This window comes from Homo sapiens, chromosome 20 (assembly GCF_000001405.40).
Source record: "Homo sapiens chromosome 20, GRCh38.p14 Primary Assembly".
NCBI classification, from domain to species: domain Eukaryota; kingdom Metazoa; phylum Chordata; class Mammalia; order Primates; family Hominidae; genus Homo; species Homo sapiens.
Genome location: NC_000020.11, coordinates 3,432,346 through 3,842,520, shown reverse-complemented (window position 1 = coordinate 3,842,520; position 410,175 = coordinate 3,432,346). Strand labels below are relative to the sequence as shown.

Sequence of the window (410,175 nt, the reverse complement as noted above, 5' to 3'; positions counted from 1 at the left end):
TAATTGTATTGCTGCTTGGCAAGGACATGCCTTGAGAGTTAGATATCAGAGTTCCTAAAATTCACAGGCCTCCCCCAACACAGGGGACTTCTCCCTGGTCACGTCCCTCCACGCTCCCAGCTTCTGGTGCCCTGCTTGCTCTCAGCCCCTCTTGCTGTCTCTTGTCCTAGGGCTCCTCTCCCAAAATCAGATATTCAGTGCAGGAAACAGATGTCACCCTAGGTGTTTTGTGCATGGAAGGGTTTTGTTTCTTGAAGCACAGTTTACATTCAGTGAAATATATCAAACTTAAGTGTATGACTTGACTCTTTTTTTTTTTTTTTTTTTTGAGACGGAGTCTCACTCTGTCACCAGGCTGGAGTACAGTGGCATGATCTTGGCTCACTGCAACCTCCAACTCCCTGGTTCAAGCGATTCTCCTGCCCCAGCCTCCTGAGTAGCTGGGATTACAGGCATGCTCCACCACACCCAGCTAATTTTTGTATTTTTAGTAGAGACGGGGTTTCACCATGTTGGCCAGGATGGTCTCGATCTCCTGACCTTGTGATCCACCTGCCTTGGCCTCACAAAGTGCTGGGATTACAGGCGTGAGCCACCGCACCCGGCTCTCCCTTTTTTTTTTTTTTTTTTTTTTTTTGAGATGGAGTCTTGCTCTGTCGCCAGGCTGGAGTGCAGTGGCGTGATCTCAGCTCACTGCAACCTCTGCCTCCTGGGTTCAAAGGATTCTCCTACCACAGCGTCTCGAGTAGCTGGGATTACAGGCACCCACCACCATGCCCGGCTAATTTTTGTGGGTTTTTTTTTTTTTTTTTTTTAGTAGAGACAGGGTTTCACCATGTTAGCCAGGCTGGTCTCAAACTCCTGACCTCAGGTGATCCACCCGCCTCCACCCCCAAAGTGCTGGGATTACAGGCGTGAGGACTTGATTCATTTTTATCCAAGTAAATGGGTGTGACACCAGCATCCAGATCAACATCTAGAATATTTCCATTTCCCCAAAAGTTCCCAAGGCCTGGCATGATGCTCACACCTGTAATCCCAGCATTTTGGCAGATTGAAGCAGGAGAATTGCTTGAGCCCAGGAATCAGAGACCACCCTGGGCAACATGGCAAAACCCTATCTCTATGAAAAGTACAAAAAATTAGCCAGGCATGGTGGCACGCTCCTCTAGTCTCGGCTACCTGGGAGGCTGAGGCGGGAGGATCAATTGAGCCCAGGAGGTCGAGGTGGAGGTTGCAGTGAGCCATGATCGCATCACTGCATCTGAAGCTTCACTTGTTCAGAACTCAGTTCTGGAGTTCCTTCTGAGCTACTGATCCTCCCGCCTCAGCCTCACAAGTAGCTAGGACGACAAGCACATACCACTGGCCTTTTTTTTTTTTTTTTTGAGGCGGCGTCTCGCTCTGTCACCCAGGCTGGAGTGCAGTGGCGCTATCTTGGCTCACTGCATGCTCTGCCTCCCAGGTTTATGCCATTCTCCTGCCTCAGCCTCCCGAGTAGCTGGGACTACAGGCACCTGCCACTATGCCCGGCTAATTTTTTGTATTTTTAGTAGAGATGGGTTTCACCGTGTTAGCCAGGATGGTCTCGATCTCCTGACCTCGTGATCCGCCCGCCTCGGCCTCCCAAAGTACTGGGATTACAGGCATGAGCCACCGCGCCCGGCCACCACTGGCTCTTTTTAAATTTATTTTTTGTAGAGACAGGGTCTTGCTATGTTACACAGGCTGGTCCCAAACTCCTGGGCTCCAGCAGTCCTCCCACTTTGGATTCCCAAAGTGCTGAAACTACAGTTTTGAAGCACATTAGACCTCTTACTGCTTTGACTGCTTTTTTTTTTTTGAGACTCTTTTAGCCCAGGCTGAAGTGCAATGGCACGATCTCATCTAACTGCAACCTCCACCTCCAACCTCCACTTCCTGGGTTCAAGCAATTTTCCTGCCTCAGGCTCTGAGTAGCTGGGATTACAGGTGTGCACCACCACATCCGGCCAATTTTGTATTTTTAGGAGAGACAGGGTTTCACCATGTTGGCCAGGCTGGTCTGAAACTCCTGACCTCAGGCTATCCTCCTGCCTTAGCCTCCCAAAGTGCTGGGATTACAGGCGTGAGTCACCATGCCCGGCCTCTGACTGCTTTTTAACTCACCTTCCCTCAGGGCAGGAACCAGAGCCTATGGTAATACTCAATCATATTTATTTGTTTTTGTTTTTGGCGAGAGTGCAGCGACTGGAGTGCAGTGGGACGACTGTGGCTCACTGCAACCTCCGCCTCCTGGGTTCAAGTAATTCTTGTGTTTCAGCCTCCCAATTAGCTGGGATTACAGGTGTGCGCCACTACACCCAGCTAATTTTTTATTTTTAGTAGAAACGGGGTTTCACCATGTTGGCCAGGCTGGTCTCGAACTCCTGACCTCAGGTGATCTGCCTGCCTTAGCCTCCGAAAGTGTTGGGATTACAGGCGTGAGCCACGGTGCCCAGCCCCTCAATCATATTTGTAAACTCTTCCAGAACACTGAGGGGAAAGATAAATTTCTATTCATTAAAAGCAGTGTAGAAAGTCAGAGTAACTTTTTCTTTTTTTTCTTTTCTCTCTTTCTCTTTCTCCTTCCTTCCTTCTTTTTTTTTTTTTTTTTTTCGAGACAGGGTCTCACTCTGGTTGCCCAGGCTGGAGTGCAGTGGCGTGATCTTGGCTTACTACAGCCTTGACCCCCTGGGCTCAGGTGATTCTTCCACCTCAGCCTCCCAAGTAGCTGGGACTACAGGCTCATGCCACCACACCCAGCTAATTTTTTGTATAGATGGGGTTTCTCCATGTTGCCCAGGCTGGTCTCAAACTCCTGGACTCAAGCAATCCACCTGCCTCAGCCTCCCCAGAGTGCTGGGATTACAGGCGTGAGCCACCATGCCTGGCCCAGCCAGGGTAACTTCTGAACATAGGGTGACTTGCAGCAGGAAACTTGCAGGCCCTACACAGCTGCTTCCTTTCTGTAACTTGTGGCTTATCTCCTCGGAAATTGCAAGCAGTCCTGGGAGTAGCATCCTTGAGAGATTAAGAGATATCTTCTATTGTTTCTCTCTGCTTCTCAGCACAAAGAAAAAGTTACATGGTGATGTTGCAGAGTCCCTGGCCCCAGGGGTTTCCTATAAGCCACCTATTCATTCATTCCTTCATTCATTCCTTAGTTCGTTCAGTATATATTGGGTGCCTGTTATGTGCTAGCCGTTGGGTATAATGTAGAAAACAAAAGAGACACAACTCGTGGAGGTTATAACAAGATGGAAAAAAGAAATGGTAAACTAAATAACACAAAAGAAAGACTATGTAGCGGGGGAACGTTGTTGAAAAAGTTGGTAAAGCTCTATGTGCCTCTTAAGGAAAATGCATAATTCATCTCCAGAAGGATATGTCTTTCTGTGGCCCCCTTCAGAACAGACAGACATCAGTGGGGAAGGAGGTCTTGCCCACGAGTTTCATCGTGTTCCTTGAGTCTGTAATTTCAAAGCGGAGTTGAAAACATGCTTTGAGATGCTAACGGTGGAGCTTCAGGTCTGCATTTTTCTTTCTCTTTTTTTAGTGGGCACAGCTATGATATCAAAAGGTAGGCCTGGAACCAAGCTGATGGGAGAGGGAAGACCTGAACTGGTCAGTATAAGAAGGAAATGAGAAATGAACAGGAATGAAATGGGGCGCGAGTGGTCAGAGAGCAAAGAAGGAAGTGTGGGCAGTGAGTGCCTGATGGCTGCGGAGTTTCTGTTTCAAACGATAAAAAAAAATTTTAGAAATGGACACAACATTGGCCGGGCACGGTGGCTCACACCTGTAATCCCAGCACTTTGGGAGGCTGAGGCGGGTGGATCACCTGAGGTCAGGGGTTCGAGACCAGCCTGGCTAATATGGTGAAACTCCATCTCCACTAAAAATAAAAAAATTAGCCAGGCGTGATGGCAGGCGCCTATAATCCCAGCTACTCGGGAGACTGAGGCAGGAGAATCACTTGAACCCAGGAGGTGGAGGTTGCAGTGAGCCAAGATTGCGCCATTGCACTCCAGCCCGCGTGACAAGAGCGAGACTTTGTCTCAAAAATAAAAAATAAAATAAAAATAATGGACATAACATTGTGAATGTGCTTAATGCCACCAGATTCTACACTTAAAAATGGTTAAATGGTCTTTTTAATGTTAGGTATATTTTACAATAAAAAAGAAAAAAACAACAATTTTCTTTTTTTTTAGGATCGAGTCTTGCTCTTGTCGCCCAGGCTGGAGTGCGGTGGCGCAATTTCGGCTCACTGCAACCTCCGCATCCTGAGTTCAAGCAATTCTCCTGCCTCAGCCTCCCTAGTAGCTGGGATTACAGGCATGCACCACCACGCCTGGCTAATTTTTGTATTTTTAGTAGAGACAGTGTTTCACCATGTTGGCCAGGCTGGTCTCCAACTCCTGACCTCAGGTGATCCACCCGCCTCAGCCTCCCAAAATGCTGGGATTACAGGCGTGAGCCATTGTGCCTGGCCAAAAAAAACCCCACAATTTTTTAATTAAAAAAAATGAAAAGGAATGTAGCCCCAGCTACACAGGAGGATGAGGCCGGAGGATTGCTTGAGCTGAAGAGTTCCAGCCTGGGCAAAAGAGAGAGATCCCATCTCTCCAAAAAAAGAAAAGAAAAGAAAAAAGCTCTTTTTGGCTGGGTGCAGAGACTCACCCCTGTAATCCCAGCACTTTGGGAGGCCGAGGCAGGCAGATTACTTGAGCTTAGAAGTTTGAGACCAGCCTGGGCAACATGGCAAAACCCTGTCTCTACCAAAAGTACAAAAAGAAAATTAGCTAGGGCCAGGCATGGTGGCTCACACCTGTAATCCCAGCACTTTGGGAGGCCAAGGTGGGCGGATAACCTGAGGTCGGGAGTTCGAGACCAGCCTGACCAACATGGAGAAACCCCATCTCTACTAAAAATACAAAATTAGTCAGGCAATGCCTGTAATTCCAGCTACTCAGGAGGCTGAGGCAGAAGAATCGCTTGAACCCGAGAGGCGGAGATTGCGGTGAGCCGAGATAGCGCCATTGCACTCCAGCCTGGGCAACAAAAGCGAAACTCCGTCTCACAAAAAAAAAAAAGAAAAAAGAAAGAAAAAGAAAAGAAAATTAGCCAGGCTTGGTGGCACATGCCGGTGGTCCCAGCTACTCGGAAGCCTGAGGGGCCGAGGTGGGAAAATTGCCTGAGCCTGGGAGGCAGAGGTTGCAGTGAGGCGAGATCATGCCATTGCACCCCAGCCTGGGCAACAGAGTGAGACCTCATCTCAAAAAAAGAAAAAAAAAAAGCTTTTAAAAATACAATTTTATTAAGATAGGATCTCGCTTTGTTGCCCAGGCTGCTCTCAAACTCCTGGCTTCAAGCGATCCTTTTGCCTCGGCCTCTCAAAGTGCTGGGATTATAGGCATGTGCCACTGTACCCAGCCTGAAAACAGTTTAAAAATAAGGAGTAGCGTGAAAGCTGATGAGAAGCTGAGGCCCCAGGAGGAGACTAGGAGTGGGGAAACCCCACTGGGTGGAATGGGCAAGAGACTCAGGGGAAAGGTAGCATGTAACAATCAATTGTAAGTTTTTTTGCTCTGTCATTCTGTAAGATGACTCTCCTCTATCCCCCTAAATTCTTCTAACAGTTGGCTATACCCAAATGTCTGTTTCTTTAGGGACATCGAGGAAAAGATCTTCGTTTAGACAGACAGCAGGGCAGGGAGAAGAGCCGTATGTCCTGACCCCAAGTGAGACTGACAATGCCATAGAAGCAGAAAGCTAATGTACATAATGCCTAGGAGACATACGTCCCCTTGAGAAGCCCAGAAATGCTGGAGTACTAGGCATCCCATTGCAGGTAGGATGAGGACTCAGGAACTTCCATTTGCACACTAAGGGATGGAGCAATTCCATAATGGTGGAGGACCTGGAACTGACCAGAAGGCATAGACGTGAGTCACACAAGTGAACCTCCTGAATTTCACAGCTTGCAGCCTCTCTCCTTAGTTAAACTAAAGTGGGTCTTCCCTACGGAGCTACATTGTAGTCCCTACTTTACTGCAAGTAAGAGATACATCTTCAGGAAGCAGTTTTTCTTTTCTAGTGCTTTCTGAGATGCGCCAAATTAAAAGGATTAAAGGGGTGGGGACAATATAGCTACAATTGATAGGCAAAGAAGAGCCAACTAGTGCATAATTGGAATTCCTAGATGAGACAGAAACAATGAAATACAATACCTATTTAAAGATATACATTGGGAGGCTGAGGTGGGCAAATCAAGAGGTCAAGAGATCGAGACCATCCTGGCCAACATGGTGAAACCCCGTCTCTACCAAAAATACAAAAATTAGCTGGGCATGGTGGTGTGTGTCTGTAGTCCCAGCTACTCAGGAGGCTGAGGCAGGAGAATCGCTTGAACTCTGAAGGCATAGGCTGCAGTGAGCTGAGATTGCGCCACCGCACTCCAGCCTGGCGACAGAGCAAGACTCCGTCTCAAAAACAAATAAAAATAAGATATAATTCTGGAAAATACTTCTGAAGTAAAAAAGGACTTCAATCTACTTTTGAAAAAACACAGTATGGGCCGGGCGTGTTGGCTCACGCCTGTAATCCCAGCACTTTGGGAGGCCGAGGCGGGCGGATCACCTGAGGTCGGGAGTCTGAGACCAGCCTGACCAACGTGGAGAAACCCCATCTCTACTAAAAATACAAAATTAAACGGGCATGGTGGCGCATGCCTGTAATCTCAGCTACTCGGGAGGCTGAGGCAGGAGAATTGCTTGAACCTGGGAGGTGGAGGTTGCGGTGAGCCGAGATCGAGCCATTGCACACTTCGGCCTGGGCAACAAGAGCGAAACTCCGTCAAAAAAAAAAAAAAAAAAAGAATAAACACACTATGTTTGCACTATGAGATACATTCTAATAATGTTACTGAAATGTAAAGATGAATCTTTGGGGCACTCAGGCAGAAAGATCAAGTATAAAGGCTCTAAAAAGATTTTTTTTTTTTTAGACAGAGTTTCGCTCTTGTTACCCAGGCTGGAGTGCAATGGCGCAATCTCGGCTCACTGCAACTTCCATCTCCTGGGTTCAAGTGATTCTCCTGCCTCAGCCTCCCAAATAGCTGAGATTACAGGTATGTGCCACCACGCCCAGCTAATTTTTCGTATTTTTAGCAGAAACAGGGTTTCACCATGTTAGCCAGGCTGGTCTCAAACTCCTGACCTCAGGTGATCCACCCTCTTTGGCCTCCCAAAGTGCCGGGATTACAGGCATGAGCCACCGTGCCCAGCCAAAAATAATTTTTTAACATACAAGAACTCAAAAATATTGTTCTCACGAAGTCATGTAAAAATAGGGAATTAAGAAGGAAAAAAAGTGAAACTACAGATTTCTAGAAAATGTCAACAGTGAAAACACCACATCAGAACATATGGGATACAACTAAAGCTGTATCATAGGAAAATTCATAACTTAAAGACTAATGTCATTTTCTAAGACTGCAAACAAATGACTTAAGCACCCCTAAAGAGGTATGGATATACTAAATGAAAACAGAAGGAAACAGTTCATGAAAATAAAAGCCTAAAATAATGAGGTAATGCTGGGTTTTATTTCTTTTTTGTTTCTGTTTTTGGAGACATAGTTTCACTCTTGTTGCCCAGGCTGAGTGCAATGGCGCGATCTAAGCTCACCACAACCTCTGCCTCCCGGGTTCAAGTGATTCTCCTGCCTCAGCCTCCCAAGTAGCTGGGATTACAGGCATGCACCACCACATCCAGCTAATTTTGTATTTTTAGTAGAGACAGGGTTTCTCCATGTTGGTCAGGCTGGTCTCAAACTCCCGACCTCAGGTGATCTGCCCACTTCGGCCTCCCAAAGTGCTGGGATTACAGGCGTGAGCCACCACACCCAGCTGGTTTTTATTTCTTAAATGAAATGACAGGTACTTGGATGCTCATTATATAATTCTAAGCACCTTTTTGTAAATGTGAAATATGGTAGTTCACAATAACTTTTAGGTTTGCTAAATTAACTATAATCTAGCCACATGATGGATAAGAACTTAAAAGAATACAGATGCTGTCTCTGTAGTGCTATGACAAAAATATCCAGGATACACTGGTGAGTGAAAAAAGCAAGTGATGGCCAGGTGTGTGGTGGCTCACGCTTGTAATCCCAGCACTTTGGGAGGCTGAGGTGGGTGGATCACTTGAGGTCAGGAGTCCGAGACCAGCCTGGCTAACATGGTGAAACCCCGTCTCTACTAAAAATACAAAAATTAGCCAGGCATGGTGGTGTGCACCTGTAATCCCAGCTACTCAGGAGGCTGAGGCAGTAGAATCGCTTGAACCCGGGACGTGGAGATTGCAGTGAGCCGAGACTGCGCCTAAGTAGCTGGGATTACAGGCGTGTACCACCATTCCTGGCTTATTTTTGTATTTTTAGTAGAGACGTGGTTTCTGCCATGTTGGCCAGCCTTGTCTTGGACTCCTGACAGAGGGAGGGAAGGAGGGACGGAGGGAAGGAAGGAAGGAACGAAGGAAAGAAGGAAGGAAGGAACGAAGGAAGGAAGGAAGGAAGGAAGGAAGGAAGGAAGGAAGCAAGGAAACTACAGACCAGTATCTCTTGTGAACATAGATGCAAAACTCCTCAACAAAATAGTAGCAAATCAAATCCAGTAATGTATAAAAATAATTACTCAAAATGACCAAGCGGGATTTATTCCAGGTATGTGAGGCTAGTTCAACATTTGAAAATCAATTAAGATAATCAATTACATTGACAGGCTAACGATGTAAAATTGCATTATCATACCAATAAAAGCAGAAAAAGCATGTGGCAAAGTCCAACCACCATTTACAATAAAAACTCTCAACAAACTAGGAAATAAGAGAACTTCACAAGTTGATAAAGAACATTTACAAAAATCATACTTAATGGTGAGAAACTGGAAGCTTTCCCACTAAGGTCAGGAACAAGGCAATAATGTCCTAACAACTCATTTTCAATGTTGTACCAAAAGTCCTAGCTAATGTAGAAAATCTGAAAGAATCAACAAAAACAAACCAACAAAAACTCTTGGAACGAATAAGCATTACAGCAAGATTGCAAGACACAACATTAATATACAAAAGTCAATTGCTAAGCTGGACGAAGTGGCTCATGCCTGTAATTCCTGCACTTTGAGAGGTCAAGGCAGGCGGATCTATTGAGTCCAGGAGTTTGAGATTAGCCTTGGCAACCTCCCTGTAGGAAGACCTTATCTCTATTAAAAAAAGAAAAACTCAGCCGGGTGTGGTGATTCACACCTGTAATCCCAGCATTTTGGGAGGCTGAGGTGGGTGGATCACTGGGTCAAGAGATTGAGACCATCCTGGCCAACATGGTGAAACCCCGTGTCTATTAAAAATACAAAAATTAGCTGGGCATGGTGGTGCGCACCTGTAGTACCAGCTACTCGGGAGGCTGAGGCAGGAGAATCGCTTGAACCCGGGAGGTGGAGGTTGCAGTGAGCTGAGATGGTGGCACTGCACTCCAGCCTGGGCAACAGAGCGAGACTCCGTCTCAAAAAAAAGGAAAAAAATGGTGCCCAGGCACGATGGCTCACGCCTGTAATCCCAGCACTTTGGGAGGCCAAGGTGGGTGGATCACTTGAGATCAGGATTTTGAGACCAGACTGGCCAACATAGTGAAACCTCGTCTCTACTAAAAACACAAAAATTTAGCTGGGCATAGTGGTGCACATCTGTAATCTCAGCTACTTGGGAGGCTGAGGTGGGGGGATCACTTGAGCCCAGAAGGCACAGGCTGCAGTGAGCCAAGACTGCGCCACTGCACTCCAGCTTGGGCAACAGAGTGAGACCCTGTCTCAAAAAAGAAAAAAAAGTCAATTGCTTTCACTTATACAAGCAATCAGCAAGTGCAATGTTTTTTTTTTGTTTTTTTTTGTTTTTTTTTTTTTTGAGACAGAGTTTCACTCTGTTGCCCAGGCTGGAGTACAGTGGCGCGATCTCGGCTCACCGCAAGCTCCGCCTCCCGGGTTCATGCCATTCTCCTGCCTCAGCCTCCCGAGTAGCTGGGACTACAGGCGCTCACCACCACACCCAGCTAATTTTTTTGTATTTTTAGTAGACACGGGGTTTCACTGTGTTAACCAGGATGGTCTCGATCTCCTCACCTTGTGATCCGCCCGCCTCAGCCTCTCAAAGTGCTGGGATTACAGGAGTAAGCCACTACGCCCAGCTTTTTTTTTTTTTTTTTTTTGAGACAGTTTCACTCTGTCACCCAGGCTGAAGTGCAGTGGCATGATCTCAGCTCACTGGACCTCCACCTCCCAGGTTCAAATGATTCTCCTGCCTCAGCCTCCCAAGTAGCTGGGATTATAGGCATGTACCACCACTCCTGGCTAATTTTTGTATTTTTAGTAGAGACACGGTTTCTGCCATGTTGGCCAGGCTGGTCTCGGATTCCTGACCTCAGATGATCTACCCACCTTGGCCTCCCAAAGTGCTGGGATTATAGGCATGAGCCACTGTGCCCAGCCAAGTGCAATCTGATATTAAAACCACATTACCCACTTTGGAAGGCCAAGGTGGGAGGATTGCTTGAGCTCAGGAGTTGAAGGCCAGCTTGGACAACATAGCAAGACCCTGTCTCTACTAAATATTTAAAATTTAGCTGGGTGTGGTGGTGCATGCCTGTGGTGGGAAGATCACTTAGCCAGGGAGGTCCAGGCTGCAGTGAGCTGTGATCACACTACTGTACTGTAGCCTGGGTGACAGAGTAAAGACCTTGTCTCCAAAAAAAAAAAAAAAAAAAAATATATATATATATACACACACACACACACACACCACACACACACATATATATATAGATATATATATATGAAGAAAAAAGTTAAAGATTGACACTGCCTGACTTCAAGACTTACTATAAAGTTACAGTAATCAAGATAGTGGGCCAGGTGCAGTGGCTCACGCCTGTAATCCCAGCACTTTGGGAGGCCGAGGCGGGCAGATCACAAGGTCAGGAGATCAAGACCATCCTGGCTAATACGGTGAAACCCCGTCTCTGCTAAAAATACAAAAACAAAATTAGCCAGGTGTGGTGGCGGGCGCCTGTAGTCCCAGCTACTCAGGAGCCTGAGGCGGGAGAATGGCGTAAAGCTGGGAGGCGGAGCTTGCAGTGAGCCGAGATTGCGCCACTGCACTCCAGCCTGGGCGACAGAGTGAGACTCTCTCTCAGAAAAAAAAAAAAAAAAAAAAAAAAAACCTTGAAAAAAGATAGTGTGGTGGCCAGGCACAGTGGCTCATGCCTATAATCCCAGCATTTTGTGAGGCTGAGGTGGGCAGATTACCAGAGGTCAGGAGTTTGAGACCAGCCTGGCCAACACGGTGAAATCCCATCTCTAACAAAAATAGAAAAATTAGCCAGGCATGGTGGTGCATGCCTATAGTCCCAGCTACTAGGGAGGCTAAGGCGGGAGGGTGGCTTGAACCTGGAAGGTGGAGGTTGCAGTGAGCCAAGATTGCACCATTACACTCCAGGCTGGGTAAGAGTGAGACTCCATCTCAAAAAAAAAAAAAAAAAAAAATAGTGTAGTATTGGCAAAAGAATAGACAAACAGATTAATGGAACAGAATAAAGAACCCAGGAGAGACCCACATTAATACAGTCAACTGGTCTCTGACAAAGGAGTAAAAGCAATACAATGGAACAAAGATAGAAAGACTCTTTTCAAGAGATTATGTTGGAACAACTGAACATCCACATGCAAAAACATGAATCTACACATAGACCTTACACCCTTCACAAAAATGAACTCAAAATGGATCATAGACCTAAATGTAAAATGCAAAACTGTAAAACTTCTAGTAGATAACATAGGAGAAAATCTAGATGATATTGGATTGGTGATGACTTTTTAAATACAACAGTAAAGGCAGGATCCATTTAAAAAATTGACAAAGAGCTGGGCATGGTGGCTCACGCCTGTAATCCCAGCACTTTGGGAGGCCGAGGCGGGTGGATCACCTGAGGTCGGGAGTTCGAGACCAGCCTAACCAACATGGAGAAACCCTGTCTCTACGAAAAATACAAAATTAGCCAAGGGTGGTGGCACATGCCTGTAATCCCAGCTACTCAGGAGGCTGAGGCAGGGGAATTGCTTGAACCCGGGAGGCGAGGTTGTGGCGAGCCGAGATTGCACCATTGCACTCCAACCTGGGCAACAAGAGAGAAACTCCGTCTCAAAAAAAAAAAAAAAAAAAATTGACAAACTTCATTAATTTTTTTTTTTTTTTTTTGGAAACAAAGTCTTGCTCTGTCACCCAGGCTGGAGTGCAGTGGCACAGTCACAGGTCAGTGCAGCCTTGACCTCCTGGGCTTAAGCAATCCTTCGACCTCAGCCTCCCAAGTAGCTGGGACCACAGGTGTGCACCACACTCAGCCAATTTTTATATTTTTTTGTAGAGATGAAGTCTCTATGTTGTACAGGCTGGTTTCGAACTCCTGGGCTCAAGCAATCCTCCTGCCTTGGCCTCCCAAAGTGCTGGGATTACAGGCCTCATGAGCCACCTCGCCCGGCCCACTTCATTAAATTATATGAAACTGGACTTCATTAAATTTAAAAAGCTCTGCTTTGTGAAAGACACTGTCAAGAGAATGAGAAGACAAGCCACAGACTGGGAGAAAATATTTGCAAAAGGTATATCTGATAAAGAGCTGTTATCCAAAATACACAAAGAACTCTTAAAACTCAACAAAAAGAAATCACCCAAACAAGTTGCCTGTTTTAAAATGGGCAAAAGACTTGAACAGACACCTCACTAAAGATTTACAGATGGCAAGTAAGCATAGGAAAGATACTCTACGTCATGTTATTAGGGAACTGCAAATTAAAACAAGATTTCACTACATACCTATTAGAATGGCCAAAAGCCAGCCGGGTGCAGAGGCTCATGCCTGTAATCCCAGCACTCTGGGAGGCTGAAGCAGGCAGATGACTTCAGGTCAGGAGTTTGAGACCAGCCTGGCCAATATGGTGAAACCCTCTCTCTTCTAAAAATACAAAAATCAGCCAGGCGCGGTGGCGTGTGCCTGTAGTCCCAGCTATTCAGGAGGCTGAGGCAGAAGAATGGTTTGAACCCGGGAGGCGGAGGTCGCAGTGAGTGGAGATTGTGCCACTGCACTCCAGCCTGGATGACAGAGCGAGACTCTGTCTCAGAAAAAAAAAAAAAAAAATCAGCCAGGCGTGGTGGCACACGCCTGTAATCCCAGCTACTCGGGAAGCTGAGGCAGGAGAATTGCTTGAACCTGGGCAGTCAAGGTTGCAGTGAGGCGAGATAGTGCCACTGCACTCCAGTCTGGATGACAAAGGACACTCCGTCTCAGGAAAAAAAAAAAAAAAAAGAATGGGCCAAAACCAAAACAGTGACGAAACCAAATGTTTCAGAGGATGTAGAGCAACAGAAACCCTCATTAACTGCCAACAGGAATGCAAAATGGTACAGCCACTTTTGAAGACAGTTTGGCAGTTTCTTACAAAATGAAACATACTCTTACCACAGAATCCAGGACTCATATTCCTTGGTATTTATGAGTATTTATACTCCCAAAGGAGTTGAAAACTTATGTTCACACAAAAACCTGTACACAAATGTTTGTAGCAGTTGTATTCATAATTGCCAAAACTTGGAAGCAACCAAGATGTCCTTCAGTAGGTGAACAGATAATGTACATCCACATAATGGAATACTATTCAGCAGTACTTCCAAAATGAGCTGTCAAGCTCATGATTCAGCCATGAAAAGACTTGAAGGAATCTTAAATGTACATTACTAAGTGAAGGAAGTCAATCTGAAAAGGCTACATATACAGTATGAATCTAACTACACAACATTCTGGAAAAGGCAAAACTATGGAAGCAGTAAAAGGATCAATGGTTGCTAGGGGTTGAGGGGAGGGAAGAATGAACAGGTGCAGCAGAGGACTGTTCGGGCAGGGAAACTCTTCTGTATGATACTATAATGGTAGATGCATGTCACTGAAAATACATCCAAACCTATAGAATGTACCACCCCAAGAGTGAACCCTAATGTAAACTATGGACTCTGGTGATAGTGACGTGTCAATGAAGGTCCATCAGTTGTAACAAATGACCACTCTGGTGCCCAGTGTTGGTGATAAGGGAGGCTGTGCATGTGTGGGGACAGGGAGTAAATGAGAACTCTCTGTACCCTCTGCTCAGTTTTACTGTGAACCTAAAATTGCACTAAACAAATAAAGTATATTTAAGAAAACGGTCACGGCCACTTGAATTGCAGTAATAAACATACAGAGACTTGGTTAACGGGTCACAGAGTATTGAATCTGACAAACACGGTTAACTGCATTACAATAAAATATAGGAATAATTGTTTAAAAGAAAAGATTGAGGCCAGGCATGGTGGCTCACACCTGTAATCTCAGCACTTTGGGAGGCCAATATGGGTGGATCACCTGAGGTAAGGAGTTCGAGACCAGCCTGGCCAACACGGTGAAACCCTGTCTCTACTAAAGATACAAAAATTAGCCAGGCATGGTGGCACATGCTTGTAATCCCAGCTACTTGGGAGGCTGAGGCGGTAGAATTGCTTGAACCCAGGAGGCAGAGGTTGCAGTGAGCCAAGATTGCACCACTGCACTCCAGCCTGAGCAACAGAGTGAGACTCCATCTCAAAAAAAAAAAAAAAAGAAAAAGAAAAGAAAACATTGAGCCCTGGGGGGATGCTGGACAGTGCGCAGCACCACAGGGCTAGAAAAAAACACCCTGCCCTAAAGGAGACAAGATGATCCAATCCCATCCCAGGGCTCACATACATGCAGTGTATGTGACCCAATCAGTGACCCACATACATGCAGGCCAGTTCCTGCCTTAAAACCTGTGACTTCATGCCAGTCAGTCGTGGTGGCTCACGCCTATAATCCCGGTACTTTGAGAGGCCACGGCGGGCGGATCACAAGGTCAGGAGATGTAGACCAACCTGGCTAACACGGTGAAACCCCGTCTCTACTAAAAATAGAAAAACTTAACCGGACGTGGTGGCAGGCACCTGTAGTCCCAGCTACTTGGGAGGCTGAGACAGAATGGCGTGAATCTGGGAGGCGGAGCTTGCAATGAGCCGAGATTGCGCCACTGCACTCCAGCCTGGGCAACAAAGAGAAACTCCGCCTAAAACAAAACAAAACAAAACCTGTGACTTCTTCCTCCTTCCAGGTAAGCTCTCTTCTCTGGGCTCTACTGCCCTCCTGTCATCATCTGTTGTCCCAGGAGTGTTTGTGGAGGTACACTGGTAACACTACTAGCTGCTCAAAGTCTCTAGTTCTCTCAAGAAGCTGAGGGATATGTGGTTTGGCCAGGGTTCCTGGGGCAGGGAGAAGAAAGGGAAGAGGCTTGGAGAGGGAGGCAAGTTTGCTTCCATAGCCATCTCACTTTTAGTTCTAAATCCTGGCTCCTTCACTTGGCCTTCGTCACTGAAGTGCCCCTTCTTCCTTTAGGTGTTTAAAGCACTTGTGAGCAGCAATTCAGGGATGCTCAAACCATTGCTGCTTTGCAGTCATCTGCAGTCACCTGGCCTTAGCTCTGTCTCTCCTGGAACTTTGGGGTCATTCTGTATCCTGCATTGCACCCAGCAGAGCATCAGGCCCAAGGGAGGCTCGATAAATATATGGTGAGCATAAATTGTGGTGGAAACCCAGCCCAAGAGGCTGGGGCAGAAGTGTGAAGTGTGGGAAGGGTGCTGGGCAAGCTCATCTGGTTAAGAAAACCCTGGTCCAGCTGGACAGGAACTGGAGCTCAGCAGCCCCACGGTGTGGTCTCAGTCTCTACTATTCTCTTGTCCATCAGTTTGCCCCACCTCATGAGAACCAGGCCACCAGCCACGCCTAACCTCAACTTCCCACAGCTCCCAGGGGAGCAGAGTCTCAACCTCTTCCTTAAGTTCCGTTTGAAAAAAAGGCAGAAAGAATTCAGATCAGTAAGCTTGAGCCTTTCCATAGAGGACAAAATGGCCTGTTCCCTGAGAACACAGCCAATCCACCAGGACCGCCAGCCTGGGGTGAGGGGTGGGCCAGGAGAACAGAATGTATAGGGAAGGGGTGTCCCTACTAGAGGCCTGTGGGACATTTCCACTGGTGGGACTTGGCCACACACACAGAGTAACATCCCTTTAGGTCTTCATGGTCAAGGTGGTTTGTGGCACCATAAAATGGAAAAGGTGGCCTCATCCCAATTATGTTGACAGTGGTGGTAGAAGGCCTGGCATGGCTGGTGGCCTTGGCCATGGACTTGGAAGGGCTAATCATCAGTGCTGCCTCCAAAGTGGGTGTAGTTGGGTCCATCCTGGATGCTAAAGGGCAACTGATGGATGGCAAGCATGAGAGCTGAGCACCTAGGAGGCTCGTTCTGCCAAGAAAGCCTCACCTTCCTTGGTAACAGGAAGATCATGAAAATCAATGTAAACTGAAGTGGTTTTTCCCCCACCCCCCGCCCCCAACTGAGTAAGTTTAAACCTTCACTAGAAGCTGCTGATTGAAGACCTCCTAACCACCGACTTTTGGTACCCCACCCATATCCCTTTGGGACTCAACATGGTGCAGGCAGGCCCAGCTCCACATTGCCTGAAGGCTTTTTCTCAGGGGCAGAAAGAGCCAGGGAATGTATGCACCCTGGGATCAACCTGTAACCACTGACTAAAGGCAGTAGGCAAACACCCACAGCCGCCACCTCTCAGGTGAGGTAATTCAGAGGCAACTGCTGTGTGCAGCCCCCTAGAGGCACTCAGCTCCCTACCACAGTCCTAATAGGCTTGACAAGCATTCACGAGGACTGTGTCCCCTTCCTGCTTCCCGGGATCACCGCCCACCCCACATAAACCACTCGCACCAATTCTCAGCCCAAGCACTGCTTCTCAGACGGCTCTGCCACAGCCACCTGCCACCTGTGACATATACTTTGGTGGAGAAATGTGTGCCACCATCCAAAGGAGGCCTCTAAGGAGACAGAGGTGAGGTGGGGATGAGAGATGGAGGCATCCCAAGAAGCCTCCTAGGGGGATCCTTGACCACGAAAGCTCAGACACGCAGCTTTGGGGCCATCCAGAGAGGCACTCACTCATAGGAGCAGGATGCACGCATCAAACTCACAGAAAGAGGGTAAAATCACACAGCCAGTGCTTTTAATTCAAAACGAAAAATATGTCATCCAGGCTAGACTGCTCACATTCATCTGACAGCAACTTCTCTCCCTGCAGATGAGGGAAGGCTGTGATGACTTTATCTCGAGCCTGCCTGGTGGGAACGGGCTTGGCACAAAAGGAGCTGCAGAATCCTGCTGCTGATTGGCAGATGCATTTCTGAACTCAGCGGGGGCTGGACACTGAGCAGGACCTTGTTGATAATACTGCCTAAGTGGGCACAAAGCCAGGGGCTGTGGCCTGCCAGCATGCAGGCACAGCTCCTCCACCCTCAGGGGAGTCTGAGACCCCTTTTGTGTTTCGATGACTGTGGGATTTTTTTTTTTTTTTTGAGATGGAGTCTCACTCTGTTGCCCAGGCTGGAGTGAAGTGGCGCACTCTCGGCTCACTGCAAACTCTGCCTCCCAGGTTCAAGTGATTCCCATGACTCAGCCCCCTGAGCAGCTAGGATTACAGGTGGGCGCCATACACCCAGCTAATTTTTGTATTTTTAGTAGAGATGGGGTTTCACTATGTTGGCCAGGCTGGTCTTGAACTCCCGACCTGAGGTGGTCCAACCACCTCAGCCCCGCAAAGTGCTGGGATTACAGGCGTGAGCCACCGCGCCTGGCCTTGACTGTGGGTTTGGAAGAAGAGCGGGGTGAGCTCCAGGCAGCTCCTCACCCTAGCACTATCGGCTGGCAGGGATGGAGGAAGGTGGGTTCAAGGACAAGCGTGGCTGCCGCACGGCAGCGGTCTAAGTAACACAGCAGCTCTAGGCTCAGGAAGTTCTGTGGTTCCACTAACCTGAGGACAGGCAGGACCTCCTCCACCCTCTGCCCAGCCCCCTTTCTGCAGGCTTGTGTCACCCACTTGTCCTGGTATAGCAGCACATCAGAGCTGCTGGGTAGGAGGGAGATGCCAAGCTTCATCTGGCTGTGTGTCTACCCTCTGCCTGCCCTCAGAAGCACCATCCCAACGAGGAATCAGCGGGGCCAAGCGGCACTGAATTCCTTCTCCAGGCCTTGGACAAACTGGTCGTTGAGGAAAAGCAGCTGACCATGTGGCAGGAAGCGGGTGAGGATGCCCTCAATGCGGTCAGCCCGCAGCAGAAGGCTGGTGCTGGGCGCCAGCAGCCGGAGGTGGTCAAGGAGGAGGCGTGTCAGCAGCCGGAGCGTGCCCTCAGCCAGTAGCAGGTTCTCATGGGCATCCAGCACCAGGGCAAAGCCTAACGAGAGCACGCCCAGCCACACCACCGTCCGTGGCTCCTGGAAAGGGTTCTCTGCTGCCAGGCGGAAAGCCCCACGTGGGGCCTCGTGCAGCGGCACTTGCTCATCTGAGGATTGCGGCTGCAGGTCCATGGGGGGCCGGCCAGATGCCTGCTGCTGCAGCCGACACATTGACTCTACCTGCCTGGGGAGAGTGGGCAGGTCAGGCTGGTGGGCTCACACACCAACTCTGTCATCCTCATGATCAACCCTGGTGCTGGGAGCTACCATCATCCCCATATCTCAAGTGAGAAAACTGAGGCCTAGAGAGACTAAGTGATCTGCCCAGGGCCACAGAATCAGGAAGTGTGAGCCTCCAGGTCCTGAACCACTTTATTCCATGTGGCCAAGAGGGCAGGTTTTCAACCCAGCTCCTTGGGCTGAAAAAGGGCACCAGAGGAAGAAGATCCTGCCCTCACCTGCTTCACAGAGGCCTTCTCCACATAAAGGAAAGGGAAGCGGCTTGGCCAGGCGCGGTGGCTCAAGCCTGTAATCCCAGCACTTTGGGAGGCCGAGGCGGGCGGATCACGAGGTCAGGAGATCGAGACCATCCTGGCTAACATAGTGAAACCCCGTCTCTACTAAAAATATTTAAAAAAATTAGCCAGGCGTGGTGGCGGGCGCCTGTAGTCCCAGCTACTCGGGAGGCTGAGGCAGGAGAATGGCATGAACCCAGGAGGCGGAGGTTGCAGTGAGCCAAGATTGCGCCACTGCACTCCAGCCTGGGCGACAGAGCAAGACTCCATCTCAAAAAAAGGAAAGGGATGAGGCAGAAAATAAACGCCATCACCCAACGTGGGCAGTCCAATCTCCACCCTATCCTGCAACCCTCTCCAAATATGAAAGAAAGACCTTCCATTGGACCAACAAGGCTTCTTAGAAGCTCCCTTTGATCTTTCCTGAATCACCTTCCAGTCTGAGCCACGCACAGGCTGGTTTTAAAGGCATGTATTTGGTTTTCTGAGCTACAGGGAGGGGAAGGAGAATAAGAAGAACAAGGGAAAGGCAGGAGTTGGCAGAAGGTTGCCCCAGAGTGGTGCTACCCCACCCAGAATGCGGAGGTCCAGGAGGCTCCAGCACCTACCAGTTCTGGCTGGGTCTGAGAGGGGAAGAGCCAAGGCTAGCCACCCTAGTCTGGAACAGTATATTCCAAACTGTGATCTGGATCCCTGGCTTTCTGGAGTCCTCATGTACCACATCCTCTCTCTTCGTTAGAAATTCATAAAGTCTACAGGCACACTAAAGGCCCTGTTAAGTACTGCACTGAAAAGCATGTTTAATCTGTACTGTCTGCCTGCCTACTCTCAAATCTTAGTTCTGCTACTTTCTAGCTATGTAACCTTGGACAGGTTAAATTCCTCAAACACTCTATACCTCAGTTTACTCATCTATAAGGTGGAGATAATAACTATACCTACCTCAAAAGACTATTATGAGGATTAAATGAGTTAATATATATAAGATGTTCAGAATATAAATGCTTAGCACTTACAGGCTGAACAAATGCTAATTATACTAATAATGATAACAGAATTATTATTTATTTAACCCTTTTCACGTAACACTTATGAAAAGCTGTGGAAGACTCTCTGGGAAATGCTACTCTAAAACTTCCTCTCTGCTTCTTAGTCCTCCTATTTCTCTGCGTCCCCACTCCCCGAAAATACCTATTACAATCAGGTACGTGTTCAATGAAGGCCTGGGGCTGGGCTGTGTGGTTACCTGGCCACAGCTAAAATCTGTTCCTTCCGGAGAAGCCTGTCCCTCTCGGCACCATGCGGCCGTGGGTCATCAGGTGACTTCTCAGCACCGAAGACGCAGGAGTACAGCACTCGGCAAAGGCCCGTGTCCTCAGTATTCGGGGCCCTCAAGGTGTGAATGAGGAAGGCGTGGACCATGGCTCCAGGGTGGGTGCTACAGGGAAGCCAGAGACATTGGTAAGGTGAGAGTGAACCCCAGCAGGAGAGGCGACCACAGGAAGGGGCTGACCTGGCAGTGTCTGGGAGTGTATCCAGAGGCCAGTGAGGCTGAACACTTTGAATAACAGCATCTGAACAACATCACATAACAGAATCCAGTGATAAAAAATCTCAGACATACATAAGCAGAATAGGCATAAACTAAAAAAAAAAAAAAAGAAAAAAGAAAAACAAACAAACAAACAAAAAAAATCTCAGACCACCCTAAACCTAGTTCTACAAAACAACAGGTATCTTCAAAAGCGTCAAGGTCATGCGGTCATGGAAAACCTGAGGAGCTGCTCCAGACCGAAGGAGACTGAAGAGACCAGATAGCTGAATGCGACGTGTACTCCTGGATCGGGTCCTGGACCAAGAAAAGGGTAATTTGGGCCAGGTGTGGTGACTCACGCCTGTAATCCCAGCACCTTGGGAGGTCTAGGTGGGCGGATCACTTGAGGTCAGGAGTTCCAGACCAGCCTGCCAACATGGTGAAACCTCATCTCTACTAAAAATAAATTAGCCGGGCATGGTGGCGCATGGTTGTAACCCCAGCTACTTGAGAGGCTGAAGCCACAGAATCGCTTGAACCCGGGAGGGGAGGCTGCAGTGAGCCGAGATCGCACCACTGCACTTCAGCCTGGGCGACAGAGGGAAACTCTTGTCTCAAAAAAAAAGAAAGAAAAACAAAAGGATAATTTCCATAAAGGGCATTATTAGGACACTAATAAAAACTTTAAAAACATTTCAATATGGACTATGGGTCAGAAAAAGTCTTGACCAATGTTACCCGATTTTGAATGCAGGAGCTCGTCCTTGTTTTTAGAAAATAAACACGGATGGGCCTCTAAATATAGAGGAAACAGGATTTCATATCTGCAACTAACTCACTTGGTCCAGGGAAGAAAAAAGGCAGAGAGAAAAACAGAGGAAATAATAAGGTAAATGGGGCAAATGAGGTTACAACTTGTGAATCTCATCCAAGTGCATACAGGAGTTACCTGAAACTGTTTCAAAATAGAAACTAAATAATAGTAATGGTTATCTGGCTGGCTCAGTGGCCGGCCCGGGGGTTGAAAGGCGGCGGGTACACAGTCAGTGGGTATCTGTAGCTAAGGCTAAACAGACCGTCAGTTTAAACTGGTAAAATAGCAGGTTCGCAAAGGCACTTCGAGAACCGGAGCCCAGCACCCAATTGCTGACCTCCGCAACCCTCCAGCCGCCAGCAGAGCGCGTCATCACTCCGCGCCGCCGCGTCCCGCCTCTACTAGAGAAATGGTAGCGGTCAAGACAGCTTACGTCACTGCCTCCGTAACCTTGAGGCGCAAGGCACTTCGGGGGTTGTAGTTTCTTACTCCGGTCAGCCAGGCCTAAATGGGGCACCCCGCCCTGAATGTGTTGCCCCTGCAGCTCCGGTCCGCTGTCGTCGAGGCGTCGCCTCAGCCTTCCGTCCGGGCCCGCGGACTGCCACCAAGCGCTCCCCTCCGTGGCAGGAGAGCAATGGCGGCTGCGCGGCCCGTGGGCGCCTGCGCACGTCGGTCGCGGGCGCGCGCGCCAGCTGACGCCGTCGGGTTGGGCGGAGCGCTCATGTCCAGCGCGGTGCTGCAGCAGCCAGGTGCTGGCGGCATATCCCGATGCTTGGACCCTCGGCGTGGGCTGGCCTTGCAGTCAAAACCCTCCGGCCCCGAGCTGCCGGCAGGGACCATGCTGGTCACTCTCGCTGCGGGCTCGAAGCGTCCCCCGCTCGTTGCCCTAGATCAGCGGAGCCCCAGGCTGCCGACCCCGGCGGCCGCGAGGGGGCGCCGCGGCTCGGAGCGCGGAGTCTGCGGAAAAGGCCGGGGCCTAGTTGTCCCCGGAGGGCGGGGCGCGTCGCCTGCGGCCTTAGGAGGCTCCGGGACGGGCGGCGGGTGGACCTAGGCCGGGCCGCGCAGCTACGGGCTGCGGCTGAGTTCTTATCTAGCCAACATGCGTGAGAATCACTGGGGCACCAGTTCAAATGTACATTCCTGGGCTGTACCCCCGGAAATTATGACTTTGGAGGGAAATATGTGTATTTAGGCACATGGGTATTTTGCGCGGATTTTAAATACAAATATGTGTATTTTGCGCAGATTCTGAATTTGTGGGTTCCTGCAGCGGTTTAATGCTGTCACTCGGTTCGGCGCAGAACGATTCGAACGCTGCTTCTGGACTCTCAGTGTGTGTCCCTGGCAGATCTGTCAATTTCATTGGGCCCCAGTAAAACCTTGTAGAGTGTCGCCCAGGGCGAACGCTTAGTAGGGCTGACCAGCAAGCCCCCTTCTTGACTGGAGGCCATCAAAACAACAGGGAAGAGGTTTATACCTTAAACCTGAAAGGGGCACTCTGGCGCTAACCCCTATAGAGCCTTACGTAAAAGCCCCAACTTGGAGGCTTGGCCCATTGGTGTTTGGGGGCCCCACAAGGCCTGCCTGGGCCTCACTGCCTGACTTGCATGTGTTCCTCCAGCCACCACCACCACTACCACCCCCACCGCGACCATGAAGCTGCACCTCCTTTACCTCTTGGCATGTGAATGGCTTCAGCCTTGTCCCCCAAATGTGCCTCGGAGCCTCCCCCACTGACTGTTCCCCCAGCCTAGAATTCCCTTTCCCGGCTTTTTTTTTTTTTTTTTTTTTTTTTGCAGCCTCGCTGCCCGCTCCCATCAGCAATGCTCCTACCTCAGCCCCCCAAGTAGCTGGGACTATAGGCAGGCAACACATCCAGCTACTTTAAATTTTTTTGTAGAGTTAGCGTCTCACTGTATTGCCCAGGCTGGTCTTGAACTCTGGGCTCAAGTGATCCTCCCGCTTCTCCCCCACAAATTGCTAGGATTACAGGCGTGAGTCTCCACGCCTGGCCTTTCCTGTCCTTTTAATTGACCTTGTAGATATATACTCAGACAAAATGGGAGGAAGCCTTCCTGCTCAGGCTGCCCGTTGGCATTCAGCTGCGGCCTTTGCACCCCTGTGAATCAGGTCTCACCAATAGTGCTGATGGCTTCCATCTCCACTCCCCAGGGCCATGCACAACACAGGACTGGAGCCGGCTTGAACACGCTCTTTGGTGACAAGAAAGGAGAACAGGGTAGGGTGGCCCAGGCAGGGATCCTAGAGCCAGCACCCCCTGAGAAAGTGCACTCTGGGCCCCTTAAGCCATAGGACCCAGGATAGGTTAGGAGGTGACTGAAGGGAAGCTGCAGGTGGCCAGGGCCTGGCCAAAGCATGTGACAACACGTAAATGTGTGTGCAGGTGTTGCGGCAAGCCCAGAGACTGTGGGGCCTCAGCTACGAGGCTGGGGAGTGATGTTGGCACAGCTCCTGGTCCCCAGTCCCTATTGCTCTCAGCCAGGGCTGGTGTCTGCCAGCTGATTACAGCAGAGAGCTAGCAAGGAGAGGGCTCTGGTTGCTGGGGGCCACCTGGCATCTGGAACACAGTTTCCCAGCCTCTGTCCACTCCTCAGGCAGTGAGTCAACACCAAGTTTCTGACCACTAGAGGGCTGGCCTCATGTGAGGTGTGTGGAGGAGACAGCTGTGGGAGGCTGGCTTGAGCTACTACTCCCAGAGGACAGTGGGAGACCCAGATGGAGGTGACAGCATGGAGGGCTTCCTCAGCCTACTGGGAGTGGGGGTTTTGCTTGATGGTTTTGCTGGAGGCTGCTTGTGGGTGTGCCCTGGGAGATCCCTTTTCCTTGGCCACTGGGCTCTCCTGGGTCCAACCCATGCTTCTGAGAGTCTGTTCTGGGTACATTGGGAATGTCTATGCCTGCTAGCTCAGACATCATCTAAAACAGCAAGCCCAGCAGTGGCTACTCATGCTGACCTCACTGCTCCATGACCCAGCAGCGCCACTCTTGATGTGTACCTGAGTGAAATAAGGGCTGTTGTTCACCAAAAGACACAAATAGAATATTCATAGTATCTTTGCTCTTTTTTTTTTTTTTTTTTTTTTTTTGAGATGGAGTCTTGCTCTTGTCACCCAGGCTGGAGTGCAGTGGCACGATCTCGGCTCACTGCAACCTTTGCCTCCTGGATTCAAGCGATTCTCCTGCCTTAGCCTCCCGAGTAGCTGGGGTTACAGGCACCTGCCACCACGTCTGTCTAATTTTTGTATTTTCATTAGAGACGGGGTTTCGCCATGTTGGCCAGGCTGGTCTCGAACTCCTGGCCTCATGAACTCCTGCCCGCCTTGGCCTCCCAAAGTGCTGGGATTACAGGCATGAGCCACCGCCCCTGGCCAGTATCTTTACTCTTAATTGTCCCAAACTGGAAACTACCCAAATATCCATCAGTTATGGAATGATGGATAAATTGTGGTATACTCGTACAGTGGAATAGTATAGGGCAATGGAAAAGAACAACTACTGATACACAACATGAGTGACTCTCACAGACACAATGTTCAGTGAAAGAAGCCAGTCACAGAAGTGTACATGCCATGTGACTCCATTAACATAAAAGGTCCAAATCTAGGCAAGCCATGCTGCACTGTTACAAGTCAGAATGGTGGTTATCCCAGGGAGGCAATGACTGGAGAGGCATGGAGCTTTAGGAGATGGTCACATTCCAAGTCTTGATCTGGGTGGTGATTACATGAGTATATTCTCTTTGTAAGTATTAACCAAGCTGGACACTTAAGATATATGCACTTTTCTATATACTAAATTCAATTAAAACCTTAACAATGGCTGTGACAATTCCACTAAAACGATTTTACTTTGAAGTCTGCCTTTAAACTGGAAGATAAGAATGGGATAGCCGGGCGCAGTGGCTCACGCTTGTAATCCCAGCACTTTGGGAGGCCGAGGAGGGTGGATCACGAGGTCAGGAGATCGAGACCACGGTGAAACCCCGTCTCTACTAAAAATACAAAAAATTAGCCGGGCGTGGTGGCGGGCGCCTGTAGTCCCAGCTACTCGGAAAGGCTGAGGCAGGAGAATGGTGTGAACCCGGGAGGAGGAGCTTGCAGTGAGCCGAGATCGCGCCACTGCCCTCCAGCCTGGGTGACAGAGCGAGACTCGTCTCAAAAAAAAAAAAAAAAAAAGGAATGTGATAGAATCCTTCCCCTGCCCCAAGGCTTGAATTCTGGCAGGGTTGAGGTTTTTAGCATGAGAAGAAATTTAGAGCATAGCCTTTCATTTAACAGATAACTAAGTGGGCTCAGAGATGCTCCCTGATGTGGCCAGTGTCTCACAGCATGGTGCCAAGTGGAAGGCACCGGGGACATGAGCTCTGCTCCCTGGAGCAGCCACCATGGAAGTAAGAGAGGTCGGGGGAGGACTGTACGTGGAGGGAGGACTTGAACAAGATCGCAAAGGATGGAGATGGCCTAAAAGTGAGAACACACCATTCATTTGTGTGCTCATCCACTCATTCTGCTGGGAAAATCCTCTGGGTGCTTAGAGTTCCCATCAGGCTCTGTGCAGACAGGTGCAATGGCCAAGGCAAGTAGGAGTCAAGATGGCCAACAGATTCAGAAGTGGGGAGGACTCTGGAGGAGCAATCTGGCAAGACTGTGTGGAGGAGGGAGCATCTGAACTGGGCTTTCTGGAGAGGTAGGAGTTCAGTAGCTGCAGATGGCAGGAAGGGCATTCTGGATATAAGGACTAGATCAGAGCAAATACAAAGGGTGAAAAGAAGCCAGCCTTCCCAGACTCAGGGTCCCCTGGCCCTCCTTTATTTAGAGGACATGAGTCCAATCAGAAATGCATCTGCATCCTCCCCAGCCGGTGGGGCACTGTAGGAGCCACCTGGGTGAGGCCTCAGGAAAGTCATTGTTTTCCAAATAAGGGGGGCAGACTCAGTGCCATTCTCTGACTTTTTGTGACCCCAGGGCCAAAAGCTGTGTGCTGAGAACAGTGAGGCAGGAAGGAGCCTCGGCCCCAGAGATGCTGCAGAGTCTACTTGTTGAGTGAGGTGTACAGACATTTATGTGGTTAAACCGCTGAGTGGGGTTTCTGTTACATGCAACTTAACGCCCTCCTAAGTGAGGCAGCATGTGAAGTGGACAGGGTAGAGCCTGGCACCTAGTAGGCACTCTATACATCAATAAATGTTGACCACCGTTAATCCAGCGGCAGACAGGGGAAGGTATCAGAGAGGACTTGATCAGCACCAGAAAAAACAGGTGGGGCAGCTCAGAGGTGAGGGGGGACCAGCAGGACATCCTGTGGTTGCCAGACCTGCCCTGAAGACGAAACAGAAGAGTCTGAGTGTGCTGCGGCCATGTGTGTGCATGTTCATGTGTGTGAGGCTTTTTATTTTATTTTTTAGATAGTCTTGCTCTGTCACCCAAGCTGGAGTGCAATGGCGTGATCTTGGTTCACTGCAACCTCTGCCTCCCCGGTTCAAGCAATTCTCCTGCCTTAGCCTCCTGAGTAGCTGGGATTACAGGCACCTGCCACCACACCCAGCTAATTTTTATAATTTTAGTATAGATGGGGTTTCACCATGTTGGCCAGGCTGGTCTCGAACTCCTGACCTCAAGTGATCCACTCGCCTTGGCCCCCCAAATCGCTGGGATTACAGGCATGAGCCACTGTGCCCAGCCATGTGTGAGGCTTTTACAGGAGTTAGCCCAGGGCTTGTGGCAGAGCTGGGCACCCAGTGGCTGCAGATGTGGGATTGTGTGTTTGTGTGTGCCAGAGAAAATGAAAAGGAAGAAAGATAAAGCACTACCAAAAAAACAAACAAACAAACAAACAAAAAACCTAGAGGAGCTTGAAGGCAACAGGTGGCTGGATTTGTGACCCAGCCCACCTACCTAGAGGGGCCACGTCTCCCTCGTTCTTTCCCTTACCCTCCCTCTGACTGTGGGCAGAGGCGCCCATCGCCACACCCCCCAACCCTGCTTTTCTCAGTGGTCCTCCAAGTTGGGGGGTTGCCCACAGCCACTCCCTGCCTCCTCACATTGGCCCCTTTCCCACCTTCCCACCCGCCTGCCTTCCACTTTCTATTCACATAGGGTGGGGCCTGCCCCCACAATAGAGGCAGCCTGGCTTGCCTTTTTGTTTGTTTTTTGAGGCAGGGTCTCTTTCTGACCCCTAGGCTGGAGTGCAATGGCGCAGTCCCGGCTCACTGCAACCTCAACTTCCTGGACTCAAGCAATATTCCTGCCTCAGTCTCCTGAATAGCTGGGACTACAGTTGCACCCCACAACACCTGGCTAGTTTTAAAAAAATTTTGCCGGGCGCGGTGGCTCACGCCTGTAATCCCAGCTCTTTGGGAGGCCGAGGCGGGCGGATTACAAGGTCAGGAGGTCGAGAACACGGTGAAACCCCGTCTCTACTAAAAATACAAAAACTTAGCCGGGCGCGGTGGCGGGCGCCTGTAGTCCCAGCTACTTGGGAGGCTGAGGCAGAAGAATGGTGTGAACCTGGGAGGCGGAGCTTGCAGTGAGCCGAGATTGCGCCACTGCACTCCAGCCTGGGCGACAGACCGAGACTCTGTCTCAAAAAAAAAAAAATTTACAGAGACAAAGTCTCGCTATGTTGCCCAGGCTGGTCTCAAACTCCTGACCTCAAGTAATCCTCCAGCCTTGGCCTCCCAAAGTGCTGGGATTACAGGTGAGCCACCACGCCCAGCCAGGGCTTGCCTTTTGGAGCTCCACTGGTGCCCAGCTGGAAACTCATTGATGTGATTTATTTATTTATTTATTTATTTATTTATTTATTTATTTATTTATTTTTGCGATGGAGTCTTGTTATGTTGCCCAGGGTGGAGTGTAGTGGCTATTCACAAACATGATGATCATGATGATAGCGCCCTACGGCTTTGAACTCCTGGGCTCAAGCTATCCTCCTACCTCACTTTGTCTAGTAGCTGGGACTAGAGGCACTTACCACCATACCCAGCCACATTGATGATCTTTACAGAAACTGAGACTTCAAGCTAGACCAGCAACCACCTACTTCTGGATGTGGGGAGAGCAATTAGGTAGAATCTGCTAGCCCCAGGCAGTGGGAATTTTTTTTTTTTTTTTTTTTTTTTGAGACAGGGTCTTGCTCTGTCGCCCACGCTGGAGTGCAATGGCGTGATTTTGGCTCACTGCAACCTCTGTTTCCTGGGCTTGAGCCAACTTTGCACCTCAGCCTTCAGAGCAGAGTAGCTGGGACCACAGGCACGTGCCATTACGTCTGGCTAATTTTTGTATTTTTTGTAGAGACGGGGTTTCACCGTGTTGCTCAGCTGGTCTCAAACTCCTGAACTAAAGGGATCTGTCCGCCTTGGCCTCCCAAAGTGCTGGGATTATAGGCGTGAGCCACTGTGCCCAGCCAGCAGTGGATTTTTTAATGCCTCTCTGATAAGAGTGTTTAGTCATTTCTCAAAGATCAAAGCAGGAAACTAAGAAGAAAAGGGAATATGCTTTTCTGCAAATCAAGGTGGACTGAAATTCGGTGGATTATGGCTGCCCTAGAATAAAGGAGGCCAAAGTCGGGCAATGTCTGTCTCTTCCTTTCTTCTACCTCCCTGGACCCTCTCAGACACAGCAGCACTCTGTGTTGGGAGCCTCCCATTGGGCACTCAGACAGCTCTCCCATCTTCTGTCTCCACCAAACCTCCATTGGCAGCTTCCTAACTGCTACCTGTACTGCTGCATAGGCTGCTGCTTCCTACACACCACAGCTGGGCTTTGCTTATTTTGTTACAGACAGGGTCTTGCTCTATTGCCCAGGCTGGAGCAAGCAAAGTGGTGCAATCCTAGCTCAGCAGCCTGAACTCCTGGGCTCCAGTGATCCTCCCACTTCAGCCTCCCAAGTAGCTGGAATTACAGGCACGTGCTACACCCAGCTAATTTTTAAATCATTTCTTTGTACAGACAGGGTGTTGCTTTGTTGCCCAGGCTGGTCACCAACCCCTGGGCTCAAGCAATCCACCCGTTTTGGCCTCCCTGTTACCGGTGGGAGCCACTGCGACCTGCCAAGCTGGGCTTTTCTCCTGTGACCCATCACCTAGAATCTTGTCCATGTGCAGAAAGAAAAGGAAACCTTCAGACTGGCTCCTTTAATTAAATGTTTTCAGGCATGTCCTTTTAACCTTTCTGATCTCCTGTCAATCCCTACATTGGCTCTAAGCAATAATGGCCATAGCAGCCTCTTGTATGGCACTTGCTGTGGATGTCCTTGTTCTTTTTTTTTTTTTTTTTTTGAGACAGAGTCTTGCTCTGTCGCCCAGGCTGGAGTGCAGTGGGACGATCTTGGCTCACTGCAAGCTCTGCCTCCTGGGTTCACGCCATTCTCCTGCCTCAGCCTCCTGAGTAGCTGGGACTACAGGCGCCCACCACCACGCCCGGCTAATTTTTTTGTATTTTTAGTAGAGACGGCGTTTCACTGCGTTAGCCAGGATGGTCCCGATCTCCTGACCTCGTGATCCGCCCGCCTCGGCCTCCCAAAGAGCTGGGATTACAGGCGTGAGCCCCCACGCCCGGCCGCCCTTGTTCTTTTTTGAAACAGAATCTTCCTATGTTGCCCAGGCTGGTCTCCAACTCCTGGCTTTAAGTGGTCTTCTCAGCTTGGCCTCCCAAAGCACTGGGATGCCAGGCATGAGCCACTGCACCCGATCAGCAGGCCCTGTTCTGAGTGCTTTGCACACATCAGCTCATTTGATCTAATCCACAGCCCTGTGAAGTAGGAGCTTTATTATTCCCATTTTACACATGAGGAAATAGAGGCCCAGTGGGATTCAGCAACTATTCTGATGTGACACATGTGTCCTTGGAGGTGTACATATCAGTAGATTTCAGCCTCTACTGAAATCTTCTACTGAAGCCTTCTACTCCCCTTGTGTTTCCCTGTCTCCCCCGGTCCTCTTGTAGTCATCCCAAGGGCTGGCTTAGCTCTCTTCTCCTGGAGCTCTGGAAGGCCATAGCATCCCTGCAAACCCATCCCTGCTCATCCTCCATGACCCAACCCTGAGAGCTCCCTCCCCGCCCTATGCTTGGATGACCTCCTTCCCCAGTGCTCCCAATCCCGACCCAGGAGGCACCCTCCCCTCAGCCATCCTTCAGGAACATAGTCTTGGCTGGGCCCCAGGAGGACCAGGCCATGTGTGATTTGTCCTTTCAAACAGCCGCACTGCCTGCAGGGCTGAGAGCCAGGAGGCCCCACGAGGCAGAGGAGGCCCAGCCACGTGAGGCCCCTCCCTTCCTGCTGCCCCAGGCCCCGCTGACTCAGAGCCTGGCAGTCCTCCCAGGGTTCTGCGTGCCAGTAAGCGCTGGGTGGGGCCAAGGCAACCCTCGCTGCGCCCCTTGGCACCCACACAGACTCCTCCTGTGTGGGGAGGGTGGGAACGCTTCTTACCTTCCGTCCCATAATCAACTGTCTTCTTTGAACAATAGATTGTGAATAATTTCACATCCCGGAACATTCTCTCTCCAGGCATGATTTTCGTGGCTGCAAAACAGCGGCTTCTCCATCATTACGCAACTGGCCTCTCTGATCGTTTCCAGATTGCTCTCGGCCATGCACCTCCTTGTCTAAACTCCGTTCTGCACCACCAGCAGTATCATGGCCTGGGGAGAAGGGGCTGTGTGCTCCATTCCAGGATCAAGACTTTGTAGAAATCATGTTTTCTAGATGGTTGTGGGCTGTTGTCAGCAGAAGGACTCAAGGCAATTAACATACAGCTAATGAACTCCAAAGAGGCGCTTTGATTTTTGAAGAATCTGACTTGAGAACAAATCAAGACTAAGACTAATATAGCCTCATCTTTCAACATAGGAGAGTCGGAAAACAGGCTGAGTCTGCGACACCCAAATGCCTGCCACCACCACATCCCGGTATGTGGGTTCAGCACTTGACAGCTAACAGATCTCTTTGCTAGATACAGCAATCACATTTTCTGGTTAAGGGAGTGAAATTAACATTTACCTTTTTTTTTTTTTTTTTTGAGACAGAGTCTCGCTCTGTGTCCCAGGCTAGAGTGCAGTGGCGTGATCTCGGCTCACTGCAAGCTCTGCCTCCTGGGTTCACGCCATTCTCCTGCCTCAGCCTCCCGAGTAGCTGGGACTACAGGCGCCCACCACCAGGCCTAGCTATTTATTTTTTTGTCTTTTTAGTAGAGGTGGGGTTTCACCGTGTTAGCCAGGATGGTCTTGATCTCCTGACCTGGTGACCTGCCCACCTAGGCCTCCCAAAGTGCTGGGATTACAGGCGTGAGCCACCGTGCCTGGCCTTTTGTTTTTGTTTTTGTTTTGTTTGGAGACAGAGTCTCACTGTGTCGCCCAGGCTGGAGTGCAGTGGAGCAATCTCGGCTCACTGCAAACTTCCCCTCCTGGGTTCAAGGGATTCTTGAGCCTCAGCCTCCTGAGTAGCTAGGACTACAGGCGTGCGCCACCACATCAGGCTAATTTTTGTATTTTTAGTAGAGATGGGGTTTCACCATGTTGGCCAGGCTGGTCTTGAATTCCTGGCATCAAGTGATCTGCCCGCCTCGGCCTCCCAAAGTGCTGGGATTACAGGCGTGAGCCACCGCGCCCAGCAACATTTACCAATTTTGATGAGAATGTGGAACACTAGAACTCTGGGACGCTGTGGGTGGGAAGGTAACGTGGTGCAAGGACCTTGGACAACTATGTGGAAAATACTAAAGTTAAATGTACACACGGTAACCCAGCACTCCACTCCTGGGTATGTTTCCAGCAGTTTGTAACAGGCCCAAATAATCCATCGAGGATAGGATGATTATGTTCTATATCACAACTGTGGTGGGGGTTACACAACTGTATATATTTCCCCAAACTCACAGAACTGTACACTCAAAAGGGGAAATTTTAGCACTAACTTTGGCAGCACATATAATAAAAAAGGGAAAACTTAATTTTACTGCATGTAAGTTTTTCTTTTTAATTTTGAAACAAGCCAGGAGCAGTGGCTCATGCCTGTAATCCCAGCACTTTGGGAGGCCAAGGCAGGAGGATTGCTTGAGCTCAGGAATTCAAGTCCAGCCTGGACAACACGGCAAGATCCTGTCTCTACAAAAAAAAAAAAAAGGAAAAGAAAAATTAGCTGAGTGTGGTGGCACGTACCTGTGGTCCCAGCTACTCGGGAGGCCAAGATGGGAGGATCACTTGAGCCCAGAACGTCAAGCCTGCAGTGAGCCACGTTTGTGCCACCGCACTCCAGCCTCAGCAACAAAATGAGACCCTGTCTCAAAAAAAAAAGAAAAAAAGAAAAAAGAAAAAAAAATTCAGCCTGGGCAACATGGTGAAACCTCATCTCTATAAAAAAAAAAAACACAAAAAATATTAGCTGTGGTGGCATGCACTGATAGTCCCAGCTACTGGGGAGGCTGAAGTGGGAGGATCGCTTGAGCCTGGAAGGTGGAGGTTGCAGTGAGCTGAGATCACGCCACCACACTCCAGCCTAAGCAATAGAGCCAGACCTTATCTTGAAAGAAATAAAAATAAGTAAATAAATAATATATATATATATATATATATATTTTTTTTTGAGAAGGAGTTTCACTCTTGTTGCCCAGGCTGGAGTGCAATGCTGCGATCTCGGCTCACTGCACCTCCACCTCCAGGTTCAAGTGATCTCCTGTCTTAGCCTCCCAAGTAGCTGGGATTACAAGTGCGCCACCACACACGGCTAATTTGATTTTAGTAGAGACAGGGATCACCATGTTGGTCAGGCTGGCACGAACTCCTGACTTTAGGTGATCTGCCTGCCTTGGCCTCCCAAAATGCTGGGATTATAGGCGTGAGCCACCGTGCCTGGCCATAAATAAATATTTTTTAAAAGATAAGAGAAAGAGAGCGCGTGGTAACTCACGCCCGTAATCCCAACACTTTGGGAGGCCAAGGTGAGTGGATCATGAGGTCAGGAGTTCGAGACCAGCCTGGCCAACATTGTGAAACCCCATCTCTACTAAAAATACAAAAAATTAGCTGGGTGTGGTGGTGGGCGCCTATAATCTCAGGTACTTGGGAGGCTGAGGCAGGAGAATTGCTTGAATCCGGGAGTTGGAGGTTGCAGTGAGCCGAGATCATGCCATTGCACTCCAGCCCAGGCGACAGTGTGAGACTCCGTCTCAAAAAAAAAAAAAAAATTAGCTGGGTGTGGTGGCAGGGGCCTGGAATCCCAGCTAATTGGGAGGCTGAGGCAGGAGAATTGCTTGAACCTGGAAGGCGGAGGTTGCAGTGGACTGAGATCGTGCCATTGCACTCCAGCCTGGGCAACAAGAGCAAAACTCCACCTCAAAAAAAAAAAAAAAAAAAGAAGAAAGAGAGTAGGGGTATATTCATACAGTGGAATAGTATGCAGCAATGAAGAAGAAACAAACTCCTGCTACACAGGACAAAATAATGAATCTCAAAATCATTGTGCTGGGTGAAAGAAGCCAGACAAAAGAGTACTGACTGTATAATTTCATTTATAGGAAGCTCATGAACAGATAAAACTAAATTACTGTGACAGAGGTCAAAATAGTAGTTACCTCTGGAGTGGGGGTAACCCGGAGGGAGCCTCCTGAATTGATGGAGATGTCCTACATCTTGAGCTTTGTGGTGGTCCCTTGGGTCTACGCTCCATGCTGAAGATCTGTGCCCTTGATGAAATGTCAATTATTCCTCAATTTTAAAAGAAAACCTTAATTTGTAAAATTGTCATGGCAAAAGTTACCGGGTGAACAATTCAGACAATGGAGTGGATGAAGATTCTTCCCCCTTCCCTCCAGACACTACTGTTCCCCCAACTGGCTCTCTGTGCTTACGCCAGCCTCATGTAGCTCTCTAACCATGTGAGCTGGCAGCACGTGGCTGCTCGGAACTCCTGCAGGCTGGAATTCCTGCCCCACCCTGGCCAAAGCTAAACAACTTTTAAAACTGGCTGGCAGCCTGGGATTTTAAACTGCCTTCCTGCCTGATCCACTTCCCTTTAGCACATCCAGGAAGAAAGTTATAGCTTCTCTTGCTGGGGGGAAGGGAGATGAGACACCTCTGCCCCATCCCCCTGAACTTTCCAGGGCAGAGGGGGTCCCGAGTCAGAAACTGAGAGGCAAGCCCACAGCACCCCCTTTCCCAGGCCCAGGCCCAGGCTCCTGCTTCCTCAGCAGAGATGTCAGCACCAGAGCCTTTTCTTGGGGAAGAGGTGTCTCCTGGCTTGACCAATGCCCGCATCTCTCCCACAAAATGAGCTGAATACCTGTTGGGTGGGCTTAGGAGACATTATATCTAAAAGTGTCTAGAGCATACTAATTGTCCCATGGCTGCAACTAAGACTCTGATGGTGAGTTACAATGGGGACAGATGTGGCCACGGACATCAGCACCTGGCACAAAGCCTGGGCATTGTAGACACTCAGCCCATGTTTCCTCCTCATCACGTGGCCTGATCCCGGAGTGGGAAGAGGACGCTCACAGCAGAAGTGAGGCTGCCCAGCCCCACCCGCCTGGGGGCTCTGGGACTAAGATGGGAGGTAAGGGGGGATGGGATACTCCTGGGAAGGCTGGGATAGCTGCTCTGCTTACATCTTGTGTGTGCCCTGGGGCAAGTGAGTGCCTTCTGTGAGCTTCTGAAGCTGCTTTCGTCTGTGAAACCAGGAGGGAGGGTGGCTTCACAAGACTCCCTAAGCACTTAGGGTGGAGCAGGCATGCCAGCATGATGGCGCCCGGGGCCCATCCTCTCCCCTCCTCCATCTCCCTTTCTCAGGGATCTGCACAGCTGTTTCCCCTTTTCTGGGCAAATCCTCTCACCAAATAAACATTTGCCTTTCTATCGCTGCCTGCTAGGTGGAGGGGACTTCTGAACCCTTGAGGTCCCTTCCCTCCCTGAGCACAGCCCAGCCCCAAGACCAAAACCACACCCCAATAACTCCCACCTATTGTGCCCTTGCAGAGGGCTCTGAACCAGGAGTGAAGACCAAGCTCTTGGGCATAAGAAACTTGAGAGAACAAGCTAGAGATAGCACAAGTGTCCTTTAGACTCAGCATGGGGATCTGGAGTCCCCTTTTTCTGTTCTGATAGGAAATAGCCTCCATTTTCCCATCTGAAAAACGGGGTGGATAATCATTGCATCACCTACTTCACAACATAGATGAACTGTCCCAGAAAGTGGTAATCATGCCTGACATGTGTGTGCACTCTGTGTCAAAGACAGCATCTTATATATACAGATATAAAGGAGTCCCTCCCATCGCACAGCTCCCATTTGTGTGTGGGGGGCTGGGGGGAGGGTCACCTGCAGTGGTATTCAGGGAGGATTTCCTCAGAGATCTGGGTTTGGCCTGGGCTCCCAGATTGGCCCTTTCCCAATTTCTTGAGGGAATGAGGCTGGCGAGGGCCCAAATCTCAAAAGGCCATGCCAGGAGTTTTTCTTTTTTTTTTGAGACGGAATCTCATTCTGTTGCCCAGGCTGGAGTGCAGTGGCGCAATATCAGCTCACTGCAACCTCTGCCTCCCAGATTCAAGAAATTCTTCTGCCTCAGCCTCCCAGTTAGCTGGGACTACAGGTGTGTGCCACCATGCCTGGCTAATTTTTGTATTTTTAGTAGAGATGGGGTTTCACCATATTGGCCAGGCTGGTCTCGAACTCCTGACTTCGTGATCTGCCCACCTCAGCCTCCCAAAGTGCTGGGATTACAGGCGTGAGTCACTGCAGCTGGCTTTAAGTTTATCCTGAGGACAATGGGGAGCCACTGATGATCCTTGAGTGATGAGGTCACTCTTGCCTTTTGGTGCCGAGTTTAGGAAGGGCAAGCCTAGAAGTGCTTGGGAGGCCAGGTGAGGGGAAGGAGGGGTTGAATCCAAAGTCCTGGCAGGAGTGTCACCCAAGAGATGGAAGACATTGGGAGAAGAAGGGACAAGAGCATGAGGGCACCTCTCCAGCAACTCTTCCTGCCTTTGCTGACCCTGTCTCCTACCCCAATCCCGCCATTGGCGGGCTTCTGGGGTCTTGCCCAGGGCCCCACAGGACACAATGCTGGTTTCTCAACTTGCTCAGTGCTTTATTGAACCAAGGCCCTAACAGATGACTCAGCAGGGCCTTCAAGCACAGCCCTGCCCCCATCTTGAGATTCAGAATCCAGAGGGTGCTCAGTCCTTGGTTTAGCTGCTTCTGTGACATTTCCTCTTGAATAGCTCCAAACCCTAAGTGTAAATATTTTTGTCCACACAAATAGGCACACATATATTCCTGCTGCAGGCTGTCATGCTCAACAAAACGCTCCCACCTGGTTTGGGTATGCAAGGCACTGCGCATCCACGGCCATCCACGGCCATCCACCCATCCATCCAACCTTCCATCCATCCGCAACAAGACAGCAGCAAGTTCTGAGCAGTCAGGCCCCAGGGTTCACAGCAGTAGGGGCTGGGCTTCCAGCAGGCTCATGATTCAGGCCTTAACCCTTGCCCTGGGAGCCCCCAAGGATAATAACATCCCTTTCTGGGGCAACAAAACTGGGACCGAGTGGGTAACTGATATTTGACAGGGGAACCTAAACAGTCTACGGAAGTGTCCTGAGATGGGCGTAAAGTCAAACAGACCAAGCACACAGGTAACACTGAAATAGGAAAGAGTAAGAGCTTCTGTTCAGGCTGGAGGTGCTCGTATGGTGGGACAGGAAAGGGGAAAAGAGAAAGGGGCAACATGGCAGACATACCACGGTTCCTACAGAGATTAGGGGCAGCCCTGGCCCGGGAAGTACACAGGGCAGAGAGCTGACTCTCAGGCCAGGAAGGAGTTTAGCTCTGACCCATCCTCAGGGACCACGGCTCTCCCCCAGCCTCAGCTGACACACACACAAAGGAGCGTTTCAGGACACAGGAAGATGAAGGGTTAACCCTAACAAGGAAACAAGAAGCTCCTGGAGGACACAAAATACTGCCTTTAAGCTGGTATTAACCCAACTTAACTAACTCAACAGACTGGGCTCTTCCAGGGGTGGGGGGCACCAGGATATGGAAAATGATGGGATGACACAGGGGAATCTGGGCTGGGGCAGACAGGCAGGACACCCACACCATCTTTCCCATGGACAGCACCTGAGGCCTCCAGCAGGCCCTCAGCCCGGCAGGCCCATAGGGCAGCTGGCTTCAGGCCTCGAAAGGCAAGGGAGGTAGCAGGACTGGCGCAGGCCCCTCACTGGTCCTGCAGCCGGCTACAGAGCTCCCGCCGGCTCCGCTCCCCAGCCCAGCTGCGAGTCTTGAGGCGGAAGGTCTTTAGCTCATCCTTGAAGGCCTCGTGGTTCATGGGCCGGTAGTCCTGGGGTTCACAGAAGTTCTAGGGCAGGACAGGAGGGGTCAATGCAGTGGAATGGGTAAGTTTGGCAGGGACCCAACCCTCCCACCCCCCATCCCATGGCTCCAGCCTGGCCAAGCCAACCCTCACACAGAGACTGTGGCCTTCCCCACCCACGCTACCGGGTGCTGAGGGAAGAACTCCTTGTAGCCGCCTTTCAGGATATACATCTCAGGGTAGTAGAGGCTGGGGTAGTCGTTGACAGCACGGTCTCGTTCCCTGATGAAACGGCACCTGGGGCGTCATGGGCAGGGTGTGGTCAGAGTGGGGCATGCAGTGGCTTGTACATCATGGGACCTATCCCCCACGTCCCCTCCTTTGAGGGCCTTGGGGAGCCACAGAAAGCTTTAGAGCACAGGAATGTAACCACAAGAACACTTTTAGGTCACTCTGGCTACAGAAGAGGGTGGGGAGGCGGAAGGAAGGAGGTAAAATCAAGGGGATGAACTCTCCGTTTCTAGAAGGCAGTTGCACAATCTTTGTTAGAGATATCTGTGCCTGGACCAGGAAAGGAGAAGCAGGAGAGGAGACAAGTGGGCCAAATTCAAGGGATCCATTCGGGCCACTCCTGGACAAGACCTGGTGAGGATCAGTGGTGGGGAGAAGGGAGGAGGAGGACCCAAGACTGAAGCCAGTGCCCAGGCCCGGTGCCCAGGTGGAGGTGGGTGCCATATGCTGGGATGCCTGGAGAAGTTGGGAGGGCCGCAGGGATGCGACTCTGTAAGGGGCGTCTGGGTGCAGATTCCCACCACATGGGTGAGGCCAGGCTGGGGAGCCACTAGCAGTCATATGGACCAGTGGCAACCCAGGAGGAGGCAGGGGTGGGAGGACAGATGGCCAGGCAGAACAGGAATAGCGACAGAAGGAGCTCAGCCAGGGAGGCCCAGGTGCTGTGGATGCCAATGGAAGAGGTTCTAATGGAGACCTAACAGCACTGAACATGGGGAGGGTCCGTGTACTGGGGACTGACACGCGGCCCTTAGATTTCGAGAAAAGACACCGCTAGAGACTTGGAACTAAATTTTCTGAGGGTGGCAGTAATGGATGTGGGGTGGACATGAGGCTTGATAGGCAGGACAGTGAGGGAGATGGGAGGCGGGTACCATGCACAGTGAAGTGGGGCTGAGGTCAGCTCTAGGCCATCAGATGGGACAGAGGAGGACCTGGACTTGCACCCCTGGCCATCTCAATGGTGCCAGCACCTGTGAGCCTGGGCAGGGAAGGCCAGGGCAGACACTAGCTGGCTGGGCGGAGCTGGGACTCACATGCGGGGCCCACGCTCAGATGAGAATTCACAGTGGAAAATGAGGATGACTCTCTTGTCCAGGCTACAGGGCGCGATGGGGCTCTTCAGTAGGAAGCTCTCGGCGTCGCGTTCCAGGGGCAAGTTCACCGCAGTCTGTCAGAGGAGCCAGAGGTCAGGCACAGCCCCGGGTCCAGGAGTCAGGGCCCTCCCCGTGCAGTCGCTGTCCTTCTCTTAGTAGGAACCCTCCCCATGAGAGGGGGCACCCGTCCTCCACCCATTCACCCTCTTGGCAAAGCAAGGACCTAAACCAGGTGGGATCTTCAGGGCCTCTCCCCATTGCCCCATCTTACCTTGATGTGCCCGCCTTCATATTCATAGGGGTATCTGCAGTCTACAATCACAAACTTATCCACGATGTTGCTGAACTTGCCCGTCAATAGGGCCACCATCTGTAGGAGGTCATGGGGGTTGGTTCCGGCAGGTCAGGCTGGCAGCTGGCAGGTGGCCCTAGCCTGTCCCCAGGGAAGGTCAACAATGGAGCTACAGTCCCAAATCTGCCTAGAAAATGACGCAACGCTGTTTACCGTTTCTGGTGAGATGTACTTGAGGTCTTGGTGCTTTCCGTCTACTGTCTGTAGGAGGAAGGCCTGAAGGGAACGGAAGGGATGAGGGAGAGGGGAGAAAGTTAAATTGGTAAGACCAGGAGCCTCAAAGAATGAAGTTTCATTCCCAAAATCAGAGGCCACACCTGCTTTGGCCTTCAAATTCAGTTCTGGTTCCCATGGCAACTGAGAGGCACCTCTTGGGTCTGACACCCAGGGAACAACCTTCCAAGGGGAAAGAGAAATGAAAAAGGGAAGTGGAAGAGATGAACTCCACACTCTGCTCCCTACCCTCTGCCAAGCCCGAAGGTGAGGCATGAGGGGGTTCCAAGCTAGGTATGAGCTTGGAAATAAGACGGAGACTCAACAGATGCCTGGACTGACTTGAGGTGGAGTCAGGAGACAAGGAGGGCCAGAGGGAGGAGTCTATGTGAGAACAAAGGATGAAAAGATACAAAGGACAAAGAAAAGGGGGGCTCCGGGGAGAAAGGGAGGAACCCAAGCAGCCCCTGGGCTAGAGGACCCCTAGTCAGTAAGAGGTCAAGCCCCCAAGGTACCCCCTTCGCTGCTGCAGGTACCTTAGAGTAATCTCCAATCAGCTCTCGGTGGTCACTGTCCAGGAGGTTCTCGATCTCATCGTGACACAGTGATTTTGAGCGGAGGACGCGGGCTTTCTGGAAAGTGAGTCAGATGGAGGCCAGGGTCAGGGTGGGGCTGCCCCCCAGTGCTCTGGCTGGCTGGTACCCCCTTTCTCTGCCATGCCCAGGCTGCCACCTGCCCTCTGCCACAAACTTAGCCAAGGGGGTGGCTGCCCAGGTGCATGCCAAAGTGAACCCCAGGAGGAAGGCACTCACAGGTTCCTCAGCCTCCTGCTGCTCCTCAGGAGGGGTCACGCTCCGCCTCCGCTTATTCTGCACGGGCGTGTCCCTGTCCTGGGGCCGCTCCAGCCTCTTGAGGATGGGCCGGATCACGCTGCAGGGCATGGACGGAGAGCGGAAGAGCCGCTGGCACTTGCTGTACATGACGAGGTCCTGGCAGGGACAGCAGGTTAGGGATCAGGGTGCCCAGGCCCCGTCCCATCCCTCAAATCCACTGGAGAGTAGGATGGACCCCATGCCTCCAAATTCGGAGGGGGCCACCCCAGAGGCCCACCTTTTCCTCTTCCTTTTCCAAGGTCTTGACCAGTGGGGCACTAATGAGACTCTCCATGCCTGGGGGAACTGCATCATCATCCTGAGGCCAGATTAGCAAGGACAGGGTCACAACCCACAGGCATAGGCCAAACCCCTCCAGTCCCGGAATCCTCCAGCACAGCCTTCCCTGTTTCCCTGGCAAACTCCAGGTTGGGGTGAGAAGCTCCCCTACCTCCCAAACCGCCCTCCACTGTGGCACCAGCCACCTGTTCTTCTCTCATTGGCCAGAGGTTAGGCTGTGACTCAGTTACCTCAGATTCTTCTTCTGACACTGGAATGACATCATGGTCCTGCCACAAGGGCTCAGAGCTCTCTTCTTTTGGGCGAACCCAGGGATAGGAAGGTAGGGGCCTGGTGGGACAAGGCTGTTTACCTTTAAGTCACTCTCTAGGATGTCCACAAATCCATCATCTTCCTCAGTATCCCCCTCTGCAGGGGTCAGAGAGAAGCGACCTAGGGCCAGGGGGCTGAGCTCCTCCACTTCCATCTTCCGGTCAGGACTGAGACACTGTCCACATGACAGACAGACACAGACTTAGAGGTGGAGATAGTTCCCGCCCCCATCCTCCTGAGGAAAAGTTCCCAGTGCCTGGGGGTTCAGGGCCACCCTCCTCTTCTCCGAGGCTGCCTCCCCAGGCCCCTCCCAGGGATCCGCTCTCTGGATGTACCATCAGGTCGGGGGCCGAGCTGGGTCTCTGGGCAAAGGCTTCCCTGCGGCTGGCCCACTCTGCCAGAGCATGGGTGGAGCTGGGATGTGTGGGCTTCCATGGCATCTTGAAGACAAATCCATCCTGCAGCCAAGATGGGAGAGGAGGGTCCTCACATGCCAGGGAACCACCCCAGCATGCCCCCTCCTCTTCCCGGAGAGCTCCCACCCCGGCCTTCCAGAAGCGCACATTCTCCTTGTCTTCCCCAGAGCTGCTGGCAGCTCCACTGCCCGCCTCGCTCTTCCTCCGGCCGTCGGGCGCCTGGGAGTTGGTGATGTTCCGAAGCACGGGGCTGTGGCCCAGCAGCCTCACCTAGAGAGCCAGGCAGGGCGGCAGGCAGAGGAATGAAGGCTGCATTCCTCCGGCACGAGCCCAGGCCCTACCTTCTCCACCTCTCCTCCAGCTCCTCCCACTTACCTACCTACCTCTGAAACCCCATCTCCTACAGCCTGCCTGGGGACACCCAGCTGGGAGGTGATCCCTGAATGCATCCTGCTCATCTACCCCATGCCTGGCTAGCATGCCTAAGCCTCAGTCAGGCCTCGAAGACACTCACCGGCATAGACTGGAAGCGTCTGATGGCAAACTGCTCGCTACAGGAGGAAATGGGGACAGGTGAGAGCTGGGAGAGGCAGGGCAGGGACCAAGAGCATGCAGCATGCCCTTCTGGAGCCCTGTCCTAAGGGAAAGCTTGTGGTAGATGGAAGAGGCCCAGGAACACTTACTTTCGAATGATCCGGCTGGCTGCCTGGATGGCCTGTTCAAACCTAGGACAGAGAAGGGTCCCATGCAACCCATGCTCCCTCCGCACCCATCACCCACCCCAGCACCAGGCCCCCAGTCCAGGGGGGAGTAAGGGCAAAGACAAGGGCCAAGGCTCAAGGCAGTGGAAGGGGTGGGGTGGGAAGAACGCCCACCATCAGGGGGCCCAGGTATTGGGGAGGGGGAAGATAAGAGGCAGCTTGGAATTTTAAAGGCTGCCCTGAATGAAAGAAAGCCCAGAGAATGGCAGTGATAGAGACAGCTGGGGCAGGTCAGGGTCAGGGAGGCGTCACCAAGGCAACAGTCTCGCCAGCCTGCACCAGGCCTTCCACCTGTATGCAAATCACCTCAGCGGGGCCATATGGCTGCCAGGAAAGGCATCCATCCATCCTATGATAGGCCAGGGGCACCCAGCAATGTGGGTGTCTCCAGGGCCTGGACAACAGCAAGGCTAGGCTTCCTCTCCCCTGTGAGGAGCTGGCCTGGCTCCCGGTCCTCTGAGGACTGGGGCCTGCTTTAGGGCTCCCCCAGTCAGCTCCAGTCTGATACAGTAGACCCCCAGTGACAAACGTGCAGGCTCACATCCTCTCCTCCCTCCTATGGAATTTTCCAGGACCAGCCTCTGTCCCACCCCCTCCTCCTGCCTTAGAAGAGGCCAGCAGGCAAGGAATTCCAACACATGTTCCCTCTGAGGCCCCGCCCCCTCAGCCGTGTTACAGGAGACCACCTGCCACGCGGAGCTTTTGTGCATCTACGCGCGCGCGCGCACACACACACACACACACACACACACACACACACACACACAGCTTCTGAGAAACTCTGTATAACTGTCAGAGCAGGTGCAGGGCAGGGAACCACTCAGGGATAAAGTATGAGGGGGATGCCCCCCCGGGGGGCTGCTGTGCCCAGCCAACCTGGCATCAGGGATGACCAATTTCATTGGCTTGCACATGGGCCTTGGGGGTAGGGCAAGATTGCTCTGTGCTGCCACCAAAACCAACCTGCAGTCCCCCAACCCCACCCAATCCTCTCCCCATTTCCTGTTTGTGAACCAATCTGCAGCCCAACCCAGTCTGATCAAAGGCAATGGGAGGTAAGACAAGTCACTATCCTAAACCCAAAGCCACAGTCCCCAGCACAGGCCAGAGATGCCCAGCTGTCCCTACTAATGGCTGGCAGCTGCCCCGCTGCTTGGGCTTTAACAACTGGATGGGAACAGCTGTGCTCTGGAAGACACCACCCATGCCCACAGCCAAGGGGATGGTCTGTCCAGGCCAGAGCCCACCAACTCTCTCTCCATTCCCTTGCAGAAAGGGCCTAGACCAGGGCTGGCCAGAGGGTAAAGTGTCATCGAAGTCAGAGGTTGCTGATCGGCCAAGAGCCAAATCAATCTGCAGGCAACTGTGTTTTGTTTGGCCTAGAGTGAGTTAAAGTTTTGAATTAGTTGGATCATATTTTTAAATTGTAATATTTCACAGAAAAAAATGGGTATAGGCAAGAAAGAAAAACGGGACATACGCTGGGCTTGTATTCCTGCAAGACATGGGCTGTAGTCTAGTATCTGCTCTCCCAGTGGCCACTGTCCCCACTATCCCTGGCCCTGAGCCCACACTCGGTTGGCTCCCATGAGAGCAGATCCTTCTCTGAGACAGGGAGCAGAATGCCAAGGCCTGAGAAAGTCAGTGAGCCCCCCGGCCATGGGGATCCTGAAGCCACCCCATGGTCTGTCTGCTTTCCCAGGCCTCCCGGGTGAATTTATGGTAGAACTAGGATTCTTAAAGACAGGTGCTGAATGCTTGGAAGTACACATTCCCTTCTCTACTCACGTCTGCTCCGCCATGTGGGGGTCCATAGGGCTGGGGGAATCCATGCAGAGACCTGAGGGGACAGAGCACCTTGGTTTGAAAGTAGTGGCACTTTCTGTATTCTTTCCCCCACCATGTCCCAATATGAAAAAAAAAAAAAAAAAAAAAACAGTTTCTAGTTTGGACTTTGACACATTAGAAAATGAAACAAAAACCCAACCATGGACCCTGAGAGCTGACACATCGTCCCCCAGACGGTACAGGGCTCCACTCCCTGTTTACTATGGAAATTCCTTCATATGCGTCTTTAAACCACAATGCTCACTAAGCATTTTTCTTGAACTGGTTTAAAATAATTTGTTCTAGAAGAGACAACAGATTTTTAAAGAAGAGGTTATAGGCTAAGAATGTTTTAAAGACCAACTCTCAGCCCTGGGTGCTTCCCAGGTAGGGTTGTGGTTTAGGAACTCTGGAGCGTGGTTTTACATAGGTAAGATCTCATCTCCGTAGAGGGCCCCACCCTCTCATCCACTCAGCCAGTCCGCGTTGGGTGTGGTGAGCCCCACAAGAGGTGTGTCTTCCTCCCATTTCTGTGGAGGGTGGGGGAGAGGCTCCTGGGCCCACCAGGTTGTGGGGAGGATGTTAGTTTGATCGGCAGGGAAATTGGGAGGCCCAGGCAGCCCCCACAAACTCTCCTGACACAGGCAGATCTCCCCAGGCTCCCCTGGGCCTCACCTGCATCAGAAGATTCGGAGGATTCAGACGACAGGGAGGATTCGGATGCCCGTCGAGACAGGGATAGGTGCGTCAGGCGGCTGCGGCTGCGGAAGAGCAGGGTCCCTACCTGACTCTTTGGGGTTTCGCTGGGAAGGGAACAGGGACCCGGGAAAGGAGAAAGGTAAACGTGGGGCTCAAGGCCTGGCTAGCCCACGTTCCCACTCCCTTGCTGAGAAAAGAACTGAGCGAAACACTACACCGGGAAAGCAATGGCCCTGAGGGCCCCCTCTTCTCAGGTCAAGGAAGGTTCATTCTACAGAGGCCCTAAAGCGTCTTCTCTTCGTTGACTGGTTTAGGAAAGGTCCTCTCAGGAGCAGGGCAAGGTGAGCCCAGGGTGTGAGCAAGGCTGCCTGGCTGGAGGCCAGCCTAAGGGTTGGTGGTCTAGCAGAGCCGCCCCAGAGAGCCTTCCCCTAAACTGTCAGACCCCCACCTTTCCAGGACCCTTCCTGAAGGATGGACCAAGACCAGGTTCTCCTACTGGAACAACCCAGCTCTCCCCTTGCAGACTTAGGGAGCAGGATCAGTGTTTAATTAATTGTCTTAATTCTGGGGGCAGAACTGGGGTGGAGGGAGCAGGGGCATGGATGTGTGAGTGCTCCACGGCTCTGCCACCCTTAAGTTCCCTCTCCAGGCTTGAGATTCCCATCCTGGGGCAAAATGGTGGCTATCCGGGCAGAGATTACGGAGGCAGCGTGGTGGAGGCACAATGAGGGAGGAGGGAGTGAGGGGAAAGAAGATTTGGAGAGGCTTGTGCAGACTGAGAGCAGGTCACCTGGAGGTGTGGGGGGCACAGCCCAGGTCTCACTTCCCATGTCCTGGGCCCCTAGGAGGGAACAAGGGCGTACCTCTCCACTGCTCAGGATGCCTCCCCGGACTCCACCTCCTGGATTCGACTACCATGCCCAGTTCTCCAGGAGGCCCAGGACTCCAGACCTAGCCTCTCACCCCCATATGCAGCCTCCTTGGGGTGTCCTACCTGCCGAGCCCGGCGAGGTCGTGCATGGTCTGGGTGAGGGTGGTGACCGGCGAGGAAGCGGCCGCCCGCACCGGGGACCCCAGGAGGCCATGAGATCCCAGCAGGAGGCCCGGGAGGTGGCCCGGACGCTGGGCGCCACCGCACACGCCTGCTGGACTGAGAGCCGAGCCTGGCGCGGGCTCCGGCTGGGGCACCTCCATCGCGGCGGGGCCGGCAGAAGGCTGGCTGGAGGGCCGGGCGCAGGGCAGCCAACAAACGCCGGCACAGCTGGCTGGGCCGAGGGAGGCAGCGGGCGAGGGGTGGGGGGGGGGGGAAGGAGGGAGGGAGGAAGAGCCACAGGGCCAGGCGCGAGGGAGGAGAGGGATGCGGGGAGGGCGGGGGGCGAGGGACGCCGGGCTCAGGCACCAGCCAGGGAAGCCTCTAGTTGCAGCTGCCACTTCCACCTCCTTATATATTCGAAAAATAACAGCAGCCGCGCCGCCGGACGCCACCAATGGGGTAGCGGGTTAGATGAGGGCGGGACTGAGGGCGGGGCCCGCAGGGCAAGAGGCGCGGAGGCTGGATTTCCAGGCTTTGGGTGGGCCGGAGGAATTAAGATTTATCCCACACCCTCGCACATCCCCCTGGCGCGAGGATCCCGGCCTCCCAAAATCCGCCTCTCGCGACATGGTTTGGAGCTCCACACTCCCAAAGGCAGCAGCAACGCCCTAGGGTGGCCTCCGCAGGACCCCCCGCGGCATGTCGTCACCTGGGATCACCGCTAGGGATGGGGAGAGGCTCCAACTGGCTCCCGGAAGTTTGCTAAACCCAGCTGGGCTGTACGGTCTGCGTTAGACACCCCATTTTACAGACCTGGACGCTGAGGCGTGAAGTTCATTAACTCAATCAAGGTCACGCGGTTGGGCAGGCGGTGGGCCAGGATTCGCTCGCTCCAGGCGCCTCTGACCGCGCAGCCTCCCCGCCTCCGCGACTGGCTGCGCTGAGCAGCAGCAAAACGTCATTCGCAGGAGAAGCGCCCAGCGTAGGAGGTGGGAGGGCAGTGGGGCCCCCAAGCGGAACTGATGGGCTCTTTCGCGGGACCCCAGGTTAGATGTTACCCCAACCGGCCCAATTTTCGCGGCAGCCCCAGGAGAGGCTCTAAACGGTGGAACTAGGAATGGATTTCCGCGGCTGGGGGTCGAGGAGGGTGTCAGCAACCAGAGAGGCGAATTAAGTATCACGCCCATTGATGATTTGGCTAACTTGGTGCCAATGGCACCATATTATTTAATTGGTGTTTCTTTGATGACCAGACCAGGGAGGCTGAATTTGTCATTCGTTTTAAGCGGAGCAGCTTCCAATTATCTTTCTTTTTGTTTTGTTTTGTTTTTTTTGGGATGGAGTCTCCCTCTGTCAACCCGGCTGGAGTGCAGTGGCCATCTCTGCTCACTACAACCTCCGCCACCCGGGTTCCAGCGATTCTTCTGCCTCAGCCTCCCGAGTAGCTGAGACTACAGGAGCGCGCCACCACGCCCAGCTAATGTTTGTATTTTTAGTAGAGACGGGGGTTTCACCATATTGGCCAGGCTGGTCTCGAACTCCTGACCTCGTGATCCACCCACCTAGGCCTCCCAAAGTGCTGGGATTACACGCACGAGCCACTGTGCCCGGCCCATCTTCCAATTATCTAAATGCCTTCCAGCCCCGCTCGTTTTCCAGGCCTCCTGGAACAAGAGGCCTGAAGGCTGCACCCAAAAGCCGGTGGGTAGTGAGCAGCTTTCGCATCCTGTCTCCCCAGGTTAGAAGTGGCCTCTGGCTGGGCGGGTGGTGGTGCGGGGGGCGGGCTGCAGCTCAGCAAGGCAGGAGTACCCCTTCTCGTGCAGTCCCAGCCACCCAGACCCAAGGTGCATTGGATGGGGGTGGCAAAAGGGAGGGCCTGGTGATGGGGGGCTGGGTGGGCCAATGCATCTGAAGGGTAGGGGAAGACCCCAGCCCCACCTGAGAGGGGTGGCCAAGGTGGGAACGTGACCTTTCCTTTTCTCCAAATTTTGCCCAGCTCCTGTGCTGTGCAGAGGGCTCTGCAAGACTGAATTTCCGGTTCATCCTCCCTGGGTCAGGGGTTATGCCCTGGACCTCCAGCCACTACTTCCAGTGAGGATGTGACTGCCCTTAGTGCCAGGAGGGAAGGGGGAAGTGTCCTTGTAAAGCCACCCAGCCCAAAAACCAGAAAAAAAAAACTGCCCCGAGATTTGCATTTTCAAAATAAACACAACAGGTATCCCCCCCACCCCCCACCCAGCCAATATACATCTGCACAGGGTGTATGTGGCAGGGCAGGCATTATACTATTGAATCCCTTGAAATCCCACAGTCAAAAAACACATGAAAAAATGCTCATCATCACTGGCCATCAGAGAAATGCAAATCAAAACCACAATGAGATACCATCTCACACCAGTTAGAATGGCAATCATTAAAAAGTCAGGAAACAACAGGTGCTGGAGAGGATGTGGAGAAATAGGAACACTTTTACACCGCTGGTGGGACTGTAAACTAGTTCAACCCTTGTGGAAGTCAGTGTGGCGATTCCTCAGGGATCTAGAACTAGAAATACCATTTGACCCAGCCATCCCATTACTGGGTATATACCCAAAGGATTATAAATCATGCTGCTATAAAGACACATGCACATGTATGTTTATTGCGGCACTATTCACAATAGCAAAGACTTGGAACCAACCCAAATGTCCAACAATGATAGACTGGATTAAGAAAATGTGGCACATATACACCATGGAATACTATGCAGCCATAAAAAATGATGAGTTCATGTCCTTTGTAGGGACATGGATGAAATTGGAAATAATCATTCTCAGTAAACTATCGCAAGAACAAAAAACCAAACACCGCATATTCTACTCATAGGTGGGAATTGAACAATGAGAACACATGGACACAGGAAGGGGAACATCACACTCTGGGGACTGTTGTGGGGTGGGGGGAGGGGGGAGGGATAGCATTAGGAGATATACCTAATGCTAAATGACGAGTTAATGGGTGTAGCACACCAGCATGGCACATGTATACATATGTAACTAACCTGCACATTGTGCACATGTACCCTAAAACTTAAAGTATAATAATAATAAAATAAAAAAATAAAATAAAATAAAATAAAATTCTCTAAAACCAAAAAAAAAAAAACAGAAATCCCACAGTCAGGTCACCTCTGGGCCAGTGAGGGGGGAGGTGGGCAAGACCACAGAGGGGTTCTGGGTTTTTTTGTTTGTTTGTTTGAGATGGAGTCTCGCCCTGTCGCCCAGGCTGGAGTGCAGTGGCATGATCTCGGCTCACTGCAACCTCTGCCTCCTGGGTTCAAGCGATTTTCCTGCCTCAGCCTCTCGAGTACCTGGGATTACAGGTGCCCGCCACCATTCCTGGCCAATTTTGTATTTTCAGTAGAGACAGGGTTTTGCCATATTGGCCAGGCTGGTCTCGAACTCCTGACCTCAGGTGATCCACCCACCTCGGCCTCCCAAAGTGCTAGGATTACAGGCGTGAGCCACTGCGCCTGGCCCACATACATAATTTAAAATATTCTAGTAGCCACATTTAAAACAGTAAAAAAGAAACATGAAATTACTGTAATATTTTATTCAATGTAATGTATTCAAAATATTATTCGACATGTTATCAATATAAATTAATGAGATATTTTACATTTTTGGATATCAAGTCTTCAAACTAGTATGCATTTTACACCCCCAGCACATCTCAATTTGTACTTGCAACATTTAAAGGGCTCAATAGTGCTGGCACTGTGGCTCACACCTATAATCCCAGCAACTCCAGAGCCTGCTGCAGGACAATTGCCTGAGGCTAGTAATTCAAGACCAGCCTGGGCAATATGGTGAAACCTTGTCTCTACAAAACATTTTTTAAAAACTTAGCCCGGTGTGGTGGCCCCTGCCTATAATCCAAGTGACTCGCTGGGCACGGTGGCTCACACCTGTAATCCCAGCACTTTGGGAGGCCGAGGCAGGTGGATCACAAGGTCAGGAGTTTGAGACCAGCCTGGCCGACATGGTGAAAACCTGTCTCTACTAAAAATACATACATTAGTTTGGCCTGGTGGCACCGACCTGAAATCCCAGCTACTCGGGAGGCTGAGGCAGGAGAATCGCTTGAACCTGGGAGGCGGAGGTTGCAGTGAGCCTAGATCATGCCATTGCACTCCAGCCTGGGCGAAAAGAGCAAGACTCCGTCTCAAAAACAGACAAACAAACAAAAAATCCAAGTGACTCTGGAGGCTGAGGTAGGAGGATAGCTTGAGCCCAGGAGTTTGAGTCTGCAGTGAGCCATAATTCCACCACTGCACTCCAGCCTGGGCAACAGAGTGAGACTTTGATTCTAAACATAAAATAAATAAATTAATAGTTCAATGGCCACTTAGGGTTAGTGGCTGCAGGTCTATATCTTTACAAGCGTAAATCCGTCTGTATTTTAAAGAATATACAAACAGCATATGAACATTGTTCTAGGCTGGCATGCTGGCTCACACCTGTAATCCCAGTACTTTGGGAGGCCAAGGTAGGTGGATCACCTGAAGTCAGGAGTTCAAGATCAGCCTGGGCAACATGGTGAAACCCTGTCTCTACTAAAAATACAAAAATTAGCCAGGCATGGTGGCATGTGCCTGTAATCCCAGCTACTTGGGAGTCTGAGGCAGGAGAATCACCTGAATCCAGGAGGCGGAGGTTGCAGTGAGCCAAGATCGTGCCACTGCACTCCAGCCTGGGTGACAAAGTGAGATTCTGTCTCAAAAATAAATAAATAAATAAAAATAAAAACCACTGTTCTATACCTTTCTTCTTCTTACTTGGAGATGGATCCATATTAGTACCATAACAATATATATTTACTCAAGCCCCTAATGCTGAACATTTAGGATATTAGCTTTTACAACGATGCAGTAAGTATGCCCTTATGTGTCTGTGTGCTATCTACAAGATGAATTCCTAGGGAGGAACTGATGGGAGGCACAGCATTTAGTTTGTTTTCTGTTTTTGTTTTGAGTCCAAGTCTCTCCGTCACCCAGGCTGGAGGGCAGTGTTAAATCTCGGCTCACTGCAACATCTGTCTCCTGAGTTCAAGCAATCCTCCCACCTCAGCCTCCCAAGTAGCTGTGACTACAGGCGCATCCCACTATGCTTGGCACATTTTTGTATTTTTTGGAGAGACTGGGTTTTGTCATGTTCCCCAGGCTGGTCTTGAACTCCTGGGCTTAAGCGATCCACCAGCCTCAGTCTCCAAAAGTGCTGGGATTACAGGCATGAGCCACCACACCCAGTAGCATTAAGTATTGAAATCTCCTTTTCCCTTTCTTGAATCTCATCTCAAGCTGACTGGACTATTGAAGGACAAGGACTAAATCATTTACCTCTCTCCCAGGCTCCCAGAACCTTGCTCCCAGAACTTTGGTTCAAGACCAAAGTTGGCCCCTGACCCTAATATCCCACTTCTCAGCATTTCTCTTAAGGAGATGATAAAAGTACACACAGATGTATGTTCGTTGAGTTATTGTCTTCAATAGGGGAGGTGATTCCTTTGCACTGTGCAATACATGCAACCTTTAAGGAGAACGGGCAGTCAGGTGGGGATGCCTGCTTGGTAGGGGCTCATTATTGAAAGACTACATGTTGAGATCATAGCAAATGGACTTCTGAACAAGTTTCCTAGAGTAAAAGAAGTGTGGGTGGTGGCTCATGCCTATAATCCCAGCACTTTGGGAGGCTAAGGAGGAAGACTCGCTTGAGCTCAGGAGTTCGAGACCAGCCTGGGCAACATGGTGAAACTCTGTCTCTACAAAAAATACAAAAATTAGGCCAGGTGCGGTGGCTCACGCCTGTAATCCCAGCACTTTGGGAGGCCCAGGCAGGTGGATCACCTGAGGTCAGGAGTTTGAGACCAGCCTGGCCAATATGGTGAAACCCTGTCTCTACTAAAAATACAAAAATTAGCCAGGTATAGTAGTTGGCGCCTATAATCCTAGCTACTTGGGAGGCTGAGCAGGAGAAATGACTGAACCTACGAGGCAGAGGTTGCAGTGAGCTGACATTGCACCATTGCACTCTAGCCTGGGTGACCTCGTGATCCACCCGCCTCGGCCTCCCAAAATGCTGGGATTACAGGCGTGAGCCACCGTGCCCAGCCCGAGATGTTAACTTTTAAGCAAATCTTTTTTTTTTTTTTTTGAGACAGAGTTTCTTGAACCTGGGAGGCGGAGGTTGAAGTTGAAGTGAGCCGAGATTGAGCCACTGCACTCCAGCCTGGGCGACAGAGTGAGACTTGGTCTCAAAAAAAAAAAAAAAAAAAATTCCAAAATGGACTGTGGTGACAGTTGAGCACATCTGTGAACTGTACACTTTAAATGGGTGAATTGTATGCTTCTTGAAATATATCTTAATAAAACCTTTTTTTTTTTTGAGACAGAGTCTCACTCTGTCACCCAGGTTAGAGTACAGTGCCGTAATCTCGGCTCACTGCAATCTCTGCCTTTTCTTTCCTTCCTTCTTTCCTTCTTTCTTTTTCCTCCTTTCTTTCAAAACAAAGTTTGTTACCCAAGCTGTAATGCAGTGGTGCAATCATAGTTCATTGCAGCCTCATGCTCCTGGGCTCAGGTGATCCTCCGGCCCACCCCAGCCTCCCTAGGAGCTAGGACTACAGGCGCAAGGCACTATGCCTAGCTAATTTTTTTTTTTTTTGAGACAGAGTCTTGCTCTGTCGCCCAGGCTGGAGTGCAGTGGCGCGATCTCCGCTCACTGCAAGCTCCACCTCCCGGGTTCACGCCACTCTCCTGCCTCAGCCTCCTGAGTAGCTCGGACTACAGGCGCCCGCCACCATGCCCGGCTAATTTTTTGTATTTTTAATAGAGACGGGGTTCCACCGTGTTAGCCAGGATGATCTCGATCTCCTGACCTCGTAATCTGCCCACCTCGGCCTCCCAAAGTGCTGGGATTACAGGCATGAGCCACCGCGCCCAATGTTGTTCTCTTTATTTTTATTATTTATTATTATTTTTTGGCCGGGTGAGGTGGCTCACGGCTGCAATCCTAGTACTTTGGGAGGCCAAGGTAGGCAGATCACTTGAGGTCAGGAGTTTGAGACTAGCCTGGCCAACATGGTGAAACCCTGTCTGTACTAAAAATACAAAACTAAGCCAGGTATGGTGGTGTACACCTGTGATCCCAGCTACTCAGGAGGCTGAAGCAGGAGAATTGCTTGAACCAGGGAGGAGGAGGTTGCAGTGAGCTGAGATCACGCCACTGCACTCCCAGCCTGGGCAACACAGTGAGACTCCGTCTCAAAAAAAAAAATTAAAAATTAGCCAGGCATGGTGCCTCATGCCTGTAGTCCTAGCTACTGAGGAGACTGAGGCTGCAATGAACTATGATCGTGCAACTGTACTCCGTCCTGGGTGACAGAGCTAGACCCTGTCTCAAATAAACAAAAGGAGAATGGAAAGCTTGCTGAGGGGCCTGAAGGACAGCTCTGGGCAGGCTGGACCAAAAGAAGAGAAGGTGAGTTATGGATTTCCCAAACAGTCCTAAAAGCAGAAAGCTGGGACTTACAGAAAGAGGTGGGGAAGCCCGGGGCCTCAGATGGATTGCTGGGGGAAATGGTCACTTGAGAGGGGATGGAAATGGGCCCCGTGCACTGCTACAGGCAAAGGGTAGACGAGGTATCTGGAAATGGCTATGACATCAGCATATGATGGGCGTGGCTTTTCTGTCCTAGAAGTAATTGTGCCAATGCCCTTTGTATGGCACTAAGGAGGGGCCACAGGAAAGGAAAGGAAAGGAAGAGAAAGGAAGGAAGGAAAGAAAGAAGGAAAGGAAGGAAAAGAGAGAAAGAGAAAGAAAGAAGGGAAGGAAGGAAGGAAAGAAAGAAGGAAAGGAAGGAAAAGAGAGAAAGAGAAAGAAAGAAGGGAAGGAAGGAAGGAAAGAAACAAGGAAAAGGATGAAAGAGAGGAAAGAAAGAAAAGATGCATGGCAAGGAGTTCTCATCCAGGTAATCTTAGATTCATTTTTGCCCAGTGACCACACACTCCTCTTGGGCCAAGCAGTGCTCTGGAAAAGTCTCCCACGTGTTCTTTTGGACCTTGAGATTAAAAGAATATCTTTTATATCTCAGGGATAGGGAAGTCCTCTCTAAGTAAGACACAAAACCCCGAAGCAATAAGGAAAAAATTGACAGGTTGAAGATTAAAAACTTCTCATATCCAAAAGATTCCCTAAACTAACTTAGACAAGTGGCAGACAGGGAGAAAACATTTGCAACATACTTAACAAGATCTTTTCTTCAGAGCATGTAAAGAGCTCCTAAAAGTCAAGAAAAAGACAAACACATGGTCAAAGGATATGACTAGAAAATTCACAGGATTCAAATGGCCAAGAAACATACGAAAACAGAAATTTGCACTAAAACAGCAGTGAGTTACACTTTCTTCCTTTGGCTTCCAGAATGCCACAGTAGCCTGGTTTTTCTCCTGCTTCAGGGGCTCCTCCACTTCAAGAGTCTCTATTTGGTTCTTTCTTTCTTTCTTTCTTTTTTTTTGAGATGGAGTCTCACTCTTTTGCCCAGGCTGGAGTGCAGTGGCATGATCTTGGCTCCCTGCAACCTCTGCCTCCCAGGCTCAAGCGATTCTCCTGCCTCAGCCTCCCGAATAGCTGGGACTACAGGTGAGTGCCACCACACTTGGCTAATTTTTTGTATTTTTAGTAGAGACGGAGTTTCACTATATTGGCCAGGCTGGTCTTGAACTCCTGATCTCAAGTGGTCCCGCCTGCTTCGGCCTCCTAAAGTGCTGGGATTACAGACGTGAGCCACTGCACCTGGCCTCTTTCTTGAGCCCTTAACCTTGGAGGACCCAGGGCACTGTCCTTGGTCCTCTTTTCTTCTTTGTCTACACTCACCCACAGCTTCATCCAGCCCCAGGTCCTCAGCCTGTCCCCCTGGGTCACAGCCTTCCCCTCTGCCAATGCTGGAGTTCCCCTTAGTGCTGCCCTAAGAGATTTTTAAAAACACAGCTATACATTCATTGTTTTAAGAGCTTGGCATTTTAATGTTTTGCTGCAGGAGAGGGAGGCTTCAGGGATTCACACTTATGTATATACATGATGTTATTTCTGTAAGTGCAAACACATACATTTATGGCTATATGCATGGAAAAGCCCAGAAAGTGACACACCAAGATGTTATGAGTGTTTATCTATGGGTTGTGGGATTACTAGAACTTTAAAAATGTCATTAGCACCATCAAATAGATTTACAACTGTAATGCTGATTTTAAAAATAACTTAAGTGTGTAACAATAGGTTACATACGCTAGTGTTCATTCATAGCTGGAATGCTACACAATCATTAAAAAGCGTGTTGGCAATGATACTTACCGATATGGCAAAATTCTCACTACTTGATGCCAGGTAAAACAGCAGGAGATGCCAGATATACAGTCTATACAGTCTGATGCCAGTTTTATATAATAAATTTTTAAAAAGAAAACGACATGCATCTAGAGAAAAGACTGGAAGGAAATGTATCAAAATGTTACCTGTGCATCTCTCCAGGTGACGTGAAAAGCGTTTTTCAACTTCTTGAATTTTTCAGGTTCCGCAAAAAAAAAAGTGCGTTATTTTTACCTTAATTAAAAAAAAAAAAAACAAACAAAAACCCTGGTTCTTATTCTTTTTGAGCAGCAAGTCGCTGTCCGCCGGGCGCAGTAGCGATGCACCGCGTCCCCGCCCGCGTCGCTGCCGGGTCGCCGGAGGCCGCAGCACGGGCAGGTCCAGCAGGCCGCAGCGCCCCCCCGCGGTATGTCCCGGCGGCGGGAAGGGGGTGGGCGCGGAGGGCGGGGAGGAGGCGCCGGGCGTCCCCGCGCTTCCCGCGAGATCCCGCTCCGCCCGCTCCGCCCCGCTCGCCGCGCTCCCAGCTCCCCGCGCCGCGGCACTTCCTGCCTTCCGCGCCCGCGCCGCCCGCCCTCGTCTGCGCCCGTCGCCTGCCGCCCGCCGCCCGGCGACGCGCCCGCCGGCGTCCCCGGAGGTGCCCCCGGCCCGGCCGGGTCGTCGCCCCGCCGCCGCGCCCGCGAGCCGCTTTGTCTCGGGCGGGGCGCGCGGGAGAGGCCGCCAGGTGCCCCCCGCCACGGGCCCGGGCCCCCCGCCCCGGGGCGGCGGCGGCGGCGCCGGGCCCCGGGGCGGGGGGCGCGCCGGGATGGGCCCCAAGAGGCGACAGCTGACGTTCCGGGAGAAGTCACGGATCATCCAGGAGGTGGAGGAGAATCCGGACCTGCGCAAGGGCGAGATCGCGCGGCGCTTCAACATCCCGCCGTCCACGCTGAGCACGATCCTGAAGAACAAGCGCGCCATCCTGGCGTCGGAGCGCAAGTACGGGGTGGCCTCCACCTGCCGCAAGACCAACAAGCTGTCTCCCTACGACAAGCTCGAGGGCTTGCTCATCGCCTGGTTCCAGCAGATCCGCGCCGCCGGCCTGCCGGTCAAGGGCATCATCCTCAAGGAGAAGGCGCTGCGCATAGCCGAGGAGCTGGGCATGGACGACTTCACCGCCTCCAACGGCTGGCTGGACCGCTTCCGCCGGCGCCACGGCGTGGTGTCCTGCAGCGGCGTGGCCCGCGCCCGCGCGCGAAACGCTGCCCCCCGCACCCCGGCGGCGCCTGCCAGTCCGGCCGCGGTGCCCTCGGAGGGCAGTGGCGGGAGCACTACTGGTTGGCGCGCTCGGGAGGAGCAGCCGCCGTCGGTGGCCGAGGGCTACGCCTCGCAGGACGTGTTCAGCGCCACCGAGACCAGTCTATGGTACGACTTCCTGCCCGACCAGGCCGCGGGGCTGTGCGGAGGCGACGGACGGCCGCGTCAAGCCACCCAGCGCCTGAGCGTCCTGCTATGCGCCAATGCCGACGGCAGCGAGAAGCTGCCCCCGCTGGTGGCCGGCAAGTCGGCCAAGCCCCGCGCAGGCCAAGCCGGCCTGCCCTGCGACTACACCGCCAACTCCAAGGGTGGTGTCACCACCCAGGCCCTGGCCAAGTACTTGAAGGCCTTGGACACCCGAATGGCTGCAGAGTCTCGCCGGGTCCTGCTGTTGGCCGGCCGCTTGGCTGCCCAGTCCTTGGACACCTCGGGCCTGCGGCATGTGCAGCTGGCCTTCTTCCCTCCCGGCACCGTGCATCCGCTGGAGAGGGGAGTGGTCCAGCAGGTGAAGGGCCACTACCGCCAGGCCATGCTGCTCAAGGCCATGGCCGCGCTAGAGGGCCAGGATCCCTCAGGCCTGCAGCTGGGTCTCACGGAGGCCCTGCACTTTGTGGCTGCCGCCTGGCAGGCAGTGGAGCCTTCGGACATAGCCGCCTGCTTTCGTGAGGCTGGCTTTGGGGGTGGCCCTAATGCCACCATCACCACTTCCCTCAAGAGTGAGGGAGAGGAAGAGGAGGAGGAGGAGGAAGAAGAGGAGGAGGAAGAGGGTGAAGGAGAGGAAGAGGAGGAGGAAGGGGAGGAGGAGGAGGAGGAAGGGGGGGAAGGAGAGGAATTGGGGGAGGAAGAGGAGGTGGAGGAGGAGGGTGATGTTGATAGTGATGAAGAAGAGGAGGAAGATGAGGAGAGCTCCTCGGAGGGCTTGGAGGCTGAGGACTGGGCCCAGGGAGTAGTGGAGGCCGGTGGCAGCTTCGGGGCTTATGGTGCCCAGGAGGAAGCCCAGTGCCCTACTCTGCATTTCCTGGAAGGTGGGGAGGACTCTGATTCAGACAGTGAGGAAGAGGACGATGAGGAAGAGGATGATGAAGATGAAGACGACGATGATGATGAGGAGGATGGTGATGAGGTGCCTGTACCCAGCTTTGGGGAGGCCATGGCTTACTTTGCCATGGTCAAGAGGTACCTGACCTCCTTCCCCATTGATGACCGCGTGCAGAGCCACATCCTCCACTTGGAACACGATCTGGTTCATGTGACCAGGAAGAACCACGCCAGGCAGGCGGGAGTTCGAGGTCTTGGACATCAAAGCTGAGTCACTGGACCTAGCTGTGCCCCCAACCTAGATTGGCAGCACCACCCCAGGGCAGAGGACTCTCTGGGCACCCGCTGTGCATGGAGCCAGAGTGCAGAGCCCCAGATCCTTTAGTAATGCTTCCCCTGGTCCTGCAACAGGCCCGGTCACCTCGGCCGGGCCCGGGGCTGAGGTCAGCCTCACTGCCTGCTTATTGCCTCTTTCTCAGAATCCTCTTTCCTCCCCATTTGGCCCTGGGCTCAGGGGACCAGGTGGGGCGGGTGGGGAGCTGTCCGGTGCTACCACACCGTGCCCTCAGTGGACTAACCACAGCAGCAGCCAGGGATGGGCCCTGGAGGTTCCCGGCCGGAGAGTGCCTCTCCCCTCTGCCATCCACGTCAGGTCTTTGGTGGGGGGACCCCAAAGCCATTCTGGGAAGGGCTCCAGAAGAAGGTCCAGCCTAGGCCCCCTGCAAGGCTGGCAGCCCCCACCCCCACCCCCCAGGCCGCCTTGAGAAGCACAGTTTAACTCACTGCGGGCTCCTGAGCCTGCTTCTGCCTGCTTTCCACCTCCCCAGTCCCTTTCTCTGGCCCTGTCCATGTGACTTTGGCCCTTGGTTTTCTTTCCAGATTGGAGGTTTCCAAGAGGCCCCCCACCGTGGAAGTAACCAAGGGCGCTTCCTTGTGGGCAGCTGCAGGCCCCATGCCTCTCCTCCCTCTCTGGCAGGGCCCCATCCTGGGCAGAGGGGCCTGGGGCTGGGCCCAGAGTCCAGCCGTCCAGCTGCTCCTTTCCCAGTTTGATTTCAATAAATCTGTCCACTCCCCTTTTGTGGGGGTGAACGTTTTAACAGCCAAGGGTGCATCCTTCATGGTCTGGGCTTGCGTCTGTCTTGGGGGACTTATTCGTCCTGGCTCTCTTTGGTCCTTGCTCTGGTGGGACATGGAGGCAAGTGTTGAGAGGGTTGCCCTGACCGGAAGAGGGGCAGGAGGAGACCTCAAGCTTGGGGTCACTTGGCTGGGGCAGGAGGGAGCCATCAGTCTCTGGGGGCAAATCAATATGCACGTGGGGACTAGGCCTACCGAGGCTGGTTTGAAGGCCTTTGCAGGAGTGGGGTCAGGACAGAAAGAAAGGAGTGTTGGGGCAGCTTCTGGGGTCCAGATTGGAGTTTGGAGGGGCATATAGGTCACCCTTTGGTTTACCTTTGGTGCCTTAAGAGGGAGCCCTTTAGGCCTTTCAGTGATTGGCATATCCAAGCCTGGTGGCCACCTCTAGGCACAGTGGCAGGAGGAAGGTGAAATTGCTAGGAACAGGTTGCACCCCCAAGAGGCAGAGGATGGTTGGTAACTCCCTGTGCAGTGCCTTCCAGGGGGCCCCCAGTACAAAGGTGAGGTCAGGTCCCTTTGCTGATCCTACCCTTTTTCCTTTCAGAGCCAGCCCCTCCCTCCCTACCCCTCCTCACTGAGGCCCTCAGGCCCCAGCAGTTCCAACCAAGGGAGGGCCTGGGCTTGAGCATGGCTGGCAGCTCTGGGCCCCAAACCGGTTTTCCCACCTCACCTGAGGCTGGCACATCACTTCTGTGTTTCCTTCCCATCCCCGGCCCACCTTTACCACCAAGTTTCTCCTCTCCAACACTGGGAATGTTAATGGGGGAGTATCCAGTTCATCTCTTGTCCCTGGCCTGCCCTGGTTATGGCCCCTTATGGAAAATCAAGACCACTATATATGACTTTAAAACAAGAAATGGGGGTGACTTCCACTCTTGGCCTCTACTTCTGGCATTCAGGAATCCCCTCCAGGCCTTGAGGGCTTTGAAGTGACAACAAAAAGTAGTTGGGATCCCCCTTGCCACCACCTTCCCTCCCGAAATCCGAGCCCTGGAGTTGGAGACCAGAAGGCCACAAGGAAGCCCCACCTGCTCTCGAGTGAGCAGGAGGAGCATTGCCTGCTTGCCCAGGTGCTCCTGTTTAACCCAGCTACCTCACCGCAGGTTCCAACAAGACGAATTACTTCCATTTGTCTCCTGCGAAAAAGAACAGTTCTTGCTGGAACTGAGACTGTCTCATTAATGATAGTACCAGCTGATACTAATAGGGCCCCTGCTCTGTGCTAAATGCTTTAGATGCTCACAAAGCCCCTATAAGGTAGGTAAAGCCATGAGAAACCAGGCAGCGGTCCGGTCAGGTGCCCAAGGCCATGCCGTTAGTCAAACTCTCTTCTCATCCTGACTCTAGAAGTACCTCTTCACTAAGGAGGGACCCATATTCCTAACCCCCTTATGGGTACTGCAATGAATTTGTTTCTTTCTTTTCTTTTCTTTCTTTTTTTTTTTTTTTTGAGATGGAGTCCCGCTCTGTCGCCTAGGCTGGAGTGCAATAGCATGATCTTGGCTCACCAACCTTTGACTCCCGGGTTCAAGCGATTCTCTTGCCTCAGCCTCCTCAGTGGCTGGGATTACAGGCATCCACCACCACACATGGCTAACTTTTTTTTGTATTTTCAGTAGAGACGGGGCGAAAGCCATGTTGGCCAGGCTGGTCTCGAACTCCTGACCTCAGGTGATCTGCCCGCCTCGGCCTCCCAAAGTGCTGGGATTACAGGCATGAGCCACTGTGCCCTGCCTGAAATGAATTTCTAATCCATGGAAGAATAGCTCATTGACGGGTGATGAGGGGTTTGGGACAAATAAGTGAGAACCATCGTCATTTCACAAAGGAGGAAATAGAGTTAAGAAGTTAAATGACCTGCCAAGGTACTGGCCTTGAACTCTGGTGTTCTCCCTGGGAGTCTGGGTTACCTATTAAATACCCCACTAGAACACTGCTGGGAAGGGCGAGTGGCAATGGCCCCATGAGCATAGAGTTTTTGGAGAGGGACGAAGCAGGAAGCAGTTGTATCACGCAATCCATTTGGGTGGCAGATTATCAACAACGCACCCCCAAATAAAGCTGACCAACACTGGAGTGCTCCCTTCACTTGGGACTAAAGGGCTGAAGGGCCAAGAAGGGGGATCCCCACCCTAGGGGTGCAGATGCAGGAATTCTGGGGTCCTGGTTGGCTTTGGCTGGTCCCAAAATGGATGAGTGGCTGGTCACTAGGTGGCGTGGGCACAGAAGTGATGCTTTCTTGGGAAGAAGACAAGGGCAGCTAACCGCCTTTTCAAAGCTCGGGCCTGAGAGGAGGTAGCGGGGAGGGGATAAAACTACAACTCCCAGAAGTCTTTGTACCCAGGAGAGTCGGGAATGGTTTCCATGGTTTCAGAAAACAATATGGCCGCTCCCAGCTGGGACGTGAGTCTCTGGATTAGGCAGGCAGAGGCAGTTATGGGCTTCTGCAGTGGCGAGAAAGGAAGCGCCTGAAGGGTCGTGAGGCTGGGGCGGGACCCGGCACCGCTGGGGCGGCCAGGCCGTGAGGACGCCAATGGCGAGCAGCGTGGACGAGGAGGCGCTGCACCAGCTGTACCTGTGGGTAGACAACATCCCTCTGTCCCGGCCCAAGCGAAACCTCTCCCGGGACTTTAGCGATGGAGGTGTGTGCCCTTGTGTGTCTGCATGTTCTGTCCTGTATGTTCGTGTGTAACGGGTCTCTGTGCAAACTCTTTGTGTTTGTGTGCTTGTGGGAGTGGGGAGGAATCTGCCTCCTGGGACTTCAAATTTTAGATGTGTGTGCTTGTTTTCTATTTGCATCTGTGTGTGAACGATGTGTGTCCATATATGTATGTCTACATGTTCTATCCTGTGTGCATGTTGGGGGGGGTGCCTCTAACTCCCTCCAGGGACATTAATGATTAAGATATGTGTCTGCATATGTATTTATGCATTTCTGTATGTGCTCACTCATTGCTATGTGTTCTATGTCTTCTGGGAGTCTGAGCATGTGTGTGTTCATATGTGTTGACATGTTTAGTCTTGTATTTGGGGGGGTCTTGTGTGCATGTGTTTCTTTGTGATTGTGAAGGTGTTTGTGTTTCTAGGAATGTCTCCTGGGATCTCAATGACAGAAATACTTATCTGTCATCTTTTCATGTCAAGTACTTCTATGCATCTCTGTATCTGTATATTTGGGGAGGCTGTGTGCATATGTGGCTTTTTGTGCTTCTGTCTATGTGTGTTCTACATGTGTGCCTATGTGTGTCTAGCATGTGTTTGTTCTATGTGTCTACACATTCTGCCCTATGTATCTATGTGTAGGGGGATCTTATCACATGTGTCTCTGCTTACGTGAGTCTTTTACTCTCCTGGAACTTTGGTGTTGGAGTGTGTGTGTGTGTGTGTGTGTGTGTGTGTGTGTGCATCATGCATCCATGTGAATTCCCTGGGCTCCTGAAAGCTTCTCTTGGAGACTCATTCTCTTTTTTTTTTTTTTTTTTTTTTGAGACAGAGTCTCACTCTTGTCGCCCAGGCTGGAGTGCAGTGGCATGATCTCAGCTCACTGCAACCTCCACCTCCTGAGTTCAAGCGATTCTTCTGCCTCAGCCACCCAAGTAGCTGGGTTTACATGCACCACCACACCTGGCTAACTTTTGTATTTTTAGTAGAGATGGGGTTTCACCATGTTGGCCAGGCTGGTCTCGAACTCCTGGCCTCAGGTGATCTACCCGCCTCAGCCTCCCAAAGTGTTGGGATTACAGGTGTGAGCCCCTGCACTGGCTGACTCATTCTCTACTGGAGGACCAGAGACTCAGTATTCCCATTCCTAAATTAGTGGGGAAGGGATGCAGCTCCTCTGAGGTATGCTGGAGACTTAGTCTCCTCTACCTATCACTAATCTTAATGTCTTTGTCTCCCTCCTTATCCTTCCCCTTTCCGCATCTCCACCCCTCCATTGGGTTCCACCACTCTGCCATGCCTGATTCTCCCACCCCCACCTTCTCTCACCTCCTCCTTCCTTACCCATGCCCCCACTTTCCATGTCTGCTCCCCTCTCCCTCAGTCCTTGTTGCAGAGGTCATCAAGTTTTACTTCCCCAAGATGGTGGAGATGCACAATTATGTCCCCGCCAACTCTCTCCAGCAGAAGCTCAGCAACTGGGGTCATCTGAACAGGTAGCAGAATACCTGTGCAGCCCCATCATCTCCTATGGTCTTGGTTGCCCAGGCTGAGACTGTTTTGGTGGCAGGGTGGGGAGGGTCAACGCAGACAGAATTCGTCCGATTACAAAATCAAGAGACTCTTCTATTAGGAAGGAGGCAAGGAACCTCGGAACACCCACACAAGGAAGCTCAGATGCGATGCGCTTTCACTCCCCCAGGGCTGTACACTCAGAACAGCAACCACCATGCCCCCTTCCCTCTCCCCCATCCCCTCGCTTCATTTCCCCAGGACCCAATCTGCTATCCCAATGTCTACCCCTCAGGAAGGTACTGAAGAGGCTGAACTTTTCAGTACCGGATGACGTGATGCGCAAGATCGCGCAGTGCGCCCCAGGCGTGGTGGAGCTGGTGCTCATCCCGCTGAGGCAGCGCCTGGAGGAGAGGCAGAGGCGCAGGAAGCAGGGCGCCGGCTCCTTACAGGTGCCACCCCGCTCCAGCTTCTCCCACTGCTCTGGGGGCTGGGTGGGGGGCGCTCCCCAGACCACAGAAAGGCCAGCCTGGGTGATAAGTGTGGGGGAGGGGTGCTTGGCTAATAGAGCCTGGCCTGGGGGCCCGTGGAAGGGACATGGGGCTCCTTGGGGATGACTGAGCCCGGGCTTACAGCGGACCCCCGGGGTTCTTTCAGGAGCTGGCTCCCCAGGATGGCAGTGGCTACATGGATGTGGGTAAGGTGGCCTTTTCCATTTCTCCCTCCCGGTTGGAGCTTTCCTTCTGTCCTTCTTCCTGTCACTTGTGAGAGTGGAAGTAGGGAGGGGGAAGCAGGAGAATGAGACTCCAGCACAGTCATTCCTCCACTTGCCTTGTCTCAGGTGTATCCCAGAAGGCCCGAGGTGAAGGTGTCCCGGACCCCCAGGGAGGGGGTCAGCTCAGGTAAAGAAGCTGGGAGTTCCAGACTTCACCAGGCTGGTGATCTCTGCACACAGCTGGGGTTGGGGGGCACGGTACGCTGAGCCTGAGACGGGAGGCAGGAAAGGGGCTAGAGGGGGAGAAGGGAAGGCCTGGTCGAGGGCCCTGGAAGGGTGAGTGTAGGGCCCGAGGTCCAAGCCTCCGCTAAGCTGCTTCCCACCCCAGCTGGGACCGGCCGCCGGCGCCTCGGCCTCCAGCGTATAACCGGGCGTTGCAGGGCGACCCCAGCTTCGTCCTCCAGATCGCTGAAAAGGAGCAGGAGCTGTTGGCCTCTCAAGAGACCGTGCAGGTGAGGGGTCTAGGAAGGCTGCGGGTGGGGGCTCGCGGCCAGCAGAGGCCGGGCAGGAGGGAGCAGACCGCCAGGCTTGACGCCTGCGCGGTGCGGCTTAGGTCCTGCAGATGAAGGTAAGGCGCCTGGAGCACCTGCTCCAGCTCAAGAATGTGCGGATCGAAGACCTCTCCCGGCGGCTCCAGCAGGCGGAGCGTAAGCAGCGGTGAGCGGCGGCCCGGGCCGCGCGGGGACGCCCGGGTACCCGCCAGAGCCCCGACGCCGCGCCGGACCCACCCACCGATGGATAGACCATTGGGAGGGCGGAGCCCGCTGCTCTCACGAGCCTGCTGGGGCCCGAGTGCCCTCCTTCCTTGGGATGGGTGAGCGTGGGAGGAGATGGGACAGGAACTCTAGGAGCGCAGGCCCGGGACTGAGCCGCCTCCTACCACTCCGGAGATCCGGGTCAGGAGAATGGACCGCTTTCCAGAGCCCAGAAGCCACGTGCAGAGACCTAGCCTGTCCCCCAAAGCAGTGTCCAACACCTTGGGCCCGGCCTTGCATCTCCCGGCGCTGGGCCTTGGGGGGCGGTCCCTTGGCTCTGTCCACACCCCCAGAATCAGGTCCCCGCCCAGCTCCGAGGACGGCGGCGTCTCCATCCAGGCTAGTTCCCCATGCCCTCAGCCATGGGGGAATCTGTCCCGGGCCGCTGAGGGGCTCCCCTGCCCCTCCTGGGAGCTTACCTGGGACCCACCTCGGCGACGGAGACCGCAGCAGCTGGAGAGGAAGGGGTGAGGCGTGGGATCGCCAGGAGTAGGGAGGACATCGACGATGTGCCCGTAGCAGTCGCCCCTCCCTCCTCGCGCACGGGGTACTGAGGCGGAAGGTTTGAAGGTTACGGCTCAGGGCTGCCCCATTAAAGTCAGTGTTGTGTTCTATTTCCTGTGCCTGCCTTCTCTTTTTGCATCTGAGGGGAGCCAGTTTCTTCTTCACTTGTCCTCCATCTCCCCACCCCCGCCTTGAGTGAAAGAGCTTTCTGGACCCAGAGTGGATCTCATCTTGTGGGTGGCTGGGTCCTGTGCGGCCACAGCTTGGTAGGTTGATGATATCACCAGGGGTCAGGTTTTGCACAGGATGACAGCCTAACTTCTAACCCTGGCCTTAGATTGACCCCCAAACCCACCCTCACAGTGTTCTCCAACCTTGTCCAAACCCAACCCCAAACCAGACTTCAAATTGTTCCCAAATGTGGCCACACACTCACCCTCAACCCTACGTAAGGACTGACCCCTAACTCGGCCCTCTGTACGACTCCAACCCTGCCCACAGACAATCCCAACTTCCATGGATTGAGGCCAGGCTTTACTCCCAACCCTGGCCAACACACTACAGCCATGGCATGACCCTAACTTTAATGGTTTTCTGACTACCAGTAATGTGGAACATTTGTAAATCCTGAGATCCAGCTGGGCATGGTGGCTCAGGCCTGTAATCCCACCACTTTGGGAGGCCAAGGCAGGTGGGTCACTTGAGGCCAGGAGTTCAAGACCAGCCTGGCCAATGGTGAAAACCCATCTCTATTAAAAATACGAACAATTAGCCAGGCGTGGTGGCGGGCACCTGTAGTCCCAGCTACTTGGGAAGCTGAGGCAGGAGAATTGCTTGAAGCTGGGGGGCAGAGGTTGCAGTGAGCCAAGATCGCACCACTGCACTCCAGCCTAGGCAACAGAAGGACACTCTGTCTCAAAACAAAACAAACATCCTGAGATCTAACAATTCCATTCCTAGGCATATACCCAGCACATACCCAAGGGAAACCTAGGCTCTTGTGTTCTGTGTTCTGGGAGACATGTTACAACAACGTTCATAGCAACACTCTTTTTGTTTGGTTTTGTTTTTTTTAAAATGGAGTCTTGCTCTGTCGTCCAGGCTGGAGTGCAATTGCACGATCTCGGCTCACTGCAACCTCCACCTCCTGAGTTCAAGCGATTCTCCTGCCTGAGCCTCTCAAGTATGTGAGATTACAGGTGCATGCCACCACATCTGGCTAATTTTTTATATTTTTGGTAGAGACAGGTTTCACCATGTTGGCTAGGCTGGCCTCGAACTCCTGACCTCAAGTGATCCACCTGCCTTGGCCTCCAAAAGTGCTGGGATTACAGGCGTGAGCCACCATGCCTGGCCCACAGAAACACTCTTTGTAATAGCAAAAGAAATGAAAAGAACCTGTATACATTATCTCTTACTGTGTAGCAAATTATCACCAATGTAGCAGCTTAGAACAACAAATACTTATTATTATATCTCACATTTTCTGTGGGTCAAGAGTCCAGGCCAGGCTTGGCTGGGTCCTCCACTTCAATGTTTCCTACAAGGCTGCAAGCAAAGGGCCAATAGAACTGCAGTCTCATCTGAAGGCACAACTGAGGAAGGATCCAGGCTTCCAGGCTTACTTGGTTGCTGACTGAATTTACTTCCTAGTGGGCTGTCAAACTGAAAGCTTCAGTGTTTTACTCATTGTTGGCCAATAGCCACTCTCATTTCCTTGACACATAGCCATCTCCAGTATGGTAGCTTACTTCATCAAAGACAGGAAAGGAGAGAGTTGATAGAGTCTATTACCAACAAGGGAGTTACAGGCCTGGTGCTGTGGCAGAGGTGCACTTCTCAGAGACAGACTTAGCTATATCTGGATACCAGGAGCAGAAGCCTCAAAGAGGAAGAACCATCAGGACCTGGCCCAGCCTTTGCCATGTAGGAGGCCAATAGGTGAGGTCGTGATACCAGCCATCAAACCTGTCTTCTGGGCCCACAGTGCTACTGCTAAGGCAGAACTGTTAGCCTGCCCTGTCTCCTGGTCCTCGGGCCACTCCATCAGCCATTCCTACTATCTTTACATATAGCAGCCTACAGGTGAGGTTACATGGATAAAAGTTTCAGGGAATAGAACTCCGGGGGCCTATTGCAGACTATGGAGAGATCGTGGTGCTATAGCAAGGGTCAGTGTGTGTGAAGGGCTAACGGTTAGTTTGGGGCAAGTGGAGGGTCAGGTGGAGCCAGTGTTAAACTAAGACCAGGTGGAGTGCATGGATGGGGCTCAGAACAAGGTCAGGAGTAGTTGGCAATTTTTATTTCATTTATTATTGAATATTTTAAATATTACTGAATTGGACTAAATATAATCCTTGGTTCATGACACTCTCTCCCCATTTGTCCATAATCAACTCACTTATGAACACCTATAAATCCACCACCTGCCCCAAGAATGGAATTATTACAAATAACTTTCACCGGCCATGTGCTTCTTGCATCTCTCCCCCTTGCTTCCACTCAGAGATAACCACCATCCTAGATTTCATCCTTTCATTGCTTTTTCCTCCTTGTAGTAGACAGCTCCTAACGTGGCTCCCAGTAATCCCTGCCTCCTGGACGTCACCCCCATGTGTACCCTTTCCTTGAATGTAGGCTGGACTTAGTGACTTGCTTCTGATAAGTAGAATACAGCAAATGTGATAGGATGTCAACTTTTGTGATTACATTAGATAAGATTATAACTCCCTTATTTTTAATTTAATTTTTAAAAAATTTTTCTTTCTTTCTTTTTTTTTGTTTTGAGACAGAGTATTGCTCTGTCACCCAGGCTGGAGTGCAGTGGTATGATCTCGGCTCACTGCACTCTCCACTTCCCTGGTTCAAGTGATTCCTCTGTCTCAGCCTCCCAAGTAGCTGGGATTACAGGCACACGCCACCACACCCGGCTACTTTTTGTATTTTTAGTAGAGACGGGGTTCCACCATATTGGTCAGGCTGGTCTCAAACTCCTGACCTCAGGTGATCCACCAGCCTCGGCCTCCTAAAGTGCTGGGATTACAGCCGTGAGCCACCGCACCCAGCCCTAACTCCCTTCTTTTTTAGAGACAGGGTTTTACTCTGTCGCCCAGGCTGGAGTGCAGTGGCACAATCTTGGCTCACTGCAACCCCAGCCTCCCAAGTTCAAGCAATCTTTACACCTCAGCCTCTAGAATAGGTGGGAGGACAGGTGCATACCACCATATCCAGCTAATTTTTTTTTTTTATGAGATGTCTCACTCTGTCATCCAGGCTGGAGTGCAGCGGCATGATCTCGGCTCACTGCAACCTCTGCCTCCCAGGTTCAAGCTATTCTCCTGCCTCAGCCTCCTGAGTTGCTGGAATTACAGGCACCTGCCACTACGCCCAACTAATTTTTGTATCTTCAGTAGAGATGGTGTTTCACCATGTTGGCCTAGTTGGTCTCGAACTGCTAACCTCAGGTGATCCACCCACCTCGGCCTCCCAAAGTGCTGGGATTACAGGTGTGAGCCACTGCTCCTGGGCTTTTTTTTTTTTTTTTTTTTTTTTTTTTTTTGTAGAGACAGGATTTCGCTTTGTTACCCAGGCTGGTCTCCAACTCCTAGGTTCAAGTGAGCCTCTTGCCTCAGCCTCCCAAAATGCTGGGATTACATGTGTGAGCCACTGTGCCTGGCCCCTCTCCTCTCTCTAACCGACACTAAATCTGCTATCTTCTGGTTCATTCATTCGTTCTTTCCTCTATTTATTGAGTACCTACTATGTACTAAATACCAGGAATACAAAAGTGAGTATAAAACATGATTTGTTCCCTCCAGTGTTCACAACCCTACAGGAGAGGAAGGCATGCAAGGGTATTTAAACTTTGTTACTTAATGTTTTGAATAGATAAAACATATATATGATTTAAAAAAAACACATAAAAAGTGAAAAGTCTTCTTATTCCCAGCACATCTCTAATAGGGAACCTCTATCTTTAGTTTTTATGTATCCTTCCGGAATGACTTTATGTGACTATAAACAAACATGCACATTTGTCTTACTCTTATTTTTGAGAGAAGAGTCTTGTTTTGTCACCCTGGCTGGAGTGTAGTGGCACAATTTCAGTTAACTGCACCCTCCACCTCCTGGGTTCAAGTGATTCTCGTGCCTCGGCCTCCTGAGTAGCTGGGACTACAGGCTCATGCCACCATGCCCAGCTAATTTTTATGTATTTAGTAGAGGCAGGTTTCACCATGTTGACCCGAACACCTGAGCTCGAGTGAGCCGCCCGCCTCGGCCTCCCAAAGTGCTGGGAAAACAGGGGTAAACCACCGCACCCGGCTAAGGTTAACATTTAAATCAGCAGATGAGGCCGGGCACGGTGGCTCACGCCTGTAATCCCAGCACTTTGGGAGGCCGAGGCGGGCTAATCACCTGAGGTCAGGCATTCAAGACCAGCCTGGTCAACATGGCGAAACCCCGTCTCTACTAAAAATACAAAAATTAGCCGGGCGTGGTGGTGATTGCCTGTAACCCCAGCTACTCAGGAAGCTGAGGCAGGAGAATCGCTTGAACCCGGGAGGTGGAGGTTGCAGGGAACCAAGATCATGCCACGGCACTCCAGCCTGGGCAACAGAGTGAGAATCCATTTCAAAAACAAAAGGAAAAAAGAAAGAAATCAGCAGATGAGTGAAACAGATTTCCCTCTCTAATGTGAGTGGGCCACATCCAGTCAGTTGAGACCTAAATAGAAGAAAAAGGCTGGCCCTCCCCAAATAAGAGAGAATTTTTATTGCCTGGTGGTCTTTGAACTGGAACATCAGCTTTTTTCTCGCCTTTGGGATCAAACTGAAACATTGATTCTTCCTTGGTCTCAAACCTGCTGCCCTTTGGACTGGAGATACATCATTGACTTTCCTGGCTCTCAGGCATTGGGACTCAGACTGGAACTAAACCATTGGCTCTCCTGGGTCTCCAACTTGCCAACCCAACCTGCAGCTCTTGGGACTGGTCAGACTCCATAATTGTGTGAGTCAATTCCTTATAATATGTCAGTCTTTCCTATCTGCCCTCTTTCCTAGTTCTGTTTCTCTGGAGAATCCTAGCTAATACAAAATCTTTCCTTAGCAGGCTGGGCACGGTAGCTCATGCCTGTAATCCTAGCATTTTGGGAGGCTGAGGTGGGTGGATCGCTTGAGGCCAGGAGTTCGAGACCAGCTTGTATAACATGGCAAAACCCCATCTCTACTAAAAATACAAAAATTATCCCGGCATGGTGGCTCACGCCTGTAATCCTGGCTACTTGGGAGGACATTGAAAACTTCCTCTTTTTTTTTTTTCTTTTTAAAGCCATATAACATTATATTGTCTGTACCAAATTTATTTAAGAAGTCTTCTATTTATGGACATTTGAGTTATTTCCAATCTTTTGCTATCACAAGAATGCAACAATAAATAACCTCATACACTCATGATTTAGTATCATGGGGAAGTATATCTAAATGATAAATTCCAGAACTGGGGTTCCTAGATCAAAGAATATATGCATCTGTAATCTTTGTTGTGTTTTTTTTCCTCTCTCTTTTTTCTTTTTTGAGTCAGAGTCTCGCGCTGTGGCCCAGGCTGGAGTGCAATGACACTATCTTGCCTCACTGCATCCTCTGCCTCCCGGGTTCAAGCGATTCTCCTGCCTCAACCTCCTGGGTAGCTGGCATTACAGGCACCTGCCACCACGCCCAGCTAATTTTTTGTATTTTTAGTAGAGATGGGGTTTCACCATGTTGGCTGTGTGTGTGTGTGTGTGTGTGTGTGTGTTTTCTCTTTTTTTGTGTGTGCATTTGTAATCTTGATAGCTGTTGTGAAATTGTCCTCTACAAGGGCATGGCTCAGAGGAGAGGCTGAAGACTGGTAGTCCGTTGCCCTGCTTTGTTTGGTTAGCATGGTGTAGCGTTTTTTACAAAATTGCAAATTTTTATGTTGATGAGGATGTGAAGCAACAGAAACTCTTATACTCTGCTAATGGGAGTGTAAGTAAGTACAGTCATTTTGGAAAACAATTTGCCAGTTTCTTTTAAAATTAAACACATGCCATGGCTGGGCATGGTGGCTCAAGCTTGTAATCCCAGCACTTTGGGAGTCTGAGGTGGGTCGGTCACCTGAGGTCAGGAGTTCGAGACCAGCCTGGCCAACATGGTGAAACCCCGTCTCTATTAAAAATACAAAAAAATTGGCCAGGCACGGTGGCTCATGCCTGTAATCCCAGCACTTTGGGAGGCTGAGGCAGGCAGTTTACCTGAGGTTGGGAGTTCGAGACTAGCGTGACCAACATGGAGAAACCCGTCTCTACTAAAAATACAAAATTAGCCGGCGTGGTGGCACATGCCTGTAATCTCAAAAAAAAAAAAAAAATACAAAAATTAGCTGGGTGTGGTGGCATGTGCCTGTAGTCCTGGCTACTGGGGAGGCTGAGGTGGGAGGAGTGCTTGAGCCCAGGAGGCAGAGGTTGTAGAGAGCTGAGATCGCACCACTGCATTCCAGCCTGGGTGACAGAGTAAGACTCTGTCTCAAAAAAAAAAAAAAAGTGGAATTACTCATTTCATTTATCATTTTTATTAGGTACTGCCAAGCAGTTTTCCAATGAGGTTATAGTTGTTTAATTTTTAATTAAAAAGAATAGAGGGCTGGGCACAGTGGCTTGTGCCTCTGGTCTGGTCCCAGCACATTAGGAGCCCAAGGTCGGGGGATCGCTTGAGGCCAAGAGTTTGAGACCAGCCTGGGCAACATAGTGAGACCCTGTCTCTGAAAAATAAAAAAAAAAACAAAAAACCGTGTGTTTGGAGTTGTAGCAAGTGTTGTGTTTTTTTGTTTTTTTTTAAAAGTCACCAGGTTCTCATGGTGAGTGGATTTTTTTTTTTTTTTTTTTGGAGATGGAGTCTGGCTCAGTCGCCCAAGCTGGAGTGCAGTGGCGCAATCTCGGCTCACTGCAAGCTCCGCCTCCCGGGTTCACGCCATTCTCCTGCCTCAGCCTCCCGAGTAGCTGGGACTACAGGCATCAGCCACCATGCCCGGCTAATTTTTTGTATTTTTAGTAGAGACGGGGTTTCACCGTGTTAGCCAGGATGGTCTTGATCTCCTGACCTCATGATCCGCCCATCTCAGCCTCCCAAAGTGCTGGGATTACAGGCGTGAGCCACCACGCCCGGCCGTGAGTGGATGTTTTATACGTGCTCCATCTGTTCTCCTAACCTGGAGTTGTTCCTGATTCTTCTTGTCCTGCCTCTGTCTCCAGGGGGCCTGGTAGGGGCCTGTGGTTTCCCTTGCAGAGCCATCTATCTTTGGTAAGGCCCTCCGCACAGGAAGCCCCAGAGCCTGGGCACTACTCGTGTGGTAACACAGACACATTGGGCAGTGATGGGGCAGCCAGGTAACTCCTGCCCTGACTTCCTCCTGACACAAAGAGTCTAATTTTCTCCTGGAGGCTTTCCAGAACCATCTTTGGCCTTCCCTGAGAGCATGTAGTATCCCTAGGCATGGGCAGCTCTGTATTTCAGCTCCTCCCAGTGGGCCAGACTGCCCGATGCCTGGGAGTGTGAGGAACATTTGGCAAGGACAGGAGACCACAGTTCTTTGTGTGTGGTGTCCCTCCTACACTAAACTGTGAGTGCCTTCCACTCCACAGAGCCTAGCACAATAACTTACTCATCAGATACATTCAGTAAATGTTTGCTGAAAGGAGTTGACAATTCGGAAATAACCCCGGGCTGTGCAGTTAGCAGCCAGTTTGTGTTTGAGAGAGCCCACACCAGAGATGGTTTTGAGAAGTTGGCTAGAAAGACTTTTGAAAAAGGCAGGCTTGGGCCAGGCGCGGTGGCTCATGCCTGTAATCCCAGCACTTTGGGAGGCTGAGGCAGGCAGATCACTTGAGGCTAGGAGTTTGAGACCCACCTGACCAACATGGTGAAACCCTGTCTCCACTAAAAATACAAAAATTAGCCCTGGGTGTGGTGGCGCGCACCTAGAATCCCAGCTACTTGGGAGGCTGAGGCAGGAGAATGGCTTGAACCCGGCGGGGGAGGGGGTGGAGGCTGTAGTCAGCCGAGATGGCACCACTGAACTCAAGCCTGGGCGACAGAGTGAGACTCTGTCTCAAAAATAAATAAATAAATAAATAGGCAAAACTTATCTTGGTTGAAGAGGGCTTGAATTTTGGCTATGAGAAGAGAGCGGGGAGGGCCTTCCAGGTTGGAAGGTGGGATAATGAGGGGGAGGGGATCACAAATGTCTGCACAGACCCAGAAGGTAACTAACCGTGAGAAACAGGGATTAGCGGGGACTATGGTAAATTTATGTGCTCTTAAAGGGGCTTGTAATGCCAGGCTGGAAAGTGAGCCCATGTTGTCAGATCTTCTGATATTTCAAAAGCCACGAAACCAGATTCCTGATTCCAGAAAGAGGCGGAGGAGGCAGGAGGGGGAAGGACTTCTTTTAAAAAGCCCCATGTGAGCTAAACAAAATACACCTACGGGCCACTTTGGGCCCACCGTCTGCCAACTTTAGACTTTCAAGACAAGGTCTAAAGGTAGTGTGGTGGGAGTGGGTAGAGTGGGCAGGAGTGGATGGGCTGAGATCAGAATGTGAAAAGCTCTCAATGTAAGCGCTGTCTCTCAAACGCGAGGGCACATGAGTCACCCAAAGTGCTGCTGAAGTTTGTGAAGCGCTACTGGAGGCAGTCCCAGAGGGCTTTGGAGCAGGAGAGGGACGCGATGAAAACAAGAGCTCAGAAAGATTAATTTGCCAACAGTGTGCAGACTGGAGATCAGCAGACAGGTTATGGGCCACAGGGTGGCAGACTTGAGGGCTCCTTTAAGGCAGCGACCCCGGCCCTGCTGAAGGGAGGCTGGCCTTCGGCCGCCCAGGCCGTCTCTCTAGTTCCGTTGGAAGCAAGGCGCTGCGTGCTCCGGACGGCTTACTGAGGGCACTTTGGGGAATCCGTCCCCACGGGCGAAGTATAGGTGGGGTGTTCGCGAACCGGCGGGCGGAGAGCACCGGCAAGAACCCCCGCAGACCGGAGGGCCACGCCTCTCGCTCCTCGGCTCATTGCAGGCGCCCACATCCCACCCCGCGGTGCTGAGCGAGGCGCATCTCGCTGCCATGGCGACCGCCTCCATGGAGACCGGGAGCAGAGGCTGCGGTCCCCGGGGGCGCGTCACAGGCTCTCCCAGCCCCCAGCCCGCGTGCCTTCTTTGTTCTGATGCTTCTCCAGGCCGGGCCAGGCACCCGGGACGCGTCTCGGGCCCGCACGGGGGTTGCTTCTTTCGAGACAGGGGATGGGGTGGAAGGGGAAGAGGTCCAAACCCTGGGGTCGAAACAGGAGTGATGGAGGGTTCCTCAGCTCCTGAACGAGACCAACACGGCCCGTATCGATGGCCGAAGCCGGCGTGGAAGCCCAGGGAGAAAGGCCACCTTCGGGAGCTCCACCCAGCCCCGAGACGCGCCCGACAGCCCTCCCGAGAGCGAAGGGCCCAAGGGAGGTGCGTCCTAAGCAAGGTTCAAGGCTAGAGGCGCTATCCCCCAGGCGGAAGAAGGAGCGGGGGCGGGGCCTATCCGAGGCCCTCCTTCTCCCTCTTCGAGTGGTCGGTTCTGGCCCCTGGCCTAGTTGGGCCGCCTGCCCGTCTTCCTCGCGAGAGCTCGCCCGGCAGGCGCGGACTAGCAGGGCGCTGCCTCGGCGACCCTGGCACGTGACGTAGGCGGCCCTCGCCAGTTGGCCGTTCTTTGGAGCCCGCTCATTGGTCCGGAGCGTCCCTCGCCCCACCCTCCCAGATCAACCAATGGGCGGAGGCGGGGGCGTGCCGACGGGAGGGCGGCCGCGGCGCGGGGCTCCCTTCCTCGTGCTCGGCGTTGAGCTCCTGCAGCCGCCGCCGCTGCAGTGGTCGTCCCTGCCCTCCCCGGCCCCGGGGTGCACCCCGCAAGGTGAGGCCACCCCTCTGCTCCCTGCCTCCCGGTTCCTTCCCGTTCGCCGAGGTCCCCTCCCGGTCCCGGCCCTGTCCTGAGCAGTCAGTGCCTGGGACCCCAGCGGCCGTGATGGCAGGGCTGGGGTGGGGGGCTCCGCTGTCGGGGCCGGGCCTGGAGGACTCCCCAGCACCTGAACTAGAGTGATGTCAGGTTCCCGGGGCGCAGTGACCGTTAGCTGGTGCAGCTGGGGTGTTTTCCGCGAAGCGATTGTCCGGGGGCATGAGTGCGGTAGTGAGGGCGGGGGCGTAATGGGGTCAGCGCCCCCTCCTCCCCACGACCCTGTTCATTGCCGCTGCCTCGCTGCATGACCTTGGACCAGTAGCATCTCTGAGCCTCCGAGCCTCAGCACCCTCAGGAAGGAGGGCAGTGATGTCTGGGAGTGCGGGCTCCGGAGACTCCTGCGTCAGCCGAGGTGAGTGAAGGTGGGGAGTGCACAGGATTATCTCCGAGGGACAGAGCCGCCGCCTCGCAGCTCAGGATGGATTGGATGGGGGGGATGTCCGATTACATTTCCCCCCTCCCCCTGAGATGACAAGAATGGGGTGTGGCGGGGGTGCCACACCCACAGGGATGGCTGCCGGAGAGGATAAAGGGTCCTACACCTGGACCCTTGGGGCCTCGGGGGCTTGGGCTGCACCTCCCTCCCGGTGGTATGAAGGAGGAGGGACTGGATTTAGGTTCTGGACCCGTGTTTCCATTAGTAAGCAGGGACTGAGAAAGGGAAGTCTCCGCTTGCCTTTCTTCTTGAATCTTGGCACTGGAAAGTGGAGGTAGGGCATTTTTCTGCTCCGGGGAGTTGAAGAAAGTCGGGGCAGCACCCCATCCCTCTCCCATTCTGGTCTTTTGTGGAGGGAAAATGTAGCTGGATATCCCCCCACATTCTATCCATCCTGAGCTACGAGGCAGCAGCCCTGTCCCTGGGAGATAATCCTGTGTGCTCCCACCCTCACCTTGGCTGACCCCCTGGATCCAGCCTGGCCTCTGCTTCTTGGGACCTCTGGATCACAGGCCCAGGGCAGGGCCTAGGTGGGGCATGCTATCTGGAGGCTAAGCACCCACTAGCTGAGGGCAAAGTGGGGAGAATGCTGGGCAGAGGAGGGCAGCACTTGTTGGGGAGGCAGGAAGGTGTGGGTGGTGAGGGTCCCTTCTCCATATTCCCCCACCCCCACCCCCAGCACCTCACTGTTAGAAGGAGAGAGAACAGCCATACTTATCTTTGCACCTTTGGCCCACTGGAGGGAGAAGGAAATTAAATCACATTAAAGCTGAGTTGATGTGAAGCTGCCACAACTACTGACCTCCAGCCTTGCCTTTCCAGGCTTTGTTCTGAGTATGTGTGGCCTCTGCTGTGTCCAGTCCTGAGAGTCAGCGGGTCAGTGTGGCCCCATCTCAAGGCCTCAATGGCTGTTCTTTTCACAGGCGTGAGCTTTAATGGGAGGCTACACAGTGCTTCTGCTGGACTGAGTGCTTGAGCCAGGACTGAGCCCCAGGCTGGGGTAGGAGAGGAAGAGGTAGGGAGGGTGGAAGGTTGCGGAGTTCCTGGCTCAGAGAGAAAGACCTCGAACCACAATGAGAATGGGGACTGAAGAAGGAATGAGAAATGAGGTCTCAGACGTTGGGAGCATGCTGACCAGAGGTGAATGGGTGTAGCTCCTCTTCCTGCACCCTGGGCTGGGGCCTGGAAGCTTGCTGACACTCCATCTCATGGGGAAGGGTATAATTTTTTTTGCTGGCGGGGAGGCACCATGTTCCTCCCTAGTCATTTCCCAGTTTCCCAGGATGTTCATTCTGCACATCTTCCTTGTGACCCCCTCTGGTTAGGGGGACTGGAAACTCCCAGCATCTGTTCTCTGACCCTCCCTAGGGACCTGGCTGCTTTGGGAGTGGGAGAAGGGGGAGGCAGGAGGAGGGAGGCCCCCTCACCCCTTGAGCTGTTTTCCAAGAAGGCTGACGTCCCTGGGGCCCACTCTAAGGGTCACTCCTGGCTCCTCCAGGATTGGCCTGAAGTGCCTCTCTGACGGTGCTGCTGAAACTGCTGTTGCTTTAGAAACCAGGCCTTTGGGGGTTTGCTTTTGCAGAGATGGGGGGTGCATTGTCACAGAGCTTCAGGCACAGTTGCAGCAAACCCTGGAAGGAAGAGGCCACTGCTTATTCCTGTGTTACACATTAGGAAACAGGGACAGAGAAGTGAAAGAACTCACCCATGCAGCTAGCAAGGGCAGATCCTGAATTTGAACCAGGACTGCTGCCTCTGGGGGCCATGTGGATTGAGCCATGGTGAGGCCTTGGTTGGCACAGGAGGAGGCTGGAGGCAGGGCCAGGCTTGGGGTTGTGTGGTGGCCTAGCTGTTCTCTGTGGACACAGCTGCAGCAGGGGAGGCCCAGTGCCCTCTTTGCCTGTTTCTGATGAGGAATTGTGTGTGCACAAGAGTCTAGCTCCCCGAGGACAGCGACCAGCAGGTTCTCCATTGAGAAAGGAGGTTTGGTTTTCCCAGTTTCCTTTGGGTTCCTGAAGTCCCTTGCTTCCTGCCTCTATGTTGTCACTATCCAGAGGGTTACAGGCCCTCAGTGTTTGCCCTTTACTGAGTACTGGCACTGCATGAGATGTGGGTCCTACCCTCAGTGGGCATGGGGCATGTCCCTCTCAAAGCAGGCATGGACAGGTAACCAGCTGACTGCAGCAAGGCCTGAGGAGTCCCAGTGGGAGGCCACTTGGTGGGGGCCAGGGAGAGGGAAGTGCCCCCCAGGGCAGGGGTGAGGCAAAAGAGTGGGGTGGGGAGTTCTGCTTCCTCAGAGCCCCCAGTGCAGTCACTGGCCCTGACCATATCATTTAGGGCTGAAGTACGGGCCTTGGCCAGGCCCTCCAAGCAAATGTGATGTGGTCATTCATTCAACAAACATAAACCAAACACAGCTCCTCCCTGTCTGGTGCTGCGCTGAGTGCCGGGGACACAGGGTTTGACAAAAACACAGTCACTACCCTTGTAAGGTGAGGAAGAGGGATATCAAATGATCCCAGACATGAGAAAGGGGATTCCAAAAAGAGCTGTAGTCCTGTCCTGGGATTTGCAGGGTGTGCATCCTTAAAAAAGAAATGTTGGGGCTGAGACCCTGTCGAAGGTGTGGCTGGGAGGGACGGGATTGTTCCTGGCTGAAGGGATGACCTGGGCAAAGGCAGGGCGGGGGGACGGTCAGGCAGTAGGTTGGGAGGAAGACAGGGAGGGTGCCCTGCATGGACCAGTTCAGAGTGTTTTGTGAAAAGGGCCTGCAGCCTTTGCTCACCAGCCACTGGTGCAGTTTAACCAGAGCCTTCAGGAAGCATCCTGGGAGATGGGGGGACCTTGAGGACACTGGGCTGTCACTGCCTCCTGGCTGCAGAGGTGTGGCTGGAGCAGCCTCTGCAGGATAGGAGGGCCTCACACTCTTGTGCTTGGCCATTTGTCATATACTCTGAGTTCACAGCTTTGGGGGCAGCTGTAGTCGGGGGGCGGTTACGGCAGGCTGCTCTCCAAGACCAAGTTCCCTGGGGACAAGCTGAGCTTTCCAGGGCTGAGGCAACTGACCCCACAGTGGCCCTGGCCAGAGGTGAATGGGTGTAGCTCCACTTCCTGCACCCTGGGCTGGGGCCTGGAAGCTCACCTCCAAGAGGGGGTTGCTGGCCTGGTCCATTGGCCAAAGGGGGCTCCTGGTGGTACCCAAACTGTGAACACCCTGCCCATGAGGCAGGGCTTGGGCCTGGGTGGACTTTGCCCACATTGAGAAGTGGGGAGCGAGGTGAGGCCACATCTGCTCCCAGAGCAGCTTGGCACCAGAGGGACCTTGAGATCATGCCCTCCACAGGCCCAGCCCTAAACTATGAGGCCACCCTGTAGTTCCTCTTCTGTCCCTGGACTGATGAGCCAGTGTCACTCATCTCTAAGTTGTTCAGTATGTTTCCCTGACAAAATAAGGACATAATTCTTTACATAATACAATTCCATGATCAACTCATTTCTTAGTGTTACCTCATATCCAGGCCATTTACATTTTCCAGATCCCCCAAATGTCTTTTTTTTTTTTTTTTTGAGACGGAGTTTTGCTCCTTTTGCCCAGGCTAGAGTGCAGTGGCGCAATCTCGGCTCACCGCAACCTCCGCCTCCTGGGTTCAAGCGATTCTCCTGCCTCAGCCTCCCGAGTAGCTGGATTACAGGCATGCGCCACCACGCCTGGCTAATTTTGTATTTTTTAGTAGAGACAGGGTTTCTCCATGTTGGCCAGGCTGGTCTTGAACTCCCGACCTCAGGTGATCCGCCCGCCTCAGCCTCCCACAGTGCTGTGATTACAGGCGTGAGCCACCTCACCCGGCCTTTTTTTTTTTTTTTTTTTTGAGACAGAGTCTCGCTCTGTCACCCAGGCTGGAGTGCAGTGGCGGGATCTTGGCTCACTGCAACCTCCGCCTCCCAGGTTCAAGCGATTCTCCTGCCTCAGCCTCCTGAGTAGCTGGGATTACAGGTGCACACCACCATGCCTAGCTGATTTTTGTATTTTTAGTAGAGATGGGGTTTCGCCATGTTGGCCAGGCTGGTCCCAAACTCCTGACCTCAGGTGATCTACCCGCCTTGGCTTCCCAAAGTGCTGGGATTACAGGTGTGAGCCGCAGCGCCCGGCACCCCCCAAAATGTCTTCTTTGATAGGTAGTTCGAAACACCCTCTCCTTTATTTTTCTTCTTGCAGCTGATGTGGTGAAAAAAACAGGTCAGTTGTCCTGAAGATTATCCTTTTTTGGTCTGTTAAGTGTGTGTTGATCTAGAACAAGGGTTGGCAAACTTTTGCTCTGAAGGGCCAAATAATAAATGGTTTAGACTTTGCAGGCCATATGGTCTCTATCATAACTACTTGGAAGTAACTTTGTTTTAGTGCAAAAACAGACAACATGTAAGTGAATGAAGTGTAGTGTTCTATTAGTAAAACTTTATTTGCAAAAATTTATTTGCCAGGCCTGGCGGCTCACGTCTGTAATCCCAGCACTTTGGGAGGCTGAGGTGGGTGGATCGCTTAAGCTCCGGAGTTTGAGACCAGCCTGGGCAACTCTGTCTCTACAAAAATTAGCCGGGCATGGTGGTGCGTGGCTGTGGTCTCAGCTACTTGGCAGGCTGGGGTGGGAGGATTGCTTGAGCCTGGGAGATTACGGTGGCAGTGAGCTGGACTCCAGCCTGGGCTGGACAGAGTGAGACCCTGTCTCAAAAACAAAAACAAAAACACAACAGGCAGCAACCTTACCATCAGCTGTGTAATCAGCTGTAGTTTGCTGCTTTCCTATCTAGAATAATCTCCCTCGTTTTATTTTTCTTCTTTCTTTTTTTTTTTTCTTGAGACAGAGTCTCGCTGTGTCACCCAGGCTGAAGTGCCGTGGCGCGATCTTGGCTCACTGCAACCTCCGCCTTCCGGATTCAAGTGATTCTCCTGCCTCAACCTCCCAACTAGCTGGGACTACAGCTGCCCGCCACCACACCCGGCTAATCTTTGTACTTTTGGTAGAGACTGGGTTTCACTATGTTGGCCAGGCTGGTCTTGAACTCCTTACCTTGTGATCCGTGAAAGTGCTGGGATTACAGGCGTGAGCCACCGTTCCCAGCCTGCTTTCTTTTTCTTCTTGACATTTGAAAACAAAAACAAAAACAAAAAACAGGTCAGTCATCCTGTAGAATATCCTGCCTTCTGGGCTCGTCTCATTGCTTTCTCATGGAGTCATTAAATTTGTTCCCCTCTCCTCTGTGTTTTTAGCAAATGAGAAGTTGAAGTTAGAGGCTGGTTTAGATTCCAGGTTAAACCTTTTTGGCAGGAATCCCTTGTCAGTGATGCTGTGACTTTGGGCTGCCTTACTTCAGGAGGCATCAGTGTGACAGGCTGTCCTGCAGAGAGTAGAGAGATAGACCAGTGTGTGACTGGGAGAAGTCACATACCTCCATTGCAAACTTGTGCCATTCCTCTTAAACACCAGGTCCTCGGCCAGGCATGGTGGCTCACACCTGTAATCCCAACACTTTGGGAGGCCGAAGTGAGCGGATTGCTTGAGGTCAGGAGTTCGAGACCAGCCTGGCCAACATGGTGAAACCCTGTCTCTACTAAAAATACAAAAATTAGCTAGGCGTGGTGGCGGGCGCCTGTAGTCCCAGCTACTCGGGATGCTGAGGTGGGAGAGTCGCTCGAACCCAGGAGGCAGATGTTGCAGTTAGCCGAGATCGTGCCATTGCATCCCAGCCTGGGTGACAAGAGTGAAACTCCGTCTCAGAAAAAAAAAAAAAACAAAAACCATACCAGGTCCTCTGTCAGTGACGCTTGGGCGCCTGTGAGTATCTGCTTCCTGTCAACCTTCCCCTCTGGTTTAGCATCCACTGGTTCTTGTTGCCTCCAGCATTTGTTCCTTTAGGGGTTGCAGAATGACTTAGCATTTGGTCATTTCTTTGTTATTTATTAGCAAGAATTCTTTCCGAAAGAAGAGCTTTCCATCAACCACCAGGGCAATTTGGTTACAAGAAAGGCCAAGAGACAGGCTGAATTCTTCCTCTTTAATCCTCAGCTTTCAGAGTAAAGAGGGCACTGCTACCGTCAGTGGTGACAAATGAGGGCTTTTGAGGGCTTGGGTTTGTTTGTTTTGCTTTCTCTCTTCTTTTCTAATAATCTCTGTGAATGCACTGCTTTTATGTGTTCCATCTGTTTCCATCAGTTGCACTCATTATTCTTTTTGATGCTCAGATGGTCCCAGCTCGGCCCATTGGAGGCTTCCTGGGGCGCCTCTCACTGCCCCTGTGCTGAGGCTGCCGTTGGGGAGCTGAGGCGGAGGCAGGCCTGAGACTCAGGGCAGGGTCTGAATGGGGTTCAGGTGGGGGCACACCCCCTCCACAGGCATCTGTTTTGCATATGGCCCTGACCGATCACCAGGAGGGAAAGCTCTAAGGGCACGCTTACTTTATGTGGTCCCCTGTTCTTGCCCACCATCGAGCACCCTGTTGCCTCTGACCGCACCCAGCTGCATTGCTTGTGTGACCTGAATAAGGTAGCTCCAGGCCCAGCCTTTGGGGTCAGCAGCACCAGAACTGGTCCCTGGAAAATACCAATAAAGTCCTCCTTTCCAGGCTGCCCCTCCTGCCAGTCTCTGGGGGTGCTGGGGATAGGAGTCCTATGCTGTTGCTTTGGCACCTAGAAGCTGCAGCTCAGCACATGCTGGCAGGACCCTGAGTCACTGGGGTATCAGGAAGGGGTGAGGGCTCTTGGTGAATGTGGGCAGTCGGTAGAGGGTGGGCAGAAGCCCCCGTGCTAGAGAGTACAGGCACCACTTGGGCTGCTGAGAGCGGTAGGGGTTTGAGTCCTTCCTAAAGGGAGCTCCTCTGGTGTCCCTGAGCCATGGGTCCATGAGTGGCCCTGACCCCTGCCCTCCCCACTCCCTATCCTTCAGGCTCCCGCTGGTGTCCCTGGAGCATGGGAGGCTGCTGAGCGTGAGTGGCGGTGTCTGGCAGGAGCTGCGTGGCAGGGAGGGCGTCCATGGCTGCAGCCAACAAGGGTAAGTGCCTTCCTGGCGTGGTAGGACTTGCACAAGCTCTTCCGGTGGGCCCTGGTAGGAGGGCCATTGCTGCAGGTAGGGCCCGCACCACCTGTGTGTGTGTGTGTGCATGTGTGAGTGCGTGTGTGCTGGTGTGCGAATGTGATTGGGACTATGTCAGTGTTTGTGCCAGGTTCTGGGGCTCACGCAAGCCCTAGCAGGACCCCTGCAGAGCCCTGCTGACTCCTTAGGCTGGTCTGTGGAGGTGTGTGCTCTTGTGTCCCTGCCGTTCCACTGTGGGGGTTGGGGGAGCCGAGGGGCTTATGGTGAGCACTGAGACTGGTGATGTGGGAGGGCCACAGCAGGCTGTGGAAGGGAGTTTGGGTTTCTTTCAGAGTCCAGAAGGGATAAGGGAGGGTTTTAGGCCAGGGTGATCTGGTGAGATTTGAGGGTTCTGTGGGGCTCACCAGGGATTGTGGATGTGCCAGGCTGGTCCCCTGGGCCTCCGAGTATCCAAGAGGCCGGCTCAAAGCTGGATCAGGTCCTCCCGCCAAGAGGACCCTGGGCAGGGCTCTTGGTGGGAGGGCCTAGGGGCCAGGGGTCAGAGAGGACTAGGGCCGTGCTCTCGGCCTCTACAGCCTGAGCATTCATCCAGTCCAGGCCTTCAGCTCGGCTCCCGCCTACCCTGCCTGTCTCATCCGTCTGCCCTTTCTGGCCTTGGAGAACCCGACCCAGCTCAGAGACAGCTGAGGGCCTTGATGGTGGGCTAGACAGAGGAAGGAAGGGGGTCTTGAGGTGGGTCTGGAAGCTTCCTTGGATTCTCTCTTCTTGCTGCCAGGGGCCAGTGAGGTTTACTGGCAGCTGCAGCCTCGCCCAGGTGGCCTGAGTGTGTTTTTTGATCCCCCCTGTTTCTGCCACCCCAGGCAGATCCCCCAGAGCCTGTTCCTGTCCCTGCCCTTTCAGGTTTGGGTCATGAGGATGGGCAGGCAGGGGCCTCATGCACTGACACAGCTTAGGGGTAGGCCCCAGGGATGGGGAGCTTTGCACTGTGAAGGAGAGCACTGGGCAGGGTATCCAGAGGACTGGGCTGAGTCCCACGCTGCCCTGGCTTGGTGGGAGTCTGGAAGACTGTCCCTTCCTGGCTCTGGCACCAGCCCCACCCCCTCCAAGCAAGGGTCATATTAGCCAGTCCCTGAGTCCCCCCACGCTCACTCTCAGGGGATGGATTTTTGTGGGAGGGGCAGGTCGGGGCCGGCGGGGAGGCCTCAAGCCTCATGATCCTAGTGTCCATCTAGCCCTGAAAAGAGCCCAGCCAGTGGGAGCTGGATGATGTCAAGGGCAGTCTTGGGGGTGACGAGGGGACAAGGGGGAGGAGTTTCCTGGGGACAGGGAAAGCCCTCAGAGCCCTCTCCCACTCTTCCTAGGCAACAAGCCCAGAGTCCGGAGTATCCGCTTTGCGGCAGGCCACGATGCAGAAGGATCCCACAGCCACGTCCACTTTGATGAGAAGCTGCATGACTCGGTGGTCATGGTCACCCAGGAGAGTGACAGCAGCTTTCTGGTCAAGGTACATGCACACCTACCCCATCAGCAGCTTCTTCCCCTCCCCGGCTCTGCCTGGCTTCTGGGTGCCTATCCCCGTTCCTCTCAGCCGGGCTTATAGGCATGTCTGTGCCTTTCCCTGTGCCTTGGTTGCCCCATCTGTCAGATGGGAGGCAGTGAGATTTCAATGAGATGAGAGCATTTAGAATGTCATCCAGATCAAGATGAGCAGAGCCACTGCTGTCATCTGCTTCACCCAGACAATAGCAATGGAAGGCAGTGTCGTGGCTGTGGTGCCAGTGGCCTGAGTTCAGGTCTAGGCCAGCCATTCTGGCTCTGTGACCTTGGGAAGGTCACCTGAGTTTCTTTTCTCTCAAGTGGAGACAATCACATCCCCTAGAGTTGGTGTGAGAATGGAAGAATGTATGTATGTGATACAGGTGTGAAGCTAACTATGGCAATAACAAGGTGCAACTTTTTTTTTAACCCTTCTTTGCCAAATCTCTGGCTCAGTTAGGCTCTTTGAAGTAGTATTATCACCCCCTGTTTTCTGCTTGGTGGAGCTGGATTGGGGAAAATGGAGACTGAGGCCTTCAGGTTGGTCAATAAATCAGGGGTCCAGAGTTGAACAGGAGTGCCCTTGGGTCGGGGGAGGTCTGGCCCATTGAGATGGCCCTGAGTGGGGGGTCTGCTGCGCTGCTCAAAAGGGGCCCAGGTTTAGCCTGGCCAATGGGTCGAAACCCGTCTCTACTAAAAATACAAAAGTTAGCTGAGCGTGGTGGCGCACGCCTGTAGTCCCAGCTACTTGGGAGGCTGAGGCAGAAGAATTGCTTGAACCCAGGAGGCTGAGGTTGCAGTGAGCTGAGATTGTGCCACTGCACTCCAGCCTGGGCAACAGAAAGACTCTGTCTCAAACAAACAAACAAAAAAGAACCTGGGGGGCCCAGGTTTGTATCCATTTCTGTCCAACTCTGAAGTTCCCACTCTTTGTCCTACAGCTGACAGCTTCCCCAAGAGAGTAAATGGAACAAACCAACACTTAAAAATAGCTCTCTCCCCTCATTGCAAAATCCACTCATGTCTTAATAGACATGAGAAAATTTGGAAGACAGAGAAAATATGAAGAAATTTAAAAGTACCCACAGTCATACTATCCCAAAATAACCATGGTTAATATTCTGATGTGTGTTATTTCAGCTTTTTTTTTTCTTTTTGAGACGGAGTCTTGCTGTCTCCAGGCTGGAGTACAGTGGCGCCATCTCAGCTCACTGCAACCTCCAGCTCCCAGGTTCAAGCAATTCTCCTGCCTCAGCCTCCAGAGTAGCTGGGATTACAGGCGCGTGCCACCACTCTCAGCTAATTTTTTATATTTTTAGTAGAGACGGGGTTTCACTCTGTTGGCCAGGATGGTCTCGATCTCCTGACCTCGTGATCCGTCCGTGTCGGCCTCCCAAAGTGCTGGGATTACAGGCGTGAGCCACCACACCTGGCTTATTCCAGCTTTTTAAAATGTTATTTATTTATTTATTTATTTTTCTGAAAACACTATGGTGATGGATCCAGCTTATTTTAAAAAGCTTTGTTTCCAAAAACAAAAGCTGGCCTCACCGTGTCCACACTGGTTTTTGCTTGCTTCTGTTGTGAACTGTCTCCTACCTGTGTCAGTAAATAATTTTCCACGAGATTTTACAACTGCCTACTGGTCCATGATACGTGTCATCATTGACTTAGCTGGCTCCCTGTTCCTGGGTGTTACGGCTGTTTTTGTTTTCATTGTTATAAATAGGGCAGCGAAGAGTATTTTTCTGCACATCTCTATTTCCCCTGGAAAATTCTATAAGTAGTACCCCTGGGTCACAGGGTCACAGTTAGCAGGTACAGCCAGAAAGCCTTCTTGAGGGATGTGCCCCCTACCAGCAGAGCATGAGGGGGGCACATGGATTGAAGTTTGTCATGTAGCAATATCAACCTGGTCCCATTGAATGGCTAAAACTCTCTGCAGCCAGTCCCAGTTGGCCCCCAGGGATGGGGCTGCCCAGCCCCAGTAACTGTGAGCAGGACTCTGTGTGCCCATGCAAGCTGGGAGTACAGCAGGCACCCTTTGCCTGCTGGCGTGGCACCCCCACCAGCCCCCCTGCTCAGCAACCACCCTGGCTTGTGACCCTTCATACTACTGGAGTTTCCAAGAATGGCATTTGTCCCAGAGGGTGGTTGTCACCAAGCACTGTGAATGAACAACAGAAATTGCTTGGGTCGTGAGTATGGGCCATTGGACACAGCCTTTGAGTGGGCAGGCAGGCATCCCCAGTCCAGTGCCAGCAGGGCAGCCAGGAGCCCCAGTTCAGTGGCTGGTGCCAGGCCTGTGGGCCAGCTCTGGGCTGACACAGCTGGTCTACTGTCATATCTCTAATTTGATCCCATCCCTCATCCCACGCTATCTGTGGCCTGGTGTCATCCTATGAGCGAATGGAGGACCAGCATCCCTGACCCTGGGATACTGGCAGTGATGGGGACAGGTGAATGACCCATGGGACTTTGAACTTTCCCTTGTAGGCAGTGGGTGGTGCCTTGCTGGGTGCCATGCATAGCAGGAATGGCCAAGAAGTCTAGGGAGGACTTGACCCTGGCCACACTACATAGCCTTTGGCCAGTCATTTTGTGGTTTCCATTTTCCTGTCTATGAAATGAGCCACTGAGGACTTTGGGGCCCGTGAGACAGATGCTGAGGATCTTGCTGGCCAAGCTGTAGGGCTGGGACCCTCAAGGGGTCTGTGAAAGGGCTGGGGCCACTGGGCTGGGGGTCGATCAGCTGGAGTGATGGAGGGAGTTGGGCTTTCTGGGCTCTCTGGGGAAGCAGGTGCTGGGGCGCATGGGATCATAGGTGGCACAACTGGGTGGGCCTGCGGGAAGCAGGAAGTGAAGGTGCCTCCCTCCCTCACCTCTCCTGCTGTAGGTTGGCTTCCTGAAGATCCTGCACAGGTATGAGATTACCTTCACTCTGCCCCCAGTGCACAGGCTGAGCAAGGATGTCCGCGAGGCACCTGTCCCCAGCCTGCACCTCAAGCTCCTCAGCGTGGTGCCCGTCCCTGAAGGTGCGTCCCCTCCTCCAGCAGGGCCTGGATGGGTGTGGGAGTGAGAACATGGGGTGCTCCCTTACTTCCAACTAGGGTGGATGGGCAGCTCAGCAAGTCGGGGATGTGGCACCTCTTTGTGAGCTTGCACTGTGGCAGCATGGCAGGTCCCACACTCCAGGCCTTGCTCCCTGTCCTGAACAGAAGTCCATGAGCTCATACTTCCCTGTACCTGCCCATGGTGTGATGGTTACCTCCGTGGGGCAGTAACCAAGATGGGAGCTGCTGAGGAACTGGTTTGAAGCCTCCAGCCTTCCCTCCTGCCTCCCTAACCCTCTAGAAAAACCTGCTGGAGCTACACACACCGTGTGGATAACTCCTAGCACCCACCAGTCCCAGACCTTGGGTTTCAGGCTGCTGTTCCTATCAGGCTCACTTCAGGCCCTGCCCCATGCCCCACTCCCAGCCTGGCAGAGGCTAGGGTGTCAGTTTCGTGGAGCTCCAGCTTCAGTTTCATGTCCCCGTCACCAGCCTCTTCATGACCTTGCCCTTCAATGGATTGACACCCCTCAGGCCTTTACCTCTTGCCATCGGATCTGCTCAAAGCCTACCCTGCCCTGCCCCCCTCACTCCTCATCACCGCCTCTCCCTGCCTTCCTTTTGGGAGAAAACAGCCAGACCTTCTTTTGGAAGCCTGAATTGGACCCTACTTCATTCACTCTTGGAGCCACATTGGGGTGGCCCACAGGCTGGAGGCATGTCCAGCTCACTGAAGAATGGGTTTTTGAGACCTGTGCACCCCTGCTAGGGGGAATGGGTCTCTGGGCTCCAGAAGGGCCATCCCTGCCCCTTTCTTGGGGGGGCTTAGCATGCAGTCCCCCCATGGTGGTGGGTAGGGGCCCGTGAGTGCCAGGGGCAGGATCGGGGAGGCTGGGGGAGGTGCTGACCAATTGCCCCTGTCCCCGGGCAGGTTATAGTGTCAAGTGTGAGTACTCGGCGCACAAAGAGGGCGTCCTCAAAGAGGAGATACTGCTAGCCTGCGAAGGTGGCACTGGCACCTGTGTGCGCGTGACGGTGCAGGCCCGCGTCATGGGTGAGAGCGTGAGGCTCCTGGTTGGAGGAGGGATGCACAAGCTCGACTGCGAGGGTTTCTGTCCTCCTCAGGGAACCAAGGCTGAACAAGGGATCCTTGCCCGGCTCAGGGGTTCTCAACCTCCTTGGCAGGTCCCTACCTCCAGCTGATCCCTGAGGGAAGGGGAGGGGTCCCCTTAGTGGGCCGCATGGGTGGGGCCGGGGGCCAGCATGGCACTGACTTGCACCCTGCCTTGCAGACCGGCACCACGGCACGCCCATGCTGCTGGATGGTGTCAAGTGTGTGGGCGCCGAGCTGGAATACGACTCAGAGCACAGCGACTGGCACGGCTTTGACTGAGGCCCGAGGCCCCGCCTGCCCCGGGCCCCTCAGCCTTAAACCCCGCCTTGTCCCCCCGACATGCTGCGTGATGGTGTGGCTTCCTCGCCCCTCTCTGGGGTGGGTGTGGGGGTGGAGTGGCCTTGCCCACGCCTCTCACCTCTGCCTTCATTTGTGCTGCCACCCTGCCCCTCCCTCGTCCTCCTCTCCCACTTCCTCCTCTCTGTGTGCCTCAGTCTCCTGCCGGAAGAAATGGGTTGAGCCCGAAAGGAGGCTGTCTGAGGAAGGGAGAGGGAGGGCCTGGGGTGGGTCCCCCACTCCCCACCCCAAGCCACAGGGACTCCCACCAGGGTCTGGGAGAGGACGGAGCTGGCTCTGTGGCGTCGTGGCCCCATTACTGCTGCCTTGCTTCAGCCACCTCTCCTGCCCCTCCCTAGTCCCCACTGCTGTCCACCATGAGTAGGAGGGAGGTGCAGTCCCCAGCCCCCACCCCTCAGGTCTGTGTTACTTGGTTTTTAAGCGACTGGTTGGGATAGAACCCTAAAGAAATAAACTTCCAGTGGATACCGGAGGCCAGGTGGATTTTTGTTCTCTGGGGTTGGGGTAATGCCTACTCCTTTGCAGATGGGCCAGGGAAAGACTTGGGTAGACTCACTCAGGAGGCAGGGGCACCGCGTGGTATTATAGCACCTAGCCCCACAAGAGGTATGCACAGGTGGTGGCATTTTAGGCCAGAAGCTGGCTGCCAAGACAATTAATTTGAATGAGGAGAGAGGGACCTCATGTGTAGGCCAGAGAGGTCTTAAGCAGTGGAGTTGTTTGGGATGCTTGATGGGAGACAGCAGCACCCCCTTCTGGTCAGTTCCCTATGCACAGCTGAAAGCTTTCTCCCTTCTCTCTCTAGCACCGGGAACCCTTGCATTCCTCCCACTATTAGGGTCTCCACGCCATATCAGCAGGCTGTGGCTTCCCCTTGAGCATAAATGTTTTATTGTCACCTCAGGGCTCTCAGGCAGGTGGGGCTGTTGCATGCCAGTTAGAGGGAAGTGCCTGACATTTCACACTTTAGGAAACTGAGGCCCATGAGCGGTAAGAGAATGTCCTAAAGGCATACCGAGTCAATAGCAGAGCTGGGACCACCCCTCATTGCTCCCTCTGGCCTCCCCATCCACCCTCCAGCTGCTCTTCCATGGCTGGGGTGGGGTGCAAGTGGGGTCCTTCATAAGCTGACCTTGGGGCCTTCCCAGACGGGTGTTTTGTCTCGAAAGAAATGCTACCCTCATAATTGCCTCCACCACAATAATGTTCCCACCTCCACATTAGAGATCTACTGCCCTTTCCACAATTCACAGTCATATTTGGGTGGTCAGCACCACACCAGGACTGTGCCACCACACCTGTCCCTCTGGAGTCCACTTCCAGTCACTTTCCTACGGCACAGGGTTTTTCTGCCTGGCTCCCGGTTGGGGCTGAGTCGGTCGATGAGTGAACTTCAGCCCTGCAGGTCCAGACCCTGCACAACCTCCTTCCTCCTGCGGCTCCTCCTGCCATCCCACCCCCACCCCTACTCGGCCAAGTTCAGACCAGGACTCTTCTGTTGCGTTCTTCCTTCGGGGTCACATGCCCCTTGCCGGGCTGCGCGCTCTGTCTTGCAAACCTCTTCTCTTACCCGTTCAGTCCTTGGCGGGTCCCTTCAGCCTGGCAGTCAGCGGACCAGTGCCCAATCCCAAAGCCAGTCTCTGGGTGTGTCCCCACCCACTCTCCCATGACCTTATCTCCCCCGGGGCTGGAGGGCGTGGAAAGGCGCAGACTGCAGAACTATCGTTTCCCCCGCCCCAACCCGCTCCGCAGGCCCCTGAACCGAAAGAGGGCGGGGCCGGGCAGACGGCGCTGGCACCGCGCCGGCGCGCCCTCAGTTGGAAAGAAAGTCGATGGACGCGCGCACGGAGCGATTGGTGCTGACGTCGACGGCGGTGACCTTAATTTCGGTGTCGCCAAACTGCATGGCGGCGCGGATCTCGCGGCGGCCGGGAGGCGCGCCGGCGGTGTCCTGGCCGCAGTCGGCGGGCTCAAGCTCGAGGCTGAGCGCGCCGCATTTGCGCACGCCGGGGTCGGTGATGAAGCGCGCATCCTCTGCCGCGCAGCAGTACAGGTTGATGAGTACGCGCCGCTGGCCGGGACGCGCCGGGCAGTAGCTGCGCCGCACCTCCTCGCCCAGGGCCACCGACTGCTCGGCGGCCACGAAGCGCTCGAAGACGTCGGTGCACCAGCGGCGGCCGTCGCGAACCAGCAGCTTTTCGGGCGGGTGGCGCCCAGGCACAAAGCGGTTGAGCACGCCCACGCCATAGGTGAGCGGCGAGCGGCGGACCCGCACCACGCCCGGCGCCTGGCCGAACAGCACCGCGCCTTTGAGGATGGTGAGGCCCACGTCGTGCGGGACCACGACACGCAGACCGCGGGCGCCCAGCGCCGCCTGCACCGCGTGCTGCAGCACCGCTGACTCGGCGAAGCCGCCCACTAGGAACAGCAGCTTCACACCCTGCACCTCCGGCCGTGCCAGCAGGGCCTCTGCGGGACAGGACGGGGGGACGCGGGTGAAGGGGGCAGAGGAGAAGGGGCGGGGGAGAGAGAGCCACTGAGGCCACCACTAGGCGGCCACCGGCGCCTCCCCTCCCTAGCCTGTACCTACCTGGCGACTAGAAAGTAGCCATTTGAGCACTTTCTTTGAGAGCTCACGGGAGTCCTCGAGGGCTTCGCCTCCCCAACACTCACGCTCCCCACTTCTCTCCCACCACGACGTGGAGGACGAGAGATAAGGATATGCATTTTACACGTATTAAACACCTAGACATTGTGTGCAAGACATTGTGCTCACTCTAGGTACTTCAGCTCATTTTATCCCTGTGATAACGTTTTGAGAACCCAATACTATCACCCCATTTTATAAATGGGGAAACTGAGGCACCAGAAGTTTTTTGCCTTGGCAAGACTACATATCAACCCTCTAGCTCTTAATCACCACTGCACTTCATCCCGCAGGTGTTCTAGATGATTCTAGGTCTCATCACAGTGTATGGATGTGTGGAGGTATCTAGGCACTGATGGGGGGGAATTATTCTGCATCTGTTTGTTCATGTAGGGGCGGGTGGGGGACCAAGCTCAGGTGCTCACCTATGTGCTGGATGATCCCGCTGACGGTGGGCTGAAAGAGCTCGTTCATGGCTTCACAAGACATTCGGAGCATCCCCTGTGAGGACCACTTCACGAAGTTCACGCTGTTGGTGGTGAAAGGGGCAAATATCCATCGGTCAGGGCCCAGCTGCTTGCCCCAGTTTGGGGTCCGTGGTCCTTATTCTCTACCTCTGCCTCCAGGCAGAAGTGCCTGGGCACCGACTGCACGTGGTGTCTGGAGGACTGGACCTGCGGGATGTTAGTCCCTTATCTCCACCCTACTCACTCAGAGGATTTAGTTGCCAGCCTGCTCCAGGTTCCAGGTACGAGGTCCTGGGAGGGGCCTCCCCTTGCTTTGGTGCAGGGAAACCGAGGAGCATGGGCCCGCAGGGCCCGGGGTGGGGGTGTAGAGAAGGCTGGGAGGAGATAGGCATTGCCGCCTCCCCGCTATGATTCTCTGTCTTGCCCCAGTTCGGGCTGCGGATTCCGTGGGTGGAGCCTGCTGGGCTGGGGCACTCACTCGCCGCTCCCCGCCGCCCCACCCCGACGCCCTGCTGGCTTAGTGTATATGTGGGATGAATCAGGCAGACCCCCACCGTTCCTTGGGGCCCGGGACCCTCCAGTGCACGGTCATTCCCGGGTCGGCAAACCCTGCCTGAGCCCGCGGGCTCAGGACCCACCTGCTCCTGCGCAGAGCGGTCTCCACGTTGTGGCCCCGCTGCTTGCGGTAGAAGTCAATGAAGGAGAAGGGCAGCGAGATGTTGAGCGCCCCTGCACGGTGTGGGCCAGCAGTGCGCTTGCGAGCCTCGAAGGCGATGGTCAGATCTACCCAGGCTGCCGGCCGTTGCCTTTTGAAGGTGGCGATGAAGTCCTCGCCGAAGATGCGGCACAGCAGCTGCTCGAAGGCCAGGTCCACGCCCACCGCGCCATAAGGGCCCCCTGGGGTGGAGCAGGGGGCGAAGAGGGCGTCAGCGCTCGCCGGGCCGCCAGGGGGCAGTGGCGGGGCCGGAGCCCGGGTCGCGCTGGGTACCGGGGCGCCGCCTGGCTACTCACCAGATGCCTTGTAGAGCTCCTTGAGGGTGCCATGGGGCTGCTCCAGCTGGTGCACCGTCAGGTCCACGGTGCCTCCGCCGCAGTCGGCCACCACGTAGCGGTCTCCTGCGGCGGCGAGCGCGGGCACACACTCGTGGGCGGCCTCGCACCCTCAGCCCTGCGCCCCCTCCAGCCTCGCCCAGCCTCCAGCCCTGCCCCGGGTCCCAAGGCCTGTCTGCAGGGTCGGGGGAGGGACGTGAGGGGCTTCAGGTGCTTGAACCTCAGACCACCACATATGGGCGCAGGGTGTGGGGCAGAAATGGTTCCAGAGGCTCTGCAACTCCACCCGAGCGTCCGCGGAGAATCCCCTGGAGGAGTGGGAGTTAGGGGCGCCGCTGTGAGTGGGGTGGGGGTGCGGGTGACTGTGAGGGGACGGCCAGGTTGGGTACAGCGAATGGAGGAGGAAGAGACGGGCTTTGCAAACATGCCCTTCCCCCCATCAGTATATGGTGCCCGGTAGGGGCCAAGGATAACACTCCGTCCCCCTTTCCCCCTACCTGCTTGCATCTCTGCCCACAGCTCTCCTACGCCTGACTCCACCAGGAACGTGCGGCTGTGGCGGGACCTTCGCAGCTGCTCCCGAGCTGGGGGTCAGGAGACAGCAGGGAGTGAGATTAGAAGGAGGTGCTCCAGCTATGGCGTTCAACTCCCATCCTCCTGCCCAGGACCTCCATGGGCACTGGGAGCAGCCAGTGCTCCTGAAACTCCAACCTGCTCCTGACTGGGAGAGGGCAATCCTGAACCCCAAACTCCCACCCTGTATCCAACAGCTGTGGGGAAATATTTATGGACACAGGGCCTTCCTTTAACGCAGGAGGTCTCAGGTCATGGCAAAATCAGGGTTAGAGGGGTTTGGAGGAGCGGAGGCAGGTAGGTCTTTGGAGTCTCAGAGGGGACTCAGGACTTAGGGCTTCTCCCTGCCCTGGGAGATGGCATTTGGGAGGATGACCATAGCTGTCCTTGGCCTGGGTGCCTGGTCCTGGCAGCAGGAGCTTGGGGCTGATGTGTGTCGGGGAAGATGAGGGGAGTGAAGGGGACAGCTGATGCAGTGGGCTGACTTCCTCCTTTGTCAGTACCCCAGCAGTTTCCTCCTGGGGTAGTCTGTGTCTCCCCCAACCCTCAGACTCAGGGCTGGGCGGAGTCCTGCCCTCCTCAGACTTTGCTCCCCTAGGGCAAGGTGAAATCTCCACCCTGAGATTGGGCTGCCCTAGGTAGGGCATGTCCCACCCTGAGACGAGGTTGCCCTTGGGCAGGGCTGTGCCTCCCTTCCTCAGACAGGCTCCACCAGCCATGTTTCTGCCTGCTCAAATTGGGCTCCTCCAGGGTGGGTACCCTCTCCCCTTCATACTAGACATGGCTGAGCTTCTGGCTTCAGTGACCCTCTGACCCTCCAGGGGTGGGTGGTGTCCCCGGGGGCAGCTCACCCTGACGGAAGCTGGAGTCGATGGAGCGGCGCTCACCCAGGCGCCCACCACCTGGGGCCCGGCCACTCAGGTCCAGGAGCTGGTGCAGGCGCAGCTTGCGGCAGTATACCGAGGCGGCCTCGGGCTCCAGGGCGATGAGTAGCTGCTCTGCATTCTCTCGGGACACTAGTCCAGCCTGGGGATGGGTGGTGGGCAGGGTCAGGCAGCACTGTGGGCTGTCACACCTAAGATGGCACTGTGAGGTGGGGAACCGCGGCCTGTGGGGCTCCCACCTCCTCCTCCATCACACCCCACCCATGTTAGGCCTCTCAGGCCCCTCTGTGCTGCACAAATTTGGAGCTGCCTCATAGCCACGCTGTGACCAGGCTGGGGAGGGAATGGCCCTGGCCAAATATGCCAAGAAGTTGCCCAGCAGGAAAAGACTCTAGACAGAATGCAGACCTAGAACCCCTGGGATCTGCCCCTTCAAATTTCCCAAGATAGCGGGGCTGCAGCAAGGTTCCCCTTCACAGGTACAAGCGGCCAGCTGAGCGCTGGCTGGGGGTATTGGCAGAGACTCTAGCACAATGTGGGGGTGTGTGATGGCTCAGAGGAGGTGGTGGGGAGCCCTTTTAGCTCATTGAACCCTCTTTCTCCACTAGGCTGGTGTCAGACGGTAGCCATAGGCCACCCCACTTCCAGGAGAACTTTGTTCCCAGGGAATCTGATACAGCAGGGAGGAAGCTGAAATTCCAGGCACCAAGACAGGCCAGTTGGGTGGAGAAAAACACTTGAGATCTGGAGTTATTTCCTTCAGGGTAGGGGATCCCTGTGGGAAGTATATTATGGTTTTGTAGGGTTCCCCAGATTCTGACCAGATAGGGGAGAGGGATAAGGGTGTGAATGGAGACTTTTACCCAGGGCCAGACTTTCCTGAGCAGCCAGGGAACAGCGTGAGAAGGAGGGTGGGAAAATAGGCAAGGGGACGCTGGGGGAGCAGGTGTTTGTTCTGGCTGGGGACAGCCTTGCTTCCGTCCTGATCTTTGCACAGGGATGTCCACTGTGCTCAGGGTTAGCTCCTTCCAGTGAAAAGTGTAGACATTTACAGACCTGGCCCTGGGTCATGCCTGGCCCATAGGTATGGGAGGATTGGGGGTCCCTCCAGGGTGTCCACAGGCAGGCTTGAGATCCCTTTTGGACAGCTTAGGGTCTGTATCCAAGGCTCTAGGGTTACGACCAAGCAATGAGTCTTGAGGCTATGCCCTCTCTGTCTCCACGGGAGCCCCCCCCAACTCCTTGCTCTAGACCTTTGAGCATCTCAGTGGTAGGAAGACCTGTATGCATTGGCTAGAATCGCCTCCCTTTATTTCATAGTCCTATTTCCCCTGCTCAAGAACCAACAAAGGTGGGCGGTGGTGGGGGTGTCCCTCAAAATACTGATGCCAAGTGAAGTGAATGTTCTGGGTGCCCTGCCTGCCACTGTGAGTGTTGGCTGCTATTGGCTCACAGCTGCTACCTCCTCTGGATAACTGCCCTCAGCTGAATGGGAATGGCCTCACTTGGAGAGGTTTCCCTCCCATTTCCCCAGAACCAGTGACAGACCGATACGGATGTGCAAGAAGCCGGCCCCAACTCTGTGCTACAGTTCTCCCTCTGCAGCTCCCCATGGGATCTAGCTGAGGCTAAACCTGAGGCTAGACTCCAGCAAAGACCACATCCTTCATAGCTCCTTCTCCTGTCCCGCCTCCCTCCCTCGCCTTTCTCCTGAGAAACCTTCTTCAATAGACCTCACATATAAGACTCTCCATCTTGGCCGGGCGCGGTGGCTCACGCCTGTAATCCCAGCACTTTGGGAGGCCGAGGCGGGCGGATCACAAGGTCAGGAGATTGAAACCATCCTGGCTAACACGATGAAACCCCGTCTCTACTAAAAATACAAAAAATTAGCCGGGCGTGGTGGCGGGCACCTGTAGTCCCAGCTACTCGGGAGGCTGAGGCAGGAGAATGGCGTGAACCTGGGAGGCAGAGCTTGCAGTGAGCCGAGATCACGCCACTGCGCTCCAGCCTGGGCGACAGAGCGAGACTGTCTCAAAAAAAAAAAAAAAAAAAAAGACTCTCCATCTTGGGCTCTGCTTTTAGGACACCTGACTTAAGGCACTGTCTACACTGGCCTGGGCTGTGTCTTTTGTCCCTCTGTCCCCTGTTCCTGCAGGCCCACTCCCTCTTCTGGTGGGAGCAACTCTACAAACTCCCATCAGGAGCAGGCTGAAGTTCTTTCCACAATGACTCTGTGGTCTCAAGGGTGGTGGGGTGCATGCAAGCATGGGGACAGGCCTGGCCCTTCCTGAGCAGTGTTCTCGGGCCCGCCTGCACGTCCTCACCAGGTAGGCAGCCTCCCGCATGAACTGCTTGGCTGGCTGTTTCCAGATGGCAGGCACCGTCAACACCCAGCGCACAGTGTCCTTCTCTGGCAGCGATGGGCTCTGCTCCCTCAGCTCCTGGTACAGGAGGGGGCAGTGAGAGGAAAGCTGGCTTGGAGGGAGGGTGGTCTTCAGCCCTCTGCGGAACTGGAGGTACTAATCAAATCACAGGAAGGACTTCCCAGCAGAGCTGGAAGAATCGGCCCCCCTCCCATCAGTATGGCTTGGTGCAGGCTCTACCAGACAAAAAGGGAGGAGGGTACTGGAGAAGATGACCTCTGAGCTCCGGCGGTGGCTACCCATCCAATGTCGGGGACGGGATGGGGGAGCGGTTTCGGATGAGGGGAAAATAGGGGGTCCCTGCCACAGTCGGCAGAGGTGGGGCCGCAGCGCACCTGAAGGGCGTGCTCCCTGAAGAAGCGCAGGGCATGGGCGAACACCTCCAGGGCGGGCATCGTCTTTCCATTTACTGCCTCTAGCTGGGTCTTCAAGGTGAGATCCTGGCAGGGACACAGGGCGGCTCTGCAGGAGGCCTCAGCTTGGCACTCATTTCCTGACGACCTCGCTCTTAAAATCACCCCGTTTCCTGGAGCTTCCCCTCCTCTTTACCACCGTCCCACTCTTGCCCCATGTGACATTAGCTCTGCCCCGACCCCTCTCCTTAGCCCCACCCCTCCTGCAACCCCAGCTTCACTATTAGCCCCACCCACATTAGCCCCGCCTCCACCTCATTTCTGAGCTCCGCCCACACCGGAGTCCGACGTCTCCCTTTAGCCCCGCCCCCTCTCAGCCACGACTCCATCGGGCCGGTCCTCACACGTTTTGGTTTTGTCCCACCCACCCCCATTAGCCCTGCCCTTTTCCATGCTGGCCCCGCCTCCCTGTCTGGAGCCCTGTGACTCACCGTGGCGCTGTGGATCTTCATCTTGAACTTCTCGAAGTAGAGCCAGTCCCGCGCCTCTTCGGGGTCCAGGTCATGGTAGTAATCGCGGGCGGTGTAGCCAAAGCTGTGGAAGGCGCCCTCCGGAGTCAGCAGCAGGCAGGTCGGGGTCTTCTGGTGGGCCACGCCCGGGTCTCCGCCCTCCCATTTCCTGCGGAGGCACAGGGCAGTCAGTGCAACCCTCCCTTCTTGGGTGGGAATCCAGGCAGAGGGAACAGCATGTGCAAAAACTTACAGATGTGAAAGAGCAGGGAGAACTAGCTATGGGTCGGCTCCATAGGCAGCAGGAGAAAACACAAGAATGCTAAGGTGAGATCATGAAGAGCACAGAAGGCCATTCAGAATTCTGTCTTCGTGGATTTAAAGTAGCCAAGAGGTATGACCACATTTGCCTTTAGAAAGAAAGGTCACTGGCTCCCATGGAGCAACAGAATGCAGGGAAGGGAGCATGGAGAAAGGAAACCAAGGAGGAGGATATTGCAGCCATCCAGGTGAGAGAAGGTCGGGGCTGAACTTGGGCACGATCAGTGGCCATGGAGAGAAGTAGATGGGTATTCTAGAGATGTTAGGGGCTTGGTGTCTGGTGGGAAGAGAGAGCTTGGGAGGAGGCTGGAATGTCCCCCAGTTATTTCCTGTGACTGTCACCTCCACAGGACAGAGACAGTGTTCCTGGATGTGTCCTTAGCCCCAGCATGGCCTCAGCCATGTGTGTTGATCAGCAAGACATCTGGGATGCCCTGCAGCTCCTAGAGGGCTGTAAGTGCTCAGAGCCTTTGTGGTTTCCTGTGATGTGGAAGGAAGGACAGTCCAGTCTCATGAAGCTCAAGTCCCATGTATTTTGGGAGCAGTTACCTGTCTGTCTATGTCTCCATTCACCCTTCCATCCAGTCTCCAGGCCTTGGGAAGCCCCTCTTACCTCCCATCCCAGTCTGGGTTGAGAGCTTTGAGGTCTCCTGTAGCTTCACCTACTGCCTGCCGACCCTCTAGGACATATTCAGAGGACTGGGGTCTTGAGGTCCCAAGGTCCTTGAGGTCCCACATAAAACCCAACATTTGAATGGATTTTTGAAACATGTCTTTCAAAACAACTGTGTGACTTGTCAACTCAGCCCTTAGAACCTTCATTTTCTTGTTTTTATTTTTATTTCTTGTTTTATTATTTTTTCTTTTCCTTTTTACTAAAAAAGGAAAAGAAAAAAGATTTGAGATGTTGGACCTAGGAATCACCTCTAGGAATCTACCCCATGGAGATTGCGGCACAAGTTTTCAAAGAAGGATATTACTGCTGCACTTTTTGTAATAGTGAAAAATGAGAGGAGGAAAAAACCCCCCTAAAACTGTCAATAGGGGAATGGATAAATTATGACACATCTGTACTATGGAATACTAGGCCGTTCAAAGAAAGTGGTAGCTTCGTATGTGCTGACATGAAATATCTACAAAATAGTGTTGAAGCTTTAAAACAAAGCAAGTTGTATATCTCACTTTTACTTAAAAAAACACATATATGTTTGTATATGTGTGTGTTTGTCTACAAGCTTAGAAAAATATTTGTGGGCTGGGCATGGTGGCTCACGCCTGCAATTCCAGCATTTTTGGGATGCTAAAGTGGGATAATCACTTGAGGCCAGGAATTCAAGACCAGCCCTGGCAACACAGTGAGACCCTGTCTCTCCAAAAAAAAATTTTTTTTTTTTTTTAAATTAGCCAGGTGTGGTGGTGCTGTCTGTAGTCCTAGCTACTCAGGAGGCTGAAGTGGGAGGATTGCTTGAGCCCAGGAGTTTGAGGCTGCAGTGAGCTATGATCACACCACTGCACTCCAGCTTGTGTGACAGAGCGAGACCCTGTCTCAAAGAAAAAAAAAAAAAGGCCAGGTTGGTGGCTCACATCTGTAATCCTAGCACTCTGGGAGGCCGAGGCTGGCGGATCACCCGAAGTCAGGAATTTGAGACCAGCCTGGCTAACACGGTGAAACCCCGTCTCTACTAAAAATACAAAAAAAAAAAAAAAAATTAGCTGGGTGTGGTGGCGGTCGCCTGTAGTCCCAGCTACTCAAGAGGCTGAGGCAGGAGAATGGCATGAACCCAGGAGGCAGAGCTTGCAGTGAGCTGAGATTGCGTCACTGCACTCCAGCCTGGACAACAGAGTGAGACTCCGTCTCAAAAAAAAACAAAAAACCCCACAAAAGTTAGCCAGGCATAGTGGCGCACACCTGTATTCCCAGCTACTTGGGAGGCTGAGGCAGGAGAATCGCTTGAACCCGAGAGGTGGAGGTTGCAATGAGCTAAGATCGTGCCTTTGCACTCCAGCCTAGGCGACAGAGTGAGACTCCGCCTCAAAAAAAAAAAAAAGGAAAATAAAAAACATTTGCATATTTTATTGTTATGTTTGTTATATCTCAAAAAAATTCAAAATTAAAAACAAAGTCTGACTTTTCCTACAGAGGGTTGGGAGCTGCTCCAGTTGAGGCCAAGGACCCAGGCCTGGGGCCCATCCTCCAACTTTTACCCCAGTGGGGAGCCCCAGACTGGGGGTGGCAGGGCCTCCAAGGAGACCCCATGTCTCGGTGACAGTACTTTTGGGACCAAGGTATGAGGAACTCCCCACCTTCCCCACCTCACTCTCTCAGCCCAGCCGACCTCACCTCATCATGTGGATGGCCTCAGGGTCACTGGCAAAGCTGAAAGCATAGCCACTAGACGTGGTGCCGAAGTCAATGGCCACCACCACAGAGAAGGAGGCCTGCTGGGGGGCTCGGACCTCGGGTTTCTGCAAGTGCAAGACTTAGAATTAGCAAGCAGCCAGCAGGGACACCCCCATCCCCCACAGCCCCAATGCTTCCTCTGCATGGGGAAGACACTCCCCTCCACTGACTGTGGTCCAGACCAGCCCTGGACCTGGCCCACCCCACCTGCCCACCTGCTCGGGCTCCCTTGCCCTCCCAGGCTCCAGGCTGAGCCTTGGACGTGTCTCTCAGGTAGCCCCAGGCAGGGTTTGGCTCAAGCTCCTGCTTTCCTGCTTCCAGCCTCTGCCCACCCTCCCTCTGGACTGCCTTAGCCCCACCCCCACCTCACACCATCTTCATAGGCAGCCATTAGTCTGGGCCCAGCTGGGAGCAATTTTGCTCCTCCAGGCAGTTTTACAGCACATGGACCAGTGTATATATTTTATCCTCTTGCTCTTTGTGGCCATAGTGACACAAACCAGACTGTCTGATTCTGTGGCAGAGAGGAGAGGGCACGTGCATGTCCCCAGAGAAGTGTGTGCCTTCTCCTATGCCAGGGCTGGACTCCCCTAAGAATAAGGGGGTCCCTAAGCTGGATCACCAGGGCAAGGTCATCCAGGTGGGGTGACCCAGGGAGCTTGGGGGTGGGGAGGTGGTGTCCTGGATACTTCAAGCTAGTAGTTTCCTTTTTATTTGAGACAGGGTCTCACTCTGTCACCTAGGCTGAAATGCAGTGGTGCGATCTTGGCTAACTGCAACCTCCGCTTCCCAGGTTCAAGCAATTCTCCACCCTCAGCCTCCCGAGTAGCTGGGATTACAGGTGTGCACCACCACGCCCAGCTAATTGTTGTATTTTTTGTAGAGATGGGGTTTCGCTGTGTTGCTCAGGCTGTTCTTGAACTCCTGAGCTCAAAGCAATCTGCCCACCTCGGCCTCCCAAAGTGCTGGGATTACAGGTATGAGCCACCATGCCCAGCCCAAGCTAATGGTTTCCAGACTATTTTTTTTTTTTTTTGGCAACACATCTCCTCTCCTTCAGATATGACTTGGATTAAGGTGGGCTGTGGTCCACAAGAGGCCCAGTGCTCTGGGGACCTAGAAAAGCCACATGCTCAGGGGAACACTTGCCTCAGCCAGGCCAGCTTCAATGGCCGTGGGTGCCTCCTGTGTGGGGGGGTTGGGAGTTAGTTACATGGGGCTCGCCTTCTCAGTAGAATTGTTACCCTTTATAGTCCAGGGTCACCCAAGGCCAATCCTTCTGGGGGGCACATGACTGGAGTGTACGGGGACAAGAGGCATGGTGCTACCCCCATCCCCTCCTCCTTCCTAGCTGAGGCCCTGTCATGACTTTGCCACGCACGACCCTGTCCACACCAGCCAGGTCACCCACCACCTGGTCCCTGCTCTGGGCTTACTGGAGACTGCGAGGGTGTGAGGGGGGCAATGCCGCAGCTTTCCTGGGTCCTCGGGGAGCCGGGTGGGCTAGGCACTGGGGACCGCTCCGGGCTGGAGCCTGCAGAGAAGAGACGGCAGTTCATCCTGGCACAAGCAGGGTAGGTATGGCAGCGGGGCCCCAAGCCAGGCACCCAAAGGTTCTCCATCAGTCCTTGCTGGGCTAAGGCAAAGGGCTCTCTGCTGGGGAGGAGGACTGCGGGGTGTAGGAAAGACACACATGACGCAGGGGCAGGAGCTGAGGGTCTGCTGTCAGAGGCAACGTTTCCCTAGCAGATGACCCATGCTTTCCCCAGGAGCTCACTGTCTCCCCACTAGGGCCCCTCAGACACACAGTGTGGGAGGGGAGAGAGACAGAAAAGCATTGTGTGGCAGGGAGACTCAGTCCAGAGATGGAAGGGCAGGGGAGATAGGGCAGGTGAGCTCCTGGGAGGGAGTAGAGGAGAGAGAAGCCCTCCTCCTTCAAAAGGTGGAGCTACAGAGCTAACTGGCTAGGAGGTGGGGTTGCTCCCCTCCACCCTAAAGTTGGGCCACGTGGTTCTAATCAGGACTTGAGGGAACTCTGCAGCTCCCATGCCCACAAGGGCCACAGACAGGCCCAGCTGGCTGCTTGAGGAGGATCGAGGAGGGGGAGCACCTCCTCCCACACCCATAGAGATAGCCCAGTCCTGAACTGGGGGTGTCCACAACATTAGGAAGTCTGATTCCCACCCCCCACACACACACATACACACACCCTGAGCCAGCATTTCAGGGCAGGACGCCCCATCAAGACCCTCTTGCACGCCTGGGACTGAGCTGGACCTTTGGTGGGAGGGAGTGGAGTAGCCCTGGAGGACAGCCCCAGGCCTCGCCCCGAGGATCAGGCGGCTTATGGGGCAGGAGGGCCTGCCTGGCTGGTAGCTGCCACCACCACACTGGGCATTGCTAAGGGGCATGTGAGGAGTACTGGGGCAGCCTTGATATCCATGGACAGGCCAGGGAGGCTGGCTAGGGAGGGAGAGTGAGATCTGGTAGGAAGCTCCATGGACAAATCAGGCAGGTCTGGCTCGCCTTAGGCTGAGCCAGGCAGGCCCTGTGCTCCCTCAGCCACAGTCCTGTCACGTGCTGCCAGGCAGGTCTCCACTCTCCCTGGCCTTGGGGGTAACCTGGGAACACAGGCGAAGGGCCAGGCATGAGGGGGACTCTGGGAAGCGCCTGGACAGGGCCAGAGTCTGAGGTGCTGGAGGGGCAGGGAAAAAGTGGCCACATTTCAAGGGCTCCCTCTCCTCAGGCAGCCAGGGCAGGCTCCAGCCCTGCCACCAGCTGCAGCCCGAGAGGCCAAGTTGCTGTGGCTCGAGCTTGGGAAGGGAGGCAGGAAGGAAGGGCCCAGCCCACCAGGTCTTTGTGAATGGACTTCCTGAGGAGTGTCCCTCTTGCCTCCGGCCTCCCACCCCTGCGGAGAACCCAAGCCTGCTCCCAGACCAGGCTATGGCCAGACGCACATGCACACGCAGAACTCTCTGCATGCGTGCCCACCTGCAGACTATACTCCCGTACACAGATCCTGTGCACAGAGACCTGCCCGCAGAGACACACACTCACTGATGCACTCACACGGGGTCCTGTGCACATGGCCTGAACAAAACACATGGACATTCAAACACTCCTGTGCACACAGACCCTCCATGCACACGCAGAACTCTCTGTATGCATGCCCACCTGCAGACTATACTCCCGTACACAGATCCCGTGCACAGAGACCTGCCCGCAGAGACACACACTCACTGACACACTCACACAGGGTCCTGTGGACAGAGCCTGAACAAAACACACGCACATGCATACACTCCTGTGTGCACAGACCCTTCTGGCACACACAAACACACGCACTCAGCCCACACTCATATACACATGAGGGTCCTGTGAATAGACCAGTCCTGTGTGCACACATACTCACATACACAGACCGGTGCACACAGACCCTTTCTGCACACACAGGGGGGTCCAGTAAACACAGACCTGCCCTGCACACATGCACACACACACACACACTCACTCACAGAAGAGCTGTTGGGAAGCTCTGTGGGAGAGGTACATTGCACAACCTGTAGGTGGGTCTCAGTGCCTGCTCGGGTGAGTGGGTGATGGGTCAGGGCAGAATGGTGGGGGTTCTTACCGATGTACAGCCCCTGCAGGCCCATCTCCGGGACAGCCAACATCCTTGCAGGCCCTGTAGCTGTCAACAGGAACAGACAAGCAGAGTGGGATTTATTTGTCCCTTTGTTCCCTCATCTGAATGCTTATTTATTTTATTTGTTTACTTTTGGCTGGAGTCCTTTGAAGCAAATCCCAGCCATCATGTTGTTTCACCCGTGAACTCTTTAATACATCTCTCCAACAGATAAAGACGTTTTAAACAATGTCATCGCAACACCATTCTCATGTCTAATGAAATTAACAGTAATTCCTTAAATCTCATCTAAAGTCCCACAGTTCCCAGCTTGTGTCAAAAAATGGCTTTACTTTCTTGGAATCAGGATCCTCCTAAATGTTTTCTGGTGCCTGCTCTGTGCCAGGTGCTGGGAGATAGTGACCCAGAGAGACACTGTCCCTGCCCTAGAAACCAACGGTCTGATGGAGGAGATAATCAGGCAAGTGATTTTGAAATGACAAGCGTTGCTGAGTGCTAGGAAGGTCAAAGTTGGATAATGCGGGGTGGGAAGAGGACATGGTAAGTCTGGACAGAGGGCTGGGCTGGGCTTACCCTGCAGGCAGGGCCTGTGCACCCTATTTCAGATTTGATTTTATATGAAGGGCAACAGCAAATCTTGAAAGGTTTGAGGTGGCAGGGTGGGGTGGGGGCATGACTCAATTTGTCTTTTCTTTTTTCTGAGACAGGGTCTCACTCTGTTGCCCAGGCTGGAATGCAGTGGCACGATCTTGGCTCACTGCAACCTCTGCCTCCCAGGTTCAAGCCATTCTCCTACCTCAGCCTCCTCAGTAGCTGGGATTACAGGTGAGTGCCTCCATGCCCAGCTAATTTTTGTATTTTTAGTAGAGACGGGGTTTCGCCGTGTTGGCCAGGCTGTTCTCGAACTCCTGACCTCAGGTGATCCGCCCACCTCGGCCTCTCAAAGTGCTGGGATTACAGGCATGAGCCACCGTGCCTGGCCTTCGTTGTTTGTTTGTTTTGAGATAGGGTGTCACTCTGTCACGAGGAGAACCTACATTTAAAGGCTGAACAGAGGAATATATACCGGCCCAGGAGACTGAGATGCCTCATGGTCTCATGAAGATTGTACCAAGAGATGGGTAAAGCTAGATCCCTGTAAAAGGTCCCCAGATGAGACTGGAAACACTGTTTTAGTGGCCCAAGGGAGGTAAGCTTAGGTGAGGAGTGAGCAAGAGGTGACATGAGCTAGAACTTCTTTTCTTAAGATGGAGTTTCACTCTGTTGCCCAGGCTGGAGTGTAGTGACGCAATCATATTGAGCTAGAATTTCTGAAAAGCTTGGCTGAAATCAGGAATACATGTGAGGGCAGTAGTTGGAGGGCGCTAAAGCTGAAGGGAGGTGAGGAAGAATATTTATTTTCTAAGATGGGAGGGGCTCGATCCTGTCTATGAAGTTCTGGGGCCAGGCTATAGGCAGGATATTTCAAACCATCAACAGCTTTGTTACTCAAAGTGTGGGCTGAGGATCAGCAGCATTGGTATCACCTGGAAGCTTGTTAGAAATGCAGAACCTCAGGCCCCAGCCCAGACCTGCTGAATCAGAACATGTATTTCATATTTATTTATTTATTTATTTATTTATTTATTTATTTATTTATTTATTTTTGAGGCAGAGTCTCACTCTGTCCCCCAGGCTGGAGTGCAGTGGCGTGATCTCAGTTCTCAGCTCACTGCAATCTCCATCTCCTGGGTTCAAGTGATTATCCTGCCTCAGCCTCCCAAGTAGCTGGGGCCACAGGCATGCGCCACCTAATTTGCCTAAAATGCCACCTAAAAATGCCTGGCTAATTTTTGTATTTTTAGTAGAGTCGGGGTTTCACCATATTGGCCAGGCTGGTCTCGAACTCCTGGCCTCAGGTGATCCGCCCGTCTCAGCCTCCCAAAGTGCTGGGATTACAGGCGTAAGCCACCGCGTCTGGCCTATTTTAACAAGATTCCCAGGTGATTCAGGTGCACATTGAAGTTTGAGAAGTGTTGCTCAACAGTGTCTCTCAGCCAGTCTGCAGACCACTGACACTATGTTCTCATTGGTGGGCCTGGCTGCTCCTCTAAACAAAGGAGGAGGCTACGCAGGGCCAATGCATTCCTTCTCTGTCACCAGCGGCCCAATCTGAAAGTTTTGCTATAGAACACAGGCAGACACAGAGCTGGCTCTGGCATGCCCATAGACACATGCACACACCCTTGCTCACACAGTTCACACAAACCAGCCCCATTGTGGACAGACACCTGGACTCCCACACACTCTTGTATGTCCAGGATTCTCCTGCATGGCCAGCACCATGGAGATTTCCAGACACTCTTGCTGTCCTCTGTACCATTGGAGTTGGATGCTCAGGAATCAGAATCAGAAGAAGGATGGGTGCTGGTTGTGGGCATGCATATAGCAGCTGGCTGTTGAGGAGAAAAGGGAAAGCACAGAGAGGGGGAGGGGAGGGTTCTTAGGAGCCAGGGGCAGGAGCCCAGAGCCCAGCTCAGGATGATGGAGTGGGATGCTGAGCTGGGTCCCACCAGCTCATGCGAGCTGATTCTTTCTATCTCTTCCCAATTCTGCATTCAATGACATCACATTGGTAGCTTCAAATCAGTCATGGCTGGGAGTATTTACAAGACAGAAATTGGCAAACACCATAAATCAGGATTTTATCCTTCTTCCAGAGCTGATTGGAAACCATTAACCAGCATACTACTGGATCAAGGTCTCGAGGGAGGAGCTGGCAGCCTTATTTGTATGTTGTTCTGATTCTTCAGCAAACACTTATCGAGATTCTTCATGCCAGGCTCTGTGCTAAGCACTGGGGAACCACTTTGTTGAATGAATGAATGGATTTTCTGGACCGAGGCTATTGTATCTGGAGGAGAAACAACCTAGAACCACCAGAAAAAAAAGACTCTGGGCCGGGCGCCGTGGCTCACTCCTGTAATCCCAGCACTTTCAGAGGCTGAGGCAGGTGGATCACCTGAGGTCAGGAATTCGAGACCAGCCTGGCCAACATGGTGAAACCTTGTCTCTACTAAAAATACAAAAATTAGCCAAGCGTAGTGGCAGACGCCTGTAATTCCAGCTACTCAGGAGGCTGAGGCAGGAGAATCGTTTGAACCTGGGAAGCAGAGGTTGCAGTGAGCCAAGATCGCGCCATTGCACTCCAGCCTGGGCGAGAAGAGTGAGACCCCATCTCAAGAAAAAAAAAAAAAAAAGACTGAGTCCTCGCTCTACACTGGATTCCACATCCAAACCATGGGCCTATACTCTTCCCAGCTATCGGAAGCTTGTCCAGTTATCTACCGTCTCTCATTGTGCGATATGCTGAGTGCCCCTATGCTGGGGTTTCAGGGATGGCAAGAGCCTATTATGGCACCTAGCGTGAGTGCATCATGCCACATCTCTGTGCCTCAGTGCCCTTTCCTGTAGAATGGGTGACACAGAGGGCTTATGTTAACAAGTCCAGATATGCAAGGTATTGATAAAAGCAGGGAGTTGGGCAGGTTTGAGCAGTGTTCTTTCCCTTCATGATGCAGATTCTGAATTTTCTTGTTAGATATTTTGGTCTTACTGAGAATCGCATTCTAGTCATCATGAGTTCTTTAAGGAAGGAGGTAGGAACTAAATCAATCTGTGTTAAGGGCTGGGTGTGGTGGCTCATGCCTGTAATTCTAGCACTTTGGGAGGTCAAAGTGGGTGGATTGCTTGAGCTCAGGAGTTCGAGACCAGCCTGGGCAACAGCAAAACCCCATCTCTACGAAAAATACAAATATTAGCCCAGCGTGGTAGTGCATGCCTAGAGTCCCAGCCACTTTGGACGCTGAGGTGGGAGAATTGCTTGAGCCCGGAAGGTTGAGGCTGCAGTAAGTCATGATCACACCACTGCACTCCAGCCTGGGTGACAGAGTGAGACCCTGTCTCCAAAAAAAAAAAAAAAAAAATTGTGTTAAAGAAGGAGGATCCCACGGATTCCCCGAGAGGTGGAGGTAAGCCAAGAGGTGGCTGACTGCCAAGCGAGCACACACACCCAGGGACACTTAAGGAGAGTGCTGACCACAGAACACGGGACAAGCCCAGCTCCCGAAAGCTAGGTCTGGGCAGAGTCCACAGCTGAAAATGAGGGGAGGCTGAGCCCCGCTTCAGGGGCCTACTAATTTCAGACTGGTGGTGCCTATGGGTTTGAGAGTAATTGAGTGGGACAGTTTGATTTACACAGAAAGGAACTCCATTTCCTGGCTACAAGCACATGCCAAACTCTGGCCCCAGCCTGATCCCTAACCCTGCCCATGGACTGACCCCTAACTCTTGGCTTCATATTGACCTCTAGTCATCAGCTTCACCCTGACCCCTGGCCCTGACTTCTACCCAATAGGCAGGGCCGATTAGTCACTGGGGACCAGGATAGGGTGTGGCCCAGCAGGAACTCACAACCAGAGACTCCCATCCCAGAGTATCCCCTGGTCTTACAATAGCCTAGGACGAACCCTGCCCCCACTCCCGCTCCTTTTTTTGAGACAGGGTCTTGCTCTGTTGCCTAGGCTGGAGTGCAGTGGCACGATCACGGCTCACTGCAGCCTCGACCACCTGGCCTCAAGCGATCCTCCCACTTCATCCTCCCAAAGTGCTGGGATTACAGGCGTGAGCCACCTTGCAGGGGCCCAACCCTTTGCCTGACAGAATCCTCGGAGGATCTCTTCCTGTGTGGGGTGTTTCAGCTGGGCGCTCATGTCCCCAGGAGCACTATGGGAATGCAGTGTTCTGGGTTTCAGGGCTCCACACGATGCCTGTGTAGACAAAGAGCCCACCCAGGTCATTCCAGCTCCCCTCCTCACTAGGACCCTGCCTCTTCCGCCTGCTGCTCTCTGCTCAGCACCCAGCCAGCCCTGTAATGGAACAGGACTCCGTCAGCGGGCTAAGTGAGGCCACAGGCGTTTCTTCCAAGCCACAGACTGGGCCAACCAGGGCCCAAAGCACAGATCAGAAACGGCACCCAAAGGGCTGCCCCACTCTGTTCTGGAGAGGAGCCCTTAAGAAGATGGGACCATGTGTGGCTGAGTGAGGTGGCTGCCCCATCCTGCGCTGGGGCAGGGAGTGACAGAAATGGCCTCCCATGGCCCCTCCCTGTCCTCATCTTTGCTTTCCATACATCCTGCCGCACCCCCTTGGGTCCTCATCATGGGAGCAGCCAGTTCACAAACAACAGAGCCCCTCCCATGCTCTGCCCACAGCCCCCCATTACCCCTCTGGCCTGGGATTCCTGCGCTGCGTCTGCTCTCCGGAGGGTCCCTAGTTTCGTGATCACTCCCTTCCAGTCTCTCTCATCAACACACGCTAACCTCACAGATAGGCTCCACTGCCCTAGCGGGAACCTGGACCCCACCCCACCTGGACCTCAAGCTGGCCCGGAAGACCAGGTCCCAGCCTCAGACCCTGGCACCTGGGCCACTCAGTACTCTGTTGCGCTTCGGGACCACAGGGCCTGGGACCCCTGAGGCACCCCCCAACACACACACATACACTCAACTCCCAGGTTTCCACCTCAGACCTAGGCACCGGGTCCCTCAGTTTGGCTCCCTGGAGCAGGCCCCAGCCCACACCAGTCCTGCCAGCCCCTAAGACACAGGAGTTTCTCCAGCCTAAGCCTCTGAGCAGCTGTGCGAGGGACAGGGGAGGTGGTCCCCCGAAGCCCAGGTGGGAGACCAAGGTCGCTGCCCCAAGTGCCTTCCCGAGCCCGCAGCCACGCTGCAGAGAGGGGCTTGCAGATCTGTCCCCACCAGACAAAGTCTGGAGGTTTTTGGTGGGGTCTCAGCCGACAGCCCGGGACGGCAAACCTCCTCGCCTTTCTCCACTCGGGGCGCCCGGCAGCCCCCGCCCCAGAACTCACCTCCGCCCTCCCGACAGCTCCAGCCCCGTCCAGCCGCCGCGATCCCGGGCCCGCAGCTCGTTGGCCGTGCCCGCTGCGGCGGCCGCAGCCCTCGACGTGCGCCCGGCCCTGAGGCCTCCCGCCTCCTCGCGCCGCCCACCCCGCCCGCCGCCCCCTCCCCCAGGCCGGATGGCCGCGCCGCCTGCGCCGCCGGGTCGGCCCGCGCTCCCGGCCCAGATGTGCGAGGCCGGGGCGGGGCCTGCCTGCGCGGGCCTCCGCCGAGGGGCCCAGCCTGGTCCCGCGTCCAGGGCCCCTCCCTGAGCCCCTCCTGCGCCTCCCCCGCTCCCCTAGCAGCCCAGGGGGTGGGAGAAGGGAGAGGGGGCGGCGGAGGGAGGGGAAGAGGAGTTCCAGACCCTGGTCGGCCTCCTGCGGTCCAGCTGCTGAGGGGCTCCCCCGCCCCGCCCCCACAGGCCCACCTTGGGGCTCAGCCTCGGCCCCTTCAGCGAGGGCCCAACAGCGGAGGGGGAAGGGCCCGCCCTAGACCCCTCCACTTCCCTGCCCCAGACCCCTCCAGTCCCTTGACCCGGAACCCTCTCTCCTCCCACCCCTACTGCCCCTACAGCTTCCCTAGCCCGGTCCTCAGTGGCCAGAAAAGAGGCAGAATTGCGGATGAGGGCAGGCCCTCGGGTCCCCAGGCTAGGCCTAGCTCTGTCTTTGCTCAAGTTCAGACGACGGAGGCGCGGAGTCTCACAGACTGAGGCCCCATGCCCGGCAAGGGGACCACTCCGCACCAGGGGGCACCCAGCCTCTCCTCCGAGGCACACAGCCTTTTTCTTGTCCTAACCGGGGCCCTTCTGGGGATGCTGGGACTTGGCCTCCAGACAGGGGGTTTGTGGGGTGAAGGTCTCTTTCTGGGCTGGGAACCCGTGGCTCATGCCTGTAATCCAGCGCTTTGGGAGTCTGAGGTGGGAGGATGGCTTGAAGCTGGCTGGGCAACAAAGACCAGCCTGGGCAACAAAGGGAGACCCTGTCTCTAAAAAGTTTTAAAAATTAGCCAGGTGTAGTAGCTCACGTCTGTAGTCCTAGGTACTCAGGAGGCTGGGGTGGAGGATTGCTTGAGCCCAAGAGTTTGAGGCTGCAGTAAGTGTGATCACACCACCGCACTCCAGCTTGGGTGACAGAGAGAGAACCTGTCATAAATAAATGAATGAACGGATGAATGAATGAATTTCTGCTAGGTCCCTCGTGGAGCTTTCAAAGGCAGCTGACTCGTTCTGCCTGTTCCCCTTCCCCTCTGCCCCATGTGCCCCCACAGAAGTTCCAGATGCTTCTCAGTCCACCTCCCTTTGTGCCTGGGAAGGCTGCCCGTCAGAGAAGGGCCCCACAGCCCCATCAAATGAGGCACAGTTCTTGGGACATCCCTTTTGCTCTTCCACTCCAAACCTTTGCAAGGGCTATTTTCCCTCCCTGAAATGCTCTCCTTCCTCCTCTCTGCCCAGCCAAAATGCTCCCCAGCTACAGTGTCACCTCCCTAGGCTTGCTGCCTTTCTTCTCAGAGCCACTGCCCCAGAGGGCCTCCTTAATGAGGTCAGGCATGGTGAGTGCGCTGCACCAACAATTCTGGATACCAAGCCAACATGGTATCCAATCAGCAGTCTCCACAGGCCGCCTCCCAGTGTGCGTCTATGTGTGTCCGTCTGTGCATCTGTTGGTGTGTTTGTGTCTGTGCTTAAGTGTGTCTTTGTATGTGTAAGACTTTGCTTATATGTCTGTTCATGTGTGAGTGTGTTTCTTGGATTGTCTGACTGTGTCTGTGTGTGCGCTAGTGTGTGACTGTGTTTCTGTATTACGTGTGTGTGTTGCTGCATCTTGTGTCTTTGTGTCTGTGTGTAACAGGGGTCCTTGGTTGGGGCCTGCAGGCCTGCACCTCGTTTGAGGCTGAGCAGAGCCAGGAGGGATTGGAGTGTGTGTCTGCTGTGCATGTCCTGGGGTCTGCAGGGTCTGGCCCCTCACACTCATGCCTGCCCCTTTTTTCTTTTTCCCTTCCACCTGGTTTCCCTGTCCCCAACTCCAGCTCCAAAGATGGGCTCGTCTCTGAGGGCCACGGCAGCAGGCTCTGAGCAGGGGTGAAGACTCATGGGGGGCGTATCCCCTGTCCTCAGTGCCAGCGCCCTCCAAACCTTCCTGTTTGGAAGCTCCCTCCTTCCCCCACCCCCACATTTCGGCCCCCCTCAGTCTGATGAGGGAGTCACAGACCCCACCCTTGGGCCGCATCCAGTCTGACATGAGAGAAGGATAGCAAATAGCCCCAGTGAGCCCACATTCCACACTAGAGGAAGCTCGATTCAATTGTCCAGGTGGGCATGGATGAGGGTCCTCAGAGTCCCTGCCCTCTACCTCTCTGTGCCCTCCCGTCTCCCTCCTGCTCCTCTCCAGCATGGTTGTGGGCCCACCCACTGACCTCACCAGCTTCCTGCATCTCCCTGGGTGGGGTAGCACGAGGAAGAATCAGCCTCTGAGTAGGTCCTCCCCAGGAGCAGCCTCTCCCCAGGCCCGCTGTTTTCCTCTGGACTGTGGTCAGGGATTTCCCCTCTCATGAGATGCCCTTCCTCTCAGCCCTGCCCCCAGTCCATCTCTATCTGCAACCAGAGGTGACTTTCAAAGGCACAACTCTGGGGCCATCCCATCACCACTCCTATACTCTCCGTGGCTCCCCATGACCCAGAGAAGAGCCAAGGCGTGGACTGCCCTTGGCTGACCTCCCAAACTCTTTTTCCAGCCCCTAGCCTCCAACCCCATGTCCAGCCCCTTGGGCACGTCCTGCCTTCTGTGCTTCTGAACCTTCCACCTAGGCCAGCCCCAGCCCTGAGCTGCTTGTCCACATCCATCCCTACCTCAGGCGGTTGGGGAGAAAGGGGTCCCTTAGACCCTTGTGTGGGTGCTGTGTCTGCTTGGGGAGTCCCCTGGCCCCAGGTCCCCTCCATGGGGATTTCAAGACTTCCTGGGTTTGGAAGGCAGGAGCAGGGCCCTCTTTCCAAGTACCCACAGCTTGGCCCGATGTGGCAGACCAGCAGGCAGTTTTAGGGCAGAGGGTGAAGTTTGTTTCTAAGACATGTCATCCCCCACCTCAGCCTGTTAGCACTGAGGGGCTGTGGAGAGAACTTTGCATGTCCCCCCCTTGCCCCCGGACTCCTGCCCAAGCCTGGCTGCTTGTTCTCCAGAGCTTAGCACACATGCATGTGCGCACACACACACATTCGCACACACATGCATGCACACACATGCACACACACTTGCATGCACACACATGCATGCACCCACACACTCATGCACACACAATGGAGAGGGCATGTGCCTCCACCACCTGCCTCAGGAGGGACGGGAGGGTGGGCGAGGTTTTCTTCACCAGTGGGCCTTGTTGACTGAACCTCAGGTGTGCTGGTGCCCCACTGGGTCCCCTACCCTGACACTTCAGTTACCCTCACCACAACCATGGTGGGGAAGGACTCTTCACCCTCTTTCTACAGATGAGAAAGCTGAAGCTTAGAGAGAACAGGTCACTGCCCCATGCAGACCCCGTGGGCCGGTGCTCTTGCCTGTGCCACAGCTCAGGAGGCTGGGCCAGAAGCATGGTACCTGAGCACCCAGGGGTGGCTCCCAGCTGGTCACCCGGGCCCACCTGCTTATTCATGGGGATAGGAGGTGGGCAGCTCCTGGGCCACCCCTGTCTCTAGTGTCCCTCTACCCCAGTGCTGAGGGGTGAGCTTCCTTCCAGGAATTCCTCTGCCTGCCCCACCCAGCTGAACTTCCTCCAGGTGGCCAATTGCCTCAGGCTGCATCATCTTCCTCCCTGGAAATGGGACTGTGAGAGGCTGAGCTGCTCCCAGTTGCCTGCAGGAGCCTGGTGGCCCAGGGTTCAAGGCTCAGCCTTGGTGGCTCCCTGCTGTTGCTGCTCTGTCAACAGCTGGTTCCTCCTCCTTCATAAAAAGAAAGCCTTGAGGTCCCACCTTCCTGCTGAACCTCCCCAATACCCTGTCCCAAATGGCACCCAAAGCCAGGTCCAGCCAGGATTGGACCTACCTCCCACACCTCTGTACTGACCCCCCCACTTTTGGCTTCGTCTCCCAGTGTGATGTGAGGGTTCCCAGCAGACAGGTGGAGACTTCTTGGAGGAGGTGGCTCTGGATCTGAGCCTGAGGGGTGGCTGAGAGTATACCACATGGAGGAGCGGGAAGGGCACTCCTGGTGGAGGAGATGGTACAGACAAAAGTGCAAAGGGTGGCACGGGCAGGAGGCAGAGTGGAGCCGATGTGCTTGGTGGCCAGCCGGTTGAAGGGCTGGGTGACTTTGCCCCTGGTGCTTTCAGTAGAGACCTGCCCTTGTGTCCTACTCTGCTGACATTCTGTCCCCTTGGACAAGAACTCTCAGCTGCATTTGCTCCACCTGGACATCTTCTGTTTGGGGTTTTCAGTGTTTCCTCCAGACCAGCTGGAAATTCAGCTTCCTTGTACAATTCTCTCTGCTCACCCTTGACTGAGCTTGGGTGAGACCTCCCCTTGCCAGTGAGCCCACCCCACAGAATTGCCCCTCTGCTAGGGTATGGGGTACAGAAAAGGAACAAGACTAAGGGAAAGGAAATGTTAGGGGGAGATGCTCTTTTTATTTCAGCCACATCAAGCATGAGGAGGTTGTGGGGCTGCAGTGTAGCCAATGCTGGTTATCCTCCCCCAACCCAGTCTATTCTCATTTTCCTAAGAACAGAGCGCTCTCTTTTTAGTCATGCATACGGTAACCCAGCAGAAACAGTATATTTCCCAGCCTTTCTTGCTTCTAGGTGTTGCCACGTGACTAAGCCTGGCTAATGAGATATAAACGGAATTGTTATTTAGCATCTTCCAGGAACCTTCCTTGAAACAGCTGGAGGGCGCCTGTGGTTCCTCCTTCCTCAGCCTGTTCTTCTCCATTCTGTTGCCTGGAATGTCAGTGGGAGGACTGGTCCTTCAGTCACCACTTTGGACAGTGTGGTTGAGGGACACACCCTGGAGATAGCAGAGGGGCAGCCTGCAAGGAGGCGGAGCCCCCCAGCAGTATCCCTATTCCAGCCTAGGGCTGTGTACTTCCAGACTTTTCAGCACAAGAAAAAGAAAGTCTTTTGTTTAGGACTCTGAATTTTCAGTCTCTGTTAGTCACAGCAGAATATAATCCTATCTGATTCGATCCCACAGAGAAAATGTTGACTAGGCAATTAGTAGATGGGTCTGGAGCTCAGAGTGGAGTTTGGGATTGCGGGTAGAAATTTGGCAGTCGATCTCCTGGAGGTGGAAATTGAAGACACGAGGACGATGAGCTCACCCAGGCGGAGCGTGTGGTGTGAAAGAGAAGGGAAGGGAAGAGAGGGAAAGAGATGAGCCTGCTTCCCTCTGCCCACTGCCCCCATCTTTCCACAAAAGAGGATTCTGGCTTTGTGTGCTCAATTTCATCCACCCCCTTCCAATATCATAAGAGGAGGCTTCTGCCTCCCCAGAACTCTGCTTGGTTTTTATGATGCAGAATCAAAATGGAGTGGGTTTGAGGGGAGGACAAGAAGTGGATAGATAGGTTGGGGGAAGGTTTTTTTGAGTTTTTAAGGAGAAAACGGTAAAAGCAGCTATGGTGTGTGGTAAAGCAGATAGGAGAAGAAAAGGAAGGGGCTTGAGAATGTGTTGCCATTTAGTATGAGTATCCTTTTGACAGTATGTCAGAAAACATGCAAGCCAGGCAGGGTGCAGTGGCTCACGCCTGTAATCCCAGCACTTTGGGATGCCGAGTCAGGTGGATCACAAGGTCAGGAGATCGAGACCATCCTGGCCAACATGGTGAAACCCCGTCTCTACTAAAAATACAAAAATTAGCTGGGCATGGTGGTGTGCGCCTGTATTCCCAGCTACTCAGGAGGCGGAGGCAGGAGAATTGCTTGAGCCCAGGAGGCAGAGGTTGCAGTGAGCCAAGATCGCGCCACTGCACTCCAGCCTGGGTGGCAGAGCAAGACTCCGTCTCAAAAAAAAAGAAAAGAAAACACACAAGCCAGATGTCGTGGCACACACCTGTAGTCCCAGCTAGGAAGGAGGCTGAGGTGGAAGGATCGCCTGAGCCCAGGAGGTTGAGGCTACAGTGAGCTGTGACTGTGCCACTGCACTCCAGCCTGGGTGACATAGGGAGGCTCTGACTCTAAAATAAATTAATTAAATAGAAAAAAAAGAAAAGAAAAGAAAACACACAGAACTTGACATTTGTTGCAGCTGTCTTTTTTTTTTTTTTTTTTTGAGACAGAGTTTTGCTCTTTCACCCAGGCTGGAGTGAAGTGGCATGATCCCGGCTCACTGCCACCTCTGCCCCCTGGGTTCAAGCAATTCTCCTGCCTCAACCTCCCAAGTAGCTGGGATTATAGGCGCTCGCCACCACACCCGGCTAATTTTTATATTTTTAGTGGAGAGGGGGTTTCGCCATGTTGGCCATGCTGGTCTCGAACTCCTGACCTCAGGTGATCCACCCACCTCGGCCTCCCAAAATGCTAGGATTACAGGCATGAGCCACTGTGCTTGGCTGCAGCTGTCTTTTGGCTGCTGTCTTCTCATAACACCACTCTGAGACAGGTCCACTTGGTTAATGATGTTAGTTAAATGTTCCACAAGTAACAAAAACTCATTAGAGCACATGAAGGAAAGGAGAAGTTGATGTCAAGGATCCAGGGTTTGTATGTAGGGGCAGGTGGGGACATCTGGGCTTCCTGAGGGCTGGGAACAGGGAATTGAACATATGCCAGGAGCCTGGGAGCTGCCACCATGACCACTTTCCTCTCCCTGTTGTTCATGGACTCTCCTCTGTCCTGCTCTCCTGCTAACTTCATCTTCTCTTGCTGCAGATTGCCTTTTAAAATTTTATTGTATTTTTATTTATTTATTTTAGAGACAGAGTCTCACTCTGTCACCCAGGCTGGAGTGCAGTGGCACCATCATAGCACACTACAGCCTCGAACTCCTGGGCTCAAGAGATACACCCTGCTCAGCCTTCTCCCATGGTGCTGGGATTACAGGCGTGAGCCACTGCCCCAGCCAGACTGCCTTTTAAAAATGGACATTTTAGACCAGGCATGTGGTTCAACCCTGTAATCCCAGCACTTTGAAAGGCTGAGGCGGGCGGATCACCTGAGGTCAGGAGTTCTTGACCAGCCTGGCCAACATGGCGAAACCCCATCTCTACTAAAAATACAAACATTAGCCAGGCGTGGTGGCGCATGCCTGTAGTCCCAGCTACTTGGGAGGCTGAGGTGGGAGAATTGATTGAACCTGGGAGGTAGAGGCAGGAGAATCGCTTGAACTAAGGAGGCAGAGGTTGCAGTGAGCAGAGATTGTGCCACTGCACTCCAGCCTGGGTGACAGAGCAAGATTCCCTCTCAAAAAAAAAAAAAAAATTGACTTTTTATTTTATTTTTATTGTTTTCTAAGAGACTTTATTTAAAAAAAAAGTTTTAGATTTATAAAATTATTGAGCTGTAGTACAGAGTTCCCATGTATCCCCTCCCTCACACGCAGTTTCCCCATTATTAACATCTTGGATTAGTGTGGTACATTGTTAAAATTAATGAACTAATATCAATACATTGTTGACTAAAGCACATAGTTTACATTAAGAATCACTCTTTGTGTTGTACTTTCTATGGGTTTTGACAAAAGCATATCATGGATCCACCATTATAGTATCATATAGAATAATATCACTGACCTAAAATTCCCGTGCTCCACCTATTCATCCTTTCCTGTCCCCAGAACCCCCGGCAACCCTTGATCTTTTTACTGTCTGTAGTTTTGCCTTTTCCAGAAAGTCAAATAGTTGAAATCACACAGCACGTAGCCTTTTCAGACTGGCTTCTTTCATTTAGTAATATGGATATTACTTTTTGTGGCTTGACACGTCTTTTTTTATTGCTTAATGCATATTAATATTACTAAATGCATATTTAGTATGCATATTACTTTTTGTGGTTTGCTAAGTCTTCTTTTTATTACTTAATGATACTCCATTGCACAGATATACCACAGTTTGTTTATCCTTTCACCCATTGGAGAGCTTCTTAGTTGCTTCCAGTTTTTGGCAATTATGAATAAAGCAGCTATAAACATTCTTGCGCAGGGTTTTGTATGGATATAAGGTTTCTCTCTCTCTTTTCTTTTCCTTTTTTATTTCTTTCCTTTCTTTCTTTCTTCCTTCCTTCCTCCCTTCCTTCCCTCCCTTCCTTCCCTTCCTTCCTTCTTTTCTTTTCGTTTCTTTTCTCCTTCCTTCCTTCCTTCCTCTCTCTCTCTCTCTCTCTCTCTTTCTTTCTCTTACTCTGTTGCCCACGCTGGAGTGCAGAGGCATAATCGTGGCTCACTGCAACCTCAAACTCCTGGGGCTCAAGTGATCCTCAGCCTCAGCCTCCCCAGTAGCTGACACTACAAGTGTGTGCCACCACATGTGACTAATTAAAAAAATTTTTTTTTGTAGAGACAGAGTATCACTGTGTTGCCAGGACTGGTCTGGAACTCCTGGCCTTGGCTGAGCACAGTAGCTCACACCTGTAATCCCAGCACTTTGGGAGACCGAGGCAGGCAGGTCACTTGAGGTCAGGAGTTCAAGACCAGTCTAGCTGACATGGTGAAACCCTGTCTCTACTAAAAATATAAAAATTAGCTGGGCATGGTGGCGTGCACCTGTAATCCCAGCAGCTACTCAGAGGCCGAGACAGGAGAATCGCTTGAAGCCGGGAGGCAGAGATTGCAGTGAGATGAGATCACTCCACTGCACTCCAGCCTGGGTGACAGAGCGAAACTCTGTCTCAAAAGAAAATAAATAAATAAATAAATAAAAAGAAAGAACTCCTGGCCTCAAGCAATCCTTCCTCTTTGGCCTCCCAAAGTGATGGGATTACAGGTGTGAGCCACTGTGCTCGGCCCTGGATATAAGTTTTCACCTCAATTGGGTAACTATCTAGGAGTGTAATTGTTAGATTGTATGGTAAGACTATGTTTAGTTTTGTAAGAAACTGCCAAACTGTCTTAAAAATGGCCATACCATTTTACATTTCCACCAGCAACGAATGAGAGTCCTGTCACTCCACATCCTCACCAGCATTTGGTGTTTTTAGCATTCTGGATTTTGACCATTTTAATAGGGGTTTAGTGGTACCTTGTTGCTTCAATTTGTAATTCCTTAATGACATCAGGTTAAGCATATTTTCATATGCTTATCTTCCATCTGTATATCTTCTTTGATGAGGTGTCTGTTCACATCTTTTGCCCATTTTTTTTTTTTGAGACGGAGTCTCACTGTGTTGCCCAGGCTGGAGTGCAGTGGCGCGATCTTAGCTCATTGCAACCTCCCTGGTTCAAGCTATTTTCCTGCCGCAGACACCCAAGTAGCTGGGACCACAGATGCACGTCACCACGGTCGGCTAATTTTTGTATTTTCAGTAGAGACGGTTTCACTATGTTGGCCAGGCTAGTTGAGAACTCCTGACCTAAGGTGATCTGCCCTGCTCGGCCTCCCAAAGTGCTGGCATTACAGATGTGAGCCACCGCCACCATGCCTGGCCCGTTTGTCCATTTTTTAATGGGGTTGTTTGATTTCTTAGTGTTGGGTTTTAAGAGTTCTTTGTGTATTTTGGGTCATCAGATATTTGTTTTGCAAATATATTCTCCCAATCTGTGGCTTGTTTTCTTATTCTTTTAACAATTGCTTTTTTGTTGTTGTTGTTGAGACAGAGTCCCACTCTTTCGCCCAGGCTGGAGTGCAGTGGTGCAATCTCGGCTCACTGCAACCTCTGACTCCCAGGTTCAAGCAATTCTCATCCCTCAGCCTCCCAAGCAGCTGGGATTACAGGTGCACACCACCACGCCCAGCTGATTTTTGTATTTTTAGTAGAGACGGTATTTCACCATGTTGGCCAGGCTGGTCTCGAACTCCTGACCTCAAGTCATCTGCCTGCCTTGGCCTCCCAAAGTGTTGGGATTACAGGTATGAGCCACTGCACCAGGCCAACAAATACTTATTTATTTATTTATTTATTTATTTATTCTCCATGTATACGACCGTTCCACATCTCGTGAATTTAGTTGCCCAATTCCAGCTACCAGCAGATTTCAAATATAGCTAACCCTTGAACAACATGGGGGTTGGGGGCACTAATCCTCCTCATCATCAAAAATCTGTGTATAACTTTTGACTCAAATACTTAATTACTAATAGCCTTCTGTTGACTGGAAGCCCTACTAATAATATAAACAGCCAATTAACATATATATTTATGCATTCCTGACCTACCTAACTCTGTTTCAGTTTTTTTTTTTTTGATATTTCTAGCTATGTGGTTTGTGAGTTTTTTCAAATTGTCACATCTCTCCAAAATTTTTTTCAATATGTTTATTTTTTTAAAAATCTGTGTATAAGCAGACTAGCACAGTTCAAACCCATGTTGTTTAAGGGTCAGCTGTAGTGTCTCTTAGTCCCAATTCTAATATTTTTAGAAGAGACAATTATTGACCAGTTTGGTGAAGTGGAGAATCAATGATGGCTGAATGAGGTGGTAGCATTAAGGTAGCTGGAAGGGAATCTGGGTGATATAAATTTAGTTTTCTAGCCTCTGCAGTACAGGAAGACGAACTGGAAGGAGGCAGGAATGATTGCTCAACCCTCCATATAAACACAGCAGTTGATGCCTGGTGGATGGTTGGGGGCTGTGGATATGACGTAGTACATGTAGGTTAAAAAAAAAGTTCAACATATACAGAGAGATGAAACAAAATGCAAAATTTTCTACCCCGCAGTTCCACTCTTCCGCCCTCTTTTCATTTTTATATATTCTGGAGTTTTCTTCTTCTTCTTCTTTTTTTTTTTTTTTTTTTGAGAGAGGGTCTCACTCTCATTACCCAGGCTGGAGTACAGTAGTGAGATCCTGAATAACTGGGACTACAGGTGTGCACCACCATGCTTTGCTAATTTTTTGTATTTTTTTTTTTTTTAGTAGAGATAGGGCTTCATCATGTTGCCTAGGCTGGTCTCAAACTCCTGGGCTTAAGTGATCTGCCCACCTCGGCCTCCCAAAGTGCCAGGATTACAGGTATGAGCCACCGCGCCCAGCCTTTTCTGGAGTTTGAACATCACTCCTCTAAACAATATACTTTATCTTTGTTTCTCAATTTAGTAACTCAAGAGAGCATCTACTGACACCTCATCATTAAAGCAGGGAATGGAAATCACCCATTCCCATCTCCCCGCCCATGTCTGTTTTCTCAGTTTTGTTTGCTGTGTGATTACTGGAGTCCTGTGTTGGTGCTACTTATAGTTCTAAACAATCTATATTTAAAATTTCGTTCCTCATACATCAATTTTAGAAAGAATTTCTTGAGCCCTATCACTATGTAAGAAAAATTGTGCCTCCCCCAGCCCCAGGTCACCTGCCATCTCCCTCTAATTTCTGCTGTCTACTTTTCTTTTCTTTTCTTTTCTTTTTTTTGAGATGGAGTCTTGCTCTGTTGACCAGGCTGTAGTGCCGCGGCGTGATCTTGGCTCACCACAAACTCCGCCTCCTGGGTTCAAGTGATTCTCCTGCCTCAGCCTCCCATGTAGCTGGGACTACAGGTGCGTGCCACCATGCCTAGCTAATGTTTGTATTTTTAGTAGAGATGGGGTTTCACTATGTTGGCCAAGCTGGTCTCAAACTCCTGACCTTGTGATCCACCCGCCTCGGCCTCCGAAAGTGCTAGGATTACAGGCGTGAGCCACTGCGCCTGGGCTCTTTTTTACATTTTCATGGTCAAAGTTTGTAACATTTGCATGCTGTTCGGTAATTATAATGAAATCTTCCATGCTTTATCTTCAGGTTGATTCTGAAAATTGAAAACCAACGGATGTTATGATTGTATAAACGTCATTTACTGCAGAACCACGTAACCAGATAGCTCCTTTGAGAAGGAAACATAGTATCATTTCCTCTACCCTAAAGTGCCTTGATGGAGAATATTTGCTGTTTCAGATGTCAAGGTCAAATGGATTCTCTTTTCTTACACCCCACTAATTGTTCAAAATCATGCTTCAGATGTGTTTTCTTTCTATTTGGTCCTGGAATAGATTTTGTCGTTTCTGGTTCTCCAATTGCCTTTCTTACTTCTTTCTGAGAGAAGAAACAGATGTTGTCTTTGTTATGTCAACCAGAAAGACTACTTGCTGTGCCCACCTTCCTGTGCCTGGATTCTTTGCAGGTGCAGTGAGATGAAGTAGTTGTTGTGTTTATCCAGCATTCCTTCTCTCCTGTCTTTCGGGGAACTGCAGCTCTTTCAGTTCAATGATGTGACTTGGGTTTTTTCCCCATTTTCAGTGGGTGGGCTTGTCACCAAGGTCTGGCAGTTTCCCTTGATGGTAGCTCATCCGAGGGCTGGACACACAACTGAGGCAAGGATAATTGGAGTCCTTCTATGGAATTTGATCAGTGGCTATTAACAGTGAGAAGCACTCATCCCTTTAGCTTCAGGTAAGGCTTGATCCAGGGACTCAATGATGTCCACAAGGACCCAGGGTCAGTATATATCTTTCATCTGCCCTCAGTGTTGTCTTTACCTGCTGGCTCCTCATAATGAACTGTGAGCAGCAACATGCTTCTCTCGTGCAGTAAATGGAAGAGGTGTCAATTCCACCAACCCACAGGGCTTGAGAATACAGCAGGAAAATCAGGGTATTTTTACCCAAAGAAGAGTGAACTAATTTTGGAAACCAAAACCACAGATGTTCACACCCTTTTCTATTGAATTTCTTTTTATTTCAGCAATTCTATTTTAAATTTCCAAGAATTATTTTTTGCTTTCTTTTCATAGCTGCTTTTTTTTTGTTTTATGAACATATTGGCACTAGAATCTTTCTTTTCATAAGTTTTCTTGTATTCCTTGAATTATCTGTTCCCTCCGGGATTGGTTTGTTCACTTTTTGTTTAGTTTATTAAAGAGGAAGTATTGGTCAGGCACGGTGGCTCACACCTGTAATTCTAGTACTTTGGGAGGGCAAGGTGGGTGGATTGCTTAAGCCCAGGAGTTAGAGACCAGTCTAGGCAATATAGTGAGACCCCCATCTCTATATAATTTTTTTTTTTCGATTAGCTGGACATGATAGTGGGTGCCTATGGTCCCAGCTACTTGGGAGGCTGAGGTGGGAGGATCGCTTGAGCCTGGGAGGTCGAAGCTGCAGTGAACCATGATTGCACCATTGCACTCCAGCCTGGGTGACAGAGCGAGACCCTGTCTCCTTGTTGTCCAGGCTGGTCTCGAACTGCTGGCCTCAAGTGATCTGTTCCCCTCAGCCTCCCAAAGTGGTGGGATTACAGGCGTAAGCCACCATGCCCGGCTGACCCCATCTCAATAAATAAGTAAGTAAGTAAATAAATAAATAAATAAATAGGCAGTATGGCTGAGTAGTTCAGAGTCCAACTCAGGAAACAGGTTGCCTGGGTTCAAGTTTCATTTCTCTGCCACTTACCAGCCATGTAAACCTCGGTCAAGGTTATTTTACTGTACCATTCTGTGACTCAGTTTCCTGTAAGTGGAGATAACAATAGCATCTAGCTCAGAGGGTTGCTAAATGAGTTAATAAGTATAAAATTGTCAGAACACTGGATGGGTGTGGTGGCTCATGCCTGTAATCCTGGCACTTTGGGAGGCTGAGGCGGGTGGATCACCTGAGGTCAGGAGTTTGATACTAGACTGGCCAACATGGTGAAACCATGTTGTAACCCGGTCTCTACTAAAAATACAAAAATTAGCCGGGTGTGGTGGGATGTGCCTATAATACCAGGTACTCGGGAGTCTGAAGCAGGAGAATCGCTTGAACCCAGGAGGCAGAGGTTGCAGTGAGCTGAGATTGAGCCACTGCACTCCAGCCTGGGTGACAGAAAAATACTCCATCTCCAAAAAAAAAAAAAAAAAAAAAAGTTGTCATAATACTGCCAGGCCCACAGTAACGGTGCAATAGCTCTTTGTTCTTTGCTGTAGGTTTTTATTTATTTATTTATTTATTTATTTATTTATTTTTTATTTTTTGAGATGGAGTCTCACTCTGTCACCCAGGCTGGAGTGCAGTGGCATGATCTCCGCTCTCTGCAACCTCTACCTCTAGGGTTCAAGCAGGAGGGCAGGGCTTCATCTCCCCCTACTTCTTAGCACTGGGGCCCCAGGATTTACTCGGGCACATCACCTGTTAGAATAAAGACATGAGACCATGTGACTAACCTCTAGCCAGTGGAATATAAGCAGCAATGTAGTGTGCAATTTAAAGAATTACCTTTTTTGTTGTTGTTAAGAGACAAGATCTCACTCTGTCACTCAGGCTGGAATGTAGTGACATAATCATAGTTCAATGCAGCCTCGAGCTCCTGGGTTCAAGTGAACCTCCTACTTCAGCCTCCCAGCTACTCGGGAGGCTGAGGCAGGAGAACCCCACCACACCCAGCTAATTTTTGTATTTTTAGTAGAGACAGGGTTTCACCATGTTGGCAAGGCTGGTCTTGAACTCCTGACCTCAGGTGATCCACCCATCTTGGCCTCCCAGAGTGCTGGGATTACAGGCGTGAGCCAATGCGCCTGGCCTGTTTGTTTCTGGATCTTTCTCTTTGTGTTGGTCTTCCTCACCTGTCTGGTAATACCTGGTAACCAATTCATCTTTATGAACAAAGGGCAGGTTGATTGATACTGGAACTCACCTAGGGTATTTCCTCTGCCCTGCAGTGTTACATGTGGGGGTGGAGAGGTACGTGTGCCAGCTACCAACCCTTTGGGGTGTATTGAGTCCCTGTAGAGAGTCCACTTCTGCTCCGGCCTCTGGGGCAGCTTTCTCTCAGCGTGCTTTGGCTCTGGTTTCCTTTACCCGCATCTGTTCCTGAACGTGATCCTCCCTCTTTCTATCTTCTAGAATTAAATCAAAATCCTGTGCAGTGGATACTTCCCATCCCCCAGCCATCCTGTTCCCAGCCCTTCTGTCTCCTTTTCCCTTTGCTTACTGTGCTCTCAGTGGTATTGGATGGGCCAGGAATGGCAGAGACAAGTTCTCAGTCCACCATCTTGAACTAGATGTTGGTGTGGTGGTTTAAATATGTGTGCGTGTGCGTGTGTGTGTTTAGATGGAGTCTTGCTCTGTCACCCAGGCTGGAGTGCACTGGCACAATCTTGGCTCACTGTGACCGCCACCTCCTGGGTTCAAGTGATTTTCCTGCCTCAGCCTCCTGAGTAGCTGGGATTACAGATGCCTGGCTAATTTTTGTATTTTTAGTAGAGATGGGGTTTCACCATGTTGGCCAGGCTGGTCTCAAACTTCTGACCTCAGGTTATCCGCCCACCTCAGCCTCCCAAAGTGCTGGGATTACAGGCATAAGCTTCCGTGCCCAGACTAAATATTCTTTTTTTTTTTTTTTGAGACAGAGTCTGTCTCTGTGGCCCAGGCTGGAGTGCAGCGGCGCGATCTCGGCTCACTGCAAGCTCCGCCTCCCGGGTTCACGCCATTCTCCTGCCTCAGCCTCCCGAGTAGCTGGGACTACAGGCGTGAGCCACCGCGCCCAGCCGGCTAAATGTTCTTAACTCCATCTGACTCTGTACAGACGGTGTCCTTTGGGGACTGCATGTGTTCCACTGTATGCCCAGACCCTGAGCAGGGAATAAAACGGGAGGACATGTACATGGGTCTTTTAACTTTCTTGTAACGGGCATCCTTGGGCTTGTTGACTTTCCCTGGAAGTCTCTGGCTTCAGAGCCGGTCCCTTAGTGGGTCATTCCACCTAGACCTTGTGGTTGTGTTGAGGAGGGAGGTCCCTTCAGTGTCTCTGAAAACCCCAGAGCCTTGAAACACTCAGGGACAGAAGTGGGTGAGTACAAGATGCATGAACAGGAGAGGAGAGCCAGAGGGACAGATGACAGACTGGGTGAGGTGACTGAATGAGTGAGGGTCCAGGGTGTGGCTATGAGAGTAGAGGTCACCTCGGGTGGAGGAGAGAGGAGAGTACGGCCTTCAGATACCCAATAAGAGAAGCAACAGCAGAGCCAACATTCTCAGAGCTCTTTTGATGTTCCAGGCCCTGGGAACTCTTCATACAAGCTTTCCAGAGGACTCTAGCTTCTGAGTCATTGAGTGACTCCTGGGATCGTAGAGCAGGTGATGGATATGCCTGGATTTGAACCCAGCTCTATGCAGGACCTAGGCTTTTAGCCAGTGAGCTACATGACTCCCATCTGCCCCAAGCTGACTACAGTATGGGTCTCAAAGATCTCCCTTGGGCCTCTATAGACTGAGTTGTCCCCACCTGAGACACAGCAAGTGGGTCTGAAGGCTGAGGAAGCAGAGGGCTCTGGCACCCTCTGGGGGAGGCAGGAGGCTCTGCAGAGATACTGGCAAGGAGGTGGGCAGGGGCCTGAGGCTGGAATCTGGGTAGGTCCAAGGAATGAATGACTGAATTAAGGTCCTGGTTGCTCCACAGGAGGGCAGGGCTTCATCTCCCTCTACTTCTTAGCACTGGGCCCCCAGGATTCACTCGGGCACATCACCTGTTAGAATAAAGACTTAAGACCATGTGACTAACTTCTAGCTTCTAGTGGAATATAAGCAGCAATAAAGTGTACAATTTAAAGAATTACCTTTTTTGTTGTTGTTAAGAGACAAGATCTCACTCTGTCACTCAGGCTGGAATGCAGTGACACAATTATAGTTCACTGCAGCCTCAAGCTCCTGGGTTCAAGTGAACCTCCTGCTTCAGCCTCCTGAGTGGCTGGTATTGCAGGAGTGACCCACCACATCAGCAATTTAAGGAGTTATCTTAAAGTAGAGGGCATGGCCTACTTTGTCCTTTCCTCCATCCTGCTTTCCCGAATGCAGATACAGTGGCTGGAGCGCAAGCAGCCACTTTGGACAATGACTGGAAGCAGCCCATTGACAATGACTGAGCCAAAAAATAAAAAGGGATCTAGTTTCATGATTGTGGAGTTGTCATATCATCTTGGATGCCAACACTTACTTGAGGGAGAGGGTGAAACACTTCTATTTTATTTAAAACACCGTTATTTGGTGTTTTCTATACTTGTAGCAAAACTTATTTTTTTTCAACCAAAAAGTTTTGTCTTTGGCAAATTCTCTAACCTCCCTATGACTTGGTTTTCCTATCTGGAACGAGAATAATTCACTGGGTATGGTGGCTCATACCTGTAATCCCAGCACTTTGGGAGGCCAAGGTGGGTGGATCACTTGACTGGGAACTCTCAGGAGTGTGAGACCAGCCTGGGCAACATGGTGAAGCCCCATCTCTACAAAAAAATACAAAAATTGGCTGCGTCTGGTGGTACTCACCTGTAGTCCCAGCAACTTGGGAGGCTGAGGCAGGAGGATCACTTGAGCCTAGGAGGTCAAAGTTGCAGTGAGCCGAGATTGTGCCATTGCACTCCAGCCTGTCCAGCCTGGGTGACAGTGAGACCCTATCTCCAAAAAAAAAAAAAAAAAAGAAAAAGAATAATTGTTATTAGATGAATGTGTAACAGTGTGACCTACTGAGAAATTACATTTTTTAAAATATTTTGAGGCAGAGTCTCGCTCTGTCATCCAGGCTGGAGTGCAGTAGTGTGATCTCGGCTCACTGCAATCTCCACCTCCCGGGTTCAATCGATTCTCGTGCCTCAGCCTCCTGAGTAGCTGAGACTACAGGCGCCTGCCACCAGGCCCAGCTAATTTTTGTATTTTTCGTAGAGACAGGGTTTCGCCACGTTGACCAGGCTGGTCTTGAACTCCTGGCCTCAAGCGATCTGCCCACCTCGGCCTCCTAAAGTGCTGAGATTACAGGCGTGAGCCACCGTGCCCAGCCTACCTAGTTATTTTTATTTATTTACCTAGTTTGCTGTATACTCAAGGAAATGACAGGAAGCAGTGCTCCCTGACTAATCAAGGTAGACAAGTCTTTGCTCTCCTCATGCTAAGGAAAGGTAAGCAAGTTCTGGGTGTGTTGTTCTGGGACTTAGGCCTTGTATCATCTTGCTAATGTAGCCACAAAATTCTCAGCAGCATCCAGCAATAAATTCACGCATCCACAGGTTGACTGGTCTGGTGGACGTAGGCTGGGCTCAGCTGAGTTTTGTTTCAATCCATGGGTCTGATTCAGGTCATCTGCATGTGTTCGTCATCCTCTTTGGACCAGCAGGTTAGTTGGAGCCTGCCCCTTGCATGGCAATGACAGAAATTCAGGGGGAAAGGCAAACTGCTTAAGTACGTTTCAAGACTTAGTTTGTGTCATGTCCGTGCACATCCATTGGCCAGAGCAAGTCATATGACTAAGGTCAAAGTCAAGGGATGCTTTCCCACCATGAAGCCAAGGGGTGGATGTATAGAGTCCCAGTGGACTGAAGGATTGGTACCCATGTGTCACAACCCCACAGGCCTAGAGCTGGGTGTCTCCGGACCAGCTGTTGAGGGAGGAAGTAATGGGATGAACCCTTTGTGTTTTGGCCGAAAGAGGAAATGGCCCAAGCATAGGAGTGGACACAGGAGCTATAAAGAGGAACAGAGTGATAGAGACCTAATATCTCTGTAGCCTGAGCATTTCAGGGTGGAATGTCACCAGACATCTGCTTTGGGGCACCATGGCCTGCGATTCTGGATCCACCCTGATTTAGGGTTTCACATCCTTTTACACCTGCACACGTGGCCTTGCCCTCAGGGTACAGGGGCCTAATTTGCTGTGGCCAGCTCCCCACCAGTACAGGTAGGCAGGGACTGAGTTGAATTAAGTTTGAGTTGTGAAATTAAAAAAAAAAATGGCCAGGAGTGGTGGCTTACGCCTGTAGTTCCAGCACTTTGGGAGGTCGAGGTGGGAGAGTCACTTGAGCCCAGGTGTTTGAGACCAGCCTGGGAACATAGGGAGACTCCGTCTCTACAAAATAACTTAAAAAATTAGCCGTGCATAGTGGCAAGCGCCTGTAATCCCGGCTTCTTAGGAGGCTGAAGCAGGAGGATTGCTTAAGCCTAGAATTTCGAAGCTGCAGTGAGCCAAAGTGAGCCAAGATTGCACCAGGACACCCCAGCCTGGGCGACAGAGCAAGACACTGTCTCAAAAAACAAAAACAAACAAACAAACAAAAACCAAAAAAAGTCTTGTTGCTTGTATCTGGGATTGCTTGGAGCAATTAACATCTGCTTCACATGTCAAGTGCCTGCACAAACTAGGCCCTCAATAAGATGGGCTGCAGTAATGTAACAGTAACTAGCTGTGGTGGGGGCTTTCCTTTCCTGTCCCAAGGTGGGGGTGAAGGTATAGGATAGTGGCCGGGTGCAGCGGCTCACCTCTGTAATCCCAGAACTTTGGGAGGCCGAGGCAGGCAGATTACTTGGGGTCAGGAGTTCAAGACCAACCTGGACAACATGGTGAAACCCCGTCTCTACCAAAAATACAAAAATTAGCCGGATGTGGTGGTGCATGCCTGTAATCCCAGCTACTCGAGAGGCTGAGGCAAGATGATCACTTGAACTCGGGAGGTGGAGGTTGCCGTGAGCTGAGATTGTGCCACCGCACTCCAGCCTGGACGACAGAGTGAGACTCCATCTCAAAAGCAAAAACAAAACAAAAAGAAAAAAACCAACAACAAGAAGCCAAAAACCAAAAAACGTACAGGACAGTGAGAGGGGAAAGAGAAAACCTGAGGAGTGTCCTGGACATTGGGGCCTTATGTCCCCCACAACACGGGACTGCCTCTTGGGGGTTCTTAAGAGTACTCAGTGGTACAGGGAGGCTCCTGAATGGCTTGGAGAATAACTGCCTTGGTCTGGGCATCGTGTAGTGCATCCCCACCCCAGGCTGGGCGCGCCTCCCTCTCAGGTGTCAGGGAGGAGAGCTGTGTGCAGGAAGCCCCCTTCCACCTCCCCCAGCCTCCCTAAGGGGCTCAGAGAGAGTGGGGTGTGGATTTGGCTGGTGAATGGGAGTCCCCCACTCCATTTCTCACTTTGCCTGGGGAGGCTCCAGCGTTGCAGCGGTCCCACTTCTGCTTGCTGGAGTCCCTAAGTCCCTGGCCTTGCCGAGGGCCTTCCCCTATGGAGGTCTTTCCCGTTTTGGCATTGCGCAAGGCCTGCAGCTGCCTCCCTGACCAGCCTCTGGGTTGGACAGTAGAGCTGAGGCTTTGGGAAAGAGGAAGCAGCCCCTGATACGGGATCCTTCTCTCTTGAGCCGGCAGAGCCCTGGGGAGCCAGCTGCACCAGGAGCTCTTGGCCGTCCTTCCTGTTCTCCTCTCCGCAGGTCCAGCACCGCCGCAGCCACTTCCTTCTGTGGAGCAGGTACCCCTGTCCCTGGTCCCTGGGCCCAGAGGGTGAGTGGAGCATTAGGAGCGGGGCTGGGCTGAAACTGGCTGAGCGGGATAGGGGCAGGGGTCGGGGGGGGGCTCCATCTGGGTGCGAGTGGTGGACCCCAAACCAACCCAAGTCCAAGACACTAATCAAAGATGGACTCAACTGAAACCCTTCCACCACCCCCAAATCCTTCCAACCTGCATCCCAATCCCAGTCCCGACCATCACCCTGCTCTGACCCTACCTCAGCCCCAGCCCCAGCCCCTATTCCAACCTTATCTCACCCTCACCTCACTTGCACCCCAACCCTAACCATTTACTCATCTCATCTAATCCCAACCATCCATCATCCCAACCCTAACCACAACTCCGACTCTATCATCCTCATCTCAACCCAGCCTCCACCGTATCTTAACCATCACCTGCACCCAACTCCAACCTTCACCCTTACCCCCACCCATCACTCAACCTCAATGTCCACCCCAATCCCAGCCTTAATTTGCTTCCAGAATTCCAACCTGATCATCACCCTGACCTCAGCCCCAGCCCAGCCCAACGATAATCTCTCCTTACTCTAACCCCAGCACAATTCCACTTCATCCATCACCACTTCGTCCGTCCACAGGAGGGCTTCTGGTGCTGTCCAGCACAGTTTGGAGAGTGAGCACTCCAGCCAGAAGCATTTAGAGCCAGATTAAGGAATGAAGTGTGAAATTTCTACTGCCCATGTCAAAGCCAATAAGCATTAGTTATGGATTCTATGGCTCTGAGAATTAAACATTTGGCCTGTGATTGGGGATTTCCACTATTTTGACCATAATCTGCTCCAGGAATTGCCCATCCGTACCCTGACTCCCTATCTGTGGGCCAGTAACCTCCAGCTGGCCATGTCACCCTGTGTTCTTCCTTCTCTAGCCCAATGGGGAAGTTGGGGAGAAGCCTTGGTGTCAGGAAACAGAAACTGAATCCTACACCCGGGCCTAGCTGTCCATAGGGAAACTGCCTCTGCCCTTTCTTCCCCAGCTAAACTTGGCCTCTGGAATCAGAGGTCAGGGACTTGGGGCCCCAGCCAACCCTCCAAGACCTCCTGAGGCACTTGGTCTCAAACAGGCAGCAAACGTGAGTGCCCACTGTGTACCAGGCCAGCTCAAGCCACCCTGATGCAACACATACCAATAGTAGGAGTGGGGATTTAAAATCCTGTCTTCAGAGCACCCAAGACTTGGAGACCCAAGTATGAACCTCAGGAACCTCCTGTCTGGGGAACAATGATTTCCAAAAGAGTCACCCAAGGGAGGGATGGTTCAGGGCTGCAGAGCTGCCTGCTCCCTGTTGCTGGCACACCGCCCCCTTTCCCGGGACCCGCAATTCCCCCTCGACCACCAGGGGGCGCTGCGTGCTCACTAGGCCACAGCTGCAACCCAAGTTGCGGGGGGCGGGGGGCGGGGCACTGTCCCCTCAACTCCAGGCTTTCAAACAGGGACAGAGATCTCCTTTCTGAGCGGTCCCTGCTCTTTCTGTTTCCAGAACAGTTATCTGGGCTGAAGCTGGCCTTTGTGGTGACAGGCTGAGCCAATAGGCTGGATTCCGGTGGGGCTGACCCCTTTGGGGTTAGGGCCGGGCTAAGCATAGGTGGCCTCTACATTATGTGATGGGAGTGGTCCTGGAAAGGGTCCTCCCCCGCGCCCTGTTCCAGGGTCGCTGTGTCCAGAACCCCACCATTCTTCCATCAGGTTCACGATTGCCCTTTTCAGGACCCCAAATGGGAGGAACAGGGGAGCTGGGACAAGATAGCTGCCCTGGCCATAGCAGAGCTGACCCTGACATCCCCTGTGGCCAGGGACACATCTGACCCCCAGTGTGCCCAGCAGGCTGCTTTTCTTCACGGTGAGGTGTCCAGGTCCCAGGGCCCCAGCTATATCATTCTCCAGTGGCCAAGAACCTGGTGTGGAGGCTGGGGGTGCATCTTCCCAGAAGAGGAGGAGGCCTAGGGCTTCCTAGAGAACTGGAGATGAGCCCTTGGGCCTCCATAAATGGCCAGATCAGTCCACTCCAGCAGCCTGCGAGAGGGCTGGGTCCCCTGGGGAGCGGTGTCCTTCCTGTCCCAATCCCGCCCTGTACTGTGCCCCCTGCTGGGGCACCTTCTGCCTTCTGCAGCAGGCTAAGTCCCACCTGGTCAGCCTGACTGGCCCTGGGCCTCGGCTCACCCCCTTCCCAGGTGTGACCCCTGGTAGTCATTGGAATCTGCTGAGCCCAGCCCCTGAGGCGGATGGGCTGGGAGCTGGGAGGTCATGAGTTTCCTGTCCCCACTTCCAGCCTCCTCGTTCACTTGGCCAAGTCAGCATTTAGGACCAGGGAGGATTGCAAAGTTGGCAACATGGGTGTGTATGTGGTGAAATATACATAATGTAAAATTTACTGTTTTAACTGTCTTTAAGTGTACACCCCATGACATTAGGTACATTTGCAATATTGTGTAACCATCACCACTATTTCCAGAACTTTTTCATTATCTGAGAGACTCAGCAATCATTAAACATTAGCTCCCCCTCCCTGCAGCCCCTGGTTACCTCTATCCTATTCTACTTTCAGTCTCTGAATATACGTAGTCTAGATATTTCATGTAATTGGAACCCTACAATATTTGCCCTTTTGTGTCTGGCTGGTTTCACTGAGCATAATGTTTTCAAGGTTCACATATGTTAGAATTCATTCCTCCTTATGGCCGATTGATATTCCATTGTATGTACATACCACAGTTTGTTTATCCACATCCATTCACTGATGGACACTTGACCTGTTTCCACCTTTTAGTGGAATAGTGCTGCCGTGAACATTGGTGTACTCTGTTAGAGTCCCTGTTTTCAGTACTTTTGGGTATATACCTAGGAGTGGAATTGCTGGATCATATGGTAATCCTATGTTGACTTTTTGAGGAATGACCCAATTGTTTTCCACAGTGACGGAACCATTTTATATTCCCACCAGCAATACACAAGAATTTCAACTTCGCATCCTCACCAATATTTATTGTTTTCTGTGTTGCTTTGTTTGTTTGTGAATAGCCATTCTAACGGATGTGAAGTGGTATCTCACTGTGGTTTGGTTTTGATTTGCATTTCCTAATGCCTAGTGATGTTGAGCATCTTTTCATGTCCTTATCAGCCAGTTATATATCTTCTTTGAAGAAATGTTTATTCAAGTGTTTTGCCCATTTTTGGAGTTGGATTTCATGGTTTTTTTGGTGGTTGTTGTTGTTCATTGTAGGAATTCTTTATATATTCTGGATATTAGTCCTTTATCAGATAAATGATTTACAAATATTTTCTCCCATTCTGTGGGTTGTCCTCCTTTTATTCACTCTCTGGATAGTGTCCTTTGATTCATATCCTTTTTTTTTTTTTTTTTTTTTGAGACAGAAGAGTCTCACTCTGTCACCAGGCTGGAGTACAGTGGCGTGATCCTGGCTCACCGTGACCTCCGCCTCCTGGGTTCAGGTGATTCTCCTGCCTCAGCCTCCCGAGTAGCTAGGACTAGAGGTGCACACCACCACACCCAGCTAATTTTGTATTTTTAGTAGAGACGGGGTTTCACCATGTTGGCCAGGATGGTCTCAATCTCTTGACCTTGTGATCTGCATGCCTCAGCCTCCCAAAGTGCTGGGATTACAGGCGTGAGCCACCGCACCCAGCTGTTGTTTGTTCTTTTCAGACAGGGTCTTGCTCTGTCACCCAGGCTGGAGTGCAGTGGTGCAATCATGGCTCACTGCAGCCTCGACCCCTCCCCTGGGCTCAAGCGATCTTCCCACCTCAGCCTCCAGAGTAGCTGGGACCACAGGCCTGTTTTTTAATTTTTCGTAGAGACAGAGTCTTGCAGTATTGCCCAGGCTCGTCTTGAACTCCTGGGCTAAAGTGATCCTCCTGCCTCAGCCTCCCAAAGTGTTGGGTTCACAGGCATGAGCCACTGTGTCTGGCCAAGTTTTAAATTTTGATGAAGTCCAACTTACCTATTTTTTTTTTTCGTGCTTTTAATTTCATACTTAAGAAAGCATTGCCTAATCCAAGGTCATGAAGATTTTCACCTGTTTTCTTCTAAGAGTTTTATAGTTTCACTTATATGTGTTTCTGGCATCTCTTCCTTTTGGGCTCAGGTCTATGGTACCCCTTAGACACTCCCTGACCAGGGGCACTCCATGGTTGAGGGCCTGCCTTTTTGGATATGGTACACTCCGCACACATTGAGCTCATATTTGTGGGGTATGTGTTCCACAGCGCTCTCATGCTACCTTTCAAACCTAGACTTGCCTTGCCACCTCCCCACTCCAACTCTGAACCTCAGCTCTGAACCCCTAAAGACCTCACCCCTCTCTTAGTCACTAAGGGGTTTGCTGAATGCCTGGTAGGCTCCGCACTGCTATGGGGCACATATCTTCAGTTCTAGGTCCTGAGAAATGGGCTCTCACAAGCTGTAAAAAACAAGGCAAGGAAAATAGAGATAGCTCTGGGGTAGCTACAGGAACCTCAAAGGAGAAGTTCCAGCTGGAAGCCAAATTCATGCTGCTCCTTGAAGGTTGAATAAGGTTTCAGCAGGCAAAGATTATCTGTGGTGGAGATAGAGCTGGGCAGCTAGGGAGCCCTTGAGCAGACAGAACTGCCCCCAGAGTGGGTCTGCGGAGAGCAGGGAATGGGGACAGAGCTGGGGGCAGGAAATGAGGACTTTTCACATCTCACGGGCAATGGGGAGCCACAGAAGGTTTTTGAGCAGGGGAGTGACTGTTAAAGGCAGCACTTCGGCAAGTTCAGTAAAGCCCCATTATGGTCTATAGTTAGTAAGGCAGGTGGTAGGAGACAAGCCTCAGGAAGAAACCATCATTCTAGCTGGGTGTCTTGGAGTGAGTAACTGGGCATCTCTGGGCTCCAGTTCCTGTTGGTTTGGGTGGTGGGGAGGGGGCAGGGAAGTGGGGAAGAGGGAGAAACAGCTGTTCATCTGCCTTAGGGTGGTATCCTTGAGGGGCTGGGAAAGCAGAACTTGGGATAGGGCCAAGGGACACACAGGCTTTTCTGAGGCAGGCCACCAAGTGAGGGCATTCCTGGGCACAGCCTGAGCTGGGAACGTGGCCTCCTGGCTCTCTGCTGGTGTCTGACTCAGAGGTCTTTAAGAGCCCTGCCCTCTTATTGGGTTGGCCAGCAGAGGAGGTGGGGACACAGGCTCGGACTTCTAGCAGGTGCTGGGGCTAAAGTGCCCAGAGGTGTCCCTGGAGGCCCCTGTGAGCCCAGCCAGCGCAGTGCGCACCACCCTCTTAGGCAACAGGAGCAGCACAAGAACCTGCTATGGGCTTCTTGCCCAAGCTTCTCCTCCTGGCCTCATTCTTCCCAGCAGGTAAGCTTTGCGGGCCTAGTGCCTGTCTTCCAGGGTCCAGCCTTCATAAGTCCAGCCCTTGGCAGATTAGACTATGCCTGGGTCACATGTTTGGTTGCTGAGGTCAAGGGAGGGCCCAATCGGGCAGTGGCCAGGAGCTGGGCAGGAAGCTGCCATCTGTCTTCGAGCCACCCTACCAAACCTCTGAGCAGCCTCGGGCAGTGGACTGACCCCTGGGGCACTGAGAAGGGCTGCTCTAAGTGTGCATTTCTCGGGGCAGGGCAGAATTTGGGAGCCCAGCTGGGGCACCTTCTCTGGGGCAGGTCGCAGGGCTCTGTGGCACCCTGAGGCCTGTATCACCCTCCCCTCTGTCCCCCTGCCGTTCTTCCCCCAGGCCAGGCCTCATGGGGCGTCTCCAGTCCCCAGGACGTGCAGGGTGTGAAGGGGTCTTGCCTGCTTATCCCCTGCATCTTCAGCTTCCCTGCCGACGTGGAGGTGCCCGACGGCATCACGGCCATCTGGTACTACGACTACTCGGGCCAGCGGCAGGTGGTGAGCCACTCGGCGGACCCCAAGCTGGTGGAGGCCCGCTTCCGCGGCCGCACCGAGTTCATGGGGAACCCCGAGCACAGGGTGTGCAACCTGCTGCTGAAGGACCTGCAGCCCGAGGACTCTGGTTCCTACAACTTCCGCTTCGAGATCAGTGAGGTCAACCGCTGGTCAGATGTGAAAGGCACCTTGGTCACAGTAACAGGTGATAAGTGGGGTGGCCTGGCTGCCCCCCGGGAGGGATTCCCAAGCTGCTTCTGGACCCCTTGGCTCTCAGCCCCAGCCCTTGTCCTGAATCTAACCCCAGCCAGTCTCAGCCTCTGTTCCAGCCCCGGCGTAGGCCCAGGCCTGGTTCTCCCTTGTATTCACCCAAGTGGGGCTGGAGTAGAAAGCGTCTTTCCTTCCCCTAAAAGCCCCCTCCCCAGGGCTCTCTCCTCAGCTGGGGTTTCCAGGGCGAGGGATCTCAGGGGTGGCAAAAGCGGGTCCTGAGCACTGCTGTCTCTGTCCTCAGAGGAGCCCAGGGTGCCCACCATTGCCTCCCCGGTGGAGCTTCTCGAGGGCACAGAGGTGGACTTCAACTGCTCCACTCCCTACGTATGCCTGCAGGAGCAGGTCAGACTGCAGTGGCAAGGCCAGGACCCTGCTCGCTCTGTCACCTTCAACAGCCAGAAGTTTGAGCCCACCGGCGTCGGCCACCTGGAGACCCTCCACATGGCCATGTCCTGGCAGGACCACGGCCGGATCCTGCGCTGCCAGCTCTCCGTGGCCAATCACAGGGCTCAGAGCGAGATTCACCTCCAAGTGAAGTGTGAGTTGTCTGGGGACACACCCTTGTGGCTGAGCGCATCTGTTGCTCCTGACAGAAACCAGCCCCTCTCCAGCCCACAGAAACGGAACCCTTGCTCCTGATGCAAAACCAGGCTGCTCCTGGGCCTCCAGGGTAGGGCAAGTGGAGAGACACTGCTGAGCCCCAAGGACTTCGTTAAATGGTTCCCTCCACCTCCTACTGCTTCGAAGGGGCTTGTCCTTGAGGCCAGGCTGGGCAGAGAAAGGGAGACACAAAGGGTTGGGGAACAGGAGCTCCCATGCAGCTTCAGGGTTGGCAGCAAGTGCCCCGGGATTTACCCCGTGCTGGAGGATGCTGGGGAGGTGGGATTTATCCCTTTCCTGCCTGGCTCTGTTTTCTCAGTCTATGACGAAGATAACAATAGATGGTTCCTGTCTCACAGATTTATGATAAAAATTAAAGGAGATGGGCCGGGCGCGGTGGCTTATGCCTGTAATCCCATCACTTTGGGAGGCTGAGGCGGGTGGATCACTTGAGGCCAGGGATTCAAGACCAGCTTGGCCAACATGGTGAAACCTCGTCTCTACTAAAAATACAAAAATTAGCCGGGTGTGGTGGCATATGCCTGTAATCCCAGTTACTAAGGAGGCTGAGGCACTAGGATTGCTTGAACCCCGGGGGTGGAGTTGTATTGAGTTGTGATTGTGCCACTGCACTCCAGCCTGGGTGACAGAGTGAGACTGTGTCTCAAACAAAAAACAACAACAACAACAAAAACAAATAAAGGAGATGACCCAGGTCAAGGATTTAGAAGAGTGCCTGGCACATATTAAACACTTGAGGCCGGATACAGTGGCTCACACCTGTAACCCCAGTGCTTTGGGAGGCCAAGGCAGGAGAATTGCTTGAGGCAAGGAGTTCGAGACCAGCCTGGGCAACATAGTGAGACCCTGTCTCTACAAAAAAATTAAAAAACAAAAATTAGCTGGATGTGGTGGCTTGCACCTGTAGTCCCAGTTCCTCGGGAGGCTGAGGCAGGAGGATCACTTGAGCCCAGGAGTTTCAGGCTGCAGTGAGCTATGATTGTGCCTCTGCACTCCAGCTTGGCTGACTGAGCCAGATCCTCTTTCTAAAAAAATAAGAATAAAACACTTGAATACACAGAGAGAGGCTTTGGAACAAGATTTAAGGAAATGCAGTTCTTTGTGTTGTTGGCCTCTTGCTTACAAACTGGGTAACTATTTTCAGAGCTAGTTTGATGCTGCCTTTGGCCCCCTCCCACTAGGTAGTTGGTCCCTTACCAATAGCTTCCACAGGCCACTAAAGCTAGCAGTGGGGTACCCATGACCCTGTGTGTGGAGCTCATCCCAAATAGAGCAGGAGCAATGGACAGCATTGGGAAGCAGAAAACTACAGCTGGTGGGGTAGGCTGGACGCTGGCCAAGCGTCACATGATCAGCTCTCAATGGGCATAGGAATGCATCAGGCGCAGGGGGCGGGAAAGGGACGGACATGGGCAGACAGAGCATGCCCTGGGTGAGGATTGAAGGGGACTGCTGTTTTATCTGGGCATACTTCCTTAGGACTGAGCTTTTAAAGGGGGGCAAGAAGAAGTGTGCCATCCTCTGCCCTCCCCAAGCACCTTACCCAATACCCCCTACTGTGACTTGCAGATGCCCCCAAGGGTGTGAAGATCCTCCTCAGCCCCTCGGGGAGGAACATCCTTCCAGGTGAGCTGGTCACACTCACCTGCCAGGTGAACAGCAGCTACCCTGCAGTCAGTTCCATTAAGTGGCTCAAGGATGGGGTACGCCTCCAAACCAAGACTGGTGTGCTGCACCTGCCCCAGGCAGCCTGGAGCGATGCTGGCGTCTACACCTGCCAAGCTGAGAACGGCGTGGGCTCTTTGGTCTCACCCCCCATCAGCCTCCACATCTTCAGTGAGTTCTTGGGAAGGTTGCGTATTGGCCAGAGAATAGGGAGGAGCTCAGGCCTCAGGGACGGAGGGGAGACAGGGCAGGGCAGGGCCAGCAACTGGCATAACCCAGTGCTTCCTGGATGCAGGTGTGGAGTCCCAGCCCTGCCTTACCATGAGACAGGTGACAATACCCCCACGAAGGGTGGGGTGTCAGGGGGATCCTGGTGAGCAGGACAAAGAGATGCAGAGCACTCCAGGAGGCTCCCCTGTAGCAGCAGGCGGGTGGTGTAGGATGTGCAGAGATTGAGGCTGATTGGCTGAGACCCGGGGACTGTATGGGGCTGGGGCTGGAAGTTGGCTGGGACCCCCCAGCACTCCCTATGCTGCCCTTGCAGTGGCTGAGGTCCAGGTGAGCCCAGCAGGTCCCATCCTGGAGAACCAGACAGTGACACTAGTCTGCAACACACCCAATGAGGCACCCAGTGATCTCCGCTACAGCTGGTACAAGAACCATGTCCTGCTGGAGGATGCCCACTCCCATACCCTCCGGCTGCACTTGGCCACTAGGGCTGATACTGGCTTCTACTTCTGTGAGGTGCAGAACGTCCATGGCAGCGAGCGCTCGGGCCCTGTCAGCGTGGTAGTCAACCGTAAGAGGCCAGGGTGGGGTGGCACTGGACACAGTCAGAGCAGGACCAGATGGTGGAGCCCCAAGGAAGGGTTGGGGTCCTGGGCATGGGAACTTCAAGGCCACTTACCTGGAGGTGGCCTTGAGCTCATGTCCCAGCTCTGCACACCTGGGCAATGCTTTGACCTCCCTAGTTCCCTCCTATTTTATATTTGGAAGTTTAAACTTATGAAAAGTTGCAGAGAAAGACAAATAATGATTATATACCTTTAACCTAGATTTCCCATTTATTAACATTTTGGCACATTTGCTTAATCTTTCTCGCTGTCTACACAGACACACACACGCACATACATACATATAAATGTATGGATATAGACTTGCATATATACAGGTGCACTTGTGTGTATGCACATCCACTCTATGTGGACATGTGCACTTATACATATATGGACACTCTATATACATATGCATATGTTATTTATGTATCTACCTACATATTTATATTCCTGAAGTTGCAGACATGAGGCTTCTTTACCGCTAAATTCCTAAGATCATTCTCTTACATATCCACAATGCAATGATCATGATCAGGAAAATTAGCATTGATAGAAGACTTTTTTTTTTTTTTGAGATGGAGTCTCACTGTGTTGCCCAGGCTGGAGTGCAATGGTGCTATCTTGGCTCACTGCAATGTCCGCCTCTGGGGCTCAAGCGATTCTCCTCCTGCCTCAGCCTCCTGAGTAGCTGGGATTACAGGCACCCACCATCCTGCCTGGCTAATTTTTGTGTTTTTGTAGAGACAGGGTTTCACCATGTTGGCCAGGATGGTCTTGAACTCCTGACCTCACGTGATCCACCTACCTCGGCCTCCCAAAGTACTGGGATTACAGGTATGAGCCACTACACCTGGCTGATAGAAGACTGTTATCTAAGCTATAATCTATATTCACATTTTACCAGTGGACCTAATACTGTCTTTTGTAGCCATTTTTTTTCTGGTCCAGAATACAATCACAGTTCACATATTGCATTGGGTCGTTGCGTCTCTTCATTCTCCGTTAGTCTGAGACTGTTCCTCAGTCTTTCCTTGTCATTCTTGACATTGAAACTTGCAGAGTGCAGGCCTGCTGTTCTGAGGAGGTCCCTCACTCCACATTTGCCTGACTTGAATGGCCTGAGACCATGCCCTCTGGGTGGGAAGGCCGCGGACATGCTGCTCTGCCCTGTCAGGAGGCACTCTGTGTCAGCTTGTCCCATTGCTGATGATGCTCACTTTGGTCACCTGGCTGAGGTGCTGTCCCTCACCAGGTCTCTCTATTAGTTTTCTCATCTTTGAAGTGGGGCTTTTATCCCCACTTGCAGGGTGGCCTTGAACACTGACTGGGACAACAGAGTGACGTACCCAGCCCAGCCAAGGACAAAAGTGTATTCAGCAGGCACTCAGGCACTTTGGGATCACCCCCTTCTCACAGGGCAGTGTGGGACAAAGCGGTGCAGAGGTCACGGGTTGTATCAGGGTATCCAGGGAATGCCCTTGTCTGAGGGTGACAGGCCCACCTCTCGTCTCCACACAGACCCGCCTCTCACTCCAGTCCTGACAGCCTTCCTGGAGACCCAGGCGGGACTTGTGGGCATCCTTCACTGCTCTGTGGTCAGTGAGCCCCTGGCCACACTGGTGCTGTCACATGGGGGTCATATCCTGGCCTCCACCTCCGGGGACAGTGATCACAGCCCACGCTTCAGTGGTACCTCTGGTCCCAACTCCCTGCGCCTGGAGATCCGAGACCTGGAGGAAACTGACAGTGGGGAGTACAAGTGCTCAGCCACCAACTCCCTTGGAAATGCAACCTCCACCCTGGACTTCCATGCCAATGGTAAGATGGGCACTGGCAGCCAGGGAGAGTGGAGGGAGCCTGAGGAGGAGCCTGCTCCAGTCTGTTCCTTCTAGAAGTCTAGTGGACTCAACCGCAGGACTGAGCTAACTGGCTACGCCACATAAAAGACAGGGGCTGTGCAGTGACCCAACGGCAGAGCTTCCTGGAAGTCAAGGGAAAAAGGGAAACACAACAGGTCACATCATTCCTTTTGCACCTACCCTGACCCTAAACTTGGAGAGTCCCTCAGAAGCATTCATTGTTTTTTAATTATGAAACTCTGGGAGCAGGCTCTATGCTAGCAGTCAGATGTGGGAAGCCAAATAGAAAAGTAGGGTCTTCTGGCTGGGCGTGGTGGCTCACTCCTGTAATCCCAGCACTTTGGGAGGCCGAGGTGGGTGGATCACGAGGTCAAGAGATCGAGACCATCCTGGCCAACATGGTGAAATCCCATCTCTACTAAAAATACAAAAATTAGCTGGGCATGGTGGTGAGTTCCTGTAGTCCCAGCTACCTGGGAGGCTAAGGCAGGAGAATCGCTTGAACCCAGGAGGTGGAAGTTGTAGTGGGCCAAGATAGCGCCACTGCACTCCAGCCTGGGTGACAAGAGTGAGACTCTGTCTCAAAAAAAAAAAAAAAAAAAAGAAAAAGAAAAAAGAAAAGTACGGTCTTCCAACTTTCGGTATGTGCACTGTCCTTCCCTCCTCCTGAGGGCATGGTAGCTAATTGATCAAGCCAGGTTTTTCTTTTTGTTTTTTGAGATAGGGTGTTGCTCTGTTGCCCAGGCCGGAGTGCAATGGTATGTTCATGGCTCACTGCAGCCTCAAACTCCTGGGCTCAAGCCATCCTCCCATCTCAGCCTCCCAAATAGCTGAGACTACGGCCCATGTCACCACACCCAGCTAATTAAAAAAAAAAAATTGTGGCCAGGCATGGTGGCTCATGCCTGTAATTCCAGCACTTTGGGAGGCCGAGGCAGGCAGATCACCTGAGGTCAGGAGCTTGAGATCAGCCTGGCCAACGTGGTGAAACCCCGTCTCCACTAAAAATACAAAAATTAGCCGGGTGTGGTGGCGCACACCTGTGGTCCCAGCTACTAGGGAGGCTGAGGCAGGATAATTGCTTGAACCTGGGAGGCAGAGGTTGTAGCGAGCTGAGATTGCGCCACTGCACTCCAGCCTGGCTGACGGAGCAAGACTCCGTCTCAAAAAAAAAAAAAAAAAAAAAAAAAAAAAGCTGGCCACAGTGGCTCACACCTGTAATCCCAGCACTTTGGGAGGCTGAGGCGGGTGGATCACCAGAGGTCGGGAGTTCGAGATCTGCCTGGCTAACATGGTGAAACCCTATCTCTACTACATGTATAACATTAGCTGGGTGTGGTGGCACACCTGTAATCCCAGCTACTTGGGAGGCTGAGGCAGGAGAATCGCTTGAACCTGGGAGGCAGAGGTTGCAGTGAGCCAGGATCACACCACTGCACTCCAGCCTGGGAGACAGAGTGAGACTCAGTCTCAAAAAAAAAAAATTGTTTGAGATGGAGTCTCACTATGTTGCCTAGGCTGGTCTGGAACTCCTGGCCTCAAACGATCCTTCTGCCTCAGTCTCCCAAAGTGCTAAGATTACAGGCATGAGCTACCATGCCCAGCCAAGCCAGGTGTTGGACATAAGCCTGGGCTCTGGCTCTGAATCTTCAACCATGCTGCAGCCATCTACTACCAATAGATCTGATTTGGCATTAAAGGGCAAACCCTCCTGATGCACCACAAAGCCCAGAGCTACCTACAGTAGTGTGGGGAAAGGAGAACCCTGGAAGGCTTTCTATATAGGGCAGCATGTGGGGTTGAGAGGAGGGACCCTTCCCAGCCTCTTCCTCTCCCCGCAGCCGCCCGTCTCCTCATCAGCCCGGCAGCCGAGGTGGTGGAAGGACAGGCAGTGACACTGAGCTGCAGAAGCGGCCTAAGCCCCACACCTGATGCCCGCTTCTCCTGGTACCTGAATGGAGCCCTGCTTCACGAGGGTCCCGGCAGCAGCCTCCTGCTCCCCGCGGCCTCCAGCACTGACGCCGGCTCATACCACTGCCGGGCCCGGGACGGCCACAGTGCCAGTGGCCCCTCTTCGCCAGCTGTTCTCACTGTGCTCTGTGAGCAGCCACCACCTGTTGCAGCCTCCTGCCGGGACCCACCAGCCACCCCACCTCCTCTAGGCCCCCCAGCCCTGTCCTGCCCTGCCCCACGGTCTATATCGGGAGGGCTGGGTCACAGACCTGGCCACAGTGGGTCTTTCCATGTGGGGCTGAAGTTTAGGAAATGAGGCTGGGGCCTTCTCTACCTCCCCATGTCTTTACCCTCCAATGCCAGCCCTGTGGGCTCCTCTGTCCCAGCCTCAAGCTCAGCATGGGCACCACATCCATGCTTTGTCCTCATGGGTGAGCCCTGGGACACCACACTCCTCTATTTGTGCACATGCCCCACAGGCTGTGCTGGGCTCCCATAGACACCAAGGCAAAGCCCCTCAGCACAGGGACAGACAGCCCCTCTGCATCCGCCAAGCGGGGAGGCTCCGTGTAAGACCAAGGGCCTGATTCCAGAGGCTTCCCCTGACACATGTGTGCCGGAGCCACGTCCCGGAACTGTCAGAGGGCAGCTGCCTCTGCAAAGTTTTCTGGTGTCTGAGTGAGATCACATGGGGGCCTTGGCTGATTGCTCTCTTTTGGCCAACTGTCTCCAGAAGCCTTCAGGAAGAGGCCATTCTATGCATTCGCTAGTATCACAGGAGCTGGCTTGGAGATCACAGATAAGCTGCAGGGCAGATCTTGAGGGGAGGCTCCGTGGTAAGGCATTGGGTGCAGGGTGGGAGCAGACAGCATGACCCCCAGGGATTGCTAGGTGGGCACCCTGCTCAGCAGCAGATGGGACTTATGCAAGGTGGCAGCCAGCCCATACAGCACCTTTGTCTGAGCTAGAAAATGGTGCTCCTTCTTCTGGGAAGACTCAGTAGGCATCAGGGCACAGCTTAGCTTGAGGAGCATGAGCCTAGCTTGAGTTCCACCCACCCTGGTCTGGCTGCCCTTGTGCAGTGCACAGTCTGCACAGCTGCTTGGGGCAGCCTTCGGGATCTGCCTTTGTCCAGTGTATTCTGGGAGCCTAGCCAGGCTTGTGGGGCCCTGGAGCATCCGTGGGATGAGTGCCCATGTTCTTCCTCCCTGCAGACCCCCCTCGACAACCAACATTCACCACCAGGCTGGACCTTGATGCCGCTGGGGCCGGGGCTGGACGGCGAGGCCTCCTTTTGTGCCGTGTGGACAGCGACCCCCCCGCCAGGCTGCAGCTGCTCCACAAGGACCGTGTTGTGGCCACTTCCCTGCCATCAGGGGGTGGCTGCAGCACCTGTGGGGGCTGTTCCCCACGCATGAAGGTCACCAAAGCCCCCAACTTGCTGCGTGTGGAGATTCACAACCCTTTGCTGGAAGAGGAGGGCTTGTACCTCTGTGAGGCCAGCAATGCCCTGGGCAACGCCTCCACCTCAGCCACCTTCAATGGCCAGGGTGAGTCAGGCAGGGAATGGGTGGCCTGGGGGCAGGGGCTGGAGCTCTGGACTGTTCTGCTCCGAGGAGGATCTAATCAGGCAAAACCACTCTGTGCAGCAGTGGGGGCCCTTCGCTGCCCTCCTCCACATTCAGGAAGAGCGGAGCTGCTCCTTCCCATGATCTCTGTTCAGGCCGGGGATAGGCAACACAGCTGGTCTCTGAGGAAGGACTCCCCAGCTGGGACAGTTGGGCTGCCTTGTCCTCCTTCCCTGTACTGCAACCCTCTCTGCCCAGGGCCCCCACAGTCCCCAGGGCCCACTTCTCCTAGGCTGCCCTGTGAGCTAGCTTGCTTTTCTCCCCAACCCTGTGGGCACCCCAGGGGGCCTCCTTCCTGCTCCTTCCAGGCTGGGCGGCTGGACCCCTGGCTCCTGGGGGCCGGGGGTGGTCAGTAAGCTGTGCCGCCTGCTCTCCAGCCACTGTCCTGGCCATTGCACCATCACACACACTTCAGGAGGGCACAGAAGCCAACTTGACTTGCAACGTGAGCCGGGAAGCTGCTGGCAGCCCTGCTAACTTCTCCTGGTTCCGAAATGGGGTGCTGTGGGCCCAGGGTCCCCTGGAGACCGTGACACTGCTGCCCGTGGCCAGAACTGATGCTGCCCTTTACGCCTGCCGCATCCTGACTGAGGCTGGTGCCCAGCTCTCCACTCCCGTGCTCCTGAGTGTACTCTGTGGGTGACTGGCATGGGCAGCCTGGGGACTTGGAGGGTGGAGGGGTGGTCTGGGGAGAAGCAGGGGCCGGGCTGGGGTTTGGGGAGGAAAGAGCATGGCTTAGGCTGTGTGTGTGGCAGGAGGTGGGGGACATAGTGTGGCAGTTGTAATGTGGTGAGCTAGGCTGGGTGGCCTCAGCTCCCTCTGTTCCTGCAGATCCCCCGGACCGTCCAAAGCTGTCAGCCCTCCTAGACATGGGCCAGGGCCACATGGCTCTGTTCATCTGCACTGTGGACAGCCGCCCCCTGGCCTTGCTGGCCTTGTTCCATGGGGAGCACCTCCTGGCCACCAGCCTGGGTCCCCAGGTCCCATCCCATGGTCGGTTCCAGGCTAAAGCTGAGGCCAACTCCCTGAAGTTAGAGGTCCGAGAACTGGGCCTTGGGGACTCTGGCAGCTACCGCTGTGAGGCCACAAATGTTCTTGGATCATCCAACACCTCACTCTTCTTCCAGGTCCGAGGTGAGTGTCAGTCTTCTGAAGATATGGTAGACTCTGATGCCCTGGGGACTACTCTGGTCAGACTTTGGGCTGGGTGCTGTGAATTTTGTGCAGAAATATGTCTTTTTCAGTCCTGGTAAGGGCAGTTTCCAGCCAGCAGAAGGCCTCCCTTTGCCTCCAGCTAGATATTTTCACCTGTAATAACTGCAGCAGCCACTAGGAGGCAATGGCAATTCACAGAGTGGCTTGCTTGGTGGGAGCACTTTCTGAAATAACTTGTTTTGTGATCATATAATTTTGTTACATAGTAAACATTCTCATACATATGTATATTTATATTATGCATATATGTTTATGTATGAGTATATACACATACAAATATACATTATGTGTATTCTTATGCATAATATATTCATATTCTTTATTTATATACACATACGTGTGTGTGTGTGTGTGTGTGTGTGTTTGTGTGTGTGTATATATATAGTCTCTATAAAAATCCTCCCTCAGGCCGGGCACCATGGCTCATGCCTGTAATCCCAGCACTTTGGGAGGCTGAGGCGGGCGGATCACTTGAGGTCAGGAGTTCAAGACCAGCCTGGCCAACACTCTACTAAAAATACAAAAATTAGCTAGGTGTGGTGGTGGGCATTTGTAATCCCAGTTACTCGGGAGGCTAAGGCAGGCGAATCGTTTGAACCTGGGAGATGGAGGTTGCAGTGAGCCAAAATTGTACTTCACTCTAGCCTGGATGACAGAGTGAGACTCTGTCTTAAAAAAAAAAAAATTCTCCCTAAACAAATAAACCAGGAAAAAGGAAAGATAATGCCCATAATGCGAAGGTCAAAGGAACATGAGTGTTTCTTCCACCACGGTGACCGACAGCACCAATTTTGGGACATTTACTTTGAGCCTTGGTTCTGTGTATCTTTTCTTACTTAGCATACCTATTTCGCAGGAAGAAATTGAAGGTTTGAGTTTTAGGAGCTTTTCCCCAGTTGCATGACCCTGCTAGCTGTGGTCTCAGGCATGGTCTGTGTTCTTGCTTAGCATTCCAGCTGTCCCTCCATCTCACTCCCTGCAACCTGGGGTTCTCCTGCTTCACACCCAGGGGCCACTGAGGAGCTGCCCTTTGCCTGGTCCCCAGGTCCTGTGCTCTTGTGGCCTGGAGTCTGGATGCAGGGCTGGCCTGGCGAGAGCGCTCAAGATAACATAGCTGCTAACATTCCCTTCCAAGCCCTCGGTCACCCATGCTGAGTCCAGATCCTAGTTAGGACAATGGCCCCGGGATGATCTAAATCCCTCCCTTTTCAGTACTTTATGGGTTGAACCAACATTTGTCAGGAGCTAACACATGCAGGCACAGTGCCTGGAACTGGGGTTACAGGTCACACAAGTCCAGTGCCCATAAGGCTTACGCTTTGGTAGGCGAGATATGACTGACACAGTAAAACCATCCCACCAGGTGGTGGGAGGTAAATGCCAGGATGGAGCCTGTGCAGGAGAGTGGGGAGCAGGAGGGGCCAAGGCATAGGGCTGAGTGGGCCCTGGCGGTGGTCTGGAAGGGGCTGCGGCTCCAGCACATGGGGTTGGGTTGTGTAGTCCTAGGTGGACACGCACATGGTCCCAGACTGTGAGAGGTGTGGTGGAGAGCCCTCACCTGCTCTTGGTTTTCCCCTGCAGGAGCCTGGGTCCAGGTGTCACCATCACCTGAGCTCCAAGAGGGCCAGGCTGTGGTCCTGAGCTGCCAGGTACACACAGGAGTCCCAGAGGGGACCTCATATCGTTGGTATCGGGATGGCCAGCCCCTCCAGGAGTCGACCTCGGCCACGCTCCGCTTTGCAGCCATAACTTTGACACAAGCTGGGGCCTATCATTGCCAAGCCCAGGCCCCAGGCTCAGCCACCACGAGCCTAGCTGCACCCATCAGCCTCCACGTGTCCTGTAAGGACTTTTGTCCCATCCAGGTGTGGGGGAAGGAATGCAGTCCCCCAGTCCTGGGCTGTGTCACATGACAGAGCCCTGGATGAGGGACCCCCCTGGCTGGGTCCTGACCACTCCCCACCCTGTGTAGATGCCCCACGCCACGTCACACTCACTACCCTGATGGACACAGGCCCTGGACGACTGGGCCTCCTCCTGTGCCGTGTGGACAGTGACCCTCCGGCCCAGCTGCGGCTGCTCCACGGGGATCGCCTTGTGGCCTCCACCCTACAAGGTGTGGGGGGACCCGAAGGCAGCTCTCCCAGGCTGCATGTGGCTGTGGCCCCCAACACACTGCGTCTGGAGATCCACGGGGCTATGCTGGAGGATGAGGGTGTCTATATCTGTGAGGCCTCCAACACCCTGGGCCAGGCCTCGGCCTCAGCTGACTTCGACGCTCAAGGTCAGTGTGTGTGTGTGTGTGTGTGTGTGTGTGTGTGTGTGTGTGTCCTTTAAAAGAGGAGAGGAGGTGGGACAGGGTTCTAGAAGCCTGGGGGCACGGGAATAGTCCCCATTCCCACCCTTCCTAACGATGGTGGACTCCAGACTTGAGTTTCTTAGGAGAACCTTTTATAAACACCAAATTTTACAAGTATGCCCAGTGGATAAAACTAAACAGGGAATTTCAGGAGAAAGTGCAGCAGGGGAGGGGAGGTCTGTGGTCTCCCCATTTGCCCCCAGCCAGGGTCAGGGAGGGGCTCAGGGCTTTCCAGGACTCTGTGGAACTCTACTTGGGACCACTCAGGAGCCAGTGGGCTATTCCCAAGCTTGACTTCTAAGCCACATTTATAGGTGGGCCACCCAAGGCTCCCAAAGGCCAAGGGGCTCCCCAGCAGTAGGAGTAGCTCACCCACATGGAGACAGGTGGCCTGCTGTACACAGCCTCAAGACCCTCACTGGTGTCCTGTGCCCTCCCTCTCCCCAGCTGTGAATGTGCAGGTGTGGCCCGGGGCTACCGTGCGGGAGGGGCAGCTGGTGAACCTGACCTGCCTTGTGTGGACCACTCACCCGGCCCAGCTCACCTACACATGGTACCAGGATGGGCAGCAGCGCCTGGATGCCCACTCCATCCCCCTGCCCAACGTCACAGTCAGGGATGCCACCTCCTACCGCTGCGGTGTGGGCCCCCCTGGTCGGGCACCCCGCCTCTCCAGACCTATCACCTTGGACGTCCTCTGTGAGTCTGGCTGGATGCAGGGTGGGACTCACAGGAATGACAGAAGCCCACAGGGATCACGGCATGGCCGGAACCCGACAGGTGTCCAGTGGGGAACTCGGTACCCAGTAGCTAGTGGAGCACTGGGCAAGGAGCATTAAGAGTAGGGGGCGCTGGGGTGAGTCCTGTCTGGGCAGAGGAGCAGTGCCTCAGACTGGGTGGTTGGGAGCCATAGGGGTGGGGAGCCAGGGCCCTCCTGAGTTTGAATGCCACCTGCAAACTGGCCTCCTGCAGGCTGCTGCCTGTGACTCCGTGTAAGCCTCTCATGCCCTGCAGACGCGCCCCGCAACCTGCGCCTGACCTACCTCCTGGAGAGCCATGGCGGGCAGCTGGCCCTGGTACTGTGCACTGTGGACAGCCGCCCGCCCGCCCAGCTGGCCCTCAGCCACGCCGGTCGCCTCTTGGCCTCCTCGACAGCAGCCTCTGTCCCCAACACCCTGCGCCTGGAGCTGCGAGGGCCACAGCCCAGGGATGAGGGTTTCTACAGCTGCTCTGCCCGCAGCCCTCTGGGCCAGGCCAACACGTCCCTGGAGCTGCGGCTGGAGGGTAAGGCAGGGCCTAGGCCAAGCCCACTGGGATGGAAGCCCACTGTGGTGTCCGGCTGGGCCCGGCTGATCCTGGCCTCCTTGGCACAGGTGTGCGGGTGATCCTGGCTCCGGAGGCTGCCGTGCCTGAAGGTGCCCCCATCACAGTGACCTGTGCGGACCCTGCTGCCCACGCACCCACACTCTATACTTGGTACCACAACGGTCGTTGGCTGCAGGAGGGTCCAGCTGCCTCACTCTCATTCCTGGTGGCCACGCGGGCTCATGCAGGCGCCTACTCTTGCCAGGCCCAGGATGCCCAGGGCACCCGCAGCTCCCGTCCTGCTGCCCTGCAAGTCCTCTGTGAGCAGAGGGTCCTTGGCCAGGGCTGCCCAGGAGGAGGGTGGTGGAGGGTGCTTCTGGGCTCTGGTGGGAGTGGGCAAAGGACTGCAGTGGGCCCAGGAATGGGCAGTTGGGGAAAGAGGACATAGGTGCTAGAGAAAGAGACAGTCCTATAAGCCCTGCCTGGAGCACTCTGCCCACAGGACTCCTGGGAAGGTGTCACTTCTAGGAAGTGGCCATTGGTCCAGAGGCCTCAGCCTGACCAACCCCAGGCAGCTAGGCAATGAGCAGTACAGGGTGCCTAAGCAAGGTCCCCATCTGTGCCCTGCCTGCCCACAGATGCCCCTCAGGACGCTGTCCTGTCCTCCTTCCGGGACTCCAGGGCCAGATCCATGGCTGTGATACAGTGCACTGTGGACAGTGAGCCACCTGCTGAGCTGGCCCTATCTCATGATGGCAAGGTGCTGGCCACGAGCAGCGGGGTCCACAGCTTGGCATCAGGGACAGGCCATGTCCAGGTGGCCCGAAACGCCCTACGGCTGCAGGTGCAAGATGTGCCTGCAGGTGATGACACCTATGTTTGCACAGCCCAAAACTTGCTGGGCTCAATCAGCACCATCGGGCGGTTGCAGGTAGAAGGTGAGTGGAAGAGAGGGGAGGAGGAGGGGCTCTGATGCTCTCAGGTCCAAGTCCACGAGAGGGGCTGGAGCTCCCACTAGAGCGGGCTGTCTGGTCTGAGAAAGCTCTGCCTTGAGAAGCCTAATCTGGTGGAGGGGGCACAGCTCCCACTGGAGGGGGCATGGTTCCACCTTGGAAAGCCCTATACCAAGTCAGACTGAGACCTTCCCACAATGTGCAGAGGCCCCTCAGAGGTCCCACCCAGAGGCTCCAGCCCCCAAGGCCTACAGATCCCCAATCATCTCTCTATCCTCCGCCCGCAGGTGCACGCGTGGTGGCAGAGCCTGGCCTGGACGTGCCTGAGGGCGCTGCCCTGAACCTCAGCTGCCGCCTCCTGGGTGGCCCTGGGCCTGTGGGCAACTCCACCTTTGCATGGTTCTGGAATGACCGGCGGCTGCACGCGGAGCCTGTGCCCACTCTCGCCTTCACCCACGTGGCTCGTGCTCAAGCTGGGATGTACCACTGCCTGGCTGAGCTCCCCACTGGGGCTGCTGCCTCTGCTCCAGTCATGCTCCGTGTGCTCTGTGAGTGTGAACCCCCTCCTCCGCCTTAGTCTCCCCACATCTCACACGCCCACCTCAGTTCTTCCTCCTCTTCTGTCTGCCAAGAGTGAAGGCTTCACGGATATTGAGTCCTGGGTTGGAATCCTGGCTCTCCCGCTGTCTGGTTGGGTGACCTTGTAAAATGGGGAATACATCATTCGCCTCATCCTGCAAGTTGTATAAGAAATAAATGGCTGGTGCAGGGGCTTATGCCTGTAATCCCAGCACTTTGAGAGGCTGAGGTGGGCGGATCACTTGAGGTCAGGAGTTCAAGACTAGCCTGGTCAATATGGCGAAACTCCGTCTCTACTAAAAATACAAGAATTAGCACGGCATGAAGGCACACACCTGTAATCCCAGCTATTCAGGAGGCTGAGGCAGGAGACTCACTTGAGCCTGGGAGGTGGAGGTTGCAGTGAGCCAAGATCACCACAACGCACTCCAGCCTGGGTGACAGACTGAGACTCTGTCTCAAGAAAAAAAAAAAAAAAAGAAAAGAAAAGAAGAGAAAAAACCAAAAGAAATAAAGCGTGCTGAGTGTGTCTGGCACACGATAAGCCCTCATCAGTCTTGGTCTCCCACTCCAGCCTTCACCAAGGCCTACACTGTATCAGTCAGCTATTGCTATTGACCACAACAAAACTTACTGCTTCAAACAAAAGTCATGTTATCTGCTCAATTCTGTGGGCTGGGCTCAGCTGGGGAGTTCTTCTGTTGTTCACACCTCATGTGGCTGCAGTTGCCCAGTGGTCTCAGATGACTGCACGCTCCTGGCTGCCAGTTGGGCCACATGTGCCCAGCAGGCTGGCCTGGGCTTCCCACATTGTTGTGTTCCAACAAGTAGAGCAGAAGCTACAAGGCCTCTTGAGGTCTGGCTCTGAAGTTGCACAACATCACTTCTTTCTTCAATTGGTCAAACTGAGTCACAGATTCAAGGAGTGAGGAAATAGGTTCTGCCTCTTAATGGGAGGAGCAGCAAAGTCACTGTGCATGGGTACAGGGAGGGAGAAATTTGTGGTCATTGTCTGCAATCACCACACTCCCTTCCTCCCCACAGACCCTCCCAAGACGCCCACCATGATGGTCTTCGTGGAGCCTGAGGGTGGCCTCCGGGGCATCCTGGATTGCCGAGTGGACAGCGAGCCGCTCGCCAGCCTGACTCTCCACCTTGGCAGTCGACTGGTGGCCTCCAGTCAGCCCCAGGGTGCTCCTGCAGAGCCACACATCCATGTCCTGGCTTCCCCCAATGCCCTGAGGGTGGACATCGAGGCGCTGAGGCCCAGCGACCAAGGGGAATACATCTGTTCTGCCTCAAATGTCCTGGGCTCTGCCTCTACCTCCACCTACTTTGGGGTCAGAGGTGAGGGGAGGGGGCTCCATCTCCCAGGCCACTCTGCACAAAAGCCCAGCTCTTAGGCCCAAAGGCTTCCTTCCCTGTATCCCTCCTGCTGCAGCATGATTTGCCTGTCGACTCTAAACTGATTGCTCGGGGCACCCTTGTGTGGAGAGCTTCAGCGATAAAGCAAAAGTTAGAAGGTGTCATCTTGGGTGGGTCCCCTTGGAAGGAAGCACTGGGGGCCTGCAGCTGTGGCTGCTCTGAGTCCCGCTCTGTGTTCCAGCCCTGCACCGCCTGCATCAGTTCCAGCAGCTGCTCTGGGTCCTGGGACTGCTGGTGGGCCTCCTGCTCCTGCTGTTGGGCCTGGGGGCCTGCTACACCTGGAGGTGGGTCTGGAGCTGGGAGTGGGCCAGAAGATTGGGGTAAGGCAGCCCACCTCGTCTTCTCCCCAAATTCCCCCAGGTCCTTTAGGACCTCCTATTAAGTTCACAGGCTGCCTACTTCCCAGACTGCCCCTCCAAATTGGAAATCCCTTCTAGAATTGTCCCTAAATCCTCCTTGCTGTAGTTTCCTTCTTTCCTCCTCTCTGCCCTGGCTGTGCTAAAGCAAGGGCTAGGGAGGAAGACAGAGGAAGCACCCACTCTCCATGAGGTTCCCACGCTCTTGTGGTCTGGAGCCAGCCTGTGGGGAGCGGGAGAGGAATGGGGGCAGGAGGTGGGGAGGGGAGAGGCTCTCTGAGTCCACTCCGGGCCTTGCAGAAGGAGGCGTGTTTGTAAGCAGAGCATGGGCGAGAATTCGGTGGAGATGGCTTTTCAGAAAGAGACCACGCAGGTATCCATTCAACACACACGGGCAGATATAATACCCAGCTAACCCACAGTGCCAACTGGCATCTGGAGACTGCTGTCATTTAGAGGATGGTGCCTGGGACCAAGGGGAGGTTGGGGAGAGTGTGCAGGGAACCAGGAGCCCCTCAGGAGATAGGAGAGCCCTGTTCTGCTCGGGGCAGAGGGAATCCCTGTGTCAGCTGGCGGCTGGCTTAGAGGACTAGGGGAGACTTTCTGGACTTGGCAGCATCCCCTCCATTTCCAAGACACGTATGTTCTGACTCCCCCACCTTTGTTCTGAGGCCTCTTCCCCACTCCCAAGCCTGCCCGTCACCTGGGCAGAAGTGAAAGTCAGTTTCTCCTCCCCTGTGGTGTGTCCCTTCTGCAGCTGATTCACCTGGTAGGCCAGGGCTCCAAGTCACACTTCCAGCCATGCACACTCCCACCAATCCTCTTGGGACCCCACCTGAGGCTGGGGGCCTGGGGGCCTGCCCTGGCTCCCAGAGGCCTCCTGTGACCAGGGTTTTCTCTGTGGGAAGCTCATTGATCCTGATGCAGCCACATGTGAGACCTCAACCTGTGCCCCACCCCTGGGCTGACCAGTGGTGTTGCCTGCCCTCCGGAGGAGAAAGTGGCCAGAATCTGTGATGACTCCAGCCTATGAATGTGAATGAGGCAGTGTTGAGTCCTGCCCGCCTCTACGAAAACAGCTCTGTGACATCTGACTTTTTATGACCTGGCCCCAAGCCTCTTGCCCCCCCAAAAATGGGTGGTGAGAGGTCTGCCCAGGAGGGTGTTGACCCTGGAGGACACTGAAGAGCACTGAGCTGATCTCGCTCTCTCTTCTCTGGATCTCCTCCCTTCTCTCCATTTCTCCCTCAAAGGAAGCCCTGCCCTTTCACATCCTTCTCCTCGAAAGTCACCCTGGACTTTGGTTGGATTGCAGCATCCTGCATCCTCAGAGGCTCACCAAGGCATTCTGTATTCAACAGAGTATCAGTCAGCCTGCTCTAACAAGAGACCAAATACAGTGACTTCAACATGATAGAATTTTATTTTTCTCTCCCACGCTAGTCTGGCTGTTACGATGGTTTATGATGTTGGGGCTCAGGATCCTTCTATCTTCCTTTTCTCTATCCCTAAAATGATGCCTTTGATTGTGAGGCTCACCATGGCCCCGCTTTGTCCACATGCCCTCCAGCCAGAAGAAGGAAGAGTGGAGGTAGAAGCACACCCATGCCCATGGTGGACGCAACTCAGAAGCTGCACAGGACTTTTCCACTCACTTCCCATTGGCTGGAGTATTGTCACATGGCTACTGCAAGCTACAAGGGAGACTGGGAAATGTAGTTTTTATTTTGAGTCCAGAGGACATTTGGAATTGGACTTCCAAAGGACTCCCAACTGTGAGCTCATCCCTGAGACTTTTGACATTGTTGGGAATGCCACCAGCAGGCCATGTTTTGTCTCAGTGCCCATCTACTGAGGGCCAGGGTGTGCCCCTGGCCATTCTGGTTGTGGGCTTCCTGGAAGAGGTGATCACTCTCACACTAAGACTGAGGAAATAAAAAAGGTTTGGTGTTTTCCTAGGGAGAGAGCATGCCAGGCAGTGGAGTTGCCTAAGCAGACATCCTTGTGCCAGATTTGGCCCCTGAAAGAAGAGATGCCCTCATTCCCACCACCACCCCCCCTACCCCCAGGGACTGGGTACTACCTTACTGGCCCTTACAAGAGTGGAGGGCAGACACAGATGTTGTCAGCATCCTTATTCCTGCTCCAGATGCATCTCTGTTCATGACTGTGTGAGCTCCTGTCCTTTTCCTGGAGACCCTGTGTCGGGCTGTTAAAGAGAATGAGTTACCAAGAAGGAATGACGTGCCCCTGCGAATCAGGGACCAACAGGAGAGAGCTCTTGAGTGGGCTAGTGACTCCCCCTGCAGCCTGGTGGAGATGGTGTGAGGAGCGAAGAGCCCTCTGCTCTAGGATTTGGGTTGAAAAACAGAGAGAGAAGTGGGGAGTTGCCACAGGAGCTAACACGCTGGGAGGCAGTTGGGGGCGGGTGAACTTTGTGTAGCCGAGGCCGCACCCTCCCTCATTCCAGGCTCATTCATTTTCATGCTCCATTGCCAGACTCTTGCTGGGAGCCCGTCCAGAATGTCCTCCCAATAAAACTCCATCCTATGACGCAACTGGAGTGAGTCTCTTTCTTGCAACCCAAACAGCTGGGCTAGAACAGAGGAGTCACATGTTAGTGGGGTTTATTCTTAGACACCATCTGTAGGAGGGGGCCAGGGGCTGCAAGTTACATGACATTTATCACAAATTACCTTACGCTGAAGTGATTTGTGTCCCTTTCTGCTCCTTGAGGCTTCGTGTGTTGCTCACATTTGCCACCCACAATGACCAGCCCCGTGCATGGCACGCAGTAGGTGGGCACGTGAACTAAGCGTTTGTCTTGTCTACATTGCTGACAGTGGGGAGGGTGGAGAACATGGACTAAATCCAGAGGTGGGACAGGGAGAGAGCAAGTCAAATGCAGCCAGATGTTTGGGGGCTGTCTGGGGAAGAGAGGGTGTAGGGAGGACCATAAGCAGCTGCTGAAGCTGCAGCTACTGGGGGGATTTGGGAATATCCGGCTTAGGAGTCTTCACCTGCTTCTGCATACTTCCAAGGGGACATATGTCCATCTTGGATTGGAGGCTCTCAGAGGGGTTAGTTGTGTCCGCTTCCAGTGGTCTGAGGCCTCCTGAGACTTTTTGTACATTCAATTAAAGTGTAACATACAGAAAAGTTCACACATTATAAATGCAACTCAAGGACTTTTCCAAAAGCGAACACACCCAGATCAAGAAATAGACCATCCTACAGTCCCCCCTTACACTCTGTACCAGTTGCAGCCCCCACAAGGGTAACTACTGTCTTGACTTCGAACACCATAGATTTGATTTGCCTGTTTTTAAACTTTACTTAAGTAGAATCACAGAGTGTGTACAATGACTTTGGAAAACTGTTTGACAATATCTATTAAAGCTAAAATACCCTTGCCCTATGAACCTGAAATTCCACCCACCTTGCCAAGGGACAAAAAGTTCCCCTCTAAATGCACCAGGCTGTCAGGGATGAAGCGTTGGCTTTGGGGCCCCCATTCACACACATGACTTTTTCCGGGGCACCCAAGCATCAGCCTGTCGTCACCAGGTGCCACCCTGGCGATCTCTGAAGGCTGGAGTCGGAGTGCCTCCCTCAGACATCCTGTTCTGCGTCACTCCTTGGGAGAAGTCGTGTTTACAGATGGTGGGTGTCACCCATGCCAAGCACTCCTAAGGGTTAATGCTCACTGGTTTGCCTGGTTCCCAGGACATTTCCTGATGCCCCTCTGGAGGGTGACGCCAACAAGCCAGTGGAGAAGCCATCTTTCCCAGGTGCTGTCAGGCGCCCCCGGAGCTGCTCGGTGCATCCTAGGATCCCTCTTCCTCAGCTTTGGTTTGATGGCCTCATCTCCTCCCCTGCAACCTCAAAATGTAAATAAACCCTTTCTCAGAGACTTCGGCAGAAAATTCCTCTGACCTGCACTTGGACACAGCTCATCTGGGTTTGGGAGGTGTCAACTGTGTAAGGATGACTCTGATCCCCATGTGGCTTTTCGACTGTGTCCCCTCTACAGTCAGTTATTAGCACTGACTGTGCTAGGAAGTGAGCAACACACATATTCCCAGACCACATGGAGCTCAGGAGCTTGGGGAGAGAGACAGGGAAGTGGACGACTACAGGGCCTTCTGAAACGTGTTGCAGGGAGAAGTGTCAGTCAGGGGATGCTAACCTGGCTTTGGGTAAGGGACAGCCTCTGAATGACAGGACATTAAAGCCATGGCCTGCAGTTTAAGTAGGAGTTGGCCAGTTCGAGGTAAGAATACCAGTAAGCAAGAACGCCAGAGTAGCTCCTCGAGCTGCCTTCTGTACCTGACATCCACACTGAAGCCAGCCCCTCTGTGTTCAGCCTTGCTTTACTGAAGAGGTGTCGCTGAGGGGCTGCTCTGGGGCGCTGCTCTGCTTTCCTGTCCCCAACTTGTTCTGAGCTCGAGCCACCTCCATACTGGTGCTCCTGGTTCTCAGGCCTTTGAACTCAAACTGAATCACACCACTGGCTTTCCTCGTTCTCCAGCTTGCAGATGGCAGATTCGGGAACTTTTTGGCCTCCATAATCACGTGAGCCAATTGCTATAATAAATATCTCTCTCCCTCTTTCTTCCTCTCTCTCTCTCTGTGCAAATATAGTTCCAATTATAAGAGCCCCTAACTGGAAAATAACCCTATGGTGCACTGGTGAGTAGAGAAACTGTGGTTCCCTCAAACCACCGAACACTATTCAGCAATACGAAGGAACAAACTATTGATATGCAAAATAGTGTAAATGAATCTCAAAAACATCGGAAAGAGGGAAGGAAGCCAGACACAGAAGAGTGCATGCCGCATGATTCCATTTATATGAAATTCTAGAACAGGCAAAACTTATCTATAGACAGAGAACAACAGATCAGTGGCTGTCTGGGGTTGGGAGTGGGCAAGTTTGGCTGGAAGGGCACAGGGCTCTTTCTGTGAGTGAGGGAATGTGTCTGCATTATAGTGATGCTTATGTAGTTATATACACTTATCGAAACTCATCTTACTGGCCACTTAAAATAAGTGCATTTTATTGTGTGTAAATTATACCTTAATGAAGTTGATTTGAAAATCCAAAGTAGTAATAATAAGTAATAATCTCGTAGCTGGACAGCTGTGGTGACTCACTCCTGTAATTCCAGCGATTTGAGAAGCTGAGGCAGGAGGATCACTTAAGATCAGGAGTTCTTTTTATTTTTATTTTTATTTTTTGAGACGGAGTTTCGCTCTTGTTGCCCAGGCTGGAGTGCAATGGCATGATCTCGGCTCGCTGCAACCTCCACCTTCTGAGTTCAAGCGATTTTCCTGCCTCAGCCTCCCAAGTAGCTGGAACTACAGGCACTCACCACCATGCCCGGCTAATTTTTGTATTTTTAGTAGAGATGGGGTTTCACCATGTTGGCCAGACTGGTCTTGAACTCCTGACCTCCAGTGATCTGCCCGCCTCGGCCTCCCAAAGTGCTGGGATTACAGGCATGAGACACTGCGCCTGGCCAAGACCAGGAGTTTGAGACCAGCCTGGGAAACAAAGTGAGACCCCCCTGTCTACAGAAAAATTAAAAATTTTAGCTGGGCCTGGTGCCGTGTGCCTGTAGTTCCAGCTACTCAGGAGGCTGAGGTGGGAGGATACCTTGAGCCCAGGATTTCAAGGCTGCAATGAGGCATGATCAGGCCACTGTCCTCTAGCGTGGGTGACAGAGTGAGACCCTGTCTCTAAATAATAATCATAAGAACAACAAGGACCCTCTAAACGCACTGATATCTAAGGTGTATTAAGCGACCAAAAAAAAAAAAAAGAAAATCAAAGTGCAGAAAAACGTTAATAAGAGAAAAAAATATGTCTGTATTGTCTTGAGTGTGAAAAAATAATCTAAAAGCCTATGAAAGAAACTAATCATATTGGTTTCCTGTTGGTGAGGAGGGCTAAGAGCACGGAGACTTTTCCCTATGCTTTCTGTACTTTTTGATTTTGAGATATGTGAATGTAGGTTTCTCTCACTGCTCGAACTTTCACTAACCAAATTACTACATTCCAAATTCTCAAAAACAAATAGATTTACTTAAAAGTAGGCTGGGTGCGGTGTCTCACGCCTGTAATTCCAGCGCTTTGGGAGGCCGAGGCGGGCAGATCACCTGAGGTCGGGAGTTCGAGACCAGCCTGACCAACATGGAGAAACCCCATCTCTACTAAAAATACAAAATTAGCCAGGCGTGGTGGCGAATGCCTGTAATCCCAGCTACTCGGGAGGCTGAGGCAGAAGAATCACTTGAATCTGGGAGGCAGAGGTTGCAGTGAGCCCAGATCATGCCATTGCACTCCAGTCTGGGTAACAAGAGAGAAACTCTGTCTCAAAAAAAAAAAAAAAAAAAAAAGATTTGCTTAAAAGTTAACATCTCCGGCCGGGCGCGGTGGCTCATGCCTGTAATCCCAGCGCTTTGAGAGGCCGAGGCGGGTGGATCACGAGATCAGGAGATTGAGACCATCCTGGCCAAAATGGTGAAACCTCGTCTCTGCTAAAAATACAAAAGTTAGCTGGGGGTGGTAGCGCGCGCCTGTAGTCCCAGCTACTCGGGAGGCTGAGGCAGGAGAATCGCTTGAACCAGGGAGTCGGAGGTTGCAGTGAGCCAAGATCGCGCCGCTGCACTCCAGCCTGGCGACAGAGGGAGACTCCATCTCAAAAAAAAAAAAAAAAAAAAAGTTAACATCTCATCCAAATTTGCACCGAGTAGGAAAACAAAAGTTTAAAACATGAAACAGATGTTACTGAGGCCGAAAGGGTCTCCCAGGCCTGGGAGTCTGCAGCTTTTATGCAATTCTGCCCTCTGGCCACCGCCAGGGAAGAAAGGTTGTCTCCGTCTGCTGCATCGCCTTTGCCCAGCAATGAAGCCCCCAAGACAGCGGCAGCCGGTTGCCTGAACCTTCCTATCCTTGGGGGCACCCAGTGCAGGTGGATGACCCGACTCAACCTCCGCCAGGGCACCCTCGGGGCAGGACGGGTAGCAAGGAGGGGACAGAGATCGGCCCCAGGAGACCACGGAAGATCGCGCTCCTGGGGCCAACTTCAGCAGCGAGAGGCGGCCTTTGCCCACCGCCTCATCCCACCACGCCGCGGTCCTCCAAGAACCTTCCCAGCGGTTCTCTCCTCCTCTCAGGAGTAGAGGCCCTCTGAGACCGACGGGGAGGGACGGCTCGGGCCGGTCATCCGAGGGGCCGCACGGATTCCCTCCTCCGCCCAGCTCCACCCCCTCGAGGGGCGGCGGTCCGGGAGTGGCGACCCGGCTCCCCCATGGCGCGCGCCGTCGGGGCCCCTGGCCAGGCTCCGAGCGGGGTTGGCGGGGAGGGGAGGCGGGAGCGAGGGCGGGCGGTGGGAGGTGGGGGCGGGAAGGTCCGAAGGCGGCGGCCTGAGGCTGCACCGGGCACGGGTCGGCCGCAATCCAGCCTGGGCGGAGCCGGAGTTGCGAGCCGCTGCCTAGAGGCCGAGGAGCTCACAGCTATGGGCTGGAGGCCCCGGAGAGCTCGGGGGACCCCGTTGCTGCTGCTGCTACTACTGCTGCTGCTCTGGCCAGTGCCAGGCGCCGGGGTGCTTCAAGGTGAGGACGCGGGCGGGGTGCGCCCTGAGGGGCAGGCTAGGCGCGGTGGTGGTGGCGGGGATGGGTTCTGCTCAGAGCTCGGGTCAGCGCGCGGAGGGTCTCACGGCCCCGGCACCATACGGCCAGTAGGTCAGGGCGTGGGGACTCTTTGGGGGGGTCTCCGTGGGACCTGCCCAGGGACGCTCAAGTGTGCTTGGGCTGGCCCCGGGCCCGGACTTGCCCACACTGCCCGGCTGCCACTCCGCTGGCAAAGCAGAGGGCATGGCTCCCTCCCCCTCGGGGGCAGCCCAGCCCCCAGCCCATAGCCGTAGCCCCCTCTTCCTGGATTCTCGCTCTCACAACCAGCTTCCATCCGCAGGCCACCGTGTGACCCGCTCCTGCTCCTCCACCCCTTAGGACTCAGCGGGGCTCCGTCCTCTAGGAAGCCCCCATGCCCAAGAGTCCCCCAGAGTCCCTGCTTTGCTCTCAGGCTGCAGAACTAGCTGTGGCCTCCACCCTGCTCACCCCTCGTCCCTCCTCCCAGGGCAGCAGGGCAGTGTGTATGTTGTTTATATTGTTGCCTTGTTTGGTGAGATAGAGAAGGGCCTCTCCAGATAGAAGGTGTCTGTTTAGCAGTGCTCTGGGAAGACTGCAGCTGTCTCCTCGGGGTAACCCCTCCAAACAAAGATGTTAAGATGGGGCTGGAACAACCTCTGCAAGCGGGTGGGAGGATTAGCCAGTCCTGCACAGCAAGTGCCTGGCCGGGAACAGGGAGGGCAACCAGGGAGGGGGCATGCGGGGCTGGGCTGTGCTATGCAGACTGGGCGGTGGCTTCCACAGCACTGTGTGGGGACCAAACAGGTACAGGGGCCTGGTCTGTTCTGGCCCCAGGGGAGGGCCCCAGGCGGTCCACTGCTCCCTCCCCTCTGAGCCCTATCCTGGGGTCAGGGGAGGTGATGGGACCCCTGGGAGAGGGGCGTCTATGTGCCCAATACCAGCCTGGCTCCCTCGGGTTCCACCCCCATTCACCCGGTCACCGGAGCTCCAGCTCCAGCTCCAGCTCTGCCCCTCTCTCCCTCATTGGGGTCAGGGTGCCCGTGGCCAGCACGTGCGCGCAAGGCCATGTGGACAGCACCCACACACCACACTGCACCCACACCACACCTGTGCCCGGGCCCACCCTACCTCTTCCCCAAACCCTTAGAGGCCTAGGAGCAGCAAAGCTTGGTTCTCTACTCTCAGTTAAGTGCTCTCTGGGCTGAGAGACCTCCCCTCCTTCCCCTCCCCCACATCCACTCAGAGCCCTCCCTGCACTGGCCCCTCTAGCCTCCTTTCCAAGGTGGCAGACTCCTCTCGGCCCTCATCTGCCTGATGGCAATTCACTCATCCAATCAAGGAGGGCTTCTTGGAGGAAGGGTCTTTGATGTTTGTAGTCTGGGAGAGAAGGTGGAGGAGAAAAAAGGAGTTGGGGTGGCCTAGCAGGAGCTGAGTCACTTCCACAGGCAGCCATCAGCCCAGCAGGACTGAGGCCAGGGCTGCGTGGAGGGGGGAGGCTGTCTGTTCTGGGAGCTGGGACTGGGTACCGGGGGAAGGAGGGCTGCTGCAGGCTCTGGGTGCCTGGGGCCTGGCTCCTGCAGGGCGGGCCTGTGAGAGTGGTTGGGGCCAGTGGAGGGCTGGGAGCATTCCAGGGGAACATTCCAGGCGCCCTCTGAGTAATGCTTGGCTCTGGGATTCCTCCTAGAGCCCCCTTAGGCACACCCGGCCAGGGAGCACCAAGGCTCCGTCCAGAAGCGTCCCCTCCCCTTGAAGAGATGAGGAGGGGCCTTCTGGGCCAGGGTACCAAAACCCTGCCACCAGGACAGAGTCCCCGAGGGAGCTCTGGGCAAGGTGGACCTCGCAAGGCAACATCTGGCTGTTGTTTTTCTCAGATGATGGGGGGGGCACAAGTGTCCTCTCTTCGTACATCTCTCACCCTAAAGGCATCTGCTGCCCATCTAAAAATCCCTAAGGCTGCCGCGCTCTTTCCTTCCCCTCTGCACTGGCGGCCTTGGCCTCTTCCTTGTGATCGCCGAGCCCAAGCCTGCCCCCCGACAAAGGTCAGGGGACTCCCGTGTCCCCAGCTGAGCTGTCCCTTTCCAGCCTTCTCTTTTCCTCCTCCTTGATAGCTCCTCAGATCCAAGGATGCCCACGGGCGTCCCTCCTTCTCCAGGCTGAGCCCACGCGTGTTGAAGGTGAAGTCTGCCCCAAAAGGCCTCCAGTGCCTCCCTGGGGATGTCCTCTACCCCCCTCCCTCTGCTTTGTCCCATGCCCCTGTGTTCCTCAGGTCCCCCTCACCCTGTGCTCTGTCTTTACTCCAGGACATATCCCTGGGCAGCCAGTCACCCCGCACTGGGTCCTGGATGGACAACCCTGGCGCACCGTCAGCCTGGAGGAGCCGGTCAGTGCCATGTCTCCCCGCCCTCCACAGGGGCCCTGAACCTCCCAGCCCTTTTGTCTCTCCCTACATTACAGCTTCTAGTTTTGCTGGGGTCCCCAGAACCACCAAGTCACTACTCCTATAGGCCCCTGCCTCCCCTGCCCCTCAAGTGGGCAGAAGAAGGCACTGGGGTTTGGACATCTGGATCTCGTGAGCCCGCACACATGGAAGTCATTTCAGCTTTCTCCACCCCACCTCCCTCTTTCCCTCCCTCCCTGGATGATCTGGGCCACCCCCACCCCCACCAGGCAGAAATGGGTCCAGAGTTTGTGGGTCCTGAAGCTTTTCAGGAGCCTCTAAAAAAAAAAAAAAAAAAGCACCAAAAAGAAAACCTTTTGCAAAGTTGACCAGAACATGTGACCCTGTGGACACACTGCTGTCCCTCTCAGGGCCCTGCCACGAAGGCCTGAACCTTCAGCCTCACTGGCTCCTGTGGAATCCACTTCTGGTATCGGGGGGGCAGTGGTCACTCTCCTGATGTCCCCCAGATGTAAGACCACCCCATGTGCTTCTTCTGCAGGACGCTCTGCCCCAGCCTCTTCCCAATCCCGCTCTTCACACGCTTCCAGAATAACCATGCCCCATCTGTTTGTGCCATAATATCTGTGCTGCAAACTAAGAGGGCAGTAGCCTTGATATGCTCATTTTACAGAGGGGCAAACGGAAGCCCAGAGAGCTTGGGGAAATTGTCCATGGTCACACAGCTCTTTAGGCTGGGAGCCTGAGACCCACTAAGGTCTGAACGATTTTAAACCATTGGCTACACCCCTGCCCCTCCTAGAGAGCCCTCTTTGTTTGGAATTTTCAGCCCTACTGTCCAAATCCAGCAAGAGGGAAGGCAGGGGAGCATTGCCATGAAGGCTGAGAGGCCCCCAGAGACCCAGCAGCTCCCAACCCAGGGCCCTCACTGGGATCCCCTAGGCCCATAAGGCCCCCATTCCACTGGTCAAGCACGGCACTGGCCTGAGCTTTGAGATTGCCCTCCCCATCCCCAGGAGGGGAAGGCTGGACACACACTGGGGTCACTCTGCCTCTGGGCCTCCCTGTCTGTCTGGCCTGGGCTGTGACCAAGAGGAGAGCCCCAAAGGGGCTCTGCTTCCCCCACCGGTGGGCCCCTGCCCCCAGGAAGCCTGCCAAGATGGTACAGAAGAAAGAGTAGAGGCTAGGTGTCCCCTCCAAAAGGCAGGAAACACTCACATTTCAAGATGAGGGGTATATATCAAGGGGCAGGGTACCAGGAGGGCAAGAGTAAAGATAGCAGGGGCTGCAGAGGAACAGGGACCTCGAGTATGGCCTTTTTCCCGGTGCAGACCTTTCCCCAATAAAGCAAGTGGCATTCCAGCCTCATGAGCTCATGCTGGAGGCCTTGTGGGGCCTGTGGCCAGGGAGGCAAGGACCATCTGCTCCCCACTTGCGAAGGAAGAACTCCCTCCAAAGACTCTGAGACCCTTGGACAGGGCCCCAGGCCAGTGCATTTTTGGAGAAAAGGAGTCGGGGGTTAAACATTCCGAAGGCGCAGCAGCCTCCCAGGAAGCTCCTGGGCCGGCTCCAACTCTGGGCCCCCAGCCAGGCTGAGTGGACAAGGGGGAAGTGGGGTGTTCCCACAGGGTGGGAGACGCCAAGAGGGTGGGGGAAGGAGAGAGGGCTGGCCGTCCAAGCCAGCCTCCTGACACCTAGCTGAGAGCCAGTGTGCTCTCTTGGCTGGAATGGCGTCCATGTTTACTTCGTGGGTCCAGTGAAGCAGGTGTCGGAGCCGGAGGGACGGGGGCTGCTGGAGGCCCAGGAAAACTTTGGAAGAGGGAGCAGTTTGCCAAAATTGGAAGTGGAGGAGTCAAATTTGAATTCTATAGGGAATGAGCAGCAGCTCATTTGGAAACAAGCCTCAGGTAGCAGAGGCTCTGAGGAGGCCCTGACCATGGCTACCCGATGCCCCCATAATGTCCTCAGCACCCCTCTGTCTTCCCCTGCTTTTGATGCCCCTTCTGGGCATGAAAGAAGAGGGCGGGCCAGGGGAGGGGCACCTTTCTGGGACCTCTGGTCTCTAGGGAGGATGCTGGTGTGCCTGGCAGGCTGTGCCAACGCCCTTCCAAGTGGCTGTTGTCAGGACTGCAAACATCCTGAGTTTGGGAACATCTTTGTATGTTCTCACCTCCTCCACGCCCTCCATAGTATGTGGGGGGTCCTGCTGACTCCCCAGCCCACGTTCTCCCCAAGAACTTCCTCCCCAGCCGGCTCCACAGGCCACCTACTCCCTGGCAGGCAGGAGGCCTGGAGGCCACCATCTCAGCTCCACACATTTTCTTGCCCAGGTCTCGAAGCCAGACATGGGGCTGGTGGCCCTGGAGGCTGAAGGCCAGGAGCTCCTGCTTGAGCTGGAGAAGAACCAGTGAGTGCCAGGCTGGGGTAGGGCTGGGAGGAGGGGATCAGTGTTGGGGGGCAGGGACTGACACAGATCTGTGCGGGTGGCTGGATGGGCAGAGGACCCCAGAGAGGGTGCAGATGACAGGGAGAGTCACGCAGGCCTGTGGTTGGCTCCCTGGAGGCTGAAGAGGACCGCTGAGGCTGTCAGCCCCGCTGTGGGGCACCTCCGCCCTCCCAACCCCAGGAGCGGCTTGTTAGCTCCCTGCTGGCGATGAGTGAGCACCACCTAGTGGACATTTGCAAGATATGCTGAGTCTAAAGAAATCCTAGAGGGAAAAGATGAGCCGGCACCCCAGGCTAAGGGAATGGCAGGGACCAAGATGCGGTGGCTTTGGGAGGCCGAGGCGGGCGGCTCACCTGAGGTCAGGAGTTTGAGACCAGCCTTGCCAACATGGTGAAACCCCGTCTCTACTAAAAATACAAAAAATTAGCCAGGCGTGGTGGCGGCGCCTGTAATCCCAGCTACTTAGGGGGCTGAGACGGGAGAATCGCTTGAACCCCGGAGGTAGAGGTTGTGGTGAGCCAAGATCACACCACTGCACCACTCCGGCCTGGGCAAAGAGTGAGACTCCGTCTCAAAAAAAGAGAAAAAAAAGAAAAAGAAAAAAAAAAAGAAAGAAAAGAAAAAAGAAAAAGATGCAGTGGCTACACTTGGGGGCAGCAGTTTGTCTGACCTGCCTGGAAGGTCTCCATCTACAGGGAGGGGAGCAGGGGGGAATGAATTTGGAGAGTCCCAGGAGGGCCAGATCACAGAAGGCCATTTTGGTGCTCAGTGTCCTGGACCATCCAGAGCCAAAGATTTTGAGCTGGGGAAGGGACAGGCAGACCTGTGCTCAGGAAGGTGCCTTGGGCTGGGTGGGGTGGGTGTCCGGGCTGGAGCGCAGGCTCTTAAAACCACCCAGATTATGTTATCAGTATATATCACCTACTGAGTGCTTGACCGCAGGCGCTGTTCTGAGCACTTGACACGTATTTTATTCTCCCTCGTGGAGTCGGATGGACAGGGAACAAACTCTAGTTCCACTGTGCCCAACCATATTTTCCCGACGTCCCTACCCTTTCAATGGGGTGGTCACATCACCTACCTCCTAGGGTGGCGGGTGTGTGTGGGGCAGGGGTAGGGGGCAGAGCTGGGGCAGGTGGTGGAATGCCTGGGAGGGGGGAAGCAGCCATCATTAGCGGGTGGTCTGGAGGTAATGAGGCCAAGGTGAGGTTGGGTTAAGGATTTTCTTTAAAGAAGACAGATTGACTTATGATTGATCCATCCGTGTGGGAAAGATCCTGTTGAGATGGAGCCTGAAGATGGAATCATTACCGGAGTGGGTGTGGAGAAGGCAGGGAGGGTGGAAGCAGCGTGGGCAGGTGGCGATTCTGTTTTCTCTGGAGGCAGGGGGTGAGCATCAATCACTGAAGGACAGGTGGGAGGTATGTGGGGTCTAGAAGTCTGAGGAAAATATTTCAAGGATCTAGGGCAGGTGGGGGCAAGAGGGTCGACCAGATGCCCAACAAAGGAGGGCAGCAGGCAGGGGAACTGGGGGAGGTCACCGCATTTCCCCAACTCCAAGTCCCATTCTTCGGCAGTGTCTCCTGACTCCTCCCCTCCCGATCCTGTGGATCCTGCTGCCTGCTGCAGGTCCCCTGGGAACCACAAACTCTTCCCCTATTCCCACTCCTCCCCGGCGTCCTCCCTGGTGCTTCCCATATTCACACCTCCCACAACTAAGCCATCACCAAGGCTCCTTCCTCTAGCCCCAAGAGTTTCTGATCTGAGCAAGTCACCATTGCTCCTGTCCCTTCCCTAAGACACACTGTGAGTGTCTCACTCATAAAGCTGCTCCATTAGCATTTAGGGAGGAAGGCTGGGAGACATCCTGGAGGAGGCAGGAGGAAGCTGAATTCAGTGTTCCCTGTAACACCCCCTCTCAGCAGGCTGCTGGCCCCAGGATACATAGAAACCCACTACGGCCCAGATGGGCAGCCAGTGGTGCTGGCCCCCAACCACACGGTGAGATGCTTCCATGGGCTCTGGGATGCACCGCCAGAGGTACCCCCCCACCATTCCTACCCCTACTCCTCCTTGCATTCCTAAGGGGCGGTTGGAGCCAGCCCCTACCACACCCTCCCTCTTGCCCCTCTTGCTCCAGCCCTGGCTGAGATTTGGGGCTGGCCCCTTCCTCCCTAGGATCATTGCCACTACCAAGGGCGAGTAAGGGGCTTCCCCGACTCCTGGGTAGTCCTCTGCACCTGCTCTGGGATGAGGTGAGCTCTGGGAGAGGAGGCTGGGCCTGGGATGGGGAAAGAGCTCCCTCACACCCGCTCCTACCCCTCTGCACCCTAGTGGCCTGATCACCCTCAGCAGGAATGCCAGCTATTATCTGCGTCCCTGGCCACCCCGGGGCTCCAAGGACTTCTCAACCCACGAGATCTTTCGGATGGAGCAGCTGCTCACCTGGAAAGGAACCTGTGGCCACAGGGATCCTGGGAACAAAGCGGGCATGACCAGCCTTCCTGGTGGTCCCCAGAGCAGGGTCAGGGGCATCGATCGGATGGGAGTGGGAATGCTGTATCTATAGCCCTCCAAATCAGAAGAGACGGGAATTCACAGGCCTCGAGTCCCAGTATTTTTATTGAAGTCTGAAGAAACAAGTTCCAGAAAACATGTTAAACTTCCTTCTGGGAGCTGGGATTGGTGGTCAGGGCTCAAGCCCAGCAGCTTCCACTCAGGGTCCCCATTTGCACCTCCGCAGGGCAGGCGAGAAGCGCGCAGGACCCGGAAGTACCTGGAACTGTACATTGTGGCAGACCACACCCTGGTGAGGAGAGACCCCAGGGGTTGGCGGGGTCAGGGATGGGGCCAGCTCAGCCCCTCAAGCCACCGGGATTTCTGCCTTCCCAGTTCTTGACTCGGCACCGAAACTTGAACCACACCAAACAGCGTCTCCTGGAAGTCGCCAACTACGTGGACCAGGTTGGGGGCGGCGGGGAGAGAGCGGTGATGGGGGTGGCGGCGGCAGGACAGGCAGGTGCTGGTGGGGTTTGGGGAAGAGGAAGGGCGCCCCACGAAGGACCACCGGCGCGATGGGGCGCCCTGTCCCGGCTTCAGCCCCGCCTCGCCCTCAGCTTCTCAGGACTCTGGACATTCAGGTGGCGCTGACCGGCCTGGAGGTGTGGACCGAGCGGGACCGCAGCCGCGTCACGCAGGACGCCAACGCCACGCTCTGGGCCTTCCTGCAGTGGCGCCGGGGGCTGTGGGCGCAGCGGCCCCACGACTCCGCGCAGCTGCTCACGTGGGTGCCTCTGACCCGGACGCGGGTCCCGGGTGGGGCGGCCTCACCTCCCGGCCCCGCCTGGTCACGCCGCGCTCCGCCCCCAGGGGCCGCGCCTTCCAGGGCGCCACAGTGGGCCTGGCGCCCGTCGAGGGCATGTGCCGCGCCGAGAGCTCGGGAGGCGTGAGCACGGTGAGCCCCGCGGGCGGGGGCGAGGGAGAGACAGGAGGCTCTACGGCCGCAGTGACCGCCCTCCCACGGCCCCCCAGGACCACTCGGAGCTCCCCATCGGCGCCGCAGCCACCATGGCCCATGAGATCGGCCACAGCCTCGGCCTCAGCCACGACCCCGACGGCTGCTGCGTGGAGGCTGCGGCCGAGTCCGGAGGCTGCGTCATGGCTGCGGCCACCGGGTACGCGGGTGGGGGGTCGGGGCTGCGGCGGGGCGGCTAGTCCTGGGGACTTCCTCCGCTGCGTTTCTTTGGTCGTCCCTCAGTTTCCTCTTCTGTAAAATGGGGATAATGATCATAGTGTCCGCTTCAGGGTGGTTTATGAGGCTTAAAGGGAAGAAGCTCAGGCAAAGTGGATTCTCAACGGTATGAAGATTATTTTCCGAGTAACCTGGCGAGGTTACTCCTACACCGGGAGGAGCACCGTCGGGTCGCGATTCCACCTTGGGTCCCGGGCTGCTCACTATTGGGGCCGCATCGTCCCCTGTCCCGCTTGTTGTGTGACTTTGCGCGGGTTACTTCCCCTCTCTGGGCTCTGCGCGTCTGGCGGCTGTAGCCAAGCCCAGGGGTGGGGATCAGAGAAGCGCGGGGGTTGGGGGACTGTCCCTCCATGCCCAATGCCCTCCCCGTGCCGGTAGGCACCCGTTTCCGCGCGTGTTCAGCGCCTGCAGCCGCCGCCAGCTGCGCGCCTTCTTCCGCAAGGGGGGCGGCGCTTGCCTCTCCAATGCCCCGGACCCCGGACTCCCGGTGCCGCCGGCGCTCTGCGGGAACGGCTTCGTGGAAGCGGGCGAGGAGTGTGACTGCGGCCCTGGCCAGGTTAAGTCGGCTCGCCCGGCCCCCACTTGCCCTCTCCGCTCAGGTCTGGGGCGCTGCGCCCTCACCTGGGCCCTTCTTGCCTTTCTGGTCCCAGGAGTGCCGCGACCTCTGCTGCTTTGCTCACAACTGCTCGCTGCGCCCGGGGGCCCAGTGCGCCCACGGGGACTGCTGCGTGCGCTGCCTGGTGAGGGCATGGAAGGTTCAGGGTGAGGGTTTCGGGGAGCTTGGGAGCCGGCCTGTTGGCCTTAGTTAATTGGTGCCCTCAGGTTCCCCCGTTGGGTGCTGGGCTTGGGTAGGCCTGGCTCCCCCAGCTCCGAGCCGCGCTCTCGGCATGGACCTCTCACTGCACGTGGCCTCTCTCTGCCTTCCCCACCACCCGTCACCTGCGCAGCTGAAGCCGGCTGGAGCGCTGTGCCGCCAGGCCATGGGTGACTGTGACCTCCCTGAGTTTTGCACGGGCACCTCCTCCCACTGTCCCCCAGACGTTTACCTACTGGACGGCTCACCCTGTGCCAGGGGCAGTGGCTACTGCTGGGATGGCGCATGTCCCACGCTGGAGCAGCAGTGCCAGCAGCTCTGGGGGCCTGGTGAGAGGACACGAGCACCCTTGCACCCTGCCCCCCATCCTCTGGTGGGGCCAGTTTTCTACTGTGGGGAAGATGGGCAGGGGAAACTGAGGCCCGCTGAGCGCAGCCCCTCTCCGAGCTGCCCCCAGCCTGGCCCATGCTTCCTCAGGCTCCCACCCAGCTCCCGAGGCCTGTTTCCAGGTGGTGAACTCTGCGGGAGATGCTCATGGAAACTGCGGCCAGGACAGCGAGGGCCACTTCCTGCCCTGTGCAGGGAGGTAGGGAGTGGAGCTGAGTGGAGGGAGCAGAAGCTATGGAGTGGGTTTGGGGAAGGGGGGTACTGCAGCTGTTGACCCCCCTCTACTTCCTCCCCAGGGATGCCCTGTGTGGGAAGCTGCAGTGCCAGGGTGGAAAGCCCAGCCTGCTCGCACCGCACATGGTGCCAGTGGACTCTACCGTTCACCTAGATGGCCAGGAAGTGACTTGTCGGGGAGCCTTGGCACTCCCCAGTGCCCAGCTGGACCTGCTTGGCCTGGGCCTGGTAGAGCCAGGCACCCAGTGTGGACCTAGAATGGTGAGCTCTGCCCACCCGACCCCTCCTTGCCGTTTGAATCCCGCAGGCCAGTGTCCCCCTCACTGCCTGGTGCACTGCCCGTAGGTGTGCCAGAGCAGGCGCTGCAGGAAGAATGCCTTCCAGGAGCTTCAGCGCTGCCTGACTGCCTGCCACAGCCACGGGGTGAGAGCCCGAGGAGTGGGGGTGACCTTGGGGTTCCTAATCCTACGTGACCCTCCTCTTCTCTTCTCTGCAGGTTTGCAATAGCAACCATAACTGCCACTGTGCTCCAGGCTGGGCTCCACCCTTCTGTGACAAGCCAGGCTTTGGTGGCAGCATGGACAGTGGCCCTGTGCAGGCTGAAAGTATGCCAGTGGGGGGCATGTGGGCAGGAGCTGGGGTGGTGCACCTGCTCAGGACTCAGCGCCCCTTCCCCCAATCCCCGCAGACCATGACACCTTCCTGCTGGCCATGCTCCTCAGCGTCCTGCTGCCTCTGCTCCCAGGGGCCGGCCTGGCCTGGTGTTGCTACCGACTCCCAGGAGCCCATCTGCAGCGATGCAGCTGGGGCTGCAGAAGGGACCCTGCGTGCAGTGGGTAGGCTCCGAGCGCCTGCTTCCTGAGCCTACTCCTGCGGTTCCCCTCCTCAGAGCTCTGCTGGGGCTGTGGGAGCTGGGGCAGGCCCTCAGCCTTGCCCCCAGGTGCAGAGAGCAGCCCCAGAGGCCATGGAAAGAAGTAGCTTTGAACAGGAGGTTCCAGTGGCCTCCCAGTCAAGCGAGGGGGTGGATCCCTGCCCCACCACCAGCACCGCAAGGCATGGCCCTCTACCTCCCAGTACAGCTCCTCTTGTCCACTCTCCTGCTTCTCCCACCAGCTGGCTGCCTCACCCTTGACTTCGCCCTGTTTTTCCCTGGCTCAGATTGCAGTCCCTGTACCATGCTGCCCCCGGAGGCCTGTCCAGCCTCTGTCTCACCAGTTTTCGGCCCTTTGCCACTTCCTCTGCACAAATCACCTCTGTCACCCCCTTGAAGTTCCCAAATGCTGGGCCCAGCACATCTTTTCACTCCATACCACTGGTCAGCTGCGGTGCTGGCTGCCCCTGTGCCAGGGCCCTGCCTTAACCCAGTTCTCTGTGACCTGGGTGGTGGCGGAGTGGGGAGTCACATAATACTAAGCATGGCTGTCCTAGGACTCACCCTGCACCAGGGCCCTAGGCAGGGCAGGCACTCTGTGGCCATGTCTGACATAGCCTGGTCTTGGGAGTGCTCCGGGCAAGCCAAGGGAGATGGCATGATTTGGGCCAGAGATGGGGGCAGAGGGCATAACAGACAGGGGCAGGGCACCACCTGGGCCCCGGGTGGCAGCTAAGAGGACCCTGACAAAGCGAGTTGTGATTGAGGGTCTGTGGGCAGAGGAGCAAGGTGGCCAGAGCCTGGCGTGTCAGCACGGAGGGGGCGCTGCAGAGGGTGGCGGCTGCTTCTCATCCCCAGGCGGGAGTCTCAGGGCAGGGGAGAATGTTTTGAAGGAACATCACAGGAAATGACAAGGCCTTGGGGGATGGGATGGGGACAGTCAAAGATGGCTTGGAATCATCAAGGGCAGCAGGGCACCCAGGGGCAAGGAGAGCAGACATAGCTGCCGAAGGGGCGGACATCCAAGGTTCTTTGGAAGCTGAGCGATGCCAGCATCTGGAGAGTGCCAGGCTGCTGTCAGAGCCTGGAGGAAATGTTAGGACTAGAGAGAGGAGGTGCCAGCCGAGGGCATGAGGCTCACTTGGAGCCTGGATCCCAAGGCTCCCCTGAAGAGGGAGCAGGAAGGGAGCTGAGAGGGTGACTTGGAGCAGATGGGTGCCCCAAGAAACTCAGTAAACGCAGAACTCCCTGGGCTGGACACCATGCTGCGGGGAGGCAATAACCCACTCAGGATCACTGTGCCAACCTCCTGGACTCTTATCACGTTGCTCAGCCCCAAAGATGGCCCACACAGGGACCACCCCCTGGGCGGCGTTCACCCCATGGAGTTGGGCCCCACAGCCACTGGACAGCCCTGGCCCCTGGGTGAGTGAGGCACCAGGGGGAGGTGGAGAGGGAAGGGAGAAGGGAAGGGCTCATGCCTCCTGCCTCCTTCCAGATGGGCAGCACCCAGTCACCTTGAGTCCCCTATGCCCCTCCCCAGCCCCAGGGGCTCCTGCTGACCATATTCACAACATTTACCCTCCACCATTTCTCCCAGACCCTGAGAACTCTCATGAGCCCAGCAGCCACCCTGAGAAGCCTCTGCCAGCAGTCTCGCCTGACCCCCAAGGTAGGCAGGGACCTGGATTCAAAGCCTCCCCCTCTCATCGCCCACCCTCCCACCTCTCCCACCCCTCAGTTTGCTGCCCCCTAATCAGGTTTCTGGGCTCAGGTTATTATGGAAATGAGTTTATGACCTCTTGGTTATCATGCAGACCAGGATGCTGGAAGCCCCTGGGCTGGGGAGGGAGAAGCTGTGGCTTTTCCTGGATCACTGGTCCTCACTGAGTGAGGATGGGCTCTCTGCCACACAGCTTGCAGCCTGGGGCCCCAGTCCTTAGGGGACAACATATCCTCCTCATTCTCAGCAGATCAAGTCCAGATGCCAAGATCCTGCCTCTGGTGAGAGGTAGCTCCTAAAATGAACAGATTTAAAGACAGGTGGCCACTGACAGCCACTCCAGGAACTTGAACTGCAGGGGCAGAGCCAGTGAATCACCGGACCTCCAGCACCTGCAGGCAGCTTGGAAGTTTCTTCCCCGAGTGGAGCTTCGACCCACCCACTCCAGGAACCCAGAGCCACATTAGAAGTTCCTGAGGGCTGGAGAACACTGCTGGGCACACTCTCCAGCTCAATAAACCATCAGTCCCAGAAGCAAAGGTCACACAGCCCCTGACCTCCCTCACCAGTGGAGGCTGGGTAGTGCTGGCCATCCCAAAAGGGCTCTGTCCTGGGAGTCTGGTGTGTCTCCTACATGCAATTTCCACGGACCCAGCTCTGTGGAGGGCATGACTGCTGGCCAGAAGCTAGTGGTCCTGGGGCCCTATGGTTCGACTGAGTCCACACTCCCCTGGAGCCTGGCTGGCCTCTGCAAACAAACATAATTTTGGGGACCTTCCTTCCTGTTTCTTCCCACCCTGTCTTCTCCCCTAGGTGGTTCCTGAGCCCCCACCCCCAATCCCAGTGCTACACCTGAGGTTCTGGAGCTCAGAATCTGACAGCCTCTCCCCCATTCTGTGTGTGTCGGGGGGACAGAGGGAACCATTTAAGAAAAGATACCAAAGTAGAAGTCAAAAGAAAGACATGTTGGCTATAGGCGTGGTGGCTCATGCCTATAATCCCAGCACTTTGGGAAGCCGGGGTAGGAGGATCACCAGAGGCCAGCAGGTCCACACCAGCCTGGGCAACACAGCAAGACACCGCATCTACAGAAAAATTTTAAAATTAGCTGGGCGTGGTGGTGTGTACCTGTAGGCCTAGCTGCTCAGGAGGCTGAAGCAGGAGGATCACTTGAGCCTGAGTTCAACACTGCAGTGAGCTATGGTGGCACCACTGCACTCCAGCCTGGGTGACAGAGCAAGACCCTGTCTCTAAAATAAATTTTAAAAAGACATATTACACTTGGACCTTGGTTAGTCTTTTCTGTATGTAAATTCAACCCATGGGGTGCCCTGAGGACCACACGGGGTGGTGGTTGGCGGGGTGGTGGTTGGTGGGGTGGTGGCTGATGGGGTGGTGGCTGACGGGGTGGTGGCTGGCAGGCCGAGCCTAGGTGGCAGCCAGAGCCCCAGGCATGTGTCTGGGCACAGGACGGTGTTGCCTAGTTTGAACACCCTCTTTGCTCTGTCACTCCTGCTTCCCTTGGGCGTTCACATTCTCCCATTGCTTCATGCAAGAGCTGCTGAGTGGCCTATATCAGCCAGCTGTTGCCGCATAACAAAACCATCCCAAAACTGAGTGCAGGGAGGCAACTTCACCTCGGGCTCCACTCCACAAGCCCAAGGGGCCAGGTGAGAGTGCTCTCTAAAGCCCCCTCCTGCCTCAGTTGTAGTTGCAAAATTTTAATTTATGAAGGTGACTGATGACACAGAGGCCAATGCTGTTGAAATAAGTTATTACTCACAGTTTCCCACCATGCAGGGCCACAGTGGGGAGGCACTAGGTTTGGTCCAGGGACAGAATCAGGAGCGAGTGGAAGGCACAGGCCACAGCCCACAGTGCCGTTTCCACTGGGGAGGCAAGGCAGGCCAGGGGAAGAGGGTAGGATTGGCATTTTGAATCATTCTGGTGGGGTTTGGGGCGTGGGGTTGGGCTCTAATTGTCTGGGTAGGTGCCTGGCCCTGAGCTGGTTTAGGGCAGGGGAAATACTGGTTTCGTATGTGAGAGTTCCTTGAAGGGGGTGGTTGGTGTATGGACTCAAGACTGGTCGGTTTGCATATGAAAGGCATGAGTTGTTTCTGATCTCCAGGAATCAAGCAGTTTCTCTCCAGCCAACAAGCCCCCACCCCGAGATGTTAAACCATCATAAAATAGAGAATCTAAGGCCAGGCATGGTGGCTCACGCCTGTAATCCCAGCACTTTGGGAGGCCAAGGCGGGAGGATCATTTGAGGTCAGAAGTTCGAGACCAGCCTGGCCAATGTGGTGAAACCCCATCTCTACTAAAAATACAAAAATTAGCCCGGTGTGGTGGCACGTGCCTATAATCCCAGCTACTCGGGAGGCTGCGGCAGGAGAATTGTTTGAACATGGGAGGTGGAGGTTGCAGTGAGCTGAGATCGTGCCACTGCACTCCAGCCTGGGCAACAAGAGCAAGACTCCGTCTCAAAAAAAAAAAAAAAAAAAAAGAGAGACTCTAAAAATACACGTTAATATACCTCCCCCGCTCTTACCCTTCAGGAGGGGGTGTCTAGACCCCGCGGGACTCCAGCTACAAGGGACCCTGGGGAGGCCAACTCTGCCCTCTTGGCTATTCCCCAAGACTGCCCAGCACCCCCTCCACCCCTTCTCCATTCAGTGGCGAACCCTGGGGAGGCCACGTGGGAAGGAAAGAGGGCTCTAAGAGGGGAGGCCCCAGACTGGGGGAGAGGCCTGTCTGGAGCCCAGGATCACCTGGCTGTGCTGCAGAACTGGAGAAGAGAAGCTCAGCAGAAAGGAGCTGGCATGGGGCCAACAGCAGAAAAGCAGGAGGCACGCAGAAGTGACTGGGAAGCAGGAGGGTAGGCATGGACCCTGAGGCTGAGCAGGAGGTACTGAGGGGCAGAGTGGACGCTGAGCTGGGGGTAGCGAGCGAGCCCAGCTCAGCTGTGACGCCCTCTGTTTGGCCACCCAACTACCAGCTACTTGGGCTGCCCCGGGAGGAACTGGGCTTCCTCTGACATTCTGTGGCCTGCGGCCATCTGTCACACCTTCTTCTCTCTCTGCCCCTCCCTTGACTTGTGGCACCCACAGACAGGTGGGAGAGTGTACCTGCCCTGTGTGGTCAGAGCTTGGTTTTGAGTTTCCTTCCCTCACCCCTCTTTCCTCCCACACGCCAAAACACAAGAGGATGTGTCAGAGGCCTGTGAACCAGAGCAACTCCATCCTGAATAGGGGCTGAGCAAAATAAGGCTGAGACCTACTGGGCTGCGTTTCCAGACAGTTACAGCATTCTGCGTCACAGGATGAGATAGGAGATACAGGTCATAAAGACCTTGCTGATAAAATAGTTTGCAGTAGGCCAGGCGCGGTAGCTCACGCCTGTAATCCCAGCACTTTGGGAGGCTGAGGTGGGCGGATCACCTGAGGTCAGAAGTTCGAGACCAGCCTGGCCAACAAGGTGAAACCTCATCTCTACTAAAAATACAAAAACTAGCCAGGCATGGTGGTGTGTGCCTGTAATCCCAGCTACTTGGGAGGCTGAGGCAGGAGAATCGCTTGAACCCAGGAGGTGGAGGTTGCAGTGAGCTGAGATCGTGTCACTGCACTCCAGCCTGGAGCGAGACTCCGTCTCAAAAAACAAAACAAACAAAAAAATCAGCTTGCAATATAGAAGCTGGCTAAAACCCACCCAAACCAAGATGGTGATGAGAGTGACCTCTGGTCGTCCCCACTGCTACACTCCCACCAGCGCCATGACAGGTTACAGATGCCATGGCAGTATCAGGAAGTTACCATATATGGTCTAAAAAGGGGAGACATGAACAATCCACCCCTGTTTAGCAGATCATCCAGAAACAACCATAAAAATGGGCAACCAGCAGCCCTCAGGGCTGCGCTCTCTATGGAGTAGCCATTCTTTTATTCTTTTACTTTCCTAATAAATGTGCTTTCACTTTATGGACTCGTCTCAAATTCTTTCTTGCACGAGATCCAAGAACCCTCTCCTGGGGTCTGAATCTGGACCCCTTTCCGGTAACAGATGTCGTAGAGTGAAGCACAACCACTGCAGGGGCATCTTGGTTTACATTTTGCTTCAGCGGCCATGGTTAGCACAGCGGAAAGCACATCACAGTCTTCTGATTCATTAAAAAAATTAGGAAATGGACCACCACAAACCACAGACAGATGTACTGAGACAGGATAGGTAGTCAAGAAAGTGACCATGTTCTAGGCGCGCAGCAGCAACTGTGGTGACCGTACAGTCAACAAGCCTCAGCACTGGCATTGCAATTGAGCTCATTCAAGCAAAGCTATCTTCAGCAGGGACTTCTCCCTCTAGGCAGCAAGCGCATTTTTATTTTACCTGTCCTCAAACTGATCCTTTGCTCCTTATAATAGTAAGGAACACACCCCTGTGTGGAGATTTAAGATGCTAATGAGGCCAAGCGCAGTTGCTCACGTCTGTAATTCCAGCACTTTGGGAGGCAGAGGTGGGCGGGTCACTTGAGGTTAGAAGTTCGAGACCAGCCTGGCCAACATGGTGAAACCTTGTCTCTACTAAAAATACAAAAATTAGCCGGGCATGGTGGCGGGCGTCTGTAATCCCAGCTACCTGGGAGGCTGAGGCAGAAGAATCGCTTGAACCTGGGAGGCGGAGGTTGCAGTGAGCCAAGATCGTGCCACTGCACTCCAGCCTGAGGGAGAGAGAGAGCAAGACATCGTTTTTGTTTGTTTGTTTGTTTGTTTGTTTGTTTTTTAAAAAAAAGTCAAGACAAATCATAGTGGGGGCTTTTCTGGTCACTTTTTAAATCTTAGTGTTGAGACTTTATTTGAGACAGGGCCTTACTCTGTTGCCCAGGTTGGATGAGATTTTTAACCTCAATATTTACTTATAGAATAACTTTTTGGTTAGTCAAAACAATGCTGTGTCTCATTCTGATCAGAATAAAACATCAGACAACTCAAGAGAAACATTCTGCAAAATAACTGGCCAGGATTCTTCAAAAGTGTCAAGGGTAAAGATAAGGAAAGATGAAGGAACTCCCAGATTGAGGAGAATAAGGAGACAACTGTGATGTGGGATCCTAGAATGGATCTTGGAACAGAAAAAGGACATTAGTGGAAAAATGAGAAATGCAAAACAGTCTACAGTTTCGTTAACAGGATTGTACCAAGGTTAGTTTCCTAGCTGTAATGATTGGACTATGATTAAGTAAGATGGACCATCAGGGGAAGCTGGGTGAAGGGTGTAAGGAAAATGCTTACATTTTCCAACTTTTCTGCAAGTCTAAAATTAGTCAACAATAAGAAGTTTAAAATAGGCCAGGCATGGTGGCTCACACCTGTCATCCTAGCACTTTGAGAGGCCGAGGTGGGAGGATGGTTTGAGCCCAGGAGTTCAAGACCAGCCTGCGCAATAGAGCGAGACCCCAACTCTATTCAAAAAAATTTTTTTAAGTTTAAAATAGAATTATATAAAAAAGGAAAAGAAAAATGCTGTTTCATAGCGTTCCTAGTTTAGCATGGGAGAGACCAGGTCTCCCTGGGTGGTTGTCTGTGTGTTGCTGGGTGTGCGTGGCAGGGCTAGTGTGTTGGGGTCCGTCTAGGCACATTCAGGCGCCGAATCCCGTGGCTCCCAGGTTTACCTGACGGTGCAGCCTGGGGTGGAGACTTAATGAGGGCGGGGAGTTGCTGCAGCAAAGGCTCCTCCCAGGGGTATCAGCGCAGACAGCTGGGTTTTCACTGTGCTCCTGCTCCAGAGGCACTAGGAAGGGGGCGCCTATCAGACTAGGGCTCTGCCAGCCATCCTTCTCTGTTGAAGGTCCAGCATGGTCCGCTGCCTGGGGCCTGCGCTGCTGCTGCTGCTGTTACTGGGTGAGCGCCCCTCTCTTCCCCTGGACCCCGAACCCTGGCCTCTCTGTCCCTGCTCCTCAGTGACAAGGTGGGAGGGCAAGATATTCCAGGAAAAGCTGAACCACAGGAAGGGTTGCCAGTGAGAGGCCTGTGCGCACGGCTTGGGGACCCCTGGCAATTGACCCCACTATGTGCTGAGCACCTCACCTCCCAGCCCCGTCAAGCCACCACCGCCATCCCCCTCCCGAGTCCAGCCTTGGCACCCGTGCCCCAGGAACTTTTGCCTATTGTCTGCCATCTCCCAACTCTCTCACCCTCCCCTCAGCCCCAGCCCTCCTACCCATCACACAGATTCCTTGGTGAATCTTCGGTGTTGTTCATCTGTTGTTCCACCTTCTTGGACTGCTCCGTCCCTGCATGGATGTCGCGGAGGGAGGGGTCACTTTACCGAGTGTAGTGTGGAAAGTGGAATCTGGTAAAGGTTTAAGGTGGAGGAGATCTTGCAGCTGAGATGAGCTGCTGTGAGGGTGGAGACTGGGTAAGGGTGTTCTGGGCAAGGGTGACAGGTAAGCAACAGGCAGAGGTGGGTTCAAACCCTTAGGCAACATCAGGTGCTGGTGTGTGCAGCTGAGACCTGAGGATGTGCCTGGCAAGGCTGTGAGAGGAAAGCAAAGTGTGCCCTTTGGGGAGGGGAGGAAGGGAGGACTCACCCCGCTGCCATCTATCCCCTCCACTCAGGGACCATTCTAAGCCCTCGAGCTATGTTCATCCTTCCTGCAGAGGCAGGTGCTGAAGTCACAGCAGGAATCACTCTCACCACGCGGTCCAATCCACAGCCTGAAAGACACAGCCATTGCCAGAGAGGCACCCTGCTCCCAGCCCTGGGGGGGGGATACCACCCCGTAGCCCCTGTGCACAAACACACAGGGAGATGGATGAGGGGCCAGGCTGTGCACGTCCACTCAGGCTGGGCACCAGAAAGGCTTCTAGTCTGAATGAGATGCTCCAGACTGGAGAACTTGTGGAGGCTGGGGGGGATTCGATTAGCCTGGTTTTTGTGACTCAAATCCTGGGAAGGGGCTGCCAAGTCCCAACTTCCAGTTATCCTGGCTCTATTTAGACACAGCCTGTGGGCATGTGGGCAGAGCTCACCCTCTGTCTACCCAACCCCTGGTGTGTGACTGGGGTGCCAGGCACCTTCTCTGTCTCCAGCAGGGTGTCACCTATCATGGGGCCTGGTCACTAAAACCACTGATGAACCCTTGGGTCCTGTGGCTCAGGACAAAGCCCGGCGGTGTGTCGTCAGGGACTTCTCTGAATCCACACCCTGGCAGCCAGGACTCAGTGGGTTCTTCAGTGGCCAGAGCTCTTGCATGAATCCGCTCTCCCCTGGCTGATGAAGGGTGGAGGGGCTGGAGGAAGCCAGTGCAGATGGGGCAGGATGACCTCGACTCAAGGGAGCATCAGGAAGGGCTGGAGAGGGGAGACACCCATGCAGGGGGCAGGAGGAGGAGCAGGAGGTCAGGAAGGAGGGAGAAACAGAAATCAATAGACCCACCCAAAGGGTCTCCATGGTGGAGGATAAGCGGCGAGGTGGAGGGGGTAGAGGAGGAAAGGTATGGCGTCACAGCCTGTCATTAAGAGACTAGGAGCAGCCACTGTCTTCTATGCCATCTCTGGTTTTAAAGTCTCCATTGGCCAGATCCCCAGAAAGCCTCATTGTTCCCCCGTCAGGTAGTGCCATTGAGTGTAGGAGGAGCCCCTGGACCCGTCTTTGGACGTGTGTGGCCGTTCTGGAGAAATGGTGGCGATGCTTGGGAAGGAGGGGCTTCAGCTTTTGGGGAAGGCCTGGCTCAGCCTCCATGCTCCCTCTCCATCCCTGACGTGTTGCAGAGCCCTCCAGAGCCCGCCGCTGCCCATCCCCACGACGGAGAGCCGATCAGTGCCAGTCGGCCCCGCCTTTGGGCCACACTCTATGCTTTCTCGGGTTTTCAGTGTCCCCCACCTTCCAGGGGCGTGGATGGGCTGGGTGAAGTGTGCATGCGGGGCGCACTGAGACCTGCAGCCTCCCCGCGCCTTTCCCAGGGTCGGCGAGCTCGGTCGGAGGGAACCGATGTGTGGACGCGGCCGAAGCCTGCACGGCGGACGCGCGGTGCCAGCGTTTGCGCTCCGAGTATGTGGCGCAGTGCCTGGGCCGGGCTGCGCAGGGGGGCTGTCCCCGCGCCCGCTGCCGCCGGGCCCTGCGCCGCTTCTTCGCCCGCGGGCCGCCCGCGCTCACCCACGCACTGCTCTTCTGCCCGTGCGCGGGCCCCGCGTGCGCCGAGCGTCGGCGCCAGACCTTCGTGCCCTCCTGCGCCTTTTCGGGGCCCGGCCCCGCGCCGCCCTCCTGCCTTGAGCCCTTAAACTTCTGCGAGCGCAGCCGGGTCTGCAGGTGCGCGCGGGCGGCGGCGGGGCCGTGGCGAGGGTGGGGACGGGGCCTCTCTCCGGCTCACCGCCCTCCCGCCGCGCAGGCCTCGCCTCCTGGCCTTTCAGGTCTCGTGCACCCCAGCGCCCAGCGCCCCCGACGGCTGCCTGCTGGACCAGGGCGCCCGCTGCCTGCGCGCCTACGCGGGCCTCGTGGGTACGCGCGGCCGGGATCCGGGCGAGGGCGGGGGTTCTCCAGGGGATATCTCCGCCCGGGTGGGCCGATGACTTCGCCCTCAGGGTCCCCGCAGGCACCGCCGTCACCCCTAACTACGTGGACAACGTGAGCGCGCGCGTGGCGCCCTGGTGCGACTGCGGAGCCAGCGGGAACCGGCGTGAGGACTGCGAAGCCTTCCGGGGGCTCTTTACCAGGAACCGCTGCTTGGGTGAGGGGCCCGGGGGGGAGTGGAGGGGGAGTGGGGGCGGCGCTTACTGCCCCCTCCCAAGCCGCCTGGCTGGGAGCCATTTTAGAGGGGAGAATGGAAGACTGTACAGTTGAGTCACTCTGTCACAGCTGTGCTTATTATTTTGTTATTCCTCACCACACACCTTCTGTCCAAGGAGCCAGTCTTTGCAGCAGGGGGTCTCTCACTTTGTCCCCTGTGCTGAGCCCTGTGCTAGGGTTTCCCAGCTAAGTCCACCCTGGACCCCTCCCTCCATAGATGGTGCCATTCAGGCCTTTGCCAGCGGGTGGCCCCCAGTCCTGCTGGACCAGCTGAACCCCCAGGGAGACCCGGAGCACAGCCTCCTGCAGGTAGGTGCAGGGAGGGGAGGGTGAGCTGGCACCTCCCCCACTGTCACCTTCACACCCTTCCGTCCCTGGTGGGCCTGGGTGGAGGCATGAAGGGCCTGGGGTGGGGGTGCAGGCAGAGGGCAGAGACAGGCTTTTGCCTCAAGTCTGCACTTGGCTCCCACCCCCAAGGTGTCCTCCACAGGCAGGGCCCTGGAGAGACGCTCCCTGCTCTCCATACTTCCTGTCCTGGCTCTCCCGGCCCTGCTCTGATTAGGACAGCGACCTCGGATAGCACAGCCAGCTACTCCACCCTGCCTGCCTGGGCCGCCTCTGTGGCCTACTGGCCCCTTGAGAAGGGGCTGGCTTACCCCCCAAGCCGGCCCTGGTGCTTTCACTCCGCTGCCCTTTGTAGGTTTGGACACCCTGTGTGCCGTCCCCTGGGGCAAGGGATGTAGGCTGGGGCCTGACTGTAAAGCCCCCGTCTCCCTGTCAGGAGGCATCTTGGTTGTAAGTCCCTTTATTCACAGACCTTGAGACCACTGGGGTCTCCCACAAGGTGGGGTCAGGAGAGGGTCACTTTTGTAGCTGAGACCTCTCTGGAGACCCAGATCCCCTAGAGCAGGTCAGAGACCATCCAGAATCCCAGAATTCTAGGAAATTGTATCAGCCTCCCAAGCATATAACCCCCTAAGGAATCCATCGGACAAGACCCCGTCTAACACTGCATCCTCCCAACTGGGCATTACCCACCATTGTAGCCACCTGTGCGCCATGACCATGCTGGCAGAGTCTTTCCTGTTCCCCATATGCTGCTTGAGGGGCCCCACCCTGTGCCCTGCCTGGCATTGGCCCTGTGGCCATCTTCCCCCTGGTTTCCTGCAGCTGTAGGAATAACATACAGTGCTTATTAAATCTGTGTGCTGAGACTGACCTTGCTTTTATGTGGTCTGTGTCCTGGGAGCCTGGAGACCAGGGTCTACCACTGGGTGTATCCCTGCTGGCCTGTGTGACCTCCAGTGGCCTCAGAACCTGTCTGGGCCCCATCACCTCACCTAAGGAAGCTGAAATGAATCAGCTCTCACTTCCTCATGGCAGGGATTCTCATTGCTTTCGTCTCTTCTTTCTCCACTAGTACTCAGATAATGAAACTGCATTTCCCAGCCTCCCTTGCAGCTGGACCACGTCACACACACTGCCCAATGTGGACCCAGCAGATGCTAAGAGCATTGATTTTTTTTGTCTGTTTGTTTTTGAGACAGGGTCTCACTCTGTCACCAGGCAGTAGTGCAGTGGCATGATCATAGTCCACTGCAGCCCTGAACCCCTGGGGTGAAACGATCCTCCCGCCTCCTGCCTGCCTCCTTCTTCCTCCAAAGCTTGGAGACTTCTGATGAGGAAAGGGTTCCTGTGTCTCTAGCGGCTCCTTCTCAATCTGCTTGAGGTTTGGCAGGAGGTTGAAGTGGAGGTTGTGGGGGCCTTGCTCAGAGACCTCTCTGGGCCAGTGCAGCGCATCCCCCAGCCCCTGGAAATGGTGGCTGGTAACACAGCTCAGAGCTGTCCCCTTCTCTAGGGAATTGTACTCCCAGAAATGCCTGTCCACTTTTACTCTGCTCCCAGAGGCAACTGCAGCCAGTGACTGCCTCAAGGGACAATGCAGTGTGCTGTTCCTGCTCCAGAGCCCCTGTGGGGTCAAGCTGAGGCTAGACTCCAGCAGGGACCCCCACCTGGCTCAGCTCCCGCCCCTGCCCGCCTCCTCCAGCTCTCCTCACTGGCAGGTTCCCCCAAAGGCATTCCCTCAGTAAATCATGGCATTTGAGAACTCCTGTCTTGGGCTTGGCTTCTAGAGATCCTGACCTAAGACACAGCGGTTAGGTACAGACCACACCAAAACTCAGGCCTGGAGCTGTCCTGATTGGAAAAAGAGCCACCAGCTCTGAAATCAGGTGTGGACTTCGCAGCTCACATCAGACCCACAAACACTGCTTGCTGACAGCTGTCCACCAGCCTCTCAGCTTCAGTCAGGACTCCCTTTTTTTGAGTCAGAGCCTCGCTTTGTTAGCTAGCCTGGAGTGCAGTGGTGCAATCTTGGCTCACTGCAACCTCCACCTCCCAGGTTCAAGCGATTCTCCCACCTCAGCCTCCCTAACAACTGGGATTACAGGGACATGCCACCATGCCCGGCTAATTTTTGTATTTTTAGTAGAAACGGGGTTTCACCATGTTGGTCAGGCTGGTCTTGAACTCCTGACCTCAGGTGATCCGCCTGCCTCGGCCTCCCAAAGTGCTGGGATTACAGGCATGAGCCACTGTGCCCGGCCAAGGACTCTCTTGACTGTAACAAGCAAATCAGAGTGGCTTGAGCATGTGCCTGAGCCATGTGGGCTTCAGGCACAGCTGTCTCCAGGGGTTCAAATGATGTTGCCCCTGCTGGTCTGTGCATTGGTTTCCCCTGCAGCCAGGCAGGCTTTCACTGAGAGTGTAAGATTGCCACCAGCAGCCCCAGTTTGCAGTGTCTCCTTTTAGCAGCCTCAGTAGGGAAAGGCACCTCTCTCTTCCAGCATTTATGGACTGTCCCAGGCAGAACCCTGATGGGGCCATAGTAATGGGCCTCTTCCTGTAGCTCGGTGAGTGATCTCAGCCCATGAAGGTTATATGGAATGGGAAGGACAGTTTCCCAAAGGAAAAAAAGGAGTTGTTGGGCAGTGAAGCCGAGTCTAGCCCATTCTCACTTTACGAAGAAGAGGGAATCCTCTAAGGCCCCCACACCTGCGTGGGAATGGACACGTGTAAGTGGGCTGGGGAGAGGCGGGGTGTGTGTGTTGAGACAGGGCTCATCACCTTGCCCCGCTAACCACAGCGGCATGGTAGCCCAAATGCAGAGTTAAGTATCGGCTAAATGATTCGCCTTACATGAAAGTGTATTCAACTATTCTCCATTTTTGACTCAGTTAATTAGAGTAAAATATAAGCATTGAAAAAAAAAAAAAACTGGAGGAAGCCGAGTGCAGTGGCTCACGCCTGTAATCCCAGCACTTTGGGAGGCTGAGGTGAGCGGATCACAATCACTTTCTTGTTTCCGGGACACAGGGTGGAAGGGAATTCTTGCCAGGCGTGTTATACAGCCAGTACCTGCAGGGCTGCATGCAGGGCGTGTGTCGTTCAGATGTGACCAATACAGATGCCAGGAATGACATGGCTGTTGTTGACAGAATTTGTCAAAATGATGACCAGCTGGTGATAAGTTTTAAGGAAAACGAAGTTCAGTTTTCCCTTGATGAACACAGTAGTTGCATTTCTGGAAAGCTGGCTGTATATTAAACCAGCTCTCAAATACTTTGTGTTCACCAACATGGTGAAACCCCGTCTCTACTAAAAATACAAAAATTTAGCCAGGCGTGGTGGTGCATGCCTATAATCCGAGCTACTCGGGAGGCTGAGGCAGGAGAATCGCTTGAACCCGCAAGGCAGAGGTTGCAGTGAGCCGAGATCGTGCCACTGCACTCCAGCCTGGTGACAGAGCGTGACTCTGTCTCAAACAAAACAAAACAAAACACAATAAAACTGGAGGCTGGGTAAGGCGGCTTACTCCTATAATCCCAGCACATTGGGAGGCCGAAGCGGGAGGTTTGCATGGGGCCAGGAGTTTGAGACCAGCCTGGGCAACATAGAGCCTGTCTCTAGAAAAAATTAAAAAATGAATCAGCCAGGCATGGTGATGTGTGTCTGTAGTTCCAGCTACTCAGGAGGCTGAGGCTGGAGGATCACTTCAGCCCAGAAGTTGGCTGCAGTGAGCCATGATTGTGCTAGTGTATTCCAGCCTGTGACAGAGTGAGACCCTGTCTCAATAAAAAATAAAAACCAGAAATGAAATGACCTCAAATAAAAATAGAATTGTGGATTGAAAATATAGGCATATGCTTTCCAAAAGACTGGAAAGATAAAAAGGACAGAACCTATTTGAAAATTATGAGATTGCTTCATGGCTGTCAGTGGTCCCAAAGATATGTCCACATCCTAACCCCTGGATCCTGTAAATATTACCTTATATGTAGGCAAAAGAGTATTACTTTCTGTGGCAAGAGATGTGATTTAAGTTATGTTTTATGTTTTTTTTTTTTTTTTTGACAGTCTCACTCTGTCACCCAAGCTGGAATTCAGTGGTGCAGTCATAGCCCACTGCAGCCTCAAACTCCCAGGCTCAAGCAATCCTCCTACCTCAGCCTCCTGAGTAGCTGGGACCACAGGTGTGTGCCACCACGCCTGGCTATTTTTAGTAGAGACAGGGTCTCCCCATGGTGCCCAGGCTGTTCTCCAACTCCTGACCTCAAGTGAACCTCCCGCCTTGGCCTCCCAAAGTGCTGGGATTACAGGCGTGAGACACTGCACCCAGCCAAGTTACAGATCTTGAGAGGAGCTTATCCTGGATTATCTAAGTGGGCTCTCAACACCTGTATGTCGCACCTCTGCATCTCATGAGAGTGATGCAGAGGTGTCTACAGGGAAACTAAACACAGACATTTTGAGCAAAAGACCAGGGGAAGACAGAGATAGGGATTGGGGTGATGCAGCCACAAGCCAAGGAATGTCAGGAGCCACTGGAAGCTGGAGGAGGTAGGCACAGATTCCCCTAGAGTCTCCAGAGACTACAGCCCTGGCAACACCTGCATTTCAGACTTCTGGTCTCCAGAACTGTGAGAATCAGTTTCTCTTGTTTCAAGACACTGAAGTTGCGGTAATTTGTTCTGGCAGCTCCAGGAGACTAATAGCACTGTCTAAGATCATTAGAGTTTGGTTTCCATTACTCTACCTAAAAAGGTCCTGGTTTATACACGGTGTTAAGTCTGGCCAAGCCTCAAGGCTGAGTCCAGCTGTGGCCCCCATGACCAGGAATGGGTCATGCGTTGTTCCTCCACATCTGAATGTCAGCCTCCTTGTCCTGCCAGGGCGCTGTCGGTTTTGTGCATGGGCTTTGGGAGACTGCAGTCCTGCCCCCACACTGCCCTCCTGTGACTGGGTCTCTGTTACCTGTTGCCTGGCAGGTGGCTGGGAGTGGAGGTGATGCGAAAAGGCAGGTGCTGGAAGCATCTGTGGATTTATTACTGGAAACTTCACGGCTCATGAATGTCCATCCTGGTGTGGAGCCCGGTGATTAGGTGCAAGGTTGAAGTGGAAACCACTTACCGCCCACTAAGCGAGTCAGGCCGGGCCATGCTCACAGAACCAGCTCATTTTTGCATGAAATGTGGACACGGGTTGGTGGAATTTCCAGAGGGCCAGGAGGACAGGGGCTGTGCAGGGCTTTAGGAGCAGTCTCTCAACCAGACAGCAGCTTGCCAGTGAGCCTGGCATGCTTGTGAGCTGAAGCAGAAAGGCACAGCCCTGCCTTGCCGGGCTGCTGGGAAGCCCTGGATCGGAGGATGTCTCGGGAAGCTGCTCTGCTGGGGGCCTGTCTCTCCACACCCAAGCGAACCTTCAGTTCAAGGCAGAAGAGAGAGAGAAAAATTAAGATGAGGACACACACTAGAAAGTAAAACACACACAAACTCAGAAATGGAGTCTTCAAGGGGCAGGAACCAAACGTGGAAGGAAAGGCTTACAGGGCATGCCAGTGGGCCCTGGCAACTCCATCCAGCACATTTGAGATAGCCATCGGGATCTTCCGGTCTATGGCTTTCTTGTTTCCAGGACACAGGGTGGAAGGGAGTTCTTGTTATACAGCTGGTACCTGCAGGGCTGCAGGGCGTGTGTCTGTTCAGACGTGACCCATACAGATGCCAGGAATGACACTGCTGTTGTTGACAGAATTTGTCAAAATGATGACCAGCTGATGATAAGTTTTAAGGAAAACGAAGTTCAGTTTTCCCTTGATGTACACAGTAGTTGCACTGCTGGAAAGCTGGCTGTATATTAAACCAGCTCTCAAGTACTTTGTGTTTATAACTGGGTTAGGTTCTCCACGCAAACAACTGGGAATGGACTTTTTCATTCTCAGAAATATCCAGCAGGCCTACCAGGCATGCTGCCCCCTCAGGGCCTCTGCACCTGCCATCCCTGTTTGGAATGCTCTTCTCCCAGACCTCCACATTCCTTCCTGCCCCCTCCACTCATCGTTCTGCTCAGCTGTCACCTTAGCAGAATGGCTTCCCCTGGCCACACTATGTTAAGTAGCAATCCCCCCAGCACTTTCTACCCCTAACCCTACTTTTACCTTTCTTCACAGAGCTTATCTGACATTTTATTATCAACTCCCCTGGAGGACATGGAGTTTTCTGTTTTGTTCATTGCAAAATCTCTGATCCTGACACAATGCCCTAGCCCTGATGTGCTCAATAAAAATTTGTTGAATAACTAGGTGAATAAATCTAGAGAATTAATTAATTCACTTAAGCAGCATAAAACAAGATACCTAATTCTACTACCTTTGGCCTATAGTGCTCTGTTCCACAAAGTCATTCAGGGACCCAGTCTCCTTCAATCCTGTTGTATTACCATCTTCACCATAAGCCTTCAAGGTTGATGGAGACAGTGGAGGAGACACTGTTACTGTGAATGGCCTTGAAATGACACATCATTGGTGAGGGCTGGTCCCAAGGCATCTGGGTAGATGCCACGGGCCCAGGCCATGCAGTCGAAGCTGTGGACTCAGGAAGAGGAAATGTGTGGTAAGCATCTGGCCCAGTTTGCTATTCTGATCACCAAAACCAGTTTTGTGCTTCCTCTCCTACATGGGTCACAGGCACCCTCTCCTAGGGGGACAATACGAGGTCACACCCCGCCCAGACCTCCAGGTGATGCAGCCTCCCTCAGGTGGCTCTTTGAAGTCCACAATCCTGAATTAACAAGACAGCTTAATCCACCTCCCACCCAGCAGGTAGTGATGAGAACAGGCAGGACACCCTCCTAGGCCCTCCTACCCAGGAAGGAGCGGGTGCAGATGCAGCAATTGCTGCTCTGCGGTGTTTTTGCAATCCTGCTGGGCCCTGTCCTGGGCTGGGGGGAGTCCTCGCTCAGGCCCAGTTCTGCTCTTGGGCCCACATCTGAGCTTGTAAAGCCCTCGCTGGACACAGCTTTCACAACCATTTTCCTGCCTGAAGGTGGATTTAAGACTTCCTCAATTGCCACCGTTTTTTTTTTTTTTTTTTTTTTTTTTTAAGGCTTTGCTAATGGTTTCTTAAATTTACTACATCTTTATTTATTTCCAGGCAGGTCCAGGGTCAGTGACTACATTCATGGTTTGTTCCTGGAAACAGTTCTCATGTCAGCTTTTTCTTTGCTTCCTTAACCACGTGCCCCTCCCTCAAGCTGGTGGCTTTGCAGTTTCCATGCTCCAGTGGGAAGACCACACCCTTCATTGGATGGTCACCATGAGGCCCAGTCACTGTGTTCAACTAAGTCTCATGGGGCCTTTGTTGCTCACCTGCACCTCTTACTGGTTGGAGACTAGAAGCAGTTGGCTTTTCCAGAATTGCAAGGCCCTGGTTAACATCTTTCCATCTTTTTCCCTTCTGCTTGTAAACTGGCTAATTCTTTCTTGAAGTAAACTTTTTCTCGTGATGCCTCGCCAAAAGCAGCCAGTAACAATCAACACATATTTGTTGTTGTTGTTGTTGTTTATTCCCCTCAAGTCAAAAAGTCAGCAGACATGGAGTTTGTTTTCCGAGTTATCGAGTGAAACGGCCTTACCAGATGTTTTGCTCCGCCTGGCAGGGACCTCAGTTGTCCTGCCAGCTGCACCTGTCTTATCACTGCTCGCCACCTGGCCACACGCTGAGCCAGTGCCATGTACTTAAGGGTTTGGTTACATGTGCACTGCACTTCAAAGTGCTGATTTGTATATTAGTGAGAATAAGAAAAGCTAACTAGTGTAACAAAGCCCCAAATCTCAGTGGATCAGCAGAGTGAGTTTGCTTTCCAGTGATGCAAAGGCCAGCACAGCTCTTACTGATCAGGCGGCCGGCCTCTAAGGGGTGACTCAGGGACCCACAGTCCCTCCAGTCTTTAACATGTGATCCGTAGGAGAGTCCCCTGTGGGAGCATTTGTGTGCCACGTTTGGAATTGGTGCCCATCACTTCTTCCAACCTTTCCTTGGCCATGGCTTAGCTTGGTCCCAACCTAACTGCAGGGAGGCTGGGAAATGATGAGCTGTGGGCCCAGTAGGTTTGGTAAACACAGCATTGTCTCTGCCACAGTACCACCAAATCACAGGGTTTCTATCCTGTTACTGTTGGTGGCTCTCATAACCCTCCCTGGAAGAGTTTCAAGGTCCTTCTCAACTTGTTTGCAGCCACTAGTCCAGCCATTTCCCTCCCTAAGCCAGACCTGAGCTCTGGTAGGCAGGCCTCCTCCAGGCTCCTGCCCTCACCTCAGGCCCTGGCCCTAGTACCCTGCCATCTTCCCCTACAGGAGTGACCGTCTTGTGTTTCCTCCTTCTTTCAATGACCTCATCCTTCTGGAAGGAACTGCTAGCACTGGGAATCTGCACTCTGCACTGAAATACATGACTCTGACCCATTCTGAGGGCAGGAGCCAAATAAAAGGGGGCAGGACACACAGGAGGCCCCCAAACAAGGCCTTGCCAATGGGAGTAACTTCCTCAAAACTTCAAGGCCGAGGAAAACACTGGCCACGGCTGAGACCTGTCAGCACACCTGAGATTTAGCAGTTTGGAGACAACCTAGAGGACATTCAGGAGCCTGTGAGGAGAGCGCAAAGTGGAGGGATAACAGCACCACTGGAGACAGTGGTGTGGTTAGTGGAGCAGTGAGACGGCTGTCCATACCTCACTGCTCAGATCTGTCCCTGCCCCCACGGGCCCAGCTGCCCTGTAGGCACACAAAGGCTGTGTGGAAGGTCTGTGGCTCACAAGCTGCCTGGAGGGCTGTCTGAGGTACCTGCCAGGGGTTTTCACCCTCACCTCCGTTAACTGTCAAGTGCTCCCTCTGACGCAGTCTGAAAACTGGTAAACGCTTTTTTTTTTCCCTTAAGGTTCTAATGACCAAAATGTAAATATAGGCAAAACAATGCAAAATCAAAATGAAACACTCAGAACAAAAGCCACATTTTTACCAGATCTACTTTTATTTCAGAAGGAAGTTTGTATTATAGTATTTACTTTTGTTTATATACAAGTTCTTCACATTTGTGTTTAAAATGCACAGACCTCCCTTAGTTCTCTTGTTCCTGCTTAAATTAGCTGTTATTTTACAATACAAAAAATACCAAAAAATTGCAGTCCTAAATGTATGTATAACACCCACAATCCCCGCGATGAAATAGTTTACAATACTTACTCCATATTTACATGAGTGTAATAGATGCTAAATTATACATATTAACAAACTAAGCTTGAATCCAAACAAACGAAATCGTAAATAACTATAAAACAAAAACATTTCCAGAGCCAGAATTAGTTCAACGAAACAGGCTTCACTAGTGTTTAGAATGTTTTGTGCACAAATTCAGTTACTGAAAATCAATTCCATTACTGCCTTTAAAAGATGAGGTGCCAATTTTCCTCTCCATTTCAAAACATCTCCTTGTAGGCAGGGTGTTTGACTCTCATCAAGGGGCAATATCTCTTGGTGGGCCTGGCTATCTAGAAACCACCGCAATGGCTGGAGCCAAGTTTGGTCAATGGGGTAAACATTTCAGAAGGTAGGCAGGGCATGCCCTGAGGCCAGGAGGCCTCTGCCGTCCTGGCTGTGTCCTCAGGATGGCCAATTCTCACAGAAACCACCACAAGGAAAGATCTCCTGGGATGACAGGGGTGTGAGGACTTGGATTTTGTTTTAATTCTAAAATCTATTTTTACATCTCAGTCACTACCCTAGCATTAGCTTAAGTTAGTGTTTAGCAAATACTTGTTGAATGGATGGATGAATAAATGAAATGGAAGGATCAAAGATGTTCATGAAAACACCACCATCTCCCAAGGAAGTGAATCAGCCCCTGGCCCCAGTACACCCCATTAAATCAAAGGAGCAGGATTTGCACTGGAAGGTAAAATGCCTCTTCCCACCAGCAGTGCCCTGCTCTTTTTATTTCCCAGGTGTCTCCAGTCTTGAATGGCAGGACTTACCCACGGGTAGTCCAGTACTTTCCTTCTGCTGACAGTCTTCTGTCCAGGACTGCCTTTCCTCCGGGTTAGCTCAGGGGATCTGGGGTTGCCTTCTCTCCACACGGGGAGGCACAGGCTTCTCCCCAGGCTGTGTGCAGGGATGGCAGGAGGCACACAGGAGTCCAGGGTATGTCAAATTCTCCATGGGGAAATGGGAACTATTTATCAACAAACTAGCTCCCTACTCCCACCCCCAGTTTTCAGTATAATAAACTGATTCCAGGAAATGGTCATTAAAAATTTAGACAAAACTACAAAAAATGGAGAACCCCCTTTTGGAAAGTCTGATTGCTACAGGTTAGTCTTTGAACTTAAAGACTAAGAGAAACATTTCTCAGGACAAGACTGGTCATCCCTCACTACCCAGAGCACCAAGAGGCTGCCAGAAAGGGTCATGATGTGCTTGCAGGGCCAAGGGCAGCGGCAGGGACGCCTCTGCTTCCTGAGTCTCCTCCAGCACTGTCGTTTCGATTCCCTGCCTGATTTTTCATGTGCACTCTGACAGATGAGTCCTGTTTTAAGAAATACCTAATTGGTGCCAGATGCATCTGAACACATCACACAATGGGGATGCGTTTCTTGGGTTTGTTATTCATGTATCGGGGCCTGGCGAGAACCTGGATATCCAGCATATGGCACAAAAACATCTTAGGTGAAACTCAGACATTGTTATATTTAATAAAAATACATGAAGATTTTTTCTGTTTTATGTACACTCCGAATGTCTGAACATTCTGGACACTACTGTATAGTTATGTACAAGTGCAAGGTCAGTGTTGTCTTGACTATTTTAATTTATATACAGGCTCTCTTGTGACGCGCAACACTGCCAGATGACAACCAATTCCTTCTTGGAAACAGGCTCCGAGCCCAGCGCCTCTTACTCCCTGCCATTCCCTTTTTCTGCCCTGAGGCCGGAGAAAGCTGTTTGCTGTCGGTTGCAAAGGAGAAGCAGGTGGATTCAGCGGCTTCCCCACCGCTGGAGCAGAATGAAACTTCACTTGCTCCTTCCTTCCTTTTTAAAAATAAACATTATCTTTTAGGAAAAAAATAAGACATAACCAGATGGCTGTGGGTCATGGTGCATGATATTTCAAGGCATAGGACTAACATGGGGAAGAGACTTCTTTGGCCTAGGAAAACTGGTCCTTTGAACAAACAAAGAGGATCTTCCTTGTAGGAGGACAATACCCAGGGGCCTCCCTTTGGCCTTGCTGGGGGGGCCTGTGGGAATTAAGGGGCCAGTCCACTGCAGGCGCCATGGGTGCTGTGTTCTGTAGCAGGGATGGGGGAGCTCATGAGAGGAGGGGTCTTTTCTAGAACGTCTGGTCTTTAACAGTAATGTGAAAAAGAAGCTTTATGAGAGGTGAGTCTCAAAGTAGAGGTGTTCTGTGCATCAGATAGTGTTTTATGGTTCAAATTCCTTGAAAACATCTTTCCAGGCAATTCTTCATGGGAGTGGGGTTAGTGTTGGGGAAGAGACAATACTCTCTCTCTAGGCACTGCATTTAAAGGTAAAATGCTGCAGTTTTAGCTCTTTTGAGTATCTCTCCAAATTCACAAACTCGAGCATTGCTGTCCAGCGGTCCATCCCAATAGGGTAATGCCAGAGATCCCAGGTTTTGAAGCAGAAGAGAGCTTCTGGGAGGCTGCTGCATAATGCCAGAATACAGAGCACCATAAATGGGGAAAACACAATTTCCAAGCAGTGCCCTCTGGGAGAGGAGCAGGGGACTGTCCCACCCTCTTAAATTTGGTCATTTTCCATTTGGCAGAGTTTTCCCTCCTCATCCATTTTTTTCCATGTGCTTTTCATCCTTGTCAGCATTTGCTGCCCTCCTCACAGCCACCACCTTGGTCTGAGAGGGAGGGTGGGTGGGTCGAGCCCCTCCTGGGGGAAAGAGGGCAAACAAGTCCTTCTCCAGGCTTTGGGCAGCTTCTGCCTGACAATGGGAGGCTGTCCCTTTCCTGGCATCTGAGTCCACCCCAGCCTGAGAATGAACCACAAGTTCAGAGGAGGCTGCAGGACACACAGATGCTCTCTGATCCAGGGGTCCCAAGTGCTCTCAGTGCTCTTTTCTGCTCAAGGAAGCGTGACATGAATGAGTCCTTTCCTCTGATCGCTTATCAGGCCTAGGGTGACACGGGGGTGGGGGCAGGGGGCGCCTTCTTGACAGTGTCCTTTTTGATAATAAAAACAGGAGCTTTCACAGTTCATTCATTTCTGCTTTCCTCTCATCCCTGCTGCTAGATCAAATGTTCCTTGGGTGAGAAAATTCTTTCCTGGCTGCAAATCAGATTTTAGAAAAAAAGCAGATTGCCAATGGTAGCTATTTAAATTTTACAAGAATGTAGGAATGCAATTATGTAAAAACTTAGGCTTACTAACTTTCCAATTGCTAGATCTATTTAAAGTCTAGGCACTTAGTGTTGTGTGTATGTGTTTGTGTGTGTATGTGTGAGAGAGGGAGGGTGAGATGGAGAAGGAGAGGGACAGGCAGAGAGAAAGGAAGAGAGAGTTTCAAATGGATTAAGACTAAATTAATCAAGTTACTATAGAAAACTACCTATTATACCAGTTTACATTCAAAGTAACACTGCTGACCTTGACATTTAAAATAGCCCCCCTTCTATCCTAGCTTGATATGATCAAAAGAGATGGACCATTATTAATTCTCAACTAGAAAAAAAGGTACTCCCTGGAAGAGAGATAATTGCCTAAATCGTGCAAGAATAAATAGCACATCTTTTAAAAAAGATAGCAGGCTTCAGATGAAAACAATTCATCTGACTAGTTTTTAAAAGACCATGTTCAAGAACAACTGATGACGAATGTCTACTTGTAAACACTCCATCTTTTGTTTTTTGCACAGTTGAGACAGTCCCAAGAACAGTTTTCCACAGTGAACCTGAGTGTCATTCCTAGTTCTCTCACTGGCTCTACACTGGCCTCCTCCAGCAACCATCAGCTCATCCCTGGACCTGTAATTAAATCAAGTATTTCCTATGCAAAAGTAAAAGGTTAGATGCTGGAACACGGATGGGAGAAACCGTCAAAGAAAGCTTGTGATCATGCAGGTGAGTCAGATGCTTTGAGGGTTTCCAGTCTTCCGTCCCGCACCGCACAGCCATTTCCCCGCCACGCCCTTCCCTGCAGATGGCTCTGGTGTGCCACTCACTAGCTCGTGCGTGGGAGAGTCCCTGGCCCCAGCATCAGATGCAGGTCCCAGGCTGTGCAGGGGGCTGCTGCTTCCGGTTTCTCACGGCTCCTGACTTCTCCTTGTACACTATCGGCATCTGCTGAGAAATGTCCACCAGGGCGCTGGCCACAGCAAGACCTTGGGAGAACCACAGAGAGAACATATGCTGGGAGCAGCTGGCTTTTATTTTGTTTTAAAAAATAATTTAAACATTTATTTTTCAATCCCATGGTGCAAAACAAACAAACCAAAAAACCAGAACAAAAAACCCCCAAAAAGGTACACATACACAGGGAAAAGTCTTCCTTCCACCCTGACCCTCCCTCCGCCTTCCCCTCCATCTGGGTAAACGCTTTCACTAATTTTTATGTATTCTTTGAGGGTATACTTATGCAAATACAAATACACATTCTTCTCCTTTCCCTACTTTTTACACAAAAGGTGCAGTTTGCTTTTCAGCACATCAACCAAGCACAGTGCTCTGCTTGGTGGTGGGAACATATAAATGAGATTGTAGACGTGTGCTAAGTGCCCAATTTCTCCTGCCTTCCTCCAAAAGGAGCCGAGAAACAGCAGCACGCTTTATGACGAGATTCAGATTCACCCCTATCACTCAGTCAGCATTAGTCACTTCCATTCCATACCACGATACAGGCAGGGCAGGCTCTGGGGCCAGGCTTTGGAATAAGCAAGGTTCTTTAACCTCCCTGCACCTCAGTTTCCTCATTTGTAAAATGGGGATAATAGTAGTACAGGGCTAGTGTGAAGAATCAATGAGTGAACTGACAAAGTCTTAGTACCTGGCATGCATAAAGTCTTAGTATCTGGCGCGCAGCAACCCACGATCAATAGCAACTACCCTTTATGCTCATCACTGCCCCGCCGCCCACTTTGCTTTGGGGACTTGCAATCCCATTTTCCTTCCTGTATTGATAACGGAGTAATCTGACATCCATTAGGGAAGGCACGGTTCTGGGGGAGCTGGATTCCTAATATACGTGGGAAATGGCCAGCGCAGGCTCGGAGCTCTGCTGAGACCTGCCAGGAGTTGTGTTAGTGGAGCGTGTTACTTGCCTTGTTGAGCCTGTGAAGGGGAGTGGGGGTGGGGGTAGACAGCTGTAAGTGCCTGGCACACAGTGGGGAATGCTCTGGGAGCCTAGAAAAGGGCACCACTTAAAACAGGGGGTACAGAAGGGGCAGCAAGGACGGCCCCACTGTTGGGTGGGTCTCAAGCATTGAGCAGACCTTTATTAGGTGTTTCAGGTGGTTGGGGCATGTCAGGCAAAGGCTGGAGCAGGAAAGGCTACAGGGCTGCACACCTGTCACCTTGCCGCCCCAGCCGCCACCCTGCCCTCAGGGCACACCAGCCACTGTTTGCTGGGCTGGGCGGTGGCAGGAGACACAAACTGCACTTGAGTGACAGACGAGAGAGTTGTCCTGTCCTCAACACAGGCAAGGCCGAGTTAGGGGCTCAACTCACAGGAATCCCTAGGTGAGATGAAGACAATGAATCCTGGCCGAGCCATGTCGAAAGGCCTCCCTCGTGAAGATACTATAGATCCTAACCATTCTAAAGCTGGGCTGGAGGATCTTCTGGGTCTGAGGGTGCACTGAAGGGACAGTGGAGCTCAGGGCCTGGACCAGTATCCTGGGGCAGCCTTTCCACCAGACACAGGGTGCTCTCTGGCTAAGGTAACCCTGACTCCAGAATCATCTCAACTGAAAGTTGTCTAAAATGATCACATTGAGGCATCCTCCAAAGCACTCTGTAATTAAGCGAGATACTTTCAAAACTGTATTCCATATTTTCTGTCTTCAAAATAGAAGTTTATATAATCATGATTCATATATTTGATGGAGAAGTGTCACATGCATTGGTAAAATATTATGTAGTAGGCTATAAAAATGTTTAAGATAGTTATATGAAAAAAGCAGAATAAAAATTAGATCTATACAATCATTTCAACTAAATTGCTGGCCAGGGCTGGAAAGAACACAGAACAATGAAAATTGGTGGGTTGTGGGATAGCAGAACTGTGCGTGGATTTTCAGACGTTTCCTTTATGTTATCGTTGTGTTTGTGCCTTATATTTAAAACAGTGAAAAAGCAAAAGAAATGCAGGAGGGCTAGAAATACCAATTGAAGAAACACCAGCCCAGGGGAGATGGCTGGAAGTTGTGGAGTGGAGAAGGCAACTGAGGAAGAACATGCAGGGTGAAGGGAGCACACCCAGATTCAGGGGCAGGACAGGGCAAAAGAGACAGGGAAAGAGCAGCAGAGGCAAAGGGGGACCAGAAACTCCGACAGCAAAGGAAGGTGTGGTCAGAGGCATCCACGAGCACTGAGAGGCTGGGGAGGCCAGAACGGTGAGGAGGTCCCGGGACGTCCCCCCAGGAAGGGACGATGACCTCGGGAAAACAGTTTTGGGCATATAGGTGAAAATGGGTTATCTCACTGAATCCTTGCCATGGCATGGGCAGGCACTGTTGGTTATCACCTTTATAACCTTGTTCTCTAGGAAAGGGAAGTATCCCATGCTTAGCTCCCTCACATGCTTAGAAGGTGTCTTTCGCTGGACCGCATCTACTCACCTGACTGCCCAGGAGGAGGGATGCCACCCAGGCCTCGAGGGAGCCTCACAAACACAGAGAGGACAGCGGCTTTGTTGCCAAAACACGGCTCCAGTGCAATGGGTTTGGGAACAGTCTGGCAGAAGAAAACAAAATTACCTTAAGTGATACTCAAGCTTTAATGTATACGGACAACTTAACGGTCATTTGTGCTTATAAGAACCATCAATTTCAGGTATATAAAAAAGGTACATTGCAGTTTTTAAGATAATGAAAAAGGGCAGGAGAGAGCTAACAGTACTCTCTGAGCACCAGTGACACGGGTGGTACTGCTTGCTACCTTCCACTGAGGTCTCGCAGTCCCCTTCCAGAGGGCTGCTTGAACTGTAGGGAAGGGGCCACGCCAAGTGGGTTTCTTCTGGATGCTGTACTTTGGCTCGATTTGAAATTCTAATTCATAACTGTAGGTCACAGGAATGGCAGTGGTGAGTGCTTGGTAGATTTGTCAGATAGTTCTGCATACCTGGCTCAAACACAGATGCAGATATCATGGAGACTTAAAAAACATTCTATTTTGTCTGTCCTTTAGACACTAAGTAGACAAGCCTGCTGGATGTAAAAGCTTGTAAAAGCTGGGTTGGCTGACCAAGTAGATTCTTTGTCTACTCTCTGGATGCATTTGGCTCTGGAAAATATGTTTTCATCTTCTGTTGCAGCCTTTAGATGAGATTTGTCCCCTATATTAGTTTCTTCTCTTTTTCTTTCCTTTCCTTTTTTTTTTTAAAGAATAGAAATGGGGTCTCACTATGTTGTCCAGGCAGGTCTTGAACTCCTGGGCTCAAGCGATCCTCCCACCTCAGCCTCCCAAAGTGCTGGGATTAAAGGTGTGACCTACCGCACCCAGCTTATATTAGTGTAACAAACTACTGCAAACTTAGTTGCTTAAAACAACACCCACTTATTATCTCACAGCTTTAGAGGTCAGAAGTCCCAGCAAGCTCTGTAGGGTTCTCTGCCGAGAGAGACAGGTCTGTTCATGTCTTCCATGAGTTCTGGGGAATTATCAGCTATCTCCTGAGGTCTCTCAGGCTGAAGTCAAGTTGTCAGCTGGATGGGACTCTTAGTTGGAGACTCTGGGGAAGACTCTGCTTTGAAATGCATTCAGGGCTTACGCAGTGGCTCACACCTGTAATCCCAGCACTTTGGGAGACCCAGGAGGGAGGATCCCTTGAGCCCAAGAGTTTGAGGCTACAGTGAGCCATGATCATGCCACTGCACTCCAGTGTGGGTGACACAGCCAGACTCTGTCTCACAAAAACAAAAAAACTTCTGTGGCCACTCCATCTCTAAACCAGGGATGGTGTGTCAAGTCCTTCTCATGTTTCCAATCTCTCTGGCTTCCTCTTTCTGCCACCAGCCAGAGAAACTTTCTGTATCTTAAAGTCAACTCCCTTGTTTCATTACATCTGCAAAATCCCTCTAGCAGTACCTAGAGTAGTGTGTGACTGAATAAACGTGGGATGGAAATCTTGAGGGCCACCTTTAGAATTCTGCTGACTATACCCACAAATGTCATCAGTTTCTTCAGTTTGGCTGAAGAAAATAATTTCCAGTACCACTCTGCTGTGGCACAAGGAACTGACTAGATGGGTGAATGGCAGAGGCAGGGAGATCAGTTATGAAGTAACTGCAAGAATCCAGGTGAGAGACAGCGGTGGCCTAGATCAAGTGGGAATAGTGGCAGAGATGGGACACAGTGGCTGGGAAACATTTTTGAATACGGAGTCAAGATTTGCTGATAGACTGGCTGTCCAATGAGAACATGACATCAAGAATGAGTCAAGAACAATTCCACGATTTTGGCCTGAGCAACTAGGGTGATGGAGGTGTTATGTGCTGAAAGGCGGAAGGTATGTCAGAGGAGCAAGTCTGAGAAATAAACATCCAAAGCTCAGTTTGGCCATGGCCATGTTAAGATATCCAAGTGGGGACACTGAGTAGGCAACTGATGTTTGTGTTGGAGGCTCATGGGAGCAGTCCAGGTGAGAGGATCATGGTACTTAAACCTGTGATAGTGAAGATCACTGAAGAAGTGGGTGTAAAAGACACAAGAAGGGGACAAAGGCAGGGCCTGACGCACACCACTGTCAAAAGATGAAGAGGATTGAGCAAAGACCACTGAGCAAGAACAGCTAGAAGGCAAGTGTGTGGTGTCCTGGAAGAAAATCAAGAAAATGTTTTAAGGAGCAACTAACTGTGTCATATGCTGCTGACATATATCATGTTGTTCAATACTTTAGGCTTGTCTATTTTTTAACCCACAAATATTATTTTACCAGGATAATGTTTGTTTAGATTTCTATATATGATTATACTTTTATTTACTCACTATTCTTTCTTACACTTTAGTCTATCCTCCTGGGGGTAATTTTCCTTCATTTTAGCACATCCTTCAGACATTTCTTTTGTGCAGGTCTGCTGGTGGCAAATTCTCAATTTTTATTCTAATTTGAAGATATCTTTATTTCATCCTTGTTCTCGGAAGGTGCTTACTGGGCACACTATTCTAGGTGGGGAGGTTTCTTTCAGTACTTCAAAGACATTCTCTCACTCTCTTCTGACTTCTGAGAAGTTAGCGGTCAGCTTGTCATTCCTTTGCAGGTGATCTTTTCCCTTTTTTTTTTTTTTTTTTTTTTTTTGCGACAGAGTCTTGTTCTGTCGCCCAGGCTGGAGTACAGTGGTGCAATCTCAGCTCACTGTGAACTCTGCCTTCTAGGTTCAAATGATTCTCATGCCTCAGCCTCCCAAGTAGCTGGGATTACAGATGTGTGCCATCATGCCTGGCTAATTTCTGTATTTTTAGTAGAGATGGGGTTTCACCATGTTGGCCAGGCTGGTCTTGAACTCCTGACCTCAAGTGATCCGCCCGCCTCGGCCTCCCAAAGTGCTCGGATTACAGGTGTTAGCCACCACACCCGGCCTCTTTTCCCATTTTTAACAAAAATTGTGATAAAATACACATAACATTTACCATCTTGACCATTTAAAAATGTACAGTTCAGTGGTATTAAGTATATTCACATTGTTGTGCAACCATCATTACTATCCATCTCCAGAACTCTTTTCATCTTGTAAAACTCAAACTTCGTACCCATTAAACACTAACTCCCCATTTTCCCCTTCTCCCAGCCCCTGTGAACCACTGTTCTACTTCCTGTCTTTATGAGCTTGACTACCACAAGTGTATCTCTTAAAAGTGTAATCATACAATGTTTATTTTTTTGTTACTGGAGTATTTCACTTAGTATGTCTTCAAGGTTCATCACATTGTAGCATGGGTCAGAATTTGCTTCCTTTGGAAGGCTGGATAACATTCCATTGGATGCATAGACCACGTTGTGCTTATCCATTTATCCATCCATGGACACTTGGGCCTGCTTCCACTTTTTGGCTACTGTGAATAATGCTGCCAAGAACACTGATGTTCAAATATGTCTTTGAGACTCTGCTTTCAGTTCTTCTATGTATAAACCCAGATTGCCAGATCATATATAATTCTACTTTTAATTCTGGGGGGAATAGTGGTACTGTTTTCCACAGTGGCTCCATCACTTTATACTTCCATCAACAGTGCACTAACGTTCAGTTTCTCCATGTTGTATGTGATACTTTTTCTCTGGCTGATTTTAAGATGTTCTCTTTGTCTTTGGAGTTATACAATTTCATTATGAGAAATCCAACTTGTTTTCTTTCCTTCCTGCCTTCCCTTTCTTTCTTTAATCATGCTTACAATATGTTTTGCTTCTGGAATCTGTATATTCATGTTTTCCATCAGTTCTGGAAAGCTATCATTTCTGAATATTGCCTCTCCTTTGTTCTGGGATTCTGGAAATATATATGAGTTGGATCTTCTCATTCTATCCTCCATATTCTTAGTATCTATTGTACTTTCTATCTCCTTGTCTCTCTGAGCTGCATTCTGCGTACTTTTTTCAGATTCATCTTCCACTTCGTAAATTCTCTTATGTCTGATATGCTATTTAACATGTAAATTGAGTTTATTTATTTAAAAAATTTCAACAAGTATATTTTTCATTTCTAGAAGTTCCATTTGGTTCTTCTTCAGATCTGCTTGGCCATACTTGACTCTCATCTTTATGATTTCATCTTTTATTTCTTTAAACATTTCATACACAGTTATATTATATTCTTTAGATTTCAATTCTAACATTTGGAGTCCTGTCCACATCAATCATCTGTTGTTTCTGCTACTCTTATTTATGGCGGCTTGCCTCTTGTCCCTGGTGATCTTTAATTACTTCATCTTGATCTGTGGGACTTCAACAGCGCTGAATTGAAGATGTTTTTCTATAGAGAGGATTTCCATCTATTCAGGTGGGTGTTGTGTTTACCATCTGGAACCACTTAGGACAAATCATGGTTCTGGTTTTGGTTTATGGTTTGTTCTTTTTAGGGTAGGGAAGGAGAGTATTCCCTGGAGATTTTACCTACTTCCTGTGAGCTCAGTAACATTTTAAATAAGTATGTTTTATTCAAGATACATAGCTATTTCTCCAGCGTATCTTAAATATTCCATCATTTTGCCCAAGGAGAAAGTCTTACCATTTTCTTCATCATTTTGGGGAGGGGGGTGATAAATATTTTCCACAGAGTATTAATACACAGTGTATTATCATTTTGCTGCTTAAAAAATTCCCCAAAATATAAAGAAAAATAGGCTGGGTGCGGTGGTTCACACCTGTAATCCCAGCACTTTGGGAGGCCGAGGTGGGTGGATTGCTTGAAGTCAGGAGTTCGAGACCAGCCTGGCCAACATGGTGAAACCCCATCTCCACTAAAAATACAAAAATCAGCTGGGCGTGGTTGCGCACATCGGTAATCCCAGCAACTCAGGAGGCTGGGGCAAGAGAATCGCTTGAACCCGGGAGGTAGATTGCAGTGAGCCGAGATCATGCCACTGCGCTCCAGCCTGTGTGACACAGTAAGACTCTGTCTCAAACAAACAAACAAACAAAAAAACAATGATTCGATGTTCAATGTAGCTCTTTTCAAATAAAAGTTTTGTATGCCACAGAATACTTAAAAGAAAAGCAGACAAATCATTTAGATTTTAAAATCCCCTGAACACAAGACTGCTCAGCGACATGAAACAAAGATTGAAAAACAAAAGCAAAAGAGTACCCAGCAACTTCAGGTTTTAGCTTATTGTTAAAAAGAAAGAGAGGAAAAAAAGGAGGTAATGGAATAGGGCTTTTGCTCTCTCTGGTTTCCCAGACTTAGGAGCCTAAGTTTTAAAAAGTCAAGTTATAGGGACTTCTGAGTCACATTCTCACCTTTATACTCCCCCCAATAAGATCAGGAGGCTCCTCATCTGTTTCCAAGGCGACATTTACAGAGGCAAAGGGACGGCTGGCCATCTGTTGCATCTCTCGAAGAAGTTGCTGATAAATAATATGGCAAAGCCATTAATGGAATGAGTACTGAAGGGGTTTTATTAGTTAATGCTACATGTTAAAAACACCTCATCCTCCCTGATTCAAACAAATCAAGTCCAAAATGATACTTTTTAGACTTGATATTAGATAACATTAGGGATTACTAAATTTTGTTGGATGTGATAACACCATTGTCCTTATATTTTTTAAAAGCCCCTGTCAGAGATACATATTAACGTACGATGTTTATTGCAGCACTATTTACAGTAGCGAAGACTTAGAACCAACCCAAATGCCCATCAATGATAGACTGGATAAAGAAAACATGGCACATATACACCATGGAATACTATGCGGCCATAAAATAAATGAGTTCATATCCTTTGCAGGGACACGGATGAAGCTGGAAGCCATCAGTCTCAGCAAACCAACACAGGAACAGAAAACCAAATACTCCATGTCCTCACTCTTAAGTGGGAGTTGAACCATGAGAACACATGGACACAGGGAAGGGAACATCACACACTGGGGCCTGTCAGGGGTGGGGAGCAAGGGGAGGGAGAGCATTAGGACAAATACCAAATGCATGCAGGGCTTAAAACCTAGATAACAGGCTGATAGGTGCGGCAAACCACCACGGCACATGTATACCTATGTAACAAATCTACATGTTCTGTACATGTATCCCAGAACTTAAAGTAAAATAAGAAAATAAAGATAAAAATAAAAGTACTGTGGATTTAATGCTATGACGTCGACTTGTCAAATACATAAAATGGTGTGGCTCTATCTCCTCGTATTTCTACTACTAAAGTCAGGCTTGCTTTCTTCCTACTGAAACTGGCACCAAGGATTCACAGGACAACAAAAACCTATGCCTCATTATACGGCAGATAGGAACTGAAAGAACCCTTCCTTCAGAGAGGTGGTATAAGCTAAAAACAAACAAATGTGAAATTTTGCAGAGTAGAGGGACAAACAGGGGCTCGGGATTTAGGGAGGCTTGATGTGAACTCCTGCTCCAATAGTCTACAGCTGTGTGACCTTAAGAAAGGTGTTTGAAGTCTCTGGGCATCCGTGTCCTCCCTCTGAAATGTGTTCCTAGCCCATAAGGTTGTCACTGGGATCAAATGAGATACTACAGCACAGCGCCTAGCACATGGTGAACGGCCGTTCACATATCATTAAGGATATTAGAGATCTTTCTGGGCATGATGCTGAAGCTTTGAGGTTATGCCTTGGGATACAAGTAGGCCTTACTTCAAACTGCCTCCTTGGAACTACTGTAGAAGACAGAATCTTGGCCTGGATAGATATGGCTCTGTTCTAGAAGGGCATTTTTATAAATATTTTCTTAAAATACCAACATTCTTACATTTTTTAAAGCTGTAGGTCCATTTACTCGACTAATATATGCAGCAATGCTCCTTGGGGTCTGTGCTTAAGTGCTGGGGTCACAATAAGACAGGGTTCAGGAGGCAACATGTGTAAAAGCACTTAAAACCGGGGCTGGTGTGTAGCAAGGACTAAACAGCGTCAGCCGCTACTACTATTGTTTTTAAAAATAACATCAAATCATTGCTTCTACAATTCTGAGAGGGAATAAATAATGGCTGACATTTTAAAAATGATGAAATATATTCTGAATGGTCAGCTTCACAGTTACAGAGAAATTCCAAATCACACGGGTAAAAGCATAGTTTATTAGATGACCAACTCCATACTAAACACATATATATATTTTAATCTTTTTCCTGTAGGCTGTGCATCTTACTTTCTCTCATGCACACTGCAAACAATTTCCAGTTGATTGTTTAGCTTCTGTGTTATTCATTTATTTTTTGATATACTTAAGCCTTCATTTTTATGCAGGCAAATCTCTACTACATTGTTTTAATAACTTTATATGAAAATAATAATTTTGTTTCCTTTCCAATAGTAACAACACTTCTTAGTGCCCTTTCACTTAGTGCACAGTCTAGAACATCTAGCACAAAGCTGAATGACTGTAGGATTACACGAAGATAACGAACTTGGGCTGTGAAGACAGAAGTCCCTAGTTAAAGCCTCGTCTGCCTCTTAGTTAACTATGTGGTGTAAGTCACTTCACCTTTCTGAGCCTCAGTCCCCTCATCCATAAAACATAACGAGGGACAATACCTATTTCATAGGTTTGAGATAAGGATTAGTTAATCTACGTAAAACCACTTAGAACTCAGTGCCTGGAATTTTTAAATGCTCAGATGTCAGCTCTTGTTAAAACTAACTAGCCTGGATACAACCTCTGGTGTTTGTTTGTTTTATCATGAGTGATGCTGGTTATCCAGATATTCTTCATAGCGTTAAAAAGGTATTTTTGATTTTACTGTGAGTTTTGTTTTCAAATTAGGAATGGATATTGAGTTTCAATAAATGACGAAATGATTTCTGGGCCACTAGGAAGAATTCAGGTGTTATTTTTTCCCCATTGACATGATATATTCTTTTTTTGACATGATATATTCTAATAGGTTTTCTGGTATTAAGTGACTCTTTCATTACACTGCAATTAGACTGCTGCACATACATTCACTATGCAGCTGCCCTTTGTATTTTGGTGCTACCTTTGTCAGGTTTTGGTACCAAGATTTCTGTGTATAAAATCAATTCGGACTCTTTCAAGCTTTCCATCTGTTCCTTTGCTTTACAGATTTTAGAAACAATTAATTCTCATAAGCACTCAGGGAGGAACAGGCTATCATAATCTCCATAAGCTCATCTCAACCTTGAAACTCCCTGGGTCTAATGTCCTTCTTGGAGAGAGTAGCACTCAAAAGTTTTCAACTCCTTTCTTGATAACTGGTTTACTGTGGCTTCTTACTTCTTTCTTACTCCATTGTGAATAAATATACATTTAAATTAAATTGAAAATATAATTTTTTTCAGAACATCACGTAATTCATTAGGCTTTTAAAGTATATCAGTAATACAGTTATCTAAAAAACCCTTTGAATATGTTATCCACTTATTTAAAAAATAATAATAAAGAGTGTGCAACATTCCCTCTATGATAACATCATCTTTATGTGGGTCAGAAAAGGTGGTACTGTGGCCCACAACAAGAGGCCCATATCCTGGAGCCTGTCTTAACCCTATTCAGACATGAATATCCTATCAACAGTGCTGAGTGCTTGTGAGTTGTGATTTTACATACTTCCCTTCTGTTCTAAATCTTATCTATAAATACATTTTTATATAGAAAAAGGCATGAGTAGATCCAAAAAAACCCCAGACAGCTTCTTTGTCTAGATCTTATATACACGTGAGCATTTCCATTAGCAACAATGCCAACAATGCCACAGGCATGACTAAATGAAAGGCAAAGTAATGATGCAAGTGAAAGTTGCAATACACAAAGTTTTTATGTTGTAATTATTTTAATGGTGGTTATTTTTAAAATATTTATTTATTTATTTATTTATTTATTTATTATTTCAATAGGTTTTTGGGGGAACAGGTGGTGTTTGGTTACATGAATAAGTTCTTTCATGGTGATTTCTGAGATTCTGGTGCACCTATCACCCGAGCAGTGTACACTGTACCCGATGTATAGTATTTTATCCCTCATCCCCCTCCCACTCTTTCCCCCGAGTCCTCAAAATCCACTGTATCATTCTTATGCCTTTGCATCCTCAGGGCTTAGTTCCCACTTGTAAGTGAGAATATATGAAGTGTGGTTTTCCATTCCTGAATTATTTCACTTAGAATAACGGTCTCCAATTCCATCCAGGTTGCTGCAAATGTATATAAATATATATATATACATACACACGCACATACACACCCCACATTTTCTTTATCCACTCATTGATTGATGGGCATTTGATATGTTGTAATTTGCAACCAAGTTTATTTATTTAAATTTGTCAGCTGTAAATATTTGCTTATTACTTTTGGAATGAAGCTCTGGAAACAAATCAAGACTTATTTAAAAATAAAACTCAAGTTAAAAACTTAACTACACACACATTTATCTTTCCTTGAATAATGAAAAATTTTTGAGATGCTTAAATGGCTGATTTCCCTCTCGCATGACAAGTTCTCATGAAGGCGGTGCCTAATCACGCGGTGGCTGTGCTAATACGCCCTTGGATCTCTGGCCTCAGTCAGGACTTGGGTTCTGGTCTGAAGGATAAAACTGGCATTTCCAAGTCAATACCAGAGTTTCCTTTTCGGAAGGTAAGACACTGTGGTGCAGAACTAATTACACTTTATGTAGCACTCATCTAAGTCTACTGACCATATGCTGCAGAACCATGGACTGCAGAAAGGGCTGCATTATTCCTTCCGTGGAGATGTCTGTCTGTCCATTATCACTAAATAGCTAAAACCCACTTGCTTAAGAGAAAAAGAAGGAAAAAAAGCTCTTCCAGGGATTCTTTAATCTTTACCCACTGAAGCTTACCTCTCTACGTCTGGAGGCCCAACAACTTTGTTTGATCTTCCAAACCACAGCAGCCACCAGGAGCAAAGAGAGGAAACAACTGTGAGAAAGGAAAGTACTGAGTTATTATCCCAGCCCCCAGAATCAGCTCCCACCGTTGCCCACACCTCAGGCCAGGCAGTGAAAACAGCTCCCACATGCCACCTCCGGGCTCCCTTCTGATGCTTTGTCACAACAATGTGCCGGCTCAGGAGGTAATGAGTGAGACAACTTCGGTAAGCCAGGCTTCCTAACCAGGCCTCTAGACTGTATCGTTCCCATGTGGTATTCAGAGAGAGCCCTGACCTTCCACTTGGCCTTCATCAGAATGGCCCACAGTGGCTTATCCCAAATAAGAAAAATAATTCTAAGATAATTATAACAAATATTAGTCATGCTGTTTATTCAAGTTAGCAGATATTTACTGGTAAAATCTAAGAAGGTGAAAAAGTTAATTATTAAAGTAACAATCAACTTTTCATAAGGAAGAGGCAAACAGAAGAAATGTGTGTAATTATTAGTGTATATTCAATATTTTTACAAATACATATTTTTAAGTAAAATAAAACACATTTGAAATGATCAAACCCAAGCCAACAACTTTCTTAAAAATATTAAGAGAAAATAACTCCCAGTGGCCTTAATAGTTGCAGAGGATTTCAATGCTCTCTCATGTATAAACCAGGTGTGGAATGATTTGAAAAGCTACAGTGATGGCAAAGAGAACAGCTGACTTGCGGTTAAAAGGAAGAATAAGCTTAACAAGTAAAAAAATAGATAACTGCTATAACTGCATTTTTACTCATTAACTTGTAAAAGGGGCTAGCTACAGGGTATTTTTCCAGAGTGCTACATGTAGACATAAGGCTCTCTGCCAGTGTCATCAAGGTACTCTCTTGCTGGCTGAGCTCTGCGTTTGTAGGATGGGGTCAGCTTCATGAATGGCACCTCAGTGCACCCAACTGCTGACACCAACACAGCCCTCCTGGGCTGGCTGGAGAGAGGGACTCTAAGATGCTAGGATGACTGAACTGCCCTTATCTCAAGGCTCACTGCCTCCTCCCTAAGGGGTACAAGGGTGCAGACTCCTCCAATGGGTGCCCTGACAACAGGCAATTCAATAGGATTGCCTTCCAACCCCCCCAGGATCGTCACTTGGTGGAAAGCCTTCATCTCTGGGCCTCTCTGCTATCAGGACACTGCCAACTCTTCTGACAGTCTACATTGTCTTTTTTTTGAGACACAGTCTCGCTCTGTCACCCAGGCTGGAGTGCAGTGGCACGATCTCAGCTCACTGCAACCTCTGCCTCCCAGGTTCAAGCGATTCTATTCTCCTCTTTTAGCCTCCTGAGTAGCTTGGACTACAGGTGTGCGCCATCACACCCAGCTAATTTTTGTATTTTTAGTGGAGACGAGGTTTCACCACGTTGGCCAGTCTGGTCTCAAACTCCTAACCTCAAGTGATCTGCCTGCCTTGGCAAAGATTACAGGCCTCACGTGACTGGCCTACATTGTCTTTTTAATCAATACTTTAATTGGGTCAGGTCCTGTTCTAGGCTCATGGAAAACACTGATAAACAGAGCAAAGATTACTGTCCCATGGAATTTACATTCCAGCAGGTGGAGACAAACAGTAAGTAAATAAGCAAATTACAGAGCATGCCAAAAGGTAGGTAAGTGCTACAGAAATAAAAAGATGCTAAGAGCAAGGGGTTCAGGAGTACCAGTGGCACTCCACAGCAGGATGGTCAGAGTGTGTGGGCCTTTCTTTCTCAGAAGGTGACATTTGAACAAAGACTTGGAGAAGGTATGGGAGGTGGCTCATGGACGCCTGCAAAAGTGCATCTGGAAAAAGGAGCAGTCAGTGCAAAGCCCGAGGCAAGGCCGTGCCTGGGATGGCTTGGGGAGCCTCAGGAGGCCAGCATGTTTGGAGTGGGGTGTGTAAGGCCAGAGACAAAGGCAGAGAGAAGGGTGAGGGTGAAGGGCAGATCATGTGGGGCACTGCAAGCATTATGAGGGCATTGGGAAAGAGCCAGTGCAGGTTTTTAAACAGAGTGTTGTGATTTAACGTTTGCTGAGAAAACCATTAGAGGTGCAATGGCATTATCAGGGAGACCAGCAGTCTAGGTGAGATGATGGTGGCTCAAACCAGAGCTGTGGAAGCAGAGGTGTGAAAAGCACTTTGGAATCTGGACATATCAGTAGATCCATTTTAGACATGCAGAACCCTGAGATATCTACCGGACAGCCCAGGGGAGATGTCCTGGGCAGATATTCTAACCTGGAGGCTGGCTGCCAGGTCTGGGCTGGGCATGGCATTTGGAAGGCATAAGGATATATATGGTATTTCAAGCAATAAACCTGGCCACATTCACCAAGAGAGTGAATACAGATAGATGAGAATGTCCTGGGGCCACCCTAACAATGAGAAGTTGAGGAGAACAGGAAGAACCAGTAAAGAGGTCTGAGAATAACCTTCTCAGTCTTTCTTGGCTTCCACGCATAATCCTGATTTTTGTTATTTTTATTCTAATAGATAAACATAAGGAGGCAGCAAATCCACAAGGAAGAGCATGAAGCCAACGGCAACAGCTTCTAAGTTGGTCAAGAGCCTGCCGCTGCTGCTGAGAGGCGAGGACCCTGGTGTCACTCAGAAACCTCTCTTGGGTCCACCCGTAATACAGTCTGTGCCTGCTTCCCTCTATGCCTCAGGGAAGGTGAGAGGGCCCTTCTGTATTCAGTGAAGATCTGTTGACAACACCAGTTCCCCAGTCCCTTCTACTTGCTGCTCCAGCTACAAGAAGCTACAGAAAAGCAAGCAGAGGAGAGTCTCTTATTTCCCTCTTTAAGGAGGCTCCTTCCTGAGGCTGGAAAAGCATCTCATTAGGACACAGTCTCAACAGACTGTGTCAGGACCTAGAGTTTACTTTTCTGTGCCCGGAGTCTGGAAATATTTTTTCTAACTCACTTTACATTGATTTTCTCATTTGAATCATCGAATTTCCCCCCGACTTTTGTTCTTTTTTCCATATATTATATGAGCCATTCTTCAGAGTGCTTAGGATTATCTGGATACCTTTCCCCTTTTCCTTATAGGCTCCATTTTAAATTCTTTTGGACCAGGCTGGGAGCAGTGGCTCACGCTGGTAATCCCAGCACCTTGGGAGGCTGAGATGGGAGGACTGCTTGAGGCCAGAAGTTTAAGACCAGCCTGGGCAATATAGTGAGAACCCAACTCTACAAAAAAGAAAATATTAGCTGGGCATGATGGTGCATGCCTGCAGTCCCAGCTCTACTTGGGAGACTGAGGTGAGGAGGACTGCTTGAGACCAGCTCAGGAGTTTGAGGCTGCAGTGGGCTATGACTGCACCACTGTGTTCCAGCCTGGGCAACAGAGACCCTATCCCAAAAAAAAAAAAAAAAAAAAAAAAAAAAAAAAAAAAAAAAAAAAAAAAGCTAAATAAATTCTTTTAGACATGGTTAACTTGTCCTGGGAAAATATTTTCTTCCCCATGCCATGAAAGTAACTCTATTCTTAGCTAAAAGTTTATCATCGCTAGTTAGTAAACATCGTCTAGAAAAACCAAAGTTCCGGATTCTTTTCCAGAAGTTCAACCCCCACAAGGGAGAAGTGATGAAAATGCCATCTGTCCTTGTTTACTACACAAGAGGCCATGGGCCTGAAAAGTACTTCCTCGACTTATTCTGATAGTGTCATTCGGTCGCCCAGGGACTGAATGTCCAGTAGAAGTGGCCGGTCCTCACCAGGCTGTACGTACTTGGCAGCAGGGCCATCTTATTCCATACACATGCTCCAAGAATTTAAGGATGTCTACTGGAGCTACAATACAGCCCCTACATCCCTTAAAAGCAAGCCATTGACACAAGCTTTTTTCCCTGAGAGGTTGGTGCCTATGGTTCCTCCTCACTCTGCACTTACCCTGAAGAGTCTAAGTTTACTTCCCACAAATATCTTACTAGATTATGTACTAGATGCTGAAGCTGTGTGTGTATAGGAGTGAACGAGAGACAGTGCACTGCTCCCCTGAAGCTTGGGCTACCGACCCAGATATTAAGCAAGTAAACATATGAATATATTCTTCAAATTGTGATGAATACCACGATGAAAAATAATACAGTTCTACAGGAGTGAGGAACAAGGGGAGACAATTTAGCTTACCCCTTGGAATTTTCAGAGGGACAGGAGTGTCTTTTGTGTGCTAATGAATGACTCATGGGGAGAGGGGCCTAAAGAGCCTCAGATGCGGGGGCTGGTCACCAGAAAACCCAACTAGGTGGTTAGAGGGTTAGAACTTTCAGCTCCATCCCCCAACCTCCAAGAAGGGGAAAGGGGCTGGAGATGAGTTCAGTCACCAATAGAAAGTGATTTCATCCATCATGCCTATGTAATGAAACCTCAATAAAAAAACTCAGAATGATGAGGCTTGGGGGAGCTTCCAGGATAGTGAATATATCCACGTGCAGGGAGGAGGCTTGTCCAGAGACGGCATGAAAGAGCTGTGCTCACCCACCCCCATGCCTTGTCCTATTCATGTCTTCCATTTGGCGGTTCCTGAGTTGTACCCTGTATAATAAAACTGTAATTCTACGTATAGTGCTCTCCTGAGTTCTGTGAGCTGTTCTAACAAATTGTCAAATCTTGGAGTGAGCAGTCACCAGAAGCCCTGAATTTGTAGTTGGCCCAGTAGCAGTGAGGTAGCCTGGGGACCCATTTGTGCTTAGTGTCTGAAGTGGGAGCAGTCTTGTGGGACTGAGCCCCTAACCTGCAGGATTTGCTCCAACTATGGGTAGTGTCTGAATGGAACTGAACTGTGAGACACTGAGTTGGTGTCAGAGAATTGGAGAATTTGTTGTTGTCTGGAAAAATCAAGCAAGGTATGAAAGTATACAGAATGAAGGGTAGTGAGAAGAGTGTTCCAGAAAATGGGATAAGCATGTACAAATGCTCAGTGTAGGGAAAGAGCTTGTGCTTTTGAAGACATAGGAGATGGTCCTGGTAGCAGAAATGTGGAAGAGAAGAGTGCAAGCTGAATATGGAAAAGCGGACGCCAGTTCACCCAGGACGCTGAATTTTATTTTAGATACGACAGGAAGGTAAGGGGCTAGATACATGATCTTTAAAGGTCTTCTCTGGACTTTTTGTGGATTCTGGAGGGGCCAAAGTCAAGTGAAAAGGTCCAGGCGAGACTGTGATGCTAGGGTTGGTGGGGTGGGGAGTGGAGGTGGAGAGTGCACTGACGGCCACAGCTCTGGGGCCTGGTAAGGGAGTGCCTGCTGAGTGAAAGCAAGAGAAGTGGCTTGGAACCAGCAGAGCCATGTTGCCAGTTAGTGAGGTGGGGAACACCGGTGAGGAAGGATGGAATTGGTCACTTCTGGGCATGTCGTGCTGCAGATGGGGAAGGCAGAGTCCAGTCAGAGAACACAGAGTGAGAAGACGGCCAGGGTCAAGGTCTGGGAAAAAATCAACAGTGAGAGGCTGAATAGAAAAGATTGCATAATAGGCAGGCTAAGAAGCAGCAGTAGGGCAGCATGGGTCAGAGACGGCTGGAAGAGTCTCGCTCATGAAGCAGTCAGTTGGTTGATATCACCGAGAAGTCAAGAAGAGGAGAACCAAAAAGTATCCTTTGGATTTGGCAATATAGTGTCCTGCTTAATCTGTGGGGTTACATTCCCAGCCTCCCAGTGGATGCGTGAAACCATGGATAGTACTGAACCCTACATATACTATGATTTTTAGATCTGATAACCAAGACACTAGTGGGTGGGTAGCATAGGGGCGTGGATACACTGGACCAAGGGATGATTCCTATCCCAGGTGGGACGAAGCAGGATGGCACGACATTTCATCACACTACTCAGAATGGAGTACAATTTAAGACTTATAAATTGTTTATTTCTGGAATTTTCCACTTAATGTTTTTGGACCACGGTTGACCCTGAGTAATTGAAACTGTGGAAAGTGGATCTCTGTCTTGTTCCCAAACTCAAACTTCTAACATTCTACCATTAAGAAAGTGGTTTGCTGTTGACTTTTTATGTTGTTCCATTATCAGTGTTCCAGAAGTTTCTTTCTAGTTTTCTAAGAAATTTTTTTAAAAATGAATGGGTATTAAATTTTATCAAATGCTTTATCTCCTCCATTGATTAAGATGATCACAGTATTCTCCTTTTTGTTTTTTGAGATGGAGTCTCGCACTGTTGCCCAGGTTGGAGTGCAGTGGCGCGATCTCGGCTCACAGCAAGCTCTGCCTCCCAGGTTCACGCCATTCTCCTGTCTCAGCCTCCCGAGTAGCTGGGATTATAGGCGCCCACCACCGCGCCTGGCTAATTTTTTGTATTTTTAGTAGAGATGGGGTTTCACCGTGTTAGCCAGGATGGTCTCGATCTCCTGACCTCGTGATCCACCCACCTCGGCCTCCCAAAGTGCTGGGATTACAGGCGTGAGCCACTGCACCCGGCCTAAAAAGGTTATGTTACCAATGAAGCCACCTGGGGCCTAGAGTTTTCACTATGACAAAACTTAAATTAGTGTTGTTTTAAAAATGGATACAGAACTATTCAGGCTCCTTACTTCTTCTGTGTCAGTTTTGGCAAGTTGCATATTTTTCTTTTAATGGTCCCATTCCATCTGTTTCATTTTCAAATTCATTCACATAAAGTTGTTCATCAAATACCCTTCTGGAGGAAAAAAACGTCTGCGGGATTTGGAGGAATGCCCCCTTTTTTATTTCTGACATTGGCTACATATACCATATACCTTCTCTCTTTTTTCCTTGGTTAATCTTGCCAGGGGTTTGTCAATATTATTCTTACTCTTTTCAAAGATCCAACTGACAGTTTTTAAGATCCTCTCTACTGTACTTCTTCCCTTAGATCATTAATTTTTGCTCTTATTTATATTTTTCTTTCTTCTACTTCTTTAGGTTTAATTAGCAGTTCTGAGTTATTGAGAGGAATGTTTTTTCTTTTCTAATATGTGCTTTTAAAGCAGTGATTCTCAACCTTAGCTGCACATTGGAATCACCTGGAGAGTTTTCAAATGTTTGGGGTGCACCCCTAGAGGTTCTGAGTCAAATGGTCTGAAGAGTGGCTTGGACATCAAAAGCTCCGCAAGTGATTCTAGGTGCAGCTAAGGTGGAGAGCCACAGATTTACAGCTATAACCTCGAAGCACAACTTTAACTGCAACCCACAAGTTTTCAGTATTTTCTTCATCAACCAAATCATCTTAAAATTTATGTTGTGATTTCATTTATATACATTTTGACTGAGCGCAGTGGTTCATGCTTGTAATCCCAGCACTTTGGGAGGCAGAGGCGGGTGGATCACTTGAGGTCAGGAGTTCGAGACCAGCCTGGCCAACCTGGTGAAACCCCGTCTCTGCTAAAAATACAAAAATTAGCCATGCGTGGTGGCACGTGCCTGTAATCCCAGCTACTTGGGAGGCTGAGGCAGGAGAATTGCTTGAACCCGGGAGGCGGCGGTTGCTTGCAGTGAGCCAAGATCACAACACTGCACTCTGGCCTGGGTGACAGAGAGAGACTAAGTTTCAAAAAAAAAAAAAAAAAAAGAAATAATTCATATGCATTTCAAAAATAGCAAATGCAATGTATGGTTTGAGAAGTCAGGTAAATGGTACCTTTGGGGAAGAGGCAGGGGGTTGTGAGTGAGGGGAAACACAAGAGGAACTTCTAGAGTATTGGTAATATTAACTCTTGTTCTCAGTGAACAAGAGAATGGAACAGATGGAATGGGATCATTAGAAGAAAACTATATACAACTTGCCGAAACTGACAGAGAAGAAATAAGAAGCCTGAAGTGTTCTGGGTGAACAAGAGATAATATTATCAATACTCTAGAAGTGTTCAATTTGTGATAATTCACTGAGCTACACACATAGGATTTGCAAATGTTTCTGTAACTTTATATTACACTTAAATATACTTTTCTTTTTAAGAGAGAAAACGGATCCCATACAAAGAGTGGGAATTATAACAGCACTAGCCTTCTCAATATTATACTGGACACTAGAAAAAATAGTATAACGTCTTCTAAATTCTAATGGAAAATGATTTTGAACCTAGAATTCTGTAGTCAGACTTTTTTTTTTTTTTTTTTTTGAGACAGGGTCTCACTCTGTCACCCAGGATGGAGTGCAGTGGTGCAATCTCCGCTCACTGCAACCTCTGCCTCCTAGGCTCAAGCCATTCTCCTGCCTCAGCCTCCTGATTAGCTGGGACTACAGGCTTGCGCCACCTCACCCAGCTAATTTTTGTATTTTTTGTAGAGACAAGGTTTTGCCATGTTGTCCAGGCTGGTCTCGAACTCCTGAGCTCAAGTGACCCACCCACTTTGGTCTCCCAAAGTGCTAGAAATACAGGTGTGAGCCATAGCACCTGCCCCCAGAAATTCAATCAAATTGTAGGATAAAATAAATATATTTTCAGTCAGGAGAGCTCACAGAAAAGTTATCTCCCAGGCATCTTTTCTCATAAATCTAGAGAATGTGCTCCAGTAAAAAGAGGGAATGGATAGGAAGGTGAAGACATGGGATCTGGGAAACAGAGACTTCAATATAGGAGGAAGGCAAAGGAAGTTTCCAAATGACAGTTGTGCAGCAGGCCTCAGGAACAAGTGCACTTGGGGGCAGGAGGTGGGAAGGTTCTAGGGTGGGCAACTCCGAGAGAAATTCAAACCAAGAGAGCACCTTCCTGTGTGTGACCATTGTGAGATTTTTCAGTTCTGTCACAGTACAATGATACTTTATTTTATTTTATTTTTTACTGTTCTAAAGGTACATCAGCAAGAGTATAGTGATAAATCAGGGGTAGGCACATAGAAAAATCAAACAATTAAAAAGCCAAAACATGGCAAATACTACATTTAGGATAAGCAAAGAATGATCCTTCTACCCAAAAAATGTGGTAGTGTAATCACTGTTCAATGCAGCTGTGAATAAGAGTTTTATGGCCATAACATAGATAGGGATCACTGATTTAGCCATGCATTATGATACAATGGTATTAAATGAAAGAGATGGGGCTTTTGTATGCTTTTGTGGTGTGAGGGGAGATGCTAGGGGAGGCCATGTAACACAGTATATCCTCATCTTCTACAGTAGGACATCAAAAGAGAACTTAACTGAAAAACCAAGTGTAAACACAGAGAAGTAAAAAACAAAACAATTTAAATTGGGGGACGTGGGGTGGGGAAGGCGCAAGGCAGGCTATTGCTGCTTTCTGTTTTAAAAACTGCAGCACGTTTTTTGTCTTTTTCAATTATTTGTCTATAGTATTTTCATAAAGATAAAATTAGACTACGAAAAAAACTATGGAAATAAAAGAAAATCCCAGGGCACTAAAAAATCACTTTCAGCTTTAAAACTTTGGATAATCACCAGAATCATCTCTTGAACAAGCATAAGCATATGTGTAGCTCACATCAGTAACCATTATTAATTAAATGTTGTTTTAGTCCCAAATTCTCCCCATATGAAGAGCCAAATTATCTATAGGATGCATGCAAAATTAATACAGGATACATGCAAAGCCCCCCGCTGGAAGCCAGAACATACAAACCAAACGTTTTCACTTTGTCATGCTAGATTGAGTTTATATTACTGTAACTGACATCTAACTTTTCAGGAACACATATGAAGTAAATTTAATCTGTGGTGGAAACACAGGATTATTCTTTTTATCTTTTAGGAGCTGATACTCTATTAATGGATCTAGTGCCTAAATCAAAAGAACAGAGAGAGTCTGTATAAGCAAAATTACCTGAAGAAAGTCACGAAGAACTGTACCAGGTCCATAAAATTGCTGTGCTGAGAGAAGGCAATCTGTGACAGAAAAACAGGTAGTGTGATTATGCAGGTCATGAAACCACCACGGATTCACGCTTCTCATTTCAAGAGTTAAGCTGAAAACAGAGCTTACATTTTAAAGAAGTTAAGGAAACTTTTTTCACTTAAGGAAAAGTACCTCACCCCTTTAGTTTACTTGTTTAGTTGCCAGTCCCATAGCAATACACTGAGGCTTTAGCACAGCCTCCTGCAGCCCCTTCTAAGCTTCACACCAGTTCTGAGGTTCTGTCTGTTTGACCCTGGAGACCCTCGCATGCCTCCATGAAGCCTGGCGCTCCCTCCCTGCGCCTCCACCCACACACAAAGCTCTCCTTGTTTGCCTCAGTACCAATTCATGGCTCTGCCTCCAGGTGGGCAGCCCCATTCTGTGCTCTTCATTTGGTCAACATTTATGTACTCAGTGTGTACTGACTGCAAGATATTGTCCTTTTTACAAAAAATTGTGCCTCGCGTTTTGCTACACTGAACATCATCTGACACTACGTCATCAGAACTTAAATAATTTTATTATACAGTTAATAGTCTTCATACCAAGAATATAAAAATGCAACATATTTCATCAACTCTAAAATAACATTGGCTGAAAAAGGCATTATTCTGTGTATAATTTAGGAAAAACACTGTCAATTTAACTATGACATAATGCTTTTTAAGTCACTGACCATAAGATGCATCATGATTTCAGGGATATTAGCCCACGAAAAAATGCATACCTCCAAATTGATTAAATACGAGAATTGTGTCCTTACTATCACCGATAATATACGTGCTACTAGCCAGATGTTGTGGTGCGCTGCCTGCTTTTTTTTAGGGAACTCAGCCCTCTTTGGAGAGACAATGGTACTATAAACGAAACAATTACTGACCAAGGTGACAATCCCAGTACAGACAATTCTCATGACAAACACAGGAAGGTAAATGACGAGCATCTGCTTTCCTAGTCCCACCAAACCCCAACCCCTTGCACTGTTTTTAGAGCCAGACTCACAGGGGCCAGAAAATAGACTTCCACTGTTTGCTTTTTTGATGGCCCTATTTTCTTTTTGACATTCCATAAATAAATAAATTCCAACACTATTCAGGCCATAATATATTATGGGGCTTGGAATTTGAAGTTTTTGTGTCCTCCCTCTGGCTACCATTTATAATCAGAAATACAAAGTTACATCAATTTCATACAATAAACAGAAACCCACTTTCTTTTCTTTTCCTTCATTTATCACAATAACCAGTCCTAGCTCCTTGAGAGAAGGAAAGCTGCGGAATATGAGCCATGGTCCTCACATAAAAGTTTTAGATAAGACTGGAGAATTATATAAACAAGGTCATTTTGGGGAATGAAGAATCCAAGTTATAACACATAAAGAGAGAGAAGGAAACAGATTAGAGTCCACCCCAGCCCTGTCTGGATTTCAATCTTTTAAAACGTTAAGTGTGTCCTCGGTGTTTACACTTAAAGAATCTATGAGATACTTTTACTCCCTGCTAGATGCCAAAAACCACTGGATGCTAAGGGCACTGTCTGAGGACTTATCTGGTGTTCATGCGCCCTGTGCCACACAACACTCCTCAGGGCAGCCCCCGCCTTTACCCACACTGGATGCTAATGGTTATTAGCCTGATTTCTTGCTGAAGCAGGACCACTCCATGTTCATGTCCAAATTATAATCATAAAGAACCTCATATAAAACAGCTTTTGGTATGGCTGGTACCCAAGACTTTAAAGGGATCCTCTTAGTTGAATCTTTATCATCTAAGTCTCCATAGTTACAAGATTGTGTGAGGAGGCAAAGGTCATAACGTGAAAATGTTTATGAAAGCACTGACCACTTAGAAACATCTAACCCTGCTGAATACCCCGCCCACTGCGGTCAGTCTTTGTTGGTCAACCTTTGACTGACAAGATGACAAACTTATTGTTCAAACTGAACACTTCTGAAGATGAAGGAGAGTGCTGTTAAAAATTACACGAGGTAATTAAAAATTACTCAATGTAAAAGGCATAAACTTGATTAACAAACATACATTGGGCTGTCCCTACTCACAGACTGTCATACAATGCCAACCAACTGTAAAATCCATCTTGTAAAAGACAAGATTTTAGTGGAAGCGCTGTTGGAGAACTGCTCGCACAAAACCATTGGCAAAGGAAGACTTGGCAGATTTAGCCCTTCAGTTATCAACTGAAGAAGGGATAAAGGATGAAGCCATAGGAAGTGTTTCATAATTCTCTAAACGAGATTAAGGGAGGACTTTGGGAAAACTAAGGAGTTTCCTGGCTGTTGCTTTTTACATCCTGCTGTGAAGTCTCAAGTGAAGGACTCCATGATGGAGCTATCAGATTTCTGGGCACCATGTGCACAACTGAAGCCACACCCCCATCTCTTTATCTTGCTCTATTTAATTCATAGCCCGTATTTGTACACTTACTTATGGAAAATAAGATCTGTGAGGATTGAAGACAGAGACTTCCCCTTATCCCACTGACCATATATCTCCAGTGCCTAAAGCAGCCACTGATACATTAATTGGCACTTAATAAACATTTGCTGAATAAATGAATATGTTAATAAGAAAAATAATGATCTGTCTCACAGAACTCAGTAAGATCTGATTTTTTTTTCTTTTATGAACTTGGCTCATGAAGCAGCACCATACCTGCTTCATGATTGTAACTATAAATGTTGTTAACTCTAAAATTAAAGTATTTTCCCATACTTTTTGGTTTCATTTTTAAAGACAATATCCCAATCAAATCTTTCTTTCACAATTTATTATGGAAACGGTGAAATAGATTTGGGGGCCTTTCTGATACTGAAGGTAATGAAAATTTCCTATATAAAAATCTATTTTAATACAAAGAAGAAATTCTTATTTTATAAATAAAACTCATAATGTCATTCTTCTCTGTTTCCAAACAGTAGACACCATACTCCACACTCCAAGAAACCTAGAATTCACGTCCTACGACTTCCACAACCCAATTCCAACTCCACTTTCATCAATATGTCTAAGGTGTATCTGCCCCATGGGCCTTCTGGATGTGTTCATCAATTCTGAAAAACTCTGAACTCGGAAGCTCAGTGAGCCCCAGGGTTTGGGGTAAGATATTACGGACCTGCACTTCCTCAATCACTAATGTTGCACTTCAGCCAAAAGTGCTTCCGCTCACTCTACTACTGTACTACTGTACCTGACGGCAGATGTCACCAGAGAGCCTCCCTGCCTGTGTGCATGGGGGTCCTCCCTGTCCTTTCTGGCTCAGCACATCACTGCCTCCGTTTTTAAGCATCCCCGGCCCCACTGGAAACTCTGGCAGGCTCTCCTCTACGCTCCCTCACCATTGATCTGCTTCCCTCTCAGGGCGTGTGATAATTATGGTCTATATAGGGGTGTCCAATCTTTTGGCTTCCCTAGGCCACACTGGAAGAATTGTCTTTGGCCACACATAAAATACACTAACACTAACACTAACGATAGTGCTGATGAGCTTAAAAAAAAATAAAATAAAAAAATCATGTTTTAAGAAAGTTTATGAATTGTGTTGGGCTGCATTCAAAGCCGTCCTGGGCTGCATGTAGCCCGCGGGCCATGGGTTGGACAAACTTGGTCTACCATATACCATGGCTGTGTAAAGACAGACATCCTGAGAAGAGGATTCCTGCATTCTTCTGTCTATGAAGACACCAATTCCTAACTTTTAAATTACTGTTGTAGAAGAATGAATGAAAAGGTAACTTCCTACCTCCCATACAAGAGCAGATACACTTTTGTATTCCAAGAACTAGGCCATGGCTCTCAAACTCTGGATAGCTTACAACAAAGTCAGAATCTCAGGCCCTATCCCTGTCTCTATATCTTTAAGCTCCTCCAGTGATTCTGATGCTAGTCTCCATAGGCCACACTTCAGGAAACTCTGAAGTAAGAAATTATTTAAACATCAGGCTGGATGCAGTGGCTCACGCCTAATCCCAGTACTTTGGGAGGCTGAGGTGGGTGGATCACTTGAGGCCAGGAGGTCGAAACCAGCCTGGCCAACATGGCAAAACCCCATTTCTACTAAAAATACAAAAATTAGCTGGCGTGGTGGTGTGCACCTGTGATCCCAGCTACTTGGGGGGCTGAGGCACAAGAATTGCTCAAACCCAGGAGGTGGAGAGGTTGCGGTAAGCCAAGATCGCACCACTGCACTCCAGCCTGGGTGACAGAGCGAGACTGTCTCAAAACAAAACAAAACAAAACAAAACAAAACAAAACAAAACAAAACTCCTCCTGTGCTCCTTTCCCTGGACAATTTCTTTAGCATTTCAGGAACTGCATTGAAAAAAAAAAATCCTCGCCTTTAATTGGAAGGTTAAATCCCCATAATTAGTTTGGCTCTTTTGGGGAGTGGGAGGGAGATGGGGAAGGATAAGGGTAGAGGAAGAGAGGACAGTGCTTTGAAACAAAAGGAGAGGCAGGGCCCAAACCTGGAGGCAGGGAAAGGGAGGGAATGGAGGGGAGGTTTTGCATTCTGAAAGTGCCTGGGAATGTAGGGTGTCCTTGTGGCAGGCTAGGGAGGCTCTGGTGCTTAAGTGTCATTCTATGTCCAAGCCTGTGCCACACAAGAGTGAGGATGCTGCCCTCAAGAGTGAGGGGCCAGGGAATCGGGCGCAGCAGTCAGCGACTGAAGATCAGACCAGGGGACCTTCCCCAACCTCTGAGCTCAGTTCAGCCCTGAGGTTTCTGTATGTTCCTGAGGGAAGAGAATGGGTCTCTGCCAAAACAGAGGCTGAGAATGAATTTCTAATTAAGTATGGTGGGTAGAACCTGAGTCCAAGATTACCATAAAAATATGGAAGCATGGCATTTCTTATATTCCACTACCACATAACAAATGCTTTCCATTTTAAAAATGATTGTATTTTTGCATCTACTATGTGCCATCCACAAAGAAGGTACTCAAAAACTTGAATAAATGGATGAATGAATGAATACTGAATGACTAGGAAAAGTCACTGTTTAATACAGCAGATTTGAAAAGAGAGAAGAAAGGACCTTTCATTGGCCTCTGGCCTCATTCAGGACTTGCGTTCTGGTCGGAAGGATAAAACTGGCATTTCTAAGTCAATACCAGAGTTTCCTTTTCAGAAGGTAAGACACCGTGGTGCAGAACTAATTACACTTTATGTAGCACTCATCTAAGTCTACTGACCATATGCTGTGGAACCATGGACTGCAGAAAGGGCTGCATTATTTCTACCATGGAGATGTCTATCTATCCATTATCATGAGCACACAAGACAGGGAGAGGAAGAGAAAGGACAGCTGGCCACCCTGTGAGGTGAAGTCTTTCCGCTTCAAGGCAGCACCTGTCAGGCTCCGAGAAAACGCAAGGTATGTATGTACTGGGCAGAATCTCCGCAGGCTCCCAACGACCCCCTGGGACCAGCGGCCCCACCAAGGGTGAGAGCTCAGCCCAGAAGGAGCCCATGTGCTCCTCTATTCTCCTTGAGGCCTCTACTCTTCTTGGCTTTGCAAAGGATGGAAGATTCCGTGAGCCCTGGCTAAGTACATTCTAACCTGGGTCTTGTGCTGTCACCTCCTTGAGTTTGGCTGTGACATAAAACAACTCTTCCTTTTTTCTTAAAAAACGAAACAAAACCACCACCACCACCAAAGTTCATACATGGAACTCTATGTCAAGACCACAGCTCTGGACCAGATCCATATGACCATCACCCGGCCTCACACACCACGCACCTAATGCTGGTTTGTGCTGGCACAGAAACTGTATACCCAAGCTCTGGTCAGAGCCCCATGGCCAGTTAATGCCATTCAGCCACTCATTCCTGCCATGCAAACGAACACTCACCATCTGTCTGCTCCCAACCTCCCACCTCAATACTGCTCTGTGCTTTCTTTCCCTAATTTTCTCCTAGCAATTCCTTTTGACCATTCTCCAGAATTCCTATTCTATCACACTCATTAACAATTTAGAAATCATTAGAGAACTACATACTTAGCTGAAATATCAAAAGGTACTGAAAGGCTAGTCATGAAAAGCAATGTTCCCTGCTCTTCCTCTGCTCTTCTGAAGGCTTCTCTCCAGGGACCCCCACCTTGAACTAGGTTACTTTTCAGTTCTTCTGGCAGTTGCCTTTTTATCATTAATGTTTTTATTGTTATTTCCTGATCTATCCATTTTAGGCATCACTTTAACCAACCTCTTACTGAAACAGAAGGTGATTTTGGTCATCAGCCCCGCCCCTCCCTCCAGTATATATCACTGCTCTTAGTGCCTCTGTTAGTTCCTGTGCCATTATCCTGAGGGTGACAGTGATGGAAAGATGCCACCACAGATAGGAAGTGGACATGACTCTCTGGGATATGGGGAGACGATGTGCCTGTTACCCACACACAGCTACAAGATCAGAAGACAATGCAGCCATAGCCCACTGAAGGGCGGCTTCCCAGGCCCCACAGGGAGGAGCCCTCAGACCCTGATGCACCTGTGCGTCGGGGTGAAGGCAGGAGGCTTGCTGGGAAGCTCCGTTTTCCATTCTCACCAAGACAGGTGGGCTGGTTTGAGGGAGAGGGAGTTTTGCCCCTGACCCCTGAGTGTTCTAGAGACTGTCCACTGTTAACTGGTAAAACCCCCGTACAATGCTGTGTACTTCCTGTAAAGGCGAACAGAACTTCAGCTCCAGGGTGCACTATGCTCCAGGCCCGCCCAGCAGAGGCATGCTCCTGTAGCTGTCTGTAGGAGGCCAAATCATATACTCATACCTTTATTTCTTCTTCTACCACCTGTATTATTCTTTTCATTGTGTAATTTTTTTTCTTTTTTAGTAGGGATGGGGGTCTCACTATATTGCCCAGGCTGGTCTCGAACTCCTGGCTTCAAGTGATCCTTCCGTCTCAGGCTCTCAAAGTGCTGGGATTACAGACATGAGCTACCATGCTCAGCTTCTTTTTCATTTTGGAAAATCTTAAGCTTTTTAAAAAGTAGAAAGAGCACTATAATGAACCTCACACGCTCATCATCCTGCTTTAGTAAATTATCAGCTCAAGGCCAACCTTGTTTCATCCACACTACACTTACTTTCCCTATGATCATATTATTTTGAAGCATTCCCCAGACCCAATCATTTCCCTCTTAACTATTTCAATATTGACAGGAGCACTGAACTTTCTTCTTTGTAAAATTTGGATGTTTATGTCCTCAGCCCTCCCTTTTCTTCTATCTTCTAACTCTCTGGACAAAATTCTAACCAACAACAATCCAATCTTCTAACTCCACGCTGTGTAGACTGAGATAACAGATTCTTGGTTGCCAACCTCAGCCAGCCCATAGCACTGGTCAGCAATTGTTCTGACAATATCAGAAAAAGGTGTCGGCTCCTTTATAAAAGTTATAAAAGTTGTAAAAAAGAAAAAGTTCTGATACCTACCGTAAAGCCCTTATACTAACAACTATATACTCATCTGGCATACATTTAGGGAGTATCTCCAACTGATTAGCACATGACACTGAGGACACTGAGGGATAAAAATGCGATCCTTGCCATTAAGAAATCTTCGTATAGTGGAAACAGACACTCTGCTGTGGAGGTGCAGAGGAGGAAAGGAAGTTGCTATGGGATGTGTGTCATCAGATGGTCCCCTTCCCTGGGTTTCTACACAAGAATTCCACCTGGACTCCCTGGACTCCTGGACCTCCTAAGTCCTCCCAGGACTTAGGCCTGGCTCCTTCCAATCCACACTCCCAACTGCTGCCAGTGGGGTCTTTCTAAACACTGATCGTCGGTGACTTTTCGGCCTAAAACATCTCAACAATTCCCAGTCACATCAGGACTCAAGTTCACAGCCTGCAATCTCCAGTCTCTTCATAATGGCCCTCCCCAGCTCTCCACCTTCTTGCTCATAGCACTGTCACCAGCTCTGCTAAACTCCTGGTAGTTCCTGAAAGGGCTGGTCATTTCCTTTCCCCACCACGAACACCCCCTTCCCCCGCCCCCATGCTCCTTAGGAATCAGCTCTGGTGTGATCTCTCTTAACTTGGACTCAGGTGACACAGGGCACTCCCCTCCCCTCTCATGGCTCCCAGGAATGCATGGGCACACCTCCAACACCGAGCTTCTAACGAGGTGCCTGCTGTCCACTCACAGCTGCTGCTCTGGGCCAGAAAGTCTGCTGGCTGAATGAATTTTAAGGAAGTCTAGTGGGTTCCTGGCTCTGGAGATCACAGGAGAGAAGTCTGCTAGAGACAAAGATTTACCTGTCCAGCCAAAGGCAATGTTCCCAGATGGTGTGGATGAGATTGCCCAGGGAAAAAGAGTCCAGATGAAACCCAAGGGAACAATAGCATTAAAGAGCTGACAAGAGACAACCAAAGCGAAAGCTGAAAAGCAGGGGACTTTCGAGACAAAGGAATAACACATTTTTCTTTTTTTTTTTTTTAATTATACTTTAAGTTTTAGGGTACATGTGCACAACATGCAGGTTTGTTACATATGTATACATATGCCATGTTGGTGTGCTGCACCCATTAACTCGTCATTTAACATTAGGTATATCCCCTAATGCTATCCCTTCCCCTTCCCCCCACCCCACAACAGGCCCTGGTGTGTGATGTTCCCCTTCCTGTGTCCATGCGTCCTCATTGTTCAGTTTGCACCTATGAATGAGAACAAGCGGTGTTCAGTTTTTTGTCCTTGCGATAGTTTGCTGAGAATGATGGGGGCAACATGGTAAAACCCTGTCTCTACTAAAATACAAAAAATTAGCTGGGCGTGGTGAAGTGTTCCTGTAGTCCCAGCTACTCGCAAGGCTGAGGCACGAGAATCACTTGAACCCAGGAGGCAGATGTTGCAGCGAGCCAAGATTGCACCACTGTACTCCAGCCTGGGCGACAGAGTGAGACTCTGTCTCCAAAAAAAAAAAAAAAGAAAAAAGAAAAAAGAAAAGAATTAAACTGTACTTAAAAGCATGTGTCTTTCTTTGTTTCAAACTATATTTAAGGTTCTTGTACAGCCTTGTGGGTTTCATCATAAAGAAAAATTTTTTTTTTTTTTGGAGACAGGAGTCTTGCTCTGTCGCTCAGGCTGCAGTACAGTGGTGCAATCTTGGCTCGCTGCAACATCTGCCTCCTGGGTTCAAGTGATTCTTGTGCCTCAGCCTTGCAAGTAGCTGGGACTACAGGAACACTTCACCACGCCCAGCTAATTTTTTGTACTTTAGTAGAGACAGGGTTTTACTATGTTGCCCAGCCTGGTCTCAAACTCCTGAGCTAAAGCGATCTGCCCGCCTCGGCCTCCCTAAGTGCTAGAATTACAGCACAACCATATAATTCTTAAAACTCTTAAGATACAGACAATTAACACCAGGAGGTACGGATATGCACTGTTATTATACAATAAATATAAACATTAAAAGTATATCTGACACTATTCATAATAGCCAAAGAGTGAAAACCACCCAAGCATCCATCGATAGAAAAATGGATAAACAAAACGTGGTATATACATATAAGGAAGATTATTCAGCTATGACAAGGAATAAGTACTGAAACATACTAAACACGGGTGAACCTTGAAAACAGTATGCTAAGTGAGAGCATATCATGTGACTCAATTTATATAAAATGTCCAGAATAGGCAAATCCACAGAGACAGGAAATACAGACTGGGGGTTGCCGGAAGAGGGGGGAATGAGGACTGACTGCTAGGGGCTTCTTCTGGAAGTGGTGAAAATATTCTAAAATTGGCTGTAGTGACGGGTGGCTGCACGCTTCTGTGAATACACTGAAAACCACTGAATTGTGTACTTTAAATGAGCGAACTGTATGGTATGTAAATGATGTCTCAATAAAGCTGTTATAAGAAAAAAAGCACATCCAAGTGAACAAAAGTTTCACACATCCCTTGCTCAGTATAGCGATCCTGTTAGCACCCATAAACAGAACTCTAAAATCTAAATGAATGCCCAGTTCTCAATACCAATTCTGTGTTGCCTTTACTTGTGAACACTGGCCTCTTACATAAAACAGTAGATGAAACACCCAGCACGCAGACTTCTATATTAGCTCCACATTACAGTAACAACCTCTGTTGCAGAGTCGGGAACGAGCCAGAGCCTCACCACTCCACCTTCCCACCTCACACACTTTCTGTCCAACCATCTTCTATCTTGAATACCTACCGCCCACGCCCCCAAACTATGGACATAGCTGAAGCCGGCTGAGCCCCGGCTTACTGGGGAGAACAACTAGGATAGCTTTCAGAAAGCAGGGGCAGAGGGAAGGGTGCTCACCCACAGGAACAACCAATCAAAAAACAGGCACAACCGGCCCCAACACACCCGCCACCCTCCCAGAAACAGGACTTTTCAGTCTGTGGGTTTTGTTTGTTTTTTAGCTGCATCTACAAAGATTTTTATAGTCAGTTTCAAATTCCCTCAGCAGTTATAGGTTTTGATCTGTTCCTAATTATGGAAAAGAATCCTGGGATTGGTTCAGAGTGAAGGAACTTGAGTTTAGTATTACCATTTTTAAAGCCCCAATGCTTACACAAATTTCCAACTAGAGAATTAGATTTCCTCAGTTACTTTGCTTTAAAAAAATGAGAATCTCAATTTTTAAAATCTCATTTAAAAAATGAGAATCTCAATTTTTAAAATCTCATTTAAAAAAGGAGAATCTCAATTTTTAAAATCTCATTTAAAAAAGGAGAATCTCAATTTTTAAAATCTCATTTAAAAAAGGAGAATCTCAATTTTTAAAATCTCATTTAAAAAAGGAGAATCTCAATTTTTAAAATCTAATTTAAAAAATGAGAATCAAAGGCAAAACGGCTTTGCCTGCATCGAAAGCCATACTGAAATTTAACTGAATGGCCTACACTGCACTATTTAGACATTTCCCTACTGTCTTCCTTAAATAAGTCTCTCCATTTTTACTGAATTTGCACAGTTGCTAAATGTGTGTATTTAAGAGCCATGCTACACACCTAGAAAAGCTAAGTCTCTGGGGAAAAAACAGCAATAAAGAAACATGCAGCCCTTGTTGAGAACATGATGTATTTACCCAGGAAGACACGAGCTCAGCCCTCCACATAGCGCACAGCCAGATACGGTCCCCAAAGCAGAGAGAACCAGTGTCAACCAGGCTCTCATGCGAGGACTGAGAACACACGGTGACACGGGCCTAGTCACAGTGAATAGTGCAGTCATTTGTACCAAACAGCAAAAAGACACGTTTGCAATAGAACTTACCTGCGTTTTCAAGGAAAGCTTGGCAAACTAAATGGTGGGCATGCCATCGTTTATTTTCACAAGTGCTCCTGAATGCAGCATTCATAAGTGGATCTTAATTTAAGTTAGTGATCCAGAAAAGATAAGGAGCACCAGAAAACCAGGAAGAAAATCAACATCTCCTTGATTATGAAACTTAAAATTATTACTTCTTAGAAGTAAGTGTGGGGAAGAGCTCCCTCTAGAATGAAAGCTCTAAAACCACTTCAGTGACTTTCAGAGGGTGGAGCAATAGGGAACTGGGAGGAAAAAAACTCGGCATTGGCAACAAGTATGGCCATCTCCAGCACAAAAGCCTGCTTATAGGCACAGACTGGGAAAAGTGTCAGCAGCATAAGTCAAGATTTTCACTAAGAATCTAAAAAGTATTAATCATTTGTCAGCTATAAGCAACAAAGCACGATGTTCAATTAGATTGAGAATATGGAGAGGTATGTCAGTACAAAAACAATCTCAACTTAAAATGAGTAAATAAATAAATTTTATTTACTAGAACCCTAATCAAGTGTTTACATGAAAATAACCTAACAAATATATATAATCTATATCTTAATAGTGTCAGGAGATGTTGCCAAACTGAAATTATACTGACTGGAACCTAGAGCTCAACCTCTTTCGGATCGGAGAAACTACCGAAACCCCTGCAAGCTCTATTCCAAATGCAGCCTACAGCAGGGAGAATTCTAAGAATGCCCCCAAGATTTCCACCTCTTGATGGGCACGCTCTGTATCTTCCCTACTCCTGTGTGGGTAGGCCTGACCTAATCAGATAAGCTCCTTTAAAACAGGGTCTAGAGATCAGAGTCCTAAGAAGTCAGAGAAATTTGAAGCTTCAGGATACTTATTCAATATGTGCATAGGTATATAAGATCTAAAATTTTCATTTTCAAATGTTATATAAATGCAATCATGCAGTATATAAATTTCTAAGATTTTCTTTTTCAATCAGCAAAATTTGCTTGGGATTTATCAAAGTTGTTGTGTTTCTGTATATCAACAGTTCATTTCTTTTTGTTGCTGGGTATTAGGCCATGGTGTGTATGTAGCATCATTTATTTAAGCATTCATTTGTTGAGGAATATTTGGCTTGTTTCCAGTTTTGGGCTATTATAAATAAAGCTGTTAAATATTGCTTTCAAGTGCTATAAACACGGGTGTACAGAGATTTGTGAGAACACTGGTTTTCATTTCTCTAGGATAAATGCCTAGGAATGCAATTGCTGGGTTATATGATAAGTATAACATTAGTTTTTTAAGAAACAAAGTATTTTCCAGAGTGACTGTACCATCTTATATTCCCACCAACAATGTATGAGTGATCCAATCTTTCCCCACTCTCTCCAACATTTGGTGTTATTACTATTTTTAATTTTAGTCATTTTGATAAGTGTGTAGTGTTATCTCATTGTGCTTTCAATTTGCATTTCTCTAATGGTTATTTTATTTTTATTTTGAGAGGCAGTCTCATTCCGTTGCCCAGGCTGGAGTGCAGTAGCACAATCTCAGCTCACTGTAACCTCTGCCTCCCAGGTTCAAGCGATTCTCCTGCCTCAGTATCCTGAGTAGCTGGGACTATAGGCATGTGCCACCATGCCTGGCTAATTTTTGTATTTTTAGTAGAGACGGGGTTTTGCCATGTTGGCTAGGCTGGTCTTGAACTCCTGACCTCAAGTGGTGATCTGCCTGCCTTGGCCTCCCAAAGTGCTGGGATTTCAGGTGTGAACCACACCTGGCCTCTCTAATGGTTATTGATGCCGATCATCTTTTATGTCATTATTTGCCATATGTATATCCTCTTTGGTTAAATGTCTATTCATGTCTTTTGCCCATTTTCTAACTGAATTGTTCGTTTGTTTACTGTTGAGTTTTGAGAGTTATTATATTCTAGATTCAAGTGCTTTCCCAGAAATATGGTTTGCAAATATTTTCTCCCAGTCCATAGCTTGCCTTTTCATCTTCATAACAGGGTTTCTCACAGAGCAAAAACTTTTGGTTTTATGTGGTCCAGTTTATCAAGTTTTCCTTTTATGAATCACGTTTTTAGTATCGAGTCTAAAAAGGTTTTGTTTCGTTTTGGGATTCAAAGATTTTCTCCTATATTTTTTTCTAAAAGTTTTATAGTTTTATGTTTTACATTTAGATCTGTGATCAATATTGCGTTAATTCTTATATAAGATGTGAGATTTAGAGATTCCTTTAGTTGCCTATGGTTGTCCAACTGCTCTAGCACTATTCGTTAAAAGGCTATCCTTTCTTCATTGAATTGCCTTTGCAGGGCCTTTGTCAAAAATCAGCTGGGGGCTGGGCGCAACGGCTCATGTCTGTAATCTTAGCACTTTGGGAGACCAAGGCGGGAGGATCACTTGAGCCCAGGAGTTTGAGAGTTTGAGACCAGACTAGGCAACACAGGGAGATCTCATCTCTACCAAAAAAAAAAAAAAAAAAAAAAAAAGAATTAGCCAGGCATGGTGGTATGCACCTGTAGTCCCAGCAACTTGGGAGGCTGAGGCAGGAGGATCACTTGAGCCAGGGAGGTTGAGGCTGCAGTGTGCTGTGACTGCACCACTACACTTTGGCCTGGGCGACAAAGTGAGACCCTGTCTCAAAAAAAAAAAAAAAAAAAAAAATTCAGCTGGAACTAGCGTGGCGGTGTGCACCTGTAATCCCAGTTATTCAGGAGGCTGAGGTGAGAGGGTTACTTGAGCCCAGGAGTCAAGACCAGCCTGGACATCATAGTGAGACCCTGTCTCAAAAAAACACCACAAACAAAATCAAATCCTAATCAGTTGGACATATTTATGTGGTTCTATTTCTGGGATCTACCTATAGATCAGCCTATCCCATTGATCTGTGTGTCTACCCCTCTACCTGAAACAATGTCTTGATTACTGTACCTAAATAGTAAGCCTTAACATTGGGTAGGTTGATTCTTCCCATTTTATTCTTCTTTTTCTAAATTGTTATAGCTATTCTAGAACTTTTGCCCTTTCATATAAATTTCAGAATAAGCTTGTCTATATCTACAAAAACATCTTGCTGTGATTTTTAAAGACTTTTTTTATTGTAGTAAGATATAACATAAAATCACTTTAACCATTTTTAAGTGTACAAATCAGTGGCAATAATTACATTCACAATTTTGTGCAACCAATATCACTACCTACTTCCAAAGCTTTTTCATCACCCCAAAGGGAAACTCTTTAATAACCATGAAGCAGTAATTCCCTATTTCCCGCTCCCCCTAGCTGCTGGTAACCTCCAATCCACTTTCTGTCTCTAAGAATCTGTGTACTACTCTAGATATTTCATGTTAAGTGGAATCATTCAATATTTGTCCTCTTGCAACTAGCTTATTTCACTTAGCATGTTTTCAAGGTTCACTTGTGTTGTCGCATGTATCAGAATTTCATTCCTTTTTAATGCTGAATAACATTTTATTTTATACACACACACACACACACACACACACACACACACACATACATACATACCACATTTTGTTTATCCATTCATCCACTGATAGATATTTGGGTTGTTTCCACATTTTGATTACTGTGAATAATGCTATCAACATTGGAATACAACAAAGGGTTTCATGAACACAGACGCTGCGAGCATTAGAGGACAGCATCAACAAGTTATCAACATATTTGACCAGAGCAACTAGGCAAAAGAAAGAAATAAAGGGCATCCAAACTGAAAGGAGGAAGTCAAAGTGTCCCTATTTGCAGTTGATATAATCTTATATACAGAAAACCCTAAAAGCTCCACCAAACTAAGAACTGACAAACTCAGTAAAGTTGCAGGATACAAAATCAACACACAAAAATCAGAATCATTTCTATATAGGAGCAACGAACTAGCAAAAGAAGAAATCAAGAAAGCAATCCCATTCTCGATAGATTTTTTTAAAACTTCCAAAAACAACCGTAGGAATAAATCTAACCAAGGAGGTGAAAGCCCTCTTTACAAGGAAAACTATAAAACACTGATGTAAGAAATTGAAGAGGTCACAAAAAAATTGAAAGAGACACCACATTTGTGGACTGAAATAATTAATATTGTGAAAAAAACCATACTACCAAAAGCTACCTACAGATTCAATGTAATCTCTACACCAATGACATTCTTCACAGAAATAGAAAAAACAATCCTAAAATTTGTATGGAACCACAGAAGACCTCAAATAGCCAAAGCATTTCTTTTTTTTTTTTTCTTTTTTTTTTTGAGACAGAGTCTCGCTTTGTTTGCCCAGGGTAGAATGTAGTGGCGTAATCTTGGCTCACTGCAGCCTCCTCCTCCCGGGTTCAAGAGATTCTCCTGCCCCAGCCTCCCAAGTAGCTGGGATTACAGGCACCCACCACTGCACATGGCTAATTTTTGTATTTTTATTAGAGACAGGGTTTTGCCATGTTGGCCAGGCTGGTCTCGAACTCCTGACCTCAGGTGATCCACCAGCCTCGGCCTCCCAAAGTGCTGGGATTATAGGCACGAGCTGCTGTACTCAGCCAACCAAAGCATTTCTGAGCAAAAAGAACAAAACTGGAGGCATCATATCACCTTACTTCAAAATATGCTACAAAGCTATAGTACCCACAACAGCATGATACCAGCATAAAAACAGATACACGGACCAGTGGAACAAAATAAAGAACTCAGAAATAAATCCACATATTCACGGCCAACTGGTTTTCAATAATGGAGTCAAGAATATTCAGTGAGGGAAAGGACAGGTTCTTCAATAAATGGTGCTGGGAAAACTGGATATCCACGTGCAGAAAAATAACACTAGGCCCCTCTCTCTCACCACATACAAAAATCAAATTTAAATGGATTAAAGGCTTAAGTATAAGACCTAAAACCATAAAACTACTAGAAGAAAATATTGGGAAAATCCTTCAGGACATTGGTCTGGGCAAAGATGTTTTGTGTAAGATGTCGAAATCACAGGCAACAAAAGCAAAAATCGACAAATGGGATTATATCAAGCCAAAAAGCTCTACAAAGCAAAGGAAACAAGAGAGTGAAGAGACAGCTTATAGAATGAGAGAAAATATGTTCAAACTATCCATCCAACAAGGGATTTATAACCAGAATATACCAGCAATTCAAACAACTCAATAGGAAAAAAACTTGATTTAAAAATGGGCAAATGATCTGAATAGAGATTTGTCCAAAGAAGACATACAAATGGCCAACAGGCATATGAAAAAAATCTCAACATCAGTAACCATCAGGCAAATGCAAATCAAAACCATAATGAGAAATCATCTCATCCCAGTTAAAATGGCTATTATTAAAAAGACAAAATAACAGATGCTGGCGAGGATACAGAGAAAGACGATACTAGTTCACTGCTGGTGGGAATGTAAATTATTTAGTACAGCCACTATGGAAGACAGTATGAAGACTGCTCATAATAGATCCACCACATGATCCAGCAATCCCGCTGCTGGGTATATATCCAAAAGAAAGAAAATCAGTATACTGGAGAGATACTGCATGCTCTAAATGTTTATCACAGCACTATTCACAAGAGTGAAGACATGGAATCAACCTACGTGTCCATCAACAAATGAATGGACAAATAAAATGTTGTATATATTATACAATGAAATATTATTCAGTCACAAAAAGAATGGAATCCTGTCCTTTGCAGCAACATGAATGGAACTGGAGGTCATTATGTTAAGTGAAACAAGCCAGGCACAGAAAGATAGATATGTTTTCTCACTCAGATGTGGGAGCTAAAAAAACTGATCTCATGGAGGTAGAGTGCAGAATGGTGGTTACCAGCTGCTGGGGGGCTGGGGAGATAGAGGTTAATGGGTATAAAAATAGAGTTACAAGGAATAAGTTCTAGTGTTCAATGGCACAATAGTCATTATGACTATAGTTAGCAATAACTTATTCATTATTTCAAAATAGCTAGAAGATGTGAAATGTACTCAACACAAAGAAATGATAAATGTTTGAGGTGATGGATATCCTAATTACTCTTATTTGATCATTATACATTGTATGCATGTATCAAAATATCTCATGTACCTCATAAATACGTACAATTATGTATCAATTTAAAAAGTAAAATTAAAAATACATTTAAAAACATGATATAAAAACCTAGAAAAAATATTAAAAAGGGAATCAAATAAAGAGGAAATTCAAAATATCCTATAACTATTAAAGAAGCTGAATCAGCAGCTAAAAAGTATCTCCACAAATAAGACACTAGGATCAAATGATTTTACAGGAGAGAGCTACCAAGTACTTGAGGTTCAGTTAACTCTAATCTTACATCTCCAGAGATGAGAAAGAGTGAAAACTCCTCAAATTATAATTATTAAAAGTTAGTTTAACATGATATCAAAACCATAACAAGGACAGGAAGGGAAAATTATCAGACATTCTTACTCATGAAATAGATACAAAATTCTAACCAAAATATTAGCAAACTGAATCCAACAACGTGTAAAGTAAGGAAATAATACGTCATGCTCAAGTTGGGTTTATCCCAGGAATGCAAATGATCATCAGGCCCTAGCTTGTACAACAGGGTGATGGTGGTGCTGTTTACAGAGAAAGGAAGCATGGAAGTCTGGGGCTAAGATCACAAGAAGGAATATGCACCGAACGCAGGGAGCTTTGACTACCCAGGTAGGGCTGTCCAGGCAGCAACTGCCAGTGCCGGTCTGGAGACAGCACTGAGAATCACCAGAATAGATGTGGCACCACAAGTCCCACATGCAGGAAACAGTGAAGAGAGAAAAGGACCAGGTCTGAATCCTAGACAAGCCCAGTGTTTAAGGAAGAGGAAGAGGATTCCCTAAAAAGACTGGCCAGAAAACGAGGAAAAGAAAAATCCAGGAAGACAAGAAAGATGATGATTCAAAGCCATGCAATGAGATAAAAAGGGGACTGAAAAATTCCATCACTGGGGCCCACTATGACAGGACAGTTTCAGGATGTGGTGAGGGAAGAGGCCAGACCATTGTGAGCAGATGTGTGACTAGACAAGAGAAAACAGGAATAAGAAGCGTGGCTGATGCTTACAAGACTGGCTGAGGAGGGACACAGGGAGTATGCGAGGGCAAAGGGAGAAGCTGATGAGAGGATTAACAAATCTTAGACCATGGAGACAGGAAAAAGGAGAGAGGGTGGTGAGAAAAACTACAACATAGTTTTTGTCCTCCATATTTCCAGAATGGAAAGATCAACTGTTCTTTAGTCACAGTCCCAAGGCATCCTAATTGATGAGTGATAACTTGCTTTTTTTGTTATTGTTAATTTTTAAGTTCAGGGGTACATGTGCAGGATGTATAGGTTTGTTACATAGGTAAACGTGTGCCACAGTGGTTTGCTACACACATCATCTCATCACCTAGGTATTAAGCCCAGCATCCACTAGCTATTCTTCCTGATGCTCTCCTTCCTCCCCATCACTCTCCAATAGGCCCCAGTGTGTGTTGTTCCCCACCATGTGTCCATGTGTTCTCGGCTCCCACTTACGAGTGAGAACATGTGGTACCTGGTTTTCCGTTCCTGCATTAGTTTGCTGAGGATAATGGCCTCCAGCTCCATCCATGTCCCTGCAAAGGACATGATCTCATTCCTTTTTATGGCTGCATAGTATTCCATGGTGTATATGTACCACATTTTCTTTATCCAGTCTATCACTGATGGGCATTTAGGTTGATTCTATGTCTTTGCTACTGTGAATAGTGCTGCAATGAACATACATGTGCATGTATCTTTGTTACAGAATGATTTATATTCTTTTGGATATACACCCAGTAATGGGATGGCTGGGTCAAATGGTATTTCTGCCTCTAGGTCTTTGAGGAATTGCCAGACTGTCTTCCACAATGGTTGAACTAATTTACACTCCCACCAACAGTGTAAAAGCGTTCCTGTTTCTCCACAGCCTTGCCAGCATCTGTTCTTTTTTGACTTTTTAATAACAGACATTCTGACTGGTGTGAGATGGTATCTCACTGTGGTTCTGATTTGCATTTCTCTAATGATCAGTGATGTTGAACTTTTTTCATATGTTTGTGGTGACTTGCTTCTGAGGTTGATTATGCTTCTGAACATTGGCAAACAGCAACAGCCTCCGTCCAGTGACCATGCTTCCATGGTTAAAGGTGAACCAGTCCTTGAAAGCCCACCTATCCCTAACCTCCACATTCACCTAAATGAAGAAGGTAAGAAGCAGAAGGTATTGAGGAAAGGCCCCAGGTGACATGAGTATAAAAAGTTAAAATGGGGCCATGGGTCTCGGACAAGAGGGAGTACACTGGCCCCCTGGGAACAGAGGAAAGGAGCAGGCTAACAAGACACTGCAGCAGCTGCACAGCCCCTTACAACTACCCTTCAGGTCACATGCACAGAGAACTGGAGACTTGGAAAGGCTGTATGATTTGTATAGGAGCCAGGAATCAATCCACCTCTGTCTGACTAGAAGGCTGATGTTCTTCAACATAGTCTCCCCATTTGTCCTCCTTTAAACTTTGATAGCATTTCTGGGATCATCTCATGTCACTTTCCACACTCTGGCTTTCAGTTGTTATATGTGGGTTTGTTTCACTTACATCCACCTTACTCTAGAATTGAAGTTCTTTGTGTAGCCCTACAGGCTTTCACATGGCAAATGCTCACTGAAGAAGTGAATACGTTTATAATGACCAAATCTGTTACATGCCAACTTGCTTTCAACAGTGCTTTTGCAAATGTCTTTCATGAGTGATACAGTCCATCCCCACTCCAATCTTCTGTGCAGCATGCATGTGCTCAGCACTCCTCTGCCATACACGTTACAAAGGCAAAGCCACATTGCACATCTCATTTACCACAAGCTCCAAATTAGTAAATTTAGTCTTACTAAAGAGATTTCACCACCTTTGCAGGTATGAGACCAAAAGCCTCTTCTTACCTGAATTTTGATGGGCCAGGTGAAATTACTGACATAAACAAAGAAAGTGATATTTGGGTGGTTGCGAAAATCAAACTTCTCATTAGAGAAACTATCTTTGTACTCCTTAATGTTGGTTTTTGAAACAACAGGCATCTCTTCTCCAGCCTGGGTTCCAGCTGTTAAAAGAAAAACATGAAAGAGAAGAGACATTTTTTGGGGGGCTAGGGGGAGAACAGAATCTGGCCTCATTAATAATAAGGACAATAGCATTTATCAAACATTTCCTGTGTTCCAGTAATAGCCTTTAAGAGCTCAATCTCATTTAATCCTCACAGCTGCCCTATTATTATCTTCATTTATAGACTGGGAAATTGAGGTTCACAGAAATTAAGTAACTTCCCTCAAGTCACACAGCCAACAAGAAATGGAGATAAGATTTAAAGCTGGGCAGGCTGATATACAAGCCTATGCCCCTAACCAAAATGGTTTTACTGGCCGGGTGCGGTGGCTCACATCTGTAATCCCAGCACTTTGGGAGACCGAGGCGGGTGGATCACCTGAGGTCGGAGTTTGAGACCAGCCTGACAAACATGGAGAAACCCCGTCTCTACTAAAAATACAAAATTAGCCAGGCGTGGTGGCGCATGCCTGTAATCCCAGCTACTCAGCAGGCTGAGGCAGGAGAATCGCTTGAACCTGGGAGGCAGAGGTTGCAGTGAGCCAAGATTGCGCCATTGCACTCCAGCCTAGGCAATAAGAGCGAAATTCCGTCTCAAAAAAAAAAAAAGAAAGAAAGAAAAATGGTTTTACCAGGAATCCATGTAACTCCCTTCCACCCTTGCCCCACCCCCAAACAGGTGACACACATGATCATGAAAATACAGATACCACTAGAATCCTATTAACAAGCACTGGCATTCACTTTGCCCACACCACTTCAATTCCTTTGCATTTCCCCTTTACACCTCCTTGGCAATGCGCCAGACTCCCATGCCAGTAATGCTGATGTACCGCTCACTGCCTAACCCACTGTAGCAGGGAGGAGGGGTTCAAGGGGTCACTCAGTCCTCCCTTCTACCACCAGCTACCACAGTATTTAAGTCCCCCTAATCTGGTATAACTCCATCCTATTCCCAGAGAGTCCTTCAATGTTCCACATTCTCCCTTAGCCAGGAATTCAAGTGCCGATAAAGATTAATGAAATGGACTTTTTTCCATGTCTGAGTTAGACCCTGTGACTAGAGCCCACATTATCACGTCTTCATTGAGACACTCATGGCAAATCTTTTTTTTTTTTTTTTTTTTTTTTTTTTTTTTGAGATGGAATTTCGCTTTTGTTGCCCAGGCTGGAGTGCAATGATGCAATCTTGGGTCACTGCAACCTCCGCCTCCCAGGTTCAAGCAATTCTCCTGCCTCAGCCTCCCAAGTAGCTGGGATTACAGGCACGCCCCACCACACCCAGCTAGTTTTGTATTTTTAGTAGGGACGGGATTTCACCATGTTGGTCAGGCTGGTCTTGAACTCCTGACCTCAGGTAATCCACCTGCCCCAGCCTCCCAAAGTGCTAGGATTACAGGCATGAGCCACCGCCCGGCTCATTGCAAATCTTTCACATGCCTGGAGATGTTGCCTTTCTCCAAATACTCTGATAATTCAGACTTTTTCTTAAAAGTCCCTCCTCATTGAGAGTTTCTGAACTTTTCTCAAATTCTACACAATGTTTTAAGATGATAAACGTAAGTGGCGTGTACAAGGCAATATTCTTATTTTGCATCAATCTCATTGCTTTGTGTTTTTGATTTTAAAAAACCCAGTATTGTAATAGTAATAATGATAAAATATAGTTACCATTTACCACATTTCAAGCACTATATTGAGTACTTCATTTATTATCTCATTTAATTCTCACATCACTCTACTTGGGAAGGTGTTTTTTTATTTTTTTTTTTTGAGATGGAGTTTCACTCTGTCACCCAAGCTGGAGTGCAGTGGCGTGATCTCGGCTCACAGCAACCTCTACCTCCAAGGTTCAAGCGATTCTCCTACCTCAGCCTCCTGAGTAGCTGGGATTACAGGCACGTGCCTCCACGCCTGGCTGATTTTTGTATTTTTAGTAGAGACAGGGTTTCACCATGTTGGCCAGGCTGGTCTCAAAACTCTTGACCTCAGGTGATCTTCCCACCTTGGCTTCCCACAGTGCTGGGATTACAGGCATGAGCTATCACGCCCTGCCAGGACGGTGTTTTTACTATCCTACTTTATACAGGAGGAAACTGGCTCAGAAACCTTAAGTAACTTGCCTAACAGCACGGTGCAAGTAAATTTAATGGACAAATTTCAAACCCATATCTACTTGTTGAGTTATCAAGTTAAGTAGTGATTATCCTTTTTTCTTTTTTTTTTTTTTTTTTTAAAGAGATGGGATCTTGCTCTGTTTGCCCACACTGGAGTACAATGGTGCGATCATGGCTCAGTGCAATCTCCAACCCCTGGGCTCAAGTGATCCTCTCATCTCAGCCTCCTGAGTAGTTGGCATTACAGGTATGAGTCACTACACCTGGGTTTTTTTTTTTTTTTTTTTTGTAGACAGGGTCTCACTATGTTGCCCAGGCTGGTCTTAAACTCCTGAGCTCAAGCAATCCTCCTGCCTCAGTCTCCCAAAGTGTTGAGATTAAAGGCATGAGCCACAGCACTTGGCCTTCATCCTTTATTTCTTTAGATTTTCTATACAGTAGATCTTCAGTGAATCACAGTAAGGCAGACAGCAAGAGCTGTGCTTTTAGAGCTTGATGTAATTCCCAAGTTACATTTCTCTGTACCTACTAAAATCTCATTTTATTTAAAATGTTTTCATTTATTGAAACGAATCATTTGAATTTTTCACTTCCGAAGCACGAATGTAGACAATGATGGTAGTGCCAGTGGCCACAGCAAGAACAGAAATGGTGGTGGTGGGCTAGGGTAGTAACCACACACTGAGCCTGACACCACAGCAAGCTCTGGTAGGTATAACCTAATTTAATCTATACAACAATTCTAAGAGGTAAGTATCATTATCCTCACTTTACAGATGAATAAAATAATGCTAAGGTTTAGAGAGGGATTTAGATACTTGCTCAAGGTCTCATAGCTAGTAAGTGGCAAGGGTGGGTTTCAAACCAATCTGTCTCCTGAGCTCGCTTTCTCAATTCCTATATTACATTTCTTAATCTACCACACCTTCATTTGCGGGGTCTTCTCTAGGTATGTCTTTACCTGAGAAACTGGCAGCCCAGGTGATGTTGAGGTTGAAATTCTTGGAGGCATTGATGAACATGTCCAAATCCCTGTTTTGCTGATGAGCGGTACAAATTATTAGAAAATTAATTAAAACAATTTCTAGATTTTAAAATAAAGCAATAAAGTTTACTCCTCTAAATGTTCTTAATCACAAACATTTTATGATGTCTTTAGAGAAACTCACAGAAGAGTTAGCAAAATTTCTAACCAATTTTCCTTAATACAAGCAATATATGCCAATAAAATTTTATTCCCTCCCATTAAAGTATACATAATTTAATGCTTTATCAAATGCCTAACTGCATGAGAAAGTGCCTTTTAAAAAGACCCCTATCAGAGCACAGTGATTTGCATCTCCTGACCTGTGCTGGGGAATCACCCTCCTAAGGATTCTCTGGGCAGCTGTTTTCAAATGTCTGAAGTTCACTCCTACCAATAAAACACTTGATCAAGTGCCCAAAATTATATTTATTTATAACTGAAACCCATATAATTCTAAACTCATAGATTATATACAGTGTAAAACTTCTCCAAAACTGGAAACAGCCTTTAAAAAAGGCATATAGAGCTGAAATGTACTTAATTTAAAAAATAATTTTATTATATTCATGATTTGAAAAATATTTTTCTCTTACTAAAAATATTATTTCAAGAGAAATATGATTGAGTATGGCTTCTTAGTTTTGAAAACCTTGTCTACCACTTAGAGATATAGCAGTTCACAGGGCTAATCTAACTTAATTTATTTTGATCCTTGGTCTTAATGACTAATAAAGATATTGCTGAGGAATCTGTTAAGCCAGTGGAGGAAGTGTACTGTTGGTGATGTTAGGTAAATTATAACATTAATAATTAGTCAAACTGAAATTTGACTAGTACATCTCTTAACTGGGGTCAAACAATTATTTTTGCAAACTAATCAATGTTATATTTTTATCTTTTACAGATGCATCCGACTGTACTGAAATTATTCATTTTTAAAAGATCTTGAGAGGTTAGAATAAGATTTTTAAGGGTGTTGTTTTGATCATTTTAATAGCACAAAATCACAACAATGGAAACATTTCCAAACAGCTATTTTTAAAATGTGATCATTAAACCAGAAGTTTCTCTCACAAAGCATTTACCTTCTCATTTACTGATAAGACCTCACCTTCATCTTGAAAGGACAGCTCAAGTGTTTACTTATTTGTATTTAGTATTTGCTGGCAGCACACAACTAACAATTACAGTCATCCTTTGGTATACGTGGGTCATCGGTTCCAGGACCCCCTGAGCATGCCCAAATCCACACATACTCCAGTCCGCAGTCTGCCCATAGAACCCTTGCATATGAAAAGTCCACCCTCTGTATACTCAGGTTTCACATCTTGCAAATACTGTATTTTCATTCCACGCTTGGTTGAAAAAAGTCTACGTGTAAGTGGATCCTCACAGTTTTAACCTGTATTGCTCAAGGGTCAACTATATGTCTTTCCACAGAAAGAATCAATAAACTTAAAATGCTTGTGGTTTTATAGAGGACAGAACATATGCATTTGGATAACTCTAGTAAGTATTCTGTCGTAAGATAAACTGGGAAATCCAGAAAGGTCCAAATACTTTCATGGTTGCTTCCCACCTGGTTAAGAAGTATTACAAAGATTCTACTATATTTATTTTTTTAATGACATTAATGGCATGAAGTATATCCTGAAAGATTTTGAGCACTTCAAACGCTTGCTTATGAGGCAGTGAATACATTTCATATATGGTACTTTTGTTAAAATCTTATTCTAAAATCGTTAAGAAAAAAATTCCAGTCAATACAGCCACTCAAATGATATATTAATACCTATAGTTTTTCCATAAAATAATTCATTTAAAGTAATTTATTATTTTTACTTAAAAAGCAATTTACTTTTGAGAATGTATCTTTTCTAGTACATTTTTTCTTAATTTTATCTTTGAAATAGAATATTAAAAACAAATCCTATTTTCATTTACTTGTATAGTAAACATACCACACTATAGACTTTGTTCTACTTTTAAAATTAAATTTAGCAATGTTTATAGATAACATTTGTTAACAAAGCAATATACTTTGTCTTACTGCCATATTGTTTTCCATGTATTATTTGTCACATTTATTGTTAATGGAATTTTGTAATGGTAAATGGCTTTGTGTATGTTCATGAGAAGTAAGAAATCTCCAAGGAAGTTCCTAAATAATTTACCATTATGTTTAGCAAAATTTCTTTAAATACTGAAGTGGGTACTGCATGACTTTATATTTCATTGAAGAAACTGTACAGGTGCATCTTCGTGTTCTGTATGTTTCAGTTTTAAATGTCCCGCAGTGTGGCCTTCCTTCTACCACTAGGTAATACCTTAAGGCAGGTTGGGCTTCATCGTTAATGACAGCAGATAAAAAAATCCACATTTTACATACATATTTTAACAATTTAAATTATTCCTGGCTAACTTCTTAATGGACCCGACTAAGCCTTTGCTGTTTTGCCTCCTAATGAGGCTAAGAACTCACTCTAGGAGCAGAGTGTCCCCTCCCTTGCTGTCTGATTGGGGTCCCCTCCCTTGCTGTCTGATTGGGGTCCCCTCCCTTGCTGTCTGATTGGGGCTGCATCACTGGCATTTCAATCAGCAGTGTCTTTAAGCCTCTGGTCACTCTTGAGAGAGTAAACCCAGGCTCTGCTATCTGCCCTCTGATGGTGGAGTCCCCTTTCTGTATGAGGCCATGATGGGCTGACAGGCAGAGTAAGTATGCGTGGAATCAATGTCAGTCTGTGTCTAAGATCCTGGTAAATCTTATTAACATCACTTTTGCCTTTTATGTGGAAAGGAGATAACGTAGAGTCTAACATTTCTTTCCTATACCTCTAGAGATCATCTCGTGTACTCCAGTCTGGAGAGCACTGTTAAGGCAGTACGTCCATCCGTAATGACCAAGAAAAAGATCCATACAAATTCAAAACAAAATAGGAAGACTTTAAAAAATCTTACTTCGTCAGGAGTAGCCACAAAATTGATAGCTGTGTAATAGCGATCATCTTCCTGGGATAGACTAAAGGTGAACTGATAGTCAATAAGAAGAGTATCTATGGAAAGAAAGAAATGCATATTTAAAAACTAAACACACACAAAATAGAACAGGTCTTTAGAGATACAGGCTGCTTTTCTTATAAATTAAGTAACGAGGAAAGCACTTTAACTCAGCTGTACCCAGGTTCCTCAAAGAAAATCAAGTCTGTGGGCAGTATCATTTTATTTGGGTTAACCCATCAAACCGCTTTAAAGAAATGACCAGTTGTCCAGTTTCAGCATAATATCAAGTAACGTCCATAATTATCTGAAAAGGCTATTAAAAGGGTATCACTATACCCTTTTCCAACTGCATGCCTGGTAAGGCCAGGTTTTTTTCATGTGTTTAACCAAAAAGATGTACTGCAACAGACTGAATGCAGAAGCAGACATGAGATTACCACTGTCTTCTAAAAAGCCATGGCATTAGCGTTGGATTCTAATCACTTTAGGGCTGTATCTGACTGTGGTTTTAAAATCTCCATTCCAAATAACGAATGATGTTAAGTCGTTTTTAATGTGCTTATTGGCCACTGTAATATCTTCTTTCATGAAATGTCTTTTCAAATCTTTGCCTGTTTTTAACTGGAATTGTCATCTTATTCAGTTGTAAGAGTTCCTCATGTATTCTGGATATAAACTCCTTATCAAATATATGATGATGTGCGAGTATTTTCTCTAGTCTGTGGCTTTTTATGTTTTGGATGGTTTTTTCCTACAAGTTTTAAATTTTTATATAGTTTCATTAGTCTACTTTTTATTTATGAATTATGCTTTTAGAATCCTATCTAACAACTTTTCCCCACCCAAGGTCAAGATGTTTTTCTCTTGTTTTCTTTTAGAAGTTTTATATATATATATATGAAGTCATATTCACAGGTTCCAAGTGGACATGAATTTTGAAGGGATGTTATTCAACCCAGTACAGCAGGTATATAATTACAATGGATATGCCATAACATTAACTCCTTTTTTCTGGTCCCGTACTCTGGTCTACCATGTGGATTCTCCCATAAAGAGAAAACACATTTACCCATAAAAACATGGTCACCTTGTCAGACTCACCTTTCACCTCAAGGTGGTTAACACAAATCAGTTCCAGACAGAATGACAAAAAGTTCAACCATATTGTAAGAATTCTGTTTTTGATCTACATCCTAAAACACGAAATATGATGACCCCAACTAGGTAATGGCAAATAAAGTAAAGTTTTAAGAGAACATAAATGTGGATAGACAAAGATGCATGCCTCTCTACTCTCTCCTGCTATCTGCTATGGACACATTAACGTTAACCCCAAACACAATTAAAACAGCTTAAAACAGTGCTCCTATATGTAGTAAACTTAACAGAATGTAAACATATCAAGTCTGGGAACACTTCATTGGTGGCTGCTATAGTCTTATAGCACTTACTATTCTCAAACCCGTTTAAACAATGAAGTTTTACTGAACTACTTTGCTTCTAGAAATAAGAATTGCAAAACCACTTACAATAACATGTTCCTCTGAGAGGGTTTCCTTGGTATCGATTTTCTACCTCACATCTGGGGGGGAAAAAAGACTATTTTATACTGCTATTTAAAACAGAAACTGAATTCATTTTAAAACCAAACAGATCCTTTTATATAAAGTACAGATAGTCTGGAGCCATTATAATTGCATCCTTCACCATAACTCAGCTCAGGCAGTCTAGGAAGAGCATGCATGAACGCTTCAATACTGACTGCTCAGCAGTTCACACACCAACTATATGAGGACAATTGACAAGCATTTGCCAAAGCAATGAGAGAAATCCAAATGTAATAAACCTATTTACTATAATGAAAAACATTTTCAATTTTGTGTGGACTACATATTCTTCTAAAAGTGCAGTCAAAACATTTTTCAAATACTAATTTCTCACTTCTTTCCTATGTTCCCTGGATAAACTAATTCTCTTCTTTAAACACAAGTGAGAGAAGACTAAATACCAAGAATCACTGTTTTTTTAAACCCTGGAACAAGTGTTCACCAGTCTGTAGAAAAAAAATATGTTCTACTCAGAAAACAATTTCCCCATACAGATCATCTATAAACATCAGCAAAACCCAGCCTCCCACTTCATGAAGCATTTAGGTAAACACAACAGCTATGCATGAAGAGGAAAGGGCGGGAAGTGGGTAATGGCCTTTCCCAGGCAGGTATGCTGTGTCCCTTTAGCCAGGGTGATGAGCAGCACCTGCCTACATCTGCGATCTCGAAGGAACTTGAAAGTCTTACTTGATGCCACCTCATGTCTTTGTTGCATCAGCTAACTGAGGGTAAGAGTGATTAATTTTGCTCGATGACATTTTTCTGTTTAAGGGAATGTGGACCTAAAAGTTAAATTTAACCTTGGATTAGACTTTTCTTCACATATTGGCTTTAGGGCAACATGAAGCTAGTAAACATATATGCAGATATAAACTAAAAAGTAGACAGACCAAACCCTGCTGAGTAGCACCAGCAATGATGTCTCAATCACTGGTGGCATTATTACTACTGTTATTTAAGAAATAATGATGTTTACAATGATTAATCAGCTCAGTGTTTTGACACTAAACACTTTTTAAGTTTTTTCTTGAGAATGAGTAAATGCGGATACATGCATTTTATGAGGTTTCCCAGTGAGACAGCCCGGTATACATTGATTGAGGAACTATCCTTCCTGTTTCAACCTACCAGGACACCAAAAACAATTACTGCTAGTCCCACTACTGACAGATGGGGGGAACAGTGATTTGCCTCAAGAGCACCTTGCTCAGTGGAGGCAGGGCCAGGTCTGAAACCTTAAACATGCCTGATGCTGCTGCACCTGCATCCTCATGGATGGGGACTTCAAACCCTCTCCAGGAAGATGCCTGACATGCTTCAACAAGGAAAATGCTAGAGTAATGGGAAATGTTAAAGGTAAGAGGATCATTTCCACAATCAGACAACCAAACGCCAAATAAATGCCATCACCAAAACACCAGCTCTTCCATCTCTACTCTTTGGGAAAGAGTATAATCTCTTGACATGACAAAAATCAAGTAGTTGCTGAAGTTAAAATGACTACTCCAAATGGACAACCCAGGAAATGTCAGTATCATTTAAACAAAAATGTGAATTCAAGAGCCATTAAGGAATTGCTGCTAACTCGACGACCTCCTCATTTTGGGGACTGACCTGTCTGAAATAGAATGGGCAAAATTTCAAACTAATCAACCCAGGGATCCCTCAGAGCCCACAGCAACAAGACACAGGGAAGTGGGTGGCTCTCAGGGTGGGGTTCAGGCAGCTGCACAGCCTCTTGGTCCTCCCTGGTGGTCCAGGGAGTATGGTACTCACAGCTGGCACTCGTCCCCCTTGACGCCCTTGGTGGTGCAGAAGCACTTGCCCGTGTTGGTGTTGCACAGAGACGCGTGCCCATTGCACTTGCATGCTGCAGAGAAGAAAAAGGAACAGAGGTCACAACTGGCTTAAAAAATTCTGACTATTGGAGACTTTTTCCAAAACAAGCAATTTTATCTGAATTGAGTTCAGTAGGAAAGACAGATTAAAGTACGAGCATTCAATGGGTAAGATTCATGATTTTTCAGCTAATGATAATAATGTATAGGTAACATTAAAGGAACCAAACAAAGGACAGGAGGAAAGTGAATGCTGGTACCCACTGCCTTCTGAAGCAATGACTATTTTGATCTTTTCAATAGACTCTCTTTTTCACTGCTATGATTCTTTGATTCATTCAATAAATATTTGTGAAGCATCTCTAGAATGCCAGGTGCTGGGTGTGGGGACACAGACATAGCTGCTGCCCCTAGGGAGGTGCTCTGGAGGTGACTGTCCTCTGAAGGAGGGCTGGTCTTGGCTGAGGTGCCTTCTCCACGATGGTCACATTTGGAATCACCGCAGGGCTCAGAACCAGGATCCAATGCCAAGGTCAGCGCTTTAGGGGCCCTCAGGACATGCCACCCTTGCTTCACCTTTTCCTTTGCCTTTACAGAAAATAGCTCTTCCCATCTCCCTCATCTGGCCAACTCAACATCTCTCCTTTTATCATCCAACGTAATACAAGCCGTGATAAATATTATACTCCAGTTGAAAAAAGTGAAAGCCTTTTTGGTCAACACCTTTTCACTTTATACCCTGTTTTGCTGGTGAATAAATGAAAGGCATTCAGCTGGAGAGAGGTATGCTTTAAAAATAAATCCTTTGGAATCACCCAAAGAAAACTATAAAACAGAATAGTGCAGAGATTAACAGAATGGATGCTGAAGTCAGAATCATGAGTGTCTGACACTTGGCTCTGTTGAGACTGGGGGAAGGTGTGTAATGTATAGTGAAAAGCAAAGGCCTTACGTCCATCTGCCTGGGTTTGAATTCAGCGTCCTCTACTTGGCTCTTCTGTCACTCTGGGAATGCTACTTAACCTTTCTGAGTTTCAGCTTCCTTGTCCATATGATGGGGATAACAACAGTACCTATCTCATAGGGGTGTTTGTGATGATATGTATATGATGTCTCAAACACAGTAAGCATTCAAGAAATCATGGCTACTATCGTTACCTAAGGACTATACAATTTTAAGAAGAAAACATCAAAGACTTGGTGCCATCTGCAGTATTCTATAAACACCACGCTTTCTACCGTGGATTAGGACTCTGAAAAATAAGGCAAATTGTACTCAGGCCCTGTAGATCTCACAGAGGAAAATGTGATGCTTCTAGATAGCAGCTGCTGATGTGGGTATGATGGCATCTGGAAGCACAACCAGCCAAGTAATTAAGGTCAGCACAGACTGGGCGTGGTTCTTAGCTTGGCCACATCTCACTGTGAGACCCTGGGCAGTTTACTTGATCTTGGGGATAATAAAAGCACCTGTGTCTTGAGTGGGTAACAGCACAATGCCTTGTACACTCCACCACTCTGTTAGGTACTCTGGTTACTGTCTAACGGATTAAGTCTATTCACAAAGAGTGGGGAAAACATTTTCACCAAATACCTTTTAATCTGAGCAAGAACTTTTACTTAGGAGTAGTGGAGAATGGCATTAGAAGGGTAATAAGAATTGCCCACATCTACTAAGTATTGACTAGTATCCTGTGGAACATGTGTCATGTGCTGCTCTGCTTTCATCTTAACAACCACCCTATTATTAGGAGGAAACTGAACCCCAGGGAGAGTAAGGGACACACAGCTAGAACGCTGCCTCTCTCCTGGCTGGTCTTGGATCAGATCAGATTCTGAAGGGCCATGCCAAAGAGTTTGGAGTTGGGATCTGGGGAGTAGGTAGAGATTTCCCTATGTTGTTTACTTTTCCTGCTCAGAACTTTGAAAAGTCTTTCGACTATAGTACTCATTATGTTTTTTGGCTGGAAACTAGAATAAAAAAAGCAGTTCATTAATATCACTTGTCATAATTTTTGTTCTCATAATAAAATGTCCTATTGCTTGCAGGCTTCTATTTGACATAAATGGGGAAACACAGGACTTTTTTTTTTTTCTTTTTTTTTTTTTTTGAGACTGAGTCTCACTCTGTTGCCCAGGCTGGAGTGCAGTGGCGTGATCTTAGCTCACTGCAACCTCCGCCTCCCAGGTTCAAGCAATTCTCATGCCTCAGCCTCCTGAGTGGCTTGGATTACAGGCCCCCGCCACCATGCCCAGCTAATTTTTCTATTTTTAGTAGAGATGGGGTTTCACCATGTTGGTCAGGCTGGTCTCAAACTCCTAACCTCAAGTGATCCACCTGCCTTGGCCTCCCAAAGTGCTGGGATTACAGGCGTGAGCCACTACACCCAGCCAACACGGGACTATTTAAACCTTTAAAATACACTATAAGTATTGAGGAGTCTGGCTCCTGGTTAAAAAGCCCGTGTGTGATTTTTCAGGCCTGACCACAGGCAATGCCACAGGCTTTACCTGGCAGAGCATGACCTGTGAGGTGGGCCTAAGTGTGGGGCTCTGAGAGAGGTGCAGTTAAGGACTCAGGTCTACCTCACGGGTCACGCTCCTTCACATGTTCACATTCCTAGCCCTGGAGCCTTTATTCCCAGGCTCCCTATCTGAGGCCTTGGGCTGAGGTCTTCTTCAGGCACCAAGGCCTCCTGATGGGGGGAGGAGGGGGAATTCAGAAGACACTTTCCTAACTCTGACTCCAACCCAGGACTTTCCCAGTCCTAGCCCTTACACCTTGCCCTTCCCACAACCTTAGTGTCCATATACTGCTGGAACCTTTTGTCCGGGCCTCAGTGAGATGAGCCCCAAGACTCCCATGTCTGAGCTGATCCCTCTGACTATTGACCTGTGCCCTGTTCAATGGGAGGAAAGGAAACAGGGGAAGTTGGCACTTTCTCTGGTTTTGGGCCCTTGCTTATACCACTGCAGAATGTGGTCAAAGGCTTGACTCTAACATTTTTGGCTTGTTGCTTTAACCAGCTACACTGAAACCTTGGTTCTTTCTTCCAGCTCAGCTGAGCTTCTGACCAGTATGATTTAATAAGAAATGTGGTATCCAAAACAAAGTGGCTTTTTTCCTCCTAGATATTCAAGTCAAATAGAAGTGCTGTGTTCCACACCGATTTGCCATGAGTAAACCTGACCAATTTGACTTACGCTGACATTTCCCTCCATTGGTGGGATCACCGTAGAAGCCAGATATGCAGGTCTCGCAGTGCTTGCCTGTGGTCAGGTTCTCACACTTCTCACAGATGCTCTGATTGATGCATTTACTGTGGCCGTTGCATTGGCAAGCTGCAAGAAAAAGAGTTTCAAGGGGTCTGTACCATGGAAGAACTGCATGTAGTTAAGTTCAATAAGATTTATCTGCAACTATCTCTGTAGTTAATTTATCTTTGATAAATCACCAAAACTGGCCCACTAAAAACTAATTTGAGAAATAAGATAAAAAATATCAAAGAAGAGCTAGTCCAGGAAAATTGAAAATGTATCACAGCAAGGTGAAAGCCCATAGTGATATTAAAAAATATTTTTTGTTGTTATTCACTAAAAAATAACGTATGCTCATGACAGTATACTTAAAAAATAGAAGGATGGGGAAAGATCATATACAATCCAACCACTCAGAGACCACTGTTCACATTTGATATATTTTCTTCTGGTATTTTTCTATACCAGAAGAACATAATTTGCACAATTATGTTCATATTAATATTCACCTTTCTTAACTTAGATCACAACTATTTTACCACCTTATTTCATCAATTATAAACAAAACTTCAAATGGTAGAATGATTTTGATGAATCTTAACAGTTATTTAACCATTCCCTTATATTCTAATATTTAGTTTGCTTTACATTTTTCATTATTAGAAAAATAACCATCTTTACGGATAAACATTTCCACAAGTGGGATTACTAAGACTCCTAATGGATATAGGGCTTTACAACTAGAAAGGTATATGAAGCTTGGACCTCTGAGGACTGCTCAGGACAGCTGCACAGGCTGTGCACTGCAGAACTCTAGGGGGGAATAGGATGGGGGAAACATTTACATAGTGCACAACCTGCACTGTAAGCAAAATCTGATTCTTCAGATCTGCCTTGGTTGATCAGTGTGATGCAGTTTTTCACCATCTTGGCAACCTTCCATAGCCTTGTACTTGTTCTGTTTATGCACCTGTTAGTATTTGAGTGTTTGAAAGAAAACTCAGCTGGGTGTGGTGGCTCATGCCTGTAATCCCATCACTTTGGGAGGCCAAGGTAGGTGGATCACCTGAGGTCAGGAGTTCGAGATCAGCCTGGCCAACACAGTGAAACCCTGTCTCTACTAAAAATACAAAAAATTAGCCAGAGGTGGTGGCAGGTGCCTGTAATCCCAGCTACTTGGGAGGCTGAGGCAGGAGAACCGCTTGAACCCGGGAGGCAGAGGTTGCAGTGAGCCAAGAAAGCACCATTGCACTCCAGCCTGGGCAACAAGAGTGAAACTCCATCTCAAAAATAAAAGCAAGCAAGCAAGCAAGAATGAAAGAAAACTCAAGGCAATGTGCCAGCTATCTTTAGGTGGCCCTACCACCCAAGGCTGGGAGGCACTTGCCACACCCATGAACATGCTAATTGCACCCAGCCACCCAGGTCCATTGCTCCTTCCTTCTTCCAATGAGGGAGATGCGCACACCAGTCAACAACAGTCGAAGTGGACCAGAGCTGGAGTGTCCTGAGGCTGGCTTGCTAGCTTTTCCAGGACATCATACCACACTTTCACAACAGCTCAGCACACCCAACCACTGACCAATATTGACAGATCTACACATTTAGTTATTAATACAAATTAACCTTGAGGATTAACCAGTATAAGAAAACTCTCAATCTCCGAATACCACCAGGATAAACACGCACAGCAACAAATCCTGAAGGAAGGGTTAATGCAAGAAATATGAGAGAATGAAAAATACGAATTTTAGTACATTCAATAAGGCTTAAATTATTGCATCCACAATATAAGAGAGCAAGCTCTTAAAAAAAAAAACCCTCACAATATTTAGAGCCCTTGCAAAATGTAAAAGAATAATAAAACCAAATTAGACAGAAAAAAAAATCGTTAACAGGTTAAACAGGAGACTACATATTGCTAAAGAGCAACCTGCAAGAAAATACTATGAACTGGCCGGGCGTGGTGGCTCACGCCTGTAATCCCAGCACTTTGGGAGGCCAAGGCAGGCAGATCACGAGGTCAGGAGATCGAGACCATCCTGGTCTACATGGTAAAACCCTGTCTCTACTAAAAAAAGCAAAACAAAACAAAATAAAAAATTAGCTAGGAGTGGTGGCGTGCGCCTGTAGTCCCAGCTACTTGGGGGGCTGAGGCAGGAGAATCACTTGAACCCTGGAGGCGGAGGTTGCAGTAAGCAGAGATCACGTCACTGCACTCCAGACTGGGTGAAAGAGTGAGACTCTGTCTCAAAAAAAAAAAAAAAAAAACAAAAGAAAATACTACGAACTGTATGTTAACAAATTTGATTACTGAGAATAGACAAATTCCTAGAAAAACAGATTACCAAAACTGACTCACTCAGAAAAAGAAAATCTGAATAGATCTATAACAAACAGATTGAATTAATAATTAAAAATTTTCCTGTAAAGAAAAAGGCCAGGCCCATTTGGTTTCACTGGTGAATTCAATCAACATCTAAAGAAGAATTAATGCTAATCCTTGACGAACTCTTCCAGTAAATAGAGGAGGAGGAATACGTTCCAACTTACTCTAGGAGGCCAGTACTACCCTGCTATGAAAACCAGATAGTAATCACAAAAGAAGAAAACCACAAACTTATATCCCCCTCATGAATGTACACACAAAATCCCCAACTAGCAAATAGAATCCAACAGCAGATTAAAAATATACATCATGATAAAAAAGTATACATCATGACTAAATGGGCTTTATCCCAGGAATGCAAAACTGGTTTAACATTCTTAATTAATGTAATACATAGTATTAATAAAGAACAAAACTTCGTGATCATCTAAGTAGACACAGAAAAAGTGTTTGACAAAATCTAGCACTCATTCATTACAAAACCCTCAAAAAACTAGAATAGAAGGAAACTTTCTCAACCCAATAAAGGGCATGTATAAAAAAAACTAAACAAATATCATATTTAATAAAGACTGAATTATTTTCCCCTAAAAAAAGGAACAAGACAATGATGTACACTGAAAACTATAAAACAATGCCAAAAGAAAGTAAAGAGGTAAATAAATAGACATTCCAGGTTCATAGGCTAGAAGATTTAACCTTGTTAAGATGGCAAGGGCCAGGCGTGGTGGCTCACACCTGTAATCCCAGAACTTAGGGAGGCAGAGGCAGGAGGATTGCTTTGAGCTCAGGAGTTCAAGACCAGCCTGGGCAACATGGCGAAACCCTGTCTCTAAAAAAATATAAAAATTAGCTGGGTGTTGGTAGCTCATGCCTGTAGTACCAGTTACTCGAGAGGCTGAGGCTGGAGAATCACTTGAGCCTGGGAAAGCGGAGGCTGCAGTGAGCCAAGATAGCACCACTGCGCTCCAGCCTGGGTGACAGAGTGAGACCCTCTCTCAACAAACAAACAAACAAACAAACAAACAAACAAACAGGCAATACACCCCAAATTGGTCAGTAGATTCAATGCAAACCTTATCAAACCAGTTGGCTTTTTGTTGTTGCAGAAAATGGCAAGCTCATCCTAAAATTAATATGAACATGCAAGAAACCCAGAATAGCTGTAACAGTCTTGCAAAATAAGAACAAAGGTGGAGGACTTAGCCTTCCCAATTTTAAAACTTATACAAAGCCACAGTAATCAAAACAGTGTAATATTGGCAAAAGGAGAAACATTGGTCAACTGCACAAAAATGAGAGCTTAGAAAAAAGTTCCTAGATTCACAGTCAACTGATCTGCAACAAATGTGCCATGAAAATTCAATGGTTAAAAAAAAAAAAAAATCTTTTCAACAAATGGTGCAGGACCACATCCACAGGCAAGAAGAGAGTTTGGACCCCTACCTCACACCATACACAAAAATTAACTCAAAATGGATCAAGGACCTAATGTAACACACAAATCTATGAAACTTTTCAAAGAAAACTTAGGAGCAAATCTATGTGATCCTGGGTTACTTGGGCACTGATTTTCTAGATACAATACCAAAAAGCACATGGGATAAAATAAAACATTGATACATGGAACTTAATCAAAACTGAAAACTTTTGATTTCAAAAGGCATATTAAGAAAGTGAAAAGAAACCCATATAATGGGAGAAAGTATTTGCAAATAATATATCCAATAAGGGACTTCAGAATTCATAAAGAACTCTTACAACTCAATAATAAAAAAGACAACATAACTGAAAAATGGGCAAAGAATTTGACTAAATATTTCTCCAAAGAAGATATACAAAAGGCTAACTAATGAAGTTGATGTTCAATTTCATTAGTTATCAGGAAAATACAAATGAAAACAACAGTGAGATGCCATTTCTCATCCACTAGAACAGTTTTCATTAAAAAGATAGTAACAAGTATTGGCAAGGATGTGGAAAGATATGAACCTTCATATGATGTTGGTGAGAGCATAAAATGGTGCAGCTACTCTACAAAATCTCATGCCTATTATTCCTTGTTTCCATCCCCAGCCCTAGGAAACCACTAAACATCTACTTTCTGCCTTTGGACATTTCATATAAATGGCATCATGCAATGCATAATCTTTTGTACCTGGCTTCTTTTACATAGCATGTTTTTTTAGGGTAATTCATGTCAGAAAATAATACTGCAGCTACTCTAGAAAACCTCATGCCTATTATTCCTTGTTTCCATCCCCAGCCCTAGGAAACCACTAAACATCTACTTTCTGCCTTTGGACATTTCATATAAATGGCATCATGCAATGCATAATCTTTTGTACCTGGCTTCTTTCACATAGCATTTTTTTTAGGGTAATCCATGTCAGAAAATAATGCTGCAGCTACTCTAGAAAACCTCATGCCTATTATTCTTCATTTCCATGCCCAGCCCTAGGAAACCACTAAACATCTACTTTCTGTCTTTGGACATTTCATATAAATGGCATCATGCAACGCATAATCTTTTGCACCTGGCTTCTTTTACATAGCATGTTTTTTTAGGGTAATCCATGTCAGAAAATATGTCAGTACTTCATTCCTTTTTATTGCCAAATAACATTACACTGTATGAATATACAACACTTTGTTCATCCATTTGCCAGCTAACAGGTATTTGGCTTGTTTTCACTTTTGCTTATTATGAATAATGTTGCTTTGAGCATGATGCTATGAAGAATGATGCTATAAGCATAAGCATTTATATACAAGTTTTTGGGTAACATATGTTTTCAATTTTCTTGGGTATGTACCTAGGAGTAAAACTGCTGGGCCGTATGATAACTCTATATTTAACTTTTTGAGGACCTGCCAACCTGCATGAGAGTTCCAATTTCTACATATCCTTCCAATACTTGTTATTACCTGTTTTATTGATTACAGCCATCTCAGTGGGTGTAAAGTGGTATCTCATTGTGGCTTTGACTTGCATTTCTTGGTAATGATGAATGATATTGAGTATCTTTTCATGTGCTTATTGGCCATTTGTATTTCTTCTCTGGACATATGTCTATTTAAATCCTTTATCCATTTCTTAATTGGGTTGTCTTTCTATTGTTGAGTTTTAAGAGTTACGTGTTCTGGACATTGGATTCTTATTAGATATATACTTTGCAAATATTTTCTCCCATTCTCTGGGTTGTCATTTTACCAGATATATTCGTGATATTCATGAAAAAGCAGAGATTTAAATATTTCGTTAAAAAGTTAACTCCTAGTAGATTAAAAATAGAATTGCAGGTCCCCCATATCTTAGTATGGAAAAAAGGGAACACGGAAAATTTGATCCAGTTTAGTAGACAAAAAATTGGTTCCTGGTGTTAGTTTACATTTTCCTGTTCTATTTCCTTTTCTGAGAATGGCTTCTTTATCTCCAATAACCACTTTTTCTGTTGGGTTCACATTTAGCTTCTTATTTTTTCCCTGGAGGGTGGGAGTTTACATATTCTGGATGATCATCAGTTGTTACATGCAGTGCAGGTATTTTCTCCCAGTCTGTCTCTGCCCTTTTAGCTTTGTTTACAGTGGACTTTCCCTTACAAAGTCCTCACAAACAGCCCTGTTGTCAATGGCAGGCTCTTAGAGAAGTTCTTGACTGCTAATCTCTGAGGAGTCTTTGCACCAGCCCAGCCTCTCCCAACTGTTCTAGAAACCCACAGACACATTGCTGAGTGGTCACTTCAAGTCTGAATCAAAGGCCAATTTCTTAGAATTGGTTTCTTAGGAACCCACCACCACTCTCAGCAGGTCCAGGTCAGGCCTTGGACCAGCTTCTGGTCTATTCCTTCTTGTACCAACCATTAGGAGGAAGGAAAGGGGCTGAGGGCAGGGAGTTACATATACACAACGTAGCTTTCAAGGTTTTATTCTTCATAAATCAGTAGTGAAACACTTGAATTTGGATATGCAAGGCATCTTACCTGGACAGTGAATGAAAGACCAGTTGTATCTGCTGTCCTCTAGACACATGCTGGAATTGAGCAGGGGCTGTGGATAGAAATTTCCTGTAGGGGCTTGCGAAGGCATCTTCACTGGTCCTTTATAGGAACCCTCTATGCATTTCCCTTTGCCAGTATTGCTGGGATCAGTACACCAGCCACAGCCTGGTTGCTCCAAGCAATGACTACAGGTACAGTAGCCTGAACAATTTTCAGCTATTAAAAAAAAAAAGTTGCAATTGACTATCACAGGTAGATCTGAATTCACTGTATTTACTTTTTTTTTAACAGACTATTCAACTGGCTTGAGTCAAAAATATTATTCTGTCTTGATTATTTAAAAGAGATAATGAATGTAAAGAGCCCAGTATTTTGCCCAATACATAACAGAGATGACCCTTCCCTCCTCTCTCAATCCCAGGATGTTGAAGGCAAAAGGGACCTTAGAGATTATCTATTGGAAAGCATTTACTTTACAAATTAGGAAATTCAGATATGGAGATATTACATGGATTGAGCAATATGACACTGAAGTTGGACAAGTTATTTCTGTACTCTGTGATCTATCTTACATTTATTTACTGTCAATGTGCCTGATTCTGTATGAAGGTTCTCAATAGGCAGCAAGGTCTCGATGGCAGTCTCTGGTCAGGTTTGAGCAGAGGTCATGTCCAGTCTTGTTTCTAAAATGTTCAGAGGCTGACAGCACAGCCTCATGGCTGAGTTGTTGCCTATACAGAGGGCATGCATAAGTGCCTAGGGCTCCCTTTTTCACTTACGGGGGCAGGTGCTCATCGTATACCATTCCATACACTGGCCAAAAGGGAAGGAGGCCACGTAGGCATTGGAGTCCACACACTGCTTCATGTTGCTGCACCACATGCACTCAGAGCTGCCGCTGGTGCAATCTCCACATGCTGTCCTCAAGGCACATGGTGTCCGGCACTGCTTAGCACTGTGGTTTGCTGGGAATGAAACCCAAGAGAGACACTTAGAGCTCCCACCATGTCCGCTAAGGTCAAAGACTTTTCTTTCTTTCTTTTCTTTTTTTTTTTTGAGACGGAGTCTCACTCTGTCTCCAGGCTAGAGTGCAGTGGCACAATTTCGGCTCACTGCAACCTCCGCCTCCCCGGTTCAAGTGATTCTCCTGCCTCAGCCTCCCAAGTAGCTGGGACTACAGGGGTGCGCCATCACGTCTGGCTAATTTTTTGTATTTTTAGTAGAGATGGGGTTTCACTATGTTAGCCAGGATGGTCTTGATATCTTGACCTTGTGATCCACCCGTCTTGGCCTCCTAAAGTGCTGGGATTACAGGCGTGAGCCACTGTGCCCAGCCAAGACTTTTCAAATGTGGGTGATGACCCATTAATGTGCCATGAAATCAATTAAATGAGAGAAAATAGAAAACAATAAAAGTCATCAAGTACTGTTTAGTCAAGTGTATTTACACACTTGTGGAAAAAATAAATTTTCTTTTCAAAGAGCATTAAGGACAAAGATGAGGAAACAGTGAATCTTTCCATAAAAGTAGGGCTGTAAGCCCCTTAGAATTTGGGGACCCAGGATGAACTTTAGGGGTTTTACAATCCACTTGAATATGTAAAATCTCATGTTTGCAATTTTGGAGGGAAGAAGGTCTACGGCATTCATTAAGTTCAACAAAGGATTCAGAATTCTGAAAGGCTGCTGGGCAGCTCCCCTAGAGAAGTTTAGAAATCAATATTTAGAAATCTACAATGCTATGAATTCTCTCCTATACCTCTGTAATTCCTCAGACAAATTACTTTCCCAAAATTGGACACAATGCAAATGGAGTCCAGCCTCCCAAAATAATCCACAATTCCACCGACTGCTTGTGAGTCCCTCTGCAGGAGGAGGAGGCTTATTTTGAGTTGTCTTCATGCTGCAGCAGCTACCCCTGGGCCTGCCTTTAGTTAGCCAAAATGTAGCCCAGAGAGACTGAAAGCTGGGAAGCTACTCCGAGTGTCTGTCTGCTCAGTACTCTCCTGCAGCTCTCGCGTAGTTCTGGGTTGCTTCTGTCCTCGCTTACAGAACTGCTCTCATCATTTTTCTCCCTGTTGACACTACCTTTCTGAACACTGTCCCTGCAGTCACTTGCTTGCTTTACTAATCTTTTCTTTGTTTTTATTTTCCTTTTTTGTTTCTTCTTCCACAGCATTTCTCTGCCAACACCAATAAATTTGCTTTTCAGAGCAATTCTCAATACTTTTTCTGGTCAATAAACCTATCAATCTCATTGTTAATTAGAATATCAGTTTCTTCGAGTAGTGTTAGTTATTTTTAGTTTTGCTTATAATTAAAACTATTCAGGGTCCCAGAATATTTCCTTCTGCTTCTGAAATCTGGGTTATACTCTTCTTTGCATGCTTGAAATCAATACTTCATCTGTTTTCATGACTACTTCACACATCTCAGCAATGAACTATGCCTCCTATGGTTTCTCTCACAATAAACTCTGAATACCACCTAATTCACCTGTGAACTTACCAGGCCTTTCACAGACACTACCATTGAGTGGGTTGATGCAGGTTGCAGCCTTCAGTCCCCGAGTACTGGGTTCTGATAAAATTCCACAGAATCCAGCATCACTGGGCTCAGACGGCATCCACTGTAGTAAACTATTTGTAAATGGGGACATATCTTCCCAGCACCAGTAGGACACATTGATCTTCCGAAGGCCGACCCATGGGGTTAAGGTGAGCTTGGACTAAAGGCAAAAGAGACACAACTATGAATACAGATAGTATCTTTTTTTAATTTAAATTTTGGAGATGGAGTCTTGCCATGTTGCCCTGGCTAGTTTCAAACTCCTGAGCTCAAGTGATCCTCCCACCTTGGCCTCCCAAAATGTTGAGATTATAGGCATGAGCCACCATGCCTGGCCTGAATATAACCAACATCTTGACCAAAACAAGCTTCTAGATAAAAACCACCAAGTTAAGTATACCCCACAGACATAGGAAAACCTCTTTATCCCTTGACTCAGCCATGGTAGATTAGGATAGATCATCACTTCAATATGGCCATTTTATAAAGGATAAAAATGTAGCTCAGAGAAGATAATATATCAAAAATTCACAGAAATTATAGCAAAGCAATATTTAAGTTCTGAAATGTCTATATGAAGAGATGGCTACCCCCAAACACAGGCTGAGTATCCCTAATCTGAAATCCAAAACACTCCAAAATCTAAAACTTTTTGAGTGCCAACATGATGGATGCTGAAGGAAAATGTTCACTAGAGCATTTTGGATTTCCAGATTAGGGATGCTTAACTGGTTAGTATAATGCAAATATTCTAAAATTCGAAACACTCCTCGTCCAAAGCATTTTAGATAAGGGATATTCAACTTATACCACATTTGCTTTATCCATTCATCCATCCTGGCACTGGATTTTATAGGGAATAATAGGACAGTGACACCTGGGACAGTCTGTCTTCTGCTCTCCTGAAATTTCCTTCTCATTGCAATTTTTAACAAGTTTTAAAAATCAAAATATAAAGTTTAGCCAAGAAATGGTAAGTATTCCTAATTTTGGTAGTTATAAAACAAAAGATATACTGTATTTCCCTCCCTTTGCTTTCTTTTGAGACAGGGTCTCGCTCTGTTGCCCATGCTGGAGTGCAGGGACATGATCATGGCTCACTACAGCCTCAAACCCCTGGGCTCAAGCAACCCTCTTGCCTCAGCCTCCCAAGTAGCCGGAACTACAAGTATGTGCCACCATCATGCCCGGCTAATTCTTTAAAAAAACTTCCTTTGTAGAGACGAGGTCTCCCTGTGTTGCCCAGGCTAGTCTTGAACTCCTGGGCTCAAGCAATCCTCCCTCACTGGCCTCCCAAAATGCTGGGATTACAGGCAGGAGCCACCACACCCAGCCTATTTCCATTTTTGAGAGGAAAAAATACACATGCCTACTAAAAGACCTAAAAATAAACAGATCCAAAAGAAAGAAAGACAATTAAAAATACTTTTTAAAGGCCCTTCAATAATTTCTTTGCCTTCACGATACAATTCAAATCCATTACTATTGTAGCCATGGCCTCGCAGGGTCTGGCCTTGGTTCCTTCCTGAGGCTCAACTATAAAAATCCCCTCCCATCCAGCCTGCAGCCAACCATGCAAACTTACCTGCAGCTCACTCAAAGAGCCACTCCCTTAATCATCTCCCTCTACATCTCACAGATGGGGGCACTAATTAAATCACAGAAAGCCCTTCCGTCTTCGACATCCTAATTCACTCCTTCTCACCTGCAGGGGTCACCTCCTTCCAGCTTTCTACCAGCCAGCCTCTGTCCTAAGGGTTAGGCTAGGTGTCCTTTCTTGTTTTTCCATAAAAATCTGGGCTCTACTAACTGGGCTACATCTAGAGGTATAGCTGTGGAAGGACATTACACTTCAGTTGTCTCTCATCTGTCAGTCTTATCATTAAGACTGTGAATTTCTGTTTCATAAACGTGGCCACAGCAGATTAGAATACCCAGAAACGTTTAGAGTTAGAAAACCTAAGGAAGAGAGAAAGGGTACCAGAAGTATATCTGTGGCCACCTGGTTGAACCCTTTTAACTTCTGTGGACTCGAGAGTCATTGTTAGAGACACCAGGGTAATAAGCAAAGCTGGGTGCCATCCATTTTCTGAGGGAGTGAATAACTATGGGAAAGGTCAGCTGCCAGCCAAGGATGGAATGCTGGAAGAGACCCACATTTGGACATGGAAAGAGAAACAACAGAGACAGTCACCAATGGAGATTCTGAAATCTGAAAAAGCTATCAAAATATTATGAAATACCAAATGTGGTCACAGTAGCCTGAGGTAAACACACTAAGAATATGTCACCAATGTTTGAGTGTCCATACCCCATCTAAGTTGCACTGAAAAAAGGGACTAATTGGAGAAAACTAAATACAGGGCACCTCCTACCAGTCTCAGAATGGCCCTATAGGTGGTACACAGAGGCCACAGGCAGCCGAGACCCAGGCCACATTTCCATACCTTCACATGAAGGAGGCTGTACCCAAGGAAGTGTTGCCCTCAACTCCTCCCTGCTTGGTAAGAACATTTCCACTAAACGTTTCTGTACCACAGCTGAAACTGCTGAAAGAGCTTTGTTCTATGAGTCTACTTAACTGACGGTAGGATCACAATTTATGACTCCAGACTAAAAATGACAAAATGTGATCATGGAATATTGACTATAAGCCCCCTGAGAGCACTGGGTGGACAAGCAGAGAACTTGAGCCTTTCTGGGCTTAGAAACTCTTGACAAGAAGGTGCTCTCTTCTTTTGAGATGGCTGGGCTATGAAAGACCCAAGGAGATGTACATTTCTTTTTTTTGCTGTTCTTTTTTTGTTTTGAGACGGAGTATCGCTCTGTCACCCAGGCTGGAGTGCGGTGGCGCAATCTCAGCTCACTGCCACCTCCACCTCCTGGGTTCAAGCAATTCTCCTGCCTCGGCCTCCTGAGTAGCTGGGATTACAGGCGCACACCACCATGCCTGGCTAATTTTTGTATTTTTAGTAGAGACGGGGTTTTACTATATTGGTCAGGCTGGTCTTGAACTCCTGACCTCAGGCGATCCACCCACCTCAGCCTCCCAAAGTGCTGGGATTACAGGTGTGAGCCACCACATCCAGCTGAGATGTACACTTCTTAGTGGTAATTATACAGTCTTATGCACTATTATAATACCTTAACTCCAAGGAACTCAGGTGGCTTAATCCAACCTAGCTAATTATCAGTGACCTCTCTTTCTCCCCTAGCAGAATCCAGAGGTAAAACAGGTATGAAATAATCTACTGATGTCACCAGATTATGTACACATATACATGTTACAATTCATCCCCCATATAATTATTCATAGATCTTATATATACAAAGTATTAAAAATTTTAAGAGGAAGAGACTCTGACAGCACAAACCCACAGTCCCTCAGGCTGCGTTCACCAGCACTCCCCTTCTTGCCAAGCACGTCACACATATCCACAGCCTTCCACATGCAAGCTGCAGTCATGCCCTTGGTAGAAAGGTGGATAACCAGAAACTTAAGTTTTGAGGATTTTAACTCACCATGCTCTGAGATGACTGCATTATTCGCAGCTGCTTAAGGACAAATTCTACCTTCTTCTGGGTTGTAAGAGAAGCCAAAAGGGCATTGTGGTTCCTACAGAACAATTTAGCATTGTCATAATTCTCCTTGGCAGTAGTAATTTTCAAACATGAGTTTCCAACCAAATGCCAGCCAATGCCACAGATATTTTCTTTCATTAAGGGGAAAAGAGAAAGAAAAGAATTTTAGAAATCAGACAAAACTACTGTATTATGAGTTCAAATTACTGAATACCGAAATGGCCTTTCTAATTTAAATTCTAGGTACTTCATTAGGATGTGGGAGCCTCTGACACATTATTAAGGACCAAATGCAGAATACAAGAATTTTAAAATGTTTACTGGTGATATCTCCCGGATCCTAAAAAGCATATTCTGAGGTCACTTATCCTATGTCTTAGATGAAAACACCAGTTTGGTGCCAATATTAGACTGGTACACTTCCTTCTGAAGAACAATTAGAAAACTAAAATCCTAAGTGAAGAGCAGACAAATGAATATGCATATTGGAGGGCTGGGGTAAAAACTGCAAGAATGGAAATGAATCAAGGAATTAACAAATCTATAGTCTCCAAAAGCTGCACTGTTTTCATATCATCAGGTGGAAGGTACAATCAAGTGTACAAAGCATCCCAAAAGCAAGGTGAGAAGGTCCTTCTTGAGAAACAACCCAAGTGATATGGCTATAGCATACAAGACAAGCTTGTAATCTGCTACCTGTGATCATCCTGAACCCACACAAGGTACTGCACAGAAGCTATGAATGCTTCCTGGAAGACAATGAAAGAACAAAGCAACTTCACCAGAACCAAAGTACTTTGGAGACATCAACAATGTTCATTAACAGTAACAGTCACTGAGATAAAAGAAAGGTACCATGGGAAAGAGATCATTTAAGAACAGACAAAGACTTGCTCCTCACAGTGTAGCAGTCGACTAGATAAAATGCACACTCTAGGCCCCACCCCACACTTGCACCAGAATATGCCTTTCGCAAGATTCCCAGGTCTTTTCCTGTACCTTAAAATTTGAGACACACTGAGATATAGAAAAGAGTCCCACTCTGCAAGCTGAATCAAAAACTTCCAAGGGACATTCAAAAAGGGCCTGGTCCAAACCAACTTCCCTGAACAAGCTCAGATGTTGTGCACAGACAAGGAAGTTCCCCTTTCTGGACCACCCTGGTCCAAATATATCACATGGCTGGCTGGTCTCAGGCCCTGAGTTCATCATCCTGAACCTCAGAAGCAGGATATATTGAGGTTTTCAGGGCTGGAGATCACCCCTAAAAGGTGCTGCTGACAGAAGTATCTATCCTCTCCTTCTCAGAGAAGGCCCATTAGCAGGTGCCAACAATTAAATCCCAGTGGTTAATAAGAAGTACTCTCCATAAAGTGCTCAGCAGACTGACTGCTGAGACATCATGGTCTAGTCCCAGGTTATCAAAGGTGGATGGGAAAGAGACAAGGAGCAGGCTCAGTGATACAGAACCAAGCTGTCACTCAATTCTACAGAGCAGCAAAGGATGTTTCACTTTATTTCAAAGGACAGTAGGAACAAATACTTAAGAACTGTATTTTAGTTAAAAACAAAAAAGCCCATAATACTCGTGTGGGGGATGAATGGACAGAATTAGCTCTTCCCCTCTGCTAGGTTCAACTTAGGCTGCACAGTGTTGGGGGAAGCAGGCTGAAGTAATGGACCCACACACACCAAGATGACCCTGCAAGGCCTACCGGGCAGGGCAATGCACTCCTGATTCCGGGGCTCCCACTGGCAGTTCTGGTCCAGGGCACAGCTCCTGCAGCTGGTCTTCTTGTTACAGTAGTACATGGGGTTATCCTTGGGGCAATTCTCATACCTAAAAATGGAGATCTAGAACACAGTGGACAAAAGCTTTTCTTTTGTATCCACAGAGAGAACTTATGGTGAGGACCAACAGGATATTATAGACAACAAAATCTAATTGAGGAAGCAAACTGCAAATAAATAGATAGACAGATAGATAGATAGATAGATAGATAGATAGATAGATAGACAGACAGACAGACAGATAGATAGATAAGTTGCAGTAGCTCTGCAGTGGGGAACACTGCAATGGAATGTTCTGCTCAAGGACATGCTTTTAACTGGCAAGGAAGCAGCCCACTCTTTTAAACACCATGCCTCAACCTGCTCATCTGTAAAATGGGAATGTTGAACTTGGTGCTTTTCAAATGCTCACTTCAAAAGTCTGAAAGTTTTCTATTTTATGAACTGTATGAGACTGACAAAAAAAAAAGTCTTGTAAGCTGTCAAAAACTATAAAAGCCTGGGTCATCTTATAACTTAAATTTAAAAATCTATATATGATGAGCAGTGAGATTATGCCAAACCAAGATATAAAACAAGGAGATTTTGCAAAGTCTGTCATTTCCACAGTTCAATATGGGCCGCTGTACACCTGACTCACTCTCAAACCCTAACTTTATCAAAACCTGGCACTGGTAAAGTGAGGTCACTATCAGATGCCTCAAACCAAGGATCCAGTGCTTAGTCACAGCCATGCCCAGGGACAACAGTCCTACCTTCTTCTAAAACACAATACACAAATTCCCAGGGCTAGTAGGACCCTTGAAATATACAGAACATCTCTTCCTAAAGGAAAACCTCAGGGATAATAAAATCCAAATAGAAACCCATTTGAAAAGTAACTCTGGGCCATTATTTATACCATATACACTATAAAAGCTAAACCTATGACAAATTGGGATTTTTCTGAAATCTTTAAGAAACAGCCTCTGACCTGGCCTTCTGAGCAGCTGTGGTTCCTGGGGACACAATGGTCATTGCACCAGTGGCAGTCATTGGTGTTGGCTGTGCAGCTGTAACAATCTGTGTGCTGGTCACATCTGTCATGGTCAAGAGCTGCAAAGAAAACAAAATCTCATGAACTGGGACAACTTCAATTGAGCAAAATCTGAGACCGAAGTTAAAAAAAAAATCGTAACAATGGTTAAGAAGTAAAATGAAGAATGAAACTGGCAGGAAAATATATTTGGTATGTTCTGGTTAAAATAATATTTAGAAATAGACAATCTAAAGAAACACTGTTTTGTACCCCAAAGAAAGAAGTACACAGAAAGTGAAAACAAGGATAGGTTAATTTAACAACTGTAAGATATAATGAAAGTAAATTCTGGCTCTTTGAATACTTTTCTTTCCAAGAAAAAAAAAATCAACTAGTAATAGAATGAACACCAAAGAAGCCCAGGAGCCAAAATATTGTAGGACACCAAGTCATTCCTCCTAGTTATAAACGCAAGGCTAATTTGGGCACAGGAAGTAGGCAGCACCACAGAACTGAACAGGAGGCATTAGGCTGAGCTGCATTTTGTACATGCGTGTAAATTCAAGAGTGCAAGTCTGAGAATTTCTGGGCTACTACAGACCTGCCGCATCTCCTGTTAACTCTAGAAAAGAGAAGCTGCATGGCCGGATGCGGTGGCTCATGCCTGTAATCTCAGCACTTCGGGAGGCCGAGGCGGGCGGATCACAAGGTCAGGAATTCAAGACCAGCCTGGTCAACATGGTGAAACCCCGTCTCTACTAAACCTAGAAAAATTAGCTGGGCATAGTGGCGCGTTCCTGTAATCCCAGCTACTCAGGAGGCTGAGGCAGGAGAACTGCTTGAATCAGGACCTGGGAGGCGGAGGTTGCAGTGAGCTGAAATTGCGCCACTGCACTCCAGCCTGGGCTACAGAGTGAGACTCTGTCTGAAAAAAAAAAAAGAGAGAAGCTGCACAACCATGTTGTCTCATCTGTTCAACCATCTCGTGGACATGGCACATGGGGGAATTCACAAACAGGAAAAGGCAGGTGCCGCTCTCACAAAGACCCCAGCAGTCGGCTCCTTAGGCTGCTCTTCCTGTCCTGGTCATTATCCCAAGGACTGGGCCCACCCAGAAAGTGGGGTGAAACAGGGAACTGAAGTCTCAGGTGAGATGACAGCAAATGGGTTGATATGAACACCTAAGGTAATTCAACACTATTTCCTATAAACATGCATATTTAATTTGAACTTTTAAAATTTGGTTTAAAAATTAACTATTTCACTGATTTTATCCCTTTCAAGAGACAAGCTAACCCTGCTAAGTTCTGGTAATCTTGGTTCTCCAGCACCCACCAGCCCACCAATGAACCTGAGTGGGTTGCCTGGGTGGCCTGTTTTTTTGTTTTTGAGACAGAATCTCATTCTGTCACCCAGGCTGGAGTGCACTGGCACACTCATGCCTCACTGCAGCCTCAACGTCCTGGGCTCAAGCCCTCTTGCCTCAGCCACCCTAGTAGCTGGGACTATAGGCGTGCACCACCATGCCCATGCCTGGCTAATTTTTGTGTTTTTGGTAGAGACAGGGTCTCACTATGTTGCCCAGGCTAGTCTTAGACTCCTGGGCTCAAGTGATCCCCATACCTCAGCCTCCCAAAGTGCTGGGATTACCGGCATGAGCCCCTGTGGCTGGCCCTGGGTGTTCTTACTGAGAATTTATATTCGTGAAAAGTTTAACTTGGAGCAGCATCCCAGGAATGAAAGCTGCTTCTATCCATCATAACTCTCAAGTTAACTGCAACACCAATCCTACTAGTAAGAAATTCAGCCAACATACTTTAAATTAATTGATGTAGAGACAACATTCTTACTTTTAAAGAACTTTCTGGCCATGTACAGTAGCTCACGCCTGTAATTCCAACACTTTGCGAGGCTGAGGCGGGCAGATCACTTGAGGTCAGGAGTTCCAGACCAGCCTGGCCAACATGGTAAAACCCCATCTCTACTAAAAATACAAAAACTAGCCGAGCATGGTGGCAGGTGACTGTATAAGAATCACTTGAACCTGGGAGGTGGAGGTTGTAGTGAGCTGAGATCACGCTGCTGTACTCCAGCCTGAGCGACAGAGACTCTGTCTCAAAATAAATAAATAAATAAATAAATAAAATAAAATAAAACAAAAAATAAATTTTTAATATATCGCTTCACTGTACCGCATTGTGCTCTATGTCACAGCAATATAGGACAAGAAGCAAAGCAGGCAGAAGGACGGAAACAGCTTGAAAAACATGGGGGAGGTTCTAGAAGCAGGGATCATCGCCCATCCTCAGTAACTGTCTGTCTTGATATCACTGTTGTATCCAACTAGAGACGCTAGACAAAAATACTTTGCAAGGACAGCAGCTCTCCCTCCCTCCACCAAAAAAATTTACTTCAACATGGCTTTTCTGGGCTGACTCTCCTAACTTCATCCTTAATGTTAGATCTGCATCCAATATGGTAGCCAGTAACCACAAATGTCTTTTAAATTAAAATTAAATTAAATTAAAAATTCAGTTCTTCACTCACACTAGCTACATTTCAAGTATCTGATAGCCCATGTGGCTAGTGGCTACCATATCGGGACAGTCCAGACACACAACATTTCCATCATCAAAAATAAAGTTCTACTGGATGGCACTGCCTCAGAGCAACTGCAGCCAGAATCTGGGGTCAGTATGCAAAGCCTATGCAATGCCAAAACGGTTATGTCTCTATCACTCGCAGACAGCTTCTAGGAGCCACATGGCATGTTCCCATCCGAGATGTTTACAAACCAATTATCAAATATCCAAAAACACTTTGTACAAGTTATTACTGAATAATTTTGGATAAGGTAAACATAAAAAGTATACATATGCTAAGTTCCTTCACAATTCAGATAAAATGAGGTCTCAAATTCATTAAAATCTAAGTAGAGAAAAAAAAACATACTTCTTTTGGAAAAACATTCTGATTTTAACTTTTCTTCTTGTTCATCAGTTGCCAGCGCCCACGAGATACACTGAGACGACCCTGTGTTCCACACACACCGAATACCAGGTCCTGCTGCTAAACAAGCGGCTTCACTCCGATGCGCATCACACTGTTCCGAGGTGAATACCAGGATGTCGCTGAGGAGGAGACTATTGAAACCACCGAACACATACATGGTGCTAAGAGGAAAAAGGGAGAGAAGAAATTTACTAGAGACTCAGATAACAATTGGATGCTATACTTTTTTTTTTTTTTTTAAGAGACAGGGTCTTACTCTGTTGCCCAGGCTAGTCTCAAACTCCTGGGCTCAAGAGATCCTCTCGCCTCAGCCTCCTGAGTAGCTGGGACTACAGGCACACACCACCACATCCAGCTACCATGATACACTTTTTACAGACAATCTTCAAACAAATCTTACATATCATAAGTCTTCTAAGAAATTATTTTTCAAGGTCTTAAAAAACATTATGATTCCCTTCCTTTCCAAATTCCATCCTTTCATCCTGGCCTATAACACACCCAGAATAGTTCCAATAATCTGCCTCCTCGTCATAGCTACTGTATTAAAAAGTTCTCATGATAGCCTGCTGACTTTTAACCATGAGTCACTGGAAAATTTTAGTGTCAGGATATGCTCACATCTTTTAATGCTAAACAGCAATTCTATATCTTCATTTTTTAAATATTAAAAATAAAAATGTACAAATTTAAAGCACAGGTAAAAGCCTCTGTAATTAAAGTTGTGTCATACTGGTACATGAATATGAGCCCAATCATAAACAGATAAAAGCACACATGTACATTTAGTACACAGTAAAAGTGGCATCTTACATTAGTGGGAAAAGATGTTCTTTTTAGTAAATGGTATCAAGATAACTAAACATATGGAAAAAAATAAAATTGAATCTATTTCTCTACATTCTGGGATAATTTCCACATGGATTAGAGCATCTTCTGAGAAAAACAAAACACACAAGCAGTAGAAGAATGGGTGAATTTCTCTATAACCTAAGAGTGAAAAAAAACTGACTTAAAATCCAGAAGGTAGGGGAAAAGAAGATTGAAAAATCTGGTCATATGAATTAAAAAGACGTTTTACATGGAAATAATGCTATAAGCAAAGTAAAAAAACAAATGATATGCTATGAAAAAAAGATTTACAAGTTATGTTATAGGAAAAGGACTATCCCTAACATAGAGCGGGGCTTCAGCCAGTTTGCAGAGAAAAAAATGCAAATGACCTTAAACATATGAGAAGATGCTCTAATTTCAGTGTAAGAAAAATGCAAATTAAAACTATACTGAGGTAGCATTTCTCACCTATAAGACTAGCAAAAAAAAAAAAAAAGCACAAAAAATTGACAATATATGGATTGGTGAGACTATGGGGCAAAAGGCACTCTCACACACTACTGCTGGGCATGTAAAATGATGCAGCCTACAGAGGGATTTGGCAAGCTCTAACAAAACTTTGCATTTACTTTTTGAACCTGAAATCACATTTCTAGAAGTCTAGCACAAAGATAGAATAGCAAAAATACAAAAAGAAGTACATGAGGCTATTCACTACAGCATTAACCCACTTATGCCAGAGGGCAAATTTTTTTGTGAAAAATCAGACCTTGGGGATGACCTTGAGCAGCAGGATATAAATAACTCCCACAAGCTTAGCGTTCCAATAATGGAACACTAGGCATAAATGGGTTAATAATAGCAAAAGACTCAAACAGCCCCAAATGTCCATCAATTGGGGATGTGACAAACTATAATACATCCACATAATGAAATATTAGGCAGATGTAAAAGGAATGAGGAAAATTTCTACATACTTCTATGGAGTGAGCACCAGTATATACTGCTATGTGGGGGAAAAAATGGAACGCAGAGAAAAGTATTCAAACAATGTAGCCATTTATCTATTGAGGGAACTAGAAGGTCAAACACACAAACGTGCACAAATAATTCATTTTCCTTTTTAAAAAGAAGAACACCACAGTTTCTCTTTAACCTGCCTTCTTAAAAAACCTAGAAACAACAGCCAACCCAGGAGCAATGAATACAACTAGTGCTTAGATTGTGCGTATTTAAAAACCATTCTTTCTCCCTCCTGTCACCCCTTAAAAACTAGAACTTTTTAGAGAAAAACCTAATTTCATGTCTGGATGAAGAAATGTTCACAATGAGTCTAGCAGATCTTGTTATACTGGGAAGAAAAGAAAACGAGGGTAGTATCAGATAAACTCAAAAGCTAATGTAAAGATGCCCTCACTGGCTAAAGATGGAAAATGTTTGAAATTTAATAAAAACACAAACTACAATAGATTAAAACACATGAAATATTTTTAAATCCATGAGTTCATAATGATACACATCTCCCATCCCCTGAAAAAAAAAAACAACCTAATTTGTCATCTTTGGACAATACTAAGAAATCACTACATTATTTTGAAGATTGGTAAACAAAGGGAAAGAAATAAACCTATGAAGTGATCTTGCCAAAATACTGAAGTGAATCTGATCAAGTTAATTTGTAGGAAGTTTAGGAGAGAGACCAATATGTTATATGAAAGCCCAGGATACAATAATCAAAATCTGGACTACGGGAAACTCTACAGGACAAACAACCCAGTCTCTTTAACAAGTAAGGGGGAAAATGATGGATGGGGTCCCTACAGATCAAGAGAAACTTCAGAGACATTTTAACCAATTGTAACATATGGATCTTATTTGGATTCTGAGTTGAACAAACTAAACTTAAAAAAAAAATTGAGACAATTAGGAGATGTAAACACTGAATGGACACTGAGAGATATTAAAGAACAACTTTTTTTTTTTTTTTGAGTTAGAGTCTTGCTCCATTACTCAGACTGGAGTGCAACAGCACCATCATAGCTCAGTGCAACCTCAAATTCCTGGGCTCAAGCAATCCTCCCACCTCAACCTCCTGAGTAGTTGGGACAACAGGCACGCACCACCATGACCAGCTAATTTTTGTATTTCTAGTAGAGATGAGGTCTTGCTGTGTTGCCCAGGCTGGTGTTGAACTCCTGGACTCAAGCAATCCTCCTGCCTTGGCCTCCCAAAGCGCTGGGATTACAGGCGTGAGCCACCACCCCTGGCTTAAAGAATAAAAGTGTAATAACTGCATAGGGGTTGTGTTTTAAAAATTAAGTCTTCATCTTTAAAAGACAGCCAATCCTCATTATAGTCATGTATGTGGTCCTGCATAACGATGTTTCCATCAATGATGGATGGCATGTACAATGGTTGTCATCTAGTAATCTAAGGTTAATTTATTATTGAAGAAAACAATTTTAAAATAAATTTAGTGTAGCCTAAGTGTACAGTTCACAAAGTCTACAGTAGTGTACAGTCTACTCACTCACAGACCTCCCCAGAACAATTTCCAGTCCTGTATGCTCCCTCTCTTCATAGTAAGTGGCCTGTACAGGTGTACATTTTTTTATCTTTTATATTGCATTTTTACTGTACCTTCTCTATGTTTAGATATGCTTGGACACACAAATACTTACATTGCATTACAATGACCTACAGTATTGAGTATAGTAACATGCTGCACAGGCTTGTAGCTAGGAGCAACAAGCCATACCATATAGCCTAGATGTGTAGCCTAAGTTTATGTAAGTACACTCTGTGATGTTGGCACAATGATGAAATTGCCTAAGGATGCACTTCTCAGAATGTATCCCTATCATTCAGTGACACATGACCATATCTGCAGATTGTAGATTCCATATTTGCAAATTCACGTACTTATAAAATCTATTTCTAATTCCAAAATCAATACTTGCAGTAGTTTCATGGTCATTTACCAGCATGTGTGTGCAAAGAATGGCAAAAAATTTGAGTTGACACACATGCATATTACCGGCTAAGGTCAAACAAGGAGATGCTCTCCCTTCTTGTTTCAACTATCATACTACAAACAAGTGTCCCTTCCATGATGTATCTAGTGCCATGTTTTATGCATTTTTGTGCCTTATGTTAGTGCTTTCACTGCTGAAAATGGCCCCCTATGCAGTGCTGAAGTGCTGTCTAGTGTTCCTAAGTGTAAGAAGGCTGTGACGAGCCTTACTGAGAAAATACGTGTGTTACATAAGCTTTGTTCAGGCATGAGTTAAAGTGCTGTTGGCTGTGAGCTCAATGTTAATAAATCAAGAATATATATTCAACAAGATGTTTTTAAATAGAAACACACATAAAAGAAAGTTATGTATGCTGACTGGTTGATGAAAATGTCATCAGAGGTTTATAGAAACATAACCCTGTATTTCCCCTAGGAGCAATAATTCAATATTCAAGAATTCAGTGTTTATAGTTACTTTATAGAGTTGTGAAAAATGAAAACAAATTGTTATCTGAAATATATTTTTTTTGAGTTAGGGTCTCACTCTGTCACCCAGGCTGGAGTGCAGTGGCGTCATCATAGCTCACTGCAGCCTCAAACTCCTGGGCTCAAGTGATCCTCCTGCCTTAGCCTCCCAAAGTGCTGGGATAACAGGCATGAGCCACCATGCCTGGCCTAATCTGAAATATTTACTGGTAGATTTCAAAAACTAAAAAATTAATATAAGGTTTCTTTCTCTTTTTTTTTTTTTTGACACAGTCTCGCTCTGTTGCCCAGGCTGGAGTGCAGTGGCGCGATCTCAGCTCACTGCAAGCTCCACCTCCTGGGGTTCACATCATTCTCCTGCCTCAGCCTCCCGAGAAGCTGGGACTACATGCGCCCGCCACCACGCCCAGCTAATTTTTTTGTACTTTTAGTAGAGATGGAGTTTCACAGTGTTAGCCAGGATAGTCTTGATCTCCTGACCTCGTGATCCACCCGCCTCGGCCTCCCAAAGTGCTGGGATTACAAGCGTGAGCCACTACGCCCGGCCAGGTTTCATTTTTTACCTTGCTATAGGCTTACTCAGTACCACATTAAGCAGGCTAGATTCAACTAGTTAATTTGTTGCTTAAACCAAATAAGCAACCTCCTCTTCCCAGTACAGTTGGTGTTCTCAGCAATTGTGAATCCATCTGGTTGCACAGGGGCTCTGCAAAGTTAGGGAGAGTCTCTCAGAGACACATGGAGCAGGCAACTGAGAGGCACAGCTGCATCTCCTGCCGCCTTGGTATGTCACAGCCATCTCTCCTCCTCCTTCCTGCCTCCCTCAAAACCTCAATGAAAACCAAGGAAGGCACAGCTCACCCAATGCTGTTGATCCACTTAAAGCATGAAGAAATGCTGTGAATCGAAGTTTCTTTTTCAGTAAATTATTTCATAAAATTAAACCAAAACTATGGCCTTTTAGTAGCTGGCCTCCCTCAGGGTCTCCTGCCACCTACCCAATCCTGTCTCACACACACAGATACTTACATATCAGGGTTCAAACATACCACTGGAATCACATAAAATGAAAACATTACAACTCAGGCAAGGCATTCCCAATTTTGACTCATGATTAAATTATATTTTATGGTAAAGTCTCAACTTCTCTGAGTTTGAATAAAACCTAAGAATGTTTTATAAAAAATTCATTTGTTTGCTAGTTATGACTGTACTAATACCTGCCATTTAGCAAATGTCTATTATGTGCCAAATCCTGTGCTAGGAGAACTAGGAACACAAACGAAGACAGTTGAGGCCAGGCTCCCACAGGCATGATAATGACAAAATGGTCCCACTGCGTTTCAGATGAAAATCTCAAGAGGCACTTGCTAGAAAGCTTTAAGGGTCTTCTGTACTGAGGAAGTTCAAGATTATGATTTATAATAACACTTCAAATTAGCAAGGTGGCCAGAAATCCTTCCATTTTAGTCTCTAGCTGTCAAATGTTCTCATAGTAAAACCATACACATTGCTAAAAAACGAAATAATTACCTTATATAAGATAGCACCTTTTCCTAGTAGCTAGTTCCTAAATTGTCTCAACTCTTCCTTCACAACATCTCCAAAATATGTCACCTTCTCACTTTTCCTTTTTTTTTTTTTTTTTTTTGAGATGGAGTCTCGCTGTCGCCCAGGCTGGAATGCAGTGGCATAATCTTGGCTCACTGCAATTTCCGCCTCCTGGGTTCAAGTGATTCTCCTGCCTCAGCCTCCCAAGTAGCTGGGACTACAGGTGCCTACCACCACACCTGGCTAATTGTTTTGTATTTTAGGAAGAGACGGGGGTTTTGCCATGTTGACCAGGGTGGTCTGGAACTCCTGGGCTCAAGTGATCGGCCCTCCTCGGCCTCCCAAAGTGCTGGGATTACAGGCGTGAGCCACCGTGCCCGGCCTCTCATCTTTCCTAATCTAAGTGAAATTACCTCATCTGTCTTCCATCGTTACAACAGAAATTTCAAAAGCCAAAGGAATTCTAACATGATGCAGGCATTATAACGCTTAAACATCCTTAGGATTTATATGGCTTAGAATTTTAAAAAAGGGAAAGTAGACAGCAGTAGTAATAGCAGAAACTGAATGAGAAAAATTAATAATGTGATTAGGCTGTTTAACTTCTTAAAAATCTTTAAAGCACACTGTAAGGAACAAGTAGAGTGGCCACTCTGAATCTCCCTTATTTGACTGAGACTTCTCCAAGGGCCGATTTTTTGAAGAGCTCTGGTAGTTTGGGCCAGGCATTTTTGAGCGATAAAATGCAATGAACTGCAGACTTCTGATTATCCAGAGCCTACAGACTTGAGCTATATTAAACTTCACAATCTCTCCACCTCTGTTCTCCTACCTTATCCCCCCATCTGAAGTGCCCTCTCTCCTCTTTTCCAAACTTCTTACTATTCAGATACAACTACTAGGAACTTGACAACCTAAATACCACTAACAATAACAAAGGACATAAGACAATGACATGCACGTAACTTTTGTTGCCCCAGGCACTCAGACCACACCAAAAAGCATGCTCTTGCGTGCTAACAAAACCAGATCAATAAACATGGCATTCAAAGTAATTCACCTCCACATCAAATATTTTAAACATAAATCAGAAAATTTATACCCACATAATCCTGTAAAAAAACTACTGGGATGAGGGAATCTTGTGAATAATATGTTGAGTCCAATTCCACTTTACTTTTCTCTTTTTTTTTTTTTTTTTTTTTTTTGAGACAGAGTCTTGCTCTGTTGCCAGGCTGGAGTGCTGTGGCGCGATCTCGTCTCACGGCAACCTCCAACTCCCTGGTTCAAGTGATTCTCCTGCCTCAGCATCCCTCGTTCAAGCGATTCTCCTGCCTCAGCCTCCCAACTAGGGGGGATTACAGGCACGCACTACCAAGCCCAGCTAATTTTTGTACTTTTAGTAGAGATGGGTCTTTACCATGTTGGCCAGGATGGTCTTGATCTCCTGACCTCGTATTCCACCCGCCTCGGCCTCCCAAAGTGCCAGAATTACAGGCGTGAGCCACCGTGCCCGGCCCTTTATTTTCATTTTAAACACAAAAGAAAAGGAGCAATCACTTCTCCAATTACCTGTTGTGTAAGACTGCTGAATGGCCAAATCTGTTGACATCATGGTGGAGATCAGGTCTGGGAAGCACTGACCAGCGGTCACAGGCTAGGAGAAAGAAAAATATATTTTTAAACGGACTACCATTTCTAATCAACAGGACCTGACATTTTCTTTGGGAAAAATACTACAACAAAGAGAACCTCATAAAACATGCCTCTCAATTTTCTCAGTTACAACATCATTTCTGGGTTAAAATGAAGCAGCAGCAGAGCAACAGGGCATGGAAGAAAGGCGGGATCATACCACAATTCTAACTAGCAAACGCACCCGAAATCCATGACATCTGGATCACTCACCCAACTGCCTATCAGTTTGATGCACTAGAATTGAGACAGAGTCTCGCTCTGTCACCCAGGCTGGAGTGCAGTGGTGTGATCTCAGCTCACTGCAAGCTCCTCCTCCCAGGTTCACGCCATTCTCCTGCCTCATCCTCCCAAGTAGCTGGGCCTATAGGCGCCTGCCACCATGCCTGGCTAATTTTTTTTATTTTTAGTAGAGATGGGGTTTCACCGTGTTAGCCAGGATAGTCTCAATCTCCTGACCTCGTGATCTGCCCACCTGGGCCTCCCAAAGTGCTGGGATTACAGGCATGAACCACCACGCCCAGCCAAGAATGTTTTTTAAAGCAAGCAAATTTTACATTCTACAAAGCTTATGTCAGCAAAACATGGGTTTCATAATTATTTTCCACTCTTTTCTATATTGATTTGCTCAAATTTAGTAGCTAAAATGGAAAAATAAAGGTGGAAAATGAAATTTCAAGAAATTTAAATGTCACCTAATTTTTACAAAGTCCTTTCCTAGATCCCATAGATTGATTAATTTTCCCTTGTTGTGACCCATACTAGCAACTTCTCTTCTGGATCTAATACCAACTGGTGCTGCTATACCATGCCAACCTCACACTCAGTGTCTCACTCTTTGAGCCCTTAAATATGTGCCGGTCTTTTCCACCTCTGTGTCTCTGCAAACTGGGTTTCCTCTGCCTGGAGAGTGCTGCCTAACTTCACCTACCTGACACCTAGTGTCCCCAAGGACCCAGAGAGGATGGCCCCTCCTTAAGAAAGTGTTCCCTGTTTATCACTCTACCCTCCATGACTTAAAGGGTACTCAGAGGTGCTCTCATACATTCTTTTCAGCCAGAAACACCCTGAAGTGCAATTCTATTGTCTGCTCATTTCTCTACCTCTTCTACTTTGAGGCTAAGGGCTTTAAGTTATTCATCTGATCTCCTCAATGTACAAACTGAGTGGCTGGCACACAAATGTCTGTTAAAAACGAATGTCTGACTTGGAATAGTCAAAATCACAGAGACAGACTGTAGAATAGTGGTTGCCAGGCATTGTGGGGAGGAAGAAATGGGACATTATTGTTTAATGGGTATACAGCTTCAGTCTTACAAGATGAAGACAGTTCTGAAGATGGATGGCGGTGATGGATTTATAACATTATGAATGTGTTTAGTATCACTAAACTAGACATTTAAATATAGTTAGGATGGTAAATTTTATGTGTATTTTACCACAATCAAAAAAATAATAATTTGTTTAAAATGAACATCTGACAATTTTTATGAAAGAGATCATCCGGTATGCATTTGCTTTGCATGAACAAATACTGCCCTCTTCTGGTCTGGTATATTGCCACACCAAGACCATGTGAGAAACCAGTTTTCTAGGGAATGAGATAAAGCTAATACGTGAACCAATTTTAACACAATGCTGGTGGTTGCAACTATGTAACACTACCAGGTAGGCATAACATGACAAAGGAGAGACTAGACACCTCAACTCAGCCTTAAAAATTAGCATTCAAGCAATTAACAGGAGTGATTTCAAAAAGAATTTAATGTAGAAATAATTTTTACCAGATGTGTAACATTAGTCAAATGAATATAAAAAATACCATTTGGACCTCTTTCAAATGGCCTGATCATTTTGAACTGGCAATATTTTCAGTCTCCTTTTAAATGCTGCTTATAGTATAGGCAAAAAGATGCCTGAAGAGAAAATGGTTTTGGGAAACTTACCAATGTCATAGGCCATGAAATCTGAAGAGAAGCATTTGGCGCCATGGCTCATAGATGTGTCATTGTGTGTGTTTCCTCCAAACACCAGCATGGTTCCACTCACTATCACAGCTGTGTGCAAGTAACGGAAAAATCGGCTGTCCTTAAGAATGGTCCTTTTGAGTTTATTTAGAAATAATAAATACAAGGTTAGTTTTTAAAGAATATTTATGTATCTGCTAATGCAAGCACAACCACTTTATTAACCTCAGACCCAAATGTACAAATCCTTCCAGAGTTTTCCCTACATAAAAGTAAGTTTTTCAACAATAAATACAGATAATTTTAAAGACCTGTAAGAGTTTTGGCAAAATATATTAAGAACCTTAAACTCTTCATACCCCGTAGCTATATAATTCCAGTTTCTGGGCAGAAATCATGTGAAATATTGACAGAAGCTTAATGCATAATGGTTTCTTAATGACATAAAAACTAGAAAGAAACCAAAACTTTCACCTGCATAGTCTCAGCATACCCACAAAATGGAGTATTGCACAGCTACTAAAAATGATTATTTTTATGACAGAATATAAAACAGTACCCATAGCAAGGTATCAAACATGTGAGGAAAAAGAGGAGAAACCATCGCTTTATAATTACATTATTTCGTAACTCAAATTTGCTTTACATTTGTTAAAAAACTCTAAGTATTTTCTAACCAACCTGCTACAGAATTACAGAATAACGTAACAAAATAAATACTAGCTACTTTATTACCCTCTGTTTATTTCCCAATTTCTCTATATATAATGCCGAACAGAATTATCTGCCAGGCATGAAAACAAAAAGATAGCACAATATTTTCTCCACAATTGCCTCTACAGAATTTACACCTTAAAGTGAAAGCTCAAGAAAAAGTACCCACCACATCTGGGTATCCACATCATATCGGTAGAGATCATCTGCAAGCCGGTACTTATTGGCACTGAAAGCCTTGTAGCCACCATGAACGTATAGGGCCCTGGTCCTATGGTCGTAAACACTGCTATGGCCGTAACCCCCTTGCACAAGGGCACCCTGGGTGTGTAATATACTCCATGTGTTCTTATCTGGAAAGGAAAGACAGTTAAAGGCAAGCATGGCAGGCTCCTCCTCTCTACTACTGAAAATGTCCAAAGAGCTTAGGGCATGAGAATGGATTTCAGGAGACCTGATACATATACTTTTTTATCTTTATATTTTAAAGAAAGCCACCTAAAACTTATAACAAAGCCATGTGGCCCAATTCCAGTCTGTTCTATGTTCTGATGTTCTAATATGCCATGTAGGAAAAGAATTAACTAAATTTAAAACACTCAGGGCCAGGCGAAGTGGCTTACATGTGTAATCCCAGCACTTTGGGAGGCTAAGGTGGGAGGATCACTTGAGGCCTGCTATGTTGGCCAGCCTGGGCAACATAGCAAGATCCCATCTCTACTAAAATTAAAAAATTAGCCAGGAGTGGTGGCACGCACCTGTAGTCCCAGCTACTAGGGAGGCTAAGGTGGGAGGATCACTTGAGGACAGGGCATCAAGGCTGCAGTGAGCTATGATTGTGCCACTGCACTCCAGCCTGTGTGAGAGAACAAGAGCCTGTCTCAATAAATAAAATGTTCACTCAAATGAACATTTAATTCCCTACAACCTTTGGTGACCAATATACAGATATATTTTATAGGCCTACTTTCACAAAATGTTAATTATACCTGGTATTCCTACTGCACAACAACAGATACAATGAAATTTAACCAAGGGAAATATTTCATATTAAGGGTAAATCATACTCCACTAAACCAATCTCTAAAGGGCTGGGCAAATATTTTTTTTCTTCAATATTTATTGTTTTGAACCATTTTTATTTATTTATTTTAAATACCCAAAGCACTTTGCGTCATCTTTGGCTCCTTACCAAATTGACAGTAACAAATACATACTACATAGGAGCATCGATAATCTGCATTTCACTGGTAATACATCAATGTTAACTATGTTGCTTTTGTTTGTTTGTTTGTTTGTTTGTTTTGAGACGGAGTCTCACTCTGTCCCCCAGGCTGGAGTGCAGTGGTGCAATCTTGGCTCACTGCAACCTCCACCTCCCGGGTTCAAGCGATTCTCCTGCCTCAGCCTCCTGAGTTGCTGGGATTATAGGTGCCCGCCACCAGGACAGGCTAATTTTTGTATTTTTAGTAGAGACAGGGTTTCACCATGTTGGTGCCAGGCTGGTCTTGAACTCCTGACCTTAGGTGATCCGCCCGCCTCAGCCTCCCAAAGTGCTGGGATTACAGGAGTGGGCCACCACGCCTGGGCCCAGTGTTTACTATGTTTCAAGATAAAGTACCGAATCAAGATTAGGTTGAACTTTTCTAAACAGTCAAAATAATAAGCTTAGAGGTTTTAAATCTGATGTTCAAAAGGCATCTACTGGAAAAAATATACCTACCCAAATCATATTCCTGCACATTGCTTATATATCCATAGAGAGGGCAGTGACCAAAGATGACCAGCATGACCACTCGGCCATTCTTCAGTGTAACAATGTGTGCAGAGTGCCCAACCACTGCATACTGCTCCTTTGCCTTAGGGGTCAACAACACCCATGACTCATTATGAATGTGAAAAACTCTCAACTCATTGGTCACATTCCCAGTTGAATCAATTTTTCCTCCATACATGTAAATTTTATCCTAGGAAAAAAATGCAAACAAAATTTTTAAAAACATTGAAAAGATTAAATCTGAGAACAGAGAAGAACAAAAGCTCAATATTATTCTCAGCTTAAAAAAGGTTAGTCAAGAAACTAAAAATAGAACTACCCTATGATCCAACAATTTCGATACTGGGTATATATCCAAAAGAATGGAAATGAACATATCAAAGAGATATCTGCACTCCCATGTTAATTGCAGCACAATTGACAATAGCCAAAACATGGAATCAACGTGTCTATCAATGGATAATTAGATAAAGAAAATGTGGTGTATATATACACAATGGAGCATTATTCAGCCGTTAAAAAGAATGACATCCAGTCATTTTGTAGCAACATGGACTGAACTGGAGGTCATTATGTTAAGTAAAATAAGCCAAGCACAGAGACAAATATCACATTATCAATCATATGTGGGAACTAAAAAAGTGGATCTCATGAAGATAGAGAGTAGACTGGTGGTTACCAGAGGCTGGCAGGCTGGTGGGGGAGAATGAAGAAGGAAAAAAAGAATGTAAATATATTTATTACCACCAAACTGTACACTTAAAAATGGTAAAGATGGTACCATTATATACGTATATTTTACCTCAGTAAAAAATAAATTAAAAAAAATTTTAAGGGTTAGCAAAAGGCGCCTTTCAGTGAGTTACTAGGAAAAGGATAAAAAAAGGGAAAAGGGAAATAAAACTAATCATATTTTACATCTCTAATACTTCACCAGTTTTCTTGGACTTCCTCACATGAATCTTTTATAGTATAAAAGGACTTGGAAAAATAAAGTTGCCTCATCCTACCATCTATCTATAAAAATGAGGAAATGAAAATGTTTGTTCAGCCACATTACAATGTGGCTATTCTTGGCTAAACTTGCTTATGAGAATAAAAGCTAATCTACACTTTTTAATCTACATCTTTAACCATTTAGTGCCATTATTATAATACCCCATTACAGTTTGAAGCCATTAAAATCTCTTGAGTTAAAAAAGTTTCCATTTTAATTTCTACTTATAACTTAGCCAATTATATAATGCCCCCAATAAAAAGTTTTCCCCAATTAAAAACCAACACTGAGGTAGCTTTTCAACTATGTAATACATGAAGTAACTGAGGAAAACTTAGTTTCTTGCTTAGCACAGAGTGGAGATGCTTTACCTTGTATAATGCCAAAGAATGACCATATCTAACAACCACATTGTTCACAGAACGGTTTAGTGGAAGCCACTCCCTAGAAGCAAGGTCATACCTACAAAACAAACAGATCATATTTTCACCCAACTAATAAGACAGAACATCTCATACTATTTTATTTGTGACATAATCCAGTTTGGAGATGCTCACTAAATCCACCATGGATGTAGGGGGGCACTTGTCACCTTCACAAATAAACCTGACACCTGGGCCCACTGGACAAGTGATAACTCAGGAAGAGGAGCTGGACTACAAAATCCTGGGAAAAGAAAGGAATACAAAGCTACTGGAAGGTTCTAACACTTCCTGAAAACCTCTTCTATACACAGTCTAAATCATTTAAAGGTTGCATTGTACTCAAGGGACTCAAAATTTTATTACAATAACTTTTCTTTTATTTAATCATGAGAAACTGAAGATAGGTACCAAAAAAGGGATGATAATTAAGTAAAAGAAAATTACTAATCTTTCCTTTTCTTTATATAATTGACTAAAAATACATTTTCAAAAGCCAGAATACCATTATAGCATTTCACTTGTACTACGAATATAAAGACCTTAAAATACAAAAATGCCAAAAAGAAAATAATTTATAATCCTGCCATGCAATTTATACTTATTAATGCATTATTCAATAATCACATTCAGTATCTTAAAGTACTCACTTTTGAGTTTTTGCTTTTGAGAAAAACTCTACTGTTTTTATAAAAATCATACATGTTCATTATAAAGAATGTAACCAATACAAAGAATAAAGAGCTAAAAGTTTTTTTTAAAAGATGCCACATTCCATGATCTAGAAATAAATATCATTAAGTAAACATCATTCCAGACATCTTTCTATGCATATGAGGATACTGTTAATAAAGTGTTGATTTTAATTATTTTCATAAAATAGAAAAAAAAACAAAAAGAAATGATATTGTTATATCTTAAGTAAATGTTTCTTTTCTATAAAAGTTTACCTGGATATTCCAAGTATTTAAAAAATCTTGAAAAACATTATCATATATAAGCATAAAGGTATAAGAAAGTTTATCACAATAGCAAAAAAGAATACAAATAAATGTCCATCCATTGAAAATCAACAAATAAATGGTAATATATCCAGATAGATAACATAAAGAATAAGTATACAGAATGAAAAATATACGCCAGCAACATATGTCAACATAAATCTCAAAACAATGTTAAGCTAAAATAGCACACTGCAGAATATTGTTTCTATAAAGACTAAAAACAGAAAATTTATTAATTCTACTATACTTTCATATATCTGTAATGTATAACATATATGTAAAGTATAACATATATATGAAAGTATGAACAACTGACACCAAAATCAGGATACAGGTTATCTCTGGGACTTTGGAGGGACATGCAAGGGACTTCAACTGTGTTAGCAGTGTTTTAATTTCTAAGCCGGTGGTGAATCCATTGGTGTTAATTTTCTCTAAGCCTTTCCTTTTATCTTAAATATTTTATACAAGATCTGAAGCAAATACAACAAATGGTGACAACTATTAAATATTAATTGCACATAACTATTATTTTACATATTTTTGGAATATTGCACTCTTAAAAATACATGAAAAATTATTTAGAGGTTGAATTTAAAGTTATATGCAATTTATTTTTGTACAGAATTCACTAACTTCTTGCTTTGAAAGTTGAAAAATCTTAGCACTCACATTGCCTCTCATTTCTTCTTCCAATTTTTGTTATAAAATTTTTACAATGTCCAGGTCCTTAACATTTGCACTACATTCAATAACAGTAATTCCATAGTTATTTAGTCCTGAATTTTAGCTGACTCAATCTCCTCACAGTCCTTTTACCACAACTTCTCTTTCTTGAGCTCTTCAATTCTCCTCTGGATTTCACTGTCAAGAGGGTTTTTGTTTTGTTTTGTTTAAGTAGAGCTCATAGTACTCTTTCCCTGAATTCACTCTTGTTTGAGAATATCTGCCTGCCAGCTTTACAGCAGAATGACACCTTGGCTGGGTACACTATTCTTGGACCATCCTTTTTTTCCTCCAGAACTTCGCAGATGTTGCTCCCTTGAACACTGCTGGTACTGAAAATGTTGCTACGGAGAAGTCTGTGGCCAGCTTATTTCCCTCTTTTTTCATGGTTTGCTTTTCTGCCTGGAAGCCTGAAGAATTCTGAATCATTCTCATTCTCTCTTCTTCTCTGCCTACCCGCAACCTCTATTTTTTTTATGACATGATATTGTATTTTACTTCAAATAGAAATAAATCCATCCAGGAATATGTTTTTATAAAATGGACTGCATACCACTGCAAAGCTTTTTTGGAATTCTGGCTATGAAAGGTGTTTCCTGAGAAGGACTCATATAGCTTCCAACTACACATATAGACTTTATGTTCAAGCCAGAGGCTTGTTTCTGTATGTTTAAAAGAAAGGAAAGAAACAGAGGAAGGACAGAAACAGGTCTCCACATTTCTGTTAAAGGGCACGGAGAGTGCCCAATCTGTCTCTTAATGTATTTTGCTCCTCTTCTGTCAACAAGTCAGACCAAGAGCTTGTCAGAGACACATAGGTGCTGGCAGGTCCCCATAATCTGGCTAAGGTGAACCATCAGAAGACACTTAAACAACATGCTGTTAATCATCTCTCAACACAGAGAAAAAAAAACATAAGACAAGAACGATACTGATGCAATAAAACATAAATTTTATGTTTTAAAACATAAAAAAGTATCTCGTACAAAAAAGTACAAGATAAATGCACCTTCTGGGAGCTGAATCCAAGATAACAGAATAGTGAACAACTAATTCTAAGACCTAAGCAAGCAAATAAGCAAAGATAGATTCCAGAAATTCAGAAAAAGATGTCTTCCATAGAGTGACAGCACCTCCCTCGACCCCTCTAGGATGGCTGGCAAGCCAATGACCATCATGTACCACAGGGTACAGGTTTCAAACTCCATAATGGCCTGGTAACCCAATCGGGCCACCTAAAGACCAAGGCAAAGGCTCTGTGGAGACTAGACATGACCCCAGACAGCAGATAGCACAGAACTACCTGAGGCCTCCCAAATAATAATTTGTCCTTTATCCCAAAAGTTCAATGACTTTATTTTTCTTGGATACACTCCAAGCACAAAAAGCTCAATAACTTGATCAAATCAGGTTTTGTCATGAAGAAACTATAAAATTTTTCTGAAACACCTTGTGCTGTTTCAATCTGTCTGTTACATGTGTTAGGTTCTTTTCTTCAGTGACTGCAATTATAGTTCTATTTGATCACCTTCTGTCCTTTGTGTGTTTTTGCTTTTCTGGTTTTTTTCCCAATGTATTACTACAATTATCTCAACCTGTCAGTAATTAAATTTTCATTCTAATTTTTGCTGTATCTAATTTATTCGTATTTCTTTAGGCCTACAACCTCCCAATTCTTCTGTTATTATCATCTTGTCTTCTAGCTTGTTTTTCTGAACTCAAATTCTCATTAAGTTGATCTGCAGCACGAAGCAGTTGGAAGGAATCTCCTTCTGCTCCTTGAAGCTGCTTTTCCTCCATGATGGGTTCTTGTTAGATTTTACAGGCTGCAGTCTTTCTTCCTCTTTATTTTTTCATCATAGAATATTTGCACTAGCTACGATGCCACTTCTTTCATCTTGTTTGAGGTTACACATAGCTCTCCAGACATTTTATTTGCAAAGTGTGGGTGATTTCTCAATTCTGTTCCCACTGTATCTAAGACAAGTTTATCGAATTTCTATCCTTTCCATAGCTTTAGTGTGAGGGCTGGTATTTTATGTTCTATCTACTCTTCTGAAGTCTAAGGAAATGTTGGGGCTCAGATGAGAGTGCAGTCTGTTAGAATAAAATACCCAGACTCTCCTCTCCTCTGAGATTTTGTTTTGTGGTCTACCACAGTGCTCAGATCATATTCTAATTTAAATAGAAGCTCTGAGTTCTGGGTAGGGAATCAGCCACTTGGTCAATTTCTCCCCCTTTCACCTGATCCTCCCCAGCAACTATGTCTCCTACTCTTCAGTTACAGTCAAAAACAGTAATGCTCACTCAGTTTGCTTCCTTCCAGATTTTGGGCTATCACCGAGAATTATCAGAATCTCCCCGAGTGTGGTTTCTGTGGGGTATGTAAGAGGTCAGGTCGGCCGGGCGCGGTGGCTCACGCCTGTAATCCCAGCACTTTGGGAGGCCGAGGCGGGTGGATCACGAGGTCAGGAGATCGAGACCATCCTGGCTAACACGGTGAAACCCCGTCTCTACTAAAAAAATACAAAAAATTAGCCGGGCGAGGTGGCGGGCGCCTGTAGTCCCAGCTACTCGGGAGGCTGAGGCAGGAGAATGGCGTGAACCCCAGGGGGCGGAGCCTGCAGTGAGCCGAGATCACGCCACTGCACTCCAGCCTGGGCGACAGCGAGACTCCGTCTCAAAAAAAAAAAAAAAAAAAAAAAAAAAAAAGAGGTCAGGTCACACTTGGTGTTCCATGAGCCTGCTTTAACATTTATTGGATTCGGTGATGCTACTTTGCTTATTTGGTTGACTGCTGACTGATTTCTTACTATTTTTTTTTAAACTTAAAAAAAGCTTTTCTGCTCAAGAGAAGGAAATTTGGTAATGAAGTTTCAACTGGCAATCTTAATCCAGGGGACCAAGACCACTTATTTCACAAGAGGACCATTGGGTAACAAAATGGGAATTGCTTTTTAATGCAACTAAAAAGTTTTGCGTTAACAGGACTGTGAGGAAAATGACAGGAAGAGCAATTCCTAAAATACTTTCATGTAAGAGTATAAATGACTATAAAATCTGTAATCTGGCTGGGCATAGTGGCTCACGACTGTAATCCCAGCACTTTGGGAGGCCGAGGCGGGCAGATCACGAGGTCAGGAGATCGAGACCATCCTGGCTAACATGGTGAAACCCATCTCTACTAAAAATACAAAAAATTAACTGGGCGTGGTGGCAGGCCCCTGTAGTCCCAGCTACTCGGGAGGCTGAGGCAGGAGAATGGTGTGAACCTGGGAGGCGGAGCCTGCAGTGAGCCGAGACTGTGCCACTGCACTCCAGCCTGGGCGACAGAGCGAGACTCCATTTCAAAATAAATAAATAAATAAATAAATAAATAAATAAATAAATAAATAAAAATCTGTAATCTAAGTTCCAGAAACACTACTTCTAAAATGAATCACTAAATTAACTTTTCATGAAAGTTCATTATTTGGAACTATGCTAATATTTACGTGAAACAAATAAAGCTGTAGAAAATCATGTTTTGATCAGTAGAAAAAAAAAGTTATGATCTAAAAAACAATGTGGCTCATGAAGTATGTCAGTCAAAAAAAAGTAATAGGTGATATTAATATTTCCAGGAACAGATGTTTGTGAAGGAAATAAATCATTTACTCCCCCGTTTATCTGATAAATACCTATCTGAGTACCTTCTATGAGCTAAGCTCTGAGTGCAGTGAGTAAACAAGGTCCCTAACCTTGAAGAACTTGGCAAAGGCAGACAAAGAGCAAGTACAACAGTGTGCACTGACATAACAAAAAATCACTAACACTGCCATAAAGAAAATGAGGACTATAAAAAAGAACAGGGAGAAATGTCTGAACTGGATGGTCAGAGAAGATCTCTCTGGGAAAACCACACTGAGATCTAAAGGGTGAGAAGACACCAGCCCTGAGGCACAATAGCAGGAACAGTCTAGACCAAGGGAAGGGCAAACACACAGGCTCTAAAGGTAATGATGTACACCGTACGTTTTGAGTAAGAAAGCAGGTTGGTGGGGCAGGAGTGCTGTGAATGATGGCAGGAGAGGAAAAGACTGAGTCTGGGAAGGTAAACAGTGGTCACATCATGCAGGGCCATTAAGTCCAAAGGCAAGACACTGATGGGTTTTAAGAAGGTAGTAAATGATATTATTTATATTGTTCAATGGCACCCCAGTTCATGTTTAGCAATTTGATTAATAGGAATAAATGGAAATGAACAGATTTGATAGAAACCTACTGCTGAAGACTAAGTAAGAGATAACAGCAGGCTGTACATAAAAAGAATAAATATGACATGTATTTGGTGACAGAGTTGAGAGGGCTTAATATGAAATTATGGTACGAAGAGAAGAACATATGGAAATATCTAAAGATTCCCAGATTTCTTGCTTCAAGAGACAGGGAGGATGTTAGGGTAAAATCACATAATGGTAAATATGTGTCTTTCATAACATCTAGTATAACAGCAGAAGGCACAATCACTTTCATGCCTTTAATTTTACCTTCTCTTCTCATGGTGGCAGCACTAGAGGTGATCAGATTTGGGACAGATTCTAAAGGTAGAGCTAACAAGATATGACCTATCGTGTCAGACAGACACTGGGGTAGTCCTCATGATGTCCACCTCCTGGTATTCATAACCATGTACAATCCCCTCCCCTAGGAGGTAAGCAGGATCTATGACTTGCTTTTAACAAACAGAATATGGCGAAGATGATAGGATATCATTTCTGTGACATCCATCCTGCTAGCAGACTCAGTCTAGAGACTCTTCTTGTGGCCTGATGAAGTAAGCAGCTATACTGGTGAAGCTCAGCTGACAAGAAACTGGGTGGCCTCTAGGAACTGAGGTAAGCTCTAGGAGCTGAAGGCAGCCTCCGTAAATTAAGGACAGCCTCAAGTCAATAGCCAGCAGAAAGCTGGGACCCTCGGTTCTATAACTACAAGGAAATTGATTCTGCCAGCAACCTAAGTGAGCTTGGAAATGAATTCTTCCTCACTCAGGCCTCTAGATGAGAATGCAGGCCAGCTGACACCTTGATTACAGAGGACTCCTGACCAACTGAAATGGTGATAATAAATGCAAACTGTTTTAAGGTGCTAAGTTTGTGGTAATTTGTTATGTAGCATGAGATAACTCATAAATATACCAATACGGGGTGTGAAGAAACAAGAAGTCACAGATGACCCAAGATTTCTGCCTTAAGTAAATAGAAGGATGGAGTGGCCATTAACTGGGGGGGACATCTGGGGGAAGAGCAGCCTTGAGAAAAAGATGAGTGTGGGACATGCTGAGCATAAGATGCCTAGTACACAGCCAGAAGGTTGAGATGTCAATTAAAGAGCTGGAGATAGGGGATCAGGTAAAAAGTCTAGGCTGCAAATACAAATTTGAGAGTCACCAAGTATAAAGGCCAAGATACTATATGAGGTCACCAAAAGAGTGAATAAACAGGCAGCAATGGACCAAGGGTTAAGCCCTGGTCTGACATCATTCAGAAGTCAGTCAGCTGAAGAGAAACCAGCTAAAGAGGCTGAGAAGGAATATGGAATTAAAAAAAATATCAAGGGGATGTGGTGTCCTAGAAGCCAACTAAAGAAAGTGTTTAAAAGAGGAGGGAAGGATAACTGTATCAAATGTTGGTGCCAGATCAAGTAAGATAAGAACTAAGAATGGAAAATAAAAAATTCAGCTCCTAAGTCACACTAGCCATATTTCAGGTATGAAATAACCACATGTGGCCAGTGATACAACAGGGTAAATACAGAACATTTGAATGATGCCTGAAACTTCTATGAGACAGCACTGATCTACAGAAAAGATGACCATAAAGGGGCACAGATATAGGTGAAGGGGAAATGTGGTGGTAGGAGTTTGTGGAAATCATTTTCTGACCTTTATCTTTCAAAAGAGAAGCAGGAAGCAAGGCCATTAACTGAGAATGAAAACAGAAGGAAAGGTGGTAGGAATCTGAAAAATGAAAAGAAGATATTAGAGTTAAGAAGGAGAACAGGAGAGGGAGAGAGAAAGAATCAATGAATTATGGACCCATGTGGAGATCAAACACTGTTAGGGTATTAGAGAGAAATATCTGAAAAGATTGAAAAGTGTCTCAGGTAAGATTCCCTGCAAGCAGAGCTGGAGATAGAGATTCCTGTACAAGTGATTTACTGAGGGAATACTCTTTTGACAAACATCAGGAAGTGAGACAAGCAAGGTAGTAGGAAGGAGAGGATAAGTAAAAAGGTGGTCTCAGTTGAAGTATAGCTTTGGCCTGATCCCAAGGGGAGCCCTGGAACATGAATTTTCCCATGTAGAAGCAGGGTCAGACTCATGTACCTCCATCCAGCCAGTCAGCAGCTGGGGGCCAGGGTGACCATCCCATTTCGTCCAGTACTGAGGGGTTTCTTGGGATACAAGACTCAGTGCTAAAACTGGGAGAGTTCCAGGCAAACTGGTTGGTCACTACACTAGGGGACATCCTGGGGATAGAGCATAGTATTCTAGGTGTTCCTGGGTAAGACAGCTCCAATCTGCTGAGAGAATTCTTCAGAGAAAGGGTCAGCTATGAACTGACAACAGCCAAATTGCACAGCATCAGGTGACTGGGTGCACTGCACCAGCCAGGTAAAGATAAACAGATCTGGGCAAGGCACCAACAGTGTCCACCACAGAAGAAGCAGGGTGGAATGTGGAACGTTTAGAAATGAGATTATGGAGGGGCTGCAGTTATTGATAATGACACAGTCTAAGAGGTGCCCACACAAATGACTTGCTGAGGTAGAGTCTGGAAAGAGCATGAGCCCCTGAACAACTCTGGGGCTTCCTCTGGGTTGTCCAGCCAAGAAAGAATAGACCCTGACAGGTCTCTTTCCCCCCAGAGGGAAGGGGGATGTGTAAGAAAAGCTCTGTAGAGATCCAATCTCCTACGAGATCTCTGGGTGCCACCTGTGCCACTCCTAGGGCTGGCAAACAGCTCTTCTGATGAAAAACATGAAAATGCCTAAAATCTGTGTACCTAAAAACTGTAATAAGATGTGACTTTAAATTCATATTCAGGAAAGCATTTGTTTTCCAGGCAAAGAAAATAGTTTGAATCTATGTATGGGGAAAGAAAAGAACCTGGAGGAAATCTACTAACCTGACCTGACCACTGCAGGAGTCTCATCAGAAATTAAAGGGCTCGAACAAAGGCAGCAGCAATGGGAATAGAGATTGGGCCAGTTCAATCCTACACAAAAAGAACGAAGCTGGAGGCAACAGGTTACCCGACTTCAAACTATACTCCTGGGCTACAGTAACAGTAACAGTAACAGCATGGCACTAGTACAAAAACAGATACATAGACCAATGGAACAGAATGGAGAGCCCAGAAATAAGGCTTCACACCTACAACCATCTGATCTTCAACCTCTGTCTCCCAGGTTCAAGCAATTCTCCCATCTCAGCCTCCTGAGCAGCTGAGACTACAGGTGCCGGCCACCGCACCTGGCTAATTTTTGTATTTTTAGTAGAGATGGGGTTTTATCCTGTTGGCCAGGCTGGTCTCAAACTCCTGATCTCAAGTGATCCGCCAGCCTCAGCCTCTGAAAGTGCTGGGGTTATAGGCGTGAGCCACTGCGCCTAGCCTGACCAAGTTTTATTATAGATGTTGCTCATGTTTCTCTGATTTTGCTAGACTAGTTGTGTGATGTGTTTTAATGACTATGTTTGGGGGGATGCAGAAACTAGGCCACCACTGCCATATTTCCAGAATCCCTTAATGAACAGATGCTGGGTTTTTTGACAATCTTCATTAATAGAAAATGCCTAGAAAAAAGTTCCAGGTAATAAAATCAGCAAGATTAAATGTTTATAAATTTTTTTCTACAAGTCCACCTCCATAGCTAATTCCACTATGACAACACATATTCTCCCTTCAAAATGAGCAGCACGAGATTAGCAAATAGACCTTGAAGCCTGGGACATAGTAGACAATGGTATAATTTCCACTAGCAAACTATAAATTCAAACCATTTGACCTTGGAACTATTAATTAAATTAAAAGATAAAATAATCCCCTACTTATATAGAACTTACTACATATACTTAAAGCAAAACATCAGAGACAGTATTTGAAAAGAGGTGAATGCTTATCATGACAATGAATTTTTTGTAGCATTCAATTTTAAAAACTCAACATATGTCAAAACACTTTGAAAGACTACTACCAAAATATTAACAGGGATTTTCTTTAGGTAGTAGAATGACTGGTGATTTATTTTTGCTTATCTGTGCTTTATAAATTTTCAAAATAAAAAACTAAGCTTCTTGCAAAAATGTTTAAAACGACTTACGCTAGAACCATGTTATAATCTGAGTGGTTGAACATATATCCTCCAACAACCCACATAATGTTTCCATTGACCACAGCTTTATGAGATGCTCTGGGGAGCTTTAAGTTAGAATATTCCTCTCGAGTCCAAAATGACTGGTTAGCTGGTACAGGAACTGAACATCCAGGACCTAATAAAAACATAATGAATTAGCTTCACAAAAGACAGCTTTAAAGCTTACTGCATTTCAAGTTTTAATTATCTAAATGTAACAAATATTTAAATAATAGTCTTTCCTTTAGCATTTAAATATCAGACAAATCCTTTAATTTGTTATTTTAATTTATTCAGGGTATTGACCAAGGGTAAATCACATACTTTCTAATGATGACTTGACTATATCCAGGTTAGGGTTTTTTTGGTAATGAAATACCTGCTTAAGCAACTCTCAGGAGAAAGCACAGATAAATAAATAATTAACTCACATGAAAAATCTTAAGGATAAAATATACAGTTATCCCTCAATATCCACAGGGGACTGGTTCCAGGATGCCCTTGGTACCAAAATCCACAGATGCTCAAGGTCCCTAATATAAACTAGTGATGTAACACTTGCATATAACCTACACACATCCTGCCATATACTCTAACTCACCTCTAGATTACTTATAATACTTAACACAATGTAAATGCTATGTAAATGGTTGTTTTCATATGCGTATCTTTTATTTGTATTATCTTTTTTTTTTTTTTTTTTTTGAGATGGAGTCTGGCTCTGTTATCCATGTTGGAGTGCAGTGGTATGATCTCGGCTCACTGCAACCTCCACCTCCAGGGTTCAAGACATTCTCCTGCCTCAGCCTCCCAAGTAGCTGGGATTACAGGTGCCTGCCACCATGCCCACCTAATTTTTGTATTTTTTAGTAGAGACAGGGTTTCACCATGTTGGCCAAGCTGGTCTCGAACTCCTGACCTCAGTGAGCCGCCTGCCTTGGCCTCCCAAAGTGCTGGGATTACAGGCATGAGCCACCACACCCAGCCTGTATTATCTTTTATTGTGTTTTTTTCCTGAATATTTTCTACACATGGTTGTTTGAATTTGTAGATGCAGAACTTGTGGATATGGAGGAATAAGTTTGATAACTAGACCCGGGAGCAATCATACAAACTATCCATCTTCTGGTAAATCAAAAAACTTAAACAAATTGAAGAAACAGACTCCATTCTTGGGAGGTTTGGCTTCTGCTGCAATATTTGCACAATGGTAGATACTGAAATTCTTCAATTATTAACTCTAAAATGTCAGCCAAACCCAACAAACTAAGGTATTTAAACCAGCATATTTCCTTTCAAAGTAAAAAGGTTCTGAGGAAGGGGTAAGTTTACAAGAAAAATCACCAAATTAATAACAGTTATTATCACTCACCCCTTAAATAATTCCCTAAAGCTTCTTTAATTATTTCTGTAGATAACTATTAGCTAACTCCTTTAAGATTCTAATGTATAACTGACACCAATTTTCTCTGAACTTAGAGTGTGTTTCTGAGGAAATATCATTATTGTCAGCTCTTGTCCCATCTCCCAGCTTGGCTCTCTGCTACATCCTTTTATGACTGAGTCCAAGTTCTCCAACTTTCACACACAGGATGCAAAAAATGGCCAACCCTCCATAATTCTAAAGACCATGACCACACATGTATGAAACCGAAATTCATAAGCAGCTAGATAGAGGGATGTTTCAAGCTTAAATGCTACCTCGTATTTGATTAATATAAATTATATAGGTGCTAAGAATAAAGTCAATCTATAATTTATTTAGTGGGAATGTTCTATAAATGGAAGAAAAAATAAAAATGAAAGAAGCTCCTACCCTGCCAGTCTGAGAAGCAGGAGCATCCTCTGACATCACTTGAATTGCAGATGCCTCGATGAGGAAAACCACAGTTGTCTGTACAGTGAGGAATGTCACATGCTTCACCTTTCCAGTTTTCAGAACATTCACATTCAACAGTATCGCTGCTATTACTGATCTTACACTCTCCTCGGCCTGAGCAGTTATTTGGACACATATCAAAACTGTAAAAATAGCAGGGAAAATTACATTAACACAACGCAACGCTTCCATTAACTTAGCATAACTTCCTCCCACACAAGTTTAAGAATCTCACTGTCTCAGTTCATTCACAAGTGTAACTGCAGTACTTAAGGATTCAGTCCAAATGGGTTTGCTCAACACTGCATAGCTAGAGCCCGAGGTACAAGTAATGAAATCAAATCAACCCTGCTGGATTCTCATAATAAGAGGATAAGAATAAATAACTCATAAAGTCAAAGAAATTAAAGGAGGTAGGAGATTTGTGCAGAACTGTTAGCTCCTCATGGGTGGGAGGACTATCCTATTCTTCTTGGTAGCCTCCTAATGATGAGCTTTACAGAGTTGCTGAATTCATGCTTGGAAGTCTGGGAAGGAAAAGAATAAAACAAACTGCCAACAATAAACTACCATCCTCATGGTACATATTCCTCTGTACACTCTCTGAAAATTTGTATTTAATAGAATTTAAGGTTACTGCCCAGATTGGTATATTTAAAATTCCTTAGTAATTTTATCTACTCATTTCAGATGGAAGAAGGCAGGCTAGTTTAACTTAATGTAAGAATTGAACTATGGCCAGGCGCAGTGGCTCACGGCTGTAATCTCAACACTTTGGGAGGCCGAGGTTGGCGAATCACGAGGTCAGGAGTTCAAGACCAGCCTGGCCAACATGGTGAAACCCCGTCTCTACTAAATATGCAAAAAATTAGCTGGGCGAAGTGGTGGGTGCCTGTAATCCCAGTTACTCAAGAGGCTGAGGCAGGAGAATTGCTTGAACCCAGGAGGTGGAGGTTGCAGTGATCCGAGATCATGCCACTGCACTCCAGCCCAGGTGACAGAGTGAGACTCCGTCTCAAAAAAAAAAAAAAAAAAAACAGTTGAACTATAACGCATCTCATAATAATATAATTGTACTGACAGTGCTTTGAAACAATGTAATTCAGAATTTAAAAGGGGGGATAAATGGACTATCAAGGTACTTTAATGAGTATAGATTTCTTCTACTATCGAGTACATGACAACTACTAATATTTGTGGAGCTGTACTTTGTAAAATTCCAACGTTTTTGTCCATTAGCAGAAAAGTCCCTCTCTTCTAGAAGTTCAACAGCATCAACACCTGGGTTTAAATTGTGGTCCCACCAGTTACTTTGACAATCTACTAACCTTTTCCTGCCAGTTTCCTCAATTATAAATAAGCAGAAAAACAGAGCCCAGACCTCACTGAATTTATGGAAGAATTTTAAATGAGAAAATCCATGTAAACTGCCTGACGCTATGCCTGGCTCTCAATCTATGTTAGCCATTATTGTTGTTAAAACATAGTAGATAGTCTCCTGAATGAAATCACAAATACTAGACTTAAGTATCTTACCTGTAAGTAATATTAAATCCAGTCAAATTATAAGCAGCATCACTAAAAAAATGCAGCAAGGCATAACCTGATGTGGCAACAACCTCAGGGACAGTCTCATTGCCATCTCTCTCAGGAACAATGAGGCCACTGAAATGAAAACACACTTCTTATAGAGGGAAGCACAAGCACAGACATGTCAAATTGTAGCAGACAGAAATTAAAAACAAATCCGTCCTTAAAATTTAAAAACCACATCCAGGAAGACAGGCAAATTCCTGTGATAAACACACAGTGCTACCCTATCAGTTCTGGATCCTTGAGGAACAGATCTGAATCTTTTGCTAGGCTTCCTTTATTCTGAGTTGTATTTCTAATGAGATTTGAAATCAATGGCCCTATTCTTTTTCTTATAAAACTTTTTATACTGCTTCTTTGAAAAAATAAACCTCCACAATCACATAAAGTAACAAATTTTATGAGTGATGAATACCACACATATATTGCTGAAAGACATGAGGTTTTTGTTGTTTTTTTTTTTTTTTTTGAGACAGAGTTTCGCTCTTGTTGCCCAGGCTGGAGTGCAGTGGTGCAATCTCAGTACAATCTCTGCGTCCCGGGGTTCAAGCGATTCTCCTGCATCAGCCTCCTGAGTAGCTGGGATTACAGGTGCCCACCACCATGCCCAGCTAATTTTTTATAGTTTTAGTAGAGACAGCATTTCATCATGTAGGCCAGGCTGGTCTTGAACTCCTGACCTCAGGTGATCCACCCACCTCGGCCTCCCAAAATGTAGGGACTACAGGCGTGAGCCATTGTGCCCAAGATATTTTATATAAAATATTTATATAAGAATACGAAGAAGCTAAACAAACACCCATAACTCCAACACTGTTAGTATTCTGATGCATTTTCTTAGCCTAATTGATGTTATTTACATTGTATATTCCATTTTACAAATAAAACTTAACGCATTTTCTATATCATTAAAAGCTCCCTAGGTTCTTCTTAAGACCTCACTCACAACCCAGCACATGACGGATTCTAAATGTTTGTTGTGTGACTGGTAAAAAAAAAAAAAAAAACCTTACTGAGTAAAAGGGTCTAAATGATGCCTTTAAGACTCTAGAGCCATAATACCAACTTGCTTTCCAGAAGAGATATGTGATTTGAAATCGTATCAATACAGAATGAAGGGTCCATCCCACTTCACTCTGCCAACAGCAAGGACTACTAGTTCTATTTTAATTTTGTTAATTTAATAAGTAAAAAGCAATTTTTAAATTGTGGTTCTGAGTTCTTTTTACTCCTGAGGTTAATTGTTTTTCTTATGTCTACCTGCTGTTGCATTTCTTCATATGTCCATGATTTTTGCCCCATTATTGATTCACCACCACCACCACCACCACCACCACATTTGGTAAAAGCCTATATCCTTGCCAGGCCCTACGCAATCTGTCCCAGACACACAACCTCATGCTCATTCACTCTGACCTAGCAATTCTATTTCTTTGTAGAAGAAATACTTGCTCATGTACACGATGACCAATATACAAGAATGCGAACCACAGCACTGTTCAGATGGCAACAGGTTGAAACCCATCTAAATGCTCATGCCCAGAAATCTGACTGCATGAGTCACTGCATATTACCTAGGTCTGCGGGACTAACAAGAAGCTCAACAGGCATTCTGATAAGGGCATGGGGGAGAAGCAAGCTGCAAAACAATGGACCGTACATGTGTACACTTACACATACCTATATAAATGCATACAAAAATGGCTGGAAGAATCCATAAGCAAGGAATGAAAATGAGGAGGGGAAGGGATTTTCGTTCCTTTTGTTTTGCTTTGTTTTGAGACAAGGTCTCACCCAAGGTCTAGCTAGACCCAAGGTCTAGCCCAAGCTAGAGTGCAGTGGCATGATCACAGCTCACTGCAGTCTTGACCTCCTGGGCTCAAGAAATCTTCCCACCTCAGCCTCCTGAGTGACTGGGACTACAGGCACACACCACCATGGCTGGTTAATTTTTAAGACTTTTTGTACAGATGAGGTCTCACCCTGTTGCCCAGGCTGGTCTTGAACTCCTGGGATCAAGTAATTCTCCTGCCTCGGCCTCACAAAGTGTTGGGGTTACAGGCCTGAGCCACTGTGCCTGGCCCTTCATTCATTTTTTTTTTTTTTCTTGAGACCGAGTCTTGTTCTGTCACCTAGGCTGGAGTGCAGTGGCACAATCTCGGCTCACCGCAACCTCCACCTCCCTGGTTTAAGCAATTCCCCTGCCTCAGCCTCCTCAGTAGCTAGGATTACAGGCGCACCCCACCATGCCCAGATGATTTTTTTTGTATTTTTAGTAGAGACGGGGTTTCACCATGTTGGCCAGACTGGTCTTGAACTCCTAACCTCAGGCAATCCGCCCACCTCGGCCTCCCAAAGTGCTGGGATTACAGGTGTGAGCCACCACGCCTCGCCCTTCAATTTTTAATATGAAGACAGAACTCTAGGAACTCTGAAACTCTGGTGCTCCAGGAGTTACAAAACAGTGATGCATTTTCTACTATGTATTCAACTAACAAATATTTACTAAGCACTTACTACATGTGAGTCACTGTTCTAGGTACCAGGAATACAACAGTGAATAAGACTATGTCCCTGCCTTCATGTAGTTCACATTAGAAAAACAACAGATAAGCCCAGATACTCCCCACACAGGTGTGTGTATACGTAATGCCAGGTAGAGACAAATGCTATGAAGGGAAAGAGAGCAGAGGGAAAGAACAGAAGGTGCTACTTTAGAAAGGGTGAAAGGAAGGCCTCTTAGAAGAGGTGACATTTGATTGGAGATGTAAATGAAGGGTTAACCATCATCAGGCTTTCACTGGTTATATACACCAGAATCCCTTGAAATGCAGAAGGAATAAGTACTGACAAGATCAGGGCCACCTGGAAACAGGTATGTCAAAAGCAATCTTCGGCCGGGTGCAGTGGCTCACACCTGTAATCCCAACACTTTGGGAGGCCAAGGTGGGAGGACTGCTTGAGCCCAGGAGTTCAAGACCAGCCCGGGCAACATGGTGAGACCCCGTCTCTACAAAAAAAAAAAAAAAAAATACAAAAATTAGCTGGGCATAGTGTTGCATTTTTGTGGTCCCAGCTACTGGGGAGGCTGAGGTGGGAGCATCTCTTGAGCCCAGGAGGTTGAGGCTGCAGTGAGCTACGTTCCTGCCTCTGCACTCCAGCCTGGGGGAGAAAGAAAAGGAAAAGGGAAGGGGAAGGGGAAGGGAAGGAAAAGGGGAAGGGGGAAGGGGGAAGGGGAAGGGAGAAGGGGAAGGAGAAAGGGGAAGGGGAGGTGGAAGGGGGAAGGGGAAGGGTTCCTCTAGATCACACAGTCTAACAACTGCCCCACCAGCATATAACTTTCCTAAAAAAAAAAAAAAACTCTAAAAGGAATAATGTTCTTTTGAAGAATTTTCTCAACCACTCTCTCTGCTCTACCACCGCTACCACTGTTTATCAAATACACAGTCCAGGTGAACCACAGAGTGATGTATACCTGCTTGGCTCATGTTCCTACAAGGCTCCTGATAAGCTGATTCAAAGTGCCTGGCATACAACAAGAGCTCTGTGAATTCTGATTAACAAACACAGTAACAAGTGAATCCCCAACAAGTACTATTATGATAACATCACACTTAGTTTTGGGGCTTGTATTAAGGTCTGGGGTGCTTTTTGCTACAAGTTATGTTTCAAATGCTGGCATAAACATATACACTCCAACACTTGGCCAATGCCATTTTAAATGCTCAGCACAGCCATCCACCCTGCTCTTTGGCCTTGTAAGTGAACCTCTAAACACAGAAAATGGCCTTGGTTCTCAGTTCAAAGATATGTCAGAGAGATTTCTAAGCCAAAGCGGGTAGAAAAACACGAGGGCACAACAGTCGCCTGATCTCCTGTCCTTGTGTACTGTTTGCTCTCTGTTACCTCCCTCATCCACATGGGACATCAGCCAGATGAGCCCCATGTGAGAAACACAAAAAATATTTGTTGAACTGATTTCTTTTTAAAGTAAAGGAAATAAAATGTTTGAGACAAAGAAATTTAGAAAGCCAGTTGCAGGTGAAAAACTGAAAACTATGGTTTCCTAAGGGGAAATGCATTTTAGGAAAATATACAGTCATACACCACATAATGACATATGGTCAACAATGGACCACATATATGACAGAGGTTGCATGAGATTGTAATACTGTATTTTTTCTGTACCTTTCCATGTATAGATATGTTTAGATATACAAATACTTACCATTGGGTTACAATTACCTACAGTATTCAGTACAGTAAGATGCTGTACAGATTTGTGGCCTAGGTACAATAGGCTGTACCATATAAGCAGGGTGTACAGTAGGCTATACCATCTATTTGTATGAATATACCCTATAATGTTTACATAATGATGAAATCATCTAATAACACATTTCTCAAAACCTATTCCTGCTGCTAAGTGACACATGACTGTATCTTAAAATCCTCTAGGCCGGGCGCGGTGGCTCACGCCTGTAATCCCAGCACTTTGGGAGGCCGAGGCGGGCGGATCACGAGGTCAGGAGATCGAGACCATCCTGGCTAACACGGTGAAACCCCGTCTCTACTAAAAATACAAAAAATTAGCCGGGCGTGGTAGCGGGCGCCTGTAGTCCCAGCTACTCGGGAGGCTGAGGCAGGAGAATGGCGTGAACCCGGGAGGCGGAGCTTGCAGTGAGCCGAGATCGCGCCACTGCATTCCAGCCTGGGCGACAGAGCGAGACTCCGTCTCAAAAAAAAAAAAAAAAAAATCCTCTATCATGTAAAAGGAAGAAAACTAGAGATAGTTTTGAATTCCAATGTGGCCAAAAACATAATAAACAACACAGCTACTTGCTGCTAATCAAAAGTAAAACACCCAAACAATTCAGAACAGTCCATATATTTGGTGTTAAACTGCTTCTGTTTAACTACTAATGTAAATGTACTTATTGAAAAAAAATATATATAATAAGTATGTTCCTCATTTCTCCACAGGTAGCCACTGTTCATTTTATATGTACTGTTCCAAAAAGTTTCCCTCACTCATGATGCACATACACACACACACACGCACACAATTATATTTGAATTCAACAAATAACTCCTGAAGGCCTATGCAGTGGGCAATACACAAGGAACATGATGGATATTATTCCTGATTTAAATTTTTCACAGAAATAGTATCATTCAATATATCACTCTCAAAACATTTTGTAATGATAAACTTCACCACCACCACAAGGAGCAGGTGAACTTAATAGAACTATCACAATTTTACAGATCAGGGCACTGAAAAGAGAAGTCAAGTACTATGCCTAGAAACTTACCCAGGGCTACAGAAACCAAGTTAGCACTAACACACAAGTGATGGGACTGAAGAACTAGTATTCTTTCCATTAAATAAATGTGTTAAGTGATAATAAAGGTGAACCCAGTAAGAATGCAATCCAGAAGATATGTTTAAATTTAGAAATCAAACGATGAAAGAAGGCTTGTAAGACTGAGCTTACCTAAATGCAGCAACTAGCGGTGCATAAATTGAGTCCCCATCATAAACATATAAATGGTCCCAACTACACTCTGTAGCAAAATGATTGAAACGAAGTCTCATTATTCTATTTGGCCTGAAAAGAATAAAAAAAGTAATTTATAATAAAGTTATCACAACTATCAGACATTTGAGAATATAAAAATTCAGATTTTTAAATTAATAATATGTAACACAGTCTAACAACTGCCCCACCAGTATTCCTTCATTTGTCAAAGATTTATTTAGTATTCTCCAAGTACAAGAGACTACTAAACATGCAATGGGAAACAAAACTGATGTGGTCCATGATTCTGGGCCTTACAGTCCATTCAGTGGCCACTCTTTAACAGCTTCTGAACCAACCCATTAGCCCTTCCATTTCTGCACTTCCTCATTCAACTTCAGATTCCACACTACGTCATTTCATAAACATGCCTGCCAATCCTCTAAATTTGCCAGCCCCTCTGATTTTTCAGGACACTGGCTGGCAAAAGCTCTGTTGTACAGGAAACCAGTTATCTGCTCTAAGATTGAACCAGGAAAAAAAAAGTGGGAGGGGGCGGTGGAGGGAAAAAAAAAACAAAACTAAGCTGTATTGAAGAAAGCCAAACTTCTATACCACACCACTGGGTAGACTGGTTCCAGCAATGGTCTCTGCTCTCCAACTGCAAATGGCACTTAGATTCTGCCAGCAGTCCTACCAATTCTCTCTCCCTCTCCACAACTGCTACTCTCAACGACTATTTCAAACCACCCAGTCCCACCTCCCTGCTTATGCTCAGCAACCAGATAAAAAAACCCTAAAATTCCCATTTTCCAAAATTCTCTTTCTGTTTCTCTTTCTGTTTCTCAAGTATTTGACATCTCCCTCTCATCTGGAACTTTTGCATCCACATTCAAATCTGCTTAAGTATCACATATTTTACAAAAATAAAAACAAAAAGCCTCAAATCCCAACTCTCCCTCTACCAAATACCTGCCCTACCCTTTCTCCTCCTAAAAAGGTAAAACTTCGCAGAAGACTTTGCTTCCTCCAGTGACTCTATCTCACTCACCCCTTCACTCTCTAGCCTGGCTTCAGCCCAACACTCCACTCAGAAAGCTCTGGGAATATCAACATCATTATATCCTGCTGATGCCTAATTCTATTTCTCCAGTTTAGAACTTTCCTATACCCCACACTTTTCTAACATCTCTAGGTTGACAACTAAATAAATACATAAACAAGTAAACTCAGATGGTGATGAGTACTGTGAAGAAATTAAAAGAAGGTGATGTGGCAGTGCAAAAAGTCGTAGGGAGATAGGCCAGTAAGCTTTGGAGATGTGAGAATGACAAGAGACAAGCCATGTGAAAAGTGCTGGGAAAAACGTTTCAGACGGAGGGAACAGCACAGTCTTAAGGGAGAAAGAGGCTGATGTGTCCAAGCAACATGAAGAAAATCAGCATATCTGAAACACAGCAAACAGAGAAAACCTTAAGAGATGAGAAGTGGGAGGTGGGCAAGGGGCAAAAGCAGAACTCAGGAGGCCAATTTCAAGGCTATTAAGTGGCCCAGGAGAGAGACGATGGTGGGTCTCCCAGCTGTAGAGATGGAGGTGAAAAGCAGTCTGGTGATGGATTGGGGAGACATTCCAAAGGGAAAACTGACAGAACTTACTGACAGGCTAAATGTAGGGAATAAGGAAAAGGGGGAATGAGAGTTTGTTGCTTAGTTTTTCACTTACACTGAGGAGGAACAACCATTGAGAGCACATTCAGAAAAACAGTGGAGGAGGGTGTCAGGTGGCAATGAACTGATAGGACACAGCAGAGCTCCTTAGAGCAGCAGTTCTCAAAATGAAGTCCACAAAATGCTACAGGCCCTGAGACCCTTATGGGAGGTCCCAGGAGGTCAAAACTATATTCACAGTAAAACTAAGATAGCATATATTTTATAACCATGCTGGCATTTACTAATGGTTCAAGGAGAAATGGTGGGTGAAACTGTGGGCATCTTAGAACAAATCAAGACAGCAGCAGCAAATGGTACTAGTGATCACTGCTATTCTTCACCACGAACCACTCATAGAAAAAAGAAAAGCTGCCAGTTTCATTTAAGGATATCTTGATTAAGCAGTTAAAAACTTCTAATGTTATTAAATCCTCACCAGTTAGTAGACATCTCTTTAATATTCTGACAAGATGGAGAGTAAATAGGTGGGGGGAGGGGGGAGGGATAGCATTGGGAGATATACCTAATGCTAGATGACGAGTTAGTGGGTGCAGTGCACCAGCATGGCACATGTATACATATGTAACTAACCTGCACAATGTGCACATGTACCCTAAAACTTAAAGTATAATAAAAAAATTAAAAAATAAAAAAAAGAAATGAAAAAAATAATAATAAAAAAATAAAATAAAATAAAATAAAATAAAGAAAATGAGGCACATATACACCATGGAATACTATGCAGCCATAAAAAAGGATGAGTTCATGTCCTTTGTAGGGACATGGATGAAGCTGGAAACCATCATTCTCAGCAAACTATTGCAGGGACAGAAAACCAAACACCACATGTTCTCACTTATAGGTGGGAATAGGACAATGAGAACACTTGGACATAGGAAGGGGAACATCACACACCGGGGTTTGTCGTGGGGTGGGGGGAGTGGGGAGGGATAGCATTAGGGGATATACCTAATGTAAATGATGAGTTAATGGGTGCAGCACACCAACATGGCACATGTATACATATGTAACAAACCTGCACGTTGTGCACATGTACCCTAGAACTTGAAGTATAATAAAAAAATAAAATAAAAAAATGTAAAAAAAAAAACAAGAAAAAAATATATAAAACACTTCTTTTGCTTAATAGAAGCACAGTGGTTTTCTCAATGAAAACCACTTTTGCAACTGTTTAAGTTGCTAGCTGAACTAGCTACTTTTTTCTTAGAACACCATTTACCATGTTTACTTGAAAGAACAATCAATAAACTACGGTTATTCAGAGTTGGATATCTGGCAGACATTTTCTTAAAAATGAGGAAAGCAAGCCTGCCACTTCAAAGAAAACAACTGACAGTATTTGCTGCCAAAGATAAAATACAAGCTTTCAAGTAGTAATTAGAATTTTGGAAAATTTGTTAACTGCCATACTTAGAACTTTTTGAGGAGATTGATGGGGATACTAACCAATGTGATTTTTAAAATATTATGTAATGGAATAAATATATCAACATATGGAAGATCTGCATAATTCAATGACCTGTTGTTTTCCAAATGACCTATATATCATGTTACCAAAATATGGATGGGCAAAAGATCCATTCAGTGCAAGAAAACCAATGGATTTTAATTTAACAAGTACCAAAAGTTCCTTAACATAGTTTCAGATTCCATACTGCAATTTACTTTTAAGAAATTACTACTTGTTAAGTTTTGATATGGTATCAAAGAAGACTATATACAATAATTTTAAAATACTGTACTATTAAAATCTCTTTTTTCCTACTTCATATTCAAGTGAGGCCTCATCTTCTTGACACGCTTCAACCACAATAACATACTGCAACAAAGTGAATGCAGAAGATATGACAATCCAGCTGTCTTTTATTAAGCTACACATTAAAGAGATTTGCAAAAATGTAAAACAATGCCATTTTTTCACTACAATTTTTTAAATATAGGGTTTTTTTCATTAAAATATCATTTGTACTAACATGGCTTATAATTGTTGCTTTTAAATGAATAAATAATATTTCTTGGTTGTAAGTTCTAATATGGTGAACACAAATAGAAAAACATAAACTTATTTGGGGCCGGGTGCAGTGGCTCACTCCTGTAATCCCAGCACTTTGTGTGGCCAAGGCAGGCGGATCACTTGAGGTCAGGAGTTCGAGACCAGCCTGGCCAACATGGTGAAACCCTGTCTCTACTACAAGATACAAAAACTTAGCTGGGCATGGTGGCACATGCCTGTAATCCCAGCTACTTGGAAGGCTGAGGCAGGAGAATCGCTTGAACCCAGGAGGCAGACGTTGCAGTGAGCCAAGATCACACCACTGCACTCCAGCCTGGGCCACAGAGCGAGATGACATCTCAAAATAAATAAATAAATAAATAATAAATAAACTTATTTGGAATCCTCAAAGTTTAAAAGTGTAAAGAGGTCCTGAGACCAAAAAAGTCTGAGAAGTACTGCTTTAAAAGTCTCCCATGAAGACAAGGAGAAAAAAGGCCAACAGCCAGAGGGACACAGTGGGTCCAGAGAAGGGATCATTTAGGCAATAACAGTTATTACAATTTTCTTATCCACAACAAAAATAGATACTTAGAAAAATAACACAATATTGCAATTTTCTAATGCTTTAAGCAAACCATTAAAAATATGGAACCGTGGCTGGGCGCAGTGGCTCACACCTGTAATCCCAGCACTTTGGAAGGCTGAGGCGAGCGGATCACTTGAGGTCAGGAGTTCGAGACCATCCTGGTTAACATGGTGAAACCCCTTCTCTACTAAAAATACAAAATTAGCCTGGCGTGGTGGCATGCACCTGTAATCCTAGCTGCTCAGGAGCTGAGTCAGGAGAATCGCTTGAACCTGGGAGGCGGAGGTTGCAGTGAGCGGAGATCACGCCACTGCACTCCAGCCTGGGTGACAAGAGCAAAACTCTGTCCCATAAAAATAAATAAATATATATGTGTGTGTGTGTGTGTGTGTGTGTGTGTGTGTGTGTGTAACCGTTTCTGAACTATTACAGTTGGAAATACACAAATTTGTGGTGTGTACAATTCATTTGCAGCATTAAATCAACATGAAACTTTTAAATTAATGAAGGCTAAGATAAAATTCACTTGTCAAATGAAAGGTTATCAAGTAATGTTTTAAGAACTTTATGCTACAGATTGTTAATTTTACTTGTGGGAAAACTAATGTCACACTGACTTCTATGCTAAAAAAACAAAAATTAAGTCAGCCATTTCTACTTACTGTCCTTCAATGAGCCACGTGCACTTCGTTTTGTATTTATAATTTCCAGGTCCATCTGTCACAAACCCAGAAGATCCAGTTAGTCTGTAATTTAAATCAAGAAAGAAAACTTAAGTCTGCTATATTAATTTCATATATTTTTATATATTTTATATATTTTCATATATTAATATTTCTTAATTCTTAATATAATACAAATTAAACATAATGGGTACATTAACAAACACTATAACCAGTAGAAAATGACTAGTTATATTCAGATTGCATAAATTTAGATGAAACAAATACTTATTGCATACATTAAAAAAGAAGACAGAAAAATATTAAAACCAACAGGAATGAACAAAACATACCTAAATCTTATCTTAATTTTATGTCATCCTTTTTCCTTTTGGTAAAGACAGGTCTCGCTATGTTGCCCACGCTGGTCTCAAATTCCTGGCCTCAAAAGATCCTCCCATCTCGGCTTCCCAAAGCACCAGAATTACAGGCTTGAGCCCTCACACCCAGCGATAAATTTCTTAAATTTATTTTTTGTAGAAACAGAGTCTCACGATGTTGCCCACGCTTGAACTTCTGGCCTCAAGCAATCCTCCTATCTTGGCCTCCCAAAATGCTGGGTTTACAGGCATGAGCACTGCCACCAGCAAGTATCTGTTACTATATAAAAATGTTTAATATTTAAGAAGGACGCTATTTCCTTCATCATGGCTGTTTCCAGATATTTTTCTTCCCTCTTTCATTAACATCAGCCACTCTGAACACATGCTCGCTTCTGGATCTGCCTCCCTTACCTTCTGAGTCATCTCCCAGCTACTCCTAATGCACTAAAGATATTAACAAATCGTTCACTCTCTTCCACTCATCTGCATCAACATCTAAGATGTTCCATCCAAAATCCAGTCTCTCCATTTCTTAACCTCACCATTAACTATCTTTTCCTCCACCCCTCTTTAGCCATCCCCTTCTCTGGCCCTTGCTATTACCAGTAACAACATTACCACAAAAAAAGCACCCTGACCTCTGACTACTATCTCATCTCTCCAGTTTATTCCCCCTTTCCAATGAGACTTTGGCCCCATGGAGACCACCAATCCATTGAACTATCATTTCTTCACTGTTCACCACCTACCATCCACACATTTCATTTTCTCACATACCTAGTTAAGACTCCATAATCCATCACGAGAATCATATCCTGCAAACTCCCTGATGTTCTTGCCTTTCTCTTCCTCTGCTGTACTTGCCTGATAGAGATGTATCCATGCCCTACTCCCCAAAATCCATTCCACCCCAAAATGTTAGTCGAAGCCAATCATGTTTTCCCATGCCCCTTGCCACTGACTGATTAGAAATCTGTATCAATTAAAATTAGGTGTGGACCAGGCATGGTGGCTCTTGCCTGAAATCACAGCAGTTTGGAGGCTGAGGCAGGAGGACTGCTTGAGGCCATGAGTTCAAGATCAGGCTGGCCAACACAGCAACACCCTCATATCTATTTTTAAAAAAGAATATGTATCTATATAGATATAGATATACATCATATATAGATATAGATGTAGAAAAAAGATTAGGCTTTAATGCAACTGTCAGAAAAACCTAAATAGTAATGGACTAACCACCAAGATAAAAAAAACCCAAAGATAAGCAATCCAGAGCATGCAATGCATTTCCATGATCATCAGGGACCTAATGCTGTTCTATACTATTGCTCTGTCATCCCCAACATGTGGCTTCTACCTCATAATCCAAGATAGCGGCTCAAGCTCCAGCTATTATACCCAAATTCTACCCAGCAGGAAGGAGGAAAAGAAAACGGGGGGGTACACCCTCTCTCCCTCTGTTAAGTCACACATGAAAATTCAACTTACATTCGATTAGCCAGAAGTTACTGACATGTCTACAAGTAGAGGAAGGCTGAAAAATGCAGCCGTTATCCCAGATGATCATGTACCCATCAAAAAATCAGAATTCTTTTTACTAGAGAAGTAGAAAAAGGCTATGATGTGTAACCATGAATCTCTGACACAGAATGTAATCTAATACTTAGATGTGAGGGCACATCTGATGGATGATTTCCAGGAAATATTTTCTTATTCTTAGGAAAGTGTGTGGACAGGGAGACATGCCACCTAGATCTCCTCTTCAAGGAAGGACTTGCTGCCAGCAGCAGCAGGGAATGTGGTCAGCAGAACATCAATTCCTTCAGGGGCTGCCTTGCTACAGGTCATGCCCTTCCCATGGCAGCCCACACCATGAAGAGGCCCATACCATAGGCTGGGCGTGGTGGCTCACGCCTGTAATCCCAGCACTTTGGGAGGCCAAGGCGGGTGGATCACGAGGTCAGGAGATCGAGACCATCCTGGCTAACACAGTGAAACCCCGTCTCTACTAAAATTACAAAAAATTAGCTGGGCGTGGTGGTGGGCGCCTGTAGTCCCAGCTACTCGGGAGGTTGAGGCAGGAGAATAGCGTGAACCCAGGAGGCAGAGCTTGCAGTGAGCCAAGATCGCGCCACTGCACTCCAGCCTGGGCGACAGAGTGAGACTCTGTCTCAAAAAAAAAAAGAGTATAAAGGCCCAAGCATTTCAATCCAACATGGGACAACTCAAATAAGCAATCCTGCCCCCACAGTTCCCCTTTGTCAGGCCTGCATTGGAGCTCAACTTCTTCCTTTGCCTAATTATGCTTTTCCTTCCAATAACACCTTCCTCTACAATACTATAATCAAGTTGTAACCCAAACTCAGCCTTAGCAAATGCTTTTTAAAAAACAACCTATGATAAACATCCAAGAAGAGACCATTCTTCTCTATCTGGACTTTGCTATAGCTGGATTTTACAGCTGGAAGTACTACAGCCTGAACACAACGCCTGTGCTATGCCTGAACACAAAGCCAACACCAAGAATGACAAATCAAAGGAATGCAAAGTCCCTGAAAAACAGTATCAACCACCCACAAAAACCACCTTACTCTAGGCTTCTAGTTTCTTAGGTAAATTTCCCACTGGTTATTGTTTTATTCCGTGTGTGTGTACACACTTCCTTGATTCTTTGTCTTGGGGCCTAATATAAAAGGTTTTATGGCTCTCCACTATGCTGCTTCTGCTCCTAAGAGTTTCAGTGGACTTCACGTGAACACTTAGGTTTGCAAATCAGCATCAGTTTTATAAAACAAATATTTGTGTTTTTTGTTTTTTGTTTTTGAGACAGAATCTCACACTGACACCCAGGCTGGAGTGCAGTGGCAAGCTCAATGGCTCACTCCAGCCTCAAACTCCTGGGCTTAGGTGATCCTCCTACCAAAGCCTCTGGAGTAGCTGAGACTACAGGCACACACCACTATGCCTAGCTAATTTATTTTAATTAATTTTGTTTTTTAGAGATGAGTCTTGCTATGTTGTCCAGGCTGGGAAACAGGTCAGTTTTATTTTAAATGTTTACTTAGTATCTTTAAACATACATATTTATATAATTTTACAGATAATGCATAGATATGATCACAGACGAATCTTGTTGTTGTTGTTGTTGTTGTTGTTTTAACCCACTTCCCCAGTTACTCTGACCCACCCTTGACCAAGGTAAACATTTAACCACCTACCAGGAATTCTTAAATACTTTTCTTCATACTCATGAGCCTATGATATAGGCATGGTTCTCTTAAATTATTTTTTGGTTACACAAATTATTATATACTTTTCTGCATCTTTCTTTGCTCACTCAACAAAACCTTACGGAAATTTCTCAAACTAATCTGGTATTAGTCTAATTTATTTTTTCTTTATGTAGCATAGTATCCCACCTATGGAGGTATCACTTTTTCCTGCCTTTCCCTACTAATGTTCATTTTGTTTTCAGTTGACTGACAATATGCACATCACTGCAATAAATATCCCTATACATATGGCCTTACTTGGGCTTTTATGTCTAAGAGTAGAAATCTTAGGAGGAGGTATACTAGGCCAAAAGGAATATGAATTTTAATTGTTAACCAAGCTGTCAAATTATTTTCCAAAAGGCTGTAACAATTCACATTTGCACCAGCAATGTATGAGAATATGCTATTCCCCACATCCTCTCAGCACTAGGTGTTCCTGTTTCTTTTAAATTATGTGAGTTTTTAATTCAAAATTCCCTGTGTTCTAATAAATGGCCAACAAGTGGTTACTAAAAGTTTAAAGGAATTTGAAAGAGAAAGGCCAGGAATATCAACCTAAAATTTCAGGTCAAGTTTTACAGTATCATTGATAATCTAGGTGTGGGCATGGGCAACACCTGTACACTAGGAAAACCTAGTTCACTGGCAGTCACACAAAGGCATCAAACTGAAAGGCATTTCAATAATGTAAGGCTAAAATATGAAGAATAAAGACCTTGCCACCACCAATTTCTTAGTTCAAGAATACTGAGGTAATTCTGCAGTGGAAACAAATATAGGGAGAATAGGGGAACAGGAGGCAGGTTTCAAAGGACTCGTCTCATAGTTATTTCTTTCTACTTTACCAGTATTATTACCAGACAACGCAGCCTATAAAATCTCAACTTTTCTCATCTGTTAAGATTTTCTTTATGGTCAAGTACCTTGGACATTAAACTTTGACCACAGTTCCTTGGACATTAAAAAAAGATCTATTCCAGGAATTTAAAACACTATTTCTATACACATATGATTAAGATTATTAAATGCACTATTCAATTCCTTATACTCGTATTTTCATCTACTAGACCTAATTCTGATAAACATGTACTGAAATCCTGGCCAGGCGTAGTGGCTCACACCTGTAATCCCCAGCACTTTGGGAGGCTGAGGTGGGTGGATCACGAGGTCGGGAGTTTGAGACCAGCCTAGCCAACGTGGCAAAAACCCATCTCTACTAAAAATACAAAAAAAAAAAAGAAAAAAAAATTAGCCAGGCATGGTGGCAAGTGCCTATAATCCCAGCTACTCGGGAGGCTGAGGGAGGAGAATCGCTTGAACCTGTGGGGCAGAGGCTGCAGTGAGCTGAGATCGCACCACTTCACTCCAGCCTGGGAGAAAGAGCAAAACTCTGTCTCCAAAAGAAAAAAACATATATATATAATATATAATTTTTTAATATATATATTATATATATATATAAATCTCATACCATGCCTGCTCTACCACACTACTCAGATTATTTTTGCTTTATGTGTTAAGCTTTTTAGCCATACAAGATTATGGCTATTGGATTTTCATAAAATATGCCTTTTATGATGTTAACAATCCACTTACCTAGTTTGATATTTAAATTTCACCTTGTCTAATATTATTATAATTATTGATCTTTTGGTTATTTTCCTGTATCTTACATCTTTATTCAACTCTTTTATTTTCAGCTTTACTTATCAAGTTTTCAATAGTTTGCTTCTTCGAAACAGGACTTGGTTAGGTTTTGTTTCTTAAACTAACCTGACAGTATTTTACTGCCACAATATATAATCTGTTTGCATTTAGTTTAGTGACTGCTATACCAATTTGATTCCTTCCAACCAAATCTTTAATCAATCTTAGTGAAAAGTAATTTACATATAATAAAATGCAGCCACTGATGTGTACAATTTGATAAGCTTTGACAAATGTATACACAAAGTGTAATCTCCTCAAACAGGATATAAAACAGTTTCCTCACCCCCAAAAGCTCTCTTATATCCCTCTCCAGGTAATCTCTCCCAACCTCCACCTCAAACATTGATCTTATCTTTCCCACTATAGATCAGTTTTACAGAATTTGACTTAATGGAATCAAAGACACTTTTGTGTCTTGCTTCTTTTTATCAACATAACTTTTCTAAGTATTGTATCAATAGTTTGCTCCTTCACACTGCTGAGTAGTATTCTCTTGTATGAAAATACACAACTTGTTTATTGGTGGACACTTGGATTACGTAATTATAGGCTTTTATAAATGAAGTTAAGACACGTATAAATCTTTCTGTGGACAGGTATCTACATTTCTCTTGAATAAATATACAAAATGAAATCACTGGATTAAAGTATAGATATGCACTTAAATTTTTAAGAAACTGCCAAACTGTTTCCACCTTACAATCACATTTTCAAGATATGAGAGTTCTACTTATTCCACATCAGTTCCCACATTTGGTATAATCAGACTTTTTATTGCTTATTCCAGTAGGTATGCACTATTCTATCTCATTATGGTATAAATTTGTATTTTTCTGATATTTAAAGATTTTCAGAGGCTGGGCACAGTGGCTTATGTCTATAATCTCAGCACTTTGGGAGGCCAAGGCAGGTGGATCATTTAAGCCCAGGAGTTCAAGACCAGCCTAAGCAACATAGTGAAACCTAGTCTCTACAAAAACACAAAAAACTTAGCCAAGTGTGGTGGTATGCGCCTGTAGTCCCAGCTACTTGGGAGGTTAAGGTAGAAGGATTGCTTGAGCCCAGGAAGCAGAGGTTGCCATGAGCCAAGATGGTGCCACTGTACTGCAGCTTGGATGACAGAGGGAGAAACTGTCTCAAAAAAATAAGATAAAAAAGATTCTGAGTACCCTTTCTGGTGTTTACTGATCATCTGCACATATTATTTTGTAATGTGCTTGTTATTATTTTTGCCCTTTTTTCTAACTTTTATTTTAGGTTCAAGGGGTCCATGTGCAGGTTTCACAGGGGTTTGATGTACAGATAATTCCATCACCCAAGTAATCAGCGTAATACCTGAAAGGCAGTTTTTCAATCCTTACTCTCCTCCCACTCTCCACCCTCAAGCAGGTCCCGGTGTCTGTTGCTCCCTTGTGTCCATGTGTACTCAATGATTAGTTCCTACTTGTAAGTGAGAGTATGTGGTATTTGGTTTTCTGTTACTGCATTAATTCACTTAGAATAATGGCCTCCCTGCATCCATGCTGCTCAAAGGACACAACTGCATTCATTTTTACAGGTGGTAGTATTCCACGGAGTATATGTACCACATTTTTTTTTTTTGAGACGGAGTTTCGCCCTGTTGCCCAGGCTGGAGTGCAATGGCGCAATCTCGGTCAACTGCAACCTCCGCCTCCTGGGTTCCAGCAATTCTCTGCCTCAGCCTCCTGAGTAGCTGGGATTACAGGCGCCCACCACCATGCCCGGCTAATTTTTCTATTTTTAGTAGAGACGGGGTTTCACCATCTTGGCCAGGCTGGTTTGAACTCCTGATCTCGTGATCTACCCACCTCAGCATCCCAAAATGCTGGGATTACAGGTGTGAGCCACCACGCCCGGCCTTCTGGTTTTTTTGTTTGTTTTTATACTTTAAGTTCTGGGATACATGTGCAGAACATGTAGGTTTGTTACACAGGTACACACGTGCCATGGTGGTTTGCCGCACCCATCAAGCCGTCATCTACATTAGGTATTTCTCCTAATGCTGTCCCTCCCCTAGCCCCCCACCCTCCCAACAGGCCCCAGTATGCGATGTTCCCCTCCCTGTGTTCATGTGTTCTAACTGTTCAACTCCCACTTATGAGTGAAAACATGCAATGTTTGGTTTTGTTCCTGTGATAGTTTGCTGAGAATGGTGGTTTCCAGCCTCATCATGTCCCTGCAAAGGACATGAACTCATTTGTTTCTATGGCTGCACAGTATTCCATGGTGTATATGTGCCACATTTTCTTTATCCAGTCTATCATCGATGGGCATTTGGGTTGGTTCCAAGTCTTTGCTATTGTGAGTAGTGCTGCAATAAACATATGTGTGCATGTGTCTTTACAGCAGAATGATTTATAATCCTTTGGGTATACACCCAGTAATGGGATTGCTGGGTCAAATGGTATTTCTGGTTCTAGAACCTTGAGTCACCCCACTGTCTTCCACAATGATTGAACTTATTTACACTCCTACCAACAGTGTAAAAGCGTTCCTATTTCTCCACATCCTCTCCAGCATCTGTTGTTTCCTGCCTTTTTAATGATCACCGTTCTAACTGGTGGGAGATGGTATCTCATTGTGGTTTTGACTTGCATTTCTCTAATGACCAGTGATGATTAACTTTTTTTCATGTTTTTTGGCTGCATAAATGTCTTCTTTTGAGAAGTGTCTGTTCATATCCTTTGCCCACTTTTTGATGGGGTTGTTTGCTTTTTTTCTTGTAAATTTGGTCTTTGTAGATTCTGGGTATTAGTCCTTTGTCAGATGGATAGATTGCAAAAATTTTCTCCCATTCTGTAGGTTGCCTGTTCACTCTGATGATAGTTTCTTTTGCTGTGCAGAAGCTCTTTAGTTTAATTAGATCCCATTTGTCAATTTTGGCTTTTGTTGCCTTTGCCTTTGGTGTTTTAGTCATGAAGTCTTTGCCCATACCTATCTCCTGAATGGTATTGCCTAGGTTTTCTTCTAGGGTTTTTATGGTTTTAGGTCTTACGTTTAAGTCTTTAATCCATCTTCAATTAATTTTTGTATAAGGTATAAGGAAGGGGTCCAGTTTCAGTTTTCTGCATATGGCTAGCCAGTTTTCCCGACACCATTTATTAAATAGGGAATCCTTTCCCCATTGTTTGTTTTTGTCAGGTTTCTCAAAGATCAGATGGTTGCAGATGTGTGGCGTTATTTCTGAGGCCTCTGTTCTGTTCCATTGGTCTATATATCTGTTTTGGTATCATGCTGTTTTGGTTACTGTAGCCTTGTAGTATAGTTTGAAGTCAGGTAGCAAGATGCCTCCAGCTTTGTTCTTTTTGCTTGGGGCTGTCTTGGTTATATGGGCTCTTTTTTGGCTCCATATGAAATTTAAAGTAGTTTTTTCTAATTCTGTGAAGAAAGTCAATGGTAGCTTGATGGGGATAGTATTGAATCTATAAATTACTTTCAGCAATATGGCCATTTTCACTATATTGACTCTTCCTATCCATGAGCATGGAATGTTTTCCATTTGTGTCCTCTCTTATTTCCTTGAGCAGTGGTTTGTAGTTCTTGAAGAGGTCCTTCACATCCCTTGTAAGTTGGATTCCTAGGTATTTTATTCTCTTTGTAGCAATTGTGAATGGGAGTTCACTCGTTATTTGGCTCTCATGAGTTTGTCTATTATTATGTATAGGAGTGCTTGTAATTTTTGCACAGTCTATTATTGATGTATAGGAATGCTTGTGATTTTTGCACACTGATTTTGTATCCTGAGACTTTGCTGAAGTTGCTTATCAGCTTAAGGAGATTTGGGGCTGAGACGATGGGGCTTTCTAAATATACAATCATGTCATCTGCAAACAGAGATAATTTGACTTTCTCTCTTCCTACTTGAATACCCTTTATTTCTTTCTCTTGTCTGATTGCCCTGGCCAAAACTTCCATATTAGGTTGAATAGGAGTGGTGAGAGAGGGCATCCTTGTCTTGTGCCAGTTTTCAAAGGGAATGGTTCCAGCTTTTTCCCATTCAGTATGATATTGGCTGTGGGTCTGTCATACATAGCTCTTATTATCTTGAGATAAGTTCCACCAATACCTAGTTTATTTAGAGTTTTTAGCATGAAGAGCTGTTGAATTTTATTGAAGGCCTTTTCTGCATCTATTGAGATAATCATGTGTTTTTGTCATTGGTTCTGTTTATGTGATGGATTACGTTTATTGATTTCCGTTATGTTGAACCCATCTTGCATCCCAGGGATGAAGCCAACTCGATTGTGGTGGATAAGCTTTTAGATGTGCTGCTGGATTCGGTGTGCCAGTATTTTATTGAGGATTCTCGCATCGATGCTTATCAAGGATATTGGCCTGAAATTTTCTTTTTTTGTTGTGTCTCTGCCAGGTTTTGGTGTCAGGATGATGCTGGCCTCATCAAATGAGTTAGGGGGAAGTCCCTCTTTTTCTGTCGTTTGGAATTGTTTCAGAAGGAATGGTACCAGCTCCTCTTTGTACCTCTGGTAGAATTCGGCTGTGAATCTGTCTGGGCCTGGGCTTTTTTTTGGTTGATAGGCTATCAATTACTGCCTCAATTTCAGAACTCGTTATTAGTCTGTTCAGGGATTCAACTTTTCCCTCGTTTAGTCTTGGGAGGGTGTATGTGTTCAGGAATGTATCCATTTCTTCTAGATTTTCTAGTTTATTTGCGTAGAGTTGTTTATAGTATTCTCTGATGGCAGTTTCTATTTCTTTGGGATCAGTGGTGATATCCCCTTTATCATTTTTTATTGTGTCTATTTGATTCTTCTCTCTTTTCTTCTTTGTTAGTCAAGCTAGCAGTCTATTTTCTTAATCTTTTCAAAAAACAGCTCCTGGATTCACTGATTTTTTGAAGGGTTTTTCATGTCTCTATCTCCTTTAGTTCTGCTCTGATCTTAATTATTTCTTGTCTGCTAGCTTTTGAATTTGTTTGCTCTTGCTTCTCTAGTTCTTTTAACTGTGATGTTAGGGTGTCGATTTTAGATCTTTCCTGCTTTCTCCTGTGGGCATTTAGTGCTATAAATTTCCCTCTAAACACTGCTTTGGCTGCGTCCCAGAGATTCTGGTATGTCGTGTCTTTGTTCTCACTGGTTTCAAAGAACTTATTTATTTCTGCCTTAATTTCGTTATTTACCCAGTAGTCATTCAGGAGAAGGTTGTTCAGTTTCCATGTAGTTGTGCAGTTCTGAGTTTCTTAATCCTGAGTTCTAATTTGATTGCACTGTGGTCTGAGGGACGTTATGATTTCTATTCTTTTGCATTTGCTGAGGAGTGTTTTACTTCCAATTATGTGGTCAATTTTAGGACAAGTGCCATGTGGTGCTGAGAAGAATGTATATTCTGTTGCTTGGGGGTGGAGAGTTCGGTAGATGTCTATTAGGTCCTGTTGGTCCAGAGCTGAGTTCAAGTCCTGAATATCCTTGTTAATTTTCTGTCTCATTGATCTGTCTGATATTGACAGTGGGGTGTTAAAGTCTCCCACTATTATTGCGTGGGAGTGTAAGTGTCTTTGTAGGTCTCTAAAGACTTGCTTTACGAATCTGGGTGCTCCTGTATTGGGTGCATATATATTTAGCATAGCTAGCTCTTCTTGTTGCATTGATCTCTTTAACATTATGTAATGTCCTTCTTTGTCTTTTTTGATCTTTGTTGGTTTGAAGTCTGTTTTATCAGATACTAGGATTGCAACCCCTGCTTTTTTTTTTTTTTTGGCTTCCATTTGCTTGGTAAATACTCCTCCATCCCTTTGTTTTGAGCCTATGTGTGTCTTTGCACATGAGTTGGGTCTCCTAAATACAGCACACCGATGGGTCTTGACTCTTTATCCAATTTGTCAGTCTGTGTCTTTTAATTGGGGCATTTACACTTAAGGCTAATATTGTTATGTGTGAATCTGATCTTGTCATTATGATGCTAGCTGGTTATTTTGCCCATTAGTTGATGCAGTTTCTTCATAGTGTCAATGGTCTTTACAATTTGGTATGTTTTTACAGTGGCTGGTACTGGTTTTCCTTTCCATATTTAGAGCTTCCTTCAGGAGCTCTTGTAAGGCAGGCCTGGTGATGACAAAATATCTCAGCAATTGCTTGTCTGTAAATAATTTTATTTCTCCTTCACTTATGAAGCTTAGTTTGGCTGGATATGAAATTCTGGGTTGAAAATTCTTTTCTTTAAGAATGTTGAATATTGGCCCCCACTCTCTTCTGGCTTGTAGGGTTTCTGCTGAGAGATCTGCTGTTAGTCTGATAGGCTACCCTTTGAGGGTAACTCAGTCTTTCTCTCTGGCTGCCCTTAACACTTTTTCCTTCATTTCAACCTTGGTGAATCTGACGATTATATGTCTTGGGGTTGCTCTTCTCAAGGAGTATCTTTGTGGTGTTCTCTGTATTTCCTGAATTTGAATGTTGGCCTGTCTTGCTAGGTTGGGGAAGTTCTCCTGGAAAATATCCTGAAGAGTGTTTTCCAACTTGGTTCCATTCTCCCCATCACTTTCAGGTACACCAATCAAACGCAGGTTTGGTCTTTTCACATAGTCCCATATTTCTTGGAGGCTTTGTTTGTTCCTTTTTCATTCTTTTTTCTCTAATCTTGTCTTCATGCTTTATTTCATTAAGTTGATCTTCAATCTCTGATATGCTTTCTTCTGCTTGATCGATTTGGCTATTGATACTTGTGTATGCTTCACAAAGTTCTTGTGCTTTGTTTTTCAGCTCCATCAGCTCTTTCACATTCTTCTCTAAACTGGTTATTCTAGTTAGCAATTGCCCTAACCTTTTTTCAAGGTTCTTAGCTTCCTTGCATTGGGTTAGAACATGCTTCTTTAGCTTGGAGGAGTTTGTTATTACCCACCTTCTGAAGCCTACTTCTGTTAATTCATCAAACTCATTCTCCATCCAGTTTTGTTCCCTTGCTGGCGAGGAGTTGTGATCCTCTGGAGAAGAAGAGGCGTTCTTGTTTTTGGAATTTTCAGCCTTTTTGCGCTGGTTTTTCTTTATCTTCGTGGATTTATCTACCTTTGGTCTTTGATGTTGGTGACCTTTGGATGGGGTTTCTGTATGGACGTCCTTTTTGTTGATGGTGATCCTATTCCTTTCTGTTTGTTAGTTTTTGTTCTAACAGGCCCCTCTGCTGCAGGTCTGCTGGAGTTTGCTGGAGGTCCACTCCAGACCCTATTTGCCTGGGTATCACCACTGGAGGCTGCAGATCAGCAAAGATTACCACCTGTTCCTTCCTCTGGAAGCTTCATCCCAGAGGGGTATCCACCAGATGTCAGCTGGAGCTCTCCTGTATGAGCTGTCTGTCGACCCCTGATGGGAGGTGTCTCCTAGTCAGGAGGCACGGGGGTCAGGGACCCACTTGAGGAGGCAGTCTGTCCCTTAGCAGAGCTCGAGTGGTGTGCTGGGAGATCTGCTGCTCTCTTCAGAGCCGGCAGGCAGGAATGTTTAAGTCAGCTGAAGCTGTGCCCACAGATGCCCATTCCCCCAGGTGCTCTGTCCCAGGAAGATGGGAGTTTTATCTATAAGCCCCTGACTGGGGATGCTGCCTTTCTTTCAGAGATGCCCTGCCCAGAGAGAAGGAATCTAGAGAGGTAGTCTGGCTATGGAAATTTAGAACATTTACATCTTTTCTCTTTTCTAATAAAAACTTTTGCAGGTACAAATTCCTCTCTATATACTGCTTTAGCTGCATTCCACAAATGTAACAGACTGTGTTTACACTTTCATTCATTCCAAAATGTTTTTCTAATTTCCCTTATTTCTCCTTTGACCTATGTGTAATTTAGATGTTGCTTAATTTCCAAATGTTTGGGGGAATTTTTCTAGTTATCTTTTTGTTAATGATTTCTATTGCAATTCCACAGAAACTCTGGCTCACGTCTATAACCCTAGCATTTTGGGAGGCCAAAGTGGATGAATCACTTGAGGCCAGGAATTTAAGACCAGCCTAGGCAACATAGTGAGACCTCATCTCTACTAAAAATTAAAAAAAAAAAAAATTAGCTGAATGTGGTAGAGTGTACCTGTAGTCCCAGCTACTCAGGAGGCTGAGGTGAGAGAATCATTTGAGCCCAGAGATAGAGGCTGCAGTGAGCTACAATCCCAACACTTCAGCCTGGGTGACAGAGCAAGCGAGACCCTGTCTTCAAAACAGAACACATGACATATGGTTTCAAATCTTTTAAATGTATTGAGACTTGTTCTATTATCCAGCATATAGTCTATTTTACTGAATGTTCCAAGGGCACTTCAATGTGTAATCTGCAGTTGATATGTATCATGTTCTCTAAGTACCAATTATGTCAAGTTAATTGACAGTGTTATTCAAGTCTTCTATAACCTTCTTATTTTTCTGTATACTTGTTTTATTGATATTGAAAGGCAAATGTTGAAATCTGCAACTATAATTGTGGATTTGCACATTTCCCATTTTAGTTCTGACCATTTGTACTTCATGTATTTTAGAACTCTGTTGCTAAACACCTACAAATGCAGGACTGTTCTGTCTTCTTGAAGAATTTACATGTTTGTCTTTATGAAATATTTCTATCTCTGTTAATATTCCTTGTTTGTGTGAAATCTACTTTGTTTTTGGGTTTTTTTTTTCTCTTGACTTTTATTTTAGATTCAGGGGTATGTGTGCAGGTTTGTTGCATGCGTAAATTGCGTGTTGCCGAGGTTTGATGTACAAAGAATCCTTTGTATGCAAAGTACCTAATACTTTGCATACACCTTCATTCATTCCAAAATGTTTTTTTCTGATTTCCCTTATTTCTCCTTTGACCTGTGTGTACGCATAGTACCTAATAGGTAGTTTTTCAACCCAACCCCGCCTCCCAACCTCCCCTCTCAAGTAGTACCCCCTGTCTATTGTTCCCATCTTTGTGTCCACATGTATTCATTGTTTAGCTCCCACTTACAAGAACATGCGGTGTTTCATTTTCTGTTCCTGTGTTAATTCACATGAAGTCGACTTCGATCTTAATATAGCCACTCCAGTTTTCTTTTCATGAGACTACATAATTTATTCACATTTAGTAGATGACCTAAATATTAATTTTGTTCTTTCCATCTATATTTTGTTTGTTGCTTATTTACATTGCTCTCTTTTCTTTTTCCTTATTTTACTAGTGTGATAAAGTTGGCGTGCAGGCCAGGTACGCTGGCTCATGCCTGTAATCGCAGCACTTTGGGAGGCTGAGGCAGGCAGATCACTTGAGGCCAGGAGTTCGAGACCAGCCTGGCCAAAATGGCGAAACTCCATCTCTACTAAAACTACCAAAAAATTATCTGGGCATGGTGGCACACTCCTATAATCCCAAGTACTCTTGAGTCTGAGGCACAAGAATCATTTGAACCCAGGAGGCGGAGGTAACACTGAGCCAAGATCCCACCACTGCACTCCAGCCTGGGTGACAGAGCAAGATTCTGTCTCAAAAAGAAAAAAAGAAAAAAGTTGTCATTCATTTCATTTCCCCCTTTACCTGGAAATACTACTGAACTTTTCCATCTTATCAATGGTTATCTTCCCTTTCCTGCCTTTCACTGTTGAAAGCATATGTCTTTACTATAATTTATAAACAAGATGTCAAACATTTCCCCTACAAAAATACTCCACACTTACCCACTCCTTTCCTATTCCCAACCCCAAAAATGAGACTCCTAAGATACATCTACCCTTTCTTCCTTTCCCTTCCCTCTCTACTCTATGACACCTTTGGCACATTTTTTTCTGCAGAGCATCCTAATTCCTATATTTTGCAGAGACAGCTCAATACTCATTCAAAACTTTTCCTTATGTCCATTCTATTAAAGAGGTCTAATGTAGCACTTATATATTCCCAGCCCAACCTCATCCATTACGATATAATTTTAAACATAAAAACAAGTTCACTGTTCACCGCTCTTCACTCTCTTCTTCAATTTTATAGTCTCTGTTCTGCTTCATTTATTTGCCTCAAATAGGATACTTGAGTGGTATACTCTGAATTTATATAGATCCTTAAACATCTTTCTTTTACCTGTACAGATAAATACCTTGGCTGGATATGGTATTCTTGGATTGCAGTCATTTTTCTCTCAGTAGCTCTAGATGCTAATCCACTGCTTTTTAGCTACAGTGTTCAAATTTGAAATGTGATACCTGTCTTTTTTTCTCCTGTGGCTTACTGCCACATCCATCCGTTTCCTTTTTCTTTTCTTTTCTTTTCATTTCAATAGTTGTGGAGATACAGATAGTTTCTGGTTACACAGATGGGTTCTTTAGCGGTGACCTCTGAGATTTTAGTGCACCCATCATCATTCAAGCAGTGTACACTGTACACAATACGTAGTCTTTTCTTCCATCTGTTTCTTTCTCTCCTTCTGGAAGTCATATTATTCAAATTTTGGACATCTCAAATTTCTCCTCCAAGTTTCTTTGCTTTCATGATTTCTATCTTTATACATTTGCTCTCCAAAAATTTCTTGCACTGCCCCTCTTTTAATTCATGTACTGAATTGTTTAATGAGGAAATCATAGATTTCAGCTCCAGAAAGTTATTTGTTTGAAAAAGTACATTTAACTCTCTTTAAATGTTCTAGATTTTTAATTTAAAATTTGGAAAGCCAGTCTCACATGGATGTATTCAAGCAGACAGGCTCTGAGTACACTGTGTGTTAACCTATAGGAATCTTCTCCGTTCTCAGATCTCCCAGTACTGCTTCAGCCTCAAGCACAGGTTAAGACTCTGCCCAACCATTCAGCAATACACTGGCCTTGTAGAGATCAAGAAGGCCTACATACACACTACATAAATGGGTGCTATGTCCCATCTTCCAGGATCTGCAGCTTCATGGTCCTTGCCTCTTGCTACAATGGCCAGCTATACACCAGTTCTCTCTGCTTGGAAGGATCACTACAGAACCAGATCCTACAGTTTTCTTTCTTTTTTTTTTTTTTATATATAAGGATGTTTATTGAAGCACTATTTATCAGTTGGAAAGTTAGAAATAACCTCAAGCTTCATCAACAGGAACTGGTTAAATATATTATGATCCATCTCCACAACAAAATGCTAAGCAGTCTAAAAACATGATTAGAAAGTTGAGCACTGACTGAATATTTTATTACATGTTAAATTTTTTAGGCATGATAATACTATTGTGGTTATGTATTTTTTAAGTACCCAAACTACTGAAATATTTATAAATGAAATAATATGCTGCTTTAAAATAATATGGGGGAGAAGGTGGGTAGGAGTACAGATGAAACAGGATTCATTATGGGGGATAATTGTTCAGTAGAGAGATTATTAACCCTTTTATCTACTTTTTAATAAGAGTTTTATTGAGCTTTAATTCACATTCCGTAAGACTTACTCTTTTGAAGTGTACAAGTGACTTTTAGTATGTTTCACAGAGTTGAACAAACATCTGCACTATCTAATTTGGGACGTTAGCAGTCACTCCCTGCCAGCAAGCATTAGTCTACCTTCTATCTCTATGGATTTGCTTATTCCAGACATTTTATATAAATGGAATCATACAACCATGTGTCTTTTCGTGTTTGGCTTTTTTCACATAGCATAATGTGATTTTAAGTTGGGCCGGGACTTGTCCCTTATGGGCTTTTTCCTCGGGAAGGTTTTCTGAGATACCAAGCACGGAGCCTGCAGGCAGGGGAGCAACCGGTAGAAATTTGGGGTCAGAGAAGTTACTTGTCTTGTCCAAGGATGAAATTCGAATGCAGTGCTGGGTCCCGTTATACCACGTCCCTCAACTGGATTGCCAACATCCTGGACATCTTAGTGAATCAGTCATTCCCACAACACAAAAACCAGTCTAACAAAGTATGGATACAAAGATGGTTATAAAGTTGCTTGTATGTACAGAACACACTGAAGATAGCCTGTGCTCCACTGTGAAGAAACCAAATCTAATTAGATGGTAGAGGAGAACTCAGCTAAGTTAATCAATATAGATAAGTAGCAATGCTTCAGATGTTGAAAATAAAGGTCACGATTCTATGTGCAAAGAGGCCACCTGTAGAAGCTGGAAATATGTGCTGTATCTTAACCTGAGTGGGAAGCTACGAAGACTCCTGGGGCTCCAGGGCCCAAAAAATGCAGACTGTGAAAGAAAGCAGACTAAGCCTGCTGAGTTGTTAAAAATTTGTTTAATTTTTTTTTTTATGTTTGAGACGGAGTCTCACTTCATCACCCAGGCTGGAGTGCAGTGGCACCGTGTTGGCTGACTGCAACCTCCGTCTCCTGGGTTCAAGCAATTCTCTTGCCTCAGCCTCCCAAGTAGCTGGGATTACAGGTGCCCACCACTACACCTGGCTAATTTTTATACTTATAGTAGAGACGGGGTTTCACCATGTTGGCCAGGCTGGTCTCGAACTTGTGACCTCAGGTGATCCACCCTCCTTGGCCTCCCAAAAATTTTGTTTAATTTTTAAAAGGCTTTTCTGGTTCTCATTGTAAAAGCAATGGTCATTGCAATGGTTTCTGCATGGTCAGTGCAGAAAATTTGGAAAATGGAGAAAAAGTAAAAAGAATTCTCAAATTATTTAAACTTATGATTCCTAATGATAACCACATATGCACTTTGGTGTATGGCTTAGTAGTTTTTTCCTATGCATGGATAAATAGATTTTTTTTAAAGTGGAGATAATATTGTACATATTATATGTAACCTATTTTTTAAACCTAATAATTAGCCTTTTCTCGTGCTATTAATCTTTTTCTATGGCATAACTTTTAAAACTCTTTTTTCATGGGGAATTTAAACTTAAAAGGTAGACAGATTACAGGAAACAACAGATGCTGGGGAGGACATGGAGAAATAGGAACGCTTTTACACTGTTGGGAGTGTAAATTAGTTCAACCGTTGTGGAAGACAGTGTGGCGATTCCTCAAAGATCTAGAACCAGAAATACCATTTGACCCAACAATCCCATTACTGGGTATATACCCAAAGGATTATAATTCATTCTACTGTAAAGGCACATGCACATGTATGTTTATTATGGCACTGTTCACAATAGCAAAGACTTGGAACCAACCCAAATGCCCATCAATGATAGACTGGATAAAGAAAATGTGGCACATATACACCATGGAATGCTACACAGCCATAAAAAAGGATGAGTTCATGTCCTTTGCAGGGACATGGGTGAAGCTGGAAACCATCATTCTCAGCAAACTAACACAAGAACAGAAAACCAGATCCTACAGTTTTCTGTAGGGCCCCGCAGCAGGCTGGCTCAAGAGAACCAGAGAGCTAGTAGGTAGCTGAGGGAGTCAAGGAAGCAGGCCTCATTCAGGCTGCCATTTTCTTCATATCCCCCTTGGCTCCTCCTTATTATTAAAGTGCATCTGAGTTTGGGTTTTCTGTTGTTTCCAATCAAAAGTATCCCAACTACTTATTTTACTAATTCTAAAATGAACAATTTTAAAACTAATAGCTCAGAAATCAGGATATATTATAAAATCTATGGCATGCCACAGTTTAAATGACAGTGTTTTTTCTCAGTTCACAAAATAAGAGTGCATTTTACACTCAATGGCACCTTGGTAAGCTGCAGTTATACGTATGGCAACTCTAAACCTGGAGAAGCCCAACTCTCTGCTTACTCTTATATACCAACAAGCAGCTAGATAAGGCTAGAGACAAAATATTATGCTATTTGGTCTCTTTTCACACTTATAAACACACATCTCATACAGACTCTCCGCACTGTGGGTCAATCAATAATTCATTTCCCTGGTCAATTCACTTTTTACACCTTATTTTCTCTCAATTTGCTAAACCTTCTTCCCTCTCTTCAATTTTAGCTGATAATTAGCTGATATCTTACTTGTTTCATATCTACTTTCTTCCAGTGCAATGTAAACTTCACAACAGCATGGATTTTTGCCTGTTCTGTTGACTATTTCCAGTGCCTAAAAGTATGCCTGGCATTCTAATGGCACTCAGTGAATAGTTGTAGAAAGAATAACTAATGAGGAGAGAACTATATATTTTTTTCCCATGACTAAATGCACGTACTATGCCTCTCCTCTAGTTACAAAGGATAAATGGTTTAAGCCCATTCAGAGTTGCATCGTCTACCTGGGTCCAGAATTCTCAAACTCCACCCAATCAAGGGCATCACCAGACCAAACCTAATTCTAACTTTCACCCAATACTTTTACCTTCTGCTGGATCAGCTTACAGAAGAGCTGTTGCATTCTCTTCTAAAAAAACAAACCCCCTTCTGCTCATATTCTTCAGGCTACTGTCTACTTCTCTTCTCACTTTTATATAAAAAATCTTGTTGAAAGTTGTCTACTTTGACTCAATGCTCTCACCAAATTTCTTAACCAACTCCAACTGGACTTTAACCCTTACCCTCCTCTGAAATCCCTTTATTAAGGTACATAAGGTAAATCTCACAGCATTCAAAAAGCTAGTAACTCTCTTCTTAAAACCCTTTTCACTTGGTCCCCAAAACCCTCCACTCTGGATTCCCTGGCAGCTTCTTCTCAGTTCACTTTAGTAAATCTACCTGCCTTCCCAATCTCTAAAAAGTAGCCTCGCTTCTCTACCTAAAGCCTGTTTCTCTGCCTAATTCACTAGGTAGGTGATCTCACACTGTCTCAAAGCTTTACATACCACCTATATACATTTTTAACCACCAAATTTTCATCTCTAGAATGGTAACACCATTCTCCTGATTATTCCAAGTAAAAACTAGGAATAATGCAAGCATAACATCTGTTTAAAAAATTCTATTTTTCCTTTCTAACATTTATCACTTTATTACTTTTCTTGCCTTACTGCAGCTGTTTTAGACGTTCATTACAATACTGAAAATGAAAAGAACTTGTGATGGAAGTATCCTGTCTTATTCCCAATCTCAGGGAAAAGCTTTCAGTATTTCCCCACACAGTGTGATAGTTATCCTAAATTCTTTGTACAAGCTCCTAATATATTAAGGAAGTATCTTTTTTTCTTTTATTTTTTTGAGACAGTGTCTTGCTTTGTCACCAAGGCTGGAATGCAGTGGTGGGATCATGGCTCACTGCGGCCTCAACCAACCGGGCTCAAGCGATCCTCCCACTTCAGCCTCCCCAACAGCTGGGACTAGAGGCACACACCACCATGCCTGGATAATTTTGTCATTTTTGTAGAGACAGTCTCACTATGTTGCCCACGGTGGTCTCAAACTCCTGGCCTCAAGCAATCTTCCCACCTCAGCCTCCCAAAGTGTTAGGATTACAGGCATGAGTCACCTCACCCAGCCAAGGAAGTATTTTCCATTCCTAGTTTGTTAAAGGTTTTTATCATTAACGTATTGAATTCTATTTTTTAAAATTATCTATCTACTAAAATAATCATTTATACTGTAAATGTTGCGAATGATACTGATTTTCAAATATTAAATCAACCTTAAATTTCTCAAATAAACCCACTTGGTCATGATTATCTCAGTATTTCACTAAACACAGTCTGCAAATATTCTGTTTACATTTTTTCCATCTATGTTCATAAGACAGACTGACTTGCTGTTTTCCTTTTCTTTCAGGTTTTTATAACAAAATGATGCTGGCTGTATGAAAACAAGAATAGAATTTCACCTATTTTCCTATGCTCTGGAAGAGTCTGTAACATTGGTGAAATACCTATAATAGTTGGGAAGAATTGACTGGTGAAGCTTTCTGGACATGGAGTTTTCTTTTTATAAGTTGGTTTTTCTAGAAATTTGCCATGTCATCTAAAATTTTCAATGTATTGGAATAGTCATTAATAATATCCTCCTGAGGGTGGTTCCAAGATGGCTGAATAGGAACAGCTCCAGTCTACAGCTCCCAGCATGAGCGACACAGAAGATGGGTGATTTCTGCATTTCCAACTGAGGTACCAGGTTCATCTCACTGGGGCTTGTCAGATGACATGATTGTATATCTAGAAAACCCCATCGTCTCAGCCCAAAATCTCCTTAAGCTGATAAGCAACTTCAGCAAACTCTCAGGATACAAAATCAATGTGCAAAAATCACAAGCATTCTTATACACCAATAACAGACAAACAGAGAGCCAAATCATGAGTGAACTCCCATTCACAATTGCTTCAAAGAGAATAAAATACCTAGGAATCCAACTTACAAGGGACGTGAAGGACCTCTTCAAGGAGAACTACAAACCACTGCTCAACGAAATAAAAGAGGGCACAAACAAATGGAAGAACATTCCATGCTCATGGATAGAAGAATCAATATGGTGAAAAAGGTAATTTATAGATTCAATACCATCCCCATCAAGCTGCCAATGACTTTCTTCACAGAATTGGAAAAAACTACTTTAAAGTTCATATGGAACCAAAAAAGAGCCCACATCGCCAAGTCAATCCTAAGCCAAAAGAACAAAGCTGGAGGCATCACACTACCTGACTTCAGACTATACTACAAGGCTACAGTAACCAAAACAGCATGGTACTGGTACCAAAACAGAGATTTAGACCAACGGAACAGAACAGAGCCTTCAGAAATAATACCACACATCTACAACTATCTGATCTTTGACAAACCTGACAAAAACAAGAAATGGGGAAAGGATTTCCTATTTAACAAATGGTGCTGGGAAAACTGGCTAGCCATATGTAGAAAGCTGAAACTGGATCCCTTCCTTACACTTTATACAAAAATTAATTCAAGATGGATTAAAGACTTAAATGTTAGACCTAAAACCATAAAAACCCTAGAAGAGAACCTAGGCAATACCATTCAGGACACAGGCATGGGCAAGGACTTCATGACTAAAACACCGAAAGCAATGGTAACAAAAGCTAAAATTGACAAATGGGATCTAATTAAACTAAAGAGCTTCTGCACAGCAAAAGAAACTACCATCAGAGTGAACAGGAAACCTACAGAATGGGAGAAAATTTTTGCAACCTACTCATCTGACAAAGGGCTAATATCCAGAATCTACAAAGAACTCAAACAAATTTACAAGAAAAAAACAAACAACCCCATCAAAAAGTGGGCAAAGGATATGAACAGACACTTCTCAAAAGAAGACATTTATGCAGCCAACAGACACGTGAAAAAATGCTCATCATCACTGGCCATCAGAGAAATGCAAATCAAAACCACCATGAGATATCATCTCACACCAGTTAGAATGGCGATCATTAAAAAGTCAGGAAACAACGGGTGCTGGAGAGGATGTGGAGAAATAGGAACACTTTTATACTGTTGGTGGGACTGTAAACTAGCTCAACCATTGTGGAAGTCAGTGTGGCGATTCCTCAGGGATCTAGAACTAGAAATACCATTTGACCCAGCCATCCCATTACTGGGTATATACCCAAAGGAATATAAATCATGCTGCTACAAAGACACATGCACACGTATGTTTATTGAGGCACTACTCACAATAGCAAAGACTTGGAACCAACCCAAATGTCCAACAATGATAGACTGGATTAAGAAAATGTGGCACATATACACTGTGGAATACTATGCAGCCATAAAAAATGATGAGTTCATGTCCTTTGTAGGGACATGGATGAAGCTGGAAACCATCATTCTCAGCAAACTATCGCAAGGACAAAAAACCAAACACAGCATGTTCTCACTCATAGGTGGGAATTGAACAATGAGAACACCTGGACACAGGAAGGGGAACATCACACCCTGGGGCCTGTTGTGGCGTGGGGGGAGGGGGGAGGGATAGCATTAGGAGATATACCTAATGTTAAATGACAAGTTAATGGGTGCAGCACACCAACATGGCACATGTATACGTATGTAACAAACCTGCATGTTGTGCACATGTACCCTAGAACTTAAAGTATAATAAAAAAAAAAAATATATATATATATATATATATAAAAGAAAAAAGAACACATAACCCAGTGCAGGCCTTCCAAAAAAAAAAAAAGTCAGGTAAAACTAGCTTTTCTTTTTGCCAAAAACAGTTTATACTTGGCCTCACAAAAACAGAAGCATAATTTTGAAATTAATTGATGTTATTAACTCCTCTGATATTTAGATTGAAATAATTATAAGGCTGTACAATTAAAACATTTTTCAGATTGTAGTTCTAACCATGCTTAAACATGTAGTAAACAAATGCCCCACACATTTCATATCTAGTCAGTGAAACCCAGGTTTTGTCATGATTAAGATTGTCAAGAAAATAAGCTACGTGTGATTTTTTCAAATGTCCTAAAACATGTCTTTCTTCGTTGTTGATCTGTGTGATAACTACGCCTTGCTGACTTCTTTTGAACAGAACATATTAGTATTTTGTATCTAATTAATAGATTTAATAATCAATCACCTCTGGTACAACTATGGAGAATTCCTCAAATGATAAACAGAGTTAATGTCTAAATAGAAACAATCTACCAGATTTATTCCAATTGTTTCTTGTATAGTTTCTCGACCTCCTATGAGTATTTACTGTGTTGTGCCATATAGTTTAAAAATTATACAACAAAACAAACTGAAAATGTAGCTTATATTAAAAAAAAAACCTACTAAAAAAAATCCTCCTGATTTTGTCAGTGTCTGTTAAGATCTACCGTGATCTCCCCTTTCCTATTACTGATACCAGTCATTTGTTTTCTTTTTGCCTTTATCAATCTCTCCAGCAGTTGATCAGTTTTATTAGTCTTTTCTAATGTTTGTCTTTGTTAATCCTCGCTTCTGTACCTGTTTTATATTCAACTAATTTATCTTTATTGTTTTCTTCCCTTTAGGAACATATTGTACAGTGCTTTTTCTACTTGGAGTTGAAAACTTAGATATTCACCTTTCTTTTTTAATGTATGCATTTAAAGCTACAATTTTAATTCTCAGAATGCCATTAGCTGTATCTCAAAGGTTTGACAGATAATACTTTCATCGCCATTCCACTCAAAACATTTTCAAATTTCCAAGGTGATTTCTTCTTTGATTCATGAATATTTAGAAGTATACAGAAACTATATAGTGCAATGTTCTGTATATGTCAATTAGGCCAAGTGTTTTCAAATCTTTTTGTTCTACGAACTACTGAGAGAGTATTAAAATTACTTTTCCCATTAGCAGTGGATGCTAAAAAGTAGAAGGAAATTCTGATGAGCAGCAGCATATGTGCATGGTCTTAAAGCATCTCCCCACAGACTGCTTATTGATTGCAAATAGGAAAAAAATAGTAATTATATAGTGGAAAAATAAGACAGCACCTCAAACAGGAGAATAAAATCAACATTAAAAAAATCAGACAGATGGGCAACGTATGCCTCCAGATCTAAGAAGAACACCCCTTCACCTATGCAGTATTTTGGTCAAGGATTCGTAACTTGAATCTAATGATGGGAAAACAAAACAAACGCAAAATAAGGAACTGGATTAAAAGAGGGGGAATGTATTAATCAAAGAATGTCAATATCATTAAAAAACAAAAAATAAAGAAAAAGAAAGGCAGTACAAATATTCTAAATCAGGGACCGGCAAACTACAGCTGCCAGGCCAAATCAGGCCTGCTGTCTGCTTATACAGATAAAGTTTTCCTGAAACACAGCTGTATCCTTTCACATACTTATAGTCAATGGCTGCTTCTCTCTACAACAGCAGAGGTGATTAGATGTGACAGAGATCTATGACACAGACAAAGCCAACAATATTTACTATCAGGCCCTGTAAAGAAAATGTTTGTTGACCTCTGTTCTAGATTAAAGTGTGGCAATCAAATGCAATACCTAACCCTAGACTGGATCCTGTACTGCACGTTGAAAATTACACAAAGGACATTGCAGGTCAACTGACAGAATGAAACACAAACAGTAGATTAAAGCATTGTACAATGTCAAATATATTGAAGGTAAAAACTGTACCTTAAGACTCTTAAGACTATCACTATTCTCAGAAAATACATACTAAAGTATTTTGGGTCAAGAGCCACGATATATATAGTTTACCCTTGAAAGGTTCAGAGGGAAAAATTATGTATACACACACATATCTGTGTATGTGTGCTTATGTGGAGGGAGGGGTGAGGAATGATAAAGCAAATGTAGTGAGATGTTAACAATGAATTTGGGTAGAATACAAAGTTGTGCTTTGCACTGTTTTTATTCTTGCACTTTTCTGTGAGCTTAAAATTATTTACAAATAAAAAATTTGTGGCTGGGCGTGGTGGCTCACACCTGTAATCTCAGCACTTTGGGAGGCCAAGGCAGGTGGATAGCTTGAGGTCAGGAGGTCAAGACCAGCCTGGCCAACGTGGCAAAACCCCACCTCTACTAAAAATACAAAAATTAGCCGGGCATGGTGGTGCACACCTGTGGTCCCAGCTACTCGGGAGGCTGAGGCTGAGGCAGACGAATCACTTGAACCTAGGGGCTGGAGGTTGCAGTGAGCCGAGATCACACCACTGCACTCCAGCCTGGGCGACAGAGCAAGACTCCTGTCTCCAAAAAAAAAAAAAAAATTGTTAACATGTACCTCTGACATCTTTCACTTTATATAACATAAGGTTACATTATTAGGTACACACACATTTAGAATCATTTTTTCTGGTAGACTGTGCTTTCATCATTATGAAACGTTACTATTTTGCCTCTAGCAATCCTTCTTAAGTCTATTTTGTCAGATATAGACATAAACCAGCTGTCTGTGGGTTAAGAGTGTGATATACCTTTTTCTCTATCCTTTTGCTTTCAATATTTGACTCATTACAGTTAAGTACAGTTTTGTATCATAGTTCATTGGTTTTCCTAAACCCACTTAGACAAATCTGTCATTGAACTGGTATCTTGAGTCAGTTTTCATTCCAGTGCTGACATAACTGGCATTAAATCTACTGTCTCGCTATTTGTTTTCTATCTGCCTACTTACTCTATGTTCCTTTTCCTATCTTGTTTTACCTTTTTTTGGATTAAATATTCTTATTATTCCATTTTTTTCTTTATAAACTATTATGTTATGCATCCTTTTACTATTTACTTTTATTTTGCTATTACCTTTACTTTTACTACTATTAGTGATTACCCTAGAAATTATAACTTGCATCCCTGATTTATCAAGGCCTAATATAAATTAGTACTTATACCATTTCCTGGGCAATTCAAGGACCTTAAGCTTCACTTCTTCCATCCACCTATACCAGCTGCTTGTGCTTTGTTGGTGTATATTTCAATTCTATATTCTAAATCCCAGAGGACATTATTATTGCATACAATTAACATTCAGTTAAGTTTACCCACACTTTATTCTTTCCACTGCTCCTCATTCCTCTTAGAATCTCTGTATTTCCTTCTGCAGTCATTCTCCTCTGCTTACGGAACTCCCTTTACTGTAAGGCTGCCGGTGATTAATCCCCTCTGTATTTGTTCATCTGAAAATATCTTTAGTTCTTCATTTTTGAAGTATATTTTCTACTGGATATAGAAGGGTAGGGAACTACAGCCCGTGGACTAGTAGCCTGTTTCTGTAAGTAAGGTTTTATTGGAACACAGCCATGCCCATTCGCTTATGATTGTTTATGACTGCTTTCATGCAACAATGCAGAATAGCTGTGGCAGAGATCTTACATGGCCCAGGAGTCTAAGATATATACTACCTGGCCCTTTAAAAAGAAAGTTTGTCAACTCTTGGTATACAATTCTATGCTGGCATTTATTTTCTTTTCTGCACTTTAAAACTGTCATTCCATTGTTTGGGTTTCCATTGTTTATAATAAGAAGGTAGTTTTCAGTCTTGTCCTTGCTTTTTTTTTTTTAATAAGAAAATAAATTTTTAAAACTGAGACAAGGTCTCACTATGTTACCAGGCTGGTCTCAAAACTCCTGGGCTCAAGGAATCATCCCGCCTCAGCCTCCCAAAGTACTGGGATTACAGGTATGAGCCATCACGCCCAGCCTTTTTCTTGCTTGTGTAAAGATAATGTGTCTCAATCCACTGGTTGCTTTAAGATTTTTAACTTTCACCAGGCGCGGTGGCTCATGTCTGTAATCCTAGCACTTTGGGAGGCCGAGACGGGTGGATCACGAGGTCAAGAGATCGAGACCATCCTGGCCAACATGGTGAAACCCCGTTTCGCTAAAACTAATTTTCGTATTTCACTAAAAATACAAAAATTAGCTGAGCGTGGTGGCGCGCCTGTAGTCCCAGCTATTCAGGAAGCTGAGGCAGGAGAATTGCTTGAACCTGGGAGGTGGAGGTTGCAGTGAGCCGAGATCCAGCCTGGCAACAGAGCAAGACTCTGTCTCAAAAAAAAAAAAAAAAAAAAAAATATTTTTAACTTTGTCTTTGGTTGTTAGCAAAAATGCTGAGTATGCTTTTCCTTCCTCATCCTGTTTGGTGTTTGTTGCATTTCCTGAATTGGCAGCTTTAAGCATCTTATCACTTTGTGAACATTCTAGGACATTATCTCATTAAGTATTGCTTCTGCTCCACTCTTTTTTTCTCCTTTTGGAGTTCTAATTACAACTGTGTCCCACATCATTCAAACTCTTTTCGGTATGTGCAAAAGTAATTGCAGTTTTTGCCATTTTTTGACTCCAATTTTTTTTTTTTTTTTGAGACGGAGTTTCGCTCTGTCGCAGGCTGGAGTGCAGTGGCGCGATCTCGGTTCACCGCATCCTCCGCCTCCCGGGTTTAAACAATTCTCTGCCTCAGCCTCCCAAGTAGCTGGGATTACAGGCACCCACCACCATGCCCGGCTAAATTTTTTTTGTATTTTTTAGTAGAGACAGGGTTTCACTATCTTGGCCAGGCTGATCTTGAACTCCTGACCTCATGATCCACCCACCTCGGCCTCCCAAAATGCTGGGATTACAGGCATGAGCCAATGTGCCCGGCCTTTAACTCCAATTATTAAATATTAGGTTGGTGCAAAAGTAATTGTGGTTTTTGCCATTAAAAAAAAAAAAACAAAACCTCCCGGCAAAAACCGCATTTACTTTTGCACCAACCTAGTATTTTTCATTCCTTTGTCTCTGTGCTTCTATACAGGTATTTTTTCCCAACATATCTTATAGTTAACTAATTCTCTTCTAAGGCTCTTCAAAATCAATTATTGTATTTCTAGTTTCCAATGCTTCTTTTTATACTTTCTATTTCTCTACTGAAATTATTGATCTTGTTATATAAATTCTTAAAGATACTAATCATTTATTTTAAAGTCTATTTCTGATCATTCTAATAAAGATACTAATCATTTATTTTAAAGTGTATTTCTGATCATTCTAAAAACTGACTTGTGTATGTGTGTGTGTGTGTGTCCACTAATGGCCTTTTCTGGTCTGTTCCAAAATCCAATCCAGAACCCCACAGTGCATTTTTACTTTTTTTTTTTTTTTTGAGATGTAGTCTCACTTGGTCACCCAGGCTGGAGTGCAGTGGCAATGATCTCAACTCACTGCAGCCTCCGCCTCCTCGGTTCAAATTGTTCTCCTGTCTCAGCCTCCTAATTAGCTGGCATTACAGGCACCTGCCACCACGCCCAGCTAATTTTTGTATTTTTAGTAGAGACAGGGTTTCACCATGTTGGCCAGGCTGGTCTCGAACTCCTGACCTCAGGTGATCCACCTGCCTCGGCCTCCCAAAGTGCTGAGATTACCAGCATGAGCCACCATGCCAGGCCAGTGCATTTACTTTTAATGTCTTCTTAGTCTCCTTGAGTCTGTTTCTTAAATAACTGAAATTTTAATTGAGATAATAGCAGACTCACATGCAGTTATAAGGAGCAATACAGAGAGATTCCTTGTACACTTTGACCAGTTTCCCTAAATGGCAACATTTTAAAAAACTACAGTACAGTATCACAACCAGAATATTGACATTGATAAGTCAACTGCATTCAGGTTTCTACTGTTTTACTTGCACTCATTTGTGTGTGTGTGTATGTGTATGTGTATGTGTATGTGTCAGTGTGTCAAGTCTATACAATTCTGTCACCTGTATAGATTCAAGGATCTACCTCCACAGTCAAGATACTGAATAGTTTCAACACTATAAGGATTCCCCATATTGCCCTTTTACAATCAGCATACCTCCTATCCCTGTGCCCTGGCAACGCTTAATGTAGCATTTTATCATTATGCCCTTCTTTGTCTCTGGTAGTTGTCTTTGCTCTGAAGTCTAATTTATCAAATATTAATACAGCCATTTCTGCTTTTTTATTAAATCAATGTTTGCATGGTATAATTTAGTATCCTTTTCTATCTACCTACATTATTCAATTTGAAGTGACTTTTCTATAAGCAATATATAGTTGGGTCATGTTTCTTCATCCACTCTGCCAGTCTCTGTCTTTTGATTGGTATATTTAGTCCATTTACGTTCAAGTTAATTATCAATACATTAAGGCTTAAGTCCTCGGTCTTTTGTTCTTCTCTTCTTGCCTTCTTATAGGTCACTTGAACATTTTTTAGAGTCCTATATTAGGGTTCTCCAGAAAAACAGAACAAATTGGGTATATGGGAGAGGATTTATTAAGGAAATTGGCTCACACAATTACAGGAGCTGAGAAGTCCCACGACAGGCTATCTGCAAGCTGCAGAGCCAGGGAAGCCAATGGCACAGTGCAGGACAAGCCCAAAGCCTGAGAACCAAGGGAGCTGGTGGTGTAACTCAGTCTGAGGCCAAAGGTCCAAGAACCTGGGAGACTGCTCGTGCTAGTCCTGAAGTCTGAGGGCCAGAGAGCCTGGAGTTCCGATTTCCAAGGAGAGGAGAAGACAGGTGTCACAGCTCCAGAAGAGAAATGAGATTTGCCTTTTTGTTCTATCTACGCCCTCAAACAATTGGATGGTGGCCACCCATATTAGGCAGGGGTAATCTTTACTCAGTTCACTGATTCAGGTGCCAACCTCTTCTGGAAACACCCTCACAGATACACACAGAAAGAATACTTTACCTGCTATCTAGGTCCTCCTTAACCCAGTCAAGTTGATATGTAAAATTAATCATCACGGATTCCAGCTTGATTTGTTTATATTGTTTTTGAGTTTATCTTTTTGTATAGTTTTAAGTGATTACTTCAATTACTGCAATATAAACATACGGCTTATAATAATCTGCTTATTAGTAACAACATTTTACCACTTTGAACAAAGTGTGGAAACCTCACTTCCATTTAAGTCCTTTGTCTTGATTTAAATATCATCATCTTCAGTGTTAGATGGTTTTATATTTTTTATTCTATCATCAAATAGGACTGATGAAACTTGGGAGGAAAGGGGCAGTCTATTATTATTATTATTATTATTATTATTATTATTATTATTATTATTATTATCTTAAGACAGAGTTTCACTCTTATTGCCCAGGCTGGAGTGCAATGGCACAATCTCAGCTCACTGCAACCTCCCCCTCCCAGCTTCAAGCGATTCTCCTGCCGCAGTCTCCCAAGTGGCTGGGGTTACAGGCATCTGCCACCACACCTAGCTAATTTTTTTTTTTTTTTTTTTTTTAGTAGAGACGAGGTTTCACCATGTTGGTCAGGCTGGTGTTGAACTCCTGACCTCAGGTGATCCACCCACCTCGGCCTCCTAAAGTGTTGGGATTACAGGCGTTGGCACTGCACCCGGCCTGCGACAGTCTATTATTTTATGTACCCATATTTCTATTTTTCCATTGTTCCTTCTTCCTTCCTAATGCTCCAAGATTCCTTCTACTATCATTTCCTTTCGGCTTAAAGAACTTCCTTTAGCCAATTTTAAGGGTTGTTCTGCTAGCAACAAATTCTTTAGGTATCCATTATCTGAGAATGTTTCTATTTTCCTCTAGTTCCTGAGGCACAATTTCACCAGATACAGAAATTCACGATTGACAGTCCTTTTATTTCCGCACTTGAAAAATATCATGTCTTGTCCTTCTTCGTGTTTTCATACAGAAAATCTACTGTCATTTGAACTGGTGTTCCCTATAGGTAATGTAACATTTCAGATGGCCTCCATGTTTTCAGATGAGAAATCTACTGCCATTTGAATTGGTGTTCCCTATAGGTAATGCATCATTTCTCTCTGGCTGCTTTCAAGACTTTCTCTTCGCCTTTAGGTTTCAAGAGTTTAATTATAATGTATCTTGGTGTTTCACTGGGTTTATCCTGTACCAAGTTCGCATAGCTTCTTGGGTCCTTAGGTTTGTTTCTTTTGCCAAAGGTGGTAAGATTTCCACTATTATTTCTTTCAAACACTCTTTTAGACCTACTTACTCTCCCTTCCTCTGGAAATCCAATTACGTGAATATTAAGTCTTTTGTTATTGCCCCACAAGTCATTTTTTTTGCAGTTTGCTTTCTTCCAATATATTAAGTGAATTCTATAGTTCCTTCCTCAAGTTTACTGATTCTGTCACTGCCACTCTATTGAGCCGGTCCAGTAAGCATTTTTTTTCCTGTTGTTTTTCAGTTCTAAAATTTCCATTTTGGTGCTTTTTTATTTCATTTATTTAGTTTTAATTAATTTTATATGGCTCTTTGCTGAGATTTTTATATCTTTTGTTTCAGGATAATTTTAATTGATTTTGAAGCATTTTTATGATGGATGCTTTAAAATCCTTGTCAGAAAATTCCAACATCTGATTCATCTTGTATTGGTGACTGTTGATTGTCTTTTCTGATTCAATTTGTGGTTTCCTTTGTTGATGGTATGACAAGTGATTTGCTATTATATCATGAACATTTTGTCTATTATGTTAGAAGTCTCTAACATAGGCTTCTATTAAATCTTTTAACAGTTAGCCACCCTGTTTAGTTTTAGCACGAGTATCTTGGTCTACTTTTCTAGGCTATCGTTCCAATAGCAGACTAATTTACAGAGCCTTTGCAGTGTTATTTAGCCTGCTTTGTTTATCTAGTGCCTTTGAGCTCCCATTGGTCTCTGCTGGCACTGCCTGAGAGGGTAAAGAAGTTCCCTGAGCCAGGCTGCCAGTTGTCTCTTGGTGGAAGAGGGTGTGGTAGTCCTAGGTTACTCCTAGCTTCCCCAGTATCACTGGAGTGAAAAAGGCAAGCTTTGAACCCACAGAGACAAAGAGGTCTTCTGTAATGGGCCACTTGCTCTTGCCAGTTCCACCTACCTGCCCATATCTCTGGGTAGGAGAGAAAAGGCTCAGGCCCACATGGCCAAAGATCTCTCAGACCAGGCCATTTGCTGTGGCTATGTCCTTTTTGCAAGCAGTGCCCACCCTGGTGTCTCTGGGCTGAAGAGGAAAATCTCACATCCACAGGGAAGAAGAGTCTTCTCAAACTGGACTGCTAGCTATAGTTGGGTCTCTCTTACCAGTTCTGCCAACCTGCCTCAGTGGAAAAGGGACATCTCAGGACAGGCAAGGAAGGAATGTGCTTCCTCTCACCACTTATAGGGTTAAGATTAGGGCTAGAGTTCCCAACTGATCCCCTTTGTCAATGCTGTCGGCCTTGGCAGATGTTTTCGGGGGGACTTCCATTTGATTCAGGGGAGGAATGAGCCAACCTACCTAGCCTGCACTCTGTTGCTAGGTGGGAGGGTCAGGAAACACCGGGTCTAGGTGGATGGGAGGATGCAAGATGCTCTACGACTATGTTGTTCTTCCAATGCTGTGATCCCAAGTCAGTTCACTTTCTTCTTATAAACTTCAAGAATTCTCCTTTGGGTGTCTTTTGTACCAATTCCAAGATTTAGAGTTGTACTTAGCAGGGAAGAGCAGGAAAACTGAGTCTATACCATCTTATTTGTAATAAAAGCCTCCCTATGAGTCTGTTTCAATTATCTGTTTTCTCTCTTCATTTTCAGCCAATTTTTAAATTTTCAGGTCTTTTTTTAATTGAATTCCAGACTAAGTTGTATAACTATGTAAATATTTATTACATGTTGTAAAATATTATACATAGTAATTATAATAATAACTTGAGGCAATGCTTGATGCTGTCTTCCTCCACAGATTTACATTTGCTTCTAGCAAACAATAAAGCTAGGAGCAGACTCTTTAATCCAATCAGGGATTGAGGTAATGTGAAAGCTGGGCTTCAGCCTTTGTAAGAGCTGATCTATTTTGAGTTCACCCTTAAGCACAGGGTGTAGCCCATCCTTCAGGGTTCCCAACTAAAAGCCTGAGGTATTTTCCAGCGCCCCTTCTTTCTTTGCAGCCCCTGAAATCCAACTGTGTCCCCCGATGCTGCATAACCACCAAAACTCTGCTTAGAATCTCAGTCTCTCTGCCATTACTTTGTGCTCAATCTCTTAGCCGCACATCTCAAATCGGCCAGTCCCCCCAAGGGAAAAGCTGTACCAAAAGTTGGCCCTCGCCCCTGAGTTTACCTTCTCTCCAAAATTTTGGTCTCTCTAGTCCCTTTCTTTGCCTTGCTCACTTTCCAAAGCCTTCAAGCAGATTTTTAAAACAATATTTCCCAGCTTCTCTACTAGTTGTTCTCAGTTGGAGCACTGGCTTAGAAAAAGCTATTCTACCACTGATAGAAATGAAAATCTCCCTAGTAGCCTGTTTTGTGATATAAAAAGATGTCCCAGGATCATCTTATAGCATTCTTGACCCCAACATGAAATAAGCCATTTTTCTAAGGTACCCTAAGTTCCTTGTAGTGGGAATTAGTATTTACAGAACAGAGTCTGGCATTAGAAGTGCTCAATGCTACCTAGGTTGCTTTCTGGGATTTTCCAGCAGAGAAAAACAGAAAATACATTTTCAATAAAGAAAAAATACCATGAGTTCATACGGACATCTCCAACTCAAATTTATGGTCCCAATATCCTTAATCAACAACTTCTCTGTTTCTACCTTTGTATCTCCTCTTTTCCACACCAAAATCCAGAGCACCAATCCAATATAATTATCCATTTGTTTTACTTAACAATGCATGCTTCCAGAACAATACCAATAATACCAGTTATACGATTACTAAAAACAGTTTACAATATTTTTGCAGTTCTTTGTCCTTGAGGATATGTCCCTCTAGAAATGTATAATCAAATTACTATGTTTCAAAGTCATTTGAAAGATCATGTGCTTCAGCCTCAAACTTAATATACATTTAGTTATATATAACTAAATGTAAATATACGTTTAGTTATATATAACTTAATATACATTCACTTATTCCATATGCACTTGATTTTTATTTTTATTTTTTTAAATTTTTTTAAAAATTTATTATCATTATACTTTAAGTTTTAGGGTACATGTGCACAATGTGCAAGTTAGTTACATATGTATACATGTGCCATGCTGGTGCGCTGCACCCACTAACTCGTCATCTAGCATTAGGTATGTCTCCCAATGCTATCCCTCCCCCCTCCCCCCACCCCACAACAGTCCCCAGAGTGTGATGTTCCCCTTCCTGTGTACATGAGTTCTCACTGTTCAATTCCCACCTATGAGTGAGAATATGCAGTGTTTGGTTTTTTGTTCTTGCGATAGTTTACTGAGAATGATGATTTCCAATTTCATCCATGTCCCTACAAAGGACATGAACTCATCATTTTTTATGGCTGCATAGTATTCCATGGTGTATATGTGCCACATTTTCTTAATCCAGTCTATCATTGTTGGACATTTGGGTTGGTTCCAAGTCTTTGCTATTGTGAATAGTGCCACTATAAACATACGTGTGCATGTGTCTTTATAGCAGCATGATTTATATAGTCCTTTGGGTATATACCCAGTAATGGGATGGCTGGGTCAAATGGTATTTCTAGTTCTAGATCCCTGAGGAATCACCATACTGACTTCCACAATGGTTGAACTAGTTTACAGTCCCATCAACAGTGTAAAAGCGTTCCTATTTCTCCACATCCTCTCCAGCACCTGTTGTTTCCTGACTTTTGAATGATTGCCATTCTAACTGGTGTGAGATGGTATCTCATTGTGGTTTTGATTTGCATTTCTCTGATGGCCAGGGATGGTGAGCATTTTTTCATGTGTTTTTTGGCTGCATAAATGTCTTCTTTTGAGAAGTGTCTGTTCATGTCCTTCGCCCACTTTTTGATGGGGTTGTTTGTTTTTCCTTGTAAATTTGTTTGAGTTCATTGTAGATTCTGGATATTAGCCCTTTGTCAGATGAGTAGGTTGCAAAAATTTTCTCCCATTTTGTAGGTTGCCTGTTCACTCTGATGGTAGTTTCTTTTGCTGTGCAGAAGCTCTTTAGTTTAATTAGATCCCATTTGTCAATTCTGGCTTTTGTTGCCATTGCTTTTGGTGTTTTAGAGATGAAGTCCTTGCCCATGCCTACGTCCTGAATGGTAATGCCTAGGTTTTCTTCTAGGGTTTTTATGGTTTTAGGTCTAACGTTTAAGTCTTTAATCCATCTTGAATTGATTTTTGTATAAGGTGTAAGGAAGGGATCCAGTTTCAGCTTTCTACATATGGCTAGCCAGTTTTCCCAGCACCATTTATTAAATAGGGAATCCTTTCCCCAATGCTTGTTTTTCTCAGGTTTGTCAAAGATCAGATAGTTGTAGATATGAGGTGTTATTTCTGAGGGCTCTGTTCTGTTCCATTGATCTATATCTCTGTTTTGGTACCAGTACCATGCTGTTTTGGTTACTGTAGCCTTGTAGTATAGTTTGAAGTCAGGTAGTGTGATGCCTACAGCTTTGTTCTTTTGGCTTAGGATTGACTTGGCGATGCGGGCTCTTTTTTGGTTCCATATGAACTTTAAAGTAGTTTTTTCCAATTCTGTGAAGAAAGTCATTGGTAGCTTGATGGGGATGGCACTGAATCTGTAAATTACCTTGGGCAGTATGGCCATTTTCACGATATTGATTCTTCCTACCCATGAGCATGGAATGTTCTTCCATTTGTTTGTATCCTCTTTTATTTCCTTGAGCAGTGGTTTGTAGTTCTCCTTGAAGAGGTCCTTCACTTCCCTTGTAAGTTGGATTCCTAGGTATTTTATTCTCTTTGAAGCAATTGTGAATGGGAGTTCACTCATGATTTGGCTCTCTGTTTGTCTGTTGTTGGTGTATAAGAATGCTTGTGATTTTTGTACATTGATTTTGTATCCTGAGACTTTGCTGAAGTTGCTTATCAGCTTAAGGAGATTTTGGGCTGAGACGATGGGGTTTTCTAGATATACAATCATGTCATCTGCAAACAGGGACAATTTGACTTCCTCTTTTCCTAATTGAATACCCTTTATTTCCTTCTCCTGCCTAATTGCCCTGGCCAGAACTTCCAACACTATGTTGAATAGGAGTGGTGAGAGAGGGCATCCCTGACTTGTGCCAGTTTTCAAAGGGAATGCTTCCAGTTTTTGCCTATTCAGTATGATATTAGCTGTGGGTTTGTCATAGATAGCTCTTATTATTTTGAAATACGTCCCATCAATACCTAATTTACTGAGAGTTTTTAGCATGAAGAGCTGTTGAATTTTGTCAAAGGCCTTTTCTGCATCTATTGAGATAATCATGTGGTTTTTGTCTTTGGTTCTGTTTATATGCTGGATTACATTTATTGATTTGCGTATATTGAACCAGCCTTGCATCCCAGGGATGAAGCCCACTTGATCATGGTGGATAAGCTTTTTGATGTGCTGCTGGATTCGCTTTGCCAGTATTTTATTGAGGATTTCTGCATCAATGTTTATCAAGGATATTGGTCTAAAATTCTCTTTTTTGGTTGTGTCTCTGCCTGGCTTTGGTATCAGGATGATGCTGGCCTCATAAAATGAGTTAGAGAGGATTCCCTCTTTTTCTATTGACTGGAATAGTTTCAGAAGGAATGGTACCAGTTCCTCCTTGTACCTCTGGTAGAATTCAGCTGTGAATTCATCTGGTCCTGGACTCTTTTTGGTTGGTAAGCTATTGATTATTGCCACAATTTCAGATCCTGTTATTGGTCTATTCAGAGATTCAACTTCTTCCTGGTTTAGTCTTGGGAGGGTGTATGTGTCGAGGAATTTATCCATTTGTTCTAGATTTTCTAGTTTATTTGCGTAGAGGTGTTTGTAGTATTCTCTGATGGTAGTTTGTATTTCTGTGGGATCGGTGGTGATATCCCCTTTATGATTTTTTATTGCGTCTATTTGATTCTTCTTTTTTTCTTTATTAGTCTTGCTAGCAGTTTATCAATTTTGTTGATGAAATGAATGAAATGAAGCGAGAAGGGAAGTTTAGAGAAAAAAGAATAAAAAGAAACGAGCAAAGCCTCCAAGAAATATGGGACTATGTGAAAAGACCAAGTCTACGTCTGATTGGTGTACCTGAAAGTGACGGGGAGAATGGAACCAAATTGGAAAACACTCTGCAGGATATTATCCAGGAGAACTTCCCCAATCTAGCAAGGCAGGCCAACATTCAGATTCAGGAAATACAGAGAACGCCACAAAGATACTCCTCGAAAAGAGCAACTCCAAGACACATAATTGTCAGATTCACCAAAGTTGAAATGAAGGAAAAAATGTTAAGGGCAGCCAGAGAGAAAGGTCGGGTTACCCACAAAGGGAAGCCCATCAGACTAACAGCTGATCTCTCAGCAGAAACTCTACAAGCCAGAAGAGAGTGGGGGCCAATATTCAACAATCTTAAAGAAAAGAATTTTCAATCCAGAATTTCATATCCAGCCAAACTAAGCTTCATAAGTGAAGGAGAAATAAAATCCTTCACAGACAAGCAAATGCTGAGAGATTCTGTCACCACCAGGCCTGCCCTAAAAGAGCTCCTGAAGGAAGTGCTAAACATGGAAAGGAACAACCGGTACCAGCCGCTGCAAAATCATGCCAAAATGTAAAGACCATCGAGACTAGGAAGAAACTGCATCAACTAACGAGCAAAATAACCAGCTAACATCATAATGACAGGATCAAATTCACACATAACAATATTAACTTTAAATGTAAATGGACTAAATGCTCCAATTAAAAGACACAGACTGGCAAATTGGATAAAGAGTCAAGACCCATCAGTGTGCTGTATTCAGGAAACCCATCTCACGTGCAGAGACACACATAGGCTCAAAATAAAAGGATGGTGGAAGATCTACCAAGCAAATGGAAAACAATAAAAGGCAGGGGTTGCAATCCTAGTCTCTGATAAAACAGACTTTAAACCAACAAAGATCAAAAGAGACAAAGAAGGCCATTACATAATGGTAAAGGGATCAATTCAACAAGAAGAGCTAACTATCCTAAATATATATGCACCCAATACAGGAGCACCCAGATTCATAAAGCAAGTCCTGAGCGACCTACAAAGAGACTTAGACTCCCACACATTAATAATGGGAGACTTTAACACCCCACTGTCAACATTAGACCAACATTAGATCAACGAGACAGAAAGTCAACAAGGATACACAGGAATTGAACTCAGCTCTGCACCAAGCGGACCTAATAGACATCTACAGAACTCTCTACCCCAAATCAACAGAATATACATTTTTTTCCAGCACCACACCACACCTATTCCAAAATTGACCACATACTTGGAAGTAAAGCTCTCCTCAGCAAATGTAAAAGAACAGAAATTATAACAAACTATCTCTCAGACCACAGTGCAATCAAACTAGAACTCCAGGATTAAGACTCTCACTCAAAACTGCTCAACTACATGGAAACTGAACAACCTGCTCCTGAATGACTACTGGGTACATAACGAAATGAAGGCAGAAATAAAGATGTTCTTTGAAACCAACGAGAACAAAGACACAACATACCAGAATCTCTGGGACACATTCAAAGCAGTGTGTAGAGGGAAATTTATAGCACTAAATGCCCACAAGAGAAAGCAGGAAAGATCCAAAATTGACACCCTAACATCACAATTAAAAGAACTAGAAAAGCAAGAGCAAACACATTCAAAAGCTAGCAGAAGGCAAGAAATAACTAAAATCAGAGCAGAACTGAAGGAAATAGAGACACAAAAAACCCTTCAAAAAATTAATGAATCCAGGAGCTGGTTTTTTGAAAGGATGCACTTGATTTTTAGAGATTGCCTTTTTCTCTCATTTTAATTTATTTTTATTTTATAATATGGTAAAGCATTGGCATGGTTCTAAATGTAATCCACAAAATAAAGTACATTCAGAAGTCTAGCCTCCATCCCTGTTTTATCCACCCCATTCTCTCTCTCTCCTTAATCATTTTTATTAGTTTTTGGTTTATCATTCCATTGGTGTGTTTATATATATGCACAAAAATATATATTTATAGATTTATAGATCCCCTTTCTTTAAAAAATGACAGTGTACAATACCACTGTTCTGCTACAGTGGGTTTTGTTTTTTTTTTCATTTAACAATATATTCTCCCCCACAGTAGTACATAGCTATTCCTCCTTCCCTTTTATAGCTACATAGTACTCTGCTCTGTGAACAAGTCATATTTTATTTAACCAGCCCTCTAATGATACAAGCCCAGACTGAACTGCTATTGAATTTTGTTTTATAGTTTAAATTCACATGAAAATTCAAATGGTTTCACTGTGATGACCAAATCGCTAACCTGCTGGTATTCTGGCCTTTGCTTTAACAGCTTTAAACAAAAAGGTTAACTAAATAAGCAAGACACAAAATATGCTAACAAAGCCCCTACCCAAACCCCTGATACAGGGTTCTCAGATTAACATCAAAATATCCACAAAGCTTTAAAAAATACAGATGATGTGGCCCTAACACAAACCCCTCTTGAGTGGAATCCAGCACTGCATTGGTGTCCTTAAAAGCTCCACAAATGATTCTAATACACCAAACCAATAACAAACTTTCCATATATGATCTTGTAATTTCTAAGTGTTAAAGTAAGTGACTTAAATTTTTGGCACCAATACTAAAAATATTTCTGCATTCCAAAGTTTCGTCTCTATCAGAAAATTTTGATCTAATTTCTTAAATTCGAAAGAAATACAAAGAAAAAGATTCATCATGAATATTGACTCATACTATGATCTAAAATGTAAAATATTAAGCATTTGTCCTAATTATTAAAAATAATAATAAAGCTACAACCATTATAAATGATATAACATTATAAATGAATTCTATATGTTTTAATATTTAGGACATTCTACTATACCCATCCACAAGGATAATTAAAACAACCATAATATGGCTCCCTCATATTTTTAAACAATAATAAATCATCAACCTTGAAAGACTCAATAAAAGCAATGGACAAGTCCTTTGCTCAAATCCTGGGCTGTCCCTGAAATTGTCCTGGCTAGATCAAGGTCTCCATGATACTCCTACAGGTAATTACATCTGCATCCGTGGCTTCATCTACCATCTCTATGTTGCTAACTGCCCAAGCTGTATTTCCAGCTCAAGGCTAGACCCATGTTTCAGACTTATATTCCCTATATCAAAAATTTAAGTCATTAAATCCCCTTCTTTTATGCTTTCTTTAAACAACTTTGTCATCTACCCTATCTTCCAAAAATTATTGACTCTTTCTTTACCTTCACCTCCATTCATTCAGCCTACAAACCAATCTCATCTTTTTCCCTCTTTGATCCCCTTGCTAAGGCCAATGCTCTAATTCAAATTCTCCTCCTCCTAGTCTAGTCTACTGCAACAGTCTCTTAACTGTGGCTCAGTCCAGCTCCCCCGTCTGGACAGTTCTTTGCAGAGCCACCTGTCATCTTCTTTATAATGTTACCAAGGGCAATCTGATCATGTCAAAACTTGCCTGGAAACCTCTGCATGCCTTAGCACAACATGCAAGGTCTGTGACAATCCAACCCCAACTTACCCCTACTGCTCCATCACTAGCCACTGCTCCCCAGACTGAGCAGACCATATTGTGGCAATATTGACTATGTATTTCTTCCTCAACTCACCTGCATTAAGTCTTCGTGGCTCAGCACAGCCTGACTTCTCTGTCTAGAATAACTTATTTTTTCCTAACCAACCTTTCAGATCTCACTTCAAATGTCCCTTGGAGCTCTGGGAACCTGTGCCCCAAGTTTTCAGTGCTGAGCTAATTAATGCCTTCTCCGTGGTAAACTTATCATGTGGTTTGATTATTACTGTTATAGAGAATAATCTCTGCCCACTACACTACCAAGACTTTCTCAAGAACATATCTCATTCACCTCTTTTTCGCCAGTGCCTAAAACATCATAGATATTCATGTAACATTTGTTGCCTAATAAATAACAGTATCAACTCTAACACAGTTTTGCAACAACAAAAATTTTCAAGCTCTTATTAAGAGCAAAGTTTACTATAAAGGAAGTCCAGAACAATCTCGTGTGTATCCATGACAGTATGGGAAAAGAAAAAAACATTTCAGAAGCTAAAGAACTGCAGGTGGACCTTTCTTTCAAAGACATCTGAACACTGACTCTATCCCCTCAGATGAATAGGTGCCGTGTGGATGCCTAGCTTGGTTCAAGAACAAAGAAAGTCCATTGGTTTACAGCAGCCATATACAGGTTGTTCATGTTTTTCTAAATAAAAACTCAGGCTAGCCAGACTGGCTCATGCCTGTAATCCCAGCACTTTGGGAGGCTGAGCTGGGAGGATCGCTTGAGGCCAGGAGCTTGAGACCAGCCTAGGCAACACTGTGAGACCCTATCTCTACAAAAAAATAAAAATAGGTTGGGCACAGTGACTCACACCTGTAATCCCAAACACTATGGGAGGCCGATGCAGATGGATCGCTTGAGGCTAGTAGTTCAAAACTAGCCTAGGCATCATCGTGAGACCCCATCTCTACCAAAAAAAAAAAAAAAATTTAGCCAGGTGTGGTATGGCACACACCTGCAGTCCTAGCTACTCAGGAGGCTGAGGTGGAAGGATTATCTGAGTTCAGGAAGTCAAGGCTGCAGTGAGCTATAGATCATGCCACTGCACTCCAGCCTGGTGGCAGAGTGAGAACCTGTCTCTAAAAAAATTTTTTTTAATTATACACACACACACACACACACACACACAAACAAACGTACCTACATATGTATATATATTATATATATTAAATTATATATAATATATAATCTATAATACATATATAATTATATATTTTATATAATTATAGATAATATACAATTATATTTTACATAATTATAGATAATTATATATTATCTATATAGTATATTATATTATATATACATAAATAAATAATATATACCCACATATATATGTATTTATATATATTAGTTATGTGTGTGTGTGTGTGTGTGTGCGTGCGCACGCGCGCGCGCGCCTCTCTCTCTCTCTCTCTCCCTTTCTATTTCTCTCTCTCTCTGGACAGTACAGCAGCAAAAACTGAGTTCCAGAACCAACAAAATTCAACCCTGATCTTATGGCAGAATTATCTCTTCCCATTCAACTACAGTCCACCCGAAATGATAAAATAGCTTCTCCCATGCGCAAAACGTTGGTATGAGTTTTGTTAGTTTCTTCCTGTACTTGATATCCCATTCATCACATGTATGAACAATTTATGATATAACTGCCATCAAAGACTTCCTTAGGTGTATTCCTTCATCTCCATTCCCACTCTACCCCAAGCTCAAAAACAATTCATGGTAGTCTTATTGCTAACACCTCTGGCTACCTTCAGCAGCTTCTGAGACCACAAAGCCTACTAAGCACCCTACAGCAGAACAACATTCCTAAAGCACCAATGTCACCATGTCACTACCCTTGTCAATATTTAGAATAACTCTGCACAGACTGTGGAATGAAGTCTGAACTCCTCCTGTTCCTGACATTCTAACTATTAAGAATGTCAATCCTTCTCCTCTCACCTGCGAAGCCAATTCTCATGGTCCCCCAGACACTCAGTGCCCACTCCTACCTCTCTTGTGCTTTTGCTCCTACCATATTCCCCTCCCTGCCCAGAGAACGGATACACACACACACACACACACACACACACACACACACTCCCCTATCTAGAATATGCTCTCAACCCTTCTTGTATATTCAACAACCAGAATCTCTCACAGGGCCCTGAATATTAGGCAAAAATAAGCACAAATAAGGCTTACATTCAACCTGTTGGCTATCAGGTCTCTGTAACTATAATCTCTTTGAAAGAGTCCACGTAAATATATAGCAATGAAAGAAAAGAAAAGGCAATGGGCAAGATAAAGAAAAGAAGTTTAAGGATCCTGATATTTAACTCCACTCCTCTTAGCCATCTGATACCTTTTATTTGCATACAACCTTACACTTTCCAGAAATTTTTTATGGTTATTTAAGACTACAAAGACCTACACAATCTTGCTTCTACCCACAAATGAAGAAAAAAGAATACCAGCAGATACTTAGATAAGTTTTGGGGGTTGAACAGACAAGATTTAATAATAGTTTGCAAGTGAGTAAATGGGAATAAAGAAAACACCCAGGTTTCTAGCCTGAGTGGTCTCATACAAATGCTAAGAAAACTGAGGGTCAAACAGGCTTGGAATAAAAATCAAAAGTTCAATGTTACAGTATTCAAAGTCCCCAGACTGAGAAGAACATCTGAGTTTCAGGTACAGATACAGAAGACGATTGAGTGCAGATGCACAGCAAGTACCCAGAAGAACTCTAACTTTTAGAAGCCAGAAGAAGACAAAGTCTGCAAATGAGCAGTCAGTCAAGCATGGCAAAAAAGAGAGAGAGCATGGAGTCCCAGAAATCCAGAAGCAAGTTTTCAAAAAGGAAGCAGTGAAACGTTATGAAGTTTAGTAAGACAAGGCCAGAGAATTAACCACTGGATTTGACAAGCTGTGGACACTGCTGCCCCTATGATCTCTAGCAGCCATAAGTTAATGAGAAAATTGGAAGTGAGGAAGTAGGAGATGTTAACAAGAGAACAATTTCATTTGCAGGAGTTTTGTTGTAAAATGAAACACAGAAATGAGGCCACATTTGGAGAAGACACGGGGGATCAAAGAAGGGTTTTTTTTGATTTTTTTCCCCCAGAGAGCTAATAATCTGCAGATAATTATTAGAATCAATAAAATACTTTAGGAAAGGTGCAAAAAGTCCACTGCATTTCCTTTAACCAGCAGCAAACAACTAATCATAAAATTTTTAAGAGAGGCTGCGGCTAAAGGAAGATGGAGACAATACTGGAGCAGCAGCGGCGCTATCATGAGGAGAAGGAAAGGCTCATGGACGTCATGGCCAAAGAGATGCTCACTAAGAAGTCCACGCTCAATTCTGATCACCGCACTCAGGCCATGCAAGATAGGTATATGGAGGTCAGTGGGAACCTGAGGGATCTGTATGATGATAAAGATGGATTATGAAAGGAGGAACTCAATGCCATTTCAGGACCCAGTGAGTTTGCTGAATTCTATAATAGACTCGAGTAAATAAAGGAATTCCACCAGAAGCACCCAAATGAGATCTGTGTGCCAATGTCAGTGAAATTTGAGGAGCTCCTGAAGGCTCAGAGAATCCAAGTGAAGAGGCACAAAACTTGGTGGAGTTCACAGATGAAGAGGGATATGGTCGTTACCTCGATCTCCGTGACTGTTACCTCAAGTACATTAACGTGAAGGCATCTGAGAAGCTGGATTATATCACATACCTGTCCATCTCTGACCAATTATTTGACATTCCTAAAGAAAGGAAGAATGCAGAGTATAAGAGATACCTAGAGATGCTGCTTGAGTAACTTCAGGATTACACAGATAGAGTAAAGCCTCTCCAAGATCAGAATGAACTTTTTGGGAAGATTCAGGCTGAGTTTGAGAAGAAATGGGAGAATGTGACCTTCCTGGATGGGCGAAAGAGACAAGCAGCGCTCTGACCCATGCTGGAGCCCATCTTGACCTCTCCGCCTTCTCCTCCTGGGAGGAGTTGGCCTCTCTGGGTTTGGACAGATTGAAATCTGCTCTCTTAGCTTTAGGCTTGAAATGTGGCGGACCGTAGAAGAGCAAGCCCAGAGACTATTCAGTACCAAAGGAAAGTCCCTGGAGTCACTTGATAACTCTTTGTTTGCCAAAAATCCCAAATCAAAGGGCACCAAGCGAGACATTGAGAGAACAAAGACATTGCTTTTCTAGAAGCCCAGATCTATGAATACTCTGACTCTCAGGGAACAGCAACATCTCACTCATGAAAATGCACAGTGCAAGCAAGCAAGGACAGGAGAAGAGCAAGAAGAGCAGATCAGTAAGAGTGAGAGTGAAGATGAAAAGAACGAGATCATTTACAACCCCAAAAACCTGCCACTTGGCTGGGATGGCAAACGCATTCCCTACTGGCTATATAAGCTTCATGGCCTAAATATCAACTATAACTGTGAGATTTGTGGAAACTACACCTACCAAGGGCGCAAAGCCTTCCAGTGACACTTTGCTGAATAGCATCATGCTCATGGCATGAGGTGTTTGGGCATCCCAAACACTGCTCACTTTGCTAATGTGACGCAGATTGAAGATGCTGTCTCCTTGTGGGCCAAATTCAAATTGCAGAAGGCTTCAGAATGATGGCAGCCTGACACTGGAGGAAGAATATGAAGACTCAAGTGGGAATGTTGTGAATAAGAAGACATATGAGGATCTGAAAAGACAAGGACTGCTCTAGTGCTCAGGGATGTAGCTCAGCTTTTGGGCTAGCCCAGGCTTCCCTGAGATCTGTTTTTTCTATTTCTCCCAACCAAATTCTCTTAAAGACCCTTTGCTACGTAGTCTCATGGTCTAGCATGCATCCTGTAGAAACAAGGCATGCTGGCAGATTGCAGGGCTGAGATGTGTTTTATCTGTTTTATATTTTAAAAGATTCTGCCAGAAAATAAAACCAGACCTTGTTCAAAAAAAAATTTAAAGATACAATTTACAAAAGTATAAAAAACATCAAATATCTGTGGCTCACACCTGTAATGCCAGCACATTGGGAGGCCGAGGCAAGCAGATCACTTGAGGTCAGGAGTTCAAGACCAACCTGGCCAACATGGTGAAACCCCATCTCTAATAAAAATACAAAAATTAGTCTGGCATGGTGGCGCACAACCGTAATCCCAGCTACTTGGGAGGCTGAGGCAGGAGAATTGCTTGAACCCAGGAGGCGGAGGTTGCAGTGAGCCAAGATCACGCCACTGCACTCCAGCCTGGGCAACAGAGTGAGACTCCGTCTCAAAAAACAAACAAACAAACAAACAAACAAACATCAAATATCTTGGAAAGAGATCTACAAGACCTCTGCATAGAAAATTATAAAGCATTAAGACAAATTAGAAAAGATTTAAATAAATAAAGGTATATACCATGTTTGTGGTTCGGAAGACTCAACATTATAAAAGCTGTCAATTCACTCCAAACTGAGTTATAGGTTCATTACCAACCTAATCATATTCTCAAGATATTCTTCTTGTCAAAAATGAACAAGGTGATTCTAAAATCTATATGGAAATGCCATGGACCAAGAAGAGCCAAAATAAACCTGAAAAAGAACAAGAATAAGGTAAGGTGACTTAACATAAATCCATACTAATTAAGATAGTGCAGTATTACTGGCATAAGGATAGACAAACGGACCAAAGGAATAGAACAGAAAGTCCAGAAACAGATCATATATACATAAACACCTGATTGATAACAGACGCAGCACTACAGAGCACTGGGAAAAGAAAGGTCTTCTCAAAAAATGGGATTGGATATGCATAAAGCAAATAAATGTGGCTCTAATAAATGTGAATCTGAATATGCATAAAGCAAATAAATGTGTCTCTAACCTCGCACCACACACACACACTCTTTCTCTAGGTGGACTGTAGATTTAAGTGTGAAAGACAAAACAATGAAATGTCCAGAAGACAATACAGAAGAATATCTCCACGATCTTGGAATAGGGAAAGATTTCAACAAGACACAAAAAGGGAAAAAAATCAATACATTTCACTACGTTAAAATCAAGAAGTAAATGCAATCTGCAATATAACATCATTTTAACTGCCAGCTGAACCTGAAAAAAAGTAAGAGAAATCAGTAAAGGCCAAAAATAGAGACCTGAAAATCAGAGCAGGGAACATGTTAGCCAACTCCATAGTGTCCTGTGAGAGGCTGTCAATCCCCATGATCCAAGAGCATATCATCTTCTATAAAATAATCTGGATCTAAATGCTCAAAAGGAAGACACTGAGGCCTAGGTCCATGTAAGGCAGGGAATTGGAACCGAGAGCCCTTCAAGAAGGGTGGAACCCTTAAAGAGCTTTTAAAAACCAAACCCAGCTCTTAGGCACAGAAAAGCAACAAGAAAGCAGTTTCAGCATGGACCAAGGCAGGGGAAAATCCCTCCCAATGACTTCATAACGAGTCCCACACCCATTTGAGTTCTAATACATACCACCCTCACTTGGGTTCTAGGTACCCATAAGAAAATAAAATTAACATAGAAAGTAGCCCCAGGTCAGAATACCCCCAAAGATATCTAGAAGAAGTAATCACAAACTCTCTCTAGAGACATATGTCCATTGATAAAGTCTCACTGAAGAGGAACTCAAATTTTTGACAAAATTGAAGCAATGTACCATGAACAAAAATCAGCAAACTAACAACAGCATTAGACCCTATAAAGTTCAGTTACTAGAACAATCCAATAAAGAACATAAAATAAATTTAACTTTGGGAGGCCAACGCGGGTGGATCACAAGATCAGGAGTTCAAGACCAGCCTGGCCAAGATGGTGAAACCCTGTCTCTACTAAAAATACAAAAATTAGCTGGGTGTGGTGGCACGCATCTGTAATCCCAGCTACTCGCGAGGCTAAGGTAGAGAACTGCTTAAACCTGGGAGGCGGAGGTTGCAGTGAGCCGAGATCATGCCACTGCACTCCAGCCTGGGCAACAAGAAGACTCGGTCTCAAAAAATTAATTAATTAATTAAAATTGCTTAAAGGCACAATAGGATCAAAAGTATCAAAAAATAACACTATGAAAATAAGCAGCCAGTTTTATTAATAAAAGATAAAACCTCTAGAAATTAAAAATACAGTCACTGAAAATGAAAATTTAACAAGTTACACCACAAATTAGATACAGTTAAAGTGAGAATTTGTGAACTAGAGAACAGATCTGAGGAAATTATCCTGAATGCAACAGAGGGAAATAGATAAAAATTATGAGAAGTAGAAAGTAAACAGAATAAAAAGAATAGGCAACATGTGTCTGTCTAAAAGTCGTACTAAGAGATAATAACAAATAAAATGTAAAGGAAGCTTTCAAAAGATAATACCTGAGAATTTCCCAGAAATGATAACAGACTTGAATCCTCAGATAAAGAATGCACATACACTGAGCAAAATAAAAATAAATCCACATTTGGGCACATCATAGTAATACTACGTTAATACAATCAACCAAAAGAGAAAGGGAAAGAAAAAAATAACAGAGATAGACTATGAGTAAAAGCAAGAGCACTTATAAAAAACCAGAATGGTTTGGTGTGGTGGCTCACACCTGTAATCCCAGCACTTTGGGAGGCCAAGGCGGACAGATTACTTGAGGCCAGGAATTCGAGACAACAGTGAAACCCCATATCTACTAAAAATAAAAAAGTGGCACACAACTGTAATTTCAACTACTCAGGAAGGTGAAGCACCAGAATCGCTTGAACTCGGGAAACAGAGGTTGCAGTGAGTCAAGATCACACCACTGCAATCCAGCATGAGTGAAAGAGCAAGACTCTGTCTCAAAAAAATAAAAATAAAAATAAAAAGGAAAAAAAGAAAAAGGAAAAGAAAAACAACCAGAAGGAAACAAAATGGCACCTGAGATTTACTTCAAAATAATCTATGCTGGCTGGTGGGAGGAGGGGAAGGCATGGGAATGGGGCAGTGGTAAAAGTGAAAAAGACTGGCTATGAGTTGCAAATGTTGAAGCTGGTGACAGACACGTCACACTTGTTATACCTTCCATTTTTGTTTATTTGAAATTTTCCAGAGTAAGAAGCTAAAAAAGAGAGAAAGAAAAAAAATTACCTATGAATGAATTAGACTGACAGCTGACTTTGAAACATCAGTAATAAAAATCAGAAGACATTGGAAAAAAACATTCAAATTGCTCAAAGAAAATAATGATCAATCTTAAATTCCAGACCCAGCTATATGAGCATTCAAGGGTGAAGACAAAATAAAACAACAGACAAAATCTGACATGCTTGCCAAAAGAAAAGCTCACAAGCACAGTTCAAAAATTCAGGCTGGGCGGGGTGGCTTATGCCTGTAATCCCAGCACTTTGGGAGGCTGAGGCAGGAGGATTATGAGGTCAGGAGTTTGAGACCAGCCTGACCGACATGGTGAAACCCCGTCTCTACTAAAAATACAAAAATAAGCCAGGCATGGTGGCAGGCACCTGTAATCCCAGCTACTTGGGAGGCTGAGGCAGGAGAATTGCTTGAACCCAGGAGGCAGAGGTTGCAGTGAGCCAAGATCGCACCATTGCACTCCAGCCTGGACGACAGGGCAAGACTCCAACTCAAAAAAAAAAAAAAAAAAAAAAAAAAAAACCTCAAAAAAATGTATTGGCAAACCAAATCTAAAAATCTGTATTAAAAAACATATCATGGCCAAAATGGGTTCAACTCAGGAATACAAAGATGGTCTAACAATTAAAAAGTATGTAAGTGTAATTTACCACATTAACAGATGAAAAGACAAAAATCAATATAATCACAGGCCACCTTCTATGTGCAGGGAACTATTCCATAGGATTCTTTTTAAAGTCAGGATCAAGACCATTCAACAATGTCCTACATTGATAATATTCAACAACATGAACTAGCTCATTAATTACACAAGAAAAAGAAAGAAGGTGTATACAGTTTAGAAGTAAACTGTCACAACTTATTGGCAGCATGACTATCAACATGGGGAACAGGAGAATCCACACACAAGCTACCAGTACTACAAGAGCTTAGGAAGGATTCATAGATATAAAAATTCAAAATACGAGGAAATAAATTCTGCCTTTGCACTTCTGCCATCACCATGATGGTGAGGCTCAGCCAGCCTCTGGTACAAAGAGATGTGACAGCTGTGACACCCCCATCCCCACCAGCTGAGCCCAGTCAACCTCCTGCCTAGATCCAGACAGGTGAATAAGTTTACCAGACTTCAGAGAGGTGCCCAGATAAATACAGATACTCATGAGCTAAATATTACTCAGTGCAATAATAATAATAATAATAATAATAATAATAATAATAATTTTAAAATCCATTCCTAGGTACTATAGTAATCAATTAGTTTCTAGTAATAACAAAATTCTCTATCGAGTAGTAAATCTAATAAAAGTGTGTCAGATCATTTGAAAAAAGCTATAAGAATTTACTGAAAGATATGAGACCTAAACTGGAAATATAAAGCATCTTTCCAGAAGGATGCGAAGGATGGAAAGACCCTCTATAATAAAGATGACAGATTTCCCCAGGCTTATCTCAACATCAGGTGAAATTCCAACAAAATATCAACAGGGATTTTTGTTGAAATTAGGGGAGCCAAGAGTTAAGAACAATCAAGACAAGTCTGAAGTTTTAAATGATTATAGCACAATTCAATACAAACGGGGAGCAGGGGCAAAACTGTTCTATAAATGGAACTGCAACAACCGCTTACCATATAAAGATAATTAAATTAGGTCAATATAACAAATCATTCACAGAAACAAGTTACAGGTGGATAAAAGATCAGAATGGAATAAAGCAAAAATTTTAAATTTTGAGGAAGTAAAATATAGAAGAGTATATTTACAAGGTCAGTACAGGAAAGGAATTTTATAATATAACACAAAAAGGACAAGCCATAAAGGAAAAGAATAATAACATTTACTACATGTGGGTTTTGGTTTCTTTGTTGTTTTTTTTTTTTTAAAGACAAGGTCCCTCTCTGTCATCCAGGATAGAATGCAGTAGTGTGATCTTAGCTCACTGCAGCCTCAAACTGCTGGGCTCAAGTGACCCTCCCACCTCAACTTCCCAAGTAGCTAAGACTACAGTTATGTGCTATCATGCCCTGCAAATTTTTAAATTTTTTTATAGAGATGGGGTCTCCCTATGTTGCCCAGACTGGTCTCAAACTCCTGGGCTTAAGCAATCCTCTCACCTCAGCCTCCCAAAGTGCTGGGATTATGGTGTGAGTCATCATGCCCGGCCTCATGTATTTTTTAAAATGAGAAAGGTTATTAAACTGCTATGGAATTTGGATTCTACTCAATAAATATTTTTAAAGTAATACTGTATAATGGGGAATTTTTTCAGCAGCTCTATTTATAATATACAGAAATTGTATCTCTTCAACTCTATAAATCTGTTTTTTTTTGAAAAATAATATGTGTCAACTGCATGTCAACCTGAAAGCAAGGAAGTAAAAAGAATTTCAGTTATTTTGGAGGTGTTTCAAAAGACTGAAGATCACTACCCTAGAGAAAAATCACACATGTATGCAAAAAGAGATAGGTAAAGAATGCTAATTGGGCCGGGCATGGTGGCTCACACCTGCAATCCCAGCACTCTGAGAGCCCCAGGCAGGCAAATTGCTTAGGCCAGGAGTTCAAGATCAGCCCGGGCAACATAGTGAAGCCTGGTCTCTACTAAAAACACAAAAAATTAGCTGGGTGTGGTGGCACATGCCTGTAGTCTCAGCTATTCCAGAGGCTGAGGTGGGAGGATCACCTAAGCCCTGAAGGTCAGGGCTGCAGTGAGCGGTGATTACATCACTGCACTCTAGCCTGGTTCATAGAGTGAGACCCTGTCACAAAAAAAAAGAATGTAATTGTAGTACTATTTGTAACAGCAAAAGTTGGAAAACTCTAAATGCCCATCAGCAGGAAAATGGGTAAGTAAACTGGAATCCTTCTGTAATTAATATTAACTATGAATCCACTAGAACTACATTTATCAACAGATAAATCTCCAGCATATCTCATCTCAAGATTAAAAAATGCTACATGTTTTTGGGAATAAGATATTGTTTGCAGAAATATCTCTCTGTACTCTCTGTAATAAGAGTAGAAACATGCAAGAGAAATAATAAACATCAACTTCACCATACTAGTTACCTCTGGGGAAAGGGTACGGTGAAGAGGATTAAGAAGGGGTGGTAACATGGGGACCTTGGTCAGTATCTGTAACATTTTACTTTTTAGAATAACATTAATATGAAGAAAATTCAGAAAAACCAGGTTGCAAGTACAAAGAGATATTCCTCGCATCTCTTCCATAGGCTTCAAATATTTCATATTAATAGGAAGTTATAGTTAGTTCAGAGACTGAACCAGCACTAAACATATCATCACTTTAAAAAAATGAGTTATACATTTTGTCAGTATTGGTCAGTGTTTCTCAAAGAGTTGTCCAAATACTGCTCCCATTAAAAGACAGTCATGTCATCTATCAAAAGAGAAGCATAAGACACAATGATATTTATATATAAGTTCTGAGAAGGCATAAAATGAATCTAATTCTGCAGATCTGTCTCAAGATCATCTTTGCCAAACCTTCTGATCAAAATCCTTGATATCTCCAGTACTTCAAAAACAGTGTTCAAAAGGGAAAACTGAGTGACAATTATAGCCAGGTTGGCCTTTTCATTCAATTTAGAGAAAAACTATCCAAACAGGAAATGTGTTATTTGCAGAGAAATGCTTACAAATAGCTGAAAATCGCTATCATTTTATCATTCAGAATCAAAACACGCAAAAAAATTCTAAAAAATAATTGTGAAAGCACATATTTATGAATATCAAACATTAGGACAGGAAAACTATTTTTAATAGCACAAAACACAGTTAAATTCAATCTCTATGTTAATATACATTTTATCCCAAAATGTAATGTCTTTTTTTTTTGTCTACAACTCATGCTTTTCCTTACATAATTAAAGTACATGAAACAATATATGCACCACGTTTTAAATAGAGTAAGGTCAAATTTTCCTTTGAATATCATTATAAATTATATTTAAAATAGACATTATAATCTTTATTAACAAACTACTTTTACTTTATTTAAAATTATCTTAAAAACAGGATACATTTTTTAAAAGATTATTATTTTTTAATTCCTACGGGAGTCCATAAGATTATACATTTTTGTGAAAGGATCTGTGAATTTAAAAATTTAGAAAACACAGGTCAAGGGAGGTTACTTATGTGACTCTTAACAGCAACTGACAGAATTCCAGCCCCTAATGTTTACTGGCTTATTAGTAAACCAATCAAAAAATTCTTAAAATACAAAAAGGACCAAGAGAAATTAATTGGAAAATTCATTCATTTAATAATTGTATACTTTTAATGTCAAATTCTAAAAAAAAAAAAAAAAAAAAAAGGAAATTCACCCATTACTAAAATTAACTTCTCTAAGTGAAAAACAGAAAATTCTCAATAGGTAAGCATGTAAATAAACAGCTAGAACTGAAGTCCACCCAAAACGCAAACTGAAAAAAACTGAAAACTTAATTAAAAATTTAAAGGGTCCAAGCATGGTGGCTCTCATCTGTAATCCCAGCACTTTGGCAGGCGCAGATGAGAGGATTGCTTGAACCCAGGAGTTCGAGATCAGCCTGGGCGACATAGTGAGACCTCATCTCCACAAAATTAAAAAATTAGCCAGGCATGGTGGTGCGCACCTGCAGTTCTAGCTACTCAGGACGCTGAGGTGGGAGGCACTTGAGCCCAGAGGCTCAAGGTGGTCAAGGCTGCAGTGAGCAGTGATTGCACCACCGCACTTCAGCACGGGTGACAGGGTAAGCCCCTGTCTCAAACACTCGAAGATCAATCCACTAGCAGAAAAAGAAAAAAAACTTTTTCAATGTTTTAATTGAAAGGATATCGAACCATGGTCTCAGTGATAAAAGAAAAGCAGTTAAAGAGATATGACATAAAGAAAATGAAAAGTGGGAAAAAAGCAAGACAAATATAAGAAAGCCCTCATAAGAAGGAAGTCACGTTAATAATAACAGAGCAGTTTGAAGTATAGAAAGAAAAGGGAAAATGGAAGGAACAAAGTAAAAATGAAAGATGAGAACAGTATATAGTATATAGATGGAAGTCACTTGCCAAAATGCATTTGGGAATTCACAGAAAATAGGAGAGTACTATTTAAGTGGGAAACAAGTATCATAGTAAGTTAATGGCCAATTTCCAGACACAAGTATTTCAAAAAGTACAACTATAGTTTCATTTCAGTTTTGGAAATATGATTGTATTAACAAGAAAAACCAGTGTAAGATTTCTGTTCAATCATAACACTAGGTACTCACTTCTGTATTTCTTAAGATAAAAATAACCTACAAATGTATTAAATCACTTAATCACATTTATATGATCAAAACTGTTCTGATCATAAACACACACTCTCCTTTTTCTCCTGCGTACATACCTGTCCTCTATACTGCGGTAAATAAAAAGCATCTGCCCATCTTGGGAACCTTTCATCGAGGTAAAGTCTATGGTAATTTGTTACAGAAGCCCTAACTGACTAACCCTAGTCAGCTGGCTCTACCTCCCTCCCTCTGTATGTTAGGAATTGTTCTACTGTAAGTGGAAGGAAATCCAACTCTAACCGGCTTAAGAAAAACATGGACTGCAGTACTTCACAAACCAAAAACTACACCTTCAGGCAAGTTTTGATCCAGAGATTCAGAAAGTTATCAGGTCTCCGGCTCCATTTCTCTGCCATCCTCCATCTTCTGGGAGTTGTTCTGACCTGAGGTGAATTCCTTACAGCAGCAACGCTAACTCTTAACAGTTCTAGGCATTATGGCCTCGCCACACAGAAAAGAAGGCAACACATGTCCTTCTAAACGCCCACAGAGGAAAGGGATCTCCGACAAAAGTCCTGAGATTCACTCTGATTGAGTCCATTAAAATCAATCATAAACCCATTTCAAAACAATCAGCACGGCCAGAAACTGGAATGCCCTGAGGGCTTATCCTAGGTCAAGCATAAACCCAGAAGCTGGAGATTGTTGGGAAGGGACAAAAAGAGGCCATTATAACCTTACAACCTCACCCCCTTCCTTCCATTACACCCCTCACAAGTTATGTTCCAACAACAGGCACCTACATTCAGTTCTCCAGGTGCTGTGGGTTGTACTGTGTTCCCCAAAAAGATATGTCAAAGTCCTAACCCTGGGTCCCTGTGAATGTGACCTTATTTGGAAACAGGGTCTTGGCAGATGCAACAAAGTTACGATGATGTCATACTCGTTCATCCACTATGACTGGTACCCTTAAGAGAAAAGACAGAGACACAAAGGGAGGGAGAGTATCACATGAGATTGAAGGGACGGAGGCAGAGGCTGAAGTGATGCATCTACAAGCCAAAATGCCAAGGACTGCTGGCAACTCCAGAAGCGAAGAGAAAGGCATGGAACAGATCCTCCCTGAGAGTCTTCAGAGAGATCGTGGCCCTGCCAGTACCTTGATTGCAGGCTTCTAGTCCCCAGAACTATGAAAGAATAAATTTCTGTTGTTTTATGCCATGAGTTTGTGGCACTTCACTGTAACAGCCCTTGGAAATTAATACACTAAGTATGATAATCCATAATTCTTTGCCTTTGCACATCAACTCTTCATTCCTTCTGGAATGTCTTTCTCCCCCAGATGGTCTACTCACACTAAACCTCTCAGACCTGCCCAAATGTCCTCTCTTCTGTGATGTCTTCCACCAGAACCCCCAAAAGAGTTAAGTCAATCACATCTTAGTCCAGCACCACATATTGCCTGTATTTTTATTATGAAATTCTAATTGCTGTGTACGTAGCTGTCTTCCCTTCATAGTTATAACTTCTCTTAGGGGAAAGCAAGGCCTGATTCTTACACACCTTCATATCCTCAAGGAAGGGCACAGTACCTAACACACAATATTCAGCAGATATTTATGAAGTGAATTAGCAGATGACTCATTTCAAAAGAAGATAATAGGGGTCAGGTGCAGTGGCTCATGCCTGTAATCCCAGCACTTTGGGAGGTCAAGACGAGATGATCTCTTGGGGACAGGAGTTCCAGATTGGCCTGGGCAACATAGTGAGACCTCATCTCTACAAAAAATTTAAAAATTGGCTGGGCACACTGGCCTGTGATCCCAGCCACTTGGGAGGCTGAGGTGGCAGGATCACTTGAGCCCAGGAGCACTGCCCTCCAGCCTAGATGACAGAATAAGACCTTGTCTCTCAAAAAAAAAAAAAAAAAAAAGGGTATGAATTATAGATTATAGAGAACTGAAGGTGGGCCTTGGTAAGTAGAGATGAAAAGAAAGAATGGGGGAGCAGTGAGGAGGGAGGTGCTGAATTTAGCAAACACAGAAAAACTACGAAGTAGAAAGATTTGGTTAGGAAAAAAAGGGATGTGAAAGGAATGGGATCCTTCTGCTGAGGATCATTTTAGAGGTAATAAAAGAAGCAAAATAAGAGACACATGTTTTTGTTTTTTATTACACTTTAAGTTCTGGGATATATGTGCAGAACGTGCAGATTTGTTACACAGACATACACGTGCCACAGTGGTTTACTGCACCCATCAACCCATACTCTACATTAGCTATTTCTCCTAATGCTATCCCTCCCCTATCCCCCTACCCACCGAAAGCCCCAGTGTGTGATGTTCCCCTCCCTGCTCCCACTTACGAGTGAGAACATGCGGTGTTTGGTTTTCTGTTCCTGTGTTAGTTTGCTAAGAATGATGGTTTCCAGCTTCATCCATGTCCCTGCAAAGAACATGAACTCACCATTTTTTATGGCTGCACAGTATTCCACGGTGTATATGTGCCACATTTTCTTTATCCAGTCTATCACTGATGGGCTGGATAGCCCATCAGTGGTTGGTTCCAAGTCTTTGCTATTGTGAATAGTGCTGCAATAAACATACGTGTGCATAGAGACACATGTTTTTTAGAAGACTGATATGACAAAGTGTGAAGCAGACTCTGCAGGTGTAAGAAAACAGTAAAAGTGCAACAGAAGCAGGTCAGCAATGAGGTGAAGGGTTAGGTACATTAGAATGGCAGCAGAAGAAATGGAAAGAAACAAATTTATACAGTGTGAGAGCAGAAAAAAACAAACAGGTAGAAAGAGCCAAAGATTACTGCTAAGTTTTGACCTTTGGTTAGCTAAATTTGGATTTAGCTAAAACAAATAAGGAAGTACAAAGAAAAAGACTATTTTTTTCAATGAGGATAGAAGTTTGGTGTTATACATGATTCAGTATGAGGTGACAATAAAAGATGCCCACCAAACAGTGGATGACAGAGAAGTTCAGGAGCAATATAAGGACAGAAGACATATATGGCAGTCATGTGGGTAAAGACGACTTTTTTAAAAGTCATAAGAAGTAAATTACAGAATTTTATTCCTTCATTCAACAGATATTTACTGCTCACTATGCTCCAGGCCCCTGCCCTCATGGAACTTACATTGCACTGGGGAAAGCAGATCAGCCTAAACTGGACTTGTGAACTATGCTCCAGGCCCCTGCCCTCATGGAACTTACATTGTACTGGGGAAAGCAGATCAGCCTAAACTGGACTTGTGAACTATGCTCCAGGCCCCTGCCCTCATGGAACTTACATTGCACTGGGGAAAGCAGATCAGCCTAAACTGGACTTGTGAACTATGCTCCAGGCCCCTGCCCTCATGGAACTTACATTGCACTGGGGAAAACAGATCAGCCTAAACTGGACTTGTGAACTATGCTCCAGGCCCCTGCCCTCATGGAACTTACATTGCACTGGGGAAAGCAGATCAGCCTAAACTGGACTTGTGAACTATGCTCCAGGCCCCTGCCCTCATGGAACTTACATTGCACTGGGGAAAACAGATCAGCCTAAACTGGACTTGTGAACTATGCTCCAGGCCCCTGCCCTCATGGAACTTACATTGCACTGGGGAAAACAGATCAGCCTAAACTGGACTTGTGAACTATGCTCTGGGCCCCTGCCCTCATGGAACTTACATTGCACTGGGGAAAGCAGATCAGCCTAAACTGGACTTGTGAACTATGCTCCAGGCCCCTGCCCTCATGGAACTTACATTGCACTGGGGAAAGCAGATCAGCCTAAACTGGACTTGTGAACTATGCTCCAGGCCCCTGCCCTCATGGAACTTACATTGCACTGGGGAAAGCAGATCAGCCTAAACTGGACTTGTGAACATAAATTTAGGGCTTGAGGTTGACATCACTTAGTAATTACTATAAGAAAAAAGTTTTAACTTTTCACTTCTTCACATTTTGTTTTCAAGAATTTTCTTTCTTTCTTTCGAGACAGAGTTTTGCTTTTGTTGTCCAGGCTGGAGTGCAATGGCACAATCTCGGCTCACTGCAACCTCTGCCTCCTGGATTTGAGCGATTCTCCTGCCTCAGCCTCCTGAGTAGCTGGGATTACAGGCGCTCGCCACCATGCCTGGCTAATTTTTTGAATTTTTAGTGGAGACGGGGTTTCACCATGTTGGTCAGGCTAGTCTCGAACTCCTGACCTCAGGCGATCCGCCCGCCTCAGCCTCCCAAAGTGCTGGGATTACAGGCGTGAGCCACTGCGCCCAGGCAAGAATTTTCATTTCATTAGTTAAAAAGGTATTTATGTCCTCAGATCGTCAGCCAGAGAGACTGAAGTGAATTTAAGATTTTTAAAATGTTAGCTTTCCTATTGTAAAAATCTATTTTCCTTCCTTTATTTCTCAAAATGTTTGTTGGAATTAGGTCAGTCCTTCAAAGAACGTCCATAAAGAGTGACTGGACTCAGAAAAAAATGAGACGCCAAATGGTATAATAAAAAGAACACAGGTTTGGGCATTAGACAACCCTGAGTTCAAATCTCAATTTTGCACAACTTCTGTGACCTTGGACAAGTTATTCAGTACATCCAAGTTTACTCATCTGTGAAATGGGAATAACTTCACTCTAAGGACTAAAAGGGAGTTATTTCTAATAGGCAGTTGGCACTATATACATATTTTTTGTTTTGCTTTGTTTTTTTGTGACAAGGGTCTCGCTTTGTTGCCCAGGATGGAATGCAGTGGCATGATTATGGCTCACTGCAGCCTCAACCTCCTGGGCTCAAGCCATCCTCCTGCATCAGCCTCCCATGTAGCTGGGACCACAGGCACATGCCAACACACCCAGCTAACTTTCTTTTTTTTGGTAGTGAGGAGCTCTCACTTTGTTGCCCAGGTTGGTCTCAAACTCCTGGGCTCAAGTGATTCTTCTGCCTCTGCCTCCCAAAGTGTTGGGATTACAGGTGTGAGCTACTACACCCACCCACTATTATTACTGTATGTGCTGGGCACAAAACAGATGTCTGATAAGTGCTTAGTTCCTTTCTTTTTTTTTCTACAGAAGGTACATCTTAACATTATCAGGCTCAATCCAATTCACCAGATTATTCTATTCAATTCTCCCAAACATTTTCTACAGCAGGAACTTAAAAGAATTGAATGAATATTAAATTCAAAAATGAGCTTAATTTATCCTATGGGCATATTTATCCTTCGAAGAAAAATTACACTGGTGACCTTACAAGTAGAAAAAAATGATCACTGAATTATGAAGATTCACATAAGAATGAACGAAAGTGGTACTGCCTTAGAAATCACACACCAAAGATTCTATAGGTATTTTTATTAAACTGACATCCTTTAACTTATCCTTTAAAATCAGTCATTTCTATGTCATCTTTTATTTAGAAAAAATGTTACTAACTACAATAATTCAATAATCTAAATTTTATATAACACCCTCAGAGTTGTCCTGAGGATTAAATAATACAATGTACATGAAAATGCTCTGTGGCACATAGTCTGCACTCAGTGATAACCTTAGGGAAATCCACTCCTCGTTAGCCTACGTTCCCTTCAATTAATGAAAAAACCCTATAACGGCAATTATAACACAGGATTTACAGGACTAAAAAGCTCAAAAAACACTCCAACTTGATGCCATTCTAAATCAGAAAGGTATTCATTTAATGTCTTTTAATAACAAAGAGGTTTGTAAGTTCAATCAAGATACAAGCCACTGCAATCAAAACCAACATTTCACTCTTGCCCCCAAAAGAATACTTGGACTAAATTTTTTTTTTTTTTTTTTTTTTTGAGATGGAGTCTCACACCCTCGCCTGGTCTGGAGTGCAATGGCGCAATCTCGGCTCTCTGCAACCTCCGCTTCCCGGGTTCAAGCAATTCTCCTGCCTCAGCCTCCCGAGTAGCTGGGATCACAGGCGCCTGCCACCATGCCCAGGTAATTTTTTGTATTTTTAGTAGAGACGGGGATTCACTATGTTGGCCAGGCTGGTCTCAACTCCTAACCTCTTGATCTGCCCGCCTCAGCCTCCCAAAGTGCTGGGATTACAGGCGTGAGTCACCGCGCTTGGCCTCGACTAAAATTTTATTGAGTTTTTGTTGTTGTTGTTGTTGTTTTGAGATGGACTCTCGCTCTGTCACCCAGGCTGGAGTGCAGTGGTGCGATCTCGGCTCACTGCAAGCTCTGCCTCCCGGGTTCACGCCATTCTCCTGCCTCAGCCTCCCGAGTAGCTGGGACTACAGGTGCCCGCCACCACGCCCGGCTAATTTTTTGTATTTTTAGTGGAGACGGGGTTTCACCAAGTTAGCCAGGATGGTCTCGATCTCCTGACCTCGTGATACACCGCCTCGGCCTCCCAAAGTGCTGGGATTACAGGTGTTAGCCACCACGCCTGGCCTACTGAGTTTTTTTTAAAAGACCAGAGTCATAAGTTCCTCCTACTTTCATTTTTAAAAATGCAAAATCCCAAAGCCCACAAAATATAATGGTATCATCAGGACCAAAGTCATAATTGTCTACCCAGGAAACAGCACTGACATCACCTAGAATCAGCTCAAAGGGAATGTCCACAATAAGCAGGGGAGTCCCTTCACTCACCTGTGACACTATTTGAGACAACCAGTGTCAGGACTGCCTGTTCCCTGCAACAAGTAGCTCTTATCCAATCCTCTGGGCTTTCCATGTGGACTCTCAGAGAGAGCTCCCTGGCAATCTCCCTCATAGGTCGATGACTCCAAACTTAACATCTGCCAGGTGTGTACTCTGAGAGCACCCCAAACTCAGCATGCATGCAATTAAATGTCTAACACCTGCTCCTGTGTCCCTGTGTCTGTTAATGGTATCACTGTCCTCTCAACCACCCAAGACAGGATCTAGTTTTCTTTCCCTCACCATCCCCCACCTTTCCAAGAGCAAACCAGTTTACACGGAAGACTTGTCCATTTCACCTCTACAAGCTCTCATTACCACTGCTCTGACCCATGCCAACAGATCCCACCTAGCTGCCCCCTATCTCTCATGCCCAAAGTGAGTGTACCTACTCTGAACATTACAGATTGATCTTGCTATGAAGTCCCCTTCCCACACCGCTGGTCCCCACTGCCTACCACAGTGTCCCAGGTTTTCAGAACTTGAAGGATCCTCGTCTGACTCAACCATCCATTCACCTGACCTTGGAAGCTTCTCAAATGGAAAATGCCCTGGCCTCACCTTCAAGGCCATTTGTATTCTGGCTCCAATCTAAAAGCCTATAATGTCATGAAAATAGGCGTGAACTACGCCATTTCACAGCTCTTGGGCTAAAGGTCAAAATTCTCAATCCAACCCACAGATCTCCACTTGGCCTGGCTTCCCGCCTTTCTCTCCAGTCTTGCCAAGCTCCCCTTTGCTCTCTCTGCTCCTGCCACCTGGCCTTCCATCCGCTTCAACCCCAAGCCTCTGTACCTGCTGGCCCCTCAGCACCCCACCCCTCACGCAGGTAGTACCATCTCACCCCTCAGACTTCACATCGCTTCCTCAGTGACTTACCTTACCCCTAGACTAAGTCAAGTCCTCTGTTTGTCTCCTGCTCTTTACCTCCACAGCCTTAAACAAAATTACAATAAAATTTTTGTTGGATTTTTTTACTCCCAAGCTGAAATGTGAGCTCCGTAAGAGCAGGACTGTGCCTGTCTTGTATACCACTGTATCTCACAACCTAAAACATAGGAGCCCTCAACAAATACATGTAGGTTAATGGAATTCATAAATCAGAACACCCTAAGTTACAAAAGCAGCTTCACTGCATCAGTGGTCCTGAAGTAACTTGGTTTCTCCATCCATAAAACTAAAGAGCTCATCTGCTCAACGTTCTCTGAGTTCCTCAGAAGACCTAATATTACCTAAGTCTACAATTTTGCTATTCCAAACTCCTCTCTCACAACTCTCTTCCACATAGGCAGCAGCAAAACTTTACTTTCCAGCCTCCACAACTTTGTTTGCACCCTTCTTTCCATCTGTAATTTTTTTCCAGCTCCACATTTCCAAATCCTACTTAACCTTACATGCTCAAATCCAATGTTACCGCCTCCTCAAAGTCCTCCTTGCATCCCTCCAGCTAGCCACAACCTCTCCATCCCTGAATTCCCACAAGTTCCCTGTTGCCTCATTCAGGTCTCAGATCAAATGTCATTTCAAATGAGAACCCTCTCCAAGAGTCACCACCGGTTATAATTCTCTATCAGACCACGCTGTTTTTATTTTCTTGATAGCATTTACCATTACCTGAAATTACCATGTTTATTTCTCTCATTTATTTACTTGTTAAGTGCCTGTTGCTCCCACTAGAATGTTAAGGTCAATGAGAGCAGAGGCCCTGTCTGTCTTGTTCACATTTCCCCACTCCCCCACATCAGACATGTGTTCAGTAAGCTAAATACCTGTCAAAGGCGTGAATGACTCTGTAACCCTTATGACTAGGGTTATGTGCGCACATTATCTTTCTCTTGCTATATTCCAAACTCCCTGTGGACAAGGCCAAAGTCTGGCTAATCTGTCTGTATTATCTGGAAAATCATTGCACAACTGAAGCAAATAACGATAACTGCTAATTAATTTATTGATTTCTCCAAGAGGAACTGCCCCAAACTAAGCCAATTCAGAACTTCATATTGTCCAGAAACCAAGGCAAATAGGAATCTCCTTCCATTCCCTCTTCACCACAGACCCTATTCCAATTTGCCACCTCCAGGGAGCTTTTGCCAAAAGGCTAGTTTCCTCACTTTCCTTTAGAAGGACCACTGGTCCTTCTATCCCTAATATCTTACAATGCTACCCTTTCCCTTTTATCTCCAGCCAACAAAGCATTTCCAGGGCCCTGTTTCTTCAGAGCACCCCACATCTCCAGTGCATCGGGGAACTCATCGGGTCCTAGGGCACATGTGGATGTTAAAAGGAAGTGTTCAAGCAAACCTGGCTCGACCACCTTTCCTTGGATACCTCGTTTAGCTGAAACACGCCGAGTTTTAGAGCGATCGGCTTTGATGCTCTTTGGGTCCCTCAGCATTCTTCCCATCTAACTAACCTAAGCACCCAAATACCGTCGGGGTGCCCCCACCCTTGCCCCACACCTTTTCACCTTCCAACAGAGAAAGACCCCAGGCCAGAGACGATGATCTCCCCGGAAGCAAATGGCCCTCAAACCCCATAGGGCGGCCCTACCCTCTCCACTTTCTGTCCAGCATCTCCCTCTGACCTGGAGCCGTCTCGAACGCCCCTCAGCCCCAGCCTCTGGTTGGACCCGACCCTCCGACACCACCCGCCACTCACCTGAAGCGGCCCCCGCAGTGCTGGCATTGCTCGCCCACCCAGCCGGCGGGGCAGACGCACTGGCCGGTGCCAGGGTTGCAGCGACCGCCGTTGACACAGGGCCGGTCACATTCCTTGGCCTCGGCTGCGGCTGAGCCCGACACCGCCGCCGCCGCCGCCGCGGCCTCGGCCTCACAGGGCAGCAGCAGCAGCAGCAGCGGCGGCGAGAGCAACAACAGCAGCAGCAGCAGCCGTGGCCGCAGCGGTGGAGACAGCAGCCGCGGGAGGCGCAGCCCGGCCCCCAGCCCCGGCCTCCCAGCCCTGGTCACGTCCCAGTCCCAGTGCGGCCCGCCGCTCCTGCCCGCGAGCGCTGCCGTCGCCGCCGTCCTCCTCCTCAGCCTTGCCTCAGTTGCCGCCGCTGCAGCCACCATCTTCCCGGGGCTGAGACGGCGCCCCGCGAACACATACACACACACCGCACGGCCGGCTCCGCTTCGCCTGGCCGTGCGGGGCGGGGCTGTGCGGACGGTGGCTCGTGCGGTCCAAAGGGGCCACAGCGGGGCGGTGGGCGGGGCCGGCGCGCGCGTGCGCGAGTACGTGGGTGCGTGCGTGCGGGGGCGCAGACAGTGGTCTCCGGCGTCCGCGGCGCCGGAGGCGATCTTCTGACGTGGACCGTAGAACGAGCTGAAACCCGGCTGCGCTGTCCCGGCCGGCGAAAGCTCTAGTTTTCCCCCTTCGCCTTTCGTCCCCGGCGGCGGGGTTGCAGCCCCACTGGATGCCTAGGAGCCGACTGCGTTGAGTGTTGCCCTCCTAGAGACCCGGCACTCTGCCCTAACTCCAGCTGCCGGACGGAAAGGGTACAGGAGGCTGCATCGCAGCGAGGTGCTGGGTGCGGTACTGTAGAAGCCAGGCTTCATTCGAGCCTCTGTAACACAAGAGTCAAGAAAGAACACATGTAGAACCTGGCATAGGCCGGGCGCGGAGGCTTACGCCTGTAATCCCAGCACTTTGGGAAACTGAGGCAGGCGGATCACTTGATCTCTGGGATCCGAGACCAGCCTGGCCAACAGGGTGAGACACTGTCTCTACTAAAAATACAAAAATTAGCCGAGCATGGTGGTGCGCGCCTGTATCCCCAGCTACTCCAGAGGCTGAGGCAGGAGGATCGCTTGAGTCTGGAGAGGTCAAGGCTGCAGTGAGCCGCAGTCGCAGCACTGCACTCCAGCCTGGGCAACACAAGACCCTGTGTCAAAAAATGAAGAACCTGGCATGTAGGCTGTGCTCAGTAAATGCCTAATAAACTGAATGAAGACACACAGCCAGGCCTCTTGATAACAGATGGACTGTAGCTGACCAGACCCCCTACCTTTAATTCTGTAAAAGTTTGGAGTTACCTTGCTCCCCACAATTTGCCCTCCAACCATCTTCTCTGAAGAGTGGGCAATATAGAATTAGGAAATGGCGCTCACACAGACCTGCCCCTTCTTGTCTGGTAGTTGTTACTCTGGTGTCCCTCAATGAGACATGTCTTCCATCAATGTAGCCTTTTATGGTCCTTGACCCTGGAATCTGGGCTGGGTCATGATTGAGACCATGAGAAACCATGACTCAATTTCACCAATAGAAGAAGTTGGTAGGAGTAGCAATGTCTTGTTTCTAGCTCTGAGCTTAAAAAAGACCTGGCAGCCTTGGCCGGGCACGGTGGCTCACGTCTGTAATCCCAGCACCTTGGGAGGCCGAGGCGGGCAGATCACGAGGTCAGAAGTTCGAGACCACCCTGATCGACGTGGTGAAACCCTGTCTCTACAAAAAATACAAAAATTAGCCGGGCGTGGTGGCACACACCTGTAATCCCAGCTACTCAGGAGAGTCGCTTGAATCCAGGAGGCAGAGGTTGCAGAGAGTCGTGATCGCGCCACTGCACTCCAGCCTGGGGGACAGAGCGAGACTCTGTCTCAAAAAAAAAAAAAGACCTGGCAGCCTTGATTTTGAGCTGTTGGTGGTCATGAGCTGCACCCCGTTAGCCACCTTGCTGGAGAGAAACCATGTGCAGAGACCACTTGGACTTGGAGAGGGAGAGCTGGGCCGCTCAGCTGGTGGAGCCATCCTAGCTAAGGGATCAGTCATTGAGTGAAGAAGCTATCTGGGTTGGGTTATTCCAACCGTCTGGGCTGTTCCATGTTACCTACAACAGTAACAGGTCTTTCCTAACTGTGACTTATCCAAAATCCTAAGAAATAACTCATTTATCATTTAACCCTTAAGTGATGAATTATTTATAATTTTTCATAAATTATGATTTATGTTATTTTAAGCCTCTAAGTTTTAGAGAGGTTTGTTACTCAGTAATAGATAAGCAGAACATTGTCCGACATAATGCTTGTGCTATGAGGAATATTCCTATGGCACCTACCTCAGAATCTGGGCACCTTACAGTCCCTGGGAAACAAAGAAAAACCCTCATAGACCTGTGGAGCCTCTCAGCTTTACCTCAGAGTATGGAATTTTAAGGTTCTAAGATGGATTTCCACACTCATACCCAGGTCCCACTCTCATACTCAGGTCCTGACTGTCCTCACTGCATCTTCTTCAAGCCTGGTGAAGCTGAATTGCACAAAAGCCTTACCCCCAGCTCTACATCCACACATACTCCCCATTCCTACAGGAAAACTATTGTTCGGCCTAGGCCCTAGCACTGACATTCTGGTTTGCAGGTTATGTTTTTGCCATGTAGGATTTTGAAATTGAAGACATGGCCCTACCCTCTGGCAGGACCCCATCAGATGGGGAGGCTGGCATAGGCCATGCCCTAGCTGTAGGAGACATTGCTCCCCCTAATCTTCCAGGCCAGAAGTGAACCAGCCCTTTCCTTCCCTTCCCTCCCCACAGCAAGACTGAACCCACACTGTGAAGTTTCACATGATTTTACCAACATTCAGGGATAACAGAAAAGGTGTGCATCTGAAGAACAGCAATCCCTAGACTAGATATTGCTACTCTGAAGCCTTAGAATCTTGCTGCAGCAAACATTCTTTCTTACTTCCTTAATCTACTCTCTTCTCTGGTTCTTTTTCCTTAGCTTTCAAACATGCTCAAATTATTTTGTCCTTAAAAAACAAACACGCTGGGTGCAGTGGCTCATGCCTGTAATCCCAGTGCTTTGGGAGGCCAAGGTGGGAGGATCACCTGAGGCCAGGAGTTTGAGACCAGCCTGGACAACATAGTGAGACCTTGTCTCTACAAAAAATTTTTTAAAAAATTAGTCAGATGTGGTGGCGTGCATGTGTAGTCCCAGCTACTTGGGAGGCTGGGGCAGGGGGATCACAGAGCCCAGGAGTTTGAGGCTGCAGTAAGCTATGTTTGGACCACTGCACTCCAGCCTGGGCAACAGATCAAGACCCTGTCTCTAAAAACAAATAAACAAAGAAACAAAATCTTACCTGCTATCTTCTTTTTCCTTTACTGCGTTTATCAAAAAGTCCCCTACACATTCTATGTCTGTGTGATAGATTAAAGATGGCTGCAAATTCTCTTACATTCCTTCTATGGAGAGATCAGGTCTAACCCTTGGCCCCGGCCCCACCCCCACCCCCACCCCCACCCCACTCTGAATCTAGCCTGGCCTTAGTGATTTGCTTGACTGATAGACTATGGTGGAAGTGATGTACTGGGATTTCTGAGGTCCCAGAAATGGGACTTTATGCTAGGTCATAAGAAGTCTTGCAGCTTCCTCCTGAAGTGTCTTGGAACACTTGCCATAAAAGATGTCCAGCTACCCTGAGACCACCATGCTGTGAGGAAGCCAGCCCCCAGCCATTCAAGTCTTCCCAGTTGGGGCCCCAATCATGAAGCAGGGGGGTGTTGTTCCTGCTGAACCCGCCCCAAACTGCAGATACATAAGCAAATAAATGAGCCAACTGGGGACAGTTCGTTACACAATAATAAATTACCAGAATACTCTGTACCCTGGTTCCTCCAAGGACAAGAATAAGTCTTGTGATGTGGACTTGATTAAGAATTAAGAACGACAGTATAATTGTATATAAATGTATAATCTACAACTAGTCATCTATATGTAATACACTAGTATCATTGTCCAGTTGCTTCTCATGAAGGAGGTCACCGTAGTCACCGTAGCTTCAGAAGTGCCTCTGTTGTACCCCAGTGCCTTATCAGCAAGATTCTGCAGCAGTTCTGCCTGAAATCCCTTTTTTTCCACTGGTCTTTGTCATGGTGGTCATTTCCAGGTCCCAGAAACTGTAATGCCAGTGGCAAAGAATACCCAGGCTTTGATACAAATTACTCTAAGTCCAGACACTAAAATAACATTGTTCTTGCCAACTGCATGACCAAAAGGGTTTGTCTCCACTAGGTTAGTGCAGGATGGTTTGAAGGTGCCTATGCCTATTCTTTTTCACTTAAGTAAGGCATCTTACTCACCTTGGCCCTTTCTCTGATTTCATGTCATCTCTTCCTGTTTCTTTGCTTGCATTGTCTCCAAGTCATGGACATAGATGGATTTTATAATTTTTGGCTTTTACTCATGCAGTGTCTTTGGTCAGATTCCCTAGAAGCAGAACCCTGAAACAGGATCTGAGTGCATAATTCATTGGAAGATTGCTCTCGGAAGAAACACAGTGAAGGAAGCAAGATAGAGCCCAGGAGGGGGTTGAGAAAAGATGTGGTCTGGTCTTATCTAGAGTTGAGCTTCAGCCTGATCCTATGGAGAGCCCTAGAGCATGAATTGTACCATAGAATTGATTCCACTTTGAGGTAAGGGAGCAGCATTTTGTACACACATCTCTTTCAGCAGACAACATTCACAGCAGTAAGAAGGATCCTATAAAGGAAATTTGGGAGGGGTACCAATAGATACAAATAGATAGCTCCATGTATGTGTAATACATATAACAAATGTTTGTTTATCAAATACCTACTAGAAAGCAAAGATTGAATACTGCTCAAGTAAGATCTGATTGACCATCTGACTTTCCCGCAAACATCACCGGTCCTCATTCTGCACTGTTTGAAACATCGATACATTTTATTGTCCCAAAGTTATCCTTATACTTTTAGTCAATGTGTGACCAAGCAATTCTCTAATTATAGGTGTTAAAATCTCACCTAGAAGGTAAGGTACTACGTTGCCTGTGAAAGAGGTTGATCCTGAAGGTTTGGAACAAACACAACTGAGAGGGTTCTAGGTAGGAATAAAGTGCCATTGAAAGCTCCAATGGATATCCCACTGTCAACCAACCAGCAATAAGATTCCAATAGTCCTTGGCAGACTGTAAGAGAAAGTGTTTAGGAGTCCCTGATCTGGGAGCATAAAGTTATACCTCTGAGCTGTTGGCAGAGCTCCTGGTGGCCTCCTCAGACAAGTCCCACAAGTACAGGAGTTCACCTTTATGTCAGCTCAAGGGACAAGACGCTGCACTGGGATGAGCACATCAATTTAAAGGCAGAAGACTTGAAATTTCTATTGGATGAGCTAGATTCATGCCCCCTCCCCCAAATTTCTACAACAGAGAACAAAAATTTTCTCTTGTGTATAGATAAGATACTATGAAAACAGTACTACTGTTAAAAGACAAATGACTTTGCTAAATATGGCCATGAAGTACTTCAAATTAGAAGTTCCCAAACTGAAGCCATCCTTTTGGATTAAAATCCCTTATAATTTCTCCTAATTACAGATGACATATTAGTTTCCTGTGACTGCTATAATAAATTTCCACAAACTTGGTGGCATAAAACCACAGAAATTTAAAAGTTGACAGTGCAGAAGTCCTACTAGTCTGGTTCTTGTTCCCACCTGGGTACCAGCTTCCTTCAGCAGTGTTGGCCAAGGTGCTGGGGGCCAACGAAGGGAAGAGTCAACTTGTGAGAATTTTGCAGGTCTGTTGTTCTTAGCACAATGCAAGGCTAGACAAAGAGGAGAAAGAAACTTACCTGATCAGTGCCAGAAGTTATTGCACTCAAAGGGGAATAAGCAGGAAAAAAGAAAGGAAAGAGGGAAGAAAGGAAAACAAAAGGAAGGAAGGAAAAAGAAAGAAAGAATAGAAGGAAGAAAGAGAAGCCCCACAGACATGAGATGAAACCCTGTCCAAAAATGGAAGGAAGGCCAGAAAATAGTGAACCAAATTTTGAGGAAAAGCCAGAGGAGGAGGAAAATGCAGAAGGAACTTTTAGAGAAAGCTAATTCCATCTCTCCAGAATATAAAGATGTACATAAGAGGCATTTAAGCAATGAAGATATGTTTAGAGAAGTGGATGAAATAGACGAGATAAGGAGAGTAAGAAACAAACTTATAGGGATGTACTGGAAAATTGATCAAAACCATCCTTGCCCCTATTTAATGCAATTTACTTTTATTTTTATTTTATGTGATATTAACAATGCTATATAACTTTCTTTTTATTAGCATTTTTCTGATATACCTTTGTCCATCTTTCTACTTTTAACCTGTTGCTGTTAGTGGCTTCAGATGCATCATTTACCCATATCTCATTGTTTACCATATTTGAACCAATCTTCAAATCTCTTTTATAGAAGAGATTTACTCATTTGTAAAAAAAAAAAAAAAAAAAAAAAAGAGGTTCCTGATAGGATATAAAATGAAAAAAGGGTTACTAAGTAATATGTTAATATCATTTTAATTTTTTAGTTTTTAGGGACAGGGTCTTGCTACGTTGCCCGGGCTGAAGTGCTGTGTCTATTCACAGATGTGATAATCGCATACTACAGCCTCAAACTCCTGGGCTGAAGCGATCCTCCTGCCTCAGCCTTCCCAGTAGCTGGGACTACAGGCACATACCACCATGCCCAATTGTGAATAACATTTTTGAAAGGTAAGAGTACATTTGGATATCACATATATGCACATAAAAACTCGTGAAGGGTGAAAGACAAAAGGTACAATCTCTCCACAGAGGATTATAAAAGATTTTTTTTATCTGCTTACTTGTGTATTCCATATTCCTAAAATGAACACACATGATTATTGCTAAAAACAATAAAAGTTTTAAAACAACAACAAAAACCAACCTACAGAAATGTATTCTCTCACAGTTCTGGAGACCAGAAGTCTGAAATCAGGGTATCAGCAGGCTAGGCTTCTGGAGACTCTAGGGAAGAACCCTTCCCTGCCTGTTCCAGCTCCTGGTGGCTGTCCACATTCCTTGGCTTCCTTGGCTCGTGGTCACAAATCCCATATCTGCCTCCACCTTCACGTCACCTCCCCTCTATGTCCGTCTTCTGTGTGTATCTCCTATAAGGACATTTATTGGATTTAGGGCCCACCTGGATGATCCAGGATGAACTCACCTCAAGCTCCTTAATTAATTACATTCGCAAAGCCTTTTTTTTTTTTTTTTTTTTTTTGAGACAGAGTCTCACTCTGTTGCCCAGGCTGGAATGCAAATGGCATGATCTTGGCTCACTGTAACCTCTGCCTCCTGGGTTCAAGCGATTTTCATGCCTCAGCCTCCCAAGTAGCTGGGACTACAGGTAACCGTCACCACGCCCAGCTAATTTTTGTATTTTTTTTAGTAGAGACGGGGTTTCACATGTTGGCCAGGCTAGTCTCGAACTCCTGACCTCAGGTGATCCTACCGCCTTGGCCTGCAAAGTGCTAGGATTACAGGCATGAGCCAACGTGCCTGGCAACATTTGCAAAGACCTTTTTTTCCAAATACAGTAACATCCAGAGGTTCCAAGGATTAGAACATGGACAAATCTTTTGGGGGAGCCACCATTCAGCCCACTTCACACACTACACAGGTAGTCAATTCACTCAATGTATTCATTTAAGCAACTTATATTTTTTGAGTGGCTGCTGTATACCAGACACTGATCTATGCTCTGGGAGGCAGAAATGAAAAAGGATATCAAAATTCCTCTCTTTCCTCATGCCATTAGAATAGCTTGTATTTAAAATAAAAGAAGAAGAAAAGGAAAAAAAAACAGGCCGGGCATGGTGGCTCACCCCTGTAATCCCAGCACTTTGAGAGGCTGAGGTGGGTGGATCACCTGAGGTCAGGAGTCCGAGACCAGCCTGGCCAACGTGGCAAAACTTCATCTCTAGTAAAAATACAAAAATTAGCTGGGTGTGGTGGCGCATGCCTGTAATCCCAGCTACTCAGCAGACTGAGGCAGGAGACTCGTTTGAACCCGGGAGGCGGAGGTTGCAGTGAGCTGAGATCGCGCCATTACACTCCAACCTAGGCGACAAGAGAGAGAAACTCTGTCTCAAAAAAAAAAAAAAACAAACACACACAAAAAACAGACAATACTGGCATGGTGGTGTGGTGGTGTGTGCCTGTAGTCCAGCTATTCGTAAGGCGAACACAGGAGGATTGCTTGAGCCCAGGAGTTTGAGGCCAGCCTGAGCAACAACATGGCAAGACCCCCATCTCTAAAAACAAAGAAGTCAGACAAACAGACAATAACAAGTGTTGGTGAGGATGTAGAGAAATTGGAACCCTTGTGCACTGTTAGTGGTAATATAAAATGGTGCAGCCACTATGAAAAACAGTATGGGGGCTCCTCAACAAGTTAAAAATAGAATTACCATTTGATCCAGCTGTTCACTTCTGGGTATATTTCCCAAATAATTGAAAGCAGGATTTTGAAGAGATAGGTGTATTTCCATGTTTATTGTAACATTATTCACAAGAGCCAGGAGGTGGAAGCAACTCAGGTGTCTGTAGATAGATGAATGGGTAAACAAAACGTGGTATAAACATACAATGGGGCCGGGTACACTGGTTCATGCCTGTAATCCCAGCACTTTGGGAGGCCGAAGCAGGCAGATCACCTGAGGTCAGGAGTTTGAGACCAGCCTGGCAAACATGGCGAAAACTCATCTCTACTAAAATACAAAAATTAGCTGGCCATGGTGGCGGGTGCCTGTAACCTCAGCTACTTGGGAGGCTGAGGCAGGAGAATTGCTTGAACCCAGGAAGCAGAGGTTGCAGTGAGCCAAGATTGCTCCACTGCAATCCAGCCTGGGCGACAGAGCAGGGCTCTGTCTCAAAAAAAAAAAAAAGTACTATGGGCCGAGCGTGGTGACTCACAGCTGTAACCCTAATGCTTTGGTAGGCCAAGGCAGGAGGATGGCTTGAGGCCAGGAGTTTGTGACCAACCTAGGCGACAATAGCAAGACTCCTGTCTTTACAAAAGAAAAATTGTTTTAAATTAGCCAGGCACGATGGTGCATACCTGTAGTCCCAGCTACTTAGGACGCTAAAGAGGAGGATTTCTGGAGCCCAGGAGATCGAGGCTGCAGTGAGCCATGATCGTACCACTGCACTCTAGCCTGAGCAACAGAGCAAGAAGCTGTCTCAAAAGTAAAAATAAAAATTAGCAGAGTATGGTGGCATGCACCAGTAGTCCAAGCTACTTGACAGGCTGAGCCACGAGGATCACTTGAGACCAGGAGTTTGAGGCTGCAGTGATCACACCACTGCACCCTAGCCTGAGCGACAGAGGGAAACCTTGTCTAAAAAAAATAAAATAGAAACTTATATACACACATCATGATATGACAATTTATTGATTAATTCTCTTGCTGGACATTTGGGCAGTTTCCAGTTTGAGATTACTATGAATCATGATGCTATGATCATCTGGAAATCAAATACAGGTATTTTGGTGAGTATACATACATTTCTATTGGGTAGATACCAGAGGTTTGCTCATAAATGTTTAGCAACCAGCTCACTGAGAAGAAAAAGCCTTCATGCATAGCACTAGTTGATTTCTATGTTGTAAATACTCCCACCATGACCTATTTCGAGCTCCCATCATGATGTCACTGAGTGTGGAATCGGAAAGAGAGACATAGGCTCAGCCCTCACAAGCCAGTGGGAACCAGCTCCAGCACCATGTACGCCTGGGAGGTCTACTGAGAAACAGATGCCAAAACCAAATTAGACATACAAGGGCTTTACTGGGGGAAATGTCTGTGAAGGATAAAGCGGAAGCAAACAGGAAATGGCAAGAGAGGATTCAGACAGGAATAAAAATCTGACAGCTGTGAAGGAAAGCGGGAAGAAAAGATTGGTTAAGAAGAGTGTCAGATGTCAGTGCAGTTTCAATGAAGGCTCTCCCAGGCCAGTGGGGAGTCCTGGAGCCAGAGTTGTCTGTCAGAGCAGCAGCATCTTGCAGGAATCAGCCTGCAGTAGCACAAACGCAGTGGGGGACCCGGAGGGGGAGCAGCTGGGGCTGCCAGTCAACTCCGCTCCCCACGGCAGGAGAGCTGAACGATGAATTTTCACGGTTGCCACAACTGGCAACATTCCTTTGCGCCATCTCCATGTAGATGTGAGGTGGCTCTCAGACAGTGTCCCCTCCAGGTGACCTGTTTTTCACAAGTTAGATACACAACCTGGGCTTGGCTGACTTGTTTGGAAGCTGGACTGGCTGTTTTAGACTTAATAAGCCCCAGATTTCTTGGGTTTATTCAGTAGAAAAGAGAGGGTCTCAAGAGGAAGACATTGGTTTTTTTCCTAATAAGAACAGATAAGTATTCTAATTGTTAACTAAAGAAATTGGCCGGGTGCAGTAGTTCACGCCTGTAATCCCAGCACTTTGGGAGGACGAGGCAGGCGGATCACCTGAGGTCAGGAATTTGAGACAAGCAATGCCCAACATGGCAAAACCCCAACTCTACTGAAGATACAAAAAATTAGCCAGGCATGGCAGCGTGCGCCTATAATCCCAGCTCCTTGGGAGGCTGAGGCACAAGAATTGCTTGAACCCGGCAGGGCGCGGTGGCTTACGCCTGTAATCCCAGCACTTTGGGAGGGCGAGGCGGGCTGATCACAAGGTCAGGAGATCGAGACCATCCTGGCTAACATGGTGAAACCCCATCTCTACCAAAAATACAAAAAATGAGCCGGGCGTGGTGGCGGGAACCTGTAGTCCCAGCTACTCAGGAGGCTGAGGCAGGAGAATGGCGTGAACCCGGGAGGCGGAGTTTGCAGTGAGCCGAGATTGTGCCACTGCACTCCAGCCTGGCAACAGAGCAAGACTCCGTCTCAAAAAAAAAAAAAAAAAGAATTGCTTGAACCCAGGAGGTGGAGGTTGCAGTGAGCCGAGATCATATCACTGCACTCCAGCCTGGGCAACAAGAGTGAAACTCCATCTCAAAAAAATAAAACAAAAAAAAGAACAAAGCACATTGTCCTGGCACCACCAAAAGCACCATCTCTGTTTCTCATGCTTACTCAAGGCCCTGATACAGACCACTGCCAAGGTTGTGATCAAGGCCTCTGATGCCTGCACAGAGGTCCCTATCTCATGTTGCTGCCAAAGCCACTGGCACCAACTCCCATTATCTGAGAAGCCACTGGCAGTGAAGCAGCCTTTTTTATGGTGAAGTGGTTCTTGCGTTCACTTGCACTGTGACTGTGGCAGGAACCCCAAGATGGGGGAAGGGTGGCACATAACCCTGTGTGCAGAACTAGCTGACCAAAAGCCTGTGACTAGAGGTATAGCCCAGATTACAGTGTTTACCAAGTTAAACAGACTGCAGCCAGATTGGCATATCAAAAATGGCTCAAGGAACAGGGAGAGTTTAGCTATGAACCCAAGCAAGGCAGGGCCAAGGGCACTGATTGTGGACAAGGTTCAAAGAGGACAGAAAGCAGACCTGCAAGATGTCCACAAGCTGGAGTCCTAGGCTTGAGGCAGCTTTGAAGTCTGTGGCTGTGGCCATAGTCTGGGTCCCCAGACAACAGTCCCTGTCTCCCATATGCATTTTAAGGGAGGCTGTCATTTTTTGTTTTTTGGTGTTTTTTTCATGTGGAAAGTTCCGCAAGATCTCTGGAGATTCAGGAGCCTGATGGCAAGAAGTCAAGCCCAGCCTCCCCTATAGTCACAAAGAGTGTATGAGCCGAGAGCCTCCTGCCACACACACACACACACACACACACACACACACACGCACACACACACACACACCAGCATTCTTTCCAGACAGCATCCTCTCTGCTTTCCACACAGGTAGATGCCAGATCTACCTTTCCCAACAGGGCTGCCAAAGCTGGACTTTGTTCCAACTGAATGATGTCATTCTCACAAACCAATTCTCTATATTGTTTGAAATCTGCACCTAGATATTGATTTCATGTTGTGGGTCAGGCGCGGTGGCTCACACCTGTAATCCCAGCACTTTGAGAGGCCGAGGTGGGCAGATCACTTGAGGCCAGGAGCTCAAGACCAGCCTGGCCAACATGATGAAATCCCATCTCTACTAAAAATACAAAAATTAGCTGGGTATGGTGGTGGGAGCCTGTAATCCCAGCTACTCGTGAGGCTGAGGCATGAGAAACGCTTGAACCTGGGAGGTAGTGGTTGCAGGGGGCCAAGATCGCACCACTGCACTCCAGCCAGGGGGACAGAGTGAGACTCTGTCTCTAAATAAATAAATAAATAAATAAATAAATAAATAAATAAATAAATAAATGATTTTATGTTTTAAAGAAACTCTCCCGAATTACAATTATGCCCGATGTAGGGTGGCTCTTGGGGGGTAAGTAAACAGTACAGGGCGTTAGAAACATGCTCAACTCCTCCAGAACAAAATTGCTCCTGAGTTCCATGGCCTTGGAACATATTTCTGTCACTCTGGTTGGTTGGGCTGGTCCTTAGCCTGGGTGCTTATAAGCAAAAGGGCTTGCTTATAAGCCCTCTAGTCATTCACAGTTCAGTGTGAGAGACTGACATCTAAACAGGCAATTAGGATTCGGAGTGCTCACTGCACGGGGGCTTGTAGAGAGATGAGCTTGCTGTCAGTGCACCCAGGAGGGCCACACACTTACGGTGTCTGTGGGTCAGACACGGCTTCATAGCACTGGGGCATTCGAGTGTGTCTTAGAGGAAGAGGAGAAACATGGCAAGCAGATTATGTCTGAATAATGTGAGTTGTGTTTTTCTTTCTTCCCATATTTACTATCTAAGACCTGCCTGAACTTAGCGGCTCAAGAGACATGTACGTATGTATGTATGGACGGATATGGATATACCTATGTATCTATATATATATATATATTTTTGAGACAGGGTCTCGCTGTGTCACCCAGGATAGAGTGCAGTGGCACAATCACAAGCCCTCATGCAATGGAGCCTCAACCTCCCGGACTCAACTGATTCACCCGCCTCAGCCTCCCAAGTAGCTGGAACGACAGGCATGCAGCACAAAGTCTGGCTATTCGTTGTTGTTGTTGCTGTTGTTGTTGTTATTTGTAGAGATGCAGTCTCCCTATATTGCCCAGGCTGCAGTGATCCTCCTACTTCAGCCTCCCAAAGTGCTGGGATTACAGGCATGTGCGACTGCACCCAGCCTCAAGACATTTTTGACAAAGCCCCCTACCCGTTCCTGAGGTAGTGAGTGCAACCTCACAACAGACAACAGGCAAGCCAGATCCCTAAAACCTGATTTCTCTAGGCTCGGCCTGGCCTGACCCTGTCCTACCAGCTGGGTTTGCATGCCATACTCCAACCCTTCCTTTTTAATACCCACTCCCAAACCTCCTCCTAACTATCACCTTTCTTTTCCCTTTGAAACCTGTCTTCCCCTCCCAAATTACTTTTAAGCATTTTTGGCTTTAAAGTATCCTGACCCCAATGTCTTTGACCTCATGGGACTTCTGAAAAAGGTGTCTCAGGGAGTGGGGCTGTGCTTCCCTAGGACTTATGTCACTCTCAGAGGTCAGAACCTTGGAGATCATAACTGATTCTCAACAGGTGTGAGGGGTGTGATATCAGATTGCTATGCCAATCCGATAGTGGAGTATGGCACACTACGTACTCCCTGCAAAGGAACAACATCAGAGTCTGTGGGCAGACACTGGCTCCCTATGGTTTGCAAACATACTCCCCCGATGGTTTTGCTGAATCCCCTCTCCCTGGTAGGGAACCCCACTGGATTAGTCTGGCTCTGGTGTAGAGAAGTTAAAGGACTCACTCAAGATCATGATGAAGTCATGCTGTAGAGCCAGGATTCCCGGACCCAGGCCTCTGGACTCTCAGGGCTGGCCCCACGTGCTCAAGGGGATCTAATGTTTGAGCTCCAAAGCAACCACCTTGGAGCTGGGATCCTCATTTACTGCCAAACCCTCAGCTTATACAGGTAGGAGAAAGAGCCCTGGAGTGAGAAGACCTGGGTTTTCAAATTGATGCTCCCCTACTTACTAGCTGTGCCATTTTGGGCAGATTCCGTTCCCTGGCCTCTGTTTCCACATCTGTAAAGAAGGGATGATGATCCCACCCCCAGTGCTGTTGCGAGGATTACCTGAACGCACCTGCCCTGGCTCTGTACCTGGCACATAGTAGGTGCTCCGTATATGCTGGTTCCTTCTTTTATTAAGGACCTGCTCTCTCCTCACACTTGGGCTGGACCCTGCTGCGAGGGAGGTGGGAGGAGGTCCTGTCCTCAGAGAGTTAACTTTCCTATTGAGAAACAACTACCCCACTTGGGACACTCAAGAAACCACCCAAGGCAATGGACAAGGAAGAACGTGCTCTCCTCCTCACTGCCTGCTGCTCAGCTCTGATTCTGCTTGGGAATGGGCAGAGCACTTGGGCTGCTTACCTGCTGGATGGGACGAGTTCTTTACCCTTCTCTGGGCCCGTGAATCCCTGGTTTGCTTTATGTTCTGATTTGACACATCAGATCATAAATCATGATCACTGAGTGCAGAGGAAGGAGGCATTCTGTCAGTAGTAAATACATGTTGGTGTGGAGACTGAGACCACGCTGAGTGGAATCTAGTTCTTAATTTTTATTATTAATACAAGAGATCAGATTAATTTAAATATGATTCTGAAGTGTATAAAACTTTTAGCTGTGGAACTTCTATGCTATCTGTATGTGGGAACTTTGGTAAAATACAAATAAGATATAGATGTTATTGTTGGTCTGGTGAGCTGTTTAATATTTGTGGCAGACAATTTAAAATTAACATCTTTTTTTTTTTTTTTTGAGACGGAGTCTCTCTCTGTCACCCAGGCTGGAGTGCAGTAGCGCAATCTTGGCTCACTGCAACTTCCACCTCCCAGGCTCAGGGGATTCTCCTACCTAGGCCTCCTGAGTAGCTGGGATTACAGGCACGCACCACCACGCCCGGCTAATTTTGTATTTTTAGTAGAGATAGGGTTTCGCCATGTTGGCCAGGCTGGTCTCGAACTCCTGACCTCAAGTGATCCGCCTGACTCAGCCTCCCAAAGTGCTGGGATTACAAGCGTGAGCCACCGCGCTCAGCCTAAAAATTACATCTTAATGCTTCCTTTGTCTATGGGGTTCTGTCTTCTTCAATAGCCATCCATGCATACTAGATCATGGGGTCCTCTCTAATCCTTCCGCAAATCAAATAAGCTATTTCTATTGGTGTTTTCTCTCTTTCTTTCTTTCCTTCCTTCCTTCCCTTCCTCGCTCTTTCTTTCTCTCTCTCCTTCCCTTTATCTCTCTTTCTCTCCTTCCTTTCATTCTTTCTTTCCTTTCTCTCTCTCTCTCTCCTTCCTTCCTTCCTTTCTTCCTTCTTTCTTTTCTCACTCTGTCGCCCAGGCTGGAGTACAGTGCTGCAATCTCCGCTCACTGCAACCTCTGCCTCCCAGGTTCAAGTGATTCTCCTCCTTCAGCCTCCTGAGTAGCTGGGATTACAGATGCCCGCCACCACCCCGACTAATTTTTGTATTTTTAGTAGAGACGGGCTTCAGCCATGTTGGCCAGGGTTGTCTTGAACTCCTGATCTCAGGTGATCCACCTGCCTCGGCCTCCCAAAGTATTGAGATTACAGGCATGAGCCACGGCGCCCAGCCTATTGGTGTATTTCAATCTTTATTTTTAGTAAAAGATGAAAGATTAAGACGATCTGAAAAGAAACTAGAGTATGCTATTGCTTTAAAGTTGAGACACCAGTCTCAGAAACTTCTGAAACCTGCCTAAGCTAATTCTGAATTACCCAAAGATTATGTAAAATTTTAAAATAAATGTGTTTTAAAAAAATAAAAAGAATGCAGCTAACACACAAGTGATGGAAGCCACCCCCTCACACATACACATTCCCTCCCACAGCAGACATGGCCTGACTTGAGCTATTTCAGTTTGGGGAGGGGAGGTTTTTGTTTATGTGTCCCCAGAAGCATATTCTGAGACAAGGAATCCATTGCAAGGAGTTTATTTGGGAGGTAAGGGAAAACACTGGTGGGAGAGGGGGAAAGTAAGACAACTAATATAGGGCGCATTATCAAGCCAGTTACCACTGTGTACAATTGGAGCACAATCTCATGGGGAACTCTGGGAGCCTGCATAGAACACGCTCCACAGTGTTATCCCACTACAAGGAGTGAGGGGGCTGCGGTATTTATACGTCAACTCCCATCAGTCATTGGTTAAGAGTAGCTCCCAAGGAGGGAGAAACATTCATTCTTCGTACTTCTGGCCTGCTGTGCAGGTGGCAAAGTAGGGAACAGTCAGAGAAAGCCTTAAGGCAAAGAAATGCACATACTGGCAGCTGGAAATCAGCCCAGAATGCACTAAAGTGGCAAGAACAAGGGTATGGGCAGAGCAATGACAGTGTTTATTGCAAGAAGTGGGAGAGCTTTTCTTCAATTGTGAACTAACTATGTTATCTTAAATGGGGACTTTTTAGCATTTTTGAAATTGGTAGGCACACGTGTGAATAGCAGGCAGTTAAAGAAGCGAAATGCAGCAGGGTGCAGTGTGATCCCAACACTTCGGGAGGCCAAGGCGGGAGGAATGCTTGATCCCAGGAGTTAGAGATTAGCTTAGGCAACATAGCAAACCCCATCTTTACAAAAAAAATAAAAATAAAAAAAGGAGATCCTGCCATTTGCAATAGCATGGTTGAACCTGGAAGACATTATGCTAAGTAAAATAAACCAGATACAGAAAGAAAAATACTGCATGATCTCACTTATATGTAGGATCTTAAAAAAAAAAAAAAAAAAAAAGGCAAGGCCAGGGTGGTGGCTCACACCTGTAATCCCAGTGCTTTGGGAGGCTGCAGCAGAAGGCTCACTTGAGTCTAGCAGCTCGAGACCAGCCCAGGCAACATGGTGAAACTTGATCTCTACGAAAAAATTAAAAAATTAACTGGATGTGGCCACGCATGCCTATAGTCCCATCTACTCAGGAGACTGGGGTGGGAGGACCACTTGAGCCCAGGAGGTCAAGGCTGCAGTGAGCCTTGATTGTATCACTGTACTCCAGCCTGGGCAACAGAGAGAGACCCTGTCTGGGGGGAAAAAGTTGAATGCATAGAGAATAAAACAGTAAAACAGTGGTTATGGGGGTGAGGAGGAGGAAATAGGGAGACGTAGGTCAAAGAATACAAAGAGTAGGTATGTAGGACTAAGTAGTCCAGAGACCTGACAAACAGCATGAGATTTACAGTTAGTAATAATGCATTGTAGTTGAGATTTTTTGCTAAAAGAATAGATTTTAGTTGCTTTTGCCACACACAGAAAAAATGGGTAATTATGTGAGGTGATAAATATATTACTTTCCTTGACTATAGTAACCATTTCACTGTCTACAGCAAGCTTGTCCAACCCGCGGCCCGCAGGCTGCATGTGACCCAGAACAGCTTTGAATGCAGCCCAACAAAAATTCATAGACTTTCTTAAAACATCATGAGCTTTTTTGCGATTTTTTTTTTTTGCTTATCAGCTATCATTAGTGTTAGCATATTTTATGGTTGGCCCAAGACAATTCTTCTTCCAATGTGGCCCAGGAAAGCCAAAAAATCAGACACCCCTGATCTACATGTATGTCAAAATATCATGTTGCACATCTTAAATATATACAATAAAACAAAAAGAACCACGTCCTCTGTCACAAGACTGACAAATGTCCCCAGAAGATCAATCTCGCTAGTTCATTGTGGTAGGCACAGTTGGAGGCCCAGCCAGATCCCTTTTACTCACCCTAGCACGCAGCCCCCAGTTCCCCTAAGTGCTAGAGGCTCACAACTGCACCTTTTATCAGAAAATTGCCCTCAGCAGGACAGGGTCACTTTGCTTGAAAGATTATCCCTCAAGGGGACATTCCATATCCAAACATGAGGGGTACAAAAGTCAGCCCTCTTTACCTCAATGGGGGACAAGGATAAGGGCAATTGATGCTTCAGAGCTCTCCTAGGGATCCGGCTGAAGCTAGACTTCAGTTGGACTCATCTTCACCTAACTCCTTCCCCTGCCCTATCCATCCCTCCCTCCATTATAGGTTTTTCCTGAGAGTGCTCCCACCATTAATCAGGGGCAGTGAATTTGCTGTCTCAGGTTCTGCTTCTAAGATGCCCAGCCAAAGACAGCCCTTCAGTAGGACACAATGATGGCTTGACCCAGAGGAAGACACATGACCCCAACATAGCTACAGCCTTCTGGAGCATTGATATGGACTCTGGGAAGAAGCAGGTATGTCTCTTTCTAAGGTTATGAGCTACATGTAAGAAAATTGTGGTAGGTGTATGTTAATTTTACTCTCTAACATGTATTTCACCCCTGATAACACTACACCCATTGTGCAGGAAAGGGGAGGGAGCTACCTTCCTCTCATTCTCAGTTCCTCTACTTTGAGTGGAGGTGAATTCTCTTTGAGCCCATAGTTAGGCATGTAACCCGCATCTGATTAGTCATGTTCCCGTGACCACAGAGACTGTTTGGCATAGCCCTGCGTCCCAATGAGAGCCATTGAAATATGGGATTGTTAAGAGAGAGAAAAACTCTTTTTCCCTGGACTAAGAGCATCAAGGATGAGAAGAACCTAGGGCCGCTGGAAGGTAGCATGAGGGACTGTTCTGAGAATGAAGCCAACAAACACAGCAGCAGGCAGGCTCCTAATGGAGGGAGTGAAATAAGCCCAAGTGGTTGACATTGCTGGAGCTCTTAGCTTAAGCTCCCCTACAAGCCAACCCTATCCTAGATTACACCTCTTTGATTATACAGGCTAGTAAGTTCTCTTATTTTGTTTGTTTAAGCTAATTTACAATGAATTTTGTAACACTCACAACCCAAACAGTTCTGATAGACGGCAATGATGGCAAGTCTGAAGCTGCTGGAAAATACATTACTGCCATGTGGAGAGACTCTGGGTGACAATAAAGCCTACTCATAAAAAGGAAAGAATTAGAACCAAGAGAGGAAGAGAGAGCAAGCAATAGCTGTGAGCAGTGTCCAAGAACAAGGATCCTGCTGTTTCTGAAGCATACTGCTCCCTTGGGTTCTCATTCAATTATGGAACCAACAAATCCACTCCCCACCACCTTTTTTTGTTTGTTTTTTAACTTTAAAAGGGTAAGAGTTAAGCTTTATCATTCCTAAAGGAAAGAGCTTTGACAGCCACAATACCCTTTTTGTTTTCTCGTCTTTCCTTTGAGTCATCTTATTTTCTCCCTACTGAGTTGGAGGTACTCTATATATTCTGGACACTGATTTTTCTTTTTCCTTTTCTTTTTTTGACACAGGGTCTTGCTCGATTGCCCAGGCTGGAGTGTTGCCCAGGCTGGAGTGCAGTGACATGAACACAGCTCACTGCAGTCTCCATCTCCCAGGCTCAAGCAATCCTCCTGCCTCAGCTTCTTGAGTAGTGGGAATTACAGCACACACCATCATTTTTAAATTTTTAAATTTTTATAGATATGGGGTCTCCCTGTGTTGCCCAGGCTGGTCTCAGACTCCTGGGTTCAAGTGATCTTCCCACCTTGGCCTCCCAAAGTGCTAACATTATAGGTGTGAGCCAGTATGCCTGGCCCAGACATTGATCTTTTGTCCATTGTTTGCTGTAATTTCTTCCACTCCATCTCATACCTTTGACTCTGTTTATTGCTATTTCTCACGTTGAGAAGGCTGTAATTTTATGTGGTCTAAATTGACAAGCTAACCAGCATCATTTTTGGATTTATCAGATGTGGTTCTTTGGGCTGAAGGTGATGGAAACCCAACTCAATCTGATTCGAAGAAAAAGACAATTTTTGGTAACAAAATTGAGAATTCTGGAGTTATTTAGTATTAAGCCACAACCAGAATCATAATTCCAACCATATCATTAGAGCTATTTCTCACTGGGTGTGGTGGCTCACACCTGTAATCACAGCACTTTGGGAGGCCGAGGCAGGAGGATCATTTGAGGTCAGGAGTTTGAGACCAGCCTGAGCAACAGAGTGAGACACTGTCTCTACAAAAAAAAAAAAAAAATTATCTGGGCATGGTGGGTCTTGTCTATAGTCCCAGCAACTTGGGAGGAAGATCGCTTAAGCCCGGGAGTTTGAGGCTACAGTGAACTATGATTGGCCACTGCACTGCAGCCTGGGCAACAGAGCAAGACTGTCTCTAAATAAATAAATAAATAAATATGAAAAACAGGGCTGGGTGCGGTGGCTCACACCTGTAATCCCAACACTTTGGGAGGCCGAGGTGGGTGGATCACGAGGTCAGGAGATCAAGACCATCCTGGCCAACATGGTGAAACCTCGTCTCTACTAAAAATACAAAAATTAGCTGGTGTGGTGGCGGATGCCTGTAGTCCCAGCTACTCAGGAGGCTGAGGCAGGAGAATCACTTGAACCCGGGAGGCAGAGGTTGCAGTGAGCCAAGATCGTGCCACTGCACTCCAGCCTGGCGACAGAGCAAGACTCCATCTCAAAAAAAAAGAAAAAAAGAAAAACAGAACTATTTCTCTCTGAATCTCTCAGTTCTCTGGGCTTCTTTTCTGTTGAAGTTCCCTTCACCTTGTTGGAAATATGGCCCATATTCTTATAGTTCATGATTTCAAAGGAAGGGAGAGAGACTGTCATGACAGACTGGGTGTAGGAATTCCAGAAGAGTCTTTGAACCAGGTTGGGCACTCTGACTGATGTGTATCGTATATCCATTCCTGTGTCTGGATGAGGCATTTCAAACTACTCAAGCTGCTCCACACAAGACAGAAGAGTTTTGTCATGGAAGAATGGAAGAAGAAAAAGCCTGTAAGTATTGAACAGCTGCCATATTCATCTCAACCTTTCGTGTCTCACTTATGAAAACTTTCCTCCCTCTGAATTTTAATTTTTAATCCTCCAACATATTTGCTTTTAGAATTTTTGATATTTTCATTTTAGATCTATATTTCGCCTAGAATTTATTTTTATTGATGGTATGAGGTAGAAACCTAACTTAATTCTTTTCCAATATATAAAACCTGTTGTCCCCAAACCATATATTGAGTACTCTCTTCTTCCCAACAGTTGGAAATGCTGCATTCATTAAAGCTAAATTCTACATTTCTGTGGGTCTGTTTCTTGATTATGCAGTTTGCTCCATTGATCTGTTCTTCTATGCATGTAACAATTCCCTGTTGTTTAAATATTGGTTAACTTCTCTTTTTTTTGGAGATGGAGTCTCGCTTGCTCTGTCACCCAGGCTGGAGTGCAGTGGTGCGATCTCGGCTCACTGAAACCTCCTCCTCCCGGGTTCAAGCCATTCTCCTGCCTCAGCTTCCTGAGTAGCTAAGATTACAGGCACATGCCACCATGACTGGCTAATTTTTGTATTTTTTTTTTAATAGAGACAGGGTTTCACCATGTTGGTCAGGCTGGTCTCGAACTCCTGACCTCGAGTGATCTGCCTGCCTTGGCCTCCCAAAGTGCTGGGATTATCGGTTAACTTCATTGGGAAGCCCTGCTTTTTACTTGATCCTAAACTTCTAACTGGTATGTTTTGATTCTCTCTGGTCTTGTGTTCCATTAATCTGATTCTGCCAATTTTTCTTTATTTTTTCAATAATTTTAAAATTGATTTCTAATTGTTAATTCTTACCAAAGCAACAAATGAAAATGGTTTAAAAAGTAAAATAGTGCTGTGAAGCTCAAACTGAAAAGCAACCCGTCTGGGCAACAAAGTGAGATGCTGTCTCTACAAAAGAATGACAAATTAGCCAGGCATGGTGGCACCCACCTGTGGTCCCAGCTATTCAGCAGGCTGAGGCAGGAGGATTCCTTGAGCCCAGGAGGCTGGGGCTGCAGTAAGCCCTGGTCATGCCACTGCATTCTAGCCTGGACAATAGAGCAGGAGCCTATTAGAAAGAAAAAGAAAGGAAGGAAGGAAGGGACAAGGATGGGAGGGAAGGGGAGGGGAAGGAAGAAAAGAAAAACTCCATTTCCCAATCCCACCCAAGGTGAGTGCTAAAATTATTTCTCCTTGCATTTACATCCATAGTTCCAAGGAACATGCTTATAGTGCCAATTTTTTTTTTTTTGAGACAGAGTTTTGCTCTTGTCACCCACGCCTGGCCTATAGTGCCAATTCTTGACTTTTAAATACATTAACAAATTGGCTGGGTGCAGTGGCTTATGTCTGTAATCCCAGCACTTTGGGAGGCTGAGGTGGGTGGATCACTTGAGGTCAGGAGTTCAAGACCAGCCTGGCCAACATGGTGAAACCCTGTCTCTACTAAAAATACAAAAATCAGCTTGGCATGGTGGCATGCGCCTATAATCTCAGGTACTCGGGAGGCTGAGGCGGGAGAATCGTTTGAACTCGGGAGACAGATGTTGCAGTGAACCGAGATCGCACCACTGCACTCCAGCCTGGGCGACAGAGCGAGACTCCATGTCAAAAAATAAAAATAAAAATAAAATAAATAGATAAGTAATAAATTAACAAATCGATTAGACAAAAGCAAACAACTCAATAGAAAAATGAGTAGGTATTCTGGATACAAGTCCTTTCTCAGACACATATATGGCAAATATCTTCCACTCTCTGGCTTACCTCTTCATTCAATGTCATCTTCTGGTGGACATAAGTTTTTAATTTTCAGGGCCAGGTGCAGTGGCTTACACCGTAATCCTAGCACTTTGAGAGGCTGAGGCAGGCGGATTGCTTGAGCCCAGGAGCTCAAGATCAGCCTGGGCAACATGAGAACCTTTCTCTTAAAAAAAAAAAAAAAAAAAAAGGCCGGGCACGGTGGCTCACACCTGTAACCTAGCACATTGGGAGGTCGAGGTGGGCAGATCACCTGAGGCTGAGGTCGGGAATTCGAGACCAGACTGACCAACGTGGAGAAAGCCCGTCTCTACTAAAAATACAAAATTAGCTGGGCGTGGTGGCGCATGCCTATAATCCCAGCTATTCGGGAGGCTGAGGCGGGAGAATTGCTTGAACCTGGGAGGTGGAGGTTGCGGTGAGCCAAGATCATGCCATTGCACTCCAGCCTGGGGGAAAGAGCCAAACTCAAAAAAAAAAATTCTTAATTTTTATGTCCTTGAATTTATTGTTTCCTTTATAGTTAGTGGTTTTTGTGACCTGTTTAAGAAATATTTGTCAGGCCAGGCACCGTGGCTCACACGTGTAATCCCAGCACTTTGGGAGGCCTAGGCAGGCAGATCACTTGAGGTCAGGAATTCGAGACCAGCCTGTCCAACATGGCGAAACCCCGTCTCTACTAAAAATACAAAATTTAGCCAGGTGTGGTGGTGCACCTCTGTAATCCCTGCTACTCGGGAGACTGAGGCAGGAGAATCGCTTGAACCCGGGAGGCAGAGGTTGCAGTGAGCCAAGATCGTGCCACTGTACTCTAACCTGGGTGACAGAGAGAGACTCCATCTAAAAAAAAAAAAAAATTGTCTACTCTTTGACAGTGAAACATTTTTCCTACATTTTTTTCTCTGAACATTTCATTGTTTGCCCTTAATATTTAGATGTTATAGTGTGTATGGTATGAGAAAGAAGTCAATTTTCATTTCTCCATATGGATACTAGTGCTGATAATTTACCTTTCCATTTTCTGCTTGTGAACACTGGGACTGGGGCCTGTGAATTATGTTTCTCAGCCTTCCTTGTTGATCGTTTCCCATTAGGCTCTCCAAGAAGAGATACATGGGCAGGAGATCAGAAGGCAGCAGAAAGAAGTCTTTCTTCTTTTTCCTTTCTTCTCAGTCTTTCCTTCTTCCTCTTTGAAGTGGAGGCCCCTCCTTCAAAGTTGAAGCTCTGGCAACATGTTCCTCCTCCCTGGGCCCAGCTCCTTTCTCTGCACTCTTAGATTCTGGTGGCACCACCTCCCCTACATTTGTTCCCTAAATGCTAGAAGAGACTGGAGTTACTTTTCTCTGGGTTACCTCATCTTCTTTTTGATCTTTCAGATTTCCATCACCTGTCTAACCACTTCTCTATACCAACTTTTCTGTTTCAGCACCATTTAACCGAAAAGGCTCTCCTTTCCCTGCTGCTCTGCAGAGCCATCTTTGTCATAAATTGTTTAAATATGGTCTAGTTTTCTATCTTAACACCAATACCATACTGTCTTGAGTACTAACTTTTAAAAATTTATTTTATTACTATTATTTTTTTAAGACAGGGTGTCGCTCTGTCACCCAGGCTGGAGTGCAGTGGCGTGATCACCACTCACTGCAGCCTCCACCTCCCAGGCTCACGTGATCCTCCCACCTCAACCTTCCTAATCACTGGGACCACAGGCACTCACCACCTTGCCCAGCTAATTTTTGTGGTTTTTTTTTTTTTTCTTTTTCGTAGAGATAGGGTTTCGCTGTTTTGTCCAGGCTGGCCTCAAATTCCTGGGCTTGAGCGATTCTTCCTCCTTGGCCTCCCAAAGAGCTGCAATTACATACATGAGCCACCACACCCAGGTTCTAACTTTTTAGTAAGTCTTGGTATCTGGTAGAACGAGTCCTCCCACCTTGAGCCAATATCACGCTCCATTACTGTAGTGATTAAGGAAATGCTTTTTTCTCTATTACCCGAAGGAGTCTGTGTAAGACTGAAATTATTTATTCCTTAAATGTTAATATGACTTGCCAGTAAAGCCATGTGAGCCTTAAATTTTCTTTGAAGAGAAGTTTTAAATTATGAATTCAGGTACTTTAAAAGTTAGAGGAGTTTTTCAAGTTTTCTATTTTTTCTTGTATCATTTTTGTATTTTCCCTAGGATTTCCACCTTAATTTTTAAATTGATTGATATAAAATGTGTCCATAATATCCTCTTTTTAGTTTTTAGAATTTATAGGATCAGAAGTGATGCCTCTGTTATATTCCTGAGACTGTTCTCTTTTTTCTTGATCAGGATCACAAAAGGTTTATCAATTTCATTAGTCTTTTCAGAGAACCAATGTGTGGCTTCATTAATCCTCTCTTTTGTATGCTTGTTTTCTAGTTAATTAATTTTTTCCAGGTGGAAGCTGGGGCTGTGGAGAAAACACACACACACCACTCAAAGTAGAGAGAAAATGGCTTTCCCCCCTCTACCTGCTAGTTTTCTGAGAATGCCCCTATCGGCTGAACCAAAGTCTAGGACATGTAGCTCCCTGTATTTCAGAGTAGAAAAGAGAAAGGAAGAAAAGAATAGGCAGAAAGAAAGAATGGCAAACAACAAGCCTGTAGATCTATTTTGTCAGTTTCTGCAAGAAATATGTTAAAATGTCTCACCATGATCATAGACACATCTATTTCTACTTCTAGTTCTGTTGATTTAGCATTTTATTTTGAGGACGATATTAGTAGGTGCCTACAAATTTAGAATTATTACATCTTCCTGGAAAATTGCCTTTTTTCTGAGACGGAGTCTTTCACTGTCACCTAGGCTGGAGTGCAGTGGTGTGATCTCGGCTCACAGAGTGCAACCTCTGCCTCCTGGGTTCAAACAATTCTTGTGCCTCAGCCTCCTGAGTAGCTGAGCTTACGAGTATGTTCTACCACACCCGGCTAACTTTCATATTTTTAGCAGAGACAGGGTTTCGCCATGTGGGCCAGGCTGGTTTTGAACTCCTGGCCTCAAGTGATCCACCTGCCTCCCAAAATGCTGGGATTACAGGTGTGAGCCACTACACCCAGCCAAAATGACATTTTATCATTGTGAATTATGAGTCTTATATTTGTCTCAGTTCTTCTTTTTCTTTTTTAATATATAGAGACCGTGTCTCGCTATGTTGCCCAGGTAGGTCTCAAACTCCTGGCCTCAAGTGATCTTCCTGCCTCAGCCTCCCAAAGTGCTGGGATTACAGGTGTGAGTCACTGTGCTCGGCCTGTCTCAGCTTTTCTAACACCTATTCCTCTCCTTTCTTTCCTTCTGACTGATTAATATAGTTCATTATTCCATTTTTTGTTTCTGCTAATTTGAATGTTAAACAATCTTTTTCTAGTAATTTAGCAGTGACCCTCAAAATCATAATGTTTATCATTGCCTCATCCAGTCTAATGTGAATTGATCCATTAACCCTCCTCCTGGGCAATGCAAGGACCTTAGAACACTTTTAAGTCCTTTTACACACACCTGACATATGGCCATTGTTGCACATATGCATGTAGTTTTTTGTTGTTTTTTTTTTGAGACTGAGTTTTGCTCTGTCACCAGGCTGAAGTGCAGTGGCGTGATCTCAGTTCACTGCTGCAATCTCCAACTGCATGGTTCAAGCAATTCTCCTGCCTCAGCCTCCCGAGTAGCTGGGATTACAGACACACACCACCACGCCCAGCAAACTTTTGTATTTTTTTTAGTAGAGACAGGGTTTCACCATGTTGGCCAGGATGGTCTTGATCTCCTGACCTCATGATCCGCCCGCCTCAGCCTCCCAAAGTGCTGGGATTACAGGCATGAGCCACCACACCCTGCCTACATATGGTTTTTATCCAACAAAACATCATGACTATCATTTTAAATGACCAATGTACATTAATATTTACCCACATTTTACACTTATATTTACCCACATATGTTCCATTTTGTTACTCATTATTTCTTTCTGCATCTCTGGTCTTCTATATTAGAGTCATTTTCTTTCTACCAGAAACACACCTCTTATACTTTCATTTAGTTATGGTCTATAGATGACAAAGTATTTGTTTCTGAATTCTATTTCTTATTTTTTAGAGACCGAGTCTCGCTCTGTCGCCCAAGCTGAAGTCCATTGGCACAATCAGGGCTCACTGCAGCCTCCAACTCCTGGGCTGAAACAATCCTCCAACCTCAGCCTCCCAAGTAGCTAAGAATACAGGCATGTGCTACCACACCTGGCTAATTTTTTGTTTTGTTTTGAGATGGAGTCTCGCTTTATTGCCCAGGCTGGTCTCAAACTCCTGACCTCAAGGGTTCCTCTCACCTTGGCCTCCCAAAGCACTGGGATTACAGGCATGAACCACACCCAGCATTCATTGAGCTTTAAACTTCAGTTATTCCAGTTTTTATTTACTAGAAACTCTAATAACTGAATAACTTCAGTTATTCTAGTAAACTAATATTTACTAGAAAATTATTAGTTATTCTAGTAAATATAATACTATATTACTAGTAAATATAATATATATTATATTTAATATGATGTTGAATATACTAATATAACACTATAAATATTACTATTATAATAGTACTATTATATTACTAGTAAATATAATATTTAGTAGTTATTCTAGTAAATTCTAAAATTTACTAGAATAACTTATTAGAATAACTTCAGTTATTCTAGGTTTTATTTACTAGAAACTTTAATTGATATTTTTCTAAAACTTGTTGGTCAACTTTTAGCATTTGCTATCTCTTATAGATATTTTTCAGGCTTTTCATTTATTTCTTTAAATATTTTAAGTGTACTTTTTATAATCTGTCTGACAATTCTAATATCCTAAGCCTGTGTGAATCTGTTTCTAGAGTTGGTTGTTTCTGCTGTTTCTTTCTCATGTTATCTTATTTTCTTGTTTATTATCTTTGACCTCCTGCTGGTCATCACCCTTGAAAATGTATTTTAGGTGCTCCCTAAGGCCCAGAATGGATATATCAAGTTCCAGAGAGACCTTCTATTTTGCTTCTGTTTCATCACTCAATGACTTCCTCAAACTAAGTTCACAGCTGTCCCCTCCAGGTAGCACAGACTGTTCCAGGTACAAGTCAGGACTGATCAGTAGCCACAAATTCTCAAAGACAGATTTTTTGTTTGTTTGTTTCTCCTATCTTTTTTTCTCTTTGTTCAGGACCAAGACGGCCTTCTCCAAACTCCCCTGGGGTAGTGGAAGGGAACAAGTTTGGTTCTGATTTACCTTTATCCTGAGAGTATAGGCCTTTGTGGGGGGTCCCAGCTTGATTTGAACAGGGTCTTTGAGTCTACCCACCTTAAACAAGCCCTAAGCCTCTAAAAATTTTTTTTTTTTTTTTGAGACAGAGTTTCGCTCCTGTTGCTCCATCTGGGCTCACTGCAACCTCCACCTCCTGAGTTCAAGCAATTTTCCTGCCTCAGCCTCCCAAGTAGCTGGGATTATAGGCGACCATCACCACACCCAGCTAATTTTTCTATTTTTAGTAGAGACGGGGTTTCACCATGTTGGCCAGGCTGGTCTCAAACTCCTGACCTCAGGTGATCCACCCGCCTTGGCCTCCCAAAGTGCTGGGATTGCAGGTGTGAGCCACCGTGCCCAGCCTAAGTCTCTACTTTCATCCATTTGCCCTGTCTCCCAACACCACTGAACAAAAGCCCAACTATGCAGTATTAGCAAGACAGAAGCAGCTTTGGTAATCTGATATTACGCTCAAAACAGAAAAATTTGACCTCAGTATTTCCCCTTACGTTTTTAGCTCAATGTTTTTAGGGATATAAATAGATAGATACAGTTTGATAGATAAATGGAGAACTAGAGACAAATAGATACAGATACTTAAGCATTTTTAAATAGTTTCATTATAAAATTGATTCAATTACCTCATCTTTTCTACCAGATATGGAAGTCTTATTTTTTGATTTTTTATTCTTAAATATTATCTGACTCCTTACCATATAAACTTAATTTGCACTATCTTGTTCCCTATCACGTGGACACATTCACATACTGACGTAATTTTACTCCTACAATCACACTCCCAGCAAATAATAGTTATAATATATATTATTATGCTGGTATTTAGCATTTGTGTTATTATCATTATGCAAACATAGTTCACAGCCAGGGCTGCCCTAATGTAGAAGTCCAGGGTGACTTCTGGGGCTAAGCAGTATGTGACCTAAGCAGTGACAGGTTGCCCTGTTCAAGGCTGAGGCAAGTAGGTGACTGTAATTTCTCCCAGGTTGTGGGGGGATTGCTTCAGGGTTCCTGATGGGCAGTCTGATGCCATTGTGTTTCCTGATTGTTTTTATGTGACCTACTTTTTTTCTTCTCTAGAAGCTCATACAATCCATTGTTTCTAATATTCTGAAATTTTATGTGTTGTGCCACTAACTGTTTATGTGAAGAAACATTTTATTTTGGAATAATTTAAGATTTACAGCCAGGCATGGTGGTTCACACCTATAACCCCAGCACTTTGGGAGGCCAAGATGGGAGGATCACTTGAGCCCAGGAATTCAAGACTAGCCTGGGCAACATAGTGAGACTCTGTCTCTACAAAAAAAAAAAATTCGCCAGGTGTGGTAGCACATGCCTGTAGTCCCACCTAGTTGGGAAGCTGAGGCAGGAGGATCACGTGAGTCCAGGAGATGGAGGCTGCAGTGAGCTATGATGGCACCACTGCACTCCAGCCTGGGTGACAGAGTGAGATACTGCCTCTATTTAAAAAAAAAAATTGAGTGCTGCAGGAGGATCCCTTAAGCCCAGGAGTCCCAGACCAGTCTGATCAACATGGTGAAACCTCGTCTCTACAAAAAAAATTTTTTAAATTAGCCAGGCTGGAGTGCAGTGGCGTGATCTCAGCTACAACCTCCACCTCCCAGCCGCCTGCCTTGGCCCCCCAAAGTGCCGAGATTGCAGCCTCTGCCCGGCCGCTACCCCATCTGGGAAGTGAGGTGCGTATCTGCCTGGCCGCCCATCGTCTGGGATGTGAGGAGCCCCTCTGCCTGGCTGCCCAGTCTGGAAAGTGAGGAGCGTCTCTGCCCGGCCGCCATCCCACATAGGAAGTGAGGAGCGCCTCTTCCCGGCCGCCATCCCATCTGGGAAGTGAGGAGCGTCTCTGCCCGGCCGCCCATCGTCTGAGATGTGGGGAGCGCCTCTGCCCCGCCGCCCCGTCTGGGAGGTGAGGAGCGTCTCTGCCCGGCCGCCCCGTCTGAGAAGTGAGGAGACCCTCCGCCTGGCTGCCACCCTGTCTGGGAAGTGAGGAGCGTCTCCGCCCGGCAGCCACCCCGTCCGGAAGGGAGGTGGGGGGTCAGCCCCCCGCCCGGCCAGCCGCCCCGGCCAGCCACCCCGTCCGGGAGGTGAGGGGCGCCTCTGCCCGGCCGCCCCTACTGGGAAGTGAGGAGCCCCTCTGCCCGGCCAGCCGCCCCGTCCGGGAGGGAGGTGGGGGAGTCAGCCCCCCGCCAGGCGAGACGCCCCGTCCGGGAGGGAGGTGGGGGGGGTCAGCCCCCCGCGCGGCCAGCTGCTCAGTCCGGGAGGGAGGTGGGGGGGTCAGCCCCCCGCCCGGCCAGCCGCCCCGTCCGGGAGGGAGGTGGGGGGTCAGCCCCCCGCGCGGCCAGCTGCTCAGTCCGGGAGGGAGGTGGGGGGGTCAGCCCCCCGCCCGGCCAGCCGCCCCGTCCGGGAGGTGAGGGGCGCCTCTGCCCAGCCGCCCCTACTGGGAAGTGAGGACCCCCTCTGCCCGGCCACCACCCCGTCTGGGAGGTGTACCCAACAGCTCATTGAGAACGGGCCATGATGACAATGGCGGTTTTGTGGAATAGAAAAGGGGGAAAGGTGGGGAAAAGATTGAGAAATCGGATGGTTGCCGTGTCTGTGTAGAAAGAAGTAGACATGGGAGACTTTTCATTTTGTTCTGTACTAGGAAAAATTCTTCTGCCTTGGGATCCTGTTGATCTATGACCTTACCCCCAACCCCGTGCTCTCTGAAACATGTGCTGTGTCCACTCAGGGTTAAATGGATTAAGGGCGGTGCAAGATGTGCTTTGTTAAACAGATGCTTGAAGGCAGCATGCTGGTTAAGAGTCATCACCATTCCCTAATCTCAAGTACCCAGGGACACACACACTCTGCCTAGGAAAACCAGAGACCTTTGTTCACTTGTTTATCTGCTGACCTTCCCTCCGCTATTGTCCTGTGACCCTGCCAAATCCCCCTCTGTGAGAAACACCCAAGAATGATCAATTAAAAAAAAAAAAAAAAAGAAACCATTATGATCCATCATGTGGACTCTGCAGTGGTATCTTAACTGGACTGTTTGCTTTCTTTTTGCCTTCCCAGAATCCCCTAGAATGAAAGCTCCGTGAGGGCAAGGGCTTTAACTGTCTTACTCATCTCTGTGTCCACAGTGCCCAGAACACTATCTGGTACAGAGTGGATACTCATTAAATATTTGTCATATGTATAAAGATTGAATGAATCACTTCTTTAGTTGGAATTTATAACATAAATCAGATTATGCTCTTTCTTGCTGTGACATAATAAAAAAATACGTATTTGGTAAAAAAAAAAAAAAAAAAAATTACAGAGAAGTTGCAAAGATAATATAGAGAATTCCTATATACCCCTCACCTAGTTTTCCCTAATGTTAACATATGAGATTACCATGGTATATTTGTGAAAATTAAAAAACCAATATTGGTATGTTACTATTCACTAAACTCCAGACCTCATTCAAATTTCATCAGTTTTTCTACTCATGCCCCTTTTCTGTTCCAAGATCCAATCCAGGACACCATATTGCATTTATTCATCCTGTCCCTTTAGTCTCCTCTGGTCTGTGATAGTTTCCCAGTCTTGTTTTGTTTTCATAGCCCTGACGGTTTTGAGGAGTACTATCCAGCATTTTGTAGAATGTTTCTCAGTTTGCATTTGTCTGGTATGTTTCTCAGGACTAGACTGGGCTTATGGGATTTCGAGAAGAATAGCACAAGTAATATACTCTTATTACTGATAATGTTAACCATGATCACTTGGTTAAGGTGGTATTTCCAGGTTTCTCCATCACACAGTTACCATTTTTCCCACTTCCATATTCTGTTATTTGGAAGTGAGCCACAAAGTCCAGCCTACCCTCAAAGGGGTTGGGGAGAAGAAGTAAACTTCTTTTTGCAAGGTGGAGAGCATAGCTACTTATGTTATTTGAAATTCTTCTATAAGGAAATTTGTCCCTTTTCTGTCATTTATTTTTCAATCATTTTCTCTCTGTAAATATGGCCTCATCTATACTTATTTACACTTTGGGTTACAATCCAATACCACATTATTTATTTTGGTTCCCAAATTGGTCTGGCTTTGGCCATTGGAAACTCCTCAGAGTTGGCTGTGGTATCCCTCTGACTTTTTTTTTTTCTTGAGTACTTCCTTGCCTTCTGGTCTATCAGGTGCTCTGGGCTCATCTTGCATTTTCCTTGCCTTGAAATAGCTTCAGTCATTTTTTCAAGAAGCCCTGGTTTTTTAAAATCAGAGAATGGTATTTAGAAACCATTCTTGGTTTAGAAACCAAGATCTGGGCACTGGATGTGCTTGTTTTATTGGGTGTCACTGCTCTTGGATCTCTTAGCAGAGGGTTAGAATAATATGTATGTGTATACTAATCCATTTAGACACACATTTATTTCTAAAGTTATTTCTGTATTTACTCATCTGTGGGTGTGTGTATATGCACACACACACACATAAATATGAATTCATACTAATTTCTGTGTGTGCGTATGTGTGTGTGTGTGTGTGTGTGTGTGTATGTATTTTGAGACAGAGTCACACTCTGTCGCCAGGCTGGAATGCAATGGCACAATCATAGCTCACTGCAGCCTCAAACTCCTGGGCTAAATCAGTCCTCCTGCCTAAACCTCCCAAGTAGCTAGGACTACAGGTACATGCCACAATGCCTAGCTAATGTTTTAAATTTTTTGTAGAGATGGGGTCTCTCTATGTTGCCTAGCCTGGTCTCAAACTCCTGGCCTCAAGGAATCCTCCCACCTAAGCCTCCCAAAGTGCTGAGATTACAGGCGTGAGCCACTGTGCCCAGCCTGTGTGGATATTTTTTAATTAATTCATTGTTCTAGGTTCCTGGTAAGACCTTTCAATGCAGAAACTTGTGACTTTGTGTTAGGGAAGCAGGAGCCTAGAAGAGCCAAATTAAAAGTTCAGCTCCATCTGGAGACTAACAGGGCACATTCCTTGCCAGTCACTACCCATGATTACAGATGTTTATAGTTGAGGAAAGACCATAAAGACACCTACGAGGACGCACTCCTCCGTCAGAGAGTTCAGATGTCCCAGTACCCATAAAAACACATGCTTTCAAGATAATAACAGTTATGGCAGGGTATGGTGGCTCACACCTGTAATCCCAGCACTTTGGGAGGCTGAGGAGGGCAGATCACTTGAGGTCAGGAGTTTGAGACCAACCTGGCCAACATGGTGAAACCTTGTCTCTACTAAAAATACAAAAATCAGCTTGGCATGGTGGCATGCACCTGTAATCCCAGGTACTCGGAAGGCTGAGGCGGGAGAATCGTTTGAATCTGGGAGGCAGAGGTTGCAGTGAGCCGAGATTGCACCACTGCACTCCAGCCTGGGCGACAGAGCAGGACTCCATCTCAAAGATAAAAAAAGAGAAGAAAGATAATAACAGTTATGCTCTGATGGACTCACACACTGAAATGTCAAAGAGGCCGGGCATGGTGGCTCAAGCCTGTAATCTCAGCACTTTGGGAGGCCGAGGCGGGCAGATCACGAGGTCAGATCGAAACCATCCTGGCTAACACGGTGAAACCCCATCTTTACTAAAAATACAAAAAATTAGCCGGACGTGGTGGCGGGCGCCTGTAGTCCCAGCTACTCGGGAGGCTGAGGCAGGAGAATGGCGTGAACCCGGGAGGCGGAGCTTGCAGTGAGCCGAGATTGCGCCAGTGCACTCCAGCCTGGGCGACAGAGCGAGACTCCGTCTCAAAAAAAAAAAAAGAAAAACTCTGTGTGTGTGTGTGTGTGTGTGTGTGTGTGTGTGTGTGTGTGTGTGTACCCTCGTGTGCTCGCACAAACGAACAGAGCTAGAGTTAAAGGAATTCCAAGGACAATTTGCTGGGTAAAATTCAAGACTGATTAATTTTCCACAGGGCAATAAAATCATTGTATTTAACCACACAACCAGGCTATAAAAACATAGAACCTATTAGTCTCTAAAGTTAAACTATACCAGGCTATAAAAACATAGAACCTATTAGTCTCTAAAGTTAAACTGTAACTTTATAGAACCATAAAACTGTCTGTTTCTTCAATCATTATGGATTGATTACATACATTGTGGCAATGGAATTTCATTCCCCTGGTGTGTCCCATGAGGGTAAATTCCCAGGATGCAGGTTCTGCTTTTATTGAAACAGGGTTTGAAAAAGTGTTCCCCTAAGATCTCAGGAATTAGGCAATCATAATTTTGCCATTTTCCCAAGTGTGGAATCATTTCCTCTTTAATACCTGTGTCAGGTGAGAATGTCTGAAATATGTGTTTTGTTTGGTTTTTTGAGACAGGGTCTCACTCTGTTGCCCAGGCTGGAGTGCAGCAGCGTGTTCATGGCTCACTGCAGCCTTGACCTCTCAGGCACAAGCTATCATCCCATCTCAGCCTCCTGAGTAGCTGGGACCACAGGTGTGTGCCACCACGCCTGGCTCATTTTTGTAATTTTTTTTTTTTTTTTGGTAGAGATGGGGTTTCACCATGTTGTCCAGGCTGGTCTCAAACTCCCAAGCTCAAGCAATCCACCTGCCTCAGCCTCCCAAAATACTGAGATTACAGGCCTGAGCCACCATGCCTGGCCTAGAACATCTGAAATATTTATTCTCGACATCACTAGCTCAATCTTGTTTCAATGTCTGTTCTTTTTGTCCTTGTGAGTTTTGTCCTTTTTATTTTTTAACTGTTATTTTAGTGAGGTTTGGAGAGGACGTAGGCCCAAATGCATGGACTCAATTCCCCACTTTTAAAAAATTTTTATTTTATATTATTTTTTGGTAGAGACAGGGTCTCACTATGTTGCCCAGGCTGGTCTTAAACTTCTGGCCTCAATCAATCCTTCTGCCTCAGCCTCCCAAATTGTTAGGATTACAGGTGTGAGCCAACAAGCCTGGCCCAGTTCTGCTTTTTTGATCCCACATTTCCTCCTGCTCTCTATTGTCCAGGACTTTCATCAAATGCCTGGCCTTTTGGCTTTTCAGTTTCCTGATGCTGCTGTAGATGTATTACTTTCCCTCTTTCATGTCTTTTCTACATTTCACCAGGAGTGTTCAGCAAGAGTGACAGTGTGCACTTGTGTGCTTTATACACTCCCTTGATCCAGGTCTTTTCCTGACTATATCAACACTTGGTTCCAAATAGCAAAGAGCTCTCCATCTTTGGGGATAGAAGCAAACTGTTCCTATTACTCAGAAAAACCATTGCTGTAATGTTGCAAGAATTAATAGGTATCTTGTCTGCTATAGTCTTCCCAAGGCAGGAAAAAAACCATAAGCATCTCCTTTCCAGCCCTGACCTCTCCATTTCTTCCTCACCCCCTTCCACCTCCAGAAGATGCATCTTCGTTTGCTGGCATTCTGGCCTTCTTTGCCTCAGAGGATGCCCTTGTCAAGTTCTAGCTGTATTGCCTGGTGGGTGTGAAACCACTCTTAACATAAACTCCTCAGCTGGTCCTTGGCAAGGGCTTTTCCTCAACTTTTCAGATTTAGTGGGTGTTTCAGATTTTAGTTTAGTGGTAGTTATATATGCAGAATCCCAGGCCCCACTGGAGGAGAGGGAGAAGGTGGCTTGCAATCTACATTTTTATGGAGGCCCTCATGTCAAAATCTGGGACAATCTCAGCCTCATATGAATAATGCAGGAATGGATTATTATATATTGAATCAAAAGGAATCCATGTGTCTCTATTGATATTAACACCAAAAATTTTGGCCTGTGCTCACACCTGTAATCGCAGCACTTTGGGAGGCCAAAGCAGGAGTATCAGTTGAGCCCAAGAGTTCGAGGTTACAGTGAGCTATGATCATGTCACTGTACTTCAACCTGGGTAACAGAGAGAGACTCTGTCTCAAAACAACAACCACCACAATAAATAAATAAAACAACCAACAATGGTATTTTATTTTATTATTATTTTTCTTAATAGAGACAAGATCCTGCTATGTTGCCCAGGCTGGTCTCGAACTTATGGGCTCAAGCAATCCTCCCACCTCAGCCTCCCAAAATGTTGGGATTACAGGCGTGAGCCACTGCACCTGGCCAACACCAAAAATTTTAAAGGGGGTAGAAAAGAGGGCCAGGTGAGGTGGCTCACACCCGTAATCCCAGCACTTTGGGAGGCTGAGGTGGGTGGATCACTTGAGGTCAGGAGTTCAAGACCAGCCTGGCCAACATGGCAAAAACCCATCTCTACTAAAAATACAAAAATTAGCCAGGCGTCCTGATGCCCATCTGTAATCACAGCCACTTGGGAGGCTGAGGCAGGAGAATTGCTTGAACTTGGAAGTCAGAGGTTGCAGTGAACCAAGATGGCATCACTGCACTCCAGACTGGGCAAGAAAGTGAGACTCCATCTCAAAAAAAAAAAAGAAAAGAAAGCTCTTCTTCATAAAAGAATGCCAAATTGTGAATGTAGATGGAATGATAGAAATGGAAAAATCATCATTTTATGACCAGTCTATTAATAATTGATTCAGGCAGGCATCATCAATGGAATGTAAAACTATTAGGATAAAGGGGGTTGGGAAAAATGATATTCATAAGGTTTGAATGTATCACCCTACAGGCTGTTTAGTAATCGCAAAAGGGAAAACGTATCTTTACCACAGAGAGAGCTGAAGGTCACCACGTTGACCATCAGATTACACTTAGCATCACCATCAACGTGAAAATTGACTGGTGTGTTGCACTGAGAAGACACAACATCACTTAATGTTTCTACCAATAATCTAAACCCAGATTTATTTTTAAGAAAATCAGGTTGGCCAGGTGCGGTGCCTTATGCCTGTAATCCCAGCTACCTGGGGAGGCAGGAGAACCGCTTGAACCCATGAGGCAGAGGTTGCAGTGAGCCGAGGTTGCGCCACTACACTCCAGTCTGGGCCACAGAGCGAGACTCCGTCTCAAAAAAAAAAAGAAAGAAAGAAAGAAAGAAAATCAGGCCGTTATGATGTCATCTTGATTTTAAATACAAAGGCTTAGTCAGTGCACATGATCAACACTTTGAACTTTCAGTTCCCTTCTACCACAGCCTCCTATATGTTCTAGAAGTGTCTAAGGGAGACTCTTGTGCAGTGCTCTCAGAATCTTCCATTCTCCCTCTGGAAATGTCACCTGCCAGGCCTCTGTTGTATGAAAAGAGTTAGCATGGCCTCTTATGTTTTTGCAAAGTGCTTCCAATGCCAAGGTTACTCTATGCTGAAATATGCCTTGAAGCCACTTTCTTACATTATGATCCCAAAGGGACCACTTTAGACTTCCAGCATCTCACCAAGATTTTTATGTGACCATCATCCAGTTTATGTCATTAGTCCTTAGGACTGAGAAGTGGGTCCAGGGTGGCTTACAGGGGAAAGTGGCTTAGTCAGTATTGTCTTGCTGGTCTTGCTCTCTGGGGCATGGGATTCTTATTCCAAGCACCCATCCAGTCACGTAGCTCACGCTGGAACTCTCATCAGCCCATTGATATCTTGGAGTTTAACACAAGGAAGTATTGCACAAGACAAGCCAGAGACCCATGGACATAATGGCTGCCAAAGCAGAGAAGGGGAGGTGACAGATTTAGGAGACAGCAGCCGCCCTCACCCTCACTGTCCTCTCTGTTCCTCCTCTTTCCTTGGAAAACAGGCCTTCCTGGGGACCTCCTGCTCCCCTCAGTTATCCAGACTCTACCTGTCTTTTGTTTATACTAATGATAGCATGCTAGGTACAGTGTTCTCCATCTTGCTTTTTTCATTTAATATTTTTTTTTTTGAGACAGGATCTTGTTCTGTCACCAGGGCTGGGGTGCAATGGCACCAACACAACCCACTGTAGCCTCGACCTCCCAGGCTCAAGCAATTCTCTTGCCTCAACCTCCTGAGCAGCTGGGATTATAGGTATGTGACACCATGCCCAGCTATTTTTTAAAAAATTTTTTGTAGAGACAGGGTCTTGTTATGTTGATGAGGCTGGTCTTGAACTCCTGGGCTCAAGCAATCCATGTGCCTTGGCCTCCCAAAGTACTGGGATTACAGGTGTGAGCCACTACACTCAGCTCAACATTTTTTATATGTACAATTTGTTCATATCCTTTATCTTTGTCTTTTATATCTTTAAGAGAACTCTTTACCACCTTTTTAGTGAGGTTTCTGGAGAGGGTGGAAATGAGTATTTTCTATCCACCACAAGGTTTCCTTGGAGTTTACAAGTATATGTTGATATCCCCTGAAAATCTAGATAATTTTGTCTCCTCTTTTCCAATTCCATACTTCAAATCTTTAAAGATTTAAAGACTAGGTGTAGTGGCTCACACCTGTAATTCCAACTCTGTGAGAGGATCACTTGAGCCCAGGAGGTCAAGGTTGCAATGAGCCGTGATCATGCCACTGCATTCCAGCCTGGGTGACAGAACAAGACCTTGTCTCAAAAAGCAAGCAAGCAGGCAAACAAACAAACAAAACACGCTTATTATGGAAAAGAAGGGGGCAGAAGCCAAACTAGGGAGAGGAAGAAGTTAAACTGTGATGCAGGCCTAATAAAGCTTCAGCCAACACGGCAGGGAGTTTTTGAGTGAGAATTGCTCATTAAAGTGTCCCATGTTGACCCCAAAGAGGGAGGTCTTTATGCCTCCACCCGACTCAGTCATTGCACACTGGCTACCTTTGGAGGGACTGACCACATTCTCTGCAGCCAGGCAGCAAGTTCTTCCCTGAAGGGAGATCTGGGCCGCATATCTCTATGTCTATCACAACTTATCCATTCCATCAAGGTGGTGGGGAGGATTTGATATATTGCAGGGGATAAGCAAAGAGGAATTTTTTTTTTTGCAGCTTTGGACATTCACAATGGAGTTTTACTGCAAATCAATAGGCTCCAAAGCAAGATGTTGTCAAGAGGAAAATCGTTTTCTAAATTCCTTTAGTTTTCATTTGACATATGAAGACTCTGAGGTTGGAGCATTTCTTCCATAGTGTGCTTTCAAAACCTAGGCCTAGGCCTGAGGGTATGATGGAGAAGAAAATGAGGGAGAGGTAGCAGAGAATGACTATGGAATACATGGGCCCTAGTCTCTCTGTTCTAGACTGAATCATGAAGAA

The 410,175-nt window shown here is 46.9% G+C and overlaps 10 protein-coding genes, 1 long non-coding RNA gene and 2 pseudogenes across 63 annotated transcripts, besides 56 other annotated features; 8 read left to right on the top strand and 5 right to left on the bottom strand.

Moving 5' to 3' along the window:
* Positions 11,045-11,545: an enhancer, noted in NCBI's record as "H3K27ac hESC enhancer chr20:3811623-3812123 (GRCh37/hg19 assembly coordinates)". NCBI's record gives its function as "activates a minimal SCP1, AML or CMV promoter by ChIP-STARR-seq in naive H9 embryonic stem cells {active_cell/tissue: H9 hESC(naive)}" and the evidence as "EXISTENCE:reporter gene assay evidence [ECO:0000049][PMID:30033119]".
* AP5S1 (adaptor related protein complex 5 subunit sigma 1) lies at positions 13,683-21,974 on the bottom strand. 3 transcript variants are annotated; one of them, NM_001204446.2, is made up of 3 exons: positions 21,667-21,974; positions 20,228-20,419; positions 13,683-18,650 (listed from the first exon to the last, which is right to left on the bottom strand). In NM_001204446.2, the coding sequence occupies exons 2-3, from the start codon at positions 20,401-20,403 to the stop codon at positions 18,224-18,226; spliced, it is 603 nt and encodes a 200-aa protein (NP_001191375.1). In that variant the 5' UTR covers positions 20,404-20,419; positions 21,667-21,974; the 3' UTR covers positions 13,683-18,223. The 3 variants fall into 3 exon arrangements, with proteins under 3 accessions (NP_001191375.1, NP_060817.1, NP_001191376.1); NM_018347.3 differs by having other exon boundaries at positions 21,763-21,974; NM_001204447.2 differs by having other exon boundaries at positions 21,819-21,974.
* Positions 21,471-22,174: an enhancer, noted in NCBI's record as "H3K27ac hESC enhancer chr20:3800994-3801697 (GRCh37/hg19 assembly coordinates)". NCBI's record gives its function as "activates a minimal SCP1, AML or CMV promoter by ChIP-STARR-seq in primed H9 embryonic stem cells {active_cell/tissue: H9 hESC(primed)}" and the evidence as "EXISTENCE:reporter gene assay evidence [ECO:0000049][PMID:30033119]".
* Positions 21,591-21,930: an enhancer, noted in NCBI's record as "active region_17486". NCBI's record gives its function as "activates an Ori minimal core promoter by ATAC-STARR-seq in GM12878 lymphoblastoid cells {active_cell/tissue: GM12878}" and the evidence as "EXISTENCE:reporter gene assay evidence [ECO:0000049][PMID:35858748]".
* Positions 22,171-22,450: a silencer, noted in NCBI's record as "silent region_12631". NCBI's record gives its function as "represses an Ori minimal core promoter by ATAC-STARR-seq in GM12878 lymphoblastoid cells {active_cell/tissue: GM12878}" and the evidence as "EXISTENCE:reporter gene assay evidence [ECO:0000049][PMID:35858748]".
* Positions 30,005-31,064: an enhancer, noted in NCBI's record as "nonconserved acetylation island sequence 110". NCBI's record gives its function as "activates a minimal heat-shock promoter by reporter assays in Jurkat T cells {active_cell/tissue: Jurkat}" and the evidence as "EXISTENCE:reporter gene assay evidence [ECO:0000049][PMID:17135569]".
* Positions 30,005-31,372: a biological region, named in NCBI's record as "P300/CBP strongly-dependent group 1 enhancer GRCh37_chr20:3791796-3792995".
* Positions 30,053-30,602: an enhancer, noted in NCBI's record as "H3K27ac-H3K4me1 hESC enhancer chr20:3792566-3793115 (GRCh37/hg19 assembly coordinates)". NCBI's record gives its function as "activates a minimal SCP1, AML or CMV promoter by ChIP-STARR-seq in naive H9 embryonic stem cells {active_cell/tissue: H9 hESC(naive)}" and the evidence as "EXISTENCE:reporter gene assay evidence [ECO:0000049][PMID:30033119]".
* On the bottom strand, positions 30,087-34,027 carry LINC01730 (long intergenic non-protein coding RNA 1730). Its single transcript, NR_109859.1, has 4 exons — positions 33,919-34,027; positions 32,507-32,624; positions 30,780-30,991; positions 30,087-30,353 (listed from the first exon to the last, which is right to left on the bottom strand). It is a non-coding gene; the product is annotated as a long intergenic non-protein coding RNA 1730 (long non-coding RNA).
* Positions 30,173-31,372: an enhancer, noted in NCBI's record as "P300/CBP strongly-dependent group 1 enhancer chr20:3791796-3792995 (GRCh37/hg19 assembly coordinates)". NCBI's record gives its function as "activates an origin of replication core promoter dependent on BRD2, BRD4, P300/CBP, MED14 and CDK7 cofactors, with strong dependence on P300/CBP, by STARR-seq in HCT116 cells {active_cell/tissue: HCT116}" and the evidence as "EXISTENCE:reporter gene assay evidence [ECO:0000049][PMID:35650434]".
* Positions 34,187-34,777: an enhancer, noted in NCBI's record as "NANOG-H3K27ac-H3K4me1 hESC enhancer chr20:3788391-3788981 (GRCh37/hg19 assembly coordinates)". NCBI's record gives its function as "activates a minimal SCP1, AML or CMV promoter by ChIP-STARR-seq in primed H9 embryonic stem cells {active_cell/tissue: H9 hESC(primed)}" and the evidence as "EXISTENCE:reporter gene assay evidence [ECO:0000049][PMID:30033119]".
* Positions 34,778-35,369: an enhancer, noted in NCBI's record as "NANOG-H3K27ac-H3K4me1 hESC enhancer chr20:3787799-3788390 (GRCh37/hg19 assembly coordinates)". NCBI's record gives its function as "activates a minimal SCP1, AML or CMV promoter by ChIP-STARR-seq in naive H9 embryonic stem cells {active_cell/tissue: H9 hESC(naive)}" and the evidence as "EXISTENCE:reporter gene assay evidence [ECO:0000049][PMID:30033119]".
* Positions 36,406-55,570, bottom strand: CDC25B (cell division cycle 25B). Of its 12 annotated transcripts, none has more exons than NR_136336.2 (17): positions 55,382-55,570; positions 44,772-44,899; positions 44,058-44,109; positions 42,192-42,233; positions 42,023-42,059; positions 41,656-41,778; positions 41,428-41,550; positions 41,133-41,267; positions 40,719-40,799; positions 40,421-40,597; positions 40,145-40,240; positions 39,713-39,791; positions 39,549-39,611; positions 39,315-39,413; positions 38,984-39,117; positions 37,841-37,952; positions 36,406-37,700 (listed from the first exon to the last, which is right to left on the bottom strand). NR_136336.2 is itself a non-coding variant. In NM_001287516.2 (16 exons), the coding sequence occupies exons 1-16, from the start codon at positions 55,387-55,389 to the stop codon at positions 37,560-37,562; spliced, it is 1,551 nt and encodes a 516-aa protein (NP_001274445.1). In that variant the 5' UTR covers positions 55,390-55,570; the 3' UTR covers positions 36,406-37,559. The 12 variants fall into 12 exon arrangements, 10 of the variants coding, with proteins under 10 accessions (NP_001274445.1, NP_001274446.1, NP_001274449.1 ...); NR_136335.2 differs by lacking the exon at positions 55,382-55,570 and adding an exon at positions 46,642-46,732; NM_001287516.2 differs by lacking the exon at positions 39,713-39,791.
* Positions 39,485-40,684: an enhancer, noted in NCBI's record as "P300/CBP strongly-dependent group 1 enhancer chr20:3782484-3783683 (GRCh37/hg19 assembly coordinates)". NCBI's record gives its function as "activates an origin of replication core promoter dependent on BRD2, BRD4, P300/CBP, MED14 and CDK7 cofactors, with strong dependence on P300/CBP, by STARR-seq in HCT116 cells {active_cell/tissue: HCT116}" and the evidence as "EXISTENCE:reporter gene assay evidence [ECO:0000049][PMID:35650434]".
* Positions 41,725-42,019: a silencer, noted in NCBI's record as "tiled region #8683; K562 Repressive non-DNase unmatched - State 18:Pol2". NCBI's record gives its function as "represses a minimal TATA promoter and a strong SV40 promoter by Sharpr-MPRA in K562 cells {active_cell/tissue: K562}" and the evidence as "EXISTENCE:reporter gene assay evidence [ECO:0000049][PMID:27701403]".
* Positions 42,765-43,059: an enhancer, noted in NCBI's record as "tiled region #3723; HepG2 Activating DNase matched - State 14:Gen5', and K562 Activating non-DNase unmatched - State 18:Pol2". NCBI's record gives its function as "activates a minimal TATA promoter and a strong SV40 promoter by Sharpr-MPRA in HepG2 cells, with weaker activity in K562 cells {active_cell/tissue: HepG2 | K562}" and the evidence as "EXISTENCE:reporter gene assay evidence [ECO:0000049][PMID:27701403]".
* Positions 45,620-45,827: a silencer, noted in NCBI's record as "fragment chr20:3777341-3777548 (GRCh37/hg19 assembly coordinates)". NCBI's record gives its function as "represses an EF-1alpha promoter that drives an FKBP-Casp9 reporter gene in an ReSE screen in K562 erythroleukemia cells {active_cell/tissue: K562}" and the evidence as "EXISTENCE:reporter gene assay evidence [ECO:0000049][PMID:32094911]".
* Positions 45,894-46,073: a silencer, noted in NCBI's record as "silent region_12630". NCBI's record gives its function as "represses an Ori minimal core promoter by ATAC-STARR-seq in GM12878 lymphoblastoid cells {active_cell/tissue: GM12878}" and the evidence as "EXISTENCE:reporter gene assay evidence [ECO:0000049][PMID:35858748]".
* Positions 46,114-46,183: a silencer, noted in NCBI's record as "silent region_12629". NCBI's record gives its function as "represses an Ori minimal core promoter by ATAC-STARR-seq in GM12878 lymphoblastoid cells {active_cell/tissue: GM12878}" and the evidence as "EXISTENCE:reporter gene assay evidence [ECO:0000049][PMID:35858748]".
* Positions 46,414-46,573: an enhancer, noted in NCBI's record as "active region_17485". NCBI's record gives its function as "activates an Ori minimal core promoter by ATAC-STARR-seq in GM12878 lymphoblastoid cells {active_cell/tissue: GM12878}" and the evidence as "EXISTENCE:reporter gene assay evidence [ECO:0000049][PMID:35858748]".
* Positions 46,414-47,215: a biological region, named in NCBI's record as "H3K27ac-H3K4me1 hESC enhancer GRCh37_chr20:3775953-3776684".
* Positions 46,484-47,215: an enhancer, noted in NCBI's record as "H3K27ac-H3K4me1 hESC enhancer chr20:3775953-3776684 (GRCh37/hg19 assembly coordinates)". NCBI's record gives its function as "activates a minimal SCP1, AML or CMV promoter by ChIP-STARR-seq in primed H9 embryonic stem cells {active_cell/tissue: H9 hESC(primed)}" and the evidence as "EXISTENCE:reporter gene assay evidence [ECO:0000049][PMID:30033119]".
* Positions 55,480-55,829: a silencer, noted in NCBI's record as "silent region_12628". NCBI's record gives its function as "represses an Ori minimal core promoter by ATAC-STARR-seq in GM12878 lymphoblastoid cells {active_cell/tissue: GM12878}" and the evidence as "EXISTENCE:reporter gene assay evidence [ECO:0000049][PMID:35858748]".
* Positions 55,480-56,409: a biological region, named in NCBI's record as "H3K27ac-H3K4me1 hESC enhancer GRCh37_chr20:3766794-3767503".
* Positions 55,665-56,374: an enhancer, noted in NCBI's record as "H3K27ac-H3K4me1 hESC enhancer chr20:3766794-3767503 (GRCh37/hg19 assembly coordinates)". NCBI's record gives its function as "activates a minimal SCP1, AML or CMV promoter by ChIP-STARR-seq in naive and primed H9 embryonic stem cells {active_cell/tissue: H9 hESC(naive and primed)}" and the evidence as "EXISTENCE:reporter gene assay evidence [ECO:0000049][PMID:30033119]".
* CENPB (centromere protein B) lies at positions 55,781-58,670 on the top strand. Its single transcript, NM_001810.6, has one exon. The coding sequence runs from the start codon at positions 56,038-56,040 to the stop codon at positions 57,835-57,837; it is 1,800 nt and encodes a 599-aa protein (NP_001801.1). The 5' UTR covers positions 55,781-56,037; the 3' UTR covers positions 57,838-58,670.
* Positions 56,270-56,409: an enhancer, noted in NCBI's record as "active region_17484". NCBI's record gives its function as "activates an Ori minimal core promoter by ATAC-STARR-seq in GM12878 lymphoblastoid cells {active_cell/tissue: GM12878}" and the evidence as "EXISTENCE:reporter gene assay evidence [ECO:0000049][PMID:35858748]".
* Positions 56,375-57,085: an enhancer, noted in NCBI's record as "H3K27ac-H3K4me1 hESC enhancer chr20:3766083-3766793 (GRCh37/hg19 assembly coordinates)". NCBI's record gives its function as "activates a minimal SCP1, AML or CMV promoter by ChIP-STARR-seq in naive and primed H9 embryonic stem cells {active_cell/tissue: H9 hESC(naive and primed)}" and the evidence as "EXISTENCE:reporter gene assay evidence [ECO:0000049][PMID:30033119]".
* Positions 60,774-60,923: an enhancer, noted in NCBI's record as "active region_17483". NCBI's record gives its function as "activates an Ori minimal core promoter by ATAC-STARR-seq in GM12878 lymphoblastoid cells {active_cell/tissue: GM12878}" and the evidence as "EXISTENCE:reporter gene assay evidence [ECO:0000049][PMID:35858748]".
* Positions 60,774-61,179: a biological region, named in NCBI's record as "Sharpr-MPRA regulatory region 2213".
* Positions 60,885-61,179: an enhancer, noted in NCBI's record as "tiled region #2213; HepG2 Activating DNase matched - State 4:PromP, and K562 Activating DNase unmatched - State 4:PromP". NCBI's record gives its function as "activates a minimal TATA promoter and a strong SV40 promoter by Sharpr-MPRA in HepG2 and K562 cells {active_cell/tissue: HepG2 | K562}" and the evidence as "EXISTENCE:reporter gene assay evidence [ECO:0000049][PMID:27701403]".
* Positions 61,073-65,017, top strand: SPEF1 (sperm flagellar 1). Its single transcript, NM_015417.5, has 7 exons — positions 61,073-61,342; positions 62,746-62,857; positions 63,169-63,325; positions 63,531-63,570; positions 63,715-63,775; positions 63,977-64,100; positions 64,202-65,017. The coding sequence occupies exons 1-7, from the start codon at positions 61,234-61,236 to the stop codon at positions 64,307-64,309; spliced, it is 711 nt and encodes a 236-aa protein (NP_056232.2). The 5' UTR covers positions 61,073-61,233; the 3' UTR covers positions 64,310-65,017.
* Positions 63,438-64,055: an enhancer, noted in NCBI's record as "H3K4me1 hESC enhancer chr20:3759113-3759730 (GRCh37/hg19 assembly coordinates)". NCBI's record gives its function as "activates a minimal SCP1, AML or CMV promoter by ChIP-STARR-seq in primed H9 embryonic stem cells {active_cell/tissue: H9 hESC(primed)}" and the evidence as "EXISTENCE:reporter gene assay evidence [ECO:0000049][PMID:30033119]".
* Positions 64,191-64,440: a silencer, noted in NCBI's record as "silent region_12627". NCBI's record gives its function as "represses an Ori minimal core promoter by ATAC-STARR-seq in GM12878 lymphoblastoid cells {active_cell/tissue: GM12878}" and the evidence as "EXISTENCE:reporter gene assay evidence [ECO:0000049][PMID:35858748]".
* Positions 73,434-73,483: an enhancer, noted in NCBI's record as "active region_17482". NCBI's record gives its function as "activates an Ori minimal core promoter by ATAC-STARR-seq in GM12878 lymphoblastoid cells {active_cell/tissue: GM12878}" and the evidence as "EXISTENCE:reporter gene assay evidence [ECO:0000049][PMID:35858748]".
* ADISSP (adipose secreted signaling protein) lies at positions 74,133-89,013 on the top strand. Of its 6 annotated transcripts, none has more exons than NR_047675.2 (6): positions 74,133-74,419; positions 82,335-82,439; positions 83,843-83,985; positions 86,914-87,052; positions 88,002-88,124; positions 88,363-89,013. NR_047675.2 is itself a non-coding variant. In NM_001258429.2 (6 exons), the coding sequence occupies exons 2-6, from the start codon at positions 82,421-82,423 to the stop codon at positions 88,461-88,463; spliced, it is 525 nt and encodes a 174-aa protein (NP_001245358.1). In that variant the 5' UTR covers positions 74,768-74,858; positions 82,335-82,420; the 3' UTR covers positions 88,464-89,013. The 6 variants fall into 6 exon arrangements, 5 of the variants coding, with proteins under 5 accessions (NP_001245358.1, NP_001034229.1, NP_001245359.1 ...); NM_001258429.2 differs by lacking the exon at positions 74,133-74,419 and adding an exon at positions 74,768-74,858; NM_001039140.3 differs by lacking the exon at positions 74,133-74,419 and adding an exon at positions 74,768-74,858 and having other exon boundaries at positions 82,335-82,514.
* Positions 74,145-74,731: an enhancer, noted in NCBI's record as "H3K27ac-H3K4me1 hESC enhancer chr20:3748437-3749023 (GRCh37/hg19 assembly coordinates)". NCBI's record gives its function as "activates a minimal SCP1, AML or CMV promoter by ChIP-STARR-seq in naive H9 embryonic stem cells {active_cell/tissue: H9 hESC(naive)}" and the evidence as "EXISTENCE:reporter gene assay evidence [ECO:0000049][PMID:30033119]".
* Positions 74,145-74,873: a biological region, named in NCBI's record as "H3K27ac-H3K4me1 hESC enhancer GRCh37_chr20:3748437-3749023".
* Positions 74,634-74,873: a silencer, noted in NCBI's record as "silent region_12626". NCBI's record gives its function as "represses an Ori minimal core promoter by ATAC-STARR-seq in GM12878 lymphoblastoid cells {active_cell/tissue: GM12878}" and the evidence as "EXISTENCE:reporter gene assay evidence [ECO:0000049][PMID:35858748]".
* Positions 74,859-75,623: an enhancer, noted in NCBI's record as "H3K4me1 hESC enhancer chr20:3747545-3748309 (GRCh37/hg19 assembly coordinates)". NCBI's record gives its function as "activates a minimal SCP1, AML or CMV promoter by ChIP-STARR-seq in primed H9 embryonic stem cells {active_cell/tissue: H9 hESC(primed)}" and the evidence as "EXISTENCE:reporter gene assay evidence [ECO:0000049][PMID:30033119]".
* Positions 89,014-89,409: 396 nt separating the features above from the next.
* On the bottom strand, positions 89,410-109,836 carry HSPA12B (heat shock protein family A (Hsp70) member 12B). Of its 10 annotated transcripts, XM_047439869.1 has the most exons (14): positions 109,727-109,836; positions 106,178-106,253; positions 103,804-103,863; positions 101,609-101,706; positions 100,113-100,237; positions 97,433-97,619; positions 96,924-97,028; positions 96,490-96,606; positions 94,130-94,304; positions 93,203-93,289; positions 92,667-92,771; positions 92,294-92,552; positions 91,614-91,717; positions 89,410-91,010 (listed from the first exon to the last, which is right to left on the bottom strand). In XM_047439869.1, exons 3-14 carry the CDS (start codon positions 103,844-103,846, stop codon positions 90,355-90,357), a joined length of 2,061 nt encoding a protein of 686 aa, XP_047295825.1. In that variant the 5' UTR covers positions 103,847-103,863; positions 106,178-106,253; positions 109,727-109,836; the 3' UTR covers positions 89,410-90,354. The 10 variants fall into 10 exon arrangements, with proteins under 10 accessions (XP_047295825.1, XP_047295826.1, XP_016883124.1 ...); XM_047439870.1 differs by lacking the exon at positions 101,609-101,706; XM_017027635.2 differs by lacking the exon at positions 106,178-106,253 and having other exon boundaries at positions 89,410-91,286.
* Positions 92,522-92,751: a silencer, noted in NCBI's record as "silent region_12625". NCBI's record gives its function as "represses an Ori minimal core promoter by ATAC-STARR-seq in GM12878 lymphoblastoid cells {active_cell/tissue: GM12878}" and the evidence as "EXISTENCE:reporter gene assay evidence [ECO:0000049][PMID:35858748]".
* Positions 92,522-93,175: a biological region, named in NCBI's record as "H3K27ac-H3K4me1 hESC enhancer GRCh37_chr20:3729993-3730543".
* Positions 92,625-93,175: an enhancer, noted in NCBI's record as "H3K27ac-H3K4me1 hESC enhancer chr20:3729993-3730543 (GRCh37/hg19 assembly coordinates)". NCBI's record gives its function as "activates a minimal SCP1, AML or CMV promoter by ChIP-STARR-seq in naive H9 embryonic stem cells {active_cell/tissue: H9 hESC(naive)}" and the evidence as "EXISTENCE:reporter gene assay evidence [ECO:0000049][PMID:30033119]".
* Positions 93,176-93,728: an enhancer, noted in NCBI's record as "H3K27ac-H3K4me1 hESC enhancer chr20:3729440-3729992 (GRCh37/hg19 assembly coordinates)". NCBI's record gives its function as "activates a minimal SCP1, AML or CMV promoter by ChIP-STARR-seq in primed H9 embryonic stem cells {active_cell/tissue: H9 hESC(primed)}" and the evidence as "EXISTENCE:reporter gene assay evidence [ECO:0000049][PMID:30033119]".
* Positions 97,176-98,086: an enhancer, noted in NCBI's record as "H3K4me1 hESC enhancer chr20:3725082-3725992 (GRCh37/hg19 assembly coordinates)". NCBI's record gives its function as "activates a minimal SCP1, AML or CMV promoter by ChIP-STARR-seq in naive H9 embryonic stem cells {active_cell/tissue: H9 hESC(naive)}" and the evidence as "EXISTENCE:reporter gene assay evidence [ECO:0000049][PMID:30033119]".
* Positions 99,743-100,270: an enhancer, noted in NCBI's record as "H3K4me1 hESC enhancer chr20:3722898-3723425 (GRCh37/hg19 assembly coordinates)". NCBI's record gives its function as "activates a minimal SCP1, AML or CMV promoter by ChIP-STARR-seq in naive H9 embryonic stem cells {active_cell/tissue: H9 hESC(naive)}" and the evidence as "EXISTENCE:reporter gene assay evidence [ECO:0000049][PMID:30033119]".
* Positions 109,195-109,774: an enhancer, noted in NCBI's record as "H3K4me1 hESC enhancer chr20:3713394-3713973 (GRCh37/hg19 assembly coordinates)". NCBI's record gives its function as "activates a minimal SCP1, AML or CMV promoter by ChIP-STARR-seq in naive H9 embryonic stem cells {active_cell/tissue: H9 hESC(naive)}" and the evidence as "EXISTENCE:reporter gene assay evidence [ECO:0000049][PMID:30033119]".
* Positions 125,466-125,635: an enhancer, noted in NCBI's record as "experimental_60092 CRE fragment used in MPRA reporter constructs". NCBI's record gives its function as "activates a minimal promoter by MPRAs in K562 erythroleukemia cells, with activity observed for both the introgressed and non-introgressed 20:3697618 variant alleles {active_cell/tissue: K562}" and the evidence as "EXISTENCE:reporter gene assay evidence [ECO:0000049][PMID:34662402]".
* Positions 125,991-126,050: a silencer, noted in NCBI's record as "silent region_12624". NCBI's record gives its function as "represses an Ori minimal core promoter by ATAC-STARR-seq in GM12878 lymphoblastoid cells {active_cell/tissue: GM12878}" and the evidence as "EXISTENCE:reporter gene assay evidence [ECO:0000049][PMID:35858748]".
* SIGLEC1 (sialic acid binding Ig like lectin 1) lies at positions 129,921-155,551 on the top strand. 2 transcript variants are annotated; one of them, NM_023068.4, is made up of 22 exons: positions 129,921-130,051; positions 135,284-135,441; positions 135,815-136,174; positions 136,481-136,777; positions 138,430-138,696; positions 139,070-139,324; positions 140,880-141,179; positions 143,062-143,319; positions 144,388-144,723; positions 145,179-145,436; positions 145,633-145,935; positions 147,598-147,858; positions 147,989-148,300; positions 148,823-149,074; positions 149,390-149,659; positions 149,749-150,000; positions 150,319-150,618; positions 150,921-151,181; positions 152,257-152,559; positions 152,819-152,921; positions 153,294-153,366; positions 153,902-155,551. In NM_023068.4, the coding sequence occupies exons 2-22, from the start codon at positions 135,393-135,395 to the stop codon at positions 153,959-153,961; spliced, it is 5,130 nt and encodes a 1,709-aa protein (NP_075556.1). In that variant the 5' UTR covers positions 129,921-130,051; positions 135,284-135,392; the 3' UTR covers positions 153,962-155,551. The 2 variants fall into 2 exon arrangements, with proteins under 2 accessions (NP_075556.1, NP_001354018.1); NM_001367089.1 differs by lacking the exons at positions 129,921-130,051; positions 153,294-153,366 and having other exon boundaries at positions 135,287-135,441.
* Positions 140,585-140,879: an enhancer, noted in NCBI's record as "tiled region #3812; HepG2 Activating DNase matched - State 20:ReprD". NCBI's record gives its function as "activates a minimal TATA promoter and a strong SV40 promoter by Sharpr-MPRA in HepG2 cells {active_cell/tissue: HepG2}" and the evidence as "EXISTENCE:reporter gene assay evidence [ECO:0000049][PMID:27701403]".
* Positions 144,164-144,663: an enhancer, noted in NCBI's record as "H3K4me1 hESC enhancer chr20:3678505-3679004 (GRCh37/hg19 assembly coordinates)". NCBI's record gives its function as "activates a minimal SCP1, AML or CMV promoter by ChIP-STARR-seq in primed H9 embryonic stem cells {active_cell/tissue: H9 hESC(primed)}" and the evidence as "EXISTENCE:reporter gene assay evidence [ECO:0000049][PMID:30033119]".
* Positions 160,193-161,086: an enhancer, noted in NCBI's record as "H3K27ac-H3K4me1 hESC enhancer chr20:3662082-3662975 (GRCh37/hg19 assembly coordinates)". NCBI's record gives its function as "activates a minimal SCP1, AML or CMV promoter by ChIP-STARR-seq in naive H9 embryonic stem cells {active_cell/tissue: H9 hESC(naive)}" and the evidence as "EXISTENCE:reporter gene assay evidence [ECO:0000049][PMID:30033119]".
* Positions 160,511-174,546, top strand: ADAM33 (ADAM metallopeptidase domain 33). 20 transcript variants are annotated; one of them, XM_011529367.2, is made up of 22 exons: positions 160,511-160,613; positions 162,950-163,029; positions 165,378-165,454; positions 167,419-167,494; positions 167,672-167,748; positions 167,828-168,017; positions 168,237-168,302; positions 168,386-168,457; positions 168,610-168,776; positions 168,863-168,947; positions 169,025-169,167; positions 169,623-169,800; positions 169,895-169,984; positions 170,192-170,387; positions 170,536-170,644; positions 170,742-170,940; positions 171,025-171,102; positions 171,176-171,284; positions 171,368-171,515; positions 172,884-172,975; positions 173,151-173,222; positions 173,521-174,546. In XM_011529367.2, exons 1-22 carry the CDS (start codon positions 160,517-160,519, stop codon positions 173,556-173,558), a joined length of 2,439 nt encoding a protein of 812 aa, XP_011527669.1. In that variant the 5' UTR covers positions 160,511-160,516; the 3' UTR covers positions 173,559-174,546. The 20 variants fall into 20 exon arrangements, 18 of the variants coding, with proteins under 18 accessions (XP_011527669.1, XP_011527668.1, NP_001269376.1 ...); XM_011529366.2 differs by having other exon boundaries at positions 167,419-167,533; NM_001282447.3 differs by having other exon boundaries at positions 167,416-167,494; positions 173,524-174,546.
* Positions 163,577-164,178: an enhancer, noted in NCBI's record as "H3K4me1 hESC enhancer chr20:3658990-3659591 (GRCh37/hg19 assembly coordinates)". NCBI's record gives its function as "activates a minimal SCP1, AML or CMV promoter by ChIP-STARR-seq in naive H9 embryonic stem cells {active_cell/tissue: H9 hESC(naive)}" and the evidence as "EXISTENCE:reporter gene assay evidence [ECO:0000049][PMID:30033119]".
* Positions 164,782-165,384: an enhancer, noted in NCBI's record as "H3K4me1 hESC enhancer chr20:3657784-3658386 (GRCh37/hg19 assembly coordinates)". NCBI's record gives its function as "activates a minimal SCP1, AML or CMV promoter by ChIP-STARR-seq in naive H9 embryonic stem cells {active_cell/tissue: H9 hESC(naive)}" and the evidence as "EXISTENCE:reporter gene assay evidence [ECO:0000049][PMID:30033119]".
* Positions 171,340-171,945: an enhancer, noted in NCBI's record as "H3K4me1 hESC enhancer chr20:3651223-3651828 (GRCh37/hg19 assembly coordinates)". NCBI's record gives its function as "activates a minimal SCP1, AML or CMV promoter by ChIP-STARR-seq in primed H9 embryonic stem cells {active_cell/tissue: H9 hESC(primed)}" and the evidence as "EXISTENCE:reporter gene assay evidence [ECO:0000049][PMID:30033119]".
* Positions 175,082-175,611: an enhancer, noted in NCBI's record as "NANOG-H3K4me1 hESC enhancer chr20:3647557-3648086 (GRCh37/hg19 assembly coordinates)". NCBI's record gives its function as "activates a minimal SCP1, AML or CMV promoter by ChIP-STARR-seq in primed H9 embryonic stem cells {active_cell/tissue: H9 hESC(primed)}" and the evidence as "EXISTENCE:reporter gene assay evidence [ECO:0000049][PMID:30033119]".
* On the top strand, positions 179,122-183,273 carry GFRA4 (GDNF family receptor alpha 4). Of its 3 annotated transcripts, NM_022139.4 has the most exons (6): positions 179,122-179,167; positions 181,232-181,577; positions 181,657-181,766; positions 181,861-181,995; positions 182,272-182,363; positions 182,532-183,273. In NM_022139.4, the coding sequence occupies exons 1-6, from the start codon at positions 179,122-179,124 to the stop codon at positions 182,610-182,612; spliced, it is 810 nt and encodes a 269-aa protein (NP_071422.1). In that variant the 3' UTR covers positions 182,613-183,273. The 3 variants fall into 3 exon arrangements, with proteins under 3 accessions (NP_071422.1, NP_665705.1, XP_005260850.1); NM_145762.3 differs by having other exon boundaries at positions 181,232-181,766; positions 181,850-181,995; XM_005260793.2 differs by lacking the exons at positions 182,272-182,363; positions 182,532-183,273 and having other exon boundaries at positions 181,850-181,938.
* Positions 181,497-181,606: a silencer, noted in NCBI's record as "silent region_12623". NCBI's record gives its function as "represses an Ori minimal core promoter by ATAC-STARR-seq in GM12878 lymphoblastoid cells {active_cell/tissue: GM12878}" and the evidence as "EXISTENCE:reporter gene assay evidence [ECO:0000049][PMID:35858748]".
* Positions 181,697-181,746: a silencer, noted in NCBI's record as "silent region_12622". NCBI's record gives its function as "represses an Ori minimal core promoter by ATAC-STARR-seq in GM12878 lymphoblastoid cells {active_cell/tissue: GM12878}" and the evidence as "EXISTENCE:reporter gene assay evidence [ECO:0000049][PMID:35858748]".
* Positions 183,279-183,438: an enhancer, noted in NCBI's record as "active region_17481". NCBI's record gives its function as "activates an Ori minimal core promoter by ATAC-STARR-seq in GM12878 lymphoblastoid cells {active_cell/tissue: GM12878}" and the evidence as "EXISTENCE:reporter gene assay evidence [ECO:0000049][PMID:35858748]".
* ATRN (attractin) lies at positions 191,403-371,503 on the bottom strand. 4 transcript variants are annotated; one of them, NM_139321.3, is made up of 29 exons: positions 371,004-371,503; positions 307,185-307,268; positions 302,186-302,299; positions 296,631-296,759; positions 295,032-295,237; positions 293,183-293,351; positions 283,038-283,128; positions 281,616-281,859; positions 280,062-280,245; positions 279,158-279,312; positions 277,089-277,173; positions 269,570-269,790; positions 266,573-266,694; positions 265,524-265,662; positions 263,749-263,939; positions 260,167-260,386; positions 258,438-258,623; positions 257,641-257,874; positions 251,215-251,352; positions 247,949-248,042; positions 246,092-246,144; positions 244,521-244,615; positions 241,497-241,575; positions 238,259-238,416; positions 217,949-218,010; positions 208,132-208,210; positions 203,586-203,693; positions 198,253-198,367; positions 191,403-195,798 (listed from the first exon to the last, which is right to left on the bottom strand). In NM_139321.3, exons 1-29 carry the CDS (start codon positions 371,411-371,413, stop codon positions 195,674-195,676), a joined length of 4,290 nt encoding a protein of 1,429 aa, NP_647537.1. In that variant the 5' UTR covers positions 371,414-371,503; the 3' UTR covers positions 191,403-195,673. The 4 variants fall into 4 exon arrangements, with proteins under 4 accessions (NP_647537.1, NP_001310261.1, NP_647538.1 ...); NM_001323332.2 differs by lacking the exons at positions 191,403-195,798; positions 198,253-198,367; positions 203,586-203,693; positions 208,132-208,210 and adding an exon at positions 213,223-213,621; NM_139322.4 differs by lacking the exons at positions 191,403-195,798; positions 198,253-198,367; positions 203,586-203,693; positions 208,132-208,210; positions 217,949-218,010 and adding an exon at positions 226,463-226,693.
* Positions 221,328-221,527: a silencer, noted in NCBI's record as "fragment chr20:3601641-3601840 (GRCh37/hg19 assembly coordinates)". NCBI's record gives its function as "represses an EF-1alpha promoter that drives an FKBP-Casp9 reporter gene in an ReSE screen in K562 erythroleukemia cells {active_cell/tissue: K562}" and the evidence as "EXISTENCE:reporter gene assay evidence [ECO:0000049][PMID:32094911]".
* SF3A3P1 (splicing factor 3a, subunit 3 pseudogene 1) lies at positions 351,494-353,222 on the top strand (annotated as a pseudogene).
* Positions 371,117-371,676: a silencer, noted in NCBI's record as "silent region_12621". NCBI's record gives its function as "represses an Ori minimal core promoter by ATAC-STARR-seq in GM12878 lymphoblastoid cells {active_cell/tissue: GM12878}" and the evidence as "EXISTENCE:reporter gene assay evidence [ECO:0000049][PMID:35858748]".
* Positions 371,777-371,916: an enhancer, noted in NCBI's record as "active region_17480". NCBI's record gives its function as "activates an Ori minimal core promoter by ATAC-STARR-seq in GM12878 lymphoblastoid cells {active_cell/tissue: GM12878}" and the evidence as "EXISTENCE:reporter gene assay evidence [ECO:0000049][PMID:35858748]".
* TCEAL9P1 (TCEAL9 pseudogene 1) lies at positions 377,077-377,344 on the top strand (annotated as a pseudogene).

Coding starts and splice junctions, on each gene's coding strand:
- GFRA4 (NM_145762.3), top strand. CDS start 179,122: ATGGTCCGCTGCCTGGGGCCTGCGCTGCTGCTGCTGCTGTTACTGG. Junction 181,767..181,849: donor CGCCTACGCGGGCCTCGTGG/GTACGCGCGGCC, acceptor CTTCGCCCTCAG/GGTCCCCGCAGGCACCGCCG. Junction 182,364..182,531: donor CGGAGCACAGCCTCCTGCAG/GTAGGTGCAGGG, acceptor CCCACCCCCAAG/GTGTCCTCCACAGGCAGGGC.
- AP5S1 (NM_001204446.2), bottom strand. CDS start 20,403: ATGGTCCACGCCTTCCTCATTCACACCTTGAGGGCCCCGAATACTGAG. Junction 18,651..20,227: donor CAGATTTTAGCTGTGGCCAG/GTAACCACACAG, acceptor CACTCTCCCCAG/GCAGGTAGAGTCAATGTGTC.
- ADISSP (NM_001039140.3), top strand. CDS start 82,421: ATGGCTGCAGCCAACAAGGGTAAGTGCCTTCCTGGCGTGGTAGGACTT. Junction 82,515..83,842: donor TAGGAGGGCCATTGCTGCAG/GTAGGGCCCGCA, acceptor CACTCTTCCTAG/GCAACAAGCCCAGAGTCCGG. Junction 88,125..88,362: donor GGTGCAGGCCCGCGTCATGG/GTGAGAGCGTGA, acceptor CCTGCCTTGCAG/ACCGGCACCACGGCACGCCC.
- CENPB (NM_001810.6), top strand. CDS start 56,038: ATGGGCCCCAAGAGGCGACAGCTGACGTTCCGGGAGAAGTCACGGATC.
- HSPA12B (XM_047439869.1), bottom strand. CDS start 103,846: ATGTTGGCTGTCCCGGAGATGGGCCTGCAGGGGCTGTACATCG. Junction 101,707..103,803: donor CCTGCAGGGGCTGTACATCG/GTAAGAACCCCC, acceptor TCTTCTCTGCAG/GCTCCAGCCCGGAGCGGTCC. Junction 97,620..100,112: donor GAGGCCATCCACATGATGAG/GTGAGGTCGGCT, acceptor GTGCCTCCGCAG/GAAATGGGAGGGCGGAGACC.
- SPEF1 (NM_015417.5), top strand. CDS start 61,234: ATGGCGAGCAGCGTGGACGAGGAGGCGCTGCACCAGCTGTACCTGTGG. Junction 61,343..62,745: donor CCGGGACTTTAGCGATGGAG/GTGTGTGCCCTT, acceptor CCTCTCCCTCAG/TCCTTGTTGCAGAGGTCATC. Junction 64,101..64,201: donor CCTCTCAAGAGACCGTGCAG/GTGAGGGGTCTA, acceptor GGTGCGGCTTAG/GTCCTGCAGATGAAGGTAAG.
- SIGLEC1 (NM_023068.4), top strand. CDS start 135,393: ATGGGCTTCTTGCCCAAGCTTCTCCTCCTGGCCTCATTCTTCCCAGCA. Junction 144,724..145,178: donor AGCCACCTTCAATGGCCAGG/GTGAGTCAGGCA, acceptor CCTGCTCTCCAG/CCACTGTCCTGGCCATTGCA. Junction 150,001..150,318: donor TGCTGCCCTGCAAGTCCTCT/GTGAGCAGAGGG, acceptor GCCTGCCCACAG/ATGCCCCTCAGGACGCTGTC.
- ATRN (NM_139321.3), bottom strand. CDS start 371,413: ATGGTGGCTGCAGCGGCGGCAACTGAGGCAAGGCTGAGGAGGAGGACG. Junction 293,352..295,031: donor CTGCTTCTCAGACTGGCAGG/GTAGGAGCTTCT, acceptor TGTTTTTATTAG/GTCCTGGATGTTCAGTTCCT. Junction 277,174..279,157: donor TTTCATGGCCTATGACATTG/GTAAGTTTCCCA, acceptor TCTTTCTCCTAG/CCTGTGACCGCTGGTCAGTG.
- CDC25B (NM_021873.4), bottom strand. CDS start 45,989: ATGGAGGTGCCCCAGCCGGAGCCCGCGCCAGGCTCGGCTCTCAGTCCA. Junction 42,060..42,191: donor GCCAGCCGGATCATTCGAAA/GTAAGTGTTCCT, acceptor TTCCTCCTGTAG/CGAGCAGTTTGCCATCAGAC. Junction 41,779..42,022: donor GACGCTTCCAGTCTATGCCG/GTGAGTGTCTTC, acceptor CTGGCTCTCTAG/GTGAGGCTGCTGGGCCACAG.
- ADAM33 (XM_005260843.2), top strand. CDS start 160,517: ATGGGCTGGAGGCCCCGGAGAGCTCGGGGGACCCCGTTGCTGCTGCTG. Junction 170,388..170,535: donor CCAGCAGCTCTGGGGGCCTG/GTGAGAGGACAC, acceptor ATGCTTCCTCAG/GCTCCCACCCAGCTCCCGAG. Junction 170,645..170,741: donor TTCCTGCCCTGTGCAGGGAG/GTAGGGAGTGGA, acceptor CTTCCTCCCCAG/GGATGCCCTGTGTGGGAAGC.